This window comes from Carcharodon carcharias, chromosome 6 (genome assembly GCF_017639515.1).
Source record: "Carcharodon carcharias isolate sCarCar2 chromosome 6, sCarCar2.pri, whole genome shotgun sequence".
Classification (NCBI taxonomy): domain Eukaryota; kingdom Metazoa; phylum Chordata; class Chondrichthyes; order Lamniformes; family Lamnidae; genus Carcharodon; species Carcharodon carcharias.
The window spans coordinates 96,188,961-96,765,676 of NC_054472.1; the positions used below are offsets into that span (position 1 = coordinate 96,188,961).

The 576,716-nt window shown below is 43.4% G+C and overlaps 1 protein-coding gene across 4 annotated transcripts; it reads left to right on the plus strand.

The window, feature by feature from the left end:
- Positions 1 to 192,627: 192,627 nt before the first annotated feature.
- tox (thymocyte selection-associated high mobility group box) lies at positions 192,628 to 471,609 on the plus strand. Of its 4 annotated transcripts, none has more exons than XM_041189002.1 (9): positions 192,628 to 193,133; positions 313,975 to 314,040; positions 359,971 to 360,213; positions 406,937 to 407,215; positions 413,043 to 413,273; positions 444,295 to 444,375; positions 446,026 to 446,430; positions 453,175 to 453,320; positions 470,501 to 471,609. In XM_041189002.1, exons 1-9 carry the CDS (start codon positions 193,032 to 193,034, stop codon positions 470,535 to 470,537), a joined length of 1,590 nt encoding a protein of 529 aa, XP_041044936.1. In that variant the 5' UTR covers positions 192,628 to 193,031; the 3' UTR covers positions 470,538 to 471,609. The 4 variants fall into 4 exon arrangements, with proteins under 4 accessions (XP_041044936.1, XP_041044937.1, XP_041044935.1 ...); XM_041189003.1 differs by having other exon boundaries at positions 470,504 to 471,609; XM_041189001.1 differs by lacking the exon at positions 470,501 to 471,609 and adding an exon at positions 470,229 to 470,285.
- Positions 471,610 to 576,716: the final 105,107 nt, after the last annotated feature.

The window sequence follows — 576,716 nt, forward strand, 5'->3', positions numbered from 1 at the left end:
TGGGACCTGACATATGGTTGGCCTGGTGAAACAAAGGTTAACTGAGGGTCTAGACCACGGGAATATGGCCATGAGTCTATGTGAGAGTGGGGGTCTAGAGCATGATTGCGGCTTGGAATCCTAAAGATATAGATATAGCAAACCACCCACGCCCCCCCCCCCCAGAAAGCCAAAAACATTTGCTATTAAAGGGGCACTTAACACTTGTTTACAGAGGGATTGGGTGAGGCCTGCATGCATGCCCCTTCTGCCCCACTTGCCAGACCTTATTGGCCACATGGATGGGTGCCCTAATGCTGCCCCTAATAGTTCATCATTATCAGAAAATGAGGAAAACTCTGCCAAAGCAAGGAATTTCCTGGCAAAAATTCCCAGATAGTGCATCTCAGGATTTACGCTGGGGTGCATCCAGGGTAGATTTCAGGGCCACTGTATCAAATTCCTTACCCTGCTACTTTAGAAAGGAGTTAACCTGTTTATTTTAAATAGGTTAGGGCTATCATTAAAACAGCACAGAAATGAATGTGAAACATTGTGGGTTTGTTAGATAACATCACTCGGTAATTAGCAGGCACTCGAGCTTGTCCTTTATACAGTCAATAAGGTTATTTAGGTGGTAAATGCTAGTTACTATCTCGGTTACTGCCCAAATTCTAACTCAAAATTTATTGATTTTCCCCCCATCTTATTTATTGCTGGTGGTTCCATCCAGTGGAACATTAGATGTAATCATGCAGATTAAACTCTTTAACAATAGGAAATGAGCAATTTGACCTTTGGTGATGAGTCAGACGTTATTTCTGGTTGCAAAGTTACATTCAAATTCCCACCAATGTGTGAGCAATGCTCTAGTAAATGTGAACTTCATATGTTAATTTATAAACTTATTAACAGAAAAAGTCAGTTCTTATATGTCTGCAGGCATTAAAATGTCCTGACAGAAATACAGAGAAGCTTTTATTGCCATCATGTATTAAACCTGGGTTAACTGTACACTAAGTGTACATGTTTAGTGCATAAAAGTAATACAAAATCAGTACTGAATTTAACTAAATTCTTTTGATCTAAAATTATTAGTTTTAACTGATTTACTATTAGGGTGGAAAAGCGTAACGCCTATGCTTAATTCACAAAACACCCTCTAATTAATATTAATAACAGCTAAGTATAATTAATGCTGAAAATGTATTTGCACTGAGTGCAAATTGTTTCAACATATTACTGTAAATATGATGATTAAGCTCTAACCTTTAGGTTAATATTAACTTTTATGTATTGCTGTTATGACAGTAATGAGAGTAAAACTGTCTTTTCCAATTCCACCTAGCTAAAGTAACCCAGTAAATCACAAGTTAATACACGGAAATTGATAGAAGTTACAACATGGAACAGGCTATTCCACCCTACAGTCTATGTTTTTGTTTTACGTGAGCAAACAGATCTAATCACATTTATCCATCCCATTCTGATATCCCTTTGGCTCCTTTTCCTTCATCCATCTATCCAGCCTAATCTAGAATGGTGAGATAGGGCTGGATTTAACATTTCCCTTTGGAGTCAGATAGTTGGAAGGGGAAGAGCACTGTGTGCCTGCTTCCACCAACGTCAAGGTTTCTGGCATGATTGAGCATCAACTAGAGAATTAGTGGCCTGCCGGCGGGATTGCTGGCCAATTAATGCCTGGCCTGCAGGGCCCGTGTCAAATCTCAGGCCCTGGGCAGTAGTGGGGTCAGGCCATGAACAGGAAGCAGCTTCCAGCAGTCATTTTAAAGAGCCAGCGACACTGGGGAGGGCATGCTCAAGGGCAGTAACCTTTAACTGACAGACCATCTTAATTGAGGAAAGGCAGCATTAATTGCAGAGAATTAAGGAGTAGAGTAACTGTAGAGCAGAACATCTGGCGTCATCCTGGTGACTCTTGTGTCAGCCCAGAGAACAAAGGAGGCAATATCATCTGCTCATTCAGGGCACCTCCATGCTGGATCAGAGTGAACCACTCCCATAGAAGCAGCTGCCATGAGTAATGGAAATGGCTAAAAGCCCAAAAACCCCATGATTTGATGATGACTCCCTGCAGGTCCTGCTCCAGGATGTGTCTGAACAGCAGGATGTTTTAATGCCATAGGATGGGTTGAGGAGACCTCCCTGCCACACCAAGCAAGCCTGGATGGAGGTAGCAGAGGAGGTCAGCAGCTGTGGAGTTATCCAGAAGAGCAGGCTGCAGTGCCACAAAGGCTGAACGACTTGTGTTCTGCTGGGGTGAGTGATGAACTTAGTTCCTGCTGTGGGCTCACACTTCTGGGAGGGTATGCGAGTGATATGTGTGAAAAGTTGATAAGTGGGGAATGGATCAATGAGTGGACAACATGTGGCTGCATGGCTTCGGGGAATGGGGGTGGTGGTTGGAAAAGAAGGCCCGCATGTGAGGAGCATTGCCAAGCGGTGAAGGTAGGCAGCATTAATTTGTGAGCTAAACCATGAGGCCTAGATGTCTTTTGAGATGAGACTCATCATTCTTCCATTGTCTTTGCAGGAAATGAGGGCCAAAAATGCCTGGGAGAGGATCATGGGGGAGTTCCCAAACTAGCATTTATGACTCTGTGGAAGAGGAGATTCTGCAGTTGGTCAGTCACTAGGGATGCAGATCCATAGGCAGTGGAGAAGCTGGAGGTTGGGCTAAAGGGGTGTGAGAGACTGAGGGACAGTTTCTCAGTCTAGGGGCTAGTGTCAACCTCTGAGAAAGAGGGTAAACTGTTCCATTCTTGCGCAGCATCAAGTATCAGTTCAGATACTTGCACCTTAATGGACTGGCTGATTGAGAACCACAAAGTTGTGTGAGTACATCACAGTCACGAGGCCAGCTGTCTGACATTGTGAAAATCCACACCTTCAACACTTGGAGGAGTGGTAGACTCCAGCTAGGTCCTGAGCTCAGATTCTTGATGAGCCTCTGGAGTCATCTGCAAAGCAGCAGATTCTGGCCGTACAGCAAGAGGTGCATGGAGATCTGGTGGAGATCCCAGAGGGTATACATGCCTTGACATGGTCAGTGGAGGAGTACATCCAGGCCATGAGTGCTGCAATTACCCTCTCTTCTGAACATGAATCTTCCTCCATTGAGAGATTGGCAACTTTCATGGAGAGCCAAACCTAACAGCTCAGCCAGGCAATTCAGGATGAGTGTACGGACCTGCATTTCATTGCCTTGTCACTGAGCTCAGCAAACAGTGCCAAGGTAAGAAGAACGCAAGGTACCGGGAGTCTCCACCAGGTGCTCAACCCTCTCAGGAATAAAGGGCCAGTTGGACCTCAGAACTGCAGATGAGTGGCCGCTGCCTGCATGTGGTCTCTCTTCTCAAGGTGGTCCTGATGCTGACAGTGTCTCCTCTGTTCCTCTACCAGTGACTCCAGTTCTTCAGGATGCCTCAGCAACAGAGGATGCTACTGTCACTGTGCAGGGGTCCCTCACCATGCTGGGGCCCTCACAGCCTTAGGCAACCAGAGAATGCCTGCCAAAGTTATCGCAGGCAAAGAGGCATCAAGGTCAACAGCCTGCCTCCATCGTGGCTGGCAGTGAGGGTGAATCACCAAAGTGCAGCAGCCATAAAATAATTATGAAATCACAATATCGGACATCAGAGGTGGTCATTTACTTTGTCTTTCTGAGAGAGAGATTGTGACTGAGAATGGATGTGTTGTTGTCGCCAGAGCCTCACGGTAGCATAATGGTTTAAAAGATTTTTAGACCAAGACTGCATGGTAATTTGAGCACCACCGACATTTCTCATAGATTTTCTCAGTGATGAAATACATAATATTGGCCCCGGTGCTACTGGCATGGAGTGGTCATACTGGGTCACAGATCTGAAGACTGTGAGGCAAAGTTCATGTCGATTAAAGTCATCCATATCCTTATGAGAAACATCTTATTATGAGAGACGCCCGCATTTCCCTGGCACCCACTCCCTGTTGGCCCTCAGATGTTCCACCTGGCCAGCTTGGTTCCTCCTGAGCATCTTCAGCATCCTTTTCAGAGTTATCTGAGGATGCGCGCTGGTCACCTACTTCTTTATCTGCCAGAGACTCCCCTCTTTTGAGGTCTGTCGAACATACCACAACAATCAGGAGACTTGAACCAGTACATATTGCAGTGAGTCATCACCTCGATCCAGGCATCAGAATCTCATTTGGAGTAGACCGATAGTCTGATCTATGATGGCCCTGGTGGATGTAAGGCTCTCATTGTAACAATGCTCATCCACTGACTGCAGAATCATGAGTCATGAACCACCTCTTTAGTGGATATCCCTTGTCGCCAAGTATCTATCCCTCCAATTGCTGTACTGGGAAGTACAGCTGTAGCACCTGCAAATTTTTTATTTACTCGTTCATGGGATGTGGGCATCACCAGCATTTGTTGCCCATTGTTAATTGCTCTTGAGCTGAGTGGCTTTCTAGGCCATTTCAGAGGGAAGTTAAGAGCCAACCACACTGCTGTGGATCTGGAATGTCACCTGGGCCAGTTGTGCAAGGATGGTGGATTTGCTTCCCTAAAGTCAACCGGATGGGTTTTTAGAACAATCGTTGAAAGTTCTCCTGGTCCCACGTGACAAAGTTAGCCCAGAGCTGAGAGCTGTTGTTAGCTCCATGTAGCTGAAGCTCTGAGAAGCCCATTGGGAGCTGGGGCTCAGGGAAGCCCTGGAGTAGTGGTAGCCCTGTGCTGCAGAGTGTAACACTTGAACTGTTACGGGTGTTTATACTTGAATAGAATAAATAATGATGCTAGCAAGGGTATAGGATTATAAAATTCTTGATTTTATTTTTTCAAAATCACAAGGATATGGATCGCACACTGATAGCTGTTGGAGAGATGAGTAACATTATGCACAACCCATCAATGAAAAGCAATACTCATAAGAAGACCTCTTACAATTCAATTGTGCCTGCATTTCATAAATACCCCACAGAAGCTGAATCGTCCCAATCCATTTCGTTTTTTCAGCTTTTAGATGACAGGGCAACTGGCCTCTTTCATCCAGCTCCCTGTCCTACTTTAAACTATGAGGCCAAAGATTTACGCATCCAGTTGTCTGGGCAATATCCACAAAGCTGTGTTGTCCTCAACCTTGCCCCTCAATCTTTATTTTAACCCACAGGGAGAAAAAATACTAGTGTCTTTCACCCAGGCCTTCTGTCTTTAGCCCACTAAATGGGTTACGCATTCCTTGAACAATACTCACAATGCTGTAGCCCCTGTGAGCGCCTGGAGCATTGATCAGATGCTCAGGTGAAAAACGTAACTTCTGACATGTTCGCACACACCAGCTGTACAGTGAGGAACATTTTTCTTATACCCCCTCTGTGCATGTGTTCCAAATCTGCATGGTCAGCTCTGATAGTGGTCAAAGACGATGTCGCCTCTTATGAGCAAAATCCCTATGAACTGTTTCAAAATGCCCTTCCTGGCCCTTTCAGCACGTTCTGAAGCCAACAGAGAGCAGGCCATACTAGAACTGGTACTGAGCAACAAGGTAGGATTAATTGACAACCTCCTAGTGAAGGCACCCCTAGGTAGCAGCGATCATAATATGATTAAATTTTACACTCACTTTGAGGGAGAAATGAGTGCATCCAAGACTAGTACTTTAAACTTAAGTAAGAGCAATTATGAAGACATGAAAGCAGAACTAGCTGAAGTGAACTGGCAAATGGGGTTAAGGGATAATGCAATAGAAGTTCAATGGCAGACGTTTAAAGGGATATTTCAGAATACACAGAATATATACATTCCACTGAGAAAGAAAAATTCTAAGGGGAAGGCCCACCATCCATGGTTAACTAAAAAAGCTAAAGACAGTATCAAACTTAAAGAAAAGCATATAATTACACAAAGACGTGTGGCAGGTCAGAAGATTGGAAAGAATATAAAGAACAGCAAAGAATGCCAAAAAGATGAACAAGGAGGGAAAAATTAGTGTATAAGAGAAAGCTAGCTAGTAACTGAAAAACAAATATAAGAGTTTCTATCGATAGTTAAATAAGAAAATTGTTACCAAAGTGAGCGTTGGTCCTATCGAGAGTGCGTCTGGGGAATTGATAATGGTAAGTAGGAAGATAGTGAACAAATTAAATAGGTATTTTGCTTTGGTCTTCACTATAGAGGGCACATGTAACATCCTGGAAATAGCTGCAAATCAAGAAATGGAAGGGAGGGAGGACCTCAGGGAAAATTACAATAACCAGGGAAGTGGTATTGAGCAAATTGTTGGGGCTGTGGGCTGACAAATCCTCAGGTCCAGGTGGACTTCACCCTAAGGTCTTGAAAGAAGTGGCTAGTGAGATAGTTGGTTTTAATTTTCCAAAATTCCCTAGATTTGGGGGAAGTTCCATTACGTTGGAAAATAGCAAATCTAACTCAGTTATTCAAAAAGGAAGGAAGACAGAAAACAGGAAACTACAGACCAGTTAGCCTAACATCTGTCATAGAGAAAATATTAGAAGCTATTATTAAAGATGTTATAATAGCAGGGCACTTAGATAAATGCAAGGCAATCAGGCAGAGTCAACATGGTTTTGTAAAAGGGAAATCATGTTTAACCAATTTATTGGAGTTCTTTGAAGGAGTCATATGTGCTGTGATTAAAGGGGAACTGGTGGATGTACTAGACTTAGATTTCCAGAAGGCATTTGATAGAGTGCCAGATCAAGGGTTATTGCATGTCAGGAAAATATAATAATTTTCATAATGTTATTGGAATTTACTGTAAGGTAGGATTAGTGTGTGTCTGTGTGTGTATGTGTGTGGGGCTTAACTGAATTAAAGACAGCTGGACTGGAGACTGCTGTATCAAGAATAAAAACTAGGTTTGGTTAAATAGGTAAACATGGCTGAAGTTTTAGAATGTGAGGTATAAAGGGAAAACATGCATTTTTAGATAAACTACAGTAATTTGAATTTTAAAAGAGATGTTACACTTAGCCAGAGGAAGCCAAACAATGTGTTTATTTTTCCCAAACCTTATTGATAAATGTGGTACTATGAAAGATTTTTATTATTATAAAAGTAGAGTAAAAATGTCATATTGGGACAATGTGATTTACATTAAAAAGGGAGAAACCTGTATAAAGGAGATGAGGTTATGTGTAAAAGGAAGGGATTCTAAGATCTAGCAAGTGTGAAAAGCCTTCAGCCTCTAAGCCTCAAGTTGCTATCTACATGAACTGAAGTGAAGACAACACAGCCTTCGTGTTTTTTAAGAAACCTCATCCATGACCTGGATGAGATTTCCTAAAGCATTTATAAAATAAATAAAAACATTTCCATAAATTTAAAAACATGTCCCAACTCATATGATGCAGCCACATGAGGGGACATGTTTAAATAAATTTTTACACCTTTTATTTAATAATTTTATTATCAGTTCAATCTCCCTGAGGTAGCTCCATGCCTCAGGGAGACAAACACTCTTTTGCATGCATGCAAAAGAGCACTGGCCCTGACTCTTCCTCCACCCCTTGCCTCCACAGGTAGCACTGAGCACTACTGCTCATGTATTACGCTGGGCGGGCCTTAATTGGCCCGCCCACATAAAATGGTGACACAGAATTGATCACAGGCAGCGATCAGATCTGCGCCAGCCCCCGCCCACTCCCACCAAGCCTGCCCGCCATATGAAAATCCTGCCCTATGTGTTTTATTGTTGCCTGAATTGAGGTGTAATTGGGAATTAGATTAACTAGGGAGCTAGAAGTTATAGTAGTAATTTGTAAACCTATGTATGTGCTTAAAATCTTTTCTTTATTGTAATAAAGGTTTAATTTAGTTTTGTAAGAAACCTATAAGATTCAGTAGTCTTATACTACTGAATTCAAGGCATGCATCTCAAAACAAATACAAATTGGAAAATAGTTCTGGCAGTTGTTTCAAGTTTCCCTCTGGGATTTAAACAGTTCAACATTTAACCTCCACTGTGCCATAACAATATTGGGGGCTTGGTTGGGATATATTTGAAATTTCTGGATTGGTTTGGAGTTGGTTACAAGTACAAGAAGGAATTTAAATTTAGGAATTGGTGTGAGATTTTTTTTAAAGTGGTGAGACTGCAAAATTGCTTTGATAGTTGCTAAGACTTGGCTGAGAGTTGAAGTTATAACTTTGGTTGGTTTACAAAGGTAAATAAAGCTAAGGTAATAGAATTGGCAGATAAGTAACAATTAGGGTGATCTGCAAGGGCAAGGAAATCAGACATAATTGAAGGTATACCATTTGAAATTGGAAGGAATGCCTGAGAGACCAAGTTCTTTCAGGGCTCAAATTCAGTTGCAAATGAAAAACAACTTGAGCTAGAGGCAGCAGGAAAAAAAAGGAAAGAGAAAGGGCATTTCAAATGGAATGGGCAGAAAGGTAGGAAAGAGAAAGAAAGAGAGAGAGACAGAGAGTTCTGGCTTAAAATGCTGGCAGTTAAAAAAAGAGACACCAGGAGATGAGGAAGGACTTATTTCCAGATCAGAACCCAGTGGGGAGATGTTTAAATTTGTACAAGCTCTTCCAAAGTTTGAGGAAAGAGATGTTGAAGCATTCATTATTTCATTTAAGAAGTTAGCTAAACAGATGAAATGGCCACAGGAAAACTGGACGTCGTTGTTACAATCCAGATTAGTGGGTAGTGCACATGAGGTTTATACTTCATTGTCAGAAGAAATGTTGGTGAACAATGATGTGTTAAAAAGAGGCTATTTTGAGTGCATATGAGTTGGTTCCTGAGGCTTACAGGCAGAAATTTAGGAATGTGGGAAAGCAGCCTGGGCAAACTTATATTGAGTTTGAAAGAGTAAAACAAAGTAATGTTGAGCGGTGGATATGGTCATTAGAGATAGAGATGACATATGCAACTCTTAGAGAAATAATTTCTTTTGGAAGAATTGAAAGATTCAATCCCTTCGGTAGTGAGAACTAGGTGGAGAAACAATGGGTTGAAACGGTAAGACAAGCGGCAGAGATAGCTGATGATTATGAATTAATTCATAGAGCTAGACCTTTCCTCGTCACTCTTTTAAATCAGAGAAGGATAGAAAGTGTGAAAGGGAAAAGAAGGTAAGTGGTCAGGGAAGAGGAGTAGGTGGAAATTCACAGGAAGTTTTCTTTTCAGACTGAAAAGGAAGGCCTGAGGGTAGAAGTGACATTCAAAAATTGAGGTGGTTTCATTGTAATAAAATTGGACAATCAAAGTCAATGTGTTGGAAATTGCAGAGAAAACCTGTTGAGATTATTGTGGTGCAGAAAAGTCCTGGAAGCAAAAGTACTGTGGGTTTTGAGGTTCAGGCTTAAAAAAACCAATGGTTTGTTTTCAGGTAGAACAGGAAGAATCAGTGATAGGTAAAGAAGTGGGAATGTGTTCACAATTTACCCAAGAGAATGCTGAGGAGCAGGTTGTAGAAAGGTTTAAAGATTTTGTATGTGAAGGGGAAGTCTTTCCATGGGGGCAGGTGCCGAGGTGTAAAATGATACAGTTGAAGTCGGGTGTGCGTCCTGACCTCACCACAAGTCATATAGATTTTCTCTTCAGCCCGCGGAACTGTCAAAGGCCTGTTAAGGCCATTAATGAACTAATTAAGCCTATTGGGAAAGATGCCCGTCCACCCTTAAGATTGGTGGGCAGGTGAAGAGCTCAGCCGGCCTTTACATTTTTCATGGAACCTCATCTATGGACAGGCTGAGGTTTCATGAATTATTTAAAATTTTCAGAATTTTTTTAATTAAAATTAATGCACATGTCTCAGCTCATGTGACAGTTTCACATGTCATAAAAATGTTTACACCACTTTATTACACTGTTTAAACTTAAAATTAATCTCCCTGAGGTGAAAGAGCATACTCTCGACTCAGGGAACCTCTCGCCCCGCGTGCACAGGGAGCGCACACGTCTGCCGATCGGGTCTGCGCCCACCCTCACACAACCCCTCTCGACACAGGGAAAATTCTACCCCATGTATACAGGGTGGAGTTGGTAAAGATGTTAAAATTTTAAGAAACACTGGTTAGTCAATCTTTAATGTTGTGGGTTTGAGGTATTTTTGTTCAGAGGGAGCATTGGAGGAGCAGATTCATGGAGATGCTACACCTATTCTATTGTGGAAGGTAAATTTAATGAATAAGTGGAAAACAGGTGAATTAATTGTTGGAGCAGTGGAAAAATTGCCCATTGCAGGGGTTCAGTTTATATTGGGTAATGGTATAGCTAGGTCACAGATGTATGTGATGCCTATAGTAATTGAGCAGCCTGTATAAGTATTTTTCAAAGAATTTTTGCAGCGAGAACATGCTGGATTGTTTCCAGATTGTGTGATAGCAAGAACTCAGGCTCATGTGTTGAAAGATAAGAACAGGAAGTGTAAAAGCAGGGAGAAGATGTGGAAGTCCAATTAGCTGGCACTGTGCTTGATATTGTTCAGGAGGAAGAAACGGAGGGCAATGCAGCTGAGGTGTTTAACTCAAGGCAGCTAGTGGAGTTACTGAAAAAAGAAAATAAAACAGTTATATCAGACCGCTTTCTCAGAAACAGGGGCAGAACGTATTCCAGAATGTTATTACCTTAAGGTTAATGTTTTAATGAGAAAATGGTGGCCTTATCATGTTTCAGCAAATGAAAGCTAGTGGGAGATGCATCAGATTGTAACACCATTTGGATATAGAAACGAGGTTCTGTGGATAGTTCATGAAATTCCAATGTGGGGTCATTTGGGAATTAGGATAATACAGGTGAAAGTACACAAACATTTTGATTGACCTGGGTTGCATAGAGATTTAGTCAAATTATGTAGAATATGTCACACATGTCAGGTGATAGGGAAACCACAAGCAGTGATAAAGCCAGCATCTTTAATTCCAATTCCAGCATTTGAAGAACCTTTTACTAGGGTCATGATTGATTGTGTAGGACCCCTCACTAAGATTGAAAGCGGAAATCAGTACTTACTCACAATAATGGATGTGTCTACATGGTGATAACTTTGAGAAATATTACAACAAAGAAAATTGTAGAAGGGTTTACTCAGTTTATTTTACATGATATGGTTTACCTAAAGAAATACAAGCAGATCTCCATGCTGCAAAATCATGCAGCAATCTCCCTGAGGCACGGAGCAGCCTCAGGGAGATTGAGTACATATTAAAATAATTACATAAATGATTTTAAAACTTATTTAAATATGTCCCCTCATGTGACTGTGTCACATGAGTTGGGACGTTTTTTTAACATGTATGAAAATTTATTTATTTATTTAATAAAAGCTTCAGAAAACCTTATCCTGCCCGTGGATAAGGTTTCCTGAAAAATACGAAGGCCGCTTGGGCTTTTCACCTACCTGCCAACCTTAAGGTTGGACAGGCAGCATTCACAAGTGCTTCAATTACTTTGTTAATGGTCTTAATAGGCTGTTTACATTTCAGCGAGTAGGCAGCCAACTCCGGCGCGCGCCTGCCAAATGAAATATCATGATGGCGCCCGATATCATCACGCATCATTTGACATGTCGGCGTGTCGGGCCCACCCCCGCATGTCAAAGGAAAAATCCTGCTCCATGTCACAGCTGTTTAAGGAAGTAATGAATAGTTTGGGGATAAAACAATTTAAGCCAACAGCTTATCAACTGGAGTCACAAGGGACTGTAGAAAGATGGCATCAAATTCTAAAAACTGTGATGAGGGTTTATAGTCAGGATAGTCCACAGGATTGGGGTAGGGAATTACATTCTTGTTTTTTGCTATTAGGGGTGCTCCTAATGTTTGGCTGGTTTTAGTCCTTTTGAACTAGTTTATGGTCATGAGGTAAGGCGACCTTTGAAATTGATTCATGAGAAATTGTTTGGTCAAAATTCAGAAACTACTCTCTTGGATTATGTATCAAACTTCAGAGTAAGATTGGACAGAGCATGTGAATTGACTAGGGAACATTTAAAGATATTACAGCATGTGATGAATGTGAGGGCAGACAGGAAAGCTACAGCTCATAGTTTTGTTGCTGGGGTGAAATTGCTAGTTCTGCTCCCAGTACTGGCTGACTCATTAAAGACAAGGTTTGGTAGGCCTTAAAGATTGAAAAGAAACTGAGTGAAGTAAATTAGTTAATAAATACTTCAGATAGGAGAAAAAAGCAAAGGGTGTGTCATGTAAATATGCTTAAAAAGTACTTTGACAGGAAAGAGGACCAAAAGTAGGTATTAATGGTGGTAGATAATGAGAAAGAGGTAGAAATGCAGGATTAGGAAATTGATTTTCCTCTAATCAAATTAGATAATGAGGGGGTACTCGAAAATTTAAATTTAATATTGAGTTACCTTCCAGGCAACTGTCAAAGTCATTTGGGGAAGCTATTACAGTCACACAAAGCTATTTATGGGAATAAGCTGGGGAGGACAAATTTAGCTATTCATGATGTATGTGTAGGAGTTTCATCTTCAATAAGGTAACATCCTTATAAATGAAATCTGGCAAAGTTATCACAAGTACAGAAAGAAATCAAATTCATGCTTCAAAATTATATAATTGAGTCCAGTTGCAGTAATTGGAGTTCACGTGTTGTGCTAGTAACTAAACCAGGTGGAACACAAAGACTGTGGGATGTGCTCTATGATGGTGTGTGGGCCCCACCGCTTGGCGGCAGGCAGGCAGCTGACCCCCGCCATTGAAATGGGGCCCGCCACCATTTTAAGTGGGCGGGCCAATTAAGGCCTGCCCAATGGCATCGCCGGCGGGAAGCACTATGTGCTTCCTGTGTGAGGGGGGAGGGATTCCCCATCTGTCAAAGTGCACTCTTTCGCGCATGCATGTGAAAGAGCACACTTCTCTCCGAGGGAAAGCCCTGTCTCAGGGAGATTAGTGACAGTGGTAAAAACTTTAAAAATAGAAAAATTAAAAATTATTAACATGTCCCCCTCATGTGACAATGTCACACGAGATGGGACATGTTAATAAAGAACAGATAAACTTTATTATTTATGTACAAAACGGGCATGAAACTTTATCCCGCCAGTGGATGAAGTTTCATGAATAATCTGGAGCTCACTGGGGCTCCTGGCCTGCCCACCAGCCTTAAGCTTGACCGGGCAGGTCTTTAAGTACTTTAACTAGCCTATCAATGGCTTCAATTGGCCATTGGCAGGTCAGCGAGCGGATAGCTGATTTCGCTGTCCGCCCACCTTCCTAAAAAGTTACATGGCCTGGGATAACATCGGGGATTCTTCCCCATGTCATCCCGCAACATTTTCCCCTGGGTGACCAGGCCCTGCCCCCAAATCGCCGAGGGGAAAATCCTGGCCTCTGTGTGGACCATCGGATGATGAATGCAGTGACAAAAGCGGATTTGTATCCCATACCATGAAAAAGCAGATTCATATCCTATACCAAAGGCAGGGAGATTGCACTGAGAAAGTGGAACAATCAAAATTTATCACAAAGATTCACTAGCTAAAAGAATATTAGCAGGTACCGCAATTGGAGAGAGCAAAGGAGATATCTATTGGCTTTTGTGACACCAGATGGACTATATTAGTTTAAAGTCATACCATTTGGTATGAAGAATGCACCTGCAACATCTCAAAGACTGACAAACAAAGTAATTGAAGGTCCGAGCAATTGTGCTGTTTATATTGACAACATGATAGTCCTCAGGCAGATATGGGAGGAGCATTAACAGCATCTGGAAAAATTGTTTTGTTGATTACAAGAGGTTAATTTGATGATGAACTTGGCGAAAACTGTTTTCAAAAGCACAATTTATGTATCTAGGCCACACCATTGGACATGATAAGGTGGCTCTGAGAGATGTTAAAGTCAAGGCTATTGTGGATTTCCCCATGCCTACAACAAAACGTGAAGTTTTGAGATTTCTGGGCATGAGTGAGTTTTACTGGAAACTTGTATCAAATTTTAGCAGTGCAGTTGCTCCTTTGACTGAACTATTAAAAAAGAACAAGAAGTTTCAATGGACACAGGAATGTCAGAAGGCATTTGACAATTTGAAGACTGTATTAACTATGACACCAGTTTTGGCAGTACCCGATTATACCAAGCAATTTAAGTTGGCCATTGATGCGAGTGATATTGACATTGGGGCTGTAGTATTACAAAAAGATGAAAATGGTATTGAAAAATTGATAGGGTATTTTTCACAAAAATTGAATGTACAAGAGAGAAGATATTCAATGGTCAAAAAGAAAGCTTTGGGTCTGGTGTTAGCATTGCAGCATTTTGAAATTTACATTGCAAAAAATTCATCAGAAACAAATGTTTATACAGACCACAATCCTTCAACGTTTCTGGACAAATTTTGAGACAGAAGTGCAAGGCTATTCAGATGGAATTATTACTACAACCATTTAATCTACAGATTATACATGTGGCTGGACAAGAAAACCTGAATGCAGATGCATCATCAAGAGTTTGAAGCTTAAAGGGAAAATTGGAATTTAAAAACCTGGACACTGAACATGAATGATTTCTGCTGATACCAAGGATTTGAACAGCTCAGCATTTACCATCTGCTGTGACACAACATGCAAAAGATAAAGGTTCATGGTGTAGGGGGTAACATATTGGCATGGATAGAAGATTGGTTAGCTAACAAGAAGCAGAGAGTTGGCATAAATGGGTCATTTTCTGGTTGACAGGATTTGAAAGTGGTGTGCCACAGAGATCAGTGCTCTGGCCTCAACTTTTTATAATTTATATAAATGACTTGGATAAGGGACTGAAGGAATGGTTGCTAAATTTGCTGATGACACAAAGATAGGTTGGAAAGTAAGTTGTGAAGAGGAGGTAAGGAGGCTACAAAGTGATATAGATAGGTTAAATTTAAGAATAAGCAAAAATCTGGCAAATGGAATATAATGTGAGCAACTGTGAAATTGTTCATTTTGGCAGGAATAATAAAAAGGAAGCTTATTATCTAAATGGCAAAAGATTGCAGGGCTCTCAGATTCAGAGGGATCTGGGTGTCCTAGTGCATGAATCACAAAAGTTTAGTATGCAGGTACAGCAATAGGTAGGAAAGCTAATAGAATGTTATCAATTATTGTGAGAAGAATTGATTACAAAAGTAAGAAGGTTATACTTAAGTTGTAGAGCGCATTGGTGAGACCACACCTGGAGTATTGTGTACAGGACTGGTCTCCTTATTTAAAGAAAGATATAAATGCATTAGAAGCAGTTCAGATAAGGTTTACTAGACTAATACCAGGAATTGGCATGTTGTCTTATGAGGAAACGCTGGACAGATTAGGTTTGTATCCACTAGACGTTAGAAGAGTAACGGCGTCTTAATTGAAACCTTTAAGGTCCTGACAGATCTTGACATGATGGATGTGGAAAGAATGTTTCCTCTTGTGGGAGAATCTAGAACCAGGGGTCACTGTTTAAAAATAAAGGGTTTCTCATTTAAGACAGAAATGAGGGAAAAAAATTCTCTCAGAGGGGTGTGTCTTTGGAACTCTCTTACTCAAAAGGCAGAGGAAGCAGAATCTTTGAATATTTTTAAGGCAGAGCTAGATAGATTCTTGATTAACAAGGGGGTGAAAAGTTATCAGGGGGTAAGCAGGAATGTGGGGTTGAAGTTACATTCTGATCAGCCATGATCTTACTGAATGGCGCAGCGGGTTTGAGGGCTGGGTGGCCTACTCCTGGTCCTAATTCGTATGTTTGTATATTTTGACTTTTACAAGACCCCCAAAAATTCCACATGGATGATAAACACCACACAAGTATTCCTTGCACTGTTTCAAGGCTTTCTCACTCCCCTGATCAAAATGATGATGGCCGTAAAATCAGAAGAAGTTTCAAGATTCTCTTGCTGAGATTCTTCCTGTGAGTGCCTTGATAATCATTGGTATTGGTGCCATTGACATGCTTCCTGACCCCTTATAATGACAGGCTTTTTTGTCATTTTATTGCATACACCCTGCCTTAAGACGTTCCATTTCTGTTTAAATGCTCGCTTGAAAAGGTAAATTGACCATTACTATTCACTACTCACTTAACTCTTGTGTTTCCACAAAGATCAAGCTAACAAACTCAACAGAGGCCAATCCAACTTAATCCCATCGTGTTTTATACACATTCTCACAGCACAACAGCATAACTATAGTCATGATATGCAACCAAAAATTACTAAGTTACATCATCAGTTCAGGCTTTTCAGTCCATATTACAAAGGAATTGGGACTCAGAAAAGCCCTGGAGCAATTGTCACCTCAGTGAACTTGAAGGCAAGCTGTCAGCTCCATGGAGCTGGCAGTTGGGGCAAAGAGAAGCCCATGGTGAGCAGTGGTTGTCTGCTCAGTGCAGCTACATAACTGGGATCATGCAGGTGGTTAGATGCTGAGCTGCAGCTTTGTAAAGCCAGTGGCACTCATTCTGGGAGAAGATATTGAGCAGCTGGGAGGTGAGCACTATATTAACTTCACATCAAGATGCCTGTCAACTCATTGCAGACAGAAGGATCAAGAGGCTTCCAGGCTGAGTAAGAACTGCTGTTGAGGGAAATCAGAGGCTATAACCTTGAAAGAGAGGAAAACAGAGTTTAAAGGATCTTTGGGACTTACAATGATCATTGATGTCAGGGTATGCTGCTGAGAAATTCGAGGGATCTGTCTTGGTGGTGTCTACCATTTAATGTTCAGTTGGTGGCGTGTTTGACCACAGCTTGCCTGTTAATTCATATTTGCCTCATGTTATTTTTGGATGTTACAGTATAAGATATAGCATAAGATATAGGTAGTATTAAATGTTTGCACTGTTGACTCTTGTATGATAAAATTCTTATGTTCGTTTAAAACAATAGAATCTTGTGGCTTTATTCTCTTAGTAAATACCCGAGATTTCAAATTCTATCCACTTGACAATAAAAGTTAATTGTCCCCAACTGGATCTTAATAATGGTCACATCTACCCAGATTTGCTCAAGGTCAGCATTCTTCCAACACCAACCAAGACAAAAACAAAATACGGGAGAGATCAGAGTTACCCTTCAAAATGGTCAATCATAAATCAAACTCTGTCAAGATTGTAAATGTAAATTGCAATGATATTTGAGGAAAAGTAATTCAACTGAAGTTGCTCAACAGCCAAGAAAATATTGATGTTATCCTAGGAACTGAATCCAAGCTTGACGGAAATATTCACGCCACAGAAATATTTCCAGGCTTCACAGTATATCATAAGGATAGACCTACTTAAGGCAGAGGAGTGTTTATTGCAGTCAAGAATTCAATTCCCAGTTTCACAAGACATAGGGCGGAATCGTCCCAGATTTGCACTAAATGTGGTAGCGAGAGAGTAAAACAATGTTTTACACGTTGGATGTGATGAGGGGTTTTCACGCCGTATCATCCCAAACACACCACATTATTTGTGCATTCCCGGGAAACATGCCGTTTCCATGGCGGGCGGGATCCGATTCACCTGCCACGCTGCCACCTCGCTGCTTCATCATGCCAGGCACCGCATTTAAAGTACTGCAGCGCACAGTGCTTCCAGCCCAGGACTACAGTAAAGGAGACATGACCCCGGAAGGCAAGATGACTGCAGCCCTCGAGGACCCTTTCAACACTGTGGAGGCCCACTGTGATGTCCTCTACCCCTGCTCTGGCCGCAGGAGAACAGCAACATTACCACTATGGCTTGGTAGGTGATGGCAGTTTTGATCAGTGCTAATGCTGCATAGAAGAGGTTCGCCATCAAATGCAGAAAGGTGATGAATGATTTCATCTGTGTTGCCAGGGTAAGACAACCATCTCATCATTCTAAGCTCACACACTCAATCCCATCACACATTCACTGGCATCTCACACACTGCCAGCTCAAGGGACATCACAACCCATTCTCACACACATACTCTCACATGTCCTTCTGGCCTCATCTCCTCTGGAGACTGCCTCCTCAGGCATCACCATCTTGAGGCCTCTTGCACAGATCAACATGTGCCCCCACACAGACCCTGGGTTACCCTCCTACCCCAGTACAGCCCTTGTTCTGTAGCCTCTTCCCTTGCCTGAGGCCATTTCTCCCCCTTCGCCAAGCAAGCCCTAGCCCTGTGTTATGACATGGCAGATGATGTGTGCCTGGCAGATCAAATCCATGAAGGAAACTTGATCACATGGTCACAACAGTTTTGCAACTTGTATTTCATTTCGAGGTGCATGCCTGAATTCAGAAGTAATAAGACTACCGTGATTTCAGAGGTTTTTAGAAAACTAAATTAAATATTTATTAACAAAAGAAAAGATTTCAAGCCCATACATAAGTCTACAAATTATTACTATAATAACTCCTAAAACCCCTAATTAATCTGGTTTCCAGTTATACCTCCGCTAAGGCAATGGTAAAAATAAATAGATTTAAACAGACCCAGGCAAAGCAACAATACCTTGGATAGTGAGTTTCAAAGTGAGCTTTCTCAGCTTGGTTCCTGTAGAAAGCAACTAGATGCACAGAGGTTGGAAGCTTTTCACACTTGTGTTAGACCTTAGAATGCCTTCTCCTCTTACACATAGCCTTATCTTCTTTATACATGTTTCTCCCTTTTTAATGCAAATTTCATTGTTACAATATGTCTTTGGAACTTTAACTTTCTCATAATATAAATGTTTTCATAGTGCTAACTTTATCAGCAAATTTTGGGGAAAATAAACACACTGTTTGGCTTGGCTTCTTCTGGTTAGGTGTAGCATCTTACCATTTCTTTAAAATTCAAACTAATCTAATTTATCTAAAAATGCATATGTTGCTGACATTCCTCACATTCTAAAACTTCAGCCATGTTTATGTGTTGAACATTTCAAACTTAGCTTCTTGCTAATAACTCAAAGCCTCCAGACCAGCTGTCTCCAATTCAATTAAATTACACACACACACACACACAAACTAATCCAAACCCAACTATTAACCCACTTTTACAATAAATCCCAATAATATTATGAAAATTATTATATTTTCATGACACCTTGCAGCCATTGAAAAGCCACCCACATATGGCTGATCTGGTAGGTAGACACGTGCCATAAGCCTCTCCAAATGTGACATGCTTCTGTGAAGCCTAGCACTGGTAACTGCAAGTGCTGACCGAAGCAAGGTAGGCGAACAAATTTTGAAGTCCTGAGTGAAGTACAGCCCGCCAAGTGCGTTTCACTTATGCGCTGTTGTGAAACACATCGGTGTGTTTTCTCACCAATGTGGGCGGAAGATTCAGCAAAGGGGGGGGGGGGGAATGAGTCCAGTGGGCAGGCCTAATAATGATAAGCCGATGAATTGCAATGAGGCTTTTGATGCTTGATGGTGAACTGGTTTCATGCCGCTGTGAAACCAATTGCACATATTGTCCACTCACTCCACTGGACACACCCAATGCCAGCAGGCATGGAAAATCCCAGCCATAATTTGTTCTCAACAGATGTGGAATTAATATAGTGACAAATTGGGTCTCCAAGGGGGAGATCTTTTAGTTGGAGCTTACTATTGGAAACTGAGCTGCCCCAAGGATTTATTAAATGACTTAGATACCATCATAATAACATTTTATGATACAACATTGTCACCCTCCATCATATTAAGTGGGATCTTAATGTCCCTAATCTTCCTTGGAATCAAGACAGTCCCCAGTGTGCAACAAGCCCACTTCAGGGAAAGTTAGTAAATATAGTAAATTACCACTTCTCAATGCAGATGGTCAACTTTGCCACTAGCAGGCACACAAATGAAACTGCAAATATATCGGATCTTCTTCTCAATCCACATCCTGCTTTATTGAGATCTGTCAGGCCTCATTCCAGGATAACTGACCACTCAGCGGTATTGGGTAAATATTGCATCAAGGCGCCACTGCACTAAAAACACTGAGGAAAGTGCTGCAATGAAAGGTATCAACATTAATGCCTTTAAGAGCCAAGCTGAGATGACAAAACAGTTCCCCACAATTCTCCTGAGACCAACTCAGTCGACAAAAACTGGAAGATATTTGCCAAATGTGTAAATCATCTTATAAATCTAATAAAAGCTAATAAAGAGGGAGAAAATTGATTATGAAAGTAAATTGGCAAGAAATATAAAAACAAACAGTCAGAGCCTCTCCACGTATATGAAAAGAGAATGGCTAAAATGAGCTTGGGACCCTTGGAGGATGTGACTGGAGAATTGATAATGGGGAACAAGGAAATGGCAGATAATTTAAACTAATATTTTGCATTGGTCTTCACAGTGGAGGACACTATAAACATCCCAAAGATATCAGATAAGCAAGGAGTAAATGGGAGGAAAGATTTTGTAACAGTCTCTATCACGAGGGACAAAGTATTTGACAAACTAATGGAATTAAAGGCAGACATGTTGCCAGGACCTGATGGCCTGCATCCAAGGGTTTTAAAGGAAGTGGCTGCAGAGATAGTGGAGACATTGGTCGAAATATTCCAGAACTCACTGGATTCTGGGAGGGTCTCAGTGGATTGGAAAACCGCTAATGTGAGGCCCCTGTTCAAGAAGGGAGGGAGACAAAAAGCAGGAAACTATAGGCCAGTCAGCCTAACATCTGTTGTTGGGAAAATGCTCGAGTCTATTATTAAGGAAGAAATAACAGGACATTTAGAAAAGCTTAACACAATCAAACAGAGTCAACATGGTTTTGTGAAAAGGGAATCACTTTTGACAAATTTGCTAGAGTTCTTTGAGGATATAACAAGCAGAGTTGAAAAGGGGAACCAGTAGATGTAGTATATTTAGATTTCCAGAAGGCATACAATAAGGTGCCACATAAAAGGTTATTACACAAGATAGGAGCTCACAGTATTTGGGTTAATGTATTAGCATGGATTGAGGTTTGGTTAACACACAGAGGACAGAGAGTTGGGATTAATGGCCCTATTTCAGGTTAGAAAGACGTAACTAGTGGAGTGCCACAAGTCCTAGAGCCTCAATTATTTACTATCTATATTAATGCCTTAGAGGAGGGGGCAGGGTTGCTGATGATTCAAAAATAGGTGGGAGGGCATGTTGTGATGAGGACATAAGGAACCTGCAAGGGGATATAGATAGGTTGAGTGACTGGGCAAAAAATTGGCAGGAGGAATTTAATGTAGAAAAGTGTGATGTCATGCACTTTGGTAGGAAGAATCAAAAGGCAGACTGTTATTTAAATGGAGAGATTCCAAAAAAAGTGCAGCACAGAGGGATCTGGGTGTTCTTGTGCATGAAAAACAATAAGTTAACATTCAGGTGCAGCAAGTAATTAAGAAGACAAATGGAATTCTGGCCTGTATTGCTAAGGTGTTGGAGTTTAAAAATAGGGAAGTCTTGTTACAACTGTACAGGGTGTTGGTGAGCCCATGCCTGGAGTACTGTGTACAGTTTTGGTCTTCGTCTTCAAGAAAGGATATACTGACATTGAAGGCAGTTCAAAAGAGATTCAATAAACTGATTCCTGGGATAAAGGAGTTGATGTATCAAGAATGGCTAAGCAGGTTAGGCCTTTACTCATTAGAGTTTGGAAGAATGAAGGGTGACCTTATTGAAACATACAAGATTCTGAGGAGACTTGACAGGGTAGATATTGAGAAGATGTTTCCACCAGTGGGGGGATCTTGAACTAGGCGACATAGTTACAGAATAAGGGGACACTCATTTAAAACTGAGATGCAAAGGAATTTTTTCTCTTGGAGGGTAGTGAATGTCTGGAATTCTCTACCCCAAAGAATTGTGAAGGCTAGATCATTGAAATTATTTAAAGAGGAGGTAGATAGATTTTTGAAATATCAGGGAGTTGAGGGCTATGAGGAATTGGCATGCAAGAGGAGTTGAGGCCTGGGGCAGATCAGCCATGATCTTATTGAATGGCGAGGCTGGCTTGAGGGGCCAAATGGCCTGCTCTTATTCCTATTTCTTATGTTCTTATGTACCTCACAAAATATGTGAAAGAGGAGTACTCCATGGTTTACAGACAACAATGTGTCACAGTGAATGAGAAAGCCTCAAACTGGAAACCAGTCTTAAGCAGTGTGCTCCAAGGTACCTTTCTGGGTCCACACTTGTTTTGTCTCTTTTAAATGACATTCAGATTGAAATATCAAGCCAGGTCAGACTCTTTGTAGATGACTGTCTAGTCTACAGAGCCTTTACTAAAGCAACAAATTAAGTTAGCCTTCAGGAAGATCTAAATAATCTTGTCAAATGGGCCAAAAATGGGGCACGAAATTCAACATGGAGAAATGCAACATCATGCGAATTAGCAATAATCAATGTCCATCAATACCCAACTGCACTCTGCACTCTCCCCTTGGAGTCACTAAAGAATGCTGTTACTTAGGAATGCTCATCCAAAATAATTTAAAGTGGAATGTATAAAGTCAACAAGCAGCTCCCAGTGCATCCAATGTGCTTGGATAAGTGAAACAGAACTTCCATCATTCTTCAACTACAGTGAAGGAAATACTGTACCAAACACTAGTCAGACCACACCTTGAGTACACCATTATCGCGTGGGAGCTTATATACTGCTAATACATTAACTTCCTTGAGAAAGTTCAACACTGGGCAGCTCAGTTTGTTAAAAACAATTACTCACAACATACCAGGATATTCCAGCTGACCATGTTGCTAGGCTGGCACAGTCTCCATGTCCAGAGGACATAATAATGTTATTGGACATTATTTTAAAATAGAGCTTAGTGGTATCTGTATCTATGTATGTTTGTGTGTGTCTTAATTGGATTAAAGCCAGCTCATCAAGAGGCTTTGATGTATAGAAGCCAAGTAGGTTTGAAATGGTAACAAGTAAACATAGAGAAGTTACAAGGTGAAGTGAAAAGGGAGCAATTTGTATTTTTAAATAAACTATTCAAAAGAATGGGTGAAATATCACCCCTTGCCAGAAGAAGCCAAACATTGGGTTTATTTTTTCCCCCAAAGCTTACTAATAAAATTGGTGCTTTGAAAGGGGTTTTATTATTAGAAGAGGACAAAAAAATCCTAGTGATACAATGAGAATTTGCATTCAAATAGGAAAATATGTATAAAGGAAGAGAAGGCTTTTGGTAAAAAAAAAGAGCGATTCTAAGATCTAAGCCTCCAGTCTGTAAGCCTCAAACCGCTGTCTGCAAGGACCCAGAGCTGAAAGAAACTCATTTTGAATTCGATTATCCGGGGTGTGCTTTGCCGGGGGTCTGTTTAAATATATGTGTTTTACTGTTGCCTTAACGGAGGTGTAACTAAAGCCAGCATCTTCCGGATGGGCCCCACTCGCCGATGCATAAAATGACCCGGGGTGACGTTGGGTGGGTATCCCGACGTCACCCCGCATCATTTAGATTGTCATTTCAGTGGGCATGCATCCAAGTCGGATGCACGCCCGCCGACCTGTCAACAGCCTATTAAGGCCATTAAAAAAACAATTGAACTCATTAATGGACCTGCCCATCCAACCTTAGAGATTGGCAGGCAGGCCGGGAGCCAAGGTGGGCTTGTGAAAAAACATGGGGAAGAATTTTCCTGTTAGCGAGCGGAGGGCGGGGCCCACTCACCAATACGTAAAATGACACATGGTGATATCGGGCGGGCATCCCAAAGTCACCATGCGTCATTTAGATTTTCAGTTCAGCGGGTGCGCAACCAACTTGGCTGTGTGCCCGCTGAACTGTCAAAGGCCTATTAAGGCCATTTAAAACCTAATTAATTCAACTCAGTGAGCTGCTCCTCCAACCTTAAGGTTGGCAGGCAGGTGAAGAGCCTAGGAGCATTAACGTTTTTTATGAAACTTCATCCACGGTCAGGATGAGGTTTCATGAAGTGTTTTAAAATCTAATAAAAATTTATACTTTTATTCTTTGACATTTCCCAGCTCATGTGATAGTGTCACAAGATGGGGACATGTCTTAAAAGTGTTAAAAACCTTTATGTAAAACTTTATCACTGAAACAAATCTCCCTGAGGCACACCTGTTCCTCGGGGAGATCTCTGTGCTCTTTTGCATACATGCAGGGGGCTGATCAGGTTCACGCCCACACCCCGCCGCCCACCGTCACACAGCCACCCCAATAGGGGGAAATTTCTGGCCATGAAACCTCATTCACGGGCAGGATGAGGTTTCATGAGTGATTTTAAAAATGCAGAATATAATACAATAAAAGTTATGGACATGTCCCAGCTCATGTGACAGTGTCATATGAGGGGACATGGCAGGGAATTTTTTTTCTAATCTTTATTGAAAGTTTTAAATCTGTGCTGATCTCCCTGAGCAGGCGTGAGTGGGCACGCTTCCGATCGGCGCCCCCGATTTGGGGCGCACTGCCATTTCACTTTGCCTCAGGGAGATCTGTGAGTTCTATCATGCGCATGCGTGAAAGAGCGCACTCCTGGCTGAGGGAAACCTCCCTCCGCCCACCCGCATAGGGAGCACACAGTGCTTCCTTGCGCGTCACGCTGTCGGACCTTAATTGGCCCACACACTTAAAATGGCGGTGCGCCCCAAATCGGGGGCGCCTATCGGAAGTGTGCCCACTCACGCCTGCTCCTGCACTTCCCCCCGATGGAGGGAACTGTTGCCCTAAGAGTCAGATTAATTAGGGGATATTTTAAATACATTATTATCATGGAAATTTGTAGATGTATGTATGTGCTTACAATCTTATAATGAATACATATTTAATTTAGTTTTATAAAAATCTCCTGAGTCTCGGTGGTCTTATTATTACTGAATTCAAAGCCTGAATCTCAAAACATACAAATTTTAAAAATTGGTTATGACAGTTGTTTCATGTTTTACTCTTGGATTTAAACAATTCAGCATTTACCATCGGCTGTGTCATAATACTCCAGAACTGAAGAAAGGCCCATAGGTTGACATGCCTCTATAATAAAATATCACTATCAAGCCCAAAAGTGACTAAGCTCAAAGAGTTCACAACCAACAACTCGAACTGTATGCACTCCAAAGTGCTTCCTTTGCTAACTCCTTTTTCCCAAGAACAATTAAGGACTGGAACAACCTCCCATAGCTTTAATCTCCATGCCCTCCAAGGACTCATTTAATAAAAATTTGTTGAATTTTTTAATTAATAGGACTGCACCCATTGTGTACCTCTTGTGAAAACTCCCTAGTGGAAAGCTGCAGAGGGAAACCTGACCAAGGGTTTTTTTTATTCATTCATAGGATGTGGCTGTCGCTGGCAAGGCCAGCATTTATTGTTCATCCCTAATAGCCCTTGAGAAGGTGATGGTGAGATGCATTTTTGAACCACTGCAGTCCATAAAGAGCTATAAAGAACATTAGTGAACCAGATGGATTTTTACAACAATCGACAATAGTTTTATGGGCATCATTAGACCTTTACTTCCAGATTTTTATTGAATTCAAATTTCACTATCTGCCATAGGGGGATTTAAACCCAGGTTACCAGAGCATTACCCTGAGTTTCTAGAACACTAGGCCAGTGACAATACCTCCCCACTAGCAAGTACCAAGTACCAAACCCCTCCAGATAGCACAATTCCCATGGAAACAATGACCTCTGAACTCCCTGTTGGAGCCACCCCTTTCAAGGGTCCTCTTTGGCTCTAGGACCCCTGACCTCTCACTTGTTTCTAAGAGCCTCCTTTTAAACTGATCCACCTCACTAAGATGTCCAAAAATCTACGGATTAACACTCCTCACTTCTAGCTGAAAACTCAACTGCTAAATCCACACTTTCAGAACTGCTGCAATTCCAGGGATTTTGTGCCAGGCCTGTGCTACCCATGAGTTGCTGCTGGAAATCACACCATCCCACCCTCCCTGTTTGGCCCATGTGTACCCCATAAACTGGAACGGGCAATATAAAATTTCAGGCAATTGCCTTTTTAACAATTTTAACCAGAAGTCAATTGCTCATTTGGTGAAAGCAGGTGGGCTTCAGACTTCAGGCCCTGCTCACTTTCCATAAAATCGAAGACTGGCTTCATGATGTCGATGCTGACCTGACGTGATGTCACATGATTTTACGGAGATGCAGGAAGGACATGCGCCTGAATTGTCTCTGTAAAATCTAACCCATAGTTTCTGCCTCAATCACTAACCCTTGTGTTGAATTCCAAGAAAGAAAGAATGACTTGCATTAATCTAGCACCTTTCATAACCAGAGCTTGCTGAAGTATTTTACAGTCAATAAGGTACTTTTGAAATGTAGCTGTAATGTAAGAAACACAATAGCTGCTTTTGCACACAACAAAATACCGGTTTCCTAACTCTAGGTGATGATATTTTTCCTGTTTCTGTTTGAAACTTTGTACCAATGATCTCTTATTTCTTGACACAACTATTGAAGCTACATTCTCCCATCCTTTAATCATTTTAATTTTATATGAGTTCATAAACCGCATTGTTCTAATGGAAAAAACTATTTTCCAAGTCTTTCTTTGTATTTATATTTTCTCATTTTCTCACATATTTATCAGCTTTTCATCTTCACACTAATAAGCTTGCTAACATGCTACATAAAGAAACTGCAATATGTGCATATACCATGAAAAATTTCAGAAACAGTAATAATGCTGATGATGGTTTTATACCTTGTCAGGGTAGAATGTAATTGTCAAAAATAATATTTATTTCGCCCAGTGTAATATTTATTCTGAAATCATAGGCCTGATTTTAACCTAGTGCAGGTAGAGATTAGTATGGCAATGGGAATTTCTGTTGTGTTGCTGCATCCCTCTATGGTAACTGGCCAAATTCAGGGATGGAAAAGCTGCCTGACCCAAAGGAATAGGCACTGAATGGTGAGGTCACATCCTGGCAGCATCATTGGGAAACACACACAATCTTAACTGTGTTAGTCCCAATGACTAAGCCATTCTTAAAACAACCAGAGAAAGCAAGCGGCAGAGTGAATGCTGATCACATGCGGTCCAGGTTATTCTTTTCCCTTTGTAAAGGCAGTCTAACTTCCTCTTGCCCCAGTCTTTCTAACCCCCCCCATCACCACTTCCCACTGTGATTGCAGACTTTCATAATTTACCTACCCCCACCAATTCCATTTTCATAAATCCCTAGCAATAGGCTAACTCCCCACAAATTTCAGGTCCTGCTGATCAGTGGTGAAGTCATTCTCACTGGTTTCAGGTGTGGAGTCATCATAGACTGTGCTAATGAGGCCCGAGAGATAAAATCTGCTAGGCCTCATGTACCAGAGTGACAGATGGGTCGCTGTCCACTTTCACTCACCTGAGTTAAAATCAGGACTCATTTCAACAGCAGAAGAGGTGACCGGCTCATCAGTGAAATCAATGCTATTTTCCTGGAAACCTTTCGTGTTGGAAGAAGACTGCTGCAGGTGCACTTAATTTCATGCCAATGTTCACTCAGTTTAAGCATGTGTGGGAAAAGAGTTCAATGGGGCTTATGACTCAAAGTTATGAAACATGCTGTTATCTTTAGTTCTACTAAAAGATATTTTCACTCATCAGCTATGGCTCAGTTGTAGCACCACTGCCTCTCAGTCAGGAGGCTCTAGCTTTAAATTCCACTCTCCACTCTGTACTGTAGGGAGTGCTGTACTATCGGAGCTTGTTGGATCTAGTGCCCTTTGGTTTGTTGGGGCTAAAGCACCTGGGTTGCATGCTTAATTTGGGGTGAACGAGTCGGTACAGAGACAGAGGACATCAGGAGATGCTGTTTATTTACGAACTAAACTCAGCAGCTACATTTGTGTGCTCACAAGTCAAAACTCTGTCTTCAGTCTTCAGTGTCTACCTCTTGGCTCTCCCACAGTGGTATTCTGCGCTACTCTGCAATTGGGTATTAAGATCATGTGATCTTACATTACAACACCTGCCTTAAAGGTGTATTACATATCAAATTGCTACATCCTTCCCCCTTTACTGAAAAATACATTTTACAATTTTTTCAGTATATTGTTATTTACAATGTCCGTCTCTCTGAGGGTTTCCTTATATGTGTAGAACATCTCAACTCTACAGCTTCTGAAGTCTGATTTGGAACCTCCTTTATTGGAGTCATCTGAGCATCTGGTACCTGTAAATCTGTTTCTCTGAAACTTTCAGAAACAGCCAGCCCTTCAAACACAATTGTACTCGGTTGAGTTCTTTCAACAGGAAGTGTTGATTCAGTCTCGAGCACTTCTGGAATCATCTCTGGTTATTTGGGTTCTCCTCTTCTTATGTGATCCACATGTTTCCTTGAAAAGAATTTTATGTTAGTCGGTCAGGCAGCCCCAACTGACTCAGCCGAACGCCGCTGGTGAAATGGGACGTGCCTCCATTTTCCACGGGCGGGCCATTTAAGGCCTGCACCGTGGCTTTGAGACTCCCATGGAGAATGGGAAAATAGTTGCGGGGTAGGCGGCCTCAGACTGCCGGTTCCAATGGGGAGCCGGCAGCCTGTTTAAAGAGTGGCCATTCAGCCTGCTTGAAGCAGTGCACATGGCCACTCAGAGATCAAGAAATGCTGCATGGAGGGCAGAGGAGGAGGTGGAGGAGGATTGGGGCAGGCTGCAGGAGAGTCCAGCGAGGGGCTATGTGTCCCCAGATTTTCGGATGCATGCCTTGCTGTCCTCCTGCAAGATGTAGGAAACCGGGGTCAGATTCTGTATCCTGAGGATGGGAGGAGGAGGGCCCCCCCATATCACCAGCCAGGTTTGGGAGGAGGCGGGTGAGGCTGTAAGTGCCCAGGATGACGTCCGGCGCGCTGGCACACAGTGCAGGAAACAATTCAATGATTTGCTGCGCTCCGAATGGGTGAATACCATGTCTATCTTGGCCATTTGACCCAGAGGGCAGCCTCAGCCTTTGCACTCCCACCTCCCCCACACTCCCCACCATGTATTGCTGTCGTTACTGCATAGGGCATCTGTCGCACGCTTGGTGGGCAAATGGGTACTGACAATACTTACATCAGCCTTAGTAGTTGAGGAGGATAAGGGCTTTCCCCACAACATATGTTGGTTTCTGTGGCATTGAGAAGTTTGGGGGCAAGCTGCAGGGGACGCAGGTAGACACATACTCAGAACTCCAACACATGTCATATTGATGGCAATGAGGAGGACCAAGGGGTGCCTCAAGCTCTTTTGGGCAAGTCCCATCGGCCGGCATCAACGCCGCACCTATTTGCTCCTCCTTGCCATTGGCGCTAGGACCCGTGTGCTATTCAAAGTGATGGACGCCGAATGTGTCCAAGGGGACCATTGGGGAAGGGGTTTGAGACCAGCCATACTATCTTCTGGGGACTCATCACTACTAGTGTGGACAGGAGCCGCTGGAGGCCTCAGATGGGCCACTGTGGTTGGAGTGCTGCATGCACGTGCAGAGTATATGAGTGACCTGCCCCAATAAATCCTCTTCTCTGTTTTGCAGGCAAAAAATTACCACAATGCCCGGGAGCACCTGAGGACTGGAGATGGGCACACCCTCCTCCAGCACCTCACACTGGAGCTGGGCAGGAGGCAGGAGGCCAGAGCGGCTGGGGGCGGCGAGGCTGGGGTCCAGCAGGCAGGTATTTGAGGTCCACAGTCCCATCCACTCTGTCTGCCCACCATCCAAACCACTGATGGGTGCTGCAATCGTTAATGCTGTAACAAAGCTCATTCACAGACTGAGACATTCTGACATCTAGGTCATACAGGAGGGACCAATGGGGAGCCTTTCTTGAGCCCCCGTCCTCCTCCACCTCCTCCTCTGCCCTCCATGCAGCATTTCTTGATCTCTGAGTGGCCTGAGAGTCCCCTTGAGGATTCGCATCTCCACCACCTTCCAAAGTCACCTTATCCCATTTGTGACCACTATCACCATGGTCTAAAATGCCATTGGATTGCTGCTGCACAGCCAAAGACTTATTGCATTCTAGGGGGCCTGAGACCTTCTGCACCCTCTCAGCCAGTGCGTCCCACATTACTCTGTCCAAAAGGTCCTCAGCACCTCACCTGTGAACCTCATGACACTCAACTTAGATGAATACCATCATGTTACTCATTCCTGTGCCAAGGGGAAATGTTGCCTTCTGGCCACCCGGTCTATGTCCCTCCTTATGGGATGAAGGGCAATAATATGACTTTTCAATCTCCTGTGTTTGGTGGAAAATGTCACAACTGTTTGAGATGTTTCCTCAGCCCTGCTGCTATCCGTGCAACAATGCATCCATATCAGATACCCCTGCATTCTCCCCACTCCTATGGTTCATAACAAGCCACGTGGCATTCCTGAGGCCATCTAACCAGCCTGTCTGCATGTGCGTTTAATGCTTGGAGCCCTTCTTGACTCATTTCCACTTCACCAATGTTCTTCTGCTTAGGGTCTTTAAGGGTGAGTGACTTACGAGGCTGGGGAGGGATGAAAGGTTGAAGTGAATGCATGCTAACTGATGCATTGTCCTTGTTGTTAATTTCAGCATCACCACCAGAGCAACCCACACGTCCGCACCCCCACCCCCAAGCCTGATGGCCAACATGTGCAACTTGTGGCACATTATTTCAGCCACTCAGGCACCAGCACAGTCACACACACCTCAGTGGGGACTTTACCGTTGGCTAGTGTCCCGGGTCACAGTGGAGAGGGCACATCACGATCGCTGGAGGAGACGGTAGGGGCAGAGAGTGCTGATGGCTCTAGCAGCCGGAGAGCTGCAGGGGACGAGGCACATGCTGAGTCCGGCACTGATGACGTGCCTCTGGAATTGTCCCCATTGCAGCACCTGCAGGACAAGCAGCAGGAAGTGCGTTTGCATCTGGCAGGGTTGCATGAGGGAATGGTTCAGTTGCTCTCTGCGATGGAGGAGTCAGGCAGAGTGCATGTGAAGATTCTGCCCTCAGGGCAGAACTTCAGGCTTCTTTCAATGAGAGATTGGCAACTCACATAGAGAAGGGCTTTAACCGAATGAATCAAAATATGATTGGGATATGCTCTGACCTGCAAGCCCTCACAGCGGTACTGGCCATGGGTGGTCATTCCCAATGTGGGAGATGTTGTGGACACCAAGCGTCGGCACTCGGTGCCCATGCATCTGCAGTAAGCAGGTAGGTTGAAAGGGACCTCATGTCAGCGCTACAGCTACCTGTCGTCGCTGCGATCTCCCCTCATGGTGCGCCGGATGTGGGTAGCATCTCCTCCGCCCCTCTGCCAGTCAACGTTTCTTCCGTTGAGGCTGCACCAATTGGGGAGGCGCCAGTTCAGGAACTGGCCACTCCCTCCCAGGTGGGGCCATCACAGGCTCCATGGGCCAGAGGACACCTACCAAGGTCATCTAGGCCAATAGGACAGCAGAGTCAGCAGGCTGTCTCACAAGCCATTCCAAGCGATGGGGCAGCACGTAGACGTAGCACGTAGATGGAAACGTAAGCATAAGGCACCTTAGGCACTCCCCGGGAATGTCACTGGTGATTTTGTGCTGGCCTTAGAACAGGGACCCATTTTTCTGTCATTGTGAAATAATCATGCGTGCTATAATTTTGGACACAATAAAGTCCACCTTTGTTACCATGGCTGAGGGTCTTTTCATTGTAGTACTTTTTTCTTTTTCACATAATTATCATGAGTGCTTGAGTGGACGTTGATGTTTCTGTACTAAGGTCTTATTTGAAGCTGAACAGGTCAAAGATGTGGCAGCTAAGTGCCACATGTGTAAGTTCCAGGCAATGCTGTTCCTGCACTAGCCACCATGTGTGTGAGCTAGCTGAAGGTTCTTTGGATTAAATTGTCCTGCCTCCTTGATGTAAATGCGGGTCATCATTGTGCCCCTCATCATTGCCCTGTGCTTCCTCATCCTCTGAGCCACTGCTGGATTCATCATCCAGGGCATCAAGGTCTTCATCGTCAATTCCATCCCCCCTTTCCAGCACAAGACTGTGCAGGGCGCAGCAGACTACCACGATCAGAGAGACATGATCTGGGGGGTACTGGAGTGTGCCCCCTGAGCATTCAAGGCAATGGAAGCGCATCTTGAGAAGACCAATGGATCTCTCCACCACAGTCCTTGTGGTGCCCTGACTCCTATTGTACTGCTGCTCAGCTTCTGTTCTTGGATGGTGTAGTGGTGTCATGAGCCACCTTCGCAGGGGATAGCCCTTGTCACCCAGCAGCCAACCATCCAGCTGAGCCGGAGCACTGAAGAGCCCCAGCACCTGGGAGTGTCTGAGGATGTAGGCATAGTGGGAGCTGCCTGGGTACCTTGCACAAACTTGTAGAATCAGCATCCTGTGATCACACACTATCTGCACGTTCATGGAGTGGAAGCCCTTCCTGTTGACGAAGGCACCGGGCTCACCTGCTGATGCCTTGATGGCCACATCTGTACAGTCTATTGGACCCTGGACGTGGGGGAAGCCAGCAATGGCCATGAAGCCTCTGGTTCGCTGTGTCTGACTTGCTGGTCGCAGCAGAAGTGGATGAAGGTCAACACCCATCTGAACAGAGTGTCTGTAACCTGCTTGACACAAGTGCGTACACCTGATTGGGAGACACCACAAAGATCACCCACCAAGCCCTGGAAGGAGCCAGAGGCATAGAAGTGGAGGGCAACTGTGAGCTTCAGAGCCACTGGCATAAGGTATCCTCCCACACAGTTAGGGGAGATCTCAGGGCCAATCATCTGACAGATATAGTTGACTGTCTCCCTTGAGAGTTGGAGCTTCCTTCGGCACTGCACCTCAGTCATATTGAGGTAGCTGCTTCACCGCCTATATACCCTGGCAGCAAAATAGTGGCATCGTCTGCGGCCCCTTGCACCTTAAACAACCTCTTGGCCCTGCGCCCCTTGTGCCTGTGCCTGGACACCCAAAGGTGACTCCCCTGGAGGCTGATTGTTCTGTCCTGGCCTCCTCCTTATTCTATCCCTCCCTTCCTCTTTAGGGGAGCTGCCTCCACTGGAGAAGTCAGAACCCAAAGCCCCAGGTTAAATGGAGATCTCCGGAAAGCTGCAAGGCAGAAAAAGAATGCTGTCTGCAGACTGGTTTCAAATTACACAAAAACCTCTTGGACATCGATGAGAACTATTAACAATCACACAGGCAAGTTTTAAACACTTTCATCAATTATAACTTCATGTAAAACATGAACAACCCCTCTGAGTCCACATATCCCGACATTGCAAAGGTTTTTTTGAATAATCTCCTACCCGCCTGCCCGTTGGGTCCCTCCTCCAACCCAAAGTTCGCACATGCCCCTGAAAATCCTGAACAATTGGCAAGTTAAGGGACTTAAAGAGCCCTTCAACTAATGGTGGGCGAACTGAGTGCGTCCACCCACCGAAATATCGCAATGCCGCACGCTGACATCGGCATGCTCACGTGACACATATGCTATAAGTCATTCTGTTCCATCATCGATTCAATGGGAAAGCACTGCTCCCACTCCATAGGGGGATGCGTCACATGTTAATATCAACTCTTTTTTGGGGTCAAAATGTACTAGAAGTGTGGATGATTGTAACAATTGTTTCAATTTTGTGAAAGCTTCTTCCTGTGGTGTTTGCCAAGACCATCACTGGTTTTTCTTGAGCAAGTAATACAGAGGTACCAGTTCTGTTGACAAACTAAGCGAGAAGCGTCTATAGTAATTGATCATCCCCAAGGATGATTTCAATTCAGATGTATTCCTTGGCACTGGGGCTTCTTTAGTGGCTCTCACTTTTTGTTCAACTGGATGTAAGCCTTGTGAACCTACCTTATGACCTATGTAAGTTACCTCTTTCATCTGGAATGTGACTTTTCCTTTTTCAATCTCACTCCAACCTGCGAAAAACGTTTCAGAACTTCTTCCATGTTCATCAAATGTTTATTTTCGTGAGTCCAGTCATGAGAACGTCATCCAAATAAACTACAACGTTGGCCACTCCCTGTAGTAAATATTTCCATTTCTTTGGAATAAAGCGCAAGCTGAAGATAAGCCAAAAGATAAACAGGTGTATTGGTACAATCTGTTATGTGTATTAAGACAAACTTCTGGATGCCTCCTCTAATTCCAGTTGTTGGTAGGTGTAACTTAAATCTAACTTTGTGTAAACTGTTCAGCCAGCCAATTTAGTGTATAAATCTTCAGTTTTAGGTATGGGATTTCTATCCAATTTTGCAACTTTATTGACTGTTAATTTATGGTCCCCACAAATTCAAATATTTCGATCAGGTTTAAGAACAGGTACAATTGGAGCTGCCCACTCTGAAAATTGTGTTGGTTGTATCACTCCCAGATTTTCTAATCTGTCCAGTTTGACAACTACCTCATCCCACATTGCATAAGGTACTGGTCTTGTCTTCATGAATCTTGGGGTATAATTTTGCCCCCCTCGGTGGGGTTGTGCAGGGATGGGCACGGACCCGATTGGCGCCCCCAATCAGGTCTGCGTTGCCATTTTAAGTGGACAGGCCAATTAAGGCCTGCCCAGCGTGACGCGCACCCAGAAGCACTCAGCGCTACCTGTGCGAGTGGGAGAAGGGGGTTCCCTGAGTCGGGAGTGCACTCTTGCGTGCATACGCACAAAAGAGTGCAGAAATCTCCCTGCAGCACAGCGGAGCCTCAGGGAGATTAGTTTAAGTTTTAAAAGGTTACTAAAGTAGGGAAGTAATTTTTATGACATGCCCCCTCATGTGAAACTGCCACATGAGCTGGGACATGTGCATTAATTTTAATAAAAATTTGTGTGAAAATTTAAAATCATTCATGAAACCTGATCCCGCCCATGGATGAGGTTCCATGGAAAATGCAAAGGCCACCTGGGCTCTTTGCCTACCCGCCAACCTTAAGGTTGGGTGGGCAGCTCACGTAATTGCTTAATTGCTTTTTTAAATGGCCTTAATAGACCTTTGACAGTTCAGCAGGTGGGCAGCTGGGTCAGTTGCGTGCCCGCCGAAATGAAAATCTAAATGATGAACAGTGATGTCGGGACGCACGCCCGACGTCATCTCACGTCATTTTACGCCTCAGCAAGCAGGCCCCGCCCCCACTCACCGACTCAAAGGTTTAGGCCTTGGAGTTGCCTCTGGATCTACATGAATTTTTGTTTGTAGCCCTTCAATTCTTCCAAGTTCTTCCTTGAAAACCGAAGCATCTTTTTCTAGCAGCTCTGAAAGCCCATTAGTTCTCAGTTGGAAAATTTCTGTGAATTTCAATTTAATTTCTTTCAGCCAGCTTCTTCTGAGGAGACTAGGTCCCTCACCTGCTACTACCATCAAGGGTAATCTCACTGTTTGAGCTCCTTGGTGTACTGTGACTTTACATACATCCTAGACTTGTATGTTTTCTCCTGTGTATGTTCTTAATTTGTCATCAGTTTCTTCTAAATTCAGCTAACATTCTCCATGATTCAGGTATTTAAAAGTATGCTCACCAATCACCGTAGTGGCTGCACCAGTATCCATCTCCATTCTGAAAGGCCTTTCATTCACTCTCATGGTTACATAGGTAACCTATGCTCTTCCTACCATTAAATTATATAACGAATAGATATCAGGATCTATTACTTCAGGCTTTTCAATGCTGTTAGTCTCATTGGGTTTTTGCTTTTGTTTGCCAGTTTGCCTGATTCTATCTTTACATTGTCTCATGTGGTGTCCATATTGATGACAGAAGAAACATTTGATCTTTTTAAACTGTTGTTCATTACAAAGTTGTCTGCTTCCATCTCTATTTCTGTTATGCCATGTTTTTGCTGCTAAATTATCCCTTTTAATTTCGCTGCTAACGGTGGCTGCTTCCTGCTTCAGAGTAAAGCTCTGCACTTTCACGCTCTTTTTGGTTGAGTCTTCCTGCCCAACATGGAGGACAGTACCATTTTGCGCTCCTCGCATGGTGTCTGAGCCTCAGACTGCACCTTCCATTGCCAAAGCGATTTCCAGAGCCTTCTGAAAATCTAAATTTGTCTCAGCCAACAATCTATTCTGAATCACATTTTTGTTTATACCACACACCAAACGACCTCTAAGCATATCATTGATAGAAGTACCGAACTTGCAAATTCAGTTAATTACTTCAGACTTGCCCCTTAACAAGCAACTGTCTCCCCAGCAGCTCTAATTCTTACATTAAATTTGAACCGTTGTATAGTCACCAATGGCTTGGGCTGATAATGATTCTTTACAAGGCTCACTAAATCATCAAAACTTTTCAAGTTTGGGGCGCTGGGTGCCAATAGATTTCAAATTAATCCATATGTCTTACTCCTACACGTGGACAAAAGGATCGCGCCTCTTCTCCTCCCCCACAATGTCGTCTGACTGGAAGAATAATGCGAGGTGTTCAACATAATGAGACCAGTCATCCAAGGTCGGGTCGTAAGGCTCCACTCTGCCAAACTGCGGCCTGCTCTGAGGAGATCACTTCAACAATCGAGAAGGAAATTTTCTTTTACTTTCAACCACTGTGTGATGTATGGCCTGGTTTCAGTTCTGATTTCCTTCATTCCTCTTTGCCTTTTACCTCATTTTTTTTCCATGTTTTTACTCCCATCGCCAGTTTGTTGGATCCAATACCCTTTGGGGCTAAAGGATCCAGGTTGCATGCTTAATTCGGGGTGACTGAGTTGGTACAGAGACAGAGAACATCAGGAGATTGCTGTTAGAATAAACACGTGCCGTTTATTTACAAACTAAACGCAGCAGCTATATTTCTGTGCTCACAACTCAAAACTCTGTCCTCACTCTTTAGTATCTAACTCAAGGCTGTCTCACAGCAGTAGCCCACACCACTCTGCTATTGGGTATTAGGATCATGTGATCTTACATTACAACACTTATCTTAAAGGTCTATTACATATCAGTTACTACAGAGCTGTCGTCTTTCTGATTAAACTGAGGCACTGTCTGCCCACTCACATGGATGTAAAATATTCCAAGGCCAATATTCTTTCTGGTTGCTCTTTGCTGTGCATGGCTGGCTTGTTGCACTGTGCAGTTCCCCACATGCACACATCTTAAATGGAACATTGGTTGTCTTGCCTGCGTAGTAGGTTCCAGATAGTTTGATGCCCACCTGGTAGGTTCCAGTTTGCTGTGGGGCTGCACACTAAGAGACAACATTACGCAGGAAGCTACTTTGAAGAAGAAATGGTGTTCCTGGCATTGCACTTTTCAGGAATAGACACTGGATAGCACTCAGAACTGGGATCACTGGTTGCAGTTTTCTATTCCTTAATCTGGAGATTTTGAGATCAATTTTAGTGCCACCTTTGCTGTGAGATCAGTTACGATACAGACTCAGGATTGGACATGATTCATTGAACTCAATATCACACCATGGGGTGCAGCCATCTATCAAGTCAAACAGGAATGTTTACACAACTTAGAGTCAGTTCCTGAATATTTCATATTTGCTATGCTAAAGGAGGAATTAATTGAGACTGCTTTATTTATTGATACACATTGACATATAGCTACACTTTCTAGTATTAAGCATTGTTCTAATCTGATCAGAATGACTGCAATAACATTGTAACAGCTGTGTGGTTGTACAAGCTTAATTTTTAACATTTTCTTTATAGAAAACCTAATGACACAGTGCTTTTCATTAATAGTGCATGCTAGCTACTCAAATTAACCCTAGCTTTGGCATTACTTATATAATTTCCTTACAGCAAAAAACTTGAGCCTTATGTTGAGATTATTTTTTAACTAGAAACTGTTCCAATGAGTTTAGCTGAACTCTGCTCACACAGCAAAAATCTTTCGGCCTTTTTAAAAGTGACTCAGCATCTCTGTAAAGCCACATATGGTTGTCTATTAAATTGTGGCTGTGGCACCTGATCAGTGATCTCATTTGTTATCTGGGCACCTGGATCATATCACTGCATTAACATGTGACTCCTTCTTAATTCCTTTTGTTATTTTATCAAATCAAAACTATTCTCTTTGTCTGTTATCAAACCACAGCCAACGAGTTTGATTTCCTTTATACTGTTTAAGGAACGTTTCAAAACTTTGCCTAAACTCCTGCCTACATGATTTTAATCTATTACAGAGACACTTTTTTTGTTTTAAGTTATTACTTGGAGAGAGGTTGCCTTTTTTCAGTTAATACTGACAGTTTGGAACAAAGTTGAATCTCAAATTTATGAAGAGTCTTTAACCTTGAAAAGTGGGGAAAGGTTTAATAGCGATTTCTTCAGCCATAGAAGCACTTTTTGCAGGAATTTTCTTTCAGCATTCTACCTACACATACCTAGATTTGTTTGTGACTGCTTCTGAAAGGGTGAGATCACCAGGATGCTTTCGCACCTCACTGCAGCCTCTGCTGCTATCCTGAGCAATGACAATATTATGATATGTTGATAGAATGAGATGAGGTACGGTGGGAGAATGCCCTTGTAGTGCATAAAGCTGTGAGGCTGAATGACTTGTTCCTGCGCTGTAGAATTCTGTATGAGCAGGGAGCTTGACTCCAGTTGTCAGTGTTCCACTGGACATTAGATCTAATTAGTAGGTTGGTTGATCTGAGTAGTTATCAGATCCTGAGAGACAATCAAAAGCGCTGCAGCCTCCATGGCCTGGAAGCCAGTACGCAGGGTGCAGCCTATTCCTCTACCACTGCCACTGGAACTGCAGAATGGGCTTCTGTCAAGGTCAAGGAACCAACTGGCCCCTGAGCACCGACTAAGTGCCTGCAGCTTGAGGAACTTCGGCTCAGAAATGATGAGTTGGAGTCTGAGCTTCAAACACTGCGATGCTTCAGGGAGGGTGAAGGTTACCTGGAAACTTTGTTCCAGGAGGCTGTCACACCCTTTCGGTTAAGTCATTCATATTTGGTCCGTGGTCAGGGACAGAAGGGTGTGACTGTGAGTGAGGCAGGTATGGGGATCCAGAAAGTAGCATTGGAGGAGCCTCAGTCCTTGCAATTGTCCAACAAGTTTGATGTTCTTGCAGCTTGTGTGGATGAGAGAAGGAGCTGCAGGGAGGATGAGCAAACTGACCACAGCGCACTGCATACCATTTAAGTTGGGGAGAAGTGAAAAAAATATATAGTTATGGTAGGGGATAGTTAGGGGAACAGACACTGTTCTCTGCTGCTGAGAGCATGAGTCCCACAGGCCATGATCCTGCCTGATGCCAGGTTTAAGGGCACCTCTTTGGGGCTGGAAAGGAACCTGAAGTGGGAGGGGAAAGGTCCAGTCTATGCGAGTACCAATGACATATGTAGGACTAAGAAAGAAGTTCAGTTTAGGGATTATGAGCAGCTGAGACTAAATTTAAAGGCAGAACCATGAAGATAATAATCTCTGGATTACTTACTACCTGAGCCTCAAGCAAATTGACATAGGGTAAATAAGGTGAGAAAGTTTAATGCATAGCTCAACGATTAATATGGGAGAAATGTGTTTTGGTTCATGGTGCACTGGCACTAGTTGTGGGGAAACAGGGAGCTCCCTTTTGACAAGTTGGGTCTTGTGTCCCAGTGAATCGACTAACTAGGTTTATAGAGAGGGCTTTAAACTAAGTAGTGAGCAAGGAAGGGTTTAGGTGAAGAGAAATTTAAAAAGTTAAAGAGAAAGGACAAGGCAATGTTCAGGTTAGTGATATGGGTAATGATAACCAGAGTATGACAGGGAGGGACAGAGTGTACAAAACAGAAGAGAGTACACCCGCAAAAAGGGTCAGGGAGGGGAAAAGTGGTAACAAAGGGGCTGGAAGGAGCAGTGTGGAGCGGGGCATAAAACAGCACATGAGAGAGTGAGGCTTCACTTTGAGAGTGGCAGGAAGGAGCAAGAGCGAAGCGGTGGATAAAAGAGCGCAGGAGAGAATGAGACTTCATTTTAGTGCAGTCATAGGCTGGGGAGTCACTTCATCCCTGGGCACCAGGGAAGCCCTAGGCATGCATGAGGGATGGTGTTGATTTGTCCCCCAGTGTACAGATATCGATCTGAAATGCAGCCAGCTTTGTGGGCTCCTGTTTGGAGAGGTGAGAAACACTAATCATTCCCCTCTCTCTCACAGGCCAACCACAGGCACAGAGAGCTGCTGTCTCTGTGGAACTCTCGTCCACACCTGAGGAGGATGAGGAGGAGGAGGAGGGGGCCTCAGAGGGTGCAATTTCACAGCATTACCCTATACCCAACATTAGCATGGATAGTCTCACCTCTTGCAAAAATACCCAGGATCAAAACCTGGTATGGGCACCATACATGTACCTGGGCAGCTGTTGGAGACTTTGACAGGCGAAGCCTCTGACACTTGGAGGATTGTGGGAGGTGAAGTCCATTTGCCCAATGATGAGGCCACTCCCCCACCTATGACTGAGCTCCGGCCTCACCATCTATGATGGAGCAGCTGCCCTGATAAGCTGCCAGCTCCAGAACCTCTAGGGGAGTCTGGATGGTGATGATTGGGACTCTGGCACTGGTCCAGGCCTTCGCCCTGTTGGATGCGCCTCTTCGGCTTCCTCATTTTCCCCCTTGTCTGACGATACCTCGCCCTCAATTACATCTTTGGCAGACAGGGCCTCCACTCTCACTGCAGCACTAGTTTGTGTAAAGTGCAGCAGGCCATAACTATCCAGGAGACCCTCATAGGGCACATTGAAGAGTGCCTCCCGATCAATCCGGGCACCTGAATCTCATTTTGATGGAAGCGATGGTCTGCTTGATGCTCGCTCTGATCGCAGTGTTGCTCACATTCCTCTGCCTCAGACCTTGGGTTCCTCACTGGTGTCAGCAGCCATTTCCTCAGTGGGAATCCCTTGCTAGCAGATATCCATCCTTGCACGTGCATGGTGGGGTGATGGTGAAAAGCTGTGGCACCTGGGAGTGCTAGAGAATATAAGCAACATGGCTGCTCCCAGAATAATGAGCCATACCTGCAGGATCCACTGGCCATGGCCACAGAGCCAGGTGGACATTGGGGGAATGAAATCCCTTCCAGTTAATGAAGGCCACTGACTGGCCCGCAGGAGTTTTGTTGGCTACATGAATGCAGACTATGGGACATTGCACCTGAGGAATCCAGCAATGATGCCAAATCCTCAGGCTTGTGAAATCGATGAACTGGATGTGCTCCTGAAGGGGGAATCTGTCACTACCTAGATGCAGTGATGTGCAGCTGATTGGGAGACAGCACACATGTCTCCATTGGGCCCTGGAATTAACCTGAGGCATAGAAATTCAGGGTTACAGTGATCTCACGAGCCACTGGCATTGGCTGACAACTAATGCAATAAGAGTTCACCTCCTCCCCTAGCATTGCGCACAGATCAGTGACAGCTTGCTGGGACAGGTGCAGTCTTCAGTGCCATTCTGACATTTGGAGGACAGTCACCCTTTGTCTGTATTCCCTGTCCACAGGATGTCTTCATCTCCATGCTGATGTCTGCTTGTAGTCCTCTTTGTTGCTTCCACTTCATAAGGCTAGAGGTTGCTGCTGCCCTAATCCATGTGCACGCATCACCCCACCTCTTAGGTTCCTCTGGAAGGTACAATGTCCATGGCATTTGGAACATTGCTGGTCGACCAGGGCAACCTGCCAGGCAATCTAAGAGAACCAGGCAGGTAGTGCAGCAGTCCCAAGTCTATCCTGCTTGCTGATTAGTTTTCCATTTTGGATGCTGATGAGGCTGATGTTTCCTCAGGGGACTGCTAGCAAAGCCAAGCCTGTGGCACCACGGGCAGCTTAGCTGCTACAGGGGGGAGGAAGAAGAATAGAAGAGCAATAGTGATGGGGGTTCCGTAGTCAGGGGATCAAGCAGGTATTTCTGCGGCAGTAAACATGGCTCCAGGATGGTGTGTTACCCCCCTAGTACCAGGGTCAAGGATGTCACGGAGTGGCTGCAGGACATCCTTCGGGGGGAGGGTGAGAAGTCATGGTCCACATTGGTACTAACAAAATGGGAAGGAAGAGGGGTAAGGTCCTGAAAGCAGATTTCAGGGAATTAGAAAGGAAATTAAAAAGCAGGACCTCAAGAGCAGTAATCTCAGGATGTGCTAGTGAGCATAGGAATAGGCAGATTGGTCGATTAAATACGTGGCTGCGGAACTGGTGTAGGAGGGAGGTCATCAGATTTCTAGGCATTGGGACTGGTTCTGGGACAGGTGGGACCTGTACAAGCTGGACTAGTTACAGCTTAACAGGACTGGGACTGATATACTCACAGGGAGATTTGATAGTGCTGTTGGGGTGGACTTAAACTAGCTTGTCAGTGGGGTGGCCCAAACTGGAAGAAAGTAAAGTTGATAACAGGGAGTAGCAGTGAGACTAGAAGACAGGGGGAACAAAGCAGAGCATTGAGTATGCTTCGAATGCGGAATGATGTCAAAAAGACAAAGTTAAGGGCACTCTACCTGAATGTGCACAGCATTCGCAATAAAGTAAAGGATCTAAAGGCACAAATAGTGGTAAATGGGTATAATGTAATTGCCATTACGGAAACATGGCTGCAAGGTGACCAAGACTGGGAACTGAATATTCAAGGATATTCAATGTTTAGAAAGGACAGACAAGAAGGAAAAGGGGGTGGAGTTGCACTGATAATAAGGGATAGGATCAGTGTATTAGTAAGGGAGGATCTCAGATCAGAAGAATAATGTATAAAATCTGTTTGGGTCGAGCTAAGAAGCAGCAAAAGGCAGCGGCAATGGTTGGAGTCATTTATCGGCCACCAAACAGTAATGGTGATGTGGGGCATGGTATTAATCAGGAGATAAGAGAAGCATGTAGCATGGGCAATGCAGCATTCATGGGTAGAATTTTCCCCCCATTCGAGGGGCAGTGCAGGAGCGGGCGTGCCTCCAATCGGCGGCCCCAATTGTGGGCACGCCACCATTTTAAGTGGGTGGGCCAATTAAGGCCTGCCCAGCGTGACATCCGCCAGCAAGCGCTGTGCGCTCCCTGTGCGGGCAGGGGGATTCCCTCAGCTGGGAGTGCGCTCTTTCATGCATGCGCGCAAAAGAGCACACAAATCTCCCTGAGGCAAAATGCTGCCTCAGGGAGATCAGCTCAGAATTAAAACTTTTAAGGTGAACGTTTTTAAAATTTCCCTGACTTCCCCTCATGTGACACAGGCAGCATTTGACCTAGTGTGGCATCAAGGGGCCCCAGCAAAACTGGAGTCAATAGGAATCAAGGAGAAAACTCTCCACTGGTTGGAGTCATACCTAGCACAAAGGAAGATGATTGTGGCTGTTGGAGGTCAGTCATCTAAGCTCCAGGATATCACTGCAGGAGTTCATCAGGGTAGTGCCCTCTGCTCAACCATCTTCAGCTGCTTCATCAATGATCTTCCTTCCTTCATAAGGTCAGAAATGGGGATGTTCGCTGATGATTGCACAATAATCAGCACCATTTGCGACTCCTCAGATACTGAAGCAGTCCATGTCCAAATGCAACAATATCCAGGCTTGGGCTGACAAGCAGCAAATAACATTCCCACCACACAACTGTCAGCCAGTGACCATCTCCAACAAGAGAGAAATCAACCATCGCCCTTGATCGTACTGAATCACCCACTGTCAGCATCCTGGGGATTGCCATTGACCCAGAACCTGAACTGGATTAGCCATATAAATACTGTGGCTACAAGAGTAGGTCAGAGGCTAGGAATCGTGTGACAAGTAACTCACCTCCTGACTCCCAAAGCCTGTCCACCATCTACAAGGCATAACTCAGGAGTGTGATGGAATACTCCCCACTTGCCTGGATGAGTGCAGCTCCCACAATACTCAGGAAGCTGGACACCGTCCAGGACATAGCAGCCTGCTTGAATGGCAACACATCCATAAACATTCACTCCCTCCACCACTGACACACAGTAGCAGCAGTGTGTACCATCTGCAAGATGCACTGCAGGAATTCACCAAGGCTCCTTCGACAGCAACTTCCAAATGCACAACCACAACCAGCTAGAAGGACAAGGACAGCCAATAGCTGGCAACATCACCAACTGGAAGTACCTCTCCAAGTCATTCACCATCCTGACTGGGAAATATATTGCCGTTCCTTCATTGTCACTGGGTCAAAATCCTGGAACTCCCTTCCTAACAGCACTGTGGGTGTTCCTACACCACATGGACTGCAGCGGTTCAAGAAGTCAGCTCACCACCACCTTCTCAAGGGGAATTAGGGATGGGCAATAATTGCTGGCCCAGCCAGCAAAGCCCACATCCAGTGAATAAATAATTTAAAAAAGGCTTGAAGAGCTGAATAGCCTTCTCCTGTTCCTATGTTCCTATGGGCAATTACCCTGCTTTGGGAAACATCCGATACTTTGACTTAAGTCATAGACTTCGTGAGGTTCTGACTGTTTTACCAAGATAGTTAGCCAGGAAAAGTGAGAAGAATTAAAACCACTTCTAACTCCTGAGAAACTATAGTACCGACTGTCCCCCAACCTCCATGGGATTTCCCTGACTACACCCTCCCCACTGGACTCTCTGACCACCCACCCCAACCCCCCATCCCCTGACTACACCCTACTCCCTCGATTATCCCCTACACCCTGACTATCCCCCACCCCCTGATTACCTCCTTAATCCCCTCCAACTCGCCCCCACGATATCCCCCAACAACTGACTTCTCGATCCCCCCCACTTGAACCCCAGGCCCATCCTATCCCCACTGACCACCCAAACCCCCTGCTGACCACCTGCTCCCCCCTGCTGACCACCCGACTCCCCCAATCCACCCCAACCCAACTGACCTACCAACAGCCCCCCCACCCCTCCACCACATCCTACCTGCTTAACTTACACACTTACCTTCTGTCTGGCTTCTCAAAATGTCTGGGATCTTTAAACTTACCAGCTCAACAGCAGCTAGTGCTGCAAAAAAAGGGGCATGGCTTCCCTACCCCTGACTCTGCTGTCCTGGACTGAAGGCCTCGCAAACCTGTTGCACTACTCTTTTCTCACCCGGCCTGCCGGCCTGAGTTGGAAGGTCAGCAAGAAAGGTGCAGTTGATTTCTAGTGTAAGAAAAAAGGAGTGGAGTGGCAATGCGACTGTGATTGCCACTCCTCGGAAGTTCTAGTCCATTAGTGAAAAAGCATTATTCCACAGCTGCCGAGTACAACAATAACAATAGCTGCCACCCCATTGCTATCCTTTAAAGGCTGCTGTGCCCTGTGACCCCGTGCGCTCACCCCTTAATCCAAGGGACCCATCAAATCATGTTCTAGTGTCTCAGTAACAAGCTCTAGTATATTTCAATTGCTCATTTCAAAAATGCAAGCAGCACTACACAGCTTACTGTCCACAGCCGGTGAAATTCTGGCCTGATGTGATAACATCAGGCGCCTCACCCAATGCATTCCCATGCAATTTTACAGACTTTGCCTCCATTGCTGCCTGTTTCTGCAGTATAAACTCCTAACTGTGGCTGCAAGGTAACAAAGGTTGAAAACTGAATATTAAGGCATACTTGGCCTTTCAAAAGGATAGGTATGAAAGAAAAGGAGGTGCAGTAGCTCTGTTAATAAAGGTTAAGATCAGTACTATAGTAAAAAATGATCTTGGCTCAGAAGACTGAGATATAGAATCAGTTTGAGTGGAGATAAGAAATAACAAAGGAAAGAAGCCATTGATGGGAGTAGTTTATAGTGCACCTAACAATACTAACACTCTAGGACAGAGTATAAATCAAGAAACAAAGGGGGATTGTAAGGGGAGTACTTTAAAAATTGTGGGTGACTTTAATCTTCATATAAATTGGACAAATCAAATTGGCAAAAGCAGCTTTGAGGACACGCTCACTGAGTATATTTGGGGTCATTTTAGAGAAATACATTGTGGAACAAATTGGGAATGGGCAATTTTAGATCTGGTAATGTGTAGCGAGACAGGGTTAATTAATGATCTCATAGTAAAGAATTATGTTTCGAAGAGTGCATATAACATGATAAAATTGCACAGTTTGAAGGTTTGAAACTGAGTCTGAAACTAATGTATTAAACTCAAAAAAAGGCAATTCCAAAGGTGTATTGGTAGAGTTGGCTAAAGTGGACCAGTAAAATAGATTAAATGATAAGCAGTGGCAAGCATCTAAGGAGTTATTTCATAACTCGCAACAAAGATGTATTCCATGGAGAAAGAAAGACTCTATTAGGAGGAAAGCTAAAGTAGGAGATGTGTAGTTATTTGCCTGTTAACTTAGAGTGAAAAAAAGGGTTTTAAGGGTTCTGCAAATACATGATTACTGTGAAGGGAGATGGGTAGCAATATTACAAGCTCCTGGATTAGTGACACCTTTGACCTGAGTACATTGTGTACCATTGTTACTTTTAGAAGGGATAATGTTTGCTTGTTCCCTGGATGCCCAAAGAAGAAAAGGGAGAGTGGTTCATAGGTTAATTTGTCTGCCCTGGTTAGTCATTTTTGTAGCATTGGGCTAGTTGTGGAGGTAACAGAGTTGATACTCAGCATCAAACCTGATGCTTGTGATGTTTTCTGATAGGTTTCCTGCTATGGACAATCCACATTCTCTCCCCGTGTTCAATTTCATCAAGAATGATTTGCAGATCAGACTCCCCGAAATATCTGCCTCTGTGCTATGCTCTTGTTACTTGTTCTCCCATGATAGAATTTTTTGTAAAATGGTGTAAAACATGCGGGAGACATGAAATCACATTAGCTGACAGTCAACTAGCTGAGCTAAGCACTGTTCCTTACTTACCTTCTGCTGCAACTCTCAACCAGAATGGGCCTTTTGAAGGCTGTACTGTCATCTCCATGTACCCTAGTGAATTAGTCCCATGTTACATGGGTTTTACGCCAATAGGTATATAAATAAGTTGACCTCAGAAAATATAATGCTTGTACTTCTCAAGACCATCAGTGAATGCAACTCATTTTCTAACGTATAAAAGCAATGCCTTCCCTATATGGAATTTCCAGGCCTTAAATTTTAAACCAGGAGCTTTCCTTCTAAAGCAGTAATATTTAAGCCTTAAGTACACAAAATGGAGTTTGACAGAAGAGTCACAATGGATCAGAAGCAGCAGGAAAGCAGAGAAAAAAGCTTGTAAAATTAAAAAAGGAGAGGGCCATTCACTGGCAGATAAATTAGATTTTGAGCTCACTAACGATGGAAGGTGAGGAGGCTATTTTCCCCACTGCAGCACTGGTAGATTAGGTGCTAAAGTGTCCCCAAGGTTGCTAAGATGTGACCTTGAGCTGCAATGCCTGGTTAATGCAATACGCACCATGGTAAAGGAGTTTAAGTGCACGATAGGAACAGCTGCCCAAGCATCTGTAAGCCTCTGGTTACCAACTAAATTGGCCCCCAACACACGTTAAAGAGGCTGCACCTCACTTTGACAGCCAGCGCTGCAATTAATGACTCCTCCTAACAGCGGCCAGTTGAACAGGAGTAAAGAAGATGTTGGTGAGGATTGGAAGTGCTACATAAAGCCAAGCTCAGATTTCACTGTCCATTTGCAGCTGGAGATCAATTGACTACACTGTGATTGAACAGATTTGTCAAGCCTTCACCAACACTCCATCGTCGTTGTTTTGGAAATACGCTGAGAACATTACATGTAGGATTTGTATGCAGTTCCACTGTATCTAATTGAAGACCTTATAAGAGTCATGAGAAGAAAGGAAGTGGTTAGTCATGGGGATGTTCTTAGGGTCATTCTTGGACAGGAAAAGCAGCAATAGCTGCCGAATGAAAGAGGCATGCAGATTCAGGGTGATATCCTGCATGTTCCACAATCTGGTGATCATGAGAGATCAGGTGTTACTATCAGCAAATGTGCCAGAGAATCATTTCAGGAACTAGAGGAGGAAGCAGGGCAAGAAAAGAGGGGGACGAAGAGGATGGTGTTTCAGGTGGAGGAAGAGGAGTGGAGGGAACCAGGGGGAGCACCAAAGAATTCCAATCAGATGGCCCACAACTGGGAGGGATGCTTGCCTCCATGTAATTGAAGTTCACTTTCAAGAACATAAGAGATAGGAGCAGGAGTAGACCATTCAGCTCTTTGAGCCCACTCCACCATTCAATGAGGCCATGGCTGATCTTCTACTTCAACACTATTTTCCTGCACCATCCTGGTATCCCTCGATGTTTTTAATATATAGACAATAACGTAAAATGTAGATCAGAATAATTTGAGTGGCATTCTCCATCATCACTCTTCGGATATTGTTGCTACATACTTAACCTGCCTCTACCTAGGATTCATCAAGAAGTTCACCATCTGCCCTCAATCTTTCCATCCCCTTCCCCATGAAGAGCACAATAAAAAATCCACCAATTCCACCACTGCTTATTAATCGCTCTTTATCTAAAGCAAAAGCAAACAATGAGAGCATGACACTCTTAACAACACTAACAAATATTAAATTATTCACCCTGGTACTGACCCTTAATAGCTGTCATATAGGCACTCTTACCTACTCTAGTGCTACTATGAAGTACAATATTTTTAAAGTAGAAGTAGATAGATTCTTGAGTAACAAGGGAGTCAAAGGTTTTCAGAAGTGTGTGGATTTTTTTTTATTTGTTCATCACTGGCTAGGCCTGCCTTTATTGTCCATCCCTAGTTGCCCTTGATAAGGTGGTGGTGAGCTGCTTTCTTGAACTGCTGCAGTCCATGTGCTGTAGGTACACCCAAAGTGCTGTTAGGAAGGGAATTCCAGGATTTTGACCCAGCGACACTGAAGGAAAGGCAATGTATTTCCAGGTCAGGATGGTAAGTGTCTTGGAGGGGAACTTGCACGTGGCGGTGTTTCCATCTGTCTACTGTCCTTGTCCTTCTAGATGGTAATGGTCATAGGTTCGGAACGTGCTGTCCAAGGATGCTTGGTGAGTTCCTGCAATGCATTTTGTCAATGGTACGCACTGTTGCCACTGTGCGTCGGTGGTGGAGGGAGTGAATGTTTGTGAATATGATGCCAATCAAGCGGGCTGCTTTGTCCTGGAGTTGAGGCCACAATCAGATCAGTCATGATCTTATTGAATGGGGGAGCAGGCTCAAGGGGCCAAATGGCCTATTCCTGCTCCTAATTTATATGTTCCTAGAAGGAAAGGAATGGCAAGAGTACCATATGTTACCTTCAAAACCCAAAAAGGCATGTCTGCTAAAGAAAAATAATATACTTCCATATCAAAATACAAGTAATACTTGATTATGTCGCAGTAGAAGCCTCTCCAGGCACTTAGTTCTAAGTTGAGAAAGGTTGAACATTTAAACACACCAATTTGATTCAGAAGGCCTGCTTTTAAGTATGTATACTGTTCTTCTGCTATAAAAAGACATGCAACTTGCTTGTGATCTATCTTCATTAGTGTTGGTTTGTGAAAATGGAATTTGTTCTGAATGACCATTTTTATCTCTACAGCCTCCTCGAAGCAGACCATTATCAGATTTACTGGTAAGGTGTATTTGGAACTATTGTGTAGGTGGCATTGAGTGAAAATAATCAGTTAAAGTACAGCAAAACCCTCCCACAGAGCTCATTGAGATAACAAACTAACATTTGTTTGGTCAGTATTAAAATGTAAAACCATGGAGCTCCACAATATAATAAACCGAAAATAAAATACCCACCGTCAGCCTCTCCGTTACAAAGACAAATTATTTTAAAAAACTAGATCAGCGTTCAGAATCAAAATTCTGTCAAAGGGTCACAGAGCTGAAAGGTTAACCCTGGGCAGGATTTTCCCTTCGTTGGGGGTGAAGTTGAATTGTGGGCGCGCACAGGCGCAGCTCCATTTGGCGCCCCAGATCGTGGGTGCAGTGCCACTTTATGTGGGCGGGCCAATTAAGGCCCGCCTAGTGTGATGCCCGTACAGAAGCGCTACTCACTCCCTGTGCAGTCGGGGCGGGGCAGGGAATCCCTAAACCCGAGAGTGTGCTCTTTCAAGCATGTGCATGAAAGAGCACACTCATCCCCCTGAGGCTAAGTGCTGCCTCAGTGAGATCGGCTCGACTCTCAAAAATAAAAATAGAAAAAAAAAATTCCCTGACATGTCCCCTTATGTGACACTGTCACATGAGTTGGGACATGTCCATAATTTTTACAAAGACTTTAATAAATTTTTTTAAAACCTACATGAAACCTCATCCCGCCTGTGAATGAGGTTTCATGCTTTTTCTAATTCCCGCTGGGACTCCTGGCCTGCCCGCCAACCTTAAGGTTGGATGGGCAGGTCCATTAATTAGCTAAATGACTCTGCCAATGGCCTCAGTTAGCCATTGACAGGTCGGCAGGTGCACAGCTGATTTTGCTGTGCCCCCACCTACCAGAAAATCTAAATGGGGCGCAGTGATGTTGGGAGTTCCGCCCAATGTCACTGCACGTCATTTTACGTGTAGACGAGCAGGCCCTGCCCCCCGCTCGCCGACGGGAAAATCCTGCCCCCTGTTTCTCTCTCCACAGACCAACTAAGTTTTCCAGCATTTTCTGTTTATATTTAAGATTTCCAGCATTGGCGATACTTTACTCCTGTTTCAGATTAGAAGGGTCTAAGATCAACAGTAATTTAAGAAATATTAATAAGAATATACATACGTTTCCTACATTACAACAGTGAGCTATTAAGCATTTTGAAATGCCTGGTGATCATGAAAGGCACGATATAAATACAAGTATTTCTCTCTTTTCTCCAAGATTCTTGAGAAATTGCTGGGAAAGGAATGCAGCATAAAGAGTGTAAACATTGGGAATTTGTTGAGAGTAGGAATTTGGTGCAGAGTGGGAGGGACGTGCAGTTTTTTGCCTCCAATACTTGTTTGTATAAGCTTGAGGCAGTATTTAAAATGTTTATCCACTGTTTTAGTACTAGTTAGTGTGTAGAAAAAAGAAAAAACTTGCAAACTAAAAAGTAGATATAAATAATTAGATTAAGCAGCTTGTGCATCTGGATTACAGCATGTGGGTGTTTGTTGGCAGTGGGACTGTACTGAACGAATACATCTGCATTGATGTTTCCCTCCCAAATCTCTCTTGACTCAGTGTTATTGAACGAGAATGTGAGTTGAAGACACTCCACCATATAAGGGAGGGAGTGCAGTGTCTGGGCAGCTCCAGACTTCATTCATACCTTGTAGAGAGGTGCAGGCTCAGGAAGGGGTTAGTGTGACCAATCATGTACAGAGGAAGGGGGCCCAGGTGTTGCATAGAAGCTGATCCATTCAACATATATAAAGTATGTACTACCTGTGAAGGTAAGAATAAAGACTGTCAGAAGGACAGCCAGAATGCAGACCACGACCGTTTAGGAACATAGTAGGCCTTTTGAGTCTGCTCCATCATTCAATAAATTCATGGCTGATCTGGTTGTGGTCTCAGCTCCACTCTCCTGTCTGCCTTGCATAACCCTTGACTCCCTTGCCTAACAAAAATCTGTCTAACTCTGCCTTGAATAAATTCAAGGACTCAGCCTCTATAACTTTCAGGGGAAGAGAATTCCACACACCAATGACCTTTTGGGACATACAAACATATGAAATAGGAGCAGTAGGCCATTCGGCTCCTCAAGTCTGCTCTGCCATTCAATAAGAACACAGCTGATCTGTTTGTGTTTCGATTTCCACATTCCCATCTACCACCAATAACCTTTGATTCCCTTGCCTAACAAGAATCAATCTACCTGTGCCTTAAAAATATTCATAACCCCGCCTCCACCACCTTCTGAGACAGAGAGAAAGCAATTCTCCTCATCTCCATCCAAAAAGGACAACCCCTAATTTTAAAACATTGCCCCCACCCACCCCCCCCCCCACCCCCACTTAGTTCATGACTCACCCACAAGAGGAAACATTATTTCCATGCCCACCTTGTCAATACCATTCAGGATCTTATATACATCAATCAAGTCACCCCTCACGCTTTTAAACTCCAGTGGAAACAAGTCCAGTCTGTCTAACTTTTCTGCACAAGACAACCTGCTTGTTTCAGGTTTCAATCTAGTAAACCTCCTCTGAACTGTCTCCAAAGCACTTACATCTTTCTTTAAATAAGGAGATCAAAACTGCACACAATATTTGAGTTATGTCTCACCAATGCCCTGTATAACTGAAGCATAACACCATTACTTTTATGTTCAATTCCTCTCATAATTAAGGATAGCATTCCATTAGCCTTCTTAATTACTTGTTATACCTGCATACAAATTTTTTGTGACTCATGCACTAGAATACTTAGATCCCTCTGCATCACAGAATTCTGCAGCCGTTCTCCATTAAGTATTACCCTACTTTTTTATTCTTCCTGCTAATGTGAACTTCACATTTTTCTTCATTATATTCCATCTGCCAGATTTTTGCGCACCTGACTCAACCTATCTATAGCCGCCTGCAACCTCATGTCCTCTTCACAACCTACTTTCCTGCCTATCTTTGTGTCATGAAGTCATAGAGTCATAGAGGTCTACAGCACAGAAAAAGGCCCTTCAACCCATCGAGTCTGTGCCGGTCAAACAAGTACCTAATTATTCTAATCGCATTTTCCAGCACGAGGCCCATAGCCTTGTATGCCATGGCATCAGAAGTGCACATCCAAATACTTCTTAAATGTTATGAGGGTTTCTGCCTCTACCAACCTTTCAAGCAGTGAGTTCCAGATTCCCACCAACCTCTGAGTGAAAAAATTCTTCCTCACATCCCCTCTAAACCTCCTGCCCCTTAGCTTAAATATATGCCCCCTGGTTATTGATCCATCCATCAAGATGAAAAGTTCCTTCCCGTCTATCCTATCTATACCCCTAATAATTTTATACACCTCAATCATGTTCCCTCCCCGCCCCCCCCACCACCACCACCCCCTCCCCTCTCCACACTCTCCTCTACTCCAAGGAAAATGACCCCAGTCTCTCCAATCTCTCCTCATAACTGAAACTCTCCAGCCTAGGCAGCGTCCTGGTAAATCTCCTCTCCACTCTCTCTAGTGCAATCATATCCTTCCTATAATGTGGATTCCAGAACTGCACGCAATACTCTAGCTGTGGCCTAATCAGAGCTTTATACAATTCCAGCATAACCTCGCTGCTCTTATATTCTATGCCTCGGTTAATAAAGGCAAGTATCACATATGCCTTCTTAACCACCTTACCTACCTGTCCCGCTACCTTAAGGGACCAGTGGGCATGCACACCAAGGTCCCTCTGATCTTCGGTACTTCCCAGGGTCCTACCATTCATCGTGTATTCCTGTGCCTTGTTTGTCCTGCCCAAGTGCATCACCTCATACTTATCCGGATTAAATTCCATTTTCCACTGATTAGCTCACGTGACCAGCCTATCTATATCCTCCTGTAATCTAAGGCTATCCTCCTCACTATTTACCACCCCACCAATTTTCATGTTGTCTGCGAACTTACTAATCACCCCTGCTACATTCAAATCTAGATCATTTATATATACTACAAAAAGCAAGGGACCCAACACCGATCCCTGTGGAACCCCACTGGACACAGGCTTCCAGTCACAAAAACACCCCTTGACCATCACCCTCTGCTTCCTGCCACTCAGCCAATTCTGAATCCAATTTGCCAAATTCTCTTGGATCCCATAGGCTCTTACCTTCGTTATCAATCTCCCATGTGGGCCCTTATCAAAAGCCTTGCTGAAGTCCAAGTACACTACACCAAATGCATTGCCCTCATCTATGCACCTGGTCACTTCTACAAAAAATTCAATCAAATTGGTCAGACATGAGCTCCCCTTAACAAAACCATGCTGACTGTCCTTGATTAATCCTGCCTCTCCAAGTGTAGATTAATTCTGTCCCTCAGAATTGTTTCCAATAGTTTCCCCACCAGTGAAGTTAGGCTGACTGGCCTGTAGTTCCCTGGTTTATCCCTTTCTCCCTTCTTGAATAACGGTACCACATTGGCTGTCCTCCAGTCCTCTGACACCTCGCCTGTGGCCAGAGAGGTATTGAAAATTATTGGCAGTGCCCCTGCTATCTCCTGTCTTGCCTCACTCAACAGCCTGGGATACATTTCATCCAGGTCTGGAGATTTATCTACTTTTAAGCCTGCAAGACCACTTAGAAACTCCTCCCTTTCTATAGTAATTATTTAATTATATCACAGACCGTCTGCCTGATTTCCATACTCACATCGTCCCTTTCACCTGTGAATACCAATGCAAAGTATTAAGTTAGAACCCTAACTATGTCTTCCGGCTCCACACACAAATTACCACTGTGGTCATTAATGAGCCCTACTCTTTCCCTGGTTATCCTCTTACTCTTAATGTACTTGTAAAATAACTTTGGATTTTCCCTTATTTTACCTGCCAATGTCTTTTCATGCTCCCTTTTTGCTCTCCTAATTTCCTTTTTAACTCCCCCCTACACATTCTATACTCCTTTAGGGCTTCTGCTGTTTTGAGCCCTCAGTATCTTCCATAAGCCTCCCTTTTCCTCTTTGTGCAATCCTGTTTATCCCTCAACATCCAGGGTTCCCTGGATTTGTTGGTCCCACCCTTTACCTTTACTAGAATATGTTGGCTCTGTACTCTCCCTATTTCCTTCTTGAATGAGTCCCATTGTTCTGACACAGATTTACCTAAAAGTAGCTGCTCCCAGTCCACTCTGGCCAAATCATTTCTGATCTTATTAAAAGTAGCCTTCCCCCAAGTTAGAAACATAGAAACATAGAAAACATAGAAAATTGGAGCAGGAATAGGCCATTCAGCCCTTCGAGCCTGCTCCACCACTCATTATGATCATGGATGATCATCCAACTCATTAGCCTGCTCCCGCTTTCTCCCCTTATCCTTTGATCCCTTTCGCCCCAACAGCTATAGAGATATAGAAAATAGGACTCTGTTTAGGTCTCTGATTCCTGGCCCTTTCTTGTCCTTTTCCATAACAACCTTGAATCTAATGGAGTTATGATCACTGTCTGCAAAATGCTCCCCCACTGATACCTCTACCACTTGCCCAGCTTCATTCCCTAAAATTAAGTTCAGGACCGCCCCATCTCTTGTAGGATCTTCTATGTACTGGCTTCAAAAGCTCTCCTGGATGCATTTTAAGGATTCCGCTCTCTCTAAATCTATCACACTAATCACACTATGACTAACCCAGTTGGGGATGTTGAAATTCCCCACTTTTACTACCCTATTATTTTTACACTTCTCTAAAATTTGCCTACATATCTGCTCTTCTATTTCTCTCTGACTGTTTGGGGGCCTATAGTACACTCCCAGCAATGTGATTGCTCCTTTTTTGTTTTTCCGTTCTACCCATATGGCTTCATTTGAGGACCTTCTAAGATGTCATCTCTCCTTACTGCTGTAATTGATTCCTTGATCAATATTGCGATTCCCACCCCCCACCCCCTCTTTTACCTCCTTCCCTGTCTCACCTGAAGACCCCATATCCTGGAATATTGAGTTGTCAATCCTGCCCCTCTCTCAACCATGTCTCTGTAACAGCAATGACATCATACTTCCATGTGTTAATTTGTGCCCTCAACTCATTTGCCTCATTCGTCAGACTTGTTGTATTAAAATAAATACCGTCCAAACTTGCCAAACTCCCTTGTGCCTTATCTGACCTATAATTTCTATGCCTTCAACAATCACTGTTCTCTCTTCTAATTTTGGCTGTGCATCTCCCCCTGCTGAACCTCTTCTCAGGATACCATCCTCCTGCCAAGTTAGTTAAACCCTCCCCAACAGCACAAGCAAACCTCCCCGCAAGGATGTTGGTCCCATTCGGCTCAGGTGCAACCTGTTCACCTTGTAAAGGTCCCGCCTCCCCCAGAAACAGTCCCTATATCTCAGAAATCTAAAACCCTCCCTCCTGCACCAACTCTTCAGCCATGCATTCATCTGGACTAATCTCTTATTTCCATACTCACTAGCGTGTGGTGCCAGAAGTAATCCAGAGATTAATACCTTTAAGGCCCTGGTTTTTAATCTGCTTCCTAGCTCCCTAAATTCTGCTTGCAGGACCTCATCCCTCTTTCCACCTATGTTGTTGGTACAAATATGTACCACAATCTCTGTCTGTTTGCCCTCCCCTTTTAGAATGCCCTGCAGCCATTCAGTGACATCCTTGACCCTGGCATCAGGGAGGTGACATAGCATCCTGGAGTCATGTCTACGGCCGCAGAAATGCCTATCTGTTCCTGTTACTATCGAGTCTCCTAACACTATTGCTCTTCCTCTCTTTTTCCTCCCCCGCTGTGCAGCTGGGCCACTCACAGTGCCATGAGTGTGACTGCACTCCCCAGAGGAACTGTCACTCTCACTATTTTCCAAAACAGAAAAACGGTTCTCGAACGAGATGCATCCTGAGGATTTCCTGACTACCTGCCTGACACCTTTCTTTTGACTGATGGTCACCCATTCCCTCTCTGTCTGTATTCCCGTAAGCTGTGGCGTGACCACGTCTAAAAATGTGCTATCCATGAAACTCTCAGCTTTGTGGATGCACTTCAGTGCCTTCAGATGCTGCTCAAGCTTTGAATCTCGGAGCTCAAGTAGCTGCAGCTGGTGGCACTTCCTGCACCTGTGGCCAATCAGAGCACAAAGAGCATCTAGGACTTCCCACATGTTGCAGGCGGTACATAACACAGGACTGAGCTGCCCTGCCATGTCCCTAGTTGAGAAAAAAAACCCTTATTTTAAGTTAAATACAGTAAAAATAAAGTTAAATTATTTATGTAATTTAAATAAAAACTAGAACTCTTAGTTTAATCTAGTTTAAACTAGAGAAAAACACTGGAGAAGAACATTATCCACTACTCACCAATCAGCTCTCACCTTTGCGCTGGCATCATTTTCTGAAGCTTCCCCGCACTTGTGCTGGTTCTGATCTCTCCACCGTTCTCTCGCGCTGTCTTGTGATGTCACTCTTGTTATTTTCAACAAGAACCAACCGCAGGACACTGTTCCCAGACTGCTTCACCACTATTCTGACTGCGGGGCACTCTTCCCAGAATGCTTCACCGCAATGCTGACTGCAGGACACTTCCCAGGCTGCTTCACCATGATGCTGATGCGGGACACTCTTCCCAGTTTGTTTCACCGTGATGCTGACTGCAGGACACTCTTCTCAGCCTGCTTCACCGCAATTCTGACTGCAGAGCACTCTTCCTAGGCTGCTTCACAATGATGCTGACTGCAGGACACCCTTCCCAGACTATGCGTCCCGACATCATCTGTAAATGTAGTTACCATGCATTCACTCCCATTATCTAAGTCATTGATATAAATTGTAAAAAGTTGAGGCCCCAGCACAGACCCCTGCAGGACCCCACTTGTCACATCCTGGCAATCAGGCAAAAACCCATATATGCATACTCTCTGTTTTCTGCCAGCCTACCAATCTTCTATCCATTGCTAATATGTTACTCCCTACACCATAAGCTTTTATTTTCTGCAATAACCTTTGATGTGGCACCTTGTTAAATGCCTCCTGGAAATCCAAGTTTTGTACATCTACAGGCTCCCCTCTATCTACAGCGCCTGTTGCTTCTTCAAGGAACTCCAATACACTGGTTAAATAAGATTTCCCTTTCAGAAAACCATGCTGACTCTTCCCTATACTCTTGGCCTGAATCTTGCGTTCCGAGGTTGGGCACGTGTCCGACCTGAACGCACGTAAAATTACGTGGAATGACGTTGTGTGTGCATCCCGCCATCATTGCATACACATGCAATATTGAGGTCGGTGGGCGCATGGGGGAGTTGGAGCAGTGACTGCCGACAATTAAAAGGCAAATTAAGGTAATTAAAAAGCTTATTGCCTGCAATTTTACATTGCCTGTGCAATTTTTAGCTCGTTGCACAGGCAAAACGGGTGGGTGGAAATCACGTTTTAATCATTTCCTCATCCACAAGTGGGATAAAAGACCTTGGAGCACCAGCGCTTTCTCTGTCACACCCCTGTTGTGCTCAAGGTGCCTTCAACTTACATCTGCGGGTGCTGCATCTTGGTGCCCACCACCCCCCACCCCCAACCCCTCACTGACAGTGGCATTGGAGGCAGCCTGCTGACTCTGCTGTCCTGGTGGCCCTGATAACCTTGGCAGTCGTCCTTTGCCTGCCGGAGCCTGAGTGGGCTCCAACTGGGAGAGTGTGTCTAGCCCCATGGCTGGCTCTCGTCAGTCATCATAGCATCATCAGATGCAGCGGCCACTGGCAGAGGGGTGGAGGAGCTGGTGTCCTCATCCGGAGTGCCCTGAGAGAAGCCCATGGAGACTACAGGCAGCTGGTCCACCAGCATGAGGTGCGTTTGCACCTCCCTGCTCAATATTGATGAACAGGCACCTAGCAGATAGACTTGGTGCCTCATCCATCACTCACAGAGGCAGTGACCTCCAGAGGTCATTGACTGTGTGAGGGCTTGCAGGTCCGAGTATAACCCCAGGAACCCCTGAGCCTTCTCCTGAAGCTGCCTCTCCATGAGAGTTGCCACTCTTTCAATGGAGGAGGCTGTGTGCTCGGTATTAAGGGTCAAAACAGAACTCATGCTCCACATGGGCTCCTCCATGATGGAGACCATGGCATGTAAACCCTCACGGGGGCCAGTTCTCCCTGCGCATCCCACTGGACATCTAGTATCTGCCGCCTGATGGGCAACTCCAGAGGCTCCTCGTTTGTCTCGGATGCAGCATGGTCCTGGTCTCCAGCTGTGCTTCCACTGTTGGCTCCCTGGAACCTCTCTGACTCTGCCAGCTCCTCACGCGAGTGTGATGTGCCCCCACCACTGTGCATTACCCGTGGAACTGAAGAACTAATGCCCACTGATGTGTGAGGATCTGTGCTGGTGCTTGGTTCAGAGAGACGCTGTGACGCCGAGGCAGGCGTGATGTCTTCCTTGGAATTAAGTCAGGAAGGGGGAGCGGGGCTCGGGGCCACTGGGGGCTCTTGCAGATGGCACATCTGCAGGAGGAAGGCAAAAGATCAGCACCTTCAATCATCAAAGTCACTGCATGCTAGGCGGGCTGAGGAGACAGTGGAGACCTGCTGCACGGTGCCATCTGCATTGGAGCTTCAGTGGGCTCTCTGGGCACAATAATTCAGTTTCTGATGAGAGGAGTCCATTATGTTTCCAGTGCCTGCCTCACACGTATCTGTCACTCTTACCTTCTTCCGAGACCCCCACTTCACCATGACCAGAGGAGCATGCTGGCCGTTGGCTTCGTGAGGATGTACAGACTTGGCACTCCTCCACCCATTCTGCGGTGTTCCGCAGCGTTATAACTGCTCTTCTACTGACAGGGAAAAATAGAAAACCTCATTATTGCTCCGTCTCCCTGAAGGTCCTTTCCTGGTTCTCCTTCCCCAGCCCACTGGGTATCCCTGCCATCCCTGGGCATTAAGATATGCCGCCTGGCACTGACCTCCTTGACTAGCACTCCCAGGCACTCATCTGAGAAACGGGGGAGCAGAGTGCCCACCTGACTTGCTCTCCTGCCTGCCATGACCATCAGGTGTTGATGCACACCTGAGCCCTTCTTGGATCGCTTCCCGACAGCTTCCTCAGCCTCCCCCACAATTCCTGGCGGCCTTCAGGGAGCTGTCTATTCAATTTTTGACTAACCCTCCGGGTCCCTATTGGACCCAGTACCTAACGCGTTCCCACCCCTGCACACGGAAAACACACCCGGCAGTCGCGTTTCTAGCTAGGCAGGCCTTAATTGGCCACCCAATGTAAGATCACATTCACAGCACGAACTCAGCCAGGAGCAGGTTTTCCATCTGCTTCCGGCTGTGCCGACCTAAGGGTAGAATTTAGGCCCTTGAGTTCTCTAAGTGCCCAGCTATAGCCTACTTAATGATCGATTCTAATACCTTCCCCATGACAGACATCAAGCATTCTTGAAAGTATCCTATGAACTCCTCAACTAGGCTACAACTGCCAATCTGATTTTTCCAGTTTATATGTAGAGTAAAATCACCCATGATTATTGCTGTTCCTTTATCACAGACACCCAATATTTCTTCTTGTATACTTGTCCTACAATGTGGTTACTGTTAGGGGGCTTATGGACCAGTCCCATTATTGACTTTGTTCCCCTACTATTCCTCATCTCCATCCAAACCAATTCTACATCCTGATCTCCTGAACCAAGGTCATCTCTAACTATTGCGCCCATGCCATCCTTGATCAACAGTGCTACCCCTCCACCTTTACCTAGTTTTCTATTCTTCATGAAGGTCATACGCCTCTCGATATTCAGGAACCAATCCTTGTCATCCTGCAGCCACATCTCGATAATGGCTATTAGACTATATTTATTTACTAAAATGTGAGCTATCAATTCATTTACTTCGTTATGAATGTTATGTGCATTCAGATACAGAGCCTTTAGTTTTGTCTTTTTGGTATCTTTTTAACATCTAATCTTGACTATTGATGTGTTCTTAGGTTTCATCTCTCTGTCCTTTCTTGCTATTCTATGACCCTTATTTCCCATATTACTGTTATGGTGTCCTACTGCTTGATTTGCCACATCTACCCAAGCTTGGTCGCTCACCCCCCTTGTTTAGCTTAAAGCTCTCTACTTCCCCAGTTATGCAGTTTGAGAGAACACACATCCCAGCACAGTTCAGGTGTAGACTGTCCTAATGGTACAGCCTCCACTTTCCCTAGTGCTGGTGTTAGTGCCCCACGAACTGGAACCTACTGCTCCCATACCAGTTTTTGAGCCACACATTCATCCTTCTAATCTTTGCCCTAAGATCTAAAGCCCACTTGCACTCATACTGACTATGCAGAAACTCCTTCCTTGTCCTGCCTATGTTGTTGGTACCTACAGGAACCATGATGACTGGATCCTCTCCCTCCCACTGCAAGTTCCTCTCCAGCCCTGAGCAGATGTCCTAAAACCCTGGCACCGGGCATGCAACATAGCCTTCTAGATTCTTGCTGTTTGCTACAGAGAACAGTGTCAATCCCCTTCACTATACTATTCCCTAATAGCACTACACTCCTAATTGCCTCCCCCCCGCCCCCCTCTGCCGGCTTGAACAGCTTCCTGGACCATGGTGCCATGACCAGCCAGCTCATCCACCTTGCAAACCTCATTTTTGTCCGCACAGGTTGTGAGCATCTCAAACCTGTTTGACAATTGCAAAGTCTGTGGCTCCTCTGCTACTGTCTGTGCAGTCCCATTTGTCAAGAAGATATAAGAATATCTATAATGTTATTGGAAATTATTTTAAAATAGAGTTTAATGATGTCTTTGTCTGTGTATGTGTGTGTGTGTGTGTGTGTGTGTGTGTTAATTGGATTAAAGCCAGCTAGTTTAGAGGCTTTGATGTATAGAAGATAAGTAGGTTTAAAATGTTAATTAGGTAAACATGAGGGCAATTTGCATTTTTTCTTTAAACAAACTAGTGTAGCTTGGATTCAAAGAGAGGGAGTGAAATATTACACCTAACCAGGTGAAGCTCAGGAACAATGTGTCTGTTTATTTTTCCCAAGGATTACTAATAAAGTGGGTATTATGAAAGTGTCTTATCATTAAAAGAGATAAAGTTCAAAAGACATAGTGATACAATGAAAATTTGCATTCAAAGAGGAAAATATGTATAAAGGAAGAAAAGACTGTTGGTAAAAGAAGATGAATTCTAAGATCTAAAGCTTCCAGCCTATAAGCCTCAAGACAGCAAGGACCCAGAGCTAAAAGAAACTCATTTTGAATTCAATTATCCAGGGTGTGCTTTGCCAGGGGTCTGTTTAAATTTATGTGCTTTACTGTTGCCTTAACGGAGATATAACTAGGAGTCAGGTTAATTAGAAGATTTTTGTAGTTATTATAGTAGCAATTTTATAAACATATGTATGTGCTTACAATCTTTCTTGTATTAATAAATGTTTAATTTTGTTTTATAAAAACCTCTTGAGACTCGGTGGTCTTAATACTACTGAATTCAAAGCCTGCATCTCGAAACATACAAATTGCAAAATTAGTTATGACAGTTGTTTCAAATTTCCCTCTGGGATTTGAACATCTCAGCATTTACTGATGGCTGTGTCATTTTACCATTACCTGCCTCATGATTGGTCACATCCTCCTGTCCCTCACTCCTGACCAAGCTTCTCCTCATCTCTGTCTTAAAAGGGAAACCTCTTACTTTTAAATCACATCCCCTAGTTTTAGCCTCCCCCACAAGAGGAAACATCCTCTGATATCCACCCTATCAAGTCCCCTCAGGATCTTATATGTTTCAATAAGATCACCTCTTAGTCTTCTAAACTCCAATGGGTATAGGCCTAATCTGTTCAACCTTTGTTCATAAGATAACCCCTTCATTCCCGGAATGAGTCCAGTGAACTTTCTCTGAACTTCTTCTAAAGCAGTTATATCTTTTTTTAAATAAGAGAACAAAACTGCACACAGTACTCCAGGTGTGGTCTCACCAAGGCCCTGTACAGCTGAGGTAAAACTTCCCTACTTCTAGATTCCATTCCCCTTGCAATAAACATCAACATTCCATTTGCTTTCCTAATCACTTGCTGTATCTGCTTACTAACTTTTTGTGATTCATGTACCAGGACACCCAGATCGCTCTGAACCACTGAGTTCTGCAATCTTTCTCCATTTAAATAATATACTGTTTTTTTCTGTTCTTCCTGCAAAAGCGAACAAGTTCACATTTACCCGTGTTATACAGACAGCATTTAATGATTAAAAAGGGACAAACATGGCTGCCAATACCATATGAATCCTCACAATTGCAGTTCCTTTTCCAAACATGGTGGTGACCTTGGGTTGATTAGCCACATTCTGGTTTATTGTTTGAAGACCTTCATCATGAAGGGGTTAAGACAATCACCTTCTTTGTTTCAGAAAATACCCATTAATTCAAGAATGCCTTCTGATGGTCTCAGGATGGGTGTAGTTGACACCTCTTAGTCTGAAATGTATTCTTCTGTCTCCTGTCTATATGTCCTAGAAGGAAAAAAAACAGTACAAACTGGGAAATAAGATTACTGGTCCAAACTGGTCTTGTATATGAGTCTGTTTTTGAATATACAAGCCAGGTCAGCTGATATTCAGCAGTCATCTTTGCAGTAGTGTTTTGTTCATTTTTAAAAAATGGTTCATTTCAGAGTCCACGTTGAATGAAGTTCATATCTTAAAAGTAATGAATATGACATGCCTTCACTGGTCATGACACATGGGAGCTATAACTGAGATATGGCTGTAAGACAATCAGGATTGGGAAGTAAACATATCAGTTTATAAGATCTACAGGAAAGATGGGGAAAATAGGAGAGATGGTGGAGTAGACTTAGTAATTAAGGATAAAATCACTTCAATGTTCAGAGAGGATATAACGGGAGGAAAGCAGGCAGTGGGGACATAATGGGTAAAACTAACAAATAGGAAAGGATTTAAAACTGTAGAGGAAGCTGTGTATAGGCCCCTTTGTAGAACTGTGAAACAGTGGTTTGTGCAAATGCACAGACTAGACAATCATGTACCAAAGGCAAAGTTAGTAAGGGATTTTAATTTTCAGATAAATTAGCTCAAACATGTCAGAAAGGTTGTGAATTTCTTGAATGTGTCCAGGATAGTTTTCTCAACAATATGCCTGAGAATCAATAAGGCCCCCATATTCAATTAGTAATGAGTAATGTATCAAAATTAGGTAACAGCCTAATGGTGTGTGAATATTTATTTAATTGCGATCAAAACATGACCAAAGTCAACATAATGCTCAGCCCACCTCAGGGAACTCGGACATGTGGTCGTACATCTGCTGCTGCTGGGTCTAGGTGGAGCCTCATTTTCAATGAATCCTGGGGCCCTGCCCCTGTGCCCAGCTGAGGAGGGCTGTGTCTGTCCTTCCTCTTCTGAGCTCCCTCAACAGCTCCCTCTGCTTCTGGTACCTCCTCCTGCCCACTAGTGCTGTGTTCCTCACCCAGTGCCAACCTATCCAAAGGCAAGCTGAGGTGAGAATATTGCACTGATGGGGGAGATGGTGGTGTAGTGGTAATGTTGCTGGGCTACTAATCCCAGGCTAATACTCTGGGGACATGGATTCAAATCCTGCCATGGCAGCTGGTATAATTTGAATTCAGTTAATTAAAAAATCTGGAATATAAAGCTAGTCTCAAAAATAGTGACCATGAAACTATCATTGATGTTTGTAAAGACCATCTAGTTCACTAATGCCCCTTTAGGGAAGGAAATCTGTAATCCTTACCTGGTCTGGCTCTACATGTGACTCCAGGTCTAAAGCAATGTGGTTGACTCTTAACTGCCCTCTGAAATGGCCTAGCAAGCCAGTCAGTTCAAGGGAAATTACGGATGGGCAACAAATGCCACTAGTCTTTTGGGGCAGCTGAGGGAGTGTGTGTCATTGGGTGCACACAGAGAACTGTGTGTGTCATTGGGTTATCCTCTTGCAGTATCTGTGCATGGTTTTCCTTTCTTATCATTGCATACATAATGACACTTCAAATCACACACCTGAAACTCCTTTCACTGCTGGCGTAACAAGAAAGGTGGTGTGAGGTGGTGAAGGAGATTAAGGGTCCTGCCGCCGTGATGGCAAAGATTCTGGGCAGATGTGCATCCTTCATTGGCGGCAAGAGTTTAGATGTACCAGGCTGTATCTTTCATGGGTGTGTTAGCACAATTACCTCAGAATGTGTTCAATACTGTTCCCTTCATCCTGGGTCAGAGGGATTCCCTTGAAACATTCCTGAATCAAATGGTCCCTGATATTCATGGCATCCTGATGAGGTCTTCAAGCAACACGTTGGGTCAGCCAGCACCCTATAGTCCAAACACCTTGGTGTTCTGCGTCCTCCCCCTCCACTCTCATTTCCTTCCCCTCCTCCACCTCCTGCCCCTCCACTTCCTCTGATGGGCTTTCTCCTTACAGGACCTCATTGTCCTCAAGTTTCACACCTCTGTGGAGAGCCATGTTCTGGACAGCACATCCAGCCACCACAATGGACGAGATCCTTGCAGATGGGCACCACCCAACCAGTCCAGGCACCTAAATCACACCCTAAGAAGCCCGATGGTCTACTCAATGGTTGTCCTTATAAGTAGGTAGCTTTAGTTATACCACCTCTAGGCCCTGGCTAGGGCTGATGGAGAGGTGTGAGTAACCATTTCTTCAAGGGATAATATTTGTCTCCGAGGACCCATCCACGGACATTTGGGAGATGGACTGAGGCAGCCTGGACTTCTAAAGGATGAAGTAACCATGGCTGCTGCCAGGAAAGCAAGCACTCACATGGAGGAAACTCTTATTGTTGCCACAGACTGGCTGAACATCGAGGGAGTGGGAAGCCTTCTTGTTCATGAATCTCACTGGCCTAAGTCTGGGTGCCTTGATGGCCAAGTGGATGCAATTAATGATGCCCTGCACCTGGAGGAATCCAGCAATTGTGGCGAAACACACTACCCTCTGAGTCTGCAAGGCTGTCGTGAACTGAATGTACTGTTCGACTCTGCAAAGAAGGCAGCTGTGAGCTGCATCATGCAATGGTGTGCCGCCATTTGTGTGGTGTCGCCAAAGTCTGCACAGATCCTTGGAAGGAGCCAGAAGCAAAGAAACTGAAGGCCACAGTGATTTTGATGGTTACTGGCTGGGCAACCAAGGCTGCAAGGTGCAAGGCTTTTGGCGATGAGGTCATAGATGTCAGTGACCATCCACCTGGAGACTCACAGTCTCCTGCAGCATTGCTTCAGCATCATCTCCAAGTAGCTTCTTCTTTGGTCATGGATTGTATGGAGTGTCTGGCCTCTGTGTCTTTCCTAACCTCATCCCACACCTCTGCCTCCCAATGCCTGAGTATCCGCCCTACTTGCATGGCGTTCCCCAATTATCCTCAGCTGCATTGGCCCCTGCCCTCCTGCCCCTGCACTGCATGGACACCGACTGCCCACTCTCCGTACCACCTGCACATTGCCAAGGGTACTTGCCTCCCAATGGCTGAACCCCCCTTTATGCCACTGGAGCTTTAATGGGTCCAGGGCAATTCTGTGGGGCAACCATCTCTGGCTCCCATTCTGTACCCATCTATCTTCAACAGGTCTGTCCCATACAGTGCATGCAACATCCGGCCCTGATGCCTTGTCAACTTTAAGTACCAACAGTTTATCCAACACTTCCTCCTTATCAATTTTGAACCCTTCTAGTGACAGAGTTTCCTCCTCTGTCACCATGGCCTCGGTAGCATCTGCTTCCAATGCAAAGTATTCATTTAACACCTTAGCCTTGTCCCCTGCCTCCTTGTGTAAGTCCCCTTTTTGCTCCTTAATTGGCTCCACTCCTCCTTTTACCACCGTCTTACTATTTAAGTGCTGATAGAACTACTTTGGGGTTCCCTTTTATGTTGGCTGCCAGTCTTTTTGCATAATCCCTCTTTGCTTCTCTTATTTGTTTTACCTCCCCTCTGAACCTTCTGTATTTTGCTAGGTTCTCAATTGTATTTTCTATCTGTCACCTGTCATATGCGCACTTTTTCTTCTTTAACTTAATTTCTATCTCCTTTTTCATCCAGGGAGCTCTGAATGTTGAATAATTACTTCATGTTAGCAATTACAGTTGAGAAAGCAACATGCAGGAAGTTCCAATGAAACTAATATTGAATCAGGGAGAGGAACTTGCCAAAATTAACATAAGCAAAAATAACAGTAATGAAAAAATAAGGGCATTAAACAGTAACAAATCCCAAGAACTGGATGGTTTTCAACCTAGGATTTTGAAGGAAGTAGGTGAGAATATTAAAATTCAGGAACCCCTCCTTTAGATTAAAAAAAAGTGTGCATGCACTGCCATTTAAGAAAGGAGAAGAATCCCAGGGAATTCTAGACCAATTAACCTAACATCTGTTGTCAGGGAATTACTTGGGTCTATAATTAAGGATAGAATCATAGAATCATAGAATGGTTACAGAAAAGGAGACCATTCAGCCCATCAAGTCTATGCCAGCTCTCTGCAAGAGCATTTAGCTACTCCCCTGCCTTCCCCTGTAGCCATGTAATATTTTTCTCTTCAGGTTCAAGGATTTATCCTTGGCCCAATCCTACTTCTCATGTACATGTTGCCCCTTGGCAACATCATCCAAAGGCACAGCATTAGCTTTCACATGTGCACTGATGCCACCCAGCTGTACCTTACTACCACCTCTCTCAATATCTTAACTGTTGCTAAATTATCAGACTGCGTATTCGGCATCCAGCACTGGACATGTAGAAATTTCTTCCAATTATATATGGGGAAGTCCAAAGCCATTGTCTTCAGTCCCCGGTTCAAACTTCATTCCCTAGCAACAAACTCCATTCCCTAGCAACCAACTCCACTCCTCTCCCTGGCAATAGTCTGAGATTAAACTAATATGTTCATAATCTTGGTGTCACATTTGATCTTGACCTTCTGACCTCATATTCTTGCCATCACTAAGACCATCTATTTCCACCTCTGTAACATTACTAGCCTATCAATGGGAACAGTTTCTCACTATCGACCAAGTCTAGACCCCCTCATGATTTTGAACACCTCAATCAAATCTCTCAGCAGTCTCTTCTCTAAAGAGAACAACCTCAGCTTCTCCAATCTATTTTCATAACTGAAGACCCACCTTCTTGGATATCTTTCCTGCACCCTCTCTAATGCCTTTCCATCCTTCCTAAAGTGCAGAACCAGAGTTGGGCACAATACTTGAGTTGAGGCTAAACAAAGTGTTTTATGAAGGTTCAGCATAACCTCCTTGCTTTTGTACTCTATGCATCTATTTATAAAGCCTAACATCCAATATGACTCAACCTGACTGCTACCTTCAACAATCTGTGCACATGTAACCCAGGTATCTCTGTTCCTGCAACTCCTTTAGAATTTTAGTCTTTAGTTTATATTGCTTCTCCTCATTCTTTCTACTGAAATGTATCACTTCAAATTTCTCTGCATTAAATTTCATGCTTGTCTATGTCCTCTTGAAGCCTATCAATATCCTTCTCACAGTACGCAATACTTCCAGGTTTTGTGTCATCTGAAAATTTTTGAATTGTGCCCTGTACACCTAAGTCTAAGTTATTTATAAATATCAAGAAAAGCAGTGCGCCTACTGACTTTTTAAAATTAATCTACATTTGTGTAAGTGATGGTTAATTTTGTCCCAGGTTATCATTTCTAAAACAGAAGCAGAAACAGAAATACATGGAAAAACTCAGCAGATCTGGCAGCATCGGCAGAGAAGAGCACAGTTGACGTTTTGAGTCCTCATGACCCTTCAACAGAACTAAGTAAAAATAGGAAAGGGGTGTCCTTGGCTTGCTTCATTGCTCCAGTGAAGCTCAACACAAGCTGGAGGAAGAGCACCTCATCTTCCGACTAGGCACTTTACAGCCTTTCAGGCTGAATATTGAGTTCAACAATTTTAGATCATGAACTCTTTCCTCCATCCCCACCCCCTTTCTGTTTCTTCCCCCTCCTTTTTGTTTTTTTCCAACAATTTATATAGATTTTTCTTTTCCCACCTATTTCCATTATTTTAAATGTATATCCACCCATTGTTTATCTCTACCTTTTAGCCTTTTTAGTATTCCTTCACCCCACCCCACCCCCACTACAGCTATCTGTACCTTGTTTGTCCTGCTTTCTACTCTTAATTAGCATATTCCTTTAGATAATATCACCACCTTCAACACCCCTTTGTCCTGTTGTCTGTGACATCTTTTGGTTATCTCCACCTTCTTGTCCCAACAAATGACACCCCCCCCCCACCCCCCTTAAACCATGTTATATTTTACCCCTTTCCTATTTTTACTTAGTTCTATTGAAGGGTCTTGAGGACTCGAAACGTCAGCTGTGCTCTTCTCCGCTGATGTTGCCAGACCTGCTGAGTTTTTCCAGTTATTTCTGTTTCTGTTTTTGTTTTGGATTTCCAGCATCTGCAGTTCTTTGCTTTTATATCATTTCCCTCCACAAACTGACTGCCTACTGGGCTAACATCCTTTCTTGAATAAGGGTGTGACATTTGCAATTCTCTGATCCTCTAGCACCACCACTGTGTGTAAAGATTAGGATATTCTTCCTTAGCATTCTCAAATGCATCCCGTCCAATTCTGGTAATTTAACAACTTTAAGTACAGCCAGCCTTTTGAGTACCTCATGTTTATCAATTCTTAATCCATCCAAAATCTTGATTACCTTCTCATTTGATGTTTGTCCTTCGAGACGAAGATGGCCATGTCCATCATCTGGGGTGTTTGGTAGGGTTCAGGTGGGTATACAGGTGACTACTAAGGCCTGGCTGTGCCCTGAAGATTCTGCTGCAAATAGAACAGGCTACTGCAGACAATTATGTTTGGATGAGCTGCTGATTTGGGATTTTCTCTCCATGTGTTTTTTCTCTGCCTCTGATATGCATTAGCTTTCAAAAGAGACCATACTATTTTTTATTTGGTTGTGCCCGATGCTCCCAGGGCTTGGGGTCGATATCAAACTCCTAAGCGAAGCCTTCAGAGTATCCTTGTAGCGCTTCCTTTGACCGCCATGAGATCATACCCCAGCCTCAAGCTCTCCATCGAAGATTTGCCTTGGTGAGTGAGTGTCAAGCATTTTGGCTACATGACCAGCTCAGCTCAGTTTGTGACTGTCTCAATATGATGTGGATGCTTGGCATACCAGCTCAAGTGAGCACCTCAGTGTCTGGTATTTTGTCCTAAAACCTGACCTTCAGAAGATTTCGAAAACAACTCAAGTGAAAGTGGTTGAGCTTCTTGGTATGATGCTAGTACACAGTCCAATTCTCACATGCAGAGAGCAGAGTGGGCAGGACTATGTTCATTTTGTAGGCAGACTTGCTCCTCATTGTTCCCAGACTGCTGATCGAAGTCTGCCAAAGGCTACATTGGCTTTGGCAATTCTTGTGTATGTCTCATCAACAGTGTAAACATTTTGAGACAGTGTGCTCATCATGGAAGGTATCAGCAGCATGGTGGAGAGAAACATGCTGAAGAGGGTTGGTGCTACCATTCAGCCCTGTTTAACTCCATTAGTCACTGGGAATGGGTCAGAAGACTCAACATAAGACCATAAGACCATAAGACATAGGAGCAGAAATTAGGCCAATCGGCCCATCGAATCTGCTCCACCATACAATCATGGCTGATAAATTTCTCAACCCCATTGTCCCGCCTTCTCCCCATAACCTTTGATTCCCTTACCAATCAAGAACATCATCCAGGATATGTGAGAATGCTGTCATGGAACTGTTGAACCATTGTGATGAATTTCTCAGGGCAGTCGAATTACTCCATTTCTTTCCAAAGACCGTCCAAGCTGACTGTGTCAAAGGTCTTGGTCAGGTCAACAAATGTGGTGTACTGGTCCATGTTCTGTTCTTGGCATTTCTCCTGGAGCTGACTAACTGCAAACACCACATCAGTGGTTCCTCGAGTTTTTCTGATATCGCACTGACTCTGGCAGGAGATCTTGGTCGAGATGTTACACAAAGTGGTCCAAAAGGATTCTAGGGAAGGTTTTTACAGCAATTGTCAGGAATTAGATTCCCCTATAATTGTCACAATGTTGCATAGTTCCTTTTGTCTTGTATAGGTGGACAATGGAGGCATCTTTGTATTCTTGCAGGACAAATCCTTTCTCCCACATAAACTGAAAGATTTCAGTGAACTTCTTGACCAGGCATTGACCTTCAGCCTTGGAAGCCTTAGTTAGGCTAGCATCAGCTCCTGGAGCTTTGCTGCTGGACAGGAGTTTGATTACTTTTGTTGTTTCTAACAGCGTGGGTGGGTCATCAAGAGAATAGTTGAGGGCAACCTATGGCAACCTCCACATTTACTCACTTTGGCAGCATTTTCTTCCTGGTAAAGACAGGTGCAAAGTATTCTTTTAATACCTCAGCCATGCCCTCTGCCTCCATTTTGGATTCCTGAAAGATCCCACATGTATTCTTACTTTCCTTTTACTAATTATTTGCCCATAGAAGACTTCTGGATTCCCTTTTATGTTAGCTGCCACTCATATTGTGATTCTCTTGTTTATTTTTTCATTTCCCTTCCGAACTTTCCACATTCAGCCAGGCTCTCACTTGTATTACCAGCCTGCTATCTATCATGCACACTCTTCTTCTGTTTCATCTTACTCTTTTGTCATCTAGGAAATTCTGGCTTTGATTGATCTATCTTTCCCTTTCATGGGAATGTCCCCAATTGTAGTTGAATTATCTTCACTTTAAAGGCAACCCATTGTTCCATTACAATTGTGCCTATCAATCTTTCATTCCAATTTACCCAGGACATGTTCATTTTCAACCCAATCCACTCACTCAATTACGTATTTTTACTTTAGATTGCTCCTTCTTTTCCATAGCTAGTCTAAACATTATGATGCAATGATTCCTGTCCCCTGAATGCTACTATACTGACACTTGATCCACTTGATGCATCTCATTCCCCAGAGCCAGATCTAGCAATGTTTCCATCCTCATTAGGCTGAAAACATAGTGATCAAGAAAATTGTCTTGAACACACTTTGGAAACTCCTCCCTGCCTGCCCTTTACACTGTTATTATCCCAGTCTATATCAGGATAATTAAAGTCCCCATCATCACTTCTCCATAGTTTTTGAACCTCTGTGTATTTTCCTTGCAACTTTGCACCTCTATACCTTTCCCATTAGTTGGTGGCCTATGGCATATACCCAGTAGTGTAATAATACCACTATTGTTTCTTAACTCTAACCAAATAGGTTCTGTCCTTGACTTCTCTGGGACATCATCTCTCTCCAGCACTGTAATATCCTCTTCAATCAATGCTGCTACCCTTCCTCTTCTCTTTCCTTCTCTATCTTTCCTGAACACCTTGTGTCCTAGTCCTATCCTTTTTTGAGCCTGATCTCCATTGTCACCAAAACATCATATGCTTATGTGGCCATTTGTGCCTGCAGCCCACCAATCTTATTTACCACACTCCATGCATTTACTGCACTGTAAACCTGAATTAGATCTTACTGTATTGCTTTTTAGTCTGAACCCAGATAATGGCTTTCTATTGCTCACTCTATTATAATTTGTCACTCCCAATCCTTTGTGTACCTTGTTTCTGCTTTCTAATGCATGATCCTGGTTCCCACCCCCTGCCGAATTAGTCTAATCCTTCTCCCACAGCAGTGGCATACTGCCCACAGAGGACATTGGTCGCATCTCTGTTAAAGCACAACCCGTACATTCTGTACAAGCCCCACCACTCCCAGAACCAGTGCCAATGTCCCAGGAATCTAAAGCCCTCCATCCTGCACCATATTTTCAGCAACACATTCATCTGCACTATCTCCTAGCTATTTCTATCCTCACTAGTGTGTGGCTTTGATAGTGATCTGGAGATGACTAGCTTTGAGGTCCTTCTTCTTAATCCCTTTTCTAGCTCCCTAAAATCTATATGCAGGACTTTAACCCTCTTTCTATCTATGTCATTGGTACCATTAAGGACCATGACCTCTAGTTGTTCACCCACCACCTTCAGAATGCTCTGCAGCCGCTCAGTGATTTCCTTGAACTTAACACCAAGAAGGCAACATACTATCCTAGGATCACGCCTATGGCTACGGAAATGCCTAACTGTCCCCCTAACTATTAAATCCCTTATTACCATTGCGTACCCAATTTCCTTCCTGCCTCATTGTACAGCTGAACCACTTGTGGTGCCGTGCACTTGGAAGAAAACAGTAGCAAAGATCCAATCCAGAGACGACCTACTAACCAAACTTGGTGGATCTACGTGGGGTTTTGCTGCCACAACACTCTGGACCTCAGCTTTTGCCCTATCATACTTTGCAGCTGAGTACCATGAACCTGTCTGTCAAAGGTTTATCATGCACACATCTTGTTAACACTCAGTTGAATGCAACAATGTACATCATAACTGGAACTCTCTACTCAACGCCCCTCTCCTGGCTTCCTGCCCTTGCAAACAACACTCCCCCACACATCCGCCAACTCACAAAAACCCACATGTTTGTTGAAACCATCTGTGCTGCCCCTCACTTACCACTCCATGATGATCTGGTCAACCTACATACAGCCCACCTTCCATCTCGGTGCCAATTAAGAGTACCCTTCCTGTGCAAGATCTACCAGTAGACATCCTTTGGATCAAGAAATGGGAAACACAGGAAGTCACTAACAAGTTCCTTGTGACAAATTCCATCTGTTCAATGGCAGGCTATGAGCTGGAGGCCAGGAACCAAAAGTGAGTGATTATCAAATTGCTGGGAATGGGGTCAAGAAAGCAAGGGATGGGCCTCGTTAAGGAGTATGGATAGAATAGAGAGGGAGATACATGTTCATGCTAGGGCAGGGGAGATCCTGGAGCAGGTCTGACTTAGTGTGAATGGGGAGGAGGGAATAGCAGAGGAAATAGCTGAACAACTGGTTTCAACCTCAGTTATAAAGGTGCTCCATGGGCTCCTTGTGCTTGTGATTGGAGGTGAGGGTAGGGAAGGGGAAAGAAATTTAGCTGGTAGTTGGGAAAACATCTCCAAGAGTTATATTTTCTCTCAATCATGTTCCTGGGTGGTTCAGTCAGAACTGGTGATGGATCGCTAAATCATTTGAGGGCCAGATATGCTCAAGCCACCTCCCCTAGCAATTGTTACAAGGGGAATGAGCAGGATGAGAGAGAGTAGGGAGAGTGAGGTAAAGAGCATCACAGCTAGAGGGGAAGAGTGGCTAAAAAAATTGATTAATGGAAGTTTGAAGGCTTGGCAGTTTGAAGCTTGGAAGTATTTTTTATAAATGATTTGGGTGTAAACTTGTTTGCTGGAAACATACAATAAGGAAGTGGGGTTGGGAGAATATGGGTGGTACAAGCTACAAGGAATAACCAGAAATTGCTAAATGTAAAAGACTTCAAGTAAATGGAATGGGCACATGGGTGGCAGATATAGTTTAATGTGGGTGAATGTGAGTTAATACATGAGAACAAGTGAAAAACAGGTAGGGCACCTGCCACCCACAAGCACTTTCAGGATTTGCCACTCAAAGCAACATCTGGCAAATATGGGTGATCATATTGAAATGACTGTGCCATAGCAATAATGTGCATTTGGAACACAATGCATTCCTGGCATATAATGTTGCTATGGCATGTGTAACTCTTTCGAGTACAAACCCGTTTCCATCTGTTTCAGATGAAGTTACATAGTTTGCCATTGTGAGATTTGAACTCTTGATACTCTTTCGAGTACAAACCTGTTTCCATCTGTTCCAGATGAAGTTACATTGTTTCATAGTTTGCCATTGTGAGATTTGAACTCTTGATCTTGGGGTTACAAACCCAGTACCATAACCACTTGGCTATTTAGGCCAAGCTTAAGAGGATGTAACTCTTTCGAGTACAAACCTGTTTCCATCTGTTTCAGATGAAGTTACATTGTTTTGCCATTGTGAGATTTGAACTCTTGATCTTGGGGTTACAAACCCAGTACCATAACCACTTGGCTATTTAGGCCAAGCCTATGGCATGTGTAACTCTTTCGAGTACAAACCCGTTTCCATCTGTTTCAGATGAAGTTACATTGTTTCATAGTTTGCCGTTGTAAGATTTGAACTCTCGATCTTGGGGTTACAAACCCAGAACCATAACCACTTGGCTATTTAGGCCAAGCTTAAGAGGATGTAACTCTTTCGAGTACAAACCTGTTTCCATCTGTTTCAGATGAAGTTACATTGTTTTGCCATTGTGAGATTTGAACTCTTGATACTCTATCGAGTACAAACCCGTTTCCATCTGTTTCAGATGAAGTTACATTGTTTCGCCATTGTGAGATTTGAACTCTTGATACTCTTTTGAGTAAACCTGTTTCCATCTGTTTCAGATGAAGTTACATTGTTTCATAGTTTGCCATTGTGAGATTTGAACTCTTGATCTTGGGGTTACAAACCCAGTACCATAACCACTTGGCTATTTAGGCCAAGCCTATGGCATGTGTAGGGGAATTAAAAGGTTTAAACTTAAATTAGCTTCACTAAAGAACATAATCAACCATGGACTGATAGATTGGACTCCTTCTGTCCCCCTTATCCAAATTAAGGAAATAAGCCTGATTCCACCAAGTTAGCATGGGTCAGCAATGCTGCCAAAGTTGTGTCAATGTTGTGGAGTAAAGGGGTAACATCAGAAGCACCTGATGCTAATGTATCTATAATGCAGTGTCACATGACCAAGTAACAGCTATCTGGAGCAAAGGAGCAGTCCAACCTCATGTGTGGTTACTGAGATGTACATAGAGCTGTAAATAAATGCAGTTTTATGGACTAGAGTCATAAGTAGCTTTCTTATGGAAACAGTCAAACCCTGAAGAACTCCATCTAGATCCTGAACACAAGACAAAACATTGTGGTAGCGGAAAACAAGCACAAGAACAGAAAAACTCCAGGAAAAGACAACTGACTTGACAGATCTACAGATCCTTGGAAGAAGGATAAAAAGAAAATTGGAGTCTACACTGCCACTCCCGAAACCATTCCAAAGTGCTGAAGGCTCACAATAGCCTCAACACTGGGACAACTGGAGAAAGAGATTTTCCAGAAATGAAAAAGCTTCAGGTTTGCACAAAAAAGATCAAAAGGATTAGATCAGTACTTTACTCTATGCAGTTGGAGCAATTAACAACAATGTAATAATGAGACAGGGAGTCGATGAGGCTACAAGCCCTTACAATTAAGTTCTCCAGGCATTTGAGACATATTTCAGTGTTCACAAAAAAATTAATAAGCGGAGACAAAAACCAAATGAATGCATAGATTCATTCATTAATAACCTTCAGGCTACCAGAGAATTGTGACCACAGGATCCTGAGAGATGAATTAATACACGATTGCTTAGGTGTTGGGTTGCTAGATGAAACTCTTTCAGATCTCTTGCAAATGAGAGAAGATCTAACTCTCACTAAGGTAGTACAAATCATGCAACAGACCAAGCTCAGAAAGCAAAATTGAGCAAACGTTCATGGGGAAAGTCTTATCCCTTGGAAACAAATGAGTGAGAATATGTCAGACAGGTAAGAGAAAGCACATTAAAGCAGAAGCCTGGGAAATCAGGGAAAAGCTGCCCATTGCCATATTGAAATGCTCTTGACATGGCGGGAAAACCCTGCACAAGCGGGAAGAATGCCCAGCAGGGGGACCAGGACATCACAAATATGGAAAGTTAGAAAGTTTTAAAATTGTCTGCTGATCTAAAACACAAGTAGCCCACAAGAAAAAAAAGGAAACGACAAGGCCAAACCAAATGCAAGAAGTGGAAGAGCCGCAGAAAAAAAAAGTCACCTTTCTAGAGGAGGTTAATGAAACAGAAAATAATTAATGAAGCATTAAACAAGAAATGGACGGACAACCCACAGAGTTTAAATTAGATACAGGCACACATGTTTCAGTCTTATCTGATGAAGTAATGTGGCTTAAGTATATCACACTACAGCCACCATCCATCCAATTACAAGGTCCAGGAATGATTACACGGAAAATCATAGGTCAATACTTAGTAAGATTAAGATACAAGAATAAAGAAATCATTGAACCATTGTATGTCATACAGAACCAAAAGTCATCATTATTAAGTAGGAAAGCATGCTTGCCATTGAGGCTGATCTACAAGGTTTATGACATTGCTGATGAGCAGTCCAGTAACATATTCGGGTGCGAATTCCCAACATTCATTTTAGACTTAGGAAGGCTGAATGCTAAGCCAATTTACTTTAAACTGATGCAAGTCCCTCGCCCACTCTTAGACGAAGTCAAGAGTGAGATTGAGCACATGTTACAGAAGAGGGTTATCTCTCCAGTAACCATGCTGATGAAGTGGTGTTCTGGAATGGCCACTGTACCAAAGTGTAATGCTTAGACTTGACTCAATTAAATGAATCAGTAGAATGTGAGATCCATCTGATGGCATCAGTGGATGAAACACTTGGCAAATTAACAGAAATACCCTCTTCACCAAATTAGGTGTAAACAGCGGCTTTTGGCAATTGCCTCTGGGCAAAGTATCTATACTGCTAACCCCTTATAAAAAGCCATTATTATTGTTTTAACTGGTTACCATTCGGAATTGCTTCTGCACCAGGGATATTCCAAAGAACAACTTCTCAGACCCTGAAAGGATTAGAAGGAGTAATATTCCATATGGACAACATACTCATACACAGTTCATAGAGAGAAGAGCATGACTGTAGAGTGAGAGTGGTCCTCAAAGTTCTACAGGAAGAAGGTTTGACATTGAACAAGAAATGTGAATTTGCAAAGCCTATGATAAAAGCACTAGGGCATATTGTGCAAGCTTCAGGAATAAGAGCAGACCCACAGAGCACCAAGTTTATTAGAGTGTTCCCAGCCTAGCAACCTCACAGAGTTGCAACTATTGCTTGGGGTAGTCAACCAAGTAGGCAAGTTTCTAACAAATCTGGCAGAAATCAATGAGCCATTGAGACAGCTGTTGAGTCAAGGTCAACAGTGGTGCTGGAATGTGAAACAGCAAAATGCTTTTGCCAAGATCAAAAATCTTCTAATTTCACCTGAAATTCTAATGCACTACTATCCAGAATTGCCAACAATTGCAGCAGCAGATGCATTGTCTACAGGTATGGATGCAGTTTTGTTTCAAGTTAAAAAAGATAGTCAAAGAAGTGATCAAAGAAGATCACTTTATTACACCTCAAGATCACTCACAGATACCAAAAGGCATGCAACCATTGAGAAAGAAGTATCGGCGGCCACATGGGTGTGTGAGAAGTTCTCTGAGTGTGTGATGGGATTAATGTTTATAATTGAAACTGGCCACAAATCTTTGATTACTGTTCTTAACCTAAAGGATAAATGCTGCCTCGAATTCAATGCTTCAGACTCAGACTAATGAAGTACAATATAATGACTGAGTACATTCAAGGGTTCGTACCTACACCACATGGAGTGCAGCAGTTCAAGAAGGCAGTTCACCACCAGCTTCTCAAGGGAAACTCAGGATGGGCAATAAATGCTGGCCCAGCCAGCGAAGCCCACATTCCGTGAATGAATAAAAAAAGGGAAGTACCAGGCCACAGCAGATGCACTGTTAAGAATACTAGTGGAAGGAGCCAAATTGAAAAACTTCATTGAGGAAGTGGAAGCATATACTTCACTCATTGCCAAACACTTAACAGCCACTGAGGAGAGACTACAAGGGATTAAGCAAGCACAATAGCAGGATGACAAAGGCATCCAAATAAAATAGATAAAAGCAAAATACTGCAGATGCTGGAAATCTAGAACAAAAACAAAAATACCTGGAAAAACTCAGCAGGTCTGACAGCATCTGCAGAGAGGAACACAGTTGACATTTTGAGTCTGTATGACCCTTCATCAGGACTACGGAAATAAAGAAATCGGGTGAAATATCTCCTCTGAAGATCTTCCCTCCACAGCTTCCAACCTCATAGTCTCCCAACCTCGGACGGCCCACTCTACCTCCTACCCAAAATCCACAAACAGGACTGTTCCGGCAGACTGATCGTGTCAGCCTGTTCCTGCCCCACGGAACACATTTCTTGCTATCTTGACTCCATTCTCTCTCCCCTTGTCCAGTCTCTTCCCACCTACATCTGCGATTCCTCTCACGCCCTACATCATATCAACAATTTCCAGTTCCCTGGCCCCAATCACCTCCTCTTCACCATGGATGTCCAATCCCTCTACACCTCCATCCCCCACTGGGATAGTTTGAGGGCTCTCCACTTCTTCCTCAAACAGAGGCTCGAACAATCCCCATCCACCACTACTCTCCTCCATCTGGCTGAACTTGTTCTCTCACTGAACAACTTCTCCATAAACATGTCTCACTTCCTCCAAATAGAATGTGTGGCTATGGGTACCCACATGGGCCCCAGTTATGCCTGTCTCTTTATGGGGTATGTGGAACATACCTTGTTCCAGTCCTACTCAGGCCCCCTCCCACAACTCTTTGTCCGGTACATTGATGATTGCTTCGGTGCCGCTTCATGCTCTCGTCTGGATCTGGAAAAATTTATGAATTTTGCTTCCAATTTCCACCCCTCCATCTTTTTCACTTGGTCCATCACTGACACTTCCCTTCCCTTCCTTGACCTCTCTGTCTCAATTTCTGGTGATTGACTGTCCACCAATATTCATTACAAGCCTACGGACTCCCACAGCTATTCGACTACAGCTCCTCACACCCCGCTTCCTGTAAGGACTCCAAACCATTCTCTCAGTTCCTTCACCTCCGTTGCATTTGTTCTGATGATGCCACTTTCCAAGTCAGTTCCCCTGACATGTCTTCCCTCTTCCTTAACCGAGGTTTTCCACCCACGGTGGTTGACAGGGCCCTCAACCATGTCCAGCCCATCTCCCATGCATCCACCCTCACACCTTCCTCTCCCTCCCAGAACCATGATAGCGTCCCCCTTGTCCTCACTTATCACTCCACCAGACTCCACGTTCAAAGGATCATCCTCCGTCATTTCCGCCAACTCCAGCATGATGCCACCACAAAACTCATCTTCCCTTTACCCACCCTGGGAGCTTTCTGCAGGGATCGTTCCCTACAGATACCCTGGTCCACTCCTCCATCACCCCCTACACCTCAACCCCCTCCTACAGCACCTTCCCATGCAACCACAGAAGGTGCAACACCTGCCCCTTTACTTCCCCACTCCTCACCGTCCAAGGGCCCAAACACTCCTTTCAAGTGAAGCAGCATTTCACTTGCACGTTCCTCAATTTAGTCTACTGCATTCGCTGCTCCCAATGCGGTCTCCTCTACATTGGTGAGACCAAACGCAGACTGGGTGACCGATTTGCGAAACACCTTCGGTCTGTCTGCAAGCATGACCCAGACTTCCCTGTCGCTTGCCATTTCAACACACCACCCTGCTCTCATGCCCACATGTCCATCCTTAGCCTGCAGCAATGTTCCAGTGAAGCTCAACACAAACTGGAGTAACAGCACCTCATCTTTCAACCAGGCACTTTACAGCCTTCCGGACTTAATATTGAGTTCAACAATTTCAGATCATGATCTCTCTCTTCCATCCCCACCCCCTTTCTGATCCCCCTTTTTGCAATAATTTATAATTTCTTAGCAAATATATTTTTCTTTACCCACCTATTTTTAAATTTATTTTGATCTATTGTTTTATATTCATCTTTTAGCCCATTTTGATCCCTTCCCCCCTTCATGCATCTAATGAGTTCAGCTAGATATCCTTAGTCAAACGGAGAAGCGAGAAAAGGCGTTTGATCAAGCAAGGAATTGATGTAAATGAATGAAGATATTAACTTAGCCCTTCTTAGCTGCAGAACCTCACCAATACAAAACTGGTTCTCACCATAAGAATTGTTGATGGAAAGATGGCTGTGAATGCAACTTCCAGCTCTACAACAACAAATTACAACCTAACATTACCTCAGATGATCATGTGAGAGTTAAAAAGCGTGAGGAGCAACAAAAACACAATCAAGGTCATAACTTCAATTTCAGACACAGAACACAAGACTTTTAAAATTGCTACAACCCAGGAGAGAGTATGAACACGAGACCAGCAGAAAAAAGGCATAATAATAGAAAGAGCTCCACAACTAAGACCTTATGGATTTGAAACAGACCAAGGAAATATAAGGAGGAATCAAGAAGCCTTGATATCCTTGGAAAGGGAGCCAATATGAACTTGAACTTTCTATTCAGAACCTAATGGAGACAAGGAACCAGAAACAAGACAAAGCTCTACAGTCACTCAGGAGAAAGACACTCATCAACCTACAAGGGAGTATAGATTGTCCTCAACCTCAGAATGAGATCAGAACCAGATCAGGGTCAAGGCACCTCAGAGAATAACCCTATGAAGCCTGAGACATTGGGGATAGATGTAGGAGGATGTATACGATTGGGATAAAGGCTTGGGAGGGAGATGTAGAGTGGAATCATCCTAGATTTACACTAAGTGCGGTAGCAAACGGGAAAACAATGTTTTACCCGCTAGCCACAATGGCAGTTTTTCATGCCGTATCACCCCAATCCTACCTCACTAATCACGCAATCCCAGGAAATGCAGCATTTCAATGGTGGGCGGGCTCCGATTCGCCAGCCATGCCGTCACCTCGCTGCTTCATCACGTCGGGTGCCATATTTAAAGTGCAGCTACGCGCACAACTCTCAGTGCTTCCAGCACTGGACTGCTAAAAAGAAATGGGCCTGAAAGGCAAGAAGACTGCAAGCCCCCCCGGTTTAGTGACATGTCCCTCAAGTATCTTTTGGAAGTGGCAGAGGGTCGCCATGATGTCCTCCACCCCCACTCTGGCTGCAAGAGGGGCAGCAACATTACCAACCTGGCATAGGAGGCGGGGGCAACAATGGTCAGCGCCAACACCATGCAAAAGAGGACAGCCACCCAGTGCTGCAAAAGGATGAATGATCTCTTCCGTTCTGCCAGAGCAAGTCACTTTTCTCATCACTCTCAACTCACACACTCACAAACCCGTCATGCATTCACAGGGACCTCACTCACATCCCCATTCACACTGTCACACATACCTCCATTGTCCTCATCCCATCCGTGGGACCACTCATGGCCCACACATGCCGGATATACTTATCATCTGGTCTGGCAGGCAACCTGCTTATACTTTCTCTATCTGTATTCGTGCAGAACAAGCTAGGACACAACAGGAGGGAGATGTTGCAGTCCAGTGGTGGAATACCTGAAATCAAGCTCTTCACAGACTTTGAAAATCAAGCCATGCAGCTGGCCAGCAAGGAGTTGGACTGATCCTGTGCTGATGATGAGGTCAGCAGTGCTCTACCAAGTGAGGATCCAGCAATGCAAATCCATCAGACAACCATGCCGTGAGTGATGTGTCCTCTTTCACAGGCCACTGCCATTTGCTAATTATCTCTCCTTGCTTTCACAGGCACATCTGGGAAACAGCTGAGGGAGTCCATGGTCCAGGGCCTCCAATCAAGCCCTGAAGACGCTCAGAAGAAGAATCCAATGACACCCTCACTGAAGACCCATTGCAGCACTCACCCACATCCTCCACCAGAGCAGAAACACACACCTCGGTGTGACCTAGTTCTAGAGTAGCCTCAGGATGACATACTGGTGAGCACATTGCACTGTCCGATCCACAGCAGGTGGAGGTAGTGACTTTCCCAGGTTTCTGGCATTTTGAGGGCTGCTGGAGGCCAGAAAGCTGCTGAGCCTGAGCCAGGTGATGAGTGTCTGGAGTCAATCGTACCTCAGTTGCTGGAGCTGCAAAGGCAAGATCGGGAACATCAGGAAGGGATGTCCTCTGCAATCCTCAGATTGCAAGGCACAACGGAGGAGCCCATCTTCAGCCTGAGGTGATAGCGCTGGCATGCCAACACAATGAGGTCAAAACTGGTAGGACGGTAGCCATCACGGAGACCTTGGTCCAGGACACCAGCCCTGCACTGCTGCATGGGCCACACTTCGGCGCTGATGCCATAGTTGGCCTCGAGCAATATCAACGTGAGAGGGGTGCAGGGTAGCTCGTTCTCACTCCAGCTTCCCCTTCTACTCAAGGAGTCAGCCAGGGGCCCTTGGGAACCCATTAGTAGGAAGATCAGCAGGTGCATACCCTGGGCCATTGACCCAGGTGACTCCCAGAGTGTCCGGCCCATCCAAATCCCTTCTTCCTGTGACCCCAGCAGCTCCAGCTCCGCAGGCCAAGGCAGGGAGCTACTGCCACAAGACAGAACCCCCGAAAGCAAGCCGGGGCCCTCCAGGTCTCAGCCTGCCAGAGGACACCCATCAACGTCATTCAAGGTGGGGTGTAGTAGTCAGCAGGTTGCCTCCACCTCCACTGTGGATGCCAGGGGAGCACCAAGATGTTACAGCAGGGTTAAGAAGGTTAAGAAAATGCAGTTGCACAACCTGGCCATGGGTGTTAATCACTTGCATCTAATGTTCACTATTGTAAATAAACTCCTAAGACTGCCTCCTTGTCTATTATGGCTCCTTGTTCTGATGAGCAGTGTTTGTGTCACTCAGATGTGAAACCTTGGTTCCTGCATAAGATAAAGGCAGGTGTCTCAGTCCAGGCCCTCTTTCTTGTGCTTTGTGCAGCCTTCAGACCAACATAATGGTCCAGCTTCACGATCCCTGGACACATTAGTGATGTCTGCACCTCAATGGTTCTTGTCATTGTTGCCAGAATGTGTGGGCATGTGTCACAGAGTTCCGACATTCTCTCTGGGTGCTCTCAGCACCTTAGAGGTGGGGCTGCCCCCCACCCCATCTCTGCTGCATCTATGACTGGTGACACTGTATTCCTAAAGGTGTCAGGTACTGAAGGCTGACAAAGGATCAGGTGCGCTTAAAGCTTCATGGCTGTATCTCTATGATATGATCCCGATCACAGAGTACAAGCGATCTGCCCTCAGCCAGACAGGAGTCAGACATTCACAGAGGTTATGTGAATGTGATTTAGTTGGTGAAGCGGAGTTATTTTTAAAAATCCCGGAGGGAAGCTTTAAACAACTGTCATAATCAATAATTTTAAGTGTTAGGTTTGAGATGCGACTCTAAAGTCAGGAATCAGACCACAAGCTCTCGAGGCTTTACGTTAAACTAAAAGAAATATTTTATTAACTTACACAGGTTACAATATATGTACACATAGTTACAAATTACTGCTATCATAACTTTTAACAAATTCCCAATCTAATCTCCATTAAGGCAACAGCAACCCATAGACTTAACCAAACACCAAGCAAAGCATTTTCACCTTACAAATTCTTTTCACTGTGGAGCCAGTTGGAGGCTTGCAGCTGCCTTTTGATCTTACATTGCCTCTGCTCTGTACACCCAAAAACTATTGAAGTTACACCTACCACCACCGATTGAATTCAAATTCTCATTGTCTCACCAGCCTCTTTGAACTTTACCTTTTAACAATGAAACCTCATTCATTTTACCAATTTTATTAGTAATATAAATGTATTGCTTGGTAGCTGCTAGAAAGGCATCAAGTTTTCACCCCACTTCTTGAATGCTCTATTCAAAAAATGCAAATGCATGCTCTCTCTCTTACATACCTCAAACTAGTACATCAAAGCACCCAGGGTAGCTGGCTTGAATCCAATTAAGACATACCTGCAAACTAAACCTCTATTTTAATAGAAAAACATTTTCCAAAATATTATATACATTAATAGCTTCATGATAGTGAAGATCTATGGTGTCTCCTCACTGTATGTTGTCATCATCCTCCACGAATTTAGCAGCTATGAGGGCCTCCCAAGGATGTCTATCTCATCTAGGCAGTGCAAGGGCCTCATTGCCGTCATCCTCGCCTTTGAGGATCTCCTCACCCTCATCCCTGTCAATGCCCTCCTCATCGGAGGAGACCTCTAGCTCCTCCATCTCCTCCTCAGCCAGTTCCTCATCCTGCAGCGCCAGGGTGTAAAGGGCGCAGCAGGCAATGATGATGTGTGACACCCTCTTTGGATTGTATTGCAGGGCTCCACCAGACCGGTCTTGGCACCGGAACCTCATTTTCAACAATCCGATGGTTTACTCCACCAAGCTGCGAGTTGCAGTATGAGCCTCACTGTGCCTTTGTTCTGCTGCAGTCTGAGGCCACCGCATGAGTGTCATCAGCCACATCCTCTACAGGTAGCTCTTGTCCCCGAGGAGCCATCCCTGCACCCTCTGTGGAGCCTGGAAGACATCAGGGACCTGAGACCAACAGAGAATATAGGAGTCATGCACACTCCCTGGAAACCATGTGCAGACCTGCACAATGCATTTGTGGTGGTCGCACACCAGCTGCACATTCGGCGAGTGGAAGCCCTGTGGTTGATGTAGTTGGCTGCTTGTTATCATGGAGATCTGAGCATCATGTGAACGCAGTCGATGGTACCCTGCACCTGTGGGAAAACCTGAGATTTGGGCAAATCCAATGGTCCTTGCATCCTGGCTGTCCTGGTCCTGGGTGAAATGCACAAAGTTGTGTGCCATGGAGAAGATGGCATCCGTGACCTCATGGATGCATTTGTGGGTGGAGGCTTGTGAGATCCCACAGAGGTCACTTGTGGAGCCCTGTAAGAAACCACTGGCATAGAAATAGAGCGCTGCGGTCACTTTCACAGCCACTGGCAGTGGATGCCCTCCATGTCCAAGTGGCTCCAAATCCTGCAGCAGGTGGCAGGTCTGACTGACCAGTTCCCTGGACATGCGCCGTTTTCAGCAACACTGGTTCTCAGTTAACTGCAGGAATAAATGACAGTGTCTATTGACCCTGGGTCTGGCATGGTGGTGACCAATGATGGCTCGCTGTGGCTCTTCAGCAGTGTCTGCAGGAGCCCCAGCAGCACCTTCTTCCTGAGGGTGCTGCTCCTTCCTCTGCCTAGCCAGGTATCTCTATTGCTCTCTGCTCTGTGGTCTCCAATCTCTTTAAGCCAAGAGGCATTCAGTTATGTCACCAGGCTCCATGCCCCTGATGTACTCCTCCTGCAGGATGAAAGGGAGAGACGCATGGGTTAGCTTGGGTGTACTAAGGGCCTCCCTTAACGCACCCTAGAGAGTGCTGGCCATCACCTGAATGGTCAGAGTTTAGTGCACTGCACAGCTCCCCAAAACCCCACCCACCTCCGCCCCACTCCAGCTGACTGATTGGCGGCAGCTTTGCCCATTGGACTGCATGCTGTCCTTTCAGCTCAGGCACAGGCATTCTCCTAAACCGCACTCCCTGGAAACCATGTGCAGACCTGCACTATGCATTTGTGGTGGTCGCACACCAGCTGCACATTCGGCGAGTGGATGCAAGGCTGCATTGTTAGCTTGGACCATGGGAGAGACTAGTCCAAACATGAATGATGACATCGTAATGGGCTGTTTGCGCCTCCACCAATGAATGCTCCATGCCCAGCTTTCGCAAGGAGATTGTACAATGTGTGCAGGCATCCAATTGTTCTGTAGTCTGTCCTCAAGGGTGTAAAAAATACTCTGGAGCACTTGATGGCACTTGCATGCCTCTCCATTGCTTGAGTGGCAGATAAGCTAGAGACCCAACTCCATGTCAATGTAGCTGCACCTGAACTATCTCAGCTGCAGGGGAATGGTCAGTGTACAGGTTTTCCTAATGCATTGCCACTTCTCTCCACCCACCTCCGCACGTGCTTGTGCACTACCATCAACCACAGTGTAGCCCTACAAGTCGTCTCAACTGCAGTGCAGCCCTTGTACCGCCCATCCCACCTCACCTCAACCACAGGGCAACCCTTGCCACAGCACTGCACCGCCAGCCAGCTGGGAAAAAGTAGGTTGCCTGTGCCCCTGCCTGAACACGCAGCGCCTCAACCTTGAGCTCCAACAGGTGACCCTTGTGAGTGCTGCACAATGTTACTGTGCAATCACCTCCAAGTTCCCTCGAAGAGCAGCTTGCCAGGTGCACGCCTCATATCTATTATTGTGAAACATATCGGCATGCAATTATGCTAACGTGATCGGATGATCCAGCATGGAGGGATGATTCCAGTGTCCTCGGCCCAACCATCTTCAGCTGCTTCAACAATGACCTTCATTCCATCTTAAGGTCAGAAGTGAGAATGTTCACTGATGATTGTACAATGTTCAGCACCATTCGTAACTCCTCAGGTACTAAACCAGCCCATGTCCAAATACAGCAAGACCTGGACAATATCCAGGCTTAGGCTGACAAGTAGCAAGTAACATTCATGTCACACAAGTGTCAGCCAACGACCATCTCCAACAAGAGAGAATCCAACCATCGTCCCATGATGTTCAATGGTATTACCATCACTGAATCCCCCACTATCAGCATCCTGGGGATTACTATTGACCGGAAACTGAACTGAACTAGACATATAAATACTGAGGTTACAACAGCAGGTCAGAGGCTAGGAATCGTGCAATGAGTAACTCACCTCCTGACTCCCCAAAGCCTATCCACCATCAACAAGGCACATGTCAGGAGTGTGATGGAATACTCCCCACTTGCCTGGATGAGTGCCCGCTAGATTGGCACCACATCCACAAATATTCACTCTCTCCACTGCCGACTCTCATCAGCAGCAGCGTGTATCATCTACGAGGTGCGTTTTGGAATTCACCAAGACTCCTTCGCCAGCAGCTTCCAAACCCACAACCACTACCAAGGGCATCAGATAGATGGGAATACCACCACCTGGAAGTTCCCTCCAAGTTACTCACCGTCCTGACTTGGAAATACATCGCCCCTCCTTCACTGTCGCTGGGTCAAAATACTGGAACTCCCTTCCTTATAGTACTGTGCGTGTACCTACACCACATGGACTGCAGTGGTTCAAGAAGGCAGCTCACCACCACCTTCTCAAGGGCAACTAAGGATAGGCAATATATGCTGGCCTAGCCAGCAAAGCCCATATCCCATGAATGGATTAAAAAAATACTGCACTGGATTAAAAGTCAAATGCTGTAAGTGGTGCCTACTTAAAGGTCCATCTCTAACCTGTGGCCTGAAACCTCAAAGAGGAGAAAATTAACAGGCAATTTTACTTTCTTGGTGGGAGATACTCTTGCTGGAAGTGGCACATTACACTGAAGTGCGATTGCATTTTGCTTTATCCTTAATGGCGCAGACACCCGTATGGGGTACCAAATTTAAGGGAGCTCCACTTGACCTATGAACTTTGTTGAGGTCAGTACAAGTGATCTTTAGAGGACCCATGCCTGTACTATGTCCGTGGATTTTGTGACCCAAAAAGTTTCAGTAGTGGGCCACATCTTATATGAACAAAAGCTATTAAGTGACAGCAGCAATATGTAGAAGCATTGTGAAAATAGAGAGACAACAGGAACTATCTGATGTAAGTAACACTTAATAACAACTATATCTACTGTACTATAACACTCCTTCATGCCCTAATACCAATATTTGGTCATGTCAGCTGCATGGCAACAATCTTAACTGTGCATATAAACATATATATTTTAATACTTCTGATTGGAATTTAACGATTGATGTTATTTTTGAAAATGCATCTTCTGTTTCATTTTCAAAGCCATTAAAATTTAAAATATTTATTAATAAGTCCATATTTTACAGCTTCTAAGTGGTATAGCAAAGTAAAATAATGTATAATAATACCATACCCTAACACAACTCATTCATGTTTCCCCACAGTGGGTTAGATTTCAGTTATGTGTAATAGTGTGAATCGGGTGATAGCAAATCAACAGCCAGCTTTCCATCTTTCCCAGTTTTTATTCCTATTGACCTATGATGGCATCAATCTGTAGCACTGCTGAGCATGTGGGCTATAAAAATGGGAACAGTTGTTGCCATTTACAACAGCAGTAATACAGCTACCTTTTTCAGGCCGTGTCCAACCTCAGCACCTGATGGAAGACTCCCCTTGATCATGCAAGAGAATGCCAAATGGAAGCAGTTCCCTTAGGGACAGCAGCTTTACTGAGACAAGAATCATTTCAGTTTTCCAGAACAAAAATAAAAACACCTGGAAAGACTCAGCAGGTCTGACAGCATTTCGAGTTAACCTTTCGAGTCCATATGACTCTTCAACAGAATTAAGGAAAAATAGAAAAGAGGTGAAATATAAGCTGGTTTAAGGGCGGGGGGGTGGGGGTGGGGGTGGTGGGACAAGTAGAGCTGGATAGAGGGCTAGTGATAGGTGGAGATAGCCAAAAGATGTCATAGACAAAAGGACAAAGAGGTGCTGAAGGTGGTGATATCATCTAAGGAATGTGCTAATAGGTGACATTAAGGGTAGAAAGCAGGATGAGCAAGGTACAGATAGCCCTAGTGGGGGTGGGGTGGAGGAAAGGGATCGAAATAGGCTAAAAGATAGAGATAAAACAATGGATGGAAATACATTTAAAAATAATGGAAATAGGTGGGAAAAGAAAAATCTATATAAATTATTGGAGAAAAGGGGGATCAGAAAGGGGGTGGGGATGGAGGAGAGAGTTCATGATCTAAAATTGTTGAACTCAATATTCAGTCCGGAAGGTTTTCCAGAATCTTGTATCGCTCAGGAAGCACCTCACATAACCTGGAACTGGACACGATAGCTTAATGATCATGGCCAGCAACCCAGAGGATGTGAGTTCAAATCCTATCATGGAAAGTTATGCACTGAATTCAGTAAGTTGGTTATTTTTGAGTTGCCTCCAGAAGATGACAAGGATTATTGTAAAAAACCAACTAGTTATTTAATGTCTTCAGGAAAGGGAACTTGGTACCCCTATACAGTATGGTCTATATGATTGACTCTTGAGGGCCCTCTGAAATGGCCCAACAACCCAGCTGGTTGTTAATAATTACAACAGGAAATAATAACAAGCCCAGCAAATCTATTAACAATGACCCTGGCGTCCTATCAAGCTAAGATTAACACAAAGTCATTCTTGCTAACATTTGAGAGAAATTATTTGAGGCCTTAATCATTTGATGTTGGCATAGCCAACTTTGCCTCTGTTTTATTGGAAACCTAAGAAACCGAAGAATTGTCATTCCTTCATTATCGCTGGTCAATATTCTGAAATATACTGTGGATGTAGGAGCATCATCGTCATAAGGCTAGCAACGGCTCAAGAAGAAAGTCCATCACCACCTTTGCAGAACAACTAAGACTGAGCACTAAATGTATCCCTGCCAGCATCACCCAAAACCTGAAAACAAAATTTAAGAATTTTAAGGAAGAAATAAGGTAACTGCAACAAAGGGTAGGTACAGTGATGATAAATAGTTGCAGTTGGAGCGTTGAAATCATTGAAAGCTTTTTCTGAAATTTGTTCTGAAAACTAAAAATTGTTTGACTACATTGACATCAGAGTTCATTTCTGTGGATAATTGCAATTTAGTGCATTTGGATCTGACATACAAAATTATGAATTATGTAGTACAGAGACTGGTGCTCTCTTACTCCAATTCCTACCCTTCCTGTGTACCTTTCTTCTGATGTGGGGACAGAAGACCTTCTCCATTGCTGAAAAAAGAGACATGCTGTCGAAGCTTTTTGTCTTGCACTCATCAGAACAAATGTAAGAATGCCAAATTTTAAAGGGAGCAACAATTTATACTGCATGAGAAAAGGGTGCTGATTGGTTGGCAAGACAACTCCGATTAGATGAGGTATTGCCAGGGAGAATGCACCAGGCAATTAATGTCCTCCATGCTTTTGTTTAACTAAAAAAAGGTAAAATGCCTGGACATGTTTCTTTTGCCTGCAGAGCACAGACACCTGCATATGAATATACATAGCTTCCAGCAAGTGTAATTGAGCCACATTGCAAGCCCAACTGATAATCTTAAATTGGTTGCTAGTCTATCCTTAACACACTTGGGATTGTTCAGCAAGTGCCACCCAATCACGGAATCACATCCAACATTAGAGTTTCTGTTCTGAGTTTTTCAAGCATGAGCTGGCTGAGTACAATCAATAATCTGCCTGTTGCGAACAGCCGAAGGGGCATGCTGCTTCATACGATCCACTAGTCATTGGGACATATGGCCTAGATATCTGACATCACACCAGTGCTGAAATTGATAAACAATACTAATTAGTGTGATGGACAAAACATCTTTTTGGCTTGACAGCAGTATCCTGTTAGTGGAAAATACCACTCTTGTTGCAGTGTGAAATGGATAGCTTCGCCTGTTGCTCAATTTTATAGATGGTGTGCCATTGGATCCCCTCTAGGCCCAGCACGTACTAACATTTTCATCAGTTTCCAGGAGAAACACACTTTTGATGGAATAACCCCTAACATCCTAACCATTGAATATTTTTGAGACGTGGATGATACATTTGCCAAATTTGAATCTGCAGCTGCATATAAAAATATCCTTACTCAGCTGAATGCACTCTATCCTGCGCTCAAATTCATCTTTAAAAGGGAACAGTCTACAAGCCCCCTTTCCTCAACGTCCTAGTTGAGAAATCTGCTAATGGACCCTCTACTATTGCCTACTGAAAGCCTGGTCAATATATGCTTTGGGATTCCTACAGCTCCACTTGCTATAAGATCAGCAATCCTATAATTAGGGCCCAAGCCAATTGCTCACCATGCAAGCTTGACACTGAATAGGGCTTGTCAAAGCTATCCTGCGAGATAATAGCTTCTGGCAGATCATTGCTCACTGTGTATCATGCATTCTCACAAATGTGTCAAATGCTGCCACTGTCTGACCTGAAAAGTACCCAGTCTACCTCAAATTACCTTGGAAGGGTAAAGTATCTCAAAAAGTGAACAACACGAGAAGCTAGCCATTTAACTGCTACAATGCAGTAGCAAAACATGTGATATTTTACACTAGCAACTTGGTGCTGTCAAGCCAAAAAGATATTCTGCTACCCACACAAATGAATAATGTGGTATATGAATTTCAGCACTGGTGCAATGCCAGGTTACAATGGCTGTCCGTTCCAATGATTGGCGGATCATATTAAACAGAACATCTCTTTAGCTGTTTGCAATAGGCAGAGTGCTAACTGTGCTCAATAAGACCATGCTTGCAAAACCCAGGACACAATGTCTATTGTTAGATGTGATTCCATGATTGGGCAACACTGGCTGAACAATTCTGAGCTTGCTAACAATTATACTCTCATCCAATTTAAGATTATCAGTTGGGCTCGCAATGTGGCTCACTTACACTTACTAGATGCTACATATAGACATATGCAGAGACCTGTCCTCTGCAGGCAAAAGGAACATGTCCAGGGATTGCACCTTTTTTGAATTAAACAAAAGCATGGGGGAAAATAGCTCCCTGGTGCATTCTCCATGGCAATGCCTCGATCAATCAGAGTTGACTCGCCAACCAGTCAACACCCTTTTCTCATGCAACATAAAATATTGCTCCCACTGAAATTTGGCATTCTTGCATCTTTCATGATGAGTGTGAGATGAAAAGCTTCAACAGCTTGCCTCTTTTTTCAGCAATATTCAAATTCTGTGCAACCAAGTGACTATTTGTATGCCTTATCCATCGTTAACTCATCCCCTTCAGCTCCAGAAAGTAGCAATTTTTTCTTCATAACAATGTTAAGCAGGATGCACATATCCTACAATGATTCTAGTATTTCTGCATGGGCTGTACTGCAGGGTTCCATGAGATTTATCTAAGCAGCTAATATGAGATTTCAGAATGCCATTGGTCTCCTCTTCATAGTTCCTGTAGTGTCATAGGCCTCATTACATTTGTTTTTTCCCTCTGCCTGCAGACTGAATTCATCAGCTATGGCTGTAGAGAATAACCCTGATCCTCAATCAACCATCCTGATATATAGTTTTGAGTCATCCAAGCAGTTATGATAGATTGGTGCAGAATGAAAGCATCATGATATTTTCCAGGATAGCAGCATCAATGTGCAGAATAAGGCGATTGACATTACGTGCTAGCTGTATGTCAATTGAATAAAAACCTTTCTTGTTTCTGAAAGGGAGGAGGTGACATATGGGGCTTTGGAGTGCCACATGCATTTTGTCAATTGCTTCTTGCACCTTTGGGAACTCTGTCAGTCTTTAGAATTGGTTTGTTCCCTCTTTCTTTCACAGGTTCCAAGAAGGAGGCAATAAAACTGCAAGACCTAACTGAAGAGAGCATGAATGGATTTCTTTATAAAATGCTGAACTGCTGCCTGAGTAATATAGGAAAGGTCACTTGAGACTGCTTGGAAATGTATTTCTGTATTTGTTTTTCGAATGTCAGCATGGCCAATTTATTGCCTAACCCAAGTTGCTCTTAGAAGGCTTCTTCCAACAGTTTTTACAACTGACTGTCTTACTAGACTACTTCAAAGGTGTTAACTGTTAATCACACATACTGTTCCACGTATGCCAGAATCCCATTTAGGCTAAAGCAGATGGGTAGGGTGGGGGCGAGGATGGTGATTGTTTCCCTTCCCTCAAGTGCATTAGTGAATTAATTAGGTTTTCATAACTATACAGCAGTGTACATCATCATTTTTCTGCAATCAGTCCACAAATTACAAAACTTGTGAATTCAGTTTCAAAATTATTCATGGTGGGAATTGAATTCACTACCTCTGGTAGATTACACAAACACACTTGTTATATGATTTGCACTTTTCAGTGCTGCAAACCACCCAAATGGCAGCTATAATCTAACCTGATAAAATCTAGTTTTCTCCCTGCTTCTATCCTTGTTGGATGGAATCCAAGTTAGAAATCCTAATCTGGCTATGAAATTAATTTCAACAATAATGAAGCTGTCCCTTGGGCTGGTTGCTCTGATTAGTTTAAGATCTGACTACTGCAGTTAACAATTTTAGAGAGCAAATTCCAAGGAACTGTTGCACCAGTGGAAATACAACAAGGCAGAACCTCCACTTACCACATTAACCTATTTAGCAACCAGATCCCTAAACCCAGGAAAGGGATCATTTGAACAACATGTGTGAGCGCTGGCCTGTAGCAACATAGTGCCATGTCACCTGAAACCTGTGGATTTGATTGCTTTTACATTGCTCATTCCTGTGACATTTGCTATGCCCAACATGGGACCTATGTCTGCTTTCAATGACCATTGGTTCCACTTGGCATATTGGGCCACTTCTCGCAGACTTCCCAGGTGGCCTGGAAGTAACAATGAATTGGCCCCAAAATTCTTGCTTTATCTGAATGACCATCAGAAGAAACACTTAGCATCCTGCTGCTGAATTGGAATTTCTCAGGATGTCTCAATGGGGCAGACACCAGTTATCAAGATTCTGCTCCAAAGTCACATCATCCCCTATCCCTCTACTTAGCTGTTATTTTTTTTATGTTCAATGCTAAAAGAATGCTTAATTGGGCTTGTAGCACCCTTATTTTAGGCACCATGTGGCTTTCTGTTGGTGGAAAGATGGGTCTGGATTTTCGGTAAGTCAAGTTGACTCGGGAGACCTTCAAAAATGGTGGGCAGACCCCAATTCCAGAATTCCTTGCACCATTCCCGGGCAGCGCTATTTTTGGGAGTGCCTTTAAAGGGCGCTAGCTGGTTCCTGTCGAAAGACCTCATCTAGTACTCCCGATCTTGCCAGCTTCATTGCCAAGAGAGGCATCTCATAATCGTCTGCAATTTTCATGGTGTCGGGCCAGGTTTTTAAAGAGTCATGGTTTATGTCCTCTCAGAGGATTGATCAACCCTAGCCTGCATGTGAGGGCCTTTTAACAAGTGAGTTCAAAAGGTCCCCTCATGCCCTTTATGCCAAGCTCTACCCTTCCACCCACTGCCTATGAGTCTTCATGTCCTCTATGCCAAAATATGGCTCTTCTATGCCCATTGACCCACTGTACACTTTCTAGAACCAATGAACCTTATTGTGCAGAGTGGTATGCGTAAAAAAATGCTTTGAAAAGGTAATTAGTTGAGAACTTTCTCCTGTGTTTGAAAAAAGAACCTGGACTACAATCTAATAAATGCATCAATCATCCAGGCCCTTTGAAGTTTCAGAAACCCCTTGAAACCATGTAACCAGTGCAAACAAATATTATGTATACTTGACTGAGAGCCCAGGCAGCTATTAGAATGTTAGAACAGCTTCTCACCAGATGAAACATTGTTTGATTGACAGCTCAGATTCTCTGTTCTCTGTGGTCAATTTCACAATGTTTGTTTACACAGATTAAGTAGTTTCAAGGGATTGTGATGTGTGGTGTTTGAAACTTCAAAGGGCCTAAATTATTGATGTTTTTATTAGCTTGTTATCCTGACTTCTTTTTTCAAACATGGGTGAAATTTCTCAATAAATGATTTTTAATGCATTTTTTATACATTCTGCTATGAACTATAGGGTTAATTTGTTCTAGAAAATATACAGTGGGCCAATAGGCATGGAAGTGCCATATGTTGGCAGGAGGACATGAGGAGACATGGGGGTGGGTGAAAGGGCAGTGCTTGGCATGGGGTCATGAGGGGCATGGAGACGGGTGGGGAGCATGAGGTGGTATGAATGGGGCATGGGGAGGATTTGGAGGATAAGTGTGGTAGGAGGGTGAAGGAGAGAGGACCTTTGTCTTCTGATTTTAGCTGGGACAAAGTCCCACAGCACTGAGGTGAGTCTTTTAAACAGCCCACCACTGCACCCAGCAGTCCCTGCGGCTGACTTTGCACTTCTTTCAGGATTGACTGGCCTAACCCCAGCCCACACCCACCCTCCTGTAATGAAGATCCCACCTTTGTGGTACTTTCTCTCGAAGCGTACAAATTGAGACAAATTGATTTCCCAAGTCCCCCTACCTGCCTCAAGGATAAAAATCCAGGCAGCAGTGTCCAAAAGATAAAAAAACAAGGCTAAAACATTTGCAACAATCTTCATCCAGGAGTTCCAAGGGGATGATCCATCTCGGCCTCCTCCGGAGGTTACCAGCATCACAGATCCCAATCTTCAGCCGGTTTGATTCTCTCCACATAATATCAAGAAATGGCTGAAGGCACTGCATACTGCAAAGGCTATGGGCCCAGACAACATTCCAGCAATAGTACTGAAGACTTGTGCTCCAGAAATTGCTAGCCAAGCTGTTCCAGTACAGCCACAACACTGGCATCTAACTGGCAATGTGGAAAATTACACCAGTGTGTCCTGTACACAAAGAGCAGGACAAATTGAACCAGGCCAATTACTGTCCGATCAGTCTATCCTTGATCATCAGTAAAGTGATGGAAGAGGGTATCAACAGTGCTATCAAGTGGCACTTGCTCAGTAATAATCTGGTGCTCAGTTTGAGATTTGCTAGGATAACTTAGCTCCTGACCTCATTACAGCCTTGCTTCAAAAGTGGATAAAAGTGCTGAACTCCAGGGGTGAGTTGAGTGTGACTGCCCTTGACATCAAGGCAGCATTTGATTCAATGTGGCAGCAAGGAGCCCTCGCAAAACTGGGGTCAATGGGACTCAGGGGGAAAAATTTCCACTGGTTGGAGTCCTACCTCGCACAAAGGAAGATGGTTGTGCTTAGGACATCTCTGCAGGAGTTCCTCAGGGTAGTGTCCTCTGCGCAACCATCTTCAGCTGCTTTGTCAATGACGTAAGGTCAGAAGTGGGTATCTTCGGTGATGATTGCATTATGTTTCTTTATTCATTCAAAGTTTGTGGGCCTCGCTGGGTAGGCCAGCATTTATTTCCCATCCTTAAGTACCCTTGAGAAGGTGGTGATGAGCTGCCTTCTTGAACCACTACAGCCCATACAATGTAGGTACACCCACAGTGCTGTTAGGGAGGGGGTTCCAGGATTTTGGCCCATGGACAGTCAAGGAACAGCGATATATTTCAAAGTTGTGATGGTGAGTTGCTTGGTGGGGAGGTTGCAGGCGTTGGTGTTCCAATATATCTGCCTACTTGTCCTTCTAGATGATAGTGGTCATGGGTTTGGAAGGTGCTGTCTTAGGAGCCTTGGTGAATTCCTGCAATGCAACTTGTAGATGATACACACTGCTGCTACTGTGTGTGGGTGGTAAAGGGAGTGAATGCTTGTGGAAGAGATGCCAATCAATTGGGCTGCTTTGTCCTGCATGGTGTCAAGTTTCTTGAGTGCTGTTGGAGCTGCACTCATCCAGGCAAGTGGAGAGTATTCCATCACACTCTTGACATGTGCCTTGTAGATAGTGGATAGGCTTTGGGAATTCAGGAGGTGAGTTACTCAACATAGGATTCCTAGCTTCTGACCTGCTCTTATAGCCATAGTATTTATATGGCTAGTCCAGTTCAGTTTCTGGTCAATGGTAACCCCAGGAGGTTAATAGTGGAGGATTCAGTGATGGTAATTCCATTGAATGTCAAGGGGCAATGGTTAGATTCTCTCTTGTTGGACATAGTCATTGCCTGTCACTCGTATGGCACGCATGTTACCTGCCACTTGTTAGCGCAAGCCTGGATATTGCCCAGGTCTTGCTGCATTTGGACATGGATTGCTTCAGTATCTGTGGAGTGGCGAATGGTGCTGAACATTGTGCTTTCATCAGCGAACATCCCCATTTCTGACCTCATGTCGGAAGGCAGGTCATTGATGAAACAACTGAAGATGGTTGGGCCTAGGATACTGCCCTGAGAAAATCCTGCAATGATGTCCTGGATGACTGAGATGACTGACCTCCAACGACCACAACCATCTTCCTGTGTGATAGGTATGACTCTAATCAGTGGAGAGTTACCCCCCCACCCCCCCGATTCCCATTGACTCCAGTTTTGCTAGGACTCCTTGATGCCATACTGAGTCAAATGCTAGCATGACGTCAAGGGCATTCACTCTCACCTCACCTCTGGAGTTCAGCTCTTTTGTCCATTTTTAAACCAAAGCTGTAATGAGGACAGGAGTTGAGTGGCCCAGGCAGAACCCAAAATGAGTATCAGTGAACAGGTAATTGCTAAGCAAGTGCTGCTTGATAGCACTGTTGATGACCCCCTTCCATCATTTTACTGATGATGGAGAGTAGACTGATGGGGCAGTAATTGACCAGGTTGGGTTTGTCCTGGTTTTTGTGTACAGGGCATACCTGGACAATTTTCCACACAGCTGAGTAAATGCGAGTTTTGTAGCTGTACTGGAGCCAGGGGCACAGCAAGTTCTGGAGCACATGTTTTTAGTACTATTACCAGAATATTGTCAGGAATCATAGCCTTTGCAGTATCCTATGCCTTCAGCCATTTCTTGATATGACATGGAATGAATTAAATTGACTGAAGACAGCCATCTGTGATGCTGAGGACTTCTGGAGGAGGCCAAGATGGATCATCCACTCAGCATTTCTGGCTGAAGGTTGTAGCAAATGCTTGAGCCTTATCTTTTGCACTGTTGTGCTGGGCTCCTCCATCATTGAGGATGGGGATATTTGTGGAGCCTTCTCTTCCAGTGAGTTGTTTAATTGTCCACCACCATTCACAACTGAATGTGTTAGGTCTGCAGAGTTTAGGTCAATCCGTTGGTTGTGGGATAGCTTAGCTCTATCTATCACTAGCTGCTTATGCTGTTTGACACACAGGTAGTCCTGTGTTGTAGCTTCAACAGGTTGACACACCTCATTTTTAGGTATGCCCAGTGCTGCTCCTGGATGATAAATCCTCTGATTACCAATGAAATTGGCTCCTAACGCTCACTAAAGTAGCTGCGCACTGTTTTTCTGGTTGGTGCTGTTATTAACAACCTCACCTAACAAAGTCCAGCTGAACAAAAGTAATGGAGGCATTGGTGGGGATTGTGAGCAGCCCTTAAATTCAAGCTCAGATTTCACTGTTTACTTGCTGATGGGGGTTGAATGCCAACACTGCATTTGAGGTGAACTTTTGATACACTTTGGGAAACTTTCTGGGACATTTTGTCAAGACTCTACCAAAACTCTACCAACCTTCATTTTATAAATTCACTGAGGACTTCGCCTAAAGAGCGTGAGTGCTGTACCACTGTACCTTATTGGAGACCTTATAGCACTCACCAGGAGAAAGGGATTGTTTGGATCTGGGAATCAAATTACCAGTCCCCACCTCAGACTGGAGGAGAAAAGGGAGGAGGGGTTATGATCAGCGAGAGTGAGAGAAGGAACTGGAGGGCAAGCAGAGCTCCAGGTTCATAGTGATTTATCGCATGCTCCATAATCTGGTGGTCATGAGAAAACAAGTGTTACCACCAGCAATTGTGCCAGTGGATCAAACTCAGGAACCGGAGGAACAGGAAGAGGAAAGGGGGAAGGGAGGCAAGGAGGACCGGTGATCACCTAAGAATTCCAAATAGACAGCCTGCACCTGGGTGGAACGCATGCCGCTATCTAATTGAGATGAGCTCCACCATCAAACTATAGCTACATAGCTTACCTTCCATGTGTGAAGATCCAGCAAGGAGTTCATCCTCTGTACTCAATTATTCCAACCCTTCCTCATGAGAAACACAACAAAAAAGATCACCAACTTAAATACCATAATCACCCTATCTAGAACAAAGTTCTGAATGTAAAAACAATAGGGCAGTAGTAGTTGGGGACTTTGACTACCCTAATATCAATTGGGATACGAACAATGTGAAGGGCACAGAGGGCACAAAATTCTTGAACTGCATTCAAGAGAACTTTTTCAGCCAGCACACAACAAGCCCAATGACACGGACTATAATTCTAGATTTAGTCTGAGTAAATAAAGCTGGGCAAATGGATGAAGTAGCAGTGGGGAACCATTTTGGATATAGTGACCATAATACAGTTAGAGTTATCATCATTATGGAAAAGGGCAAAAGTAGAACAGGAGTAAAAGTTCTAAATTGGGGGAAGGCAAATTTTACAAAGCTGAGAGGTGAATTGGCGAAAGATGACTGGATACAGCTATTAGAAGAAAAAACTGTGTCAAATCAGTCGGAGGTACTCAAAAGTGAGATTCTGCAGGAGCAGTGTAGACATGTCCCCACAAAGCAAAAGGGCGGTACTGCCAAATCTAGACCCGCCTGGTTATTCAGAAGCAAACAGGGTATGATAAAGCAGAAAAAGAAAGCTGATGACTGTAACGAAAAGCTTAATACTGTAGAAAGCCTACAGGAGCGTAGAAAGTACAGGGGTGAAGTAAAAAAGGAAATTAGGAAAGCAAAGAGAGGGTACAAAGAAAAATGGCAGGTAAAATCAAAGAAAACCCAAAGATGTTTTACCAGTACGTTAAGAGCAAGAGGATAATTAAAGAAAGGGTACAGCCTATCAGAGATGGATATGGTAACTTGTGCGTTGATGCTGAATATGTGGGCAGGGTTCTCAATGTGTGCTTTGTCTCTGTCTTCACTAAGGAGAGGGATGATGCAGACATTCTAGTTAAAGAGGAGTATGAAATATTAGATACAAAGGAAGTACTGGGGGGACTGGTATCCTTTAAGGTGGATCAATCACCAGATCCAGATGGATTGTATCCCAGATTGTTAAAGAAAGCCAGCGAGGAAATAATGGATGCCCTGAGGATCATTTTCCAATCCTGACTAGATGCAGGCAAAGTAGCAGAGGACTGGAGGTCTGTGAATGTTGTACCAATATTGGAAAAGGGTGCAAGGGATAGGCCATAAAATTATAAGCCAGTCAGTCTGACTTCAGTGGTGGGCAAATTATTAGAAACAATTCTGAGAGACAAGATAAACTGTCTCTTAGAAAGGCATAGAATGATCAGTGATAGTCAGCATGGTTTTGTTAAGGGATGTCCGTGTCTTACTAAATTAATAGAATTTCTTGAGTAAGCAACAAGGAGGTGCAGTAGATGTTGTCTACATGCCTTTTAATAAGGCATTTGACAAGGTCCCACATGGCCAGAAAAGTAAGATCCCATGGGATACAGGGGAAGGTGGCGAGTTGAGTCCAAAATTGTCTAAGTGACAGGAAACAAAGGGTGATGGTCAATGAATATTTCTGTGAGTGGAAAGTGGTTTCCAGTGGCATTCCACAGAGCTCAGTGTTGGGGTCCTTGCTGTTTGTTGTATACATTAATGATTTGCACTTAAATATGGGAGGTATGATTGGAAAGTTTGCAGATGACACAAAAATTGGCCACGTAGTTGATAGTGAAGAGGATAGCTGTCAATTCCAGAATGATATCAATGGCTTAGCTGAGTGGGCAGCAAAGTGGCAAATAGAATTCAGAATGGAGCAGGGTGATGTAATGCATTTGGGGAGGGCAAACAGAGTTAGCGAATACATAATAAAAGGGAGGATATTGAGACGGGTTGAGGAAGTGAGAGACCTTGGAGTGCATGTCCACAGATCCCTGGTGGCAGTACAGGTAGATAAGGTGGTAAAGAAAGCTTTCCTTTATTGGAGGAGGTATTGAATACAAAAGCAGGGATGCAATGATGGAACTGCATAAAACGCTGGTTAGGCCACAGCTAGAATTATGTATGTAGCTCTGGTCACCACATTACAGGAAGGACATAATTGCTTTGGAGAGAGTACAAAGGAGATTTACAAGAATGCTGCCAGGGCTTGAAAATTGCAGCTACGAAGAAAAATTGGATAGGCTGGGGTTGTTTTCCTTAGAACAGGGGAGGCAGATGGGGTGTACAAAATTATGAGGGGCCTAGGAAAGACCTGTTTCCCCTAGCTGAGGGATCAATCACCAGGGGGCATAGATTTAAGGTGATTGGTAGAAGGATTGGAGAGGACATAAGGAAAAATCTTTTCACCCAGAGGTTGGTGGGTGTCTGAAATTCACTGTCTACATTGGTGGTTGAGGCTGAGACATTCAACTCATTTCAAATGTACCTGGATCTGCACCTGAAGTGCTGTAACCTGCAAGGCTACGGACCAGGTGCTGGAAAGTGGGAATAAAAATGAGCAGCTAGCTATCTTTTTTCACTTTTTATGCCCAGTGCAGACAATGGGTTTAATGGCCTCTTTCTGCACTGTAACTTTTCTATAGCCCTATGGTTCTAAATATATGGCCAGATTTTCATTCCTATGTTGGTACGTTCGCAGAGATGGGAGGATTTTCAGCTCCATGATCCCAACCTCTAAAAATGTCTTCCCAAACTTCTGATTTTCAATTTAGGGGAGTGGGCTTGAACTGGAGTCAGGGCGGGTGACCCACGGAAGTAGTAAAGGGTCAGAGGTGAGCCCGGAGGGGTTTTGGCAATTCAGGTGCAGATAAAAAGTAGGCTTTCTGAAAGGCACATTTCAGAATTAGGTTGTCAATGGTGAAGTCCCTGTGTCTTGGAGGAGACGTTATTGCCTTGTCAGGTGAGTCAAAGCTGTAAATGTTGTCCAACTGTTATCTGACTCTGGAAAGAATGGTCCATCATAGGCTTTCCCTATGGGAGAATTTTAATTGTTACTGCCTAATCAAAGCGTACTCTACTGAACCACTGAAAACATGGAATGGATTCTCAAGACACAGCCTAGAGATGGTATTGTCTTACCACTACTACTGGTACAGATATCCTGCAGTGATATAGTTAGTTGCCAAGATTCAGTGGGTAGATGAATGATGAATAGCACCAGACTCATTATCCTATTCACTTCCCCACTTGCCACCCATCTATCTGGATTTGCTCAGTGCTTGAAATGATTGGGCTCAGTGGTGAGTTGAGTGAGCTTTGACCTTTGACTAGGTCTCTCACATCTGCGCACTGTCACAGCATAACAGTGTGACAAAGAGGGAGGAAACAAATGGGGCTGTCAGTGGTTGCAGAGCACAGCATACTATCTTGAAGTCACAGCCGCAACATACATGGCATCAAGCATTTGCACAAGACCATTTTCTCCACCAAACCTTCCTAGTAATCATTGACGATATGGTGAAAATGGTTAGTGCTTGTAGCACACAAAAGTGAAAAAGAACATTGTAATCTGATTGGTTCAGGACCCTTTTTGTCTTCCGTTTTTATTGATAGAATGTCACACAGAGGAGACGTGGGGGAAGAGATGCGTCCCCCTCCCCCACACTTTTCTGACCAGGGCCTTCATGTTTTGGTGGAAGAGGTCCAGAAGAGGAGACCAGTCCTCTACCCTGTTGGTGAAGGTTATGCCCTGCAGCAACCAAGACCTGGATTCAAATAGTGGCTGTGGGGAGCGCAGCAGGAGACCATCAGCGCTCATGGATTCAGTACAGGAAGAGCTTCAGTGACCTGTTGCATTCAGCAAGGTGAGCAACTTGGCTCATCCACACAAAGCTCCAAGAGAAGGGTCATATCTGCATGTTGCAGCTAAGGTGTGAGACATGCCACATACCTCTGCTTCAGCTTGTATGTGTAAGCTGTTCATGTGGGTATGCACAGAACACATGTGAATGAAAACTGTGATGCACAGATACAGTAAAGAGCAATATCCCTCCATGCACTGTATATCAGGCTAACATAAATTCATGTTGTCATTGCAGTTGATAAGAGCAAAGAATGCCGCAGAAGTACCCCAGAATGGGAGTGGGTCAGCCAGGCTGAGATGCATCTGTTCCAAGCAACAGACCATGGAGATGCCAGAGTGCCTGAACAGCTGTCTGTTGGTGATGGTGATGGTGAATCGCCATTAGCAGGTGATAAAGGTGGTGTTAAAATCACCTTGGAACATATTGGTAATGGTGAAGGTCATGCTGTCAGTTCACTGAGCACAAAGGGACATTAACATGAGAGGGAATGCAAGGATGGGGTTGCATCATACAGGCAGTATGAGCATGGTGAAAGCAATGGAGTGCATCAGAGTATGTTTTCACAATGGGAAGAACTATACCGAAATAACACCTTTTGTGTCTCACACAAGTCTCAGCTCTGCTTGCTCCACCATCTCCCCCCACCCCTCCCCCAGGCCAAATCATTCCTCAGGCATCAAGAGGAGAAAGAGATGCCCGAGGAGGCAGCGTCACATTATACAAGCCCACACTCTGCCAACTCAGATACTAACATATCAAAGGGATGTCATGCGCATGTGAAGTTGGTTGCACTGGGTGAAAGTCACTGCACCAGGGTGCAGGAGGAGGTGTCAGAGTCAGAGATACCTGTACCTAGTCCTCCTCGGAGGGGTGAGGAAGGTCATGATGATGCTCCCCCGAATAGGAACATGGAGCCTCAGGAGTCACAGTGGGGCAAAGTGTTTAGATAATCAGCAGTAGATGTCTGGACATCTGAGGCAATTCCCCGAGGCAATGCAAGCTCCATTGCCATCATGAGCTCCATATTGTCTGCAGGGCTCGACCACATTAGCTCGGACCATGAGAGACTGGCCAATCTCATAGAGAGTCTCATGCAACAGCACAGGGTGGATGCAAGAGCAGGAAAATTTACAAGCCTCCCTCAGCAGCCTGGATCAGTACACTCAGAGTATGAGTGCTGAAATCCATGGAATACATAAGGACCTGTGTATCTTAACAGGACAGTAGCATTGTTGGCTCAGTGATTATTGCGATGAATGATTGCTGCACACTGGCAGCCAGCCTCACCAACCCTACCTGAAGACCAAACCAGGGTTCTGCAGATCATTAAGCAGGGTAAAGATACCAGGAGCTTCTCAACACACCTCATCTTTCTCCACCTCCCCAGCCTCTCCTTCAGAGCCCCCGTCTGCTCCACATGTGCCAGTGACCATGGCTGCTCATGCAGAGGTGCAGAAGCCGCAGTCTGAAGGAGGTCCCCAATGGGTATTTGCACAATCAGGCAGGCCACCATGCTCCTCATTGCTACTTAGGCAGAGAAGTGAGCAGCCTGCCTCCACCCCCTCCAAGGCAATGCGGGGGTGAAACAGCAGCACCTTCCAAACCCACAACTATTCCCAACTAGAAAAACAAGGGCAGCAGATACATGTGAACACCACCACCTGTGAGTTCCCCTTCAAGTCACTCACCATCCTGACTTGGAAATATATTGCTGTTCCTTCACTGTCGCTGGGTCAAAATTCTGGAACTCCCTTCTTAACAGCACTGTGGATGCACCTACACATGGATAGCAACAATTCAGGAAGGCAGCTCGCCACCACCTTCTCAAGGGCAATTAGTGATGGGCAATAAATACTGACCTAGCAGTGACGCCCACGTCCCATGCATTAATAAAATATAATTTTGTGGAAGTATGTGAGAGTGAAGGGTGTCGTGTCACCTAGAGGACTAATGGGTTCACCATTGTTACACTTTTCACAATGTTTTTAGCACATTTGAGCACTTCGTTACATATTTACTTACACTTGTACAAGAATTGATGTGTGATTGTACATTCAAGAGCTCAAAAAGAATTTTCACATTGTGAAGGTGGTTCTCAGCAGTAATATTGAGGGCAGCATGCTGAGGACATGTTGTCAGCAGGATTAAGGTTGTTATCTCATTTGTAATGCTTTGGAAGGCTTCTTCCTTCTCTGCTGTATCACATATGATTCCAGTTTTCAAAGGCTCAAGCACTGAGATGCTCCTTGTATCTTTCATTATCCATCTAAGCTTGACTTTAAGGGATGCTCAATGATCAGACTCCATGAACAGATGCTGGACAGCAGGTTCATCTCAAACATGAGTGCTGGGTACAAGGTATTCATCTGCACTGTAGTGTATGCGTAGGCTTCAGAGCCAGATAGGCCATGTATTATACAGGTAATATTGGCCATCTGCTGTGCCCACTACTTTGGCTGCATTTGCATTCCAGGTGTCACAGGGTGTGCTTTGTGTGGTAAGCAGAGATAAAGAAAGCCAGAAATATTGCATGTGAAGTCTATGCCAGAAAGTGGACCATTGGCCGAAAGTTCCTTCAAAGAGCTGTTGTTGCACAGTCATGTGCTCCTCACATGCGAGATGCCTTATCTGCATGCATGTTACAACTTACAATCCTATCAGCACATTTAGGGTTTGAGTTCCCTTGTTGTGACGCTCTCAGCATTGTGAGCATGGTTTGATCATGGACAATTTGGTGGCATGGGCCCCTCATATACAATCATTGGCATTCATGTGAGAGGGCCAGGTTGTGAAGGATTTATTACCATGTGTGTTTGCAATATGATGAGGCCCATGATTGTGATGGTGAGGGTTTCAGTCAAATGAATGTGACTGAGTCCAACTCATTGATGTTGATTCTTTCCCTTGTGGGGGATGGACAATCCCTTGAGTAATTATGGAGTAAATGTACAAGGTTCTTTGAGTGGAGGCTGTAGTATAAAGGGTTAATGTTAAATTTATAATTATATAGCCTACAAAACATCATCGGTGACATAAGATCATATGATAACAGAGCATGGAGAGAGATAGTTCTGTGTAGACCTCATGCAGCAGCTACCTTGTAAATAGTTAGCATAATGTTCAATAAAAGATAGAGTTTATTAACTATATCATCTCCAACCTTATAGCTAATTCCAGGATCACAATTACTACATACCAGACCAAAAACAGTAACATATGGTGGCAAATGTTAACATGATAAAAGGAGCAACAAGTGGAAAGCCCAGAGATTGGATGGAGCAGCAATGAAAACAACTGCAGGGTAGGGAGAGTGTGGCAAAATCATCAGCTGTACTCCAGAAGAAGCAACAGTTAAAGGCAGAGTCAGAAAAAAATCCTACCTTTACCAGAGTGCTTCAAGCCACATGGAAAGCCCGGATCAACCAAGAAGTGGCAGAACAGGCATTGCAGGTTTACGAGGTACAGGCCAGCATCAGGACTGACAGAAAAGAGTAGCAAGGAGCAAATCAGTACCTTATTATAATCCATAGGATGTGATGTAGACAACATTATGCTCAGATAGGGCATAAACAAAGGCATACGAAGAAGTTAACAAAACCTGTGATACTTATTTTAATCTACAGAAAAACATCATCAAAGAGTGAGCAAAATTTAATATGCTCACCCAAAGACCAGGAGACAGCATAGTTTCCTTTATTAATGAGCGAAATCGATTAGCAGATAATTGTGAATGCGGAGCCCTGAAAGATGAATTAATCAGGGATCACATTGTTGTGGGAGTCTTAGAAGAGACATTCTCCAATTTTTTGCAGTCACAGGAAGATTTGATCTCGTCAAAGCGGTACAGAGAGCGCGGCAGGCAGAAGGGAGAAAGCAAAACATAAGTTTTATTCAATGGAAAAAAGAAATCCTGTGAAGTAAACAGGCTGATCCAGACCAGTTTATAGCATGAAAACATTGCAAAGCACCTAACTCCAAATAGAGAAAAATAGAAGAAGGCAAAGTAGCCACCATTATTCAGTGTTTGCATTGTGGCTGCAAAAAGCTGCATCGGCACCAAGAATGTCCCCCCAAAAATGTTGAATGCCATTCTTGCAAGAAGGGAGACCACTATGAATAAGTTTGCCCCAGCAAACTGCTTTCAACCAAACAGCTAAAGGAGAAACAGCCAAGAATCATATACTATTCGGGAAATTGAAGATATTCAGGAAATTGAAGCAGAAAAAGAACCAGAATACCATTCTTGGGAAAAATCACAGAATGAAATAGAAACCATTGCAGATACTATGGTCAGTGTACATAAGACAAACTTAAGTTAGCCACTGGAACATGAATTTTAATTGTCAGACACAGAAAAGTGTTAAAACCAGAGATACTCCAGACATCAACCTTAGGACTCCATGGTCCAGGAGGCATTCAGCTGAAAGTCAATGGACAGTTGACTGCTGAACTCAAACGTAAAGGAAGAGAAATCCCAGAAACATTGTATGTGATTCATAATCAAGCCCACTCACTATTAAGCTGGAAAGCTGGCACACAGTTACAACTTCTCTTTATAGGTGATGAATTGGAAAGTCCAGAGGAAACTAGACAGAAGATTTCCCTGGTACAGCAGGTGAAGAAACCAGGCGAATATGTACAAAGCAAAAGCAGCACATGACAGCAGATGCATTGTCACGTATTCCTGATGGGAAACCTAAATGGGAGGGCATAAATCTAGCTCTGATGAAGAGTCACACAGGCTCGAAATGTTAACTCTGTTTCTCTCTCCATAGATGCTGCCAGACCTGTTGAACTTTTCCAGCATTTTCTGTTTTTATTTAGGGCATAAATGTTGTTGAGGCAGTAGAGTCTAATAACAAAACTCTTACCAGCAACCACATGGAAGCTCAAGCACAGAAAACAGACGAATAATGTGCTAAAATCAGAGAATACTGGGAAAATGGGTAGCCAGAATACGTTGCTAACAATCTCATCCTAGAGCAGTTCTTCGAGCAATGCAGTTATCCCAGTATTGTGGACAACTTATTAATCAATGATGAGAGGTTGGCCATCCCAAGAGTCCTCAGACACAAAATTCTTCAAAGAAAATACCAGGGACACCTAAGCATTACAAAATGCTGTGCTGGGATGCGAAATTCAGTTTGGTGGCCAAGAATTTCAAAATCACTAGAGACATGACTTCGAACTACATCACATGTGCAATCCATTGCCAAGACCAGAAGGAACCTTTAGTGATATTATCATTTCCATCCACACCCTGGGAGCATCTTGGAATGCACCTATTCAAGCTCAAGGGGAAGACATTCCTCACAGTGGTTGACTATTACTTCAAATGGATTGAGGTTAAAAATTTTCATTGCAAAACTTCAGAACAGTCATCAATTCACTTAAAGAAATTTTTACCACATATGACATTCCAGATCTTGTCAGTTCAAACAATGGTCCACAGTTTGTGAATGGAGTGTTCAAGAAATTTATGGAAGCCTATGGGTTTGTCCACATAGGTACCCATAATCAAACAGTGAGGCCAAGTGAGGAGTAGGAACAGTCAAAGCTTTGTTGAAAAAGAATGATGCTCTCAACTTAGCATTATCGAGCTACCGCTCCACACCACTTCAGAATGGGCTAGCTCCATCAGAAATACTGATGGGAAGGTTATGCACTCAATTTCTTGTTCTTCCACATGTGCTCAAGCCATGTCTAAAAACCTCTGACATAGAGAGAGTAAGGGAGAAGGAGACTGAGCATTGAGACTAAGAATTACAATCACCACCATAGAGTGGATGAGTTACCAGAACTCCAACCAGGTGAACCAGTCTGGATTAGAGACCAGAATAGCAAAGTATTCAAAAAGACACAATGTCCGAAATCTTAACGCGTTGAAACAAAGAATGGGATAAAGAGCTGCAGTCATATCAACAAGAAGGTTATTAGTTGGATGGGCTAACCACCCATGTGATCAGGAAGACAACTTGAATAGAGAACCAATAGCTTCTCAAGATTCACAAGTTACTCCACAAAATTCAAGAGAGAACATTGGCCAGAAGGAAAGAGCCTTTCACTGTCAGACATGGAAGGGCATACCCTTGCTCCTGATGATGTCAAGAGAGATAGACTTTAGAATGCAGTCTTTCACTGGTAAGGACACCTGCATTCAGTAAACCTTCTTCTTGAGGGTATTAGTGTACAAAAGTGATTTGTATTTACAGTGTGCTTAATTGTAAAATGTACAAAGTGATATGAGATGAAACCATAGTGAACCCATTAGTGATCAAGGCAACATGACACCCTGTGCTCACAAACACTCCTACAAAGTGCCCTATGTGTTACCTCAGAGGAGATGGAGGCAGGCTGCTTAGCACTTCCATTATACAGCATTGAATAGCGTGGCTGCTGGCATCATCATGCAGGGACCTGTTGGGACCCTACATAAGACTGCAGCCCCTGCATTTCTGAGGTGGCAACCGTTGTCACTGGGACAAGTAAAGCAGACAAGTGGTCTGGCAGATAGAGTTAGAAGAAGATGAGGGTGCTGAGATGGTCTCAGAACCTTCACCCTCCTCAGTACCTCCACAGCCCTAGGTTGGCCTTCAAGTGGGTGATGTGGGGCTGGCTGCTAGGCAACAGCAGTCATCCATTACAGCAGCCATTCTGCCACCAGTGTGAACCTGTTAAGGGAACACAGCTCTTCATGTATTCCATGGATGTCACTGCTCATACTTTGAGCAGTCTACTCCAGGCTACTGAGTGTGCTTTATACCATTTGCAGGGAGTTACGCTGCTTTAGCCTCCACTCTGAGCATTGCTTCATATGTCTCTCCATGTGATTGGCCACTTTTTCATGATTTGAGCTCATGCCGTTGAGCCCCTGAGACAAGGTGGAGCTTATCACTGTGATGGACCTCTCCACACACAGTGCGTGAACTCACATTGTCTCCTGGAATTCCACCAGATGCTCACACATCTGCTGTTAAACCTCCAAATACTGTGTATAATACCATAAGGTGACTCCTGAGGACTTAGCTTCATGCCTACTAGACTTTCTTCCCTCCTCTGAGGGGGACTATGCAGAGTTATCTCTGACTTAGACACCTCCTCCTGCACCCTGGTGCAATGTCCTTCACCACATGCCACCACTTCCAAATGTGCACTACATCCCTTCAATGTGCTAGTATCTATGTTGACAGAGTGTGGGCTAGTCATGTGCCATGCTGCTTCCTTGGACATCTCTTCCTCCTCCTGATGCCTGAAGAATGAGATGGCTTGGGGGGGTGGGGTGGTGGTAGTGGTGACTGAGTGGCGCTGGGACCTGTGTGAGGCAGAAAGGAAGTAATGAGATATAGCCCTTTACATTGCCTGTAGTCATAATTGTGGTGTCTTTATCATGCAACCCAATCTTTGCACTCCCTCTTATACCAAAGTCCCCTTCTGCTCAGTGAACTAACAGGATCACCTCCACCATTACCACCATGTTCCAAAATGCCTCTAACACTGCTTTTAGCACCTGGTATGGGTGATTTTCCATCCCTGACAACCAGCCGGGCAGGCACACTCACTACCTCCATTGCTCTCTCCTTCCCGTTCCTGATCGCCCATAGTCTAGTGGCCCACCAAAAGCCTGGGCATCTCATTTGCATATGGACCCTCTTGTCCTGCATGAAGAATGATGTTACCAAATTATATAGTGCTGACAGGGACAAACCTCTTGAATCTGGCAGTGTATTACAATGGACATTCACATCTCTACTGTGCGCACCTACAGGAGCAGCTTGGACATAAAAGCCTCCATATTATAGGAGAGGAATGCATCAGGTCTCCCACTAGAGGTACAGTATTCACATGTGGACTATCATTTGAACTTCTGTGTGCTTGTGCTGAACAATTCACCTTGCCAGGGTGCAGCAGGTCATGGAACCTCCTACATTGAATCCACAATGCTTTCTCCTGCCATGCCCTCTTGGTCACTGTGGGTGGCCTCTGCTGACCACTGGGAGATAATATGCTGCGCTGTCTCTGGACCTCCTCGACCTGGTTACTGAAGCGGGGCACAGCCCCTCCAGCTCCTTCTCCATTTCGCCTTCTGTGAGGCATTCTGGCATGAGAAATGGAGAAAGAAAAGGCACATAAGGCTTCCAGTTTTGAATGTTCTCACACACATATGCCTGCTTTACATAGACGAACCATGTTCTCCATCTTTTCAAAGTCTAATTGTTGTGTGGGTGGGAATGGATGAAATGGGGCTGGATGAATTCAGGACAGCCTGATTTTTGTTCCTGTCTTTCGCAGATGGCATATTGTGCTCTCGAGCACAAATTACCTGCTGTCCTGTTCCCTCTGAGTCATATTGTTGTGCCATGTTGTGAGGGTCCTGGTCAAGGTCAATTGCATAGCCACACCCTGAGAGATGGGTGGAAAGAGGGTAGGTAGAAGAGCAAAGTTTTGTGGCAAATGATGACCTATCAGTAATCTTCTAAGGCTACAATGAAGCATGATCCTCATCGAAATTAATACAGAATATCGTGAGCATCTGATGGTGCTAAGATGCTGCCATCCCCAGGGCTGTGTCTTGTGAAGCTTTTCCAGCCTTAGCTTTGTAGAGTGAGCTCCTTCATAACAATGTGAATAGGCATCAGCAATGACTATATTTTCCTATGGAAAGTCCATGATAGGCCATTACTTCTATTTACAGCAACTATTGCTGTTAATACTCACCTGACTGTTGATTGACGTCTCTCCGAGCAATAGCAACACTTGCTTCCACTTCCTGCTTCACAGCAGTAACTCCTTTTAAACCCAACCAAGTCGCAAAACCCACGCTGGGCCCACCTCCAGTCTGTACTCCTTTGGGGTCTGTAGGCCCGACCCTATCCCGCCTCCACCACCCCCCAGGGTGAAAACCCGGTCATGTTGGAAGTTTCTCCCGAGTTGGGTTTGGCGAGTCGGGATATTTCCAACTCTGCGTCCCAACTCAAGAGTGAAAATTCAGGTCAGAGTTAGCATTTTTAGGTCACTTATAATATACTTCCCATTATGCATATGGTTATCACTCTGCCAACTTCCACAATCCAAAAAATAAAAGTACTAGAAATATGCAACAAGCCTTCCAGCATTTGGAAATATTAAAAATAGATGAATTCATAAGCAGACAATTTGATATCCAAAGCATCAGCCCATATCTTTACTTGTCCAGTGCAAATGGGTATGTTGCCTATTTCCAGCATATTCTATTTTTACTTCAGATTTCTAGCAGTTATTGTTTTTTTTCACTATATAATGAATATTTGGCTTATATTTCTGGCTTATATTTCTGGCAAATATGGTCAATGCAAAAGAAATATAAATTCATTATAACTCTCTCCTTGTTTCTCTTTTTTTCACTGTCCCTCTGAAATGCTAGTCAGCCTGAATATAGAATACATGAGCTACTCAATTAGTATTCTTAAAAATTGCTTTGCTTGTATCTTCCAGTACTAAATATTTTAAGAGAGTGAAAAAATCTGGTGTGAAAGCCAGTTTTACAGTACAAGGTACCAGCATGGCTGAGATGAGGAAGGAAAAATATAACGCTTGTTATCTTCTCACTGGATCAAACTGTAGAAAGTTTCGAATTGAATCCTAATGTATTATAGCCAGCTCCCATCTTATTTGGGTCAAGGGCTTGGAGTTCAACTGTGGAGGGGTGCACATCCTTTTGGTGGGTTGTGTTGCAACAATTTAACTGTGACAACCATGGAAAAAGGTTTTATCGTGTATTCTTTTGTGAGATGTGGTTGTCACTAGCAAGGCCAGCATTTGTTGCCCAAGCCTAATTGCCCTTGAACTGAGTTCAGAGGATGGTTAATTACCAACCACACTGCTGTGGGTTTGGAGTCATATATAGGCCAGACCAGGTAAGGATGGCAGATTTTTGTGGCGAAGAGCAGTGGGAAACCAGAGAATTGGGAAGCCTACAAAGACCAACAGAGGTCAACTAAGAAAGAAATATGGAGGGAGAAGATTAAATATGAGGGTAAACTAGCCAGTAATATAAAAGAAGATTGCAAGAGTTTTTTTTAGATATATAAAGGGTAAGAGAGAGGCAAAAGTGGACACTGGGCCCTTAGAAAATGACGCTGGAGAAGTAGTAGTGGGGAACAAAGAAATGGTGGAGGAACTGAATACGTACTTTGCTTCAGTCTTCACAATGGAAGACACGAGTGACATGCCCAAAGTTCAAGAGAGTCGGGGGGCAGAGGTGAGTATGGTGGCCATTACCAAGGAGAAGGTGCTAGGAAAACTGAAAGGTCTGAAGGTGGATAAATCACCTGGACCAGAAAGATTACACCCCAGAGTTATGAAGGAGATAGCTGAAGAGATAGTGGAGGCGTTAGTGGTGATCTTTCAGGAATCACTGGAGTCAGGCAGGATCCCAGAGGACTGGAAAATCGTTAATGTAACCCCCCTGTTTAAGAAAGGAGTGAGGCAAAAGACGGGAAATTACAGGCCGATTAGCCTGACCTCGGTCATTGGTAAGATTTTAGAATCCATTATTAAGGATACGATTTCAGAATACTTGGAAGAGCAAGGTAAAATCGGGCAGAGTCAGCATGGTTTCATCAAGGGGAGGTCATGCCAGACAAATCTGCTAGAATTCTTTGAGGAGGTAATGAGTAGGTTAGACAAAGGAGAGCCAATGGATGTTATCTACTTGGACTTCCAGAAGGCCTTTGACAAGAGGCTGCTCAGTAAGATAAGAGCCCATGGTGTTAGAGGCAAGGTACTAACATGGATAGAAGATTGGCCATCTGGCAGGAGGCAAAGGTGGAGATAAGGGGGTCCTTCTCAGGATGGCAGCCGGTGATTAGTGGCGTTCCGCAAGGGTCAGTTTTGGGGCCACAACTTTTCACTTTATACATTAATGATCTAGATGAAGGAACTGAGGGCACCCTGGCTAAGTTTGCAGATGATACAAAGAAAGGTGGAGGGACAGGTAGTATTGAGGAGGCGGGGAGGCTGCAGAAGGATTTGGACAGGTTAGGAGAATGGGCAAAGAAGTGGCAGATGGAATACAACGTGGGGAAGTGTGAGGTCATGCACCTTGGTAGGAAGAATAGAGGCATAGACTATTTTCTAAATGGGGAGAGAATTCAGAAACCTGGAGTGCAAAGGGACTTGGGAGTCCAAGTCCAGGATTCTCTTAAGGTTAACTTGCAGGTTGAGTCGGTAATTAGGAAGGCAAATGCAATGTTGGCATTTATTTCGAGAGGACTAGAATATAAAAGCAGGGATGTGCTGCTGAGGCTTTATAAGGCTGTGGTCAGACCACATTTAGAATATTGTGAGTAATTTTGGGCCCCGTATCTCAGGAAAGATGTGCTGGCCCTGGAGAGGGTCCAGAGGAGGTTCACGAGAATGATCCCAGGAATGAAAGGCTTAACATATGAGGAACGTTTGAGGACTCTGGGTCTATACTCGATGGAGTTTAGAAGGATGAGGGAGGATTTGATTGAAACTTACAGGATACTGAAAGGCCTGGATAGAGTGGACATGGGGAAGATGTTTCCATTAGTAGGAGAGACTAGGACCTGAGGGTACAGCCTCAGAGTAAAGGGAAGACCTTTTAGAACAGAGATGAGGAGAAACTTCTTTAGCCAGAGAGTGGTGAATCTATGGAATTCATTGCCACAGAAGGCTGTGGAGGCCAGGTCAATGAGTGTATTTAAGACTGAGATAGATAGGTTCTTGATTGGTAAAGGGATCAAAGGTTACGGGGAGAAGGCGGGAGAATGGGGTTGAGAAACCTATCAGCCATGATTGAATGGCAGAGCAGAGTCAATGGGCCGAAAGGCCTAATTTCTGCTCCTATATCTTATGGTCTTATTTCCTTCCCTGAATGATATTAGTGAACCAGATGGGGATAAGATGTTAGTTTGTAGTTTAGATATTCGCACTGCTGGAGTACAGACACATATAATAAGACATTACTCAATGGCATACACAAGTCCTGCTCCATCTGAGTTCTAGGCACAATAGAGTTTTAACCACAATAAGAGACCATTTGGCCCATCATGCCGGTGTTGCCTCTCAGGAGCTTAACATTATTCTCCTGTGCTTCTTATATACCTCTCTTTTACTAATATTTATCCGTTTCATTCCAAAAGATACTATAGGTTTCACTTCCAACACTGTTTCTTATATAACATTCCATGTCTTAACAGCAACTGGTTCATTTACCAGTGGAAATGTTTTGTTTTGTTTGACTTGCCTTCTCAAACCGCTCATAATTTTGATCACTATTAGACCTTCTCTAAATGGGTTGAGAACAGACCTGTCCTTGCTAAACAGGAATGAAACATTGGCAGGCAAAACTGTATCAGAATAATGTGTTGTTTTTAAACAGAAGAGAGTTGGGGTACAGTTGAGGTACATCCTCACAAAGGTTAAGCAATCAAAGCCAGAGATCTCTGGATGATGGGAGAGAGAAAGAGGGAGGGTAAATTGAAGCAGTGAAAAGAGTGCTCAATGTCAGGTTGATAATACAAGTGAGAAGCAGGCTGACTAGCATTTCAGGGGGACAGTGAAAGAAAAATGAGAAGCAGAAAGAGTTTAATATGAGACTGGCAACTAATATAAAGGGGAACTCAAAAGCCTTCTATAGGCTAATAGTTGGGAGAAGGGCAATAAGAGGAGGGGTGGAGATGAGTACGGACCAAAAAAGCGATCTTGCATGGAGGCAGAGAGCATTGATGAGTTATTAAATGATTACTTTACATCTGTCTTTGCCAAGGAAGAAGATCCTTTGTGTTTTTGGGATGTGAGTGTTGCTGGCAATGACAGAATTTATTGCCCATCCCTAACTGCCCTTGGCAAGTTGATGGTGAGTCGTCTTTTGTTCATGGGATATGGACATCGCTGGCTAGGCCAGCATTTATTGTCCATCCCTAATTGTCCTGGAGAAGGTGGTGGTGAGCTGCCTCCTTGAACTGCTGCAGTCCATGTAGTGTAGGTACACCCACAGTGCTGCCAGAGAGGGAGTTCCAGGATTTTGACCAAGCAACAGCGAAGGAACGGTAATATTTTCTCAAGTCAGATTGGTGAGTGACTTAGAGGGGAAGTTGCAGGTGGTGGTGTTCCCATATTTCCGCTGCCTTTGTCCTTCTAGGTTGTAGAGGTCCTGGGTTTGGAAGGAGCTTTCGAAGGAGCCTTGGTGTGGATGGTGCTCACTTCTACCACTGTGTGCTGGTGTGGAGGGAATGAATGTTTAAAGTGGTGGAGGGACATTGATCAAGTGGGCTGCATTACCCTGGATGGTGTTGAGCTTCCTGAGTGCTGTTGGAATTGCAGGCATCCAGGGAAGTGGAGATTATTCCATCACACTCCTAGCTTGTACCTTTCATATGCTGGACAGAGGACTAAAAACGGAAGTCGGATGGATGCCTGTCTTCCAGATTTCTCAATGCATCATCAGGCAGCTGGTGCTGGTGCACCGCAATGCCAGGACCCACCTGATCAATCCCTTCCCATGTAGTGAACCATTCTGCATTGCCAGTTGAAAGCTTCTTCAAGTTACATAGGCCGCACTGGAAACCCCTCAACCCCTCAGCAGATCCAGCTCAAAATCATTATTCTTCTTCAAGAGGCCTTTGACACTGCATTTTCCTCTCTCAGTTTCTCCATTAGACTTGGGGGGTTTGTGGCATGCACAAATCCATATGACTTTGCAAAGGATTGGAAGCAGCTATTGGCGAATTGTGGTTCATTATCGGAGATGACATCATCAGGAATGCCACGTGTAGCGAACAATTTCTTCAAGGAGGCAATAATGGCTTCAGAGGTGAGACCATGTAACTCTTGCACCTCGATCCGGTCAGAATAATAGTCGACCACTATCAGAAATATTTTCCCTTTATAGTCAAACAAATTGATGCCAAGGTGTTCCCAAGCCCTTGATGAGATGGCGGAGGGCAGAAGTTACTCTTTCTGGCCCTTCCTACAGATGGCACAAATGACGCATTTGGAGCTCATCTCTTCGATAGAGTGCGAAATCTCCGACCACCTTACTGGCTGCTGTGCCCTGGCTCGACACTTGGATATAGCAAGGTGTCCTTGGTGGATCTTCTGGCAGACAACACCTGGCACCACCACCCTTGCATCATATACCAGGAGGTTGCCTACAACACTTTGAAATATTGCCTCAAGACAGGGTTGCTTGGGATGTACTGTGGCCATCCATCCAGACAGTACATGTGAATCTGGATGCACTCTTTGGGCAGAATTTTCCATTCTGGGCCTAAGGCCCGTGGTGGGATCAGGAACTTGGGGTGTTTCCTGTCACGGAGGCCAATGGGATTTCGTGCCGAATCATACGAAGCTGGCCTAATTAATTATGCAATCTGGAGTTTCCAATGTATCACGCGGTGAGGCAGGCTGGAAGGCGCATGCCCGCCATCATACTTAGAAGGTGCCTGGACATCAATTTCCTCCATATCCACCGTTGAAGGAGCAGATGGCCCACTGATCACAGGGAGCTCCAGCCCCCAAATTCAGTGACACTTGCATCAAAGTGCTGCTCAATGCAGTGGAGGCCAGTGGGGCGTCCTGTACCCTAAGAATGGAAGGAGGAGGGTAAGCTTCTGACCAACCCTGCATGGGAGCGAGTCTCCAGGGTGGTCAGTGCCCAGGGCCTCTATCAGCAAGCACAGTTAATGATATGCGTCTGTGTGCCTTATCCTCTATCTGCATGGGCTCGCTGCTCTGGAGGGTTCTGCCCCAGAACCTGCAGTGGATCAATCCCATGGCACACGATTGAGTGAGTTATTTCTAAGACTGCAAGCATAAGAAAAAAACTTGATACCTAATAGCTCTCAACTCTATCTTCTCTCGTTGTGCGGGAAAATTTGAAGCACAAAAGGAGGGAGAGAGAGAAGATAGGAGGGGGCCGGCCTGACCTGTAGGATCTCACTGAGTTTGAGGAGCAGGCAGCGAGTTGGCAAGGGAGAAACCAGACTGAGCCTCTGTGGAAGGAGAGGTGGGCGGGCAGTCTCCATCGAGTAAGGGTCCAGGCACAGTGTAGTCACATAGAAATCTCAGGGTCATGAGTTCCTGCATGTTGGAGACAGCTCATACAGTCACACACTCTCTCCTCTCTCGCTTACATGTACCAGCTGGAAGAGGACAAGGGAAAAAGAGGAAGTCCTGTCCAGCAGTTCCTCCAGCGCACAGGGGGCCGAGGACATTGGGGACTAGATATAGTTCAGGCAAGGTCTCACATTCTGGTGATCACTGCATGGACACGTGTCCGCAGCAGGAGGAGACATTGTCAGCCCAGCTCACTGACACTCGGAGGGCCGCTGGGGAAAAGGGATCTGCGATGTCCAAGTCAATGAGATGAGCGCAGACCTGCTTTCCATCACAGTATCCATGGTTGAGCTTTTGCAGTGGCTACGCGAGAGGGGGACAGGGTAACTTGGCCTCCTTTCAGGTGCCCCTTCCCCTCAAGGAGCCAGCCAGGGGCCCTTGGGCACCCAAAGGAAGGAAGGGCCCGCTGTTGGACACCTGTGGGAGCTCCACTCAGGACCCTCTGAGCATGTCCAACCCTTCCAAATCCCCCTTGCCTGTGACCCCTTCAGCTTCACCCTCTGTGACCGCAGAGGCAGCTGCTGCCCCACAGCAGGACAGCCAAAGAAAGCCGGGGCCTCCAGGCCTCAGGTCTCCAGAGGATGTCCGCCAAGGCTATTCAAAACAACAGGGCAAAGTGGTCAGCAGGCTGCCTCTACTCCTGCTGCGGATGGGGGGAGAGCACCTATAAGAAGTAGTAGGGAACGAAGATTAAGAAGTTTTGATTTCACTTGTGGTTGCATGGGTCCACAATGATTATTAAAGTTATGATACATGTGTCTATAGAATACACATGCACTTTAATGATATCTGATGTGGTTTATTTGCGGTTCATAGTCCTTAGGCCTGGGGGCCAACTCCTTCCCCCTCACCAGCACCTTCCGAGGGACATCCCAGCCTGGGTCTATGTCCCTTGCATGTACAGGGAGGTAAATATCTTTGCCAGGTCCCTTGTGAGCCATGTGTAAGACGTCTCCTATGCATGCTGAGCCTTTGCGTTTCACACACTCATCTGTCCCAAGGCCCGAGCATTGTAAGTACTAGATGCAGGGGTTCCCTTTCAGTTGTCCAGTTGAAGTGGTCTGCAGCTCTGCCCATCTTCCAACTTCCATCCAGCATCTTGAGATCTCCATCACAAGGTTCTGGATAGTTACGAGCCGCCATGGTTCATGTTACGTTTGACGTGCAGTCCAACAGCTTTTCCCCTCCCCCCGTGACACACACCCTTTCCCCCATAACCATTGACCCCCCCAAGGTGTAACAGTTGACTGGCCCATGCAGGTGAAGGTCTACATCCCCCACTTTCCTGAAGAGCCCATCCCCATTACAATGGACATGCAGCCCTAATTCTGCCAACCCCCCAGAATCTGCTTTTACTTCTGTATCCCTTCCAACAACCCTCAGCGCCTCTTCACCTGTCATCGCTGAACTCACCACCTCAACCTATTGGCTCCCACTGCCCCCTTTAACCATAGAACCATAGAAAAGTTATAGCGCAGAAAGAGGCCATTTAGCCCATCATATCTGCACCAGCCAAAAAATTTAAAAAACTAGCCGTCTATTCTAATCCCACCTTCCAGCATCTGGTCTGTAGCCTCGCAGGTTACAGCACATCAGATGCAGATCCTGGCACCTTCTAAATGAGTTGGGTGTTTCAGCCTCAACCATCAATTCAAGCAGTGAATTCCAGACACCCACCACCCCCTGGGTGAAGAAGTTTTTCCTCATATCCCCTCCAATCCTTCTACGAATCACCTTAAAACTGTGTTCCCTGGTAATTAACCTCTCTGGCATCTCGTCTACTCTATCTAGGCCCTTCATAATCTTGTACACCTCAATTAATCTTAACCATCCCTTCCTATCAATAATTCCCTCAGTAAGCCCCACCAGGACTCATCAATTGACAACACGGACCCCTCCCTCTGAACCTCTTTCCCTGTATGCACATTCACACTTCCACATGCCCCATACACATTCACACCTGCACACCCTGCATCCCCCACCCACCCATACTCCAACATAGCCCTTCCCACCCTCCCACTCCATACCAGCTCACCCATTCCACAACCCCCGCAGTATCTCTCTCATTTCTCTACCACCCCCAATCTCCCACAGCCCCCTCTAGGCCTCCACACCCTCCCCACCCCTTCATTCCTCACCTTCCCTTCTAGTGCCCCAGCACAGACCATCGCCCCCCCTCAGAAGTCCACCTGCAACTGGAAGATCCACCTCTTGGAAGCTCCTGCAGTGAGAAACTCCATGTGGGGCTGATGCTCCACCCACCCACTGTTTCACATGGTGTTCCTGGGCCCATGGTCGCTGGAGGCCTCCATCTTCTGATCTCCACAACCTGTCCCAGGCCACCTTCCAGGTGAGCACCGACATATCCAAACATGTTCCAGACTGGCATGAAATACCACTGGGTATTGGGACTGGAGTAATGGGACCGGGGTGGGGGTGCGGTGACAATTCCGGTCAGACCTTCATCTGCATCCCATTAATGGGAAGCAAAACAGCTTCACACCAGCCCCTGGCGGGAATGGCACTCTGCCATGATGGGCGGGAACGCACGTTTGTGAAGTGATGGTGGGAAATGTATTTTTTAGCTCCAGTCGCATTGCTCCCCAACCCCATCACCCCGCAGTCCCCTTGCACCATTAAGCCCACCGCAGTTGGGACCGGAAAAATTCTAGCTTTCATCTTGGGCAGAATTGTCTGTGCCCACTGGGGTCGGGCATGTTCGGTGGTTTGAGCAGACAATATGACAAAAAGGCCAAAAATCAATTTCACAACATTGTGAAACCAGTTTGCGATCATCTGTGCATGCTGCTCGCCCTCGGATGTCAGGAGCCTCATTATAATACATCTGCATATCATTAGAAGGCTAGCCCACCAGAATCATTCCACCCACCCCCGCTGTCCCACCCGCTGGATCATCCGCCCACGGCTGTGTGATTGCACACCAACATGTTTCACAACAGCATAGAAAAGGCGTGCACTTGGCGGCCTGCATGCTGAGCAGAATTTAGAGTTGAGTGCACAGTAACATTGTAAAGCGCTCGTGAGGGAAGCCTGTTGGACCTCAAGGTAGAGGCAGTTGGGTAAGGGGGCAAAGGCTGTCCTGAGTTGAAGGTAGCTTAGAAGCGTGTGCGGCATGGGGTATAGGAAAGGGAAGCGGCCACACATTAAGGACATCTTGTATAAAATGACCATTCCTCTGCAGCTGAAACAGTTCAGTCAAAGCCAGGTTGATATGCTTGGAGTCAGACCTCTAGCTTTTCATTGTACAGTCTCCTTGGAAAGCTGGTCACCAGGGGAGGCGCTCACATTGTTATCATTGCAACCAACCTCCCCCATGGTCCAAGCTAACAGAGCAACCTTACAGTGCGGGTTAGGAGAATGCCTGCACCTGAGCTGGGAGCACAGCATGCAGTCCAATGGGCAAAGCTGCAGCCAATTGATCAGGTGGAGTGGGATGGAGGTGATGGGGTTTCAGGCAGCCATGCAGCTCACTAAACTCTGGCCATCCAAGTGGTGGCCAGCACTCTCTGGGACTTAACCAAGAGAGGTTTTTATTATACTCATGCTAACCCACATATCTCTCTCTTTCATCCTGCAGGAGGAGGCCATCAGGATCATGGAGCCTGGTGACCTAACTATATTTCTCATGGGGTACAGAGAACAAAGACGACAAAGAAGAGAGTGACTGAGGCACCTGGCTGCGCAGAGGCAGGAGGAGCACCATCTGGCAGAAGAGGCAGCTAGGGCTTCCGCTTGTGCCGCCAAAGAGCCACAGTGAGCCATTGTTGGTTGGCACCTAGTGACATTCAGGGTCTACTGATGCCGCCTTTCATTCCTGAAGATGACCGAGAACCAGTGTCACTGAAGACTGCGCAAGTCAAGGGAACTGGTCAGTCACATCTGCCACCTGCAGCAGGATTTGGTGTCACAGGGTCATGGAGGGCATCAACTGCCAGTTTCTGTGAGAGTGACCACGGTACGCAATTTCTATGCCAGTGGTTCCTTTCAGGGCTCCACAGGCGATCTCTGTGATGTATCACAAGCCTCCACTCTCAAATGCACCCATGAGGTCACAGATGCTACCTTCGTGAGGGCACATAATTTTGTGCATTTCGCCCGGGACCAGGAGACCCAGGATACTAGAGCAAATAGCTTTGCCCAGATCTCGGGTTTTCCACAGGTGCAGGGTGCAATCGACTGCACTTACATGGTGCTCAGATCTCTGTCGCAAAAAGAGACCAACTACGTCAACCACAAGGGATTCCATTCACTGAATGTGCCGCTGGTGTGCAGCCACCACAAACACATCCTGCAGGTCTGCATACGCACGGTTTCCAGGCAATGTCCATGACTCCTATGTTCTCAGTTGGTCTCAGATCCCTGATGTCTTCCAGCGTCCACAGAAGCTGCAGGGTTAGCTCCCCAGGGACAAGGTCTACCTGCAGGGGACGTGGCTGATGACACCCATATGGTGGCCTCAGACTGCAGCAAAGCGAGGGTATAATGAGGCTCATGTTGGAACTCACAACTTGGTGGAGCAGACCATCGGGATGCTGGAGATGAGGTTCCGGTGCCTCAGCCGGTCTGGTGGAGCCCTGCAATACAGTCCACAGAGGGTGTCATGCATCATCATCACCTGCTGTGCCCTTTACAACCAGGCACGGCAACAGGGAGCGGAACTGGCTGAGGAGGAGATGAAGGAGCTGGAGGTCTCCTCCGTTGAGGAGAACATTGATGGTGATGAGGGTGAGGAAGTCCTCGAAGCCAACGATGACAGCGATGAGGCCCTTGCATTGGCTAGATGAGGCAGGCGCACTCAGGAGGCCCTCATAGCTGCTAGATTTGTGGAGGATGACGACATGTTGTGAGGAGGCACTATGGATCCTCACATTGCATCTATGAACATTTGACTCCAGTCTGGCTTATGGCAGCATGAAAACCCTCTGTGAGAATGCTCCTGTCTTGGAGACGCAGCGGAGGCCCTAATAGTCGCTTTATTGCAGAAGGATGATGACGACATGCAGTGAGGACACTCCTTAGATCTTCACATTGCCTCTGAGAATGTCTGACTCCTGTCTGGCCAAGGGCAGCGCCATGTGATCAGGGTCATATCATAGAGACACAGCCATGAAATTTTAAAAGCATCTGATCCTTTATCCGCCTTCAGCACCTGACCCCTTCACAAGCACAGCATCACTGATCACAGATGCTGAAGAGATGGGGACAAGCCCCACATCAAAGGTGCTGAGAGCACACAGAGAGAATGATGGAATTCTGTGACACCTACCCACGACATTTTGGCAGCAATGACAAGCACCACTAATGTGCCCAGTGAGTGTGAGGCTGGAACATCCCTTTGGCACAGGGAAGAGGCCCTGGACTGAGACACCTGCCTTTATCTTGTGCAGAAAGGTTTCACATCTGAGTGACACAAACACTGCTCATCAGAACAAGGAGCCATAGATAGTGAGATATTCTTGGGAGTTTATTTACAGTAATAAACATTATGTACAAGTGATTAACGCCTGTGCCCAGGCTGTGCAATTACATCTTCTTTACCTTCTTAACCCTGCTGCTACTTCTTGGTGCTTGCCAGACATCCACAGTGGAGGTGGAGGCAGCCTCAGATTGCAAGGCATGATGGAGGGGTCCGTCCACCTTTTGCCTTCAGGCTGAGGTGATAGCACCGGCATGCCAATGCACCAAGGTCAACACCGGTGGAAGGCATCCGCCATGGAGACCGTGGTCCAGGACATTGTTCCTGCACCTGCTGACAGCTATGCCCTGTGTGTGATGATGTTGACAGGCATCTTCTGGAGGGCCGAGAACTGGAGGGCCCCAGGGATCCTGCTGTGTGGCAGTGGCACCCTCCTCAAGCTGTGGAGATGGAGCTGCTGGGGTCACAAGAAGAGGGGTTTCGGATTGGCTGGACATTCTCGGAGTCACCTGGATGGATGGCCCGGAGTATGCACCTGCTGATCCTTCTCCCTATGGGTCCCAAGGGCCCCTGGCTGACTCCTTGAGGAGCAGGGATAGCTAGAATGAGATCAAGCAGCCCTGCACCCCTCTCGCATACACACTGTTGAATGACAACTATGGCATCAGCAATGGAGTTCGTCCCATGCATTGGTGTAAGAGCAATGTCCAGGACCAAGGTCTCCATGGCAGCCGCCATCCTACCAGAGTTGCCCTCAGTGCATTGCCATGCCGGCACTATCACCTCAGCCTGAAGGTGGACGGACTCCTCCATCTTGCCTTGCAATCTGAGGAGTGCAGCAGACATCCCTTCCTAATGTTCCCGATCTTTCCTTTGCAGCTCCAGCAACTGTGACATGACCGAGTCCAGAGGCTAGTCATCTGACTTGGACTCAGCAAATTTCTGGCCTTCAGCAATCCTCCGAGTACCAGATGCCTGGAAATTCCCTGCCTCTGCCTGCTGTGGATCAGAAAGTGTGATGTGCTCACCAGATTGTGATCCCGAGGCTACGCTAAAGCTAGGTCCCACCGAGGTGTGTGCCTCTGCCTTGATGCAGGGTGTGGGTGAGCGCTGTGACAGGACTTTAAGGAGGGTGACTCCAGATTCCTCTTCAGAGGTTTCTTCGGGGCTTGATTGGAGGCACTGGGTTGTGGACTCTGTCGGCTGTTTGGTAGATGTGTCTGCGAAAGCAAGGAGAGATAATTAGTGCTTGACAGTGGCCTGTGAAAGAGGACACATCACTCACAGCATGGTTGTCTGATGGATGTTGCACTGCTGGACCCTCACTTGGTTGAGCGCTGCAGACCTCATCAACAGCACAGGAAGGGTCCCGGTCATCGCCGGCCAGCTGGATGTTTTCAAAGTCCATGAAGACCTTGATTTCGGGCATTCCACCACTGGTCTGTGACCTCTCTCTTTTATTGTGTGCCACCTTGTCCTGCATGGATCAAGATAAAGAAAATGTAAGCAGGACACCTGCAGGGCCAGGTGATAGATGTGCCTGGCCTCTGTGGGTGGTGAGCGGTCCCAATTGTCAGGATGAGGACAATAAAGGTTTGTGTGAGAGAGTGAATGGTGATGTCCCTTGATTTGTGACTGAGTGAGGGCCCTGTGGGTGTGTGTGATGGGTATGTGAGTGTGTGTGTTGAGAGTGATGAGAAGAGTCACTTAGCCTGGCGAAATTGGAGAGATCATTCATCTTCTTATGGCACTGGGTGACTGTCCTCGTTTGCAGGGCATTGGCACTGACCGTCACTGCCACTGCCTCCCAAGCTGGATTGGTGATGTTGCTGCCCATCCTGTAGCCAGAGTGAGGATAGAGGACATCATGGCAAGCCTCCACTGCTTTCGAGGGATGCGCCATAGAACCTGAGGGCTGCAGTCTTTTTGCCTTTCAGGGCCATGTCTTCTTTGCAGCTGTCGTGGGCTGGAAACACTGAGGGGTGTAAGGGCAGCTGCACTTTAAATATGGTGACCAATGTGATGAAGCAGCAAGGTGATGGCATGGCGGGCGAATGACAGCCTTCCCGCCAAGGAAACGGCGTGTTTCCTGGGAATATATAATTAATGCGGGAGGTTTGGGATGATAGCGGCTTCTCACACCGCACTTAGTGCAAACCTGGCATAATTCTGTTCATTGTCTTTGGGCCGTATGAAATTTGCACAACTTTTGGTCTGTTGCTGACAAGTATTTGGTAGTCAAGGCTTTAAAGGTTTCAACTGCCACTATGAAGGTTTTATGTTCCTGTACTGGGTAAGTGGCATCAGCCATAGTCTGATATTTACCCTCTACATACTCCGTAGTAGTGTCGTGTCACATGAGTCAAAGTTGGAACCACTGAATCCTGGGTGGCATCTTTGCAATTTCCTTTGCATTCAACAATGTTACTAATGGCTTGTGATCACTCTCAATCTTAAAATGCAGGCCCAGTGCATAATCAGAGATTTTCTCACATGCTGAAGTCACTGCGAGGGTTTCCTCTTCAATCACAGCTTAGCACAGTTCATTCTCAATTAATGACCTGGATGCAGAGTAAACAGGTTTTCTTTTATGATCACTGTAGTAATTATGGTTTTATTTAGTTTGTAATGTACCTTTAAGAATAATACCTGTTAAGGAAGATCATATGATCTGCAGTAACCAATAGGAGAGTAGTGCAGTCAGTGCAGAGATAGGGTTAGAGTTGAAAGCACATGTGTAGTGGCACTGAGTATATTGTAAATAAACCTAAAGTTTCCACCCAAGAAACGTCTGCAGATCAACTGAATCAGTATTAGTAAAACTCAGCCACCCTACAACAAACTAGTGATGAGGATAAAATAGGATTGAATGGAAGAAATCAAGTTAAAAAGAACTCAACACTGTACCTCGCCCAGTGATTGTAAGTAGCAACCTCCTTTAGATTCAAAGAAGATACCCCCTCTCAAAGTGCCACAATTGAGAGAATTGATCCTCTTGAGACAGCCACAGACAATTGGTCTCAATATATAGAATGCCTCATTTTCTTTTTTCAGGCGAATGAGATTATGGGGGAAGAGAAGGGGCAAGCAATCCTCTTGAGCACTTGTGAGAGCAAAACCTACACTGATTCAAAGTTTCATGGTACCCAGTGCCCCAGATTCGAAGAATTTTGATGAATTGGTGGACCTCATGAAGGGTCACTTCCAACCCAAGCCCTCAGTCACTATGCAGAGTTTTTGATTTAATTTGCGAAATAGAGCCCCGGGTGAGACAATTGCATTCTGCATGGCAAGTCTGAAGCAGCTAATGGAATATTGTGAGTTCGGTCTGACTCTGAATGATATACTCAGAGATCGTTTAGTGTGTACTGTGAAAGAGGACACTATTCAGAAAAGATTATTGTCCGAAATGAATCTGGATTTCAAGAAGGCGCTAGAGGTAGTGCCGGCCATGGAAATTGCAGTAAGAGATTCAAAAGCAATACAGAGTGCACAAAATGGCGCCTCCACATCGGGTGAGAAACCTCAGTCGAAAGAGAGATGAAAAAGCGTGAGCCTGCCAAGAAGCAAGAAACAGCCCACACTAGCTGAAGAATAAAGAAAAATACCTTAGCAGTGAAATCAAAGAATAATTTTAATAGAGGTGGAAACAATCAGTCTTTTAGCGATTAGCAGTTTTAAAAAATCGAATGCTACTATTGTCACAGAAATGGACAGATAATGAGGCAGCGCAAGGAAAGATTCAAGCAGGCTTGTAAACAAAAAAAGAAACCCAATGCAATCAACAATGTAGAAGAGCCTGAAACAATAAATTCAGACATTGACTTGTTTAATCTGAAAGCTGGAAAGACAGAACCAATTTTGTCACAGAGAAAGTAAATAGCAAACCTGCTAGAATGGAAATGGACACAGGAGCTTCCACTACAGTAATTGGGGAACATAATTTCAGATATTTGAATAATGGTGAACATCAATTAGGTTTAGAAGAAACAGCCACCAAGCTAAAGACGTATACAGGTGAAGACATTCAAGTAAAAGACATAAGCAGAGTAAATGTCCATTATGGAAGCCAATCAGCAAAGCTCCCAGTCTTGGTATTGAGAGGCAGAGGTGCAAGCCTTCCAGGGTGAAATTGGCTAAGGGAAATCAACCTTCATTGGCTACAGAGACTCCAAAAGGAAGCTGGGAGCTTTCCTGTTTTGAAAAAGCAGTGTGTAAGGAACCTAAAGAAGTGCAGGCTGTCTTAAGCCAAACCCTGGAAGAACAGAAGAAGAAACTCAAAGAAACCCTGATGACAGAGTTCGAGACGAGGTGAGCAATCTTTGAAGGGAAAATGAAAACCTGCTGAAAGACCTCCACACACTGCAAGATTCCCTCAGGTCAAAGTTTGTACCTCTGGAAAAACATGAAGAGAAACAGAAAGAATTCAGCACTTCTCTGAACAACCTGCAGAATGATGAAGGGTTATATGGACTCAAAACGTTAATTCTGTTTCTTTATCCACAGATGCTGCTAGACCTGCTGAGATTTCCAGCATTTTCTGTTTTTGTTTCAGATTTCAACTTGAAGAATGAGTAGGCAGAGAAGATACAACAATGCTTAATTTTCCAGGAGGCAGCAAACAAATACAAAAAAGAGACAGAAGAGCTGAATAATCCGCTAAATGGATCCAAAGAGGCTTCGGAAGCAAAAGTTGCAGAATTTTCCAAGAAGCAGACAGATAATGAAATTTTGGGAGACTCAGCCACTGAGCTCAGGCAAATTGAGCTTGCATCTGAGAGAAGTCTGGCCAACAGTGAAGTCAAAAAGAAAGCCAAGATAAAAGTCGGCGCTAGAAAGAAGAAGGCATGTAGAAAGAAGATACAGAAATACTAATTGGGATTTAATTCTGGCAACATACAAATACACTTTCGTACATAGACCTGGCAATCAAATCGCAAACACCAATGCCCTTAGTTGTTTGCCTTTACAAGTAAATGATGAGCATGTTCCAGTTCTACAGGAACTTGGTTTACTGATGAATTTCTTAAATTCCTTGCCAGTATGTGCTCAACAGATCAGAGGCTGGACAAGTCAGGGCCCAGTCCTATCTTGTGTACGAGAACAAGTACTACATGGTTGGTCACGGGAGCCAGTGCCTGATGAAATGAAACTGTACTTCAACATTGGACATGAAATAACCAGCCAGGATGGCATCTTATTTTGGGGAGCACAAGTGATAGTTCCTCCAAGGGGAAGGGAGCCACTTTTAAATGGGCCACACAGTGCCCATCCAGGAATTTCCTGAATGAAGACCATAGCACACAGCTATCTATGGCGGCCGGGGATGGATGGTGAAATAGAGAGTTTAGTAAAGCACTGTGTGCAATGCCAGCAACTGCAAAAGTTGCCAGTGACAGCTCCATTACACCCATGGGAGTGGCCAGGTAGACCCTGGGTGCAGTTACACATTGGCTATGTTGGACCTTTGCTGGGAACAATGTTGCTGCTCATTGTCGATGCCCATTCAAATTGGCTGGACATATATGAGGTGAAGTCACCAATGTTGGCCACTACAATTGAGAAACAACGTCAGAGTTTTGCCATTCACAGACAACCAAAAGTAGTTGTTTCTGACTTTCTGATAACGGCACAGCATTTATGAGTGCTGACTTTCAACGATTTATCAACCTCAACAGTATCACTCATGTGAAAACTGCACCGTACCACCCTTCCTCAATGGATTGGCCAAAAGGGTGGTTCAAACATTCAAGGCAGGCATGAGAAAGCTAATTGGCAATTCCTTGGCAACCAAACTAGCACACTTTTTTTTTTCATTACAGGATACCCCTCACACAACAACAGGTGTCACACCTACTAACTTATTGTTGAAACACCATCTCAGGATGAGATTGAGCTTAATAATGCCGAACTTAGAGGGGAAGGTGGAAAGGAATCAGGGAAGCCAGAAAACTAGACACAACTGGCATAGTCTTAAGAGTAAGTTTACCATGGGAGAGCTGGTATACATGAAAAACTTTGGGGAAGGACCAAAGTGATTACCGGGTGAAGTAAGTGCAGTGACTGGACCTCTATCTTACCACATGGAGATGGAAGGCCAGAACATTTGTAAACATGTGCACCATTTAAGGAAGAGAGAGACAAATCACCAAGATGTAGGTCCACCAGTGAATACGGTGGAGTCTGCATTTCCTGTTGAGAGGATACTCAACCCAGGACTGACATGCCTGATGTTCCTGTAAGCATTGAGCATACAGAACTGCAAGTGCCCACCAAAGCACCTGATGTTCAGACAACTCCAGAAAAGGAGGATCCTGACAAAGAATCTGAAGTTGTGGAGGTGTGACATTCCACACCAGGAAACCACCTGAAAGACTGAACTTGTAAATTCCTTACCCAGTGTAAATATTATGTTGTCTTGGAAAATATGTACTTGTAAATATAATATGTATAGCTGAGTTAAAGGGGGAGGTAAGCAGTAATTATGGTTGTGTTTATGTTTAAGTACCTTTAAGGATAATACTTGTTAAGGAACATCACATGATCTGCAGTAACCAATAAAAAGTAGTGTGGGCTACCTGAGCAATCAGGGTAGAGGCAGAGTTAGAGTTGAAAGCACACGTGTAGCTGCTGCTGAGTACATTGTAAATAAACTTAAAGTTTCCACCCAAGAAGTGTCTGCAGATCAACTCTATCATTAATAGTACAACTCAGCCATCCTACAACAATCACTTTGGACTAGAATCGCACTGCTCCCAGTCCCATTGCAGATAACACGGCCGCTAGAATCATGGCAAGTTCAAGGTTGTATTGGGCTAGGACCTCTGAGGATGTTAGCATCAGTATGAGGTGTTCGAATGACTGCTGCTGATGCTCCAGCACCATGCCTTGTCCTGTCATAAAAGAAGCCTGGGTTGCTCATTTAACTGGACTAAGTGAGGAATTTACCTAGTTGGTTGACCATGCCCATAAACCTTTGTAGCTCTATTCCATTTCTAAGTGGCAGGAATTCATTTACGGCCTTTGTTTTCTGTGGGTCTGCAGTATTCCAATTGCTTGTATAATGTGCCCTGGAACTTTATCATGGGCCTAGAAAACTCATATTTGTCATTGAGTGTCAAGCCAGCCTCTTGCAGGGTGAATAAGTCTTCCATAACCTGTTTGTCACGTCCCTGTTTCGTTGACCCATGGATTAAGATATCACCCACATGGCATATAATGCCATTAATGCCCTGCAGTACACTGGATATTGTCCTTTGGAATATTTCAACGGCTGATGTGATGCCATACTGCAGACAATTAAAACAGTACTGTTCGAAGAGCATAATGAAAGTAGTTAAATGTTTGGACTCCTGGTCCAATGACAATTGCTAAAACCCGCTGTTAGCGTCATTTGGTGGAGATTGTGCTTTTAGCAAGTTTGGCCAAGTTCTCATCTACTGATGCCAGTGAATGTATTTCTCTTTCAGTTGCCCTGTTGAGGTATATTAGATCAACACAGATATGAGTGGAGTCATTCCGCTTCAGGACAGGTGCCATAACAGAGCACCCTACCTGGGTGGTGCAGTGAAGGGCAAAATGACTCCTTGTTGCAGCGTCGTCTTGATCTCGTTCCTGACTCTTTTCAGAAGTCGGTGTGGGACTTTCTTTGGCATGACTAAACAAATGGCCTTAGCATCTGTCTTCAATGTAATGTGATACACAGTTTTCAGCTTGTCCAAGTCTGTAAAAAAATGTGGAGAATTGCCTCCTGAAGTCATTATCGTGTGTTTCTGCATTAACCTCACCAATTTTTAGAAGCAGGTTTAGAGGTTTTTCTGCTCAACAAATAGCATTCTTGATTCTTGATAATGTACAATGTTTCAGAAATTTCTCTATCTTTATATCTCAGTATCTAGCTGGCCTTGAACATTAAACTTGACCCCCACCCCACACACACACACACACACACACACACAGCCCCAAGACCTTGGCATTGAATAGAGAACTGTTGCAGCCCCACTTTATTCAGCCATGAAAATCTGTCAGGTAACACTGAAAAACCTCTCCTGTTGTCTAGCATGAATTTAGTCAAATGTCCATTTACATCAATGACAACACTCCAAAACTGGTTTGTATTTTCCTTTATTTCTCCTAGGGTAAGTGCTTTCCTAGTTCTCAAAATCTTGATTTTCTTAAATGGATGTTCCTTTAACAGATTTCTCCTTCTGTCTTGTAAAAACAGAGTTCCTGGAATGACAGATCACAGTAAAATGGCCTAACTGGCCACACCCATGGCAGTGTGCAGTTCAGGCAGAGCATTCTTCCCACCTGTGGACCTTCTGCCCGCCATAGCAGAGGCATTGGAAAGTGGCAGTTGACACCTATTCAGAGCATTTCCCTGGTTAATGCCTTACTATACTTTTGGTTTTACAGCCCACAAATTGGATGACTTCATTGGGCTTTTCTTGGGAAATTTCCTTTGCATCTCTGACAAAAGCTTTATTCTGCCTCCACTCTTCAGCCTGTCTAGCCAGTTGTACAGCTTTGCTTACAGTTAAATCTTCCCGAGATTATAAAAAGTCGGAGAGATTCTCATGTAAAATGCCAATGACTATTCTATCTCCGGTCACGTCATCTTTTAGTGTTCCATACTCACAATTTTCGGCTTGGTGGTACAATTTATTGATGAATGAGTCAATCCCTTCATCTTTTTGACTGTGTGAATTAAATTTCGCCCCCTCAATATTTTTACAAAGACTGAAGTGTGAGTCAGAGGCTCCAATGACATCCTTGTAGGAGGCTGTCTCTTCGTTCACCTACTGTCTGGTTAGCACTTCATCTCTGTGCTCCCAATAGCGTATTAAGAAAATGCTAACTTGATCTTTGTTCTCTTAACTCGGAAGACCTGAGGCATTGTGGTGCCAGGTAAAATGTCTTTGCCAATTTTGCCATTATTCAGCCTGTCTGGGGTCCTCTAGATTTTCAAATGAGTCCAGTAGGGGCAAAGTTGCAGCCATTTTTCACCCTGATTCGAGGCTATCTTCTCCACCACTGCTTGTCTTGCCAGTTGCTGGGCTGCCCTTGTTATTTTGTTGTCTCCGGTGTGGTCGCTGGGTTGGCTTCGAAGCCCTTCACCCACTCAGCTGCACTGTTGCTGGCCTTCACTTGAGGTTTTTCCACTGTTTCTCTGAGGGTGTCTTCACTGTCGCCACCATCCATTATCGTGGTTTTATCTCAAGATTTGTTAGCTTCTTACTCTTGAAGAGATCTTGCTGGAGGCAATGATCTTTTGCTAAAAACACATTTTTTTATGTACTAACTATTTTACAAAGGTTAAGTAAGACCAAGGCATGACTGGAGCTGCTCTCTAAGATGCCTTGCTTCTCTCAGTGAGTGACATCACTGTGACATACATCTTTATGCACATGCTCAGTAGCTATCATCAGAGTTATACCTTTACTCTACAACTATCTTTGTATTGTCAGCAACTTTGGCCACACTACACCTGGTCACTTCATCCATGTCATTAGTGTAGATGGCAAATAACTGAAACCCCAGCATTGATCCCTGTGGCACCCCACTCATAACAGTTTGCCAACCAGAACATGAGCCATTTTTTCTGAAGTCTGTTTCCTGTCAATTAGCCAGTCATCTATCCATGCTAATATATTACCCCCAACACTCAACAAGCTCTTGTCTTGTGCAGTAATCTATATTGCACCTTATCAAATGCCTTTTGGAAATCCAAATACACTACATCTACTAGTTCCCCTTTATTCACCCTGCTTGTTACATCCTCAAAGAACTCTAATAAATTTGTCAAACACAAGTTTTCTTTCATCAAACCATGTTGACTCTGCTTGATTATACTATAGCCAGAATATAACTCATCGGGCGGGCACGCACCCGAACTGACCAAGCGTAAAATGACATGCGATATTTCAGCCGACAATTAAAAGGCCTATTAAGGCCATTAACATTGTAATTGAAAGAAATGTTTCACTGCCCGTCCAAGCGGCCTTTGCATTTTTTAGGAAACCTGGGCAGGATGAGGTTTCCAACAGCAAATAAAAATAAAATAAAAATGTTAGCATTTCATTAATAACATGTCCCTGCTCCACGTGACAGTCACATGAGGGGGCATGTTTTATAACATTTTTTAAATCTTTATTTTTAATGTTTTCAACTCTTCATCTCCCTGAGGCAGCTCCATGCCTCACGGAGTTTTCCCAGCATGCACATATGCGAACTTGCGCTTGCGCCCTCCTCAGCCACCTCACCGCCCCCCCCAACAGAGGCAGCACTGAGTGCTGCTGCACATATTTCATGCCTTATTTGGCCCACCAGTGTGAAATCGCGGTCCGGCCGATCATAGGCAGTGGTCGGCTTCCTGACCGCCCACGCCCACCCCCACAAAGCCCACCCAACAAGGGAAAGAAGCCTCCCCTATGATTTTCTAAATGTCCTGCTACTGCTTCCTTGATAATAGATTCCAACATTTTCCCACTGACAGATGTTAGGCTAACTGGTTAACTTTTCAACATTTATATTAGCTCATTGGCATGTTAGCTGCTTAAGAAATTTTAAAAGATCATTGTTACAGGTATGTTATGAAACTGATAGCCAATAATTATGCTAACAATCAGGGAAATTGCACACTTCAAAACCAATCATTTTAGTTATAGTTTGTTCAATATGATGAAAAAGGTAATGCTCCTGTTTGTCATTAAAAGTGGAATACCAGGCAAATATACTTTTACACCAAACTGATCTGCACACACAAGTTATTATAAGTTCTGTCTGTGCAATACTCACAAAGATATTTATATTCATTATTATTTTATTAGTTTCAAACCTAGAAGACTTGAGAGGAACACAATTTGCAAATGAACAAGAGTGGCCTATGAGTTCGGCAATTAACCTCTTTAGTAGCATAAATTTACACTTACTTTTCAATAAGAAAAGGATAGTAGTATTAACTTAAAGCTAGTGCCACTATAAATTATATAAACCATTGGTATACAATACCTAAGATACCAACAGGTACTCATCAAAGTTGAGCATGCTAAAACAATACTACGTATGTAATATTTTAGTAGCTAGTCTGCATTGTGTCAGTGTAATAACTTGATGGAGCAGACATGTTTTCACAAGAAACAGCTAAACTTTATTACAGAGATCTTTTCAGGTGCTACATGCCCAATCAGGACTCTCGTCAGGAAGCCCCAACCCCCCAATTGCCCGTGCTTAGGGCTTACTGGTTGGAGTCTTAACAGAATATCACATGACCTCTGATAGACAGCAGGAGGGGTGATACCCTCAGTTACCACATTTCCTCCCCCTTTAGTTTTTTACAATTTCTATTAACAGGGAAATATTTGAACACCCAACAACATATACATATATACACTTTCAAGTGATTAAAGATCAAGTCTCTGAGGTGCTCTTCTTATATGGCTAGAGCAGCGTAGCTCAACCACTTGAGGTTCCTCAACAGGATCGACAGGATCTCTGCAGCACGAGACACATCCTTGGAACATGGCAGTTCAGGATTTGGCAACTCTGCAGAGACATTGGGCATGTCTATTCTAGGTCAATCAATCACCTCAGGAATTGATGGTTCAACATTAATCACAGGTGGCACGAACATGGCCTACATGCTTACAGACAATGCTATTTCCCACTTGTACTTGGAAAGATACTGAACCAGTCTCTTAGACAATGGTTCCAGAATCCCAACAGGGTCCACTTCCAAAACTTCACATGAATACCATGTCACCTATAGTGAATGTGCCAGCTTTGCTGTATATATCATGGTTCAATTTTTGAATACTCTGATTACGGTCTACCTTCCCATCTAAATTTGGAAACACCAGGTGCAACTGTGTACATAGGCGCCATTTCATCAATAATTCAGGCAGTATTGAACTTGTAGTCGCATGTGGTGTTGTACAATAACTGAAAAGAAAGCGGGAAAGTCAAGATTCCAGAGTGCCTCCCAATAGTTTTTTCATCTCCGCCTTAAGTGTTTGTACTGCCCTCTCGGTTAGGCCATTCAATGAGGGACGGTAAGGGGCTGTTTTAATTTGTCTAATTCCATTCAGATCCATAAATTTCAGAAACTCTGTGCTAGTAAAGTGGTGCCATTATCTGAAACGACAATTTCAGGTAGGCCATGTATGCTGAAACTATGACATAGCTTCTCTATAGTTGCGTTTGACATTGGCGACTTAACTTCATATACATCTATCCATTTGGAATGTGCATCGACAATTATCAAGAACATGGTACCCAAGAATGGCCCTACGCAATCAATATGTAATTGAACTCAGGCTCGATCATATCATTCCCATGGATGCAGAGGACCTGAAGCAGGCAACTTATGTTGTTGCTGACAGTGAAGGCAATGCTTCACCAAGTTTTCAATGCCTCCATCAATGCCTGGCCACCATAAATAGCTTCGCGCAAGCATTTTCATTTTTGATATGCTCGGATGGGCACTATGGAGTTCTGATGAGAGCGGCTCTCTGCCTTACGGTGGGACCACCACTCTTGACCCCCAAAACAAAATCCCACCTTGGCAGCTCAATTCCGTCTGTCTGATATGGAATGGTCTCAATTCTTCAGATACAGGCAAGTTTGGTCATCCTTTCAAGACAAAATCTCTGACCTTCGATAATGTTGGATCTCTGTTTGTCCAATTACTCATTTGTTTTTCACGCACAAGTGAAGAATTTAAGAAATTCAATAATAGCATTAATTCCTGTGGAATGGGAGTATGCACAATACTATCTAACAATAAGAGATGACTGAGTGCATCTGCATTTGCAATGTGTAGACCAGGGTGTGACATAAAAGTACTCGTACGCAGATACTGTCAGAGCCCATTGTTGTATCCTTGTTGATGCTATTGGTGGGATGGCCTTATCCTTGCTGAATAAACCCATTAATGTGAAGGTTCAATTCCTCTAACTCATGCTGGAAGACCATGTTGTATTTTCTTAGAAGTTCTGGAACTCCATCAGATTTAAGGTAAAATATCTCAGATCAGTCAAGCTTGATTTTCTGCAGCCAGTCTCCAACTAAGAGATTGGGTCCTTCTCCTTTCACAATTATTACAGGTAGCTGGGCTCTCTGTTGCTTGTAAGAAACTGGTACTTTGGCAATGCCCTTTAACTGAATGGATTCTCCCATCTATGTCTTTAATTTAGCTGTTGTCCACTCCAGGTTTATTGGCAGTCTACCTTAAGGTATCTGAAAGGCACCAATATCCACTTCCATTATTCGTGGCTTCTCATTAACTTGAATTGTCACATGAGAGATTCAGTTTTCACAGCAGTTACATTATACAGGGAATAAACATCGGTATCAGCAGCTTCAGTCTCTGCTGTATTCTTTAATTTAATCACGTTGGTTTGCTGTTTTGCAGGCTGCTTCGTCTTTAACTAGCAATGCCTTACCACATGATCTTTCTTACAGCAGGAATGGTATTCTGCTTCCTTGAATTTACAGCTGTCTGCTCCATGGTCACCTTCATATCTATAACAACTTAATCTTGAAGTTGCTGCTGAAGCGTTTCTACTAGGCTTTTTCATGTTTCTCACAGCGGGCATTGCACCTCACGTTCACGCCATAGTCAGCGATAGGTTCCCGCCCAACATGAAATATGGTGCCATGTTGTATGTGTTGCAAATCCAGCAAGTCTCTCGCAGCACTTTCCGTGGCAAGGGAGATTTCTAGTGTGCGCTTAAAGTCGATGTTGACCTCAGCAAGTAAACGGCGCTGGATGGCGTCATCTTTTAATCCACAAACTAATTGGTCCCGCAGCATATCATTTAATGTGTCACCAAAGTTGCAGTGTTCTGTTAACTGCTTGAGGTTCGCCAAGTAGGTTCCAATGGACTCTCCTGGGGCCCCAACTCTTGAATTAAATTTAAAATGCTGCATTATTACAGATTGCGTTGGCTGGAAGGGTCTTTTGACAAGGTCCACTAATTCATTATAGGACTTAGGATTGGGCGTGCTCGGGGCTGTCAGGTTGCAAATGAGATTATGTGTCTTACTGCCACATGCACTCAAGAGGATGGCTTTCTGCTTTTCCTCCACGGTAATTTCATTCGCTACAAAATAAAGTATTAGGCACTCCACAAACTGGCTCCAGTCTTCCATAGTTGTGCCATATGGATCATTTCTGCCGAATAGTGGCATGACTGATAAGTAGTCTTTTTTTCCCTTTTTAAAATTCGATGTGCTCACAGTAACAGGGCGAGGCACAGAGTTGGAGCTAATTTTACCCTTGTCGCTAAATGTAATGACCCGATGGAGCATACAGGTTTCAACAAGAAACAGCTAAACTTTATTGCAAAGATGTTTTCAGGTGCTACAAGCTCGATCAGGACTCTCGTCAGGAAGCCCCACCCCCTGGATTGCCCGCTCTTCGGGCTCACTCGGTGGAGCCTAAACAGAACATCACGTGACCCCGATAGACAGCAGGATATACCCTCAGTTACCACACTCAGTTTTATTTAATGTCAGTTTTTAATGTAAATCATCAAATCCTGTACCATTCAGGGAAACGTTTTTTACTAATGAGATATAAGTATTTATGGTTCCCACTAAGTTGGGTATACAATGGAAATCGCCACAAAAATGCAATAAAAATACAGTAACCTTCTACTGACTAAAGCAAAGGTCTTTATTAACTTCGATTGGTTACTCTACAACTCTTGAATACGTGGGACATTAATTATATTAGAGTAAATCGTCATTCCATTTCTACACTTTAAGGCTAGTAAGTACAAATGGCAATGGAAAGAAACAAGCTGTCTTGTAGTGTTACTCATTCTATACCTGACTACTTTTGGTCAGCTTTCTAGTACAATGTCAACTTCCTGCTGAGCTCCCAATTGCAGTCATGATTCCCATTGGGCAAGCATACTAACTTGGCTCAGACTCTCTTACTATCTACATATACTCAAGCAGTGACAGTGCTCCACTCAACTGATAGCTCTAGGTCTGTAACAGAACTCGAGCCCTTAGCCGCAGACAATAGGTTAGAATTCTCCAGGTGAAAATTGGCACTGGACTTCCTACAATTTTTAATGATTTATTATTTTAAAAATGTAATTGTTTGAACTTTCTAGTAGAATAGATCAGAGGTCAATATTGTCACTCCGACAAATTATGTGAACTACTTAAAAGGCTGATTTTTATTGTAGCTGGTTCCTCCATCCTGATTGGTAGTGATAGGAAACAGGTATTTGAACAAATGAGAATAGTTAGGTGATCAGATCCTGGTTATTTCAGTCAACTATTCAAATTTAAACATTAATATTCACAGATAACAGGGCGAGGCGCAGAGTTGGGGCTAATTTTACCCTCGTCGCTAAATGTAATGAGTTGACGGAGCAGAAAGGTTTCAACAAGAAACAGCTAAACTTACAAGATTTTTTGCTACAGATTTTGTCCAGGTGTGAAATGCATGCTATGTTTTTGGACTTTTCTGCAACAAATAACCTGATAAAAGCATTAAAATTAGATGTAAAATTGGAGAAAATAAACTCCTTTCTCTGCTGAAGTGCACTAAAGAGAACATCTGGGACCTGAATTATTCATGTTTTTTGAATAATTTCTAACATTAATGTGTAATCATGTGTCATTACACAAGGAATCCATAGTTTTTCTAAGTCTGAGTAAAATTGATTTCTACTAAGTTTGTTCTTTGATTTTATTTCTAGGAAATTTACAAAGTAAAACTGGAATAAAATCTTGTTTTATTAATCCAGTTTGCAACACCCTTGCAATACAGAACCCTCAAGATTTTAACTAGTGATATTTTTGTTGCAAATTGCAGCGAAAATTTATAATTAATTTGATGCACAAAAATGACCATCAAATTCATCAACATTGTTCATGTTCTGAGGAACAAAACTGTTCCACTGAGTGTTCTTTCTGTCCAAATTGTATTAAATTAGAGGCAGCAGAAGAGGGTTCAAAATCCCACATCAGGCAGATGTTGCCATTTTAAGCAGGGTTGATTACATTATGAATAGAGCAGACTTTGTGTCTGCCATTTCTCATCAGCTTCCTGTGACCTTTCAAGATGAATGCAGTTTCTTTGCCTATTGAAAATGCAACTGTCTTATTTCAATTCTTGTAGATGAATGTTACACGATTCACATATCAAATTTTCAGCATGTATTATTACACCTGTACAGTAACCACTACAGACTAAAGCAGCTCTTTAACCACATGAAACTAAATCCTTTCCATCAGCTCTGCAAAAATTGAGTGCTTAATCTCTATTAGTTTGTCTTCCTTACTTATTCTCCCTGCAGTATCTGTTAATGTTTGAACAAATGTCTTGCTGTTGTTCACAAGAGGCCACAGATTAATGAAACCTGTTCATACAATACCTCACCATTGCTTCTTTCTACATACAATTCCTGCAAATTTTATGCATTTTGGGACTCATTAAAGTAAATAAAGATGTCCACCATTGTTGTTTACATGACAAAAATAGATCAAATGTGTTTGTTCGCTGGTTCATAAGCCTCACTTTCTTAGTGCCCCTCGAGGCATTTTGCTTTGAGGAAACATTGTAAGACATTGTCCAATAACATAAGCCTAACTAAGCCATTCATCAATTTATCCACTCCCTCTCTGTGGTTTAATAGCTCCCCTGAAATCGTACCACTTTGCTGGAGGATTGATGTAAGTCTCCAGCAATTATCATAATTACAAGCCTGATTATCCACTAATTGCATTATGAGTATTTTGTTATTCGCTACACAAATTTAGGAAAATTAAAAAGGAGCAAGATTCCTTAGTGTGGAAAAAGTGCATTTTCTGTTTCATAGATTTCAATAGAAAGAATGGAAGTTAAACATTACTGTCCACAAAACAAGTTATTATTAAAACAGCAGTCTTAACATTGTGCTCACGTGGAGAAAAAATACATTTCCTCCAAAAATGCACATCATTTTTGAAGATTGCCTGACAAATCCTTGAATAATGATTGGGAGAAACTTACAGTTTTTATTATCAAAATGAACCAAGACACAATAGCATCTTGTAAAAGTATTATAAAGATTTCATTTCAAATAGTTTTCAATAGTTTCCAATTAAAGCAGTTGTATGCACATAAGAACTATCTGTCACTTAAAGAGAATAAGATAAATTATATGCAAAGTTAAAACTCATTATAAATGTTATTATTCAGTCACATCTAAGCAAGTCTGAATTGTCTCTGGCTGGGAGGAACAGTTTTGTTCAAATTAAATGTAACATCAAATGCAAATCACCATAACCTTAGGCACAATTCAATGAACATTTAATAGTCCAAGAATGTCAGCTTCTTGAAAATGGAAGGGGTTTATCTTCAATGGTAGTATTGGCAGTGATGGTGGGGACTGGGCCTCAGGATCTGTGGAACCTTTATGGGCATGAACATATTTTCCTTCAGGATAATCTCGTCCAAGTATGTTGCTTTCTCTTTTGTAATATGCAATACACAGTAATGTATTTTAATTCCCATATTGTGTGTTTTTTTTCCAGGCCAGTAAGGAGGATATAAAATCAGTAAACTCACACATTTTCTGTTGAAATCAGAGCTCATAATCCTTGTATAGAAAACTTATTTTATCTACAGTAACTTTTCACAACATTATTTAACCAAAAATGTTCTTGAATAATTATTACCAAGCAATTACTCAAGGTGAAAAGGTCACTAAATTTTGTTCTGTGACAAAGGGCGGAATTTCCCATTTAGTCATTTGGTAGTACAGAACTTGAGTATTGCTGAAAAAAGAGACATGACTAAGCTTTTCGTCTTGCACTCATCAGGACACTCGCAAGAATACCAATATAAGGGGAAAAACAACAATTTATACTGTATGTGAAGAGAGTGCTGATTGGTTGGCAATTAGCGTTGCCATGGAGAATGCACAATTGATGCTGACCGACAGTTATCTGCCAAGCATTGTTTCAATACCGACCAAGCAGGCGCACAACAGGCGTGAGAGATCACAGGCTGTGGGAGGGAGGCATCATTGCCTTCATTGAGTTTGAGGAGGCTGCAACTGGCTGGGAGGGGGGACAAGGATCGCTCCTGTGGGGAAGGGGAGATCGGCCTCTCCCATCAATCCAGTACAGATCACAGTTCCATCACTTCATCGAATTCTGATATTCACAGTAGGTCACATGCAGTCTTATAAAGCTCATGCTCATTAGCTGAAACACTATTTTCTAGGCACCAGCATATCAAGGCCCCCAAGCCAGTCGAGCATTAAAGCGAGCCCCAAGACCACACCTGAAGAGGAAGCTCTGGAAGAACTGTCACAGGACTCGACGCACCCTTCACCAGCTCAGAGACACACACGTCGGTGGGGCTGTCATGAAGTTATTAATGTATATGTTATTGGAATTTTTTTTAAAATCGACGTTTAGTCTGTGGGTGTGTCTTAATTGGATTAAAGCCAGCTGGTCTGGGTGCTTTGATGTGTATTAGTTGTGAGATGTAAGAGAGGTAGAGTGCATTTGCATTTTTTGAATAGAGCATTCAAGAAATGGGGTGAAATCTGGCACCTAGTTAGCAGAGACCAAGCAATGTTTATATTACTAATAAAATTGTTACTATGAAAGGAGTTTTCTTATTCAAAGAGGTGGAGTTCAAAAAGGTTGGTGATACAATGAGAATTTACATTTAATGTGATGTGCTGTGTATACTGATGGCAGTTTTGTGTGTGCAATACAGAGACAATGTAAGATCAAAGTAGCTGTAAGCCTACTACTGTGTCGACAGGAACCAAAGTGAGAGGAACCTCATTTTCAATTCGTAAGGTGAAAATGCTTTGCCTAGTGTCTGGTTAAGGCTATGTGATGCTGTTGCCTTAATGGAGGTTAGTTTGGGAATTTGTTAAAAGTTACGATAGTAGTAATTTGTAGTCATGTGTACATATTTAACTTGTGTAAATTAATAAAATGTTTCATTTAGTTTAATATAAAACCTCTTGAGAGCTGGTGGTCTGATTTCTAAATTTAGAGTTGCATCTCAAACACACCACTTAAAAATATAGGTTATGACTGTTATTTAAAGTTTCCCTCTGGGATTTTTAAATAACTCAGCTTTACCAACTGCTAGGTCATAACAGGGGCACAGCTGTAGATTAGGCTCGGGCACACTTTCTGGAGAACACCTCACTGACACATCCCAGCCAGTTGGAGGCACTCAGAAAGCTGCTGGAGACCAGCCACCCGCTCAGAAGATGAGCCTCTGGAAGTGGCTCCAACTCAATGCAGGGGATGCAATGGCAGGTGGCAGCGGAACATCAGGCAGAGATTCGACAGTCACTCAGTGGACTAGAGCGAACAATAGAGGAGTCTATATGCATTCTGTCTGATTTCGTGACTTCGACATGCAAACACCTCAAGGTCATCATGGGAAGGCTATCGACCACCATGGAGACCTTGATCCAGCAGAACTTGCCAAATTTGTGCTCCATGGTCACACTCCTGGTGGACATCAACATGATTTGGACGAAATGGGAATGAGCCATCTTGACCTCCCTCCAGGTACACCATCTCCTCAAGGAGTCAGGGAGGGGCCCTCGGGCACCCAAAGGGAGGATGAGTGTCTGCTGGACATCCCAGGGGCCTCCTCTCAGGGCACTCCAAGGGTGTGCAGCCACTCACAGTACCCTCTGCCTGCGACCTGATCCATTCCATCTTCTCAGGCCACTGAGGTCCTTCTGCCCCTGAGCGGGTGACGCTTATCTGGTCAGGGCCCTCCAGGCCTCAGGCCACCAGAGGATGTCTGCCAAGGTCATCGCAGACATCAGGACATAGCAGTCAGCAGCTGCCTCCACCTCTGCTGTGGATGTCGGGGCTGCACCCAGGCATAGCGGTAGAGCTGGGAAAGGTAAGAAGAATTTATGTCATTTTTGGGTCACACGCGAGCTATACAGGCTAAGAAATTGCACTTTTGTGAATACATTTGATAGTTATGTGAATGTTTTGGGAAACTGAAGGTGTGATTTTGTCCTTTGGAATTTATTATTATTTCAGGCTTTAGCCATCCTCCCACTCAGTGATAAGCTCAGCAGCATTGATATTCTAGCAGCATTTGTGTCTCCTCAGTGGCAGAAGAAAAGACATGCATGGGAGGAGGAGATCCCTAGACATGTTCACATCTCAGAGTCACAGCAGTGTTTGCATCATTAGATGGTGGCGAAGACTGCAAATCTTCTCTCGCATCGCTCTTGTTCCTCAGTTCCCAGAGCGAGCTCATTCACAGCGGCCCACGGACCAAAGCAAAGATCATGGCCTGGAGATTCATGAAGCCAGAATGCGCAAGTGTGAACGTGGGACTTGTTCTCACTGCAAGTGGGTGGACATCCCCTGAGTTGAAAGAAGATGGCATTGAGGATTAGGAGAGATGTGGCCATATTCCCTCACTTAACTTCACTCTTCCTGGAACCTGTCAGCAATTAACGTATCACAGGCACATCCCCCACGTTTTCCTTCCTCCATGGCGTGATCGCACTCATACTGACCTGCAGCAGCCTCCTGAGGTTCCTGGGCCTTTGGTTCTTCACCCTCTGATAAGCTCTCATCCTCCTCTAGTTTATCCTCTGGCAGGGGGTCATCTCTTTGTATTACCAGATTATGAACAGCACAGAACACTGCGATGTTGCAGGAAAAGCTGTTGGGAATGTATTGGGATGAGCCACCTGAGTGGTCCAAGCAGTCTGAAATGCATCTTCAGAATCCCTATGGTCTGTTCTGTAAGGGAGCATGTGGAGCTGTGAACAGTGTTGTACATCTCCTCAGAACGACTCTGGGGGCAACACACAGGTGTCAGCAGCCAGCATTCCAGTGGGTACCCCTTATCCCCAAGCAGCCATCCCTGCAGATGTAGTGGCCCCTCAGAGTTGATAAGCTGGAGTCTGAGCTTCAGACATTATGACACATCAGGGAGGGGTGGAGTTACCTGGACGCTGTGTTTCAGGAGACAGTCACACCCCTTCGATTAGCTACCTTAAATTCGGCCTGTGGTCAGGGTTAGGAGGGTGTGACTATGAGTGAGGCAGTTAGAGGGATCCAGGAAGTAGCATTGCAGGAGCCTCAGTCCTTGCCCTTATCCAACAGATTCAAGATTCTTGCTCGCTGTGTGGACGAGAGCAGGGACTGTAGGGAGTATGAGCAAACTGACCATAGCACCATGGTACAGGGAGCCATTCAACTGGGGGGGAGAAAAAAGAAATATAGTTGTAATCGGGGATAGTATAGTTAGGGGGATGGATACTGTTCTCTGTAGCCAGGATCGAAAGTCCTGAAGGCTGTGTTGCCTACCTGGTGCCAGGGCTAAGGAACTTGGAGTGGGAGAGGAAAGACTCAGTTGTCATGGTCCATGTAGGCACCAACGATATAGGTAGAACGAGGAAAGAGGTTCTGTTGAAGGAATACGAGCAGATAGGGGCTAATTTAAAAATCAGAGCCAAAAAGGTAATAATCTCCGGATTACTACATGAGCCATGAGCTAATTGGCACAGGGTCAATAAGATTAAAGAGGTAAATGCGTGGCTGAAAGATTGGTGTGGGAGAAATGGATTTGAATTCGTGGAACATTGGCGCCAGTGCTGGGGAAAGAGGGAGCTATTCCGTTCGGATGGGCTCCAGTTGAATCATGCTGGGATCAGTGTCCTGGCGAATCGCATAATTAGGGTTGTAGATACAGCTTTAAACTAAATAGTTGGGGGGAGGGTTCAGTTGCATGGAAATGTAAAAAATCAAAGTTTAAGGAGAGGGTAAGAGTGCAGGTTAGTGACGAGGCTGATTGTTACCAAAAAGTGAAAGGAAGCGATAGAGCGTGTGAATGACATATTGTACCAAAGAGTCGTAGAAGAGTAGGAAAAATTGACAATAGGGCAAACTTAAAGGCTTTGTATATGAATGCACATAGAATTCAGTATAAAACTAATGAGTTAACAGTGTAAATAGAGATAAATAGTTATGATTTGGTGGCAATTACTGAGACGTGGTTACAGGGAGAACAAGCTTGGGAGTTGAATATCCAAGGGTATTCAGAGTTTCGGAAGGATAGGCAGGAGGGAAAAGGAGGTGGAGTAGCTTTGTTAGTAAAGGAAGAGATCAGTGCTATAGTGAGGGATGACATAGGCACAGGGGAGCAAGACATTGTCAGTCTGGGTAGAAATAGGAAATGGGAAGGGAAAGAAGTCCCTGGTGGGAGTAATCTATAGGATCCCAAATAATAGTTCAGCAGTAGGACACAATATAAACTAGGAAATACTGGGAGCATGTAAGAAAGGCACGGCAATAATCATGGGTGATTTTAATATGCTTATAGACTGGACTAATCAAATTGGCAAGGGTAGCCTCGAGGGAAAGCTTATAGAGTGTATTAGAGATTATGCTTGGAGCAATATGTTGTGGAACCAACCAGGGAGCAGGCTATTCTGGATTGGGTTTTGTGTAATGAGATGGGATTAATTAATGGCCTCATAATAAGGGATCCTCTAGGGAAGAGTGATCATTACATGCTAGAATTTCAAGTTCAGTTTGAGAGCGAGAAACTTGAGTGCCACTCTAGTGTTCTGGAGTTAAACCAAGGGAACTACATAGGCATGAGGGCAGATTTGGCACTAGTGATCTGAGCAGGAAGACTACAAGGCAGGACAGTTGATGAACAGTAGCAGATATTTAAGGAGATATTCAATTGCTCCCAAGTGAAATATATTCCAAAGAGTAAGAAAGGTGGTAAGAGGGGGGGAAAGCATCCATGGCTAAGCAAGGAAGTTAAAGATAACATAAAGGCAAAAACTAAGGCATACCAAATTGCAACGGTCAGTGGCAGGCTGGAAGATTGGGAAACTTTTAAAGATCAACAAAGCATTATTAAAAAAATAATAAAAAGAGAAAAGATAAATTATGAAAGAAAACTAGCGCAAAATGTAAAAACTGAGAGCAAAAGCTTCTACAAGTATATAAAAGGAAAGAGAGTAGCTAAAGTGAACATTGGTCCCTTGGAGGATGAGACTGGGGAGTTAATAGTGGGGAACACAGCAATGGCAGAGACGCTTAATCGATATTTTGCCTCAGTTTTCATGGCGGAGGACACTAGTACCACCCCAATAGTAACAGGTAGTGCAGAGGGTATAGAGAAGGAGGAACTTAGAACAATCACCATCACTAGAGAAAAAGTACTGAGCAAACTATTGGGATTAAAGGGTGACAAGTCCCCAGGACCTGACAGCCTACACCCCAGGGTCTTAAAGAAAGTGGCAGTGGAGATAGTGGATGCATTGATTATAAAATTCCAAAATTCCCTGGATTCTGGAAAGGTTCCAGTAGATTGGAAAAATGGTAATATAATGCCCTTATTCAAAAAGTGGGGGGAGGCAGAAAGTAGGAAACTATAGACCAGTTAGTCTGTCATCGGGAAATTGTTGAAATCCATTAGTAAGGAAGTAGTAATAGGGCATTTGAAAAGTCAAAATGCAATCCATCAGAGTCAGCATGGTTTTATGAAGAGTAAATCATGTTTGACTAAATTGTTAGAGTTCTTTGAAGATGTGACAAGCAAACTGGATAATGGGGATCCTGTAGACGTAGTATATCTGGACTTCCAGAAGGCCTTTGATAAGGTGCTGCACAAAAGATTAATCCACAAGATAAGATCACACGGAGTTAGGTGTAATATGTTAGCTTGGATAGAGGATTGGCTAACCAACAGAAAGCAAGGCTGGGATAAATGGGCATTTTTCTGGATGGCAAGCCGTAACTAGTGGGGTGCCACAGGGTTAGATCCTTGGGCTCCAGCTAGTTACAATCTATATTAATGACTTAGATTCAGGAATAGAAGATACTATAAATTTGCAGATGACACCAAAATAGGTGGGAAAGTAAGTTGCAATGAAGAAATAAGAAATTTACAAAAGGACAGGTTAGGTAAATGGGCCAAAATTTGGCAGATGGAGTTTAATGTGGATAAGTGTGAGGTTATCCATTTTGGTCAGAAGAATAAAGAGGCGACATTATTTAAATGGAGAGAACCTTCAGAATGCTTCAGTGCAGAGGGATCCGGGTGTCCTCGTGCATGAATCGCTGAAAGCTAGTATGCAGGTACAGCAGGTAATAAGGAAGGCAAATGGAATTTTGGCACTTATTGCTAAAGGAATAGAGTATAAAAATAGGGAATTGTTATTGCAACTGTACAAGGCATTGGCGAGACTGCACCTGGAGTATTGTGCACAGTTTTGGTCCCCTTACTTGAGGAAGGATGTGGTTGCATTGGAGGCGGTTCAGAGGAGGTTCACTAGATTGATTCCAGAGATGTGGGGCTTGTCTTATGAGGAGAGATTGAACAGTTTAGGCCTATACTCGCTAGAGTTTAGAAGGATGAGAGGATATCTAATTGAGGCATATAAGATGCTAAAGGGGATAGACAAAGTAGACGTGGAGTGGATGTTTCCCCTTGTGGGGCATTCTAGAATGAGAGGCCATAGTTTTAGGCTAAGGGGTGGTAGATTTAAATCAGAGCTGAGGAGAAATTACTTTTCTCAAAGGGTCATGAATCTGTGGAATTCACTATCTAGAGTGCAGTGGATGCCGGGATGCTGAATAAATTTAAGGAGGAGATAGACAGATTTTTAATTAGTAACGGGTTGAAAGGTTATGGGGATAGGGCGGAAAATTGGAATTGAGACGGGAATGAGATCAGCCATGATCATATTGAATGGCGGGGCAGGCTCGAGGGGCTGAATTGCCTACTCCTGCTCTTAGATCTCATGTTCTTATGAGCTTATGAAAATCTTAGGCACCGGGGAGTTACTCAGGATGTAGGAGTCATGGCAACTCCCAGGGTACCATGCACAAATGTGCCGTATGTGCTTCCGGTGATCACACACCAGTTGTACGTTGATGGCATGATTGCCCTCATGATTTATAAACATATAACAGGGGCTGCTGCCATGGAACCCATATAGCCACATGGGTGTAGTCTATTGCATCCTGCACTCTTGGGAAGCCTGAGATGGTGACAAAGCCGGTGAATCTTGCAGCCTGGCTATCTTCTTCCAGAGCAAGCCTGACATAATGATAAGCCTTCCTGTAAAAGGCATCTGTGACCTCCTTTATGCATCAATGTGTTGCGGGCTGAGAGTTACCACACAGGTCCCCTGTTGATCCTTGGAAAGATCCAGAGGCTAAGAAATTAAATGCAGTAGCCACCTTCAAAGCCACTGGCAGGGGATATCCTCCAACTACACGTGGCATCAGGTCTTTATGAAGAATGTGGCTTAGGTGATGTACCAGATCTCGGGACAAGAGCAGGCAAGCATGGCATTGCCTCTCACTTATTTGTAAATTAGAGGCCCTTGGATAATAAACCCTATATCTGGTGAGTCGCCCCCGTTGTCTGGATCTCTCCCCCTGACCCTGCTGTTCATACTGTGGCTCCACTTGACCATGTCCCTCCTGCTGGAGCTGCATGCGGAGTCGCCTCTCAATCCTTTGCCTCCAACCATTATATTTAGACCCTGACAGAGACAGCATTGAGGCCTGGATCCTTCTCTCCGAAAGGAAACTTTGAAGACATTAAGGATTCAAGGGGCAAAAAAAGTGAAGCGCAGAGATGAAACGTATGGAAACTGTCAGGGCCCATTGTTTCTCTTGACCTACTTGCATGGTGGCTAACGCTGCCTTGTCCCTGAGGCACTGGCACACACATTGAGGTGACCAAAACGGCATTGTAGATATGTAACCTCTTGAGCCCTGCGTGAGATGCTAAAGTCTAATTGAGATGATTGACCCAACCTAGCTCTGTGTTCCAGTCTCTGATGTGGCATATTAATGACCAATCAGTTTTTTTCATTTACGGGATGTGGGCAATGCTGGCTGGGCCAGCATTTATTGCCCATCTCTTATTGCCCTTGAGAATGTGGTGGTGAGCTGCCTTCTTGAAATGCTGCAGTCCCTGCTGTGTAGGTACACCCACAGTGCTGTTAGGGAGGGAGTTATAGGATCTTAACCCAGCGACAGTGAAGGAACGGTGATATATTTCCAAGCCAGGATGGTGAGTAGCTTGGAGGGGAACTTCCAGGTGTTGGTATTCCCATGTGTCTGCCCTGAATGGATGCCCTTTGGCCCATTAGGAGTGTCAAATCTGGTGATCACATGACAGACCTTCATTGATGGAATGCCCTATATGATGCAGCTGTGCTTCCTTCACTATTGCCTGCATTCCCAAATTCTACATTCCTATTTGTTATTCTTGAAATGCATCAACAGTGATTATGAAGCCACTGAGTCATGAGTAGGCCTTTAGCAGTGCTGGTGAAGCAATTGGCTTTCAGTGGCTTTCCTCCTTCCTTTCTAAGCAGACATCTGTTCACTCCTGTAGCAACAAGAAGTTAGAGGATGACCCCAGAAAGGCCTCCTCTGTTCATCCTTCCCCCTCACTGCCATTCCACAGCCTTCCTTCCCCTTTCTTCTTCTGTTCATCAACTCCGCCCTCACCTTGCAGCCACCCCCTGGTTGAAATGCTAGTTTCCAAAAGTGGAGGTCTGCATGAGAACCACAGCACTGTGATTTTCTTTGGGACAATGTAGGCAAACTGCAAAAGCAGACCAGCCCTACAGCCCCAATAGTGGGACGTTCATTGTAACAAGACAGGCATAGCGCTATGGCTGGTAGGCCATGTATGTACCACTCACCTCAAAGTTACCAGCGAACTGAGGTCTGACTTGTGCATGCCACCCCTTTTCAAATGAGTTTGAGGCCGACATAATTTCCGGCTGGCATGTCACAAGATTGGAGGTGTGACAAGATTCCGGCAAGTGGCTGTTTTAATGAGCATTCATGAGATGTTAATGAATGCAAATAGCGTTCACGCTACTAGTCAGTGGGATAACCCACCCACCATAAACCCACCATCGGGAGAATTGCAAGCCGTTTTTACACCGGTGGATAGCTGACTTTTTGCTTGCTGCTGGATTCTCCGCTCCCGCCCGCCACAAAACCCATCGCAGACAGGATGGGAAAATTCAAACCAAAGTCTCTATTGTGTTTCTTCTATCTTTAATGTTCAAAGAAGTCTTTGCTCACAGATCAGATTGGCCCATTGATTTAATTTGCAGGTTGTAGTGTCACGTCCCTAAAATATGAAATAAATCATAATCTGTTAAATCAAACTTATCTTTTTGCTACAGGTCACAGGATTCACAATTTGGCTACAGTTTCTGAAAATTTCCTTCAACAGCTACCGGACAAAAGCTCAACCATCATCCTTGTGGAATCTCACACCTCTTATTGTGAGGAGAAATTACAATCAACGAAACCAAAGACTAGCAAACAACCTATCTCCCCAGATATAAAACAAAAATCTGCGGTTGCTGGAAATCCAAAACAAAAAATAAAAATTACCTGGAAAAACTCAGCAGGTCTGGCAGCATCGGCGGAGAAGAGTACAGTTGACGTTTCAAGTCTGTTGAAGGGTCATGAGGACTCAAAACGTCAACTGTACTCTTCTCCGCCGATGCTGCCAGACCTGCTGAGTTTTTCCAGGTATTTTTTATAACCTGTCTCCCCAGCCTGTTCTATAACAAATGGAAAGCCATCAAAACTCGCTATACCTGCAAAGGTGCTAAAAGCCACCATTTATCTCCCAAGGTGAACAATGGATTTTGACCAGAGGCATAAAAACTGCTTGTTAGCCTGCAAATGACTTATTAATGGGCAACATCACATGACTTAAGCTTCTGGCCTTTGGAAAGTCTTAGACTCGCAAGAACATCCTCATCATTATATAAATATTTTGTTCTTTTACTATTTACAAACGTTATGTTGTATATTTTACAGTAAATATTGTTTGTGGCTTTAGCCTAGGGATCTCTAGTCCATGGTGTAATAGACATAATTTCAGAACTAATTTGATAGTATACAAAGAGGTTATATTTAATTCAGTTTTAATTCAGTAAACAGTAACTGTGAGTGAGGTAATTGTGAGCTCTTTGGTATGTACCTCTGCAATGTAGGCTAAAAGGCACCGCATGTGGATCCTCGGGAATGTGGAATCTTTATTTTTTCTTATAGAAATTGCTGTTAGATCATTGAAAAACCATGATTATGACAATCCCAAGGTAATTAACAGCCCCTTTTAAACTTTAAAGTATTATCTCAGATGTGTATTCAGTAGTTTGACTTTTAGTTTTGTTTCAGAATCTGTAGGCTCATAATAGATCATGCAGAACCCAAAATATATGAACTACAATGGATATAGAAAATGTTGTCACACTTGTAGAGTAATGCAACCTCACATAAATCGCTTTGAAAACTTTGATGTTTTTTGTGCACCACAATGCTGTAATGATGACTAAAGTACTTTAGCTTTATGTAGTCAATAATCCATTCTAATTTGGCACTCTGTTAAAATTATTGATTTGGTAATCTGTGGCTGTACCAGTGCATGTCTGCTGTAACTTCAGTGGGAGACCAACCAGGATCGAGATCTAATTACAAAAATTAATTAAACTTTGAGGTGTAGCCTTTTGTAGTGGAGCCTCTGCCTATCTCAATAAATACATCAACAGCATAAGGGGAAGAATGAGGGGACTGAATCAGGGGAATCAGAAGACTCCCCACTTCAGTACTCAAAGAAAACAGATATGCAGGAGGGCTTAATAAGGCCCAGCAGCCCAGCAGTCAAGGGTAGGACCACCTGGCAGTATAGGCTATAATTGTGATTTGGACTCTGTAAGCTTTAGCACCAATATTTTTTTAGAATGGTCCCATGAGGTTGCACACAATAACCATACAAAGGATTGCATTTTTCCAGCGCAGTTGAGCCTGGATCTCATGTGTAAGGGATGGTGTAATTCTTGAAATTGATGTCGGGTTGGGACCTGGACATCATCCTGCCCTCTTCTGTATCAAGACTAGTGGGTCTGGGAGGAAAGCAACTGAGCCAATTAAAAAGACAATGAAGAACATTTTAACCATGAGTTCCAACTTTCCCAACATTGTACAGGTTCCACACTGTGTCTGCACCTCACCAGGATTGGAGAAGACAAACGCATGTCTGGAACTCACCATAGAGTGAAACTTTCCTGATAGGAACAATAAAAAGGATGAAGCTGACATATCTGTTTCAGCCACAATAAAAGGCTTTGCTGACAGGAGCAGTTCTTTCAGCCTAAGCTCACTGATTTTGTTGACAGTGGCAGCTTTGAGCAAGTTATATCAAGTGCCTTGGATTTCATTGAGGGTAATCTCATCTTGTTGGCTGAGAACCTCCCTGTGCCATAAGGTCTACACATTCTGAAGCTAGTTGGGCCTCTGAGAGAAGATGCAGCTTCCTCCAGCTCAGCAGCCACCTCGACAGGAGCAGCAACTCCAGCAGCAGTAGCAGCAGCAGCTGCCTTCTCAACAGCCATGTGCAGCAACATGAAACAGATAGGATGGACACAGGGTTGCAACTTGTTGGAGGTGTGTCATGAAGAGATATTAATGTCTATAATATTATTGGAAATTATTTTTAAAATGGAATTGTAGTGGGGTCTGTGTCTATGTGTTTGACAGTGTGTGGGTGCTTTGGATCACAATCTGGTGAGCACGTTGCACGGTCCAATCCACAGCAGCTGGAGGCAGATGCTTCCCAGGTCCCTGGCACTCGGAGGACTGATGGAGGCCAGAAATCTTCTGAGTCCAAGTCAGATGATGAGCCTCATCAGGGTCGTATCATAGAGACGCACCCATGAAACTTTAGAAGTATCTGATCCTTCGTCTGCCTTCAGCACCTGACCCCTTCAGGAGCTGGTGCACAGTATCACTGGTCACAGATGCTGGTGTGATGGGGGCCAGCCCCACCTTAAAGGTGCTGAGAGCACACAGAGGGAATGAGGGAACTCTGTGGCACCTGCGCACTACTTTCTGGCAGCAATGACCAGCACTGCTGAGGTGCAGGCTTCAGTAATGCTTCCAGGGAGCGTGAGGACAGACCATCACTGTGGTCTGCACAGAGCACAGGGAAGAGGCCCTGGACTGAGGCACCTGCTTTTTATCTTTTGCAGAAAGGTTTCACATCTGAGTAACATAAACACTACTCATCAGAACAAGGAGCCACAATCCTTTGTATTGTTCCTATCAGGAAAGTTTCACTCTATGGTGAGTTCCAGACATGCGTTTGTCTTCTCCAATCCTGGTGAGGTGCAGACACAGTGTGGAACCTGTACAATGTTGGGAAAGTTGGAACTCATGGTTAAAATGTTCTTCATTGTCTTTTTAATTGGCTCAGTTGCTTTCCTCCCAGACCCACTAGTCTTGATACAGAAGAGGGCAGGATGATGTCCAGGTCCCAACCCGACATCAATTTCAAGAATTACACCATCCCTTACACATGAGATCCAGGCTCGACTGCGCTGGAAAAATGCAATCCTTTGTATGGTTATTGTGTGCAATTCAGTCATGTCACAGTTGCTGGAGCTGCAAAGGCAAGCTCGGGAACATCAGGAAGGGATGTCTGCTGCACTCCATAGATTGCAAAGTACGATGGAGGATTCCGTCCGCCTTCAGTCTGAGGTGATAGTGCCGGCATGCCAATGCACCAAGGTCAACACTGGCAGGATGGTGGTCGCCATGGAAACCTTGGTCCAGGATTTTGCTGCTGCACTGCTGCCTGGGCTCAACTCCATCGCTGATGCCATATTTGGCCTCCAACAGTGTATACGTGAGAGGGGTGCCGGGCAGCTCAGTCTCACTCCAGCTACCCCTGCTCCTCAAGGAGTCAGCCTGGGGCCTCCAGGTGCCCATAGGAAAAAGGATCAGCAGGTGCACACTCCAGACCCATCAATCCAGGTGACTCCAGGATTGTCCGGCCCACCCGAGTCCCCTCTTCCTGTGACCCCAGCAACTCCAGCTTCACGAGCCGAGGAGGGTGCCACTGCCACACAGCAGGACCCCAAAAGCAGGCTGGGGCCCTCCAAGTCTCCGCCCTCCAGACGACACCCACCAAAGTCATCACAGACAGGGCATCACAGTCAGCAGGCTGCCTCCACCTCCGCTGTGGATGACCGGGGAGCACCAAGACGTAACAACAGGGTCAGGAAAGTTCAGGAGAATTAGTTGCACAGCCTGGGTACAGGTGTTTATCACTTGTACATAATGTTCACTATTGTCAATAAACTCCCAAGAATGCCTCGCTGCCTTGTGGCTCCTTGTTCTGATGAGTAGTGTTTATGTTACTCAGATGTGAAACCTTTCTGCAAAAGATAAAAAGCAGGTGCCTCAGTCCAGGGCCTCTTCCCTGTGCTCTGTGCAGCCTTCAGACCACAGTGATGGTCTGTCCTCACGCTCCCTGGAAACATTACTGAAGCCTGCACCTCAGCAGTGCTGGTCATTGCTGCCAGAAAGTAGTGCGCAGGTGCCACAGAGTTCCCTCATTCCCTCTGTGTGCTCTCAGCACCTTTAAGGTGGGGCTGGCCCCCATCACACCAGCATCTGTGACCAGTGATACTGTGCACCAGCTCCTGAAGGGGTCAGGTGCTGAAGGCAGACAAAGGATCAGATACTTCTAAAGTTTCATGGGTGCGTCTCTATGATACGACCCTGATCATGGTGTGCAAACAAGCAGCCCTCGTCCAGGCAGGAGTCAAACATTCTTAGAGGCTATGTGAAGATCTATGGAGTGTCCTCACTGTGTGTCGCCATCATCCTCCTGCAATTGAGCAACAATTAGGGCCTCCACTGTGTCTCCATGACAGGAACATTCTCACAGAGGGTATCCACACTGCCATAAGACAGACTGGAGTCAAACATTCACAGTTCCGATGTGAGGAGCTATGGGGTCACCTCACTGCATGTCATCATCATCCTCCACAAATCTAGCAGCTATGAGGGTCCCCCAAGCACACCTGCCTCATCTAACCAGTGCAAGGGCCATAGCCAATTATCGTCGCTTCCAAGGACCCCTCAACTATCATCCCTATCAGCGTCATCCTCATCAGACATGAAGCTCCTCCATCTCCTCATCAGCCAGCTCTTCTCTCCATTGCAGTGCCAGATTGTAAAGGGAGCAGCAGACAACGACGATGCATGACACCCTCTGTGGATTGTATTGCAGGGCTCCACCAGACCAGTCCAGGCACCGGAACTTCAACTTCAGCATCCCGATGGTCTGCTCCACCAAGGTGCTAGCTGCAGCATGAGCCTCATCATTCTGTCGCCTTGCTGCAGTCTGAGGCAGCTGCACAGGTGTCATTAGCCACAGCCTCTGCGGGTAGCCCTTGTCCCCAAGGAGCCATCCCTGCAGATTCTGTGGACCCTGGAAGACTCCAGGAATCTGTAACTGACTGAGGATATAGGCGTCATGCACACTCCCTGGAAATCGTGCGCTCACTTACAGGATGCATTTCTGGTAGTCACACATGAGCTACAAATTCAGTGAATGGAAGCCTTTGTGGTTGATGTAGTGACTGTGTGTTGTGATGGAGATCTAAGCACCACATGAGTGTACTCAATCGCACCCTGAACCTGTAAGAAACCCAAGATCTGGACGAATCCAGTCGCTCTTGAATCCTGGCTGTCCTGGTCCCAGGCAAAATGCACAAATTTGTGTGCCCTCGCAAAGATGGCATCTGTGACCTCATGGATTCATTTGCGGTTGGAGGCTTGTGATATCCCACAAGGTCATTCGCGGAGCCCTAAAAGGAGCCACTGGCTTAGAAATTGAACGCCATGGTCACTTTCACAGCCACTGTCAGTGGATGCCCTCCATGTCCCCATGGCACCAAATCCTGCTGCAGGTGGCAGATGTGACCAACCAGTTCCCTAGACTTGCGTAGTCTTCAGTGACACTGGTTCTCGGTCATCTGCAGGAATAAAAGGCGGTGTCTGTAGACCCTGGCTGTCAGTAGGTGCCAACCAGCGATGGCTCGCTGTGGCTCTTGGGCAGCATGTAAGAGAGCCCCAACCGCCCCTTCTTCCTGAGGTTGCTGCTCCTGCCTCTGTACAGCCAGGAGCCTCAGTCGCTCTCTCCTCCATTGTCTTCACACTCTGTAGGCCATCAGGCATACAGCTAGTTCACCAGACTCCAAGAGCCTGATGTAGACCTCCTGCAGGATGAAAGAGAGAGACGCGTGGGTGTATTAAGAACCTGTCCTGGTTAAGTGTAACAGCCCTTTAACGCTTCCCAGAGAATGCTGGGCACTACTTGGATGGCCAGAGATTAGTGTGCTGCATGGCTGCCATGTTAGCTTGAACCATGGGGAAGACTGGTCCAGACCGGGATGCTGACATTGCAAGAATGCTGTGAGTACCTCCAGCAGTGACTGCTCCATGGTCAGCTTTAGCGAGGAGATTGTACAACTGTGCAGTTATCCAACAGTTCTGTAGTCCATTAAAATGCTCATGAATTTGCAGTCTGTGTTGAGGATGGTGGGGTGGGGGGGTGAAAAGCTTTGGAGCACTTAGTGTCACTTTAATGCCTCTGAGTTGCTTGAGTGGGCAGATAAGCTAGGAGTCCGACCCCAATCATATCAATGTGGCTGCACCAGAACAGTCTCAGTTGCTGCGGAATGGTCACTTTCTACAGTGTTCCCTAATGTGTGGCCCTCGACTACCCTACCCGTCCACCCCGGATGTTTGTGTGCTATATTCAATGGCAGGGCTACCTTTAACCACAATCCTCCCCCTCCACCTCCCCGCCACCAATGGCAGGGTTGCCCTTGCTGTCCCCCACATGAGTCATCTCAACGATAGGGCTGCCCTTAACTCACCCCCACCACCAGTTGCCTCAGTGGCAGGGCTGCCCTTGACCCCATGCTGCCACCAGTCATCTCAACAGCAGAGATGCCCTTCACATCGCCCCACCCCCCCGCCGCCATAAGTTGCCTAAACAGCAGGGCTGCCCTTTACCCCGACTCCCCAAAGTCCCTGAAGCTTGAAGTCCAACAGGCAACCCTGGCGAGCGCTGCACTACGTTACTGTGCACTCACCTCTGAGTTCTCCTCAAAGTGCAGCCTGCCAAGTGCACGCCTTTTAAGTGCTCTTGTGTCCGCCGACGTGGACAGATGATCCAACGGTTGGGGACGATTCCGGTGGGCTAGCTGATGTATTACAACAAGATTCCTGATTTCCAATGGCAGGAAACGCGAACTGCCATTGGCGGGCTGAGCAGACGATCGCAAACTGGTTTCCTGCCATCGTAAAACCAATTGTGTCATATTGTCCACTCACACCACCGATCATGTCTGACACAAGTGGGCATGGAAATTTCCGGCATTGTGTCTGAATGTACTTTCACACAGAGCAATAACTTTACAAGTCTCTGAAACATATTGATGGTTTGCTTATCCTTTCAGATTTAGTCCTGGTGATCTTTGATGGAGGCTGTTGTATGTTTTCAGGGTGCTGGTTAGGGGTAATGTATTTGTGTTACGTCCCAGGTTCTAGTTGTAATAGGACTGCTCAGTGTTTCTGATTTATGCTATTGTTCTGATTTACTATTTGTTTTGTCACATTGCCTGGTGTTTGTGCTTGATATGATCTTGGTTCTGGGCATATGCTGATGACCTCTGCTGGACTCCAGGTGCCATCAGTTGGGTGTTGTACTTGAACTTTCTGTTCAATGTTCAGCTTAGGTAGTTCATTACTCCCATGCTGGCCGTGGGCCTCTTTCATCTTCCCTTGTTTGTCGAGTAATGCATTACATACACCTGGGATTATCAACGAGTGATGAGTGGGGAGGTTTGTCCATATTTGACTGTTGAATAGTAATTCTGCATTGGTTTCACAGTATGAAATTTGCAAGTTCGGAATGAGTATACATATTCAGTTCAAACAGTGTTGTGTCGGCTGTTGACTGATGATCTGCATTGCAATTGGGTGATCTGCTCCAGGTGTAAGCACAGAGTTTCAAATGGTGCTCCTTCTAGTCTGTGGTCATCGTCATCATCTTGGCAATACTATGAATGTTGACCAAGATCAGGTCCTTATATGTCGGAAGACCTATGAGCACAGGACCTGCGGCGTCTACAACATAAAATATCTGGGGTGACCATAGTGAGTTTTTCTAGCGACATTTGAGTGTAACAGATCCCAGGGATGGATTCTCCAAGCCATTGTATGCAGTGGGTTTGACAGTGGTTGGTCAAATCATCGCTCGACGCTTCTGTGGATTCATGCATTTCATGTGCAAAGTGGAAGGATGTTTGCACCTGAACGAGTATCCAGTTTTTCATACAGGCTATGCTGACCCTTCATTTATGGGCATATAATCTGGACAGTGGCAAAGGCTTTTGCTGATACCACTGTGTCAATACATTCTTTGATGCTCACCATGCTGCTCACCATCAGCTCACTTTGTGGGCAGAGTTTTCCCATCCCACCTAAGGCAGGTTTCATGGCGGATGGGATCGGAGAATCCAGCAGCAGGCAAAAAGTTGGAGACCCACCAGCATAAAAATAGCTTGCAATTCTTCCAACGATGGGTTTATGGTGGGCTGGTTATCCCACTAACTAGTGGTTTGAACTCATTTGCATTCATTAACATCTCATGAATGCTTATTAAAGCAGCTGCTCACCAGAATCTTGTTAGGCCACCAATCTTGCGTCACGCCAGCGAGAAATTACGTCAGTCTCAAACTCATTAGAAAAGGGTTGGGGTGCACAATCTGGACCTCGGTTCACTGGTAACTTTGAGGTGAGTGAACATACCTAGCTTACCTGCCATAAAGCTGTGCCGGTCTTGTTCCAAAGAACATCACACTGCTGGGGCTGTAGGGTTGGTATAACCCTGCTCTTTGCCTACATTGCTTAGATGAACACCACTGTGTGGTGGGGACTCAAGTAGGCCTCCATTTTCAGAGACTAGCACTTCAACTGGGGGTGGACTGTAAGATGAGGGTGAGGTTGATGAACACAAGGTGGGCAATGAGGAAAGAAGGCTTGGAATGGCAGTGAGGAGAAAGGGTGAAAACAAGGGGAGCAATGGGGGGGGAACAGCTGTGGAATGGCAATTAGGGGGAAGGGTGAACAAGAGGGGGTTTTCTGGAGTCGCCCTCTAATTTCTTGTTGCCGCAGGAGTGAACAGGAGTCTGCTTAGAAAGAAAGGAGGAAGGCCTCCTTCCAATGAAAGTCACTGAAAGCCAATGGCTTAGAGCTACTCAGAATTCAGTGCCTTCACATCACAGTCATTGCATCTCAAGAGTAACACATAGGAATGTAAAATTTGGGAATGCAGGCAATAGTGAAGAAGGCGCAGCTGTATCATATATGGCATTCCATCAATGAGCATCTGTCATCTGTTCACCTGATTTGACACTGCTAATGGGCCAAAGGGCATCTACTGATTGATGATGTGTAGTGGTTGAAGGTTAATCATCTCGGCTCTAGGACATCACCGCAGGAGCTCCTCAGGGTAGTGTCCTAGGCCCAACCATCTTCAGCTGCTTCATCAATGACCTTCCTTCCCTCATAAAGTCAGAAGTGGGGAGGTTCACTGATGATTACACAATGTTCAGCACCATTCACGACTCCTCGGATACTGAAGCAGTCAATTTACAAATGCAGCAAGACCTGGACAATATCCAGGAATGGGCTGACAAGTGGCAAGTAACATTTGTGCCACACAAGTGCCAGACAATGACCCCCTCCAACAAGAGAGAGTCCAACCATTCCTCCTTGACATTCAATGGCATTACCATCACTGAATCCCCCACTATCAGCATCCTGGGGGTTACCATTGACAAAAAACTGAACTGGACTAGCCATATAAATACTATGGATACAAGAACAGGTCAGAGGCTAGAAATCCTGTGGCGAGTAACTCACCTCCTGACTCCCCAAAGCCTGTCCACCATCTTCAAGGCACAAGTCAGGAATGTGATAGAAGACTGTCCATTTGCCCGGATAGGTGCAGCTCCTGTAACACTCAAGAAGCTTGACACCATCCAGTATAAAGCAGCCCACTTGCTTGGCTACACTATCACAAACATTCACTCTCTCCACCACCAATGAACAGTGGCGGCTATGTGTACCATCTACAAGATGCACAGCAGAAACTCACTAAGGATCCTTAGGCGGCACCTTCCAAACCCGCGACCATTACCATTTGGAAGGACAAGGGCAGGAGGTCGATGGGAACACCACCATCTGGAAGCTTCCCTCCATGGCACACACCAACCTGACTTGGAAATATATCGCCATTCCTTCACTGTCACTGGGACAAAACCCTGGAATTCCCTCCCTATCAGCACTGTGGGTGTACCTACACCACATGAACTGCAGTGGTTCAAGAAGGCAGCTCACCACAACCTTCTCAAGCTATTGGCAATATATCCAGTCAGCAACACCCAAATCCCATAAATTAATAAAAAAAATTGATTGGTCATTAATATGCCATATCAGAGATTGGAGAACAGAGCTGGTTTGGGTCACTCATCTCAATTAAACTTTACCATCCCATGCAGGAAGAGTAAAGTCAAGTGAAGGAATACAGTCACACCTCTCCTAGCCCTCAATGCCATTTATTTTCATCTTAGGGGATGTCCACCCACTTGCAGCAAGAACGAGTCCTGCATTCACATTTGCGCATTCTGGCCTCATGAATCACCAGGCCATGATCTTTGCTTTGGTCCGTGGAACCCTCTGAGTGAGCTCACTCTGGGAACTGAGAGCCCATTTAGGAACAAGATCGATGCGAGAGAAGACTTGAAGCTTTCAGCACCACCTAACAATGCATACAGTGCTGTGACTGAAATGTGTACATGCCTCGGGATCCCTTACTCCTGTGTATGTCTTTTCTTCTGCCACTACCACTGAGGAGACACAAATGTTGCTAGATTATCAATGCTGATGAGCTGCCCTCACTCAATGGTGCTCCTCAAGGAATAAGGGTTAGAAACACTTAAATCGCACACTTCCAACAAAAATTTAAACACATCTCCCTGACATCACACAAAGGTGTGGAGACTAGATCAATTGAGGTTGACATCAAAGGAATGTGAATCTCACAGTGAGACTATCACAGTGAAGGCTAAACATTGAAATAAGAGGATTCCAAAGTACAAAATCACAACACCTTTGGTTGACAGGAACATTCACATAACAGTCAAATGTATTAACAAAAGTGTAATTTCTTTACATGTATAGCACACCCATGACCCAAAAGTGACATCAGTTTTTCTTAACTTTCCCAGCTCTACCACTATGCCTGGGTGCAGCCCTGACAGCTGCAGCAGAGGTGGAGACAGCTGCAGCAGAGGTGGAGACAGCTGCTGACTGCTACGTCCTGATGTCTGTGATGACCTCGGTAGACGTCCTTTGGTGGCCCGTGGCCTGGAGGGCCCCGACCTGATAAGGGTCACCTGCTCAGAGGCAGACACACCCTCAAAGGCCTGAGAAGCTGGAATGGATGGGGTCTCAGGCAAAGGGGGCTGTGAGCAACTGCACACCCTTGGAGTGTCCTGAGAGGAGGCCCCCGGGGTGTCTGGCTGATGCTCATCCTCCCTGTGGGTGCCGAGGGCCCCTCCCAAACTCCTGCCAGAGATGGTGAACCTGGAGGGTGGGTCAAGGTGCTTCATTGCCATGTCACTGACACCCTGATGGTGGCCGCCAGGATGTGTGGCTATGGAGTGCAGGGCCGAGCGCAAATCCAGCATGACCTGCTGGACCGAAGTGTCCATGGTGGTTGCCAACCATTCCATGGTGACCTTGAGATGCTCGCATGTTGGAGCCACAATATCAGACAGAACACAGACGGAGTCCTCCATTGTTCGCTCTAGTCCGCTGAGTGACTGTTGAATCTCTGTCTGACGTTGCACCGCCTGTCCTTGCTTCTCCAGCATTGAATTTGCAGCTGCTTCCAGAGGCTCATCACCTGACTCAGACTGAATGGGTGGCTGGTCTCCAGCAGCCCTCTGAGTGCCAGAGATCTGGGCTGTCCCTGCCTCTGACTGCTAATGAGTATGAGCGAGATAAGACTGCTTGTGACTCACTGTGAATGTCAGGATTTGATGAGGTGATGGAGCTGTGATCCGTACTGTGTTGCTGGGAGAGGCCAATCTGCCCTTCCCCACAGGAGCGATTCCTGTCCTTCCCAGCCCGCGGGTTTCTCAAATTCAGTGAGGTCAGTGATGTTGGCTGTCCCTTCCTTGGTCTGTGATCTCTCACACCTGTTGTGCACCAGCCTGGCTTGTATGAGGAAAGAAAGGCATGTAATGAGAAGGGATGGAGCAGATGTTGGGTGAGATGCATGTCCCCTGTGTGTGGTGAGCCCTCCCCAGAACGGCCAGGGGATGGAGTGTGAGCAACATGATAGATGGGATGGTGGTGATGTGAAAGTCTTGGTGAGTGAATGAGTGTTGATATGTGTCCCCCGCTAATGATTGTGTGAGATCCCTGAAGAGAGTAGCCGTTTGAGTGCATAATGCCATGATGAGAGTTTGACATAGGAGGGAGTTGAAGGATGACTTACTCTGGCGAAGTAGATGAGATCATTCATCCTCTTCCTGTACTGGGTATCACTTCGGGCATGGGTGCCAGCCGCGCTGACTTGCTCTGTGATGGCCTCCCAGGCTGGATAGAAAAGGCTGCCCCACTCCCTGCAGCTATCCCTAGGATACAGGACTTGCCTGTGTGCCTGCGCTCCTCTGATCAAAGCCTGGAGGGCCTGGTGGGTGAAGCGGGGTGCTGCCTTCTTCCTGAGGCTCTCGCCCTTCTTCTCCTGGTGGCAAGACATTGCTGTACATGTGGGCTGGACAGAGTGATATTATGCCTAGAACTGGCCTTTAAATGTGGTGCCTGGACCTTTGACCCTGCCAGCTGTTGGCGGGCAGGTAAATCAACTCCCGACCCGCCAGGTGATTTGGTCCAATACTCGTCTGTGCATAATTAATGAGCCTCCAAGCGCAGAATCGGACATGAGTTCCCACCGTTCTGCCCAGCGGGGTAGGCACTGCTGAAACTGCCCGCCACCACACTTAGTCTCATAAATGGGAAATTCTGCCCTGTGTGTCAATGGACTGGTCATCCTCATCATCTGAACATGTAGCTTGGCTTGACTCTTTGTGGATTTTGTCATGGCGCTTTTCAGTATGTGTTCTTAGTTGTTTGGAATGCTGTACCTTTCTGACCTCTGGTTGTCGCTTCTTATGATGTTGAGCCATTTGTTCTTGCTTGTGTTTTCTACACTGGCACTTTGATGTCCACTGGTGCCACATGCCTTGCATTCAACACTAAAAGCGGAGCAATTTCTGGGTGCAAGCATGATGCCGCATTGCTCACATTGCTTGCTAGGCTCGCCTGCACTGGCCATTGTGCTGTTGCTGGACAAATTACGCATAACCTATAGACTCTATCTATCCATTAATGTAGCTTCGTACTTGCATCCGTCTTGTAGTAGTGCTTCCACAGTAACCTTTGGGTTGGTTCAAGAGGTCTTTTTGAAACATTTCCATTGGGTTAAATGCTATCACAAACTTGTTTATACTGTCAGCTAATTCTGATGCCATAAAGTCACAATCCCACCCCTTGTCTTTGCATCTACTTATGAATTGGTCAATGATCTCTGTCAGTTGTTGCCTCAGACACGTGAATTCCAAACGGTCTATTCAGAAGTTCAGCTTCACTCATAACTGATCTTCAAGTGTTGACCACATTTTTTTCTGTGTTTTTTAGATGGCCGTTGGACAAGTCTGATGTATTCAGTCCATGGAGGCCTTCGTTGCCTACAGCAATTTTAATTTTTATGGCTTGTTTAACCGATTCAGAAATATTGAGGTCCAGAAAACAAAATCGAGGCATTATCAGAATAAAATGAATTCACATAGGAGATTTGTTGCCTTCCTATTGAATGTTGGAAATCTTGTGGTCATCTTTTAATTTTCGTGGAACTTTTGATGCCATCTGGTGCTTTTGACAGCTATGCAATTTTCCTCCAGCTCCTTTAGAGTTAATTTAGCTCTGAGTTGCAGTACCTTTAGCAGCCACTGCCATAGTGGTCATAGGTTACTGCTTGACTGAAATGATGGGGCTCTTTCTGATTATTCCCGGGTTGATTCTGAGCTCTGCCCACAAAGCAGTGATTTAGGTGGGAAAAGTGGTGCAGACTTCAAAATGAAAGAAAACGGTGAAAGATGCTTTTGGGGGCTTCATCTGGCTGTGAGGAGCTGTTATTGGGTAAATTCTTCTTAGCTCACTCTGCAGTATTTTAACTTCCTCAGAAACAGCAATAATGGACTCATAGCTGCTTATGAGTTCTGGTAACAGTGAGACCCTCCAGACTCTGCTATTTAATTTCAGTTCCTGCTTAACTCCACATCAGATAGACTTTACTATTTAAGCTCTCCCAAGTTTGAACAATCTTATTCAGACTGAATAAGTGGCTGAATCAAGGTGAAAGCCCAGAACGGAGGTATGGTGTGTTGAATTCCTACAAAGCTGTAGAGTCCCTTCACACAGTGAGCCTTGTTAGTTGTTTAACTTACAGACCAGCTCTTTTCTTCCACTGTGTGTGAAGGGTTGAGTCTTATATACCTTACAGTTAAATTTTCAAAATTATGCTGTCATTATTTACCTTCTGCTTTTCTTCAACGTCAATGTACCAAACATATATAAGGATTGGTGAAACAATAATGTGAATTCTTTATTTGAAGGTAAGACTATATGCACTTAGATTTAATATCAGGCTAAGTATAGTACATCTGATCTCTACCCTGTTGCTTGCCAACTGTCTGCATGTTGTGGCACTACTACATCATATTCTGTCGAGGAAGTAAGGATTGTCAGTAGTTAAAGATATGCCCCCTTAAAGGTGCATGTCATTATATTACAACAATGCATTGCCCATGACTGTCAAGGTGAGCACAGTCTGAATTTTGTTTTTGCATCTGGCTCCTTCGAGGGATCTGCTGCTGACATCTGTACGATCTCACAATCTGCAGTAGACAACCACATCTGCCCAGTCACTGATGCCTTGTTTGTAAAGGCTTCCAACTATGTGAACTGTGAGATGAATGAGGCCAGTCAAACTCAGGGAATGTTGACTTCACTTCCCTTGCAGGATTTCCACAGGTCCAGGGGGTCGCAGACTGCACCAATGTGGCAATCAAGTCACTATTAGAACAGCCAGGCATATTTGTTAATCAAAAGGGCTTCCATCCCATTAACAAGTAGTTGCTCTGTAACCACTACAAGAGGGTAATGCAAGCGTGTACCAAGAATCCACGGAGCTGCCATGACTCCTTCATCATTTCACACTCTCAGGTTCCACAGGTCTTTTCTCCACCAAACAGCTGCAGTTGGCTTCTGGGTGACAAGGGACACCCATTCAAGACTTCACCAATGATCCCAATGAGTCACAGGAGAGATACAATTCGAGCCATGTCACTACCAGGACAACAGCTGATGAAACTATTGGCTTGCTGAAAATGAGGTTCCACTGCATTAACAGATGGGGTGGTGCTTTTCAATACATACCGGCAAGGTTCTCCTGGATGGATGTGATCTGCACAACATGCTGCAGAGAGGACTGGAGTTGGCACAAGCTAAACAACTTTTAGCATCTTTGGAGGAGGAGGAGAATGAGGAGCATCCTGAAATGCTGGTGGTGCCTGCAGCCACAGGCCTACCTGCTAGTGAAGTCCACGACAGCCTTATCCAGCACGCTTCACTTAAGAAGTGAATTTACAGCTTTGAAAGCTTCCTATCATGACCGCTTGCGCAAACGCACTCCCACCATCATTCATACAGACGCATGGCCACCCATTGCATTCATAGCCTTACCTTCTCTTCATGGCAGCTTATTCCATTCACCAGAATGAAATCCAGTAGGGCCAATGATGGGCCCAACAAAGTAGAGACCTTGAGGAAGTAGAGTGAATGAGTATTTTACAGGAATACTAAAAACGTAATAGCAATTAAATTAAGCCTTTTGTGCAACTAAGACCCTTGCTTCATATGCTTTCTATTACCTGTACATGGTACTACCCTTGTGGTTTCAGCAGAGCTAGAGGCAGACTGCTCTTTCTCCAGCTCTGACACATGAGATGCCCATGGTGGAGATCTACTGGATTTGGAGCCGATGAAGGTCCCAAAAAAGACTGCCCCACCTGCATCTGTGCAAGGGCAGCTTGTCATTGAAGTAGGGGCAGCATGTGTATCGCTGTCAGCAGGCTGGGAGAAAGGGTGGCAAAATGGAGATACCTTGAGAAGATCCCCTACTGACATGTGCACTTTCTCCATCTTCCCTCGCAAGGTCCACTGCACTTCCCTGTTAATCAAGAGCAGATGGGTTGCATGTCGCTGTAGCATTTAGCCACCCCAAGGTGAAAGTTTGATCAATGTTGTGTAAACTGGCAGCCTGAGCATGTAGGTCATTGGTGTGAGCTAGCATGCATGGAGAGCTGTCGCATATGACTGTCCATGAAATTAGCCACACTTTCAATGGAAGTGGCTAATAGTGCAAATGCCTGAGACATGGCATTCATGCTAGAGATGGACTCCTCCATTTTCTGTGCATGGATATGTGCACTGCCTCTGGAAATTCTGACAGGTGCACACACATGTTTCTGTTGCTGCTCTGCAAGTTCCCTTTTAGTGTGTGAGACCCGAGGCTCTGCATCTATAGCCAGTTGAGTAGAACCTGGAGCGTCCTGTGTCCTCAGACAGGGAAATCTCCACAGCTCCTGTCTCCAGCACCTGATCCTGCTCACATGTGATGGGCTCCTCAACATGCGTCACACAATCTAACTGAAAAATTAGGCTCACTGAGCAGTATGTAGCTGCACTGGTGAGGGTACACAGGAGTCATGTGAAAGTGCATCCTTAGATCGCTGGACATCCTCTGAGGATTCCTCAAGCTCCTCCCTCATCTCATCCACAGCACCATCCATGTATCTGTGGGAGATGAAAGACATGAGTTAGTGCAGAACATGGGTTCCATCTTCACATAGTGCAAATCATGACATTTAATAGATTGGTGACATCAATTCAACAAGAGTGAGTTGATGGAAAAATGGCAGTCCTCCATCTGTAATGCTGTCACCAGCTCTCTCCATCAGCAATGGCCTGTGCAAATGTCCCTCTGCTGATCGCTAGGGCCTCCTCCTCCATCACGGTCAGGGTGGCCATGCCTATAGTTGCAACTTCACTTCTGTTCCTCGCCCTGGAGTTGTGGCCTCTCTTCTCCCACAATGAGAAAAGGGCTGGGAGGGTAATAGGATGTGGGTGAGGGTGTGTGTTGTCTGTTGAGATGCAGATTTGAGGAGGAGGCTAATGGGAAAGGAATGTATGAGACAACACAACAATGTGTTTATGTCAGAGGAGTGCTATGCAGGAGAATGCTAGAGAGATGAGAGAGTGATGGCTGCCAGCTGAGAGTTGCAGGACACTCACCTTGCTGGACCTCATGAGTCAATGAACCTTTCTCAACACTGGCTCCAGGCACAACACATCAACTACTGACAGCCTCAGCAACTTACAGCCAGGCCTATTTGGTGAGGCTGTCTGGTCTCCTCCTGCCGACCTCAAAGAATAAAACTTCTCTTATTGACCTCACTCCTTCAATCACCACCTCCAAGGATGACTCAGTCAAATGGAGGAGGGAGGGGGTTGGGGGTGGGGATGCAGCCTTTCCACATCTTCCACCCATACAGCAGGCCTTTGCTCCTTCACACTGGATCATATGCTGAAATCACTGCTGGCATTGTAAGTCCTACCGGAGTTCCTATAAGTAGAGATCCTTCATATCTTGTTGAGGCATGCCCTGATTGGTAGGGGAACCCTGAGGTGGGATGATACTTACTTTTCTCTCAGTGAGAGGCCAGGTATGCAAATCAGTGCATCGAGTTCACAACCAAAGAATGGTCCCGGTGTTCTGGCAGGGATTAAGTGGACAAGATTCCACCCGTTGTCTTTGGGGAGGAGCTGTTGTATGATTCCTCCCGGTCTGGACACTTATGGAAGGTTTTACAGCCTAGTTTATATGGTAGAGGTCCTAAATGCAGTTCTAGTTACATGATGATCTTCCATTTGCAGGCAAATTTGGGAACCTTTTCCCAACCTGGAAGGCTGAGCAGGGTCAGTGACAGAGATTCCCAGCAGTTGCAATATGGCAAAAGTGCAAGGATTGTTGACCAATGGATTGTTGGGGTGGGGTGCAGGTGGCGCATTGTATATTAGAGCTGTTTTTTTTATTCACGTGGAAATGACTCACAGGTTTTCTGGACATCTTGAGCACTTCAGTAAGGTTCACTTTGAAAATTTTTTCATAATCTTGTTATGCCTTAAAGATATCATATCAATTGATACTGTGTGATAGAGAAATACCACTGAAACTGAAAGGAAGAATTGTTATGGGCAGGAGGGAGATTAATTTAAACAACTCTGATTTCTCCTCTCACTATCCGTCCATAAACAGAAAGGTGTTTTGATTTTGATTTCCCCCTTTATAATTGGTGGTGTATTTCCCTAACCCCTCAGTTTTGGTGTGATCCAATTCCTATTAACAATTCCACAGCAAACCCAAGATGAGGTAAACTCAGAGGGGCAGGTTATTCACACACACTCAAACAAAAGAGGAGCAGTCACAACATAGCCTCCTTTCTCACTCACACCATCAAAGAAGGGGGAATAAGAAAGAAAGGGGTTTACAGGGCAAAATAAAATAGAGTGAAGATTCATTGTTTCACGTCAGTCCAGAGTCCAGAATCATAGTCCAACTGTGTATTCTTTCACAGAGTCAGCAGGTTGAAGACTGATGCTGGATAATTCACTTTTCCAGTAGAGATGACTTCCACGATGGGATGGGTACGTGGAGATGAATTAGTCTTGCAGGCGCTGGAACAGATGTTCAGAAGTTCCAGTGTAAATGGGGCCAGGCAGTTAAACTTGTACAAAGCTCTGAACTTGAGCTGCTGCTTGCTAGATGGGAGATAGCAGACTGCTTTGCAGCTTCACAAGGCCATATTACTGATTCCACCAGCTTGTGGGGGTCGGGGGGCATGCGGCTCTCACCTCTCCATTTTGGCTTGGACAAAGGATGTATATTCCTTAGCCTGGATTCTTGAGATTGGTAATTTTTCAACCATTAAGGATTTCGAAAGGGGTTTCAGGGTCCTTTGTCATAGCAGACTGGTCATCTCCATTGGCTAGGCCTGGCCTAAGAAACGTAAATGGCCTCTGTACCCTTGGCTCCTTGGAATTTTGTCCCTGCAATCACCGGGTTATTAGTGTCTCTTCTGAGATAATGAGATAGCAGCTGTTCTGTATGTCAGAAAGCTCCTTTTGTCTGAGTTATTGCCAGCCATGGCTTCAGTCATTTTAAAGCTTTTGTCCAGTTTTTAAAAAGTTTATAAATTAGTCATGATAATATATATACATATATATATAATAAAAATATAGGGTGAGGTCATAGCCCCTTGACAGAAGCTATAAGGCAGTTGTGAGATTGGCTTCTTATATAGTGCAGAAACTTGGGCAACATTAAGAAGAAAGGGATGATTGGATACTAATAAGATGAGGATGCAAAGATGGATTCATGGAGTAATGAGAAAGGACAAAATTAGGACCAGTACATACGCGGGTCAAATAACATTGTGAAAGCATCAAAAATGTAGCCAAGGAGAGATTGAAATGGCATAATCATGTGCTGCAGAGAGAGAGGGGACATGTAGTGAGGTGAGTGATGATGAGACTGCCAGGAAGAAGGAGAACAGGAAGCCTAAGTTCAGGTGGTAGGATGCAGCAGTGAGAGACTTAAACACAGTGGGATTGGATGCAGACTGGACGCTGAGGAGGGTGAGCAACTATGGGAACCCCAATTCAAATAGGAGAAGGTGAAAGAAGAAAGAAGTATGTAGCAAAGATGAGAGGGATGTCTTTGTTATCACAATATTACGTAACACACAATCTATAAATAATGTACAACAAAAGCAAGTAAGTCTGTAAGCATTATTAGAAATAAGAATACAACCAAATTGCATAAGCAAATTTCAGCCAATATTGGAGAAGATTTAAGACTTTGTCACCTATTATCAGGCACATGGAGGCTTTTCACCTTTTACTTTGCTGCATTTAAGTTTCACCTACTGAGCTTAGAAAATGCATTATAGTCCTGTAGCATAAATCTTTGCAAGATTTCAATGTCTTCTGCTGTCAACCTGCTATGAAATGATAAGAGCTGGAATGTGTAAAGAGGGAAAATGAATGTCCATAGTAGTGGGCAGGAACATAATAGAGAAATATTTATTATGGATGAAAGCAGGATTTAGCAGCCTTTTTAGTACAAACCTGCAAGCCTGAAACTTAAATGCATACAAACATATGCATTAGGATCAGGAGTAGGCCACTTGGCCGCTTGAGCCTGCTCCATCATTCAATAACATTATGGCTGATCTGATTGTAACCACAACTCCACATTCCCACATACCCCAATAACCTTTCACCCCCTTGCTTATCAATAATCCATCTAACCCTGCCTTAAAAATAATCAAAGACATTGCTTCCACCACCTTTCAAAGAAGAGAGTTCCAAAGACTCACTACCCCCAAGAGAAATTTTTTTTCCTTATCTCTGTCTTAAATGGGCGACCGCTTATTTTTAAATAATGACCCCTAGTTCTAATTCTTCCACAAGAGGAAACATCCTTTCCACATTCACCCTGTCAAGACCCCTCAGGATCTGATATGTTTCAATTAAGTTGCCTCTTACTCTTCTAGTCTCCAGCAGATATAAGCCTAGTCTGTCCAATCTTCCCTCATAAGAATCCCTCCCATTCCAGGTATTAGTCTAGTAAACTTCACCTGAATTGCTTCCAATGCATTTATATCCTTCCTTAAATAAGGAGACCAATACTGTACACAGTGCTCCAGATGTGGTCTCACCAATGCATAACTGAAGCATAACCTCCCTACTTTTGTATTCAATTCCCAGCGCAATAAACAATAACATTTATCAGCCTTCCTAATTACTTGCTGTACCTGCAAAGTAAGCTTTTGTGATTCATACACCAGGGCATCCCGATCCTTCTGCAACTCAGAGCTCTGCAACCTCTCACTGTTTAGATAATATGCTTCATTTTTGTTCTTCCTGCCAAAATGAACAATTTCACATTTGCCCACATAATACTTCATTTGCCAGTTCTTTGCCCACTCACTCACTATATCCCTTTGTAGCCTCCTTATATCCTCTGCACAGCTTACTTTCCTACCATCTTTCTTTGTGCCATCAGCAAATTTAGCAACCATACCTTTGGTCCCTTCATCCAAGTCATTGATATAGATTGTAAAAAGCTGAGGCCCCAGAACTGATCCCGTGCCAAACCAGAAAATATCCCATTTATGCCTACTCTGTTTCCTGTTAGCTAGCCAATCTTCTTTCCATGCCAACATGTTACCCCCTACATCATGAGCTTTTACTTTCCGCAATAACCTTTGATGTGGCAACTTATCACGTGCCTTCTGGAAATCTAAATACAGTACATCACTGGTTCCCCTTTATTCTCAGCGCATGTTATTTCTTCAAAGAGCTCCAATAAATTGGGGAAACATAATTTCCCTTTCACATGTTGACTCGACCTGATTACCTTAAATTTTTCTAAGTTCTCTGCTATAACGTCTTTAATAATAGTTTCTAACATTTTCCCGATGACAGATCTAAAACTAATTGGCCTGTAGTTTCCTACTTTCTGTCTCCCTCCCTTTTTAAATAAAGGAGTTACATTCTTATTTTCCAATCTAATGGAACCTTCCCCGAATTTAGGGAATTTTGGAAAATTAAACCCAGTGCATCAACTATCTCACTAGTCATTTATTTTAAGGCCCTATGATGAAGCCCATCAGGACCCAAGGATTTGTCAGTCCTAAGCTCCAACAATTTGCTCAGTATCTCTTCCCTGGGGATTTTAATTTTCTTCAGTTCCTCCCTCCTTTTCATTTCCTGATTTACAGCTATTTCTTTACCTCTATAGTGAAGACCAATGCAAAATACCTGCTCAATTCTTCTGCCATCTCTTTATTTTCCATTATTAATTCCCCAGACTCACTTTCTGTAGGACCAACGCTCACTTTGTTAACTCTTTTCTTTTTCAAATATCTATAGAAACTATTACTATCTGTCTTTATATTTCCAGCTAGCTTTCCCTCGTAATTCAATTTTTCCCTCCTTATTTATCTTTTATCCATTCTTCGCTGTTTTTTATATCCTGTCCAATCTTCTGACCTGCCACCTATCTTTGCACAATTATATGCTTTTTCTTTAACTTTGACACTATCTTTAGCTCCTTTAGTTAACCATGGATGGTGGGTCCTCCCCTTGAAATTTTTCTTTCTCATTGGAATGTAAATATTTATCTTGTGTTTCCTGAAATATCCTCTTAAATGCCTGCCATTGCATTTCTATTGACCTATCCCTTAAACTCACTGTCATAGTATGTTTATCATTTCTCATATTAATACCCGTCTCTCTTGCCTTGTCTCTACTCTTTGATCCCTTGCTCCCAATATTTAATTTAAAACCCTTCCCTAGTTCTGCATCACACTAGAACATGGGTCCTAGCATGGTTCTGGTGTAATCCATCCCAATGGTACAGCCTCCACTTTCCCCAATACTGGTGCTAGTGCCCCAAGAACCAGAATTCACTTCTTCTATTCTTGCATTCATCTCTCTAATTTTATTTAATTTATGTCTATTTGCATGTGGCTCAGATAATAATCCAGAGATTATTACCTTTGAGGGTCTGCTTTTTAATTTCACTCCTAGCTCCTCATGCTGTCTATGCAGTACCTCTTTTCTAGTTCATCTATGTTGTTGGTATCTACATGCACCACGATGACTGGGTCCTCCTCCTCCTCCCACTGCCAGTTCCTCTCCATCCCTGAGCAGATATCCCGAACCCCGGTACCAGGTAGACAGCCTTCAGGATTCTCGCTCTCGGTTCTCACCTATCCCCCAGACTATACTGTCTCCTACAACCATTACATTCCTTTGAACTCCCCCCACTTGCATGGCTTCCTGTGCCATGGTGCCATGGTGCCATGGTCATGCTGCGCATCCACACTGCAGCCCTTGCTCTTGTCCGCACAAACTGCAAGAACCTCAAATTTGTTGATCATTTGCAAGGGCTGAGCTCCTCCACTCCCACCTTCTCGATCCCCTCACCTGCCTGTCACATAGTCACACCCTCCTGTTCCCAACCACTGACCAAATCAGATGATCTTATCCTATCTCCCTACCTGATGTCTGCAGTTCAGTCTTCAACTCATTAACTCTGAGCTGGCACTCACTGCAGATATGGTTACCATGGATTGCTATGGCATCCAGGAGCTCCCACATGCTCTGCATTCTGTTTCTCCTAAGAAAGTGGATAACTTCACATTTTTCTGCATTATATTCCATCTACCATGTGTATGCCCACTCACTTAGTCTTCCTAAATCATCTTGAAGCCTCTTTGCATCCTCCTCACATCTCATATCCCCACAAAGTTTTGTGCTATCTTCAAACATGGAAATATTACATTTGGTCTCCACATCCAAATCATTGATATAGATTGTGAATAGCTGGGGCCCAAGTACTGATCCTTATGGTATCCCTCTAGTCACAGCCTGCCAACCTGAGAATGATCCATTTATCCCTACTCTCTATCTTCTGTCCTTTAACCAATCCTCAATCCATGCCAGTATATTCCTCCCAAACCCATGAGCTCTATTTTTGCTTACTAACCTTAGTGGGGCTTTATCGTAAGCTTTCTTAAAATCCAAACACACCAGATCCGCTGGTTCGCCCCTATCTATTCTACTCGTAACATCTTGAGAAAACTCCAACAGGCTTGTCAAACATGATTTCCCTTCCATAAACCCATGCTGACTCTGCCCAATCTCACTGTTATTTTCTAACTGCCCAGTTATCACGTCCTTTAGAACAGATTCTAGCAGTTTCCCTACTACTGACATCAAGCTAACAGGTCTGTAGTTCCCAGTTTTTTCTTTCCCTCCTTTCTCAAAAAATGGGGTCATATTTGCTACCTTTCGATCTGCCGGCACATTCCAGGGTCTGTAGAATTTTGGAAGATGATCACCCAATACTATTATCTCTACTGCCACCACTTTCAACACTCTGGGGTGTAGATCAGCAGGTCCAGGGGATTTATCAACTTTCAATCCCATTAATTTCTCCAGCACTACCTTTTTACTAATACCAATTTATTTCAAATCCTCAATCTCATTAGTCCCTTGGCTTCTCAATATTTCAAGGAGATTTTCTTGTATGTTCTTCTGTGAAGACAGACACAAAGGGCGGAATCATCTCAGATTGGCACTAAATTCAGTAGCGGATGGGTAAAACGCCAGCCATGATGGCGGGTTTTCACACTGTAACATTCCAAACCCGCCATGTTATTTATGCATTCCCGGGAAATGCACCGTTTTGATGGCAGGAGAACTCTCATTCACCCGCCCACCATTCACCTCACCACTTCTTCACGCCAGGCTTCATATTTTAAGTACAGCCATGCACACATCTCAGTGCTTCCAGCCAACGACTACCGCAGGGAAGATGTCCACAAAAAGCAAAAAGACTGCAACCCCCAGGTTTAATGACGCGTCACTGGAATGCCAATTGGGTGCCGTGGAAGCCAGCCGTGATGTCCTCTACCCCTGCTCTGACCGCAGGACGGGCAGCAGCATCACCAATCCAGTGTGGCAGGTGCTGGCAATGGTGATCAGTGCCAATGCTGCACATAGGAGGTCGACCATCCAATGCATATAGAGGATGAATGATCTCATTTGTGCAGCTAGGGTATGACAACCATCTCATCACTTTAAACTCACACACCCACAAGTCCATGATACATTCACTGGCATCTCACTCACTGCCAGCTCAAGGGACATCACCACCCATTCTCATTCTCACACACACCCTCACATGTCTATCTGGCCTCATCTCCTCTGGACACTGCCTCCTCAACCTCACCACCTGAGGCCACCTGCACAGATCAACATGTGCCCCCACATATACCCTGGCATACCCCCCTTCCCCAGTACAGCTCTCATCCTGCAGCCACTTCCCTTGCCTGAGGCCACTTCTCCCTCTTCCCCAAGCAAGCCCAAGCCCAGCAGCCAATGAAAAGTCACCCACATATAGCTAGTCTGGTAGATAGAGACCTACCCGTGAGCCGCGCTAAAAGTGACGTGGTGCTGCCTGTGAAGCCTGGCACTGATGCCTGCGAGTGCTGACTGAAGCAAGGTAGGCAAACAAACCTTGAATTCCCGAGTGAAGTGCAGCTCACCAGGTGCACGTCATTTATGTGCTGTTGTGAAACGCGGCCTGTTTTCCTACCAATATGAGCAGACAATCCAGCGATGAGGATGAATCCAGCAGGCTGACCTTATAATGATATGCTGATGCATTACAGTGAAGTTCCTGATGTCCAATGGCAGGAAACACAGCCCACCATCGGCTGTGGGCTGAGCAGATGGTCACAAACTGGTTTCACGCCATCTTGAAACCGATCACGTCATATCGTCCGCTCATGTCACCGAACACATCCCTCGCCAGCGGGCATGGAAATCCCGGCCAAAGTATTTGTTTAGTTTGTCTGCCGTTACGTTATTAGCCATAATAAATTCTCCATTCTCTGCCTGTAATGCATCCATATTTGACGTTACTGACTTTTTCCCTTTTTATATATCTACAAAAGCTTTTAGTCTGTTTTTATGTTCCTCACTAGTTTAGTTCCACATTCTATTTTCTCTTTCTTTATCAATTTCTTGGTTCTCTTTTGCTGAATTTTAAAATGCTCCTAATCCTCAGGCTTACTACTTTTTTTTGGCAACTTTATCGGCTTCTTTCTTTGATCTGATAGAATCCGTAACTATTCTTGCTAGCAATGGTTGGGTCACTTTTCCTGCTAGCTTTTTGTACCATAAAGGAATGTAAATTTATTGCAAGCCATGTATTAATTCTTTAAATGCTAGACAGTGACTGCTGTCATGCCTTTTAATGTAGTTCCCCAATCAACCTCAGCCACTTTGCCCCTCATACCTTCAAAGTTTCCTTTGTTTAGATTAAAGACCCTAGTTTCAGACTGAACTACATCACTGACAATGAATTTCAAGGTTGCAAGCGTTTTTCTTTTTTAGTAATATCTTCGCTATTTTAATATGATACTGCTTGACATACTCGAGCAAATCTTCAGGAAGTCTAAGCTGCTGCAGAATTTAAAGCTATATAGGCTAATGCCTGAACCTAGTAGCGGCGATAACTGTCATGTTAGAACTGGTGAACAAGACCATGTGGACTTAGTCCTCTTGTGCTTTCAGAATGTCACCAACTTGTTGGGCAAGTCAATCAGGTCACAGGGGGGCAGTGCACCGGTCCTGAAGAGGCCAAAGTCAGCCAAATTGGATGCCAGCACTGGAACCATAATGAGTTGGAGTTTCCTCCCCTACCTGGAGAGAAAACCAGGAGGGGTAATTGGCAGTGGCTGGCAGCAGCATGTAGTTTCAATTTGAAGCCAGGGTGATCACTTCTGCTCAACATTTACATTAATAAAAATGTTTATGCTTACCTTTTTGTGGCAGCACATTCCAATTTCTATGCCAGTTTCCCTGTCAAACTTTCACTTAGAAATATTCTAAGATTCATGCTGCAGGTTGTCTTGACACCTTTGGAAAAATAAATAATTAGTTCTTACTTTACCCACTGTAGCTAGGTACATAAATATTTATACGAACAATGGTTATTTTTGAATCCTCAGCATAAAAAACACGGATTCTCTTTCTCTCCTTCTGTCTTTCTCTAATAGTAAGACTCTCTGAAGTAAAAAAAAACAGATTTCTGAAAAATAGTTTTCTGTCAAAACTTACCTCAAAAATCTTCGATGGTTTATGTTCCAGTTTGTTTTCAAATAACTTGGAAAAGCAACTGCATAATTATTCTTACAACCTGAAAAAAGCTGGACTACAAGATTTTGTATCGAGAGCATCATTTTGATGCATTTTGAAATTTCTATGCATCCGTTCAGATTACGGCAGCCAGGGATTTGGATGCAACTGTATAGCTCATAATTCTGTTCAGCTGATGGGATGGTAGGTCTTGAAAAAACACCTACTCAAAACCTTTTTAGAATACAGAAAAATAATTAATGAGTATTTCCCTTACCCACTGCACCTATATGAAGAAATCACTGGAGCCAAATGTATATAATTGCACTCTGACATTTTTCCATTTATTAAAATTAATGGAAGGATGCATTGTGGACAATTCATCTGCAACATCTTGATATATGCACCAGATGGATAAGATTTCCTGCTGGAAGCACACATTCATAATATCAGCCCCTCTTTGTAAATTTTATTTTCAGTTTAAGCAAAGTAAAAGACAATGCATCAAATACAGAAATAATAGACAGAACCTTGTGAAGCTCCCAGCAGCGGGAAATGAGGCAGGTGGGGGCATGTAATTGTGCGTGAGGCCAAAAACCAGTTTCCTGACAGCAGGATGAAACAATGGCATTAAGTTGGCGATGGGTTCATCTTCCTGACAGCAAGCATCAGGTACTTCTTTTTACTACATCTGCATGTCATACATGCTCATTAAAAGGCAACAGCACCAGAATTAGTGTACGTTCCCAATTAAGTAATCAATGAACACGAAACATGTGCCTTCAGATTCATGACTGCTTAAACAGGGCGTTCAGCAGGCGTGGTAGCCTTCTGGTGGCCTTGGACCAAATATGAGCTACTTTTTCCCCTATGGGGAGCTTCAACCGCTGGAGAGGAGGCAATTGTTGACTGAGATTGGGTAGTGGCAGCCAAACAGGGCATGGCTGAGCGAGGGATGAAGGAAGGGAGGTAGTAGCGTCCTGAAGTCTTGTGGGAGACGGAGGATGGAAGCTGGACCATAAAGGGAAGGTCAATGTCAAAAGATAGTGGCATAATTGTAAGGAGATCAAGGGTTATATAGGGAAGGTCAATGCTGAAGTCTCGAGGGTTGTGGATAACAGAGGGGAGGTCAAGGATGATAGAGTGAGGGTCGAGGGTGATAGAGGGAAGGTCAAAGATGATTGAGGAAAGATACAAGGTGATGGTTTCTAGCTGCAGGCTCAGTGTACGAATGAAAAGAGGACTTTTCTGCAGTGAACTTTGAGGATGGAATTGACCATGGTGGGGTGGGTGGAGGCTAATATGTGGCTGATGCTAAGTATAGGGTTCGCTATTGGTCAAAAGTACTCAGGACAGAAGTGGGAGTGGGGGGAGGCTCAAAGACTGTGATGACCAGAACTTTGGCTGTCTTTTGTTCACAGTTCACCTCAAGCAGATGAGATAAGTCAAATGCACCCATAGAGTGGAATCTTCCAGATTTGCACTAAGTGCGGTATCGGTCAGGAAAAGGACGTTTTATCAACAGGCCACAATGGTGGCTTTTCGCACCATATTGTCCCATTCCCGGCAAGTCCCACCTGATTAAGAACGAAGTCCTGGGAAACACGCTATCTCGCTGGAGGGTGCCCTCCGATTTGCCCGCCACGCCATTACCTTGCAACTTCCTCACTCCGGATGCATATTTAAACTGCAGCTACATATACACTTCTCAATGCTGGCAGCCCAGGACTGCTCCGGTGAAGACATGGCCCCAAAAACCAAGGGGAGTGCAGCCCCCTTATTCAGTGACACATCCCTGGGACACCTTCTGGACACGGTGGAGGCCTTCCAGGATGTCCTCTACCCTTGCTCTGGCCGCAGGAAGCCCATCAGTCTCACCACTTCGGCTTGGGAGATGGTGACAGTGGTGGTCAGTGCCAATGCTGCACACAAGAGGTCAGCCATCCAGTGCAGAAAATGAATGAATGATCTCATCTGTGCTGCCAGGGTAAGGCAACCATCTCATCACTCTCAACTCACCTTCTCAAAGGCCATCTCACATTCACTGGCACCTCACTGACTGCCAGCTCAAGGGACATCACCACCCACTCTCTCACACACAGCCTTAAATCTCCACCTGGCCTCATCTCCTCTGGAGACTGCCTCCTCAGCCCTCACCATCTTGAGGCCACTTGCACAGGTCAACATGTGCCCCCACACACACCTTGGGGATACCCCCCTTCCCCAGCACAGCCCTCGTCCTGCAGCCTCTTCCATTGCCTGAGTCTACTTCTCCCCCTTCCCCAAGCAAGCCCTAGCCCTGCAGCCATTGAAAAGCTATTCTCCTTACGGCTGGTCTGGTAGGTAGAGACCTGTCCATGAGCCCCCTAAAAGTGATGTGGTGCTGCCTGGGAAGCCTGGCGCTGATGACTGCGAGTGCTGACTGTAGCAAGGTAGGTAAACAAACCTTGAAGTCCTGAGTGAAGTGCAGCTCACCAGGTGCACATCGCTTCTGTTCGGCTGTGAAACACATTGACGAGCAATCACACCGACATGCCCGGATGATCCAGCATATGGGGATGATCCTAGTGAGCAGGTCTTATAATGAGATGCTAAAGTATTGAAATTAGGCTCCAGACGTGTGGCAGTGGGAAACATGGCCCGCCATTGTCAGTTGGAGCAGACAATTGCAAACTGGTTTCAGGATGGCGTGAAACTGATTTTTGGCCTTCTTTCCGTATTGTCCCCTCTGCCCACCATGACGTCCGATGCCAACAAGTCAGGAAAATTCCGGCCATAATCCCTGCTAGCTCTGGTGCAGCTGCAGAGGAACTGGCAGAGTGTGGCCCTGTGCTGTGCATATCAACAGCCAAAATGCCAACAAGGGGCACAAGCAGATGTTCAGGCCGTTCTGGATGCTGGCAACCAGGGCCAGTGCAGCTTTGAGCATTGGCACGCAATCTGCGTAACTACCTGCAAATATCAGAGGGTCAATGTCGGTGATAGCTGAGGATGGGCTTCCACCACTCACCTATGTCAACTTCAGGAAATAGTTTCACTACTTGACAAGTGATTGCCAACTTCTTGGAAGGCATCTCACTTGTGTATCACTTCACTCACCTTCAGCTGCACTTCCCTGCTGCCAGCCTGTAGAGTGACATGGGGGCAGATATTACAAATCTACCCTCCTAAGGGTCAAGGCAGAAAGCACAGCACTGCCAACTGGTCCAGCAGCAGGAGGAGTACCAGCAGCAGCACCAGCTGACTTATTCTCAGCTGCAAATACCCCACAGGGCAGGTGGGATGGACACTGAGATTCAGCTGAAAGAAAGTGAGACCCCCCTCCCCCAACACAGGATCTACAGGCAAAGCATCAGCTCTCGCGATATGTCTAAGCACCAGTGCCTCAGGAGAATCAGGCTCTCACATCAGGTCACTATTGACATTTGCAGCCTCCTGCAAAAAGACCTCCTCGCCAGTGGACCAGGTGGGCACATATTGCCGGTGGCTGATATGGTGCTTGTCACTGGTGGACTCACTCCTCTCTCCCCACCCAAATCTCTGCCTCTCGACAACTAGAGTGCTATCTTACCCTGCAATGAGAGGAAGCAAGGAGGTGTGAGCAGCTGTAAAAGCTCATGTAGAGAAGAGGGAAAGGTACCATTTGCAAGTCACTCTGAAGCATGTGTGCCAGGGTCAATAGGATGAGGGTGAGTGTGAGGGTGGACTGTTCAGATGGAGATGTGAGGTGCCTGGAGAGAAGGGAACGAGGTGTATTGTTCTGAAGAGTGTTGTGCAGGGGAATGCTGGGAAAGCCAGCAGGTGGTGTTTGGCACCTGAAGGTGTTCTGCCACTCACTTTCCCTACCCTCCTGAAGTCCTGCATCCTCTTAGTGCACTGTCTCTAGATTGGAGCGACTACACTTCTGCTGCTGACTTCCTCAGGCACTTCCATCCATGACTGCTTGGTTGGAGAAGTTGTCCTTGTCCTCTCATCATTCGGAGAGTCAACCCACTGAAACCCCTTAGATCCCATAGCAGGACCTCCAGGTAAGAATGAGAGACTTGAGGGGCAGCCTTCCCAGGTGCCCTCTCCATTCCTATGGTTACCACAGTTTCAAAAATCCAAGGGCTTGCGAGCCTTTAATTCAAAATCCTTCCTTTGGCGAAATGGACGCATCATCCCCCCTGCCCTCCTTAATTGGACAGGGAGCCTGGAAGCAGGATACTAATGTTGTGGCTTTGGGAAAGGAGCCTTGGCAAAGTTTGTCCATTGGGAAATCAGATTCCTGACATTCCGGCAGGGACTAAGTCCACAAGATTCCATCCACAGAGTTCTGATATGTCGCTATGTTAAGGATAAGAAATGTGATGTGACAAAAGAGAATGGCAGCTAATTATGCTGCGCACACCATGAGGGTAACTTCTAAATTTGTATTTCTGCTGAGTTGGTCATATATATCCAGAAGTTTCAGGTGCAGTGTCTGTAAATCTCTGTAAAATGGAAGAGAAAGCATAAACAACACACCTGTTATTCTATTATATGCAGCGTTAGTGAGTCAGGCTTACTGCTGTCAGCAGAAACTTGGGAAATTGGCACTTATCAATTTAAAATAGGGCATAATTTACAGTAAATGTGACAGCAAACAGACAGTAATCACTATCATTCTTCATTTTCTCAAAATGAATACAGTAATTTATATTTTATTTAGATATAAGCTTCATTTACTATTGACAATATTTAGATGGCTCCATTCTTTGTGTTACGTTAATTTGCACTTGATTATTCAATACGTAATGAAAACCATGAAGTATGCAAAATGACAGAATCAGGTGCAAAGATGAATAAGACTATACCACACCATGGATTATCAAGCAGCAGGGAGCCTAGGCACAATGAAGAAATTAGTTCATATGTAGGGAACCAGGCAGGCAGGAGACCAGAGGCCATGAGAATTAGAACATATGCAGTTGGCACATATGAACAGGAATGAATAGACAGGTAAATATACATAAGCAATCAACTTGGCAAGTGAGGAGTGAACACTATGGAAAGGCATCAAAATTTGTCTTGGTGAACAAAAAGCTTGTAAGAGAGTGCTATAAAATGAAAACAATTAAAAACTATAAAACTTGCATAATTTGGTAAATAATCTAAAATGCATCTTTAAAAAAATGTAATCATATTGCTTTGACAGCTTTTTTCCCTTTCACCCTCCTAAAAAAACATTGACTTCTGCCAGGGGGATGTTTCACGAGTACCAGTTGTCCAAGAGGCTATTCTCTATATCTGAATCTAGACGAGTCTGGGCAGTCAAGATAAATGGTATGTTGTTTAAGACTGAGATGAGGAAAAATTTCTTCACTCTTTATTTGTGAATCTTTGGAATTCTCTACCCCAGAGGACAGTGGATAATCAGTCATTGAATATATTCAACACTGAAATGATAGAATTTCAGGTTCTAAGGGGATTAAATAATATGGTGATTGCAGGGGGTGGTTGTGTGGGATGCAGAGTTGAGGTTGGCTGACCAGCCTTGAGGGGCCATATAGCCTACTCTCCTTTTTCTTATGCTCTTACATTTTTATGAGCATCCGTGGGCTTCCCAACATGCTGGAAATTACACTTAAGCCTGATCCTGCTCTCACCTAAAATCCAAAGATGTATGTATAGTCCAGTAGAGACTATTGGATAGTAATTAGGACTGGGAAACTTGGCAGATTTCTTTTCCCTGTGTCAGGAAGATATTATAATTCTGATAATGTTATTGGAATTTAATGTAAAATAGTGTATCTGTGTCTGTGTGTATGTGTGTGTGTATGTGTGTGCGTTAAATGGATTAAAGGCAGCTGGTCTGAAGGCTTTGATGTAAACATGGGGGAAGTTTAGAATGTAAGGTAAAAGGACATTTGCATTTTTAAATAAAGCAGACTAGATTGTTTTCAAAGGAGGGCTGAAATGTGTCACCTAGCCAGGAGAAGTTCAGAAATGGTGTGTTTAACTTTCCCAAAGGTTACTGGTAAAACTTGGTGCCTGGAGCGGTTTTTATTATCAGAAAGATGAAGTCCAAAGACATAGTGAAACAATGGGAATTTGCATTCAAAGGGGAAAATATGTATAAAGGAGCGAAAGCTGTGTAAATGTCAACATTTTTAAGGTCTAACCAGTATGAAAATTCTTTATCATCTATGCATCAAGATGTTGTTTTCAAAGAACTGAAGTTAAGAAAATTCACTTTGAATTTGATTGGTTCAGGGTATTGTGTCTCACTTTGCCTGGATCTTTTAAAATCTATGGGCAGGATTTTCCCATTGGTGAGTGGGGAGCGGGGCCCGCTCACTGACGCATAAAATAACACGCGGTGATGTTGGGCGGAACTCCAGATGCCACCGCGCCCCATTTAAATTTTCCAGTCGGCAGGGGTGCAGCAAAATCAGCTGTGTGCCCGCTGACCTGTCAATGGCCAATTAAGGTCATTGACAGAGTAATTGAACTAATTAGTGGACCTGCCCGTCAAACCTTAAAGTTGAGCAGGCCAGGAGCCCCAGTGAGAATTTTAAAAAGCGTGAAGCCTCATCCATGTGCAGGATGAGGTTTCATGCAGGTTTTAAAAAATTTGAATAAAGTTTTGTAAAAATTATGGACATGTCCCAACTCATGTGACAGTGTCACATGAGGGGATATGTCAGGGAAATTTTATTATTCTATTTTTAGCTTTTTTACACTTAGAGCCAATCTCCCTGAGGCAGCACTTAGCATGTGCGAAAGAGCGCACTCTCGATTTTGGGATTTCCCCCCACTGCCTGCACAGGGATCACACAGCGCTTCTGTGCTGACGCAATGCTGGGCGGGCCTTAATTGGCCTGCCCACGAAAAATGGCACCGCACCTCGCAATCAAGGGCGCAGATCGGAAGTGCGCCTGTGCACGCCCACCCTTCAACTTTGCCCCCGACGGTGGGGGAGAATCTTGCCCTATGTGTCTTTCTGTTGCCTTAATGAAAGTATAACTGGGAGTTAGATTAATTAGGAGATTTAGAAGTTATCATAATAATTTGTAGATCTATGTATGTATTTAAAAAATAACTTCTCTTATTAATAAATGCTTAATCTGGTTTTATAAAACCTATAAGGCTTGGTGGTCTGATTACTACTGAATTCAAAACATGCATCTCAAAATTTATACAAACTGCAAAACAAGTTGTGGCAGTTCTTTCAAGTTTCCCTATGGGATTTGAACAACTCAGCATTTACCGTTGGCTGTGCCATAATATCCAACCCAAATATATTTGAGATTATTTAATGAATTATGTAAATTCTCATACCTCCACCATCACTCTTGACTAACTTAGCAGAACTAAATCATCTAATTTATACAGTTGAGTTACATGCTGCCATTGTCAAATAACTCTTCAAAGGGCCTCATAAAATGCTTCAGTTATAAAAACATCATACAACTTCGGTCATCATAATCTAAGACCCAAAACTGGCGTCCTGATGGAGGTATTTGAGATTATGAAAGGGTTTGATAGGATAGATTTAGCAAAGATGTTTCAATTTATGAGAGGACCAGAACTGGGGCCATAAATCTAAGATTGTCACCAATAGATTCAATAGGGAAGTCAAGAGAAACTTCTTTATCCAGAGATTGATTAGAGTGTGGAACTTGCTGCCACAGGGATTGGTTGAGGTGACTAGAGTAGATACACTTAAAGGGAGGTTAGGAGAAAGTAATACAAGGATATAGGAGCTGGATTTAAGAAACATGGGAGGAGGTTTGTGTGGAGCATAAACACTGACATGGACCTGTTGGGCTGAATGACCTACTTCTGTGCTTAAATACTATTTAAGCTATATAAATAATCTAAAAAGTAAAATGGAAGCAACCCATTGTTAAAATGTGCTAACAATTTTTGCTGCATTGGCCCAACCCTTAACTCGCCTCAGTTGAATAAGTCCCTCTTGTTTAAATGACAAAATGTGAATAATTGGGCCTGCTTCTGTAGTAGCACTTTTATCTTGAAATCCAAAAATTGTGGGTTCAATTCCTCTGTCATAACTTGAGTATATACAGTAAGCTGAGACCTAGATGCAGCAATGGTGGAGTACTGCATTATCAGAGATGCTGGGCTGAATTGTCCCAGGTTTGCACTAAGAGTGGTAGCAGGCATGAAAAAAGTTGTTTTATCCGTTGGCCGCAATGATGGTTTTCGCGCAGTATCATCCCATTCCCGACACAACCTGCTTCATTAATAATGCATTCCTGGGAAAACGCCTGATCACTGGCAAGGAGGCCTCTGATTCAGCTGCCCTGCCGTCACCTCAGGCCTTCAATAATCCAGGCGCCATATTTAAAGGGCATCCCTACACAGAGCTGGAACTCTCTAAGGGGTCAGAGCTTCTGCAAAGTCATGGCTGCCAAAGGAAGGAAACATGCTGCCCCCAAATTTAGCAACGTCTCTTTCAGGTGCCGAATGGACGCAATGGAACCCACATTGAAGTCCTATACCCCCGCTCTGGGCGAAAACCAGTAACAAAGGTCACCAAACCAGCATGGGAGGCAGTGGCAGCGTTGGTCAGCACCAACACCCTGCAAAAGAGGACAGCCATCCAGTGCTGAAAGAGGATGAATGATCTCCTCTCTTCCACCAGGGTAATTCATCCTTCTCATCAATCTCAACTCACAGACTCACAAACGCATCACACATCCAAATGGATCTCACTCACTGCCAGTTCAAGGGACATCACCATTCATTCTCTCACACACACCTTCATCTATCCTGTGCATCATGTCCTCATCCCACCAATGGCACCACTCACCACTCACCATCCACACATGCCAAGCATCCTTCTCATCTGGCCTGCAGGTGTCTTGCAGGACAAGCTGGCACATAACAAAAGGGAGAGGTCACAGACTCTTGGAGGAATGGCTGGCATCAAGACTGTGAGAATAGAGCCATCCAGCTGGCTGGCAATGATCTGGATCGTTCCTGTGCTGATGGTGAAGTTGGTGATGTTCAACCAAGTGAGGATCCAGCAGCACAACATCCATAAGACAACCATGCTGTGAGTGATTTCCCCTGTTCCGCAGTCCCCTGCCATACATTAATTATGTCTCCTTGGTTTTGCAGCAACATCTGGGAAGCAGCTGAGGGGGTCCATGAGCTAGGTCCTCGATTCAGTCCCTGAACACACTTCGGAAGAAAAATCTGATGAGACCCTAATTGAAGACCGTTCACAGTGCTCACACACAGACATGCACCTCAGGGATTTAGTTCTAGAGCAGCCTCGGAGTGCCAATCTGGTGAACAGATCACACTGATCCACAGCAGATGGTGGCAGGGGCTTCCCAGGTTTATGGTACTCAGTGGGCTGCTGGAGGCCAGAAATCTGCTGAGACCGAGTCAGATGAGGAGCCTCTGGTCTCGGTCATATCTCAGTTGCTGGAGCTGCAGAGGCAAGCTCGGGAACATCAGGAAGGGATGTCTGCTGCATTCCTTACAAAACACAATGGAGGAGTCCATCTGCCTTCATATTGAGGTGATAGCGCCGTCATGCCAACGCACGAGGTCAACACTGTAGGATGGTGGCCGCCATGGAGATCTTGGACCAGGACGTCAATCCTGAATTGTTGTTCAGGCTGAACTCCATCGCTGACACCAAAGTTAACCTCCAGCAGTGTTAACGCGAGAGGGGTGCGGGGTAGTTTGATCTCACTCCCGCTTCCCCTTCTCCTCAAGAGTCAGCCAGGGACCTTCAGGCACCCAAAGGGAGGAGGATCAGCAGGTGCACACCCCGGGGCCATCTATCCAGGTGACTCTGGGGGCATCCAGCCCATCTGAATCCCGTCTTCCTTTGACCTCAACCGCTCCAGTTCCACAGGCCAAGGAGGGTGCAACCACCACACAGCAGGACACCAAAAGCAAGCTGGGATCCTCCAGGTCTCGGCCCTCCAGAGGACGCCCACCAAGATCAGCACAGACAGGGCAATCAGCAGGCTGCCTCCACCATTGCTGTGGATGTCGGGAAAGCACCAAGACAGAGCGGCAGGGTTAGGAACGTTAAGAAGTTGTATTTGCACAGCCTGGGCATGGGTGTTAATCCCTTGTACATAAGGTTCACTATTGTAAATAAACTCCCAAGAATGTCTCCTTGTCTGTGGCTCCTTGTTATGATGAGCAGTGTTCATGTCACTCAGAAGTGAAACCTTGGTTTCTGCACAAGATAAAGGCAGGTGTCTCAGTCCAGGCCCTCTTTCCTGTGCTTTGTGCAGCCTTCAGACCAACATAATGGTCCAGCTTTATACTCACTAGACACATTAGTGAGACCTCAATGGTCCTTGTCATTGCTGCCAGAATGTCATGGGCAGGCATCACAGAGTTCTGTCATTCTCTCTCTGTGCTCTCAGCATCTTTGAGGTTGGGCTGGCCCCCATCTCTTCAGCATCTGTGACCAGTGACGCTGTGCTCCTGAAGGGGTCAGACGCTGAAGGCTGTCAAAGGGTCAGATACACTTAAAGTTTCACGGCTGCATCTCCATGATATGACCCTGTTCACAGAGAGCAAGCGATCTGCCCTTGACCAGATGGCAGTCACATATTCATGGAGGCAATAGATCTAAGGATTGTCCTCACCACATGTCATCATCATCCTCCTTGAATCTAGTGGTTATTAGGGCCTCCACTGCGTGTCCATGCCATGAGCCTGAGCTCTGAGTGTATGTGCACTGCCATCAGCCACACAGGAGTCAAACGTTCACAGATGCAAGGCGAGGATATCTGGACTGTCCTCACTTCATCTCGTCATCATCCTCCCCAAATCTTGTGGCCATGAGGGCCTCCCGAGCACGTCTGCCTCTTCTTCCCAGTGCAATGGCCTCATCGCCGGCATTCTCGCCTTCAAGGACCTCATTGTCATCTTCTTCGATGTCCTCATTGGGGAATACATGCAGCTCCTCCATCTCCTCCTTAGCCAGGTCCTCCCCCCATTGGTGCGCCAAGTTGTAGAGTGTGCAGCAAGTGACAATGATGTGCTTTACCCTCTGGGCACTGTATTTCATTCCCCTACGAGACCTGCCGAGGCAAATGAGGAACCTCATTTTCAAAATGCCTATCATTTACTCCACCAAAATTCAGGTTGCAGCAAGAGCCTCATTGTACTGTCGCTCTACTGCAGTCTGGGACTATCGCACCAGCATCATCAGCCATGGTCTCAATGGGTAGCTCTTGTCCCCAAGGAGCTAACCCTGCAGTCTTTCTGGATCCTGGAAGATGTCAGGGATCTGAGACCTGCTGAGGATGTAGGAGTCATGGACACTCACTGAGAATTGTGCACAAATCTGTAGAATGTGTTTGTGGTGGTCACACACCATCTGAACATTTAGCGAGAGGAAGCCCTTGAGGTTGATGTAGTTGACAGCTTGTTGCCACAGAGATTTAAGTGTCACATGAGTACAGTCAGTGGCACCCTGCACCTGTGGAAAACCAGAGATCTGTGCAAATCCCAGTGCTCTTGCTTCCTGGCTTTCCTGATCCCAGGTGAAATGCACAAAGTTCTGGGCCTACACGAAGATGGCGTCGATGACCTCCTGGATACACTTGAGCATGGAAGCTTGTGAGATCCTGCACAGGTCACCTGTGGAGCCCTGGAAGGAGTCACTGGCATAACAATTGAGCACCGTGGCCACTTTCACAGCCATTGATAGTAGATGTCCTCCATGTCCCCATGGTGCCAAATCCTGAAGCAGGTGGCATGTGTGACCAACCAGTTCCCTAGACATGGGCAGTCTTTGGTGACGCTGATTCTCAATCATCTATAGGAATGATGGGTGCTGTCTATAGACCTGGGTCTAACAAGGCACCTACGCGCAATGCCTCTCTGTGGATCTTCAGCTGCATGCGCAGCAGACCCTGCCGCTCCTTCATCTTGAGGGAGGTGCTCCTCCCTTTGCTGAGCCAGGCGCCTCTGTCACACTCTTCTTTTTCTTCTCTGCTCCCTTTAAGCCATGAGGCATACTGCTAAATAACCAGTCTCCATGATCCTGATGTTCTCCTCCTGCAGTTTCAAAGAGAGAGACACATGGGTAAGAACGTGTCTCCTAAGGACCTCCTTGTTTAAGTCTGAAGGCCCCTTCATGCATGTAGGAGAGTGCTGGCCACCACTTGGATGCCCAGTGTGTAGTACGCTCATTGACAATACGAAACCACACCCACCCAAGCCCCACCCCACTCGACCGATTGGCGGCAGCTTTGCCCATTGGACTGCATGCTGTGCTCTCAGCTCAGGCACAGGCATTCTCCTAACCTGTACTGCAAAGCTGCACTGTTAGCTTGAACCATGATGGATACTGTTCCAAACTTCAATAAAGACATTGCAAGGGGCTGCGAGTGCCTCCACCAGTGACTGCAACATGGCCACCTTTCACAAGGGGTTGTACAACTTGCCAAGTTGGCCAATTGCTCTACTGCCCTCTGAAACACACATTAATCTGCAGTCTGCACCAAGGGTTGAAGAGATCTAGAGCATTTGGTGGCAGATTCATGCTTTTGCATTGTTTGAGTGGGCAGTAAAGCTTCAGAGGCCCAACTCTAAGCACATCAATGGAGCTGCTGTTGAATGGTCTCAGCTGTGGAAATATTTGCACTTTTGACAAGATTTTCCAAGTGCATGGCTGCTTCCCTCACATCCCCCTCCCTCCACCTCCCTGGCAGGTGCTTGAGTACTTCCTTCAGTGTGTGCTGCCTTGCCCCCCATTGCCGCCCCCTCCAGTCTGTCCTCTACTGTAGCCCTTGCACCGGCACCACTATGAAAGCCGGCCAGCGAAAAGAGACTTGCCTGTGCCTGCTTCAAATGCACGGCGCCTCTTCCTTAATGCTCTATGGGCAATGCTCGTGAGCGCTGCCCAAGGTTGTGTGCACTCACCTCCTAGTTCTCCTCGAAGTTTAGGTCGCTAGGTGCATGCCTTATAAAGGCAGTCATATCTGAAGTTACACCAATGTAAGTTGTAAGTTTGACGTGGGGGGATGATTCCGCCGAGCAGGGCTTATAGTAAGATGCTGAAGTATTGAAATTAGGTTCCCGATGTGCGGCAGTGGGTGGAGTGGACAATCACAAACCTTCATGATGGTGTGAAGCTGATTTTTGTCCTTCGCACCATATTGTCTCCTCCCCACCTCCCTGCCTGCCTGCCATGATGCCCAACACCAATAGGGCCAGAAAATTCCGGCTGCTGTCTTTTTGTTGAGGTGTTAAACTGAAGTGCTCAATACTCAGATAGATTAGCTGGTCATTCATCACACTGATCTTTTTGAACCTTGTTGTGTTTGGCTTCCATATTTGCCTACAGAATGGTGATAGCTTTTCAAAAATAACTTTTAAGTTGTGCAGCATTTGGGGATGTTCTGAGGAACAGTAAAAGGGATTATATAAATGCAAGTTCTTTTTTCCATTCTCAAAAAATGCATGACATCTTTCTTTCATGGACCTACCTGAGAGGCAAGTAAATGCAGCAAAAAAGAATTTAATAGTGATAGAATCGGTCAATGTATTCTGGAAATGATTATACATTTATGTATTTCAACGGATATTTCTTATGTTCTTACATTCCTATGAATGTCAGTGAGCTTCCTAACATGCTGGAAATAAGATATAATTGTAGTTGCCCCTATTCAATAGTTCTGAGCCTGGCTTGTAAACATAGTTTGGAACAGCAGCATGAAAATGATTTTGACTCTTACCCATTTAATCACACAGAAAGAACCTGCATTTATGTTGTGCATTCATGATCTCAGGGCTTTCCAATGGACTTCACAACCAAGGAGATACATTTTTTAAGTGTAGTTACTTTTGTAATGTTGGGAAATGATGCAATTTGCACATAGTAGGGGGTCTTAGCGATGCGTTAAATGACGAGTCAATTTGATGTAGTGATTTTGGCTGAGGGATGTCAGTTGAGCAGGGCACGAGGAGAACTCCCCTTCTCTTCTGCAAACTGAGCCATGTGAACTTGATGTCCATCTGAGAAGGCATCAGTTTAATAACTAATTTAAAAAATAGCATCATTGAATGAACAACGTCCCTCAGTACCGCATTGAAATATCAGCCTGGATTATGTGCACAGGAGCTCTTATGTTGCAGTAGGTACTGTCCCTGCCTCTAAGCCAGAAGCTCTGGGTTCAAGTTGCAATAGTACCATTTGGCCAAGGAAGGTGCGTTCATAACATGGCCAAACAGGTTGAGTATCAACTTGTCAATCCTACCAACATATGCCAATGGCAGGTGCTAAGAGTGGAAGAGATTCCTGGGCAGCCATGTGATGGAAAGAAATTGGAGCTTCTACCATCACTATCCATAGCTCCAGGTTACAACATGCATGTAAAAGCACATGTTGCCACAGTAACTCAGCTTCCTTGGGAGGCTGGGTGGCTCAGTTGACTGGTGTGGATCAGGTTGGTGTTATTAACATTAGGTTCTAATCCCTCTTCCAGCTGAGGTGGATTTGGGACCTGCCTCCTTGCCTTTGTTGTAGTGGAGGTTGTAGTGCTGTGGGCTGGACCTGTCTTCAGACAGAGCTCTGGAGAAGAAGATTATGTGCTCAAGTCTCTAGAGTGGGGCCGGTAAACACAAATGTCTGACTGAGCAAAAATGCTACCATTGAGCAAAACTGATACCTTGGAAAAAATCATGGTAAAGTTTATTCCTTTTATTTTAAAAAAAACTTGCAATGTTTATCTTTACAAATTTCAGGGCCAAAATTGTATAACATTAACTCTACTAAAGATTACAGGGTGGTGAAAGGTACACTGGGTTGTGATGAGCATATCTCTTAACAAATTCCATTTTAGCTACTGGAGGCACCATTTCTAATCACGTTCAATCTACAACATTTTTTTTAAACCATTAAGGTAAACTGAAAAGGAACATAATGAAAAATTTTGTTTAATTTGAGTAATTTTTGAGTAATTTCCAGCTGTTGAACTGTGCAAAGAATAAGCATGATTTGTAGTTTTCATTGAAAATGGACAGTTATTGATGTTATTCCCAGAACACCAGTAAAATCAAGGGAACATCTTGAAATCACATCAAATAAAAATGGAATTTGACCTATTAAGTCACCATAAAACAATGGTCTAAATAATAAATTGATGGAATCATGGAATACGATCCCCAAAACACCAGTAAGCATTCTACAATCTGGTGTAATAAAAATGAAGAAGTAAGACACTGTAGATGCTGGAAATCAGACATAAGGACAGAAAATGCAGGAAACACTCAGGAGGTCTGGCAGCATCTGTGGAGAGAGAAACAGAGTTAACAGTTCAAGTCAATGATCCTTCACCAGAAAACAGAATAAAATGGAACTTAGCTTGCTTGAACATTGTGAAACAGTAGTCTTATGAATGACTGGGGTATAGGGGGATTGCTATCAGCACGTGCCCCCCAAGCTTTTCACAGAATGTGGGAGGGGTGGGTGAAACATTGCTGCTTGTGGCATTAGTTATAATTGGTTGGTGGCAAGGTGTGTGTGTTGGGTGGGAGGGTGCTTTGATATATGTTAATACTACCCAGAATCATTGTACTGGCATGTTGTCTAATGGTTCATTTTCTGTACATCAAAACAAACCATTTGTTAGGCAGGATAATGTATGGCTTTGTGTTAGTTAGCTGAGTTATTGGCGTTAAGGGTAAGCCTGTAACTGTTAGAGCGCTCCCCTGGCTGCCACTGTGTGCTAGTGCGACTGGAGCCTCTCTCTTTGTGTGGAAGCTGGTGCCGCTCTTGTACTCTCCTCACAGCGAAGCTCATCGGCTGCCGAAGGTTGACAAAACTACATCCTCCTCTTGTAAATGGGAGGGGGGAAAGTCAGGAAATTCTCTTTAGCTCTTGAAAAAACGTTTTCCTTACTGACTTGATTTTTTAAAAAAAATTCTTCAAGTATTACTGGACTGCAAAGCTGTTTATTTTGGAAGCAGAAAACTACAGGCTGCTACAAAACTGCTTTTTTTTTGGAGAGTTCTCTTACTGTAGACCACAAACGGATGTGAGACAGGGAAGGTGTCTCTCCTCCCTCTCCTGTTTCTTCTCTCTCTCTTTCTTTCTGCTCTCACGAACAACCCAGAAAAAAAAAGGGGAGCTGCTGAATGTGTTCACTGCAAATTTCACTGAAATGGACGTGAGGTTTTATCTACAGACTGCTCCAGCTAACATCTCCACAGATTCTCCCTGCCTGGGACCTTCACCCTGCTTAGATCCATACTATAGCAATAAGGTGATTTATTTTAGTTTTCTTTAAAGCATGTATTATTACACGTGTGTCTGTTTGAATGTTTCTGGAGTTCTGGTGCATGCAAAGCTGCTATCAGTTTAATGCAAGCCTGAGAGAGAGCAGTGTTGTGCAGCCACTTGGCTCTTTTGGCTGGGTACAATAAGGTGGTACTGATGAGTTTAGAAGCGCATCGTATTGCATTGTAAGTGAACGTTGAAGCCGGGATGTTAGGGCAAATCGGTGGACCGATAGTGCACCTCGCTTTTTGCAGCTTTCCCCCACTTTTAATCACAGGATCTTTACAGTACTGAGTGGTATGGTAGTAAAACTGCATTGATCTCAATAAACTAGTTCCGACTCATTTCCTTTCATTGTGTCAGAAATTGTGACCGAACAGGTTGCGGATCATGTTTGTGGCCCGCAGTGTCAGTTGATAGACTAACAGTTGCCTTCTAACATCTCCGGGCAAAGGAGTGCAGCTTTTTCAGTAACTATTTTTTTTCATAACTGATAATTGCAAATATCGTTATAGCAGGCTAAATGTTTCTAACTAGTGATCTGGCCCGATGTTTCAGTGCCTACTACATAACAAGTGAATAAACTTTAAAAATGTCCTTTAGATTCAGTTGAGTGACTTTTTAGTGCGTGCAGTATTTAAGCATGAAGGACGGAGTACAATTAAAATGAATCAATTACTATGGTGTCAGTTTACTCCCGTTGACAACGTATTTGCTTGTATTGGGTGGTTGCATTAGTTCAAATTAGTTTTAAGCTGCATCAAACCTACTGTTTGAAAAGTGTCCTATGTACATCAGTACGAGCACTGAGTAGCAAGGCAATTCAAATAAGGCTGGTTATGGCAAATGTGTGAGGTATCTCTTGTGTAAACAGACAAAAATGGATGGTATGCTGTTGTATGTGGGTCAGACTACAGGACAAACACAGAGGACCTTTCAGGAGCAGAAACATGAACATGAACAGAAATCCCTAGTTAAGTGTACGCATGGGGTGTGTGTGTGTATATATAATAAAGTGGCAGCAAAGAAATCAAATGTATTTATTAAATATTCCCAAAAGTAACATTACATATAAAGCAGTTATTTCATTTAAACATCCATGTTTAATTTTGTATGATATTGCAAATTAAAAGTAGGATGCCAGTATATAGCATTTGATACTATTATCTAGTTAATGTTAAACCATGAGACATCATGAATATATTTAAATACAGATAAAAGTGATCAATTGCAAATGTTAACATCATATCTAATATTATCAGTTTCTTTTTAAGAGCATTTTTTTTGAAGTTCCTGTCAATTCAATTTTTATTTTTTATTTTACAATCGATATAACCTTTGGAAATAATGAGCTTGTTTGAGCTAACCTGTAACAAATTAAAATTCAGACTGTGATATGCATAGAAAATTCAGAACCTGAAAACTGGAAAAACAAAGTTACTACTTCAATGGTGACATAATAAAGCATCGTTAGCCTTTTGTGAGCAGCATGGTGCATCACGGACAGGTGCACTGTTCGATTTTGGTGGCATTAACATTGCCAAAACAAGAAAGTAAACCACAGATAAACAACAAATTGTTTTTAGGTTTTTTTGTGTATGATACACATTCGAATATAATGCCCAGACACGTAACACACATTTTTTGTGGACTTTTTTTTAGATTAATACACTCACTTTAGGCTTTTTCCTGTATTTTCTCACACAAAACGATACGCATCATACACAAAAATAAAATCAAGCTTCATTTAGTAAAATGTTTAGCAGCTAACATGGAATCTTTTATGTTAAAAAAGAGACCCCAAAATAATAATATATGTGAAAAATTCCAATATTTTGTCAAAGTGAAAGTAACAGAAATAGTTAAGTTTGAGGTTAGTCTAGCCTTGGTGTTTATGATTACATTCATAGAATACTTCTTAGTTTATGATGTCAGTTGAACCCAAGATTGGGTTACATCTTTGTAATTCATTCTTTCTTTTCTATGCAATTATCTGCAATAACATCTGAGTCTTCAGTTGAATCAATGAAAATTGGATGGAATTAATAAATTGTTTTAGACAAATTATTTTCTGAAAACGCAGGAAGGTGTTAAGTGCTCAAAGTTCCTTTTCGCATAGAAGTGAGCTCTGGTGCCAATCCAAATGGCCAACAAATTGTTGCCTGCTATACATAACCTATTATTTTTCATTTAGCACAATTCTGAAAATGGTATCAACTTCCCTGTTATGAGCAAATAATTGTTAACTCGCCGGTGCAATATCTTTCTAGTGAATTTTATTCAGTTTTCTAATCATTGTTATGTCCTTTCATTCATGTCCATAGGATGCTGGTGATTTATTTGATTTGTTTTAGTGAAATTATCATTTTCTTTGTGAGCATTTGAGTGTTCTGAGTAAGAATTGACCTTTCTGATAAATGGTGCTGGGTGCAGTTTTCTCCAGTCAACCATATATCATTAGTAGCTATTGTGAATTGCCCAGGGTTGCTCTTTACCATATCAGAAGCCATTTATTTTCAGTCTTTTAAATACCCTTTAACTTGTTGCAAAATACAGCAAGTAACTAAAAAAAAATGTTGCCAGAGTAATTTACTAACCGCATGTATCGACTTTTCAGAAAACAGTAACATTTGAACAAATGGGCTATTTAGAAAAGTACAGGTCGTATAATGTAATAATAACATTTAGTGGTTAATAAAAGAACCCTATCTACGCTCCCTTGATGGCTATAAAAAGCTGTTATGTTCATGGCATCAATTGGGATACAGCTGCTATGCGTTAATGATACATCATTGTCTGACTGATACACACAGAAGAGGTCAAACCTGAAGTGACCCTCAGAACACTTAACAAACTAATCTAGTTTTAAATAACATATTGCCACCCCAGAAACCTAAGTATTTCTGGCATCAAATTGGACAGTTGCAAGTAAACAGATGCCATGGAGAACAACTTCTATGGTGGTAATCAATGGAAGCTAGAAAATAAAGAAGTCCTGCAAAGTTATTACATGTTCAATTTTTAAAGAGTTGAAACTTAAAGACTTTAAAAGTAACAGAGTGTAATACTTTCATAGTGTTAAAGAAATAGTAATTTAACATTAGTTATGCATTTCAATGCTAGAGTTTTATTTCTGTATTTAACAGGATGTTTAGGAAATTCACTTTTATTCCTATTGTCCAATAACATTGTTTGAGCATCTAATTTTAATTTGCATGTAAGTGTTTTTTTAATTTTAATTTATTCTCAATTATACTGCCTTATTATAGAAGTTGTTTTCTAACATTTCATGTTTTATGGGCTTGTAAATATCAAACCTAAATGGCATTCCTCGTTGTTTCATTGGTTTTCCCAACATTTTAAATAAATAGTAACAAACTTACATTCAAACTTTTAAAGGAAACCTCGTGACTTTTTGGGGAAGGCTGAGTTAGAGATAAACATTATATATTTAAATGCAGCTCTGTTTAAATTATTCTAAGTAAACGGGGAATGTTTTCTGGCAAAACATTCTGTTAAACAGAACAGAGCCTTAAGCAAATGTATTGCTACTTTAGTTTGATTTTTTGTTGCATTTTGAGCAATAGGCATCTAGTTGAACATGAGAAAATATTACGGTCCCATTCATGCTCTGTCGACAAGCTTCTGGAACTCAATACTTGGAATTTAATCATTACAACATCACTATCAATCCTACTTTTATTTGTACTTTCTACAGTTTTCTTGCATTATTTTCACATTATCTATCAATGCAGAAGTGACACATTTTCAGCTTTCAAATATTGCACCTTTTCAATTCACAGTTTAGATGATGGTGACAGTCTTGCCGTGCGGATTTCCTTAGCAGCTAATGAAGTTTTTATGTGATGAGTATTTCAGCAGCTGCTTGCTTTTGAATGAGAAATTATAAGTTATATTGTTAGTTTCAGACATGGTATTACCTTTTTAACACAGCAAAATATATACACCATTCGTCAGTGGTGAAGCAAGTCTTATTCTCTTTAGAGCTTAGCTCACTAGGCTGATGTGAACTAGAATGGCATTGGTTATGTGGTCAGCAAATGAATAGGTCTACTTTGAATCTGGACTGCTGCCAATTTTGTGCAGACAAAAGAACTTGACAAAAGAAAGAATTGCTAATGCAAAATGCAAACTAGGAACAATCTGGAAAAAAAACTAACAGAAAATTTCTGACCATATGGCAGCACTGAATTTCAAATTGTTAGGTATTTATTGTTTATAATATAAAAATAAAATTCAGGAATCCATCAGCTGCAAATATTTCTGCCTCAATATATATAATGGTATTTATAAAGATTGCAGTTAAGTTAATCTGGTACAGTACATCAAAATTTAATTCTCAGTATGTGTTTTCAAACACAACAATGCACCCTGCAGGCTTTTTGCCAAGAAAACAGAGTTGCCCACTGTTGGAGTTCCTGTTTTCTAGTCTGTGTTGTAGTAGAAACAGTAGTTTGATCAGCTATGCCATGCTCCATATGTGACACTCATTAGTGTGTACTTGTCAATACTGCCACAGTAAAGATGCATCTGTGCTCACCTCATTTAGAAACATGAAATCTAGCAAGCCATTTTTTTCAGGATCATGTTAATTGTACTTAATTTGGGTGGATGGTGGTAGTTGTGCACTTTCTGACCTGTTTAATAAAGTAGCTGAATAATTATCACAGACTGAATCTAAAGTAAAGAAAGAATGTATTCTTTCACCTCCTCAGAATGTTCCAAAGTGCTTCACAGTCTGTGAATTGCTTTTCATGTGTAGTTATTGTTGTTTTGAAGACAAATATGGCAGCCAGTTAGTGGAGTCTTTAACATAGAAGATTTATGTAAAGAAATAATAACCAAAGAGAGCATATTGTTTGAATAATGGCATCACTAACTGTCATCTTATTTTATGGAGCCAAGACTACTTATCTTACCTTAAGTTCTGGTAGAAAACATGGCACACAGCTGTGGTTGCTCATGGCACACAGCTGTGGTTGCTACTTTGAGGTCCAATCATAGCCAATGTTTGAAACTCTTAAATTGTACATATGAAAACTTTTCTCAATTCAGATCAGCACTTAGTGGAAGAGGCGAACAATTGTTGTAGCATTGGAAATATAGACACCTTTTAATCTCACTGGAAAAACACACAACTGCTGCTGGTGGGAAATAAACTGAACAGTATTTGCATTGCAAGCTAAGACAGAGTAGCATTCTCACAGGCTGTACTACCTGGAGAAAGAGTTCGGCAAAGGAAGAGGGTTAAAAAATTAAATAAAACATTTCATAATGTTCAGCTACTACAAATGATGAAATAATAGCAAAAGATTTGAACAACAAGGGTCAGATTGAATTTTGAGAATATTATACCAGCTTTGTGAGAATATGATATATTCAGTTAAGGGTTACAGCAAAAACTTCATGATTGTATGCTTCAAGATTTTGACAGAAATAGGGATAAAATTAACGTCATATAAGTTATTCCATGAGATAATAGATGTATTGTTATGGTTGTTCCATTAATGGGGTCATAAAGATTAGTTCAGTCACTGAGTCAGGCCGATGTAATGCTTTGCCTTCTGTTGTTTATGCTCCTACTTTGAACAAAGTTTTGTTTCAGATACCATGAAAAGTATTGTATGCTTCCATTATAAACTTTTTCAGTTGAAAATGTGCTAACATACTTTACTGTAATGAAATGGAACAGATAATAAAACTGAATCTCAGACTGCTGTTGTACATGAACAGTCAGTTGTGTTTGAGTAGTTTTACATTTTAGGCATCATATTGATTTATGTTAATTAAATGTTGCTTTTGCTAAAGTTATTTGACATCAAATGAAATGAATACATCTCTGCTACTATACCAGTTCATTTTTTCCAAAGGAGGAAATTAACAATAGATGGAATTGCTATCACCTGATTACACCCAAGTATATTTTTTAAGTTCCTCAAATGAACCATAAAGAACAATTTGAGTTGGTGCCTGTAAGTATATACAGCTCAGAAATTACCAGCATCTTGTAAGCATTGTGAATCATTACTATTTAGTATTGAATGAGGACTGAGAGTGACAGAAGGTAAAATCAGATAGCTATCACTCGCTAACTACCATGATCTCAGTTCATCTTGCTAATGATTTTCTGAAGGTCACAAAAGAATTGCATTGTGGCAGTTGGACTGTTTCAGCCAACATAAGTCCATATCTTGAATATGGCCCCATTTGGGATTAATTCATCCATTTTTGCTCTGTAAATAAAATCCGTAAAGGTATAGAATCATACAAAGGAATCAGGCTAAGTTTGTAAAAACGTTCCATTCTTTTCTGTTGCCGTCTTTACCATGAAACAAAGATCAAAATATACCATTTACATTATTAAAAGGCAGAGGATAACTAAATGATTGCCAACATTTGACAGCTCATGCAGTTCTCAATTGTAATTAGCAAAAACATATTTAGAAAATTTGTAATGTGTTATTAAGTATAACACAACAAACATTGTTAAAAGCTTCATCCTTTATCAAACTTCAAAATATTCAGATCTGCTGACTTAAAATGCAATATTAAGAGATAGTAAAACTGTTTAATGTTATTATTCATCCAAAAACAGGAGTATTAAATACAACTTTAGAAAATAATTTAATGTTATTGTAAGGTTTCAATCTTTTCTTGATGCCTCACATGCCAACATTTAAAAAGAGATGTCTTACTAATAAAGCTAATCAAGATAGAATTTACCCCTGCTTGTAACAAAGGCTGTTACTGTTTAAGTTCCTGTTCAGTGGTTAGTGTGTATGGTTCATTGAGTGTTGTCAAAAAGGCTTTTCTCTTGATTGACAGTCTCATAGGAATGTGAAAAGGGATTTTAATTGCATATCATCTGTGTATATCAGAAGGAGTGCATTGGCAGCACTCACTGCAATTTATTACTGCTGAGGTCCATATCTACAGGTTAGGATATATCAGTTGCGTGCATAGTTTAAGAACTAACCATAACCCTTTAAGTGAATTTTTAGAGTTATTATTCAGCCAGTCAAGATAAGAGACACAAAATCATAAATAAGTTTCCATCATTTGTATTGCAAAACCTATTTACAGTAGTGTTTTGAACATGTTGATATCAGGAGTTTTATTCAACCTAGATTTCATTGCCAGTATTGACTCATGCAAATATATTTTTGAACTTAAGCCACAGAATGTAATACTGTGCAGGGACTTTTTAATCTGCAACCAGGTATTATGTAAAGCTTTTAAACTTTGTAAAACTATTCAACACTTTTGGTAAATACACTCATCATTGCTATCTCATAGCATTAATGCATAATGTCTAGTTTTATTGCATGATTATTGACTGCAATACATACTCAACTGAAATAATAATTCTGCTAAATTTTTGCTGCACTGTCTTATTTTGCAATTTATTTACTGAAAATAGTCTTTCAGAATGCAAGCATTTAGATGATAGCATTTTAGCTATGGGGTTTTATTAAGCAATTTAGTGTTTGTCTGGCAAGTAGGTAGCATGTTTAAAGTTATATATTCTCCTTACAAGTGGCATGCCCTATCCTTAAATATAATTCTAATCCTACATCTAATCCTTAGCCTGATCCTAACTCTAGATCCAACATAGCTCTTAAATCTAGCCTTGTCGCTAAAACTAACCCTGAGCATAGCTGTAGTTCTAAATCTACCCCTCCCTTGTAACCCTATTCCAAATTCTATTGGCACAATCAACCAATTGCCGATACTGAAACTGAAGGAGAAAGGCTTCTCAAAAAATTGCACCCGCACACAAGTCACTGCCTATTGTGATGTCTCTGTTTGATGTTGGGGAGTCCTGAGCTTTATAGAAGCATAGGGATGCCGTAATGCAAAGCTGCACTTGAGGTAATCTTTTGCCTTAATTTGATCAGAAAAAAGAAAGACTTGCATTTATGTAGCACTTTTCATGACCACTGGATGCTTTACAGCCAATGAAGTACTTTTTGAATTGTAGTCACTGCTCCAATGTCGGAAATGTGGTAGCTAATTTGCACTCAGCAAACTCCCACAAACCACAGAGTGAGAAAGACTAGATAATCTGTTTTGTAATGTTTACTGAGAGATAAGTATTGGATAACTCCCCTGTCCTTCTTCAAAATAGTTCTGTGGGATCTTTTGTATCCACCCAAGCAGGCAGATGGGGGCCTCAGTTTAATGCCTCATCCAAAATACAGCACCTCCAAAAGTGAAGTGCTGCACTGGAGTGTCAGCCTTGCCTTTTGTGCTTAAGCCCTGGAGTGGGTCTTGAATCTAGAGCCTCGTAATTTAGAGGCAAGCATACTACTAACTGAGCTACAGCTGACATTTCTGTGATGTTAATCGATAATACATGTGCCTTTTGCAAAAATGCGTACTCAAGTTTATATATTCTGTCTACTCTACTACGTACATGAAGCTGCATTAAAATAGCCCAGGCAAGAATTAACTCAAATACTCAACTTTGTAGGCAAATGAAATCAGAATCTTTAGTATCGTTTTGTATATAACTTCTAATGTCTGACCTTTGCACTTCAGAATATTGCATTTTTGAAATGCTCTGGGAATATCAACTCCCGGCTGAAAAGGAGGCTCCAGCAGCACATTTGAAAACCTGCGAGCGAGCTCTCTTGCCTGTTACTACATTTTCTGTGCTTTTGCTTCTCTCTAGGTCTTGTGCAGACAATCAGCCGCAACTTCTGTACACTGAGTCTAAGGGGGCCAGGCTGCCTTTAAGATGTACATGCTTGCTGAATCACATGTTATCCAAGCATGTGGCTGGGCCCCCCCCTTTCAGCAAGCCACTGGTCAGCAGCGCAACCCATGCTGAGCTGTATGCTGAGGAGGCAGCATGAAGTTTGTGTGCTCCCTACCTCAATGGGTCTGGGGGCAAGGCAGGCAGCCCCATCACAAAAATGGATCTAAATGAAATTTTTCTTCTGTGCCTTCAATTAGTGCCCATTTTCTTTTTTTTAGTGGAACCTTTCTACTTGTTTTGCTCAGGCTACCCCGTGTTTTATGTGGTTATTTGTAGTAATCTCTTCAGCTCTCTATAATGTCACTGAGTGAAGACTCTTATTCGCTGACATTAAGAGTCATGAATTTATTTCTGACACACAAGATGGTGCTTTGACTAATTTTATTTTGAGTTTTACTTCAGTGATATCATGATAATAGCTGTCACTCAAAAACCCCCAAGATCTTTAAGGCAGTTCCTTGCAACTTATCCACTGTGGAAGTTGGCAACTGAGAAGGTAACTTATCACAGATCATTAAATACTATGTAAAATTTAAATTTGCAACTCTAATTACTCGGAGCCCAGTGATAGTTTGTATAGATTCAAGTCATTATTATTGTGCCATATTTAAACCCCACTTCAAACCGTTGTGTGCCAAGCTCAAATTGATGGTAAAGATTGAAGAAGTAAGTAATTAGATTAATAGAAGTGGGAGATAAGATTAAAAAGAAACACATTTTAACAGATGGGTTCAAAAGCAATAACATTAACTTGCATTTATTTAGCGTATATACTATAGAGAAAAAGTCTAAAGTGAAAAAAAAGGATGTTAAGCCAAAGAAGTAGCTATTAGGAAGGATGACCAAGAGCTTGGCAAAGAGATGGTTTTAATGAGGGTGTTAAAGGAATAGATAAAGGTGTTCACTGACCTCATGTTTCTCCCATCAAATACCCTGAAAATCTCTCCCTGCAGACACACACACATGTATTTTTCAAACCTTAACTGCCTAACTTTTGCCTCTACATTTGCCGAGGTACCTCGCACCCATTAATTTGATCAACTACTCCCTCATCTTTTTTTCCCCATTCTATAGTACAACCTTATCTTTCGTCCTTTTATCTGAGTATATCCACAACTGTGTCCCTTCAAGTACAAGGAATAGCCATCCATCAGCTGACCACATCGAGCTCTACCAGGCCTTACACTCCTCCACCACTATTCTCAGATCAACCTAGAGGACAAAGATAATTCTAGTTTCTTCCTCCTAATACCAATTGCCAACTAACCCCAAACTCCCCAGTCTCTTCCACCTTATTGTCAAGAGACTACAACTGGCTTAATACAGATCTGACATAGCCAGGTTAATCAAGGAAAATGCCACAAACACTTCCAATCTATTCCAGACATCAATTCTGATCTTCAGTGACAGGTGTATGGAAACTCTTCAAAACAGGCAGGATGTCTTTGATACGCCCTATTTCAGCACCAAGCTTGCACGGTGAACAAATGGCTTGGGCCCTATTTATGAGGTTACCAATAAGGCCAATCTTATAACGCGTGGAACTGTAAGAATCCCAACACATGTACTGACCAGTGAAGGTAGGCTTGTGATAGACCGTGGTAGAGAATCCCCGGTAGATTTCTCAACTAGTAGGCCAAGGAAAGGGCGACCGAAAGAACATGTACACACATTGTGCCTGTTTCAGCCAAACAAAATAAATGATAGCCATTCGCTAGGTCACTCCTCAGGGCAATGCATTGACCAATCAGAGTCAAGCTGCCTGGTTTAATTTTCAAACAATGCTTGGCAGTTAACTGTCAGTCACAATTAATTGGTGCATTCTCCATGGCAATGCCTCTACCAATCAGAGTCCACTTGCCAACCAATCAGCAGTTCCTTCTCATACAGAATAAAGTTGTCGCTTTCCCTGACATTGGTATTCTTGCAATTGTCCTGATGAGTGCAAGATGAAAGCTTCGACAAAATGTCTTTTTTCAGCAATACTCATAAGCCAAGTTTCTGCCAAATCCACGATTCAACATGATCCTCCACAATGAGTGCCTGAATTGAAAGGGCCTTGCTTGCAAGTGAATAGACTTCATAGAGACAGAGAGGGGCAGCGATTATTAGTCTGCTGGCAGCATTAAAGGAGACAGCAATGGGTGGTCTCAACAGGTCAGGCAGCAAGTTGGGGGGTTAGCTCTTACTGGTGCACTGAGTGAGCACTTTGGAGAAGATGGGGACATTTTGAATTGCTGCTCGTAAAGAACCAGAGATGGGTGCTTTATGTTCTCTCTGGAGAATTCCTAGAGAAGTACAGAAGGTAGCCATGGGCTTATACTAGGTGGGTTTGAAATTTGGAATGTTAGCAGAAGAGTAGGAAGGCAGGTGAGTCCAGGTGGATTGGAGAAGAGATTGAAATATGTAATCTAACTTAGATGAGGAAAATGAAAGGTGATGTGGTCAGGTGGCAGGAAGGGGAGGAGTCGGGTGATAGGAAGTGAAGGAGACAGGAAAGAAGCTCCCAAGAGAAGCTGAGAGAAAAGGAAAGGGATGTATAAGTAATGGGATCAGATATGGACCAGTAACCAAAATGCACATACAATAGGCACCAAGGGAATTTGGGTTACATAGGGATGACAGATTAGGTGAAACACAACCTCGCCGTAAAGAGATGACAGGAAGGAGAATGATTAAGAATTGTTCAAAGTCTGAAGCCCTGCAATAGGATAAAGCGAACTTTTTGACAGTGTAGTGTTACTTTAAGGTATCCAGGTTCAGAGCAATCTGTGGAATGGAATGTATCCAGGAGCCATCTAAGGTTATCAGCCAAGTAAAATCAGAGGGTTAGGAGAAGCAGAGAGTAGAGGTTGATCTTGACATCCGGTGTATATTCATTGTGGCCTCAGGTGTTAACAGTGCTCAGCAGTCATTCCAAAGGATCAGCACTGAAGGGAGGAGCAGTGGGAGTGAAAATTAAGGGACAAGAACAGTGTAGAGCAGAGAGCTAGGTGAGGGTAAAGGATAAATGCTCCGATGAGTGCAGATAATGGATCTGGTTGAAAGAACAGATGTTGGCCTAGTATAAACTTGAAGATATTGAGTAGCAGATGTTGGTCATGGCAGCTGAGGATGGGAAATATACTCTGCACTGATAACATTACCTTTTAGCTTGAACCTGTAAATTGTGTTAACTATATCCACGATTAGGATTAGCTATTAAGAAAGTTTTAGGAGTTGGAGAGAGAAGATTGAAGAGGATGGCAAATAATTTCAGTGGCTGGTCCAAGGGAGACAAATTCAATGGGAAGCTGCCAGTCTGGGAGCCACCTTTCACAAATTATAAATCAGCGCATGAGCGAGCTTCTAAATTGCTGCTTATGGAATTAAATGACCTATAATCTAGATATAAAATAACTGATTTGGCCTTGGGTAGCATTTGCTAATGTTGAACTTTCAACTTTGAGACATGAATTTGAACCTCCAGTCATAACTGAATGCCATTTAAACTTCTTCTGCAGTCAGCTTGCTAGTGTAGCTTGGCTGTGTATGCCAAGGAGAGAAAACATCTTTGTGGGCTCTTGACCACAATGCTCAAGCCTCTTTTCTGAAGGTTAACCATACTGTGGCAATGATGGTTGCCTGGACCAGCCTGCTGCTTGCCAGATTGTGGGGGGCAGTTTTAATCAACGTAAATACCTAGCTAACTATATACTGTACAAGTTTTGATCTTGGTTTAGATATTCTCACAAGTACAGTCATGCTAATCACAAAAGCAATTTGCAGTTATAACATCAGAAAACACCCCAAAACACTGCACGGAGACGTAATCAAAAAATCGACATCAGGCCAAACAAGGAAAGGTGACCAAAAACTCGGTCTAAGAAGTCAGTTTTAAAGAGGGTCTTAAAGTGGGAAAGGGAAGTGGAGAGATCGGGGATTTAAAAGAAATCTCAGAATATAGGGTGTGGCTGGCAGAAAACCAGCAGCCGATGGTTAGATGAAGGGAAGGGGTTTCCTATGGGTGGCTAATCACTACTGTAAGTGACCCGAACATCCTACGTTTAGCTGAATGTCTATAGTACCTAGTAATTAATTATATAATAATATAACAAAGTCGTGCAATAATAGAATGCCTTTGTGATCTGAGTGGGGTTTTGCGTTGTTCACACATTCCCCCATGTGCACCTTCTGGACTTTTCAAAGGCTGATCAAAATTACACATGGAAAGATGAGACAAGGTATAAGTTGTTAAGCTACTTTATTTAATAACAAGTGAACAACAGTTGTGGTCAGATTCACTTAATTTAATCAGCACAAATTGTCATTATATAATAATACAAAACAATGATCATCTTGTGCTTCTCTATAACAGTGTGTTATCTTACATGACTAAAGCAGAGTTCTAACTGCCTTCCTGCATCCCAGTCCTGAGCCTGATGAATGCTTACCCTCATAGCATTCTATTTAAAAAAACATCTGACATGTCAGTGAATGTTGTCATCCCGACAGATATCTTTCCCTTTTCACAGCTAGAGAGGAAACATATGCCAGGGAGGCCCTGCTGAATGCCTGGGACCAGGGCCCGACTGACATAATGGGTGTGAGCTATTTATCAATTACTGACACAAGCTAACAAATTGCTTATTGTTTTTCAATCTTTTTGTAAACAGCTTCAATAGTTACAACAGGATGAAAAAGTTGAGCACCTCGCTCATAATGACATAGGATGTTTTATGTAACTTTGATTAGGGCTGTCAATTATAAAACAGCCCATCTGAGTTATCATAGCAAGTAATCTATTCGTTTAACTTGCATACAAAAAATACAAACAAATAACGTTACTTAATCTTAAAACTCAGTTTATTTACGTATCTCCTGTGGGACCCGCATCAGCTAGGATCAGTTCATTGAATTCTCCAGGAACATAACCAGGGGTAAGATTAAATTTCAGTGGGGGAGCAGAGTAGACTATAATGGATCTTTAGTGGAAAGCAATATTTGACGAGGTGTATCACAGGTGACTGATCCATGCTTGCTCGTTTTGCACAGAGGTTGAAATTTAGTCCCCTTGTTCTTATAGAGAAACAGTCCTTGGAATTTAACCCAAGGCCAGGATGTAAGCACTATAACTGGTTAGCTACTAATCCGATCATTAAAATGTTATAAGTTTTGAAGAATAATGTTTTATAGAAATAATGTGTTCTGGAATAAAGGGAGTTTGCTTAAACTTCTAGAGCTTTTGCATTTGAAGCAATACTTAATATGTTTCACCTTCTAGAATCTCATAATTGAACATGTATTTTCCCAATCAAATGTGTAATAGTATAGCGTTAAATAGAAGCAATTCTTTAAATGATGCAAATTCAATTTTCCCCATTCTTCAGCTCCAGTCTTTTTTTTACCACAAATTCCTGAAAATATATATTGATAATGACGCAGTAATGTCAACAATGCAACTGGGACCTCCTTAACACTGAGTCTAATGGTCTATCTCCTTAAAGAAGTTTAGGGGTGAAGAAAGGAACCGAGAGAATGATGGAGAAGAAAATAGGGTGAATTAATGTTAAATGTAATACAAGAAGAGAAGCAGACAAAGATTGCATTAAAAGAGGAAAACAAATACAGAAATGAAATGTAAGGAAAAAAAGTTAACAAACTAAACCTCTAGGGACAATTCACTACCTGTAGGAGTGAGACTCTACAGGTTCAGTTGGTAAAAGTTGGGTTTCATATCAGAATATAAATTACATTACTAACAGCGTCACTAGGACATGAAATAGCAGCCCAGTCTTTCTGAGATACATTCTTGTTTATGGTGCAAATATAGCAGTTCCTTGACATATTTGACAGCAAGCTCCAGTTTTTTAAGAGGCTAATAGCAGAGCAGTGTAAATATTCCATCAATTTGTGCTGTTTTGCAACTGATGACATACCTCTTCCTTGCCAATAATTGCTGGATTTTTTTTATTCACTAAAGGCAGGTGCCACGAACTCACCATTATTTTCTAGCAATTTATGGTCCATTATTTTCTCAGGTTCCAGCCATGGGCAGTTTGATACCAACTGAGTTAACTTTAGTGATGACTAGTTTATTTGAAGTATTACCTAGTTGGTAAATCCCTTAATTCCATCTGTTGAGGGTCAAACATATGGGTAAAATAAATTACAGTCAGGTTGATTCAAATGAGATCATGTTCTACCTTCATCTGGCAGGTGTACTGCCTCCCTTTTCTTGTGAAGCATTATCCCATTGTGATAACATTAAATTGGATCTGGTCTGTTTATTATCTACTGAAATCAAAAGCCATTACCAGGAAAATGTATAGCAAGATGCTAAAACAGCTTGCTCACAGATAATCTTTCAGAAGTAGCCATTGTGATTTTTCTATGATGGAAACGTTAAAATGCTTCAAAGTGACTTTTGTGTAATCTTTCTACGTTTTGGAGGTGATGGCGTATTTTTCATGAAACTTTGTATAGATTTTACAAATTCAGCTCTGCAGCAAGAGCAACAGTTTGTGGCATTAATGGTTAGAAACACTGACATCCACATCTAAACTGCCAATATGTGCAGCATGTGTGCAAATTTGTATGATATTCCCTTACGGTTATAGAGACCCCAGTATTTGCAGGGGGTGCGGGGGTCATGGGGCAAATAATGACTGGGAAACCTAAATGTTGAAATAGTCCGGAGACCCTGCTGAATTTGATGACAGAACATTGGGAGGCTGGCTGGCGGTCAGGCAGAAAGGCCTGTGCTGGAAGGCTTCAGCTAGGGAGTGGAGAGGAGGGGGAACAGTTTTGTGGCAGTTAGGGTAGAAATTGTGAAGAGTGGGGGAGAGATTGTGGATTTTCGTGCCATATCGTCCCAATCCTGCCTCATTAATCATGCATTCCTGGGAAACCGTTTCGCTGGCGGATGCCCTCTGATTCACCTGCCATGTCGTCACCTCGCTGCTTCCTCACGCCGGGCGCCATATTTAAAGTTCAGCCGCGTGGACACCTCTCACCTTCCAGCCCAGGACTGTTGCACAGAAGACATGGCTCCAAAAGGCAAGAAGACTGAAGCCACCTCGCCCCCTTCCCCAAGCAACCCCTAGCCCTGCAGCCATTGAAAAGCCAACCCTGCCTTATGGCTGGTCTGGTAGGTAGAGTCCTGCCCGTGAGCCCCCCTAAATGTGATGTGGTGCTGCCTATGAAGCCTGGCATTGATGCATCCCTGGGATGCTTTCTGGACACCGCTGCAGCCCGCTGCGATGTCCTCTAACCCCGCTCTGGCTGCAGGGGTTTGGGAGGCGGGGGCGGTGGTGGTCAGTGCCAGTGCTGCACAGTAGAGGTTTGCCATCCGGTGCAGAAAGGGGATGAATGATCTTATCCATGTCACCAGGGTAAGGCAACCATTTCATCGCTCTAAACTCACACTCACAAGGCCATCACTGGCATCTCACTCACTGCCAGCTCATATACACCCTCACATCTCCACCTGGCCTCATCTCCTCTGGAGAATGCCTCCTCAGCCCTCACCATCTTGAGGCCACTTACACAGATCAACATGTGCCCCCACACACACCCTGGGATACCCCCCTTCCCCAGTTCAGCTCTCATCCTGCAGCCTCTTCCCTGGCCTGAGGCCACCTCGCCCCCTTCCCCAAGCAACCCCTAGCCCTGCAGCCATTGAAAAACCAACCCTGCCTTATGGCTGGTCTGGTAGGTAGAGTCATGCCCGTGAGCCCCCAAAATGTGATGTGGTGCTGCCTACGAAGCCTGGCACTGATGACTTTGACTACTGCCCGAAGCAAGGTAGGCAGACAAACCTCAAAGTCACCCACATGCTTGGACGGTCCAGTGTGGGGGGAATTATTCCACCAAGCTGGACTTATAATGATATGCAGATTTATTACAATGATGTTCCCGACTAGCACCGGCGGGAAACATAGCCCGCTGTTGACGTGTGGCGCAGACTGTTACAAACTGGTTTCATGACATTGTCTGATTTTTGGCCTTCCTGCCATATTGTCCACTCATGCCCACCATGATGCCCGATGCCAACAGTCATGGAAAATTCTGCCTCCTGTTGTATTTATTAATGACTATCTTGTATTTATAACTTCTAGCTTTGGACTGTCCCACAAGTGGAAACATTTTCTCTCTGCGTACCCTGTTAAACCCTTTCAAAAGGCCGCTAGTTTTTCTTTGCGTTAGTGCTTCAAAAGTGCATCACTTCACATTCCTCTTCATTGAACTACATCTGCCATACTTCTGCCCATTTCAACATCCTGGGTACATCATCCTAAAGTCTATGGCTTTCCTCATCACTATTATTTTGCCAAGTTTTTTATTGTTTGATAACTGTCCACATCTGTTTATTTAAATGATGAGTAATGGATCCTAACCTGACCCTTAGGGAAACACCACTGCAAAACACCTCCGAGTCTGAAAAATATCCATCCACTACCATCCTTCGCTCCCTGTCAGCAAGCCAATTCCATATCCCTACTGCCACTTTCCTTTTAATTCTAAAGGCTTTCATCTTAACATGAATCCTGAGTGACACTGTGTCAGATGCCTTCCAGAAGTCCATGTTCGCAATGTCTCCTATCTTGATCAGCCTCCTCTGTTACCTCATCAAAAAATGGAACCGAGTTAGTCAGGCCTGATTTCCTTCAATGTTGACTTCAGCAATTTCAGATCATAACCTCTGCCCCAATTTTTATTTGAGATTTTGTTTTTGGATTGCAACTATTACTCTCCTTTTCCTACTTAAGCCTCATCTACATCCATCTTTTCTTTCTTTATTGCTCCCATCACCACTCCCTTTTGCCTTGCACCATCATCCCTTTTATTATTTAATCTCCATGGCTTTCCTCCCTATCACAGACCTTGCCTTTGTTCTTTCCACCATTCCCCCCCCCCCCTTTTCCTGCCTCTCTACTTGCTTAAAATCTGTTACACCTCTAACTTTTTCCAATTCTGATGAGAGGTCACCGACGTGCAGTATTAATTTGGTTTCTCTCTCCACAGGTGCTGTCAGACCTCCCGAGTATTGCCAGCATTTTCGATTTTTTATTTCTGCTAGGAAGGATGCTGTGGCTATGATAGGTGATAGTGATAAGTGGTGATAAGTGAGGGGAGCCCTACCAAGCTGGACAATGGAAGAGAAGCATTGGAGGAGAATGGTATGATTGATTATGTTAGCGGCTTCAGAGAAGTCAAGGAGAATGAAGAGAGATGATGTGTCAGGGTTATCGACGGATTGGTTCATGTCTGTGGCTAGAGCACTTTTGGTGTTATGGGAGGGTAGTAACCAGACTGGAGAGATTTAATCATTGAATTGCAGGAGAGAACGGCAGTGATCTGGGGACAAGTTGGGCAGTGGGGAAACGATATGTTCAACGTCTTGGGAATGAGAAGTGAGCTGGTGATGGGGCAGTAGTTTGCAAGGACAGAGTCCTCAAGTATGGAAATATTTGGGGAAGAAATGATGACTGCAGTTTTGAAAGGGAGGGAGGCAGTAATGAGGAGCAGCAAGTATTTACAGCGTCAGCAACCAGTATGGTCAGGAAGGTTCAGATTAAATAAATTCTATCTTTACAAATCAAACAACAAGAACAGTCTTTTCTTGTTGGTTTGCTCTGTCTCTTACCTTTCACACTTCTTCAGTTGGATTAATTTAACGTCTAAATAAAAATCACTTTGCTCAAATTAACTTGCCTAATGAAACAAAATGCACTCATTGCTTCATTTTCAAACCAAAGTATTTGTGCACTGTTACATTCACAAGTGTTATACTTTGTTAAGTCTCTGAGGAAGTCATTGAAATAGTGTGGAAATGTCTTTTAGATGTGGTGTCAAATTCAGTGAGAGGTTGTTAGCCCGCATCTACTAAGTAAAAACTTGAATGAGCCTTATGCAGCATAAAGCATGCATTTCTTAAGGAGCTTTCCATTTAGGAGCAATTATTTTCATTTGTGCTATGGTAATAAAGTGAATTTAATTAAATTACTTGAAGAAATGTGACTGTAATTCATAATTTTAATATAATTACAGTAATAGAAACCTGTGCATTTGTCACACAGAAGATTCCAATTTTCTCACCAATTAAAAATGCAGTAATTATTGGACATTAAAATTTTCTATAATTTAGTTTAATCGTTGAACCTTTGTTCTGTTATTTAAGTGCTTTATGAATGAAATATTTTGAAAGGATTATGCTTGATGTGAAATAATCCCATTTTGTTATATCCTTTAAAACAAGTGTTTCTTCTATTAACCATGATTTATATAATGTTATAAATGATGTAAAACAGTTTCAAAACTTGAGGTGGATGTCTAGTTGTGGCTGCAGAGATTTGCACACATTCATTTTGTTTCACTATGAACAAATTGCAACAGAGTATAAAATGGCTGGTTGGTTATTTAATAGATCTCACCACTTGGAAACAGGCTACTTTCTGAAGATATACAACATTTACTCCATTGAAAGAGTATTGAACCTTGTAAAACTTCTTCCTACCATCAAGAGATTATGTTAAATCCTCATTTTGTGTAATACGTTAATATTTTCAGTGGTGCACTAATCCAAGAAATAAATATGTCCGTTACTATGGTTACATTTGATGGTCACAGCCAAAAGATTGTGCCTTCAGGCCACATAAAAGACTTAATGTTGGGGCTGAATAGTAACACATTATTTATTACTTAACCATCACGCTGTGAAAATTTAGTGATCTCATTTTTAGATTTGATCTTTTGACCTGTGCCAGTTTACTTGGCTGCAGTTGCTGCAAATTTACTGTTGCTGGTCTTTGAATGAAAAATACCTCAGATTAATTTTTGAAATAGTAGTTCGAAGTCTGCAGACATTGCTAATCAGAGAACTTAAGTAATAATTTCAAAGAAAATGAAATCTGTTTTATTCACCATTTTAAACGAATGGTTAAAATGTAATTGTTTGTATGTCCCAGTTTTACTAACTGTATTGTCTTCATTTTATCCTTTTTTCTTAATCAATGTTCTCCCCTTTAATTATCCTTTCTGAAGGATTATGTGTTTATGGGTTCTGGATGCCCTCCACAACCTCGCAAACTTGCCTAACTTAAATGTTTGTTCCATTAAACAGTGAAGATTAACAGGCTATTCAACCACAAGGGTCAACAAAACTCAATCTGACACAACCTGATTCAAAAACTTGACGCCCACACTAATGCTCAATAATAGCAAGGGCCACTGGAGGGTTATCAGAAGTTCAAATCATTCTTAATTCAGAGGTGACAGTGTCAGTGTTGGAACTTTATCATGACTGGGATCATATCAACTAGTTCAGCACAAAGATCAAACTTGGAGCTTTCCTGCTATATATAGCTAATGATTTTGTTTTTTTAGGTTTTTGCAACATTGAGGACATATTTGCAGACAAACTGTAATATTTCTAGGAGATATCAATTAAGATTTTAAAATAAGTGCTCAGAATGTTCTATGATTTAGGAGCAGGAGTAGGCCACTCAGCCCCTTGAGCCTGCTCCGCCATTCAATAAGATCATGGCCGATCTGAATGTAACCTCAATCCTGCCTACCCCAATAACATTTCACCCCCCTTGTTAATCAAGAATCTATCTAGCTCTGCCTTAAAAATACTCAAAGGCTCTGCTTCCACCGCCTTTTGAGGAAGAGAGTTCAAAAGATTCACAATCCTCTGAGAGAAAACATTTCTCCTCATCTCTGTCTTAAATGAGCGACCGCTTATTTTTAAACAGTGACACTAGTTCTAGACTCTCCCACATGAGGAAACATACTCTCCACATCCACCCTGTCAAGATCCTTCAGCATCTTAAACGTTTCAATTAAGTCACCTCTTACTCTTCTAAATTCCAGTAGATACAAGCTTATACAAGCTGTCCAGCCTTTCCTCATAAGACAACCTGCACATTCCTGTCATTAGTCTAGTAAACCTTCTCTGAACTGCTTCTAATGCACTTACATCTTTCTTTAAATAACAAGACCAGTACTGTACACAATACTCCAGATGTGGTTTCATCATTGCCCTGTACAACTGAAGCATAACCTCCTTACTTTTGTAATCAATTCCCCTCACAATAAATGATAACCTTCTATTAGCTTTCCTAATTATTGCTGTACCTGCATATTAACCTTTTGTGATTCATGCACTAGGACACCTAGATCCCTCTGAATCTCAGGGCTCTGCAATCTCTCACCCTTTAGATAATAAACTTCCTTTTTATTCTTCCTTCCAAAATGAACAATTTCACATATGCCCACATTATACTCCATTTGCCAGATCTTTGCCAATTCACTTAACCTATCTATGTCACTATGTAAGCTCCTTACATCCTCTTCACAATTTACTTTCCTACCTATCTGTGTTGTCAGCAAATTTAGCCACCATTCTTTCAGTCCTTTCATCCAAGTTATTTATATAAATTGTAAAAAGTTGAGAACCCAGCACTGATCCCTGTGGCACACCACTTGTCACATTCTGCCAACCAGAAAAAGACCCATTTATGCCAGCCCTCTGCTTTCTGTTAGTTAACCAAACTCTTATCCATGCCAATATGTTACCCCTACACCTTGAGTTTTTATTTTCTGCAATAACCTTTGATGTGGAACTTTATCAAATGCTTTCTGGAAATCTAAGTACAGGACATCTGCTGGTTCCCCTTTATCCACAGCACATGTGACTCCTTCAAAGAACTCCAGTAACTTGGTTAAACATGATTCATTCCCCCTTTACAAAACCATGTTGACTCTGCCTGATTGCCTTGAATTTTTCTAAGCGCCCTGCTATAACATCCTTAATAATAGCTTTTAACATTTTCTCTATGGTAGATGTTAGCTAAAAGGCCTACAGGTTCCTGCTTTCTGTCTCTCTCCCTTTTTGAATAAAAGAGTTACATTTGCTATCTTCCAATCTAATGCTTTCCCAAATCTACGGAATTTTGGAAAATTAAAACCAGTGCATCAACTATCCCACTAGCCACTTCTTTCAAGACCTTAGGGTGAAGTCCACCTGAACCTGGGGATTTGTCAGCCCACAGCCCGAACAATTTGCTCGATACCACTTTCCTCATGATTATAATTTTTCCGAGTTCCTCCCTTCATTTCCTGATTTACAGCTATTTCCAGGATGTTACTTGTATCCCCTATAGTGAAGACCGAAGCAAAATACCAGTTTAATTTGTCCGCCATCTCCTTACTTTCCATTATCAATTCTCCAGCCGCAGTCTCTATTAGGCCAACGCTCACTTTGTTAACTTTTTTTTATTTAAATATCTATAGAAACTCTTACTATCTGTCTTTATATTACTAGCCAGCTTTCTCTCATACTATAATTTTTCCCTCCTTATTAATCTTTTTCTCATTCTTTGGTGTTCTTTATATCGTTCCAGTGTTAGGACCTGCCACACATCTTTGCATAATTATATACTTAATCCTTAAGTTTGATACTGTCTTTAACTTTTTTAGTTAACAATGCATCGTGGGTCCTCCCTTGGAATTTTTCCTTCTCATTAGAATGTATATATTCTGTGTATTCTGAAATATCTCTTTAAATGCCTGCCACTGAACATGTCCCTTAACCTAAAAGCAAAAAACTGAGGATGCTAGAAATCCAAAACAAAAACAAAAATACCTGGAAAAACTCAGCAGGTCTGGCAACATCTGCGGAGAGGAACACAGTTAACGTTTTGAGTCCGTATGACTCTTCAACAGAACTAAGGAAAAATAGAGAAGAGGTGAAATATATGCTGGTTTAAAGGGGGGGAGGGTAGACTGGATAGAGGGCCAGTGATAGGTGGAGATAGCCAAAAGATGTCATAAACAAAAGGACAAAGAGGTGTTGAAGGTGGTGATATTATCTAAGGAATGTTCTAATTAAAGGTAGAAAGCAGGACAAGCAAGGTACAGATAGCCCTAGTGGGGGAGGGGTGGGGTGAAGGAATCGAAATGGGCTAAAAGATAGAGATAAAACAATGGATGGAAATACATTCAAGAATAATGGAAATAGGTGGGAAAGAAAAATCTATATAAGTTATTGGAAAAAAAGGGGGGGATCAGAAAGGGGGTGGGGATGGAGGAGAGAGTTCATGATCTAAAATTGTTGAACTCAATATTCAGTCCAGAAGGCTGTAAAGTGCCTAGTTGGAAGATGAGGTGCTGTTCCTCCAGTTTGTGTTGAGCTTCACTGGAACAACACAGCAGACCAAGGACAGACATGTCGGCATGAGAGCAGGGTGGTGTGTTGAAATGGCAAGCGACAGGGAGGTCTGGGTCATGCTTGCAGACAGACCGAAGGTGTTCTGCAAAGCGGTCACCCAGTCTGCGTTTTGTCTCTCCAATGTAGAGGAAACCACATTGTGAGCAAAGAATGCAGTAGACTAAATTGAGGAACATGCAAGTGAAATGCTGCTTCACTTGAAAGGAGTGTTTGGGCCCTTGGACGGTGAGGAGAGGGGAAGTAAAGGGCAGGTGTTGCACCTTCTGCGGTTGCATGGAAAGGTGCCGTGGGAGGGGGTTGAGGTGTAGGGGGTGATGGAGGAGTGGACCAGGGTGTCCCAGAGGGAACGATCCCTGTGGAATGCCGCCGGGGGGGGGGGCGGGGTGAAGGGAAGATGTGTTTGGTGGTGGCATTACGCTGGAGTTGGTGGAAATGGCGGAGGATGATCCTTTGAATGTGAAGGCTGGTGGGGTGATAAGTGAGGACAAGGGGGACCCTATCATGTTTCTGGGAGGGAGGAGAAGGCGTGAGGGCGGATGCGCGGGAGATGGGCCGGACACGGTTGAGGGCCCTGTCAACCACTGTGGATGGAAAACCTCGGTTAAGGAAGAAGGAGGACATGTCAGAGGAACTGTTTTTGAACGTAGCATCATCAGAACAGATGCGACGGAGGCAAAGGAACTGAGAGAATGGGATGGAGTCCTTACAGGAAGCTGGGTGTGAGGAGCTGTAGCTGAGGTAGCTGTGGGAGTCGGTAGGCTTGTAATGGTTATTGGTGGACAAACTATCACCAGAAATTGAGACAGAGAGGTCAAAGAAGGTGAGGGAGGTATCAGAGATGTGAAAATGATGGAGGGTGGAAATTGGAAGCAAAATTAATAAATTTTTCCAGGTCCAGATGAGAGCATGAAGCAGCACCAAAGCAATCATCGATGTACCGGAGAAAGAGTTGTGGGAGGGGGCCTGAGTAGGACTGGAACAAGGAATGTTCCACAAAACCCATAAAGAGACAGGCATAGCTGGGTCCCATGCGGGTACCCATAGCCACAGCTTTTATTTGGAGGAAGTGATAGGAATTTAAGGAGAAATTGTTCAGTGTGAGAACAAGTTCAGCCAGACGGAGGAGGGTGGTGGTGGATGGGGATTGTTCGGGCCTCTGTTCAAGGAAGAAGCGGAGAGCCCTCAGACCATCCTGGTGCAGGATGGAGGTGTAGATGGATTGGACATCCATGGTGAAGAGGAAGCGGTTGGGGCCAGGGAACCGGAAATTGTTGATATGATGTAGGGTGTCAGAGGAATCACGGATGTAGGTGGGAAGAGACTGGATAAGGGGAGAGAGAATGGAGTCAAGATAGCAAGAAATGAGTTCCGTGGGACAGGAACAGGCTGACACGATCAGTCTGCCGGAACAGTCCTGTTTGTGGATTTTGGGTAGGAGGTAGAAGCTGGCTGTCCGAGGTTGGGAGACTATCAGGTTAGAAGCTGTGGAAGGAAGATTTCCCTTATCTCCCTTGAGGTCCCTTAACCTCATTTGCCAGTTCACTTTAGCTAGCTCTGCTTTCATGTCCTCATAATTGCCTTTATTTAAGTTTATGATACTAGTCTTGGACACATTCTTTCCTCCCTCAAAATGAATGTAAAATTTAATCATATGATGATCACTGCTACCTAGGGGTGCCTTTACTAGGATTATCAATTAATCCTATTTTGTTGCTCAATACCAGGATTAGTATAGCCTGCTCCCTGGTTGGCTCCAGAACGTGCTGTTCTAAGAAACTATCCCAAAAACATTCTATGAACTCCTCGTCTACGCTACCTTTGCCCATGTGATTTTTCCAGCATGTAGAAACAAAATCCCCCATGTGAGAGGTAAATGAGTGCTTAGAAGAGTTGTTACAAATTTATAGAAAATAGGCTGATTGATTTTAATCGTGGTTTACGGTGGGCCAACAAAAACATATGTTGATGTAAGTTGACAGGATTGGTTTACCCGAGTGTTCTTTGAATGACGGATGTGGTTGTGAGACCCATAGAACTCCACCTGTTGAATAGAGTGAGACTTGTTATTACTGCACAGCTTCAAGTTGTATGATGTTTTATCAGCATGAGAATAATTAAGATGCAGCATCAGCTTAACTAATTTCACAGCAGACAAATTTTATTTTCTCCTTCAATTTACTACATCCAACTCAGACCTGGAGCTATAAAAATTACAGTACATCCTAAAATATTAAAAATAATAAGCTTAACTAGATTAAAGGAGTATTCCCTGTTTTTTTTTCTACCGAAGAGAGTTTTCTCCAAATTTCATGCTGTGCTAGATTGGTCTCTTTCAGTCCCTGTTCATAGTTACACAAATTAGACTGGATTTTCATCCTCAAGGCATAGTGGGAGCCGGGAAAATTCCCGGCTCGGCCCACCTTCCTTGGGAGAAAGTGACAGGGAAGATGGGATTTTCATTTGTAATGAAAAGGGGAAGGCGGGTGCGGGCTGTGGCCAGGCCAGCTGACCCAGGAAGAAGTTTGGAGGCATCCACAGGGAATGCTGGGAATTGAGGTGCACCTCAGTGCTGTGGGACTTCACCCACTCATAATGAAAAGAGTAAGGCCCTCTAGTCCTCACCCCTTACACCCCCTCACCTCCCACACACTCCCCATGTCCCATCCATGCCACTCATGCCCTCCCACCTATCGCCATGGCCTCTCATACTCTCAGCCAAGCCTCAGAAATCCACGAGAGTACTGAAACAGCTGAGCCCCAGGGCGAAATAATCCCAGAGTTGCACTGTGCGGTTGTGGACATGAAAAGAGATGTTTTACCCTTCGGCCGCAGAGGCAGATTTTTGCACTGTATTGTACCCTTCCTGCCTCATAAATTATGCAGTCATGGGAAACACGCTGGATTGCTGGCCGCCAGCTTCCAATTTGCCGCCTTGCTGTTACCTCACTGCTTCCACACTCTGGGTGCCATATTTAAACTGCAGCCGCATGAACACTTCTCAATGCTTGCTGCCCAGGACTGCTCTGGTGCAGACATGGCCCCAAAAGCCAAGAAGAGTGCAGTCCCCCCCCCAACCCCCGATTTATTGACGCATCCCTACGACACCTTCTGGACACCATGGAGGCCCGCCGCGATGTCTTCTATTCCCGCTCTGGCCGCAGGAGGCCCATCAGTCTCACCACATCAGCTTAGGAGGTGGTAGCAGAGGTGGTCAGTGCTAATGCTGCACACAAGAGGTCAGCCATCCAGTGCAGAAACTGAATGAATTATCTCATCAAGGGCAATTAGGGATGGGCAATAAATGCTGGCCTAGCCAGTGATGCCCACATCCCTTGAATAGATTTTTTAAAAATCCATGCCGCCAGGGTAAGCCATCCATCTTATCACTAAACTCACACACTCAGAAGCCCACCATCCACCACGCATTTATTGGCACCTCATTCACTTGCAGCTCAAGGGACATCACCACTCTCTCACACACACCCTCACATCTCCATCTGGCATCATCCCATCTGGAGATCGCCTCCTTATTCCGTCCATGGCTCCACTCAGCGCACATACATGAATAGCATCCTTCTCATTTGGCCTGGCATACACCTTACTCACACTCTCTCCATCTGTCTTTATACAAGACAGGATCACACACAATCAATGGGTGAGGGCCCAGACTCGGGGATGGAGTGCTGGACTTCAAGGTCCTCACGCTGTTCGAGAGTCGCACGTTGGAGCTCGCCAGAGACTGGACTGTTTCTACGGTGACAGTGAGGTTGGCAGCAGGCATTCACAAGAGGACCCTGCACCAGATCATATCTCTGTCAGTGCTACTTTGAGTCTACTATTCTATGTAACGCGGTTGCCAAGCACTAATAATCTCCACTTTCTCTCCAAGTCACATCTGACATGTCCCCCTCAGGCAACCTTGACCCGGATCCCAGTGTCGAAAGTACCCCAGATGAGGACCCTGATGATTATGCAGTCATCAGCGAACATCCCCACTTCTGTCCTTACAATGGAAGGAAGGTCATTGATGAAGCCAGGAAGATGGTTAAGCCAAGGATACTGCCCTGAAGAATTCATGCAGTGATGTTCTGGAGCTGAGATGACTGACCTCCAACAACCACAACCATCTTCCTTTGAGCTAGGCATGAATCCAGCCAGTGGAGAGTTTTCCCCGATTCCCATTGACTCCAGTTTTGCTAGGGCTCCTTGATGCCACACTTGGTCAAATGCTGTCTTGAAGTCAAAGGCAGTCACTCTCAATTCACCTCTGGAGTTCAGCTCTTTTGTCCATGTTTGAACCAAAGCTGTAATGAGGTCAGGAATTGAGTGGCCCTGGCGGATCACAAACTGGGCAACAGTGAGCAGGTTTTTGCTAAGCAAGTGCCACTTGAAAGCACTGATCATGACCCCTTCCATCACTTTACTGATGATCGAGAGTGTACTGCTGGCACGGCAATTGGCTGGGTTGGATTTGCCCTGCTTTTTGTGTACAGGACATACCTGAGCAATTTTCCACTTAGCCGGGTAGATGCCAGTGTTATAGCTGTACTGGAACAGCTTGGCTAGGGGCACGGCAAGTTCTGAAGCACAAGTCTTCACTGGTGTTGCTGGAACATTGTCAAGGCCCATAGACTTTGCAGTATCCAGTGCCTTCAGCCCAATGCTGCAAAGGCTATAGGCCCTGGATGGTCATGGAAATGCCATAAATTGACATGAAGGGGCATGAGGGGCCATAGTAGTTGTTTGTAGAGGCATACCTTGGCATGGGGTGAATGAGGAGGAGCTTTAGAACTTACTTTTCAAAAGATTCCCTCTTGCATGGAGATTCTTTGAGCAGGATCGGTAGTGTGCAGGAAGCAGGTGATGAGCAGGAGGAAAGCAGTGAGTGGGAGAGAGGTGGTGAATCTGAAGAGGCAATAAGCTGCAGGAGGGAAGCAGTGAGCAGGAGTTAAGTTAAAATAGTAAGTTAAGGGTTAGTAAGTTATTAAGAGTTGGTAAGAGGATTTTTGGCTTCGTTAATACCACTGATCTAGTCATTCTCCTACAACTGGTTTTGTAGCATTATTAAAGGAAGAATTATGAACGGGGAGTGGGGAGGGTTTTGATACCAAGAACAAGGGGTGGCTCTCAGCAGATCCCACACCCTTCCCAATACCAGCTCCCTTGATTGGGCATTGAGTGCCTTTGAGTGTGGGATCCCCCTGAGACCTGTAAGCAAACACCCCAGGATCTGCTTGTTATCTTCCCCACATGATAAGTCCCTGTCCGCCACTGGATTAATACCAGTAGAATTGGAATGAGGCCCTTAACAGCATCCATTATTCTGCGTGGAGGCAGGAGGGTGGCGGGCTCCCCACCTGCCACCCTCCCACCTGATTAAATGCCCACCTGCCACCAAACCCGAGCTGGGAGTGATGGGGGGTGGGGGGGAGGCGGTGATGGGACACAAGATTCTGCCTGTAGCTTCCCTTCAACATTTATAGGGACGCTGTGTCTCTCTAGCCTTCACCCTCCAGTCCACAAGAGTCAACCACTCTCTAAATTCAGGGACACTTAACCTCTGCCTGATTATGTTTGCTGATGTGAAGAAATGACTGAGCTATTTTATTCACTATTCGTGGCGGCTTTAAATAACCAAACCACTCAATACGCTGAAAAAATAAAAATTGCCTTTTGCACGTTTTCTATCAATTTAAAAGGCAAACCACCTTAGCTCTTTCTACTTTGAGCTTGTCAAAATGAAACAAAAGATCCTTGTCTTGTTTTGAGCCATCACTACCAATACTTTTCTTGTCAAATGACTAAAGTACAAGCTGCAGTATAAAAACTAACAAATGTCTCTCTCAAGTATGGTAGTGTAGCGGTTATGGTGCTGAATCTAAAACCTAGAGATTGTGAGTTCACATGCCACCATGGTAAATTTAAAATTGAATTGAGTAAATCTGGTAATGTCTAAACTAGCATGTCGCTGTGTCAATGGCTCGATGTTGTATTCTGTCTCCTTCTTCCATACCTATGTTAACTTTATGAAAATCTATATTATATGTGGGACTTTTTTATTTCCACTGGTTGCACATATCCGCACATTACCTTGAAATCGTTGCATGTAACAAAATTCATTTCACACATGGATGGAAAATATCAGAGGGGACATTGTGTAGCTGTTTTGCAGTCTGTCCTCCAACAGATTAGTAGGATTGCTGAAGTACTGTCCAGGGGAATGGGAGTAACACAGTGGAGCACAAACCTGCTGTCCCCTCACAGGTTGATAGCATTCATCCTTCAATTCTTGCCAGTCCATTAGTGCCCTTGCTTCGGCTTGTCAGCTAGTCAGTCTAGCCTCCTGTTGTCAACGTTGAAATGGTGCATTTCAAGGTCAGGCCTTCTAGGGTCCTAGAGCTGCTTGAGATTGTCCTTCAAGGCTATCTGCAGTCTCCTTCACTGGAGGTCAGCAGATGTTCGTCAGCCAAGCTCCAGCCCTTGGGGTGGCCTTGCATAGAAGCACTAGGACAGACAAAAGTAGACATATATAGTGAGGGAAATTAGTCTACATTTCTTTGCAATATGGCATGCCTTGATTTGTAAATTTGGCATGTTTATTTTATGGTGTTTTTATTTTTGCACTGTGACCAAGCAGACACTCTGATGGTTAGTGACAGAGGGAAGATAAGATGTTAGGCTGTTGGTGAATGGGGCATTAGGGTTGGAAATACTCAGCAAGTCTGGCAGCATGTGTGGATAGAGAAAAATAATTAATTTAAGTTTACTGACCTTCCATCAGAATTCAGGGGCTGCTTTTGGGAGAGGTAAAGCACCCTTTGAGATCGTTAAAAGTGAACATAATTGTGCACTTTTTATGGACAAACACATTAGAATTGTCAAGTTATGTGCTGTCAAAGAACTGTCAAAGAATTATTCAGCTGTCAAGGAACTGTACAATTGTCTAGGAACTGTCAAAGCTGTCAAGGAACTGTTAAAGTTGTTAATGAATTGTCAAAGCTGTCAAGGAAATGTCAAAGTTGTCAAAGCTGCCAAGGAATTGTAAAAGCTGTCAATGTTCTCAAGGAGCATTCAAAGAATGCTAAGTGGCATGGAAGGGGTAAGGGCAAAAGGTGGAGGGTGGGGTGCATAGATTGGCGTGAGTTGGTACCAAGCTGACATAGGGGCTATAAAGGACCATGGGGATGTGGGGGGCATAAGAGGGTATGAAGGACAAGGGGGGTGGTTAGAGTGACATGGGTTGGAATAGTGATATGACAGGCCATGGGGGGTGGGTGGGGTTCATGAGGTGGCACAGGGGCATTAAGGGCCATGAGGATGTGTGGGGGGCATGATGTGACATAATTTGGCATGAATGGGGCATAGGGAGTGTGTTGGGGGGTGAGGGAGTGTAAGGGGTGAGGGCTGGAGGGATGATTTTTATTTTATCCTTTTTAAAAATTTAAATATAGTGCCAGAGCACAGAGGCAGGCCTTCCACCCAGCCCACCTCCGTACCTGGCAGCTTCTGCACTTGTTCCAGTGGTGGCAAGCTCGACTTCTAATCCAGCCCATCACCATCCGCCCCCACCCCTGCACAAAAATGGCCCTCGAGGCCATTTTTAAAAGTTGAGTTCACAGAGGTGGGAATTCGCTTGTCTCTGCATACCTGACCCAGGAGCGAAAGCCTGGGCCTAAAGGCTCATGACCAGTGTCACCATCATAGCCATTGATAGTGGGGCCCCAGCCCTGTTCTGTGGTTGCAGTTGTGGCTGCAGTGGGTGGCAGATTTCAGTGAGGACATCCTTGGTGGAGTGCAGACATCTCACACATTGTTCCTCACTGAGTTTCAGGTAGAATTGCTCCCTGGGCTATTCTGGGTGGTTAGGTCTCCTACAGACAGCCCTTCTCCTCCTCTCCTCACTCTGCCAGCAGCTTGTCCTGCTCAATATGCCCTCTGTTCACTCTCTAAGTATTGCTGTTTTCCAAGAGCAATGCCTACCAAGACAGGACAAGGTAATTCAGCACCTGTCACGGGACTCCCTGTATACTCCAGCAGCCCTAAAGAACTGTCGAAAGCATCAAAGACTTGTACTACCATAGTAACAGCCAATAGAAATTAATCAGCAACTAACCTGAAAGTAATTGATCAAGAGAGGGCATTAGCTGGAGTGTTGAGCTCCAATGGCAGTGCTTGTGTCAGACACTCTGATTGACATTATTTGCTTACACTGCACGCATCTGGCGATGTTCACTGCAAATGGGCTAACAGCCTCACCAATATACTATCTGGCATGACTTGCACCTTAAGTGACCACGTGCACAATGGATGTCGTTTTGGAGCTCTAAGTGTACTTGTAGCACCCAAAAAACAGACTAGGGATTCAAATTATGTGTATATAGTCATTTTGCAACTCAGAAACAATTCATTGATCATTAGTAATCTAGTGCTATTGGTAAAAAGAATAGGCTACTCAGGCCAGTCACAGCTGACTTAAAACTAGAAAAATACATTTTAAAGCAGTCATACAATTCTGTTTTTCAAGTTGATTTCATTGCTTCTAAAAGCAATTCAAATGTAAATGTCCCTTTATAGCTGTGGAGGGTGGTGGGAGGGAGCAATTTGGGAGTTAGAGGCACAATGTGCTATCAACATTATGGCAGTGAAAGTCAAACATTCGGTAATGTTTCTCACATTAACCATTGAATGGCCTTCCCTCAAGCAAACAGTTTAAGTGCACTGTGTAAAAATATTCTAGTGGCTGTGTTAGTAAAAGAAAGTGAATGTATCTAAGTGACACAGAGAAAAAAAAAACAAAACATTCTGGTACTGTAATTGTTTGCTGGTGTTTTGGGATAGGTATCATTTATTTCTTACTTAATATTCAAGAAAAGAATTCAACCAAAAAGCAAAACATATATTTTAAAATTTAATTCAAATTGTTGCATGTAATGATGAGCTATGTTAAATTTAGATACTTTGTACATTAGTGTCTGCTGTTTCCCATTGATCTACCTCCTATCTTCAGGTTACCTACATTAATTCAGAACTGACTATTAATTGGTGATCTCTGGGCAGATGATTTAAGAAAGAGAAGGATCAGGCATTTTCAGTAATAGTTGTAGGGGTGAATCATTATCATGATTTTACTAGGAGTCAGAAAAATGAAACAGCTTTTAAATTAGAAATGTGGAGTAGTGCAATTTTGATCTGAGGTGAATATAAACTTGTTCACTATAAGCAGGACTTAGTTTGACTTTAAGTAGATGAGATGTTAAGCTCCAGGCCATTTTGATCTGTGTGAAAGCCCCTTGAAATGGGCCCCTTTAGAAACTTGGAATTGAATGCTTGCTACCTCAATCCATATTACCATTAGAATGGGTCTTTTATTTTGCTTTATTTATACAGAGCTCTTTATTTTTTTCGAAAGTGGATACCAAGTAAAAAAATTCAAGCAATAACAGCAATTGAGTAGCATTAATATTCTTGTTTCACCCAGAATGGCTCTACTTGTAACCCATAAGATTGTAAAGTTGTCTCCTGAGAACTTTTGGATTTAATAAATTCCTATTCTACTGAAATTATATGATATCAATAACCATCTCTAAACTGAAATGAAAAAAAATTGAATGTTGCATACCTTAAAATATATTTGCTTAACAAAGCACTGCTGCTCAGTTTTTCTTGCCATACAGTTTTCTACACATTTTTCAACTATTAAGAAATTTATTTATGTAGTAGCAAAACACTTAAGGTTTTGAGTCCATTAAGTATCATTTCAAACAAATTTCCAGGAATAGAATTCACTGTATAGCACATTTGTGAAAACATACGGTGCCGCAGTATATTTTCAAGGAGTAGACAGGATGCATTTTGTCAGTGTGGCTGGACAGGAGTCTCAACTGCGGCTTTTGCTGATAATGAAATGTCCTTAAGATTTGTGGGATTGGTACTTCCATGTGGCATGTTATCTTTACTCATTCTGAGCTGGATTGGTTAGTAATAGAATCAAAAGAATTTTTATGTAGTATTAGGTTTCTGTCAAATGCCATAATTTTCAACTGAAACATTTACGGTAGTAAAAGGTAGCTTTCTTCATGGGTATTAGTGAAAGGAAACAGTTTCCTTTCTGAAAATTATTTCGCATCTCAGACGAATTCAACAGTTTTGATAGATTAGTGCAATCAATATATCAGAATGAGACAGGCAACTCTTGTTGAGAATGTTAGAAAAAGTCTGTTATAATTCATCCAATAATAAGTAACCAAAGTGAATACTTTCTTCATATAACCCTAACCTGAATGGAAACACAGTACTAAACTTTTAAAAGAATTACACAATAATTACAATACAGAAACATTTTGGGTTATATTTATGATATTACAGAGTTTAGTTTATATTTCTGTTTACATTGGGCAATATATGAGGGAATAGCACATTGGGCAGAATTTTACAATTCCTCAGGAGTGGGTTGGCAGGTGAGCGTGGTGCATAAATTTGGGCATAATGCCATGGGTGGCATTGCTAGCACTTAACTGCCCACCCTGTTCCTTGTAATTATATGAGTGACATGGAGGAGGCTGGCACCGAGTGGAAAACCCAGCAGCTCTCAGTGCTTGAGCTGGTGACAGGCAAAGGGGTTGGGATATCTCATTTATGGGCCCCCAGAGGCCTTCTCCCACCCCCCTGGGCTTTCCCTCCCCCACTAACTTGTCCACCACAGCCCCCCCATTCTCCCCAACCTCTCCACCCACTAGCCTGAAAGCCTGGCCCCATCAAAACTGCCCCCACCCGCCCACATCATATTTCCCCATCCGGTTCCAATGATAAACTCCGTTGGGGACTAGATGCAGTCCCAACAGTGGCCTTTGCTCCTGGTAGCAGAGGGGTGCTGTCTATCTGATTGGCAGCTCTTGGAGGTGGGACATCCTCCTCAGATGGGGGAAAAAATCTTGCCGCAGACCAGGTAAGTATTTAAGGCTGCAGGACAGCACGCCCGTGTGGGGGTGGGTTCATCCTCGACATCTATGCCGAGGATCAGTAAAACTCTGCCCGTTACCTTAACTTGGCTCAATCAGCTGCTGATTTTTGGGATAATAATTCCACATGAGTTTACAATTTTATTTTATCCTAATGGCCTTCTCAGAGTTGTTGCAATTTACTTATAGTCAGAGAACAGGCAAAATAATCATAGGTTTGGGTGAAAAATAAAACTAGTTTGTGGTATAAACCATTATAAACTTGCCTTTGATTTCCAATTTGCAGAGTTAGCCGGAGCGCTAAGATCGGCCTTAGCCACTCAAGGTTACATGAAAGAAAACTTTGTACCTAACAATGCTAGTTGGGACCACAGGTGTTTGGAAGGCAGGATCATACTTGCCTTTTATGCAGCCTCCCATCATTGTAGATCCATGTTAGGGCTGTCCAAACTTTTGTCAGCTTTCAATGGGTCCTTGGAAAGAAACAACTGATCTACGAGTGGGAAATAACAAGAACAATCAGACAGTGCACAGTGGAAGAATTTTAGGCTTTATTCTTCCAATCTGGTTAGAACTTAATTCAGCTGCCAACTGGAAATCGAGAGTAACACTGCTGAAAATGGGAGGCAGATATCATCCAATTTGCTGTTGCTGTGAAAACAAGCAGCACTACTAGCCTGGCCATTACTTTCGCTCTTACTGGAAAATCAGCTAGTTCTGCCAGCAGGTTTTCAATGGTTTGTTTAATTTTTAGTGATCAACTCATTGACGTATAGCTCTGTTTTAGGAATCGGCAATCTGAGACTGAGTAAAGTTCAGTCTGTGCAATTCTAAGCTTCCTGCCTTTGGTGAAGCCTAGAATGTAAGAAAAGATTTAAAAAAAGAATGTTTAAAAAAAGAAAGGAGGGAAAGAGATTATTGGAGAGGGAGGTAGAACTGAATGAGAAAGGTAATTGAAGACAAAGAAAGCCAGAGAAAAAGAGGGAGCCCGAAGTAATGCAGGAAGCAAAGAGAAGAAACTTAAGTTAATTGTACAATGACTCCAGAAAAGTACAAAATTGATTGGGAATTTGATGTGGTATTTGATCAATTCATGACTCGTATTGACTCAAGAGTACTTTGATCACATGAAGGTTCCTAGCCCATTGTTCAACATGGATTCATTGCCCTGTTCCAAAAGATTAAACACCCTGATGTGGAATTTTCTGTACATTTCTGCCCAAAGACACGTGTAATCAATGTGTGCAGTAAAATTCTTCTAGCAAGGCAGAGGAAACATGATAATTATGCTACATCCAAATTTCCTCACTTGTTTACACCCATCTGTCAACTGTGGTACCAAATTCCAGCAAGAAATCATGCCACCAGGAGGGGACAAGGATAAAGAACCAAATATGTGGAAAAGAATAGGCAAAGAAAGCTTGTACTAAAATTTGGTGCACAGTTGAGTATAAATCACATTGGAGTTTTGAAGATCATAAAATAAGGCCAAATTTATACATCAGGTTTTATGTAAATTTATGTATGTTATATATATATATTGAGCTAAATGTATAAACACAGCCATAAGGACACAGTACAGGGAAAAGTAGACATATGATCTGCACTAGGATAACTGCCTAAGCTATTAAGCGAACTATATGTAATGTAGTAGAATTAGTGATCAAGATTTCAAATGCAATTTCATAAATTTGCACATTAAAATTAAGTACTGAGAGAATTATACTAGTTCTGCTTTGGAAAGATTGAAATAGAAAATAATAGCTGTTAACATCAGGATAACAAACATGTAATGCCCATATGTTCTACATAAGAATCAATGCTCACTAATTCAGAAATCACAATTCAGATTGAGGTAACATAAAATATGTCAGCTGCCAGAATAACTCAATGTGCAATTTCGTCCAGGAGTTGCACTAAGTATGGTACTGGGCGTGAAAAAGGCATTTTACCCGCTGGCCGCAATGGCGGGTTTTCACGCCGTAGCACCCCCCTTCCTGCCTCATTAATTATGCAGTCATGGGAAACATGTGTGTTCGCTGGCAAGTGGCCTCTGATTTGTCCTCCGTGGCATTTTCTCACCACTTCCTCACTCCAGGTGCCATATTTAAACTGCAGGCGCGTGCCAGTTCTCAATGCTTGCAGCCTAGGACTGCTCCAGTGAAGACGTGGCCCCAAAAGCCAAGAAGAGTGCAGAATCCCAATTCAATGACCCATCCCTGGGACGCCTTTAGGATGTCATGGAGAACAACCACAATGTCCTCTACCTCTGCTTTGGCCGCAGCAGGCCCATCAGTTTCACTGCTCTGGCTTGGGAGGCGGTGACAGTGGTGGTCAGTGCCAGTGCTGCACACCAAGTGTAGGCCATCCAGTGCAAAAAATGGATGAATGATCTCATTGTGCTGCCAGGGTAAGGCAACCATCTCATCGATCTCAACTCACCTTCTCACTAGGCCATCTCACATTCACTAGCATCTTACTCACTGCCAGCTCAAGGGACATCAGCATTCACTCTCTCACATACTCCCTCACATCTCCATCTGGCCTCATCTCCTCTGGAGACCGCCTTCTCAGTCCTCACCATTTTGAGACCACTTGCACAGATCAACATGTGTCACCGCATACACGTTGCATACCCCCCTTCTCCAGTACAGCCCTTGCTCTGCAGCCTCTTCCCACTTCTCCCCCTTCCCAAGCAAGCCCTATCCCTGCAGCCATTGAAAAGTCTCCTCCGCCTTACAGCTAGTCTGGTAGGTAGACACCTGCCTGTGAGGCCCCCTAAAAGTTATGTGGCGCTGCCTGAGAAATCTGGAGCCAATGATCACGAGTGCTGTCCGAAGCAAGGTAGGCAGCCAAACCTCTAATTCCCAACTGAAATGCAGCTCGGCAGGCGCACATTGCTTATGTACAGTTGTGAAACACATCGGCGTGATCCAGGGTGATCCAGTGTTATGGAATGATTGGGGCACAAGAAGCAACTGGGTGGCCCCTTCATTGGCCATGGAGCACCCATCAGTGAGAACCCTCCCCCTCCGGAAGCCTTTGGAGGCCTCCAGGTAATCCCACTGGTCTCCTCACAATGCAGCAAGCCCTCCCGATGAGGTCAAATTGCCCGTGGAGGTGAAAAGTGGTCCTTAAATGTCCATTAAAGTGTCTAAGTTGGCTGCCCAGAGAACGACCGTGCCACCAATTTTTCTGCTCCTGGCAGTACAGTATGACAGCAGGAAGAGGCTGGGCTCCTGATGTCTCCGTGTGGCATTTTGCCAGCCTTCCCACCTCCCAGCTTGTCACCAATGGGCTGGGAAAATTCAGCCCCAGGGCTTAAGCACAAAAATCAGGGTTGACACTTCAGTGTGGCACTGAGGGAGTGCTAGTTTCTCAGAGGTGCAAGCCGGCAAGCAGGCAGGCTTTAAAAATGGTGGCAGGGGCCTGGATCCAGGTTCCCCGCCCCCATTCCTGCCACAGGCAATTCCTATCAGCATTGGAAATGGAATGGGGGGGTCTGGGGTGGCAGGGGTCGGGGTGGGGGGTGGTGGGGGGGCATGCAACGCGAGAGCCCACACGTTGTTTTCTCAATGTTGCTGGCACCATTGCAGAAGTGGGCATTTCAGTTAAGCCAAATTTAAACCGAGGTACCATTTGCCTGCCCAGGTGAATATAAAAGATCCCATGGCGCTACTTCAAAGAAGAGAAGGGGAGTTATCCCTGGCCAATATTTATCCCCCAGTGAACAAAAGCAGATTATCTGGTCATTATCACATTACTGCTTCTGGGATTTTGGTGCGTGTAAATTGGCTGCCATGTTTCACTACATTACATCAGTAACCACATTTCAAAAGTACTCTATTGGCTGTAAAGTGCTTTAAGATGTCTGGTGGTCATGAAAAGTGCTATTTAAATGCAAGTCTTTTTACTGAGGTTTTGCACAAAATGAGAGGCTTTCTGTTTTCTACTTTAATTTTAAAGTAGGGTCCTGGTTTATTTTTATGAAATATTTGTCTTCCATTCCCCAGGTCACAAATTTGAATTGCTTTCACAAAATTTTCCTCCATTATCAAAAAATCTCAAGGAAGATGCTAGGGCCAGATGTTGCAGTCACAATGCAAAGTTGAAATGCATCAGGCAGGCTTGGAAGATGGTGGCAGGGCCTGGATCCAGGGTTTCCCACCTCCATTTCCTGCACTGGCAATTTCTATCAGTGCGGGAAGGGGGGCGGTGGTGTGGGGGGGGGGGGGGGGGGGGGGGGGGGGGGCGAGGTGGGAATCCACGTGGGATTGTCACAACGTTGTAGAAGTGGGCATTTTGGAACTTTCGCAATTTTGATGGAAGCAAAAGAGTTTTGGTAGGCAATGAAAATCATTCCAGCAGAGAGGTGTCCTTAACCATGGGCGAACCATAGCTTAGTGGCAGGAACCATATGAAAGGTCAGGGAAAAAGGTGTTGCCTATTTCGTGGGTCATTATGAAATGCTGTAGACTAAGATGCATTTGTTTTTTAAGGTGAGTGATGATGGTGCTGTTATTGAAAAATGTAAGTGACCTTTAAATAATGTGGTTGCCAGGTTGACACCTCTAACAACCAGCAAACTGTCGAGTGAAAGAACAGCATTATGAAAGTGGAAAGGTCTTCAGATATATTAGAGCAGATTATCCACTGGCTAATGTGAATTTCTACATTGTGCTATACTGAAAGGCCCAGTTTGAGATCCAAAGGTGATTGTGTTAAATATCCCCATTTCTTTCACTTTTTCCAAGAAGTTCAGCTTAGCCATCTTTTTGGCTGTTTCAAAACTTTGACAGATGTCTTAGCCTTGACTGTCTTCAAAGGCTCTAATGGATTTTGCGCAGCAGGGTTTATTTATACAGCTGCTTAGGGAAATGTCAGTTTGATGGCTTGACTTCTTTCCTAATGATTAATGGTTTCTGCTCAGCAAGGTTTATTTACACAGCTGTCCTGGAGAATGTGAACTTGTTTATTTTGACAGATTTATGAGCTTCTGAAGAAGATAAAAGTTTTTAAGTGGTTATCAAGTAATGTTTGTTTATTTTAACAGGTTTATGAGCTTCTGAAGAGTATAATAATTTTTTATGATCATTAAAATTATGTTTGTTTATTTTTACAGATTTACGAACTTTTCAAAGACTTTCAAATGTTATGAAAATGTTTATGGGATCTGTTTGTAGTAGGTTGAGTATGTTGTGAGGGGATTGGGGTGGGTGTAAAGAGGTGAGTGGAGGGTAAGGGGGTTAGGAGTTGAGGAGATAGAAGGTTGTTAGTTAGGGGGGACTTCATACTGCTCTGCAGAACTGAGCTAATGCCTCTGCAAACAGGGACAGGTCTTTTAGCCTAGCCACCTCAGCATCCACCCTCCTCCATCTCCACCAGCTTCAGGCTTGACTCCAAGCCATTCCTGGCCCACCAGATGAAATACCTGCCAAATTGCACTGCTGGGTAAGCAACAGGAATACCACTTTGGGAAATTTCCTGAATTCCAATTCCCATCTCAAACATGAAACTCTGGCCCTTTGTTTCAGGTTTTTGGTCTGATCTATTGATTCAAATGCACTAGGCTTCAGTAGAATTACTTCTTTCTCTACAAATTTGTAACGCGTGCAAGTAAGTGTTGGAGAAACTGGAGTTCACTTCAAAAAATGAGCTAAATAAGCTACTTTGCATTTTGACAACAGACCTTGGATGTGAAGCTTCCCAGGATCTGTGAAAACCATACTGTGCTCTGGGAGCTCTGCATTATTACACAGTAATGTGTTTCCTTGGGTTTGGGTTGTTCTCTGGTTGATCTGAAATCACAATTCTTATTATTTTCCACGGAGAAGCATGGGTAAATTCCCTTTTGGTAGCATAAGTGGAGCAGTGTAGCAGCAAGGGAGAGGTAAGTCAAGCACCTCCATGCTGGTGAGAAAATAAACATTGTCCTGGGGCTAATATTCTTTTCTGAAAAAAAGGCTGTGTGTTTAAATAGTCTCCTTTGACATTCCTTCTCTTAAAGTCCCAACTACAAGAATTTGTCTGCTTATGATGTCACAGACAGTGTGCTGATGAGAAAGGGAATGAACTGTACATACCTCATGATGGCTGATAAACATTTGTTTTGATATTCCTATCAGTCATAGCAAATCAAGATGCAGTTTATTATAGCTTTCCATTCATTGTTAAAAAAAGATAAAGACCCCTTTTCCAATTCAGAGGAATGATACAAAAATCTTTTCTACCTGTTTTGAATGACAGCATTCTTGTTCTGCAACGACAGTGTAGTTTTTCATTATTAAACTAATCTGTGGATTACAACAAGGTGTTCCTGTTTAGATAATCTTAGAAATTGAATTAAATAATACTCTATATACAGTGCATTCCAGTGATTTTATTTATCCTTCCAAGTTCATGAAATATTTGCTGGGAGAAACTTTTGTCAATTAGACATAGAATTCAATTAGTATAGAGCACCATTTGGCCCATCATGGCTGTGCTGGTGCTGGCTTTTCTGTTGGAACTGTTTTCTGTAATCTGAATTCTCTGGATTTTTCTGTCTCCTTTTATATTCTTCCTTTTCAAAGCTTTATTCAATTCCCCTTTAAATGTAGTGCCTATCTCAATAGCCAGCAGTGATAAAGCTTTCCATGCTCAAATAACCATCTGTATAAAAAAGAAATCTTTTTATTTCCTCTTTCATTCTTGCAATGATAATCCTGAGGTTATACCTCTTTGTTACTGATTTGTCAACCAATGGAGACAACCTTTCACCATTGATCCTCTCAAAAACCTCTATTAGATCCCACTCTTGACTTTTCTGTTCCAGAAAAAAACACCCAATTCTTTGAGCCTTTCTTTCTAACCCTAGCTATTGATTCTCAATAACTTTTACTGAATTCCAATTACCTAGTAGTTTATATTTGTTATTTTTTACCATTATGGTGCCATATTCAAGACTCAGCTTAAAAAATAGAAAAGATATATTGCTGCAGCTGGTATAGCAGAAAATACCACAATGGATTTTGAACCCCCAACCCTAATTATTGCTGCAGGTTTATGGCTTTAATCCAAACTGTGTCAGAACTGTCATATGGTTGCTTCAACATCCAACATAAATACAAAAGCTTCAATTTCTCTTCAGCATACTAAACTGTGCTATCTATAATGTGGAATTGACACAAGGAACATTGGTGAACAAAGCTGTTATTTTGATTATTTATTTATTGCTATGTGATATTTATAACCATTTTCTAATGGTCAGAAGATAGCATTATATAAAGAAACTAACAGGTAAAATTTCTTGTTCTTTAAGTGTATTATGATTCATAAAGCTTATACTATATTTGGAATCTCTTCTGACACTGCATTTTCAAGATATTAAGGAGGATTGTCAGGGTAGATAGAGAGAAACTGCTTCTGAACAAAAACAGAAAATGCTGGAAAAACTCAGCAGGTCTAACAGTATCTGTGGAGAGAAAAACAGAGTTAATGTTTTGAGTCCATATGGACTCGAAACATTAACTCTGTTTTCCTCTCCAAAGATGCTGTTAGTCCTGCTGAGTATTTCCAGCATTTTCTGTTTCAGATTTCCAGCATCCGCAGTATTTTGTTTTTATCTTAGTGAGAAACTACTTCTGTTTGTTGCGGATCTGTTGATGCCAAATTGGACAGTCCCAGAAAGCAGGCATGGAGCTTGTGATGTGTGATTAACCCATGCCCTTGCAATGTTCCTATTTTAAATTGCCTTGTTTTAAGTAATTCCACTTTAATGTTGATCGGTTAATAGGGGCCCATATTCACGTTTCACATCGGGAGTTTCGTTTTAACGTATTTTCGTACTAGTAATGACAGGATCGCGTGACCTGATCAACACCCTTCCCTCTCACTGACCTTCCCTGTTGCTGCTTCTCCAGCTTGGGGCTTACCTCTGCAACTCGAAGCTGTTCTTCCTGCCTCTTGTTGCTCATCTCATGAGGCTTCTAGAGAGGGAATAGGTGAGTAGGAGAATCGGTGAAAGGGGAGGGTCGGCAAGAATGATCAGCGGTGACCAGAAGGGTCGGGAGGCAGGAGAAGCTGCGAGCTGGAAAGTTGGGAAGCAGGAGGTTCAGGAAGCAGGAGAAGTAGCAAGCCGGAGGGTCAGGGAGAGGGAGAGGCAGCAAAGTCATGAGAGGCAGTAAGCTGGAGAGTCGGTGAGTGGGAGAAGCGGTGTTCCAGAAGTAAGTAGAAAGAATCAGTGTTTTCTTTTATATTTTAATATTGATTTTATTTTGAAATCTATTTCGTTTATGAATATAGAAATGTAACAATGTAAAGTATTTCAACTTGCAGGGTATAATGTTTTTTCCTGTTGAGAAAGGTTTGACAGAACCTAACTACAGCTTTTAGATTGGTTATAATGGGAATATCTGAACTGCTTAATGTTGTTGCATTTATTTGCACTTTTCAGGAAAGCAGCCACAACGTTAAGTGAGGACATAGTGTAGTTGCTAGCACTATCTGAAGCTAGCCTGCATTGCTAGGCACCATCTCTTAATGGGGAGGTCGCTGGGAGTCCTGTGTGAGCTGAATCTTGTCTGGGAATGGCAGAAGAATGGCTGAATGTGGGGGAGAGACCAGTCCCACATTTTATGATACTGCAATGAAGTTCTTAATGAAGGAGATGGAAGGGAGAAGAGATGTCCTCTATCTGCCTTTCTTAAATGGTGGAGTTACATGCATAATTTTCCAATCTAAATTAACACTTCACAAAGCGAGGAAAGTTGGAAGGTTATAGTTAGAGCATCCGCAATGTTCTTACCTACTTCCCTTAAAATTCTGGAATGGAAACCTTTTGCTTCTAGGGATTTGTTACTCTTATTTTGTTTAAGTTAACTTTGGTGAGTTATTCTTCCACTGTTCTATGTTGGTTTCATTGGGATGTTCGACATGTTGACCACTTCCTCTATTAAAAATACTGACACAAAAAAGTCAACATGTTCTCCATTCCCTTATTTTCATTGGCAATATCACCGCTATCAGTTTAAGAGATCCACATTGCTCCTAATATAATTATAAAAAGTTTGTGTTGATTTTGATATCCTTTGCAAGTTTCTTTTCATACTCCCTTTTTTTCACTTCTGTTTAGTTCCCCTTTGCTGTTCTTTGTATCTTTCCCTATTCACCAAGACATCTCCTAGTTTTTACACTTTTGTATGCTTTTTCTTTTAGTTTTATATTGTCTTTAGTCATCGATGTTTTTTATTGTCAAGTAGAGTTCTTGTCCCTTAAGGGCATAAATTTGTTCTGTATCATAATTGATTCTTTTTTGGACACCTTCCACTGAACTTCTGTCATTTTAGCCATGAACAAATTTTCCCAGTTTTGAGTGGATAGTTTCTGACTCATTGCATTGAGGACAACCTTATCTAAATCTAGAATATTAGAAGTGGTTTTGCATTTCTCCTTTTCAAATGTTAGATATTTTCAATCTACTCATTTATTTCATGGTATTCCTTCTCCAAATTCTCTCTGCATTCTGGATGATAGCTACAGTGGCCAAGTCACAGGCAGTTTGAAATGTTAATTGAACATCAGTAAACTTGGGCAGAATTGTTATGATGACCTTCATATTCCTTTAGCATAAAGGAGTTTGGACATTGATGTATGTTTATACTTTGGGTGTAATCATTTAAATTTATTTGTAAGTACAGTCTGATTCCTTGTTCACAGTTTGAAAGCTACACTCGTTCTCAATATTTCTTTCATTTTTTTTCCTGATTTCAGTGATACTGTATGAAAGATCACATGATTAGTTTTATTGGAGACATTTAAAATATAAATTTCTGTCCTTTGTTCATCTGGGAAATGGCTGCACTCTTTTGAGAGTGAATTATAATGGACAATTTTCCAGTCACCTTGTCTCCCCCTTCTCTCTTCCTGTTAATGAGGGGCTCATTTTAGAATCTTGTCTATAAGGGTTGAGGAAATTTGATCTGAGATCCTTCTTGGTCATTACCATGCCTGTGACACCAGGAAACTTCTTTGGCTGGTCATTTGGAGACCCACCCACCCCTGGAGATGACTTCCTTCTGTGGGACTATATTGCAACATTCTTTGAGAAGGGGAATCATATCCTCAACTGCAATTTTCATATTCTCTCCCACTGATCGAGGTCATGTTTACAATCCTAATACAGGATTATTGATGAACCCTGTCAATTGAACCTTCTCAATGAAAGCAAAATGCTGCCGTTGCTGGAAATTTGAAATAAAATCAACACATATTGCAAATACTAAATGGGTCAGGCAGCACCTGTGAAGGGAGAGGCAAAGTTAACATTTCAGGTTGATGATCCTTTGGATCTGAAATGTAACTTTGTTTCTCTATCCATAGATGCTGTCTGACCTGTTAAGTATTTTCAGGATTTTCTAGTGAATCTTATTAACTGCTGGTTTCAAAGTTGGTTACTATTAACCCAACTGGAGGAAATAGATTATCTCCAGCTAGATGACACCAGCTCATTACAGCAGTAAACAGGGGAGGACACCTGCTGTTCACACACGTAACCAGGACACTGCTGATCAGCAAATGCTAGAAGCACTAGAACTGGACAATATGATAGTGACTCATCCTAGTCATTTTGAGACCTTTGGAACCTTGTTGTATTGGTCACTTTGTATGTGAGAGCTCCATGATGGACAGTGGGGAATCACACCTAAGATTCCATCTTGGTGTGAAATCATGCTTGGATTTATTAGGGGCCATTGGATAACAATCAGTGTAGGAAGCTTAACTAAAAAATTTCCTCTTAGCTCTGGGGCATTGAGGCCAATTATAATAAGTCTTACCATAGTTATTTGATCACTGAAGATAGTAAATGAGTCAAACCCAACTCAGTTCAACACAAGGTTGTGCACTTAGCAATTAAGCCATTGCAGTTCTTCTCTTAAGAACTTTGGGCTGAAAAGGCCACAGTCATTATGATGACCACCTGGTGATTTTGGAAGACATGGGCCTGAATTTTTTGGATGGCAGGGTTTCCCTTCCTGCCATCCAAAGAGTCGGCAGGGAACACCATCCCCCCTCGACCCCCAGTGCCCTGCAGCCATTTCAGGCTCAAATGAGCATAATTTGCTGCAGGTGGGACTTCTGCCCCTCACTCAGGAGAAGTCCTGCCTTAGAGAGCTGCAGCCATTCTGATTGGCTGGCAGCTCTTGAGTCCCTGCTGCGATAGGAGCTGCAATGGACTGAAGAGGAACTACAGGAAGATGCTGGAGCCTAATTCCCGGGATTGGAGGCAAGATAAGTTTAAGGATCCGAGGATGGGGAGGAGAGCACAAAGGGGCGATCGGGGTATCAGGGGAGAGGCCGTGCAGGGGTTGGGGGGTGGATAGGGAGGTCAAGCAGCCACTGGAACTTAACGGGGTGGAGTGGTGCCCGCAGTCAGCAGGAGGCTTCTGATGGAATGCCCCCAAATACTACCCTTTCCTGCCTGAGGCCTAAGCCCATACTCTCTCAGGCTTCCGCCATGCCAGGTAAATCCTCCTGCCAGCCTAAAAATTGAGGCTGGGCAGGAAACAGCCCATTGGTCACTTAAGGGACTTAATTGGAGCAAGGACGGGTGACCCTTCTGAGGCCTTGCCCAGCCCAGCTTAAACTTGCCACAAGATCGGGGCAAGTGGTGACCCGGAGGGAATCCCGTTCCTTCAATTTCATGCTCCCCATCCCACCTAAAAACCTATCAGCAGAGGACCGTGAAATTCAGACCATGGTTCCTGGAAATCTGCAGTTAAACAATGGTCCTTTGATCCCACTTCGGAGAAGAGAGCACCTGCCTGCTGTTGATACAAATTCTTCATTTGAGATCCAATGGAGCCATTGCAGCTCTTCTCTTAAGAACTTTGGGCTGAAAAGGCCACAGTCATTATGATGACCACCTGGTGATGTTGGAAGATATGGGCCTGAATTTTTTGGATGGCGGGGTTTCCCTTCCTGCCATCCAAAGAGTCGGCAGGGAACACATCCCCCCCTTCCTTGACCCCCAGTGCCCTCCTCTGTTAGTTTGGGTCTTGAAAGCCAGTGAATTCCTGTCCAGGTTGTAGCAACTGTGGGAAAGCCCTCATGAGGTTCATAAAGTCATAAGAAATAGAAGCCATTCAGTCAATCGAGCCTGCTCAGCCATTCAATAAGATCATGATTGATTTGATTGTGGCCTTAACTCCAATTTCCTGCCGGTCCCACAGAACCCTTGACTCCCTCATCAATCAAAATCCAGTAAATCCCCCTCAGAATCTTATGAGTTTCAACAAAATCAGCTCTCATTCTTCTAAATTCTAGTGAGGCCCAACCTGTTCACCTTTTCCTCATCAGACACCCCCTTCCTCTCAGGAGTCAGCCTATTGAACCTTCTCTGAACAGCTTCCAGTGTAAGTATATCCTTCCTTAAGTAAGGAGACCAAAGCTGTACACAGTACTCTTGGTATGGTCTCACCGATGCCCTGTACATTTGTAACAAGATGTCCTTACTCTTATATTCCATTCACTCTTGTAATAAAGGCCAACCTTCCTGATTACTTACGTTACCTGCATGCTAATATGCTGTGATTCATGTATGCCAGATCCTTCTGCACTATAACATTGTACAGTCTCCCTCCATTTAAATTATATTCTGTTTTTTCTATTCTTCCTGCCGAAGTAGACAACCTCACATTTTCCCCTGATATATTCCATCTGCCAAGTTTGTGCCCACTCACTTAACCTATCCCTATCTATATCCCTTTTCAGACACTTCGGGGGGAATTTTCCATGCCCGCTGGTGACGGGCATCATGGCGGTCGTGAGCAGACAATATGGTGTGAAAGCCAAAAATCAGTTTCACACTGTCGCGAAACACGTTTGCAATTGTCTGCTCCACCCACCAATGGCGGGCCACGTTTCCTGCCACCCGACATCGGGAACTTCATTGTGATACCTCTGCCTATCATTATAAGCCCAGCTCGGCAGAATTATCCCCCTCCCATGTTGGATCATCCGAGCATCACACCTACATGTTTCAAAACTGAACATAAACGACATTCGCCTGACGAACTGCACTTCGTTCGGGACATTGAGGTTTGTTTGCCCTCCTTGCTTCAGGCAGCACTTGCAGTCATCAGCATCAGGCTTCACAGACAGCACTTCATCACTTTTAGGGGGACTCACAGATAGGTCTCTACCTACCAGACCAGCAGTAAGGTGGGGCTGGCATTTCAATGGCTGCAGGGCTAGGGCTTTCTTGGAGAAGTGGGGGAAGTGGCCTCAGGCAAGGTAAGAGGCTGCAGGGTGAGGGCTGTACTAGGGAAGTGGGGTATCCCTGGGTTTGTGTGGGGACACATGTTGATCTTTGCAAGTGGACTCAAGAGGGTGAGGGCTAGGGAGACAGCCTTCAGAGGAGATGAGGCTAGATGGAGATGTGAGGGTGTGTGAGAGAATGAGTGGTGATGTCCCTTGAGCTGGCAGTGAGTGAGAGGCCAGTGAATGTGTGATGGGTTTGAGAGTTGTGAGAGTTTAGAGTGATGAGTTAGCTGCCTTACCCTAGTGGCATGAATGAGATTATTCATCGTCTTTCTGCAATGGATGGCCAACCTCTTCTGTGCAGCGTTGGCGCCGCCTCCCAAGCTGGAGTGGTGACATTGATGGGCCTCCTGCAGCCAGAGTGGGGTAGAGGACATCACGGCGGGCTTAAATGATGCATTACTGAATTGAGGGGCTGCAGTCACCTTGCCTTTCGGGGCTGTGTCTTTTGAACAGCAGCCCTGGGCTGGAAACAGAGGTGTGTGCGCAGTTGCAGTTTAAATACGGCGCCCGGCATGAGGAAGTGACGAGGTGACGGTGTGGCAGGTGAATCGGAGGCCTCCCACCAGCTAAGTGGTATTTCCCGGGAATGCATGATTAATGAGGCAGGATTGGAACAATCCGACGCGAAAACCCACCATTGCAGCCGACAGGTAAAACGTCTTTTTTCTTGCCCGCTACTGCACTTAGTGCAAATCTGGGACGATTCCACCCTTTGTCTCCTCCTCATAACTTACTTTCCTTCCTGCCCTTGTATCAACAACAAATTTTGCTACAATACTGTCAGTCCCTATATCCAAGTCATTAATGTAGATTGTAAATAGTTGAGGCCCTAACACTGATCCATGAGGCACTCCATTACTTTCAGTTTGCCAATCTGAAAATGACCCATTTATCCAAACTTTCTTCTTCCTGTTAGTTAGCCACTTTCTCTATCCATGCTAATATATCACCCCCAACAACATAAGGTCTTAATGTGGCACCTTATTGAATGCATTTTGGAAATCCAAATACATTACATCTACTGGTTCCCCTTTATCCACCCTGCTAGTTATATCCTCAAAGAATTCTAATAAAATTGTCAAACACTATTCCCCTTTCACAAAATCCATCATTCAAAGACACTCAGCAGGCCCCCCCGCTTCCTGATTGAGGAACCTGGTATCAGGAAAGGGGGGCCTGCCAAGAGCCAATGCCTTTCTCATGCTGCTGATCCCCCCTAGCCAACCACTCCCAATTCACCCTTACTCATTTTTTTTTATTTATTGATGGGTTGTGGGTGTCACTGGCAAGGCCAACATTTTGTTTCCCATCCCTAATTGCCCTTGAACTGAGTGGCTTGTTAGGCCAGTGCAGAAGAGTCAAGCACATTGCTGTGGGCCTGGAGTCTCATGTAGGTCAGACCAGGTAAGGATGGTAGACTCCCTTCCCTAAAGGACATTAGTGAACCAGATGACAATCAATGAAAGTTTCATGGTCACTATTACTGAACTTAGTTTTATGATTCCAGCTGCCATAGTGGGATTTGAACCTATGTCCCCACAGAATTAGCCTGGGTCCCTGGATTACTGGTCCAGCGACATTACCACTATGCCAGTGTCTCCCCTTGTGCAGCCTGGGATCTGATAATGAATCTAGGCCTCAGGTGAGTGTCATATTGGCAATAGCTATCAACTCCCTGGTGGCATTGCCTTTCAGTTGAGCTTCTGGCCTCTGAGTCGCCAGCTGCTGTCAGCAGGCGGGACTACCGCTCCCAGAGTGCTGATCTCGGGGCAGTCTCCTCGCTGTCCAGTTAGGTGCCTGGAAGTGGGGCTCTTGTCGGCTTTCTAATTGGCAGCTGAGATCCTGCCACCTCCATTAAATATCGCCCATTGTTGTGGAAAACTATCCCAGACACACTCAAGAAATTCACTACTTTTGACATTTGAGAGTCTGGTTATCCCAATCTTGTTTGAAAAAGTTAGAATTCCCTGTAAAAACCACCCTCCCATTGTTTCATACTTGTCTGATCTCTATATTTACACAAACTATCACTGTACAGCTTTTACCAAAGGATGTAGAGAACTCCCACCCCAGTCTTAAATCCTTTTCTATTTTTTCATTCTTTTTATAAATCCTCCACTGTCTGTTAACCTCTCGTTATATCCTCTTTCATCATTTGAGTGGTCCTATCCTTAAGCACTGAGGATACTCTGCCTCTCTACCATTTTCCCTATTTTTCCTATAGACCTCAAAACCTGGTTTATTTCATTTGCCGTCCTGACCGTCTTGCAGTCATGCCTCAGTAATAGCTGCCATATCATACCCTCCAAATTGTATTTGCCCCTGCTATGTGACAAAAACATTAAAGCAGAAAAATTTCTTCTTTATACTCTATGGATTTCTTTAAGAATCCTTATTTGAGCCTCAAACCTTCACCTGTTCTTCTGCTTTAACGTTGCATAGCATGGACTTGATGGGCCAAGTGGCCTCTTTGTGCTGTAATGACTCTATGGTATATTTTTTATTTCTTCCTCCTGATTTAAGCATTTTACATCTTTTAATTTCCTCTTCACTTGTAGAGCCTAAAGCATAATTTCTGACTGTTACTGTACCCACTTAACCTTTGTTTGTTTATTGTGACATTTTCCACCTGAGCCTCTGTTTACTTAACTAAATTGCTGTGACTGACCTATTTATCTTTCCAGCTGTACCAGCCAGTTCAGGTGAAGGCCTTCCCAATGGTACAATTTTTTGCTGCTCTCAATACTGGTGCCAGTGTCCTATTGACATAGAACCACCTCCCAACCCTTTCCCACATCATTCCTTTGGGCACATGTTCTGCTTATCTCTATATCAATTTGTACGTGGTTCAGGTAATAATTTAGCAATTAAAGCCTTTGAAGTCCTATTCTTTAATTTCACTCCTAGATCCAAACAGGATCCCTTGCCTACTCTTCCCTATGTTGTTGGTCCCAACATGGATCACAATGGCTGGATCCTCCTCTTCCCTTTCCTGTATCCTTTCAAGCAGGTTGAAGTTATCCCTCACCAAGTCACAAAGTGGGCACATACTCTCGATCCTCCTTACAAAAGATGCTATTTGTCCCCCACAAAATTAGTGCATCCTCCACAACTATATTACACCTCCCCTACTCTTCCTCTTCCATCTTTAAACAAATTCCTTCTCTAAGGTGCCATAGCCTGCGTTCTGGCTATCCTTCTGACAATGTCTATCCTTATGCTTACAAGTAGCTAGTACATTTAGCCGATTCAACAGGTACAGTTTCTATGGATCCTCATTCTCTAACTCACCTGGGTTCACCTTATTCTGCACACTACCGGCCACACCAACCCCGTTCTGAACCAGTGACTCTCTACAAGGTGTGACTGAAATCTGGAGCAAACTGTCCAATACTGTTCCTTTTCCCTTATGTAGTCAGGTACCTCCAACTCACATTGCAGCTCAATGGCTCTGAGCTGGAGAGATTTAAGATAGATGTGTTCACTTGGGACAGTCTCACTGTCCATAAATTCCCACATCCTGCAGTTCAGATGCACAACCTACTCTATCATATCTTAGTCTAGATTACTTTATACCTACTTTTTAGTTTGTTTTAAGCTGTTTTTCTTTTCCTACACACTTACACTAAGCAGTGTAGATAATACTAATAATACTAACCAGACAAGATTTTAAAGATTTACAGCCTCAAGCCTACACAAACTACTACAAGCACTGGAGATAATAAAAGCCTTCCTCCTTAGCACCGAATTCACACTCTTACCAAATTCCCAATCTTAACACTATTATGCTGTCTATTTTTACAACCGCTCTGTACAAACACACTGTGCAACAATAGATACTATTTACTTTTCCATACCTTTTTGAGCCACACCCAAGTTACAAGCACTCACTCAGTTTCCTTCTTGTCACAATTTGCACTTTGTCAGGCACTCATAATTATGTGCTAGAGTGTATTTCAAAGACGAAAGCAAAGTACTGCGCATGCTGGAAATCTGAAATAAAAACAAAAAAAAACTGGGAAAAACTCAACAGGCCTGGCAGAGAGAGAAACAGAGTTAATGTTTCAAGTCCTTGTGACTCTTTTTCAGAGCTAAAGAGATGTATAAATGTTTTTTTTATTTGTTCATGGGATGGGGGCGTCACTGGCTAGACCAGCATTTATTGGCCACTCCTAACTGCCCTTGAGAACTGAGTGGCTTGCTGGACCATTTCAGAGGACATTTAAGAGTGGGTCTAGAGTCATATGTAGGTCAGCAAGACCAGGTAAGGATGGCAGATTTCTTTCCCTAAGGTGACCCAGATGGGTTTTTAAGACGATCATGGACATCATCAGACTTAATTCAGATTGTTTATTGAATTCAAATTTCACCATCTGCTGTGCATTACCCTGGGTCTCTGGATTACTAGTCCAGTGATATTACCACTATGCCACCACTTCCCCTGGATTTTATACTGTTTAAGAGGGGGTGGAGCAAGATAGAAGGTCAGGGATAGCTGGGAGCTAAGGAGAGATGACAAAGATGTCATGGGCACAAGACAAAGGGAGCATTAATGGTAGTGGTAAAGACTAAAAAAAGGTGCTGTTAGTGGCATAAAGGTAAGAGCAGAATGTGTTAATAGCAGAACAAGGCTTTTGCTCTTACTTTGATGCTGCTATCAGCATCTCCTTTTGTCTTTACCATTACTGTTAATACTCCCTTTGCTTTGTATTTCAAAGACACTTGACTATACATTGAAGAAAGTCATAACTAATCTTGTATTGAGTTGTTATATAGATCAATGATGAAACCACATTGGAAACATTAGGGCTGAGTTCCCAGTTGTACTATCCCAGTGGAGCAAGCTGCTTGCAGAGAAAGCCTGATCAGTGGTTTGTAATGCTTGGTTTTCCATCTATTTGAAATAGTGGAAAAAAATTCAGATACTGCATCCTGCAATGTCAGTTCCACTACTTCCTGAAAATTCTGCCTTGTGCCTGGTGTGCTTGATGAGGGGAAAAGCCCTATTGTGTTCTTTTTGGCTACTTTGCTTTAACAAGGGCATTGATGCATTAGAGAGGATTCAAAGAGTGTGACAAAATGATTCTGAGCCTTGGGATATATGTACAAAACTAAACCTCTTTACATTGGAGAAAAGGAGATGGGTGTTGTGGGGTGGGTGGGGGTGGTGGGTTCCGGTGTTGTGGGCAGGGGAGAAATGTTGGGAGACGTAGGGTTGGATTTTCAATAGATCATTTCCAGGTCTCAACTCTACAACGCTGTTGTAATATGCATCCACAATTTGGGCCAAAAGTGAGCTCGGTGCACGTTTAGTGATGCTGGGTGTTGCCTGGGGGCTGGGACTGGTTCTAGGGGGTGAATCTCAAAGGCAGAATGGCAGCCATGACTGAGCTTGCCTTGCAGAATGGAGTAGGGGCAGGAGACCAGAGGGCCTGCAAACAAGCAATCCATCATAAGGTTCTTGATTTGCTCTGCTCAAGTGATGGCAAATTTATGCCAATGCTTGAGCATCTCAGTTAGAATTACCCTTTCTTTTCAAAGCTTCACATCAGCAGCAACAATGCTGTGCTCCCAACAGTTGGGCACTAACATGCCCCAGACCATTCGTTCTTCCCAGTCTTCAGCCTTTTAACAAGCTCTTCAAGAAGCTTAACAGGCAGTTAATTGGAGGCATTGGGTTGCCAGCTCCCCATCCATCCCGCCCACACTTGAAAATAGCATGTTCTGGAGGTGTTGGAAGGCTGAGATGCCATTCGAGAACTCTATTTTCAAATCACGCCCAGCCCCAACCTTGCCAGCATGGGCGATAGAAAATCCTGCTTTGATCCATGTCTTTAAAGGCACAGACGAAGCAAATGTAAACGAGTTGTTTGATTTGGCCTGTGGCTACTGACTTATAGAACAAAGATTCAAAATTAGCTAACGTCAAATGAGATTTCAGAATAGAAATTTCCTTTCAGACTAGTGCATATGTGGAACTACTAGCAAAAGCAGTTGATGTGTGTTAATTAACTCTTCCAAAAAAGAGTTAATTAAAAAAACAAAAGGACTCAAAGCTACATGAGTGTAAGTATAAGTTTAGCTGATCCACTACTTTGTGGGATACAATGGTTCATGTGATGCCAGAATGGGGGGGGAAAAGTTCAGTTATGAGATGTAGCTGGCCAGGGATTGTATTTCACAAATATGGGGATGGTTAGATCGTATAAACATTTACCTAATCACCTACTTATGGATCAAACAGTTTTAATGCAGAATATTCCTTTAGATTAAATGGTTGATGCCGAGTTTCTGATAGAATAAATTACACATGCTCTGTTAAAGAAGTGGACTTCATGGGTACAAAGAACAAAGAACAAAGAAAAGTACAGCACAGGAACAGGCCCTTCGGCCCTCCAAGCCTGTGCCGAACATATTGCCCGTCAACTAAAACATTTTGCACTTCCAGGGTCCATATCCCTCTGTTGCCATCCTATTCATGTATTTGTCAAGCTGCCTCTTAAACACCACTATTGCACCTGCTTCCACCACCTCCTCTGGCAGTGAGTTCCAGACCCTCACTACCCTCTGCGTAAAAAACTTGCCCCGCACATCTCCTCTATAGTTTTCTCCTCTCACCTTAAATCTATGTCCCCTAGTAATTGACTCTTCCACCCTGGGAAAAAGCTTCTGACTAACTACTCTGTCCATGCCACTCATAATTTTGTAAACTTCTATCAAGTTGCCCCTCAATCTCCGTCGCTCTAGTGAGAACAATCCGAGTTTCTCCAACCTCCCCTCATAGCTAATAACCTCCAGACCAGGCAGCATCCTGGTAAACCTCCTCTGCACCCTCTCCAATGCCTCCATATCCTTCTGGTAATGTGGCGACCAGAATTGCATGCAATTTTCCAAGTGTGGCCTAACCAAGGTTCTACACAGTTGCAGCATGACTTCCCAGCTTTTATACTCATTACCCCTGCCAATGAAGGCAAGCATGCCATATGCCTTCCTGACTACCTTATCCACCTGCGCTGCCACTTTCAGTGACCTGTGGACCTGTAACCCAGATCCCTCTGCCCGTCAATGCACTTAAGGGTTCTGCCATTTACTGTATAATTCCTGCCTGTATTAGACTTTCCAAAATGCATTACCTTGCATTTGTCCGGATTAAACTCCATCTGCCATTTCTCTGCCCAAGTCTCCAAACGATCTATATCCCGTTGTATCCTTTGACAATCCTCTTCACTATGTATGGTCTTTGGTTGATGCTTGCTTTCTGATATTATGTATAGAACTAACCATGACGTGAATATAGCATGCTAATAAATAACTTAGGATTAGGTTGACAACCTTAGAAGTCAAGTTATGTTTAGTGCTATATGTTACAGCACCTATTAATAAAGGAGCTAATGACCTTGCTTTAGCCCATCTACAAGCCCCCACTTGTACAGAGTTAAAATTGTGCCCATATTTCAGAACACTTTAAATTATTTTAAAGGGGAATGTATTTCTGCCAGTGATAATTCTATGTTCTAGTTTTCTTGCGCATTTCAATGGAAAGGAGAGTTTAACTGTGCTTCAACAGAAGTGTTGCTGAAGCAAGTCATTCTCGACATGACAGAGTAAAAAACAGCAGCCAGGAAAGCATTGATTAATGCAAGCCAGGAAATGGTTGAACACATCACTGGTCAAAGCGACAGCAAGGATATATATTCAAGTCTAGAAAAGTTTAGAAATTTCACCAGGCAGCCAAGTTTGGACTGCCCACTGCCATTTTACTTGAAATAGTTACGCAAATTATGCATAGTACTTACCAATGCACTGTCTCACTATTTTGAATGATTATCATGCATTCATATTAAACAGCAAGGAACTGCTTAATTATGGTGTCCCACAAAGACCTGTGTTAATTGTGGCGTCCCACAAAGACCTGTGTTAATTGTGGCATCAATTATCCATCATATTTATTAACAACCTAGGTGATGGAATAGGAAATTACATTTTTTAATTTGCCATTTGGATTGAAAGTGGCATTATAAGCAATTTAGAGGAAGCATAAAATTTCAAATAGATATTAATAAAATAAATGATTGGACAAAACTGTGTCAAAATGATTTCAATATAGGTAAATGTGATGTCATCCACTTTGACCTAAATAGGATAGAACAAGGTACCTTTTAAATGATTACAAGCTAGAAACCTTGGAGTTCTAAAGAAACTTTAGGGTCCAGGTATACAGATCATTAAAATGCCATGAACTGGTGCTGAAAATAATTAAAAAGGCTAATGAAATGCTGGCCTTTATATCTGGAGGACTAGAATACATTAAGGTAGAAGTTATATTTCAACTATAATAAACCATGGTTAGATCACACCTTAGGAAGGATATATTGGCCTTGGAGGGAGTGCAGCATAGATTTACCCGAATGATGCCTGGATTCCAAGAGTTAAATTACGAGGAGAGATTGCACAAAGTAGTGCTGTATTCCTGAAATTTAGAAGGTTAATTGGTGATTTAATCAAAACTTTGAGGATATTAAGGGGAACAGATAGGGCAGCTAGAGAGAGACCATTTCCACTTATTGGAAAGTCTAGGACTAGAGGACATGGTTTAAAATTTGGAGCCAGATCTTTCAGGAGTAAGATTAGGAAACACTTCACCATTTGGAACATTCCGCTGCAAATGGTAATTGATGCTAGATCAATAGTTAATTTAAGTGAAGCAATGGGGTATAAGCAGTAGGCATATGCACATTTATTGGGGGAAAAGAAATTGGTTGTACTGAAGTTATACTGAGTGTTCTTGACATGCTGTTGAATAATATATTAGCTGGGGATGTGAATGAAATCCATGATAGTTTGCTTGCAGCTAAAGTTTATGTAGATGAATATGAGTTTAGACGTAGCAAGTGAAGATATAGAGAGACAGCTGAAGCATTCAGTTGGGCATTTAGGTGAAAGTTCTTTCCATGAGAGACTAGCATATGACACCATTTGGTAATTTTACCAACCTGCCATCCCTCTGTTTCCCTTCTGTACTTCCTCCTAATAACATAAATATAAAGATACTGCCTTAAAAATACCCATGGCCCAAATGTAAATTTCACCGGCTAGGGGACTGAAATTCTTGTCAGGACTTGGCAGAGTTCAATCCCAGTAGGTCACCTATGAGAGGAGGGTTACATTCGGATGTGCCAAGTTTCTACCCCATTAAAGACCTCATGGCGAATCAGGTCGGCAAGAGATCCTTGAATCTTCTGTGTGCCATTCTTAGGTCCAGCAGAAACTTGGGTGGCCTCAGCATGCATGCCTGGGTTACCCTGAAAATTATGCCCACTCTGTCTTCCATGTGCCTATCTGCAGTATTTTGCTTTTGTAGCATAAGGCATGCCTGTTCAGAGAGCTTCCTGAAGACATAAAATATTGAGAAGAGCAAAGGGAAAACAGTAAAATTCATAACTTAACTCTTTTACCAGTTGTGGTCTTCAGGCTCCTTTGACTGCAGAAGTTAGGCACCACTTTGATCTTTCTGCATTTTTCTGGAAAATGCCTCTGCTGTCACAGGTTGTCTACTTTAATGATTCAAATTAGTCACTCTGTGGAATTTTGTGTCTTCAACAGATTGCTGCAAGGGATACCAATTTACACTTTGGACAGTGGGGCAATGACCCTGGAATTTTGGACCCTAGGAAAATGAAAGCAGGGCCAACATATATACTCAAATTAAAAAAACACCTACAATATTCTTGCTTAGCCTATTCAAGTGAAAAATGCCTATTCCTCTTTAAACACAGACTTCCAGTCATTCTGCTTAGCATCTGGAACACCAGTTTGATGTGGACAGATTGAATTCTTGGTAAAAATCAAAGAAAATTGTATCTGGTTTCATTTGCATTAATTTAAATTTGAATAAGGATGTCACTAGTTTACAATGAGAGCTTCCTGCACCAAATCCCATTCAGATCAGAAGTTGTCAGGTATGGCACTATAGGCGGAGATCTGCTAAGCCTGAATCCTACCCCCAGAATCTCAGAGAATCACTTCTAAAATATTTAGTTTGTTTATTACTGCTTTAGGAAAATAGGAATATCTAGACAAAAAAAGACCAAGGTCCATCTAGTTTGCTCTCTACCATCAATGATAATAGAGTTGTTGACTAATCATAGCAATCAACCCATTGGTGAACAGCTTTGGAACAATTGATCCAAAGTCATCTGATCCTCCCAAACATGCCACAATTAGCACAAAACACATCTTCCCCTTCCCTTCCCTGTCAGCATTCCAAAGGGCTCATTCCCTCTGTGACACCCTGGTCCACTTCTCAATCACCCCCAACACTGCCCTTTCCCATAGTGCCTTCCCATGCAATTGTAGGAAGTGTAACACCTTCCCTTTCACCTCCTTCCTCTTCACTGACCAAGGCCCCAAACACTGCTTCCAGGTGAAGCAGCGATTTACTTGCACTTCTCTCAATTTGGTCTACTATATTCACTGCTCACAATGTGCCCTCCCTTACAGAGGAGACAAAATGCAGACTGGGTGTCCACTTTATGGAACACTGCCGCTCAGTCCAGAAGGATGACCCCGAGCTTCCAGCTGCTTGCCATTTTAATTCACCGCCTCACAGTTCTGCCCACGGCCTGCTGTAGTATTCCAGGGAAGCTTAATACAAGCTCAAGGGGCAGCAGTTCATCTTCCAATTAGGCATTTTACAGCCTTCTGGACTGGACATTGAGTTCGACAACGTCAAACCATGACTCTGTCCGCATTTGATTCTGCCATGTGCCATTTTGAATTTTGTCATTTATGTTTTTGCTTTCAGACAGAGCTGTTCATTATTCTGGCAGTTACATTCATACTGGACAAATGTTTTGTCTCTTTACTACAGCTATTACTACTCCATTTGCCTTTTGTTCCATGACATTTGTTATTTAATCTCGCATGCCCTTTACCCTTTCCCAGACCTTCTTTTTTGTTCTTCCTTCCCCTCCCCCTTTGACAGCATAAAGCCGATCACTTACTTACCTCCTTCAGTTCTGAAGAAGAGCCATCTTTGGCTTGAAATGTTAACTCTGTTTCTCTCTCCACAGATGCTGCCAGACCTGCTGAGTACTTTCAACACTGTTTTTATTTCAGATTTTCAGCATCCACAGTATTTTGCTATAATGCTACAAGTACCTATGTTTCAAATATTTGGTTCTAAAATGTTTATTAGGTGTGCGGATCGGAGTGATCCAATCAGATGAATACACTTCCACACAGCTTGTACAATGTTAATCAGTTTAAAAAAATTGTAATTTAAGTAAGATGGAATGTTTTCAGTCTGGTAAGGAAAGTAATGGGCAATTTGAGGCTTGACAAAGAACAGTTCAGGCAAGAACTTGGGATTGTTTATGAACTTTTTCTAGGCACCACAACTGCCCTGAGCTCAAAATGGCATCCACAACATGTACACACATTTTTGGACTGAATCGCATTGCACACCATAATTATGAGGGTATTACCATGCAGCTAGTGAGTGGTTACTGGAAGACAGATCAAGACAGCAGGCAGCATGAAATTGAAGCAAACTGTTGTTTTGAAGTTTAGCACACAAGTTGACATCCTTCCTTAGCCTTGTGTTCAGAAGCAGGAAGGATACCTCCCCCCACTCCCCCAAGGGATCATCAGCTCCGCACAAGTTACTTTCTGGTTGATGTCTTCTGGCTGTTGCTTCAATCTGGGGCTGGCTGGATGAAAGGCAACACTGAGGGTACTGAAAGTGTGGCAGGTATGGGAGGACAATGTGTTCTTCTGGAGAGAGGACAGTAGATTCACGCTTCATTGAGACACTGCCACTCCCTCAGCAATGTGAGTCATCTGCTGGAAGACGGATTGTTGGCCTGCTGTGACACCCTGCAAGCTCCTTTGCACAGTGCCATCCACAGTCATGGTGGCAGCAGTCTGAGCTTGAATAACAGCAGTCCGAGGTTCCACTGCAGTTGCCCGACATTGGCTAGCACTTGCTTGTACTGGGATGGAAGCTGAGACATCAGCCATCAGATGCACTATTGGTTGGATCCACAAGTGTGTTGATCACCACTTCCATGCTGTAAAGGATGGTCTCCAATCTTCTGCGCAAAGCCCTGTTGTTTCTAGATTTCTCCATACTCCTTGACATTAACCACGCCTTTCTGGCATGCTTCCCAGTGCACCAAGCAATTGTTTGCATACCCATCAGACTTCTCCTATAGGCTGTCCCATTGAAGTGCATATCTGATTCCTCTGCAGTAGAACTCATGTGTGCCCTCATCCTCCAGTGAGCTAACACCTGCGCTAATCTTGCTGCAGCTGCACAGGCTGTCCAGTGTCTCACCATATACAGATCCTGCCTCTATGCAATCCTCTAAATTATGCACACAGTGCCCAGCATTTAAGCTAATGGCTGCGAGTGTGAGATCAAGTGATTGTTATGGTTGAATAGCTGGTAGTTGTGCAAACTGTGAAATGTTGGTACGAGGCTTGCAGCAGTGATCAGCGTGTGATGATGCAGTGGAGCATAAAAATATTAGGCATGAGTCCTGATTGATAGATATTGTTGGTAGGTGCACAATGTGGCTGTGGTTAATTGAGCAGTAGTTGAGGCTAGCAGTGTAGTCAGTAGGAGATGGCATTTGGAGATACATTCACTAACCTTGACCACTTACGTGTGGCCATTGAATTTCTTTCTGCAGTTATTCCAGATCTTGGCATTTACCTCTAAGATTACCTGGTCCTATTCAAATTCACTTCCTGCATGATTGCAAGCACTTTCTCCAGTCATAACACACCTCCAACTTAAGAGGTTTAAGCAGTGCAAGCTAGGTTTCAGTGGTGCTAGCCACTCCTGGGGGGGATTATTTCTTATGGTGGGTGGGCTGGGCGGGAGCGGGCGCGGGGCCATTCGCCACTCGTGATCGGCTGCGTGCTGCCATTTTACATGGGTGGGCCAATTAAGGCCCACCCAGTGTAATGCGCTGTCGGTAGCCCTCAGTGCTACCTGTGTGGGCAGGGGGAGGTGAGGAGGGAGGGTTGGGGTCTGCGGCATGCGCATGAAAGAGCGCAGCAATCTCCCTGAGGCAAGGCATGGAGCTGCCTCAGGAAGATTGAACAGAGAATGAAACATTTTAGTAAACGATGTAAAAGTTGAGTTGGGACATGTTGGGACATCCACAGTCAGAGTTGGGACATGAGTTGGGACATGTTTGTGAAGGTGGGAACATTAATTTATTGGTTTTATAAAAACTTCAGGAAACCTCATCCCACCTGTGGATGAGATTTCCTGAAAAACGCAAAGGCTGCTTGGGCTTTTCGCCTGCCCACCAACCTTAAAGTTGGACAGGCAGCATTCTTAACTAGTTTAATTACTTTCTTAATGGCCTTAATAGGCCTTTGACATTTTGGTGGCGGCATGCGCCCGCAGAATGAAATATAGAGATGATGCGCAATGACATTGGGACGCACGCCCGATGTCATTGCGCATCATTTTACGCGTCGGTGTGTCGGGCCCGCCCCCAGCAGGCTAACTGGATACTGAAGCCATTGAAATGAGTAGGCAGCACAAAGTTGATGTACTAAATGCATTGCAAATGATGGGTGAAGGTTAATCACACATTTCAATCCCCATGCTCATTTTCATGGGCTAACAATTGAGTCCTCAAGATATTCAATGTTAAATATTTCACTGAGAGTTGAGCTTGTTATATGAACATAGGATCATTCCCTTCTAAATAATGTGCATTTCAAATGTAAACTTTATCATGCATCATTTTTATTTCAAATATAAATCGCCCTTTCCTCTTTAGGGACATCTGCAGATGCAATGAGCCTATTGCCTGTAGCCAGAGAAAAAAAGTGCTTAGAGTAGAAGAGAAAATGCTGCCTGGCCCAACATTGAATTGTTTACTTGACTGGCTTAGCTGCAGGAAATAATTTTAATCTATTGGGCACATCTTTGAGTTCCTCACTGCATTAGAGCACAAGCTTTGCATTTTATATTTGTTCACTTCAGTTAATGTGCATTAACAAGTGTTTATTGACTGAATGTACAATGAGGAACAGCCGCCTGTTCAGGAGACACTTGATTTTCCCCAAAAGCAGAGTTAATATTTATTATAAAAAGGAGAGAACGGCCTGTCACTGCCTAAAATTTACTTTCAAATTTACTGACAGTGAATCAGCCATGCAATGTCTCATGGTAATGTCACTGGACTAGTAATCCAGAGGTCCAGGCTAATACTTTGGGGACATGGGTTCAAATAGCAGCTGATGGAATTTGAATTCAGTTAATAAATCTGAAGTATGAAGTTAGTCTTAGTAATGGCAACCAACTATCATTGATTGTCTTAAAAAAAAACAACCATCTCATCCACTAATGCACTTTAGGGAAAGAATTTGTGACCCCAGATCAATTGACTCTTAACTGCTCTCTGAAATGGCCTAGCAAGTCACTCAGTTCAAGCGCAATTAGGAATGGGCAGTAAGTGCCAGCCTTACCAGTGACACCCACATTCTGTGAAAGAACAAAGGGGAAAAAAAACTATTACACCCATTGAGTTCTACACACAGTACATAGGAGTGAATCATCACCAAAGTTTTTGTTTCCAAAACAGCATCATTGGTGCAACCACGAGGAACATTTTATGAAATATTCGATTTCAGGATGACTTTAAACTGTATTCACACTATTTAATTTCAATTTATATGAGACAGCTTAGTACAGGCAGAACAATATAAAATAGTTTAATATTCACACAAGTGAATAAGAAATTGTAAGTGTATAAGCTGTGTTAACAGGAAATTGTGTTGCTTGGGGTTCAGGTCCAAAATACAGGAATAGCACCTCCAAATCCAATTCATCCAGAATATAGCAGATGCTATATTGTGAAGTAGTAATTCTGGAAAAAGATACTTAAGAAAATATGGGCAAACCATGGTGAATTTCGAACTGCAGGATGCAATATTCAATAGTTGTGGCTACATTTTAACAATTTAAAATTGACAAGTACCAGTACAAGTGTGCTCCTACACATACTGAATATCTTTAAATTAACGTTTACTTTCACAATGTACCTACATACTTCAAGTTATAAATGGTATTCCATCTTTTTTCTCTATAAATTTGCTGCCTTTTAATATACTGAGGTTGGCAACTGTGAGAAACACAAGGAAAGGAAGTTGCTTTAGGCCTACTTTGGGGCCTGAAATGTTTACATTCACAAAGCAGTAATGACAAGTCCAATTTCTACTGCAGGGACAAAAACAGAATTACCTGGAAAAACTCAGCAGGTCTGGCAGCATCAGCGGAGAAGAAAAGAGTTGATGTTTCGAGTCCTCATGAACGGCCGTTCTGTTCAAGGGTCATGAGGACTCGAAACGTCAACTCTTTTCTTCCCCACCAATGCTGCCAGACCTGCTGAGTTTTTCCAGGTAATTCTGTTTTTGTTTCGGATTTCCAGCATCCGCAGTTTTTTGTTTTTATCTTTTTGTTTTTATTTATACTGCAGGGACTCTGGTTTGAACAAGAACATCAAACTAGCATTATTGCCTTATTTACCACATTAATTTGTAACCATATTGAACCTTTATTGATTATTGAATAAAGTGGGCTGATTAAACCAAGCACTGAATGAATGCCTTTAGCATTATTATTTGTTCACAAGTTAAAATGAATGATACAACATGGTAGGTTAAATGGAATAGAATGAAAAAGTAATTTTGCAGAGAGAGAAATGCTGTTGAAGCTTTTCACCTTGCACTCATCAGAACAGACACAGGAATGCCTAATTTCAAAGGGAGCAACAATTTATACTGCATGAGAAGAGGGTGCTGATTTGTTTGCAAGTCAACTCTGATTGGTCACGTTGTGGTCACATTGTTGTCATGGAGAATTTACAAGGAAACAGTTGTCCCCAACTCTTTTGTTTTTTTTTAAAAAGCACAATGCCTGGATATGTTCTGTTTGCCTATGGAGGACAGGTCCCTTCATGTGAATATATGTGAGCCCAGCTGCTAATTTTAAATTGGTTGTTAGTGTAATTCCCAGCACATGTGAGGTTACTCAGCAAGTGCTGTCCAATCGTGGAATCACTTCTAACATTGGGCAACCTATTGAGTTTTGCAAGCATGGGCTGGTAGAGTGTGGTCAGTGCTCTGCCTATTACGAACAGCCAAAAGGGCATGCTGTTTGATACAATCCACCCATCATTGGGACATATAGCCTATGTACCTGGCATTGCACCGGCACAAGGTCATATACCACATTACTCATTTGTGTGGTAGATGGTACTAGCAGATTATCGTTCAGAGTGGATTGTTAAGGGCTTGCTTGACAGAAGTGTGACATTTCAAGTTACAAAATTAGTTTTTTTGTGGCACTGTTTATTTGGTGGATAGATTTCTTGTAAACTATGTTAAAAAAGTGGTATTAATTTTACAAATTGCATGTATCGTGGGTGTAGGTGATAGAATATATATTGTAAATTCTAAATGTTAGAATAAAATATCTTAATATATTGATAGGCTAGAGTATGGCTATGCTTTGGGTCACTATTATACTTAGTTCCTTTGTGAAGTGTGAATCATTAGTAGAGTACCTCACAACAAATACATCGCTGGTAGAGATTACACGTTACACAACAGTGCCTCTCTTCAATAAGTAGTCACATAACTGCTGTTCTGAATTACTTAAGTATTTATAATCAATGTGTTCTTTCATGGCGAATGCACAAATTAAGGATATATCACGGTCATGATAGATTTGTAAGTCAAAGTTTTAATTTAATTCATTGTGTAAGAGATTGCAGTGATTCCCCCCACCATCTCAACAAATATTGCTATAAAAATTGAAATGAATATTGAATTCAAAGTCAACTGATAGTTAATTTGTTAGCAGCTGCTAACCTGTGTTTTTAGCTAATTTATTAGCAGCTGCTATCCTGTGTTTTTTTTCCCCCAGTTGTTTTGAATTCCTTTCTGTTACAATATCCTCATGTCTAAATTCATGAACTAATTTGTAGACCAATAGTTTATTTTTCGTTAACTGCATGAGGCAACAGTGTGATTTCTTTAAGGTGATGTTACTCAATTACAAAATTGATATATTTAAATTAATACATTCCTACCTGAAGATATAAGTGTAATATAATTGCATCAGTTTTAAATGTGATCACTCAGCTATGTTGTGCCATTGGACTTAAATAGGTTCTCATAGTTTCTTAGAAGAACTTAAGAAATAGGAACAGGAGTAGGTCATTCGATTCCTCGAGCCTGCTCCGCCATTCAATAAGATCATGGCTGATCTGATTGTAGCTTCAACTCCACTTTCGTGTCTGCCCCCACAACCCTTGACTCCCTTGTACGTTAAAAAACATTTCCAAATTTCTCTATATTTTGTTTAACTTATAAAATTAATAGAAGCCAATTGAGTAACTTTTCTCCCCATAAATCTCACTTTGCTTCTCAGCTCATGTATCTACAAGATTCTGATTTTGCCAATAAATAATTGGTTCTATTTCTTTGCCCTTCAGATTAAACTATTAAACTACTGTGTACTTTTAGAGAAGATACTGTGCAATGAAACAGTTGGTGACGCATGTTCATTATAATGTAATATAATTATCATGAAGGGAGATGGTGGCATAGTGGTGAAATCACTGGACTAATAATCCAGAGGCCCAGGCTGGAGACATGGGCTCAAATCCCACCATGGTAGTTAGCAGAATTGAAATTCAATTAATAAATTTGGAATACATAGCTAGTCTCAGTAATGATAACTATCAATGTCTGGCCTAAATGTGACTCCAGACCCGCCACAACATGGAGTGGAATCTTGCTGAGGCATCGGGGGTCTTGCTGGCTGGCTGGAGAGCTGGCAAGAGACCTATGCTGCCTCTTTTCTGGAAGGCTCGCCAAGCCACAAGCCAATTAGACATTGGCGAGGATGGCAACAGGCTCTCTGGAATCAGGTGCACAGGATGGGCGGGTGGAGGAAGGAGTCTCGCCAAGTGAAAACTGCCAGCCAATCAGAATTTGGCAGCTCTTGTGTTCAGTGGAGGAGGCCGTGCCTGCTGCCAGAAGCACATCCTCTGGAGTCCCAGGATCACAGAGCGACCCAGGACAAAGGTACATGATTGGGGGAAGGGGGTCACAGGGAGAAGGTTGCAGGGGGGTTCAGAAGCAAGGGCAGGGGGTGGCTCTCAGCAGGTCCCCCTTTCCCAATGTCCAGTCCCTTGATCAGGCACTGTCTGTTTTTAATCGAGGGCCCTCCCCACACCCACCCAGCCCAGAGGTGACAAGCTGCCCAAGGATATCTGCTGCCAGGTACACCACATGGTGACAGGCCCACTGGCAACTTGGATAATCCCAGCAGCCACTGGATGAGGCCCTAAAGTGGTCATTAATTGGCTACCTAAGGGCCTCAATTGGTGGAAGGGCGGGACAGTTGCCCATGGGCCTTCCCAACCACAACTTAATTTGGGCAGAGATGGGAAGGTGATGGGATTCGATTATACCACTGTCCGCCTAGTACATGTCCTTCCCATCTCCAAACTTGCCACCAGCGAGAGCATAAGATTCATCCCGTGGTTGACTTTTAACTGTTTTCTAAAATAGCAAGCCACTCAGTTCAAGAGCCATTAGGGATGGACAACAAATACTGGCCTTGCCAGCAATGCCCACATCCCATACAAAAAAAGAAAAAAAATGTAGAAGTAAAATAATGAAGGTAGAAACATTGAGGCTATTCAAAATACAATTCTTTGCTATATAGGAAGCTAATGTCGTGGAGGGGCAAATGAACTTTTCCCAATGTTTTTTCACTTTCCTTTCTATATGCAGAGTAGCAATATTGTCTGACTAAGGGACAATGTATTGCTTCAGTTTAAAGTTGGAAACATTTAATACATTTTTAATGTTGGTGAAAACTGGTTCCATGAAAATTCATTGTGTTGCAAAGTGCAACTGTTATTTTTGTATTTGTAACTGCCCAAAGCAGAGGCAGAGAAACATACAAGGAAAATAATTCCAGTTCTTTTTAAATCAGACATACCAGTGACACAAGAAAAGCATATCCCTTGTTCTGCGAGAGAAGACTTGTTGCCTCACAACTTACTGGTTATTTTAGCCAATTTATTTTGAAACATTGTGCTGCCTGAGTCACATGACTGTTATTGGTTACCTAGGAAGCACATGAGGCAGATTGTAGCAGAGGAACATGGTATAAAAAGATTAATTTGCAAGTGTTTACCAATTTCTGTCCTTAATATGCCAAATGATATTTGGAGACAGTTGGCATGATATAGTAATGTTTATATAAGCATCAATATGCAGGAAACTTGTATAGAACATTAATGGCACTTTTACACTACAGGATCACTGCCAATCGCAGAAACATGGTACGGACCTGCAAGGCACTTTGTATTATAAAGCACGGAATTGCCGAAGGCCCAATAGCTCCAGGGATCCACATTTCTGTGGGTCTTCATAAGGCACTTTGGGTCTTGCTTATATCTAAATGTGTGGAACTAGGTTTGAATGTCTTTGTCCCCCATCATTCACTGCTTTCTGTCCACAAATGGCCCTGATTTAGAGTGGCTGCAAAAGAAAGATAAATGGAATAGATTGATGCTGGAGGCTGTGAGGCTCTGTTTGACTAATGTTCTTCTGGGACCCCTGAATAAATTGTAAAAGTTCCTTAAGAAAGGGAGTTATATGGTATACATTGATTCTATTTTCAACTGTCTTCTGTAGCAATTCAAAGAAATGGCGGCGGCTTTGGTCTTAATTATAAATTTGAGGCAGGCTTTACTAAATGAAATCAGCAGGGTTCATTAGGGTCCCATTTGATGTATCAGTATTATAAAAATACCATGTTAATTATGCTCAAATGCTGCAAGTTACCTCCATTTTCCTGCAATCATAAAATGAGAGAAACCCTGTGAAGCAAATTAGTCCTAATTGAAAGAGGACTGATTAATATTTAAATAAGGCATTGTGTGAGGGATTCTGCCATGAGAAAAATAAGCTGAACATCTGAATTAATTGCATGGCAGGTTAAATTAAATTTCATATAATGGGCTGGAAGATGAGTTGGCAATGTGCTTTAGGAGTGAACACAATGGCTGAAATACCAGCCTTTTCTTTTCCTTTTGGCTGGGTTCCACTTAGAACCTTGAGGCCCTACCTCTTTGTTGTCTGTCTTTCATTATACACAAAGGTACTAACATAAAATTGCAACCACATTTTAAAAAACGTAATCCTTTTAGGAAGCAACACCTGCTGACTGTTTCAGTGAATATTTTTCTCTTTGTACATTTGACTGAAAATTTTAAGTGGTGAAATGATTATTGCACTTTATTTTGCAATATAACTTGAAGGATCTCTCATAAAATATAACTTTTAGCTATTGCTTAAATCCCTCTATGGCCTCACCCCAACTTACCTCCAAGATCTCCTTTAGTCTTATGTATTCCCATACACAAACTCCATTTCTCAAACATCAGGCTATTCTTTGTCCTTGAACTCACTGCTTCATCATTAGTGGCTGTTCATTCATCCATCTTGCCTCTGTCCTCTGGAACTATCTGCCTTGTTCCCTTTGGTTGCCGTTTCCATCACTGCTTTCAAAAATCTCCACAACATTCTTCTTTTTGACCATGCTTAGCACCAACCCCATCTTTTTGCTTTGCTTGTCATTCAATTTTTTGTGCTTAGGTTACTTTGTTGGATCATCTTGCCCATGAGGAGCAATATAGAAAAGCAAGTTGTTGTAGTTAATTGGGATTTATTAGTTATCAATAACTATTCTGCCTTTGACAAGCTTGCAATACAACTCAGTTTCAGATGATTTTAATACTGTGTAAAATAAATTAGATCAATTATATCAGTAAACTGTTCAAATTGATGGTGTTTTCTCTTTGTTGACTTCCTTCCAATCAAATAATCTTAATTACTCTGTTTTTAATCAACTCATGTACTATTTGTATTGTAATGCATGTGACAGTTACACCACAGAGAGACATTTTTCCCACTAAGATGTTTTATTTGCTAGATTCAAAGGACCTTCAAATATCATGCAACATATAAGAGTGACCCATGTGCCCACCTTTAGCCCTTTTTCCCTGTCATTGACATCAGTTATATTTGGCCTCTTCCCACTTGTGAATGTGGAAAAACCTTTTCCTCACAAGCTCCAAATAGGGCCAGGTTAGCCATTGCCAAGACTTCAAAATAAAAGAACTTGAACTGTGGTTAGAAAAAAGCCTTTGCCAGCAAATTTGAACATTAGTGGGCAAGCAAGCATGCTCCTAAAAACCTACAGTAGTGCTCTGTTAATCCCATTGGGACACCAACAGAAACATATGGCCTCTATCTTCTTTCCACGCCAACCATAGTAGAACATGAAGAAAATCCAACTCACTACCTGGCACTTTGTTTTTCTAAACACTCAGCATTGCAGTGGTTATTAATGGTAGACTTTGAAGAGTAGAAAGCTTTTGGCAAAGTCTCAGGAATAACAGGACAATTATCCCATCTCTGGCCTTTATTCTTATTAAAGATTTTTTTTAAAGCTACATGTAAGCCCACACCACAAAACATAGGTAAAAACTCAAAATAGTTTGATACATTTCTGCATTATAAATCTGCAGTCCAAGGCATTGCCATAGCCCTCAGGGCTACGGGCCAAGTGCTGGAAAATGGGATTAGTGTAATCAGATATTTGTTGACCAGTGCAGGCATGATGGGCTGAATGGCCTCCTTCTGTGCTGTATGTAAATGTCTAAATCTATGAGTCTAAGGCCACTCATTCCTTCTGCCAACAGACACCGTAATACCACAAATAGAGAGGAAAATGCAATTCTTTGTGCATTCTAGTAGCTCCAACACCTTACAAATGGCATGAAGTATGGTTAACAACCAAAGCTAAAGGAAAGGGACAGCCCAATATTGTAACCCAACCTGGCATAGAGAATATGCTGTCAATAATGAGAAAAAAAGGCTGAACATTAATTTTATAGAATTAAGCCACATTCAACACCGAATTTATTTTCTATTCATTCATGGGATGTGGGCATCACTGGCTAGGCCAGCATTTATTGCCCATCTCAATTTCCCTTGAGAAACCTTGAGAAGTGAGCTGCCTTCTCAAACCGCTGCAGTCCATGTGGTGTAGGTTCACCCACAGTACTGTTAGGGAGGGAGTTCCAGGATTTTGGTCCAGTGACAATGAAGGAATGGCGATATATATGCAAGTCAGGATTGTGAGTGGCTTGAAGGGCTACTTCCAGGTGGTTGTGTTCCCATGTACGTGTTGCCCTTGTCCTTCTGGATGATAGTGGTCGTGGGTTTAGAAGATGCTGCCTAAGGACCCTTGGTGAGTTCCTGCACTGCATCTTGTAGATGGTACACCCTGCTGCCACTGTGCATCGGTGAATGTTTGTGGATGTGGTGCCAATCAAGTGGGCTACTTTGTTTTGGACACTGTGAGTGTTGCGGGGAGCTACACTCATCCAGGCAAATGGAGAGTGTTCCATCAAGCTCCTCACTTGTGCCTTGTAGATGGTGGACAGGCTTCGGGGAGTCAGGAGGTGATTTATTCGCTGCAGAATTCCTAGCCTCTGACCTGTTGTAGCCACAGTATTTATATGTCTCGTTCAGTTTCTGGTCAATGGTAACCCCCAGGACGTTGATAGTGAGGGATTCAGCAATGGTAATGTCATTGAATGTCAAAGGGCAATGGTTAGATTCTCTCTTGTTGGAGATGGTCATTGCCTAGGCCTTGTGTGGCACGAATGTTACTTGCTACTTGTCAACCCAAGCCTGAACATTGTCCAGGTCTTGCTGCATTTGGACATGGACTGCTTCAGTATCTGAGGAGTCACGAATGGTGCTGAACATTGAGCAATCGTCAGTGAACATCCCTACTTCTGACCTTACGATGGAAGGAAGGTCATTGATGAAGCAGCAGAAGATGTTTGAGCCGAGGACAATAGGCAGAATTTAAGATCCGTGCGTATACAAATACCTCAGCACTGAAGCCTTAGTTTTAAGAGTACAACTTTGGTCAGGACACATTGTCCTTATGAAAGATCCCAAAATGAAGATGAGTTCTGATACAGCAAGCTAGAATAGGTCAATGGAAAGCAAGGAGGACTGTAAAGGAACTGAGCAAATCTTGCAGTTGATTGCACAAATTTGTGAGCAGTGATGATTGTTGATGTCAACTGTGCAAGCATCAACAAGTTGATTCTCTTGAAGAAGCACCAACAGGAAAAAAAAGCAGCAGCTTGTTGAATGCAGTTAGATTGTTTGGATCTGTGACACAAGCAGAGATTTTGCCTCTCACTTTGGTCTCATCAGCACAGTCATCAACTTATTCTGAATTACCTGGAAAAACTCAGCAGGTCTGGCAGCATCGGCGGAGAAGAAAAGAGTTGACGTTTCGAGTCCTCATGACCCTTCGACAGAACTTGCGTTCGAGTCCAAGAAAGAGTTGAAATAAGATATTTCAACTCTTTCTTGGACTCAAACGCAAGTTCTGTCGAAGGGTCATGAGGACTCGAAACGTCAACTCTTTTCTTCTCCGCCGATGCTGCCAGACCTGCTGAGTTTTTCCAGGTAATGCTGTTTTTGTTTTGGATTTCCAGCATCCGCAGTTTTTTTGTTCTTATCAACTTATTCTTTTTCAGCAAGGTTTACCTTATTTAAATAAAATCGATTGAGATTAGTAACCTGCAAAACAAAGAACTGCAGTCGCCAACTATGAAAGCAAAGGGAGAATTGTTATGTGGCATCAGAGATAGGTAAGGACTAAAATGTATTTGATGTTTTAAATGTTTGTGCAAGTATAATGTATTTTTGACAGAGAAATGTAGCTGAGCATTTTTAGAGCCAACGGAGTAAATGCTCCTTCAACATCAGCTTTTCACTTCCTTGACTGTGCAAAGGCAACCACCTATGTCCACATTCACAAAAGCAACCTGAAAGGTTCAAATCTCTAAATTGATAGCACCATTTAATTTTGATACTGCAGTAACCTATAGTCTTCTTTTGAAATGGCAGTTACTGCTGGTTGGAAACATTTTTTCTTGAAATATATTGCTTAAAGCTCTGATTTGTAATCAGAACTGTGAGTGGGTTGCTGTAGACCTAATCCACAATATAAAATTACTGCTAAAGATATTGCCTGAGTTTTAACTTGAATAAGAAATAAGAATTTAGTTTTATAAACCTTCCAACAATAAATTTGAGATGGAAATTAGGTTGCAGCATATAGATCGCAGAAGTGTTTTGTGCTGAAGAGACATAACTGGACCTGTCACTATTATTTACATCCTAGTGTTATAACACCTATTATTGTGTTAAATCTCCAATTATTGCTGTTACTAAACAAAGAATTGACTATTGGTAGACTCTTTCTTGCAATGCTATGTTTGAAGGGAGAGATATTCTGAGAAATTAATTCTACAAGAATTGTACCTATTGGTTACAAGCAGTTCAATATAGATGCATGTACAGCAGCTATATTGGAAAGAGTTCAAGTTTTAATCAAATTTGATTGCCATGGTGAAGAATCATTTGAGTTTACCAAGAAGACCCAAGAAAGACACTCATTTGGGGTAAAAACAAAAAAACTGCGGATGCTGGAAATCCAAAACAAAAACAGAATTACCTGGAAAAACTCAGCAGGTCTGGCAGCATCGGCGGAGAAGAAAAGAGTTGACGTTTCGAGTCCTCATGACCCTTCGACAAAATGCCATGAGTAGAATACCATATTGAAGTCATATGAAATTTGTTAGATGGTGTATAAAGGATGGGTAACCAGTTTCCTTTCTTTAGTGTCCAACAATTTCTAGTATAAGATCAAAAAAAAATGGTTAAGAAGAATTGTGAAGCACTCCATATCCAGCTTCCTGTGAGCAATTCATGTTTGCTTGCATATATGTAGATTTTTTTGCATTGCATTCATGATACATAGGGCGGTATTTAACGGAGGTGACGGAGGTCTCACCTGCCAGCTTCTGAGCTGGTGAGAGCCCAGTATCACCTCTTTTAGGGAAGACCCTCTGTATTATCTGGCACTCAGGCACTTTACTAGACAGTGGCGGACCTTCCCTGGGATCAAAGACCATGGAGGTAAAAGTTCCACTTGCCTGGAGCTGCCTGGTGGGCATCACGGGACAGGCGGGTCAGCAGCAAGGGCAAGGAGCTGGCCCTCAGCAGCTCCCTCCCCAACTTACTGATGCTGGGTCCCTTGATCAGACCCTCGACCAGGCACTGCCCCCAAACCCCCCCCCCCCCCCCCCACCTCCTCCCTCAAGTGGTGGGGGAGTGGGAAGGCCATCCATGGGTTTTCCTACCACAGACTGAATCAGGGTGGAGGCAGGAAGCCAATTGGGTCCCCACCTGTCACCCTCCCATCTGATTAAATGCACCCCCCCATCCCATCACCAAACTCTCCACAAGGGAGGGCATTGCATTCTACCCATAGTCTTGCACTCTACCAAATTGTTTTTTTCTTTATTAGGAATTAGAATGGTTCATATGTCATTATTTTAGGATTTAAGCTTTATGCATTGTTGTTGCCTCATTTTTTTCTATTAGATTCTAATTTAAAACAACATTAAAAATGTAGTCAAAACTGTAAATTCTGGAAGGACACAAATCCATCATTATCAGAAAACAGATTAGTATTTTGGATGGAGATTCAATAATAATATAATTATTATTGGTGGTACTAAGTTGGAATTCCCCTGAAGCTTTAATGAGGTAATAGCTGAGCAGTGCAGCTCATAAACATCCCAGGTTAGTTCCTACTTGGTAGTGAGTTAGCTGATCTCACCTGGGTGATCATACCCCAGCACCTTCGGGATAAGTGAAGATTGATAATGAAAAAGGAGTGGCTTCCCTGTTTCCTCACTGTTAATGATTATGCAAAATAATGGATTTGAATTTGCAGATTTGAATATCGGAAAAATAAGTAACTGCTATTTAAATTGTGTTAACTGATTCAAAACAGAGAAATCACTAAAACCATGGAGGTGTCATATGCAATTCAGGCATGTATATTAAAGGTCATTAAACTGTCAAAAGTAGTCTTATTACTTGAAATTGTAGAGCTATTAAAACTTTAAAAATGCATTTTTTAACAACAGAGAGCATCTCTGTTAGGTTTACTCCTAGTTTCAATGTGCTTTTAGCAAAAGCTTATTTAGTCATCCTTCAAGCTTGAGACCGTAGTTTGGCAACATTTTACTGGCCCCATGGTGACGTGCTTGGAGGTGGGGGAATGTGTCGGAGTGGAAATTCCCCAAGAATGGTTGGGCAGCAGGATTGGGAAGGTGCAGGATGGCAGCGGGCAGGCAATTGAGGCAGCCAGTTGACGGTAATTTTGAAGTGGGTTTAAAATTTTCTCTCAGTGCATGGGTTCCACAGAGTGTCAGCAGCTACTCCGTTCAAAGGAATTGAGACTTCAGCAGCAGGTGAGTGTTGGCTGGAAGTGGCAGCTGCCAGATAGCCTGTGTGCTTGACAACACAGCTATGAGCTGCAATTAAACAAAGGATTGAAAAGCTGGAGGGGTTGTACAGTTTGAGCCCATATCAGAGGACATTTATTAGAAGGGTGTCTTGGAAGGGTAAACCTAAAATAGATGCTGTCTGTTGTTAAAAAATACATATCAGCTAGTGCAGGCAGCACTAGGGGGTTGCGAGACATTGAATATGAAGACTCCAAATCTCATTAGATGCTCTGCACTCAGAGTTTGACTCCTCCTATGAGGAGCAAAGTGGGATGGAGAGACAAGTTCGGCCACATGGAGGAGGACTGCAACACCCTGAGAGGCACCGGCCTCATGAAGCTACTAGGGTACATAGATGACGAGGGCACATAGATCCTATAATGCAAGCTAATGTTTGCAGAAGACGCTAGCAAGCTGAAAGGGTTTATAGGCAGAAGCTTAGTTTCGTGGAGATGCCAGTGTCTCTAAAGACTGCATCAGCCCAGGCAGATATTGAGGATGGGAAATTATACCAGGTATTGCACTGTTCAGTCCAGTAAGGCTGAGAAGGCAGTTGGATTCAGGTCCATTGCAGGATTTCCTCAGATGCCGGGGGTAATCGATTGCATGAATGAGGCCATCACGGCTCCTGCAGAGCAGCCAGACGCCTTTGTGAGCAGGAAGGGTTTCCGCTTGTTGAATATTCGGTTAGTTTGTGACCAGTGCTAAAGATTTCTGGAGATGTGTGCATGGTTTCCAGGAAGCTGCCATGACTTGTACATCCTGAGACGGTCCTGGGTGCCACAGTTTTTCAGACCACTTGAATACCTTTGTGGATGGATTCTGGGTAACAAGGGGTTTCCACGAAAGACATGGCTGCTTACATCTGTGTGGAATCCCAACACAGATGGCGGAATGATCCCAGATTTGCAATAAATGCAGTAGCGGGAGTGAAAAAAAATGTTTAGGCAGTTTTTCACACCATATCGTCTACTTCCTGACCCATTAATCATGCAACCACAGGAAACACTGTATCGCTGGTGGGCAATCTCTGAATCTCCTGCCACGGTGTTACCTCACTCTGGGTGTCATATCTAAACTGCAGCTCTCAGTGCTTACAGCCCATGACTGAAGAATTCAGTGACCCATCACTGGAATGCTTTTTGGAAGCCTGCTGCGATGTCCTCCACCCTCTTTTTGGCTGCAGGAGACCCGGCAACCCCACCACTCCAGTTGGTAAGGGGTGGCAGTGGTGATCAGTGGCCGATGCTGCTCAGAAAAGGTTGGTCGGCCAGGCAGAAAGAGGATGAATGACCTCATCTGTGCTGCCAGGATAAGGCAACCATCTCATCACTCTAAATTCAGACATGCACAAGGCCTTCACACATTCACTGGCATCTCAATCCCTGCCAGCTCAAGGGACATCACCACTCACTCTCACACACAAACCCTCACATCTTCATATGGATGCATCTCCTCTGGACACTGCCTCTTCAGCCCTCACCATCTTGAGGCCACTAACACAGATCAACACATGCCACCACATGCACCCTGGGATGCCCCCTTTCCCTGGTACAGCCCTTACCCTGCAGCCTCTTCCCTTGCCTGGGGCCACTTCTCCCCCTTCCCCAAGCAAGATCTTGCCCTGCAGCCATTGAAAAGCCACCCCCGCCCTACAGTTGGTCTAGTAGGTAGAGACTTGCCCATAAGCCCCTCTAAAATTGATGTGGTGCTGCCAGCAAAGCCTGGCACTGATGACCATGAGTGCTGCCCAAAGCAAGGTAGGCAAACAAACCTCGAAGCCCCGAATGAAGTGCAGCTCACCAGGTGCACATCACTTATGTTCAATTGTGAAACACATCGGCATGCAATCATGCTGATGTGCTCAGATGATTCAGTGTGGAGGGATAATTGTGGCGAGCAGGGCTTATAATGAGATGCTAAACTATTGAAATGAGGTTTCTGACTTTTGGCGGCGGGAAACGCGACCCTCCATTGATGGGTGCAGCAGACGATCGCAGACTGGTTTCACAACAGTGTAAAACCGATTTTTGGCCTGCTCATGCCTGCCATGATGCCCGCCACCAATGTGACCGGATGATTCTGCTTGGAAACAGAGGAAACCCACATCTATTGCCATGTGACTACAAAGGCCAGCATTGAACAGACCATAGGCCTTTTGAAATTGAGTTTCAGATGCCTGGATAGATTTGGAGGAGCCCTGCAATACACATTAAGGGTCCCACATATCATGGTGGTATGCTGCACTTCTGCACAATCTGATGCTCCAGAGGGGAGTAGCAACAGAGAATAATGATGACGTTGAGTGCGTCACCTTGCCTGAGGAAGAGAAATGCATTGGTTTTGATCTTCTAAAACTCCCTAGATTCCGGAAAGATCCCAGCAGATTGGAAAATAGCAAATGTAACACCTTTGTTTAAGAAAGAAAGGAGAAAGAAAGCTTGAAGCTACAGACTTGTTAGCCTACCATCTGTCATGGGGAAAATGCTATTATCCATTATTAAGGAGGTAATGGTAAGGCATTTAGAAAATCATAATATAATCAGGCAGAGTCAACATCATTTTGTGAAAGGGAAATCATGTTTGACCAATTTATTAGAATTCTTTGAGGAAGTAACAAGCAATGTGGATAAAGGGGAATCTGTAGGTGTGGTGTACTTGGGTTTCCAAAAGGCTTTTGACAAGGTGCCACATCAAAGATTACTACGCAAATTAAGAGCTCATGGTGTAGGGGGTAACATATTAGCAAGGGTAGAGGATTGATTAGCCAGAAGGAAGCAGAGAGTAGGGATAAATGAGTTATTTTTGGGTTGGCAAGTTGTAGAGTGGCACAGGGATCAGTGCTGGGGCCTCAACTATTTACAATCTATATCAATGGCTTGGATGATAGGGCTGAATATATGGTAGCTAAATTTACTGATGGCTCAGATAGGTAGGAAAGTAAGTTTTCAAGGACATAAACTGTTTACAAAGGGTAAAGTGAGTGGGCAAAAATTTGGCAGATGGAGTATAATGCGGGAAAATGTGAACTTGTTCACTTTGGTTGGAAGAATAAAAAAGCAGTATGTTATTTAAATGGAGAGAGTCTGCAGGACTCTGATACAGGGGGTTATGGGTGTCCCGATACATGAATCACAAAAAATTAGTATGCAAGTATAGCAAGCGATTAGGAAGGCAAATGCAATGTTGGTGTTTATTGCAAGGAGAATCTAGTATAAAAGCAGGAAAGCTGTTCAGGGCCTTGGTGAGACCACATCTAGAGCACTGTGTACTGTTTGGTCTCCTTACTTAACAAATTATATGGTTGCATTGGAAGCAGTTCAGAGAAGGTTCACTTGACTGATTCCTGGGATGGAGGGGTAATTTTATGATGAAAGGTTGAGCAGGTTGGGCCTAACCCTATTGGAGTTTAGAAGAATGAGATGTCGTCTCACTGAAACATATAAGTTCCTGAGGGGACTTGACAGGGTGGATGCTGAAGGAATGTTTCCCCTTGCGGGGGAGTCCAAAACAAGGCAACACAGTTTAAAAATTAGGACTGTGTCCCATTTAAAACAGAGATCAGGAGAAATCTTTTCTTTCTGAGGGCTGACAGTCTGTGCATTCTCTTCTCCAGAAAGCAGTGGAGGCTGGGTCATGGAATATATTCAAATCTGAGTTAGATGGGTCTTGATCAGCAATGGAGTCAAGGGCTGTGGGGAGCAGACAGGAAAATGGAGTTGAGGCTACAAACAGATCAACCATCATCTTAGTGAATGGCGGAGCAGGCCCGTGGGGCCAAATGGCCTAGTACTGCTCCTAATTTTTGTGCTCTTATGCTGATAAATTAAAGGAGGTTCGAGATCAAGCAGCCAATGGAAATGCACCTAGAGGTCTGATGTCAAGGGATATTGACATATATACGAGGGAGATACCCAAAATCACGTGTTTCTTTTGACTAAAGGTTAAATGCCCCTTGAGATGAATCAGTCTTCTCCCTGAGGTGTCTTCATAGTCTTTCATTATCATCTTAGTGACCCCGTAACTGCAACATTTCAAGGGCTACATTTACATTCTGTGCACACCTTTCCATGCTCTCCATCTCTAATGGTCTGGTAATGCCCCACTGCTGCAGAAATGAACAGGGAACCTGGGATGTAATGCACTGCAAGAACTTTAACTTTCCACATAATCTTGAGATTCAGCAAAAAAAAATCTATCACCCAGTGAGACCCCAAGTACTACTAGGTGGATTTATGAGAATGCTTCTGGGTGCTCCTACATTGTGTTCTCCTTAAGCTTGCTTCCTCGCATTGTGACTGAGCTTCTTCTGCAAACACACTGTGAAACTTTAGAGGAAGCCCCTATCACACTTCTTTTTTTTGAGATCTCTTTCAAAATAGTAGTAGTGTGGAAGTCAGATTGCGGTAATACTATGGTGTGATGCACTGCTAATAGACCGGAACTTCATATCCCCTAGGTCATATTAAGGTCAGCCACAAAGGGGCTCTACCCGCTAGGCAACAGATTTTCAATGTTAAAAGAACAGTGAGCCACCTCCAGTTTCTGATAGCATTAAAAAAATCTCCATGCAAAGCTTTAAAAGGTCCCAGGTGCAGCAAAGGGACAGTCTAATATGCTGTCTAGGCACATTTAAAATATGACCATACATGGAACTGGAATTATTCTGTAAACCGTGCAAACTCAAATCAACATGAGATGGCTTCCTAGTGGGATATCATACCATTTAGTTCCAATCTGATCAGGATCCTACATCCGTGAAGTTATCCTGCCACTTTCAGGTCAGTGTGTAGCTGGAAACTTCCATGCCAAAAGTGGTAGTAGAAGTACAGCCTAACTTTCAAGTTAAGCTTGTTCTTTGTAAAGAATGTTTTTTTCCCATGTGAGTATTTAGGTGTTAGCATAATAAAAGGCACAAACACTGAGAGATTGCATATAAATAGAATTACTATTCATGTATTCAAGCTCACTGAAGCTTATTTCTGAGCAACTGGACAGTCTTTTATTGGAGGCAGAAACTGAGCTCAGTGCACAACAGCACTGTCATGTAAGAGAAAAATACAAGTGGGCAGGTTAATGTCATTCATTGCCAGCTCTGTGGATGTAACACATTCATTTATAATTGCTAAGAACTGAGTCATTGAAAATATTATTTAAAATACTTATTCTGCTTGTACCATAGATTCATTTAAAAATTCAAATTTATTCAAACTAGGTAATTTAGCACTTTTAGTATTTGCTTTGCTGTAATTTAAAGCTTAGTGAATAGTTTTGTTAGTCCCAGAAAATATTTTTTCTTCCCTATGTCTTTTTTGAAAGCAGGGAAAACGTGTAGAATATAATTCATTTACGAATAAGGTGACAGTCATGATTGTCCCTTTTTTATTAGCTGTTATGTCAAACATTTTGCAGTTAAGAAAAATAAGAAACAAAAGATCAATGGCTTTCAAAATATCAAAACATCAGTGCACAACAATGTGAGTAAAATGAACTTTTAAAGCAGATTGGGGGCAGAAAAACTATGGTAAAATTTTACAACCTACAACAAATTGAACCTTAGTTGCAAATAACTGCAAGAAAGATATAAGGTGCCAGTCTGGCACTGTTTATATTAAAATTCATTATAGTTTTCTTTCCAGTTGAGAAAAACCGTAAGTTGCTATTTTGTACGGGTGGCTACTCAAGCAGAACTGTTGTATTTGCTGCATCATCTGCATTGCTATAATAGATTAAAGATGTTGGCTGTGATATTACTTTTTGTAAACTATGCAAATTCAATTTTGGGAGAGATCATTGCATATCATTCAGTTTATGGCTTGTTTACTGCCAGCTGTTTTCATTTCCAAAACTTATGCCATTTTTTTCTTTCACCATATGTGTTATATTACATAAATTACTGATACTTCCAAGATTGTGCATGAGAAGTTATAGTTATACATTTTCAATGAATAACTGAAGCTCTAGTAGACTTATAATGAAGTGCACTCATACTTCAGTGTTTACCTGCTATTTATAAGGTTTTATACAACATTTCTTTTAAAATAAATCACTGAGGCATTACAATTTAAAGAGCTTGTTTGTGTTGCATCTTGGAGGAAGATAGACATGATACTGCATTTACGTTATGAAGCAGTGCTGCATAAGGTATAGATTTGACAATTTAAGTAGAAAAGCACCTTAGCTAAAGAATATTCAAAACATTTGTGGGATAAAATTAAAACCTTTGTTTTTGATAATAATTACTTTAAAAAGGCACATTTTCAAATTCAATTAAAATATACAAATAAAATAAATATGTCTACAGCTGTTGTGTCTCTATCCATTGTAGATGTTACAACACTCCATATCACACAGGTTATTATGAGTAAGAGATAAATGTCTCAAATCACAGGGACCAATAAGAGAACCACCTCATAAGAAGAATAGTTTAGTTTGTAACCATTTGGGCTATTAACATATATCTTCTGTTTCAATGACTGAGTGTGCTTCACAAGAAAGACCTTCTTCGCCATGGTCATAAAGTGTCCTAAAGGAGTTCAATTCTTGCAACATCTATGTGCCCTTGATATAAAAATTAATCCAAATGCATTACAATTGAATTCTTAAAAGCAAAAAATAAAGGACTAGTCTGCAATTGTAGAATTGTAAAATTATTGATATATGTGAATACAAATTAAACAAAACTAAAATTTTAAACTTAAGCAATGGCTAGTGATACATGCCACACTGCATTCCTCGGAATCATGTACTGTGCTGTATTAACATTTGCCTTTTCCAAATCGTGCAGTATGAGAATGACTGGCAAATGGATCAATAGTCTTTGTGGTTCTAAAAATATTTCCTCTTCAGTTTTTTTTTAAAGAAAGCTTTCCCCTATTTAGGCCTAAGCCTTTAATAGCATCCCTACAACAAACAAAATGATGAGCCTTTAAGCTCATTGGTACTAAAATTTGGCTCTGTAGCGCCCATGCTTACTGCTGTTGTTTGCATTCAAATGCCATTCATGGCATGTGTGCACTTCTTGTTTGAGCTCCACTAGGTGCCATTTTTGGTAGGTTGGTCACGCTGGCACTAGGAGCGCATGCTATAAGTATGCAGAGTAGCCATATCATGATGTCAGTCTGTATGTCATGCTGATTCAACACTATTGATGCCATTTTTGATTGCAGCACTCTGGCTAATGCCCTCTCTAAACCACACACAGCTAAACATGTGTTCAGCAGCAGGAAGGCCCTCCGCCAGTGCCCTTTAAAAGGATCATCAACTACGATCAGGTCAATTGCTAATTGATTTCTATTGGCTGCAGCTGAATTAGTAGAAGTGTTTGGTGCTTTGTAATATCATAGAAAGTTGGCGAAGTCTACAGTGAGTGATAAAGATCTTGGTTCTGACTTCAAGGGTTCTGCTCAGTGCTCCCGCGTGCTTCCAGTCTTAAGTGCTACAGCATGACTGGGAGAATGAGCAGAGGCTTTACAGTGGAGGGCAAGCTGCTGGAAGAGGGAGAAAGGCTCTCAGCAAGAGACCATATCTGCCCACCATCTTCAGGGAGCAAATCTCCTGCCTCAAACTTAGCGAGGAGCAGTGCATTTGATCCCTCTGTATTACTCAAGAGATGCTCACTGAAACCTAGCATATATTGCAGCTGACCTTCAGCCTCATAGAAGGGTGAGGGATATCACTGTCAATGGCTGTGAAGGTGGCCAGAGCCATGAACCTATTGGTGTTGGGCTCGTTCCAGGCTTGAATAGGGTCATCTCAACTTGTATTTTGCCGCCCACTGTTGTATAAAGGAGGTGACTGATGCACTGTATGTGAATACATTGCCTTCTCTCTTTCCAGAGAGAAGTAGGCGGAACATGCACATGGATTCATCACAATTGTCAGCTTCCTTGTGGCGCAAGCTGTCATTGATTACGTACATGTTGTTTTGCGGGCACTATCTAATTTCAGAGATTTACCTCAGTTGCGAAGGGTCTATTCCTTCGATGTGCAGCTGGTGTGCAACCATTCTCAATGTATTGTGCAGGTTAATATGGTATACTGTGGCAGAAGTAATGATGCCTTTACTCTCCACCAGTTTACTGTACCATCAACATTTGAGCCACAACGCGAGAGTGGCCACTGGGTGACAAGGGCTATTTGCTGACCACTTGACTCATGACTCCAGTGCACAACACATGTATACTTGGGAAGCCTGCATTTAGCAAGAACCATGCTGCCACATGAAATGTCATCAAGCAGACCATTACGGTGCTTATGTAAAGTTTCCATTGTCAGGACTACTCTGAAGGACTCCCAGAGTGTAGTACTCTCCAGAGTGCGTGTCACGATTTGTCATGGTCTGCTATGTCCTGTTGTAGCAATCTAATGTGTAATATACCTTTAAGACAAATGTTGTTGTGTAATATCACATGATCCCGATACCCAATAGCAGAGTAGCGCGGGCTACCTCTGTAGTCGTAGTCTTGAGTTAGAGTCTGAAGAGTGAAGACAGAGTTTTGAGTTGTAAGCACACAAATGTAGCTGCTGAGTTCCTTTTGTAAGTAAACAGAATGGCCAGAATTTTTACCTTGATGGGCGACTGGGCGCCAACGGCTTAGCGGCAGACGGGCAGCCGAACTCCGCTGCCGAAATGGGGTCTGCTGCTATTTTGAGCTGGCGGGCCAATTAAGGCCTGCCCAATGGCCTGCCTGACAGGAAGCATTATGCGCTTCCTGTGCGGGGGTGGAGGGATTCCCCATCTGTCAAAGTGCGCTCTTTCGCATATGCGCATGAAAGAATGCACTGCTCCCTGAGACTAAGTGCTGTCTCAGGGAGATCACTGACAGTATAAAAATCTTTAAAAATAGAAAAATATTAAAATTACCATGTCCCCCTCATGTGACAATGTCACACGAGATGGGACATGTTAGTAAGAAGCACATAAACTTTATTGAAGTTTTTAAAAACAGACATGAAACCTCAAACCTTTTAGAACAGAGATGAGGAGAAACTTCTTTAGCCAGAGAGTGGTGAATCTATGGAATTCATTGCCACAGAAGGCTGTGGAGGCCAGGTCATTGAGTGTATTTTTAAGACCGAGATAGATAGGTTCTTGATTGGGAAGGGGATCAAAGGTTACGGGGAGAAGGCGGGAGAATGGGGTTGAGAAACTTATCAGCCATGATTGAATGGTGGAGCAGACTCGATGGGCCGAATGGCCTAATTTCTGCTCATTTGTCTTATGGTCTTATGAATGAGGTTTCATGTATTATCAGAAGCCCGCTGGGGCTCCTGGCCTGCCCACCAGCCTTAAGGTTGGACGGGCAGGGCCATTTAACAAGCCTAGTTATCCTGTCAATGGCCTTAATTGGCCATTGACAGGTCGGCAGGCGGATAGCTGATTTTGCTGTCTGCCCACCTTCCTCAATATTTAACTGGACTGGGATGATGTCAGGGGTTTCTCCCGACGTCATCCCACGTCATTTTTCCATCGGCGAGCAGGCCCTGCCCCCAAATTGCTGATGGGAAAATTCTGCCCAATGTGTTTATTCTAACAACGAACACCTGGCGTTCTCTGTCTCTGTACCAACTCAGTCACCCCGAAACAAATATGCAACCCGGATCCTTTAGCCTCAACAAACCAGGGCACTGGATCCAACAAATTGGCGATGAGCGGAAAAAGCAAGAAAAGACACAAAAGGACAGATGTGTAATATATCTTTAAGACAAATATTGTAATGTAAAATCACATGATCTTGGTACCCAATAGTAGAGTAGCGCAGGTTACCTCTGTAGCCTGCAGTCACCAGTCTTCTTCCACTTCACTTCTGCATCAATGCCTGGCAAGGTTGCAGTTTTTCGGTATCCAAAAGGAGAAAGGCCCAGGGCAGGTTATGGGGAAGGCGGTGGGTGGAAGTCAAGGGCTGCATGTTTACACCATCTCCAACATGTAAATCAAGAGAGATTGTGGGATGTGGGGAACCTGGGATATGAGAAAAATGATTAGGTTGGAGTATACTGTCACGTTCATTGCTTTTAGCCCCACTACTGGCCACAGCTTCATGTCATGAACTCTCTCATGATGACGAGCACAGTCTTCTCCATCTGGGTGAGAACATGCAGCTGTGCCTGCCCCCTACAGGTTTGCTGCTGCTACCTGTGGTTGTGTACCTATAAGAGAGAAGGAAATGACAATATCTGACATTGCATCACACATACTATGATGCAATGTATCTAGGTGATATGCTTGTCATGCTTGACTAGCAGCAGTGTGTGAAAGCTTTGAATTGTGGGTGTGAGGCTTACAGGAGTGCTGTGTATGCAGGTGAATTAAGGCTCTGAATATGAGTTAGGAGCTATGATTGATAGAGATTGTTGAGTGCTGGAGATGTGGTAGATTAATTTTGTGTTGTTAGTGGCACATTTGGTGGAATATGGCATTTTAAGATGCATTAATTGACCTTGACCATTCGTGTATGGTCATTGAATTTCTTATAGCACTGCAGCCAGGTCCTTGGGGCTACACTGCTAACATTGCCTTGCACAGCTGTCTGCTCCCAGTGCCTTCTCAAGAGGTTGTCTTGACAGCGTCTCTTTACCTATCCTTCTTTACACCAAACCTGCAGTGCTGCATCAGATAACCTTGGAGCCTGCTCCCTGTCATGTTATGTCGGGCCAAATTGACTTCTAGGGCCAGATTCTTGTTTCCCAGTGCAAGTGTGATTTGCATCACAAAGCACTAAACTTAATTTTTTTTCCTGGAAAATTAATTTTCTTTTGCCTTCCTGACCATATACTATTCTTGTGTTATCTTTTGGCACATCGGAAAGGCTTGAGTGTAAAATGCACACGCACCTGTTCTTAGGCCAGGATCCCCATGTGTGCACTACTAGAAAATTGTATTTGCTCCCACACGTGATTTTCATATGTTGGTGTGAGTCTTGGAGGCTCTAAAAATACCTACCTCTTGGAGGGTGTATGACCACTGGGGGAAGCCTCCAAGGAGCCAAAAACATTAAGAAAGTTAAGTATAAAATGTTCAAATTCAATTAATTCAAATATCACATTTGGATGCTGTGTTGTAATGTAGATGTATTTTTAATGCAGTGATTCATCATAAGGATCTGTCCTGTAAAGGTAGGTTGACCCTTACATTGACCACTATAGTGTAAATGTTGTCATGCATTACAGTAGTTTTTCCATTGGATAAAGTGCTATAATACATTAGAATTTTTTTTTTGTAAATGTCATGCCGGCCTCTGCTGTCATGTTTTCTGCAGTGATTTAAATTGATTGTCACTTCTTCTGAATGTTCAAAAAAACCCTGATTTTGAAAGTTGAAAAATATCTCAGCTCCTGCTTCCTTCCATTTATTGACAGGCACTCTGCTTTGAACTGGGAATAGGACACCATGGCCTAAATTTTTGCTCCTGGCTTAGGAACGCAGAGTTGGGGCTAATTCTTGTTCCACAAACCTGACCTGGGAAGAAATGCCCCAGGTGGTCGGGTTTTTGTTCTGGGAAGCAGGGTGAAATGGGAGTTGGGCCTGCAGCCCCAGAAACAGTTCATTAGTTCATTGGCAGCACAGGAGCTGCCGGGTGTGGAGGGGGCTGCACAAATAGGCCGGCTTTAGTGATCAGGCACTGTGGGAGGAAAAAGAGAATAAAATTAAAAACAGCCCTCCAGCCCTCATTCTTCATATCTGCTCACAGCCTCACACACTCCCCACGACCCATCCATGCCAACCCTGAGGGGTGTGGTTTAGGGGGACTTTAAATGATGTTGGGATCTGGGCTGTTGTGTTGGAGAACCATGGGGAGCCTTCTAACTGTCCTGCCTCCGCCTTCTCATGCACTGCATCGCAGCTCGCAAAATGCACTTCTAGCTTGACCCTTGTTTGAAAAGACAAAAACCCCAGGCCAAGTCACACATGGGGCGGGTGTATATTTTGCAGAAGTGTGCAGTTAGGGTTTACCTGAACCTACACAAAAGCAGGTCCCAGCAGTGATCTGCAGCACCTGCTACAGCCAAAATGCACATTCCCTTTAAGAGTTGCAGGCCAACTTCAGGCCAGGCAGGCTAGCTTGAACTTGAGTTCGCCTCTCATGATTTTGAGCCCCCTTGTTAGGCGTGCATCAGGAGCCCCATGCCTGTTTTTAGACCTTAACCAATTTTACTCCAAATTCACATGGAAAGAATATAATTTAAATTTATGGCACAACTCCAAAATTAAATGAATTTATTTGAAAAATAATGAACGACATGGAAAATTTCAAGTACCATGTTCAATGTAAAATATCCAATGCTGAGTGGATCTCTAACAGGGTCTTCTGTTTGTTCAGCTGCAGCAGGCCCTAGTCAAACATGCTCGATCATTGTCTTTCTGACTGTGCATAAGGTCATACTTTATCCTGTCTACACAATTAGGCAGGAGTTTGAAGGATGAAACTATTAGCCGTTATAGGTTGACTTGAGCCATCTGTGATGTTACAGAAAGCATAACAATTGTTTTAATTTTAGCTTTGGATATTTGAGATGAAACAAGCTTGCAAAAAAAAAACCAGGACAAAATTTCAATTTTTGTCAGATTTTTGAATAAAATTGAATTGTACTCAGCACAGGGTTGATCAAATACTGGTACAACCAGATACTGAGATGACCAGGGATTTGATGGGGAATCGGGAGGAAACCTTTTTCCTGAATTTGTGAAGAGACCATTTGTTATCACAAGAGTAAAGAGAACCTATTTACAAAACGTTACATTGTTGCGTTGCTTTCAGGTGTTCAAAATTCTTCAGTGGATAAGGGAGTTTTGTTACTGCATTGTAAGTAGGGAAATACCTCCTTTCACTCGTGTTACCATATATTACAAACAATACCACGCTTTAATTCAGTCAACATAAAAATGTATGTATTTGTAGGTGACTTGTGAGCAGGGAAACATGCTGTGAAGTTGTGAAAAGACATTCTGGAGTTTTGCTTGGTTGGCCTCGAAACTCAGGGAGAAATTCTGCAGAACTTTCCTTTTGGTCATTAATTAAGTGTTACAGAGATAAAGATGATGATATATTTCTCATCTACATGCTGCCTCTTGGCAACATTATCTAAAGGTTTTCACATGACCCCCCCCCCCCCCCCCCACCCCGGCTCTACCTTGCCACCACCACCTCTCTTAATTTCTCAACTGTTGCTAAATTATCAGACTAGATTATCTGACATCCTGTACTGGATGAGCAGAAATTGCCTCCAATTAAATATTGGAAACACTGAAACCATCGTTTTCAATCCCCACACCAAACTCCGTGCTCGAGTTACCGACTCTATCCGTCTCCCTGGCAACAGTCTGAGATTAAGACAGTCAGTTCACAACCTTTGTGCCCCATTTACTATAATTATGCCACCACTAAGACTGTGTCTATTTCCACCTCACTAACATGGCCTAACTTCGCCCTGTCTTAGCCCATCTGCTGCTGAAACTGTCATTCGTGTCTTCGATGCCTCTGGACTCGACCATTCCAATGCACTCCTGGATGGTCTCTCACATGCCATCCTTTGTAAACTTGAGGTCATCCAAAAACTCAGCTGCCCATATCTTAACTTGCAGCAAGTCTTGTTCCCGTATCGCCCCATATTCATTGACCTACAATAGCATCTGGTCAGGCAACATCTTGATTTTCAAATTCTCATCCTTGTTTTCAAATCTCTCCATGGCTTCACCCCTCCCTATCTCTGTAATCTTCTTCAGCCCCAAAACCCTCTAAAATATCTGTGCTGATCTAATTCTGACCTCTTAAGCTCCCCCAATTGCTCGACCATTGGTGGCTATGCTTTCAGTTGCCTAGGTCCCATGCTCTGGAATGTCTTTCCTAACCTCTTTGCCTCTCCGCCTCACTTTCCTCCTTTAAGGCAGTCTTTAAAACCTACTTCTTTGCCAAAACTTTTGGTCATCTGACTTAGTATCTCCTTATGTGACTTGGTGTCATACTTTGTTTTATAATGCTCTTGTGATGCCTCTTGTTAAATGCTATATAAATATAAGTTGTTGTTGTTGGTGTGGCTTCACGGAGAGAACAGATTTATTTTGTTTCGCAGGGCAGAATCTTTTGTTCGGCGAGTGGGCCCTGTCCCCGCTCGCCACGCATAAAATGACACGAGTGACACCGGGCGTGTGTCCTGATGTCACCCTGCATCATTTAGATTTTCAGGTTGGTGGGCGCGCAGCCAAGTCGGATGCACACCCGCCGACCTGTCAACAGCCTATTAAGGCTATTAAAAATCTAATTGAAATGATTAATGGACCTGCCTGTCTAATCATAAGGTTGGCGGGCAGGCCAGGAAACCTGGCGGACCTCTGAAAAAGCAATGAACCTCATCCAGCGGCAGGATGAGTTTCACAAGTGATTTAAAAATCACGGAATATTTCAAAATAAAAGTAATGGACATGTCCCAACTCATGTGACAGTGTCACATGAGGGGACATGGCAGCAAAATGTTTTTCTCATGTTTATTTGAAGTTTCAAACCTGAGCCGATCTCCATGAGGCAGCACTTTGCCTCAGGGAGATCTGTGCACTCTTTTGCGCGAAAGAGCACACTCCTGGCTCAGGGAATCCCCCCCTCCACACACCACCCCCCCCCCCCACCCCCCCCCAGCCCACGTAGGGAGCACATAGTGCTTCCTGGCGGATGTCACGCTAGGCGGGCCTTAATTGGGCCGCCCATGCAAAATGGTGGTGCGCCCCCGATTGGGGGAGCCGACTGGGAATCCGGACGCCTGCTCCTGCATATCCCCCCCTGCCCCCCCGACAGGGGGAAATGTTGGCCACATTTTTTCTCAAGCTTACTTTCTTTCCAATATTCTCCTTTTTTTTCTGAAGATGCTGTAACTTGGCAGCGGTTTGGTTTGATTTCACAATATCGTATCTTACCCAAGGGCTAGCCTTCGTGTATGAATCAAGCTCCTGACAGCCACACACACATTCTTTCCAGCAGGGGCCACTGGATAGCAGGAGCTCTGGCTAAGTAGCCTTCTCCCTATCCTAAGATATTTGGCCATTTGGATGGATGTCAGCAATCTTAGCTACTTCAATAGCTAAAATAACAACACTAAATGTTCAATATCTGAACTGGAAGGAGCCTTCATTACATGTGCTCTTCATGTGTGAGGTGTGGCAGGGGTGGATTTTGATTCCTAGAAGACTATGCAGTATAGATGACCTATTGTATATGCTGTCATCTGATCTCTGGTAGTTTAATTGAGAAGGGAGCTGTGTCATCTTACATGCTTGGCCTAAATAGCCAAGTGGTTATGGTACTGGGTTTATAACCCCAAGATCAAGAGTACAAATCTCACAGTGGCAAACTATGAACCAATGTAACTTCATCTGAAACAGATGGAAACGGGTTTGTACTTGAAAGAGTTACATGTTCATGGAACATATGAAGAATGAAAATAAAAATTGGCACAGTTGTTGCCGATGCCACCTTGGTGAGCAATTCAATCTGCTCGAAAGCACATCGGTGGAACTAACGTATTGGAAGATCAGATTTCAGCTTTAGTTTTTCAATATGTAAAACATGACTCAAAATTACTTTAAAAAATAAACAATGATTAAGAAGAAGTATTTTGGAAATCTATGGGGGGCTAAATCTGATAGCCCTCGAAAATGGGCATGGGGATTGCGATACATGATTAACCTGTTCCTGTTCAGTGTGATGCAGGCAGCATTCCAACTTCATGCTGCCTGCTGATTAACATGATTGTGGGGCACAGCCAGTGCAAACTGTGTGATTGGGTGGTTGCACCTCAGTAGGGAGCCTAAAATCAAGATAGGCTGGCACCAGTTAAAGCTGGCCTGCATTATTTAAAACCAGCCTGTACCTCTTAAAGGGGAGGTCATTGTGGCTGGAGCAGGTGCTGGAAGTTGCTGTACATCTGATTTTCACCTGGGAGAGACAGAAGAATGGAAGGGAGTGCGCTGGAGCTGATAGTCATGCACCCATGGGCAGAATATTGTTGTTGGCGTGCGGGGGTGGGCCCAAAATGCCAACGCATAAAATTATGCGAGATGACATCGGGTGTGCGGCCCAACGTCATCGTGCGTCATTTCGCGATTTCGAGCCGCCTCCAGCGCATGCCCGCCAAACTGTCAGCGGCCTGTTAAGGCCATCATAGATGTAATTTAACTTATTAACAATGCTGCCCGTCCAACCATAAGAACCCAAGTGGCCTTTGAGTTTTGCAGGGAACCTCATCTACGGGCGGGATGAAGTTTCCTGAAGGTTTTATAAAATAATTAAATAAATTTTGTCAACTTCACAAGCATGTCCCAGCTCAGTGACACTGTCACTTGAGGGGACATGTTTAAATAATTTTTTACTTTATTTTTTGAAAAGTTTTATTATCTACTTTAATCTCCCTGAGGCAGCTCCGTGCTTTAGGGAGATTTCTGTGCTCTTTCGCGCGCATGTACGAAAGAGCGCAGGCCCCTCCTCTCCCCGCCCCTCCCCTGATCACTACTGGCCACGCGTTAAGCTGGGCGAGCCTTAATTGGCCCGCCGGTGTTAAAAGGAGGAAAATGCTGCAAAAATGGATATGGAAAAGAAAGTACTAACTAGGGAAACCTTAAACTCCCTAAGTCTGGGACCACTGAGATATGTAACCTGAAGGCCCGAGGTACTCCCAGATACTTTTTGAGAATTTAGATCTCAATCCCTATCCAGAGCAGAAAGAAGAATCAAAACCCAAAAACTGATTGGAGACCTGTACCCAAGATAATTATCCTAGCAACCAAATGGCTGCAGAGCTTTGCTGAAATCGTTCGGAGTGCCCAGCCTCTCTGGATTGTTCTGGCTCCTCAGGGCACAGTGCTTGGGATCACACCAAGTCACTTCCCTGTATTATAGCTAATTCCCTCAGTCTCATTTCTAGCTCCTTTTCAAATTCCCTCTCTTCTTCAGCTTTTAATTTAATCTCTAGCATCTTTTTCTGGTGGGTGCGTTCTCTCTCTTGTTCTCTTTTCTGGAACTCTCTCTCCCTCTCTCCCATTCCCTTGCATGCACTTCTCTTTCCATCTCCTGAAATTCTAGTCTCCTTTTTATACTTTCTAGCCCCAAGGTAGCGGGAGAGAGGTTGGGCGGTGAATGGTAAACGGGATGCATTCCAGCCACCCTGGAACGGGCAGGACTGTGGATCGGCCGCCCGCTGCAAGGCTCATTTTAAATTAGTTGTTTAATTTGCACTATCAATCAGCTCAATATTCTGTATATTCTTCTCTCTATCTGACTCAACATTCAAAAATAAGTGTTGAAATTAGAGTAGGCGCTGCTGCTCTAGGGACCTGGGTCCAATCCTGACCTCGGGTGTCTGTCTGTGTGGAGTTTGCATGTCCTCCCCGTGTACACGTGGGTTTCCATTGGTTTTCTGGTTTCCTCCCAGCATGCAAAGGTGCTGGTTAGGTAGACTGGCTACGGTAAGTTGTGCGTGTGAGTGTGTGTCCTGTGATGGATTGGTGACCCATCCTGGCTATATCCCACCTAGCACCCATTGCCTGTCAGGATAAGCTCCGACTCCCCGTGACCCTGAATTGGGTGAAGCGGTTCTGGAAATGTGAGTGAGTGATACACAAAGTACAATACTTATGTAGATTTTTGTTGCCGGTGTCCTAATTTCTCAGCGTATGTATATTTTTGGATTCCTCCTGTCTAATAAAAGCCAGCAGGCTTGAATTTACGAGACTACTGGGTCTTTTACTTTACCACCAGTTGTATGGAGGAAAGAAACAAGACCCCCTGGGGATTAATATGCATGAAATCAAAAAATGTTGAAAAATCAATTGTGAAAAAAAGACAGTAGTGACATCAGGAGGATAAAATGGAGAAAGGGAAAAAAGATGAGAGGGAAACAAATATTAAGAAAAGGGGGCAGCTCTTCCTATCATTGTACCACAGCATTCGACAGAGAAGACTGAGGGGAATTATATCATGTTTTAGAATTGCCTGATGCCCTGGACCCAAGGGGCTATTGTTTGCAGCCATGTGTTATTGCAAGCCAAAAATGTGAAATCCCATAATCATGTAAAATCTTCCATTCTAGAAATATGCAGCCCATTCCCAATGATAGACAAAGCTTATGATTTGTAAATTCACAACATGTCAGTGTTACAATCTTCATAGATACCGATAACTTTTAAAAAGAAATTTGTACTTCCAGTTACTAGCTGAAAGAATGACAAGTCAAGATTTCACATTTTAAAACCTTTACTGTAACACATGTCTAAAAGCACTATTGACTAGACAATGTACCCATCACATCTCCATGGAATTATAGTCCTTTTAGCAAACAGTCCACAATTGTTCCCAGCTTCCAAAAGGTTCCCCGTTTCACCAAGTAGTAACTTGGGTAGACCATCTCCAGGCATTTTCCTCAGTTTTTGGAGAGTTTCTGAAATCCACAACTGCAGTAAACCCTATTCCGATGATTCTTCGTCCCCTGGCCTTGCCAGAACAAATTCTCCGAAATTCTTAGAAGGCTGCAGGCTGCATCTCTTTGACTAGAGGCCATCTCCCTCCCATGTCCAGTTGTAGTAGCTTGCAAAGACAAGCAGCCTTTTCTCCATGCTAACCACATAGAATCTCTGTTGTCAGCTGGTGACATTCATTGATTTGTAGGGAAGCCTGTAACCTAATCTAAAAATGGCTTCTTCTCCCCCCTTCCCTATGGCAACATGGAACATATTAAGCTTGCATTCAGATAGAAATGCTAATTGGCTTTTTTTCATCCCAAATTCCTTTTCATCTTAAAAGTAATTGGATAGTTCGGAACACAATTGATTGCAACCTGCTACCTTTCACACTTTTCTGGGAGATTCATAGGCCAGAATTTTTCCGTCGGCGAGTTGGGGGTGGGGCCCGCTCGCCAACACGAAAATGACGCGGATGACATCGGGAGGAACCCCTGACATCATCCCGCCCCACTTAAATATTCAGGAAGACAGGTGGACAGCAAAATCAGCTGTCTGCCCGCCGACCTGTCAATAGCCAATGGAGGCTATTGACAGGATAATTAAGGCAATTAAAGGCCCTGCCCGTCCAACCTTAAGGCTGGCGGACAGGCCAAGAGCCCCAGGGCTTCTGAAAAAACATGAAACCTCATCCACTGGCGGGATGAGGTTTCATGTCAGTTTTTAAAAAGTTTAGTAAAGTTTTAGTCATATTTATTAACATGTCCCATCTCATGTGACGTTGTCACATGTGGGGGACATGTTCATTTTTTTTTATTTTTCTATTTTTTAAGTTTATCAAACAGTCAGCATTCTCCCTGAGACAGCACTTAGTTGGGGAATCCCTCCTCCCCCTGCACAGGAAGTGCATAGCACTTCCCGTTGGGTGGCCTGCTGGGCGGGCCTTAATTCGCCCGCCCACACAAAATGGCAGCGGGGCCGTTTTGGCAGCAGACGTTGGCTGCCCGCCTGCCGTCAAGCCGGTGGGGCCCGCCCGCCCATCGAGGGCTAAATTTTGCCCATAGTCTACTCATTGTAAACTCAGAGGCTGCTACCATTTTCTCCGAGCGTAAATACCTTGCACTTTCTCCTCAGTCTTCCTTTGATTTCTAACAATCAAGTCACCCAAGTTTACTGTCAGGCAGACTTCAGAACATCCTCAATTTAAAGCTACAATCCCAAAATATAATAATCTCATAAAGCTCAAAATTATAACACTGGGAGCTGTCCCAGAATGAACTCAATTTCAATAGCAGGGCAAGGCGTAGGCTAGGTGCTGGGTGACAGAGAGTACGTGCAACTTCAGTTCCTCATCTGCCACTTCATTGGATCATCAATGCCGAAAAGTTCAAAAATTAAGTACATGTGAAGATGAGGATAAAAACTCAGCATGTCACTGGTATGCTCAAAGCAAGATTCTAGTGCCTGAATAAATCCAATGATGCTTTGCAGTATGTATCCAGCAGTATCTCATGAAATGTGGTAGCATTTTAAACATTTTATAATTTTGGAATCACAGAAGACTGATGGTACGATCCTCGAAGATACTGCTGATGCTAAAGATGTGGTGCATGAAGAGCAAGAAGCAGATGCAGACTCAGTCATGACATCTACAACAATGCATAAATCAATATTTGTTGGAAGATTCATCAAAGATCTGCCTCCTATCACCAACCTTGGTCTATGTAAATCATGATTTTAAGCCTCACTATCAACATGTTACTATTCCCCATTGTTGCAAAAGGGAACAAAATTTCTAACGATCTTTATATCAAAAATAGCAGTGACTTATTACTAATATATTTTTTAAAACACATTCATTTTATCCACTGTTCATACTATTTATAATTACTTGGGCTTCCCTCACCCCAATTCTAATACCGTTTCCTTGTGCTACCTTAGGGTGTCGGGTTTGAGATTTAGGGGTGGAATCAAAATATATGAGTTTCTTGGGACTGAGAAAGTACTTCTGTCTGGCATGAACACAGGGTGAATTAACTTTTTGTCATGATTATCTTGGCATCTTAGTTCTGCAAAGCCAAAGGTTTCTGCATTGAGCTGGTGGAATGCCTCAATCAGCTACTCCATTGGCACTAGGGACAGGATTCATGTAACCAATGATCAGTGGGAGAATGAACTTCCCATTCTTAAATTGCTGAGAGATCAATTGATTAGGCTCTGCTTCTTCCAAGGTGTTGTCAATATACCATTGCTTGGTTGCAGAGGTTTCAAGGATGGTCCTGCAAATCCTATGTTCCCTGCTGTCTCTGGTTTTATTTCTCTTACTTCTATCACATTTTTTTGCCTGTCTCTTGCACTCTTAGCAGCTGCCACTGAGAAAGTTCCTGCCTCTTTAGTCAATTCACTTGCTGGGAATTTCTCAACAGCACCCACTAGCAGGAAAGTAAAATCTGATGTACAAATGTTGCATGACTCCTAAATCCAAGTAATTGGTTAATCAGGGCACTATTCTTTGCAACCCTGCTGATCCCAATTTTCAAGGTATAGAGAATATAATTACATTGTTTTTTATATCCTTGATCAATACACTCATGATAATTTTTCTTTTTGTATTTTGTGTAACACTATCCGGTTATGGAACATCGTTTTGTAAATTGAATTTGAACCGCTGCTCTAACTTTTTACTGACAATGAGTTACATCTAAAACTTCAATTAATCCTTCTCTTTCAGAAGCTGATCAATTCCTAAGTGTTTCCAAATTGTTTGGTTTTTATTTTAGATTACCAACCTTTGCCATTATTGCCTTTTTTATCTCCATTACTTGAACAGCTTAGATTGTCGTAATACAAAGTGTTGTTGAAATGCATATAAATCCACAGCCTAAAATGTTATCTATGATTTTTTTTCAAAAGCAGTCTCATACTAAAACCAAAGTTGATTTTTTACAATTGAAATGTATATTGCAGTTGATCAAATATATTATAATAGTGAATTTCTTTTAAACGCAGCAAGCAAAGGCACATGTGCCAAAAAGATTAGCAATTATAGGCAATAGTGACTTTTCAAAATATATACTTAAGCCTGTCCTTTTGCTGGTTTAAGGACTGTGATGCAGGCCTGCTCCATTGATCATTAGGCACTTGGCATGTCTACACCTAGTTAAGGCAAGTCTAATATTTAAAATGGAGACATCCATTAAAAAAAACAGGAATAGCACATCTGAAATAATTAAACATTGTGAAGTATTTTTAATATGTGCTAACAATTCTGAGAAATATGAATATAAGCAAAGGTAAGTTTTCTACTTCTGTCATCTTCCATTGTTTCAGTCTTTCTCTCGCCCACTCTCTCTCTTTCTTTTTTACTCTTTGTCCAGCTTCTGGATTGCAAAATGTTATTTTTTGCACTGGAGCAACTATTTGAATAAGCATTATGTTAATAATTGATGTAATATGATCGTGCAAACATACATTTTATTAATTTGACTTAACTTTAACATATATAAGTAACTATATTTTCTTTTGCAACAAATTTAAGTGCATGTTAAAAATTTAAATTATCATCTCGTGAGACTTTCTACAACATTCTTTGTCAGAAAATTAAGAAGTATACTTTTAGATTTTGCTGTGCCCTTCCACTATATGTGTTCCCTACTTATAACAAAAGGGTGTGATACTCACATGACTATAGAGTTAATCTTAAACCCCACCCAATCAGAATGGTGATGGCAAAGAGGTAAGATCACTGACAGTGTTTATATGATCAGGTCCCATTTCCCACCATTTTTATCAGTATGAATTTGGGTATGGGAGGGCCACCTGCCCCAGAGGAGTGGGGCCCTAATTTAAATGACCCACATTTACCAAACACTGCGACTCCAACAAATATAGAAAATTAAATAATAAATTGTAACACATAAATAATCAGAAGTATAAGAACTTTGCTGAACACATGTCTCTGGATTGGAGCTGCATGGCAATAATTGTATCTCTTGGTTTTTGTCAATGCTTACAACTGCTTGAGCTTTGCTTTTACAATTCATGTTGTCATTACAACTATTTGACTGAATTATTATATTTTATCTCACCATGTAGATGTAGCTGTCTTACACAATCTTTCTGGATTCAGCCTTCTCAGTACACTTCCTCAAGGTTGACAAGTGCATTAAACCTGAGACAGATCACTCCTTATCCTGTACAGTACAAAAATGTGAAATGCATCATATAGAATTCACATTCCCTATTCTACTTATCATGATTAGTGCATCATGTTAAGAAGAAAAAATACAAGTTTGATTTAATTGAAATTTCAGCATTTATATGCTGAACATATATGCTGTGCCTCAATTCCCTTTATCAGTTTCATTTAATATTTTTTGTGTTGACTCTTAAGTTTCCCCTCCATCCTTCCAATCCCTCTGAGCCATTATAGTTTTGGAGACAGCAATCATCTTCCAAAAGCCTTATATCTTTTCTCGCACTTGTTTCTTCAATCCTCTTTCTGGTTGATTTAGCCTGTTTCTCGTATCGGTAAGCTCAAGTCAGTTCAGTTTGAGTGAAACTCTATTTTCAGTCAAAGGGATATATGTAAAGAACCTATTAGAAATACTTTTCTTTTCAGCCATAATCAGGTTGCCTTGCTTGGCTGAGTTTGGTTTTATCAATTTTCATATATGCAGCCTGATGAAGCACCACATAAAATAATTGCAAGGGGAGAAAAAAAATGTTTTATCACATACCTTTTGGTTTACATCTTCTAGTGGATGAGAAGTAGCATTGACAGTGGCCAAAGTTCAAATTTTGTTTCCCAAAGACTCTAGAAGGCTGTTTTTTGGCTTTGTTTTTTTTCTACCATAAATGAGAAAAACAGGGGAACATCATTTTAAAAAAAGTTTGTTAAAAAGTGCATTATTGAGAAATAAAGCATTAAAGAATAATCCTGGCCCCTATTATAATAGAGTATAATAGTGTCTGAGATTATTTAATAAGCTTGATAAATGCATAATTTTCAAAATTTTGCAGTGTCATGCATCTGTGTAGTGTTTTGAAAGTTATCTCAATGTATTTATTGGAATTTCATAGTTCTAGTGCGTTGTGGTTTATCAGCAGCCAAATACTTGAAACATATAATGCAAATTATGAAAATGATACTTGAGTGTAACTGAGAACTGGTTATGAAATTACCGTAGCTCTGATAATGTGAGTAAGCATAATAAATTAAAGAAAATTTTTACCCCTCCTCACGCCAAGCACACTGGTGAATATTGAGGCTAATTTAAGGTTCACTTTAATGAGAAGAGAGTAGTTCTTAGTACATTCCTTAGTCTCTTTCGTGTGGTTGTAGTAATGTAAAAAAAAATTATAAAGCTAGATTCAAATTATTTCTGAAAGATGACACTAAATACATTCCATTATAGATTAACTGTAGAATAAATATTTAAAACATGATTTCCTGCTAGAATTATACATGAGTTTTTACAAAACTTCAATTGTCTGACATTGGCATTGTCACACCTTAATCAATTCAATGTGTTCATTTGAAAGACTGTATTAGAGAATCATGATTTTTGTGACAGAGCAACAGAAGGAAATAGAAACCTGACTTCTATGATGCATCAGGGCTTTTGTATATACCTACTAAACATGGGAAAGTCACATTTATGCAATGTTCAAAATAATTTTTTATTGACATATGATAACATTTTCTAGCCTCATGCTGGTGACTACGCACTACGAATCCACACAAATGAATATAGGTCCATTTAGCCTTTTTTTCCCCTAGCTAAGACAAATAGTTTTTCCACCAGAATTTTGCTTTTAGTGTGAGCTCACTTCTGCATTATAAGGCTGCGGGTTCAAGTCCTAGCCCAAAGACTTGAGCACAAGAATCTAGAGTGACAGTCCAGGGCAGCACTGAGGGAGTGCTTCACTGTTTTGGGTGCCATCTTTCAGACAAGTTTTTATACCAAGGCCACAACTGCATTCTGAGATGGACATAAAAGATCCAGTGGCACTATTTTGAGTAAGCGTAATCTTATGCTTCTGTCCTAGCCAATATTTGCCCCTGAATTATCAGTAAAAACAGATTATCTGGCAATTGCCACATTACTGTTTGTAGGAGCTCCCTGTGTGAAAATTGGCTGCTGCACTTTACATATTAAAAATACTTTATTGGTCGTAAAGTGCTTTCGAACTTCCCAAGGTTTTGAAAGGTGCTATGTATCCTAATAGTCATTAAATAGGATGTGTATAAGCGATAGACAAATTAGCCCGCTGATTTCAGAAGGCAAGAGCAGAAGAGTTAAGTCTGATAAGCCCCATTGTGGGTGAATTACTGCCTGCAGGAGTTTCTGTATTTCCCATTGAATTCCAAGCAAATGACATTTGTGCTGATATCAGTAAGCAATTGCAAAAGAACACCATAGTAAAATTGACAATGTTTTTAAAGACTTGGGAATATAAAGCAATCATGCACTCAAACAGCCAGTAGTAAGTATTACTAAGGGAACCGTCAAATCTGAACTGTGTATGCCCTTAAGCTGAATAAATTGTTTCAGGAACGATGAGCTATTCTAATTTTGTGGCAGAGTTTGACCATTTAAAGGTTTACAATAGTTGACTTCAATCAAATCAGTTTCAGCTGCAACATATCTTCACATCAATTATATTTGTAGTTTCCTCTGCTTCATCAAGTTAATATTTTATAATTGTTGAAATTTTCAAATTTAAAACAGGGTGTACATTTCTGTTGGAACAATATATGCTGTTTTCATGCTCGTGTTAAATCACAATAGAAATATTTTAGGCCACCAGATAGAAACTGAGATAAGCAACAAAGCTGAATTAAATTGCAGTATTTGTGCCAATGTTCTAAGGTAGAGTTGATGCTCTCAAAATTGTGTTTATTGATTAACTCACATTCTATTTAATTTCTCACTGCAGCAGTATATTAGTTGTGACATGATCTATTATAATTTAAGCTTAAGCTACTTTTCTTTTAATAATTACAAATTATAAAATTGGAGTGATATGACAAAAGGAAACCAAATACTTTTCCATTCACCTAGATACTGATGTTGTGGTTGATTTTTTCTTTTTTACAGTAATAATATAAGCTTCCCTTCCTGTGTTATCAGTATATCTACATTTTCAAAATGCAGTTAAAATGGCAATGACTGCATGTGCTCCATCACCATATAAAACAATAGATCTTGTGACCAAATAAACAAAAAAAATGGATATGGTGTGGTCTGTGGTTAAAAATTGCAGTATAATTTTCTTTATTTGAAGTAATGCAGTTTGCCGAATTGTGTATCTTTTCCCCCCCAGAAACAGTTGGAAGAATAGAAAGTGTCCATATAAAGAATATAACAAAAAGATGAATTCCATTCTGAGGCAGCAGACCTATTCCTACAATATGTTTGGGGGAGGGGAACTAGTCCATCATTTACAATCCTGACCTACTTTCAGCTGCTTATTATTCAGCTATATGTTCAAAAAAATCTCTGTAATTCAGTTTGGCATCCTGTCCAGCATGGTTGCACTGAAAAGTAGGTACATTCTATGATTAACAATAGCCCTTGTGTAATCATCATCATATTTAATAAAATCATAATGTGTTCATAGTAAGCAAGTAAAATACAGATAGTAATCAGGAAACCCAAATCAAGTGTAAAGAAACATATACTATTGCAAATGCTCTCTCCTAATAGTCAGTGTTGACATTTAAATTTAAATTGGGTTTACCTTTAATTGAGCCCTGAGGGAGATGATCGTTTGAGATGTGCGTGCTAATATAATTAGCTTTAAGTTGTTAAAACAGTAAACAAAAGTCTTTTTACAAGAAATGCAACCAGCTGCACTATTGTGGAAAATATAATTAAAACAAATCCAGACACCATAGTTGTGCTGAAGAAATTTCATGTTGCACAACAATAAGGATACATTTGCTGTTTAACAAGAGTTTAATTATGAGGAAAATGTTGAAGCAAGCCAATATTTTATGAAATAAAAATAATGTCATATCTTTTGTTGTTCACATTTTTGACATAGCCAAATCAGTAAGCTTGTATCCTGATTTACAATATGATCAATTTTAACATAGGTCATAATACAAAGAGGCATTTTTCATGGAGGGTGTGGTTTCAGACCAGTAGGCCATCTTGTTTTAAGAATGTTCACATCACGCACAACATCAACACTTCAAAATCCAATGGGCTAGAAACTCAACATTGTTGGACCCATTTTACTCGCACAACACTTGTAAATTTAGCACATTGACAGCTCACGCTCAATGTGCAGGAGTGTTCAAGCCACTGCTAAGTTCATCAGGACCTTGTTTTAGGCAGCTCTGTTCCTGCCTGAAATGAGCACAGGTCAAACTTCAATTTTAAATGAGAGTCCTGCACCCGTTTCAAGATCGATTGGCCAAATTTGTCTAAACTAGTCGGCAGTCTGATATAATTTATGTAAAATTTATAATTTATATAAATAGTTAACATTGATTCCAATTATGTTACTTGGAACTGTTCAGTTAATCGTTCAAAGTGATCTTTTATCTTTATAAATATTAAACACATATAAGAACAAATTGACTGCAATCTGCTTAACTTTCACAAAATCTTTAGAGTATATAAAGATGTTCTGACCCAGCAACACCAAGGGAGTTGCGCATGCATAACAAAAACTTAATCTTGTAGTAGAATTGTTGATGATTTAAAGTTACTTTTTGTTCTTAGCGCTTTAATTCCTCTCCCATATATATGCAGAGATTTTCTCAGAAAGTAACTTGTTTTCATTGGAAAAGATAAAACTGAAAGGCAACATGAACCTTAGTTTAAAAATACTTAAGAGGGACAGATAATTGAGCTGAAATCAGGTCATTTAACTTGATCTTTGAGCACAGAAATCAGAGATAGGAATTCAAAATTAACAAACTTCAAGCAAAGCTGGACATTAGAAAGATTGTTATTGTGCCTCATAGAGAAGTTACTATTGAATAGGCTCCCAGCTAAAACAGTTAATCGTTTGCAAATGAACATATTTTTCAAAAAGCAGGATGAATATCTGGTTACGAACAAATCTGAGTGTTATAAGCATATGTACTGATAAATATCACTAATACTCTGGAATGTCTCCAGGCCATTTACAAATGATGGGCAGAGCCTGATTGGAGGATACCTGCCTCCTTTCCTGGTGTCCTCAATTTTTGCTGGTGCAGGATAAGAGTGGGAGTAACAAGCCCACACTCTGCACTCCCGACCTTGCTGGCTCCATCGTGGGGGTAAACGTCACCTAGCACCCACCCCACAATTTGCATGGAGTTCATCCAGCTTCTCCATGATTCATGGTCCATGGCCCGTCACAAGAGTCATGAACCATAGTCTGGATTTGGGAACCATTTGAAAAATGAGCTTAAAAAGGTCTTACTCATGCCCCTTCCATGCTCCCATGATGCCTCCATGCCAACTCAATGCTAACTTGTACTCTCCATCCACTCCCCATGGCCCCTTATACTCTCCACACCAACTCATTCTCCCCAGCCATTCTCTGTGGCCCCTCATACTGTTAATGCAACTCAATGCCAGCTCATGCCACTTCCATGCCCATTCACCCAGTATGCACCATGTACATAACCAGTGAGCCACGTAATAACAATGGCAACTGGAACTACTGAAAGAGAAAAAACACTCATCAACAATTCTTCTTTTGAAAATAAAACTGCTGTTCTTACAACCCTATAAAAGTGTCACTAAGACAGACCATTAAATTATCAATAACAGAGGCTTCAAACACTTTACACCTCTTAATCTTATTTCCAGCATCCACAGTTTTTTGTTTTTACCTCTTAATCTTGTCCAAATAAACATTAAGGCATTGGCTAAAGGGATCACAGCAATAACAACTTATTATAACCATTAAAGATATCAATCAAGAAAAGTCAACAGCTCACTTCAGTTGTCAAAACAGAACTCCCTGCTGAGCTAACACTACTATTGCTCTGGGCTCACAACCACACATGCATAGAAGACCTTGTTACATGCAATTTGGCTGTTTCTTTACAACAAGTGACAAGTTCAAAAAATGCATAATTGACTATAAAGCATTTTGGAATATGATAAAGACATGAATGGCACTATTTTTATGAGAGTTTTTTTCTACTGTAGAAGAAAAGGAGTTTGATGAGTTGAGTGGTCTTTTCTTGTTCCATGTTTCTTACTGTTATTAAAACTGCATGGTTCCATGCATCCTTCTTTGAACAACAAGAAATAAATGTTACATATTCCTCATATATGTTTCCCAGATTGCAGCATGTGCTTACTATGAGGGGAGATGAATGGTGAATCTTTCAAATTTTTGAGGAAGCAATCTGAACTTGCAGTTCTGGTATTTGTTCAGCAGAAAGGTAGGGGGGGTTATTTTCAACTTAAGCAGGAGCAGAAAACTGATTGTAGAAGATCAGTTGCCCTTTATACACCAGGTGCAATTTTATTTTGCATTGACTTCATTGAACAGGAAAATCAGACTATATTTATAATAGGTGGCCAATCTGCTATCTTGTCTCCACCCGCATCAAAATTGAAAATGACCTGAAATATTCTCTCAACTAGGTAGATTATTGAGGTGAAAATAGAGTGCTCTGCAGAAGTGCTTAATTGTGCAGCAACCTGTTGACTGGTCACAGAACATTGCTTGATGGCAGCTGGTTGCAAGTCTATGCCAGAGTAAGTCAAATAAGGATCAATAGAAAAGGCCAAATAAAAGTTCATATCCTTAGCTCTGTTGAGAATGCTTAAACTGTTTGTAAAGAACATTGGGTCAAAAATGAAACTTCAGTGCTCCCAGCATTTAGCAGATGATGTTCTCAGAGGTTAAATGGTAAGATTTTCCTGTGCCAGTGACCCTTTGTGTTTCTTAAATGGTCAGAGGCAGGACAGACCCTTAGTAATCAGCTGTTGGAGTCTTGTTGCAGAAGGTTTGGCTTTTCAAAGTAGAGAGCCACCCTGCAGTGAGATGTTTCACCAGACCTACACGGATGGACGTGATAGAGCTCAGAAATAGAGGGCAAAATTTTAAATGCAAAGGAAGGCAAGTTCTGGTGCAGGTGATGGGGCTGAGGGGCTAGGCTAAGGGAAAGAGGGCAGAAGAGAGGAGGACCTGGAGACATGTGGCAGCACCTGAAAGTGCTGTCCAATCCGTGGCTTCAGAGCGGACCAACCACATTCTGAGAAAAATCAAAGTGTGACATCACAGGAAAACAAACAATTAATTGGTTGGTGAGTATTTTTCTTGGGTAAGTTTAGTAATGTAAAGTTTAATTAGCAGTAAGGTTTACTAAAAGTAGTAAAGTTTATTAGTTTGGCTGGTGGGCATTTCTTATTTACCTAAACTTGGAAATTTCAATCAGGATAAGGAGAACATTTACGGAAATAATAAGAATATAAGCACTGGCAGGACTAGAGACATTAATTAAAATCTACTAAGTAAAATGATTAATTAAAAGCTATAAAGATGGCAGGCCAGGGGAAATGTGGCAGCTGCAGAATATGGGAGCTCATGGACATCTGTGTGATCCAAGGCAAACACATTTGCAATGTCAGCAGCTAGAGGAACCTTGGCTCAGAGTCACTGAGCTGCAGACACTGTGACACATTAGGGGCAGGTAAGGTTACCTGGACACTTTGTTCCAGTAGGCGGTCACACCCCTTAGCATAGGGTCATCTGATTTGGTCCATGATCAGCGACAGGATGGTGTGACTGTGCATGAGGCAGGTATGGGGATTGAGAAGGTAGAAGTGGAGGAGCCTTAGCCTTTAAAATCGTCCAACAGGTTCGAGGTCTTGCAGCCTGTCTGGACAAAAGCAAAGGCTATAGGATGGATGAGTGAACTGACCATGGCACCGTGGTACAATAAGTCATTCAAGTGGGGACAGGTAATAGGAATGTAGTGGTAGTTGCGGACAGTATAATCAGGGAATAGACACAGTTCTTTGCAGCCAAGAACATGAGTTCAAAAGGCTATGTTGCCTGCCTGGTTCCAGGGTTCGGGACATCATCTAGGAGCTGGAGAGGGGGAGTGAGGGGGGTGGATCCAATTGTCGTGAGTCACTTAGGTACCAATGACTTCGGTAGGACTAGGAAAGAGGTTCTGCTGAGAGAGTATGAGCAGCTAGGAGCTAAATTAAAAAGCAGAACCTCAAAGGTAATAATCTTTGGATTGTTACCTGAGCTGTGAGCAAATTGGAGTAGGATAAATAAAATTAGACAATTAAATGCATGGCTCAAAGATTGATGTGGGAGAAATAGGATTTGATTCATGGGGTACTGGCACCAGTACTGGGGACAGTGGGAGCTGTATAATTGGGATGGTCTTCACCTGAACCGAGCTGGGACCAGTGTTCTGGTGAGTTGTGTAAGCATAACTAATGGCAAAGAATTACTATTACTAATTTCTTTCAGTTCCTCATTCTTGCTAGTCCCTCGGTTCTCTAGTATTCCTGGGAGGTCTTTTGGATTTTCCTCCATGAAGACAGGCACAAAGTACTTGTTTAGTTTTTCTGGCATTTCCTTATTCTTCATTGTAAATTCTCCTGTCCCTGCCTTTTCAGGGCCCACATTTGTCTTTGCTAACCTTTTCCTTTTTACATACCGATAGAAGCTTTTACAGTCTGTTTTTTACAAGTTTACTTTCAAATTCTATTTTCTCTTTATCAGTTTCTTGGTTCTCCTTTGCTGAATTCTAAAATGTTCCCAATCCTCAAACTTACTTAATTTTTGGCAACTTTATAAGCCTCTTCCTTTGATCTAATACAGTCTTTAACTTATTTTTTTAAACTATTCACTTATGGGATGTGGGCTTTGCTGGCTGGGACAGCATTTATTGCCCATCCCTAATTGCCCTTGAGAAGATGAAGATGAGCTACCTTCTTGAACCATCTGCAGTCCATGTGTTATAGGTACACCCACAGTGCTGTTAGGAAAGGAGTTGCAGGATTTTGACCCAGTGACTGTGAAGGAACGGCAATATATTTCCAGGTCAGGATGGTGAGTGACTTGGAGAGAACTTCCAGGTGGTGGTGTTCCCATCTACCTACTGCCCTTGCCCTACTAGATGGTAGTGGTTGTGGGTTTGGAAGCTGCTGCCAAAGGTGCCTTGGTGTGTTCCTGCAGTGCATCTTGTAGATGGTACACATTACTACTGTGAGTTGGTGGTGGAGGGAGTGAATGTTTGTGGATGTGGTGCCAATCAAGCCAGCTGCATTGTCCTGGATGGTATCAAGCTCAAGAAGTGTTTTGGGAGCTGCACTCATCCAGGCAAGTGGCGAGTATTCCATCACACTCTTGACTTGTGCCTTGTAGATGGTGGACAGGCTTTGGGGAGGTCAGGAGGTGAGTTATTGGTTGCAGGATTCCTAACCTCTGACCTGCTCTTGTAGCTGCAGTATTTGCATTGCTAGTCCAGTTCAGTTTCTGGTCAATGGTAAGCCCCCAGAGTGTTGATAGTGGGGTATTCAGTGATGGTAATGCCATTGAATGTCAAGGGGCGAAGGTTAGATTCTCTTTTGTTGGAGATAGTCATTGCCTGGCACTTTTGTGGCATGAATGTTACTTGCTACACATCAGCCCAAGCCTGGATATTGTCCAGGTCTTACTGCATTTGTACATGGACTGATTCAGTATCTGAGGAGTCATGAATGGTGCTGAACATCGTGCAATCATCAGTGAACACCTCCACTTCTGACCTTATGATGGAAGGAAGGTCACTGGTGAAGCAGCTGAAGATGGTTGGACCAAGGACATTACTCTGAGAAACTCCTGGAGTGATGTCCTGGAGCTGAGGTGACTGACCAACAACAACGACCATCTTCCTCTGCGCTAGGTATGACTTCAGCCAGTGGAGAGCTCCCTCCCCCAACCGATTCCCATTGACTTCAGTTTTGCTAGGGCTCCTTGATGCCACACTCAGTCAAATGCTGCCTTGATGTCAAGGGCAGTCACTCTCACCTCACCTTGGGAGTTCAGTTCTTTTGTCCATGTTTGAACCAAGGTTGTAATGCAGTCAAGAGCTGAGTGGCTCTGGTGGAACCCAAACTGGGCGTCAGTGAGCAGGTTATTGCTAAGCAAGTGCTGCTTGATAGCGCTGTTGTTGGCACCTTCCATTACTGATTACTGAGAGCAGACTGATGGGGCAGTAATTGGCTGGGTTGTGTACAGGACATACCTGGGCAATTTTCTACATAGCTGGGCGGATGCCAATATTGTAGCTGCACTGGAACAGCTTGGCTCAGGGCACAGCAAGTTCCGGAGCATACGTCTTCAGTCCATTGCCGAAATATTGTCAGGGCCCATAGCCTTCGCAGTATCCAGTGCCTTCAGTCATTTCTTGATATCATGAATTGGCTGAAGACTGGCATCTGTGATGCTGGAGACTTCGGAAGAGGCCGAGATGGGTCATCCACTTGACACTTCTGGCTGAAGATTGTAATGAATTCTTCAACCTTATCTTTTGCACTGATGTGCTGGGTTCCCCCATCATTGATGATGGGGATATTTGTGGAGCCTCCTCCCCCAGTGAGTTGCTTAATTGTCCACCACTATTCACGACTGGGTATGGCAGGATTGCAGAGCTTAGATCTGATCCGTTTGTTGTGGGATCGCTTAGCTCTGTCTATAACTTGCTGCTTATGCTGTTTGGCACACAACTAGTCCTGTGTTACAGCTTCACCAGATTGAGACCTCATTTTTAGGTATGCCTGGTGCTGCTCCTGGCATGCCCTCCTGCATTCTTCATTGAACCAGTGTTGATCCCCAGGCTTGATGGTAATGGTAGCGTGGGGGATATGTCAGGCCATGAGGTTACAGATTGTGTTTGAGTAAAAGTCTGCTGCTGTTGATGGCCCATTGCACCTCATGGATGCCCAGCCTTGAGTACTTAGATCTGTTCGGAATTTATCCTGTCTAGCATGGTGGTAGTGCCACACAACACGATTGAGGGTATCTTTAATATGAAGGCAGGACATCGTCTCCACAATGACTGTGCAGTGGTCATTCCTATCGATACTGTCAAGGACAGATGTATCTGTGGCAGGTAGGTTGGTGAGGATGAGGTCAAGTATGTTTTGTCTTCTTGTTGGTTCCCTCACCACCTGCTGCAGACCCAGTCTAGCAGCTATGTCCTTTAGAGTTCCGTCAGCTCCTTCAGTAGTGGTGCTACCGAGCCACTCTTTGTGATGGGCATTGAAGTCCCCCACCCAGAATACATTCTGCGCTCTTGCCACCCTCAGTGCCTGCTCCAAGTGGTGTTCAAGATGGAGGAGCACTGATTCATCAGCTGAAGGAGGGCAGTACTTAGTAACCAGCAGAAGGTTTCCTTCCTCCTGTTTGACTTGATGCCACGAGACTTCATGGAGTCTGGAGCCGATGTTGAGGAATCTTAGGACAACTCCTTCCCAACTGTACACCACTGTGCCACCACCTCTGCTGGGTCTGTTCTGCTGGTGGGACAGGACATACCCAGGGATGGTGATGGTGGTGTCTGGGACATTATCTGTAAGGTATGATTCCATGAGTATGACTATTTCAGGCTGTTGCTTGACTAGTCTGTGAGACAGCTCTCCCAATTTTGGCACTAGCCCCCAGATGTTAGTAAGGAGGACTTTGCAGGCTCGACAGGGCTGAATTTGCCCTTGTCGCTTCCAGTGCCTAGGTTGATGCCGGGTTGTCCGTCCGGTTTAATTCCATTTTTGATACAGCTGAGTGGTTTGCTAGGCCATTTCAGAGGGCATTTAAGAGTCAACCACATTACTGTGGGACTGGAGTCACATGTAGACCGGACCAGGTAAGGACGACAGATTTCCTTCCCTAAACGATGTTAGTGAACCAGATGGGTTTCTACAACAATTGGCAATGGTTTCACGGTCATCATTAGACGTTTAATTCCAGGTTTTTACTGAATTCAACTTCCACCATCTGCTGTGGCGGGATTCAAACTCATGGCCCCAGAGCATTACGCTGAGCCTCTGGACTACTAGTTCATCTTGTTAACCATGGTTGGAGCACCTTACCTGCTTGGTTTTTGTGCCTCAAGGGGATGTAAATCTGTTGTAAACTATGTATTAATTCTTTAAATGCTAGCCATTGTCTGTCTACCGTAATACCTTTAATACAGATTCCCAATCTATCACAGCCAATTTTCCCCTCATATCTTCGTAGTTCCCTTTGTTTAGATTTACGACCTGGTTTCAGATTGAACTAGGATTGGACAGAGTCAACATGGACTTATGAAAGGGAAGTCATATTTGTCAAAACTGTTATAGTTTTTTGAGGATGTAGCTAGCAGAATGGATAAGGGGGTACCAGTGGTTGTGGTGTACTTGGATTTTCAGAAGGCTTTTGATATGGTCTCACACAGGAAGTTAGTAAAGAAGATTAGAGGACATGGGATTGGGGGTAATATACTTGTATGGATTGAGAATTGGCTAATGGACAGAAAACAGAGAGTAGGAATAAACGGGACATCCTCAGATTGGCGGGCTGTGACTAGTGGTGTACTGCAATGATCAGTGCTTGGGCCCCAGCTATTCACAATCTATATCAATGATTTGGATGTGGGGACCAAACATAACATTTCCAAGTTTGCTAATGACACAAAACTAGGTGGGAATGTGAGTTGTGAGGAGGATGCAAAGAGCCTTCAGGGGGCTTTAGACAGACTATGTCAGCGGGCAAGAACATGGCAGATGGAATATAATGTGGAAAAAATGTGGTTATCCACTTGGTAGAAGAAGCAAAAATGCAGAGTATTTCTTAAATGGTAATAGATTGAGAAGTACTAATGTCCAAAGGGACCTGTGAGTCCTTGTTCAGAAGCCCCTGTTCTCTCTCTCTCCCTGGAGTTCTTCACTCTCTTCTCCTGCAAGGAGAAAAAGCAGTGAGTTGTATGTGTGAGAAATTGATTGTGTGGAGAGGAGAGAATGATAACATTCGTGGAGTGAGACTGTGAGGGATGGCACAAAAGAGGAGGATGTGTCATTGTTGGCTGCTTAGCTGGGGATGTGAGGAGGTGCCTGGAGAGAGAGGAATTTGTATAGATAAGTTGGTATGAGGAAAATGCTGGGGAAGTTGGAGTGTGGGGGTTGGTACCTGAAGTGTTATGCTATTCACCTTCCCTGCCCTGCTGAGGTCCTTCTACCTCTTGGGGCACTGTCTGCAGATTTGAGACACCACACCTGTTGTTCACTTCCAGCTAGTTTGGGTCAACTTCTAACTGAAATGCAGCACCTTCACTGCCTCAGTACTCTAGAGTCTAGAGCACCAAGCCTCTAGAGTTGGGCTTGAACTCACAACCTTCTGACTCAGAGGCATTGTTCCTACTATTGAGCCAAGGCTAACACCCTAGCTATGCTGAATATAGTAATTTAGGAGATGTTTGCAGGGATGGACTGGAACCCTCAACTATTTTGCCCAAGCTTTAAATTGCTTCTTGAAGCTGCTGGAAGTATGCTTCACTGTGACTGTGACAGAATTATGTATCACATTGTATGTTTCCTCAGGTCTTTTCCTTGGGACAGCATAGTGTGTCATGATCCACAGCTGCAGTGAATTTTCCATAGTTGTTCAACAGCTATCTTCATAGTCTTCTGGGCTTTTTAAATAATTCTGGCACCATTGGCTGCCATAAACTGAACGAATCTTGGGACCTGCCAGGGTAGCAGCAATAGAATACGTAAGTCTGGTTCCTATGGTTGCAGGCCAACTGGACCATCATAGACTGTTAGTGCTTTCAGTTTATAAATTGAGTTGTCTTGGGGTTGGGGCATGTCTGGCCACTGGTGCCGTCAATAAACCCTGTGGGATCCTGCCATATGGTAGAAGTGGCCTCTTTCCAATTGCTGGCTGCTTTCCAAAAGAGAATGAATTAAATTACTGGCCCTGGCAACTAATGTGTCTTTCGCCCACATAATGCAAATTTGGACTGAAGGTTGTCAAATGTACTGGAGGTCTCCCGAGGTCGCTTGGTAGGAACCTGCCGCATTAAAGTTCAACGCACCTGTACCCTTCGAAACCAATGGCAGAGCTGTCCCTGTACTGGAAGTGGTTTGCAAGTATGGTTGCAGGCATGTGCACAGTTCTTTTATGGGCTCCTTCAGAAATCTTATTCTGCTTATACTGCTGTCTTCAACAGGTTCCATTAGAAGAGCCTAGCTATATGCATATAAGTAGCGGCTTAAGGAAGGGTTCTAATGGAGCATCTAAAGTTGAAATACAGCTGTTTGGCATGTGTCCTCTAATCCTCCAAAACCGACAAATAGAGAAGGACGCCCTTGGAGATACTCATGGCTTCATTCAAATCAGTAGATTAACAGCTTTGCCTGTACAAACAAGCACCAATAGAGAAATAGTTCATCTTTGAGAAGCTATCTGGAAGGGTTCAACTTCTTCTGTTCAGCAAAACCAATATAATGTAGAAAATGTGAGTTGCTAAGCGATGTGACTGAAGGGAATGCAATATAAAATGCAGCACGCATTTTATATTGAACTCTCTTCTGGCTTGGAAATCATATTATGGGACTTTGTCTCAATAGCATTGATGAGGTTTCTACACAATGCCTAGACTCCAGTGCTTTCAGGACTCATTGATATGTGCAATACCCAGTAACCACTAGGTAGGTCTCTGGTCCAAAAGTGTGGAACAAAGAAAATAACAGAAGAAATAGGAGCAGGAGTAGACCACATGGCCTGTCAAGCAATTTCCACCATTCAATATTTAATATTTAATATATTAGTGTCAGCTGGTGCTCAGTGGTAGTACTCTTACCTCTGAGTCACAAGGTTCCAGGTTCAAATCCCACTCCAGGGCTTGAGTAAAAAAATCAAGGCTGACATTCCAGTGCAGTACTGAGTACGTGCTGTCTTTCAGATGAGACATTAAACTAAGTCCCCATCTGTCTGCCTAGGTGGATGTAAAAGAACCCATGACACTATTTTGAAGAAGAGCAACAACACAAAAACAGATGATCTGGTCATTCTTACATTGCGGTTCATGGGAGTTTGCTGACTGCAAATTAGCTACCACATTTCCGACATTAAAACTGTGGCTACACTTCAAAAAGTACTTCACTGGCTGTAAAACGTTTTGGTACATCCAGTGGTCATGAAAAGTGCTAAATAAATGCAAGTCTTCCTTTCAGTGTGATCATGGCTGATATTCAGCTTCAACTCCAATTTTCTAACCACTCCCCATATCCCTCGATTCCCTGAGACACCAAAAATCTGTCCATCCCAGCCTTAAATGTATTCAATGATGGATCATCCTCAACTCTCTGAGGTAGTGAATTTCAACGATTCACAACCCTTTGAGCGAAGAAATTCTCCTCATCTCAGACTTAAATGATCAGCCCCTTATGCTGAGAGTGCGACCCATGTTCTGGATTCCCCAGTCCGGGGAAACAACCTCTTAGTGTCTACCCTGTAAAAGCCCTTCAGAAGCTTGTATGTTTCAATTGGATCAATCTTCTAAACTCCAGAAAGTAAAGCCCAGTTTGCTCTGCCTCTCATCATATGACAACTCGCTCATTCCAGGGACCAATCTAGTGAACCCTTGCTGTACCACCTCCAATGCAAGTATATCCTTCCTTAGATATGGGCCAGGATTCTGTCAGGCCAACAGAAGTCCTGCCCATCATCTGGGAACCGACAGGGAACCCTCATCAATTCCAAGAGAGAAGTCTGATGGAATCAAGTGTCCTGAAGATACATAGCTAGCCACCGTCAAGCTTCCCCTGCAATTGAGGTCCTTGGTGGTGGAACTCCTGCCCACTGAGAGCTGCTGACCGATCAGAGACTAGCAGCCCCTAATGGCACCAGTGCCAGCTGAAGCGGTGGTAGTTAATAGCAATGTGCCCGCCAAAGGCCCAAGATCATCGTGGGACCCCAGAACAAAGGTGAGTAGGGTGTGTTGGAAATCGCAGGGTGTGGACGAGAGAGAGGAGAGGCGGGGGCTTGGAAGCAAGGAGCAGAGGGACCTCATTGTATATGTACATAAGTCATTGAGGATGGCAGGTCATGTTGAGAGAGAGCAATTAATAAAGCATATAGTATCTTAGGCTTTATTAATAGGGGCATTGAGTACAAGAGTAAGGAGGTCATGTTGAACTTGTATAAGACTAGTTAGGCCTTATCTGGAGTACTGCATCCAGTTCTGGGCTTGAGGAAGGATGTGAAAGCATTGGCAAGAGTAGAGAGGAGATTCATAAGAATGATTCCAGGAATGAAGAACTGTAGCTATGAGGATAGATTGGAGAGGTTGGGACTGTTTTCCTTGGAGAAAAGAAGGCTGAGAGGAGACTTGATAGAGGTATTCAAGGTCCTGAGGAGTACGAACAAGGTAAATAGTGAGATACTCTTCCCACTCAAGGGAGCATCAAGAATTAGAAAGCATAGATCCAAAATAATTGGCAAAAGGAGTAAAAGTGATGTGAGGAAAAATGTTTTCACCCAGAGGGTGGTTGGAGTCTGGAACAAACTTCCTGAGGAGATAGTGGAGGTAGGTTTGATTGAGGTATTCAAAAAGGAATTGGATTGCTATCTGGAAAAGAATGTGCAATGTTATAAGGATAAGGCAGGGGAGTAAGACTAGGTAGGATGCTCTTTCAGAGAGCCAGTGCAGACTCGATGGGCCAAATGGCTTCCTGCACACTGTAAGGGTTCTGTGTGGGCAGGGGAGTGACTTTCAGTGGATCCCCTCCCTTTCCAATACCTGATCCATAGAATCAGACACAGAAAGCCTGACTACAAGCCCCACCCCCCCCCACCACTCTAGGTGGCTGCTGGCAAACCTGACAGTTTACTGGGCAGCATTCAAAGGGCACGGGAAAGATGAGCGGCCCCCACTTAATTCCTGAGCCACCACTGATTTGTGATGGACTTAGAAATAATGGGTTTCAACTGGCTCAATAATTTGCCTAATTCACATCCTGCTGCTGCCAGCCGGGAATGCCCTGTTAGCACCTTCCACCCTCCACCTTGATCGCGGGAGGCTTTGCCACTGCCAGGACACTGACGTGGGGCTTCTCCCGCGATTAAGTTTCCCACTGCAATGGGCTGGAGTAAATCCAGCTCATGAAGACCAAAACTGTACACACAATTCTAGGTGTGGTCTCACCAAAGCTTTGTACAGTTGTAGCAAGACTTCCATGTTCTTGCACCCCAATCCCCTTGCAATAAAGGCCAACATGCCATTTGTCTTTCTAATTGCTTGCTGCACCTGAATGTTAACTTTCTGTGTTTCTTGTACGAGTACACCCAAATCTCTCTGAACATCAGCGTTTAAAAAATATTCTGCTTTTCTATTCCTTCAACCATTAAGCCCCATCTGCACCTTGTTGCACATTCACTTAACCTGTCTATGTGTGAAAATTTCTGTGCCTGCTGGTGTTGGGTGTGTATGATGATGTGAGTGGAAAACATGGAGAGTGAGCGACAATATGGTGAGAAGACTAAAAATTGGTTTCACAATGTTGTGAAACCAGTTTGCAATTGTCCATTATACCTATCAATGGCCGTATTTCCCACCGTTGTATGTCAAGAACCTCATTGTAATGCATCTGCATATCATTATAAACCCAGCTCGCCAGAATCATCCTCCCAGTTTGGATCATCTGAGTGCCGACGTGTTTCACAACTGAACATAAGCGACATGCACTTGGCGGGCTGCCCTTCCTTTGGTATTTTGAGGTTTGTTTGCCGACCTTGCTTCGGGCAGCACTCATGGTCAGGCTTCGCAGACAGTACCACTTCACTTTTAGGGGGGCTCTGGGGCCTGTCTCTAGCAACCAGACCAACCATAAGGCAGGGGTGGCTTCTTAACGGCTGCAGCGCTTGCGCTTGCTTGGGGAAGAGGGAGAAGTGGCAAGGGAAGAGGCTGCAGGGGGAGGACTGCACTGGGGGAGCGGGGTATTCCAGTGTGTTTATGGGGTACATGTTGATCTGTGCAAGCGGCCTTAAGATGGTGAGGGCTGAGGAGACAGTCTTTGGAGGAGATGAGGCCAGATGGAGATGTGAGGGTGTGTGTGAGAGAGTGAGTGGTGATGTCCCTTGAGCTGGCAGTGAGTGAGATGCCAGTGAATGTGTGATCGGCTTGTGAGTGCGAGAGATTAAAGTGATGAGGTGGTTGCCTTACCCTGGTGGCAAGGACGAGATCATTCATCCTCAAGCTGCATTGGATGGCCAACCTCTCCCGTTCAGCATTGGCACTGATCACCGCTACCATCGCCTACCAAGCCGGAGTGGTAATGTTGCCACCCTTCCTGCGGCCAGAGCAGGAGTATAGGACATCACAGAGGGCCTTTACAGCGTCCAAAAGGCACTTGAGGGACACATCAATAAACCGAGTGGCTGCAGTCTTCTTGCCTTTCAAGGCCGTGTCTTCTTTGCAGCAGTTCTGTGCTGAAAGCACTCAGAGGCACGCATGTGGCTACACTTTAAATATGGTGCATGGCGTGATGAAGTGGTGAGGTGACAGCATGGCAGGCAAATCGGAGCCCGCCCACCATTGAAATGGCATGTTTTCCAGGAATGCATGATTAATAAGGCGGGATCGGGATGATATAGTGTGAAAAGTTGCCATTCCGCCTGGTGGTTAAAACACTCTTTCTCACGTCTGCCACTGCATTTAGTGCAAATCTGGGACGATTCCGCTCTGTATCTCCTTGCAGTCTCTTTGTGTCTTCCTCACAGCTTGCATTACCACCTAGCTTTGAATGGTCAGCAAACTTAGATACAATACTCTCTTTCTCTTCATCTAAGCCATTAATATGGATTGTAAATAGCTGTGGCATCGGCACTGACCCTTGCAGTACTCCACTTGTTGCAACCTGACAGATTTGAAAAAGCCCTGTCTATCCATATTCTTTGCTTCCTGTCCATTAACCAATCTGTTATCTATGCTAATATATTAACCCCAAATCCATGTGCCCTTGTGTAGGGCACGTAAAAATTACCTTTTGTGTGACACCTTTTCAAATGTCTCTTGGAAATCCAAGTATACTACACTACTGGTTCCCCTTTACCTACCCTACTTGTTATATCGTCAAAAAACTCGAATATATTTGTCAAATAGAATTTTCCTTTTGTAAAATCATGTTGGCTTTGTCTCATCACACTCTGATTTCCAAAGTGCATTGTTAATTGTCCTTTAGGTCACATTATTGACCCATATATTAATTAAATGGGGAAACAGACTAGAACTACTGGCCAGCAAATTGTAAATGGTAATTTAAATTTGAAACACTGTTCATCAAACATTGCTTCTCCCAACTGTATATCGTTCTGTGGAAGGGTCATGAGGACTCGAAAGGTCAACTCTTTTCTTCTCCGCCGATGCTGCCAGACCTGCTGAGTTTTTCCAGGTAATTCTGTTTTTGTTTTCCATAACGATCTTTAAGTTGAACCCTTCACAAATGTCCCAGTGTTTAATCTCATTCACTTGAATTTCATTCTGTAGAATCATCAAAACACTCCAGTAGAGATCCAGGAGTTCATTGCCATCAGGAAGTTACTAAGGAACTCAGAATTCAGAGTGAAGTTTAGAAAGAGGTAAGTAATTGAAAAGAGTGGTACTAAAACGTACTAAAAATGTACCCAGTAGTAGTGATAAATGCAACCAATGGAGGATCATTTAATTGCCTCGCTTCTTTCACCTAGGCTAGCCAGGTACAAATATTTCAAAGAGGAGAGGCAACCAATTGTGACAGATATTCTCCTCTACTTAATTTTCATTACTAGACATATTTAATTGCCACTCTTTTTAATTACTTATTTCTAAAAATTAATTTTTGAGATTTGAGTTTTTAGCATCTTGATAATAATGCAACTGCAGCCTCTGCTGGAGTATCACATACAATGGAAAAGTTCTTTGCTGATTTTGATTATTCTAAATTATTTTTGTGGCTTTTTCTTTTGATAGTCACAAATTGTTTTGTTCCATATTGTATGCATCAATTCATGAAAGCAGCATCTGAAATTGCAGATACAGCAGTCTGGTAATTCAGTATAGGTCACTGTACACTATAAATGTCACAGTAAATCTAAATCCAATGGAGAACTAAGATGCTATTTTGGCACAAAAATGAAGAAGTTGCTGGTTTTAGTTTAAATATGTTGCGACCACTAATTTTCTCTAATTCTGTACGTGTTCATTGTTCTAGTCGTACCATGTGGGTACAGTACAGTCGTTTTCACGACTTTTAGGTAGCTGCAAAGTAGATGCATTAAAGAGGTTTTAGAGACCCTTTTAAAATTAAATAATTTATTCTGCAGCAAACCACCTCTGAATCAGTCAGGCTTTTGGAACATGTTTTAATGAATTCGTTTTTAATTATCTTGAAGCCCGGATATCAACAATTTTGTAATTTTGAGGCATACAACCCAGCCGAATTGTAACTAATCTGGACTTCTGGCCACCTAACTTCAGCATTGACCCGGTGAATTGTCTTACACCTGGTTACTTGAACTATTTTCAATGGACTTCCAGCAGGCTATCAGCCTATACTGAGGAACTTGCTGCTGTGGAGGATGGTGGGGGGACAGGAAATGGTTACCACTGAAGGAGTGAGGTGCCTGCTACATAACAGTTGAGCACCCTATCCCCACCCTCTTGGACATAAGGAAAAAACGTGCTGGCTTGGAGAAACTGATCAATAGCTTCTGATCCACAGTTCATTGAATATACATAAGAAGAAAATAGATCTCTGGACACAAAGGGCGGAATCGCCCCAGATTTGCACTAAGTGCTGCTGTGGGTGGGAAAAAGGATATTTGACCCGCCGGCTGCAATGGTGGTTTTTCATGCTGTATCATCCCAATCCCGCCTCATTAATTATGCAGCCATGGGAAACATGCCGTCTCGCTGGTGGGCGTTCTCTGAATTGCCTGCCATGCTATTGCCTCACTATTTCCTCACTCCAGGTGCCATATCTAAATTGCAGCTGCACACACAGTTCTCAGTGCTGCTTCAGTGAAGACATGGCCCTGAAAGCCAAGAAGAGTTCAATGACCTGTCACTGGAATGCCTTTTGGAGGACCATTGTGATGTCCTCCAACCCCACTCTGGCCGCAGGAGATCCAGCAACCTCACCGCTCCAGCTTGGGAGGCAGTGGCAGTGGTGGTCAGTGCCAATGCTGCACAGAAGAGACAAAAACAAAAACTGCTGGAAAAACTCAGCAGGTCTGGCAGCATCTGTGGAGAGAAAGACAGAGTTAACGTTTCAAGCACGTATGACTCTTCTTCAGTTCTGAAGAAGAGTCATATGGACTTGAAACGTTAACTCTGTCTTTCTCTCCACAGATGCTGCCAGATCTGCTAAGTTTTTCGAGCAATTTTTGCTTTTGTTTCAGATTTCCAGAATCCGCAATATTTTGCTTTTATCTGTACACAAGAGGTCGGCCGTCCAGTGAAGAAAGAAGATGACTGATCTTATCTGTGCTGCCAGGGTAAGGCAACCATCCCATCACTCTAAACTCATACGCTCGCAAGCCCATCACACGTTCACAGGCGTCTCATTCACTGCCCGCTCAAGGGACATCACCACTCACTCTCTCACACACCCTCATATCTCCATCTGGCCTCATCTCCTCTGGAGGCTGTATCCTCAGCCCTCACCCTCTTGAGGCCACTTGCGCAGATCAGCTTGTGCACCCAACACACACTCTGGCATACCCCTCCTTCCTCAGTGCAGCCCTCACCCTGCAGCCTGGCATACCCCTCCTTCCTCAGTGCAGCCTGGCATACCCCTCCTTCTTCAGTGCAGCCCTCACCCTGCAGTCTCTTCCATTGCCTCAGATCACTTCTTCCTCCTTTCCCAAGCAAGGCCTAGCCCTGCAGGCATTGAAAAGCCACCCTCGCCTTATGGCTGTTGTGGTAGGTAGAGATTTGCCCATGAGCCCCCCCTAAAAGTGATGTGGTGCTGTCTGTGAAGCCTGGCACTGATGACTGCGAGTGCTGCCTGAAGCAAGGTAGGCAAACAAACCTCGAAGTCCTGAGCCAAATGCAGCTTGGCAGGTGCACGTCGCTTATGTACAGTTGTGAAACACATCGTGACCTACTCGGATGATCCACTGTGGGGGGGGATAATTCCGGTAAGCCGAGCTTATAATAATATGCAGATGTAGTACACTGAGGTTCCCAGTGTGTGGCAGTGGGAAACGCGGCCTGCCATTGATGGGCAGAGTGGATGATTGCAAACTGGTTTCATGACATTGTGAAACCAATTTTTCGCTTTCCTGCCATATTGTCCACTCACACCCGTCATGGTGCCTGATGCCAGTGGGCACGGAAAAATTCACCCTAAGGGCATCAAGGAGTATGGGGAGAGAGCAGGAGTATGGCATTGAGATAAAGGACTAGCCATGATCATATTGAATGGTAGAGCAAGCTTGAAGGGCCGAATGACCAACTCCTGCTCCTATTTTCTATATTTCCATGTTTCTATGTAACTCACAGCTTTGGCCCTGTAAACTTCTTGATGGATTGTATATGGATCTGGAATTTACTACCTGAGAGTCTGGTGGAGACCCCCGCATCGCCTCTTTTAGGGAAGGCCTCCCACATCTTATGCCACTGAGGCACTTGAAAGGATAGGGAGCCCTTGAACTTAAGTCCTGACCACAGAGCTTCCAGTCAATCAGAGGCCAGCAGCTCTTTTATATTCAGCAGCGTTACCAAGGAGGCGGTAGCTGCAGCTTGTAATACCCTCACCCAAGGCTTCAAATCAAGGAGGGACCCAGGCACAGGTCAGTAATGGCAGGAAAGCGGTCACTGGGTGGGGGTCACGGGGGAGGAGGTGGGTCAACAGCAAGGGCAGAGGGGGCCCCACCCTCTTCCCAATGCCGGGTCTCTCGATCAGGCACTGATTGCCTTTGAATGAGGGACCTTCTCAGGAGCCAGCAAGCAAACATGCCATCCAATATCCACCCTTTGGTTTGCTGTAGTATCCCAAATACAGGTGGCACATCAGACTGCTGTGTGGGATAAAGGGATTAGCTTGCTGCCGAAACAAAGTAATGTTGAATAATCAATGGGATCCCAGCTCTTAAAACAAGCATATTACACTCCTGATTGGAAGCTTTCCCAGAGGCCCAGAACTTTGTGGGGTTTGGTTTTTGTAAACTAAAAAGTGCTTTTAATAAATAAATAAAAACTTAGCCATCCTCAAAGAGAATTGTCAGCAATGCTGTGCGCTCCTTACAATGTTGAAATGGAGGTAGTCTTTGGTTGTTGCTCAGTGTTCATTTTATCTTTGCAAAGTAAAGCCACAACAGCTAAACACGTGCTGCTTTAACAATGATTCCAGACGCTCCATCATGCACTTGGCTTTAGCCGGATTAAAGGGTATTCAATGGCAATGTTTACATTTGACTGATTATTGATTGTGTACATCTTGCAGTTCCCATGGATTAAATACCAAAGGAACATTTAAACTCTTTCTTTGGGTAATATTGGATTCTTTTGGTTGTCACAGCCTTTTGAATATATAGGAAAGGAGAGCTAAAGATAAATGCTTTTGTTTGTAATTATCCTTGGATTTTGATTCAGAATTGTTTGATGTTCTTATACTTGGTGACAGTGGTGCATTATTTTACTCTTATAATTATCAGAGCCTGAGAAAAAACAGATTGCATACCAATTGACAAACTGAGGATGCTTGTCTTTGTGTTGAAGCGAAGCCTGTGAATTTTTGCAACACTTTGGTTTTATCTTAAGGAATTCCTACATTTTTTGAAGTGTCTGTTTCAAGAATGAAAAATGACATTGCTCACAAATTTAATTAGAATAAAATAAATCTTAACTAGGCAAAGAAGCTTAGTCAATTAATCTTCATTACAATAGATAGTTACCTAGGTAAGTCAACAATCATGCCATCAGTTTAAAATATAACAAAACAGAATAGTATACTAATTTAACAAGCATCATTTGTGTTTCATCAATCAATGAATACATAGAGCAAGTTCATGTACAGTATTTTGCTTGGAAACTGGCTCAATCAACATGAAAAAGAACTTGGAGTCCATGTAGCAGTCATGTAACTATTTGATTCCAAAACCATATTTACTGGCTAGAGCCAAGACTTTGGAGTATTGCATCTGAAGCCCATGAAGCTCACTTTGAAATGTTAGATCATTTCTTGTTTTTATATGCATACATTTTCTACGGCCAAATTGTAACTTTGAGATCTGGAGCGAATCAGAGAGCACTATAGGTACACTTCATCATTCTTCTATCCTGCCAGAAACAGTGAGATTCATTTAGCAATTCATTAAGACTAATAGCAATATGTGTGTGCATGCTGCAGAGAATGAGCCATTTTGTTTCATAACAGATTGCAGATGAAAGGAAACCATTCATTTCTTGCCTGCCTGATGTAATTACGATTGCACTAATTACCTCAAATCACTGACATCCAGGGTCAATAAGGATGGGAACAAGCACATCAAAGACAAGCAATATGAAACCACAAACAAACCTTTTCAACAAGGTCTATATTTGGTTCTTATATGTTTTATTGCTACACTTTAAGTTTAGATGCATTCTGAATATTTATTATTCTATTCACAGTTTGATGGTGAAAACATGTATATGAGTATGACAGATCCAAGCCAGGACTGCATGCCAGGAAGCCAGGTGGGTTAATTAATCTTCTCCGCCATGTTTCAAGATGTAATTAAACAAATTCAAAAGGATGCATTGCAAATAAGCATTACTATCAGTAACTGGTGTAATCAAAATAATTATAATTTGCAAACAAGGCATTTAAACTGTGCTTTAGATTAATGAGATGTAGCTTGAACAAATGTCATATTTGGATGATTCTTGGATGCAAACATTCAACATTGCAATTAGCAATGTGTTTTTTCTCAGCAATCAAGTAGCTACTTTGTTGGCATGATCTTAAAAAGCAAATATATTTTCTTTAGAATAATGTGCTTACATATGCTTATTAGGAGAATTTTAATTGTAACTACTTTGATCATGAGGTGCAAACCTAACACTAAACACCTGCACATAAATAACAGTTAAACCAATTTATTTTAATTGGAAACAAAAATGCTGGAAAATTATTTTATTAAATTGTGAAGTAGATTTTTCAGATAAAATGTGAATCAGTAAATATAATACTGCTGAGTTAAAGCATAAAACATGACTGAAGATCAGTCACAAGTGAAATTTATTTCTAATTCTTGTTATTTGCTGTCCAAAGCATTGAGAGTAATCCACTGACAACAGGTGAACACATTCTTTATTGCTAAAATGGCTCAGTCCAAGATATAATAAATCAGCAATTTTCAGGCTATAGCTGATAAATTATTGCTGCCGTTCATTTTATAGAAGAAACCTCATGCGTGCAATAGTGCCCTCATCCTCTGGCTTCTGGTTAATAACACACCCATTTAAACAACTCTAGCCCTTTAACTTCTATGCAGTCATATTCATGCATTATTCTTCTATCAACTTTGCCCTACATACTTTATAACAAAGTGTTGTACGTTTAAATACATTTTTAATAAATCTTGTTTGCTCATTAAACCTATGAAATGAATATGGTATATTAATTAAATTGAAAGAAAAGTGAGGAATAACTAAACTGTTGTGTAAGAAGGCAAAACAAAGCAAAAAAGAAAAGCTTTTAAAAATGTTGAAAAACAGGTGAGGAGAATTTAGTTAACATGTATTTAACAGAATAGTTTTACATGTGTATTGTACTATTACTTTCATGTCAATGTAAGGTAGTTTTGGCTGCATCTTATTGCAAGAGTTATAACTAGACACATAACTAGGGAGTCATGAGGCAAGCTGGCTCCCAAGACCAAGAGACCATCTCCAACACATGTTTTCACAGGGCTTTGCAGCATGCATAATTTAATTTCAAATAAAAAGCCATGTTTTCTTAAAAATGCGCAGATGCAGTTAAAACCTTTTTTTTTGAAATTTGGTATGAAATCCTTTAAATAGAAAAAATGATTGCTGTTGCTATTATACCATTGAAGATTAGTCAGCTTGGGAGCGGAACTCAGCACATACACAGCTCCTTTATTGCTAAGTTGTGTTTTTGGCACAGTTGGCAATATAGATCTGCCAAATGCACCACACTCTAAATGTAGCCATCTAAGGCCAGTGTCTATAGTATAATGGCACCCATAAACTTCATCTCAGGGTTGGTCATACTTAGGGAAATGGGTTTAGGAATGTTTTGTGGTGACATTATGTTATGGATATTTGCAAACAAATGCCTTTGTGCATTAACAAAAATGTTGTGAACCTGTTTATTTTAATTGATTTAATGTCTTGTTAAAATAGTAGAGGAATTGAGCACTATGCAATAATGCATTTGTATTCTCACATTGCACAGTGCAATTTTACACTATTTGTATATTAGGTTACGTCTAAATGTGGTGAGTCAAAATGCTTTTACCTAGAATAATATATACTAATTTTATTATAGTACAAGATATACCATATTTATGTAGATACTGGGGGAATGACTCGTTGTTTTAGAAATTTGTGGAAAGTCTAATGATAACAATAAAAAAATTTAAGCAGAGCAAAATATGACCAACCAGCATTGTGGCAACCCTATGTAACATGAGAAAAGCTGAAAGAGGAAGCAAGCAAGGAAGCTTAACAGAGCAAAATTATGTCAGCTGATCAAAAAACAATTTAAAGAAATTGTATTTTTGTGCTAACAAACTTTTGGTACATAATACAATCACAATAGGGGTGTAGACATAGTGATGATCAGAGAACCAAAAAATTAATGAATGTATCTCCTGTTTGACCAAAGGTTACAGAAGAATTCATTGGCTACCACTATGACTAAAGCCAAAGATTGAGGGCTTTATTGTATAGATTAAGAATTATTACTATGGGGAAAGGTCTGCCCTGTTGCATCATAGACAAGCAACATAAAGAATCGCTGCCCTTTGGTATCTCACATTGAGCACTGTTGTCAGCTGAATGTATATTAACAGTAATAGTAAAAACTGTTTAATGACATTTAAGCATTGTACATCATCCAGTTTCATTGCATATTATGACCTAAGGACTTTAAATCATTCTGTGATGTGAATGGAGTTCTTGTACTTGTTTCTTTTGGACTCTTATCTAGACAGAAATTTATAGGTTTGTTGCAATGAATATAATTTCATATATTTTAAATGGAACCACAACATAATGCAAGGCATTTATTATCAAATGTAAACTTTCTTTGACTTTTCTCATGTTAATACTGAGAAGTCTTTTAAGTGTAACGTTGATGTTTGCACCAGATTGCACTTACAGTGATGGATTATCCAGTGTATGCCTTAAAGGTTTAAAAGTGCAAAGACCAATTTAACTTGCTTAACAAAGCTGGAGCATGAATGCAGTGAATGATTGTTGCTATCAAGCATCTGTTACTCTTTAAAGAACCTTGTAAAGTATTTTGAATACATTACCATGCTTCATTTCTCAATTGATCAAGGCCGATTTTCCTACCTCACTCCGCTCCCTTACCCTGACCCAAAGTACACTGCTCCTGCTTGGCCTGCGAGCATTTTTATTTCCTGTCCTGGGCCTTTAACATGGTCGTGGGGCACTCCTTGCAGGGCCCAACTTTTCTTTTCCCAAAAAGATACTGTCATGAACACTTTAATCATGGAAAATGGTTCTTCTTCAAGGACTAAGAACATTCTTGAAGAATTTGTGTTTTAAAAGACATTGTTCCTTAAAGGGTTGATGCAGGACTCTGATTGCTATTCCTGGAAAAAAACATCCTTATGCAGGGAAAGGTAATTAAGCAGTTTTAAAGAAGCTAGAAACCTCTTGACCCTGGTGGACTGTGTACAAAAGGGGTCATATGGTAGTTTATGTTTCCCCACCACCCCAGATAAAAAACCATGCTTGGAAAAACTGTGTTAAAAAGTTGGTTTTGTTTTGCTTTGAGAAGAGAAAGGACCAACTGCTTTTGAAAGGAAGACAGCAGCCTTTTTGCAGTCCAGGGCCAGTCCACAGCTGGAAGTGAATATAAGCTGCTCCTAAGTTGCTATGTGTTTGAATAGAGTACTTGCAAATGTTCCTCAAGTCCGCCTGAAAAGCAGTACAAGAGCCATGGACTCTTTCACAGACCAGCGCTGAGAGACCAACCTTACATCGGACACAATTTCAAGGACTCTACCATCTTCCCTTTTCTGTTGAACCATTGACTTTTAACCTTTGACAGAGGTGTGTGTGTGTGTGCGTGTGCGTGCGTGCGCGTGTGCATGTGTGTGTGTGTGTGTGTGTGTGTGTGTATAACAGACTCAGGGTATCTCTGCAGCAACCGCCCCATCAGTTCATGCATCCACATAGCCTTGGACCGTGGCATGTGTCAGTCTGCAACACTGGGTTGAGGGCACCTCTTTGCACTAGAAGATCAGCAGGTTTCGGGCAGAACTCGGTCTTTCACCGAGTTGATGGTCCTCCATCCACAGTTGATGTTTATCTTGGTGTTTGTCCCTGGGAACAGCCCATAAAAAGCAGAGTCCTGCATCATGGAGCTGCTCAGGATGAACCTTGAAGTGGGTGGTGTTGTGCGGGAGGTGACAATTTAATTCTTTTTTAAAATTCTGACCTTCCATCCACAGTACCATGCATCTCTGAGCATTCAGTAAGTGTTTAATGTGGAAAAATGAGAGTAAAGGCCGGCAATGTCCCCCACACTCGGATTTTGTTTGTTCATTTGTTGATGTCATCTTCTTCACAGAAAGCTTGACTACCATGGATCTCCACCTCTGACTGTCCAGTGTTGCCCTTACATAGTCCACAAAACTCAACTGCATCCAGTCCATTATATCCATCATCTATTTGCTCCTCTGCTTCCCTCTCCCATGTTGTCCGTCAATCTTTCCTTTCCATAATTGTCTCTGTCTACCATCTGCTCCAATGAGCATTTCCAGCACTTTCTCATTAGTCTTTCTATCTGTATAGAATATGCGGAACATCCTCCTGTATGTTCACATCTTCTTATTTATACAACTTTAAATGACCTGTGCCTATTGCAGGCAGACCCTTAGCTCTGCTTCCACTCCCTGAGCAAAATTCAGGAAAATCAGCCCTATTATCTTTTATAATTTGAGGATATTTCCTTTAAAGTTATAGAGGTATTCGTTTAAATATCTTTTGGTCTTTTTCTTGTCCCATCCAGAAACATTCACTCCCTCCACCACCGGCACATAGAGGAAGCAATGTGTACCGTCCTTCACTGTCGCTAGGTCAAAATCCTGGAACTCCCTTCCAAATAGCACGGTGGATGTACCTACACCACATGGACTGCAGCGGTTCATGAAAGCAGCTCACCACCACCTTCTCAAGGGCACTTAGGGATAGGAAATAAATACTGGCCTAGCCAGCGATGCCCACATCCCATAATTGATTTTTTAAAAAAAAATAAGGGGGAAAATTCAGTGGGGCCTGAAAACGAGCACAGGGATTGTGATGCATGACTAATCCTTGCCATTCCTTCAGACATTGGGAGCGTGCAAACTTTGCGTTGCCTGCTACTTTAAATGATAATAGTGTATAGCCCAACACTAAACACACTGCTGAGTGGCTACACACTTCAGCAGGGGGCCCAAGTTTGTGTGAGACTAGCAAGACGTAAAGCTAGCCTGCACTCCTTCTGCAACTGGAAGTGGCTGGGGCAAAGAACCTGACCTGCAAGAAGTGTGAGCATGACAATAATGGGCAGAAAGTGAGCTCAAAATTCTCTGATGCAGCATTGAAGACCATTGCAGGAGGTGGAGAGGAGGAGAGAGGTCCTTTATCCATAGAGAATGGGAGCACTTCCAGACAGACATTGCAAAAGCAGTCGGACCAGATAGCAATTGCAGCCAGTACCAGCAGTGTGGCATTGAGGATTGAATGCAGTTCAGGAAAAAAAAAATAATGACCTCTCACCAGCAGCCAAGGTCAGTAAAAGCATCTCTTTATGCCATATCCTACCAAATGAACCACGCTCACCCACTGCTCAATTCACCACAGCCTTTACTTATCTACTAACAATCTCTGTCAACCATGGCTAATACCTTACTTTCAAAACCTCATCTTACCCTCACACACTTAGCTTTGTTGAAGCCTCACACCCACATCTCACACCTCACACATATGCCCACAATTCTACTATGACAGCCACATCATTTAAACAGATCACACAACACTTACTGACTCACTTCCCTCTCTCTTGCAAAAGATGGTCGTGCGTAACTGGAGACAGTGGCACCAAAACAGCAGGGATCAGGCATGGTTGCATGTCTTCATTCCAATGGAAGTGTTGGCGCTTCCCATCATTGGAGCAGCCATGACTGATGTAGTGGCCAGTGGTGGGGCTGAAACCATTGAAGATGAGGATATGTTCCTACTTAATTCTCCTTCTCACATCCCACCTCCCCTTCATCCCACAATCTCTTTTGATTTACAAATTGGGGATAACGTAAACATGCTTTCCGCCTTATTGTTCACTGCAACCCTACCCCTAGTGACTTTTTGCCTTCAGGTACCCAAGGCTACCTCCTGGCCAGGCAGTAGTACAGGAACTTGAAGTACCAGTGGAGTTAGAGACTGGTGATGATGAAACAGCATCACTTAATCTCACACTTGCAGCTACCAACTCAGATGGCACTGCATATACCTGAGAGATAGCATAGATGCAGAATCAGCACATGCTGAGTCATTTGGCATGAGTGACCGCACCCAGGGCACTTGCTAGTTTCCTGGAGAGCAATGTTGCACACAAGTTCTGCTGCTCAGACTCGATTGAGGACTTTGATGGGTCAGATTACAGACAAAGGCTGTTGAGAATGCATAAGGAAATGCTTGGTGACTTGACAGGTATACTAGAAAGCTTCAGAATGTTTGGAATGCTTATTTTATGGTGGCTTTTACTTTAACGTTATGGTCAGTAACAGAGGTGGGACAGGGTGTGGGACTGTTCAGAATGGGGAATTTAGGTTGTATTCACCAGTGTTGCAGCCCTGAACGGACTGGCCAGAAAGGGTCTGAGGTTGTTACCACCTCCCTTCTTTCAGCTTCCTCTCCTCGTCGTCCTCTTCCTATCCTCCATTTCACATCATCCTCCTCCTGGTGGCAAACGCCATGCCCTCCAGTTGGTAAGGTTGTGCAGCATACGGCAGACCACATCAAATCGTGCCACATGTTCTGACAAGTTCTAGGGTTCCTCCAGGGCAGCCCAGGCCATGAAACTGTTGCTGAACCATCCCAATTGTCATCTTGCTGATGTTTTGTGAGCCAGCATGGCCCTCGTTGCATGCAAGCTGACTACGTGCTGTTGGGTTGCACACCAAGTTTATGAGCCAGATTGTCAATAGATAGCTTTTATTACCCTGAAGCCACACTTTGGTTCGACATGGTGACCCAAAAACTGGTGATACAGTGGACTGGCAAAGAATAAAGGCATTTTGACTGCTGTTAGGAAACTGGGTATTCACCTGTATGTTGTACTGAACATGGTCACACACCAACTGCCCATTCAGGGAGTTGAACCATTTGTGGTTGTGGTATATCTCAGCATTTAGAGGCGGCATCCATAAAACCACATATTTGGCCAGAGAGAATGCTAATTAACCCCCTATCTTCTGCAAAGAGTATCTTTCACCTCTCTGATACATCAATGAATGGCAAACTGAGAAATGCTACAGATGTCACCTGCTCTGGCCTGGAAGGATCTGACATGAAAGAATTTGTCACCATGGTCACCTTCACAGCCACAGGCAGCACTGTCCACATCCTCCTTTGAGGCTGCAGGTTTACCTGCAAGAGGCCTGGGCTGCCCTGGAGGAACCCTCAGAACTTGTCAGAACATGTGCCATGACTTGATGTGGTCTGCTGTATGCTGCACAACCGTACCATCTTGAGGGCATAGCATTTGCCACCGGAAAGATTTCAATGAACACCTCCTATGTAAAATGGAGACGTCACACACAGTGGGCTGAATCTTCCATGGGGTGACAATCACCATCGAATTGCCACTCCGCTCCTATTTTCCTACCTTGAAGTGGAGCTCCACAGTTCCTGCCCGGACTTCTGACCTGGACCTGCTAAGAAATTTGGAGTCCGTCAGTGTAGTGCAGGAGCTTTAGGGGAAACAAAGCCACTCCCCCTTTTTGTAGCACTAGCTGCCTTATTCCAGTAAGTTTAAATGCCTCTTTGACAAGCTAGAAAAGAAGGTAAGTGGATGAGGGGTTAAGGGCAGAGGGGTAGCTGTATGGTCGGGAGGGTCGGGGCTGAGGGGCGGCAGTCGGATGGTTGTGGGGGCAGTCGGGGGGTGGCGGGGTTGGAAGTGGGGTTGTGGCAGGGGAGGTGGGAGGGGTGGGGGGGTGGGGGGTGGAGGTCCAGTCGGGGGTTGGTGAGGTCAGTAGTATTGTTATCCAGAAGTTAGAACTGGTTCTAATCCTTCTAAACCAAAAACAGAATTACCTGGAAAAACTCAGCAGGTCCGGCAGCATCGGCGGAGAAGAAAAGAGTTGACGTTTCGAGTCCTCATGACCCTTCGACAGAACTTGAGTTCGAGTCCAGGAAAGAGCTGAAATATAAGCTGGTTTAAGGTGTGTGTGTGGGGGGCGGAGAGATAGAGAGACAGAGAGGTGGAGGGGGTTGGTGTGGTTGTAGGGACAAACAAGCAGTGATAGAAGCAGATCATCAAAAGATGTCAACGACAATAGTACAATAGAACACATAGGTGTTAAAGTTAAAGTTGGTGATATTATCTAAACGAATGTGCTAATTAAGAATGGATGGTAGGGCACTCAAGGTATAGCTCTAGTGGGTTTTTTTTTATATAATGGAAATAGGTGGGAAAAGGAAAATCTTTATAATTTATTGGAAAAAAAAAGAAGGGGGAAACAGAAAGGGGGTGGGGATGGGGGAGGGAGCTCACAACCTAAAGTTGTTGAATTCAATATTCAGTCCGGAAGGCTGTAAAGTCCCTAGTCGGAAGATGAGGTGTTGTTCCTCCAGTTTGCGTTGGGCTTCACTGGAACAATGCAGCAAGCCAAGGACAGACATGTGGGCAAGAGAGCAGGGTGGAGTGTTAAAATGGCAAGCGACAGGGAGGTTTGGGTCATTCTTGCGGACAGACCGCAGGTGTTCTGCAAAGCGGTCGCCCAGTTTACGTTTGGTCTCTCCAATGTAGAGGAGACCACATTGGGAGCAACGAATGCAGTAGACTAAGTTGGGGGAAATGCAAGTGAAATGCTGCTTCACTTGAAAGGAGTGTTTGGGTCCTTGGACGGTGAGGAGAGAGGAAGTGAAGGGGCAGGTGTTGCATCTTTTGCGTGGGCATGGGGTTGTGCCATAGGAGGGGGTTGAGGAGTAGGGGGTGATGGAGGAGTGGACCAGGGTGTCCCGGAGGGAGCGATCCCTACGGAATGCCGATAAGGGGGGTGAAGGGAAGATGTGTTTGGTAGTGGCATCATGCTGGAGTTGGCGGAAATGGCGGAGGATGATTCTTTGAATGCGGAGGCTGGTGGGGTGATAAGTGAGGACAAGGGGGACCCTATCATGTTTCTGGGAGGGAGGAGAAGGAGTGAGGGCGGATGCGCTGGAGATGGGCCGGACACGGTTGAGGGTCCTGTCAACGACCGTGGGTGGAAAACCTCGGTTAAGGAAGAAGGAGGACATGTCAGAGGAATTTTTGAATGTAGCATCATCGGAACAGATGCGACGGAGGCGAAGGAACTGAAAGAATGGGATGGAGTCCTTACAGGAAGTGGGGTGTGAGGAGCTGTAGTCGAGATAGCTGTGGGAGTCGGTGGGTTTGTAATGGATATTGGTGGACAGTCTATCACCAGAGATTGAGACAGAGAGGTCAAGGAAGGGAAGGGAAGTGTCAGAGATGGACCACGTGAAAATGATGGAGGGGTGGAGATTGGAAGCAAAATTAATAAATTTTTCCAAGTCCTGACGAGAGCATGAAGCGGCACCGAAATAATCATCGATGTACCGGAGAAAGAGTTGTGGAAGGGGGCCGGAGTAGGACTGCAACAAGGAATGTTCCACGTACCCCATAAAGAGACAGGCATAGCTGGGGCCCATGCGGGTACCCATAGCCACACCTTTTATTTGGAGGAAGTGAGAGGAGTTGAAGGAGAAATTGTTCAGCGTGAGAACAAGTTCAGCCAGACGGAGGAGAGTAGTGGTGGATGAGGATTGTTCGGGCCTCTGTTCGAGGAAGAAGCTAAGGGCCCTCAGACCATCCTGGTGGGGGATGGAGGTGTAGAGGGATTGGACGTCCATGGTGAAGAGGAAGCGGTAGGGGCCAGGGAACTGGAAATTGTTGATGTGACGTAAGGTGTCAGAGGAATCACGGATGTAGGTGGGAAGGGACTGGACAAGGGGAGAGAGAAGGGAGTCAAGATAACGAGAAATGAGTTCTGTGGGGCAGGAGCAAGCTGAGACGATCGGTCTACCGGGGCAGTTCTGTTTGTGGATTTTGGGTAGGCGATAGAAGCGGGCCGTCCGAGGTTGGGCGACTATCAGGTTGGAAGCTGTGGGAGGGAGATCCCCAGAGGAGATGAGGTCAGTGACAGTCCTGGAAACAGTGGCTTGATGTTCAGTGGTGGGGTCATGGTCCAGGGAGAGGTAGGAGGAAGTGTCTGCGAGTTGACACTCAGCCTCCGCGAGGTAGAGGTCAGTGCGCCAGACAACAACAGCACCACCCTTGTGTCAGCGGGTTTGATGACAATGTCAGGGTTGGACCTGAGAGAATGGAGTGCAGTAAGTTCAGAGAGAGACAGGTTAGAATGGGTGAGAGGAGCAGAGAAATTGAGACGACTAATGTCGCGCCGACAGTTCTCAATGAAAAGATCGAGAGAAGGTAAGAATCCAGAGGGAGGGGTCCAGGTGGAGGGAGAATATTGGAGATGGGTAAAAGGATCCGTTGAACTGGGAGAGGACTCCTGCCCAAAGAAGTGAGCCCGGAGACGAAGACGGCGGAAGAAGAGTTCAGTATCATGCCGAGCCCGAAATTCATTGAGGTGAGGGCGTAAGGGTATGAAACTAAGTCCTTTGCTGAGCACTGAACATTCAGCATCGGAGAGGGGAAGGTCAGGGGGTATAGTGAATACACGGCTGGGGTTGGGACTGGAAGAAAGGGTGGGGACGGAGGGACAGGCCGGGGTGGAGGGTCCTAGATGGGTGTTGGTGTCGATGAGTTGTTGGAGCTTGCGTTCCTTAGCACTTGAGAGAAAGAGAAAAAGTTTCTTGTTGAGGCGTCGGATGAGCCGAAGGATAAAATGAAACTGGGGGCACGCGCAGCTTTGAAAAAGGGTACGGCGGTGCTGCTGGAGGGAGAGGTCAAGTGTGTTCATATGGCGGCGCATGGCACTGAGAGTGGATTTCAGAATGTGACGGGAACAGCAGTCCGAGAAACGTTTTATGTCCCGGAGATACCTGTAATCCTGGGTGGGTTCGAAACATGAGGGGTGGAATTTCAGTTGAAATCCACGTGGGGTAAGTCGGAGACGGAGACAGTCACTGAGAAAGGAGATATGGCTGTGAAAGCGGGTTTTAGTAAACACCTTGTCAAACACTAGGAGAGAAATGGAAAGCAATGAAGGTGAACAAGGCAACAGAGAGATCCGGAAATCTTGTCGCAGAGAGGAACAGAACTTCTTCAAGGAGGTAGGCATTTCTTGAAGAGCAGTGGCAGTCAATTAAACACAGAGATAAAAACAAAAAAACTGCGGTTGCTGGAAATCCAAAACAAAAACAGAATTACCTGGAAAAGCTCAGCAGGTCCGGCAGCATCGGCGGAGAAGAAAAGAGTTGACGTTTCGAGTCCTCATGACCCTTCGACAGAACTTGAGTTCGAGTCCAGGAAAGAGCTGAAATATAAGCTGTTTTAAGGTGTGTGTGTGGGGGGCGTAACTTTTCCTGGATAACTATTCTGCGAAATGAATCACGGCCATACAAGGTCTCCGACTTTAGTCGGAATTTTGGAAGGTTCCAGACGGAGGGTAATTGCCCAACTGAATTTGAAACTTCCTGGGCAATTCCCATGCAGTCCTTGTGTGGGGAAGTCCGAGGGGTCCCTCAACGCTTCTTCCAGGGCACCATCCTCCAGGGAATTGAATATCTGGGCCAATGTGCTTGACTTAAATTGGGGTAAGAGAAATGCCACCAGGTGAATAAGGCCTCCTGCTGACAGCTCTTCTTCCACCTCCTCCTTCCCGATCTTGCTCTCCTCATTCTTTTGCTCATTCTCCCTCTCGTGCCACAGCTTCAGAGGGTTGGTAACTACAGTGCCCTTAACTGGGGACATGTGTTCTGACTAAATCCCTTGAAGTCAGAAGCAAGGCCTTCAAGGAGTTGCAGCAGCACTCCCCGTTGAATTCACCAATGTTTGTGCAAGGCAACCTAAATAATCAAGTCTCACGCATTACCAAACCTCCTTCAAGAACATGAAAAATAATGAAACTTTGTGGCCAGCCTAAGATCTACCCTGCTGACTCATCAATCATGTGTCCGCTCCTTCCTCTATGCAGCTACCATCTCTCTGAATCTATCCCTGATCAGTGATTCTCTATTAGGACTTTCAGTAAAGTGGTATCTTAACTTCTCGTTTTCCCTCAAGTGTAGGTCTACAGAAAACATCTCCATGACATTCTGAAAATGAGGAAGAGAGCAAAAGGCTAACGGGGCCAAGAATGAGTTAAATGACCCTCAATGTGTCAATTTGAAATTGGTTGTGATTTTCTACAAACTGTTTCTTCTGGCTTTAGTGCACGTTGTCAATACCACAGCCAGCTAAACCTATGTAAATTCACTTTTGTTCTAAAACAGAACGTGTAAATATAGTTCATTTCAAAAACTTCTGCATGGAGAAAAAAAATTACTAAAAATCACAAAATAAGACGACATGATTGCCTGATATTTGTTTGCTGCTGCTAATACTTTTCCTAAATCTATGGAATGTTTTTGTTCTTCTGTATTTTTATTAACAATTCATGATTATCGACAAAAGCAGGCCTCTCACATTTTTCATGTAAAGAGAAATTTCAGACACCTTATTCCTTATTGAGACACAAAAATTGTCACAGCTGATAAATTATCAAATCATGCTGTATGCTTTTGGGCTACCTATCATTGTTAAGTAACATCAAATGTCCATTTAATTTTCATGAGTTGATTCTGCAACCAAAGGGTTCTTTGGGTGTAATAATTTATTTGAAAAGCCAAAAACGTTCCTGAAAGCCTCTGACAGAAAAGTATAAAATATTAAAATACTAATAATTTTCAGTACTGTGTGCTAATTCGTTAAGTGATGCAATCTTGTACAAAGCCATGAAAAGAGATGTTGATACAAAAACAAATGTTGCTACCATGGTTACCTGTTGCACAGGTTGACTTCAGCACGTGTGAAACAGGTGTGGGATAATCTAGACATAAAAATTGCCAGCCCAAGTGTTATGAACAACTTTATCAATAAATCTAAAAGCTGGTTGCTCAAAAACTGTTGGAGGATCTACTTGAAAGTAAGATTTTGGAGGCATCTACTTTCTGGAATACAGTAAAATAATCCAAGTATTATTGGATGTAAAATGAAAAACATTTGTTTTGATAATGAAGGGGTGCAGATATATTTAACAACTTATCGTACAGGTTCCTTGTACGCATAAGGGTGTCCTAAAAACAAGCAAGCGGTTCAACAATAGCCATAATGCACTTTGCATGCAAGGCCCTGCCATTGGCTTAAGACCTTGCAAGATTTATCCTACAGCGAAATATGGTGAAGGAGCACCACAATGCGTGATGCTGTGCCTATTGGACATGCACTATTCAGCAGGGACAACTGGATAGCAGTCAGGAGTGGGAATCTGGCTGTGTTTTTTTTTCTGTTCTAAGAATATGAACAATTTCAGAATTTTAAACTGCTGCATTTTGGTAACACAAGATGAATAAGTCCTTCACCCCATTTGATCTTATCATTCCAAAATACCAACCTTACTGTTTTTCCCATTATAGCATGTGCTTGTTAGATAATTTTTGCGTCCTAGCCTCAAACTACTTTCTAGGCAACTGTATGTAGTTATTTACTACTCTCTATAAAGAAATTCTTCCTGAGGCATTTATCTTAAATATTCCCTGAAGAATCCAGAGTCTGTTTGCTGCTCTGCCCTGTCCTAAGAAATGTTGTGTTTTTTTTGTTTCAATATCATTTTTGAAACCTGTATTGTGTCCCCTTTGAGGCATGTCCTAATTTATCAAGTCTTTCCTCATAGCTCATCCCCTGGGTCAGGGGCCTGCAACCTTCATGACAAGAAGAGCCTTTTTTAAAATTTAGTCAAAAATGCAATTTCTTAAGAGCTGCGATGCTGTTACTCAAGTGTCAATAACAACAACAAAAAACAAGACCGACACATTTATGGATTTCTATGTCTCACTGTTTTACTAAATTAATATACATGTATTAATACCAATGGAAGGATTTTCAACAATATTTTAAATATTTGACTATAAGTTGCTAATTGAATGGTGCTTTTTCACAATATAATGTTAATAAACATTCAAAACAACAAAACAAGCCATTCAATTAAAATCAACTCCTTCCTTAAATGAAAAAAGCTCTTACTTTAATGCGATTTCTGCTGCTGGATTTCTTTGTGGGGTTGGGGGTGGGGGTTGTTTGTCTGGACAGTAGACTGCCATTTCCATTTTCAAATACTTCCATCACAGTTGACTGTTCAACTTGCTTTTTATGAAATTCGTACTTGAAAACACTTATTCACACTGGAGCTGGGTTTATAACTTCATGCTGCCGGCTGGTGTTATCTGTGACCATTCTCACTGTTCTGTCCTCACGATCTCTGCAGATAAAGGCATATCTTGTAATTTTTTGAATGGCATCACTTTTGTTTTAAAAATCACTGTGTAGCTGCTTTGAGACTTTGAAAAAGTACTCTTTTACATATTCTCCATCCGCAAACAGCTTTCCTTGTTTCACAATTTTTTGAGCTGCCACAAAACCAGCAGCAGTTTAACAACCTGATAATTTCATCCACTTAGTAAATGTGTTCCTAAATTTCTCTGCCTTGTTCTTTAGCCCCTGCACTGTTTCCTTTCCAGTTTCTCTAGCTGGATAACTTTCAACTAAAGCACTGTGACTTTAGAGAAGAAACCCTCAAGATTTGATTTCTTGCTGCTGGCAAAGTTCTCATTGCCAATGAGTCACACAGAAATTCTTGATTTTCCTCTTCGAATATTCTCTCCTTTTCAGCCATTTCCATAACATTTCAAAGCAAGGGCCCAGAGTATGTTTGTCCCCTTGCCAATTGGCGTGTGGCTCAGATAACAATCCAGAGATGATTACCCTTGATGTTCTGCATTTTAATTTGGACCCCAGTTCCGCTTGCCTGCCTTGCATCATAACCAGGGAGCTGCAGGTTCCCAGGTCAACAGGTAAGTAGGCTCATTACTCTTTGCCGCACTGTCTCCAGGTGACCAGACCTGTACATAGAACTCCAAATGCAGCCTCACCAGAGGACTCAAGAGTTTTACTATAACTTCCAAGGTTTTGAACTCAATTGAATTGATCTGTCATTTGCTTTGTTCATTGCCTTACTTCTGATTTGCATTTGTCCATAAGAAATTTCATTTGCCACTTATCCACCAAATATTTTGTAAGATATGCTTCCACTAAATTGACAGTCCCCCTCATTTTTGTGTGATCTATAAAATGGCTAACCTACAACTGGTCAAACCAGTGACTACATAACATGAATTGCAAACATTTTAAACTGCATTTATTTAAAGAATGAATACAGTCAGTAGATCTAGAAAGTATTTCTGGATTTTTCCAATTCTGTTAATTTAAAAATATTTGTTATCAAATATTGACTTGGAGCTGAATTTTCACCTCAGCGTGTGGGCTCGCGCCTGACATGCACGGGCGTGAAATAGCGCGCGATGATGTCAGGTGAGAGTCCCGCGTGATATTTCGGTCGGCAGGCGCACAGGGGAGTCGGCAGCGCGCCTGCTGACAATTAAGAGTGCTGGTAGCCCATTAATAAATTAATTAAACTGAATTTCTCCCTGCCCGTCCAACCTTATGGTTGGCGGGTGGGCGAAAAGGCCAAGTGGCCTTTGGATTTTTGAAGAAACCTCATCCATGGGTCAGATGAGGTTTCCAATGTTAATTAAAAATAAAATTAAAAAAATGAAACCTCATTTCTAACATGGCCCCTGGAGTCACTTGAGGGGACATGTTTTCCTTTTTTTAAAAAACTTTATTTTTCATGTGAAAAATCTTCAGCTCTCTGAGACAGTTCTGTGCTTCAGGGAGCTTTCTGTGAGCACATGCGCTGGCTTCAGCGCTCATCCTCCTCCTGCCCTCCTCCACCCAGGCAGCACTGAGCTTCTCCGTGCAATTCACGCTGGCTGGCCGTTAATTGGCCAACCAGCATGAAATTGCAGCCGGGACATGATTGTGGGTGGAGGGCCGCTGCACAGCCACCCCCAGGCCACCCCACTGCGCCTACCTGACAAGGGGAGAATCCTCCCTCTAAGTTTAATTATACTCTACTGGTTGACAATGTAAGTTTTAGTGCACGCGTATCTGCTTTGTCAGAAAGCATGAAATATAACTGGTCTCGGTGCATCACAATGTAATTGGTCACAATTGTAATTAAATAACCATTTAAATATGTGATCAACTCTTGTTAAAGTAGAATTGTGGCCTCTTATAATGATAGGTGCATTATAGAGGGGACCCTTGTCAAAAAAAAATTAGGAGCCAAGGATTTATAGCCTACAACTGATAATATAACGAGGGTGAGGTATTTTCTTTATGTAAGTTTACTTTTTTTAGTTATTATTCGCTCATAACGTAACCTGCATGTGTGATTTTCAGCTCCGCATGTTTGTTGGAATTTGCCTGAACTCTCAGCATCATAATGTCTAATTTCAAGATTATTTTAAAATCCAATTTGAATACATGTTGAGCCAATGAAAAACAAAATAAGAAGGAAGATGTTTCAGTATTAATTTGCAGCAATTAGAACGATGCGGGTGAGAAATTGCCATTATTCTTGCCTGTTTTATGGGACCCATGAGTCCCCTTCGAGCTCCAAAATGGTGTGTGCTGCATGTAGGCACAGGACTGGGCTCAATCATGCAGGGCCATATTGGAAAGGGGGTTCACGCACACAGTGCAAAATGGATTTGAAGCCCGTGGTAGCATTTTGGAGTTCAGCGTTCCAGCTAATACCCTCCCTTATTCAGCAACAGGAAGGAACGTCCTTTGACATGACCTTGTCTACTTCCCGGTTTAACCATGGCAGTTTGCGGATAAGTGGGAAACCCCATAGAGCTGTCAGGAAAGTACTTAAAATATTTAAATTTCCAGTGGATTCAGGATTTAACCCAGAATTATGGATTTAACCCAGAATTATGGATTTAACAGCCAGCAGATTGGTTTCCTGAGCTGTGTGGAACTCACCAGGGCCAGCCAGCTGAGAGCACAGACGGGAATAGAAAGTGACATCAAAGCAAAAATACTGTGGAAGCTGGAAATACAAAATAAAAAAAACTCAGCAGGTCTGGCAGCATCTATGGGGAGAGAAATAGAGTTAGCATTTGAAGAAGAGTCATATGGACACAAAACATAAACTCAATAGAAACTGACAGGCTGGGAAGCCTTTAAGGACTGAAATTGAATATCTGCAGCAACGTACTCAGGGAAGAGGGAGCTATTCTGTTGGGGTGGGCTCTACTGAAATCAGGCTGGTGCCAGTGTTCTGACTGGTCATATAATGAGGACTGTGGACAAGGCTTTAGAGTAAAGTGGGGGGCGGGGGAAGAACAAGGCAACAGAACAGTCTGGCGATTTGGGTAAAGTCACAGAGCAGCACAGTAAGGTATAGAGAGTTTAACATTAATTGTACATTAATGAATAATGTCAATGCTCAGAATAGTAGTAAAAAAATGAAACTAATGGTTCTTTAAGTGGATGCACAGAGCATCTGCAATATGATAGATGAACTAATGGCACAAATAGAGGCAAATGGTTTAGATTTAACTAGGGCAGAATTTTCTGCCTGTCGGGTGGACGGGCCCAACCCAATCTCCGGCGGGTGGGGAACTGATCCCCGCCGGAGAAGCAGGCTCTGCCGCCATTTTATGTGGTCAGGCCAATTAAGCGTGACGTCCGCGGGAAGCGCTATGTGCTTCCTGTGCAGGCGGGGAGTGGGGGGGGGGTGATTCCACAAAAGTGAGAGTGCACTCTTTCGCGCATGCACACGAAAGAGCGCACATCTCCCTGAGGCTAAGTGCTGCCTCAGGGAGATCGCTGACACTTCTAAAAATTTGGGAATTAGAGAAAAAAAAATTCCCTAACATGTCCCCCTCAAGTGACAATGTCACATGAGATGGGACATGTTCATAATTTACATTATAAGTTTATTAAACTTTTTAAATCCCTACATGAAACCTCATCCTACCGGGTGATTTGGCTGTGCCCCCGCCTTCCTGAAATTTTAAATGGGGCGGGATGACTTCAGGAGAAACCCCCGACATCATCCCACGTCATTTTACGTGTCGGCAAGCAGGCCCCGCCCCCTGCTTACTGACGGCAAAATTCTGCCCATGGTTGCAAAGTGATCAAGATTGGGAAATAAATATTCACACAGTATTTCAGAAAGACAGACAGAATGGCAAAGGAGGAGGGGTAGCCTTGATAGTAAAGGATCACATGAGGACACTAGTGAGAAAAATATCTGGTGTCAGAACATCACGAAGCAGAATCGGTATGGGTGAAAATTAAAAATAGCAAGAGTCAGAAAACATTGGTGGGAGTAGTTTATAGGTCGCCCAACAATAGTTATACAATTGCGCGTAGCATTAAACAAAAAATTATTGGAGCTTGCAACAATAGCAATATATTAATTGTGGGGGACTTTATTCTTCATATAGATTGGACCAGTCAAATTGGTGAAGGTCATCCAGAAGATGAGTTTATAGAATATTTTTGTGACAGTTTTCTGGAACAAACCATTGTGGAATTGGCTAGGGATGAAGCTATCTTAGAACTAGTATTGTGTAATGCGGTAGGGTTAATTAGTAATGTACAGTAAAAGATCCACTGGGAAATAGTGCTCATAATACCATTGAATTCCATGTTAAGTTTGAAAGTGACATACTCCAATCACAAACAAAATTCTTAAACTAAACAAAGCCAATTACATAGGTATGAGAGGAGAACTGGCTAAGGTTGATTGAGTAAATAGACTAAAAGGCAGGGCGTTATATAAACAGTGGGAAACATGTAAAGAAACAATTCAAAATGTTAAAAAAAATTTCATCGAAAAACAAAATCTCAGCAAGAAACACCAATCTGCAGCTCACTCAGGAAGTTAAGGGTAGTATTAAATTAAAAGAGCAGGCTTATAATGTTGCAAATAACAGTAGCAAGTATGAGGATTGGGAGTGTTTTAGAAACCAGCAAAGGGGCACCAAAAAGTTATACAAAGGGGAAAAGTAGAATATGAGAGTAAGCTAGCCAGGAGTATAAAAACAGATTATAAGAGCATAGAAAAAGGAAGAGAATCGCTAAACTAAATGTTGGTCCCTTAGAAGCAGGGGCAAGAGAAATTATCATGAGGAATGAGGAAATGGCAGAGGCATTGAGCAAATGGCCCGTAACTTCCGATTGCCACTCCACTTGTAATTGCTTAACTTGAAATGCAGCTGCTCCCATCTCGCCCGTCCTTCTGACAGGCTGGGCGGGATCTGTATAGTGCAGCGGGTTCCCGCCACTGCGGTTGAGGGCAGCTCAGTTGAAGATAAGTAAGCCATGCTCCCTTTTTTACGACACTAGCTGCCGTAAAACAAGTGAGTTTAAAGGTCTAGCCACTGACAAGCCGGGGAGAAGATAAGTGGGCAGGATTGAGGTGATGGGGGCCAGGGGGGAGGGTTGGTAGAAGAGGTCGAGTGGTCCTGGTGGGGTAGTCAGGTAGTCCTGGGGTCAGGTTGGGTGGTCAGTGGTGGGGGGAGCGGGGGTGGGGGGGGCGCCTAATCGAGGAAGGGTATATGGGAGAGTTGGCGGGGTGTGTATTTGGGGTCACATGCGGTTTGGGGGGGGGGTGGGGTGTCCCATGTGGACGGGGGCTCCATGAGGGTTTGGGGCTGTGGAGCAGGGAGGTGAGGGTAGTTGGGTGTCGGGTAGGTCAGTGCAACAGTTACTCAGAAGCTAGAAGTGGTTTTAATTCTTCTAACTTTTTCTGGGTAACTATTGTAAGACTGTTAGAACCCTCTGAAGTTTGCGAATTAAATCACATTTTTGGATGGTTCCCAGTGCAGGACAATTGCTCATTGGAAGTTTGAATTTCCCAGGCAATTGCTGTGCAGTCCTTACCTGGGAGCTTATTTGGGGGTTGTGGGGGGAGTGGGCATTCCCCAGCGCATCTTTGGGGTACCCCTCAGATACACTGCCCTGGAACTCGGAGGTTACAGGCCATTATGTGTCTGTCTTCATAACAGAAGACACAAAGAAATGGAAGGTAACCTAGGAATTAAAAAGAGTGAGGAACTTAAGGTAATTAATATCAGCAGAGAAAAAGTACTGGAGAAACTTAAGGGACTAAAATCCGGCAAATTCTGATTGCCTTTTTGAGGATATAACTAGCAGGGTATATAAAAGGGAACCAGAAGATGTAGTATACTTGGATTTACAAGAGGCATTCAATAAGGTACTACACAAAAGGTCACTAGGCAAGATAAGGAGTGGAATCGTCCCAGCTTTGCACTATGTGCAGTAGTGGGTGGGAAAAAGGATGTTTTACCTGCTGGCCTCAATGGCAGCTTCTCACGGCGTATTGTCCCAATCCCGCCTCGTTAATCATGCATTCCCGGGAAATACGCCATTTCATTGGTGGGCAGGCTCCGATTCACTTGCCATCCATCACCTCGCTGCTTCTTCATGCCAGGCGCCATATTTAAAGTGCAGCTGTGCGCACCTCTCAGTGCTTCCAGCTCTAGACTGCTGCAAAGAAGAAATGGCCCCAAAAAGCATACAATAGAAGCCATGGTAAGAAGACTGCAGCCCCCTGGTTTACTGATGTGTCCCTCAAGCACCCTCTGGACGCGGTGGAGGCCCACCGTGATATCCTGTAACCCCGCTCTGGCCACAGGAGGGGCAGCAACATTACCACTCCGGCTTGGCAGGCAATGGCAGTGGTGGTCAATGCCAATGCTGCACAGAAGAGGTTTGCCATTTAATAAAGTTAGAGGATGAATGATCTCATCTGTGCCACCAGGGAAAGGCAACCATCTCATCACTCTAAACTCACATACTCAAGCCCATCACACATTCACTGGCATCTCATTTACTGCCAGCTCAAGAGACATCACCACTCACTGTCTCACGCATACCTTCACATCTCCATCTGGCCTCATCTCCTGCAAAGACTGCCTCCTCAACCCTCAACATCTTGAGGCCACTCGCACAGGTAAACCTGTACCCCCACACATACCCTGGGATATGCCTTAAATGCCCTCTGAAATAGCCAGCAGCTGTATGTTGGCTTAGTTGCTTTGTGGGCAATTATGAGTCTTGTTATCAGCTTTGAAGAAATGGCTGAAAGGTAGCTTACCGAGGATGACACTACCTTTCAAAAAAACTCATGTATTGATTTAATTGATTAACCATATTTGTAGGATAGAACATTTATATTAGAGAGAAACTTTTCTTTCTGTTTTGACATTATGGCAGGAAGTGTTTTTAACATTTGTTCTTGATGGCTTTAGTGTGTGGGATTTTGTTTAAAATATGTTGAAAAGAATGCGACATTGTTTGTAATTGCCCTGTATCTAAAAGAAATATGTCATTTGTTCATAAGGGAATGTAAACTCTGGGGACCCAGGGAACAAGGGATGGGCATTTGTCTTCAGCCTACATGACTCTAGTTACAGAGGTGGGGTGACACCAGATGACCTGCACCTTAAGCCAATGGTAGAGGTAAATTTGGGCTCTTTCCAAATAAGGGATTCCAGAATAATGAGAAGTAAGTATAAAAATTGGAAAATCGGAATCTTTGTTGGCACAGTTTTACCATGGCTTCTATGGTATGACTTTTCTGCGACACAGTTCAAATCACTTCAGAGACAGAAGACAAGAAAGACATTGCCTGTGCTGGTAATGCTCAAGGAATCCTAGGAAATCGAGGGATAAGGAACTTCCATGTTTTTTTCACTGTTTTTTGTTAAGTATATGTAAAATCTTGCTTAATAAATTCCACTTGATTCATAAATACTAGCTATTCATATTTTGTTAGGTCAGGCACAACTGAGGGCCCCAGTATTAGAAATTAAGAATTTGGAACTTAGAGATTTTAATTAGAAGGGTCTTTTACCTCCAAACCTAAAGTCTTTCAGGAGCAAAACAGGACCAGTCTGTATCATTTTCTACTTTGAAGATAGTGACTCATGCTTGAATATACCTCAGCAGCTAGTTGTGGTGCTGCTGTAACAATGGAAGCAGACATTCTTCATGTGTCAGCTTGAAGAATGAATGCTGGCCGCCTGTTTGACTATCACAGTTTTGGTATGATCTGTCATGCATATTTCCAACATAATAGATAAATATTACTATCTATTGCTAGATAATAATAGATTGTTGTTAGCCTTGACTCAAAGGTAGTACTCACACCTCTGAATCAGAAGGTTGTGACTGACTCTGGAGACTTTAGAACATAACCTAAGCTGACACTGCAGTGCAGTGCTGAGGGAGTACTACATGATTGAAGGTATTCCCTCCATTACTAGCACACCATGACTGTAGTGTAGACTGCCAAAAAGTTGCACTGAAGCAACTGACCAAGGCTTCTTTGACAGCTATTGCAACCCCACTACCTAGAAGAATAATGGCACCAAATGCATGGGAACACCATCATCTTCCGGTTTTCCTCCAAGATGCACACCATCTTGATTTGGATGTATATCGATGTTGTTTCATCATTGCTGGTTGTAAAAGGCATGAGCTTTCTACCAAACAGCATTATAGAACTAACTTCACTACAAGGACTGCAGCGGTTCAAAAGGAAGACTCACCATCACCTTCTCAGGCAGCTAAGATTGGAAATATATTTACACCTCGCCAGTCAGTCCTACATTCTGAGAATGAAAAAAAAAGCATTTCTACCATTTTTTTCAAGTACTATAAATAAAAGCAATTCTCAGAAAATGTGAAAAACATTAATAACAGAGCTCAGTCTTAAAAACATACTGTAAAACAGAAAATAAGAAATAAATAAAAAGCTTTTCACCACTTAAGAACTTCATTGCTCATTGACTCACTTGTAATCAATCCAGATTAGCAAAGAAAGCACACATCTAATCCTGTCCCATGTGGCTAGAAAATTGAACTATGCTTTATTTGAATGCTTTCTGATATTTAAATGAAGCAATGGCTCCTTTTTGACAATGCCACCTTAGGCCAATCTAAAAGGTCAGCCAGAAAATTGCAGTTGGCACTCACATGGTGCAGATCCGGTTATATGGATCTGAACTATCTTCACCGGTCCTGATGCCCAGAGCCCGTCCTGCTCAACATCACTGACCTTAGTGATCAGAAAATAGATCCTTATATTCTGAATAAAACTTGGGTCGAAATTGTTTTGTTGATAGCTTTTTAAGAAAACATGAAGATAAACCATTACTGTTTTAGATACATTTCATAATTGACAAATGAGTCTGAATGTCATTGAAGGCAATTTTAAGTGAATTCCCTGAGTTGTATGAAACAAATTACTAGCACCTTATCTCAGTCTGCAGAGAATCAGCCAATTAAATCTGTTTGACCTGATGATCTTTCACCTTAGAGCTGACAGGTTTTGATTAATCAAGTTTGTGTGATGCAGAGTAACATCTCAACAAGCCTGTACTAGTTACCGAAACAAGTCCACAATTTAGCAAAGTGATTACTGTGCACTGTCCCAGAGGTCTTCATTATAGGAACAAAAATTGTTCTGGTTGTCTTGAATATTCTACTGAAAAGCAAAATGTTTTCTACGGGAATTTAAATGTGACTGACAAACTGGAAGTCCAAGGTGCATTTCAGTGGTTAATCCTTCCCCACCTTCCCCCGCCCCTCCAAATCAGTTTATATTACACTTAAATTTATATATTTTCTATTTTGACAATTTATCCTTACTTGCTATAATCATAAAATAAATATTTTCTTCTAATTGCAGGTTTATTTATTTTCTGTAACTGGAAAAGGCATAGTCAAAAGATTATTTTTGTGTAATTTTATTTTATAATATGGTGTGGAAATGGCACCATCAGTAATGATGGTCACAACAATGGACCGCAAATTGATCTTGTTACTGATTCATATTTCAGAACAAGATTTTTACAGTAGCAGACTACAAATTATACATCATTTCAAAGAATATTGCTGTTATGTCATTATATGTTAAGGCATTTTTTACAATGCTGCAGAGCAGAACAAGCATTGGGAACTGTACTCTATATTCAAGATCCAACAACACACTAATGAGGCAGCTGTCATGTTAAATGTTGTGTATCATTTAAATCACAGTGTCTTGAGAACTGCAGTGTTGTGTAACCTGTTTGTCTCCTATTTTATAAGGCTGTCTTTTGAAACAAAAATAGGATACATTTTTGTAAACAGTTTTTTCTTCCTAATTGTATGGCTCAAAAAAGACCAATTGATAAAAATACTTTATGTCTCAGTTTTATTTAAAGGTTTAATATATATTATGTATGTCTATGCATATATATTATATATGTAGTCACCTATATATCTAAATAGCTCTTTGATCATGCTTTTGGCCATTGCAACTCGGTGTCCAGTTTAGTTCCATGATACTCCTATGAAGCACTGTGGAATGTTTCATTAAGTTGAAGATGTTAGAAGTTGTTATTATTTGACATCAAATCATATGTTTCTGTTAAATGTAGCAGGATTTTCTATTTTTTCCCCACTTAAGTGTAGAAATTGTATCAGTATGTTTTAAAACAATTCATGCATGGTCTGGCAAATATATGACAAAAGCTATTTTTTTAAACCTGTTTGTAAGAGTTAAAAATGTAATATTGGGGTTCAGATGCACCATTTAAACATTTTTCATTGGCCATCTGAAGACAGTAGCAGGGTTTTTTCCATATGCTCAGTTTTACAACTCCTTTTATTTGGATGCCTGTAGGAGCATTTCTCTCCTAACTTTACAAATCACTAATATCCCAATAGATAAATGATAAATGTCAGACTTTAGCAGGGCAGCTAAGTGGTAATACTTCAAAGATCAAAGTGACAATAAAAGCGCCAGGTAAAAATGTCTACAGACATGTATCTGATGTAATCCAGCTGATTTTGACACTGGGCTGGATTTTTAGGTTGGCATGTGGGCACGATCAGCGGTCCAGGAGTGGTCAGGCAACGGACCGTCGCCTGTGATCAGCCCCCGACCGCGATTTCACATTGGCTGTCCAATAATCGGCCCGTCAGCGTGAAGAATGGGCTGATATGATCAGCGCTGCCTGGGTTGGGGTGAGCACTGAGGTCAGCTTGGGCGCAGGGGCTCGCTCACAGCAAGCTCCCTGAAGAGCTGTCGCAGGGAGCTGAAGAGTTCAAAAGTATCAAATAAAAATTTTTAAATCTGGAAAAAATTTCCACACAACATAAGCAGTCACCTGAGCACAGACATTATAAAAATTCTGTGCATAGATTGTTTTTTTTATACTTAAAAATGGAAACCTCATCCTGCCCTTGGATGAGATTTCCTGAAAAACGCAAAGGCCACCTGGCCAATTCGCCCACCCGCCAACCATAAGCCTGGATGGGCAGCAAAAAATCCCAGTCATCATGCGCTGTTTTATGTTTGAGCGGGTCGGGCGTGCGCCTGCCCACTCAGTGAAAATTTCTGGCCTTCGTTAGACTATACTTAGAATGCGGAAAAAGCATCTTGACACACTGGCGCAGAGGCTAAAGAGATTTACAGGGCGATACCAAAACTGAGAGGTTAGCGCTATGTGAAAAGGCTGGGCTCCTCTTCTCTCGGAAAGAAAAGGCTGAGAGCTAACCTACTAGAGGTCTTTACCATAACAAATGCCTTTACAATTTTAAAGGTAGACATAGAAAAAATGTTCATTTTAAAACTAGAGGTCATGACTTTAAGACAGTCATTAACAAATCCAATAAGGAATCCAGGAGAAACTTCCTTACCTGGAGCGTGGTTAGAATGTGAAATTTGCTTCTGCAAGGGTTAGTTGAGATGAATAGTATGGATGCATCTAAGAGGAAGATAATAAATACATGAGGGAGAAAGGAATATATTTGTTAAAGTTATTTGAAATACAGTGAAAGGAGGTTCATAAATACAGGCACAGACCAGGTTGGCTGAATTACCTGTTTCTGTGTTTTGTTACAGGTGGGGTGAGAGATGATGGGATAACTTTTTCCCTTGCTCCTCACCTCTCGGTTGCCCGCACAAGATTTGTTTTGGAGGGGGTGTTCTAGATCTTCTGTATGTTTTGATTTTCAGTGATGAACACAAAACAGGATTTTGGGTAAATTGAAATCAGAAGAAAAGATAATGGGAAGGCCAAAAATCAGTGAAACCAGTTTGCGAACGTCCGCTCAGCCTGTTGATGGCGGGCCACATTTCCTGCCATCAGACGTTGGGACTTCATTATAATACATTTTAATATCATTATTAGTCCAGCCCGCCGGAATCATCCCCCCACATTGGATCGTCCACCCATGTCAGTGGGAGAACACGCCAGTGCAAAATATGTCTTGACAAGTGTGACGTGCAAGAAGTTGGGACTTACCACTAGGGCCTTGCTCACATCGCAGACATCCGAGGAGCAGAGGATGCTGGAGCCCCGACAGCAAGGGCACACTAGAAGAATGTCCATAGCATGTTGGGTGGATTCTCATGGACATGGCTCCACTGCGAGGTAGCTCACAGAAGTGATCGTTGAGGGTCTGCTCACAGTGGATGATGGTCGAGGGGCTGGAGAGGAAGACCCAGATGTGTTTAGGAGAGCAAGATGTAGTAGGGTGTGGGAGAGGAAGGTTTTAATCACCCATTTTAGTATCTTCTTCTTTGGCTGCATGTTAATTTTTTTTCTAATTGTGCTCCTTGAAGCATGTTTTACATGATATAGGCACATATAAATGCAAGTTGTTGACAACTTTAAGCTGCATTATTAAGGCATTAGGTCTCCTGCTAATGTTCAGCCTTTCAAAGAAAGAAAGAAATCCTCTTGTATCCTCCCACTTTCCTCGAAGTCCTTCTCAGCTGCTGAACCCTACAAAATATGACATCTCAGCAGAGGACAGTCCTTCTGAGGAAGCACCAGCACAGACTCCACTACGAATTGTCTCCAGCTTCCTGACTGGTCGAAACATTTGAACCTCTGTCTAAAGAGCCCTGTGATATGCTCAGATACGATTCAGATATTCCCCAGCTTTGATTATACCTGTGTTGCACAGGCATGGTGGGATTGTGAAGCGATATCATGAGTCAGATTTCCCTTGTCCCCAGGCAGATGAACTGTTATGTTCCTGGAAGTTTGAATATTGGGATTGTTGAGTGTCACAAGATCTACCCATTGGGACAGCTGATGGGAATTTTGTATTAACTTGCATTATCTTGTTTCTATGATTGGAGACTAACTACACCAGGACATTAATGGAGTGTTAGCCCCTCCTATGCATGAATGCTCATAGCTGGTGTCCTGGTACTAATGGCAATCTGAGTACAGTCAATGGATGTGAAGGAAATCAGCCGCAAATCCCTGAGTTCGCTCCTGCTGACTGGTGACATCATTGGGGAACATGATGTACTGGATAACTCTGGTGAGCAGGGATTTGGTGATCTGCTTAGTCTAGCTGCGCACTGCAGATTGGGAAATGCAGGAAAGAACCCTGTAGTAACCTGGAAGGAGCTGGTGGCAAACAAGTTGAGAATTGTGGTGACTTTTTCAGCCACTGGCCACCTGGTTCAGTAGTTCCTCTTGCAGGAAACTGCAGAGGACTGCAACAGCTCCTGATGCACTACTTTTCACGTAGATCCAAGAAATTCGTTTTTAGCTTATACACCCTTTGTTCTTGGTATAGCCTCCTACGAACCATAGCCCTCACTTGCTCTCTTCCAATGGGTCTAGTTACTACTTGTGTTGGTTGCTGAGGCTGCTTTTGCTCCACTTCTTTATCCAAAGTAAACTGCTAATAATGGCTAATAATGAGGATAAACAGTTAGAACTCACGAAGGGTAAGCAGGGCAAAGAAATATCAGAAATGAGCAATCTGGTAGCTGCAAACTCTTCAGGGAATCCAAACAGCACCATGACACAAAAGTCCTATGACCTGCAGATGAAGTACCCCTTTTAATATAGCATTCATTGACCATGAGTAATCGATTGTGCTAGATTCTGATACCAGGTTGGGTGCTGAGCGAGACTTCGGTGATTTTGATTTAAAATCATGTTTGGATCCTAATTACATCAATGGAGATTAAATAGGAAATTGTGTGATTAAAATGGTGACTGGTGGGAACACGGCAGGAACCGAACACTCTGCAATGACTCCTGCCGGGTGGAGTTTACAATCACCCCGATGTTTTTTTTTAATACCTTTTATAAAGCTTTTAATGCATTGTCTTCATGGGTTGCTTGAACTATTCCCATTCCTGGTGCATTGTACATGTTCAAAAGCAAAGTACTGTGGATGCTGGAAATCTCAAGTCAAAAGAGAAAATACTGGAAATACTCAGCAGGACTGGCAGCATCTTTGGGGACAGGGACAGAATTGATTTTTAGGTCAGTGACCGTTCATCATAACTGGAAAAGGTTTGAGGTTTAACAGTTTTATTTCTTGAAGATGCAGAGATGGTTAGAGGGGTGGTGGGGGTTGCAGGGGCAATAGGAAAACCAAAGGGAAGGGCAGTGATTGAGTAAAAGGCAGAGGAAATTCCGGCCGGGTTTTCCTGGCCTTGTGGAGATGGGGTTAGTGACATCAGGTGGCGGGAAGCCAGGAAAGTAGTGGGGGAAGCCATGTCAGGATGGCCTTCCAATGCATTCCCGCCACCGGGGACATTTCCTGGGGCTGGCAGAGAGTTGCTTCTGCTGCCCGCATCGCAGAGCTAGACAGCCAATTAAGTTGATTTAGGTCCCAAGTAGGGGAGATTTTGCAGCCTCCCCGACATTTTACAGCCGGCAGAGGGTGACACGCTCCATGCCAAGCCATAACGCCTGCAGGGCTGATTAATGACGACCAAGTGGGACTTCTGCCCCTCATTGGGGAGGAAGCCCCGCCCTCTGGAGCTGCCAGCCAATCGGATTGGTTGGCAGGTCCATCAGTCCTGGCAGTACCAGGAAGGCGTCAGTGGCTACTGCAAGGACTGCTGGAGAAGAAAGGATCCCAAGGCCTTGGATTAACGGAACAGGTAAATCTGGAGTCTTGGTTTGGATAGGTTGGGAAGAGGGGCAGGGGGCTGATGGGGGAGGAAGGCTTGGGTTTGAAGGAGGGAGCAGGTAAAAAGGAAGGGGGAGGGTTTCAACATAAAAGGGGTGGGGGAACATCCTGCGATCGGCAAAGGGCAGCCCCTGAAGAGTGACCCCTCCTGCCTTCCTTCCCGCCCTTAAAGCACTTGAGGTAAAAAATCATTTTATGGCGTGGGGAGCGTATTTTCAGGTTCATTTGGCTTGATAACAAGCCTAATTGACCCTTAGTTGTTCATTTAAATATGGCAGGGTGGGCTGACGATTTTGGTACCCACCTGCCCCATGTTTTATGGGGGTGTGTTCAGGGCTGGATAGGAAGGTGGCGGGATGGGTGCCCACCCCATTTTATGTGACCCCCCCAACCCAATTTTATGTGCCCCCCCACCCCCAGCAGGAATCACACCCACTGGGGGCATGTAAAATTCAGCCCAATGGGCCTATCAGGGCAATTCTGTTTGTGGATCTTGAGTCAGCGTTAGAAGTGGTCTGTTCAGGGTTGGGCATTATGAGGGACTGTATGGGGAAGATCTCCAAAGGAGACAGAATCAGTTATTTAGGAGCACATAATCATGTTAACAACTGAATTGTTGCAATGATGCTATTTGTGTTAAATTGTTTAGCTGGGCAACCATGGAAATGAGCACCTGGAACAAAAAATATTTTTTTTAGAGTTACAGCATTTTAAATTCATGTATGAATTTATATGCTAACACTTCTCAGTTTATTCATTGTGTATGCCATTGATATTGCTCTAACCTGCAATTTATGATAATGAATCACTGATTTCTGTCCCTTATATGTTACACAGTCTCCCACGTAATATAAATGTCATGTTTGCTCCTATTCTGAGAGGCGAATTTTCTGAGACCTCTTCACTACAGGTATGGGCAGACAGCTTCTCAGAAAATCAAGCGTACACAGCCTGCAACTTCCTGTCCATTAATTTTAATGGAGCAAATATCGCAGTTAGTGTACCTGAGATTTTCCACTAGCTGCAAGACCCCACTAGTGGCGTGGACTCCAGGCAGTTTCCTCCCTGTACTTTTCAAGGATATATTGACCCCTAAGGAAGAGCAACATGGATTTACCAAATTGGTCGCAGGGATGAGGATTTTGTGATATGATAAAAGGTTAGAGCAACTTGGGCTATATTCTCTTTATACAGAGATGATTGACGGAGAATTTGATAGGGATGTTCAAGATGGTAAAAAGACTGGACAACTTAAACATAATTTTCATTAGTAAGTAAATGAAAGACAGTGGGGGATAAATCAGATAGCTACTGGATACAGTTGTGGGGATCAGTACACTTAATTAACCCATGCTGGTTGATTGCAATCATGCCAATTGTGCCTGCTCATTTTAATGATTCTGTGACCAGCGAGTGCTAACCGTGCTGGCAATTGGTTGGACGCATCAGCAGAGGCCAATGTCATGAGTGGCTAGCACTACTTAAAGCTAGCCTGCACTGTATAACGCTATCCCACACTGCATAAAGTTAGCCTGCACTTCTTAAAGGGCAATTACCTTAGGGCTGGAGCAGGTGCTGGGGTTATTGGTTGTGAGGAATGGCACACTATGGGAGAGTGCAATCTCCAGGTACACTGCATAAGAGTTCTTGGTGGAGGAGGTGAAGTGGAGGAGAGATGTACTTTATTTTCAGGGGGAGCAGCTAGAGGCAAACCATCAAAAAGCAGTGAGAGCCAACAGCTGTGAAGATCAATATCAGACGTCAAGCCAGGAAGACCTTGATGCAGCACCACAAAAAGTTCAATGACCTCACATAAGGTCAGTGAATGCATCTTCAAGTGTCAAATCCTACCAATTGCATTGCTAGCCTCAGACACCTCTCAGTTCACCAGACCCTCATTATTCATTACTCACCTGTCAACAATCTCTTTTTTCATTCATTCACAGGATGTGGGTTTCGCTGGCTGGTCCAGCATTTATTGCCCATCCCTAGTTGCCCTTGAGAAGGTGGTGGTGAGCTGCTTTCTTGAACCACTGTGGTCCACTTGGTGTAGGTACACCCACAATGCTGTTACGAAGAGAGTTCCAAGATTTTGAGCAAGTGACAGTGAAGGAACGGTGATATATTTCCAAGTCAGGATGGTGAACTTCCAGGTGGTGGTGTTTCCATCTATCTGCTGCCCTTGTCCTTCTGGGTGATAATGGTCATGGGTTTGGAAGGTGCTGTCTAAGGAGCCTTGGTGAGTTTCTGCAGTGCATCTTGTAGATGGTACACACTGCTTCTACTGTGTGTCGGTGGTGGAGGGAGTGAATGTTTGTGGATGTGATGCCAATCAAGCGGGCAGCTTTGTCCGCCCACTCCACCAACCCATCTATATCGTTTTGGAGATTAAAGCTATCCTCTACACTATCCACTGCTTGGCCAATCTTTGTGTCATCTGCAAATTTCCCAATCATGCCCTCCACGTTCACGTCCAAATCGTTAATATATAACACAAACAGCAAGGGTCCCAACACCAAGCCCTGTGGAGCACCACTTGAGACAAATTTCCATTCACAAGGGCATCCATCAACCATTACCCTTTGTTTCCTGTTACAAAGCCAACCTTTTATCCAGATGGCCACATTACCCTGAATCTGCCATGTGGGACTTTGTCAAATGCCTTGCTAAAATCCATGTACACAACATCCACTGTACTACCTCCATCAACCCTTCTTGTCACTTCCTCAAACAATTCAATCAAATTTGTGAGGCAAGACCTTGTTTGTAATACTCCTTGCATTGAAGTATAAACAGTTTAATCCAGTCAATTTCCCTTGCTGGACACTTTTTAAACTTTGCTTCTACTGTAACTCCATGTCTATCACAACATCCCTAGCTATTGTTCTACCTCAATTTTTCTGATCTGAATCTGACCTATCTGATCCTACTCCTGGGATCCCATCCCCCTGCCACATGAGTTTAAATACTCCCCAACAGAACTAGCAAAAGCCCCCGCAAGAACACTGGTCCCAACTCTGCCTGGATGCAGCCAGTCCAGTTTGTACAGGTCCCACCTTCCCCAGAACCGGTCCCAGTGCCTCAAGAATCTGGATCCCTCCCGGCTACACCAGCTCTCCAGCCACATGTTCATTTGGTCTATTTTCTTATTCCTGCTCTCGCTAGTGCGTGGAACTGGGAGTAATTTGAGATTACTACAGTTAAGTTCCTGCATTTTAATTTATCTCCTAACTCTCTGTACTGAGCTTGCAGGTCCTCATCCCTTAGTTTACCTATGTAGTTGGGACCAATGTATACAACGACCACTGGCTGCTTACCTTCCCTCCCCAGAATGTCCTGCAGCCGCTCCGTGACATCCCAGACCCTGGCACCAGGGAGGCAACATACCATCCTTGATTCACATTTGCAGCCACAGAAGCGTCTGTCTCCTGCACTACCTTCCTGAGTCTTTTCCTGTTCCTGACAGTCATCCATTTCCTTTCTTGTAGTACAGCTGATGACAAGTGCTGTCCCCTTATGATATCAAAGCTGTGCGACATTCAGCAAACTACTGCGATTCTTGACACCCATTTTACTGAATATTACAGGTCTCCTCCAGAGTAGCCCAGGTTGTCAAAGCATTATTTCAGTACACCAATGCTCTGCTCTACCCCATTTCATATGACAGCATGACTGTGTATGGATGCTGATCACATATGCGGGGATTGCACACCAGAGTCATCAACTATGCTCCCAGCACTTAGACCCTGTCCTTCTGTAGCCACACATTGGTTTGCCATGGTGGCTAAAATGTAGTTGGCACAGTGAGCTGCTGTAGAATGCAGGCATCATGACTGCTGTTAGACACCAACATGATGCATAAGGCCACACACAAGCCAGGCACTGAGGAAGTGGAATCCCTTTTGGTTACGATATATGGCAGAGATGGGATGCGGCACCTGCAAAACAATGTACTTTCAGTCAGTGGCACCCTGCACCAGCAAAGCTACATGCTCACTCCAGCTGCATGTCTCTGGTATGAGAGAATGGAATGCAGTCAGCTGTCTTTGAATGGAGAGCATCAGTAATCTCCCTTATACAACATCAGATGCCAAATTGCAGAAATGTTGGAAATATTCCCAGCTCCAGTCTGGCACAAACCAGAGGCATAGGAGTTCATCATCATAGTCACCTTCACAGCCACTGGAAATGTGGTCCTCGTCCTGCTCTGAAGTTGCAGTTGTGGCTGGAAAAGGTGGCAGATTTCAGTGAGAATGTTCTTACTGAAACGCAAACATCTTGCACACTGTTTCTTGCTGAGGTTTACGTGAATTGCTCCCTGAACACTCTTGGATGCCCTTTAGTACCTGCCACACCACTCCCTATAAACTTTTGTAACTTGTCAAAACTATAAAAGCACCAAACACTTGTAGAATTGTAGCTACAGCCAGAAAAAAAAATCAAAAAGCAACTAACCTGTAAGTGGTTGATGATCCTTTTAAATAACTTTGGCGGGGATATGTCTTTCCTGCTGCTGAACGCATGTTCAGTTTTGCATGGTCAAAGAGACCATCATCTGGAGTGTCGTGCTCCAAAGTGGTACTGCGGGTATCAAACTAGTGCTGCACTGATTGATGTCAAGATCTGCCTGCTCTGCATATTCTGGCTGTGTGCTGTATTCTGGCTGCGTAGTTTGCCCTTCAAATGTGTGTACACGCCATGAATGCCATTTTGGAACCCTAAGGGCACTTGTAGCACACTAACAACAGGCAATAGCGAGCTCAATTTTTTATCCATAAGCCCATAACACAAAATAAACATTAACTACATAAAGGAGAGAATAAAAGAGACTTTTAGTCATTGGGATGTGAAATGCTTTACCACAAATAAAGATTGATACTAATTCGATAGCAGCAGGCAGAAAAATATTAGCTTCTTAATTAAAGAGAAATATGAAAGAGCACAAGGAGAAAGCAGGAAAAATTGAGTTAGAGGAAAGAAGGAAATGTGGTTACCGTGAGTTAAGGTCACTTAGAGATGGGCAACACAGGTTGGCCCTGCCAATGATGCTAATATCCCCTGAAAAAAAATTGAGAAAAGCAGGAAAATGGCACTGTGGAAAATCAGCTCCCAAGAATGGTTTAAAACCAAAGAAGGGTTTAATAGTCCACTTTTAAAATGTGGAATTGTAGAGTCATAGAGGTCTACAGCACAGAAAAAGTCCCTTCGGCCCATCGAGTCTGTGCCGCTCAAACAAGTATCTAACTATTCTAATCCCATTTTCCAGCACTAGGCCCATAGCCTTGTATGCCATGGCATCGCAAGTGCACTTCCAAATATTTCTTAAATGTTATGAGGGTTTCTGACTCTACCACTCTTTCAGGCAGAGAGTTCCAGATTCCCACCATCCTCTGGGTGAAAAAATTCTTCCTCACATCCCCCCTAAACCTCCTGCCCCTTACCTTAAATCTATGCCCCCTGGTTATTGATCCCTCCACCAAGGGGAAAAGTTCCTTCCTGTCTACCCTATCTATGCCCCACAATTTTATACACCTCAATCATGTCCCCGTCACCCCCCCCCCCCAATCCTCTCTGCTCCAGGGAAAGTTCCAGCATAACCTCCCTGCTCTTAAATTCTGTGCCTCGGCTAATAAAGGCAAATGTCCCCTATGCCTTCTTAACCACCTTATCTACCTGTCCTGCTATCTTAAGGGACTGGTGGACATTTAGACCAAGGTCCTTCTGATCCTTGGTACTTCCCAGGGTCCTACCATTCATCATGTATTCCCGTGCCTTGTTTATCCTGCCCAGGTGCATCACTTTTCCGGATTAAATTCCATTTGCCACTGATCAGCCCATCTGACCAGCCCATCTATATCCTCCCGGAATGTAAGGCTATCCTCCTCATATTTACCACCCCACCAATTTCCGTGTCATCTGTGAATTTACTGATTAACCCTCTGACATTCAAGTCTAAATCGTTTATATGTACCACAAACAGTCATGCTTGACCGGCACAAGGGTAAAAGAGTGTGCGATGGCGTTGGGTGAGCATCCTGACTTCATTGTGCACTCTCGCGATCTTTCGCTCGCACACGAGAGGCAGCAGGGCACCCGCCGATAATTAAAAGACCTGTTAATCAGTTAATTAAATCTGATTTTTCACTGCCCATCCAACCGCTTGGTTGGCAGGCAGGCGTAAAAGCCAGGTGGTCTTTGGATTTTTTATGAAACCTCATCCACGGACGTGATGAGGTTTCCAACAGGAATTAAAAATAAAATGAAAATGTTGAAATCTCATCTATAACATGTCCCTGCTCATGTGATAGAGTTTCATGGGGGGACATGTTTTTTAAAGTCCTTATTTATGTTTTTAAAATCTTCAGCTCCCTGAGGCCACTCTGTGCCATCAGGGAGCTTTCAGTGCGCGCACCAGCAATCTCCCACGCTCGCGGTCTCCCCACCCCATCCCGGCAGTGCTCAGCATTGCAGCACACCATTCATGCTGGCAGGCCGTTCATTGGCCAGCCAACGTGAAATTGCGGTTGGGGTCCGATCACAGGTGGCAGTTGGTTTTACGACCGCTCCTGGGCCCGCCTGCTGCTCCCGCCCGACGAGGTAAAAATCCGGCCCAAGTTTTTCACACATCCGCAGTTGATGGAGGCAGCAGCGCATTTAAAAGTGCAGCTGCCTTCAAATAGAAGCAATTTTGATCACCCAGATTCCAGAAAGCTGACTTGTGAGCTTTAGACATTTGAGGAAAAGGTCCAAACCTGCTGGAGTTATTTGGCGAAGTAAGGTGCCCCTTTGGAGAGGTTTATACACTTTGGGAGAAGTCAGGCACCCCTTTGGGTTTTGGGATGAGCACCTCATCTTCCAGTTAGGCACTTTACAGCCTTCCAGACTCATCATTGAGTTCAACAACTTCAGATCATGAACTCTCTCCTCCATCCTCAGCCCCTTTTTGATCCCTTTTTTTCTAATAATTATTATATATTTTTATATTTCTTTTCCCATCTATTTCTATTATTATTTTTAAAATTTATTTCCATCCATTGTTTTATCTCCACCTTTTAGCCTATTTCGATCCCTTCCCCCTATCCCCCACCTTACCCCCACTAGGGCTATCTGTCACTTGCTCGTCCTGCTTTCTACCCTTAATGTCACATTAGCACATCCTTTAGCTAATATCACTCCAGTCAACATCCCTTTGTCCTTTTGTCTATAACATCTTTGGAAATCTCTCTTTTGCCTCCACCCATCACTGGTCCTCTATTCAGCTCCACCTGTCCCATCCCCGTTAAACAGCTTATATTTCACTACATTTCTTTTCCTCTTTAGTTCTGATGAAGAGTCATATGGACTCAAAACATTAACTCTGGCTTCCTTTCCACAGTGGCTGTCAGACCTGCTGAGTTTTTCCAGCAATTTTTGTTTTTGTTTCAGATTTCCAGCATCCGTGATATTTTGCTTTTACCCCTTTGGGATTGCTAAGAGTAGACATGAATGTATATAAAAAGTGGATAATGTCTGTGGAACTGTCAAACTGTCAAATCATCTAAATCCCTTGCCCTTTAAATGTTGGAAAAAAACAGCCAGCCTGCGGTTGAAAAAAATTGGTGCTGCAGGTGGTCATAAGGAGATCAGCCGTCTTTGAAGTGAGGCAATGAATACAAGTGTTTGTTCTTATAAGGGATTAAGTACTTGAATGGATTTAGATGTATTGAATGGGCTTTTATCAATGAGGGTGTTTTTCTTTAATATAGTGAAGGCTGTGATAGATTCTTAGAACTTTATTTCATCTCAGCCTTGCTCCTGAGGTCTGCCTCAGTGGATACTGCTTCACTTGGCATGGAGGGTTTAATAGCAATAGGTGGTAGATGAGAGACATGGGTTGGCACTAAGTTGGCATAGGGTCTGTAAAGGGCCATGGGGTTTGGGTAGAGGAGTATAGGTTGACAGGAATGTATGGGGTGCCCATGAGTAGAAGGGCATAGGTTGGCACAGAGGGTATAAGTTGTCATGGGGAGTGGGTAAATGGGCATAGGTTGACATGGAGGATAGGCAAGGCCATCGGGGTTATGTAGGAGGTATAATGTGGCATGAGTTGAAATGGATGAGGAGTGTGGAGGGTGTGAGGGGTGGGGGGCTAGAGGGCTGTTTCTTATTCTATTGTTTTATTACACCTGATGTGAAGTCCCAAAGCACCAACTGGGCCTTTTAAACAGACCACTTCAGCCCCCGGTAGCCTCTGTAGCTGCTTCCACCCTGTTACCAAAGGTGGCGGGCCTGCCTCCAGTTAGCACCCATCTTCCCCGGAACTAAAATCCGACCATTCGGGGCGCTTTCAGCTGAGTCGGGTTTGCAGAGTCAGGAAATTTCCCGATTCTGCATCCCGATCCAGGAGCAAAAACTCGGCGCAAGGAAGGAGCAGTTATAATGTTGCTGCGAAACTTGAATCCTAAACTAGGAATTTGCCATGGAACAAGATTGTTAGTTCTCAAGTTGTTTTCTTCAATGATAGATGCTGAAATTATAACAGGCAGATTTCAAGGCAATAGAGCATTCGTTCCTGGGATAATATTGAGCCCAACAGATGTAAATCTGCCTTTTCAACTCGGGAGAAAACAGTTGTCATGACTTTCAAATTCTATCACTATAAACAAGTCACGAGGCTAGAGTCTTGGCAATATTTGTAATTATATTGTTTGGCCTGTTTTTACACTTGGACAGCTTTATGTACTTGTTTCAAGAGGAATTTTGATTCTATTAAAATCTTTAGTGAAACAATTACTAGAAATCCTGTATTGAAAGAAGTAATGTTGCCATAAAGACAGTGATTTGGCTGCAGATCTCTGCTATTTTGACTGTAATATTCATAAAATTAAGATCTTAAAAATCTGATTTTTGGGGAGGTGAATGGGGGGGCGGGGGGGGGGGGGGTGGGGGTGGGTGTGTTGAATCACCATGGGCAGAATATTCTCTTTGGCGTGTGGGGGCATGCCCCACATGCTGATGCGTAAAATGTCCCGCAGTGACCTCGGGCTCCGCGCGTCATTCTGATCTTCCATTGGGCGGATGCGTGCCAGAGGCAGCTGCATGCCCACCGAACAGTCAAAGGCCTGTTAAGACCATTTAAAAACCAATTCTGATAATTGACAGGGCTGCCCATCCAACCTTAAGGTTGGCGGGCGGGCAAAGAGCCCAAGCTGCCTTTGAATTTTTCATGAAACCTCATCCACGGGTGGGATGAGGTTTCATGAAGGGTTTGTTAAATTAATAAATACATTTTACACATTTCATAAACATGTCCCAGCTCATGTGACACTGTCACATGAGGAGACATGTCTGAATAATTTTTTTCTCTCTTTATTTCAAAGTTTAAATATAAATTTAATCTCCCTGAGGCAGCTCTGGGCCGTAGGGAGATTTCAGCATTCTTCCGCGCACACATGCGAAAGAGTGCAGGCACCAACTCTCCCTCCTCCCCCCCCACCCGCACAGGTAGCACTGAGCAGTACCGAGCACGCGTCACGTGCCCCGTAAAATGGCAGCGCACAGCCAATCGCGGGTGTCAACTGGCTCCAGGCCTGCCCGCTCCCGACCGGCCCACCCAACAGGCAGAAGACTCTGCCCCTATATTTTTTTGAGAAATGGTCCGTTATGTTTCGAAATCAGTGGTATGATGTTTAGACTTTAGCGCTCATATCGGCTCGACTTCCATTTGCTCCAGGATTGTTTACTATAGGAGACTAAGGCTGATTTTCTGGCCGCGATGCGGCAGGACCCGCCACGGGGCATGCAGCAACCCTGTCAAAAGTCCATTAACTTTCAGCGGGTCCAGACAGTCCCAGCGGCAGGCAGGCAAGGTCTGTAAAATCCTGCCCTATCTCATTGTAAACCAAATTATTATTTATAAAGCCATCATTCTTGAGATATATTTAGGTTTAATAACTTTGAAAGAATAGTTATGAATGCGGTAGTCGTGCAGCCTAGTATGCAAACATGTCATATAAGTTGTGGTTGGTATGGAAGGAACTGTGTCAGAATAAAGTATATGGGGCTTGATTTCATCCCTTTCAAGCCAGCAGGGTTTGAGTCTGTTGTGCTACAATCTGAAGGTAATAGGAAGTCAAAAGTGTACTTCTATTAAGCACTGCTTGCACGTTTAGGTTTTCCTGTATGTTATGATCATATTTGAACATTATAATTTTTATTGCAACATAGAAACATGGGCCAGGACTTTCCGCTCCCATTTGCAGTGGGCGTCATAGTGGGCGGGAGCGGAAAATATCGGGGGAAAGCAAAAATTGGTTTCACGTTGTCATAAAACCAGTTTGCGATCGTCTGTTCCACCCGTCAATGGTGAGCCACATTTCCCAGCATCGGGACATTTGGATACCTAATTTCAATACTTTAGAATTTCATTATAAGCCATTCTCACTGGAATCATCCTGGCACGCTGAATCATGAGCTCATTATCATGCTGGCATGTTTCACAATAGAACATTAGTGACGTGCACCTCGCAGGCTGCAGTACGTTCGGGACTTTGAGGTTTGATCGCCTACCTTGCTTCAGGCAGCACTTGTGGTCATCAGCGCCAGGCTTCGCAGGCAACACCACATCACTTTTAGTCTCTACCTACCAGATCAGCAGTAAGGCAGGGTGCCTTTTCACTGGCTGCAAGGCTAGAGCTTGCTTGGGGAAGGGGGTATCCCAGGGTGCGTGTGGGGACACATGTTGATTTATGCAAATGGCCTCAAGATGGTGAGGGCTGAGGAGGCAGTCTCCAGAGGAGATGAGGCCAAATGGAGATGCGAGGGTGTGTGCGTGAGAGTGAGTGGTAATGTCCCTTGAACTAGCAGTGAGTGAGATGCCAGTGAATGTGTAATAGGCTTGTGAGGTGTTTTTTTCATTCTTTCATGGGATGTGGGCTTCTCTGGCTAGGCCAGCATTTATTGCTCATCTGTAATTGCCCTTGAGAAGGTGGTAGCGAGCTGCCCTCTTGAACTGCTGCAGTCCATGTGGTGTAGGTACACCCACAGTGCTGTTAGAGAAGGAGTTTTAGGACTTTGACCCAGCGACAGTGAAGGAATAGCAATATATTTCGAAGTCAGGATGGTGAGTGACTTGGAGGGGAACTTCCAGGTGATGGTGCTCCCATGTGCCTGCCATCCTTGTCCATCTAGGTGGTAGTGGTTGTGGGTTTGGAAGATGCTGACTATGGAGCCTTGGTGAGTTCCTGCAGTATATGTTGTAGATGGTACATCCTGCTGCCGCTGTGTGTTGGTGGTGGAGGGAGTGGATGTTTGTGGAAGGGATGGCAATCAAGCAGACTGCTTTGTCCTGGATGGTGTGAAGCTTCTTGAGTGCTGTTGGAGCTGCACTCATCCAGGTAAGTGGGGAGTATTCCATCACACTCCTGACTTTTGCCTTGTAGATGGTAGACAGGCTTTGGGGAGTCAGAAGGTGTGTTACTTTAATCACCACCACCACCTCACCACCCATTAGGAATGGGCAATAAATGCTGGAGTCAAAGAGAATCGGGGGAAAACACTCCACTGGTTGGAGTCATACCTAGCACAAAGGAAGATGGTTGTGGTTGTTGGAGGTCAATCATCTCAGCTCCAGGACATCACTGCAGGAGTTCACAAGGTAGTGCCCTCAGCTCAGCCATCTTCACCTGCTTCGTCAATGACCTGCCTTCCATAATAAGATCAAAAGTGGGAATGTTTGCTGATGATTGCCAATGTTCAGCAGCATTCACTGACTCCTCAGATACTGAATCAGTCTGTGTCCAAATGCAGCAGGACCTGGACAATATCTAGGCTTGGGCTGACAAGTGGCAAATAACATTTGGACCACACAAGTGCCAGGCAATGACCATCTCTAACAAGAGAGAATCTAACCATTGCTTCTTGACCTTCAATGACATTACCATCACTGAATCCCCCACTATCAACATCCTGGGGGTTACCATTGACCAGAAACTGAACTGGACTAGCCATATAAATACTGTGGCCACAAGAGCAGGTCAGAGGCTAGGAATCCTGAGCTGATTAACTCACTCACATCCCATGAACGAATTAAAAAAAAAAGGATTCCTAGCCTTCGACCTGCTGTTGCAGTCCTGGGCTGGAAGCATTGAGAACTGTGTGCACAGCTGCAGTTTAGATATGGCACCTGGAATGAGGAAATTATGAGCTAACGGTGTGGCAGGTGATTCAGTGGCCACCCGCCAATGAAACAGCATGTTTCCTGCGGCTGCATAATCAATGAGGTGGGAAGCGGATGGTGCAGCGCCAAAATCTGCCCTAGCAGCTGGAGGGTAAAACGTCTTTTTTCAGGCCCGCCACCACACTTAGTTCAATTCAGGGAAAATTCCGCCTATAGAAAATTTGCAGCACAGAAGGAGGCATTCAGCTCATTGTCTTTTGTGCCAGCTGAAAAAGAGCGAAACAACCTAATCCCACTTTCCAGCACTTAGTCTGTAGCCCTGGAGGTTACAGCATTTCCAATGCAGCAACACATGATCAAATTAATATTACCCAATCTCATAAAAAGAAGGAAATGCAAGAGGAAATCTGTTAAGAGGCAAAAAGGGAAGCTATAAAACATAATTAAGAATAAAGTGTAGCTAGAAATTTTGATGGCATCAGAGTGATGACAATTTTTGATGGTGCAGAACAAATATCTTTGTGAACTGAATGAGAGAGAAAGTGAAGAAAGGATATGCCCTCAGCTACATAGCCAAGTCTATTAACGGTGTGGCAAGTGTGAATGCTGACACTATCACTGCTTTGACAATTTGCAATGGTGACTTAAAGTATCACACCATATTTTGCCTGCACATCACTTTTAGGCCATGTGTGCTTGTTTGGATTGTAAGAAAAAAAATTTGCAATGTTATGGGGTATATTTTGTGAGGTTTGACTTCCCTGGTGGAGTCTTGCATCCAACAGGAAGGAATTAAAAATGTTATTCACATTTGATTTCAATAGACAGAACTGCTCAGGCATTTTAATGGAAAAGAAAAAAAGAATGCATTTAGTGTGGCCGGAAGGCATTTGTTAATATAGTTGTCAGTAGATTACAAGGACGTCTGTATGTGAAACTGCAGAAAAGACAGTATGGTTGCAGATGAGGATAGGAACACATGATATGGATATGTTGTTCTGATATTCTTGCTAAAAGCAATGCCCGAAACCTGCTCGAGAAGATATGTGTGTTCTATATTAATGACTGGAATGACAAGACGGAGTGTATTGTAGCCAAATTTGCTAACAAGACAAAGCTAGGTAGGAAAGCAAGTTGAGGAGGATACAAAGAGTGTGCAAAGGGATATAGTTTGGTTAAGTGGGCAAAAAATTGGCAGATGGAGTGTAACGTGAGAAAATGTGAGGTTATCCAGTCTGGTATGAAGAATAGAAAAGCAACATTGTATTTAAATTGAGAGAGGCTATAGAATGCTACAGTACAGAGGGCTGTATGTGTCTTTGAACATGAATCACAAAAAGTTAACATACAAGCAATTAGAAAAACAAATGGAGTATTGGTCTCCATTGCAATGAGGATGGAGGTTAAAAGTAGGGAAGCCTTGTTACAACTGTACTGGGCATTGGTGAGACCAAGCCTAGAGTACTGTGTACAGTTTTGGCGTAGGACCCTCCCCTGCCATTGTGGCTAATTGAGCCACTGGTGTCACTGACAAAGGAACTGAGGAGCCACTGTCCACACCTGGAGGGCCCTGACAGAAGCCTTCAGGTGCGGAAAGCAAGGCACACTTGTACCACCCTGCTGCCCAAGGAGCGGGAGAACCTGGTGGACACTGCAGGTGCCTTGTTCCCCTCTCGCTTTGCCACTGCTGCAGTAGAGCTCTTGGACACGGTCTGTATGCATCTCCGGCATCCACTGGGTGGTCTGCTGGATCAGGCTCTTTGAGGGTCATCAGTCTTTCCGTGGAGGAATCCAAGTGCGCTCATGCTTGTGGCAGCAATCATGGCCTGGATGCACTCCTCAATCGTCTGTGTCAAGGTGCATATAGGCTCTGGAATCTTCGCCAGATATTCCCTCACCTCATGCTGCAACTGCAGCAGTTGTCATATTAGCAATGACTCCAGAGACACATCATCAGCCTGGGGCTCAGCATGGACCTGTCCTTCCACAGTCCTCGAACTCTCAGTGGCCTCAGCTGTCACAGCACCCGTCAGCTGCTCAGGCATGTCTGTGATGTGCTCGCCAGATTGTGACCCTGAAACTAATCATGATCAGATACTAACAATGTGAGAGTATCTGCGCTGGTGGAGGGTACAGGGGAATGATGAGAGAGTGTGTCCATCCTCTGAGGCTACCTCATCCACCTCAGAGGTGGGCAGCTGTTCCCTGTTCTCACCAGCTGTCTGCTCTTTGGCTGACCTGCATGTTAAAACAGATAAATTGAAGGGTTTTGGGTTTCCCATTACAGCATTCCAACTATCCTTCCAGTTCTATGTGTTCAGTGGTGGATACTTGAGAGCTATGCCTTGTGTATGTCATATGCAACCTTGTACCTCTACAATCAGTTACTCAGTCTCTTGGCTGGGCACTGCTGTCTTGCCATCAGCATTGGAGCGGCTGCCATGCTGTCTTGCCAATTCTAAGGTCTCTAGCTTCCTCCATGGGAGTCAGGATAAAGAGGAATGGAATGCCTCCACCTGTCTTGGTCTGTTTCTTTATGTTATGGGCTGTCTTCTCCTGCAAGCACACTGTTAGTCACCCCACAGAGAGGAGCACAACGCCCATGCTGGTGGCAGCCCAGTGGTCCGTGATGGACACACCCAAATGCCTCCTCTATATGCGGTTGACCTCAAGCGACGTGGTGGGGGTCAGCAAAGACAGATGGGTGCCTATCACCAAGGTGTGCCATGCCTGTGACAGAATACACTGCTGCCTTGACACCATTGCCACTAACAGAGTGGTCACTCCCTCTCCACCGAATGCACTCCCTTGTGTTGCCACATGGAAGGCCCAAAGGGAAAAGAAGTCTGGAGTACTCAACTTGGCGGACTGAACAAGATCATTGACATACTTGCAGTACTGAAGATCGGGTTCTCCGGATGACCCCCTGACTACTGAACCTCCTCTGTGACCTCCATCCAGGATTGCTTGGTGAGGTGGCCCATCTACTACTCCCATCCCTGGGGAGGAGGACCGCCTGCCTTACCCTTGCAGCCTGGGGGAGAACCTGCAGGGAGGCATCACTGAACTGTGGGGTCACCCAGTATCTTCCTTCGTCCATCCTGGCTGCAGGTTCCCTTATTTTCTTAGCTTTCTAGGCAGTCGCCATTAGATTCAGTATTGGCAACCTTTTAAATAAGACACCAGTGCCTGCCACAGCATCACCTGATGCTGACCCTGTATGTGGAATCCTGTTGTATCTAAAGATCACTCCTATATTTGCCTAAATAAAAACAGTCACTGTATTCACAGTTCACAAGGCAATTATGAATGAATGCAGCCATTTGGCCCATCCTAATTCATCCATGTTCAAAGACCCTGAATTTTCCCCATTGCATCCAATTATTTCTTAAATACTTCCAGGGTTTTTGTCCCCTCTACACTAACTGGAAATCCATTCCATATATTGATTTTTTTTTGTGAAGAAAAGCTTCCCAAGATCAGTCCTAAATGCGTTTCTAGCTAATTTGAACCTCTGCCTGTTTTCCCTAGCCTTGTAATTTATTTCAAATGAATTTCTCAGATTTACCTTTCCTGTACTGTTTAGTTGCTTAAATACCACTTTAGCATCACCTATCAAGTGCCTGCTTTCAAGACTAGAAAGAACAGTTTCCCTAGTCTTTCCTCAAAATTCAGTCCAGGGCCTGGATATTTATTCTGTAACAGAGGGAAGGAGCCATGGACAGGAATCTGGAATTGTCAGGTATCTCTGCTTTCGAGGATGTTTTAATAGTTTTTGCCAGGTTTCCTATCCAGCAGCCAAACTGATGGTTAGCAAAATTGCATGGGTGATTGGTGATCACAGGGTCAGGCATGGGGGAGCTCACAGGAACATCTTGGGGGGATGGGGGTAGTTCATGACCGCAGAAGGATAGGGAAGAGGTTTGGGGTCAGAGGTCATGGAGGTGGTCCAGATCAGTGGAGGGAGGGTGTGGAGAGTTTGCCTGCTTCTGTTTGTTAAAAATTTGACCCTCCTCCCATTTTGGGGGGCTAAAAATGCCCTCTCAGGATCAGCCTCTTTGCTCTTCTTGACACTGCTTCTGACACTTGCATGTCTCTTCTGTGCATCAATGTCAAGCACTGGAGGAAGTACACTATATAATTTGTTCGTACTACCTCTGAGTTGTAATCTATTATTTTAGCTACTCAGTTCAATGTTTTATTGATTGATGCTTGCATCTCTGCATCAAAATAATTCATAACATGTGAAGTGCTTTGAGATGTTTCTAAAAGATGTGATAACATTGAGTATTTTTACTGCTAGCTCAAACCTGAAGCACTTCCTGGCTGTATGGTTCAGCCACTCACTGTCACTAAGAGAGCTCTTATTCAGTAGAGACATTCAATGTTTTGCATACACTAAAAAATGAGATACTCATGCTATTTTGCATGACAAAGTTGATTTGCATTATACATCCTGCAGCCTTTATTTGTCATTGCACATTTTTGCTACTACCAATGATAGTTTTAAATCACTTTTTAAACACTTGTGCTAATTCTCAGCGATTTGAAATAAACTGTAATTAGCATTAGATTTTTCCATTTAATGAGAATAATGAATTCCATAAGTTTGAAATAAGCATTTCAAGTTGTTATTTTAGACCTTTAAGTTCAGATTCCAGAATTGTTTGGTTTGGTCTATGTGGGGGCAGATTTGGATTCATCTCCTGCACTGGCTGAGTTGAGTGGTTGTATGATACCCTACAAAATAAAATGACAAATTCTGCTTGCAATTGTCTATCCTGGTGGCTAGAAATACCACACTGAGTTTCATTTATCCCTTAGGCAATGTTATGGTGGAGATTGATTTTGCTTGAGGGAGCTATGATTTTTTTTTAAATGCAGACAATCCTCAAGATATCTATTAAAGTGCCACTTTATTCCACAGTCTTATCCAGTCCCAAACATCGGAGATGAGGATTTGGATATCCCTCCTATTACTCCACCTACCATGCCGGACCATTCACTTCTTCACTTGGCTGACACAGAATCCAGCTACCACTCAATCTGCCACTCAATGCCTCAGAATGGGCTACTTCAGTTCAACCCACAGAGCATGAATCTTCCTGCAATAACTGTGTCCAATATGTTAAACCAAGATGGAGCTCTGCTTTCAAACTGCCTTTCTGTGGTAGGTAATTCATTTGTTATTTTTCTAGTCAAATAATTTGCCAGTGTTTCCTAAGCAATTGGCAATTTAACTGTTATCAATTATTATAGTGATATACTGTGATTTCACAACTGTTTTGATATACTTGTAATTTTTCATATTTATGAGCATCTTTCAGGAGGTCACAAAATGATTACTAAATTGATGCCTTATTCTTCCTTAAATTTATAAAATACATTATGAACAAATTTGAAACTTTAAAACAGTACAGCCTAAAATTATTGTTAACAGATATATAATGAATTATCCTCTGTTAAAACAGTAGACAAAGGGACATCATACTAACATACTGTTAATAACACAAAGAATAATTACTAGTTTTGCTATATTGCAACGTGCCAAAAATAATGAAAGATTCTTGAGAATGAAAGGTGAAATGCATTTTACCAGTGCCTAGCAACAACAATTAAACCACAAATGTCAGTAAATGAGATGAAAATTGATGCATAGTTTCCCAAAATTTGCTTTTGCTTAGATTTAGGCCAAGTTTACAATAAACAATTCAAACCAACGAAAAGGGGATACCTATGACATGAATGAAATATGGGGAAAAGGCTTGTGGGTGAGAGGTTGGGATCGATTGTGGCTATCTTTTAGGTGTTAAGAGTGCTGTTAGAGCTCCAGAATTGCATCCGCGCCAGATTGATGAAAGTGTGACCATGCACATTGAACATCAGCCAGAAGTAAGCAGAGCAGGCAGATCATGGCACCATTCGGGGTATCATATCGATTTTTTTTTATTCATTCATCGGATGTGGTTTTTGCTGGCTGTGCATTCATTGCCCATCCATAATTGTCCTTGAGAAGATGGTGATGAGCTGCCTTTATGAACCGCTGCAGTCCATGTGATGTAGGTACATCCATAGTACTATTAGGGAGGGAATTCCAGGATTTGACCCAGCAACAGTGAAGGAACGGCGATTCGTTTCCAAGTTAGGATGGTGAGTGGCTTTGAAGAGAACTTCCAGGTGGTGATGTCCCCATCTATCTGCTGCCCTTGTCTTCTAGATGGTCATGTTTGTAGGATTGTGAGGTGCTGTCTCAGAAGCCTTGGTACGTTCCTGAAGTGCGTATTGTAGATGGTACACTATGCGTCAGTGGTGGAGGGAGTGAATGTTTGTGGAAGGGGTGCAAATCACGTGGGCTGCTTTATCCTGGATGGTGTCAAGCTTCTTGAATGTTGTTGGAGTTGCACACATCCTGGCAAGTGGGGAGTATTCCATCACAATCCTGACTTGTGCATTGTAGATGGTGGACAGGCTTTTGGGAAGTCAAGCGGTGAGTTACTCGCTGCAGGATTCCTAGCCTCTGTCTTGCTGTTGTAGTCACAGTATTTATATGGCCGTCCAGTTCAGTTTCTGGTCAATGGTAACCCTCAGGATGTTGATAGTGGGGGATTCAGTGATGGTAATGCGTCTGAATGTCAAGGGGTAATAGTTAGATTCTCTCTTATTGGAGATGCTCATTGCCTGGCACTTGTGTGGTGCAAATGTTACCTGCTGCTTGTCAGCCCTGGTTATTGTCCAGGTCATACTGCACTTGGGCATGGACTGCTTCAGTATCTGAGGAATCGCGAATGGTGCTGAACATTGTGCAATCATCTGCAAACATCCCCACTTCTGGACTTACGATGGAAGGAAGGTCATTGATGAAGCAGCTGAAGATCTAGGACACTACCCTGATGAACTCCTGCAGTGATATCCTGGAGCTGAGATGACTGACCTCCAACAACCGTAACCATTTTCCTTTGTGCTAGGTATGACTCCAACCAGCGGAGAGTTTTCCCCCGATTCCCATTGACTGCAATTTTGCTAGGGCTCCTTGATGCCCCATTGAGTCAAATGCTGTCTTGATGTCAAGGGCAGTCACTCTTGCCTCACCTCTGGAGTTCAGCTCTTTTGTCCATGTTTGAACCAAGGCTAGTGAGGTCCGGAGCTGTTGGCCCTGGCAGAACCTAAACTGAGCAAGTGCTGTTTGATAGCACTATTGGTGACCTCTTCCATCACTTTACTGATGATGGAGAGTAGACTGACAGTCCAGTAATTGGCCGGTTGGATTTGTCCTGCTTTTTGTGTACAGGACATGCCTGGGCAAATTTCCACATAGCCGGGTAGATGCCAGTGTTGTGGCTGTATTGAAACAGCTTGGCTAGGGGCACGGCAAGTTCTGGAGCACAAGTCTTCAGTACTATTGCCGTAATATTGTCAGGGCCCATAGACTTTGCGCTATCCAGTGCCTTCAGCCATTTCTTGATATCACGTGGAGTGAATCAAATTGGCTGGAGACTGGCATTTGTGATGCTGGGGACCCCTGGAGGAGGCCGAGATGGGTCATCCACTCAGCACTTCTGGCTGAAGATTGTTGCGAATGCTTCAGCCTTATCTTTTGCACTGATGTGCTGGGCTCCCCCATCATTCAGGATGGAGATATTTGTGGAGCCTACTCCTCCAATGAGTGGTTTAATTGTCCATCACCATTCACGACTGGTAGCAGGATTGCACATCCTAGGTCTGATCCGTTAATTGTGAAATCGCTTAGCTCTGTTTATCACTTGCTGCTTAAGCTGTTCGGCATGGAAGTAGTCCTTTGTTGTAGCTTCACCAGATTGACATCTCATTTTTAGGTATGCTTAGCGCTGCTCGTGGCATGCCCTTCTGCACTCTTCATTGAACCAGGGTTGATCCCCAGGCTTGATTGGAATGGTAGAGTGTGGGGTATGCCATGAGGTTACATATTGTGGTTGAATGCAATTCGCTGCTGATGACCCACAGCGCCTCAATATTGTCCAGTCTTGTTTGACTGGATCTGTTCAAAATCTATCCCATTTAGCATGGTGGTAGTGCCACTCAACACGATAGAGGGATCCTCAATGTGAAGGCAGGACTTCGCCTTCACAACGACTGTGCGCTGGTCACTCCTACCGATACATTCATGGACAGATGCATCTGCAGCAGGCAGGTTGTTGAGGATGAGGTCAAGTATGTTTTTCCCTCTTCTTGGTTCCCTCACCACCCTCACATTGTAAACAGTTCCCTTGGAATACAGCATTGCTTGGAGAATGCACAGAGACCACACAGATCAGGACAAGTGCTAGTAGAGGGAGGAGAAGGTGGGGGAAAAGGACTCTCAGCAGGAGGCCATATCCACCCAGGATGTTCAGGGAGCAATTCTCCAATATGAACCTCAGCGAGGAACAACGTGTAATACACCTGCGCTTCAGTGAACATGTCCTCACTGAAATATGCCACTGCTGCAGCCACAACTGCAATCTCAGAGTAGGCCAAGGACTGCGTTACCAATGGCTATGAAGGTGCCTCTGGTGCAGACCCAGTCTAGCAGCTATGTCCTTTAGGACTCAGCCAGTTCAGTCTGTTTCTACCGAGCCACTCTTGGTGATAGACATCGACGTCCCATCTAGAGTTCTGCGCCCTTGCCACTCTCAGTGCTTTCTCCAATTGGAGGAATACTGAACCATTAACTGAGGGGTGGTGGTACGTGGTAATCAGTAGGAGGTTTCCTTGCCCATGTTTGACTTGATGCCAGGACAACTCCCTCCCAACTGTATACCACTGTGCCACCACCTCTGCTGGGTCTGTCCTTTTGGTGGGACAGTGATGGTGATGGTGGTGTCTGGGACATTATCTGTCAGGTATGATTCCATGAGGATGACTATATCAGGCTGTTGCTTGACGAGCCAGTGAGACAGCTCTCCCAATTTTGGCACTGGCCCCCAGATGTTAGTCAGGAAGACTTTGCCGTTGTCATTACTGGTGCCTGGGTCGATGCTGGGTGGTCTGGCCAGTTTTATTCCTTTTAGGCTTTGCAGCAGTTTGATCCAACTGAGTGGCTTGCATTCCATCACACAAAGGACATTTAAGAGTCAACCACCTTGCTATGGGTCTGGAGTCACATGTAGGCCAACAAATTTCCTCCCTAAAGAGTGAACCAGATGGGTTTTTACAACAATTGATACTGGTTACATGGTCATCATCAGACTTTTAATTCCAGTGGTGGGATTTGAACCCAGGTCCCCAGAGCATTACCCTGGGTTTCAGTTTTACTAGTGTAGTGATGCTTACCACTATGCTACCACCTCCCTAGATTTGATACCAATGCTACCATTATGGAACCCAAAGCTGCACCCAACACCATCTCTTAACTGCACAGCTGAGCACACATTCAGCAGCAGGAAGGACTGTCCCTCCCCCACCACAAGTGTTCATTGATTTTTTTTTCCAGCTTTGTTTCAATTCCACAAGTGTTTGGTGCTTTCCGATAGATGTTTCAAATTATAGCAGTCTACAGGGATTGGTGAAGTTTTTACTGGATTCAAGGCTTCTGTACAAACAAGCTACTCCCAGACAAAGGACATAGTAAACAGTTCCCTTGGAATACAGCATTGCTTGGAGAATGCACAGAGACCACACAGATCAGGACAAGTGCTAGTAGAGGGAGAAGAAAGTGGGGGAGAAGGACACTCAGCAGGAGGCCATATCCACCCAGGATGTTCAGGGAGCAATTCTCCAATATGAACCTCAGCGAGGAACAACGTGTAACACACCTGCGCTTCAGTGAACATGTCCTCACTGAAATATGCCACTGCTGCAGCCACAACTGCAATTTCAGAGTAGGCCAAGGACTGCGTTACCAATGGCTATGAAGGTGACTCTGGTGATGAACTTCCTTGCGTTTGGCTTGTTTCAGGCTGGAGCTGGAGATATTTGTAACATGTTGCAGTTTGCCATCCACTGTTGCATGAGGGAGTTCACTGAGGTTGTCGAAGAGATTTAACTACATTTCACTCTCTTGCACCAGAGAGAAGCAGTTGGAGTGAGCACATGGCTTTGTTCGGATAGCACAGTTCCCCGTGGTGGAGGGTGCCACTATTGTACGCATGCTGTGCACATGTGCATGAGGTATGTACCAGAGTTATCAGCCATGTTGGCAGCAGCAAGCCCTTGTCACTCAGTGGCCATCCTCTTGTTTGCTGTGGAAGCTGAAATACAGCTGGCACAACAGACTGTACACACATCACTTTGCAGGCATCACAAGTCAACTCTGTCACATAGCGGAAGCAAGAAGGATTTCAATCGCTCAGCGTTCAACTGGTGTGCGACCACACACACAGAATCATGCAAGTCCATGTCTGCTATCCTTAACAGCAGCCATGATGCTTTCATTTTGTAACAATTTGTTGTACCAGCTGTATTTCCGCCTCCCAAAAGGATAGCTATTGGGTGACAAGGCCTTGCTGCTGCCAACATGGCTGACGACTCCAATACATACCCCATGCACATGCACACAGCATGTGTACAATGAAAGCTACGCTGTCACAGGGGTTGCGATAGGGCAGACATTGGCATGCTGAAACAACACTTCTACTGCCTGAACTGCTATGGAAGAGCAGGTGTCAAGATTTCTGGTGGTCATCTGCATACTACACCATCATGGAGGGACTGCCCTTGCCAGCAGCTGAGGAGCAAGATCATGAGAGGAAGAGGCAATTTTGCTGTCAGTGCAGTGCCTCCACCACGATGAGGGGAGACCATCAGCTTAACAGATACAGCCTCCATGGTGGTAGCCTGAGGGCCATTGGAGCCAGAGGCTCTGTGGTCCAAAGAGAAGGCTGCAGGCAGAGCCCTTCTCGCTCTTGGTCTCCTGATTTTTTAATTTTTAATTTACCTACCTGGAGTCTGCCTTAGGTCTCCTGCCTACCTCAGTAGCACCCACCATGCTTGGAGTCTTCTAGAAATGCCGGCCCTCTGATTGGCTGGCACAATCAAGAGCCCATCCTTAATTGGACAGCAAGCCCAAAGGTAGCCAATTCAGAGCTCGCCTTTGGTAAAATCACTGAGGCGGTCCTGCTGCCAGCAACTATAGGCTCCCAACCCCCATTGCATCCTGACATCATGGTTCTGAAGCCTGTCGTAAAATCATGCCTTTTGTCTCCACCCCACAACTTTATTTCCCACCTATCTTGTATCGTCTGTAAATTTGGCTACAGTGCAGTCAGTCCCTTCATCCAAGTCATTAGTATAGATCATAAATAGTTGAGGCCCCAGCACTGATCCCTGTAGCACTCCACTAGTTACAGTTTGCCAACTTGAAAGTGACTCATTTAGCCTGACTCCCTGTTTTCTGTTAATTAGCCAATCCTCTATCCATGTGAATATATCATCCCAGCGCCATGAGCTCTTATCTTGTGTAGTAACCTTTTCCGTGGCACCTTACCAAATGCCTTTTGGAAATCCAAACACTACATTTACTGGCTCCCCTTTATCCACTGTGTTGTTACATCCCCCCAAAAAATCCAATTAATTTATCAATCATTACTTCTCTTTCATACCATATCAACTCTGCTTGATTGCATTATGATTTTCAAAATGTCCTGTTATTACTTTCTTAATAATGGATTCCAGCAATTTCCCAAATATTAGCCAATTGGCTTATGACTTCCTATAGTAGCCACAACCACTCACCTGGGTGGTGCTTCAACAATCCCAGCAAGGTGTTTGTGGGCAGATTTCTGGACTGGTGCAGCACTCTGCCCATTGAATGCCATAAGCCACAGCCATGATGATAGCAGTCTGAGCCTGATTGGCAGCATTCAGATTTTGGGTGACTGCTGCTTGTGCTCACTGAAAGTTGTATTGTCGCTCATCAGACATTGCATCATGATTGGATCCACAAATGTGCAAATGAATTTGACCTCCACTTCCATGCCAGAAAGGATGGGATCCAAGCTCTGTGCAAGGCCCTTGGCATTGGCAGACTTTCTCTTGCATCAAGTACATTGTTATGCACAACCCATTAGCCTTTTTCTGTAGGCTGCCCAATCAAAATCCTCCTAAGTCTTGTGCGTGAGAATCCATATGTGACCTCGCCCTTAGTGAGCTGGCACCCACATGACCCTTTCCTCCAAGTCTGGCTGGAGACAAATGACCTGCGTCCATAAACTTGCAGATCCAACCTCTAATCTATCCAAAAAATTATACGCAGTGTCTGTATCTGAGCCGATAGCTGTGAGTGTGAAATCAAGTGGCAGTGCAACTTCATTATCACTGTTTTTTTGCCATTCCCCACTGCCTGATCGGGTCACTTTCTTGGATATCTGAAAGGAGAAAGGCACAAGTGTAAGTGATTATAGTGTGGGGAGACTAAAAGGTGAACGCTTACCCCATCTGCGGCTTGTAAATCAGAACTGAGTGAGTGATGCAGAGGAAGTTGGATATGAGGAGGAGGATAAGGTATGAAGATACCATGATCTTCAGTGGTTTCCACCCCATTGCTGGCCACAGCCTCAGCCCAATAATTACCTCCTCCATGGGGTTAGGACATGCAGGTACACTTATCCCCAGCCTGTTAGCGAGGATGAAGTGTGTGAGTGACTGTTGTGCAATCTGTATGGGCAATCTGGCTGTCATTGTTGAATAGTTGGCAGTGTGCAAGCTGTGAGATATAGGTGTGAGGCTTGCAGTAACGCTAGCTGTGTGAAGGTCCAGTGGACCATATGAATTTTAGGTGCGAATTCTCCTCATTGATAAAAATGTTGGTAGGTGAATGGTGGGGCTGTGTGTGAGGCTAGTAGTGCAATTGGTAGGATGGGGTATTTGAAGACTTGGGACAGAATATTCGGCTTCTGCCAGCAGTGGGAATCGTGGCGGACGGTGGCATTAATTCGGCGTGAGTCAAAAAATCAGTTTCCCAACAGCGGGAGAAGAGTTTGGAATTTTGTTCGCCCAACTTTTAAGGTGAGTCAAGTTTCCCAGCGAGCAATGTCAGGAACCACATTTGCATTTATTTGCATGTCATGAATGCTCATTAAAAGGCCAACTTGCTGGAAATACATTCCTTCTCCAAATTAAAATCCCTGCCAGCGGGTAATTAGAACGTTCTGTTTTACGATTTTATAATTGGTGTGTATCTGGCGAGCTTCACTTCTTCCGTGACTTTGAGGTCAGTGGACATAGCTTTCATCTTCCTTTTAAGCCTTCACTACTCCATACCAGGTGCTCCATACCAAGCATTACCAAGGCTGGGCACAGGAAGTATGACCAGTGGAGAGGGGTAAGACGGAGGCAGGACTGGTCGGGGGAAGGACCAGCAGGAAGGAGTGAGACAGAAACAGGACTGTGTGGGGGGGCTGTGGGGCGAAGGACTATAAGGGACGGGCAAGATGGAGGCAAGCATGCTGCCAGGGCAGTGGGCTTCACAGCGATATCTGGTTTCCCGCAAATGCAGAGCGTCATCGACTGATCGCAGGTGGCCTTGAGAACTCCCTGGCAGCTGCCTGTGAGATTCATTAATGGAAAAGGATTTCACTGTCTGAACATCCAGCTGATTCGCAATCACAGAAGGCAAATCCTGCAGGTTTGTGCTAGTGCACAGGAAGCTCACACGACTCTTACATCCTGACCCACTCACAGGTGCCACAGGGTTAGGACTGAGGTGCTTACAAGGCTGGCTTCTTGGGGACAAGGGTAGCCCCAGAAAACGTGGCTGATGACACCTGGCTCCCATCCAAATGGTGCTGCTGAAGAGAGATACAATGCTGCACATTTCACCACCAGGTCCTTGATAGAGCAGATGTTAGGCCTCACCTTTAGGAGGTGCAGGCAAACTTTAAATAGTGCAGGGGAGCTTTAAGAGATGCTAGCCACTCACACTAATTTGCTAATGTGCCATTCAGTCAACAGCATGGTTCGTATTGGCTGGATGCTGAAATCATTGAAATGAGCAGGCAGCACAAAGTCGGTATGCTGTTTGCATTTTAATCACTGGGCACAGGTTAACTGTACATAATAATCACTGCATCTCTTTTCAGAGGCTATCAAATTTAGCCCCCTGTCTCTCTTTGATGATTGTAACACCTCAGATGGTTGTGTTATGTAGTTATTCACAACCTAGTCTACAGGAGAGTTGTCAATTTTTCAGCCTCACTTGGTTACTTAGATCAAGTGAAAATATCCAAACAATGAATTTTTCATGTAGTGTGGCGGCCAAATATGCTTATCTGAAGTTGGAGCTTGACTTCCATTGCAAGCATGTGCAGCAGATCTATCAATACTTATACCACTTTTCTTTTTGTGGCAATTTATTCTGTGACTGTGAACAAATAATGGCGATCCTAGAGCCCAGCTTTCAACTCTCAGTAGCAGTTTTGTGGGTGGGGTTGAGGAGGAAAGGAAACCGGCCGATCGGCGCAGTGGGGTGGGAGAGACGTCAACTGGAGACCTGACGGATTGATGGTCCTCAGCACTCAGGCAAGTGCGTAGGGCAGGCGTAGGGAATAACCATTGTCAAGGGAAAGAGATGGATGTCTGGAACAGGGCCGGCCCAAGATACAACAGTTGGGTCCTGTTACTCTTGATTCACAAGGACAGAAAATAAAATAACCAACCTTTCTGATTCCAGATCTCTTTGCACCAGGTTGATCTGGTGGGAAAGTCATGACAGCTTCACTGTGCAGGCCTTGGGTTAAAATTGCAGTCAGGCTGCAAGCATATCTACACATGTCCACATATTTTAAAAATGACCCTGCTGCTTTTCGAGGGGATGTCCTGCTAATCTGCTCAGAAAAGGTCAAAATTCCAATCCACAGGAAGACAGTGAGATCAGAAGAGGCAAGATGCTGATTCCATTTTACCTGGGCTGAAATCAGCGTGACTGAAACAAAAGCTCTTGTTATGTTACATTCTTCACCAACTTTTTTATTTACAGGCATTGAAATATTTCTATGATAGCGCCCAATATAATGAGCTAATCAATAAACTGATTAGTTTATGCCTGATAAAATTAATTCCTGGGTAAGACTTCGGAACCAATTTTAATCAATAGTGTTAAGGGCTTGGATGGAGTGGATTTCTTGAAATGTGTACAGGAGAACTTTTTACATCAATATGTAGAGGGTCCAACAAGGGACGGCACAGTGCTGGACCTAATCCTGGGGAATGAAGCTGGACAGGTGGCTGAGGTGGTGGTGGGGGTGCATTTTAGTGATAGCGACCACAACAGAGTACAGTTTAAATTTGTTATGGACAAAGAAAAAGACAAGTTGCAAAAAATTGTTTTGGATTGGGGGAGAGTGGATTTTGGTAAAATAAGGCAGGATCCGGCCAAGATAGACTGGGAACAGTTACTTGTGGGGAAATCTACAGAGGAGCAGTGGGGGCATTCAAAAAGGAAATGGGGAGGGTACAGACTCAACATGTTCCCTCAAGGGTGATAGGAAGGAGTAACAATCCCAGAGGACCATGGATGATCAGAGATATTCAGGTTACAATGAGAAGGAAAAGAGAGGCTTTTAGCAGGTACAAGGGAAGCAAATCAGTGGAGGCATTAGTAGAGTATAGAAAGTACAGGGTAGAGCTTAAGAAAGGAATTAGGAGAGCAAAGAGGGGATATGAGAAATCTCTGGCTGGTAAAAGTAGGGAAAATCCCAAGATATTCTATAAGTATATCAATGGGAAGAGGATAATCAGGGAAAGCGTAGGGCCCATAAGGGACCAAGGGAGCAAACTATGGGTGGAGCCAGAGGACATCGCTAGAGTGTTGAATGAATACTTCACATCCATCTTCACCCAAGAGAATGAGGATGAAGGTATCGAAATCGGGGAGAGAGACTGCGAGGTTCTTAGCAAATTGATATAGGGAGTGACAAGGTATTGGAGGTGTTGGCAGGCTTAAAATCTTCAGGTCCGAATGATTTGTGTCCCAGACTGCTGAGGGAGGCAAGGGAGGAGATCGCAGGGGCTCTGACCCAAATTTTGAATTCCTCTCTGGCCACCGGGGAGGTGCCAGAAGACTGAAGAACAGCTAATGTGGTTCCGATATTTAAAAAGGGTTGTAGAGATAAGCCAGGGAACTACAGGCCAGTGAGTCTCACGTCAGTGGTAGGGAAACTATTGGAGAAAATTCTGAAGGAGAGAATCTATCTCCACTTGGAGAGGCAAGGTTTGATCAGGGATAGTCAGCATGGCTTTGTCAGATGGAGGTCATGCCTAACAGATTTCATTGAACTTTTGTTGTGTAGATGAGGGTAGTGCAGTTGATGTAGTTTATATGGATTTCAGCAAAGCCTTTGACAAGGTCCCACATGGGAGACTTATAAAGAAAGCAAATGCACATGGCAGACAGGGTACTTTGATGAGATGGATTCAAAATTGGTTTAGTTGTAGGAGACAGAGGGTGATGACAGAAGGATGCTTCAGTGACTGGAAGCCGGTGTCCAGTGACGTACCGCAGGGATATCCTATTATTTGTCATTTATATAAACGACATAGGTGACTATGTGGGGGGTAGGATTAGTAAGTTTGCGAATGACATAAAGATTGGCTGGGTTGTTAACAGTGAGGTTGAGTGTCTTGGGCTACAGGAAGATTTACACGGGATAGTCAAATGGGCAGATAAGTGGCAGATGAAATTTAACCCTGAAAAGTGTAAGTTGATACACTTTGGAAGGAGTAATTTGACAAGGAAGTATTCAATGGACGGCATGACACTAGGAAGTTCTGAGGAACAAAGGGACCTTAGCGTGTGTGTCCATAGATCTCTGAAGGGGAGGGGCATATTAGTGGTGTGGTGATAAAGGCATACGGGACACTTGCCTTTATCAATCGAGGCATAGATTACAAAAGTAGGGAGATCATGTTGGAGTTGTATACAACCTTGGTGAGGCCACAGCTGGAGTACTGTGTGCAGTTCTGGTCGCCACATTATAGGAAGGATGTGATTGCGCTGGAGGGGATGCAGAGGAGATTCACCAGGATGTTGCCTGGGATGAAACATTTAAGTTATGAAGAGAGGTTGGATAGACTTGGGTTGTTTTTGTTGGAGCAGAGAAGTCTGAGGGGCGACCTGATCGAGGTGTACAAGATTCTGAGGGGCAACCTGTTCGAGGTGTACAAGATTATGAGGGGCAAGGTGGATAGGGAGTATCCTTTCCCCTTAGTTGAAGGGTCAGTTACAAGGGGACATAAGTTCAAGGTAAGGGACAGAGGTTTAGGGGGGACATGAGGAAAATCTTTTTTACCCAGAGGGTGGTGACGGTCTGGAATGCACTGCCTGGGAAGGTGGTGAAGGCAGGTTGCATCACATCCTTTACAAGGTACTTGGCATGTCATAACATTCAAGGCTATGGGCCAAGTGCTGGTAAATGGGATTAGGTAGGTAGGTCAGGTGTTTCTCACGTGTCGAGACAGACTCAATGGGCCTCTTCTGCATTCTGTGATTCTGCGATTTTGATCCACTTAGTGGAAACCAGTCAGTTTAGTAGTGATATATTGTCGAGTTAATTACCTGCTTGGAACCCCTGGGAACTAACAAGCTCCAGTTTTAACCTGGTCTCCTGAGCAGGCGCTAAGAATGTCCAAGGTTCCATTTTCCATACATAGTGTAACTTTTACTAGTTGGCCTTCCAGGTCAACCCAGTGGGGAGAAAATTAACACTATTAGAGGCTCCAATGGGTACGCGTATTTTTCAGTTTGCTTCTGGGATCAGTAGGAGCAGGTCCACAAGTAAAGCTTAGGCCTCCCCTGTTGTGATCTCTCTCCCCACACCCATCTACTCCCTCACAAACCTGTCCCATTCCAAGGTATATCTTGAAAATAAACTTATGGACCACAAAAAAATCTTTCACTTGTTTAAAAGTACTGTGTAAGTCTCTGATTTGTTTTTGTGGTCATTGAGATTGCTGACTGAAATAGAAACCAAAAGATAAAGACATGATGAAAGGAGTAAATATGTGAAGTAATATCAAGAGGTAGCTGTGTTACAATAAGTTTGTGCTAGTGACTCTCTATAACAACTTGGAGCTACATGCAAAAGCTGGGTATTAGACTGGATAGCATAATTTGAATATCCAACCAAATTGAGCCATGGGAACATTGTCCCCCTGTTGGGGGAGTGGGCGCTGGTGACCGGCCTTCCGATTGGTGCCCCTGGTCAGGGGCACACCGCCATTTTACGTGGGCGGGTCAATTAAGGCCCACCCAGCGTGATGTGCACCAGGAAGCGCTATGCACTCCCTGTGTGGATGACACTGTCACATGAGTTGGGACATGTCCTTAACTTTTATTTAAACATTTGATAAACATTTAAAAGCCTTCATGAAACCTCATCCCACCTGTGGATGAGGTTTCATGCTTTTTCCGAGGCCCGCCTGGGCTCCCGGCCTGCCCGCCAACCTTAAGGCTGCGCACCTGCCAAACTGAAAATCTAAATGACATGGGATGATGTCAGGACGCAAGCCCAATGTATCCCTGCGCCATTCTACACTTCGGCAAGGGGGCCCCGCCTCCCCTCACCAACCAGAAAAACCTGCCCATAGTTCTAACTGTTTAGATATAAGGATCAATTAATCATAGAATACAACACAGAAGGAGGCCATTCGGCCCATCGATTGTGTGCTGGCTCTCTGAAGGAGCATTTCATGTAGAACCACTCCCCTTGCCTTCACCCCGTAGCCCTGTACATTCTGCCTTTTCAGATAATAATCCAATTCCCTCTTGGAATGCCTTGATTGAACCTATCTCTACCATACTCTTAGGCAGTGCATTCCAGATCCTAACCAATCGCTTTGTGAAAAAGCTTTTCCTCATTTCGTCATTGCTCTTTTTACCAACTATCTTAAATCAGTTCCGTCTGGTTCTCAAACCTTCCACAAATGGGAACAGCTTCTCCCTATCTACTCTTCCAGACCCCTCATGATTTTGAACACCTCAATCAAATCTCCTCTTAACCTTCTCTTCTCCAAGGACCAATCTTTCTATGTAACTGAAGTTCCTCGTCCCTAGAACCATTCTCATGAGTCTTTTCTGCACCTTCTCTAATGCCTTCACATCCTTCCTAAAGTGTGGTGCCCAGGACTGGATGCTGTTCTTCAGTTGAGATGAACCGTGTTTTATACAGTTTTAACATAACTTCCTTGCTTTTGTACCCTGCCCCTATTAATAAAGCCTAGGATGCTGTATGCTTTATTAACCATTCTCTCAACCTGTCCTGCCTGCTTCAGTGATTTATGCACATATACGCCCAGGTCCCTCTGCTCCTGAACTCTCTTTAAAATTGCACCCTTCATTTTATCTTGTCTTTCTGCAGTCTTCCAACTAAAATGAAGCATTTCACACTTCTCTGCATTAAATTATATCTGCCACTAGTCTGCCCCTACTTCCAACCCGTCTATGTCATTTTGAAGTTCTACACCTCCCCCTCACAGTTCACAATACTTCCAAGTTTTGTATTGTTTGCAAATTTTGAAATAGTGCTCTGTAAATATCTATCTATCTATCTATCTATCTATATATATATACATATATATAATATATCAGGGAGAGCTGGGGTCCTAACACAGACTCCTTTGGAGCTCCACTCTAAATCTTTCCCCAGTCCGAAAAACAGCCGTTAACCACTACTGCCTGTTTCTTGTCACATAAAAGTGACAGACAAGAAAAAGACATTCTGCCCAATAGACCTAATTTCTCTTCTATAGTAGTACCATTTCTCATAATCTATACTGAACTTAATAGAGAGCAAATCAGCATTACATTAAAGTATAAAGTTTACATATTTAAATTACAGACAATAAAGAATGCAAAGTCAAGGAATCTACACAGGAGCAGGAGTAGGCTATTCAGCCCTTGAACCTATTCCACCAATCAAGTCATGCACTTCAGCACCCAATTCCTTAATTTACTATAATTTGTCTCTAATGTTTCATTTTGCAAAATATCAATTTATGGGCCTCAATATTAACTCCCACACATTGGTGGGGTAAAGAATTAAAAATGGTGAATAAGTTTCCAACACAATGTGCAAAGGGAGAGGTAGGACACTGGATTAACATATTTAAATCAATCACTTACTGTGCAATTGGGAACCCAATTTAATATTTACTGCTGCACAGGTTTCCCAGGGGCTAGGAAACTTGACAGTGTAGGGGAAGCTGGAGATGCAGGCTTCACAAGTTAAGTGTTTTCTCAGCATTCACTGTGGGCTAGCAGAAGCAAGAGTGGTCCCCAAAGAACCCTCAAGGACGCCTTGGCCTCCCTCAGCCTCAATCATCAGCCTCCCCAAGCCCTCCCAAGTGTAAAGCTTACTCCCCCATATTGATCATGGCCTCTTACACTGCTATCGCCTGATCACAACCTCTTATACTAGCACCGCCTGATCCCGGCCTCTCTCATTCCTCCCAATCACACCTTTGCTCACCCTCCTCATCGTGACCTTGCTTACCCTCCCAATCATGACCTCCCTCACCTTCCCCATCACAGTCTCTAGTACACTTCCCAGCTTTTAGTTCCCCTCTTGACCACCACCACTCTCTCTCCTTTTGTTCCCCTCCTCCATTCCCGACCTCCTTGCCCCACCACCCTGATTGTCACATTCCCTGCCTCATGATTCCGCCAAACATCCCCAAGGGTCCCCGTCTGCTGCAGGTATTATCTCCTGCCTGCTGGCCAGGGTGTCCATTTAGCCAAATAATTATCAATGTGGCGCTGCTGGACTCGTCGATCATTTTGAGCCTCCTCCAATATCCTCCCTGTCATCAGTAGATATCAGGGCCATGATCTCAGTTGTCAGATTGTGTTCATTCTTTATGTGTTTGAAAAAGAATATTTTCACATTATGATCTCAATCTTTGTCAGGACTGCTAAATGGAGGTAAGCTTAGAGTGTTTGTCTGATACTTTTGAACATTTTTCTAGCAGCCAATATTGGGGAAAAATCACATGATTGCTTTTGCAGTCATGATGTGGAGGAACCTAATATGGGGGAAGAAATAGTTGCAAGAGTATTGGAAAAATTAAGAAAAGTCACACCAGATAAAATAGCTTTCACATCCTGTTGAGATTTTCAATATGGATTTCATAGTAACACTACTGAATGCATTTAGATGGTGAAATAAGTTTGTCCCAAATATCCAGCAGGCAACTTGGACAAACCAAAACCGAAGTAGAGTGCTCACAGTTGTCATGATGTGACAAAGACTTAATAAAGGGCTGAAGTTAACAGCACTTAGATTTAAAAACCTGAACAACCAAGCAAATAATTGTAATGTAAACGTTATTACACATCATTGGAATGAAACTAAGCTGAAGTTTCCATAGGTACAAAGGCAATGTTTTATATGGTTTTACTATCTCAATATCTAGGTTATCATGCCTTTCACTTTTTGAAAATCACCTACATCTCTAACAATTCTTATAACCACAGTAATTTGTCAGTTTAGAAAAGTCATATTCAGACTGTTTAAATAAGCTTATTATGCCCAGGAATAAAGAACATCAACTGTGTTGCAATTGAACAGATTAATATGATTATTTGATAAATGATAATTGTGTGAAAGCATTGTATTCACAGTACTTTGTGCAAAATGCTGTTTTAGAAACTTGAGTATATATCAGTGAATGATATAAAACATTTACTATTAATAATTATTCATTCATGGGATGTGGGTGTCGGCTATTGCCCATCCCTAATTGTCCTTGTTCAGAGATAAGAGTAAACCACATTACTGTGGGTCTGGAGTCACCTGTAGGACAGACCAGGTAAGGACAGCAGATTTCCTTCCCTAAAGGATATTAGTGAACCAGATGGGTTTTTACGACAATCAGCAATAGTTTCATGGTCATCATCAGACTTAAATTCCAGATTTTTATTATACCTGGGTCTCCGGAATACTAGTCCAGTGACAATATCATTTTGCTATTGCCTCCCCATGTAAGAAAAGGGATGGTTGCTACAGAATGCTATTATAAATATATGACCATGTATATGTATGTGTATATATAAAATAAAGGCCACAGTTTCGTTTCCATTCTGTGCACAATTAGTCTCAGCCTGAGGCAGTTGTAGAAGCTCTGCAACTCACCCCAGCCCCCTGGACTAGGGAATGGGAAAAAGGCCAGTCCTGTGGCTCCACTTCACAAGGAGTGATCCCTGCTGGAATATCTAGGGAGGACAGTATCTAGCTCAGTTGTGATACCACCACTCTAGAACAGCTTACTGTCACTCAACAAAAGGAGTTTGGAAAGCAATCACATTGTTGTCTCTTTTGACTAAAGATAAACATTCTGTAATTAAAGTGCATAAACTCTCTCATGACATACAATTAGTAGAACAATAGATGAAAGGCATGCAGCAATATGTAAACATGGCTAAAATTCTCATTAGGACATCTGTGCCTTCTGTGAACAGTAATACTGATTTTGCTGTGTTCAAAGCAGAATTAATCCCTAAATATGGAAAAATACTGTATTGTAGACACTAGCTTTAGAATGAACCAAATTTGCTCATTTGGAGCTAGTATTGCAAGTCAAGTCTATTAGAGCTATGTCCAACTAATACATGCTGTGACCAAGTTAAAATACATTGTTATATTCCTAATTTTATGATAAACTCCTCTCATAATGAGTTTAAAAGATTCTGACTGGGGCTTGCTGAATTTTTCAATTCTTATGTCCTGACCATAATTTTACTGTTTTCCCAACTTGAATATTTATTTATAGCTATATGAGAAAAAGAAAGAGAACCTATTTAATTGAAATTGTGAATTTGTTTTGCTCTTTAGAGCTTAATTTCTGAATATCTGTCTGTCTATAAAATCCTAGCCAGTTTATTTCTTTGTGTTGCTTATGGCAAGACAGCTGTGGGTTTATTTGCTGGCTTCAAGAGCAGAAAAGGTCAATTTCAATCATGTTTGTAATAGCTCATTTTAGACAACTATGTGCTGCTCTGCTTACAAAACACATTACAGTGAAATATGCAATTACTACAACTCAGTTTCCTGCCGTAGAAACATTGCAGCGTTATAGCATTACAAAAATAGAATGACATGCATAATGAAAGATTCCAAGATTCACCCAAGGCATTTATTCTCTTCACCTAAATGTTCTCAGTGGTAGCGGAGTATCCATTAAGAGCTACTATGAATTATGGTTACCTAGCAACAGTAGGGAGCTTGTAACAGCAGCCAAGAATGAAATGGATGACTGATAAAATGAATTTTCTCTGTGCATTAGGCTGTTGAAACTGTCTTTTCTTGTGGAACATAAACTGCATTTATTTGTCTCATGCATTTTTTATTAGAAAATTATTTGAGTTCCAGGGGCTTGAATCGTTTTGCTACAGGAGATATTTGATTTTAATGTATTTTACTAAAACGAGTAATAAAAAGGGGTTGGTTGAAAGTAATGGAAAAACTGAAAGCACTGAACCATTTTCTGTAGCTTTTTTAACAAGAAATGAAAAACACAAATTATACATTTCATGTTTCCTGACTACCTGAATGAAGGTATTGAAACAATTCACACATGAATAGATTGCTTTCTGGCTGGAATATTTAAATTTCATTTTAATAAAGAAACTGGTATGACATGAAGCAGTAGAAGGATTCAACACAATCTTTGATTGAAAAATTGATATTTTAGTGCAAAAGAGAGTTTCAGTGACTTTATATAGATTTGTTGCTTAATAATTACATAACAATGATATGTAACTAATTTCAGTGTAAATAAAGCCAGCATTGCATTCATTGTGCAGTTCAGCTATTGCATGGGTTTTTATACAACTTCCCTGATTGTGGAGCCTTTGTGTTAAAGAGCAGTTAAAATAACATTGTGTGTAATTCTCACTTTCTGAGGCAAAAGTATTAATAAATTATTGCTAAATTATTATAAGTTCATGGCTGCACATTAAGCAAGCAGAACATTTTATGTAAGATTTTGTAATTCACAATTCCATGAATATTTGAATTCATGGAGTTTGTAGCTACACCCCGAGGATGTGAACATTTGCACTATAAAACAATTAATATGGTTGTCTCGGCCCTTTTATTTTGTGAAAAATTCTGGTGAGCAGAATAAACATCTTGTTCAAGTCTCTTCCTTGACATGAATTAAGAATGGTTGTTTGATCAAATACAAAAAGACATATAATTTTGTTTATTTTAAACTAGCTGTATTGATACTTTGAAATCTTGCCATTTCTTAGTTTAAGTAAAACTATTTCCAAATGTGGGCTCAAGACTCACTTTTTATTATTTATTATCCTCCCACAGCACCACCCCTCCATATAGTCATCTGCAAGTTTCTCAGGGTTAAGAGTATTAATAAGGGTTTATTTTAGCATCTCCCTTGTCTTCTCTACTACAATGGTTTTGATCACTGCGAAGGCCTTCCTCGATCATTTCCTTGCCGCTCACAATCACGAGCCACTTCCAAACTCACTTCCTTTGACGATCACCCTAGAAAAAGCTCTCCCCAAGTTGCTTGTAACTGCATTTTTAATTTCCAACTGCCTGGCTTTTGGTTCTCCATTTCCAATCACTCGATCTGCAGCTGTCTTATTTACTCAACTATTCCCTTGCCTTCACCTTTAATGCCCTAATCCCCAGCAAAATCTTTGTTCTCTCCCACCCTGGCCACGGCCCCTGGAATGGTACCCATTGTTGCTCCCTCAAGTCCATGGGGCACAGATTGGAGCATGTCTGTGGCACCGCTGGTTTAGTCATCCATCGCTGGATCTGACTGGACTACATGAATTGTTATTGTCCTTTACTTCCTCTGCCAAAACCAACTGCTACCCAGTAACATCAAGGAGAGCAAAGGTGATAGGGGAGGGAAGCAAAGTATTGTGGATGCTCGAAATCGGAAGTAAAGAAATACTCAGTAGATTGGTAGCATTTGTGGAGGGAGAAATCGATTCTGATCTTTCTGCCCCTTGGCCTCCTAAACTGTTTTAATGAAGCTCATGCAACTCAAAGAACAGCACCTCACCTTTCGATGGGGTGTCTTGCAACCTTCAGATTCAACACAGAGCTCAACAATTTTACATCACATTCACCACTTCCAGTTTTTCTGGAACAGCTTCTCTTGGCAATGATTCTGTCATGATTACACTTAATTCCTCTTGACAGATCTTTTATTTCTTTACTTGATCCACTTCCATCTCCTTTGCCTTGCACCATCATTCATTTTGTCGTTTAATCTCTCCATCTTTCCCCATCTCCCCTCTTTCTCTGCCTCTGCACTTGCTTAAAACCTGTTACAGCTTCAGTTGTTTCCAGTTCTGATGAAAGGTCATGAACCTGAAATATTGGTCTGAATTTTCCCAGCGCTCTGATGGTGAACGGGGTGGGGGGGAGGAATGCTGGAAAAATAGGGGCGAGCCATGTCAGGGTGGCTCCCCAACACATTCCTAGGGAACTTTCCCAGGGGTGAGCTGGAATTAGGATCGGCTGCTCACGCCACGGAGGTGGGCTGCCAATTAGGATGTTTAAAACCCTAGAGTAGGGGTGATTTTTCAAGGTCGCCAGCATTTTGTCCCTCCCACCCAGTCACATGTGGAGACTGCTAACTCGCCCGCCAATCTTATTATGTCTGTAGCACAGCAAACTGTTATAAGAGTTGATATAAAATTGTATAATTTTCCATTGAGAAGAGTTGCTGTTTATTAAAAAAAATTAAGTTTCCTTCTGCATCCCAACTGCAGAAATAATTAATGTTTGGTAAAAGTAAATTAGTAAACTGATTCATTATGTGCATCTGTAGGACTGTTTCATATCCACCTTTAAACTGAATTAACTGACTGATCAGGTTTTTAATATGCATTATATGTTTCTTTCTCATGACCTTTTGTAAATTCTAAATGCAATAAAATGTATTGTTCAGCAGTAAACCGCATCACTGACTTTTAAAACTACCACACAAAAAGTTTCAAGCTATTCCAATAATAGCTTCAATGCCACTTGCCAATAATACACATTTTGGGAAGCTGACTATAAACTGAAATATAAGGGATAATTTTCTAACTTTTTGCCACTCCCCCTGTTGGGAGTACAAATCACCTCAATACAGCATACTAAAAGCAAAATAGTGTTATTAAAATTAAATGCTTAATAATTTGATGCAACTATTGAGAGCTATTGAGTAATTCCTAAACCAGCCTCCTGTTGCTGTCATAGACCCTGCAATCAAAGCCCAACTCAATTGATACAAAATTGGGCTCAGTAGCACCAGTTGTTTTTGTGCTACACATGCCATTCAGGGACCAAAATGACATCCTATGCGCATCTGCACACTCCTGCTGTGAATCACGCAGGACATCATCTTAGTGAGAATGTTAGAGTGTGCAGAACTTACATCCAATGGAACTATGCAGAGTGGTCCAATCATGATGTCAATCAGTGCACAAAGCCTCAGCCAATGTGCTCTCTTAATCTTGCACATTGGAACACGCATTAAACAGCCGGAAGGACCTTGTAGTAGTGCTATTTAAAGGAATCATCAACCACTTAAAGGTTAGTTGATTTCTTTTGGCTGTTGCTGCAATGATCCAAGTGTTTGGTGCTTTCAGTAGTTCTTTCAAGTTCCCAAAGTCTACAAGGAGTGGTTTAGCAAGTGCTGAAGGAATTTTTTTCTGACTTCAAGGATAGCTGTTGTCTCCAGAATGATATCAGTGGTTTGGCTGAGTGGGTGGAAAAGTGGCAAATGGAATTAAATCCAGAGAAGTGTGAGATAATACATTTGGGGAGGGCAAACAAAGCAAGGGAATACTCAATAAATGCAAGGATATTGAGAGGGATAGGGGAAGTGAGAGACCTTGGAGTTCATGTCCATAGGCCCCTGAAGGTGGCAGGACAGGTGGATAAGGTGGTAAAGAAAGCATATGGAATGCTTTCCTTTATTGGATGAGGTATTGAATACAAAAGCAGGGATGTAATGGTGGAACTGTATAAAATGCTGGTTAGGCCACAGCTGGAATTTTGTGTACAGTTCCAGTCACCACATTACAGGAAGGATATAATTGCTCTGGAGAGAATACAGAGGAGATTTACAAGAACGTTGCCAGGGCTTGAAAATTGCAGCTATGAAGAAAAATTGGATAGGCTAGGCTTAGCTTGTTTTCCTTAGAACAGCGGAGGCAAAGGGGTGACCTGATTGAGGTGTACAAAATTATGAGGAGCCTAGAAAGGGTAGACAGGAAAGACCTGTTTCCTCTAGCTGAGGGGTCAGTTACCAGGGGGCATAGATTTAAGGTGATTGATAGAAAGATTAGAGGGGACATGAGGAAAAACTTTTTCACCCAGAGGGTGATGAGCATCTGGAATTCACTGCCTAAATTCTGGTTGAGGTAGAAACCCTCAACTCATTTAAAAGGTACCTGGATATGCACCTGCAGTGCGGTAACCTGCAAGGACACGGACCAGATGCTGAAAAGTGGGATTAAAAATGGGTGATAGCTTCTTTTTTCTCCTTTTATGGCCAGGGCAGACATGATGGGCTGAATGGCCTGTTTCTCCACCATAACCTTTCTATGGTTCTATGATTCTATGATCAAGACTTTTTTGTGAGGATTCTCATACAAAAATTCAATGTAAACCATATGCTACTAGTTTTGACAATACACAACAGCAAAATAATAAAGCATTTGCTCCCAGACATGGTTGCAGTTCCTCTTTGAATGTAGCATGACTGGAAGAAGCAGAGGCCACTCAGAGCAGAGCAAGCTTCTGAAAAAGGGAGATGAAGGATGGATTTCAGCATGAGACCATATCCATCCAGGAGTTTCAGGGACCAATTCTCCTACCTGAAGCTCAGCAAGGAATGTGAGATGTCTATGTTTCAGTAAGGATGACCTCAGCTGCAAACAGCTACAACTGCAATGTTAGAGTAGGTAAGGATGGCATTGCCAGTGGCTGTGAAAATAACCATGGCAATGAACTTTTATCAGTCTAGATCCTTCCAAATTGAAGTTGGAGATATTTGGAGACATAACATAGATTTTCATCCATTGTTGCCTAAGGGACTTTACTGTGACTCTCTAATCAAAGAGAGCTAGGTAATTAGCCATAGTCCACAAAGGACTATGGGCATCTCTCCATTTGAGAGAGAGAGACAATTGGTTATATATAGCTTGAGGGGCATCACTCCACAAGTATGGGGAAGGCAGGAAGGCAGGCCTCCATAAACTACTACAGCCAGTACAGGGATTGAATCTGTGCTGTTGGCATCATTCTACATCACAGTCTAATTTTCTAGCCAACGGAGCTAACTGACACCCATAAGAAAGCTAGCAACATTTCATTTTTTGCCAGAGACCAGGAGGTGGAGCAAGAATGTGTATTTGCTAGGATTTCAGGCTTCCCCATGGTGCAGGGTGTGCAAATCATGAAGGTGACTGCCCAGTATCCTGGTAGTACTCCTGATGCCTTCATTCAGCGACAGCCTGCACTGCCAGCTGCATTTGAGCCACCGCAACAAACAAAAGAGTTGCGACTGGGCAACAAGACCTGTCTGCTAAAAAAGTGGCTCATGATTTCAACACAGCCCATGTATACAGTTGCACCATGCATACAACGAATGACATGCTACCACACAAAATGTAATAGGGCGACAATTGGTGTGCTGAAACAACACTGTTGCTACCTGCACTGCTTTGGAGGAGCTCTGCAGTGCTTGACACCTAGATTGGGTGTCAAGATTTGTGGCAGTCTGCATACAACACATGGTGAAGGATCAGCCTTTGCCACAGTGAGCAGCGGAAGAGCAAGAGCATGAGGAGAAAAAGGAGGAAGAAGAATAAGAGGAGGAGAAACAGGAAGGAAGCACATAGATAGCCTTTTTCTGTCTGGGATTTCTATGAAGAGTAGTTCGAATGCATTACCTGCAATCCCAGTTCCCCATTTAACCATGGTCCCACATCTTGCCTTCCCTCTGTCACTGACCATCACATAGCTTGTTTGGTCACAATGCAAAAATAAAAGCCACCACAAAATAAACATTCCAATCCAAATTGATAAATGAAATCACGCTATATTGCACACAAATAGAAACCAATCATTCTGCACATGCCTTTAGTGCGTGCCTTCCATGTGCCTTTGCCTGCCCTTGTGCTGCTCGGCTGGTGGAAGGCTGCTGACTTACAGTGGAAGAGACTGCAGTTGGCTGCGTGTGAAAGCTGTCGGATCTGGATGTGAGGTTTGCAGCAGCGCTGACAGTGTGAATGTGAGGTATGAGTCATGATTGATAAAGGTTTTTGATAGGTGAGTGATGGGGATGCGGTGCATTGAGCAGTGTATGAAACTAGTGGTGCAGTTGGAATATGACATTTTTAGATACATTTTCACTGACTTTGACCTCTCTTTTGAGGTTATTGAACTTTTTGTGAAACTGTATCCAGGTCTTCAGGGCCAGTCTCCTGACATTGACCTCCATGGCTATCTATTCCAGTGGTTCCAAATACCTTTTGACTGTGTGCACAGGGGCAGGCCTCCAGACAGATACAGGATATCTTTCCCCTTCTCCACCAAAACCTCCAGTGCAGTGTCTGAAAACCTTGGACCTTGGCTTGCTCCATTTTTCATTGTTTCGCTGCAGTGTCAGTTCCTGTACAACGAGGTGCATTAGTCCAGTCACAATGGACCTCCACTAAGAAGTTATGATTTTGGGCCCCCTGTTTATGTGTGCAGTCAATGAACAGTGTGTTTAGTGCAGATTGCACACAGAAATCGTTCCAATGTGAAAACATCCCAGCGTTAACACGATGCCTGCAATTCAGTCAACAAGGGTGGGTTATCCATGCAACATGATATCTGCACTCCTTTTCAGCAGCTTTCCAATTTAGCCGCCAATGCGTAATTCTGTTAGTGGTTGCATCATTGATGCAAAGATTTCCCCCACTTTATTGCAGCCATTACATGAAACTATTGCAAAGTACACAATTGGATTATTTAATTTTTGGCCGTTATACCATTAAATAGCAATTACTGCTTTAGACTGGTGAAAGAAGCATTATTATAGCTATGTGTGATTGTTCAGTTTTCTGTCATTCTCACTAATTAATTTGTGCTTCACAAAATCACCCCACAGGAAAATTGTGCACAGCTGCCGTATTGATTGACAGTTTATAAAATTTGGAAAAAATAACATTGTAAACTCACTGAATCTGAAACAGTAAAATTTACCCCCACGTCCTCCTCCCCCCACCCTTCTTGGCTGTCCTCATTAAAAATAATGACAAGACTCTATTAAATATAGATGTTCAGGTCAACTACTCCTGAGAATAATCTACTTACAGGAAATGTTTGCTCAATGGATCAAATCAACCAATATTTTGGAATAACATTTGATTTTTTAAATTAAATTATTGATGCCAATTTTGCATTATCTTATACTGATTTTGAATTTCTTTCAGAAAGGCAGTAGCATTTTTTCACAGGATAAATCTGAGTTTGATTAAGAGATGGTGAGCTAAACAGTTAGAATTCAAGGGACAGTAAGGTCAAAGGACAAATTGCTTTTCGTGCCAATATCTTTGATGGAATGAGGCTGATGAATCAAATTTCATAATCTCATTCCAAGCATTCTTTCTGTGATGCTGTGAATTGTTTTAATCAGACGTGTGAGTAATAAATGAGTTTTAATAACATTAAGGGCCTGAGTATTTCAGATGATGGGGTTTCCCTCCCTGCCATCTGAAGAGTCCCTGCCGACTCAGACTGCCCCGCAGCCATTTCACACTCGAATGAGCATCAATTGGCTGCAGGCGGGACTTCCGTCCCTCACTCGCCTTAGAAAGCTGCTGGCCAATCTGATTGACCGCAGCTCTCTAGTCCCTGCAGTGACAAAAGCCGCAGCGGACAGAAGAGGAAGTTCAGGAAGATGCCTGAGCCCCGGAACTGGACGGCAAGGTAAGTGTGCAGGGTCCCAGGGTGGGGAGAGCAGGGAAGGCCTTGTGGTGGTAGAAATTGGGCGATTGGGATGTCGGGGGAGAGGCAAGGGCATGGGGGGGAGGGAGGTCCAGCGGCTACTAGACCTTGGGTGGTGGGGGGAGGGACATGCACACGAAAGAGCACACGTCTCCCTGAGGCTAGGTGCTGCCTCAGGGAGATCATTTACACTTTTAAAAACGTTAAAAATAGGGAAAAAAAATCTTTAACATGTCCCCCTCATGTGACAATGTCATATGAGATGGGACATGTTTATAATTTACACTAAAACTTTATTAAACATTTTAAATCCCTACATGAAACCTCATCCCGCTGGTGGATGAGGTTTCCTGTTTTTACTAATTCCCGCCGGGGCTCTTGGCATGCCCAGGTCCTTTAATTGTTTCAGTGATCCTGTCAATGGCTTCAATTGGCCATTGACAGGTCGGCAGGCACACAGCTGATTTTGCTGTGCCCCTGCCTTCCTGAAAATTGAAATGGAGCAGGATGACATCAGGGGTTTCCCCCGACATCATCCCGCATCATTTTACACTTCAGCGAGTGGGCCTCGCCCTCTGCTCGCCAACGGCAAAATTCAGCCCATTAGGAATCGTGTGGAAGGGTAAAATGGTTGAGGGGACTCCCATTATATTAATATAAAAGCAAAGAACTGCGGATGCTGGAAATCCAAGACAAAAACAGAAACAGAAATACCTGGAAAAACTCAGCTGTTCCGATGCTACCAGACCTGCTGAGTTTTTCCAGGTATTTCTGTTCCCATTATATTAATGTTTCTTTGCCCCACCATTTTTTCATACCTGATTTGAGGCACAAGAAGCCCAATGTCCCAAAAGAGATGAAAGCCTAATTTAAGATGCAGTGTCAGGTCCCAGTGTTGTCATCAAAATGGGCATTTTAACGGTGGGCCCAAGAGTGGTTCACACAGTCTCTGCATGGCCTGTAAGCATATGCAGAAAGGGAACTGGACAGTACACTAGCTACTTCAGCTCCTGTAGTCCTGATTCCTACCTGGATTAAAATCAAGCTTCCGCTTTTTGGGGAAGGCACCTCCAATGTTATGTTTCTATGAAATTCCCTGGGATATTTTTCTACCTTAATGGTGCTGTAAAAATGCAATCTTTTGGTTATTATTAGCTCTCTCTGTAACCTCTCAATGAGATCTGGTTATCTGGGTTCTTATAGTTTAAGTGTTCTTTCCTATAACCACTTTAAATACGTTGATTTTTAATTAATTTTGTCAGAATTTTAATTAGTGTGTCCCTAACATGTCTTTTGATCCTGACATCTCCCTGGAGTGGCCTTCTGTTCAGAGCAATTCATTACTTTGTAATCTCAAGCCTATGGCATTAGCTGCAGGTTAGAAAATGATTCAATACAACATTTTCATGTGAATGAAAATTAGCCTATAACTGTATAGGGTGTGTCAAATATAGATGGTAGCCTGCAGTAGAAAAATGGAGAAAGTCTTATGAAAGGCACAGGCTTCAAAACTGCCAACTTTTTATTGAGTTTTACTGTTAGGTAAAAAGGAAATTTGAACCCTCTGTCACGGGAGTCGACCTTGACTTTTTGCAACACAATAAAAGGGGATACAGCAAGCCAGCAGTCCATCTTACATCTCTGCCGATTTTTATTTCTAATGTCCAATTTTATTGGATATTAATCAATCTAATCTAGTAAATCTGCTTGTTATTTCAGCCTTATTTTTGATGTTTAATAATATTTCAGATGCCTTGCAGCTACATTTCTCTGATCATTGCGAAACTTGAACCCTGGTAGCACTTTTTTTTAATGACACGTTGTTGAGTTTTGAGTGGCTTCGCAGAGTGCTGGGTCAAAACTTTGGTCGAGATTTGGGTGGGAATGGAAACCAAAAGTCAATTGACTTTTGACAGGACCGGAAAATCCCAGTTGCAGGTGGGACCAGAAAAACCCTGCCTTTGATTTCCCACACTTGGAGGCACTTTAATCCTTCCAACAACAGCAACAACAGCAACTTGTATTTACCTAGCACCTTTAACATAATATAATGCCACAAGGCACTTCACAGAAGCATTATAAAGCAAAATTATGCACCTAGCTGCATTAGGCGATATTAGGGCAGATGCCTAAAAGTTTGGCCAAAGAGGCAAGTTTTAAGGATTCTCCTAAAGGAGGATAGAGAGGTTTAGGGAGAGAATTCCAGAGCCTAGGGCCTAGGCTGCCAATGGAGGAACAATTCAAATCAGAAATGCTCAAGAGGTCATAATTATATGAGCGCAAAAGTATCTGAGGGTAATGAAGCTGGGAGGCGATTTAAGAGATAAGGAAGAGTGAATGCAGGCAAGAATTTGAAAACAAAGCTGAGAATTAGGTGAATGGGATCATTTCCCAAGTTAGGGCAGGGGCAGCAGAGTTTTGGATGACGTGAATTTAAGGAGGGTAGAATTTGGGACACCAGACAAGAGCGCATTGAAATAGTCAAATCTAGAAGTAACAAAGGTATCAATGAGTGCTTCAGCAGGAAATGAGCTGAGGCAGTGGTGAAGTCGGGTGATGTTATGGAGGTGAATATAGGCAGTGTGAGAGGTGGCATGGATGGTCGAAAGCTCATCTCTTGTCAAATATGACACCAAGATTGCGAACAGTCCGGTTTAATTTCAGATAGTTACCAAGGAGCGGGTTGGAGCCAGTAGCTAGGGAACAGAGTTTGTTGTGGGCACTGAAGGCAATGACTTCTATCTTCCCAGTAGTAAATTAGAGGAAATTTCCCCATATCCAGTGTTGGATGTCAGACAAGCAGCCTGATAATTTATCAACAATGAAGAAGTCAAGGGAGGTTCTGGTGAGGTAAGGTTGGGCATCACCACTGTACATGTGAGAAATAATGCTGTGCTTTTGGTTGATGTCACCAAGGGGTAGCATGCAGACAAGAAATGGGAGAAGGCCAAGGAGATCCTTAGGGAACCATAGAAGTAATGGGGAGGAGGAAAAGAAGATAGTGCAAGTGATACTCTAGTTACAGTTAGATAAGAATGGAACCAGACATGTGCAGTTCCACCCAGCTGGATGACAATGGAGAGGCATAGTAAGGGGATGATGTGGTCAATTACGTCAAAAGCTGCAGACAGGTCAAAAAAGACAAGGAATGTGTTATACTATGGGTTCTTTGGCTGTCTCAATGTTGCGATCTTGAGAGTTGTATATTTAAACATGAACTCTTTATTGCTAACCTTTAAACTATTTACAGATCCAAGGTATGGTCATGCATGAAGCTGTAATCTCCATGCAGGCCTGTCCCAGAGTGTTTTTTTCCAGACTGTTCTCTCAGTCCAGTACCATGTGACTCTATACATCATACCGGGGCTATTCTCTAGTCCCACATTAACCCTTGCCCTACCTTTACATTACAATGGCATGCTGGCACATATAACATCATACAACAGAGGGGCAGTTTACCTTTGTCGCAGTCACATCGGGTGTCATTTGTGACTTTGATAAGAACTATTTTGCTATTGCCTCCACATGCTTATCCACAAGAAAGGTGAAAAATATGCGGAGGGACCAAGAACAGATTACAGCATTAGTGGAAACTGAGATCAGACTAACAATCTATCTCTTGATCACCGCTGATAGTTGACCCTTAAAAATTAAAGTAAATAGTTAAATCTCAATGTATTTTTAAAAAGAAATCTGTGATCATTTTAAATAAGGTGATCAGATATCTAATCATTTGTGAGCATCATTTTGGCCATTCTAAAAACTATTCCACTTTCTTGGATATTGTAATTTTCTTCCTCTTGGATCATTTAACCATCATTAATAAATAACAACCAAAATAAAAAACAGCATAATGTATGATTTCTGTAAAATGGTTCAAGATTTCTGTAAATCATATAAAACAACTGTTATAAATGTTGGTGAACATTTTTAGATGGTTTTTTATATCTCACCCCAGGAAATGGTAAATAATCATCAGTTTCTGAAGACTGTGTGAATCACAAGGGAAATGAGTATTTTCACAGACATTTTCTACTGGGCTCATCACAATAAAGAAAAGTTTTTTTTTGTTTTCATGCTTCATTCTCAGACTTCTTTGACTTTCACATTTCTTAACCTTTCCAACAACAAAGTAAGAACCTGACTGACTCTAATAGCTTCATATCAGGAACTAATCATCTTAAGTAGGGAAAAAAATATATACTTATTGTGAGAGGATAAGCAACCAGAAGCATATCTGAATGTGCAGTAATATTGCTTAACTTTTGTTAGATATTGCATTCCCCCAAATAGTATATAACTACACGAAGTCTCATGTCTGCTCCCATCATTGACCAGTGAAGATATTATCCACAATATAACCTGCTGTAGTAATCAGTTTTGGTAACTACATTTAAGAGATATGCTTTGTGTTGACTGAACTTTAACCTGGCGCTACCTGCACATTAAAGTGTTTAACAAACACTTGGAGTGGGATTTTCCCCACTTTGCACCAAGTGTGGGAGCAGGCATGAAAAATGGCGTCTTTCCTGCCGGCCACAATAGCAAGTTTTTGTGCTGTATTGTCCACTCCCTGCCTCACTAATTATGCACGCATGTAAAACACGCTGGGTCACTGGCGGGCAGCCTCTGATTCGCCCGCCCCGTCATTACTCCTTACTCCAGGCGCCACATTTAAACAACACCCATGCACAGCTATATCTGCAGCCCAGATCTGCTCCATGGAAGACACGGTTCCCAAAGGGAAGAAACATGCTGCTCCGAAATTCAGTAATACCTCTCTGGAACACCTGCTGGACACAGTCAAGGCCAGCCGCATGTCCTGTAACCCCATCTGGCTACAGGAGGTCCAGCAAGATGATCAATCTGGCTTGTGAGTCGGTGGCAACAGTGGTCAGTGTCAAAACTATACAAAAGAGGTCAGCCACCCAGTCCAGGAAGAGGATGAAAAGGAAGAGGGTAAGTCAACCATCTCATCACTGTTAGTTCAAACACTCACAAGCCCATCACACATTCACTGGCATCTCACTGCCTGCTCAAGGGACATCACTCTCTCGCATACACCCTCACACCTCCATCTGGCCTCATGTCCTCTGGAGCTTGTGTCCTCATCCCATCCATGGCTCCAGTCACCACCCACACATGCCAGGCATCCTTATCATCATAAAAGGGAGTGGAGTTCCCGACATCAAGGTCCTCATGGAGTTTGAAAACCATGCCATAGAGCTGGCCGGGGAGAACGTCAACCCCGACTGTGCCAACGCTGAGGTGGGCGATGCACACCCAAGTGAGGATCCTGCACCAGCTCATCGCTCAGACAGCCATACTATGAGTGGTTTGTCCTGTTTTAGAGTCACCTGCCATGCATTAATGATCTCTCCTTTCTTTCATAGGCACCTCTGGAAAGGACCCGAGAGTATCCACAAGCCAGGGCCGCAGCTCCAGCCCCGATGACACCTTGGACGAGGAACCTGAGGACAGCACCTTTGAAGACCTGTTGTGGCGCCAATCCACACCCTCCACCAGTGCGGAGACACACACCTCAGTGGGACTTAGTTTTAGAGCAGCCTCGGGGTCATGATCTGGTGAGCATATCGCACAATCTGGTCCACAGCAGGTGGAGGGAGGGACATCCAAGGTCGCCGGCACATGGAGGACTGCTGGAGGCTACGACTCTGCTGAGTCCAAGTCAGATGACAAGCCTCTGGACTCGGTCCTAAATCAGTTGCTGGAGCTGCAGCGACAATCATGGAATGTCAGGAGGGATGTCAACTGCATTCCTTTGATTACAATGGATGATGGAGGAGTCCTTCCGCCTCAGTTTGAGGTAATCACGCTGGCATGCCAATGCATCAAGGTCAACACGAGCAGATTGACAGCAGCTGCAGAGACCTTGGTCCAGGACATTGGTCCTGCACTGCTGCAGTAGCAGCACTCCATTGTTGTAGCCATTGGAGGCATCCATCAGTAGCCACGTGAGGCAGGGGGGGCATCTAGTTCTCACTCCAGCTGTCCCTGTCTTCAAGGAGTCAGCCAGGGGCCCTCAGACATCCGTAGGGAGGAGGACCAGCAGCTGGACACAGCGAGGTCATCCAGCCAGGTGACTCCGGGCCTCTCTAGCCCATCGAAATCCCCTTTTCCTGTGACCCCATCATGTCCAACTCCACAGGACGAGGAGAGTGCACCTGCCCCACAGCAGGACACCCAAGCAGGCCGGTGCCCTTCAGGTCTTGGCCCTCCAGAGGATGCCCACCAAGTTCATCACAGACAGGGCGTAGCAGTCAGAAGGCTGCCTCTAGCTCTGCTGTGGATGTCGGCGGAGCACCAAGATGTAGTGGTAGGGTTAAGAAAGTTAAAAAGATTTAGGAGCACTATGGTGGCACAGGCGTTCACAACATGTATAAAATATACACAAATGTAAATGGAATCGCACTCATTCTACATCTCTTGTGTATGCCGCCTTCCGATGAGCTGTCAATGCTCATGTGATGCCTTGGTCCCTCCCCCCACTTATCACAGGTGTCACTATCATGGGCTTCTCGTCTGTGCAGTGTGCTTCCATATTACACAGTGGGTGGCCCTTTTCCAGATCATTCTCCATATCACTAACTCCTCCACCTTAATGGTAATTGTGCTTGTGGAACGAACCTCATTCACACACTTTGCAGGGTCAAGTCAAGTTTATTCTTGGCTGTGTAAGATTGAGGCAGAGGTGTTTTCCTATCTTATCTGCATTCTTGAGAAGTGAAGGTGTAGTGTACAAGGAGAGATGTGTTCATGCATGGAGAATGCTTATATATCATGCACCTCCATGTGCTCTCTGTTTTTGGCAGAGCTTTCGTTCTATGAGCCCATACTCAGAGTTCATGTGCACTGCTGTCAGTCAACCGCATTTCCCCTTTCAGAGTGTACATCCGCTAAGCTTAACAATAAGTGAGTGCACCTTGCCCTCTCAAGATGAAGAAGTTCAACACCTGTCAGCCACGTTATTGTCCTGGTGCTCAAAGGTCCAGCTTTGAGTGTCTCTCACCCTGTAGTTGTGTATCTTGTGGGGACGAGGCTCTCGTCACAAACTAGGGATGCAGCGCTGTGCGTGCCCTCACCTGAGCACTAACCGAGGTCACTGATGCTAATTCCAAATGGTCATTTCTGGCAATAGAGGCTTGGAGCAGGCTCTGGAACTGCACATTGTAGCTTTAGACAATGTGTAGGGGAGCAATGGGATAGGAGTGAGGATGTAGTGAAGCTGAAGTGTGCTCTTTATTCGCAATAACACATGCCCTTGAGATCTTCATGGTGAGTATGCATTTTGGACTTGGCAAGAGCCTGGCTTGGCCATGAGGGTACAATGTCTGTGTTAAAGAGGCATTTTAACGTGTGGCAGGCAAGTATTTGATGTCTTCATGCTCAGGTGGTCCACATCCACATCAAGCTGAGGATAGATGCAGCCCAGGATCCCTAACTGAGAGTGCCGGATGGCAATGTGATTTCAAAAAATGCACCACAGACGATTGAGTCATCTATAAATGGATTCACAGCAGCGGGATGTCATCAGCTGCCTTGCCCCAAGCGTGAATTATATGATTCACCATCGATGTTATACGGAGTGTATAATTCCCTTGCTTGAGATGGGCTTCCTTGACGAGCCTTGTCACATTGAAGGCATACAGCTACGAGACCGCTGAGAATCAACCAACAGCTCCTGGCTCTTGTCGGCTGCTGTTGTGACTGGGATGCTGGAGAGACGCTTGAAGAGGCAGCACCTTCTGACGTCTGATGCCGGGACTCCGCCTCCAATTAGCACATCATCTCAGCAAGGACACATTGCTGCCAAGGGTTCATCATCCTTCAAAGGGTCAGGACAATGTGAGCCTGATGTATAATTATTCACTCTCATATTGAACTGCATGGGCTAAATGAGAGGAAGAGCAATGCTGGAGTTTGTGCTGGCCCATGATGGAGGGCTCTTTTCCAAGAAGGTACTCACTACAACTCGTCATCCTCCTGGTGTAATCTGTTGACTATCAGGACCTCACGTGCACATCTGCCTCACCTGGTCCGTGCTATGGTCTCTTCCCCTGCAACCTCAGCTTCCTTAAACTCATCACCCCCAACCCCCTCAATGTCCTCCTCATCAGAGGAGATGTGCAGCTCCTCCATCTTGTCATCTGGCAAGTCCTTCTCTCCTTGCAGTGCTAGGTTGCGCAGCACGCAGCAAGCCACGATGATCCGTGACACAGTCTGGGGACTGTACTGGAATACTCTTCCATATCCATTCAGGCATTAGAATTGGATCTTTAGAATGTCTATGGTGTGCTCCACCAATGCTCAGTTAGAGCTGCAGGAGTCTGAGGCTGCCACATGGGCATCATCAGCCACGTCCTATCTGTGTACCCTTTGTCACCGAGGAGCCAGCCTTAGATCCTTTGTATTCCCTCGAAGATGTCCAGGATCTGCGACCTACTCAAGGTTTATGAGTCGCGGACGCTTCCTGGGTATCTGGCACAAACCTGCATGATAAGTTTCTTATGGTCGCAGACCAGCTGTACATTGAGCGAATGGAAGCCTTTCCTGTTTATATGTTGGAGGGCCTGTTACCAAGGGCTTTTATTGCCACGAGTGCAGTCAATGTTACCCTGCACCAGTGGGAATCCGGAAATTGCTGCAAAGCCCAGTGCTCTGGTGTCCTGGTTTACTTGACCTGTTGAAGTTGACGTAATTGTGCCTTGGCAAAAAGGGCGTCCGTCACCTCATGAAAGTATTTGTGCATGAACGCTTGAGAGATTGCACAGAGGTCCCAGTGGAGCCCTGGAAGGAGCCACTGGCATAGAGGTTCAGAGCAGCCATTACTTTCAGAGCCACCCAGTGTAGCCTTTGCCCCGCAGCCCCTTCTCCTGCCTGAGGCTGCTTGCCCCCTTCCCCAGTGCAGGCCTAGCCCTGCAGTCCTTGAAAAGCCACCCCTCTCCACCTTACCACTGGTCTGGTAACTAGGCATTTGCATATGACAACCCACTGCAAGCGATGTGTTTTTGCTTGTGAAGTCTGGCGCTGATTCCCGCCAGCACTGTGCATTGCAAGGTAGGCAAACTAACCTCAAAGTGAGGAGCAAAGTGCAAGTTGCCAGATGCATGTCGCTTATATACTGTTGTGAAACACATCATTTTAATTGCACACCAACGTGCCTGGACGATCCAGCATGGTGGGACGATTCCAGCAAGGAGACCTTATAATGACTTGCAAAAATATCGAAATGAAGGTCCTGACGTGCTGCGGTGGGAAACATGACCCGCTATTGATGCCTGGAGCGCATAATTGGGACCTGGTTCTACAATGCCATAAGACCGGTTTTTGGACTTCTCATGATATTTTCTGCTCCCACCTGCCACGACCTGAAGCAGAAAATCCTGGCCTTGGTAACAACATTTGATAACAACACCTAATGAGGCCATTGAAAAGTCTCTTCAAAAGTACTATGTTACTGAAGATATTCAAGCCTTTAGAGCAGGGATTAATGTCAGAAATTTATGGTTTGTACCTTATACTTCTAGTCTGTCTTGTTTAGTCTTTGAATCCTTGTTCTGTAATTGTTCAGAACCTTGGGAAGTGGGGAGAAGGAAGGTCAGCAGCACTGATACTTAAACTGCATACTTTAGAAATCACTCTCTGCTAGGAAAATTTGGAAGTATGCTTGGTGAATAGTGTCAGGTGGAATAGTTTTAAATAATTAAGCAATAATCAGCTCCTGTCTGAATGTCCGAGACTCTTTTAATGGTTTGCCATGGGCCCACAACATTAATCTCCTCATGCCGTGATTTGTATATATTTCTGGGTTCACCATGACTCTTTAGAACATTCTCAAACATTTTTATTTTGTTGTAGGAGTATTGTCATTATTGACTAGACCTAATGTCAGCATTCACTTTTGGATTATTGAAAAATATTGTGCAGTGTCAGTTAGCTAAGCACAGTAAACAAATTACAAAATGGCATTTGAGTAAGTTATAAACTTTAACTATAGTCCTAGCTTCCAGTAAAATGTTATCTTGCAGAAATATGAACAAGATCAACAGACAGCCAGTAAAATAGAAAACCAGAAAATGATACAGTATCTCGTTAATTAAATAACTATATTGAACTTTAGTTTCAAATATATGTACACACATCTGCACATGAATAAAGCCTGCTGTGTAAAACTTCTAAGCATTTGGGAAGTGCCAAAGTCGCATGATCTTTAATTTTCTCTTTATCCCCAAACATTGTTAACTTGTATTTGATAACAAGGTGACCATGCTGTAATGTTTCTAACATTACATTTTTTCAGGCAAATTTGGAAAGGGTGGGTTTTCTGGCGTTGAATATAATGAATATATGTCCTTAGGAATTTAACACTTGGCTCCCCTTTTAGCAATCTTTGGAACTGAGCAATTCCAAACCAGACACTGCATAGTTAAATGCACAATTGCAATTACTCATCATTACTCCACTAATGTGCCTTAACTCCACCCAGATAAACATTTTTAAGGTAATGACATATATTTTGACCAGCCTTGTGACCTTGTCAGTTTAATACCAATTTATTGACAGTTTTGTATTATGAAGTTGACTCCACAAGGAACTGGCTTGAATCTGCAGAAAGCTCAGATCATGTCAGGCTCTTTCAGAGGCACTGTGAATCATTTCTGTTGGAATTGCAGCCCATATACCCAATGTACCGCTCAGTCACAATTAACATGTTTTAAGAATTGTATTCACTGCCCCACACTTCCCTCTCATAGATAAAGTTTGTTTTTCAGGAAACATAACAGTTTTTTTAAGCAATCACAACAGTTTCTTCAATCTTTAAACAATGGACCCCAGTCTTTGTTGCTGACCTGTCATATATCTGTTCAAACCACACGTTAGGGATTTAAAAGCCTATTACTCTAACTGCTTTCTGAGAAGAAGTTGTCATTATACATTCTAGTAGTTAAGCTGGTTATTTTTTTGTCTCTCAAAAGATGGTAACATTCATTTAATAGCATACACTTTTTCAATTTCATGGTTGAATGCCGTCTTGATAAAGACTGAAATTATACAGTGAAAAAATCAATGCAGTTTCAATGGATTTTGGAGAATTGAAAATTCAAAAAGACAATTTCAGGTTTTTCTTCTCATGGTTAAATTGCATAATATTAACAGACACATTTTTTTGTCCATTTAAATTCAAGTAGATGGAATTAAACTTTTCAAACAATGTGTGTTGTGCTGGCAACTGCTTGCTTTTCATCTCAGAACAGAAGCTGTGCCAATTCCTCACGTAATATAAGACATCCAGCTACAAACTTACAAGCCCATCAACTCTTAAAAGCAAGGGGGGAGATTTTAACCCATCCCCAAGAATGACTGTGTTTGAGCAATCACTGACCTCCAGTCATCACCAACTTCAGTCTTCCCCCAACCTTGATCTCCCCCCAACAACTTCAATTTTCTCCCTGACTTCAATCTCCCCTCAACTTCTATCCTGCCCCAACCTCAGTTTTCTTCTCAACCTCGATCCTCGCATGATCTCAATTTCAACCCTTGATCTTCTCCACTCCTCAGTTGTGGTCTATTGCTGCACGTTTTCCTGCAGGATTGTGCAGAACTGACTTAGTGCAGCAAACTTTGGAGGGAGCAGCGGAGAGAATCCGCACAGAAGCCACACCCCATTTTTTACAGCACTAGCTCCCTGTATTCCGGTAAGTAAAGAGTTTAAATGTGCCAAAACTTCTTTGAATAGCTACAGAGGGAAGGTAAGTGGGTAAGGGGCTAGGGTGGGTGAGGGAGTGAAGTGGTAAGCAGGGAGGGTGCATGAGTTAAGGGGGTAGCATAGCAGATGGGTAGGGTGGCAGATGGGTGGGATTGCAAGTGGGTTTGGTGGCAGCATTGTATGTGGGTGAGGTGGTAAGGTGGCAGGTGGCAAGTGGGTAGGGTGGTATTGGATAGGGTGGCAGGTGGAAGAATGGGTAGATGGGTCGGGGTAGTCAGGTTGTGTTGACTTGGGAGGGGTTGTCAGATCAGGGGCCAGTGACATCAAGCTTGGGGGGAGTTGGGGAGTCAGGTGGTAGGGGCTAGTCAGGTCAGGTTGAGGGGAGGAGCAATGGGGCTAAAAGGGGAAATCGGTGAATGTGGGTCTGGCCAGCTTGGGTTGAGAGGGAATCAAGGACTCAGGGAGAGGAGAAGCTGTGTTGGGGGAAGTTGGAAGTCAAGAGGTTAGTCGGTGAGGGTCGTTGTGAGTGATGGGGAGTCAGTTGTATAGTTACCCATGAATTAGATCATTTTCTTTTCTGTTTAACATTTCCTGGGTAACTATCCAGGTAAGTAAGTCAGAACCATCCAAAGTCTCTGACTCTAACTCAGATTTAGAGATTTTTACCGAGGGTCCAGGGAGCAGGGGAATTGCTTTTCAGAAGTTCCTGGGCGATTCCCACAGAGTCCTTGCATTGGGATTTCCAAAGGATCCCACTGCTCATCTAGGGGGTTAAGTTTGGTCTCCAACTAGCTGGAGACTGGAAGGTCTGGGCCAATATGAAGCTGTGCAATTTTGAATACAAATTACATAGAACCACTCTATCAGCACAGTTCTGCACACTTTTGCTGTATCCAAGTGGATCTAATAACAACCTTGGCCTTCTTTTTATTCTACACCCTTTCTTGTGTAGGCAAAGCAACGTAAACAGAGTGGCCCCAATTTTGACAGTCTCTGTTTGGCGGGAACGGGGTTCCGGCTCCCAATTCATCCATCAGCATTTTCATTGGGGCCTCCGTATTGGTGGCCAGGCACCCACCTCTTTCAGGTAGCAGTCTACTTGTTTTATGCTAACCAGCCATCCTATGATGTACATTGAACCCAGATGCAATTTTGAAGTGCCAATAGAAGGAATGCGCATTGCGCAGATACCACTCCATTTTTTTTAAACATTAATTATTAGAATGTGGTATTGTTGGTCAATAAGGGCCATCCTAATTGCTGCATATAGCGGCTTGATACAACTGAGAGACTTGCTAGGCCAATTCACAGAGTCAGCCATATTGTTGTGAAACTGGAATCACAAAGGAACCACACTAAATGAAGATGGAAGGTTTCCTTAGGACATTTTTGAACCAGTTGGGTTTTCATGACAATCTGTAGCTTCATGGTCACTTCACTGGTTCACCTTTTTATTTCCAGTTTTTTAAACCAATTTCAAGTTCCTAACCTGATCGGCCAGGCCAATCTGCTCACTCTTACTTTTAGTTTTGTTATATTTGCTAGTGTATTACCTCTTAGATCTCTCTGAATGAAGAATTTTGGGGAAAGCAATTGAAATTTTTAACAAAATGTACACATACACATTTTTAAAAAATCTTTCAACTGAGATACTCATGCTCTCATTTTCCATTAAAATTACACTATATAAAGCAGCAGTAAATGTTTTAATTTGAAAAATTAATGAGGGACCATTTCAGCCATCCATATAACAAGAGTGATCCATTTGTCTCTATTAAATCAATGCTATTGTGTGCTGCTTTCAACAACCATCATTGCTGAGCTCCTCTGATGACCATTGGTATATGCATTGGCTTTTATACTACCAACTTGTGCAGGCCACAGTGGTCCCCTGTTGGACCTCTGGGATGGTAGGGGTGTGATTTTATAATAGCGCTTGAGACATGTGCAAGTCATTGGAGCAACTGTTCTGACAGCGCATTTATACTGACATGAGCTCCAAGCTAAGCTATTAGCGCAAAATTATGCCCAATAGCTTGTTGCTTCTACAAATCATGCTGAGTCAAGGGACAGGTCAGTGCAGGTGACCCTGGGAGTGTGGAAGGACCCTCAAACAGGCCATCAGCTCCAGCTGGATACACCAGAAATGCAAATGACACACTTCCTGGGCCATTTTTTTTTTTGAACAGCCACCAGTAGCAGCCCCTTTAAGAATGATTAGTTAGGCCACTTGCCATCTGGTATAAATGAGTGAATTGTGAGCAATGGATGCTGCATGCATCTGTAACTGAAAATTGCAATTAGGGTCCTACAAATGACACAACACACTGATTTGCATATTGAGGCAACTTACTACATGTTTCAGGCAAGCAGACCATTCGCCGGGCCTGTTACAAAATGTATTTCTTTTATTAAATGGAGGTTAGAACATTGAAGACATAGTTCACAGATTGAATTCTGAAAAGTTTTGTAGCATAACTGATAACTGAAAAGTAATGTTATATTTTAAACTATCTCCCTTTTAAGGATTGCAGTGACAGTATTATCTATAGCCACATGCAGAAGTCAGCTTGACTGGAGAGTTTTACGATAGTTATTGCCAGTACTAAATAGTTAGCAACATGTAAATACAGCCTTAGACTGTAGTTACATTAAACTCCAACAGTGTATGTCAGTAGCCCTGGGGATCACACTCACCATTGCTCTGTGTCAAGTGGTGACAGCCAGGGGTAAATGAGAAGGCTTTAGGGACACCTCACTTCTTCTGCTGAAAGATGGCACACTTCCAGATTTTCTTGCTAACACAACATAGGTAGCAGCTGGTAAGTAACATTAACAAATCAAGCCTCAGGGCTACCAACATTGGCTTCCCAGCCTACCAACTGCTGTGCAATGTGCAGTAGTGAAGAACAGCTAGCCAGAGCAGATACAGATACAGCAAAGCAGCAGTTACTAGTTAGAGCCAACACACACATGTTTTGATGTAGATTATACTGAAATGACAGCAATAATGATAGATCTTTGTACAAAAGTGAAGAGTTCCTCAGTTTGAAGTGCAAGTGCTTGTTGTCAGGAATTAGATCTCTGATCAAAATAGTTACTCGATCTTGTCAGTTAGAATAATTCTCTGTAATCACCAGAAACACTCCTCAGTTCACAGCACACATTGATGGCAAACTTACTGTTCTTCCAGTTTTGGTTTTAGTTTCTATCTAAGAACCCATGAAAACTGATATGACTTTTGATAAAGTTTGTGACAAATAAATATGCTTTCCATTACAGTTTTATTTTGGAAGAGTACTGGTGAATACTTTAGCTCAGTACAAGGTCATGTTAAAACACTTGGAGCCTGTGTCTGTTAATCGCACACACTTTAGTGAGAATCATAGCATTAGACTGTTTTTGTTGCAAAAACATTCCTGCAGGCCATGAAGAGTCAGTGAAACATCTGCTGGTGTTATGCGATATTAAACAGTTATTTAAATCACTGTACTTAAAACTTTGCCAACAAACTTGACTTTAGAAGATTGATTTGCATAAATTTCACCAGATGCTGTGCACATCTGAGGGTACTGTAGTGCCCTAGACCCACTGGACCACTATTAGTCACTTCCACTCCATTTATCCCAGGTCTTGCTGTCAATCAAGTGGCAATTCAATAATGTTAATACATGACTAGTTTGAACTTGCACATTAAAGAAATTAATTAAAAAAATGTACTTTGTCCAATATAAGTGGCACAACTCATTTGATTTCTTTGAGGTGTTTCAATTGCTATTTAACCTGGAACCCATTTGAGTAATTTCAGGATACAGAAATAATACCTCTTGCAGTGCATGAATTCTTTTTAATTGACATTTTTATTAGTTTGCATTTTATTTGTTCCACAGTAGGAACATCTGTATGTAGTTTAAAAAAATCATTTGCAAAAACATCTTCGAGGAGCTCCAACTGGTTTCATGATCCTGTTGGAAAACATTGTAAGCACTGTAGTAATTAGAACAGCATGAAAAATTTGAAAGTAGACATAAATCTAGTGAAATACAGTTACACCTAATATTCTGTCAAGTAACCAAAGCTACTTACTTCAAAAGACACAAACGAATGCCTGCATTATAAGCAAAAAGCAAAAAAAAAAATGCAGATACTGGAAAGCTGAAACAAACCCAAAAATACTGGAAAGAATTAGTTATTCAGGCAGCACCTCTAGAGAGAACAGAGATGTTAACAGTTCGAGTGTGGACCCTTCAACAAAACTTTCTGTTTAGGGATTATTACTTTAATTCTTGTAGGCCTATTATATAGCAGCTAGCTCAAGAGCCAAACAATTCTTCATGTTGCAAAGATAATCAGAAAAAAAATTAACCAAATATGCAAAGTAAATTGAAACCTACATACTTGAAAAGTCCTGCTGTGTCCTTAAGAAACTTTCTCTCAATATAATTGTTAATTACTGTGAATTAATTATGCTGTGTTTCCTCCTAAATGTGAACAGTCAGTTAATATCAATGAATTACCATGGGTGGGATTTTACATTGGCGGGATTTTATGGTTCCACAGAAGACAATGCAGTTTTGAACGGCTGTCTGCATTTTACAGCCTCGCCCCCAACAAAATGGGACCATAAAATTCCGGCCTGTGTTTCTTTTTCCCTACAAACAACACGTTGACCATGATCCTTATATTAATTACTCAGAATTAATGGAATTAAATCTTTAAAAGCAAAATAATAGTGATTTACAGGATCACCATATACAGTACAAAATAGTTTAATTTCCTAAGAATGGGTTGTTTTTAAATTTAGGGCTTTATTGCTTTATATGCAAAACTACAAACAGGATACAGATGTGTGCAAGAATGGAGCTAGACAGTTCACTGTTGAGTTGGTTTCAAGGTCAATACATGAAGTAAGTTGGCCTCTGCTTGACCTGGTCATCTCTTGCTTTAGTTACAACTGAAGCTATATTTATAATTCACGGGATTTATATATACAATATATAGATTCTGTACTTCTCTTTTTCTACAGTGCATTTCTAATGACAATTTCAAATTCATGGAGATCAATTGCTCGTATTATTTTAAGTTTAGGATGGGCTTTCGATGCTCATGATTAAATATGAATAAAGTTTCACTTTTCACTGTTGTGGTAGCATTCAGGTTAAGTGGCGGAAGCATATAAACAAACCACTTGCACAGCACAGAAGAAAGCTAAGCATTTAAATCTGTTATTAACTTTAATCGGGGTCTTTCATGTGTGTTTAATAGATGCAGTTTATATGTTAATACTTCAAAAACAAAGTTTGCAAAATGTTGACTTGTACGATGAAACTGGCTGCTTAAGGAAGAATTTTAATAAATGTAAATAACATCAATGCTGTTACGATCCTAAATAGACAGTAGATTACCACAAACCTGCTGTAACGTTGATCGGTATAAGGTCTTGCTTTTTAATATTCAGTGGTCACACTACCATAATCATTTACATGAATAAAATATTGCATGTGCCCCAGTACGGGGTGTTATTTTTAATCTGATCAGCAGCTTGGGCACAGAAGTAGATAAATGATTTGCGCTCAGGAATCGGAAGTATAATTTCAAAATGTGTAAAGGACACCAAATTAAAGATTGTACTTAATATAGTTAGGGCTAGTTAGCTCAGATGCTTAAGATTGTGGTGTTTAATGGTGCCAACCATGCCGGTTCAGTCCCTGTACGGGCTGAAGATGATCTTGGGACCCGGCTGTACTGTTTGTACCATTCTGATATCATGGGGCATCATGGACGCAAACTGGAGATTCTGGCTCAGAGGTAGGGATGCAACCCATTGCGCCACAAGGCCTGATCTGAGAGTACAAATACACAAATCTCTAAAAGCAGTGATGCAGGTTATTAAGGCCATTTTTTAAAAAAACAGACAATGCACTGGGGTTCCTTTCTAGTGGGATAGATTTGAAAAGCAAAGTCGTGGGGCAGAATTTTGCCCTTGATGGGCGGGCAGGCCCCACCGGCTCGGCAGCGGGTGGGCAGCCGATCGCCACTGCTGCCATTTTGAGTGGGCGGGCCAATTAAGGCCTGCCCAGCGGGCTGCCTGACAGGAAGTGCTATGCACTTGCTGTGCGGGGGTGGTGGGGGAGGGATTCCCCAACTGTCAGAATGCGCTCTTTCATGCATGTGTGCGAAAGAGGGCACATCTCCCTGAGACTAAGTGCTGTCTCAGGGAGAGTGCTGAGTGTTTGAAAGTTGAAAAATAGAAAAATAAAAAAATTATTTACATGTCCCCCTCATGTGACAATGTCACCCGAGATGGAACATGTTAATAAATATCACGTAAACTTTGTTAAAGTCTTTTAAAACAGACATGAAACATCGAGGCACTGAAGAAGGTGCAAAAAAGATTTATTATATCAGAACTGAGAGGTTGTACTTATCAGGAAAAATTGAGCAAGCTAAAGTGTTTTTCTCTAGAAAATTGAAGACTGAGGGGTGACCTGATAGATACCATTAAGATTATGAAAAGGTTTGATAAGACCTTTTTATTGAAAAAAGGAAGACTTGCTTTTCAAGACCACATAATGCCTTGAAGCACTTTATAACCAATGAAGTGCTTTTTGAAATGTAGTCACTATAGTCCAGGGCATCCGCTTTCCTCCCTGTGGAGACCTCAGTGCGTGCACATGTGGGCACCATTTCATCAGAGGGCAAGCAGACACATTCTTCTGACTTGGTGCCACTCTGCTGAGGGCTTACAACTGCACTGCGTAATGTTCTCCCACCCTATACTTACTCTCCATAATGACTTGGAAGGCCGAATCTAGGGGCTCGTCATCTGACTCGGACCTCACAAATGCCTCTTCCCTAGTAGGCCCCCCAAATGCTGGAGAGTTTGGATGAACATGCCTCCTCCTGCTGCCATGTGGAAATATGTCGGTGTGATGACCACCAGATTGTGAACCCGAGCCTGCCCTAGATCTAGGTCCCACCGAGGTGTGTGTCTCTGTGCTGGTGCAGGGTGTTGGTAAGCGCTGTGATGGGTCTTCCAGGCTGTATATTTGCAGCTCTTCATTGGAGGAGGTATCCTCTTGGCTAAAGGTGAGGACATGATTGAGCTGAGGGACTGGCTGGCTGAGGGTGTCGGTCACTTGGCAGAACTTCCTGTGAACCAAAGTAGAGATAATTAGTACATGGCAGCAGAATCGAAAGCAGGAGAGAGAGCACTCACAGTTGCATTGAAACAGGGACAGTGTGGCGCAGGATCCTCAAGTGGGTGTTTGCTGCCAACCTCACTGTCGCCACAGGCACAGCCCACGTCCTCACCAGTCAGCACAATGGCACACTCCTCAAAGTGAGTGAGGGGCCTAATGTGGGCCACTCTACCCCTGGTCTAGACTGCTCCCTGCTGCTGTGAACCGGCTTCTGCTGCATGAAAACTGATGGAGGGAGTATGAGCAAGAAATATGGCACTGCGTGGAATGTTTGTGTGGTGAGGGAGCCATGGACAGGATGAGGAGGCAGAGGATATGAGCCTGATGGAGATGTGACGGTGTGTGTGAGAGTTAGTGGTGCTGTCCCTTGAGGTGTGAGATCCCTGTGGATGTGTGATGGGTTTGTGAGTGTGTGAGTTGAGAGTGATGAGAAAACTGACTTACCCTGACAGAACAGAGGAGGCCATTCATCGTCTTTCTGCACTGGGTGGCTGTCCTCTTTTGTAGGGTGTTGGTGCTGACCACTTCTGCCACCACCCCCCAATGCAGAATTGGTGACATTGCTTCCTGGCCTTCGTCCAGAGTGGGGGTAGAAGACATTGCAGCAGGCCTCCACGGCTTCCAAAAGGTGTTCCAGGGACGCGTCACGGAATCAGGGTGCTTCAGTCTTCTTGCCTTTTGGGTCTACGTCTTCTATGCAGCAGTCCTGCGTTGGAAGCACTGAGAAGTGTATGCGTGGCTACACTTGAAATATGGCGCCTGGCCTGAGGAAGCAGTGAGCTGAAAGCATGGCGGGCAAATCGGAGGCTGCCCACTAACAAAACAGTGTATTTCCTGGGAATGCATGATTATTGAGGCGAGATTGAGATGATGCGGCATGAAAAGTGTCCTTTTTACCCTCTCGCTACTGCACTTAGTGCAAATCTGGGATGAATCTGCCCAAGTTCTTTCTTTCAGTATTCCTCAGTACCATACAATAATATGGATTTTCCAAATGAGCCTTGGGTTGGCAGCAATGCCAGTTGAAGTAGGCAACCATTTTACACTAGGATAAATAACTTTAAGCAGCTTAAGGAACGTGCTTTTTAAAAAAAAACAGTGAATTTCGTCGTGTAATGTTGGGTTATGAGTTCGAAGGTACAGGAGACTTAGATTAACAGCAGTACAGATACAGCCAGTAACACATGGTGCTGGCTTAGAATCATTACTGAGCCCAATAGCATTGGTTTATAACTGAGATAAGATCACTGTTGAAACAGCTCCCACATGACCCCTTTAAGTTACTTTGTCTGCTTCTATTTGGATGACTGAAATTATAATGGAGCTACTGTTTGCGCAGTTGCTTTTTGACGGTGCACTTACTTGATCACAATAGATATGAGTATATCCTATTTCAGATTTATGTAATCACTTAGACATCTTGGTGTCTGAAATATTTATAAATATTGTGAGATGAGCATAAACTGTGTTTCGCTAAAGCTTTTTTAAAGTTCACAAATAAAATCAACTGTGGCTATCTCATTGTAGATCTGGCAAACGAAAGGCCATAGCACAAAACCTCTTCCAATTTCTGGTTTATGAGCTCTGGTGTTAAAAATATGTGCAATGGAAAATATCACCTGAGGCAACAGATTGCAGTTTTCTGAGGTGGCAATCAGCATAGTATGGGAAGTAACTGTTTGTTTAGTGCACTGTAAAATGTGCAGTAAGTTTGCTTATACTGTGGCTGAAAATGGCCCATCAGCATTTAGCATTTTAATCTCTCACTGCTTGGAATTAAAATGCACTTATACAAAAAATAATCACTCTAAGACTTTTCCTTGGTCAGGAGATAGTTGCAGAAGTGGATTCTTTTTAACATATAATTTTATATTAACTTTCAATAAAATGTATTATCATAATTTATCTAGGAATAATGACAATAAAAGAGGTGGGATCAATCTAATCGTAGTATAATCAAAGCCATCAATCTCAGTGTACAAATGTGTGTTTTTCTTCAATACATTTTATTTATTATTTCCCCACCACCATCATTTTCTTTTCCAGATGCATGATCTGGGAAACACAGAAACTACTCATTACAGTGCTCACCCACAGATGTCAATTATGAGATCTGCTATCCGATCTACAGACATCAGGCACCTGGGAGCAATGCAACGTGGTCAGCTGACCACTATAAACCAGTCACAACTCAGTGCACAACTTGGTCTTAATATGGGAGGAAATGCTATCCAACACAGCTCACCATCCCCACCAGGAAGCAAGTCTGCTACTCCATCACCATCCAGCTCAGTCCATGAAGATGAAACCGATGAGACGTCCAAGGTGTGTAAAGCTCTGTTATGTAAAGCTTCCAATGCAATGACTTGGAGGAGTTACTGAGCCAGTCAATGTAAGGAAACTGAACTAAACATCATAGAGAACTATCATTAATCCAAGGTCATTAACTCAACGGATATGGGGATAGTGCAGAGAGGTAGAAGATCAACCATGATTTCAGTTAATGATGGAACAGACTCTAAGGGCCGAATAGCCTACTCTGTTCGTCATATGCTCTTATGTTCTTAAAGGTCCATCAGCGGTTTGTTAATTCAACTGTACATGTTAATCTAGCTCCCTTGAGTTTCATCACTGCTCAAAGCCTGTTCCAAATATGTCATTAACACTCACTGTTTGAACAAACCTATCTAAGTTGAGACAAGAGTAAGCAATTCCCCCTCCCTCAGGATAATATAAATTTAAATGTTCAAAACAAGTGATTTTAAATAAATACTGATAGAGAAATATGTTTAAGAAAATATATGACTACAGTATTAAAATATTTATTGCTTTGGTGTTGCCTACCTAGCTACAATGCCGATAGAATTTATTCCACATTTTGCATTCTCAGGATTGTAATATGAGCACAAATGTTGAGATGTTTTGAATATAAATTTTAAAAATAAATTTGTTAAATGTAAGTAATGGTTTCCAAAAAAAAATCTTTTTATATTATTCAAATGTTTAAGAGGAATCATGGATACTTATAGTGCATTTTAATCTCGTGCATATTTGTTAAAGTCCTGTGAGGAATTGAAAAGCAGTCACAGAGTGTGAAATGGAAAAAACTATGAACTTCTGAACATAGGCAATCATACAGAGAAATAATTGCCAAAAGTACTTCCTGGAAGCTTTTTGAATGTTAACACCCTGATGAAATTAGGTTTATATTTAATCTACTAAACCAGACTTGGAAATCCTGGGGTTGATCTCAAGATTTATGGTCTATACAGCAATGCCATACGATTAACCCTGGAGAGAGAAAATAGGCTTTTTCAACTTCCAGTATATGGAGAAAACAAATCTAATTATGCTAAGCAATGACCACAATCAAACCCAGCTACTCGAGCTTAAGGACGTTCTGTCCACATATAAAATGACAAGGGCACATATACCTAGCAAACAGAAAGGAACAATCTATTTTACTATAAAAAGCCTAGAACTGCTGAATTTATGGAAAGAATATCTTCTATCTACTCCCTACTTGTGACAAATACTTATTTCTAAATAGGGTTTGGGAGACTCAATGATTGAATCCAATAATGGAAAGAAAATAGCCCTGAAATTACAGGGATGGGTGTGGTCTGTTGGGAGTTTCCACTCTCCCGGAGCTGCAGGGAGAGGCTGGAAGAACCCTCAGGAAAATGGAGTAACGTTCTCAGAATGGCCTTTTACGATTTTTCTCTGGGACTTCTGTTGCTCCCTATGCTAAATTAGAGGATTGCAGAACCCCTTCAGAAAGCCAGTGCCAATATTTTCTTTTACATTTGTGTTCATTAAGGTGCTTGGAAATTGAATTCTTCTCATTTCAGGCAGCCAATGTCAGCATTAAGAACTTCCAGCTTCAGCTCTGGTGTAAAATATTGAATTGCCCATCATTGGAAAAGAAATTGAATGTATAATAGGCAGCTTAAAATAAAATAAAAGCAAAATACTGTGGATGCTGGAAATCTGAAACAAAAACAGAAAATTCTGGAAAAACTCAGCAGGTCTGACAGCAGCTGTGGAGAGAAAAAGCAAAGTTAATGCTTTGAGTCCATATGACCCTTCTTCAGAGCTCTGGAGAAGCATCAACTTTGTTTTTCTCTCTCCACAGATGCTGTCAGACCTGCTGAGCCTAAAATAAAAACTATTTATTTTATACTCCTATTGAAGATTGTACACATTAGGCAGAGTTCAGTGCCCCCACCCCCTCCTCACTCAGAGGTGTGTTTGGAGGCACGGGGCATTTAATCAGGTGGTATGGTGCAGTGTGCGGATCCCAGTGCCTTCCCGCTTCCGCCCAATTAAGTCCGGGAATAAAGGCTTGTGGACAACCTTCCCACCCAGACACTGATTGAGGCCCTTAAGTGGTCAATTAACCACTGGTATTCATCCAGCCGCTGGCAGGAGAGTCACCACATGGGGAGCCCAAAAAAGCAAACCCTACCAGGCTTCCAGGGAAGGTCCCTCATTCAAACATTCAAAGGCACCCAGCGTATGATCAAGGGACCTGGCATCAGGAAGAAGAGGGCCTGCCCTTTCTTCCAAGGTCCACCTCCCATTTCTAGCCAGGGACCCCCTCCCCATAACCCCCATCCCACCCTCACTCACCTGTGGTCTGAATCCCTCTGCGAACCTAGGCCTCTGGTGGGTGCATTACCGGCAGCAGCCACAGCTCCCAATGGTGCTGATGGCAGTAGAGCTTCCAGCCTCTGATTGGTCAGCAGTTCTTAAGGGGGCAGAGATTTCCATTCCCAGGGTCCTACATCAAGGGGAAGGCCCGCTGCTGGCCAGTTATTCTGGCAGACCTTGCCCAACGGAGGTAATGGAGGGCTCGCCAGTTCACCAGCTGGCAGGCTAGACCCCTGTCACCAATATTAAATTCTTCCCATTGTTTCCATTTCCCACGTTAGTCTCAGTTTGAACCTAGTTTCCAAGAAGTACAAAGCCTTAGAATTGTCAAACACACCATTCCACTCAAGGCCTCAATAATGACATGTTATCAAGTGTATAGTCATTTGAGCTTTGAAAGATAGCCAGTTCTAAGAGACAAGAATTAGGAGCAGGAGGAGGCCCCTCACACCTGCTCCACTATTCGCTAAGATCATTATTTGATGTGGTCTCAACTCCACTTTTCTGTCTGCTCCACTTAACACTTGACTCCTTTGTCGATCAAAAATCTAAGAAGACAAGAATTAGGTTACTAAGTCGGAAAGAAATGAACCTTAATGGAAACAATGCACTGAAAGAAACTAACAGCCCTATGAAGTGGAACTGAGTTATTTTCTGTGAGAAGATGCAGGTCATCAAAAGATGCAGATCCCAAATGGTATCATTCCTTCTCCCTGGGTCAGAGAATTAAGTAGCACACAGAAAGGGAGATGTGAAGATTAACAAAGGAGAATGAGTTCAGATGAAGCAGAATGGGTAGAGATGAGGACTAGTTGCAGCCAATTAAATCCCAATGTATAAATTGTAGAATTATTTACAATTAAATAATTTCATTTTGTTTTTGCAATTTTTTAAAGTTGAGATAAAAGGCTGATTGCTGATGTAATTTGTGTTCTAACCAATGTTAGCTTTCATGAATTCTGTAATACCTTAACTGGTAAGATATTATTCCAGTTACACTAAAGGATTGACTTACTGGAGACATATAGTAACCTGAATCTTGATATGAAAGGGAGAAAATGGTTCTGATTTTTCTAACAAAGGACAAATTATTTTGTAAAAATTAAACCTAAACGGTAACACCTTTATTCTCATACTTATTTTTCCATTTATTGAACCCTCATTTATTTTTCCTTTCATTTATTACATCTAACATGAGATGGTTGAAACTATACAAAGAAGAAAAGAAATTATTTAAAAAACTAAACACTAAAATAAAATTTTACATGTCAAAGTAAGTTTATTTGATGTGTATTTCACTTACAAATAAAACTCTTAATATTTCTCTGCAAGAATTTGGCTGCAATTTGTCTTCCTTTAGAGTGAATGTTCGTGGAATGAAAATGGCATTAAAAGCATTAATATATTATGACTTCTGTTTTAAAAAGCCTAGTTTCCCTGATAGCTTGGCATGTTCATGCATTGAGTAATTGAGGTACAAATTAAGAGAACCCCAAATTTGCTCAATTAGCTAATCTCTGCCAAGGCTTCAGTAGGTCCCTATAATTGGACTTGGCATTTCTAGGTTAGGGAGTACTCTTTTTAAAATCGCCAAGGTTCCTGCTTCCAAACAGTGTGCAAGATCTCCTCCTAGAACCGCATGTGTGTTGATAAATTGTAAAAACTGTACCGGCTCAGCTGAGATGGCTCGATAGCCTTTTAGTGCTCACAGTGATTCACATGTGAATCAGGGTGAGGTACAGAGGTGACTGTATTCTCTGAAATCATATCCAGTTAGCAATTAGTGGGAGAGATATTTTTTGGGGGTTGCTTCCATTCTGCCACCATAGCTTTGGTGACAGTTTGTCATAAACTCCTTTTGCGTGTGTATATATATAAGGTTTCCTACTGAATATTTCACCAAAATTATAGTGGCAGAGCAGTATATTCATCACCAGTGTCTTCAGAAGAAAAGGACATGAAAATATTCAAGAAAAGAAGGCCCAGTGCATCGTACATTCTCTAATGTCCTAACTTATTTTAGGGATTGGAGATAAAAAATTCTTATTGTCCTTTCACTGAGATGGATCTTAAAATGGATGGATTTTGAAATTGATATATTCATTATCAGAACCTTCGGGAACTGTTCGCTGCCCCTGAAAGTTGCAAGTAAATGTTTCAGTTGATATTTCATTAAAATGTTCCAAAACATTTAAAATATTGTTCTGGGAGAGAAACCTCACATCTTTCTAATTTGCCTTACTGTCAGATATAGACTTTATGAACAGTTACTCAATTATGTAATATTTGCATTGATTTTAGATTTTGGATTTGAAAAGTTGTGGGAGACATCAAATGAGTAGGGTATGCTTTTTACGCAGCTTTAACAGAAAGTCAAGACAAAAGTGGTTTTCTCATGTAGCTCCCCACTACCGTTGACAACTTTGTGAAAGTATGGTCAGTGACTCACAGAGAATGAATTAACACAGCAAAATTAGAACAGGATTGTACCAGATCATTTTAAACAAATTTTCCAGTGTGCTTTATATCACAGAGTTGTGGCATTGTTATCATGGTACACAGTGCTAAACACAGTTTTGCCAAAATAAAATTGTTCCACATATTCATTTGAATAATTTTCTATTCAATTCTATCATATTTTAAATGCAAAATGTGAATGTTGTTAAATAGTTGGTGTCATAATTCAGCTGGTTTGCTAAGAAAAGGGTGTTTGAAACACTATAAATTAATATATATTTCAGGGGCATTGACTGCATTTGCAATTTTTACACCTTGCAATGAAAAGACTATATAATGTAGTATAATTGGCCAATATGACAAATCTATTTAACTTAATTCTTTTGGGTAGGTCACATTAGGTTCATTGTACTGTTCTGCTTATTTAGTTAACATTTGCAAAACATTACTGCAAATCAGACCAATAGCTAGAAATGACTGTATTTGATGTTATCATATGAATGCTTACCGTACTTGCATCATATTTTTCTTTCCACTATTTTAACTGCAGTGTTAAAATGATTGGGTTAGCACTTATGTATTTTCATAATAATGTCACTAATAGTAACTTCTAGATTATTTTATTTTGTATTATCTATGTTTGAGTGGTTACTATTTACACAGAATGACTTAAAACACAAACAGGAGCATACTTACACAGCAAAAAATTACAGAATTCCAAGTACATTACTAGATTAAAAATATTTGATTCTTACTCATAGATTTAGTACCCTGTATTGCATTTATAATTACTTTTTCCAACTTGCTATGCTGTTCAAATTTACTGCTTTTAAAAATGATTTAATGAAAACATGTAAATATGTTGTAAAATGAAAATATAACATTGTAATACAGACGAGAACCATTGTAAAATCATCATTAATTAGGTCGCTGGGCATGCGTATAGTGAATGAAGTACTTTCCATATTGAGAAAGATTGTATCAGTTTGAATATAAGTATAATCATTATTAAGTCAAGACCTCTGATTCTTGCATAACACAGATGAACGGTGGTGAAAAACGGGCAGCTGTAGATGTGGGAAAGAAACCCAAAACTCCAAAAAAGAAGAAAAAGAAGGATCCAAATGAGCCACAGAAACCTGTGTCAGCCTACGCCCTATTTTTTCGTGATACTCAAGCAGCTATCAAAGGTCAAAATCCAAATGCCACTTTTGGTGAAGTTTCAAAGATTGTTGCCTCGATGTGGGATGGTTTAGGTGAAGAACAAAAACAGGTAAGAATGAAAATGCAGTATTGAGCCATATTGACTAATTTGCAGTTCAGCTCAGTGCAATATGTGTCCAGTCTAAATAATTATTTATATTTCTAGGAATAGGGTAAATACAGATTCTTCTGGGTGGAAGGTCAGTGGAAGTTTAGTGAGGCGGGAGTCCTGTCTGGACCACCACGCCAATACTGACCGATTGTCCAGGGTTGGGGGTCATTTAAATGCTTGCAGCAGCTATCAGCAGGATACTGACTTCAATTAGAGAGCCCAGCTTGGGAAGCAGCGGAGGCAGGAGAAAATTTTACTGCAACAACCCTTGTGTTCCTGCCATAGTGCAACAGGACCAGCTGACACTAAAAAAGAGCTTCATATTTTTGGAATAATTTGAAAATTGTGATGCAATCGACTGTATGAGCAATTCCACACCCTCAAGTACTTCAAAATATAAATCCCTATCCCATGCTATAGAAACAACACATGCCAGGAATATATCACATTCCTAGAGTACAACATTCTTATGATGTACCCCCATTATTTGCATTGTATGCTATACCACCCTTTTTGGATAGACAAATGGGATGCCTGTCACTTTTTTTAAAACTCATTGCGGATGCTAGGGTCACTGGCAAGACCAACATTTATCGTCGATCCCTAATTGCCCTTGAGAAAGTGGTAGTGAGCCACCTTTTTGAAACACTGCAGTCTGTGTGGTCCAGATACCCCCACTGTACTGTTAAGGCAGAAGCTCCAGGATATTGTCCCAACGTCGAAAAAGGAGGGGTGATATATTTCCAAGTCAAGATGATGTGTGACATGGAAAGAAACTTACAGATGGTGGTATTTGCATGAGCCTGCTGCCACTGTCCTTCTAGGTGGTAGAAATTGCAGGTTTGGGAGGTGCTATCAAAGAAGCCTTGACAAGTTGCTGCACTGTATCCTGCAGATGGTACACACAGTAGCTATGGTCTGCCAGTAGTATAGGGAGTGAATATATAGGGTGGTGAATGAGGCGTCAATCAAGTGGGCTGCTTTGTCCCAGATAGCATTGAGCTTCTTGAGTGTTGTGGGAGCTGCACTCATCCAGGCAAGTGGAGAGTATTCCATCACACTCCTGACTTGTGCCTTGTAGATGGTTTTCAAGTGAGCCAGGAGGGAAGTCACTTGCCGCAGAATACTCAGCCTCTGACCTGGACTTCCAACCTTTGGATTCACATACCTGGAAAAACTCAGCAGACCTGGCAGCATCTGCGGAGGGGAACACAGTTAACGTTTCGAGTCCGTATGACTCTTCAACAGAACTAAGTAAAATTAGAAGAGAGGTGAAATATAATCTTGCTTAAGGGGGGGTGGGACAAATAGAGCTGGATAGAGGGCCAGTGATAGGTGGATATGGCCAAAAGATGTCATTGACAAAAGGACAAAGAGGTGCTGAAGGTGGTGATATTATCTAAGGAATGTGCTAATTAAGGGTAGAAAGCAGGACAAGCATATTGTTGAATTCAATATTCAGTCCGGAAGGCTGTAAAGTGCCTAGTCGGAGGATGAGGTGCTGTTCCTCCAGTTTGCGTTGAGCTTCACTGGAACAATGCAGCAGGCCAAGGACAGACATGTGGGCAAGAGAGCAGGGTGGAGTGTTGAAATGGCAAGCCACAGGGAGGTCTGGGTAATGCTTGCAGACAGACGGAAGGTGTTCTGCAAAGCGGTCACCCAGTCTGTGTTTGGTCTCTCCAATGTAGAGGAAACCGCATTGGGAACAACGAATGCAGTAGACTAAATTGAGGGAAGTGCAAGTGAAATGCTTCTTCACTTGAAAGGAGTGTTTGGGCCCTTGGATGATGAGGAGAGGGGAAGTAAAGGGTCAGGCGTTGCACCTTTTGCGGTTGCATGGGAAGGTGCCGTGGGAGGGGGTTGAGGTGTAGGGGGTGAAGGAGGAGTGGACCAGGGTGTCCCGGAGGGAACGATCCCTGCGGAATGCCGCCGGGGGTGTGAAGGGAAGGTGTGTTTGGTGGTGGCATCATGCTGGAGTTGGCGGAAATGGCGGAGGATGATCCTTTGAATGCAGAGGCTGGTGGAGTGATAAGTGAGGACAAGGGGGACCCTATCATGGTTCTGGGAGGGACAGAAAGGTGTGAGGGCGGATGCGCGGGAGATGGGCCAGATACGGTTGAGGGCCCTGTCAACCACCGTAGGTGTAAAACCTCAGTTAAGGAAGAAGGAAGAGATGTCAGAGGAACTGTTTTTGAAAATGGCATCATCAGAACAGGTGTGACGGAGGCGAAGGAACTGAGAGAATGGGATGGAGTCCTTCCAGGAAGCGGGGCGTGAGGAGCTGTAGTTGAGGTAGCTGTGGGAGTCAGTAGGCTTGTAATGGATATTGGTGGACAGTCTATCACCAGAAATTGAGACAGAGAGGTCAAGGAAGGGAAGGGAAGTCTTCCCTTCACAACCCCCCCCCCCCCGCCCCCGGCCAGGAGTTACATTCCGTGCTACTGGAGATGGCCATTGCCACTTATCAGCGCGAGCTTGAATGTTGTCCAGGTCTTGCTGCTTGTGGGCACTGAGGAATTGCAATTGGAACTAAACGCTCTGCAATCATCAATGAACATCCCTACTTCTGAGCTTATGATGGAGGCAAGGTCATTGATGAAACAGCTATTGATTGGGCCTGGTACAGTGCCTCAGGGTCTCCTGCTTGGATGTCGTGGGGCTGAGATAGTTTGTCCGCAACAACTACAACCAGCTTCCTTTGCATGAGGTACATTGCCCAGCTTGTGGAGTATTCCTATTAACTTTATTTTGAATATTTTGAAAAACCTTTATGATTCAACAGGGAGTAGAGGGATGGGGCCTTGGTGCCAGTGCAGGAAATAAATTTTCAGTTATGTCACGGGACTACAACTTACAGGGGTGGGGGAGAGGGCGGTGGAGGGAATGGGGGCAGATGGCTCGGCCCCAGGAACCAAAATCGGCTGCAAGACAACGCGCTCCGTGCAAGCCTGGCCCACAGCGATAATACACTGCAGGCCAAATTGGCTCACAGTGGCACTTCTGCACCTCACTGGGGAGAAAGTCCCACCCTCTGGATTGGCCGGCAACTCCAGCAGTCCCGGCAGAGCCAAGAGCTGAGTAGTGGGCACTGCAGGAACACAACCGGTCCCAAGAAAGCCCAATGAATCCCAGGTTAGGTAAGCCCGGGGTATTAGGCAGGGAGGGTTTGGCCAGCTTGGGGAGGGAGGCAATGGGGTGTGTTTTGGAGAGCAGGCAAGTAGGAAAGAAGGGGGATACTATCTTAGCGGGGCTGCCATCGATGCGCACAGGACACCCCCAAATATAATACCCTGCCTCGCTTTCCACGCTTTAAAAAAATTATTTTTAAAAATGCCTGCCGGCTCCTACCTGCCTACCCACACTAACCATGGGCAGCATACTGTCGGGGTTAATTGGTTTGTTAACAAGCTCAATTGACCCTTAATAATTTATTTACACATGGTGGGTGGGCTGCTGATTTCAGCGCCTGTCAACTACCATGTTATGGGGGTGAGTTAGGGGTGGGTGGGAAGGCCCCCCCGCCCCCGCTGAAAACATGCCCGGCGGGGGCAGGTAGAATTCAGCCCATGTAATAGCATAAATAATCTTTGGTTCAGTTTGATGATTCAAAGCAAAGTGCATGATTGGAGCATAAAACCTAGGCTGACAGTTCAATGCAGTTTGAATTCATTGTGGATTGTCAGAGGCCCTGTATGCCTGCCAGCTAGAGATCAAAGATCCCAGAGCACTGTCAGAAGATCAGATAAAATTCCAGGTGACCTGGCTAATTTTGCACCATTAATCAACCTTGTCAAAAATAAGATTAATTGGAAATTCAATTTATTTGCTGTTTGTGGGACCTCACTATATGTAAATTACAGCTACTATTTAATCTGTTTACCCACATACAACATTATCATTAATCATGATGTGCTCGCCTTAGTTCAGTGATAGCACTCTTCCCTCTAAATTAGGTGAGGGGTTCACACTCATCAGCCCAAATTTAACTCCTGTATTGGACACACAGAGTTGACTCTGTGAATCTAACTCGGTAGAAACTTGCACGATTTTCCACATTTTTGTTCTGGGGGTCGGGGGGCGCATGCTGGAGCTGGGCCCGCCTCCCCCAGAAACATCCACAGGGCCTGCTGAGTGCCGAAGTGGGCTGTTTAAAAGGCCTGCCTCAATGCTCTGGGACCTCACCCTTCACACCCCTCACCCCCCCATACATTCACCATGTCCCACCCATGCCAATTCATGCTACCTCATGCCCCCACCCACTTCCCATAGCCCCTTATGACCCCTATGCTAAATTAGTGCCAACTCATGCCAACACGTGAATCCTCACCCATCACCCTTTTCCCTTGCACACTGCATGCCATCACAGCCAGTATCCATCATGGGCAGACCTCAGGAGCCATGCTGAGATAAAATATAAAATTCTAAATATTTATTACAGACTTCATTATATTCAACAAAACTCTCACTGTTAAAAGCCCATTCGATGCATTTAAATCCCTTCAAGTACTTAATCACTTAAAGAAACAAACATTTGCATTCATAGCCCCATATCAAAGACAGCTAATCCCTTTATAACCACTTGGAGCTGTCATTCAAACTGTGAACTTAAAAGCCCTCCACTGTGTAAATGATAGGTTGTGGGAGCAGCCACGTCGTACTAATATTATAATGATTGCTCTCAGGCTTATGACAACAAACAGCTACTGAAATTTCAAGCACCATTGTTTTCAACTAAGGGACACAGCAGACTGGTTTCTTTCAAAATTTAAAGAGCAGCGGATTTGAATAGCTTGACAGTTCTACACGCCTTATCCACCTTTTATGCACATTCATGTCTACTCTCAACAATCCCAAAAGGGTGCATGCCTCTCCAAAAGGGCACCTGACCTCTCCAAAGGACTCCTGTAGGCTTAGACTATTTCCTCAATTTATAAATCACACAAATTGTGTTTCAGAAACCTATGGTGACAAAAATTGCTTCTCAGTGAAGGCAGCTGCCACTCAATGAATCAGTGAACCATGATTGTGAAATTGGTGGGTACCAGGTACAGGTGCAGGACTTCCAAATTTGGGGCTCCGGCGCTAAAGCAGGGAGCCCTTCTGTCTCTGTGAAAATTCGGGTCATAGTGTAATGGTTATGTTACTGGACTAGTAGTTCAGTGAATATGAATTCAAATCCAACAACAGCAGTTTGAAAAATTTGAAATCAGTTTAAAAATTGTTTTAAAACATCCCAAATCAGTAAAAAGTGACCATGAAACTATTGGATTATTATAAAAACCCAGTTGATTCATTGAAGAAACTTGCCTTTCTTACTTGGCCTGGCTGATATGTGACTCCAATCCCATGCACACAAGGTTGACACTTAATTCTATCAGACAAGGACAATTAATAGCTATCCATAGGCTTTTTCACCACAGACTTAATTGGAGTGGAGGCAGGAAGGCAGTGGGCTCCCCACCCCCCATCCTCCCACCTGATTAAATGCCACCCCCGCCACCAAAGCCACTGTGGGAGAGGACAAAAATTCTGCCCCAGGGAGAGGGATGGAGTCGGTAGTAAGATAATGGAGTTTGGAACAGACACCAAAACCAATGGCTTCAGACTTCCCTATGTTTAAGTGGAGGAAACCTCTGCTCATCCAGTACTGGATGTCGGATAAGCAGTCTGATAGTTTAACAACAATGGAGGAGTCAAGAGAGGTGGTGATGAGGTGGAGCTGGGTGTCATCAGTGTACATGTGAAAACTAACTTTGTGCCTTCAGATGATGTCACTGAGGGGCAGTGTGTAGATGCAAAATAGGAGAGGACCAAGAATAGATCCTTAGCGGTCACCAGGGATAATGGTGCAGAAGCAGGAAGAGAAGTTATTGCAAGTGATTCTCTGGCTTCGATTACTTGAGAGCAGTCTCACCCAGCTGGACGACAGTGGAGAGGGATTGGAGGAGGAGGTCGTAGGCAACCATATCAAGGGCTGCAGACAGGTCAAGAAGGACGGGGAGGGAAAGTTTACCTTTGTCACAGTCATATAGGATGTTATTTGTGACTTTGATAAGATTCATTTTGATGCTGTGGTTAGAGCAGAAGCCTGATTGGAGGGATTCAAACATGGAGTTCTGGGAAGGATGGGAATGGATTTGGGAGGCGACAACATGTCGCAGGCACATGGGAGACACATGGGAACACCACCACCACGAAGTTCCCCTCCAAGCCACTCACCATCCTGACTTGGAAATATATTGCCGTTCCTTCACTGTCACTGGGTCAAAATCCTGGAACTCCCTCCCTAACAGCACCGTGGGTGTGCCTACACCACATGGACTGCAGCGGTTCAAGAAGGCAGCTCACCACCACTTTCTCAAGGACAAGCATTGATGGGCAATGAATGTTGGCTTAGCCAGAGTTGCCCACATCCCATGAATGAATAAAAACATATTCAAGGACTTTATCAGGAAAGGAAAGTTGGAGATGAGGTGGTTGTTTTATGGTAGTCAGCATCTCCTTTTCTGTGCATATCAGCGTTCTGCTCCTGCATTCATTCAGAGTGGTGCTGCATATGGCTATTCAAGAGGGTGGCGACTCTCTCAACAATGGAGTGCATGTACTCAAGTCTCTGAGTCATATCGGTGCACGTGCACTGCATGCACTCCGCCAATAACTCCGCTATGTCTCAGGAATCACCGACATTTGGAAACTCATCTGCCTCTGATGTTCCAGAGAGATCTTCCTTGTTCATGACAACCAAGGCCCAGCATCTCTGCCCAGTGAAACATGGCTGTGTCTGTCCTCTGTCCTCCGAGACGGACTACCCACAGCTGACACTGCCTCACTATGCTCCTCCTGCTCACTTATGATGTGCTACTTACCCAGTGCTCCCTATTCTATTCTTGATTGAGGCCCAAACAAGGTGAGTGTGTCTGCGCTGGTGGATGGTGCGGGCTCGATCAGAAACACTAGATTGTGATGATGAGAACTCAGGCTACTCAGCAGGTGGATCAGCACAGCCAACATCATAGATGATAGTGTTTAAAGAGCCACAGCGCACATTGGCAGGACATTCCTCCATACCCTTCATCTAAAGATTGACCTATCAAATGATCCTGCTCTCTGCAGTCTCCCATCTCACCATTGCCAATGGCCTTTGCCAATGGCCCCCTCACAGTATCAACCGTCGCCGCCTCCATTGGTGTCAGGTCGTGAAGATCAGCCACATCACCACCTGTTCATGCCATCTTGCAAGTATTGTGAGTTACCTTTCCCTGAAAGATGAGCAGACAACGAAGATTGAGAAACCTGGCCTCTGTCGCCTGTTGCAGCATGACATTGCCATGAGTTGATGCTTTGTTCAGTGATGCCCCCTCCTCAGTTGCGCCCCTTATGTGGGGATGGCTGATACCTCAGCAGTGCAAACTTACTCTGATGATGTTAGGGAGAACCATTGCCACTCAGTCTGCTCAGTCTGTATGCTTGCTGCTGTGGCCTGTCACCTGGGTGCTGCTCACTCACCTTTCCAGATTTTAACAGCTCTTTGAACTTCTTGCGACACGGACCCAGATCCTCCATGTCATGCCCCAACTGACCTTCATGGTCATTTCCATCCAGGACCTTTTGGCCCTCTAAAGACGGGTTTCGTTGGCAGGACCCCAGGCAAATAATCTTTTTGCCTCTCGGCGACTGCCTTCATCAGTGTCTCAGGAGAGGCATGAGAAAACCTTGGCACCACCAATGAGGCTCTTTGCATTTGAAAATCACGTTGTGTCACTGATGCTGGCTTGACTCTGTGTTGGGCACTGGAAGTTATCTGGGCAGCAGATTCCCAACCCCAAATTGAAAATCCAGCCCTAAGTCACTAAACCAACATCGTCCCAGTCAGTTCAAGGTGACCATAAAAGATCCCAAGACATTATGTGAAGTGGAGCACAAAAGTTTGGCCTGGCAATTTTTTATACCTTAGCTAACACTATGCAAATTGGCTACCCATTTATTTTAATGCCCTTTGTGAAAATTGACTGTGTTCATCTAGATTGCAGCAGTGACCTCAGCTCACATGCATTCATTGGCTGTGATGCATTTTGGGATCTCCTGAGGATGTGAAAGGTACAATATAAACGCAAGTCTTTTTTAAAAAACCAGAAGCGAGCGTGCAATGAAAAAAGACATTCAGCACAACATGGACCTGTTTGGATGTGTCTTAATTTGAATTTGAACAACAGATGAACTGGTTGAATGAGGAGTCGTTTCTTGTTTCTGGTTTCTTCTGTTATTACATTGTTAGTGATATTATTGTTCCTCAGGGAGTTTTCAGGTTGGCTGAGTTCCTGGAACAGGCTGTGTAGCAAACTTTACTCCCACACTGCTATACTGACAGCTGTGACAAGTTTACTGTGTAGCTGATGGCATATTAGCTGAAGCACAAGCTGCTGTGAACTTTTTAATCATAATTTTGGACTTCAATATTTCTTTAATGCGCATATGTGTTAGGAAATGCAGTAATTACATTGTATCACCAATCTCATTGTCATATAAGCCTCAGTGCAAAATGATGCCCACGCAACCTGTCAGAGTTCTTCCTCTGCAACTCCAGTTGGAATCTGCCAGAACAGTCGCTAGCTGGGTTGGGATCTACCATAGGAAAGAACCAGAGAACCATTATGGCACAGAAAGAGGCCATTCAGCCCATCATGTCTACGCCTGCTGAAAAAACTAGCCAACCATTCTAATCCCACCTTCCAGCACTGGTCCATGGCTTTGCAGGTTACACCACTTCAGGTGCAGATCCAGGTGCATTTTAAATGAGTTGAGCATTTCGGCCTCAACCAGCAATCCGGCAGCGAATTCCAGACACCTACCAGCCTCTGGATGAAATGGTTTTTCCTAATATTTTCTCAAATCCTTCTACCAATCACCTTAAATCTATGCCCCTTGGTAATTGATCCCTCGGCTTAGGGAAACAAGTCTTTCCCGTCTACTCTGTCTAGGCCCTTCATAATTTTGTACACCTTAATCAGGTTGCTCCTCAGCCTCCTCTGATCTAAGGAAAACAACGCCATCCTAATGAATCTTTCCTCAAAGCTGCAATTTTCAAGTCCTGGCAACATTTTTGTACTCTCTCCAGAGCAATTATGTCCTTCCTGTAATGTGGCGACCAGAACTACATACAAAATTCCAGCTGTGGCCTAACCAGCATTTTATACATTTCCAGCATTACATCCTTGCTCTTGCATTCTATCCCTTGTACAATAAAGGAAAGCATTCCTTCTTTACCACCTTATTTACTTCTCTTGTCACCTTCAAGGACCTATGGGCAAGCACTCCAAACTCTCTCACTTTCTTTACCCCTCTCAATATCCTCCCGTTTACTGTGTATTTCCTTGCTTTGTTTGCCCTCCCAAAATGCATTACCTCACACATCTCCAGATTGAATTCCATTTGCCACTTTTCCGCCCACTCAACCAAACCATTGATATCATTCTGGTGTCCACAGCTATCCCCTACACTACACAGCTGATTTTTGTGTCATCTGCAAATTTCCCAATCATGGCTCCTACATTTAAGTCCAAATCATTAATATATACAGCAAACAGCAAGGGACCCAACACTGAGCCCTGTGGAATACTACTGGAAACCGCTTTTCATTCACAAAAACATCCATCGATCATTACCCTTTGCTCCCTGTCAGTGATCCAACTCACCACATTCCTCTGTATCCCTTGGGTTTTCACTTTTCTGACCAGTCTGCCATGTGGGACCTTGTCAAAGGCCTTACCAAAATCCATGTGGACCACATCCACTGCACTACCCTCATCAATCCTCCTTGTTACTTCCTCAAAAAATTCAGTTAAATTAGTAAGACATGACCTTCCCCTAACAAAACCATGCTTATCCCTGATTACTCTATGCCTTTCTAAATGACAATTTATTTTGGCTCTTAGAATTGATTCTAATAATTTGCCCACCACTGAAGTCAGACTGACCGGCTTATAATTATTTGGCCTATCTCTCAAACCCTTTTTAAACAATGGCACAATGGTTGTAGACCTTCAATCCTCTGGTACCTCAACTGTATCCAGTGAGGATTGAAAATGATCCTCAGAGCATCTGCTATTTCCTCCCTAGCTTCCTTTAACAGCATTGAGTACAGTCTATCCAACCCCTGATGATTTATTCACCTTCAGGGATGTCAGCCCCTCCAGTACTTCCTGTCCTATTATGCTTATTGTATCTAATATTTCACATTCCTCCTCATTAACTAGAATGTCTCTCTCCTTTGTGAAGACAGAGACGAATTATTCATTAAGAAGCCCAATTCTTCTACTTCGACACATAAGTTGCCTTGAATATTGCTGATAGGGCCTTCCCTTTCCTTAGTTATCCTCTTGCTCTTAGAGTGGAATTTTCTGCCTGTCAGGCAAGTCGGTCAGGAGCGGGCACTGGCCACGGAGCCGATCACTGCCCGCGATCGGTTCCACGCTGCCATTTTACGCAGGCAGGCCAATGAAGGCCCGCCCAGCATGACGCACGGCCGGTAGCGCTGAATGGGTGGGGGGAATTGGGAGAATAGGAGCCTGCATGGAGTTGCCTCAGGGAGATTAAGAACATATTGATATTTTTAATAAAGAAACATAAAAATTATTTACACATCCTCTCGTGACATGTTTATGAATTGTGCAAAAATTATTTATTTATTTAATAAAACCTTCATCCCTGATGTGTGAGAGAGGGAGTGTGTGTGTGTGAGAGAGAGAGAGAGAAAGGGCAGGATTTTATGCGTTGGCGAGTGGGGGTGGGGCCTGCTCGTCAACACGTAAAATGACACGCGGTGAGGTTGGAAGGAACTCCTGACATCACCACGCCCCATTTAAATTTTCAGGAAGGCGAGGGCTCAGCAAAATCAGCTGCCCGTCCGCCGACCTATCAGTGGCCAATTAAGGCCATTGACAGGGTCAATTCAGTAATTAAAGGAACTGCCCGTCCAACCTTAAGGTTGGTGGGCAGGCCAGGAGCCCCGGCAGGAACTAGAAAAAACATGAAACCTCATCCACAGACGGGATGAGGTTTCATGTTAGATTTTTTAAAAATTAATAAAGTTTTTGTAAAAATTATGGACATGTTCCAACTCATGTGACTAACATTGCTACATGAGGGGACATGTTAGAGAAATTTTATTTTTCTGTTTTTATCTTTTTTACCTTTACAGCCAATCTCCCTGAGGCTGCACTTAGCCTCAGGAAGATGAGTGTGCTCTTTTGTGCACATGTGCGAAAGAGTGCACTCTCGATTTTGGGATTTCCCCCCCCCACACCCCCCCCGACCCGCACAGGGAGAGCATAGCGCTTCTATGCGGACATCACGCTGGGTGGGCCTTAATTGGCCCACCCACGTAAAATGGCAGCGCGCCTCCAATTGGGGGCGCCGATCGGAAGCACGCCTGTACACGCCCGCCCTTCAACTTCCCCCCCAACGGGGGAAGTTCAGCCCAGAGTGTGTATGTGTGTGTGAGAGAGTGTGTGTATGTGTGTGTGAGAGAATGTTTGTATGACAGTTATAGTGATGATATCATGCTGCTATGTGTCTATCTGTGCCCTCAGCTTATCTGCTTTATTCTTTGCATTTAAATATATACCTTTAACACTGTCAAATTCCTGTGCTGTAAACCTTTTAACCTTTGCTTCATCTCTGTCCTAGAATCACTTGCTAATTTTCCATCTTTCTTCTGTATTTGTCCTATCTGAATCTGCCCTCAGGTTCCCACCCCCCTGCTGATCTAGTTTAAGTCCTGCCCAACAACACTAGCAAATCTCCCTGCAAGGACATTTGTTTTGGCCCCTGTTCGGGTGTAGACTGTTCAGCTTGTACAGATCCCACCTTCCCCAGAACCAGTCCCAATGCCCCAGAAATCTGAATCCCTCCCTCCTGCACCAATTCTATAGCCATGCATTTATCTGGTGTGTTCTCCTATATCTATACTCACTATCACGTGGCTGGCCTTTGGAGTAATCTGGAGACATCCTTATCACTAATCTCTTTCCTAGCTCCCTAAACTCAGCCTGCAAGATCTCATTCCTTTTTCTACCTATATCATTAGTACCAATGCGGATCATGACCTCTGGCTGTTCACCCTCCCCTAGAAGAATGCCCTGCAGCCGTTCCATGACATCCTTGACCCTGGCACTGGGGAGGCAGTACATTATCCTGGTGTCACGTTTATTGCTGCAGAAATGCCTGTCTGATGTCCTGTCTATTGAACCCCTATCACTATTGCACTTCCACTCTTCTTCCTCTCCTGTGCAGCTGAGCCACCCATGGTATCACGTAATTAGCTCTGTCTGTACTCCCCTGAGGAACCATCGCCCTCATTAGTATCCAAAATGGAAAACCGATTAGCAAGCATAGTCGACTCAGGGGACTCCTGTACTGTCTGCCTGGTTCACTTAGACTGCCCAGTGGTCACCCTTTCCCTCTCTGCCTGTATGCACCTAACCTGTGATGTGATCACTTCCCTAAACATACTATCCATGTAGTTCTCAGCCTCGCAGATGCACCATAGTAACTCTAGCTGCCACTCGAGTGCCAAAACCTAGAGCTCAAGCTTCTGCAGCTGGTGACACTCCCTGCAGATGTGATTGTCTGGCATATCTGGCACATCCATGGCATCCCACGTACTGCAGGATGTACATTCCACTGGGCCGTGCTGACCCGCCATACCATAACTTTAAAAACTATTTATTACAATTAGAGTAAGTAGAATAACCTACCAGTTACTCACCAATCAGCTCCTCCCCCTGTACCAAAGTAAGTGCCTGGAGGCTGAAAAATCTGGTTATACGGGACATCTACCTAGTGCCAACATTTCCAGGATGGTCCTGTGGGGCAAAATCTCTGCCCACCCTTTACAAGGTCATCAGTATAAGGAAGCAAGCTAGTGTGGAGACTCCAAATGTCAGAGTATCCACACTTTGAACCTTCATTGGGATCTAACATGCCCTGGTGAGACAACACGTCCCTGCTGTACTTAGGGCCATATGTGGGTTCCACCACTGGATCCAGGCTGGAATTCTCACCCAGGCCTCTGAAGATTTGAGCAGGCAAAATGGTTTCAGAGTTTCAAAGGTTTCCTCAGAGCCATGGGAGCATTAAATGGTTCTTCCTGGATTGGTCTTGAACATTAGCTTAATCCAGGAGTTTTCAGTCAGACTTCCCAGCCTCTTTGATATGGCTAGGGAGGGTGCGGAGGGGTAGTGTTTCCATGTGTGGGGGTGGAGGAAGGAATCATCTCTGATATGCCTGTATCCTGCATAAGACATGCAAATCCTGAGACCTCCTCCTATACCTTGGCGGTGTCAGTGGCAGAGATCTGGGCAAATGCCTCTTGCCACTTAGACTGAGATGTGCCATCCCATAAATTTAAAGCAACTTGTCTTACACTATTAAGCCAAATAATGGAAACAGTATTTCAAGGACTGAATGAGTACTTCTGCTCAATTTACATAAAAGAAATAAAGCGAGAAAGGTATCAGATGTGGCTCAGTTGGTAGCACTTTCGCCTCTGAATCACAAGGTTTAAGTCGCACTCCAGGGCTAGAGCACAAAATCAAGGCTGACTGCACTCCAGTGCAGTTCTGAGGGAGTGCTGCACTGTCAGAGGTTCCGTCTTTTGGCTTAGATGTTAAACCAAGGCTGTTTCTGCCTGCTCAGGTGAATGATGTAAAAGATCCCATGGCACAGCTTCGAAGAGCAGGGGAGTTATCCCTGTTGTCCTGACCAATATTTATCCTTCAATCAACGTCACAAAAACAGATTATCTGGTTGTTATCATTATCACTGTTTGAGGGAGTTTGCTGAGCATGCATTGGTTACTGTTTTTGCTACCTTACAACAGTGATTAGATTTCAGAGAGTACTTAATTAGCATAAAGCTCTTTCAGGCATCCAGTGGTTGTGAGAAACACTATATGGGGAGAATTTTCTCCCCGTCGGTGGGTGGGGGTGAGGGGGGGGGGGGGGCGGGGGGGGGGGTGGGGGGTTGTTGGGTGGGACTGGGCATGGGCTGGGCGCCACCATTTTACGTGCGTGGGCCAATTAAGGCCTGCCCAGTGTGACATGTGCCTAGAAGTGCTGAGCACTACCTGTGCAGGGTGGGGGTTGCCTGAGTCGGGAGTGCGCTCATTCGCACATGCGCACAAAAGATCACAGAAATCTCCTTGAGGTACAGAGCTGCCTAAGGGAGATTAGTTTATGTTCTGAAAATTTTAATAAAGCAAAAGGAAATTTAAGACATGTCCCATCATGTGACAGTGTCACATGAGCTGGGACATGTCAATGAATGTTATTAAAAATTGTAATAAAACTTTAAATACCTTCATGAAACCTCATCCCACCCACGGAAAAGTATTAAACTATTTTCTAAAATATTGGGTGGAGTTTTATGGCCCCCGGGGCAGGGCCGTAAAATGCAGAAAGACATTCAAAAGTCGTTTGACTTTGGCGGGACTGTAAGATCCACCAGCATAAAATTCCACCTTTTAAGGTTTGATTGTAGCCAGAAAGAAATGTTAAATGTAGCAGATTTAACAGTTTATTACCCTAATTAAACTGAATCAACGGTTGTGGCTGTAAGGTAAGTCTCATAAAGAGTTTTTTGACATAATGCTCCTTCTGAAGAAATACAGAGGTACAGTCTTCAGTTAGAAGCCTATGAGTGTATCATAGAAACTGTTCAAAAACTATCAGATTGCAAAGATGACAGCACACTGACATTCCATCACTATTTTGGATAATATTAGCATCATCACTGTGTCATCATGAGATCTTTTAATCAAATGGAAACATTCACATTTTATAAATTGATTCTCCTCTCCAATTCCTCCAAATCTTTCTCCACTTCACCCTCCTCCTTCACCAAGTTGTCCTCCTTCACCACCTGCTCTGGTCCACCATCTCTACCTCCTCTCCTCTCCACCATCTATTCCTCCTCTCCACTTCCTCCTCTTCTCCACTACCTTCTCCTCCTCTCCTCCTCTGCCTTCTCCTCCTCTCCACCTCTTACACCTGTTCCCATATACGCATGATACACAATTTATTTTTGTTGCTTCTCCCCTTGCTCTTTTGCAAAGCTCACATGTCAACAGTGATAGTATTTTTCTTAAAATTCTTGATACGTTGAATTTCTTAAACTATTCTTTAGTACATTTTTGGCATGGAGTCTTTCTTTATTCCAATAAACTTTTCTTGCCAAATGGAGATAATAATAGCAGGGCTTCCCTGTGTAACAAGCAGTGATTTGTGTTTTGTTTGTTTTTTAAAACATAAAGCCAGCTGCCCAAGTTGCTGACTGCCATGGATTAATTTACTGATCCACAAATTAATGATCAGGTAACATTAGCAACTGTTGAACACTACAACATATGCTTGCTTTCAGCTGCATAATTTATATTCAGTAACCTTAACTCAAGCAGTTTAACACAATAGCAACACCTAATTACTTCACCCACGGTATTTATTCTGTGTTTGACGCTTCAACATTCCTGCTAATATGTTATATGAGGGCTGAGCTGATAGAAGTGGGAAGAATTTAATTTCCCACTCGGTCTTTCCTGCTGATGTCGTCCTTCCCCTGGTAGTAGTGGCAAGTGTAAATAGTTAATTTGCTTTAATTATGAGCCTGTCCTGCTGAATTAGGAGCAGCAAGAACGTGAAGAGCTGGAATCATACTTCTGAGGCAGCTGACAAATCCTTTGAGTCCAGGAACCAATGTCTTCTTCTCTGAGCTGTCAGTAATTCCATTAATATTATGTCCAGTCAAGTCAATCAAATCATTTACTCCTCATTGGTGCTCAGACAGCAGATAGATAAGGGATCATAGCTTTCCTCTTTTATTTCTCTTGACTCATTTTACTTGTGATTGAATGTCTGATTGCAGCAATACATTTTAAAAACCTTACAGTGTACATGATGTATTTCTAGCAATTTGCCTGGAATTTTGTATACATGCAATTTTGTAAGCGTATAGTCATTAAAGTTTGAACTTGTGTATCTGAGTGGGATAAATTGTCAAAGTAGAAGTTCATCTTCAAAATAAGGCATTGTGGTAATGATGAACCATTTTGTTTTCGTAAACATTTCCCATTTATTGCCTGCAATTAACTCCAGACTATCAGTGATAGACTATCTTGTTGTAACTTTGAGTAAGAAAGTGATGTTGCATTTAACCATTTGGAAATTGCAGCAATGGGCTGAATTGCCCCAGTACAACACGGCAGGCATGGAGCCGGAAAAATAGAGGGGAGCTGCGTAGTAAGGCTCCTCAATGTATTCCTGCTGCAAGGGAAGGTACCAGCGACAAGCTGGGAAATGGATCAGCTGCCTGATCTGTGGAGACAGGCAGGCAATTAAACTTATTAAAGCTAAATTACAGCCTCACTGGCATTTTCCTCCAGTGGAAGGCTTCCCCATACACCATGTGAGGAGACCGCCAGCTCACTGGAGGCAGGCTGGGTGAATCATTACAGCCAAAGGCTTGATGTCCCATTGACAGGGCTAGGAGCACGAAAGGCCGCAATTGTGGCCGAATCTTATCCAGCAGAGGGGGTCATTTCCCACCCTCCTCCCCCATTCCTATGGAACTGCTAGCCTAGGTTTTGCTTATTCCTTTACTGATGTGCAGCCCAGTTAGGGCACCTCCATGGTGAGACACCCTCACAGCTTTTGACCTGCCTCAGTAGCGCCCACATCTCCCGTAAGGGCTACTGAGGCTCAACATTTTTACAGTATTAATTTTTAAATCTCTGTTGGTATCATAAAAGCCTATGGGCAGAATAGTCGGGTCAGCGAGCAGGGGCAGGCCCCACTCGCCGATGTGTAAGATGGCGCGTGGTGACGTCAGGCGTGTGTCCCAATGTCAACGTGCGTCATTCTGATATTCAGTTCAGCGGGCGCGCACCGGTGTCAGCTGCGTGCCCGCTGAACTTTCGAAGGCCTATTAAGGCCATTTAAATATCAATTAAAATACTTAACTGAGCTGCCCGTCCAACCTTAAGGTTGGTGGGCAGGTGAAGAACCCAGGCAGCCTTCACATTTATCATGAAACCTTAGCTATGGGCAGGATGAGGTTTCATGGAGATTTTTAAAGTATAATAACATTTTTAAATAAAATTCATTGACATGAGGGGACATGCCTTAAAAATTGTTTTTTGTCTTTATTAACATTTTTAAAAATCAAATTAATCTCCCTGAGGCAGCTCTTTTCCTCAGGAAGATCTCTGCATTCTTTCGCGTGCATGCGCGAAAGAGCGCAGGCCCCAAATCAGCCTACTCCCCTCGCCCGCATGGGAAGCACTTAACCCTTCCGGGTACGCAGCATGCTGGGCAGGCCTTAACTGGCCTGTCCACGTAAAATGGCGGCGCGCAGGCAACGATTGGCTGTGTGCCCGCCTGCGTCTGCTCCTGCCCAACCCCCCTGGCGGGGAGAAAATTGTCCCCAATGTTTTCCACTTTAATGGATTCTTAAGCAATCTCAGGGAAGACAAGACATTGCAGTTAAAATTTGTGACAGTCAAAGATGTAAAATGGGCTGTAGTGGATTGGCTGTCCAATATACAACAGCCTGATTTTCCTTTCAGCCGGGTTGTATAAGGGGCAGCTTAATCCATTAACACTGCCTTTGCTGTCCCTTATACAAGCCAGCTGAAAGGAAAATCAGGCTGTTATATATTGGACAGCCAATCCACTGTCACCAGAAATATCTACAAGGGAATTTGAGCTAAAAGTGATTGGCTGGCAGAATAGATAAACCCACAGCCCAATCCCTCTGTTGGGAGGCCCATTCCATTCCATCCCAAGAGCCAGGCCTCATTTACACACATCAACTGAACCTCATATTCCTACTGCAACTCGCTGATTTCAGGCCGACACAATACAGTGGCTAACCTGGCCAGTAGAGATAGTTGGGGGGAGGTTGCGGGGGAAGATGGGGCTGAGTATGATTGCAAGAGTGGAGCTTGGGGAGAGAGCAGCCCACATTATTTTTATATCAACCAAAGGAGCTCCTCCTGGCCCCACAAAAATAATTTCGAGACGTATCAACCAGGATTAGCTTATCAGAGCATGCACAGCATGCGTTCAGTGGAGCATTTGAATTACAACAGGGTCCTGAGTCAGGCAAGTGCCCAGTTGCCCAGCAGAAGGAATAATGGTATTGAGGCAATAAATGAAACCACTTCAATTTTAGCTCTGGTACCACTCCATTTCTGCCAGGCAGAGGGAGTTAAAATCCCTTCTCAAATCTTTCATTACCATTTTTCACAGAAGAACTATCACACATGATATTGTTATTGAGGATGATTAAAGAGGTGGTTGGGAATCAGCCACCGGTTTTTCTTTCAAGGGTGGCCGAAACATCACTACCAGTTTTCCATCTGCACCCAGACAGGAAATTATCCCCCCATGATATTTTTAGCTAGAACATTGCTATGCTGTACTTCTCAATTAGAGCAATGGTTCCTGTGTGATGTTGTTATGGCATCGTGCTCATTTAGGACAATGGCCCCAAGCAACATTGCAATGATGCTGTGTTTTTCTGAGCAAGACTAGTGCTTTCATATGTGATGCTATTAAGCACAGCCTTTCTAGTTACAGCAATGGTCCCGGCTAACGTTGAAAGAGTGAAAGGTAAAGTACTGTGATCATTCCTTGTGCAGATCCAATCTGGTTCCATCAGATTGGGAATGAACAAATATAACCCCTCTATTCAAGAAGTGAGGGGAGCAGAAAACAGGAAACTATGGGCCAGTTAGCTTCACATCTGGCATGGGGAAGTTATCAGAATCGATCATTAAGAAGGTTATAGCTGGGCAATTAGAAGAGCATGGTTTTGTGAAAGGAAAATCATGTTTAACCAATTTATTTGAGTCTTTTGAAGGAGTACCATGCGCAGTGGATAAGGGGAGCCTGCAGACATACTGTACTTGGATTTCCGGAAGGCATTTGATAGGGTGCCACATCAAAGATTATTGCAGAAAATAAAAGTGCATGGTGTAGTGGGTAGCATATTAGCATAGACAGAAGATTGTCTGGCTGGCAAAAAGCAGAGAGTATGCATAAATGGGTATTTTTCTGATTGGCAGGATGTGATGAGTGGAGTCCTACAGGGGTCTGTACTGGGGCCTCAACTTTTGACGATTTACATCAATGACTTAGATGGGGAGAGTGAAGACATGGTAGCTAAATTTGCAGATGAAACAAAGATAGGTAGGAAAGTATGTTGTGAAGAGGACATGAGGTTGCAGATGAATGTAGATAGATTGAATGACTGGGCAAAGATCTGGCAAATGGAGTTTAATGTAGGAAAATGTGAAGTTGTTCACTTTGGCAGGAAGAACTAAAAAGCAGGGTATTACTTAAATGGAGAATAGCTTTGTAATTCTGAGGTGCAGAGGGATCTAGGTGTTCTAGTACGAGTCACAAAAAGTTAGTATGCAGGTACAGCAAGTCATTAAGAAGACTAATGGAATGTTATCCTTTATTATGAGAGGGATTGAACATAAAAGTAATGATATTATGCTTCAGTTATACAGAGCATCGGTGAGACCGCACCTCGAATGTTGTGTGCAGTTTTGGTCTCCTTATTTAAGGAAGGATGTAAATGCATTGGAGGCGGTTCAAAGGAGGTTTACTAGATTGATACCTGTAATGAGTGGGTTGTCTTATGAGGAAAAGTTGGACAGTCTGGACTTGTTTCCACTGGAGTTTAGAAGAGTAAGAGGAAAGGATGTTTCTTCTTGTGGGTGAGTCCAGAACTAGGGGGCACTGTTTTGAAATTAGGGGTTGCCCTTTTAGGACAGAGGTGAGGAGAATTTTTTTCTCTTAGATGTTTGTGCAACTTTGGAATTCTCTGTCTCAGAAGGTGGTGGAGGCAGGATGATTGAATATTTTTAAGGCAGAGGCAGATAGATTCTTGTTAAGCAAGGGAATCAAAGGTAATTGGGGTTATATGGGAATGTGGAAATCGAAACACAAGAAGATCAGCCATTATCTTATTGAATGGCAGAGCAGGCTCGAGGGGCCGAATGGTCTACTCCTGTTCCTATTTCTCCTGTTATGTTCTTATGTTCTCAGTTTGTGGGTTTTGTCATGAGTTCTGTGATTAAGCTTAACTTTCACACCCTAAGTCATTAGTTGAGAGCAACCTGTCTCTGCACAGGAAACGATCACAAATTGTAATTCTTCAACACTAAACCTTTAGCATTTCTTCTGCTTCTGACATTTATTTTAAAGAGAAAAGTATAAGGAAATATGACCACAGAAACCAAAGAGAAACTCATAAGGTTAAATGTTTTTGATTTGAAACACCGGGGAGAAAGAACCGAAGACTTTCCCTTCTATATTTGAAATGATATTTTTTGCATTTGAATCCGAAGTTAAGATTTATAAGAAATTGAATTTCTACATGACACCTTCAGGGAAGTGTTCTTAATTCAACTGTCCAACTGCTTCATCGGCAAGCAGCTCAAATTGGATCCATTTTAATGTTTATCCATTTTAGATTCCCTCTGGAGTGATGAGGCCTGAGGCCCAATTTTGCCTCATGCCCTTTCCTGTTTGGATGCAGAGGTATTTTGCTTTGCTCCATTTGCACTGGCCTAGGAGAGCAAACAAATTTCTACCCTGATCCTCTACATTTTACTTGCTAACTATACACTGCAATTTTAAAACTCTGCTGCTTGTTTCCAAATGCCTCCATGGCCTCGCCCCTCCCAACCTCCAAAACCTTCTCCAGCCCGACAACCCTCCAAGATCTCCGCATTAATTCTGCATTAATTCTGGCCTCTTGCACATCCCCTATTGCTTCACCATCAGTGGGCTATGCTTCCAACTGCCTAGGCTCAAAGCTTTGGAATTCCCTCCTTAAACCATTCAGCCTCTCCACTTCTCTTTCCTTTTTTAAGGCAGTCCTTAAAGCCTACCTGTTTGACCAAGCTTTTCGCCTTAATTTTGCCTTAATATCTCCTTATGTGACTTGGTGCCAGATAATGCTCCTCCTCTCACCCTTAACCTTTCATCCATTTTCTCCACTCCCACCCGATCATCCACTTTGCGATCAGAGGGGTGGAAGAATGACTGTGCTCAGGAGTGGGAGAGAGGCCACAGTTGAGAGAGAGAAAGGCTGCAATTAATGAAGGTGGAAGAGAAGTTGTGATTGGGAATGGGGAGATAGAGAGAGAAAGAGATAATCCACAGGAGAGCTGCAAAGAGTGGTGGCTCTGAATTGGGCCTAGGGAAGGACCCCTGCTCCTTCTGGCCCACAAGGGGAGAATGAAAAATTCAATTACCTTGTGGTATCTGCAGCTAACACCTCCTTTTCCCTGTTAGGTTTCCTGACTCCTGGTGGGGGTCTGGTTTAAATGAGCTTCCCAAAGATCCTGCAAAATTTTACATAGAACCAGATCTGAATTTTTGTTATCTCCATTCCCAAGTGTCAGTCAGCCAAACTGAGAGACTGGCTGCCAGCTTAAGAGGCAACAGCCAGTGCGCAGAAAAGAGGGGAGCAAGATCCGGGAGCCAGAGTGGGATTTGTGAGGGCTAAGATCAAAGTTTGGAGCCAGGGAAGATCAGGGAGCTCAGATTAGGCAGAACAAGATCAGAGTGTGTAGCAAGGGAAAATAAGGGAAGGTGGAGCAGGGGGTTACTGAAGTACAAAAGACAAGCAACATCAAGGAGGCCAGGGTAAGGGGATATCAAACACACCATGACAGATTGAAGGCCAGAGTCAGGGAGTTGGGATGGAGGTCAGAGGCCTCATAGATGAGATTGGAGGCCTCAAGAAGATCAGAAAGATCGGGGAAGATTGTGGAGGGAGATCAGGAGGATCCAAGACTTCCTAGAGGAGGTTGACAGGGTTTGTGTGATTATGGAGGACTGGGTGAATCGGGTATACTAGATCCAGCAGATTACTGGATCAAACAGCCTTCGCCTGCCTTTAGCCAGCAGGTTTTCAGAGGCCCAGAAAACTCAACCAGCCAGAGTTAAATTTAAAATGATGGTTAAATATGAAGCAAGCAGCATCATTATAATGTTTAAATTGCTGGCCTACTTCCTGGAAGTGGGTTGGTCACCCACTCCCTGCCCAGGAGGTTGGAGAAGGTTTTGAGGTTGAGATTTACATTTTTGATATTTTAACATCCCACCTGACCCACACCTATCCATTTTGGGGAGTTAAAATTACCCCCACTATGCGGAGATGATCCAAGTCATTTTGTGGACAGTGGAAAATAGTTTCTAATGAGCTCATACCCTGGGGGGCATTGCTCTGGTTTAAGAGCAACCCCACTAGTCTGGACAGGGAAAGGATCAGGCCAAGTTGCTGTTTCCTGTCCTAGCGAATGAAAAACAGAGAAACACAAGACCAAGACATTAGTTCTAGAAGTTGCTGAGGAAGATAGGTAGAGGTCTAGGTAGATAAAAAGATAAAGATAGATAGGTCTGCTATTAACCTTAAGTTAATAAAACTAACATATCTAGCTAACAAGTACTGATAGCACATCTTGCTGCTCTCTACACTTCAAGGAGGTTTAATGAATTACGTTGAATTGAGTTGGGAATTACTATTGATGTTACTCCATTTGTTTACCTAATAACTGTGAAGCTTATGTGATGTTGGGGTAGAAGATCAGCCATGATTATATTGCATGGTGGTCCAGGTTTGAAAGGCCAAATGGCCTATTCCTGCTCCTCTCCCTTGTGTTATTACACTTCTATTAAATCCATTTACTGATATACATTTGGCCTTGTCTTGTATAAGCATCAAATAATCCACTGTTTAGGAGACCGGAGAATTGCACATGGAGGCACAGAGGAGATTACCATATCTAGTTTATATAATAAAGGATTTCCATTGTTAGAACCCCAGGGTTACAGTAACAATTACTAGATATTAGTCAATAAAGGTAAACTCCCAATCATAAGGCAAGTGGAATCTGCTTATTGATGGCAACAACCCCAAAAGTTGTAGCAAGCCTCCTTCGCAAGTGTGAAGTACAAATGTACAAGGATTTGTATCTCACAGGTTCTGCCTGCAAACATTCTTTGAAAGCTTGAGCACTGGAAGTGATTTGATGTTATACAGCCTGTGCATATGGAAGAGTCTACAACATGATCTGAGAAGTGCTGCATGATAAAACTCCAGACCATAATGACCTCACATAACAGGCATTCTATTGGCTGAGGTTACAAGATCCTCAGCAGTGGAGTACCCGCTATAAACTTTGGGTCTGTGGATATTCCTTATGGCTCAGTGACAACAGTCACTCCTTCAAACAGAGCTCGTGGGGTAGAAATTGGTCCTAATTGTTCTGCATTTCCCATTTCTTAACAGTGAATGCACTTTGGGAGTAATTAATTGTCTGTGAAGCACTTTGGGTGTCACAATAATGTGAGAAGTGTTATATAGATGCAGGTTATTACAGTGGGCTTGTTGAGTTAACAAATGAGGAAAAATGTCCCCAAATCCTGGACTCTCCAACCAGCAGAAATAGTTTCTCTCTATCGATCCTACCTGTTCCCCTTAAAGTCTTGAAAACTTTGATGAAATCACCACTTAACCTCATAAACTCTAGGGAATGCAACTCTAATTTGTGTGACCTTTCCTTTCAATTTAACCCTTGGAATCTAGGAATTATTCTAATAAATCATTGCTGCTCTCATTCTAAGATCAATGTGTGCTTCCTAAGGTGTGGGACCCAGAACTGCTCACAGTACACCAGGTGTGGTATAAACAGAGCTTTGAATAGCTGAAGCCTGACTTCTTCCCCCTTGTATCCTACTCCTGTACACATCAATGCCAGCATGCCATTAGCCTTTTTGATTATTTTCTGTACCTGTTCACTGCATGTTAATAATCTATTTATCTGGACTCCCCAAGTCCCTTTGGATCTCCATTGTTTCTAGTTTTTCACTATTAAGCAACTATCTTGTACTGACCATTTTAGGCCCAATAGGTTGACCTCACATTTGCCTACATTGGAACCCATTTGCCACAGTTTTGCCCATTCACTTAATCTACCAATACCTCTTTGTAATTTTATACTTTCATCTACACTGCTTCCAATACCACCTTTCTTATCAGCAAAGTTGGATATGTGGCTTGCTATCCCACCATCTACGTTATTCATAAATGCAGTGAGTAGTTGAGGCCCTAATACCTAATACCCTAATCCTTGTGGAATTCCTTTCATCACATTCCGCCAGTCAGAGTACTTGCCCATTATCCCTACTATCTGACTGCTTCAGCCATTCAGCTATTCAGCCAATTTCCTAACCAGGTCAATAATTTGCCTTCAATTCACTGAGCTTTGACTTTAGTTAATAATCTCTTGTGAGAGGCTTAATCAATGCTTTCTGGAAGCCCATATAAATAACATACATAACATGTTCCTCTCTCCATTATGTTAGTTACCTCTTCAAAAGAATCAGTCAGCTTCATCAGGCATGAACTAGCCTTTACAAATCCATGCTGACTCTGATGAGCTGGAAATTTTCAAGGTGTTCAGTCACACTACACTTGATAGAATCTAGCAATTTACCGACAACAGGTATTGGGCTAACTGGTCTATAATTCCTGGTTTCCCTCTCCCACCCTTCCATAAAATGTGTAACATTTCAATCTAAAGGACCAGTTCCTGAATCAAGAAAGCTTTAGAAAATGATACTTGGGGCATCTGCAATGTTCTCAATTACTTCCTTTAAAACCCTGGGATGGAAACCATCTGATTCTGGAGGTTTGTCACTCTTTAGTGCCATCATTTTCTCATTTATGGTGACTTTGCTTTCATTAACCTTAGTGAGTCCCTATCCCTGATTTAATATTAGTTTCCTGGGGAGTTCCAGTATGCTGACCTCCTCTCTGGTAAATACTGACTCAAAATGATTATTCATTTGACAGTATCTAGGGCTAGAATTTTCCCGTTGCCATGCGGAGATGAGCCTTGCACGCCCGCAGGTAAAATGATGCCCAGTGATGTCGGGCGTGCATCCTGACATCACCGCGCGCCAATGCGATATTTGGGAAGGCGGGCGCACTATAAGTTCGGATGTGCACCTGCCATCAATTAACGGGCCAGTTAAAGCCCTTGAAGTAGAAAATGATCTCGATTTTTCGTGGCCCATGTGATCTTCAGGAGGTTGCATGGGCGCAACAGGCAGGCGTGTAGGAGACATTTGTATAAACCTCATCCACAGGCAGAATAAAAGGGGCGAGTGGGGTTGCGAATGTGATGTTTGAGGTATTTCAGTGTGAAAGTTACTTATACTTGCCTGAATGAGCAGGAAGACTTCAAAACTCATTACAGCTGCTAGGACAGGGGTAAAAGCCTTGGTCAGGACTCTACAGTAGAAATCATTTTTGGGGCCTACAGCTTTCAGGAAGCATTCCCTTAGTCTGGGAATGGGTGTTGTGTTCTCCACTGGAGGCACCTCCTGTGAGGAGGAAGGGGGAGGAGGCCAGGAGTTCACATTCAGCCTCCAGGGGAGCTACCTTTGGGAGGGGAGACTCAGGCACAAGGGGTGCAGGGCCTACAGGAAGTGCAAGGCGAAAGGGGCCGCAGAAGTTGCCACTAACCTGCTGCCAGGATATACAGGCAGCGAAGCAGCTACCTCAATATGTCTGAGGTGCAGTGCCGAAGGAGTCTCCATCTCTCAAGGGAGACAGTCACCTCCATCTGTCAGATGATAGGCCTTGAGATCCTTGCAAACTGTGTGAGTGGACACCCCATGCAAGTGACGTTGAAGGTCACAGCTGCCCTCAACTTCTATGCCTCCAGCTCTTTCCAGGGGTCGGTGGATGATCTCTGCAAAGTCTCCCAGTCAGCTGTCCACACTTGTGTCAAGCAGGTGACAAACACTCTGTTCAGGCGTGCAATGACCTTCATCCACTACCGCTGGGCCAATGTCAATCAGACAGAGCGAGCCAGAGGCTTCAAAGTGATTGCTGGCTTCCCCTGCGTCCAGGGTGCTATAGACTGCACACATGTGGCCAGCAAGGCGCCAGCAGGTAAGCCCGGTGCCTTCGTCAACAGGAAGGGCTTCCACTCCATGAACGTGCAGATAGTGTGTGATCACAGGATGCTGATTCTACAAGTCTGTGCAAGGTACCCAGGCAGCTCCCACGACACCTACATCCTCAGACACTCCCAGGTGCCGAGGCTGTTCAGTGTTCCAGCCTGGCTTGATGGCTGGCTGCTGGGTGACAAGGCTATCCCTTCAAAAGGTGGCTCATGACACCTTTCCACCATCCAAGAACAGAGGCTGAGCAGCGGTACAATAGGAGCCACACCTCCACAAGGGCTGTGGTGGAGAGAACCATCGGTCTTCTCAAGATGCGTTTCTGATGCCTGGACCATTCAGGGGGCGCACTCCAGTATCCCCCAAATTGTGTGTCACTGATATGCTGCGCTCTCCACATTCTGACACTGGAAAGTGGACAATGAAGATGTGGACACAGTTGCTCTGGTTGTACACGATGAGTCCAGCAGTGAGTCCGAGGGTGAGCACACACAGGAGAACGCTGAGGGGGTAGACGCTGACCCAGGCATACACCAGGGAGGCAGGGACACCTGACAGGCTTTAATCCAAAGAACCTTCAGCTAGCCCACCAAAGATGGACCTTCAACACACGCCAGGTCTGCAGGCTCCACACTCGACACCTGAGTGCGAAATCAGTCTGGATAGTAACATTCACAAAGGCCCTTGTCAATAAAGCTCAATGTCAAACAACTCACTTATAACATCATGGCTTCCAGTACACCTGCAGAAGGAAGGAATCTCCCTGAGGCATGGCAACGTATCAAAATTTATTGAGTAAACAAAGTAAATTCATAAAACAAAACAAAACGGTGTTGGACATCACACTAAGTCTTCCACTAAGTACTATAGGCTAACATAAAAGCCCCAGTGAGAAACCCATGGTGTGCCTAACGTGCCTTAAATTTATGCTTACGGGTGCTATGTCTAGATGCTGTCCCCTTGCTGGCACTGGCATCTGAGACAGCTGCTAACTGTGCTGTCCTGTTGGCCTCGATGACCTTGGAGGATGTGCTCTGGCCCGTGGAGCATTTGATGCACCGGCCTGGGTGGGAGCAGCCTGCTCCACAGCTGGCATCTCCCCGGTCACCACAGCCTCATCGGATGCCACAGTCACTGGCAGAGGGGCGGAGTAGCTGCTGCCCTCATCTGGAGCACCCTGAGATGATCCCACAGAGACAACAAGCAGCTGCTGTGCCGACATGAGGTCGCTTTGGACCTCCCTGCTTACCATAGATGAAAGGGTACTGAGCTGGGATACTTGGTGCCCAGACCATCTCCCACACTGGCATTGACCAGCTGTGGCCAATGCCGCTGTGAGGGCTTGCAGGTTCAAGCACAACCCCAGGAGGACCTGATTGTTCTCCTGGAGGTGCCTCTCCATGAGAGTCGCCACTCTCTCCCTGGAGGAAGCAATGTGCTCAGCCTTGATGGTCATTGCATCAGTGATGCTCCACATGAACCCCTCCAGCACGGGCACCATACCATGCATAGGCTCATGTATCTCCCCGAGATCGTCCCACATGCCCACTGCACTTCTGCTGCCTCACAGACAACTCCAGAGGCACATCATCAGCCACCAACCAAGCAAGTACCTGGTCTCCAGCAGTCCTCCGACTGCCGGCACCCTGAGCACTGTCTGTGTCTGCCCGCTCCTCAAGCGAGTGTGAAGTGCCCTCGCCGCTGTGCCCCAGGACATTAGCCGAAGATCTAATTCCCACCGAGGTGCTAGTATCCGCGCTGGTGCCTGCCTGGCTGAGATGGTGTGATGCTGGTGAGTGCATTTGCTCGGGGGTTTCAGGGGTGAGAAGTGGGCCCTCTGCCTCCTCCTCCCGGCCCTGCTCCGGTGGTGCTGAAAGGAAGATAAAGGACATTTGATTAGTTACAGTGCAGACAATGTCAGCTTGCATGCTGCTCCCCTAGATCATTATGCACTCATCCTTCCATAATCAAGGATAAACCCATGTTGCTAACTTCAATCACTGAGTATTCAGCAGTGCCATGGCTTCTGCGACACACAAGGTGACCTGGCTGCTCGCCAAATATACCTCCCCCGTGGCACCCCAGCCTCACTGCCACCATGGGACCTGGGGGCATGGCGCCTCTCAAGGTCAATGGCCTGCTCCTCAAAAGCCGTAGGAATGACTAACTTGCCTGCCTTCCACCAGTCCGCATTCGTTCCAACGCATTGTGCACAGTCTTTTCCTGAAAAGGAGAGAGGGGCATTGATTAGTCTGGCCTGCACCTAAATTCCCATCGCATCCCTGCCAACCCAGCCAGACTGGGTCATTGCAGGTCTCCAGTTCTTCATCACCCCGCAGTTGCCGCACACTCACCCAAACAAGACAGGGTTGACCCCACCCCAGCCATTGGCCAAACGCTCCTCCTTCACATGTGGCACCACAAGGTGAAGTACGTTGGCGGGCCTTAATTGGCCTGCCCACATAAAATGGCAGCACAGACCCAATCCTGACCTGACATGGGGAAAATTCTCCACTAGAAAAGAAAATAAACTTTGTTTGAATTTGAGTTCATCAGAACAATGATTACTTCCACTTGCCCAGGACCTCAAAACTGAGGAACTCTCCACCTCTCTCCATCTTCTCTTCCTCCTACAGTAAATAAACTGTTAAAACCCACATCCATTTTCAAAAGCTCACATTTCTCCTGACCATCCTCTTTTTCCTAATACATGTACAATTACTTTTGCTTGAAAAATTATTCTTCAGTGTATTTTGCATTGACATATTTCCTTGAAAACACCACAGAAAAAGCAAGCAGATATTAAATTGAAACATTCATATATCTTATAATAGAGCAGGCCATGTTCAAGAATGTCAGAATCTTCTAACTACAAAATTGTGTTGTCCTCATGCTGAATAAAATTGATACTGAGGGAAGGAGAATCTGAGTGAAAGGTCAAGTGTGGAAGTTTGATTGGGTTTTAAAAGTATCCTTGAAGCGGGTAGCGGGAGTCAGAAAATTTCCCAGCTTGGGCACGGGAGAAAGTACCCGCAAAGGTAGGATTTTCATTCTGGGGGTGGGGGTGGCGGGTGCTAACTGGAGTCAGGACCACCACCCCGGAAAGGGTGCAGAAGCCAGCTGTCTAAAAGGCCTGCCTCGGTGCTCTGGGACTTCATCCCAGCTGTAATAAAAGAGAAAACCGCTGCCTAATCCCTACCCTTCACAGCCCCCATACACCCTTTGGCCCCTCATACTCTCCATGTCAAGCTATGCACATCTACCCAGCCCACTGTGTGCCCTAATACCCTCCATGCCATGCCCCTCTAACCCCCCCCCCCCATGGCCCCTTATACCCACCATGCTCCGCAATTACCCTCTACCCACACCCCAGCCTCTTATACCCTCCGTGCCAAGCTGTGTCCCTCTACCCATCCTCTTGGCCCTTCTTATCCCCATGCCAAGCTATACCCTCTACCCGCCCACCATGGCCCCTCACATCCTTTATGCCAACCTATGGCCCTAAACTCATCCCCGTGCCCTCATACTTTACATGCCACACCCATGTCCCCTCATACACTCCATGCCAGCTGATGCCCCTCCATCTACCCCCATGACCTCCTATACCCTCCATGCTAAGCTATTACCCTCTACCCACACCTATGGTCCCTCACACACTCTATGCCAAGCTGTGCCCCTCTACCACCCACCATGGCCCTCTTGCACACCCCATGCCAAGGTATGCCCCTCCACCCAACCTCCCCATGGAATCTAAGCTATTACTCTCTACCCACATTCATGGCTCCTCATATCCTCTATGCCAATCTATGGCCCTCCATGCACCCCCATGACCCTCTCATACCCTCTGTGTGAAGCTATGCCCCTTTGCCCACCCCCACGGCCCCTCATACCCCATGCCAATCTCTGCCCTTCCACCAGGGCACTTCTTTATCATTATGTAAATAAGCATTGAGCAATTGAAAAATAGATCTAAAAGAAACAGCTGTCGAACAAACAATGTTTTCCCTTGGGTACAGCTGTTTCAACAGACTGAAGGGCGTTTGGGCTCTCAGCCAAGCTTTATTAAGCATTCTTGGGCTGAGAGTCCAGACATCCTTTAATCTGTTGAAACAGCTGCACAAAAATCCAGCCCATTAACCCTGTTTCTCTCCACAGATGCTGCCTGACCTGCTGAGTATTTCCAGCATTTTCTGTATTTATTCTAACTTCTTTAAACTTGTGAGCCACCAGATGTTTGGACCTTGGGATCTACTCTGAAACAGCAGCCTGAGAATGATAGTTACTCTGTACCTGCACTCCATTTCCTTCTGCAGTTTTCTGGTGCACCCTTTGCTGGGGGAAGCCTTCATAGGAGATATGATTGTCCAAATTAATGGCTGGTACACTAAATCGGGCTGGAAAGGACAAGGAACTGGGACCATCCAGGGGTAAATGGGGGCTTGGAGAATCAACCTCACTGTCTCTTCAACTGGCTATTAGAGTAGAGACCCCTGTAAATGTACATACTTAAAATAATTAAATTCCAATGTTTCTGCAAATTAGAATTTATTTAATGTAAAATAATTGTTAACACTAATTGTTCTTTAATACAAAAATAAGTGGAAAACCATTATGGCAAAGAACAAAATTTCCTTGTAGCAGCTGTTCTCTTTCAAATTACGCAGATGGTCACAATGATATTTATCATTGGAATAGCAGTACTTTGGAGATAATTCTTTTTTTAACATTTTCTGGAAATGGAAAGACTCGAAGAAAGCATATGATATAAATTGACTAACTAGAGTTTCAAAGGCTTCAATAAAAATTATGGTTTTGCTAATCTAATTTGACATTATTAGGGCTTACTGCTTGAAGGGTAATTTTCTTGAATTTGCACCATAGCCAGCTAATGCTGTCATTTGCTAATAACGAACTACAATGTTTTACAGGTGTACAAAAAGAAGACTGAAGCTGCCAAAAAGGAGTATCTCAAACAGTTGGCAGCTTACAGAGCCAGCCTGGTTTCCAAGGTAATGCCCTGTAGCACAAATGTTTTCAGCATCGTTCTTTCAAATTTCCTTTTCCTCCCTCTCCACTCTGCACTCAGGAGTCACTTTTTTATTCCATGGGGTCAAGAAAACTGCCAATCAGAGCTCTAAAGTCTCTTCACCATTTCTTTCCCCCTCATTCATTGCGTGAGTTAATCAATTGCCTTGTCACTCTGGTTGGTAAACTATTGTTTGCTGTTTAGTTCCATGAAAGTATTCACAGCAATGCTTTCATTTAGGTGCACATTCAAATTAAAAAAAAAACACTTCTTGTGACTTATGCACTTAATATAATTTTCAATTTATAGTGGTATATAATAATGCATTCTGGTCTTACCATGCTTGTAGCAAATAATGCATTTAGATTATCTCTGCATCTATTTGACGCGTGCATACTTGTGTCTGTGTCCTTAACTCTCTGCCAACAATAACTTTATGACTGGCACGATGGGCCGAATTGCCTCATCCTGCTCCTATTTCTTATGAGCCTATGGCAGAATACCTAGGATAGAACTTTCCCCCCGTCGGTGGGGGGTGGGGGGGGTTTGTGCGCGGGCGGGCACGGACCCAATCGGCGCCTCCGATCAGGTCCGTGCCACCATTTTACATGGGAGGGCCAATTAAGGCCAGCCCAGCATGATGCGCGCCCGGAAACGCTGTGCGCTTCCTGTGCAGGTGGGAGAGGGGTTCCCTGAGTCGGGAGTGCGCACTTTTGCATGCATGCATTGCAAAGGAGTGCAGAAATCTCCCTGAGGTACAGAGATGCCTTAGGGGGATTAGTTTTATGTTTTACCAGTTCAATAAAGTGTTGTAAAAATTTTTATGACATATCCCCGCATGTGAAACTGTCATATGAGCTGGGACATGTGCATTAATTTTAGTAAGAATTTTTCTGAAAATTTTAAATAATTCATGAAACCTCATCCCACCCATGGATGAGGCTCCATGAAAAATGCAAAAGCCGCCTGGGCTCTTCACCTGTCCGCCAGCCTTAAGGTTGGATGGGCGCTTCCTCAATAGGCTTAATTAGTTCATTAATGGCCTTAACAGGCCTTTGACAGTTCGGCGGGCGTGCAGCCGAGTCGGCTGCGCATCCGCCGAACTGAAAATCTAAATGAAGCGCGGTAATGTCAGGATGCACGTCCGATGTCACCCCGCGTCATTTTATGCCTTGGCAAGCAGGCCCTGCCCCCACTTGCCAAGCCAAAGATTCAGCCCCTAGATTTCGTAAAGTGCTGTTAGTTCATCACATATGTGCAAAGAGAAATAAGAGAAAAAAATGAAATATAAAAACTTTCCAAAGAAATTAAAATTAACTATCTAAACTTTTGACAAAGGCATTGAGTACAGTTTGATGAATACTGTGTCTTGGTGTATTCTGATTTTTTTTATTCAGATATGACTGCAGTCAGAGAAGAGTAAAGGTACATCATGACATTAATTCTACAGGACAGTCTCTTGCACATTTAATGCAATTTCTTTAAACTATCTATGTAATACTGGGAATTAATATGCACAAAAGAAAAGGGAAAATATTAAATAATTATTTAAGATAATCACAAGTGTATTTTATTATTAGTAAATTCATTACAACCAGCTAACAGTTAACAATCTTGGTGATCTTCTCTACAGAGCTACAATGACCCAATTGATACAAAGACATCCCAGGCTTCTCAGATGATGAATTCAAAGCAGCCAGTGTTTTCTGGTCACTCACAAGCCCCCTCTCCAATGTACCTTGGTTCAGGTGCCTATCATCAACAGCCTGGTATGAACCCTCACATATCTACCATGCATCCTAATCTGTCTCGGAGTATTGCCCCCAAACCCAATGGTCAGATGCCAGTGACTGTTTCTATAGCAAATATGACCGTCTCTCCACCTCCATCTCTTCAGATCAGCCCACCTCTGCACCAGCTATCCATGCAACAGCACCAGCTTCACCAACAGCAGACTTCTGTCATGTCTCAGCAAATAGGAAATCACCAGCTATCAATGCAGGTTCAACCTCCCCTGCACTCACCAACAATGCAGCAGGTCAGTACATATGTGTAACTAGCAAAACAAAATAAAATCTTTGTATTTAGAGTATGAATCGAATATTAGGTTATATTGATCAGTAAATGTCAGGGTGGTGAGATAGCTCAAAACAGTTAAGCTATTCCATCTTAATGACAAAACTGTAGTTTTAGTCGCTTAGCTTGGTTAGCAGGTTGGTTAATTTTCACCAGTTTGAAGATAATTAAGTGGGTAACCATATTGTGATGGTGCACACCAATGGCAAAAAGGAGCGGTAAGAGAGAAAAGACTGTAGTTAATCTGCCAGGTAGCTTCAATCATATTTCCTACCGGGCAAGGATGCTCAAAAACATCAGTTATTTAAATAATAACATCTTCCCAGCTGAAGAAAGATTCATAGGATTAAATCAAAGAGTCATTACTGCACAGAAGGAGGCTACTCTGTCCAACGAGTCCATGCCAGCCATCTGCAGGGTCTTCTAATCAGTACTATTCCACCTCACCTATCCTCATGGCCCTGCAAATTTATTTCCCTCAAGTGCCCATCCAATTTCCTTTTGAAATCATTCATTGTCCTGGCTTCCACCACACTCTAGGGTCTTGAGTTCCATGTCATTACAAGTTGCTGTGTAAATGGTTTCTTCCTTACTTCTGCCCTGCACCTCTTGCCCAAAACCTTTAAATCTGTGTCCCCTAGTGCTTGTACAATCAGCTAATGGGAACAGCTTTTCTGTGTCTACCTTATCCAAACCCATCATAATCTTGTAAAGCTCCATCAAATGTTTTCTTAATCTCCTTTGTATCAAGGAGACCAATCCCAGCTTCTCCAACCTAACCTTGTAAATAATACCTGGAACCGTTCCGGTAAACCTCCTATGCACCCCCTCAAGGATTATCACATCCTTCCTAAAGTGTGGTGATCAGAACTGGATGGAATACTCTAGTTGTGACCTAATCAGAGCTTTAGAAAGGTTCAGCATAACTTCCCTGCTTTTGTATTCAATACCTCTCGTTATGAAACAAAAACAGAAAATGCTGGAAAAACTCAGCAGGTCTGACAGCATCTGCGGAGAGAGACAAGGTTAACGTTTCGAGTCCACTATGACTCTCTTTGGAATTCGAGAGAGGTGGAAATGTGATGGGTTTTACGCTGTTAAAAAAGGGAGGGGCAGGTGGAGTAAAATAGAAGGTCAGGGATAGTTTGGAGGGCAGGAAAGATTAAATAACAAAGATGTCGTGGAACACAAGGCAAAGGGAATGGTAATGATAACATAAAGATGAAAGCTTTCCTCTTTTTCTGCTATTAACACATTCTGCTATTTTGCTTTCAGACAGAGCTGACCTTTATTCTGCTATTAGCACCTATTCTAGACCAAAGCTTTTGTCCAGTTTGGAAGAAGAGTCATAATGGACTCGAAGCATTAACTTTGCTTCACTCCCACAAATGCTGCCAGACCTGCTGAATATTTCCAGCATTTTCTGTTCCTGTTTCAGATTTCCAGCATCCGCAGTATTTTGATTTTTTTTCTTGCCTCTAATTATGAAGCCCAAGATTCCATATGCTTTTCTAGCCACTCTTTCAATATATCACCTTTGAAGATGTATGCACATGCGCCCCAGGGTCCCTCTGTGCCAGCACACCCTTTAGAACTGTGCCATTAAGCCTATATTCCTCTTCCTATGTCTTCTGTCAAAATGCATCACCTCACACTTCTCTACATTAAATTCCATCTGCCACTTGCCTGTCCATTCTCCTGGCCTATCTAGCTCCTGTTGCAGTCAATTTAAATCATCCTCACTGTTTGCCACTTCTCCGAGGTTGCTATCTTCGATAAATTTTGAAATTCTAGTCTGTATTCAAATATCCAAGTTATTTATCTATGGCTCCAGCACTGACCATTGGGTACACCACCATTTACATCCTCCAGCCTGGAAAGCAACCATTTTCCGCAACTTGCTATTTTCTGTTCTTAAGCCAATTTTTTATCCGTGCTGACACTGACTCTCTTACCCCATGAGCTACAGTTTTGTTTTTCTGCTTTTTATGTGGCACTTTGTCAAACATTTTCTTAAGATTCATATAGACAACATGCATTGCTTTTGCCTCATCACCTTTGTCAAAGTATTCAATTAAATTAGTCAAACACAATTTGCCTTTTACAAATCTGTGCTGGCTATCCCTAATTAACTCAAACTCTCCAATTGTCAGTTGATTTTTCCCCTAATTATTGTTTCTAAAATCTTACTCACCAAAAATGATAAACTCACTGCCCTGTAGTGTCCTTACACCCTTCCTTAAGTAACGGTGTCACAATTACCACACTCCAATCCTCTGGGATCTCCCCCATATCTAGGGAAGATTGGCAGATTATGGCAAGCTTTTCCGCTATCTCCACCCCAATTTCCTTTAGCAACCTGGGATGTAAACCATCCAGACCAGGCAACTTTTACCACTCTAAGCGCAGCCAGCTTTTCAGTACATCTTGCCTATCAGTTTTCACTCCATCCATTACCTTTACCGTCTCCACTTGTAGTAATAAATACCAAGAGAAAAACGAAAACATAGATTTGATGCACGTGGCCACTGCCTTTGTGTATGATTGTTTTGGTCACTACAAGACATACAGGGTGCTGATAGTTTTCTGATACCACCCTAAAATAAGAATTTTTCATATCTAAGCATAGACAATGAAATGCAATAAGCTATTTAACTGTGGAAAGCATCACAGTCTGACCTTTGCACTCCCTTCATTTATATGCAGAGTCTGGCATCAGTCACTGAATGGCAATCATGTGCATGAGCCCAGCTAATGTTCCCTTCTTTCCCTAGCCCAGGGGGTGATGAGATTGATGGTAACTTCCTAAACCTGGAGCCTTTTGGATTTTACGGTTTGGTGGTACATTACAATATCTATTCCTTCATTAAAAAAATCTGGTTTTCTAAATGTTAAACCTCTGTGGAAATTTTAGCTTTCAAAGGCTGTTGCAGTATTATTCTTGACTCCAGTCATTTTCAATCATTATAATTACAGCTGGACAAAAAGCATGTTTTACAGCGTAGTGTTGTTGAATATGCTCAATTTAACCTGATGCAAGATATTTAATATGGGGTTTACTTACGAGATCATATATTAAATTATTGTGCAAAAAATACTAGCTAAATTATGGATTACATATGGAAAATCCTGGAAGGCTTTACATGTACACTTGAGAATACTCCAGATTCAAAAACACTAAAGTCACAAGGCTGGAATATTTGCTCAGATAAACCAATCCTCCTTGTTATTCTGTTCACTGCAAGAAAAAGAATCTGCAAAAATGAAATCATTAATATCTGTCGACTTGCTGTATAACCTTGTGGAAAAATCTTTGTACGATATTACAAAGACAGATTTTCAATTTTCTCATGTAATAAACAGATGTGTGTGGATTTGGATGTAATTTCAAGGTTGTAAAAAAAAAAACAAAATCACATTGAGATTGATGAATAAATCAGCCACGAAGACAAAAACCCTGATGCCTGATGAAAACACCTCTTCAGATAGGCAGGAAATGAAATTAGTTCACAGTAAAGTGCAGAGATGAAGATCAGTGTTCTGTTTTGCTGCAGGCTTCATAAGACTTAGACAGCAGCAGAGCAAATTGCTAGGACTCAAAAATCTAATTACAGAGCAAATGTCCCCTCTGACACCAAATTAATCTCTATCGGGCCCCCCCTTTTGATTCCAGTCTCGCACATGAAAATGAAATTTAACATTCTAGGCATGGATGCCACCAATCACAGAAAAACATCTGGTAATTGTTGCAGCAGGATCAAACTGTAAAATGTCCAGTATTGTGTAATTAGACTTCTTTGCATTAATTTTTAAGCTCAATTTATCTTTCATCAGACTTCATGAATGGCTGATAAAGAACAGTCACTGCTGTTTTCTTGGCACAGTATTCTACTTCAGCTCTTGTAACCTGAAGAGAGTTTTTGAACACAAACTGCACCAATTTCATTTGCAATCTTATCCTAGAAGTGGAAATGTGACCAAATTGAAATACATAATTTGAATCTTGAGAGAGTTTAAAACAAAGAATGAAATTTGTAAAAATATGCTGTGAGTTTACTAATATAAATTAAATTCAAAATAGTTTTCAGAAATGAAATTAGAACATCTTACTATTGTGCATAAGTAACCTTAAGGGTTCTGTGACTTCCATTAAGTGTATTCGGTTAAAAGCAAAATTTCCTCTAGCAAATGCGCATATATACATACAAATAATTCTAAGATTTATTGTTGTATTCTTGAATACCCAGTGTTTCTGTGCAAAGGATGAATGTCTTTTTCTTTTCATTAATTTTCTGCTGTCTCTGGAATTGCTATTTTTTTGGCCTTTTTTAGTATTTCTTTTCTGTGAACTTCCAACAAAAGCTGTGTTAGACTGAATTTTGGTTAGTTGAGACTCATGAAGATGAAAGAGAAGCAGATGGTGCCTTTGTGAGTGAAGGAAAGAGAGTAGTTTGGAGAACAATACATTAATAGATAGAGTTAAATAAAATACCCAGCCACCTGCTGCCTGCTCTTTCAGCCAGATCCAAATGTATGTTCCAGAGATTAACTCCAATTGCATTTATATTTATCAAGATTAAAATAGCAATGACAGCTAGAAAAAACAATAAGCATTCCACCTTATCCTTTCTTCTCTCTTAAACTTGATTCAACTCAAGTTGTTTATTGAACTACATGTCGAAGCAAATGCATAAATGTTCAAGTGTTGTAAACTGCCAAACAAATGTTCTATTTTGACCTTTATTATCTTAAGATGACCATGATTATTAATTTTAGAAATCACAGTAATTAATATCTATTTTTATTTTCAGGGCTGTTAACTATTGCACCAGAAATGCTAAAGATTTTTGATAATAGCAAAGGTTTCTCAAGCCTCTACTTTCATCAGTTTCTTATTTCTTTTCATTAGATCCCCTACCTAACACACCATTTGTGTTATACTGGGAAGCAAGAATCCGCACCAAGACCTCTGCCTATCTATTGTATCTAGTACGACAAAGTCTGAGAAAGCAGCTTAAAATGGCTCAAACTCAGACTTGCCCTATTTTTCTCTCTATTGGGCGGTGAAATCAGGAACTCACTGCATATAAATTCCACGCACAGTTACTGTACTACAGTACCTTTTTTTTTGCTTAATTGTTTCCATCTTAGTCAACTGACAGACTTTTCTCTCGTAAAAAGCCAGTCTGGCAGTGGCAGAATTATGTCACTAAGTTGTGCAATCTGCTTTGATTTGAGCATGCTTAAGCATAATTCTGTCCCTCGCCATAACAGTGAGGCTGTATGCTGATGTACTTTACCTTCACACCACTTCACAGATGCTGCCAGTACTCCATTGGCAAGCACAATATAAGATGACATTAAAGATGTAAGACACATTGGAATAAATTAATTGCATTTCCCCAACCTGTTACTTAAATACTTAAGAGAATATCAGCTTACCGGAACACTACTGAGAAGTATTGTTAGTATTTATAATGGGCACGTCAAAGGTAATACACCAACCCATCCACCTTCCTTTACTTCCACCCAAATTAATCGCAAAGTTGATCAGTTCAACAGAAAGGAAATACAGTGAGGAAATGAATAGTAAGAGGATTAAAAATTTAAGCATTAGTCCCAAATTTCCAATGGTCCAGAGGTTGTGAAGTGAAGTTTTCTGGATAGACAAGGGTAAAATTTGGGTTAGAGCCTGGTTATGCTGAAATGCAGTAGATATTGTAATTGAAATTGTGAGGTGGGGAGTGGAGCAATGAATTGCTTTTGGAAGGCTGGCCTAATTGGAAAGTAGCAAGACTTAATTATATTTTTGAACCAGTTGGGTCCGAGCTGTAGGTTCCAGTTTTGCTGCAAGTTCCTTCCCTTCCCACCATTGACCCCCCTCCCACTTCTACCTGAGGCAGGTGGCCCACTGTCCCTTTAAATGATGTGGACTCCTGCCTGGAATATATAAGTACCACTGATCCCAGGATAAGGTATAAAATCGGGGAGGCCCCCATTTTCTAGAATTACATTTTTATTTTAGAAACAGTACCAGCAAACCTTTGTTTTGTATATTTATCTGAGATCCAGAGAAGATAGAAGGCAAACTACCTATGTGATGTAGTTAGTGTATGGATTCTCAAGGGCCACAAGTTAACAAACAGAAAAAATATTGACTATCATTAATGTGAGCTGCTAGTTGGTTTATTCATCACAACTGTTGTATTGATAACAACCATCTGTTACATTATATTTTCCTGCTTTCAGTACTAAATTGGAATTTTTAAATATTTACTTTGACTAAAATGAATGAATTGCTTTTGGGTGATAGCAAATATTTTCCCAGTAGCTAGGGAGAAGAGAATGGTACAGAATAGCAAATATAGTAAACCAATATGTTTTTGCTGGGATAACATCTGACATTAACGGCCCTTAAAAAGTAATTACAGGGTGTAAATAGCAAGCATTTGAAGCTTCAAAGATCAACATTCATTCAATAATCCAAGTGTCCTCCTGGTATTGTAAATACATCGTTTGTTAAAATGCAAAATTGATCTTTTTGTTTCTCTTCCCCCCCCCCCCCCTCACCCACCCCAATCAGAATGATTATTTGTCAACAGGAAGCTTGAGAATAAAAAAATCTCAGTGAATCCACTTTTGATCTTATTCTTTTCATTGTTTCATGATTGACAACCTTGAAAATCCTTGTTATTTTCTGCTTCAGGGGTTCTTACAATCTGAGTTTCAGAACATAATCAACTCAACATCTACAGCTGCACCTGTTGCTACTCCAACAATGGACTGTGTTCGTTCAGTTTGCCGAAATCCTCCAACACAGAGTGTTGACTGGAATGACTACTGCAATAATGGGTTAGTGGTCAGTAGTTGCATATCAAGCCTAAACCACAGCTTCACATTTTAGAAGGGGGTCAAAGGGCTATTATTACATGCTTAAATTGTTTTTGTTAGTTGCATTAGATCTAAGTAAAATATGGGAATAGTTATATTTTGAATTTTTATATCTTGAAATATAGTGGCAAAAAATATTTAATAGTTTCCGAAACAATTAGGTAAATATTGATTGATATACCTTAATGTTGTTGTGATGCGATGAGAAAAGTGTGTTTACACTAGGGTTGCCCACTCTGCAGGATTTTCCTGAACTCTCCAGGTATTAAATATTCATCTCCTGGTGAGCAATTTAAGAGAAAAAAATCACAGAGACATTTTATTTGGAAATGTTTGTTTATTAGTTACTAATATATTGGAGATGGGAAAAAGACTGTTGGATTAGGCAGGGCAGTTGAAGGTGAGAGGCCATGTCTTGAAACCTGCTGAAAGACGTCTAACCAGAATTGGCAACCCTAGCACGAGTGTGTATGTATTACATCTGCTTACACTTCCTGTCAACTTCATATGTTCACACTTTTAATGGAAACTGCCCATACTTGACATCTTGTAATTGTACCCTCTTGCAAGCGTTACAAGCTTCCATTATAAATCCAGGCATAGAAATTTTTAATGGAACTGTAGTATAAAAATAAGGACAAAATATATTGCTGGGAATTTCCTGGGGTTTCTCTTGATTGCTGCCATAGCTTCATCTGGCGATTAATCAGAATGCTGTTTAGATTAATTATCTGGGGTTTCCATCAATCTTTTCGCCAAAGTTACATCAGCTGATTGAGAGAAACCGCGAGGAAATTGTAAGCACATGATTTTAACAGGCGTACTGAATTATCTTTCCACACCCTAGTCCAATTATCTGTTGTCCTGTAATCCCTCGTCACCTGTAGAGGACCTGTTCTTAAACCTCTTTATACAAAGCCAGGTACAGATATATAGATGGCTAGTGGTGAATTATGGCTTCTTGTGCTAGTTCATGGCACATTCACTTTCAAGCTCAAATCAATAGAAGCAAACAAGTAAGTGTGTAATTCATATTCAGAAAAACAGTTATATTTGTGATATATCATACACATTATTTCCTCATTCATTATAATCTCCATTTTGCAGATAGTGGAGTAAACTGAGAAAAATTAAACAACCTTTTTTTGAACGGGGGAGGGAATGAATTGGTCATGGGCAGTGATATAAAATGGGCAATAGCCAGTGAACAGCCTGATTTACACAACACCTGAATTCTGTTTCCATTGAAGTCAGTGCAAGACATTGGTGCCCATAATTGACTTTTGTTGCGCTCATCCTAAGCCCATGAAACAAGTCCAACAAGGTCCAATTTCTCCCCTTTGGGCTTTTGAACATTAATAAAGCCTATCCAAGTGTTGACTTTATAGAGATATATTGATTGTAAATGGTATTTAAAAGATAAGTTAAACTCTGAGAATAGAATATTGGAGTTCACAGTTTTAAACTCAAGAAAGACAACTTAAGATTAGTAGGAAGACCTTCTACACACAATGACCTATAGTCTCTTAGATGGAGCAGATGGAAATACAAACCTCAGAATCATTTAAGAACAAATTGGATGCAACAGTGGAGGAACTGGAGGCTCATTGTGGGTAGATGGACAGAGATGGACCATATAGTCTTCCTCATCCATAATTATCTCATATTACCAGTGATTCCCACATCCCTTGAATTAATTTTTAAAAATTGCAGCAGTGGGTTAATATTAAAACATTTGTGGATGTTCCCAACTTTTGCCCAACTGGCATATATGAGTGAAAAAACTGTACACAAACTAATTCAGAAAGGGAAAAGCAGATGAGCTAATGCGTGGTTTAGAATATTGTTAGCAATTTTGGGCCCCGTATCTCAGAAAGGATGTGCTGGTCCTGGAGAGGGTCCAGAGGAGGTTCACGAGAACGATCCCAGGAATGAAAGGCTTAACATATGAGGAACGTCTGAGGACTCTGGGTCTATACTCGATGGAGTTTAGAAGGATGAGGGGGGATCTGATTGAAACTTACAGAATACCGAAAAGCCTGGATAGAGTGGACATTGGGAAGATGTTTCCATTAGTAGGAGAGACTAGGACCCGAGGGCACAGCCTCAGAGTAAAGGGAAGACCTTTTAGAACAGAGATGAGCAGAAACTTCTTTAGCCAGAGAGTGGTGAATCTATGGAATTCATTGCCGCAGAAGGCTGTAGAGGCCAGGTCATTGAATGTATTTAAGACCTAGATAGATAGGTTCTTGATTGGTAAGGGGATCAAAGGTTAAGGGGAGAAGGCAGGAGAATGGGGTTGAGAAACTTATCAGCCATGATTGAATGGCAGAGCAGACTTGATGGGCCAAATGGCCTAATTTTTGCTCCTATGTCTTATAGTCTTATGGTTCTTGGATTCCAATGTATATAATTGTAAGGCTAATGCATATTGGAATAGGAAGCGTCTACACAATCCTTTAGCAAAGGTGAAAAAAACTGGATAATATTCATTGACCATTCACTGGAAATTTCCCAGTCAATGTAAAGCTGTCGTAATTAAATTTGGTCAAATTTGCTCCTATTAGGAGCTTTGGGCTATAAATTGGAATAAGATATTTTAACTTTGTATAGGAAACTAATTCTGCTTGGCCATTAAAGATCATTTAGGCACATCACACAATGGACAGGCTCTGTTTTTCATGTACAAACCTCCTTGCCCAGTTTTCCTTTGTATGCTGCATCCAGGTGACCTTTTATGGCCAACACAATAAGAGGTAAACGTGCCTTACACAACATAATATTGTGTGTAAGTTTGGACATCCTTTACTGAAATAAACATTCATATGTTGAAGATGGTTCAGAGAAGAAGGAAAAAGATAATTCCATGAGCCAGGGCTCATGGCAAACAAACGTTGTTGAACCTCTCTGAATTGGAGAAAAGAAGACTGGGACCGACATGATCCAAATCTTCAAAATGATGAGAGGTGCAGATAGTGTAGATGTGTGTAGTTTACTTAACAGAATGTGAGAAAGAACAAGAGGCCACAGGTTTAGCCTTAGCAAATGTTAAATAACCAAGATTAAAAACGTTCATCCTCTACATCAGACTGGAAATGTGAAACAGACTCTTGGCAACAAAAACACTGATGCTGCATTGTTCTACTTTTTCAAAAAATACTTGATAGATACTTGGGTGTTTGAATTCTATGAGGATTCTGCCAGTCACCTGTGGAAGTCCAGCCAAAACCCCACAGAATTTCAGCTCACTGGTTTTTAATGGAATGGAATTTTCTGATAAAAATTATATGATTACTCATAATTGGTTATTGTGTGGTGCTGGAGCTGGAGATAGAGTAGAGGATATCAGCGGAAGGCAGGGTGAAGACTAGAGATGTGAAGAAGGAAATTCTAGAATTTTGAAAGATTCCTTTTAGGGATCAACTAATATTTACATTAAACTTTCATCTGGAGCTTGAAGAGGTGGGCCCATGGTAGGATAAATTCTACATCACGTGTAGAATAGAGCATTCTCGTGTTTCAGTTCCATGATTTTGGATGTAGACAGTCTAGATCCTGGACTGAATATAAGTAAGCTACTTATTGCTTTATACATCAGGGTGCCATTGCCAATATGTTTGGTTGTCTGAAAGCTCCAGAAAACTGACTGTGATGTCTAGAGTCAACAAATGTGTGCCTTGTTCATGAGAACTTGTACAAATAGTTCTCAAATCAGTGAGTTCAAATGATCCATCATCAGTGGACTGCATCAACAAGATTCAAACAATCTTGTGTTCCTAGATATAGAATATGGCTTAGAATCAATGGAACACAAAGGACATCTTGAGGTCAGTACCAAACAGGATAACATCTCAAAGTCAAAGTTGTGAGGTTACCAAGGCCTATCAACGATTGTTACCCAAGTAACTAAAGATATCAGAAAATGGCAGTGACACCAGAGTTAATGTCCCATTTGGGTATTTCCTCTGTGCTGTCCTATCTAAGATTGTGTGTTTGACTGCCCATTAACTCCCGGACAGTGGAAGAATTATCATTTATTTGTAAGTAATTGTTTAATTCAATTCTCAATGAAAAGAACTTTTTGTTGCGTTTTGTTTTCTTCTTCTCCATAATTAGTTAGACACCAATGGAATTGTGGGATTGTATAACATCTTTCTTAATTGAGCTGTATTAATCAGCTGTAACTTTCCTAAGAAGTCATTCATTCATTAATTCAGATAAAGCAATAAAGCTTCTAGAACCTCAAAACCAACTTTACATCTTCAGATCAAGCAGCAGTTAAAACGGGATATAATGTCAAAAACATGGCACATGGCACATATATGATATAAGAAAAGTCAAGGATTAGAAAAGGCCATTTGACCCTAAGAACCCATCTCCTTAAGGCCTGACATCCATTTGATGCACTTTAAATATCACTTTACTGTCCTTCATGGCAAACTGTTTGTGAAATTCTTGCAAGTCAAAGCATTCACATTAGTAAATCAGCAGAACCAGTCAATTGTTGGAAAACAAGGATCTCATAACTGAATATTTTATTACAACTCAATGGGCAACTTGCTTTTTGTTGTAGTGTACATTAGATTTACAAATGGACCAAAGGCATTTTGCTACATAATTACGCAATTTGATACATTAATAGCTTGGAACAGTACAGTAGACAACATTAGGAGCAGTCAGTTTTAGTAATGATGCGTAGAAACACTCTGCTTTGTCCCAAAGAAGCACTGAACAGTTTATTATTATGAAGCCACAGGACCTCATTGTCCAGCATCCAGATGAAGCAGCAAATCAGGTTGCTTGAGAGAAGGAAAGTTTCAATCTCAACAGCACACTGCATAGTGAACTTTCAGAAAAAGAGTTCAATAATGATAAGGAATTCACAAATAGACTAGTTTGCTGCCCTTGCTGTCTACCATAAGGCACTGACGCGCCCTGCACCTATGGAAAACATGAAGGACACTCAGGACATTGAAATAAAATCTAGATATATATCTTTTCTAGAGTTGCAATAAAGGAACATAATGTCATTTTGTTACTAATGTCACACAAAAACAATAGGTAACACTGATCAAGTGAAAAAATGTCACCCGTGAAAACCCCATCCTGTGCTCTTAAATTTACGTTTGTGAATGCTGCATCTTGTTGCTTCCCCACCCTCCTCACTGACAGCACCATTGCAGGCAGATTGCTGACTCTGCTGTTATTTCGACCCTGATGACCTTGGAGGTTGTAATCTGGCCGGCGGGGCCTGAGAGGGTGTGACCAGTGACATAGCTGAGCACCCATCAGTTATCACAGCCTTAAAAGATGCCATGGTCACTGGCAGAGGGGCAAAGGAGCTGCCACCCTTGCCTGGAGACCATGAGAGGAGCCCAGAGACGCAACAGCAGCTTGTCCGCCAGCGTGAGGTATGTCTAGACCTCCTTGCTCAGCATTGTTGGACGGATGGAGAGACTAGGTACCTCATCCACCTTTCACACAGGCAGTGACCTCCTTGAGTGTGCGGGTTTGCAAGTCTGAGCATGACTACACGAACCCCTAATTCTGTTCCTGGAGCTGCCTCCCCATGAGAGTCGTCATTCTCTCAGTGGAGGAGGCTGTACGCTTGGAGCTCCGGGTCAGTGCTGTGCTCCAGCTCCTCATGGACTCCTCCATGACAGAGACCGTGGCGCGCAGATCCTCAGAGATCTCCGCCAGACCTTCCCATGCATCCTGCTGGCCATCCAGTATTTGCTGCCTGATGGATGACTCCAGAGGCTCATCATCTGCCTCGGACTCAGCATTGTCCTGATCTCCAGCAGTCCTCTGACAGCCGGCGCCCTGGGCACTCTCTGCCTCCACCAGCTCCTCATATGAGTGTGCTGTGCCGTCCCCACTGTGCCTAACCATCTGAGCCGACGAACTAATACCCACTGATGTTCTTGTATCTACGCTGGTGTCTGGTAGCGAAAGACGATGTTACGTTGGTTGATCAGTCTGCGGCTGCTCCTCAGGTGTCAAGTGAAGGTCGTCGGGGTCCTGGCAGCCTCTGGATGATGGCTCATTTGAGGGGGGAAAACAATATGTCAGTATTATCACGTAATCAATGTGCATGCTAGGCAGGTGGGTGAGACTAGGGACAACTGCATCTTGATTTCTGGATCACTGGGGACTCTTGCCTAGAAGTCTTCATTTGGGATGAGACAACCTTACATTGTTTGCACTCTCCACCAGTCTCGCATCTGCCCACTGGACTCTTACCTTCCTCTGACACCCCTGCCTCTCCGCGACCTGAGGACCTTGCTCTTCGCTGGCACTTTAGCTTGAGGGTGTCCATCTCAAATTGGGTCAGTATGAGCAGGTTGGCCACCTCACCAGTTGTTCGTCTGTGCTCCACAGTGTCATGGCTCCCCTTCTGTTCGGAACAAAGTGCATTCATTAGTCCACCCTCTACATTCAACACCATGCACTTGCATCCCCAGGCCCCATCCTCACCTCCCCCCCAGGGGGGCAATGTTGAGGAGGCCGTCAAATTTGCACATCACAAAGGACAGCCACCCTTCACCACATCTCCACACAGTACCATGCCAACACAGTACTCACCCTTGCCAAGTGCAGAACATCATTAAACTGTTTGAGGCACTGGATCCAGGAGTGACACACTATGTCATGACTGCTGACCTGGGCTGCCACCTCTGACCAGATCTTCTTTGGCTGGTGTGGTGGCCTCTTTTTGCCATCCAGTGGCATCAGAATGTCCCAGCTGGTGCTCACTGCCTCCACTAGAGTGCACAGGCACTCATCTGATAAGCGGGGGCAGAGTGCCCATTGGCATTGCCCTCCCACCTTACGAGCTCAGTGGGTGCTGTGGTCATTACTCCTGCAAATTTCGAATGTCTCTCCAATTCAGCTCCCTGAGGCTCCTCAAAACCTGGCTGCCTTCAAGGAGCTGCCTCTGCTGTGTTTAAATGCCCCATAGGGTCCCCAGTGGACCTGGTGCCTGCCATGTCCCTACCCCTGCCGCCAGCACATTTCCAATGTCCAGGTGCGTTTCATACTAGCAAGCCTTTAATTATCCAACCAGCATGAAATCATGTTCGGGGTCCAATCTCAGCCGAAGCAGATATCGCAGCTGCTTCCGGCCTGCCGATCAGGCATGCCTCACAAACGCAAAATTCAGGCCACTGTGCCAACTCTGGGCACCACACTTTAGGGAAGATGTAAAAGCTATAGAGTGGTTGCAGAAAAGATTTACGAGAATGGCCCAGGGATGAGGACTTCAGATATGCAGATGGATTAGAGAAGTTGGGGTTGTTTTCCTTAGAGAAGGGAAGGTTCAGAGGAGATTTGATAGAGGTGTTCAAAATCATGAGGAGTCTAGACAGAGCAGATAGAAAGGTCAAGAAGGGTCAATTGGCAGAAAAGGCCATTGGCAGAAGGGTCAAGAACCAACGAAAACTGATTTAAGGTGGCTGGCAAAAGAACCAGCAGCAACATGAGAAAAAACTTTAACGCAGCGAGTGGTTAGGACCCGGAATGCATTTCCTGAGAGTGTGGTGGAGGAAAATTCAACCATGACTCTCAAATGGAAATTGCGTTAGCACCTGAAGAAGAAGAAAAAAGTTGCAGGACAGGAGAGGACAGGAGGATTTGGAGTAGATGTGTTGTTCTTGCAGAGAGCTGGCGTGGACACAGCTACTCCTGTGCTGTAACTATTCTCTTACTCAGTCAGCTCCATAGCTGGGAAGACTCATTTTCCATTTTTATTGTTTCTTACAGTTATTGTTAAGATCAGGAAGTGCATGGCCAGAATAGCCTTGATGTTAATTTGTCAGCCATTGGAACTGTTGGTAATTTGGCCTAACCCGCTTAAAGACATGTCCTTATCCCAGTAACATAGAGAGCTGAAATTTTCCCCTCCAGTAAGCTTAAGCAGAGAAAATGACAGTTGAGTTTAAGTCAGATATGTTCAAGCTTGTGTACTAACATCATCCATACTATTGGGATTTCCTAAAAGGTTTTAACTCTAAGAAAACAACCAAGGATGCTTCTGTGTCTAATGTCAATCAGGAGGAAGATAAAGATGATTTAAGCTTCCATGTATCTGCTGCCCTTGGCCTTCCAGTTTGTTAGAGGTTGCAGGTTTGGAAGGTGCTATCGAATGAGCCTTGGTGAGTTGCTGCAATGCATCCAGTACTCACAGTTGACATTGTGAAGGCTTAAGGTGGTGGTTGGGGTGCTAATCAAGAAGGCCGCTTCGTCCTGGATGGTGTTAAGCTTCTTGAGTGTTGTGAGAACTGTGCTCATCCAGGATAGTGAAGAGTGTTCCATCACACTCCTGACTTGTGCTTTGTAGATGTTGGACAGGCCTTGCGAGTCAGGATGTGATTTACTCTCCACAGAACTCCCAGCCTCTGACCTGCTCTACACAAAGCTTGACTCAGTTGGCAGCACTCGTTGAGTTAGTACGTTGTGGGTTCCAGCCCATATTAGAACTTGAGCCCGTAATCTTGGTTGAAACTCCAGTACAGGATCGAGTGAATGTTGCATTATTTGGGTTGTTATATTTCAGGTGAACTGCAGAGGAGATAAGTTGGAGGAAGAAGGAATCACGATTGGTGCTAAAGTAATTGGAAAAGCCAAACAGGTTAAAAAATGAAAAGCCAAATTCAGGATGCCTGTGCCTTTGACTAAGTTGGGCTCAGTGCAATGTTCCAGAGTAAAGGGTCCCAAATAAGCAGTGTTGAGAGTTTTAGTGATCTTTACCTTCTTACGCAGTCTCTCAGAGCCGAGAATAACTTGCTTCCACTCCAGTTCTGAAATGGCTTATAAGTTCAATGCGCGATCTATGGACTCTGCCAAACGCGAAACAGATGGTACTTGAAGGGTTGGTTACACGAGTTTTTGTTTGGCAGTCCCTTCGATGCCTCAACTTCACCATGGCACGTACCCAAAGATGTCCTACAATGTGTTTGGTGCCTTCCCAGATGAGCCTTCTCCATTTCGTTGGTATCAAGCAAGAAACTCGCATGAGTCAGTAGGGATGTTTGACCTCTTCATGGATGCTTTGATGATCCCTAAAGCATTTCCACTGTCCTCCTGGGAGTCTCCTGCCACAATCAAGCTCTGAGCAGGGCAGTTGCTTCAGGAGTCAACAGGCCCACCCAGTGGAGCTGGTTTGAGTGATTAGCATCTTGATACTGAGCAGGTTGGCTTGGGGAGGACACTGTTGTTGAACGACTTTTCTTGCCAACAGATTTTGGAGGATTTAGTGATAGGATTGGAATAGCATTCAAGATGGTGTCAGATTGATTCAGTGGTAGTACTCTTACCTGAGTCAGATCACAATGGATTTGAGCTCCACTTGCACCTATAATCAACAGAAGCTTTAGCTCAATATTGAGGAAGTACTACCTTGTCAGAAATGCTGAACCCATGCCTCGTTTGCTTGTTTAGTGGCTATAAAAGATCCCTAGACACTGTTCAAAACAAGGGCCAGGATTTAATGTGGATGACGAGGGTCTCACCAGTTGGAGAACCGGTGCAAGTCCCGGGCCGCTTTCTCTGGGAGGCTCGACACTATTACATTCCAATCAGGCACTTTCCTGGGCAGCATCAAACCTCCTAGCCAACTAAGCCGCATTAGGGCGGAAACCCCACCCTGAGAGTTGGTGACCAATCAGAGGCTGGTAGCTGTCCAGTATCAGCAGTGCCAGTGGGAGCAGTGGTCAGTGCCAGTACTGTAGTGGGGCCTACCACAAGGATCGCCAATGGATCCCTAGTTAGAAGTGAGTGTGGATGTGATGGGGATTGTAGGGAGAAGGCTGGCAGGGAGTAGGTGGAGTGGGGGGGGCGGTGGTCAGAAGCAAGGACAGGAGTGTGGCTTCTTGCGGGCCCTCCCTTCCTAAGGCCATATTGCCCCGCATTCAGAGTACCTGTGAACAAGGAGCAATACCCCCTTTCCACCCTGTTAGACCACTGGCAAACGCAACAGGATTTGCTGGGCAGCTTCCCCAGATGGAAAGTTCCCCCACCCACTGCTGGTTGAATGCCAGCGGCGATGGGATGAGGCTTTTAATTGGCCACTTAAGGGCCATTATTGGCCTCCGGTCAGGAAGGCCACCCACAAGCCTTCCCGTCCTGAGCTTAGTTGGAGGGAGGCGAAAGTGTGGCAGGGCCATATGCCTCTCCGACTCCAAACATATCTCTAGAAGGGGCAATAAGTTACGCCCAAGGATGTCAACCTTCTTCCCTCAAATGCCACCAGCACCAAAATTGATCATCCAATCGTTTATGTTATTCACTGGGACATTGTGGAACATTGCTGTGCACTAATTAGTTGCTGAATTTGACTACAAAATAACAGTAACTGCATTTTAATGGATGCGGTGCATCCTCAGTATTTTAGTACCTACACCAGATGGACTGCAGCAGTTCAAGAAGGTGGCTCACTGCCACTTTCTCAAGGACAATTAGGGATGAACAACGAATGCTGACCTAGCCAGAGTCGCTCACATCCCAAGAAAGAATAAAGAATATTGTGCTGATGCATCTGTTAATTTACGTGCAAATTGAGCTCAAGCCCATAGGGCAGAATTGTCCCAGAACTTGGCAAGGTCCAATATCAGATGGGGAAAGCGGCGTTTGACCCACCGATGGCAATGGCAACATTTTCCACCGTATCATGCGGCACTTTGTTTAAAAAATGCAGAGGCAGAAGTTTCACATCGGATCGCTGGTAGAACGGCCACTGATTTGCCCGCCCCACCATCACCTCAGGCCTTAAGTAATCAGGCGCCATATTTAAAGGGAGCCCATGCACAGAGCTATCACTCTCTAAGGGATCAAAAGCTGTTTGAGTGTCATAGCTGCCAAAGGGAGGAAACATGCAGCCCCCAAATTCAGTGAAGTCTCCCTTGGGTACCTACTCGATGCAGTGGAAGCCTGCTGTGAAGTCCTCAACCCCTGCTCTAGGTGAAGACCAGCAAGCAAGGGTAGCAATCCAGCTTGGGAGGATTGTGTCCTCATCATGCCCATGGCACCATTCGGCACCCACACATGCCAGGCATCCTTATCATCTGGCCTGGCAGGCGTCCTGCTTACACTCTCTCCATCTGTGTTCATGCAGGACAATCTAGCACACAACAAAAGGGAGAGGTCGCAGACTGGTGGAGGAATGCCCAGCTTCAAGGTCCTCAGACTTTGAAAATAGAGCCATCCAGCTGGCCAGCGAGGATCTGGACAGTTCCTATGCTGATGATGAGGTTGGCGGTGCTCTACCAACTGAGGATCCAGCAGTGCAACATCCGTCAGATAACCATGCTGTGAGTCAGTTCCCCTGTTCCGCAGTCCCCTGCCATGCACTAATTATTTCTCCTTGCTTTCGCGCACACATCTGGGAAGCGACCGAGAGGATCCACTAGCCAAGTCTTCAACTCAAGCCCCGAAGAAACCTCGGAAGAGGAATCTGATGACACCCTACTTGAATACCCATCACAGCGCTCAACCACACCTTCCACCAGTGCAGAGACACAAACCTCGGTGGCACCGAGTTCTATAGTAGCCTCGAAGTCACAATCTGGTGAGCACATCGCACTGATCCACAGCGGGTCAAGACAGGGACTTTCCCAGGTTGCCACACTGGGAGGATTGCTGGAGGTCATTAATCTGCTGAGACCAAGTCAAGTGAGGAGCTTCTGGATTTGGTCATACCTCACTTGCTGGAGCTGCAAAGGCAAGCTCAGGAGCATCAGGAAAGGATGTCCGGTGCACTCCTCAAATTGCAAGGCACAATGGAGGAGTCCGTCCACCTTGTCTGAGGTGATAGTGCTGGCATGGCAACACATCAAAGTCAACTCTGGTAGAATGGAGATCTTGGTTCAGGACTTTGGTCCTGCACTGCTGCAGGAGCTGCACTTCATCGCTGAGGCACTTGTAGGCATCCATCAGTGCCAATGCAAGGGGAGGGGAGTTGGGTGAGGCATCTTGAGCTCACCCCAGCTACCCCTTCCACTCAAGGAGTCAGCCAGGGGCCCTCAGCAGGTGCACACCCTGGGGCCATCCACCTAGATGTCTCCAGGAGTGTACGGCCCATCTAAATTCCCTTTTCCTGTGACCAGAGCATAATTTTGACCATTGGAAATACACTCCCAAGTGTGTCTCTTTGTCTATGGCTCTTTGTTATGTTGAGCAGTGTTTGTGCCAATCAGATGTAAAACCTTGTTTCCTGCACAAAATGAAGGCTGATGTCACAGTGCAGGGCCTCTCCCCTGTGCAGAGTGTAACCTTTAGAGTACAGTGATCGTCTGTCTTCAAAATCACTGCCCAGCTTAGTGACGCTTGCACCTCCATGTGGCTCCTGTTTGCTGCAAGAACCTCATACCCAAGCATCATTGGGCTCCGTGATGTTCTGTTTTTGCTCTCAGCACCTTTGAGGTGAGGCTGCCCCTCCCAATCTTGACACCATTCCTGATAGGTGAAGATGTGGTGCTGAAGGGAACAGGTGATGAAGCCTGCCAAAGGATCAAGTTATCTAAAGTCCATGTGGCTGCTGTTTCTCAGCATCTCTATTGATATGAGCCTCTTCACAGAGTGTATGTACGCTGCCCTCAGCCAGACGGGTGCCAGACATTCACAGGTGTAACTTGAAGATCTCAGGAATGTCCTCACTGCATCTTGTTATCATTCTCCTGGAATTTTGTGGCAATGAGAGCCTCACAACTACGCCTGCCTCATCTGGCCAGTGCAATGGCCTCATCGCCTGCACCCTCGCCTTCCAGGACGTCAATACCCTTATCCCCTTCGACTTCCTCCTCATCGGAGGAGACATGCAGCTCTTTCGTCTCCTCATCATCCATGTCCTCCCTCCTTTGCATCATCAGGTTGTGTAGCACGCAGCTAGTCACAATGATGTGTGATACCCTCTGGGGAGTGTACTCCAGTGGAACCCAGGAAGGAGCCACTGCCGTAGAAATTGAACATGGCACTAACTTTAACTGCCACTGGCAGTTGATGCCCTCCAAGTTCCCATAGTGCCAAATCCTGCAGAAGGTGGCATATGTGTGTGACCAGTTCCCTTGACATGCACAGGCATCAGTGATACTGGTTCTCGCTCATCTGCAGGTAGCACATGTGTCGCCTGTAGACCCTGGGTCTAATAATGCGCTGATGAACGGCAGCTCTGAGGAGTTCATCCACTGCATGCGGACGAGGTGTGCTGCCCCTTGGTCTTCAGGATTCTGCTCCCCCCTTTGTCGAGCCAGGCACCTCCATCGCATTCTTCTCCCTCCTCTCCTGCCTATAAGCAATGGGCAGACAATGAGATCACCAGTCTCCATGTTCCTGATGGTCCCCTCACTGTAGTATCAAAGGGTCAGCAAATATTTCCTAAGGACCACTCTTGGCCAAGTCATCGCCCATGGCTGCCTCCCAAGGCCCTTTAACGCATGCCAGCGAGCCCAAGCCACCACATGGATGCCCAGTGTTTAGTGCTTTTGATGTCTCACCATGCCCTCACACAGCACCGCCCCACATCCCATAACCAATTGGCAGCAGATTCGGCCATTCAGCTGCATCCTGAACTCTTATCACAGGCACAGGCATTTTCCTAACAAGGCTTCACAGTTTGCTTGTACCATGAGGATGACTTTTCAATGTCAACTGAAGCATAATGCAAGGGACTAGGAGTGCACCCCTCCATCAGTGCTCGATGGCCACCTTTCCCAACCGGATTCTCAGGCATGCCCAGTCGCGCAATGATTCTGTAGCATCATAGCACTCATTCGAGTTTGAAGTGTGCACACAAAGGGTTAACAGTAGAGAGACAATCGCTGTAAAAAGAGACATGCCTAGGCTTTTCAACTTGCAGGACACTTGCAAGAATACTAATATAAGGGGAAAAAAACAATTTATACAGTACGTGAAGAGAGTGTTGATTGGTTGGAAAGCGGTGTTACCATGGAGAATGCGCCACTGATGGTGACTGACAGCTAACTGCCATGCATTGTTTGAAATTTAAACAGGCAGCTTGACCCTGATTGGTCAAGATATTGCCCTGAGGAAAGAGTCAGGGAATGGCTGTCACTTACTTTGTTTAGCTGAAACAGGCGCAATGTATGTACATGTTCTTTCTGTCTGCAAAGAACAAGGCCTTGTGTGTTATGTACGTAGTTTTAATCACATCATCATGAGATTTAAATTTGACGTGGTTCTGACGTGTGGCCACAATAATTAGATACAAATTTATTACAATTAAGTTTCCAACGATCGACAGAGGGAAATGTGGCCCATTGACGGGGGGAGGGGACAATCGCATCCTAGATTTACGGCATGTGGAAACACGACTAGGGCCTCCTTGCAAGGTTCTCCAAACTCGCCACCGAAGACGCCCACCATGAATGGGGGTGGAAAATCCCAGCCATAGTGATCTGACAGAGATGAGATGGCTTCCACTGGAAATTGCTGGGGCCCATCCTGTGAACATAACTCAGTGGAGTGGAATCCTCACTGACCCTCAGCCTAGGCTGTATCTCAGGTTCTGATGGCAGGGCCATTTGCAATGGAAGGTCAGGCCACCAGTGTCTGAAAGAGTGCTTAGTGATGGCTGTAGTTCAAGCCTTATTGACCTTGTTAGCTGGAACAATGTCCTTGGGTACACAAATTGACTGATGAAAATCATAAATTTGACCATATTATACTTCCATTAAAGCCAGTCTAACTAAAGAAAGATAACAATAGTCCCCATGATTGATTGCCTTACTTGAGCGAAGGTACGCGGCCTCAAAGAGACTCGTGCTAGGTAAAGATATAAGGACATAAAGGGGAGAGTTTCTGGGGGATGCATGGGAACTCCATCAGGCATACACCTTTCACCTATCACAGAATATCTGGCCACAGCTGTCCCTGACTGGAATTTAAATGACCAGATCTAGATGCAGCAGAACCCCAGCAAAGCCAAGATCTGACCCACATTCCAGTTCCCCTCCGGTAAAAACTGAAACTTAAACTCTGACTTGTTCCAGAAATTTCAGGAACTTAGTTTGGAGATACTTAAACATCATGAGTTGCATGACGTGATTTCCTAGTTTCTGCAACCATCACACCCGCTCAGCACACCAGATCATAGAGTCTTCCTTATGCTTCCTTCACATGACAAGGAATGTTATCAATACGCACTTTTTTGTCTTTGACCATGTTTTCCAACATATTTATGATGTACCTATTATCAGTACCTTAAACACAATACTAAAAATAATTTGCAAATGTTATTTTGACAAATATGCAAAATGCAACTGATACAATGTGTAAGTTTTATGATACTATATTGAATGTTAATATTTTGTGTCCATATGCATGTTGATTATTAGGATTTGAGGTACTAGTCTCCTGATTCTACTATTGTTAACTTGTTGATTATTTTCCCTCCCCCTTTCCCTTACATCTGTCATCCATTGACTGGTAAAAGAACCAAAGGTGGCATGACAAAAACTTTTACACAGCAAGCAGTTAGGACCTGTGATTCACTGCCCGAGAGGGGGATGGAAGAAAATTCAGTTGTGACATTGAAAAGGGAATTAGATAAGTACTTGAAGGGGAAAAAATGCAGGGCTACAGGGAAAGGATGGGGAGTGGGACTAACTGAATTGATCTTGCAAAGAGCCAACATGGACTTGATGGGCTGAATGGCCTCCATTCTATGTTTCCCAAGAACAAACAAACAACCTATTGTTGCTATCCCTAAATTATCATTGCCCCAAGATTGACAATGACTGTTTTCTTCCTTTTTAGATTTGCTATGTGCCAACTTCTGCTTCCTGCTCTCTGAACAGATTGTATTCTCTTTCTCAACCCTTTCTACCTCACATTGCTGCATTATGTGATTATTAACTCCATATCCTTATCCTACACAGAAATAATGAGAGGACAAAGAGGAAAACACCTAGCGCTGATAATGCAGAGGAAGATACTGAGGCAGTATTTCAGCACTTGCCCTATATCATAGGCTATGGAATCTGATGTTTACTGCACACATGGTGCAGCCACACTTGTCCTTACACCCAAACAATTTGCAAAATACCAGGCTCACTATTTCCCTGACTGCAATGCAAATTGGAAGGCCACCCTCTAACCTGACTGGTATGCATGACCAGATGCAAAATGTCCATTTCAAACAGATACTTCAGAGAGATCCACAGTGAAAAACTAAGAATGAGTGGCCATCTTTTTATACAACTACCTTTTTCTGTTCATGTAAATCAGGAAAGAAGAATTCCATCTTGTAACACCTTAGATTTCTTATCTACAAGAAATTTGTTTGAATTTGTTATTAATTTGTTATGTGGTATTATATTAATGTAACGTGAAATCTAGCCTACAAAGGTCACAATCCTGAAGGTACACAAACCATTTAGATGTTGAATTAGATGGCTCCTGGGTGAATTCCCATATACAAGAGCTATAGCTATTTGTTTGTTTACCCCTGCACATTGCAGTAGTTTTAAGACAATGGCTAGGAAAAGGTCTCATGTCAAAATCCGGCACATAATGGAGAGTGCACCTGTGATGCATGCCCTAAGCTGAAGGCCCAAGGCTTGCTTGAAATTGGGCCTTAGCCCTCATCTGCATTTTAATTTTGAGCGACGGATATTACTTGACTGTTCTGATGCAGCTCGTTGTTCGAGGTCATGGAAAATTTGGCATGTGTCACCAAGTTTTTGTTGAATCTAGCACTGCGATGCTAAAACTGGTTCAGCTCCTGATCCGTATAATTAGGAAACCTGACACCTGTTTTTGGCGGGAGATATGGCACTCAGAAATTACTGGCAGCCAAACTAGCAGATGCCACACCTCTGAGGTGATTTATTCCTTAACTCCTATTTTTGTCCACAGGTTTTTCAGTACTGTCAATGATGATGTACAATTGATTACCAAGGAATGACCGAGTCAGTATGTATTTTGATTTTAAAAGAATTAGTATTAATTCAACCTGCAATCGTGTAACAACTGTCCTTTTCCCAGTAATAAGCTAATATTAAAACATTCTGAAGTTGGCGTCAGTTTAAGTAACCACTAGAAGATGCATATATTTACTAGTTAAGTTTTAATTTTATACCGCCATTTATTTCTTACAAAAAATAACAATTATCTTCTTTTCTCTGTAGCAGTTTGCAGAGGGATAAAGCACTCTACCTCACCTGAGGATATGACATTCTTTCCTATGATGACTGCAGGGAAGTCTTCAAACATGGATTGCATCAAGGCAGATCTGTGTCCTTTTAGAGAACAAGTCGCTAAGCACTTAGATCTTTAAGCTTGCACTTAAGCTTGTGGGATTGCCCAATTTATGAGACATTATTTTGCTTCTTTCCATCGAAGATTATTATTGGACAAATGTCCCTCTTCATTTCTGAAGGAAACCTGGATCATTTTGCTTACTGTTGGTTTTGCTGTGGAGTGCTGCTGTAGTGAACTGCCTTAGCAATTTTATGTCATTCTAGGAATATAATCCTAGATCTTCCATCAGTTGTTGATAGTTAACCAGTGAAAACATTTACTGATGGATATAGCACTCATAGCAAGTTTGTAAATAGGTCTGTGTTGCACTCTCTTAGAGTATAAAATGATAAAAGGTTTTCCTAGCTAAAACATAACTTTATACTGGCTCTGTCCAGTGAGATTATATCATTTAAATGGGACCAGATTGGCAAGATTAGTATTTTTTGCTTAATTTGTAAGAAAATGGTTTCATAGTTATATATTTGCAAAATTGCTTCCAACAGTTTTATTAAGCAATCCCAAATTGTCTCATAGAATAGCATGAACAGTTTTTAAGTGTTAAAAAACAAAACACATTTATTTTGTACTACATAGATGTTTTTGTATCTTCTATGGTGTAATGGTTAGTAATTATGTCATTCTATACTTTTGTGTAAAAAAAAACTGCCAAATGCTTCTCTGGTGTTTATTAGATGCAGCAACTGATTGGAGATGGCTAAGTTATAACCTTGACATATGGCTATATATAATTGTTTCTTCATACTGTATGTCTATATTTAATCTTTTTTAATGGAAACTGTTGCGCCTATTTATGAAATAATAAATAGAGGTGTTTGTAAGTAATTTTGTAAGCATTGAAAAATATTTCGGGTGCCATTTAATTTTGCTGGCACAACCAGTCTCAAATTGTGTGATTATGCTTACTATTTTGATTTAGTTTCTTCAGTAATAATAAAAAAGAAACCCAAATCTGGATTTCTTCTTTGCAGAAAAATGATCAAAGATTTCCAGTATTTATTTACATATTGCTCTTTTGCAAATATCTTCACTGTTTGTTTTGCATATTAGAAATATTAGTTGCAAACATTTGGCTCCATAGCACCAGGGGTTTCAGAGCAATGGGTGCCACTTTAGGAGAAAAATGGAATCCGTACCATATTGTTGAGGGTATTAGCGCAGACGTTACATACATACACTGGAACCTACAGAGTTGGCAGATTGTGACCTCTGTCAACATCCAACACTGAATCAACAACTAACCTGCCATCTTTGACCTCACTTCTCCAGTTAACACCCACTATTAAACATGCACAGCTGAACATGTTTTCAAAAGCACAAAGAAGCTGGAAGAACATTATGGAAAGGCATCATCATAAGAACATAAGAAAACAAGAAATAGCAGTAGGCCATCAAGCCTGCTACTGTGCTCAGTAAGATTATGACTGATCTTCTACTCAACTTCACCTTCAAGGATGATATCCCCATATCATCCATCTTGCAGGTTGGTAGCTTATTACTTTCTCCTGGCCCTTACTGAGTTTTTGGAAGTAATGGGTGTTGGGAATAGTTCAGAAAAGTCTGCAGGGACCAGTGCTGGATGTTGGGAAGGCATTGATTGTGACTGCAAGGCCACCGAGTACACCACTTGTTGCCGATCTTGGGTCTATCGTTGTAATCTCTCTTGAGAGTGCGCACTATTCTGGCAGCAGTCATGATTTGATCATCCAGTGCCAGTTCAGCAACCTTTCAGTCACCACATCAATGCAGAGAGTGGGTGCTCCGTGGCATGGGCTATTCACTCCACATCGCAAAAAGTTTCCACTTCCTGTTCAGCACTTGTCTGGAGGGCCTCCCGGGCCCCTGCAGAAAGAGCATCTCTCTCCTCATGTCAACCTCATACACCAAAGTGGCATTCAAAAATCTTGGGGCAGACCCTCTGGTTTGTTTTCCATGAGGTCTTCCACTTTTCTGCAAGCAGTTTCAGCCCTGCTTCAGCCAGAATGCACCTTGCCCTTAAAAGATGTACCCTGACTTTAAATAGTGCAGGCTAGTTTTAAGGGGTGCTAGCCTCACAAGAACTTGGTCATTCGATTGAGTCATGCGGCCATTCAGCATATTCAGTGCTGGGCTGCATACTGCAATCAGTTAAACCACCAGACCGCACCAAATTTATGTGTAGCCTGCATTACTTTAATAGACCTTGGGTTAAACATGCATCACAATTTGCTCCGCCCAATTTCGGGGTCAATCGAATTTAACCCCCTCTATTTTTTCCCACAAAAGAATTTGGATTTTCAAACTTGTTAACAACCGTATAACCAACTTGAAGAACGGCATTTTCTCAATTATGTATATTCATTAATGTTCAAAAGGCGTGAGACTTTCACAAAGCGCTGATATCGGTGTGTTTCCAGGCCTGTGGTGTTCTATAATCATGGAACTAAGAAAAAAAAAATTAAAGGTTACAGAAAAGATTTGAGACATATATGACAGGGAAACATTTTAGGCCTATTGTACAAATCTGATTTGTTTGATGATTTTTCAGAAGCTATCCCGAACAACTGTATTTTATATTAACAAACTGCTTGTAGGATGCAGGCGTGCATTTTGTGTAAAAAGTTTCCGTGTAGTTACACAGCTTCCTTTCTAGTAACATCATGTCATGGCCCATTGTCCCCTGAATGATGTGTTTCACTTCTTGGTCATGATATCACTGAAGGAGAATTCTACCACCAAGGATCCTTCTGCATAAAATACCTGCCCCCAGATCCCTCTGACAAGCAGTTTTTAAATGATGCTCTAAGTGAGAGGACACATTAATCAAGTTGCAGTTTAGATCAGTACAGTTGTCTTTTGTTTGAACAATCTTTCTTGCTTTTCTTGCATTTACTAAAATGGTTGCCCACGACCTCAAACATAAGTTTCAATATTCTTTGTGGGTATGAATGGTCCTCAGTTCTGCAAAAAAGATTAGATTTTCCTATCACTATTATTCATCTACTGAATGAACCGCAAAACCTAAATGGCATGGGTGGAATAAGGTGGTAGCAAGACTTTAGTGAAACGTAGTCATGTTTCATATTAATTGCAGGTTTTGACCTCGATCCCAGATGTGGTTCAGCCACTGCTTCACATTAGTGGAATTGTGCACCAGTGTAATCGTTTTAATCTCTGATGGAAAATGCTGGTATGTGCTTATATTTCAGTGGTATCTATAGAATATAGGATATTCTATATATAGAAGAGTGAGCCCCAGAATGCTCATGTATGAGCCATACCTTTCTGATCAAAACACAAATTGGTTACAAGAGCTTTCTGCCAAAGGTGTTGATTTTTGGTGATGGTGACATGAATGTTATGACATTCCTTAGTGGCATGACACTAGGAAGTTCTGAGGAACAAAGGGACCTTGGCGTGTGCGTCCATAGATCTCTGAAGGTGGAGGGGCATGTTAGTGGGGTGGTGAAAAAGGCATATGGGACACTTGCCTTTATCAATCGAGACATAGGCCTGAATTTTCCCATCGGCGATTTTGGGGCGGGACTCGCTCACCGACGGGAAAATGACGTGGGATGACGTCAGGAGGAACCCCCGACATCATCCTGGTCCCTTTAAATTTTTAGGAAGGCAGGCGAACAGCGAAATCAGCTGTCCGCCGCCGACCTGTCAATGGCCAATTGAGGCCATTGACAAGCTAGTTACGATAATTAAAGACCTGCCCGTCCAACCTTAAGGCTGGCGGACAGGCCAGGAGCCCCAGCGGGCTTCTGAAAAAACATGAAACCTCATCCACTGGTGGGATGAGGTTTCATGTCTGTTTTTAAAAAGTCTAATAAAGTTTATGTCATTTTTATTAACATGTCCCATCTCATGTGACATTGTCACATGAGGGGGACATGTTAATTTTTTTATTTTTCTATTTTTTGTCTTTTCTTACCTGTCACTAATCTAACTGAGACAGGACTTTGCCTCAGGGAGCAGTGCACTCTTTCATGCGCATGTGCGAAAGAGCGCACTTTGACAGATGGAGAATCCCTCCTTGCCCGCACAGGAAGCGCATAGTGCTTCCCATTGGGCAGGCTGCTGGGTGGGCCTTAATTGGCCCACCCACTCAAAATGTCTGCGGGCTCCGTTTTGGTGGCAGTGGTCGATTGTCCACCCGCCGCCGAGCCGGTGGGGCCCACGCGCCATCTGAGGGCAAAATTCTGCCCATAGATTACAAAAGTAGGGAGGTCATGTTGGAGTTGTATAGAACCTTGGTGAGACAACAGCCAGAATATTGTGTACAGTTCTGATTGCCACATTATAGGAAGGATGTGATTGCACTGGAGGGAGTGCAGAGGAGATTCACCAGGATGTTGCCGGGGATGAAACATTTAAGTTATGAAGAGAGGTTGGATAGACTTGGGTTGTTTTCGTTGGAGCAGAGAAGACTGAGGGGCGACCTGATCGAGGTGTACAAGATTATGAGGGGCATGGACAGGGTAGATAGGGAGCAGCTGTTCCCCTTAGCTGAAGAGTCAGTCACAAGGGGACACAAGTTCAAGGTGAGGGGCAGGAGGTTTAGGGAGGATGTGTGGAAAAACTTTTTTACCCAGGGGGTGGTGACGGTCTGGAATACGCTGCCTGGAAGGGTGGTGGAGGCAGGTTGCCTCACATCCTTCAAAAAGTACCTGGATGAGCACTTGGCATGTCATAACATTCAAGGCTATGGGCCAAGTGCTGGTAAATGGGATTACGTAGGTAGGTCAGGTGTTCTCACATGTTGGTACAGACTCGGTGGGCCGAAGGGCCTCTTCTGCACTGTATGATTCTGTGAATGGGCAAATGCACACTGGTCCTACAGTTCTTCGGCTCCTGCATCATTTTCTCCTAAATCTAAATGTAAACCTTTATAAAAACTGGGAACTTCAGTTTAAATTGTTGCGATCTAAATCAAATTACATATAGGAGTTTCAATCTCTTTTCCTATTAGATGAGAGACTTTTGCTGTAAGTTAAAACGGGCTAAATTCAATAGCCCCCGTATATAGGCACTGGATTGCAATACTTGATTAATCTGTGCCTGTTGCTTGAAATGCAGGAAGTACACCAATTTACTGCTGCCTGTTCATTACAATGATTTATGCAGGGACACAGAGTTAATTGCACTGCTCCTTGACTGCATTAGCGGGGTTCCCAAAATTGTAACTTCCCAGCACCGCTTGAAGCCAGTCTGCAAAGCTTAAAGCAAGCGTGCATCTCTTAAAAGGTGGCAGCGGTGAGGAGGGGGTTGGCAGGGGAAAATGCATTGTAGCTGGAGTAGTAGCTAGCATTTGGGCAGGTAATTCCTATATTTAAGGAGGGGGTAGAACATGCGCAGGGAATTATAGACCAGCCAGTTTAACAGCCTGTGGTAGAAAAATTAATGGACTCCCTACTAAGGGAAACTATAGAAGAACATCTTGAAATGAGAAATATAGTAATGAACAGTCAGAATGGATGTTCCGTTCCTTGGAGCACCGCACCTCCTGATTTACGATCTCGAATCTAAACTCCCTAGCCCGGTGTTAAGAGGGCTAGAGTCTTGGCCCTTTGCCTGGAGTTGTACCAGAGCTGCAGCTTCTTGCAGAGGCCCATCTGTATGTGCTGCAGTCTTTTGTTAGATTGGATTAACGTTAGGTTAGAGGTTCCTAGGCAACAAGGGGATTTGTGTTTTCAGCCATCGGCCCAAGAGCAGTTCCGCTAGTGAGAAGAAATTAGCAAAAGGTGTAGCTCTGTAGTGCAGCAGGGCTGAGTTGCAGTGAGAATTCTTGGCCATTAACATCTTGATAGTCCACACAGTTCTTTCATCTACTCCTTTGGCTTGTGGGTGGAAAAAAGAACTGGTGACATGGCTGATTCCACTGTCATCAGTAACTCTTCAAAAGCGGTAATTGACAAATTGTGATCCATTATCCGAGGTGATTTTGTCTGGAAATCCCTTTGTGCAGAACATGATCTGCAGCACCCTGACCTCAGTCTCAGCTGGAATGGTGTGGAGTCTGGCCGATTCCAGCCACCTTGAACAGTAGTCGACAACAACGAGCTTCAAATATTGAAAAGGCCGAGGCCCAGTTTCTGCCAAGGTCTGACAGGGAAGCGAGATAGTACCAGGGGCTCTGTGGGTAGCTGGCTATTAATTTTTCAGGCAGGGCAGGAGAAAACAGAATATTGGATAGCTTGTGTAATATCTGGCATCACACTGATTGAAGTGCGCCTGCTCTACACTTTGCAACTCCCAGATGGCCTATGGAGGACCTCTTCCCGCATCGACTTGGGAATGACCAGGCACTGGTCAAAGACCAGGAGATCATCCACTATTGTTAGATGTCTACATTGGCCATGATATTTGCAGAGGAGCTGGTCAGCAGGACTATATTTGGAAACAAGTATGAAGTCCTGGGTAATACCTTGGCCCGCCGTGGCTCTAGATAGGGAATCAGCCGTAGTTTGCTACTTTCCTGGTACATAAACAGCTGTATGTGTATTGGCACCACATCAAACTTAGACTGAACCTTTGAATGCATAGGTACATTTTGATATTCTCTGCGGAATTTAGGAGGGAAATTAATGGCTTGTGGTTAGTCTAAATGTGGAATGGCAGGACCATCAAGTAGTCAGAGAACCTTTCTACTGCCCATGTGACTGCCAATGCTTCCTTCTCTACAGTTGCATAGCATTGCTCCATTTCTGTCATTATCTGGAACCAAGTATACATGCTTCCTGTTACCATTCTTCTGGATTTGAGCATAGCACCAAGGCCTGTTGAGAATGCACCGGCGGCCACCACTGTGGGCAATTTTGGATCGTGATGTGCCAGCACATCTGAGGTGACCAACCTTTCCTTGATATGTCCAAATGCATTGGTTGATTAAATGCCACAAAACTACTGCTGGCTCTTTCGTAAAAGATCTCTTAAAGATTCAATGGCATTACCATTGCTGAATCCCCCACTATCAACTCCCTGGGGGTTACCATTGACTAGAAACTGAACTGGATTAGCCATATAAATACCGTAGCTACAAGAGCAGATCAGAGGCTAGGAATCCTGTGACAAGTAACTCCCCAAAGCCTGTCCAGCATCTACAAAGCACAAGTCAGGAATGTAATGGAATACTCCCCACTTGCCTGAGTGAGTGCAACTCCAACAACACTCAAGAAGTTTGACACCATCCAGGGCGAAGCAGCCACTTGATTGGCACCCCTTCCACAAATATTCCCTCCACCACCAATGCACAGTAGCAGTGAGTGTGTACCATCTACAAGATGCACTGCAAGAATTCACCAAGGCTCCTTAGACAGCACCTTCCAAACTCACGGCCACCACCGTCTAGAAGGACAAGGGTAGCAGGTAGATGGGAACACCACCACCTGGAAGTACATCCCTAAGTCACTCACCATCCTAACATGGAAATATATCGCTGTTCCTTCACTGTCGCTAGGTCAAAATCCTGGAACTCCCTAACAGCACTGTGGGTGTACCTACATCACATGGGCTGCAGTGGTTCAAGAAGACAGCTTACAACCACCTTCTCAAGGGCAATTAGGGATGGGCCATAAATGCTGGCCCAGCCAGTGAAGCCCACATCCCGTAAATTAATTTTAAAAAAAGATTCAGTAATGGTGGCTAGATTTGGAATAAATTTGCCGGCCTGATTGACCATTCTGAGGAACCTCTGGACATCAGTGACACACTTTGGTTGTGGAAAGTCACTGATGGCTTTCATTTTTTGAGGGTCTGCTATGATACCTTGTCTTTGAATAATATGCCCAGAAATTTGATAGTGGTTTTGTCAAATTCATATATCTCTTTTAAGGTGAAGCCTGCTTGTAAGGCTTAGGGAACTTCCTGAAACCTATGGTCATGCTCCTGTCTCGTGGCCCCATGGACTTCATTCATATGACAAGTGAGTCCTTGTTTAGTTTCTAGAATATTTGACATGGTTCGAAGGAATACCTCCAGACATGATGATATCCCAAAGGGAAGGCAGTTAAAACAAAAGCATCCAAATGCCATGATAAGTTTTGTTAACAGGCTGGACTCCTGGTCAAGGGGTATTTGCCAAAACCCACCATTGGCACCAAGTTTAGGAACCAGGATGCTGTTGGCAAGTTTTGCCAGGCTGTCATCCACTGACGCCATCGAATGGATTTCTCTCTGGATTGCTTTATTTACTTGTGTGGGGTCAGTGCAAAGCCTAAACTGACCAGTCAGTTTGGGGATAGTTACAAGCCCTGAGCATGACAGGGTTGGCTCTGTGACAGGTGATATGACTCCTCTGAGCAGCATTCAGTCCTCTTTGACTTTTGGAAACAGTGGATGTGGGATCCACCCAGGGGTAAATAGGCACACTGGTGTAGCATCAGGAAACAATGTGATTTAATGCTCATGTTTGAGCTTACCAAGACCCTGGAAGGGCTGTGGGAATTCTTGGCAGAATTCAGTCCTGCTGTCTGATTGTAGACCTTCCTCCACTTTTTGCAGAATGTCCAGTTGCATTCATGCATTCCTGCTGATTAAAGAAATGCTTTGATTGCACAAGAGGGTCTCTGTGATCTGTCACCCCTTGTCATGAAGGGTGGCAGTGATCTGACCTTTCACCTGCAGATTCATTCCACCTGGACCTTAAAGCTTGATGTTTGATGGCTGGACAGGAATTGTATTGAGCCAGGTTAAATGACCAGTATGGAAATGCCACCTCACGTCAAGTTTAAAGCCAGTTTTAAAAACTTTAACTTCCAAAGTGATGGACCAGAAGTCTTGGTCATGGTCCTTTACTTCTCCCAAGAAATCTGTGATGGAATTTGTTTGTTTATGGTCAATTTTTTGAGTGACCGGTGTGCCATATTTGTTCTGCTGGCTTCTTCCCTTAGTGGAGGTTTTAACTTTACAGAATCACTTAAAAGTGTCCTGTCTGCCCACATTGGAAATACTCTATGGCCCCTGCTGGACAGTCTTGCCATCTATGCTGCTTCTTTGCCCTGCTGCATAAGCACTTCAAGGTGGCTCCTTTAGGGTTTCCCGCCCTTTTGGCCATTTTGACGGGCTTTTGAATGGGCGGGACTACTGCCTTTAAGCCTAAGCAATTCGCAGAGCTCTCTGACGCTTCAGTGTGTCAGCTAATGAGAGGCCAATTTCGCTTCCTCAGCTCAGCCTTGCTAACAGAGTGAAATGGTCGATCAAGTGTGAGGTCACCTTGCAGTACCCCATGCTTGCAACAACTAACTAACTTGGACTGGTCGGTATGGAAGGATTTGACAGATTCCCCTAATTTATGGGACCTCTGATGAAGTCGTGCTCACTCAGCAATGAGAGTCTTTTTCGAATAAAAAACACATCAAAGGCTTTTAGGACAGACTCAAAGTCTGCAGAGGTCTCTTCCACCCATTGTCTCAGGGAGACCTCATCGGCGATAGGCACTATGATGTATAGGAATGAACTGACCTGGTGCTTCTGCTCTTTAGAAAGGAGACCCAAGGCTGCTCGAAACCTTAGGAAGTTCTCTCGCGATGACACTATTTTGCATCAGTTTTCACGGTGGAGGACACTAGTATCACCCCAATAGTAACAGGTAGTGCAGAGGGTAGAGAGAAGGGGGAACTTAGAATAATCACCATCACTAGAGAAAAAGGACTGAGCAAACTATTGGGATTAAAGTGTGACAAGACACAAGGACCTGATGGCCTACATCGCAGGGTCTTAAAGGAAGTGGATTGGAGATAGTGGATGCATTGGCTATAATATTCCAAAATTCCCTGGATTCTGGGAAGGTTCCAATGGATTGGAAAATATAACGCCTTTATTCAAAAAGAGGGGTGGGGGGCAGAAAGTAGGAAACTATAGACCAGTTAGTTTAACATCTGTCATTGGGAAATTGTTGGAATCCTTTATTAAGGAAGTAGTATTGGGACATTTGGAAAGTCAAAATGCAATCCATCAGAGTCAGCATGGCTTTATGAAGAGTAAATTGTGTTTGACTAATTTGCTAGAGTTATTTGAAGATACGACAAGCAAAGTGGATAATGGAGATCCTATAGATGTAGTTTATCTGGCCTTCGATAAGGTGCCACACAAAAGATTAATACACAAGATAAGATCACATGGAGTTAGGGGTAATATTTTTGTTTGGATAGAGGATTGGCTAACCAGCAGAAAGCAGAGTCAGAATAAATGGGTCTTTTTCTGGATGGCAAGCTGTAGCTAGTGGGGTGCCACAGGGTTCGGTCCTTGGGCCCCAACTATTTACAATCTATATTAATGACTTGTATTCAGGGATAGAAGGTACTATAGCTAAATTTGCAGATGACACCAAAATAGATGGGAAAGTAAGCTGCAATGAAAAAATAAGAAAATTACAAATGGATATGGACAGGTTAGCTGAATGGGCCAGCAGATGGAGTTTAACGTGGGTAAGTGTGAGGTTATACATTTTGGTCGGAAGAATAAAAAGGTAACATTATTTAAATGGAGAGAAACTTCAGAATACTTCAGTGCAGAGGGATCTGGGTGTCCTCATGCATGAATTGCTGAAAGATAGTATGCAGGTACAGCAGGTAATAAGGAAGGCAAATGGAATTTTGCCATTTATTGCTAAAGGAATAGAGTATAAAAACAGGGAAGTGTTGTTGCAACTGCACAAGGCATGGGGGAATCGCACCTGGAGTACTGTGCACAGTTTTGATCCCCTTGAGGAAGGATGTAGTTGCACTGGAGGTAGCTCAGGGGAGGTTCACTAGATTGATTCCAGAGATGCGGGGTTTGTCTTATGAGGAGAGATTGAGCTTATACTCGCTAGAGTTTAGAAGGATGAGAGGAGATCTAATTAAGGTATATAAGATGCTAAAGGGGATAGACAAAGTAGACGTGGAGCAGATGTTTCCCCTTGTGGGGCATTCTAGGATGAGGGGCCATAGTTTTAGGCTAAGGGGTGATAGATTTAAATCAGAGATGAGATGGAATTACTTTTCTTAAAGGGTCGTGAATCTGTGGAATTCACTACTTCAGAGTGCAGTGGATGCCAGGACTAAATTTAAGGAGGAGATAGACAGATTTTTAATTAGTAATGGGTTGAAAGGTTATGGGGAGAGGGTGGGAAATTGGAGTTGAGGCCAGAATGAGATCCGCCATGATCGTATTGATTGGCAGGGCAGGCTCGAGGGACTGAATTGCCTACTCCTGCTCCTAGTTCTTATGTTCTTATGTTGACATCCAGTGTTGACATCCAGCATTGGCCTCTGCAGATCCTAGTGACAGTGATTGCTTGCCTGGTGCTGCCACCAGGTGCTTTGTTGTAGGCCTCCTTCTCAGGTATGTTTGCTGAATATCGTTCCGATCAGGTCTTGTTCCAGTATTGTGCTGTGGGTGTTCCGCCAATGGCACAAATGTTTCATTAGGTTGGTGTCACCACGGCTGCTACCATACTTCATGTCCTGACGGTGAAGCTTATCTAGAGGGAGCATAGCCTGACTCAAGTAGTAACTTTAATCTGGTTTATTTACATTATATACACTATATAGTTGATGAGGTCCTAAGTAGGCACCTCTCTCATGAGTGCTGACTATTCACTCTGCTGTACAGAGACTGCTGATGTCATTGTTACATTAGAGCCATTCATTACCATAACTATTCTATTAACCTGTTACAATGCAGTTATCATATTATAAAAAGGATATAGTGACACTGGAGATGTTGCAGGAAAGATTTATAAGAATGATACCTGAAATGATTGGAAATACACATCAGGAAAGGCTGGGCCTTGAAAGAAGAGGACTGAGGGGGAACCTAGTAGAGCTCTTTAAAATTATGAAAAGTTTTGACAGAGTGGATACAGGGAATGTTTTTTTTTGTGGAAAAGAGCATGACTAGGGGCCATCAATATAATCCAATAGGGAACTCAGAAGAAACTTCTTTACTCAAACAGTGGTAAGAGTGTGGAACTTGCTATCACAGGGAGAGGTTGAAGCGAATAATGTAGAAGTATTTAAGGGAAACTGAGACAAGTATTTGAGGGAGAAGGGAATAGATGGTTACGATGGTAGATTGAGATGAGGAAAGGTGGACAAGGCTTAAGTGGAGCATAAATGCCAGCATAGACTGGCTGGGCCAAATGGCCTGTTACTGTGCCGTATATCATAGGAAACCTGATACATTGTTGATTTTTCATTAGTTATCATAAAAGGACTTAGACCTGAAATGTTGGGCAGTATTTTACCGGTCCCAGAAATGTGGGAAGAAGATGGTGGGGGCTGGTGAAATAGTGGGGGCTGGCGCAAGGCAGGATACCCAACCGATTCCAGCCATTGGTCGATTATTCTGCAGGCAGCCAGCATTGTGTATTGATGGCAGACTGAAAGAAGATGGGAAGGGACGTATTTAAAGAGGCAACAAGCCAAGATTTTATCATTGAATTACAGTTCTTACCAGAACCATGCGGGAAGCACAGAGGGTCAGAGATTCACCACGTGAAACCAGGCAAAAACATCAGTCAACCCTGTCAGGAAGCTAAAGATGGGTTTGTGAAGCTGGCTGCAGCGTGTGGCCTTAACCAGGCCAGGCTATCAGATTTTGTGGCTCTGCAGGTGAAGGGGCCAAAAATGGTTGCTGCTGCAGGAAAAATATCTGCAAGGTTTTAAGAATCCACAGGAGGCCGGACAAAGGTCACTAGGAGTATCAAGGCAGTGGAGGCTTCATCAGGCAATGGGCAGAGTTTTTGGACTTTTACTTATCCTCCAGTGAGGAGGTGAGTGGCCCAGAGACGGGTATGTAGCCATGCATTGTACCTTTGCAGAGGGAAAGAGGAGCTCCAGCAGCTAAAGGAAACTACTGGGGGTGAACAAGGAGGGAGCATGGGGTAACTTGGGCAGCCTGGTCACAGAAGCTGCTACCTGGCTCAATAGGCATACCAGCAGAGGCTCAGCCTCATCAAAATGTCCAAGCAGCCGTGCCTACACTGACTGCACCATTCCAGGGAGGTGGTGATGGGGCTATGTGAAATAATGGAACAGGACATGAGGCCAGTGGGATGTGGTGGCCAGCAGTGGTGTAGTGCTGCCAGACTGCACCGGAGCACTTCCCTGGCACCTTCTATTTAACGCAGACTTGTCCAACTCCATGCGGCTCCCCAAACTTGTTGGACATTCAGGTGACTTATATTTAAAAAAGCTGTAAAGCTGCTCAACCAATTGCAAGCTGGTTCCTCCCTGTATTTGCTGCTTTAGGCTCACTGTGATTGGCCAAGCAGCAAGGATTGGGAAGGTAAGTTTTGAAGGTACGTTCCAGGGCCTGGAGCATGAGGCAGCCGGAGCAGCAGAGCCACTGCTGTGAGTGAGTGACTGGAAACTGTGTGTCAGAAATAGAGTGTGATAGGGTCGGAGGATAGGAAATGTGAAGGGGTGGGGGTCAGAGGTTATGATGGGATGGGGAGGAAGTGAGTGTGAGGGGTGTGGGAAAGAGGGTGTGAGGGAAGGGAGAGAGTGTGTCAGGGGTGGGGGGAAAGAGAGTGTGAGGGGGTGAGGGAGAGAGAGTGAAGGGGTCAGGGGAGAGAGTGTGTGAAGGGTGGGGGACAGAGTATGAGGGGGTGGGGAGAGTGAGTGTGAGGGGTGGGGCAAATAGATCATGAGGGGAGAGAAAGTGTGAGGGGCAGGGGGGAGAGACATTGTGACGGGTGGGAGGAGAGAGAGTGTGAGGGGTGGAGGGAGAGAAAGAGTGTGAGGATTGAGGGAGAGAGAGTGTGAGGAAGAGAGAGAGAGTGAGAGGGTCAAGGGGGAGTGGGGGACAGAGAATATGAGGGGTTGGAGAGAGAGTGATTGTGAGGAGTGGGGGGAGAGAGAGTTTATGAGAAGTAGAGGAGAGAGAGTTTGAGGGGGTGAGGGGAGAGAGAAATTGTGAGGGAGACAGAGTGATGGGTGGGGGAGAGAGGAGAGAGAGTGTGGGGGAGAGAGAGTATAAGGGGAAAGGGAGTATGGAGGGGTAGAGTGTGTGGAGGCAGAGACAGTGTGGGAGGAGAGAGTGATTCACTATTCCTTGGCGGTGATGGCCTGAGGACATGAAGCGTGATATAGGGTTTGCATTCCCTGCTAGCAGCTTTACATTGGAATTTACAGCACAGAAACAGGTTATTTGGCTCACCCCATCTATGTTGGTGTTTACGTTCCACAAAAGCTCCTCCCAACCTTTTTGGTCACATAATCAGGATAACCTTCAGCTTTTTACATCCTCAGGTGTTTTTCAACTTCCGTGAATGTATCTATACTAGAATCATAGAATGGTTACAGCGCAGAAGGAGGCCAATCGCACACTGTGTCTGTGCCTGTTCTCTGCAACAGCAACTCAGCTAGTCCCAGCCTTTTCCCTGTAGCCCTGTAAAATCTATTCTCTTCAGATAATTATTTAATTCCCTTTTGAAAATTGCAGTTGAATCTATCTCTACCACACACTCAGGCAGTGCATTCCAGATCTAATCCACTGGTTGAATAAAGAAGTTTTTCCTCATGTCACCTCTGGTTCTTTTGTTAATCAGCTTAGGTTTCTTTACCTTCTGCCGATGGGAACAGTTCTCTCAATTTACACTCTCCAGACCCCTCATGATTTTGAACATGTCTAACAAATCTCCTCTCAACCTTCTCTTCTCCAAGGAAAACAGCTCCAGCTTCACCAATCTATCCACATAACTGTAGTCTCTCTCCTCGGAATCATTCTTGTAAATCTTTTCTGCACCCTTTCTAAAACCTCCATATCCTTCCCATTGAGGCTGAACCAATGTTTTATGAAGGTTCATAACTTACTTACTTTTGTACTCTGTGCCCCTCTTTATAAAACTCAGGATTCAGTACAATTTATTAACTGCTTTCTCAACCTTTTTTGCCACATTCAATGATTTATGCACATATACACCCATGCATCCTGCTCTTGCATTTCCTTTAGAATGGTACTTTTAATTTTATGTCACCTCTCCTTGTTCTTCTGACCAAAATGTGTCACTTCACACTTCTCTACACTAAATTTCATCTGCCATGTATCTGCTCAGTCCACCAGCCTGTCTATATCCTCTTGAAGTCTATCACTATCCTCCTCACAGTTTACAAAACTTCCAAGTCTTGCATCATCTTCAAATTTTGAAATGGCGCCCTGTACACCCAGGTTTAGGTTATAAATATAAATCAAGAAAAGCAGTGTTCCCTCTATATACCATCCCCCAGTCAGAAGTAAGTAAAGTTTTCTGTAACTCATGTTTTTAATAGGTTTGAATTAAATAATTAAACTGTTGCATAATGAACTTCTAGCTATGCTAAAGAGTAATGATTCAAAATACCACATGGTTCAAAATAATATTTTCACTTAAAAAGCATAGTTTTACTGATGTTTGGGAACTCTGATGATTAATACATAGAAAAACAACGTAATAGTAGATTTAGAGATAATGTGGCCAACACATTTTCCTAGAGCTCCTGCACATTAAAATTTAGCACAACAGCACAGGCAGACACCCAATGCCTGTTGCTTTAAAGGTGACTTTGGCACACAATTTCTATGCCAGTGGTTCATTCCAGGGATCATCAGGAGATGTATGCTGCCTCTCTCAGTTAACAGCTCATCACTGATTAAAAGAGGTCACGGATGGCATGTACCATGGGGCTGGCCAATGCATCAAGTTCACAACAGATCAGGCCAGGCAGACCAAGGGCGCAGTCAGCTTTGGAGCCATCCCTCAGGTGTAGTGGGTCATTGACTGTACATATGTGGCCATAAAAGCTCCCTTACAGCAACCAGGAACCTTTATGAACAGGAGAGGCTTTCACTCGCTCAGCGTTCAGGCTGTGTGTGACAATCAATTCATGCAGGTGTATAAGGTTTCCTGGAAGCTGCCACAGCTCCTACAGCCTTAGGCAGTCCCAATTGCCTCAGCTCTTCAAGCCACCCAAACACCCTCATGGCTGGATCCTAGGGGATAACGGATATCAACTGAAGGCTTCTGATCCCTGTATGCAACCCCAGGACACAGGCAGAAGACAAATCTTAACCATTGCCACATGGGTGCACGGACCACCATTGACCAGGCCATTGGTCAATTGAAGATGAGGTTACAATGCTCGATAGATATGGAAGAACGCTGCAATACGCACCCCCAAGTGCTTCTCGCATCACTGTCATTTACACCACTTGGCACTACAAAGGTGAGTGGCACTGGAGCGACAGGAAGACACCAAGTGAGCTGCAGAGGAAGAGGATGATCATGAGGCACCTCAACAGGTGGCACTTGGTGAAGATGTTGCCCGGGTTAGGGTGGAGGTGGGGGTTAGTTGCCAGGCAACAGGAGACTGACACATGTGGCAAGGAGAGATGTGATTCTCTCATCAGCAGGAATTTTACTGAAGCACAAGTAGAAGGGGACGATGGGCCAACACACTTCCACCCAGAGATTTGTGTTACTGACCTGTCAGAAGACCCTCATGATCTATGTATTCCCATGATATCAATGTGCAAAGGCCATCACTAAAAGATGCTCTCAAGTGCCTAACCTTTATAGAACATACAGTCAATAGTTTAAACATCTGTATAATGTTGAATGCTAAATGGAAGTGAATGCACAAATCATTTCACTTCACAGTTCAACAAACATTCTCTTTAATTAATCCAAATTCAAGTATCTGTGTGAAAAATTAATATCACCCAGTAAACGCTCAGTGCTGGTACACGCATCTGGATAGATACTTATGGAAATTTCTGAGAGGTTCTCTCCCTGCGCCTCGGATTTGAGATGGGCTGCTGCCTTTCTTGCTCCAATGCATTAGATGAACATGGCCTTTGTCCTCACTGGGTGCTACTGGGGTCCAGCACCTCTGGGTCCACCTGCATCTGTGCTGGGGACAACTGAGTCATCAGAGTAATATCCAGCATTTGCCTGGAAGGGAATGAGGATGTGTCTTCAGTGGTGCAAGTACACTGAGAGGAGTTCCCATTTCCTGAAACCTGCCCCTCCTCTATCCTTGAAGACTGACATAACCATCTGTGAGTGCCTGGAGTGGTTGATCTTGTAGCGATGGAGCGATACAGGCCTGGCCCACTTTGATCATCCATTGTTCCACTGACCTCCTGGATGAGGCCATGCTCTGGATGTCCCCTCACAACCTCTACATTCAGTTGGTGATGTACACCATGTGTTGCTCCATGAGGCTTGCTACTCTCTCAATGGAGGATGCCAAGTGCTCACACACCATAGCAATGGAGCCACTCATCTCATGGATGGATTCCTCCACCATCTGAGCCTGGGCTTTCACTGCCTTCAGAAACTCCAACATCCCCTCATACATATGCTACATGAGATGGAGCCAATTGGCTGCTTTGCTGATGACATCCTTGGCTCAACATCTACTTGGAGCTGAGCATTGCTGGGCCTCTCCTCAATCCTCCAAGGGGAATGGACCACTGTCACTGCCTCCGCTACCTTCTCCTGTGTGGCTGTGAAGTGCTCACCAGATAGTGCCACTAACTCTACACATGCAACAGAGCCCACCAGCTGCAATGGTGGGGGATGTGCAGAAGGCGGTCTCTGCAGATGGAGTTACATCCTGGGAGCTTTCCAGGGTGGATACATCATTCGTCTGCCCCTCACCTGATGTTGGGCTTGTTGGAGACAAAATATTAAAGTGTAACTGTTGGTTCTATTACCAATGCCTTTAACCTCCCATTGGCAAGAAATTTCCAAAAATGTTGTTGGCCCTCACATAAGCCTAATGCCAAACAAGGTCTAGGGAATATTGGGCACAACCAAATCTTTGGGGACCCTCCACACCTTCTATACCTGTCTTGCCCTCAGTGACAGGCTGCCCTGCAATGAGCCAAGCAATTTCCATAGCCTCCATTGGTGATAATGACTCCACCTCTGGTCCATTGATGCTCCCTGGCATACTGAGCATACATCTCCTGTAACAATGAACACAGGTAATGTCAGTGATGTTTCATAGTGCCTATGTGCTGATTTTTTTGAGGCATTCAGGGCCATGCCTATGGAATGGATGCCTTTCACATATCTGGGCGTCCAGATGCCGCTCACTGTTAATGCCACTCACCTTTCCAGATGGCTCCAAGCCACATACCATCCTGACTTAGAACTATATCGTTGTTTCTTTACTATCGTTGGATCAAAGTCCTGGAACTCACTTCCTAGTAGGACATAGCAGCCCGTTTGATTGGTACCCCATCCACAAACATACACTTCCTCCACCAATGACACACAGTGGCAGCAGTGTGTACCATCTACAAGATGTACTGCAGGAACTCACCAAGGCTCCTTAGACAGCAACTTCCAAACCCACGACCGCTACCACCCAGAAGGACAAGGTCAGCAGATAGATGGGAACAACACCACCTAGAAGTTCCCCTCCAAGCTACTCACCATCCTGACTTGGAAATATATCGCCATTCCTTCACTGTCGCTGGATCAAAATCCCAGAACTCCCTCCTTAACAGCACTGTGGGTGTACCTACACCACATGGACTGCAACAGTTCAAGATGACAGCTTACTACTACCTTCTCAAGGATAATTAGGGGTAGGCAAGAAACGCTGGCCTAGCCAGCAACACTCGTGCCCCATGAAAGAATAAAACAAAGGCCATTAAAGTGCTTCCTGCACTGGACCAACGTTCTTTGGCTGCTCACCACTTCAGCTACATCCGTCCATACCTTCCTGGTTATGATTGGTGGCCTCCTCCTTCTGTCTTGTAGGAGAAGGAGCTGCCGCCTTTCACAGTCTGCTTGTACAAGTGTCTCATGAGAGACATCACTGAAGAGTGAGGCAGACCTTGCTTTCCTTGCCGCCATCTCAGCACTGGTCTCCACCCCCTCCTTCTGTCCTCTGGGTTGCAGCTGCCTCAATGCTCCATATGTACCTGTAAAAATTGGAGTCACCAGCACTAGGGCTACAACTGCCACAGTTATATTTTGTTTTTATTTATGTGGCTAGGCCAGCATTTATTGCCAATCCCTAATTGCCCTTGAGAACGTGGTGGTGAGCTGCCTTTTTAAACTGTTGCAGTCCGTGTGGCATAGGTACACCCACAGTGCTGTTAGGGAGGGGGTTCCAGGGTTTTGATCCAGCGACAATGAAGATACGGCGATATATTTCCAAGTCAAGATGGTGTGTAGCTTGGAGGGGACTTCCAGATGGTGGCATTCCTGGCCAGAACCTTTGGTTCGGAGTGCATGGGTGGGCCCTGCTCGCCGATGTGTAAAATGACACACGGTGACACCGAGTGTGCATCCCGTCACCACATGCCATTCAGATCTTCAGTTTGGCGGGCGTGCACCAGAGTCGGTTGCGCATCCACCGAACTGTCAAAGGCCTATTAAGGCCACTTAAAAACTAATTAAAATAATTAAAGGAGCTGCCCGTCCAATCTTAAGGTTGGTGGGCAGGCGAAGAGCCCAGGCGGCCTTCGCATTTATCATGAAGCCCCATCCATAGCTGGATGAGGTTTCATGAAGGATTTATAATTCAAATAAATGTTTTAATTAAATTTCATTGACATGTCCCAGCTCATGTGACACTGTCACGTGAGGGGACATGTCTGAATTTCTTTTTCTCTTTATTCAAATTTTTCAAAATGTAATTATACGCCCTGAGGCAGCTCCATGCCTCAGGGAGATTTCTGCACTCTTTCGCACACATGCGCAGAAGAGCGCAGGCCCTGACTCAGCCTATTCCCCCCGACCGTACAGGGAGCACCCAGCGCTTCCGGGTGCACATCACGCTGGGCGGATCTCAATTGGCCTGCCCATGTAGAATGGTGGCGCACAGCCGATTACAGGTGGCGATCAGCTACACGCCCACTCCCGCTCAGTACCCCCGACGGGGGGAAAATTCTCCCCGCCATGTATCTGCTGCCTTGTCCTTCTAGATGGTAGCTGTGGGTTTGGAAGGTGCTGTCTAAGGAGCCTTAGTGAGTTCTTGCAGTGCATCTTGCAGATGGTACACACTATTGCTACTGTGCGGCGGTGACGGAGAGAGTGAATGTTTATGGATGGGGTGCCAATCAAACAAGTTGCTTTGTCCTGGATGGTGTCAGGCTTCTTGAGTGTTGTGGGAGCTGCACTTATCCAGGCAAGTGAAGGGTATTCCATTACACTCCTGGCTTGTCCCTTGTAGATGGTGAACAGGCTTTGGGGAGTCAGGAGGTGAGTTACTCACAGCAGGATTCTTAGCCTCTGACTTGTCCTTGGAGCAATAGTATTTATGTGGCTGGCCCAGTTCACTTCTGGTCATTAGTAACCCTCAGGATATTGATAGTGGGGTTTCAATGATGGTAATGCCACTGAATGTCAAGGGGCGATGGCTAGATTCTCTCTCTTGTTGGAGATGGTCATTGCCTGGCACTTGTGTGGAATGAATGTTACTGGACAGCTCATTAATTGGCTGCTCCATGGAAAATAAGAGGGGGAAGTCCCACCAGGTGCCCATGTGTGTTTCCAACACACATCTGCTCCCAACATCAGGACCTTGACTGAATCAGTAAAATTCTGTTAGTTAACTCTGTTTTTCTTTACACAGTTGCTGCCAGACCAGCTGAGTGTTTCCAGTATTTTCTGTTTTTATTTCACATTTCCAGCATTTGCCATATTTTGCTCTGTTGCCTCTCTTCCAGGAATACCCACCTTGAAGATGTTCTGCTCTTCACTCCAATGGGATTTGTATTTGGCCCTTCTATGTGTTCACTTTTATTGCTTTCTATTCCCTTTCTCATGTTTGATTAGGTGTCCACAAAATTGAGTTTCCACAGCCACATTTCTTTCCTTTGCAACTGTCTGCAACTCTAACTTATTCCACATGGATTCCAATTGAAATTCCAGCCTTTATGTTTCAAATCCACCCACTATTACCAAGATCTCTTAGACATTCAGAAACCTTTTTGCTGTATCCTGAAACCCAGACTCAATACCATGTACTGCCATGCGTGCACTCTCAACTTCTCTCTAAAGCAGCACCATCTCACTCTACCTCAAAGCTGGTCCACAGTTTCATTTCACCCTTTGCCTCAAGTGGGAACAGGAGAAACATAATCCATTAGTTAGTGAGAAACCGCTGTTAGGGAGTGTCATCAAGTAGCTGAGAATTAGAAAAACACATTCTTTTTAAAATAGGGGCTTTTACATTTAAGAAAGAAGCACAAGCAATAGGGAAATAAAGTTAAGCCAAGGCCAGGTAAAATAAAGTTGCATAAGTAAACCAAATTAAAATAAAGTTTACGCAAGGGAAGTAAATTGAAGCCACCAAGCAGGACAGCTCGGTCGTGTGGAATGAATGCCTTGTACTATGTGGGAAGTTGTGGATGCTACCAGAGTCCTAGATGACCACATGTACGGGAAGTGTCACAGCTGCAGAACCTTGAGCTCCAGGTTTCAGAGCTCGAGCGATGGCTGGAGTCACTATGGCGCATCTGCAAGGCTGAGAGCTACGTGGATAGCACATTCAGAGAAGTGGACACACCACGGCTTAGGAGCCTGAAGGCAGAAAGGGAATAGGTGACCACCAGACAGTCCAATAAAATTAGGCAGGTAGTGCAAGAGTCTCCTGGGGTCTCACTCAATCGGTTTTCCATCTTGGATACCGGTGAGGGCGTTGGTTCCTGGAAGGAGTGCAGTCAGAGCCACATTTGTGGCACCACAGGCGGCCCTGCTGTATAGGAGGTGAGTAGGAAGAGGGGAAGAGCAGTAGTAATGGGGAATTTGTTAGTTAGGGAAACAGACAGGCATTTCTGTGGTTGTGACTCCAGGGTGGTATGTTGCCTGCCTGGTGTCAGGGTCAGGGATCTCATGGAATGGCTGCAGGACATTCTCTGGGGGAGGGTGATCAGCCAGAGATCGTGGTCCACATTGGGACCAATGACTTAGGTAGGAAAGGGGGTGAGGTCCTGAAAGCAGACATAGGGAATTAGGAAGGAGATTGAAAAGCAGGACCTCTAAAGCAGTAATCTTGGGATTACTCCCAGCCCCACGTGCAAGCAAGTATAGAAATAGGAGAATAGAGTGAATAAATACGTGGCTGGAAAGCTGGTGTAGGAGGGAAGGCATCAAATTTGTGAGGCATTGGGACTGGTTCTGGGGAAGGTGGGACCTGTACAAGCCGGAGGGTCCACACCTGAACAGGACTGAAATGAATATCCTTGCAGGGAGATTTTCTAGTGCTGTTAGAGGGGCGGGGGGGGCGGGGGGTGGGGCGGCGGTGGTTTAAACTAGATTGGCAGGGGGCTGGGAACCTGAGGGCAAATTCAGAGCAGGGAATGGGAGATGAAGAATTAGTAAGTGATTCTGGAAGACGGAAGCAACACAGGTTTAAAAAGTGTGCAGCACAGAAAGGTACAGGCTTTTAACAGATGTATATGTAAATGCAAGGAGCATAGTAAATAAAGCCATTTGCTGACCACACAGATAGACACATGGCAGCATGATATCATCGCTATAACAGAAACCTGGCTTAAGGGAGGGCAAAAATGACAGCTCAACATCCCTGAATATAGAGTTTTCAGGCACAATAGGGAGGGGATAAAAAAGGTGGGCGTGTAGCATTATTGGTTAAAGAATCAATTACAGCTGGAAGAAGGGATGATATACTAAATGAAGCTTCAAATAAGGCCAGATGGGTTGAGTTCAGAAATAAAAAAGGGCCAGCCACATTGCTAGGACTGTACTATAGACCCCCAAATAGTGGAAAGAAGTTAGAAGAGCAAAAATATAGAGAGATTTCTGAGTGCAAAAACAATAGGGCAGTAATTGTTGGGAACTTCAACTGCCCTAATATCAGTTGGGATATGAACAGTGTGAAGGGCACAGAGGGCACAAAATTCTTGAACTGCATTCAAGAGAACTTTTTCAGCCAACATGTAACAAGCCCAAAGGGTGCAATTCTAGATTTAGTCTAGATTTAGCTGGGCAAGTGGATGAAGTAGCAGTGGGGGACCATTTTGGAGATAGTGATCATAATATAGTTAGATCTAGCATTATGGAAAAAGACAAAGATAGAACAGGAGTAAAAGTTCTAAACTAGGGGAAGATAAACTTTACACAGCTGAGAGGTGAGCTGGCAAGAATGGACTGGATACAGCTATTAAAAGCAAAAACTGTGTCAAATCAGTGGTGGGCATTCAAGGACTAGATTCTACAGGCAGAATTTAGACATGTCCCCACAAAGAAAAAGGTTGGTACTGCCAAATCTAGAGCCCCCTGGTTTTTCAGAAGCATACAGGCAAGATAAAGCAGAAAAAGAGAGCTTATGATAGTCACAAAAGACATAATACTGTAGGAAGTCTAGAGGAGTAAAGAAAGTATAGGGGTGAAGTAAAAATGGAAATTAGGAAAACAAAGAGAGGATAGGAAAAGATATTGGCAGGTAAAATCAAAGAAAATCCTCAGATGTTTGACCAGCAATGTAGTAATCATGGTTTTATTTAGTGTGTAATGTACCTTTAAAAATAATACTTGTTAGGAAGGATCACATGATCTATAGTAACCAATAGGAAAATTGCATGGGCTACCTCAGCAGACAGTGTAGGGATAGAGTTGGAGTTGAAAGCACATGTGTAGTTGCTGCTGAGTATATTGTAAATCAACTTAATGTTTCCAGCCAGGAAGCATCTGCAGAACAACACTATTATTAATAGTACAACTTGGCCATCCTTACAACAAATTGGCGAAGAGGATAAAATACGATTGAACAGAAGAAATCGAGTTACAAAGAAAGCGGCACTGTAGCTCACCTAGTGATTGTAAGTAGCAAACTCCATTAGGATTGAAGAAGTTATCCTCTCTCCAAATGCTGCAATTCGGGAGAATTGATCATTATGAGTCAGCCACAGACGATTGGTCTCAATACATAGAACGTCTCACGTTCTTTTTTCAAATGAACAAGGTTATGGGAGAAGAGAAGAGGCGGGGGATCCTCTTGAGTACTTGTGGAAGCAAAACGTACGCTTTGATTCGAAGTTTGATGGCACCCAGTGCCCCAGATTCTAAGTGTTTCAATGAATTGGTGGACCTTGTGAAGGGTCACTTTCAGCCTAAGCCCTGAGTCACAATGAGGTTCAGGTTTCATTTGCAAAATAGAGCCCTGGGTGAGACAATTGCATGCTATGTGGGAAATTTGAAGCAGCTAACGGAATATTGAGAGCTCGGAATGACTCTGAACGATATGCTCAGAGGTCATTTAGTGTGTGGTGTGAAAGATGTCACCAATCAGAAAAGATTATTGTCTCAAGTGAATCTGGATTTCAAGAAGGTGCCAGAGATAGCGCTGGCCATGGAAAGTGCAGCAAGAGATTCAAAAGCAATACATGATGCGCAAAATAGCGCCATCCTCCATATTGGGCAGCAAACCTCAAGCGAAATTGGTGCGAGAATGTGAGACTCTGCTGAGAAGTGGGAAACAGACACTGCTAGCCTAAGAATAAAAAAATATAACTTAGCAGCAAAATCAAAGAATAGTTTAGATAGAGGTGGAAACAATCAGTCTTTTAGCGATTGGCAGTTTAAAAAAATTGAATGCTGCTATTATCATAGAAATGGACATATAATGAGGCAATGCAAGGAAAGATTCAAGCAGGCTTGTAAACAAAAGAGGGATCCAATGAAATTTACAATGTAAAAGAGCCTGGAAAAGCAAATTCTGACATTTACTCATTGTTTAATCTGAAAATTGGAAAGACAGAACCACAGTGAAAGTAAATGACAAACCTGTTAAAATGGAAATGGACATGGGAGCTTCCACTATAGTAATTGGGAAATATACCTTAAGATGTTTGGATAATGATGAACATCAATTAAGCTTAGAATAAACAGCTGCCAAACTAAAAACATATACTGGTGAAGACATTCAAGTAAAAGGCATAAGCAGAGTAACGGTCCATTATGGAAGCCAATTGGCAAAACTACCAGTGTTGGTATTGAGAGGTAGAGGATCAAGCCTTCGAGGGCGAAATTGGTTAAGGGGAATCAACCTTGATTGGCCACTGAGATACCAAAAGGAAGCTGGGAGCTTTCCTGTTTTGGAAAAGGAGTGTGTAAGGATTCAACAACCTGAAGAAATGCAGGCTATCTTAAGCCAAAACCTGGAAGAACAGTAGTAGAATCTTGAAGTGACCCTGCCTGATCACAGAGCTCGAGACGGGGTGAGCAACCTTCGCAGGGAAAAAGAAAATCTGTTGAAAGACCTTCACACGTTACGAGATTCCCACAAGTCAAAGTTTATACCTCTACAAAAGTATGAAGAGAAACAGAGAGATCCAGCACTTCTCTGAACAACCTGAAGAATGAGTTGGCAGAAAAGATACAACAATGTTCAAACAGAAAAGCTGAAGAGTCAGCTGAATGGAGCCAAAGAGGCTTTGGAAGCAAAAGTTGCAGAATTTTCCAAGAAGCAGACAGATAATGAAGTTTTGGGAGACTCAGCCACTGAGCTCAGACAAGTTGAGCTGGCATCTGAGAGAAGTCTGGCCAATAGTGAAGTCAAAAAGAAGGCCGAGATAAAAATCCGCACTAGAAAGAAGATACAGAAATGCTAATAGTGCTTTAATTCTGGAAGTATACAAATAGACTTTCGTATATAGGCCTAGCAATCAAATTGCAACCGCTGATACCCTTAGTGGTTTGTCTTTACGAAAATGATGAGCATATTCCAGTTCCACAAAAACTTGTTTTACTGTTAACTTTCTTAGATTCCTCGCCGGTATGTTCTCGACAGATCAGAAACTGAAAAGGTCGGGACCCAGTCCTATCTCAGGTACGAGAACAAGTGCTTCATGGTTGGTTACAGGAGCCCATATCTGATGAAATGAAACTACTTCAACAAAAGACATGAAATAACCAGCCAGGATGGCATCTTATTGTGGGGTGCATGAGTGATAGTTCCTCCAAACGGAAGGGAACCACTTTTAATTGAACTGCAGAGTTCCCATCCAGGAATTTCTTGAATGAAGACCATAGCATGCAGCTATTTATGGTGGCCTGGGATGGATGGCGAAATACAGAATATAGTAAGGAATCGTGAGCAATGCCAGCAACTGCAAAAGTTGTCGGTGATAGACCCAATACACCCATGGGAGTGGCCAGGTAGACCCTAGATGCGGTTACACATTGATTACGTGGGACCTTTCCTGGGAACAATGTTTCTGCTCATTGTTGATGCCCATTCAAAATGGTTGGATGTATATAAGGTGAAGCCACCAACATCGGCTGCTACAATTGAGAAACTACATCAGGGTTTTTCCATTCATGGACTACCAGAACGAGCCATTTCTGATAATGGCACAGCATTTACGAGTGCTGAGTTCCAATGGTTTATAAGCCTCAACAGTATCACACATGTAAAAACTGCACCGTACCACCCTTCCTCAAAGGGACTGGCTGAAAGGGCAGTTCAAACATTCCTTGCCCTCCGACCCTGTCTCTTCTTCTTATCTCACTATTATGACCACAGCCGATGTTAATTGCTACACAAACAAATCCCAGAGGGAAACTTGGCTAATGGGCCATACCCTTTCTTTTTGTATTCTGATAACGAGGAGAAGGTGTACTGATCTCAGCAGTAAGTGGTCCAATAACACGTTTCAGTTTTTAAAAATTAAAGTAAAAGTTTTAATAACAAGAAAGAAAAGGAAACTTAAGTACGCAAAATCACAGTTACGCAATTACAGTTAATCTTACAAAGCATCCCCCCAAGACTCTCTACTTGGTCAAACCCACAATTAAACATTTTCCAGGCAACACTCCCTCATAGATATTTAAATATGAAATCCAGTAACATTACACAAGGCAAACTACTGTAGCTTCAATAAAGGTGTACCATATGAACTTTATCCTCTTCCCCTTTGTCGTGGAATTCACTTTAGAATAAAACTGCTTGCTACAGCCCAAGACTTCTCAACAGCTCAAACAGCTCCAGCTAAATCCAGCCACCTCCAGCCTAACAGTTCGACAGCTATCCAGCTCAACAGATATACAGCTATCCCTACAGCTATCCACAGCAACTCTAATACACCTTTTTTCCTTTCATCTCAATTTCACTGTTCTCACACCCCTTTGAAACTCAAACAAACTCTCAACTTATCTAAAAATACAAATGTTAGATCTAAACTATTTACTTGTACCTCAAACTTAACACCTCTAACCTTTTCAAGTTTCCAAACCCCCCAGACAACCTGACTCCTATCAAACCCTTGCCCATCTTAATTAAACCACATTCATGCAGACACAGACATCCAGCCTTCTTTATAGAACACAATACATTCCAAAATATTTTTTAAAATACATTCTCACATCTCCCTCCTTAACAAAAAAATTAACCATCATATTTCCAAAATGATGGTTTCATTTTCCAACCCATTTCTTATTCCTTACTACATTTAACTATATAAACATAACTAGTGCATTATAGTGTACATGCTTTAACTATGAAAATATATACCCGATCTTTTGTAAAAAGAGAGTTCATTCCAGTCAGTCCATTCTCCATTTGCCAATATCCAAGTTCTTTTGAATATTAAACTCTTGACAACACACCCAGACTCAAATTTTCTCGTCCAGCCACATGTATAATTTTTACATTGAATGGTTGCAATAATAAACTCCACTGAAGCAGTCTTATGTTTCTGTTCTGAGACTTATCCAGAAACCTCAAAGGATTGTCGTCAGTATATATGTTTGCAATATACACTTCAAAATGCTACAAAGCTAACACCAAACTTAAAGTCTCTTTCTCTACAATTGAATATTTCTTCTGGGGTACATTCAACTTCTGTGTGAAATATCCTTTCGGCTTCGGAATTCCTAGCCCATTTTCCTGTAGCAAAACGGCACCAATATTGATATTATTGCCATCAATAACCAACTTAAACTGCTTTGTATAATCCAATGCTGACAGAACAGGTATAGTTGTTAGTACAGCTTTCAGGATGTTAAATGCATTCTGACATTCTTGTCTATTGGAATTTTATGTTATTTTTAATAATTCAATCAGTGGAACAACTATATTGCTGAAGTTTGGCACAAACTTCCTATAAAATCCATTAATGCCTAGAAATCTCAAAACAACCCATTTTATTTCAGGCACCGGGAATTCCACAATAGCTTTTACTTTTGCATCTCATGGGGTCACTTGTTCAAGTCTGACGGTGTAACCTAAATATGTAACCTGTGCTTTTGCAAATTCACTGTTAGCCAAATTGACAAGCAAATTGGCATCCTGCAGTCAAACAAACAGTTCCTTTATATGTTGTAAATGTTCCTCCCACGTTTGACTGAACACTATTAAGTCATCAATATAAGTAGTACAGTGCTGAGTCCCTCAGTCACTTTGTTAGTCTTTGAAATGCTGCTGGTGCATTTTTCATACCAGAAGGCATTACTTTGCTTTGATAGAGACCATCCAGCATCACAAAAGCTGAAATTTCTTTTGCCCTTTCCAATAAGGGTACTTGCCAATATCCCTGCAGCAAGTCAATTTTTGTGATAAATGTTGACTGTCCCACTTTCTTTATACCCTATTGATGAATCTGCTTTGTCGCTGTGATCTTGTCATCCATCCGGTTTCGGCACTATTAAAATGAGTGATCTCCAAATACTGTGACTGGGCTCTATGATGTCATTTGAAACATAAATTCAATGTCTTTCTGCACTTGAGCTAATTTTACTGGATTGAATCCATATGGATGTTGCCTAATAAGATGTTTGAGTAGAAGTAGACCACTTAGCCCATCGAGTCTACTCCACTATTCAGTGAGATTCATGGTTGATCTGATAATCCTCAAGTCCACTTTCCTGCTTTTTCCCCATAGCCCTTGATTCATTACTGATTAAAAATCTGTATCTCAGCCTTGAAAATATTTGACGACCCAACCTCTACAGCCCTCTGCGGTAACAAATTCCACAGATTCACTACCCTCAGAGAGAACAAATTCCTCCTCAATTTTGTCTTAAATGGGTGACCCCTTACTCTGAGATTATGTCCTCTGGTCCTAGACTCTCCCACAAGGCAAAACAACCTCTCAGCATCTACCCTGTTAAGCCTCCTAAGAACCTTACAAGTTTCAATAAGGTCACCTCTCATTCTTCTAAAGTCCAATGAGTACAGGCCCAACCTACTCAACCTCTCCTTGTAAAAAAAATCCCTCCATACCCAGAATCAATCTAGTGAACCTTCTCTGGACTGCCTCCAAAGCCAGTATTCCTTAGATAAAGGGACCAAAACTGTTCACAGTATTCTAGGTGTGATCTAACTAGTGCCTTGTTTAGTTTTAGCAAGGCTTCCCTATTTTATACTCCATTCCCTTTGAAATAAAGGCCAACATTCCATTTGTCTTCCCTATTACCTGCAGAGCTTGTATGTTAGCCTTTTGTGATTCATGGACGAGGACCCCAAATCCATCTGCTTTCTGCAGTCTTTCTCCATTTAAATAATATTCAACTCCTCTATTCTTCCTGCCAAAGTGCATAACCTCACATTTTCCCCCATTGTATTCCATCTGCCGAGTTTTTGCCCACTCACTTACCTGCCTATATCCCTCTGTAGACTCTTTTTGTCATCGTCACCACTTGCCTTTGCATTTATTTTTGTGTCATCCTCAAACTTGGTGACAGTACATTCACTTCCTTCATCCAAGTCATTAATATATGTTGTAAATAATTGTGGTCCCAGCACTGATCCCTGTGGTACTCCAGTAGTTACTGGGTGCCATCCTGAAAATACCTCCCTTCCAACTCTCTGTCTCCTATTAGTTAGCCAATTCTTTATCCATGCTAATATACTACCCCCAACACCATGGGCTCTTATCTTATTAAGTAGCCTTATGTGTAGTGCCTCATCGAAGGTACCAAAGGCCTTATCGACTCTCAATTCCCCACATCAACATCATGTGCAGCTAAATCTGTTTTTCCAAGTTTATTTCCACAAATTGATTTGTGTGACTGCAATAGCTCTGTTAAATTACTCTGACACTTTTTTGGAAGGTAATCTAATAGTACATCTAAATTCTTAAGCACTTGCACATTTTCCAATTTAATCAGAGGAAGATCAATTTCAGAATCCTTGATTCCTACCTCCGTCTCTTTGCATACAACTACCAGTACGTCCTCCTGTCAATTCTCTCTGTCGAAGTATTTTTTGAGCATATTTAGATGGCATACTCGCTACCTCTTCTTTCTATCTGGGGTGCTTACTATGCTTTACTTTACTCACTTTTCAATCTGGTAAGGTCCACTAAACCTTGCCTTCAATGGTTCGCCTGACACTGGCAACAATACTAACACTTTTTCCCCAGCCATATAACAACGAGCCATTGACCCCTTCTCTGCATTTGCCTTCATCACTTGTTGAGATATCTTTAAATGTTTTCTCACTAACTCACACGCCTTACCCAATCTCTCTCTGAATTCTATCACATAATCTGGGAGAGTTGTTTCAGAACTTTGATTCACTAATTTCTTCTGAATCAGTTTGACTGGTTCCCTCACTTCATGACCATACATTAATTTGAAAGGACTGAACCCTGTTGACACATTAGGGGCATCTCTAATAGCAAACACCAAGAATGGAATCCCTCGATCCCATTCATGTGGATAGTCTTGACTAAATGCTCTAATCATTGTCTTTAAAATCTGATGCCACCTTTGTGAGGTCCTTGTGATTCATGGTGTAGGTTGATGATCTAAATTGTTTTATTCTTACACTGTCATTATTTCTTTAGATAGCTGTGACATGAAATTTGATCAATGATCTAACTGTATTTCTTTTGGTAATCCATACCTTGTAAAGAATTTGGTTAACTCCTCTACAATCACCTTTTCTGCAATTTTCCTTAAAGGTGTTGCTTCTGGAAATCTGATGGGCACTTTCATGATTGTCAGTAAGTAATGATTTTTACTTCAGTCTTAGGGAGGGGTCCTGCACAATCAATTAGGACCCTGGTAAAAGGCTTCTCAAATGCTGGAATTTGGATTAAAGATGCAAGCTTAATCACTGTCTGAGGCTTCCCTATCACCTGACATGTGTGACATGTTTGACAGAATTTGACTACATCTTTATGTGGTCCAGGCCAATAGAAACAGTTTTGTATTTTAGCTTGAGTTTTCCTATTTCTCAAATATCCAGACATTGGAATTTCATGAGCCACTCTCAAAATTTCATTCTGATACCCAGATGGTATTACTACTTGGTGCACTATTGCCCACTTGTCATCTGCCAGAACATGAGGCGGCCTCCATATGCTCATTAACAAATTGTTCTTGTTGTAATAACACTCTGGAATGCATTCTGCTTCTGTTTCAGAATAAGCTGCCTGATATAATTTCTTTAACTCTGAATCCTTCTGCCAGAATTCTCCTAGCTGCACTGAACTAAATGCCTCAACTTCATTCTCTTTAATCTTCTCCTCCTGAGTAATCTTTTCAAAGATTTATCCAGCCAACAGAATTTCAGTATCCTCCCCTTGTGTTTTGATTCCTCCTCTTCCTGTTTAAAAAAGCGTGTTTGTGATCTTGTTACCATACAATCTAAGGAAACAATCTAGGATGCTCTTTCTGTAACAGCTCTGTTGCTTGTCGTCTCAACAGGCTGCTCGCTGCTCTACCAAAGTAGGCATTGTCCATATCTGTGATCAAGTTCTCTCATTCCCTAGAATAAACAGAAATCCTGCAGTGGGCAATTTCTCCATTGCCCCCAACAATCACCTTACCTGTTTTCAAATCACTTTTTAAATTTACCTTACATAATGAAATTGATTTGACTTCACCATGTATCCCTTTAATTAATATTTTGTCCTGCAATAATCCTTCAGGACAACAGATAGCACTATCCCAGAACATTAAGGCCAGAATTTTATGTTCGGCATTCAGGCTCGGCGGCAGGGGGCGGGGGTGCTTGGAGGCGGTTGGAAACCCGACCGCCGCCTGCGATCGGCTCCACACCATGATTTTACACAGGCGGGCCAATTAAGGCCCACCTAGCGTAAGACGCGACAGCGGCAACAGTGAGAAGGAATGGGCGGGGGCAGGAACTCAGTGTCTGCTGGGTCCAATGGTGATCCGGTGGCCAATTCAAAAGCAGCCACGGCAGCCATGCAAAGGCTACCAGTGAAGCACATGCACCTTGTCATGAAGCTCGTTACTGGTGAATACGGCAGGCGGGAGGGCAGGTTGGCGGGGCAGATGGCCCCGCATTTCTCTGATGAGTGTCTTGCTGCCCTCCTGAATGAGGTGGCAGCATGGAGAGAGATCCGTGTCCCAGGGACTGGAGGAGGAAGCCCCCACAACTCACCAAAAATGCCTGGATGGAGGTGGCATCCAGGGTGAGCTCCCACGATGTGGTGAGGCGCACTTGGGTGCAGCGCCGTAAGCAGTTCAATAATCTCCAGCGATCGGGAAGGGTGAGTGCCGTGTTGGCATGGGTCACTTAGCACACCAGTTAGGAACTTCCCACCCGCCCCCTTCTTGGACGTCAGAGGTCTTAGAGTGTGAGCGGCAAATGTCAATCTGGGCAAGGGGGTGAGCCCTGGCTGCTTGGAATGAGAGTCTTGCAGCTCCAAGGTCACAAATAGGCTGAGTCCTGCGAGGTGTTCCTCAGGTGGGTTTGGCCAGGCTGCAATGGCAAAGCAGGTACAGGGTGGACTAATCAATGCTCTCTCTCAGGAGAAGACATCCCATAACAATGCCAAGAGATTGCAAACTGGCAGAGCACTGCCCCGCCTACTCATCCTAACTTGATATCAGCAGGAGGCCCTGGAGCTGGAGAGGCCCCAGGTGCCCAGGTCAACCGGCCGCCGTGAGGTTGGGGTGCCACAGGGAGGTAAGAGTGCAGTGCACCTAGGTCAGAATGTCTGTAATAGCAACCATTCCGCTTTTGTCTCTATACTTATGTGAGCCTTGAACATGGAATGCCCAATGATAATGTAAAGACGAAGGCATCCTGATCCGGGTGCCAGGCATGCACAGTAACAGTGTAATGACTTCAACAAATGACATGTCCTTGTTCTTTCTTTCAGGCTCACCAGCAGCCATTGGGGTGAGGAGCCTGAAGGCCCACCCCTGACCCTAGAGGACAGCAACAATCACAACGCACCTGTGTCACACCCTCTCAGTCAAGCAGGCACCAGCACAGATACCAGCACCTCGGTGGGCATTACATTGGTGGCTAGTATCTCGGTGCACATTGGTGAGGGCACTTCACATTTGCTTGAGGTGCAGACAGAGGCAGAGAGTGTCCAGGGTGCCAGCAATCGGAGGAATGCTGGAGACCAGGAACATGCTCAGTCAGTGGCTGATGATGAGCCTCTGGAGTCGTCCCTGAGGCAGCAGATGCTGGATGTCCAGCAGGGTGTGTGGGAGGATCTGGCAGAAATACATGAGGGAATGCCTGCCATGGTGTCCATTGTGGAGGAGTCCCTGTGGAGCATTAGCACTGCGTTGACTCTCATGGCCGAGCACACTGCCTGCTCAATGGAGAGAGTGGCAACTCTCATGGAGAGGCTCTTCCAGGAGCTGAATGAGGGGTTCCTGGGGATGTGCTTAGATCTGCAAGCCCTCACACCAGCAATGACCTCAGGTGGTCATTGTCAGTGTGGGAGATGGATTGGGCACCCAGTATCCCAGCTAGGTGTCCATCCATCAATGATGACCAGGGAGGTCCAGAGCAACCTCACATTGGCACACAAGCTGATTGTTGTCTCTGCAGGCTCCTCTCAGGGTGCTCCGGATGGTGGCAGCAACTCCTCCGCCCCTCTGCCAGTGACCATAGCATCTGATGAGGCTGTGGTGACTGGGGTGATGCCAGCCATGCCACTGGCTGTTCCCTCCCACGCGGGGCCATCACAGGCCCTACAGGCCAAAGGAAACCCGCCAAGGTCATTAAGGTCAACAGAACAGCAGAGTGAGCAGGCTGTCTCCAATGTCAGTGCCAGCGAGGGGGGAGCACCAAGATGTAGCACCCACAAGCAAAAACTTAAAGCACCTTAAGCACAACATGGACATAGCACTGGTAATATTATTTTCCCCCACCTTTACGTTAAATGTTGTTTGATGTGATGGATAGCACCTATCAATTTTATTTGTATTATGTATGCCTGGTACCATGTCATTAAATGTGTTTCTGTTCAACAAGCCTCTGGGTGCTACATTAGTTCTGCAGGTGCAGGGGAACCCAGGATGTTATGAGTGACTTGCTTCTCATTGAACTTTATTGAAATGGCACATGGTGCATGTCGTTCACCAAACAAATGTTCCTGTCAGGGATCGAGTTTGGAGCCTGCAGCCCTGGCATGTGGTGGTAGTTCTTATTTGGTAGGCTAGCTGAAGGAGCGTTGGATCAAAGCATCCCCGGTGTCCCTGTCTCCCTGGAGGTTGCCCAGGTCAGCATCTATCCCCTCAGCATTCTCCTGACCGTGCTTGTTCTCGGACTCACTACTGGACTCATCATCTGCTGCCAGAGCAGCTGTGTCAACATTTTCTTCCTCCACTGCGTCCCCCCTTTTCCAGTGCCAGATTGTGGAGAGCGCAGCATGCAACCATTATCAGTGATACACGATCTGGGGGGTATTAGAATGCACCCCTTGAATGGTCCAGCCATCGGAAGCACATCTTGAGAAAACCAATGGCTCTCTCTACCACCACCCTTGTGGAGACATGGCTCCTGTTGTACCGCTTCTCTGTTCTTGGGTGATGGAGAGCATCATAAGCCACCTTTTGAGGGGATAGCCCTTGTCACCCAGCAGCCATCCATCCAGTCAGGCTGGAGCACTGGAGGGCCTCGGCACCTGGGAGTTCTCAGGATGTAAGCGTCATGGGAGCTGCCAGGGTAACTTGCAGACTTGTAGAATCTGCATCCAATGGTCACACACTATCTGCACGTTCATGGAGTGGAATCCCTTCCTGTTGACAAAGGCTCCCGGCTCACCCGCTGACACCCGGAGGCTGAAAAGGAACACCTGGACTCCTCTCCTTTCTGGCGCTCTCTTCCTTCTCAGAGGAGGTGCCTCCAGCGGAGAACACAATCCCCATTCCCAGGGTAAGGGAAGACTGTCTGATACCTCTAGAGTCCTGAACTAAAGCCTCTTATTTCTGTCAAAGCAGATCTGAAGCGAAATGAAGATGTCCTGTTCACACAAGCAAGCAGCAGCAACTTATAAGCTATAGTACAAACAACTCGCATTAACGAGCCCACTCACCCCTCTTATCCCGCCCGTGGATGAGGTTTTTGAAATTGTGGCCTATCCACCTGCCCGTTGCGCCTGTGCGATGCCCTGAAAATCGCATGGGCTACGTAACATCAAAGACAATTGGCATCTCAAGGGCCTTAACTAGCCCGTTAAAAAATGACGGGCACACCTCCGTGTTCATTTGGTGCCTGACTAAGGAAATATCACGAAGGTGCACGGTGACGTCAGGACACACACCTGACGTAAAACTCTGGCTAAGGACTGGCTAGCCCCAGCATCTCTTAAAATGTTGATACCCTTTCCTGCTCTTCCCTGTACACATGGATATATTTTCCCTTTGCATATAAAATCTTTAAACATTTCTGCAACCTGCTCTTCAGAACTTGCTTGGGTAAGCTGTGAGTATGTTCCCACTTCTCTAACTACACTGATTCTTCCTGCTCCATCTGTGCACAACAATTAGTTTCTATTGCCCCTGGATAAGAGAGCCCACAGTCCTCCTATTTTGAGAAATTTTTCTGAGTTCCTATTACCGCATTGGTATCCTATTTAACCTCCAACAGTTTGATCTCATGTCCCTTATTACAATGGTAACATATCAGTTTCCTCCCTTCAACTCTACTTTCCACTTTTCCATCTTTAATAGGCTGGCATGCTGAAGGGAGGGGTAAAACTCCAAGAAGTATGACTAATGGGAAACAAAGCAGCAGGTTAGAGTGTGGGGGTGGGGTGGGGCGGGGGGGGGGGGGGGGGGGGGGGTGTGGGGCGGTGCAGTGGTGGATTCAACTTCATGGAAAATTGTGAAAAAACTGAAAAGAAAGGAGAGCCCAGGAGAGGCTATTAAAGTCTCCAGAACATAAAACAGGACAGAGTGTTTGGATAGGGCTAGGAATCTAACTTCAAGCACATCAGATAAAGGGACGACAATGAGAAAGGGGATGGGAAATACAGGACTGAAGGTGTTGTATCTGAATGCACGCAGTATACGAAATAAGGTAAATGAGCTTGTGGCACAGATTGAAATTGGCAGGTATGATGTGGTGGGCATCATGGAGACATGGCTGCAAGGGGATCAGGGCTGGGAGCTAAATATCCATGGATATACATCCTATCGAAAAGATAAGCAGGTTGGCAGAGGGAGTGGGGTTTCTTTGTTAGTAAGAAATGAAATTAAATCGATAGCAAAAAATGACGTAGGGTCAGATGATGTAGAATCTGTGTGGGTAGAGTTGAGGAACCGCAAAGTTAAAAAAACCATAATGGGTGTTATGTACAGGCCTTCGAACAGTAGTGAGGATGTGGGGCATAAGATACACCAGGAGATAGAAAAGATGTATAAGAAAGGGAAGGTTACAGTGATCATGGGGGATTTCAATTTGCAGGTAGACTGGGAAAATCAGGTTGGTAGTGGATCCCAAGATAAGGAATTTGTGGAATGTCTACGAGATGGCTTTTTGGAGCAGCTTGTGGTGGAGCCCACTAGGGAACAGGCAGTTTGAGATTTAGTGATGTGTAATGAGGCAGATTTGATAAGGGAGCTAAAGGTGAAGGAACCCTTAGGAGGAAGTGACCATAATATGATAGAATTTACCCTGCAATTTGAGAGGAAAAAGCTGGAATCAGATGTAACGGTATTACAGTTAAATAAAGGCAACTACAGAGGCATGAGGGAGAAGCTAGCCAGAATTGACTGGGAGATGATCCTAGCAGGAAAGACAGTGGAACAGCAATGGCAGGAGTTCTGGGAGTAATTTGGGAGACACAGCAAAAATTCATCTCTAGGAAGAAGAAGCATACTAAAGGGAGGACGAGGCAACCATGGCTGACAAGGGAAGTCAGGGACAGCATAAAAGCTAAAGAGAAAGCATACAATGCAGCAAAGAGAAGTGGGAAACCAGGGGATTGGGAAGCCTACAAAGACCAACAGAGGACAACTAAAAAAGAAATAAAGAGGGAGAAGATTAAATATGAGGGTAAACTAGCCAGTAATATAAAGGAAGATTGCAAGAGTTTTTTTTAGATATAGAGAGAGGCAAAAGTGGACATTGTGCTGCTGGAAAATGGCGCTGGAGAAGTAGTAGTGGGGAACAAAGAAATGGCCGAGGAACTGAATAGGTGCTTTGCCGTCAGTCTTCACGGTGGAAGACACAAGTAACATCCCCAAAGTTTAAGAGAGTCGGGGGGTCAGAGGTGAGTATGGTGGCCATTACCAAGGAGAAGGTGCTAGGAAAACTGAAAGGTCTGAAGGTGGATAAATCACCTGGACCAGATGGATTACACCCCAGAGTTCTGAAGGAGATAGCTGAAGAGATAGTGGATGTGTTAGTGGCGATCTTACAGGAATCACTGGAGTCAGGGAGGGTCCCAGAGGACTGGAAAATCGCTAATGTAACCCCCCTGTTTAAGAAGGGAGTGAGGCAAAAGATGGGAAATTACAGGCCGATTAGCCTGACCTCGGTCGTTGGTAAGATTTTAGAGTCCATTATTAAGGATGAGATTTCAGAATACTTGGAAGTGCATGGTAAAATAGGGCAAAGTCAGCATGGTTTCATCAAGGGGAGGTCTGACAAATCTGTTAGAATTCTTTGAGGAGGTAAAAAGTAGGTTAGACAAAGGAGAGCCAATGGATATTATCTACTTGGACTTCCAGAAGGCCTTTGACAAGGTGCCGCACAGGAGGCTGCCCAGTAAGATAAGAGCCCATGGTGTTAGAGGCAAGGTACTAGCATGGTTAGAAGATTGACTATCTGGCAGGAGGCAGAGAGTGGGGATAAGGGGGTCCTTCTCAGGATGGCGGCTGGTGACTAGTGGAGTTCCGCAGGGGTCAGTGTTGGGACCACAACTTTTCACTTTATACATTAATGATCTAGATGAAGGAACTGGCTAAGTTTGCAGATGATACAAAGATAGGTGGAGGGACAGGTAGTATTGAGGAGGCAGGGAGGCTGCAGAAGGATTTGGACAGGTTGGGAGAATAGGCAAAGAAGTAGCAGATGGAATGCAACATGGGGAAGTGTAAGGTCATGCACTTTGGTAGGAAGAATAGAGGCATAGACGATTTTCTAAATGGGGAGAGAATTCAGAAATCTGGAGTGCAAAGGGACTTGGGAGTTCTAGTCCAGGATTAACTTGCAGGTTGAGTCGGTGGTTAGGAAGGCAAATGCAATGTTGGCATTTATTTTGAGAGGACTAGAATATAAAAGTAGGGATGTGCTGCTGAGGCTTTATAAGGCTGTGGTCAGACCACATTTAGAATATTGTGAGCAATTTTGGGCCCCGTACCTCAGGAAGGATGCTCTGGCCCTGGAGAGGGTCCAGAGGAGGTTCACGAGAATGATCCCAGGAATGAAAGGCTTAACATATGAGGAACGTTTGAGCATTCTGGGTCTATACTCAATGGAGTTTAGAAGGATGAGGGGGGATCTGATTGAAACTTACAGAATACTGAAAGGCCTGGATAGAGTGGACGTGGGAAGATGTTTCCATTAGTAAGAGAGACTAGGACCCGAGGGCACAGCCTCAGAGTAAAGGGAAGACCTTTTAGAACAGAGATGAGGAGAAATTTCTTTAGCCAGATAGTGGTGAATCTATCAAATTTATTGCCACAGATGGCTGCGGAGGCCACGTCATTGAGTGTGTTTAAGACCAAGATAGATAGGTTCTTGATTGGTAAGGGGATCAAAGGTTATGGGGAGAAGGTGGGAGAATGGGGTTGAGAAACCTATCAGCCATGATTGAATGGTGGAACAGACTTGATGGGCCAAATGGCCTAATTTCTGCTCCTCTGTCTTATGGTCTTATGGCTTGATCCTTATTACTAACATTTTCACCATCACTTGGTTTTCTAAACCTCTAGCTTCTCTGCTGATTTCCCTACACTTTACTGCTTGTGTAAAATACCAGAGATAAGAGCTAAAACAGCCGTTTCCTCGATCTTTTTACTTTCTTTCATCTAAATACATCTTAATATTTACTGGAATGCTCTTTCTAAACTCTTCCATTTCATACATTTTCTTACATTTTCAAAAGTCCTCTGCTTCCTACCTTTATTCTAAGCTTCATTTTAGACAATTCATACTGTCTGGCATCTTTCTCTCTCTGGAGCTCCCTACCCCTTTCCGTCTCTTTCTTCAATTGCTAACTTCTCTCTCTGAAGTTCAAGGTCAAGCTTTTGCATTTCTATCTATTGTAATCTTTTCTTTTCCTTTTCCTGTTCCTCCTTTTCCCATTGAAGTATTTTTATTTCTGATCCTTTTAACCTATCCTTTTCTTTTTCCAGTCTTGATAGTCATCTTTCTTTCTCCTTTCTTTCTAACTTGAGTTTTTTCCTGTCTCTTTCTCTTTCTTCCAATTCAATTCTTTTCAGTTCTATTGCCTGTTCAAGTTCAAGCTTCTTCATTTTCAGCTGAAGTCTTACTACCTCCGGCTGAAACATTAGTTTCAGGCATCCCTTCCTCCAATTTTAAATGCTGGGTAACTACATTAATCATGTCAGCCTTATGAAATTCCTCTTTTATCTTCACTTGCTAATTCTTTCAACTGAATTTTAGTTAGAGATTTCAAATACTCCATAGGTACATTTTCCACTCCAAGAAAGTCGTAGCAATTGACAAAGCCATGTTGCAATTTAACCACTTTAAAACCTCACAACACAAAACTCCTGAGTTCAGTGCTCTTTTCGTATTCGTACTCTTGAATTCACAAATTCCAACCCAATCAAAGAATTTTAATAATCCCACAAAAAGCCCCCAAAATTTGTTATGACCACAGACCGTGTTAATTGCTGCATAAACCAAATCCCAGAGGGAAACTTGGCTTATGGATCACAACCTTTTTTGTTTTCAGATAATGAGAAGGAGACATAACAATCTCAGCAGTAAGCGATCCAGAAACCCCTTTCGGTTTTTAAAAATTAAAGTAAAAGTTTTATTAACAAGAAAGAACAGAAAATTAAAGGACACTAAATTACAGTTACACAAATACAGTTAGTCTTACAGAATATTCTCCCAAAACTCTCTACTTGGTCAAACCCACAATTAAACACTTTCCAGGCAACACTCCCTCATAGATATTTAAATATGAAATCCAGTAACATTACACAAGGCAAACTGCTGTAGCTTCAATAAAGGTGTACCATATGAACTTTACTCTCTTCCCTTTTACAGTGAAATTCACTTTAGAATAAAACTGCTTGCTGCAGCCCAAGACTTCTCACCAGTCCAAACAGCTCCAGCTGTTCTCCGTCAATGCTGCCAGACCTGCTGAGTTTTTCCAGGTAATTCTGTTTTTGTTCCAGCTACCTCCAGCCATCTCCAGCTTAACAGTTCAGCAGCTATCCAGCTCAACAGATATACAGCTATCCCTACAGCTATCCACAGGAACTCTAATATACCTTTTTTCCTTTCATCTCAGTTCCATTCCTTTCACACCCCTTTGAAGCTCAAACAACCTCTCAACTTATCTAAAAATACAAATGTTAGATCTAACGTATTTACTTGTATCTCAAACTTAGCACCTCTAATCTTTTCATGTTTCCAAATACCCAGACAATCTGACTCCTATCAAACTCTTGCCTCGCTTAATTAAATCATACACACGCATCCACAGACATCCAAACTTCTTTACAGAATAACACAATATACCCAAAATATTTTTTAAAAAATCATCCATTCTCACATTCACTCTTTGGTGTGTATTCAAGATACTCTCTGACTTTCCCATTTCTAACTCTGGACACTGTCCTGAGCAAAGGTCTCAGTTTATCTCTTTGCCTCCATGCATCAAGAAATTTTGAGCTCTGCACAACACTGAGCTCTTTCTTTTCATTCTTTTATGGGATGTGATTGTGGTTGGCAAGGCCAGCATTTGCTGCCCATCCCTAATTGCCCTTGAGTGGCTTGCCACGCCATTTCAGAGGACAGTTAAAAGTCAACCACATTGCTGTGGATCTAGAGTCACATGTAGGTCAAAGCAAGCAAGGATGGCAGATTTCCTGCCCTAAAGGGCATTAATGAACCAGCTGGGATTTTACAAAAAGCAATGATAGCTGTCATGATCACGACTATCGTCACCGTGCCATGGCCACTATAATCCAAATTTATTAACTGAATTTAAATTCCACCAGCTGTTGTGGTGGGATTTGAACCCATATCCCCAGAGCATGAGCTTCAGTCTCTGGATTACCAGTCCCGTAACATTACCACTATGTGATTATTACCCCCAAAAGCATCGTACCGAGTTCTGATACGGTCAACAATGTACCAGAGGTGAGGGAGGGTAGGACTGGAATGAGGAGTGCTCCACATATTCCATGAAAAGTCAGGCATAGCTAAGATCTATGTGAGTACTCATAGCAACATCTTTTATTTGGAGGAAGTGAGTGGAATGGAAGAAGGTGTTCAATGTGAGAACAAGTTCAATCAGGCGGAAGAGGGTGGTGGTTGATGGGGATTGTTCAGGCCTCCATTCAGGGAAGAAGCAGAGAGCTCTCAGACCGCCCTGGCTGAGTATGGACCTGTAGAGAGATTGGATGTCCATTGTAAAGAGGAGACAGTCAGATCCAAAAACCTGAAAACTGTTAAAGTGACACAGGGAATCAGAAGAGTCACAGATGTTGGTAGAAAGAGATTGGACAAAGGTAGAAAAGAACAGATGCTATCAGACCTGCTCAGTTTTTCCAGCTATTTTTGTTTTTGTTTCAGATTTCCAGCATCCACAGTATTTTGCTTTTATTTTACTACAGAAAAGAATAGAGTTAAGCTAGGATGAAATTAATTCAGTGGGCTAGGACAGACTGAAACAATGGGTCAACCAGCGCATTATCGTTTGTGGATCTTGTGAAGGAGGTAGCAGTAGGCTGTTTGGAGTTCAGGAACTATGAGTTTGGAGGTGGTGGAGTGAAGATCTCCAGAGCAGAAGAGGGTCAGTAACAGTCCTGGATACAATGGCTTGATGTTCAGTAGTGGGGTCATGGTCCAGTGGGCAGTAGGAGAAAGTATGGGAAATTTGGTGTTGAGTCTTTGCTGGTTAGATGTCAGTATGCCAGACAGCAATGGTGCCACTCTTGTTTGATGACGATGGGCGGAATCGTCCCAGGTTTGCACCAAGTGCAGTAGTGGGTGGGTAAAAACGATGCTTTACCCACTGGCCGCAATGGCAGGTTTTCAAGCCATATCGTCCCAAACCCGCTGCCTTAGTTATGCATTCCTGGGAAACATGCTGTGTCAATGGTGGACAGGCCCTCATTCGCCTGCCATGTCATCACCTTACTGCTTCATCAAGCCGGGCGCCGTATTTAAAGTCCAGCCATGTGCACACATCTCAGTGCTTCCAGCCCATGATTACTGTAGGGAAGATGTCCACGAAAGGCAAAAAGACTGCAGCCCCCCAGGTTTAGTGACGTGTCACTGGAACACATTTTGGATGCCGTGGAGGCCCACTGCGATGTCCTCTACCCCGCTCTGGCCACAGGATGGGCAGCGGCGTGACTAACCAGGCTTGGTAGGCGATGGCAGTGGTGATCAGTGCGAAGGCTGCACAGAGAGGTTGACCGTCCAATGCAGATAGAGGATGAATGATCTCATCCATGCAGCTAGGGTATGGCAACCATCTCATCACCCTAAGCTCACACACTCAAGCCCATCACACATTCACCGGCATCTCACTCTGCCAGCTAAAGAGACATCACCACCCATTCTCACACACACACCCTCACATCCCCATCTGGCCTCATCTCCTCTGGACACTGCCTCCTCAGCCCTCACCATCTTGAAGCCACTTGCATAGATCAACATGTGCCCCCACACACACCCTGGGATACCCTCCTTCTCCAGTATAGCTCTCATCCTGCAGCCTCTTCTCTTGCCTGAGGCCACTTCTCCCCCTTCACCAAGCAAACCCTAGCCCAGCAGCCAATGAAAAGACACCCACGTATGGCTGATCTGGTAGGTAGAGACCTACGTGTGAGCCTCCCTAAAAGTGATGTGGTGATGTCTATGAAGCCTGGCACTGATGACTGTGAGTGTTGCCTGAAGCAAGATAGGCAAACAAACCTTGTAATCCCGGGTGAAGTGCAGTCTGCCAGGTGCACGTCGGTTTATGTGCTGTTGTGAAACACATCAGCGTGTTTTTCCACCGACGTAGGCGGATGATCCAGCAGGGGGGGCCTGATTCCGGCAGGCTTGCCTAATAATGATTTGCTGATGTATTACAGTGAGGTCCCAGATGTCCGATGGCGGGGAACGCAGCCCACCATCGGCAGGCTGAGTGGACAATCGCAAACTGGTTTCACGCTATTGTAAAACTGATCGCGCCATATTGTCCGTTCATGCCACCAAACACGCCCGATGCCCGCGGGCATGGAAGATCCCGACCGATGTTAGGGTTGGCCCTAAAAAAATAGAATGCTATTAGCTCAGGGGGAATAGGTTAAAGTGAGTGAGGGGAGCAGAGAAATCAATAGGGCTGATTTCATGCTGGTCATTCTCAATGAAAAAATCTAGAGAGGATATGAAGCAAGAGGAAGGGGTCCAGGTGGAGAGGAATATTGGAATTCAGTAAAAGCGTCTATTATGAGAGGAAAAGGCAAAGAAGTGAATGCAGAGGTGCAGCCTGCTTCCTTCTCTTGGGATGAGCTGGAAAATTTCATTGACTTGGTTTATAATTTCCACCCTTCTCTCACCTTCACTTGGTTCATCTCTGACACTTGCCTTCACTTCCTTGACTTCTCTGTCTCTGTTTCTCGGGATAGACAATCAACTAATATTCAATACAATCCCACGGACTCACCCAGCTACCTTGACTACATTTCCTCACACCCTGATTCCTGGAAAGACTATATTCAAGACTATATATCTCAAGGCAGCATTTGACCGAGGTTGGCATCAAGAAGCCGTAGCAAAACTGGAGTCAATGGGAATCTGGGGGGAAAACTCTCCACTGGTTGGAGTCATACCTAGCACAAAGGGAGATGGTTGTGGTTGTTGGAGGTCAATCATATTAATTCTAGGACATCACCGCAGGTTCCTCAGGGTAGTGACCTAGGCACAACCATTTTCAGCTGCTTCATCAATGAACTTACTTCCATTATTAGGTCAGAAAGAGGGGCTGTTCACTGATGATTGCATAATGTTCAGCACTATTCACAATTCCTCATTGACTGAAGCAGTCTATGTCCAATTGCAGCAAGACCTGGACAATATCCAGGCTTGGGCTGACAAGTAACAAATAACATTCGCAACACACAAGTGCCAGGAAATGACAATCTCTGACAAGAGAGAATTTAACCATCATCCCTTCACATTCAATGGCATTACCATCATTGAATCCCCACTAACAACATCCTGGGGGTTAACATTGACCAGAAACTGAACTGGACTGGCCATATAAATACTGTGGCTACAAGAGCAGGTCAGAGGCTAGGAACATGCAGGAGTAAGTCATCTCCTGACATCCCAAAGCCTGTCTACCTTTTATAAGGCACAAGTCAGGAGTGTGATGGAATACTGTCCACTTGCCTTGATGAGTGCAACTCCAACAACACTCAAGAAGCTTGACACCATCCAGGGCAAAGCAGCCCGCTTGATTGGCACCCCATCCACAAACATTCACTCCCTCCACCACCAACGAACAGTGGCAGCAGTGTGTACCATCTACAAGAGGCACTGCAGAAGCTCACCAAGGCTCTTTAGGCAGCATCTTCCAAACCCACAATTGCTAGAAGGACAAGGGCAGCAGACAATATGGGAACACCTTCACCTGGAAGTACCATCCAAGGCACTCACCATCCTGACTTGGGAATATATCACCGTTCCTTCACTGTCGCTGGATCAAAATCCTGGAACTCCCTTCCTAACAGCACGGTAGATGCATCTACACCACAGGAACAAGGTTCAAGAAGGTAGCTCACCACTGCCTTCAAGGGCATTTAGGGATGGGCAATATATGCTGGCCTAGCCAGCGATGCCCACATCCCGTAAATGAATACAAACAATCACCTGTCAATCAGTGAAAATGCCCTCTGAGAGAAAATATGCTTTGAACAGCAGCCACTCAATGTCCATGGCTGGAACTTTTCAGCATAACTGATTGAAGTCAGACCATGGTAAGGTAGAGACGCACGCAAAGAATTGAAGCCTTGTACTTTGGGAAAACAAGAAATTCATGATTAGAAAGGCTCCTAATTATATGGGGTCAATAAATGTTGGCTTGCCAGCAATGCTCACACCCCATGAACAAATTCTCTAATTCTGGCCTCTTCCATATCCCAATTTTCATCACTACAAATGGCGACAGTGCCTGGCCCCTAAGATGTGTAATTTCCTCCCAAAACACCTCTGCCCCTCCACTTCTCTCTCCTCCTTTAAGACACTCCTTAAAACACATCTCTCTGATCAAGCTTTTGGTTATCTCTCCTAATATCCTCTTATGTGGCTCGGTTTCAAGTTTTGCTTGAATGTACTCGTCTGAAGATTGTTGGGATGTTTACTTCCTTAAAGGCACCATATTATTGTTGTTGAATTAAAGTGAGAATGCAGCAGTCAAAAGCTTACTCTATTCAAGGATAATTGGAAAGAAATTGGCCTTTTTACTAACACCTCCAAGAGATGAACTTGAATGCAGAACCAGCAAAGAACTGCAATCCTATCTTTGAGCTCCAGGAGGTGCATGGCCTGATGATAGTTGAAAAAAAGAGAAAATTAGTTGATAACATAATGGCAAAATAATTCGAAGGAGGGTTCCTCCTTAATATCAATATCAAGACTAAAAATGTTTGAAATCCTTTGGCTTGGGCAAACTCTGAGACAACTTAGAACCTTCAATGTTGACGATATTGATAAAACATAAACATAATAAATTGATTTAGTGCTAAGCTGGTGAAAAGCCTTTAAAAGAATAAAAGGATAATTGTAGTTGGCGCAGATTGAAATTGGCAGGTATGATGTGGTGGGCATCACTGAGATATGGCTGCAAGGGGATCAGGACTAGGAGCTAAATATCCAAGGATATACATCCTATCGAAAAGATAGGCAGATTGGTAGAGGGGGTGGGGTTGCTTTGTTAGTAAGAAATGAAATTAAATCGATAGCAAGATACAACATAGGGTCAGATGATGTAGAATCTGTGTGGGTAGAGTTGAGGAACTGCAAAGGTAAAAAAAAAACATAATGGGAGTTATGTACTGGCCACCGAACAGTAGTCAGGATGTGGGGCACAAGATACACCAGGAGATAAAAAAGGCATGTGAGAAAAGAAAGGTTACAGTGATCATGGGGGATTTCAATATGCAGGTAGACTGGAAAAATCAGGTTGGTAGTGGATCTCAAGATAAGGAATTTGTGGAATGTCTTTGAGATGGTTTTTTGGAGCAGCTTGTGGTGGAGCTCACTAGGGAACAGGCAATTCTAGATTTAGTGATGTGTAATGAGGCAGTTTGATATGGGATCTTAAGGTGAATGATCCCATAGGAGGAAGTGACCATAATATGATGGAATTTACCCTGCAATTTGAGAGGAAAAAGCTGGAATCAGATGTAAGGGTATTACAATTGAATAAAGGCAACTACAGAGGCATGAGGGAGGAGCCAGCCAGAATTGACTGGGAGATGAGCCTAACAGGAAGAACAGTGGAACAGCAATGGCAGGAATTTCTGGGAGTAATTTGGGAGACACAGCAAAAATTCATCTCTAGGAAGAAGAAGCATACTAAAGGGAGGACGAGGCAACCATGGCTGACAAGGGAAGTCAGGGACAGCATAAAAGCTAAAGAGAAAGCATACAATGCGGCGAAGAGCAGTGGGAAACCAGGGGATTGGGAAGCCTACAAAGACCAACAGAGGACAACTAAAAAAGAAATAAAGAGGGAGAAGATTAAATATGAGGGTAAACTAGCCAGTAATATAAAAGAAGATTGCAAGAGTATTTTTAGATATATAAAGGGTAAGAGAGAAGCAAAAGTGGACATTGTGCTGCTGGAAAATGACACTGGAGAAGTAGTAGTGGGGAACAAAGAAATGGTGGAGGAACTGAATAGGTGCTTTGTGTCAGTCTTCACAGTGGAAGACACGAGTAACATCCCCAAAGTTTAAGAGATTCGGGGGTGGGGGGGAGCAGAGTATGGTAGCCATTACCAAGGAGAAGGGGCTAGGAAAACAGAAAGGTCTGAAGGTGGATAAATCACCTGGACCAGATGGATTACACCCCAGAGTTCTGAAGGAGATAGCTGAAGTGGAAGCGTTAGTGGTGATCTTTCAGGAATCACTGGTGTCAGAGAGGGTCCCAGAGAACTGGAAAATCACTAATGTAACCCCCCTGTTTAAGAAGGGAGTGAGGCAAAAGATGGGAACTTACAGGCCGATTAGCCTGACCTCGGTCATTGGTAAGATTTTAGAGTCCATTATTAAGGATGAGATTTCAGAATACTTGGAAGTGCAAAGTAAAATAGGGCAAAGTCAGCATGGTTTCATCAAGGGGAGGTCATGCCTGACAAATCTGTTAGGATTCTTTGAGGAGGTAATGAGTAGGTTAGACAAAGGAGAGCCAATGTATGTTATCTACTTGGACCTCCAGAAGGCCATTGACAAGGAGGCTGCTCAGTAAGATAAGAGCCCACGGTATTAGAGGCAAGGTACTAGCATGGATAGAAGATTGGCTGTCTGGCAGGAGGCAGAGAGTGGGGATAAGGGGTTCCTTCTCAGGATGGCGGCCAGTGACTAGTAGAGTTCCGCAGGAGTCAGTGTTGGGACCACAACTTTTCACTTTATACATTAATGATCTAGATGAAGGTACTGAGGGCATTCTGACTAAGTTAGCAGATGATACAAAGAAAGGTGGAGGGACAGGTAGTATTGAGGAGGCAGGGAGGCTGCAGAAGGATTTGGACAGGTTAGGAGAATGGACAAAGAAGTGGCAGATGGAATACAACGTGGGGAAGTGTAAGGTCATGCACTTTTGGTAGGAAGAATAGAGGCATAGACGATTTTCTAAATGGGGAGAGAATTCAGAAATCTGGAGTGCAAAAGGACTTGGGAGTCCTAGTCCAGGATTCTCTTAAGGTTAACTTGCAGGTTGAGTCGGTAATTAGGAAGGCAAATGCAATGTTGCCATTTATTTTGAGAGGACTAGAATATAAAAGTAGGGATGTGCTGCTGAGGCTTTATAAGGCTGTGGTCAGACCACATTTAGAATACTGTGAGCAATTTTGGGCCCCGTACCTCAGGAAGGATGCTCTGGTCCTGGAGAGGGTCCAGAGGAGGTTCACGAGAACGATCCCAGGAATGAAAGGCTTAACATATGAGGAACATTTGAGGATTCTGGGTCTATACTCAATGGAGTTTAGAAGGATGAGGGGGGATCTGATTGAAACTTACAGAATACTGAAAGGCCTGGATAGAGTGGACGTGGGGAAGATGTTTCCATTAGTAAGAGGGACTAGGACCCAAGGGCACAGCCTCAGAGTAAAGGGAAGACCTTTTAGAACAGAGATGAGGAGAAACTTCTTTAGCCAGATAGTGGTGAATCTATCAAATTTATTGCCACAGAAGGCTGCGGAGGCCACGTCATTGAGTGTGTTTAAGACCAAGATAGATAGGTTCTTGATTGGTAAGGGGATCAAAGGTTACGGGGAGAAGGTGGGAGAATGGGGTTGAGAAACTTATCAGCCATGATTGAATGGTGGAGCAGACTCAATGCGCCAAATAGCCTAATTTCTGCTCCTATGTCTTATGGTCTTATGATGTTTGCTCCCAGGAAATTTGACTAGGCATACGATAGTATGTCTGAACATGTTAGGATGGGTTCAGACTTTGTGGAAAAGCAATTTAAAAGCAAACTCCTTTTCTTCCCAGTTCTAGGTTGTTGCATTACTAGATAGGGGATGGGAAAGTGCCTGTTGTCTAACTCCGTGACAAGTACATATAAATAGTCTGTATGTAACACAGTAAAGCCAAGTTATAACTTGATAACCTATATCTGTCTTGCAGTTAGCAGAACGATGGTATTGACTGGGGTTGCCAAGGAAAATAAATTAATAATGTGAGGATTAGCTTTGACTTGCTGTTCATTCTTAAACAGCTGTGAGTGGCAACATTTCTGGAACTACCAGCCATTTCCATGAATCAGGTAAACACCATGTTATTTGCCAGCTGTTGCAAAATAATCGGGCACCGTTTTTGGATAGTCAGTTCTAGGGGCAGCCTGGGGACTCTCCTTTTATCAAGTTCAACAACAGCAAATATACTGTCAACTCCAGTTGCCTCTTTTCTTGATCTTTTGCTGTCAGTTTTACAAAGTTTAAAAACTGAAATGTCAGTTCACGGTTGAGTGCTATGCTGATAAAACCCACAGGAAGTATGTAGGTGGTCTAAAGGTATAAGAATAACATATTTTACACACAGTATAGTATTGCTGTTAGTCACCTCGTGTAAGAGAAAACCGCAGTTTGCAGCAATTCTATGCAAACTAGAAAACACTGCTACAAATGGTGATTAAAGGCAGCATAGCTTTCTGAAAATAGCCCTTTTACCATTACAGCCAGTCACATATACTTAAGCAAGTAGAATATAGTTACAATAATCACTAGAGAAATTAGTACTATAAACCATAAGCCTATGATGTTAAAGCATTAATAATTAATCTTTCTTTTCTGCTGGATGATCAATTTGTATTATGTATTGATATTTTAAAAAATCCAAACCGACTTAACTGTAAATTATATAAAATCATTCACATTAGCAGTTCCTGGAAATGTGTGAGTAAATGGGCCAGTTCTTATTATTGACCTGCTTACTGTAACTCATTAGAAAACTCTTTTAAAAAAAAATGATTGGATGATCAGAAACAAAAATCAAACTATAACATTCCAATCACAATGAGATTTCTTTTCTTAATTTTGTGTTCATTAAAGTGAGGGAGATTAGTGCTGAAGAATAAAACACTTTCCTATTTCAGTGCTTCAGTATTAGCATCAAGCAGTCCCAGCTCCCAGAACAGTATATTGCAATCAAAATTCTCTTTATTCTATCCCAACATTAGGTTAGGAATTGTACTGTGCAATATTAGAGGTGAATACATTTTAAAAGAAGTTATGAACCAGATCTGTGTCTTTGTTAAAATGGCAGTGAAAAAATTAGTCCTTCACATTGTACAATACAATTTCAACCCAAATGCACCTGAGCTCCAAACTCTGATCATTACCAGTGAGAACTTCCATTTCTCAGACGCAGCATCTTTAGCCTGGAAATTACCATTGGTGTTATATTAAGACACACAGTGGGCGGGATCATCCCAGATTTCCAATAAGTGCAATCGCGGGTAGGTAAAATGATGTTTTATCAGCGCCTGCACTGGCAGGTTTTAATGCTACATTGTCCTAAACCCACCACATTATTTATGCATTCTGGAGAAACACGCGGTTTCACCTGCCTGCCATCGCCTCACCGCATCATCATGTCGGGCGCCATATTTATAATCCTGCTGTGCGCAACTTATCTCAGTCCTTCCAGACCTCAATTGCTGCAGGGAAGATGACCATGAAAGTCAAGAAGACTGCTGCCATCACCTTTTGGATGCCATGGAGGCCCACCAGGATATCCTCTACCCCCGCTTTGGCTGCAGCATGGGCAGCGGTGTGACCAGCTAGGCTTGGGAGGCGGTGGCACCAGTGGTCAGCACCAATGACCTGCAAAAGAGGACAGCCACCCGGTGCCGCTACAGGATGAATGATCTCATCCATTAGGCCATGGTAACTCACTCTTCTCATCACTCTCAATTCACACACTCACAAACACAACACATCCACAGGGATCTCATACCTGAAGGTACAACACCACTAACTCTTACACACACCCTCACATCTCCATCAGGCTCATACCCTCTCGAGCTCGTGTCCTCATCCTGTCCATGGCTCCTCCCACCACATAGACATTCCACACAGTGCCATGTGTCCTGCTCACACTCTCTCTATCTGTTTTCATGCAGGAGAAGCTGGCTGGCAGCAGCAGGGAGAGATCCCAGACCGGGGGTGGAGTGCCCACATTAGGCCTCTCACTCACTTTGAGGAGCGTGCCTTTGTGCTGACTGGTGAGGACATGGACTGGGCCTGTGGCAACTGTGAGGTCAGCGACAAACACCCACATAAAGATCCTGCAACACATCATCCCTCCCTCAATGCAAATGTGAGTCCTCTCTCTCCTGCTTTTGACTCTGCCGCCATGTGCTAATTATCTCTACTTTGGTTCACAGGGAGCTCTGGCAAGGGACCAACACCCTCAGCCAGCCAGTCCCTTAGCTCCTGCCACATCCTTATCTCCAGCAAAGAGGATACCTTCTCCAATGAAGAGGTGGAAATAAGCAGCCCAGAAGACCCGTCACTGCAGAGGGAGCAGCCGACCCAAGAGCGATTCTGGAGGGAAAAGTGTGTGTGTGTGGCAGGGCCTTTTGGAGCCTCATGCAAGCACTCTCCCACGCTCGCAGAACCTTCACATTTCACACTTATCTCACTGTCCTGAGTGTTTTCAATGCTGTCTGCTGGGGTTCCCTTTCAGTTGTCCACCTGAGCTGACCTGCATCTTCGCCCACCCACTGATCACACTCCCATGCAGCACCTGATCTCACCCACCACGACTCTCATTTCACTTTCGATTTGGACAACATGGTGCTAATTCGGTTTTACTTTCACTCTCCCACCCTTTACCCTCCCCAAGTCATCCATTTCCTTTCTCCTAACACAGTTCACCCCCCCCAGCATCACACTCCACTTCCATTCCATGACCTACCAGCACCAACCCTTTTCCTTCGAGGATGTCCAGGTGAATGTGCACATTCCCTTCCTTCCCAAAAATCCCATTCCCATCCATGTTCACCTCCCCAACCTCCTCCTTCCCACCCCCAGGATCCGTGTCTGCCTCCAGCTTCCCACCAACCACCCTCGCTGTCCCTTCTACTGATTATTTGAAACCCTCACCCTCCTACCCTACCGCCTCACTCTGCACTCGGTCATTCTTACCCTTCCTCCACACCACACCCACCCTCAGCTCGCTCCCAAGGAGGCAGAGATGGACCCATCGGACACTTCATACGCGCGTTCACCTTCACATCCCCCCGTCCGCATCCTTCTCCCCCTTTGCATCCCTTCCCTCATTCCCTCCTTCGCACTCCTTCCCCCTTAGAATCCCTTCCCTCCCTGGAACCTCTTCTCCCTGTAGTCCTCCCAACAACCCCATCCCCCGCCCCAGCCCCCACTGCTTAGTCCCTCACCCTTCCTGACTCCTCCTTCCACACTTACCTCTTCCTTCAGCTTCCCTCCTTCCTCTCCACACTCCTTCCTCCCCCCTGGACACCCTTCCCTCTCCGCACTCCTTCCTCCCCCTGGACACCCTCCCCTCTCCACACTCCTTCCTCTCCCCGGACACCTTCCCCTCTCTGCACTCCTTCCTCCCCGTGGACACCCTCCCCTCTCCGCACTCCTTCCTCTCCCCGGACACCCTCCCCTCTCTGCACTCCTTCCTCCCCCTGAGCATCCCCCCTCTCTGCACTCCTTCGTCTCCCTGGACATCTTCCCCTCTCTGCACTCCTTCCTCCCCCTGGACACCCTCCCCTCTCCGCACTCCTTCCTCCCCTCCTTCTCTCTCCACTCTCCTTTCCCCCACCCACCTGGACACTCTCCCCTCTCCGCACTCCTTCCTCCCTTGAGCACCCTCCCCTCTTCATGCTCTTTCCCCGCCCCGGAGACCCTCCTTTCTCCGCACTCCTTCCTCTCCCCGGACACCCTCCCCTCTCCGCACTCCTTCCTCTCCCCGGACACTCTCCCCTCTCCGCACTCCTTCCTCCCCCCAGAGACCCTCCCTTCTCCACACTCCTTCCTCCCCCCAACACCCTCCCCTCTCCGCACTCCTTCCTCCCCCTGGACACCCTTCTCTCTCCACAGTCCTTCTTCTCCCCACCCACCTGGACACTCTCCCCTCTCCGCACTCCTTCCTCCCCCCCAGAAATCCTCCCCTCTTCACACTCCTTCCTCTCCCCGGACACCCTCCCCTCTCCGCACTGTTCCTCCGCCCGGACACCCTCTCCTCTCTGCAATTCTTCCATGCGTTGCTTTGCAACAGAGCCATGTCCATGAGAATCCACCCAGCACGCCATGGACATGCCTCTAGTGTGCCGTTGGTGTCTGGCTCCAGCACCTTCTGCTCGTCAGGTGTCCGTGAAGCCAGTAGCAAAGGAGTAGCAAAGTCCTGGCCAGTAAGTCCCGAATTCTGCTCGTCACACATGGAAAGACGTATTCTACACCAGCATGTTTTCCTGCCGACGTGGATGGACGATCCAGCGGGGGAGATGATTCTGGCAGGCAGGCCTAATAATGATATGCTGATGTATTACAATGAGGTTCCTGACGTCCGATGGCAGAGGACATGACCCACCATTGGTGGGCAGAGCAGATGATTGCAAACTGGTTTCATGCCGTCATGAAACCAATCGTGCCATATTGTCCGCTCATGCCACTGAATACATCCAACGTTGGCAGGCAGGGCACAGCAAATCCTGGCTCATTTGTACATTAATAGACCTACGTACTGCAGCTTTTATCTAGTTTTAAAATGCATTACAAAATTATTTCTGCCATGAAAAGTTATTGTCAGTGTTTTAGTATTAAATCCATGTGGTAGCATCATTTAGTTTGATATTATTGACTTAACAATTATTTAAGCAATGTCACAGCAGCAACTGCAGACTGCTTCACTCAGAACAAATCACTGAGATGTGTGAACAATTACTTTGATGATGTTGAGGGCATATTGGGACTTGCACTCATTGTGCTATTTGTACTGCATGTGTTTGAGGATGATCAGAAAGTTTGCAGAAGCATGCCCATAAGACAATTCACTCAGTAGCCTAAGTGTTTTTGGTTTTAGTGGGGAGGCGTGTTCCTCTTCCATTCAAGGTTTCTGCCATCATGCACTGCCCTGTGGATAGGCAAATTGTACATGCCACAAAGATTTTCCTCTTGTCCTGTTATGACCGAGGCAGCATAATACAATTCTTTCCAAGGACCATGTTAATGTCCCTCGTACACAGCATACACTCTGATTACTAGTATTTCACACTGTTGTCACATCACAAGGTGAATTCATAAGTCAATCTTGCAACACAGTTTATCTACCTGATGCTTGTTGGTTTATTCATGCACAAGTTGGGATATAGATGGTATTACGGACCTCAGTCATTGGTCTCCATCTAAAAACTTCCAACATCTCAACACTAATTCACTGCTTGCGCATCATGGTCCTCTAATTTTAGGCCTTCAGTAAACTTGAACAGAGATTTCTTAGCATTGTAGGAATGGATAGAACTGCAGGACTCCTCAATGTTCTAAATGAATATTATCTTTTTTCTATTCCTCTTCTTCCATTATACTCATTAAATCACTCAATCACATGCCGACAGTCCAACACACCACCATTACACATATTACTAACTTTGTATTTTCTATTTGAAGAGATGTCATTGCATATGACATATGTTCCTTGCCTGTTTCTAAAAGTGAAACTCAAGAATAAGAAATGGATGCCCGTTTCTCAAAGCACCATTTGTCACTCACTTCAGTTGTAGCTAGGACCAACGCAAGTCTGTCTATACTGATAGATTTAGTTGGGTGGACTGAGGAGGGCGTATTGGCTAATACATGAAGCATGAGTGGGTAGGGTGTAGTAGTTGAAGGTATAGCCTTTTGCTACTGCCTGTCAGGGGTCACTTGATTGTTCTTGGAGGCTCCGAACAATGAGCACTAAGCGCGGGTAATCTGGGGGTGTGGGACTTCTTGTTGGGAACTGGCTCGAGTGCCTGAGAAGCTCTCTGTAATAAAGTTATCTGTTTCTTGTTGAAACCTCTCTGGTACGTCAAGTCATTACATTTAGCGACGAGGGTAAAATGTCTCTGACGTTGCACCTCGCCTTGTGAACATGAGTACATCAAATCTTAAGAGGAGAGAAAAAACTACTCACCAGTCATGCCACTCTTAGGCAGAATCGATCCTGACGATGTGACTATGGGAGATTGGAACCGATATGTAGACTGTGGTAGATTTTATTTCTTAGCGAACAAAATTACCGTGGAGGAAAAGCAGAAAGCAATCCTTTTGAGTGTAAGTGGTAGCAAGATTTACAATCTCATCTGCAGCCTGACGTCCCTGAACGTGCCCAATTCTAAGGCCTTTAATGAATTAATGGACCTCGTGAAAACGCATTACCAGCCAAAGCTATCTGTAATAATGCAGAGCTTTGTTTAATTCCAGAGTAAAGGCCCTGGGAGTGTCCATCGCCTCCTATATAGTGAAGTTGAAGCAGTTGGCTGAGATCTGCAACTTCAGAGACACACTCAGTGAGATGCTCCTGGACTGATTAGTTTGTGGAGTTCACAATATTTTCATTCAGCAGCGTTTACTCTCAAAGGACAACATCATTTTGAAGCACGCCCTGGAAATAGCACTAGCCATGGAAAGTGCTGCGAGAGACTCACAAGCTTTACAACACATATAGCATCGGCACTGTTCTTCATGTGGGGCAGGAAACTACTGCCGGACATGGCGTGAAAACCAGAAACACAGCAGTGAAGCGAGATGCAATGTCCACTGTTCGAAACATGAAAAGGACCAGCAGAAACACTTCAGCATTGATTCTGAGGTTAACCTGTTATAGATGTGGGAGTGACTATGTACCAGATACCTGAAAATTCAAGGAGGCAGAATGCCTTTACTGCCATAAGAAAGGTCACGTAGTAAGGTAATGCAGGGCGAAATCGAAACAGCCCTTAAGACAGCAAACCAACATGTTTGAATTGAATAATACAGCAGAATCTGAAGCTGCTGATACTGACATTTATTCCCTGTAAAAACTGAACCTATTACTGTCACAATCCAAGTAAATGGGAAGCCACTAGTTATGGAGGTAGATACAGGAGCCTCAACTATAGTGGTGGGAGAGCACACATTTAAATACCTAAATGAAGGTACCCAGCCACTGAATCTGGAGCAGACAATGGCTCAATTGAAGACATACACTGGAGAATGCATACAGGTAAAGGGCATCGCCCCAGTACCTGTGTCCTATAGGCAACAGGCAGCTCAGCTTCCAGTGATAATAACGACAGATGAAGGACCTGGTCTTCTGGGCTGAGACTGGTTACAAAAAAGTCAAGCTCAACTGGTCTGAAATATTTCAGTTGAGAACAGGACAAGTTCCTGAACTGCTAAGGAAATATGACAGTGTATTTTGTGACAAATTAGGGAAGTTAAAAGGCTTGCAAGCAAAAATATATATGGGTCCTCAGGCGACAGCCCATTTATTTAAGGCTAGACCTGTGCCTTTTGTCTTAAAGCAGAAAGTGGAAGCAGAACTGTGCTGGTTAGAAAAGCTAGGCATTATCCAACAAGTCCAATTTTTGGAATGGGAGACACATAGTTCCAGTGGTTAAGCCTGACCAAACTATACGCATTTGTGGGACTATAAATTGACCGTGAACAAGGCAGCCAAACTAGATAAATATCCTATTCCGAGGACAGGCAACTTATATGCAAAGCTAGCTGGAGTCAAATCCTATACAAAACTGTACATGAGCCATGCATATCAATAGTTAGAGGCAGGCCAGTGCATAAAGGTATAGTCATTTGCAGATAATATCAAGGTCAAATGTTGTATTGTTGCTGATGCTATTGGCAGAATGGCTTTATCCTCACAGAATAAACCCATTAATCGTTTATGGTCCAACACAATGGTGAAAGATCATCCATGCAGATACAGCTGGATAGCACGTCTAGAGGATACGTGACCACCTACACGCACAAGGTTCTTTATCAATATACTCACCTACGCTTTGGAGTATCGACTGCATGTGTAATCTTCCAAAGGACAACGGAGAGTCTTTTGCAAGGACTTCCCTGAGTAGTAGTATACCTAGATGATGTTCTGATCACAGGGTCAACCGAAACAAAACACTTGGCCAACCTGGAAGAGGTGCTAAGGAGGTTGTTGGAAGCCAGGGTACAATTAAAGAAAGGGAAGTGTACATTCCAAGCCCCAGAAGTTATTTATCTGGGTCACAGGGAGGATACCATGGGTTTGCACCCGGTAGAAGAGAAAGTTCAGGCAATAAAAGATGTGTCCTTTCAGCCCAGTGGAACTGAATTCAAATCTTTCCTGGCATGATCAACTTTTATAGCTGCTTCTTGCCAAACTTGTCAGCTGTGTTAGCACCATTACACTTGTTGTTAAAAAAGAATCATTGTTGGTCATGGAATTCACAACAGGAAGGAGCCTTTGTGAAAGTTAAGAAGCTATTACATTCATCATGTTTATTGGTACACTTGACTCATCGAAAGAATTGATATTAATATGTGATGCATCTCCTTATAGAGTGGGAACTGTGTTATCACATTGAATGGAAGATTGATCAGAAAGGCCAACTGGCTATATCTCCAAAACCCTCTCAACAGCTGAGAGTTGTTGTCCCATCGCAAGGAAGAGAACCACTCCTGACAGAGCTTCACAGTGCACATACAGGCATTTCAAAGATAAAAATGCTTGCGTGAAGCTATATCTGGTGGCCAGGCATTGACAGTGACATTGAAAGCATGGTCAAGCACTGTCTCAATTGTCAGCAGCAACAGAAGTTGCCTGTTTTAGCTCCACTGCATCCATTGGAGCGGCCCAGTCAACCCTGGGTCAGACTACATATTGATTATGTAGGATCATTCTCAGGAACCATGTTTTTATTGAACATAGAGATGCGTCAATGTCTTGGTATACATGGCCTATCAGAAGTCATTGTTTCGGATAGCAGTACAGTCTTTACCAGAACAGAATTTCAGGGATTCATGAGTTTAAACAGAATCAGACATATTAAAACAGCACCATATCATCCCTCATCAAAAGGTTTCGCTGAAAAAGCTGTGCAAACTTTCAAATCCACAAAGAAGAGGTTATCAGAAGGTATTCTAGAAATTCGACTTTCCAGCTTTCTTCTCAATTATCGCACCATGCCTTATTCAACTATGGGTTCAACGCTGTCTGAATTATTAGATGAAACGTTGTCTATGTACAAGGTTAAGTCTGGTGTTTCCAAACTTAAAGGGGAATGTAGAGAAGAATCAGAGTAATCAAAAATTGAAACACGATTTTCATAGAAAAGCTCGAAGATTTATTGAAGGAGACACAGTTTTCGTGCAGAATTTTGGAAGTCGACTTTGTTGGGTTCCTGGTACAATTGTCTCAGAAGCTGATCCCTTGTCCTTCCAGGTGGAAGTGGAAGACCGAATTGTTCAAAAACATACAGATCATCTTAGGAATAGAGAGACATTCCAACAACCAGCTATTCCACCTGTGAATAACGTTAATCCCTGAGGTAACAGATCAACCTACAATAGACATTCCTAATGTCTCTGTAGAGTTGCCTAACCCTGAACTACCATTTTATTAAGATATATCTGGTGCTGCAGTTCATGTCAATCCAGTGGAAGAACCTTAAGTGGTGGAGTTACGTCGCTCCAACTGAATAAGGAAACCACCTCGGAGACTTAATCTTTAATCACCTGAGATGTATATACAGATATGTTGCGGGATATTCAACTGTTCTCTGTAAATAGAAATGATAAAAAAAAACTGAAGTGGGAGGAAATGTAGCAATTGATGGTATAGCCTTTCCTACTGCCTATTAGGGGTCACATGATTGTTCTTGGCAGCTCCGACCAATGAACCCTTAGCACGGGTAATCCGGGTGGGGGGTCGAGGACCTGGTTCAAGCATTTAGCATCTGGAAACCTCTCTGTAATAAATTTATCTATTTCTAGTTGAAATCTGCCCAGTATGTCAAATCATTACGTAGGAATAGGAGGGAGTCAGAGGAGAATCAGGTACCTGATGAGCAGGGCATCTGCTCACATTCTTCCTCAGCTGCAGACAACTGATATTCTGACCTCATGCAATCAGTTTTACAAAGGTCCTACTTGAGCACCAATATTTTTAATTGTCATTAAAGAATGTGACAAACAGTCTCCAGCATCTGGTAATGATTGTGAAGGAAGTCACACTTGCATTCATACCATTGTGATTGACTGCTTAACAAAACTGGAGTCCAGTGTGGAATGCCTGAGAACTCCAGGGCCATCTACAGTAGCCAGCTCGCAGGATAATTGTGTTGCTCCTCACTAACCATTTGGGCAGTGACTGAGTGAAATACAATGTGGTTGTGAATGTCATGGTCCTAAGCCCAGTTGGGGTATCACTGATGAATGCTCAGACTATTGTTATCAATGTCCTGGGCTCCAACAACAGGACCATATACGCTGTTTCAACTTGTAGTGGCAGGTGAAGAGAGCTGTTACACTGGCCTTCAGTGATCTCATTGATACATGTCAGTCTGTCCCACACAGATGAGTGATATTTCTATAGATTGCAGCAGGTATCGGACTGAAATAAGCATAGAAGTTGTTTCTGCCTTTCATGGTGATGCCAAATAGGGGCATCTTGTCCCTCTCGAAATGCCAAAACCTTGCCAAAAAGTGGGTAGGTCCAGCCATTCACTTCTACAATCATCATAGCAGCAGTAGCTCTCAGTCCAAAAAGGTGCAGTGCCACCATAACACCAAGCTCAAAACCAGGCACCTCATTTACCCCTGCCACCAAATCAGCACTGAGAAACAGATCATGGCAGTTAACATGTTGCAGGAATTGATATTTTTGTAGATGTTTTGGGCCACTGCATTGTGCACATATTAATGCTTTGAGTGGGCATGGTACTTACTGAAAGTCTGCTCTATGTGGGCTTGCCATGACTGGTTTTTATGCCATACACGTCAGACTCACAAACTTGCTTCCTCCTGTCTCAGCAAATTATCATTCAAACTTACATTTATTTCAGCAAATTCTATCAACAGCTGCACCTTATAATTCTCATTCTAACTTGCCCCGAGTGTAAAGCAAGAAATTTAGAGCTACGGCCCTCATGATATATGCAAATTAGTCTACTTGAGACATGGTGGACAAATCATGAGAAAGGTCAAAAGGGCGAGAGAATTTGGGGATTGATATTGGATTTTTAACTATTTTGCTGCCAAATAAAGTTATTTGCCCAAATCATACATTGAAAATGTGTCAAAAATGGTGAAGAATTTCTACCCCATAGGCTCTAACATGGGTTAAGAAATCCTAGAGTAACGCGTGTCACAGGAATTCGTACTCTTGCCCCTACATCAGAAAGTTATGGGTTCATCGTTGCACCCCAAAATCAGGCTGGCATTTCAGTGCAGTATTGACAGTGTGATGCAATGTTGGGGTTTGCAGTCTTTCAGAAAAGTCTTAAACCAATTTCCCATCTATCATCTTAGGTGGATGGGAAAAAAAGAGCACTATTTTGAAGAAGAGTGGGGGAGCTTTCTTCATTTTCTGGCCAACAGTTATCCTCTACCAAGTTCTGCTGAAGGGTCATGAGGACTCGAAACGTCAACTGTTCTCTCTTCCGCTGATGCTGCCAGACCTGCTGAGTTTTTCCAGGTATTTCTGTTTCTGTTTTTGTTTTGGATTTCCAGCATCCGCAATTTTTTGCTTTCATCCACTACCAATATCACCAAAGAATATATTATCTGGTTAATATCACACTCCCATTTTTGAGACCTTGATGTGTGTAAATTGGCTGCTGCATTTCCTACATTACATAGGACTGTACTTCATTGGCTGTAAAGTCCCAAATGTCATGAAATATGCTATATAAATGGAAGTCTTTCTTTTCCATCAAGTATATTCATCTGCATATTTTTGAATTACACTATATTCATCAGTAAGAAGTTGATTTTCTCTTTAGCTATAAAGCAGTATTCCACTGTTGGGTGTTTATAGGCCTTTTATGGCATTAAAGGATTTTAATAATGACAAATATCATTGACATTCCTTGAAGAATATAACAAATGTAGCCATCTTTCCAGTTGTTTGCTCCAGGGTATATCAGCTGTAATTACCAAACCAAAGGACCCAAGGTTTGTAACTGAGCTTTCAACTTCTACTGGGTGTAGATGGGTAGAAAATTTTTCTCAACAGTATTATTTACCAAGCCTTCTTATTATTGAGCATAACAAACCATTTATCTGCTTGTGGTTGAATACTGTCTATATCTAACTGCAGTGACTTCATGGACAATTACCCTTTAAAAGGAGAAACTGTGGACTATTGAAGTACTTCCTCAGTTAGACATCAAAAATCAATGACTGTTGAAGAAGATAAGGGGGAAATAAATAGGGCTTAATATTCATTTTTTAAAAATCCATTGTTTGGCAGAAAATGGCACCTATATTTGGAAGTAGGCAGAAAGTGGAAACAGGCCTGCCAAAATTCAAATGAGCCATGGGTATCCTGTGAGCATGCAGGGAGGGAAGTTCCAGAGGGTCTAATAAAAGGGCAAGAGGGAGCTCTCCAGGCCAAGGGAGGCCTAAACCTTCCTGCTTCTTCTGGCCCCATGCGGAGAGTAAAAGAAAACTCATCTTGAATGGCTTCCTCTAGTTCAATGACCTCTTCATTTGGAATTGTACCTGCTGGAAAGCTACAGTGACTTGTCCATTTTGGCCAGCATTAAAAGAGTAGCACAGCCCAATCAGGCCATCAGGCCTCAATTTCATATTGTTAATTTGTAAATTAAGGTTAAATGTCTAGGTGGGGTGGGGCATTTATTGGATAATTACTTATGCACATATAAAGAGGCACTCTAGGCTGTGGGTGGTGGAGAGGGTTGTTAGATTTGATTGTCTGCTTCTGTGGCTATGTTTGTGACTGAGTGACATGAGTGAGAGCATGTGGTGTTTGCTGACATGTTTGAGGCCTTCTGTGATTGGTGGGCACTGTGGAGCCTGGGGTGCATCATCAGCCCTGAAGATGACATTTTGATTTAATTTTGTAAGTTTCTTTTCATATTTTTGCTTTGGTTACATTGCCCCACTAGGGGCTGCCACCACCTCTGATTTTTAGTTTAATTGATTTTTATTTCTAAAGAGTCTATAAATAGGGGATCTCCCCCCACCACTCCCCATTTGTTGTTTTTTTTGCTTAATTAAAAGAGCATGTAAAGAGACACTCCAGGCCATGTGTGGTGGAGGGGGTTATTAGATCTGATTCCCTTCCCTCTTCTACAGCCATGTTTGTGGCTGGGTGTGACGAGTGGGAGCCAATGGTGTCCGTTGGTATGCTTGAGGCCTTCTGTGATGGGGGCTGGAGTGCACCATCAGCCCTGGGAATGATATTTTGGTTTGATTAGATAAGCTCCCTTTTAAAGTTTTATTTTTGTTATAGTGTCCCATCAGAGGCTATATCCTCTTTTTTATGTTTATTTAACTGATTTCTTAAAAGAGCATATAAAGAGACTCTCTAGGCAGTAGGCTGTGGAGGTTTTGTTTGGCCTGCTTGTCTTCCCCTTTTCTGTGGCTATGTTCATGGCTGGGTGTCCCTGGAGAGGGAATGTGCAGTGACTGTCCACTGGTATGCTTGAGGCCTCCTATGACCGGTGGACACTGCTGGAGCTGGACTGCATCATCAGCCCTGGGAACATTAATTTAATGTAATTAGATAAGTTTCCTTTGAAAGTTTTCTTTTTGTTACAGTGCCCCATCAGGACCTTTTATTAGTTTATTTTATGATTTTCTTTCAAGAGTATAAAGAGACACTCCAGGCAGTGGGCTGTGGAGAGGTTGTTAGACCTGACTATTTGCTCCTTTTCCACGGCTACATTTGCATACGGGTGTCCCTGGACAGGGAGCACGAGGTGTCAGCTAGTTAACTTAAGGCCTTCTGTGACTGGTGGTTGCTGCAGAGGGTGGAGTGCATCATCAGCCCTGGAAGCAACAATTTTTAATTTGATTTTGTTAAGTTTCCTTTGAAGTTTTGCCTTTTTGTTCAGTTAACTTGTTTATTAGTTTATTTGTTAATTAGTTTATTTTTTTATTGGTTTACTCAAGCATAAAGAGATTCTTACCCCTTTAAAGGTTGGTTCATTAGTTAATTAGTTTATTTGTTTATCTGATACTCCGAGTATAAAGAGACACTATGGAGTGCATCATCACCCCAGGAAATCTTTTAATTTAATAAGTTTCTGTTAAAGTTGTAATAATGTGGAAGTGCCCCTTTCACAGGGGTGTTAATTTGCTTATTTTCATCGGTTTACTGATTTAATCAAGAGTATAAAGAGGTACTTTCCTCCCGAGGCCAGTGGTCACCACAGGAGTTGAAGTGCGTCATGAGCTCTGGAAACAACATTTTAATTTAATTTTATAAGTTTCCTTTGTTTTTGGTTTTGTTACAGTGCCCTTTTAAGGAGCTGTTAATTTGTTTATTAGTTCATTTGTTTAGTTTGTATGTTCAAAAAGTAAGAAACACTTAGTGACACTGGTATTGCACCATAGAGTTCAGAGCTGTACATTTGTAATCTCTCGCTTTGTGAATAAATCTAAAACTGAGTGAAGACTGCTGACTTCTCCTTCACCAATCAGCTATAAGAAGTTTAGTGCATGTGACAATGAGGATCCCCCAATCTTTGGGTGGACAGCTTGGATGGTCAAAATCATAGATGGTGGGATCCTCACTGCTGGAGGGTGGGTAAGTTTCCTGGGCTATTTTACTGCCTACCTGCCCAATTTCTTCCAGGCTGGTTGGGTTAAAATTGCCCTCTGATGCCCATAGACCTTTTGGACTTATTATTCATCAAGACTAAACCCAAATCTGGCCATTCAATATCTGCACATATGCACTTCCAACTGGAGTGATTAGGTAATAATCAAAAATAGAACCCTAGCTGATTATCTTTTTCTCATTGCTGCCCAATTTTATCAAATACTGTAGATGAGGTCAACAAATCAAAAATAGATTGGAGATTCACTTTAAAACTTTCTGGTCTATATGGCTTGGTTACTTTAACTTAACTAGGTGAGTCAACAGAAGAGCCATGGCTATCCTTTTTAATATGTCAGTAAAGACTGAAAATGTACCAATTGATACTTAAGGATATTTCCAGTGGAGATAGCTAGATAGCAAAGAAAGAAGTAACATGTAATGCATATTTCACACCAATGAATTGCTTGTGAAATATAGTCACTGGTGGAATGTAGGCAAATGGAGTATCCAATTGGCATACATTAGATATGAGAAATAGCAATGAGATATAAACGATCAGTTATTTTTTTTGGGTAATGTGGTTAAGATATAAATGTTGGCTGTGAAATCAGAATTCTCTTGTTCTTCTTCAAATACTATCACATGATCTTTTAACTTCACATGAAAGGGGAGCTAGGGCCTTGATTTAACATTTAATCTGGAAGATGGCACTCCAGCAGTGCTGTACACCCTCTACTGTACTGAAGTATCAGCTAGATTATGGACTCAAGTCTAGAGTAGAGCTTAAAGCTCATACCTTCTGACCCAAGGGAGAAGACTAATAGCACTGAGCCACGCTTACATGTCCAATCAAAGATAAGGATCCTGTCTGGATTTTGCCCTCATAATTTGAACACAAATCCAACTGTGTTCCCAGCTGATGATGCCTAACACATAGGAACTGGAGTATGTCACTCATCCCTTCAAACCTGTCCATATCCTTTTATACCCTTGTCTCTCAAAAATCTATCCCAATTTTAAAATTATTAGTTGAGATAGGATCTAATGCTCTTTGTGGAAGGTAGTTACACACATCTAATACCCATTGTGTGAAGAACTTCTGCCCTGAATGGCTTGGCACTGATTTTAAGGTTAGGTGCCCTTGTGCTAGACTCCCCCACCAGTAACTTTTTATCCCTATAAATTTGTTTCAATATCACTCCTTAATCTTCCGTGCTCCGGGGAATATAAACCAAATTTATATCTCATAATCTAACCATTAGAGTCCCCACTGTGACATTAGAGTGAATCTGCTGCTCTGTGCTACTTCCAATGGTAACATACTTTTTCTGCGCTACAGAGTCCAGAACTGTACATAAGTGCTACAGATGTGATCAATCCAGGGCATTGAGTAACTGTAGCAAAAATTCCTCATTACATTCCAGCCCTCTGGTTATAAAGGCTAACATTCCTTTAATATTCTTGATTTTATTTTGGAACTGACTACTACATCTTAATGATCTGTGCATATGAACCTCTAAACCTCTTTTAGCCTTCATCTTTCCTAACTTTTTTCCAGTTAAATAATACTGAGACCTACCCTGGATGACTTCACACTTACCAGCTTTAAAATCTATATATGGCAGTGCCACACAACAAGATGGAAGGTATCCTCAATGTGAAGGTGGGATTTTGTGGTGTTCACTCCTACCAATACTGTTATGACAGATGCATTTGTAAAAGGTAGATTGGTGAGGATGAGGTCAAGTAGCTTTTTCCCTCTTGTTGCCCCCCTCATTACCTGTTGTAGACTCAGTATAGAAGCTATTTCCTTTCAGATTCAGCCAGTTCAGTTGTAGTGGTGCTACTGAGCCACTCTTGGTGATGGACATCACCCAGCATACATTCTGTGCCCTTGCTACCCTCAGTGCTTCTTCCAAGTGTTGTTCAACTTGCAGGAGTACTGATTCATCAGCCGAAGGGTTTGGGTGGGGCAGTGCGGTAGTTAGTAATCAGCAGGAGGTTTCCTTGCCCATATGTCAATGTTGAGGACTCCTTATACACCATTGCACCTCCACCTCTGGTGGGTCTGTCCTGTTGGTGGCACAGGATCTACCCAGGGATGGTGATGGTGATGTCTGGGACATTGTATGTAAGGTTAGATTCCATGAATATGTCAGGCTTTGCAATTTTGGCATAAGCCCTCAGATGTTAGGAAAGAGGACTTTGCAGGGTTGACAAAATAGGTATGCCATTGTCATTTCTGGTGCCTAGGTTGCTGCCAGGTATTCCATCTGATTTCATTTCTGTTTTTCGACTGCATAGTGAGTATCCAACTGAGTAGTTTGTTAGGCCATTTCAGAGGACAGTTAAGAGTCAACCACATTGCTGTGGGTCTGGAGTCACATGTTGGGCACACCAGGTATAACAGTTATGTCTGGATGGCAGATTTCCTTCCCTGAAGGACATTAGTGAACCAGAAGGACTTTTACAATAATCACAAGGGTTTCATGGTCACTATAACTAAGATTAGCTTTTTAATTCCATATTTATTAATTGAACTTAAATTCTTCCAGCAGCTATGGTGGGATTTGAACACATGTCCCAAGAGTATTGCCCTGGGCCTCTGTATTAGTCCAGTGGAACTACCATTACACCACTACCTCCCCATGCAGAAATGAAAACCTCATTCTACTCTGGCAATTCATTTTGCATTCTGCCAGTAGTAGTGTGAGATGTGTTCCAATAAATAAAACAAAAATTTGCTAGTTTCTGATTCAATGACAATTGAAGATACTCCCAATTTATATCTAGCATTTTTTTAACGGAGCACGCTTAACAATTTGCACTGTGCGTTCTGCTGCTCCATTTGAAGCAGGATGATACGGTGGAACTCTAGTGTACTTTACCTCATTCATTCCCATGAATTTTACAAATTCTTCTGAACAAAACTGAGGTCTGTGGTCAGAGACAATTTCCTCTGTGGACCAATAAGCAGCTAACAAACTGAAGTATTTAAAGTTTTGCTAGTTATTGCTCAATTCATCAGAAGCCCCTCAAACCACTTTGAATGTCTCAATACTATGAATAGCTGTTATCCTTCAAATTTGGGTTCCATAAAAGAGTCTTATTGGACTCAAAATGTTAACTCTCTGTCTCTATAGATGATGCCCGACCTGCTGAGTTTTTCCAGCACTGTTTTCATTCCATCCAACGCAACATGAACTATGATGCCCTTTGAATTTTCACTGGACAACCTTGCGCCTCGGATCACAAGGGTCTCAATCAATCCATCATCAGCCTGCTTTGTTTGACAACCATATGCAGTGACTGTCATTTCTTCCAGCCAGTGTTTTCTCCATTTACATTCTCTTGACATGACTTGGCAAGATGACCCTTCTTCTTGAAACTGTAGCATTCTGTCTTCACAATTTTTTCGTTTATTCCTTCATGGGTTGTGGACATGGCTGGCTAGGACAGCATTTATTGCCCATCTCTAATTGCCATTAATAAGGTGGTGACCCCCCTTCTTGAACAGCTGCAGTCCTGTCGGGTGTAGGAACACCCACGGTGCTGTTAGGAAGGGAATTCCAGGATTTTAACCCAGTGACAACGAAGGGACAGTGATATATTTCCAAGTCAGGATGGTGCGTTGCTTGGAGGGGAACTTGCAGGTGGTGGTGCTCCCATGCGTCTGCTGTCTCTGTCCTTCTAGGCGGTAGAGGTCGCAATTTGGAAAGCGTTGTGGAAACAGCCTTGGTGAGCTGCTGCAGTGGTGTATCTTGTATATAGTGCACACTGCTGCCACTGTGCATTGGTGCTTTGACATCACCTTCAAAACCTGCAACCTCTGCCACCTAGAAGGACAAGGGCAGAAAATGCATGGGAAAGCCACCACCTGCAAGGTCCCCTCCAAGCCACACACTATCCTGATTTGGAACTATATCACCGTTTCTTCACTGTCACTAGGTTAAGATCCTGGAACTCTCTTAACAGCAATGTGGGTGTACCTACGCTAAATGGACTGCAGCAGTTTAAGAAGGTGGCTCACTGTCACTTTTTCTTACTGTACTCAATTCAATAGCTTGCAGTACTGATGTAGAATGTAAAATTAGAGTGGTCAATTGAAAGCAATGAAAAATATTGCAGAACCACAGCAATTTAGGCCTGTGAGAAATAATTGACTATCATGCTGCTCATGGGAAGGCCATTTCTCGCCCACAATACTAGAATATTAATCTTACTGTACAACAGTATTGAGAAACTGAAAAATAAATTTGGAACATTTAATGCATTCGAGAGTTAGATAACAAATATTGGTTTGGAAAGTTCTTTGTTGCTTCAGGCAATGCGTCATTTACATTTCAAAATCAACATCTTGCTTTCCAAGTAGGATTGTACTACTTAGAATAAAATGCCTACAAAAATGAGCACTTACAAAAAATGAATCTGACGAAACACCCTATCAGTGTCTAATGACCAATGCAGCACTGATGGACAAGCTCAGACTCAACTCTTCAAACCTCCAATCACAAGATGCACCTTGCTTCAACTATAACAAGATAAAAGCAAAATACTGTGGATGCTAGAAATCTGAAACAAAAAAACAGGAAATGCTGGAAGAACTCAGCAGGTTTAACAGTGTCTGTGGGGAGAAATACAAAGTTAACGTTTCAAGTCCGTATGACTTTTCTTCAATTTTAATAAGTCTACTTTGTTCAAATCAATACGCATTGATGGAAGAAATCAAACAGAGCCAACTATGAAGCATTTATAATCATTGGACATATCTATCAATTTCAAAGTACTATAAAACTCAAAAATGTCACTGCTTTCATAAGGACTTGTTTAAAATTGTCTCGACACATTGTAATATGTGATCAGACATTTTCTTAACAGAGGCAAGTGGTATATTGACTTGCTATTTAAACAGTTTATACATTTTTGCTTCCTGTGTGCAAAGGACATAACCACAAAAGACAACAGTGTTAGTTTATTTGTACAATGGATCCAAGGCTGACTGTAAAAGCTGAATCAATTCATAAGCTTCACTTCCCGCAGTCATAATGGTTTCAACACCTTCCTGAGTTCAATTTTTTAAATAACTTTTAAAATTCTTGCAAAGATTATGTCTGGAATCTTCTGCCCTTCTCCACAGTGAGTTTGGTGGCAGGGTGGCATGTAATCAGATCGGAGGGTGGTCCTGCCACCTTTCCACCTCCACCCAGATTATATCCATGGCGGGAAGGCCTGTGGACAGACTTCACACACCGCCACCAATTGAGGTCCTTAAGTGGCCAATTAATGCCACTGCTGGTGTTAACTCAACGATGGGCCTCACCATGCAGGGTGCATGACAAGCAAACTCATGAGGGAGGTTGCTTGTAGACTCCCTGGGGGAAAGGGGAGGGAGGGGCCCTTGTTCAAAGACACTCAGTATCTGACTGAGGAAACCGGCAAAGAGAAGGGAGGGTCCTTTGTGAGACAAGCCTGCCCTTACTGCTGACTCTCCATCCCAGTGACCCCAACCCTATGATCTGCCTGCCCCCCACGCCTGCCATCAGTCACCTCTGGTCTGTGGTCCAGCAACAGTCCACTCAGGTGGATGTCATACTAGCAGCACCACCACCACCTCCTCAGAGGCACTGGCGTTCCATAGAGGTGCAGGTCTCTGATTAGCCGACAGTTCTCAGCAGGCAGGACTTCTGCCCTCAGGGTCCTTTATCCTGGGAAAAGGTCCACTGCTGACCTGTAAAATGCCTGAGTGGCACATGATGCACAGGCCTTCCCGGAAAGAGACCACCATTGCCTCTATAAAGTTCCAGGCCATGAGTACCTTTCATTCTTTTCAATGTAAGTTTAACATTAAAATTACCGTTTATTAACGGATAATAATTCAAGCCTAAAATGTACAAACATAATGGGGGGAAATTTTCCTCTCTGCGTTATTTGCTCAGAAATTATAAACCTCTTCATCATATACTTAATGCACAGGTAAATCTTCCCCATTCTGAGCAATTAACCATTGAGTTGTATACTTATGCCATATAATTGTGACTAATACTTATATAGCAAAAATAAAACACAAATAGCAAAATAGAGAGCACATGGAATGAAAGGAAACATTGTGACCTGGGGTCGGTAATTGGTTGGGAGATAGTGAACCATAAGAACATAAGAAATAGGAGCAGGAGTGGACCATGTGGCCCCTTGAGCTTGCTCTGCCACTCAATGTGATCATGACTGATGATTTGCCTCAACTCCACTTTCCCACCCACCCCCCATAACCCTCAATTCCCCGATTGACCAACAATCTTCCTCAAGCCTTAAGTATATTCAGCAATCCAGAATCCATGACTTTCTGGTGTAGACCAATCTAAAGATTCACAATGCTCTGAATAATGAAATTTCTCCTCAACTAAATCCTAAATAATCGACCCCTTATCCTGAGAGTTTGACCCAGGTTGTAGGTTCCCCAGCAGGCAAGAAACATCCTCTCACTGACTACTTCTGTGAAGCCCCTTCAGAATCTTAAATGTTTCAATGAGATCACCTCTCATTCTTCTAAACTCCAGAACATTTAGGACAGCTTTACTTAGCCTTTTATTGTAGGACAGCCCTTGCATCCCATCAAACAATCTAATGAACCTTTGCTGTGCCTTTTCTGATGCAAAGTATATTCTTTCTTAGATTTAGAAAAACTGTGCACAATATTCCAGGTATGGTCTCACCAAAACACTGTACAATTGTTGCAAAATTAGGGATAAAGACTAAGATTTCTGACTGGTGGATGAGACAAATGGTGCTTCCCAAGGATCTGTACTGAGGCTTTAGCTTTTCATCATATATATTAATGCCTTGGGTGAAGGAATACTTGCATATCCAATTTTGAAAATGACAAGTCAGAAGGAACAGTAAGTTGTGTGGATAGAAGCAGGAAGTTACAAAAGAACTAAGTGAGTAGCCAAACTATGGCAGATGTGGTATAAGGTACCTTGGATCTGTGAAAGAGAAAATGGCATTTCATTTTTATTGGTGGGGCATTAGGAGCTGTGAACGATCAAAGAGATCTACGTGTTCACATGCACAAATAATTAAAATCTGATGCTGCAAAAAGTAATCAAAAAAGCTAATAGTGGGGCCAGAATTCAAAACTGAGGAAGTGTTCTGTTGTACAGGGTCTTGGTCAGAACCCACTGGAGAATTTTGTTTAGTTTTGGACATCCGATCTGTGGAAATATATGGGGATGAATTTATATGGGTTGCATTCCTCACACCCCTGATCAAAATGTCAGTCAACACCTTGTTGACTTTAAAACTGGCTGCCCCGCAGCGATGATTCACTGGGGGTGGTCTCATTAAGACTTGAGAGTGGGATTTCTGCCCCTCATGGGTAGGAAGTCCCACCCTCAACAGCTGTCAGCCAATCTGATTGGCTGACAGCTCTGTGATCCCAGATGTGTTAAAGCACAATAATGGCCACTGCTGGGACTACAAGGAATCCTGAGAAAAACTGAGCATTTCTTCTGGATATAAGGTATGTCTGGGCCTTTTGGTTGTAGTGGGGCTGGAGGCCCCAGTGAAACAGGGGGTGTGGGGGGGTGCGGAGGGACGGGAAAGAGGTAGGGGCTCAGGTTTAGAAGTCAGGTTGGGGGTGGTGGTGGGGGCCGGGGCAGGCAGGCACAAAGAGGGGAAGGCATCATCTTGGGGGAGTGGCCCCAATGGGCACACGGTACCACTCCCCCAAAGACAGTACCCCCCTCCTTCCTTCCCACCTTTAACCCTAACTGTCAAATCTGTGGGCTGGCCATCTTCCATCCGCTTTCCCCTGCCAATATATTATAGCAGGAGAGGTGGAATGAGGTCCTTAAGTGGCATTAATTGGCCACTGAAGGGACTCAATGGGCCTGAGGGAGGGCAGGTTGTCTGAAGTCTTACCTGCCCATCTTAAAGTGGGGGACAAGTCAGGGGTGGGTGGGAACTTGATGGGCTGACCACCTGCTTTATTTTACATGCGCCCTGTCAGCAGGAGAGTCATTAAATTCACCCCATAGTTTTGTTTTGACCCTGTTTATCATTTGTCACTGCTTTTAAATGTTCATCATTCTACCATTCACACTTCTCTAGGCAGTTTCTTTACTTGTATCATTACAACTCCCTTTGGCTCTGCACCAACTCTTTGGTCATTTAACTCCCCTATCTTCCACCATATCACAAATCTTTTCTTTATTCTTTTTCCACTCTCCCACCTTCCACTTGCTTAAAATCTATTACATTTCTAACTTCTCCCAGTTCTGATGAAAGGTCATCCACTTGAAAAGTTAGTTCTATTAGTTTGCTAATTGCCTCCACAGATGCTGCCTGGCCTGCTGAGTATTTCCATCATTTTATTTTTTTATTTTATGGATAATATATTGGTTTGCAAACCAGATCCACCAGAATAAAACTAGGACTTTAAGCATTAAATTATGAGGAGAGGTTCCATAAACTTGGCTTGTACATTCCTTGAGGTTAGAAAGTTAAGTAATAATCTAATCAAGAAGCTTAAAATAATAAAGGGATTAGATAGGGCTATCTCCTTTGATGGGGAAATCCTGCAGAAGAGGATATCATTTTAAAATTAGAACTAGGCAACTTAGAAGTGTAATTAGGAAGCCCTATTTTACACAAAGGGAAGTGAAACATGGAAGTCATTCTCCATAAAAGCTGCAGATGTTGGGTCAATTGAAACTTCCATGTCGAGATCAATAGATTTTTGTTAGATAAGATTATTAGGGAACACAGAACAAAGGCAGGTAAAAGGAGCTCAGGTACAGATCAGCCATGACTGAATGGCACAACAGACTCAATGGTCTGAAAAGCCTATTCCTGTTTGAATGTTCCTTTAATGCTGCTAAAGACTTGAAGAAGAACACAGTTTAAATTAAAACTGATAGCACTGGCCACCAGAAAAGCGTAGTCAGAACTATGCTGCAATCCATTTCTGATCTTTTTACTACTGATACACTTTAGCACACAATGAAGCTAACATGCTACTACAGTAACTCAGTGGGAATAGTGTTAACTCTAGATGATAGTGTAAAATGTTTGATAAAAGTGTGATGACAGCTTCCTAGGTAGAAGCATTAACATGTGTTGAAGGTGATTGGCATCACACACAAGCTGTACATTCATTGAATTAAAACATTTGCTATTCATGAAACTTAAGGGGTTGTTATTTAAGGCTTTCAGTGCTATGTGTTTTCTTTCACTTGTTCCTTATGCCTTTTCAATCTGTAGAACTGGATAACATTTTCTTTATATGTTCATTAAGAAAAGAATGAACTGTGCATCCCACCTGAAGGAGGCATAAGTAATCTTTTTTATACAGTGAAGAGTTACTTCATGTGGCAACAAAGGTTACTGCAGAATAAAGGTTCAATATCAGGAGCATCTGATGCTGATGTAACTATGTTTCAATGTCACATGACTAAGAGACTGAGATCTGGTGGGAACCAGAAGTACAACCTAATGTTGATTACTGAGATGCATATAGATCTGTAAATAAACAATGGTTTTTATGTATGACAGTCTATGGTAGCATTCTTATGGTAACAGGCAAACCTTAGAGAAACACCATGTAGACCCTGAAACCAAAACAATACATGGTGGCAGCGGACAGAGCATAAAAACCTAGAAAAACTCCAAGAGAGGACTGCAGACCTCAAAGACCTACAAACCCTTGGAAAAAGAACAAGAAGAAAAAAGACTGAAGGCTCACCTGAGAACGGAGCATTGTGGGTGCTGCAGATGCAAGCAGCCACACGGACCCGGAGACCAGAAGATAGTGAGTACAGATTACAATCTACAAGCCAAACTACTGAAGAAGCAACAGATCCAGAGCTTAGGGTAAGCATGGTGTGTACACCACTCTCAGAACCATTCCAAAGTGCTGAAGGCTCACAACAAGATCAACACTGGGACAATTGGAAAAAGAGATTCTCCAGATAAAGAACAGATTCAGGTTTGCATAAGAAGAACCAGATGAATCAGGTCAGTATTTTACTCTATGCAGTAAGAGCTAATGTTATTGCAAGACAGGGCATTGATGAGGCTTTGAGCTCATATGAGGAAGTTCTCCAGGTATTTGATTCCTACCACTGTGTTTGAAAAAAATTGATCATTGAGCAAGCAGAATTTAATAAGGTAGCAAAAACCAGGCAAATCCATTTATAAACGACCTGCACAGACTCACAGAGAATTGAGGCTACAGGATTTTCAGAGATGAATTAATACGTGATCATGTAGTAATTGGGGTCTTAGATAAAACACTATCAGATCTTTTGCAAATGAGAGAATATTTAGCTCTCACAAATGCAGTGCAAATAATGCAACAGACCAAACTTAGCAAGCTAAACAGAATGGGGAAAGTGATATAACTTGGATAAAATGACTGAAGCCACTCCAATATGTTGGACAAAAAAGAGAAAGTGCAGTGGGACAAAAGCCTAGGACATCGGGAAAAAGCATACCAACAGCCATTTTGAGATGCTCTCGGTGTGGCGGGAAAACCCTGCACAAACAGGAAGAATGCCCGGCCGGGGGAGCTCAGTGCCACAACTGTGGGAAATTAAATAGCCTGCAGATCCAAAGTTCCTATAGCTCATTAGAAGAAATAGATAACAGTGAAACCAAATAAAACCGAAGAAGTGGAATAGCCACAGAAAAAAACAAATAATCTGGTTAGGGGAAGTTAACAAAACAAAAAATAATTATTGGAGCATGAAATGGGGAAGTGATGGCGTAGTGGTATTATCGTTGGACTAGTAATCCAGAGACCCAGGGTAATGCTCTGGGGACCTGGGTTTGAATCTCATCACGGCAGATAGTAGAAGTTGAATTCAATAAAAATCTGGAATTAAAAGTCTAATGATGATCATGAAGCCATTGTCTATTGTTGTAAAAACCCATCTGGTTCACTCTGCTGCCCGTTCCTGGTCTAACCTACATATCACTCCAGACTCACAGCAATGTGATTGACTCTTAACTGCCCTAGGGATGAATAATAAATGCTGGCCTGGTCAGTAATGCTCACATCCTATAAATAATTTTTTTTTTTTTTAAATTAGAAGTTGATGGTCACCCCACAGAGTTCAAGCTTGATACTGGGATTGTGGCAGGTGTTTCAATATTATCAGATGAAGTAAAAAATCACATTACAACTATCGTCCATCCAGTTGCAAGGTCCAGGAGGGACTACACTAAAAGTAATAAACCAACACTTGGCAAGATTAAGATACAAGGATAAAGAAATGGTGAAATGTGATAAAGAACCAGGAGCCATCATTGTTGAGCAGAAAAGCATGTTTGCAGCTAAGGCTCATTTACAAAGTTGATGAAATCGCTGACAAGCAGTCTAGTGAGGTATTCAGGAGTGAATGTCCATCCCTATTTTCAGGCTTAGGAAAGCTGAAAACAAAGGCTTATCTCTCCAGTAACCATGCTGACAAAGTGAGGTTCTAGAATGGTAACAGCACCAAAGCCTAATGATTCAATTAGAATCTGTGTGGGGACTTGACTCAATTAAACAAGTCAGTAGAGTGTGAAATCCACCCCATGGCATCAGTGGATGAAAGTCTCGCCAAATTAGCAAAAGCACTCTCTTCACAAAATTAGATGCTAACAGCAGCTTTTGGCAGTTGCCTCTGGACAAAGAATCCAGATTGCTACCTACTTTTATCACTCCATTTGGTTATTATTGTTTTAACAGGTTACCATTTGGAATTCCTTTTGCACCTGAGATATTCCAAAGAACAACGGGTGGAATCGTCCCAGATTTTCTCTAAGTACAGTAGTGTGCCGGCTGCAATGGTGGATTTTTGTATAGTATTATCCAATTCCCGGTGTGTCCTGCCTCATTAATAACATATTCACCAGAAACACACCGGATCACTGGTGGGTGGGCTTGGATTTGACCCCCATGTCGTGTCCTCAGCTCTTCCTTGCTTCAGGCACCATATGTAAAGTGCACCAGATTGCAGCCTATTTCATGTCTACAGACCAGGACTACTGCAGATGACAGATGGCCCTGATAGCAAAGGTGACAGCAGCCCTCAAATTTAGTGAAACCTCTCTGGGTCGCCTGCTGGATGCAGCAGAAGACCACTGCAAACTCCTCTAACCCCTCTCTGGCTGCAGGAGGTTCACCAGAGTCACGAATCCGGCTTGGGAGGCGGTGGCAGAAACGATCAGCGTCAAAGGAGCACTGAGGAGGTCAGCCATCCAGTACAGGAAGAGAATGAATTGTCTCATCCATTCTGCCAGGGTAAGTGAACCACCTCATCACCCTCAACTCACGCACTCACAAACCCATCACACATCCGCAGGGATCTCATACTTGAAGGGACAACACCACTAACTCTCACATACACCCTTACATCTCCATCAGGCTCATATCATCTTGAGCTCACCATCCTCATCCCATCCATGGCTCCACGCACCACACAAACATTCCACGCATCCTTATCATCTACCATGGCATGCATCCTGCTTACACTCTCTCCATCTGTTTATATGTAGGAGAAGCTGACTCACAACAGGAGGGAAAAGTCTCAGACCAGGGGTAGAGTGGCCCACATTAGGCCTCTCACTCACTTTGAGGAGCATGCCATCGCTCTGACTGGTGAGGACATGGACCGTGCCTATGGTAATGGTGAGGTCCGAGGTGAACACCTGCGTGAGGATCCTGCGCCACATCAGCCCTCTCTCAAGGCAACTGTGAGTGCTCTCTCTCCTGCTTTTGACTTTGCTGCCATGCACTAATTATCTCTACTTTGGTTCACAGGGAGATCTGCGAAGCAACTGACCCTCTCAGCCAGCCAGTTCCTCAGCTCCATCCAGGTTCTCACCTCCAGTGGAGGATGCCTCCTCCCTTGATAAGCTGGAAATAAGCAGCCTGGAAGACCCATCACAGCGATTACCCACATCCTCCACCAGCGCAGTGACACACACCTCAGTGGGACCTAGGTCTAGGGCAGGTTCAGGTTCATGATCTGTTGGTCACCACACAGACATGTGTCTGCAGTAGGTGGATGCAGGTTGAGCCAATGCTCGGAGGACTGTTGGGGAAGAAGCATTTGTAAGGTCGGAATCAGGTGAAGAGCCTCTGGATTCAGCCTTTCAGTTCATTGTGAAGAGTCAGCAGAAGGCAGGGGAACATTATGCAGAGCTGTTGGAAGCCTTCAACAGAGTTTTTTTAATTCATTCACAGAATATGAGCATCACTGGCCAGGCCAGCGTTTATTTGCCAAGCCTAATTGCCCTTGAGAAGCTGCATGTCTTGCTAGGCCATTTCAGAGGACATTTAAGACATTGCTGTGGATCCAGAATCACATGTGGGCCAGACCAGGTAAGGATGGCAGATTTCCTCCCCTAAAGGTCATTAGTTAACCAGACGGGTTTTTACAACAATGGCTTCATGGTTATCATTAGACTTTTAATTCCAGATTTTTATTGAATACAAATTCCACCATCTGCCATGGTGGGATTCGAACCCAGAGCATTACCCTGGCCTGGCATCTCTGGATTTTTAGTCCAGTGACAATGCCACTGTGCTACTGCCTCCCCACACCTGTTGGAGGGGTGCGTCTGCCTGCTCTCTGATGAAGTGGTGCCCACATATGCACACATGGAGGTCTCCATGGGAAGAATGGCGGCCATGGAGACTCTGGTCCAGCAGAATGCAGACATGCACACAGACCAGCACTCCATCGCGGTAGCCATGGGCGAGTTCCTACATGGCAACATGAGGAGCAAATGGGTCACCTTGAGGTCCCTTGAGGTGCTCATACCCCTCGAGGAGTCAGGCCGGGGACCTCATGCTCCCAAATGGAGGAGGAGCAGCAGCTGGACACCCCTGGATCATCCACTTCGGAATCTCAGAGGCTCTCTTTTTTGAGTCTCCTTTGCCTGTGACCCCCTCAACCTTGTCCTCTGTCACCACAGAAAGAGCAGCTGGCAGGAGGATAGCCTAAGCAAGCTAGGGCCCTCAAGACCTCAGCTTTCCAGAGGATACACGCCACAGACTTCAAAGGCAACAGGGCCAACCTTTGCACAGACTGTCTGCACCCCTGCTGTAGATGTCACAGCCGGAACCTAGAAGAAGTGGTAGGGCTAGAAAAGTTAAGAAATTCTGATCACAGGTGGTTGAACGGGTAAACATGTTTTGTTACTTTATAATCTGAAATTATGGCCAGAACATTGCCATCAGTGTGCGGTGGCAGGCCTGACACGCCGATGCACAAAATGACACGCGATGATGTCAGACATGCTTCCCGATGTCATCACGCGTCATTTAGATATTCATTCTGTGGGCGCGCCCCAGAGGTGCCTGTGCACCCGCCGAACTGTCAACAACCTATTAAGGCCTTTAAAAAACCAATTAAACTTGTTAGCAATGCTTCCCGTCCAACCTTAAGATTGGCGGGCAGGCAAAGAGCCCAAGCGGCCTTTGCGTTTTTCAGAAAACCTCACCCACGGGTGGAATGAGGTTTCCTGAAGGGTTAATTAAATAATTAAATAAATTTTGCGAAATGCACAAACATGTCAAAGCTTATGTGACACTAACATGAGGGGACATGTTTGAATAATTTTTTAGATCATTTATTGAAAATTTTCATTGCCAACTTAATCTCCCTGAGACAGCTCCGTGGCTTAGGGCGATTGCTGTGCTCTATTGCGCGCGCGCACGAAAGAGCGCAGGCCCTGACTCTCCCTCCTCCCTCTGCCTGCACAGGTAGCACTGAGCGCTACTGGCCGTGTGTCATGGTGGGCTGGGCCTTAATTGGTCCGCCCACATAAAATGGTGGTGCGCAGCCGATCGCAGGCAGTGATCAACTCCATGCCCGCCCCCACCCGTTTCCACCCAGCCTGCCCGGCACAGGTAAGATGCAGCCCTATATTCACTTTCACTGAATAATGTGCAATGTTATCTTTCAGCATCATTTTACATGTTTCATGACTGCTCACCCTGCATCCCCCCACCACCACCCCAACGCCCAGCCCCACTAGCAGTTCAGCTGCACGCCGCCAGATGTAGAGTGATTCTGGAGGGAGGAGAGTATGTGGCAGGGCCTTTCGGTGCCTAATGCAAGCACTCTCCCACGCACACAGAGCCTTCATCCATCACACTCATCTCACTGCCCCGAGCATTTTCGATGCTGCCTGCTGGGGTTCTCTTTCATTTGTCCATCTGAGCTGAACTGCATCTCTGTCCGTCCACTGATTGCACTCCCATGCAGCACCTTCGCCTGTACAAAATGAGGCTCTGCTCACTTTTGATTTTGAAAAGATGTAGTGGTCAAATTCCTCATGAATTCCCCCACTATTTCCTCTCCCCCAGTCACCCAAATCCTTTCCCCCATAACCATAGACCCCTTGGCATAATCTGTGACCTCCCCCCCATAACCTTCCAGCCCAAGCCGAAAATCCTCCCAACCACATCGACCTCCCATGTGCTTCTTTTTTATTTTTCCTGCCAAAATGGAAAATTTCACATTTTCCCACATTATACTCCATTTGCCAGATCTTTGCCCACTCATTTAACGTATCTATATCCGTTTGTAGCTTCCTTATGTCCTCGTCAGAGCTTATCTTCCTACCTATCTTTATGTCATCAGCAAATTTAGCCACCATTCCTTTGGTCATTTCATCCAAGTCATTCATATAAATTGTAAAAAGTTGAGGCTGCAGCATTGATCCCTGTGGCACACCACTTGTCACATCCTGCCAACCAGAAAAAGACCCATTTATGCCTTATCTCTGTTTCCTGTTAGCTAGCCAATCTTCTATCTATGCTAATGTGTTACCCCATGAGCTTTTATTTTCCACAATAACCTTTAATGTGGCATCTTATCAAATGTCTCAGAAAATCTAAGTACAGTACATCCACCAGTTCTCCTTTAACCACGGGATATGCTACTTCTTCAAAGAATTCCAATAAATTGATTAAACATGATTCCCTTTCAGAAAACCAAGTTGACTCTGCCTGATTACCTTGAATTTTTCCAAGTCTCCAGATATAACGTATTTAATAATAGCTTCTAACATTTTCCCTATGGCAGGTGTTAAACTAACTGGCATGCTTTCTGTCTCCCCCCCCCCCTTTTTAATAAAGGAGTTACATTTGCTATTTTCCAATCTAATGGAACCTTCCCCAAATCGAATGAATTTTGGAAATTAAAACCAACGCATCAACCATCTCCCTAGCCACTTCTTTTAAGAACTCATGATGAAGTCCATCAGCACCCAAGGACTTGTCAGCCCGTAGCTGCAACAATTTGCTCAGTACCACTTACCTGGTGATTGTAATTTTCTTGAGTCCCTCCCTCCCTTCCATTTCCTGATTTACAGCTATTTCTGGGATATTACTTGTATCCCGTATAGTAAAGACTGATGCAAAATACCTGTTCAATTCATCTGCCATCTCCTTACTTTCCATTATTAATTCCCCAGAGCCACTTTCTATTAGACCGACGCTCAGTTTGTTAACTGTTTTCTTTTTTAAATATCTATAGAAACACTTACTATTTGTCTTTATATTTCTAACTAGCTTTCTCTTATACTCTAATTTTTCCCTCCCTATCAATCTTTTAGATATTTCTTGCTGTTGTTTTTATATTTTGTCCAATCTTCTGACTTGCTGCCAATTTTTGCATAATTATATGCGTTTTCTTTAAATTTGATACTACCTTTGACTTTCTAGTTAATCACGGATGTTAGGCCCTCCCCTTGGAAATTTCCTTTCTCATTGGAATGCATCTATTCAGTGTATTCTGAAATATCCCCTTAAATGTCTGCCATTGTATTTCTATTGACCTATCTCTTAACCCGATTTAGTGGTTCACTTTAGCTCTCTCTGCTTTCATTCCCTCATAAATGCCCTTATTTAAGTTTAAAATACTAGTCTCAGACCCACTCTTCTCTCCCCCAAACTGAACGTAAAATTCAATCATATTATGATTGCTGCTACCTAGGGGCACCTTCACTATGAAGTCATCAATTAATAAAATGTCTTCTGTGACGGCTCACATAAAGAGCTTCCAATCTAGTGTTATCCCTCTCCTCCTCATCATCTTCAAAACTTGGAAAAATGGGGTTCCCAAACTTGCCCTAAAGCAGGCAGAAATGTTATCAGAAATTCTGACAATTAACTCCACCCTTTCCTTTATTTACACCTGTCATAAACACAAATGGGCAGAATTTTTGCTACTGAAGCAGATAGCTCAAGTTGGGAAATTTCACGGCTTACAGGGCCTGCTCAGTTAAAAAGTGCCTCAAATCATGCAATTTTAGCTGTGGGGCTGGGTGGTGGGGAAGGGGCAGTGGAGGGATGGAGTTGGGTCTGCCGACCCCAGAAACAGAGCATAGGTGGCCACGAGGGCAGGTGAGTGTTGAGTGGGGCTGGTTAGATGGCCCACCTCGGTTCTCTGAGATTTTGTCCAAGATGTTTTAGGAGCTGATAGGCCCTCTAGCCCTCGCCCCTCATACCCCTTATCTTCAACACCCACTGCCTCTATAATCCCTCATTACTTCCATGCTAATTTAATGCTAACCCATGCTCCCTACCCACAACTCAGGTCTCTTCATACCATCTCCATAGCCACTCACCCAGTATCCCCCATGGGCAGACTTCAGGGGCTACGTGGAAATGAAAAAATTAAACTTCTAACAGCTCTCATTCATACACACATGATTGTGAAAAAAACTCCCAATTATAAAACCTATTAAAAGATCTTAAATCTCCTAAAGTAGTTAACCTCTTATAAAACAAACAATCTTCTATTCCGACTCCACATAAAAGAGTTAATCCTTTAATAGCCTCTTTAAACTGTCAATCAACCTGTGAACTCAGAACCCCCACTGAGAGAATTGTAGCTTTTAAAACTCAGCCAAGCATTCAAAATGACATAATAATAGCCTTTGGGGAAACACAATAATGAACTATATTGAAATGACACAGCCAGATGCTATTGTGTTTTTTTCTAACCTACACCACATGGCCTGTTAATTAAAACAGTCCAGCAGATTATTTCTTTAACTCTCATTGACAGCTGCAGCCTATTTTTTTTAACGTTTAAAGAGCAGGGGATTTAAGAAAAATTTCAAATCATGACAGTTATACAGGCTTTATCTATCACTCAAGAGTGCTTATATCCACTCCATCAATTTGTGATTCCCACATTGAAAGTTAAGGCCTTTGCAACAGCCAAATGAGATCTGTTTAAACTCAGCACTGAATTCAAATGGCCCTGAGTTTGGGCTTCCCTCCTGTGTGAATCATGCCCTGCTGCCTTTCCTCTACTGGCAAAAATTGGGTCTGTTGGAAATGGGGACGGGGCTTCTGTATCCTGGTCCCACACACCATTTTTAAATGTCCACAGAGTCCTGAATCCATGAAAACAAGATTTTATTCTTAATCCTTCATTTAGCACTGATACAAAGTAATACTTAATACTTCAGCAGCAGAAACATATTTTACATTGCAGTATGGAATTAGACACTACTGGATCAATATTTAAAATGTAATTTAAGACAGTTTTCAGTAGGCTTTAATAGTGCAATGAAAATGTGTCAAGGACAAAATATAAATGACCTTGGGTCTATTTTGATGATACAATACTATCATTAAGAAAAACTGAAAAAGCATGAAGGCTGTTTGAAATGCTGTCAAGGTAAGAGAGGCCCCTTGAAATTATAGCTTGTTATGACTACAGCACATGTTAATTGCTAAGTAAACCAAATCCAAGAGGGAAATTCCCTTTATTTGTATTCTGAAAACAAGAGGAAAACCATGCTGATCTCAGCAGGAAGAAGCCTAATAACACTTTGGGGATTTTAAAATTTAAAAGTAAATGTCTTATTAACAAGAAGAAATGAAAACTTAAACACACAAGATTATAGTTACACAGTTAAAATTAGTCTTACAGGACATTCCCCCAAAAAACTTCCAACTTGATCAGACCCACAAGTAAACATCTTGCAGGCAATACTCCCTTATAGATGTTTTACTATAAAAATCCAGTAATATTATCCAATGCAAATTGCTGTAGATTTAATAAGGGAATACCACATGACATCATAAACTCTCTTCCACACTGCTGTGGAAATCCCAGGCTTCAGAATAAGACTACTTTTTGCAGCCCAAGGCTTTTCTGGCTTGACTGGATGGTTGATTCAAACTGCATCTTCTCCCAGCTTAGAGCTGTTTCTGGAAATCTTTCTCATATAGCCAACAGCCAACAGCCAACCCCTAAGTTCCCCACAGTAACTCTAAAATGTCTTTTCCCCCGTTTCATCCATTGTTCTCACATCTCTTTGAAACTCAATCCTTCCACATGTAAAGTTTTTTCTGCTCCTATGTCTTATGGTCTAAAATCTTTCATGTTTCTATTTTGCTTTTGGGTCAATAAAATGTAATATGCCCTCTTCTGTTTTCCATGGAGTTCCTGTAAGATGCAAAAATGTTTCTTGTCATTTCTAAGTTCTCTTTGATATTCAAACAATCTCAAATAACCTAAAAATGCAAATATTAGATCCAAACTATTTACGTATACCTTCAACACACCATAATATCTCATTTCAAATACATACCTAACGCTTCTTTCCTTTCATGTCTTAACCTCCCAGACAATCTGTCTCCAGCAACTTTTCCCCAGCTTAATTAAATCATTTACACACACACACCCCTCTTCACAGAATAATGTAATATTCCCCAAAAATATTTTTTAAATTAACATCCATTCTCACAAGTCTTCATTTTAAAAAGTTGAATATGAAATTAATGAAAATATATTAGTACTATGCTGCCTCGCATGCAGCATGAAGTGTATTTTTTATCCCTTCCTTAAGTGTGTACTACACAAATCAAGTAGCACCATTAACAATGTAGGAATCACTTGCCATTAAGGTTAAAATAATTGAATTAGAACATTGAGACTGTCCTGAAGTCATTGTTCCCTACTAGGGTTTGTCTCCATAGGTACATTAACTTTCCTATACCTTGTGTAAGTGGTCATGTTCACATTTGAACATGTATAGTAGGCTACAAGAATCATAGATTGGAATTATATCAGGCCTTTGGTGACAGATTGGGAGGTGGGAAGTTGTCAAAATGGCAATTAATCAAATTTCCAGCCATCATGATAATTTACTAAATTTATCAGCAGCCTGTACAGAGTACACCCAGCAAACCCAGACATATTCCTGTGTCTCATGTTGAAACATGAGGGGACTTCATAGGATAGATGTTGAGAGAATGTTTCCTCTTATGAGAGACTAGATCTAGGGGACACAGTCCTTGGGGGAGGCAGTGGCACAGTGACCCAGGTTAATGCTCTGGGTACCCGGGTTCAAATCCCACCATGACAGAAGGTGGAACTTGAATCCAGTAAAATATAAACCTGGAATTAAAAATCTAATAATGACCATAAAACCATCGTCGATTGTCATAAAAACTCATAAGATTTATTAATGCCCTTTAGGGAGGGAAATCTGTTGTCATTACCACGGCTGAGTTACATGTAACTGCAGAATTACAGCAATGTGGCTGACTCTTAAATGCCCTCTGAAGTGGCCTAGAAAGCCACTCAGTTCTATCAAACCACTGAAGTCTATAAGGAATGAAACTGGAAGGATCACACAGTGCTGACTTAGGCACCAGAAATGGCAACAAACCAGCCATGTCAACCTTGCAAAGTCCTCCTTACTAACATCTAGAGGCATGTGCCAAAATTGGGAGAGTTGTCTCACAGACTTGTCAAGCAACAGCCTGACATAGTCATATTCATGAATCATACCATATAGGTCATGTCCCCGACACCACTATCACCACCTCTGGGTATGTCCTGTCTCACTGGCATGACAGACCCTGCAGAGGTGGCAGCACAATGGCATACAGTTGAGAGAGAGTTGCCCTGGACGTCTTCAACATTGAGTCTGGACCCCGTGAATTCTCATGGCATCAGGTCAAACATGGGCAAGGACACTTCCTGCCGATTATCATGTACCGCCCTCCCTCAGCTGATGAAGGAAACATTGAGGGTGGCAAAGGCACAGAGTGTACTCTGGGTGGGGGACTTCAATGTCTATCACCAAGAGTGGCTTGGTAGAATCACTACTGACCAAGCTGGCTGAGTCCTAAAGGGCTTAGCTGCTAGACTGGGTGTGCGGCAGGTGCTGAGGAAACCAACAAGAGGGAAAAACATACTTGGCCTCATCCTCACCAACCTGCCTGCTGCAGATGTATCTGTCCATGACAGTATCAGTAGGAGTGAGCACTGCACAGTCCTTATAGAGACAAAGTCACGTCATTACATTGAGGATACCCTTCATCGTGTTGTGTGGCACTACCGCTGTGCTTAATGGGATAGATTTCAAACAGATCAAGCAACTCAAGACTGGGCAACCATGAGGCACTGTGGGCCATCAGCAGCAGCAGAATTGTACTCGAACAGAGTCTGTGACCTCATGGCCCAGCATAACCCCCACTCTACCATTGCCATCAAGCTAGGGGATCAACCCCAGTTCAATGAAGAGTGCAGGAGGGCATGCCAGGAGCAGCACCTGGCATACCAAAAAATGAACTGTCAACCTAGTGAAGCTACAACACAGGACTACTTGTGTGCCAAGCAGCATAACCAGCATTCGATAGACAGAGCTAAGCAATTCCACAATCAATGGATCAGATCTAAGCTCTGCAGTCCTGCCACATTCAAAATGGTGGCAGACAGTTGAAAAACTCGCTGGCAGAGGGGGCTCCACAAATATCCCCATCCTCAATGATGGAGGAGCCCAGAACAACAGTGCAAAACATTAGGCTGAAGCATTTCCAACAATCTTCAGCCAGAAGCGCCAAGTGGATGACCCATCTCGGCCTCCTCAGGAGGTCCCCAGCATCACAGATGTCAGTCTTCAGCCAATTTGATTCACTCCACGTGACATCAAGAAATGGCTGAAAGCACCGGATCTGAAAAGGCTATGGGCCCTGACAATATTCCGTCAACATTACTGAAGACTTGTGCTCCAGAACTTGCCGCACCCCTAGCCAAGCTGTTCCAGTACAGCTACAACACAGGCATCTACTCGGCTGTGTGGAAAATTGCTCAGGTATGTCCTGTGCACAAAATGTAAGACTAATTCAACCCAACCAATTACCGCCTCATCAGTCTACACTTGATCATCAATAAAGTATTGGAAGTGGTCATCAACAGTGTTATCAAGTGGTACTTGCTTAGCAATAATCTGCTCAATGAAGCTCAGTTGGGGTTCAACCTTATTACAGCCTTGGTTCAAATATGGACAAAAGAACTGAACTCCAGCATTAAGGTGAGAGTGACTGCCCTTGACATCAAGGCAGCATTTGAACGAGTGTAGCATCAAGGAGCCCTAACAAAACTGGAGTCAATGGGAATTGGGGAAAAATCTCCGCTGGTTGGTGTCATACCTAATACAAAGGAAGATGGTTGTGGTTGTTGGAGGTCAATCATCTCAGATCCAGAACATCACTGGATGAGTTCCTCAGTGTACTGTCCTTGGTCTAACCATTTTCAGCTGCTTTATCAATGACATTCCTTCCATCATAAGGTCAGAAGTGGAGATGTTTGTTAATAATTGCACAATGTTCAGCACCATTCATAACCCCTCAGATACTGAAGTAGTCCATGTCCAAATGCAGCAAGACCTGGACAATATCCAGGCTTGGGCTGTCAAGTGGCAAGTAACATTCACAACACAATTGCCAGGCAATGACCATCTCCAACAAGAGAGAATCTAACCACTGCTCCTTGATGTTCAATGGCATTACCATCACTGAATTCTACACTATTAACATCCTGGGGGTTACCATTGACCAGAAACTGAACTGGACTAGCCATATAAATATGTGGCTACAAGAGCAGGTCAGAGGCTAGGAATCCTGTGATGAGTAACTCACCTCCTGACTCCCCAAGGCCTGTCCAGCATCTACAAGGCACAGATCAAGAGTGAGAGGGAATACTCTCCACTTGCCTGGATGAGTGCAGCTTCAACAACTCTCAAGAAGATCAACACCACCCATGAGATAAGAACATAAGAACATAAGAAATAGGAACAGGGTAGACCATTCAGCCCCTCGAGACTGCTCCGCCCTTCAATAAGATAATGGCTGATCTTCTTGTGTTTCGATTTCCACGTTCCCATCTAACCACGATAACCTTTGATTCCTTTTTCTAACAACAATCTATCTGCCCCTGCCTTAAAATATTCAATGAACCGCCACCCCCCCCCCCCCCCCCCCCCCCCCCCCCAGCCCCCCTTCCACCACCTTCTGAGGCAGAGAGTTCCAAAGTCGCACAACACTCTGAGAGAAAAAAAATCTCCTCATCTCTGTCCTAAATGGGCAACCCCTAACTTTAAAACAGTGCCCCCTAGTTCTGGACTCTCCCACAAGAGGAAACATCCTTTCGACATCCACCTTCTCAAGGCCATTCAGGATCTTGTATACTTCAATCAAATCACCTCTCACTCTTCTAAACTCCAGAGGAAACAAGCCCAGTCTGTCCAACCTTTCTGCATAAGACAACCCATTCATTCCAGGACAAAGCAGCCCGCTTGATTCATACCCCATCCGCAAACATTCACTACCTCCACCATCAATGCACAGTGGTAGCAGTGTGTCCCAGTCACAAGATGCACTGCAAGAATTCAACAAGCCTTCTTAGAAAGCATCTTCCAAACCCACGATTCCTACCATCTAGAAGGACATGGGCAGCAGATGGAAGGGAACACCACCTAGAAGTTCCCCTCCAAACCACTCACCATCCTGACTTGGAAATATATTGCCATTCCTTCACTGTCTCTGGGTCTAAATCCTGGAACTCCTTCCATAACTGCACTGTGGGTTTACCTACATCACATGGACTGCAGCATTTCAAGAATGCAGCTTATCACCACCTTCTCAAGGGCAATAAGGGATGGGCAATAAATGCTGGCCTTGCCAGTGATGCCCACATCCCATGAATGAATAGAAAAATGGGTCTCCCATTTAAGATGGACATGAAGAGAATATTTTTTTCTCTCAGAAGGCCGTTAGTTGAGGCAGGGTGAAGGAATATTTTTAAGATACATAGATTCTTGATTGATAAGGTAGTCAAAGTGGAGTTGAGACCACAATCAAATCAGCCATGATTCTATCAAATGGTGGAGCAGGCCCGAGGGGCCCAGTCGCCTGCTCCTGCTCCTGCTCCAAATTCATATGTAATAATTTCTGAAAGACTGTGACAGCAACCCAAAGGCAAATAGTGCTATCATGGTAAGCAATAATTTTTAGTATTGTACATATAGCAACAGAAATAAAAATGCTGAAAAATCATCAAACTGATTAAAACACAAAGAAATCTGTCATCTATGGATAGAATTCTGATAGAGAAGGAAGAAGTGGCCCTGAGAGTGCTTAATGTTGACTCTGGGCCCTTTCTCTCCAGGACTATAACATTCTCCTTTATCATTAAACCATTCCTCCTCCTTTCTTTCCTTCCCTATCTTTCCTGAACACCTTGATTCTAGGAATATTTAGGACCTCGTCCTGCCCCTTTTTAAGTCCGGTCTCTATTATTGTCACAACATCATATTCCCATGTGGCTATGCTCCTGCAGCTCACCAATCCTATTTACCATACTTTGTGTATTTACATACATGACCTGTAAACCTACTTTAGATCCTATTGTATTCGCTCTTGGTCTGACTCACCTAATAGCTCACTATTTCTTACTCTGGTGCTACATGTTCCTCCTAATCATTCCTGCACCTTGTTTCTCATTTCTAATGCTGCACCCTGGTTGCCACCTCCCTCCCAATTAATTTAAACCCTCTTCAACAGCATTAGCAAACTGCCCCATGAGGGTATTGGTCCCAGCTCTGATGCGATGCAACATTCCAATATGGATCCCACCTGCCCCTGAACTGGTCCCAATGTCCCAAGAATCTAAAGCCCTCCCTCTTGCACCATCTCTCCAGCCATACATTCATCTATTCAATCTTCCCATTTCTATTCTCATCAACACATGGCGGTATAAACACTCAGAAGATTGCTATTTTTGAAATTTTGTTAATTCATCTTTTTCCTATTTCCCTAAAGTCTGTCCCTCTTCCTATCTATGTCATTGGTACCGAAATGTAGCCTCTGGCTGTTCACGCACCCCCCTCAGAATGTTCTACAGTTGCTCAGCAAAACTGTGGACCTACAGGGAGGCAACATACCAACCTGTAATTGCATCTGCAGGCACGGAACATCTGCCTGTTTCCTAAATATTCAATTCCCTATCATTATGCTGTGCCATGGGCTTAATTGACTCTGGCTGCAATCCCCAGGGGACCCAATACTCTACCAATATTCAGGACTGAATACCAGTTAGAGAACAAGATAGACACAGGGACTCCTGCATTATCTACCTGGTCCTCTTTGGCTGTCCAGTGGTGAGCTATTTCCTCTCTGCCAGCAGACTCTTAAGCTATGGGCTAACCAACTCCAGGAACATGTTATTCATGTTATCCATGTAGCTTTCACACTTGCGGATGCACCTCAGTGATGCCAGCTGCAGCTCAGGCTCTGAAACCTGGATTTCCTCCATTTGACAACACTTCTGCATATGGAGTTGTTCAGGATATGACAAGCAGTATTACCTAGAACTATTACTAGAACAAAAACTATAACGATTAACTAACTTAACAGAAATAAACTTTAGGCTCAAAAGAAAAATATTCACCAGCTACTGTAGGTAGAAAGGAAAGAAATAAAGCAGCACCTCCTTCAACTCTGCACTGAGTTCTCATTTGTACCAAATTCCAAACTTGAGCACTCTGTTAAAAATGTACTCAGTTCTATGGTCACTGTCTGCTCCCCACCCTCATTTACCTTTCCATTGAAGATCAATGTAAGCTCTAGGAACAGTACCGGATTTTTTGATTAGGCTGTTCACGGCCTTCCCAACTCAACATTGAGTTTAGCAATTTCAGATCATAACTTCCGTTACTATTTTATTGAACAGCAGCTATTGGTAATGCTTCTGCTATTCCTATTTACATCTACCCTAGACCCATATTTTGTTTCTTTACTTGCCGCTCTACCTGATTCTCCATTTGCCTCGGACCATCTTCCCTTTCATCATTTAATATCTCATGCTTTCCACCTGAAAAAGATCTTCTCTTTTATTCTTTACCACCTCCTTTCTCTGCCCCTGCACTTGCATAAACCAGTTACATCTCTAACTCTTTCCAGTCTGATGAAAGGTCATTGACCTGAAAAGTTAATTTTGGTTTTCTCTCTCCGTAGATGCTGCCTGGCCTGCTTAGTATTTTCAGGATTTTCTGTTCTTATTTCATATTTCCAGCATCCACAGTATGTTGTTGTTATCCTGAGTGTCTGTTGCACTATAGTGTCAGTAAAGATCACCTTAACACTCAATTTCTACGCTACTGGGGGGTTTTCAAAAGGGCTGTCAAGTACAGAACTGGTGTAAGCCTCTTGATCATATATAGGTGCATCCCCCAGGTCATGGTTGCCTTGTTTATCAGAGCAAATCATTACATCATGTTGTCTATTATTGCCAGGAAGCAGGAAACATGTACACTTGGCTTCTGCTATATCACTGGCTTTCATAGAATTGATTGATAGGAACATGTTGGCCTACATGAATCTAAAGGGGTACTTTATGGTAGTGTGTGTGATCACTGAATTATGTAGGTGAGTACAAGGATCTCTGACAGCTCACACAGTGCCTTCATCCTCAGACAATCCATCATTACACAAGGACAGAAGTTAAAGGGCTGGTTGCTGAAGGACAACTGTTGCTGTGGTTAATAACACCTTGCAGGCTCCATCTTTTGATTCAGGGAAGCGATATAATAAAAATCGCACTACTAGAATGACCACTGAGAACACCGTTATCTTTCTAAAGCAGAGCATTCAGTGACTGGGTAATTCCATTCTGAAAAATAATCTGGGGAAATTATCCAGGACCATAGTGACATGCCATATGCTTCACTATATAGCAATTGACAAGGGAATCCACCTTGATGATCAAAAAAGTAGAGTGGGCAGGTGATAAACAGGAGGATATGATAGTTGAAGATGGCAAGATTCCAAACAGCCTGGAGAGAAAAGAGGCTTCTAATGGTGAGAGCTTCAGAGAAATCTAATCCTGGAGATCTCCTCATTACTGTGTCATCCAATAGAACCCCTATATTTCATCTTTCCCTCTTTATCTTCTCTGACGATGAAGATATTATTGGAAAATTCTGAATCCATCCAATCCCTCTCATCATCATCTGATCTACTAAAATACTCTCAACTCCCAGTAACATCAAAGGAGTTTTGCACAATGCATAATTTTCAGCCAACTAATTTATTGCATAAGCACCTAATTGTTATTGTCAACCTAATTCTTTCCATTTCGGGGTTTTCCTTTATAACAGTGAGTGTCTTTTTGTGCATGCTAAACTAGTCTGCTGCTCCTCTAATCCCAGGCAGAGAAAGACAGGAATATAGGAATTGGGTCCATTATTGAGGTGGGTCTTTAAACTCACAGGTCAGGCGAGTCAGCTTCAAGCAACAGCTCATCTCCTGCAGTGGGCACATCCTGGCCCTGCCTGCTTTCAGATCTCTGTGTAGTGAAGGAAGTAGGTTGATGAATGTTGAAATAGAGCCTTTTGAAGACAGAACATTATCATACACTGAGCAAAATTTTATGGCAGCTGGATTTTACTTTCCCGCTGAAGCCAACGAGGTTTGGAATGTCTCACTGCATTTTACGGACCCGGCCCCATCCCCGCCGAAATGGGGCAGTAAAATTCTGCCCTCTGTTCCTTTCTGCCACTGTCTGTCGATCTGAAGGTTGACTGATGCAATGACAGGAATAGGGTTGAACAGGTAGCCACTATGTCCTTTCATTTTTACACAATCTCTTCAGTGAGTCTGTCCAAAGGCCTATACTGCAGCAATCTGAGCATTTATGTGCAGCCGTAAGTTTGGCAGCAAGATATCAGTTTTGATGAGACTAGACATGGGCCTAAAACTGCCACTCATTCCAAATGAGCTGGAGATCATAACATCACATGAATATGATGAGGACTCATCAATGCTGAAACTGGGCTGATAGTGAAACAACATCCCATTTTATTTCATGTCTGAATTTCTTTTCCATTGAATTATACTGGGCACCAGTGCCAGCAATAGTTCATTGTGCCCTTTTATCATTCTTCTTTTGAAAGCAGGGTCTTGGAGATCTCAGTCTACTGCCTATGGAACTGTTGGAAAAGCCATCTCTCTTTCACCAACAGGCTTCCTCTTCATCCTTCTCCTGCATCTGTTGTTCCTGCTTCTCTGTGCTAGTGACTCCACTTTAGTACTCCCCAAATATTCTTATCCAGGTTTCCCTGGGGTATATGTAACTGGCTTGCTGCATGTCAATCTATAGTGACAGAGTGCCAGACCCACTTATTGTGAAGACCTAAAGAGGACCAACCATAAAAGCAAATGCAGAATGAAGTTTACATAAGTCTCTATCTGTAACATAATCTGCCAGGAACAGTCATCAGAACTGACATAATCTTTGACAATTACTAGGACTGACAGGGATCGAAGGTAAGAGAATCCTCAGTAGGACTTGGCCACTGGAGCACCTCTCTTGCAACACATTGTTGAAACACTATAACTCTTTTTTGAACAGCATCACTTTGTGGATTGTAAGAGGTCCTCCCAGCGATAATGGCCTGTATACTATTTTGTGCAGTCTTCTCCTGGAGAGACATATGGGTCTTTTATTCTTGACAGTAGGATCAGGTAATGCTCCAGTTTTAGTTGAAACATGTCCCTGTGCCATAAGAAGGAGTTGTCATAAATTTGAATTTGCTGCTACTTTAATGTTCTTTCCTGCATTATTTTGTTCCAAGTCGGAAGGTCTATAGATTATGCTAAAATGAACGCTTTACTTTGAATGAGCACATAACATTGTGTGATAGGAAACAGCAGGGCACACTCACCTTCCGTGTCCTGGTAAAGTCTCAAGGCAATTAGGGATGGTTAACAAATGCTGGCCTAACCAACAATGCCCAAATGGTGTGTAAAAATAAAAAAAGTCATTAAATGACATTCAGCATTGGACAGTGCTTCCAGAGTTGATGGCCTCAGTTACCTGTTGCCAAGCTTGGCTTGCTGCAGCCTTCGGGACCTTCTTCACAGAAATTAGTCTGTCTGAATGTTTTAATAGAACACTATTCTATTAAAAAAAATCAAGGGTGTCAAATAATTTTCTTTCTTGCCCTACTTTGGCTTAATTTCAATGAAATTAAACCCATTACCTATTACATGTTTATCAACAATTTAGATCTGGGGGTGGGGGTGGGGGTGGGGCATTGGGGGGAAAGGGTGAGGTGTGGGGGTTGTGGGTTAGTACACACTATTCTTTATCTAAAGGCAGTTTTACTAGCCAAATTTTAAAACAAAAATTTTGGTAGTTACATCACCAACTTAAACCTGCCTGAAATCAAGTGATATATGTAAAACCTTAGAGCTACTAAGCCATGAAGCATTTACATTGTTGTACATTAAAATAGCAGTCACCAAACAGCTCAGAGATTTTAGTTGAAAAGTACCTGCTACCTCACAAATATCTACAAAATGTGTATTGTCCACTCCCCATTGCTTTGTAGTTTCTGCTCACTATTTCTATATTTCTAGCTTTTCTATGTGCTTTCAGCTAAAAACCATGACGGTTGATTTTAATAACCCTCTTTTACCTGAAAAACTCTTTTCTGTTAAAATCAAGCTGCTCAGAATGTCACACACACAATTTGAATGAATAAGATGGTTTCTGTGGTTGTCTTAGTAATAATGAGGTTTTGGTTGAAGTATGTGTTGGAGATGAGATCTAAGAAGGTCATTGATTTCTAAAGTTGAAAGTCTAAATGTACTAACCCCAGTTATTTCTCATATTGAAATTCTGGGTACAACCACAATTTTTTTCTTTATGACCCTTCGTTCTTTTAAATTCAAAAATAATTCTTGATTGTTAGAATGTTGTGAGTTGTGTTTAATTTCTAGAAGTTGAGGCTAAATGGATAACTGTCAGAATTGTCCAAGTCACTGGATGCATTACTATGAGTGAGCAAGTGAACAGGTAATTTGCTTAGGACTGTAACACCTTTTTGCAATAATTATTAGCAAACAGTCACTTGGTCATACAGAATTTGAATAATGCTGAAAAGAGAGACATGTTGACAAAACTTTTCCTCTTGCATTCATCAGGATAAACACAAGAACGCCAAATTTCAAACAATTATGGAAATTTATACTACATGAGAGAAGTGTGCTGATTGGTTTGCAAGTCAACTTTGACTGACCAAGGTGTTGCCATGGAGAAAGCAACAGGGAACTATAGATGCCTAAAGCTACCCAGGAGCTTCTTCTACCAGCTAGAAGAACAAGTGCAGCAAGCACTTGGGAGCACCATCACCTGCAAGCTCTCCTCCAAGCCATATCCTGAATTGAAAATATATTGTCATTCACTGGAACTGGGTCAAAAACCTGGATTTCCCTCCATAACAGCACTGTGGGTGTGACCTACAAGTACTGTAGCTGTTTAAGAATGTGGCTCACCAGCACCTTCACTGGTATAATTAGGTATGAGCAATAAGTGCTGATCTTGCCAGCAACTCCCACATCCCATGAACAGATTAAAAGAGCTTTTAGAATCTGAACTCCCAGTTTGAAAATCTATGACCTGAGGGCTAAGTTAGATGCAAAAGATTCCATACTATTCAAACGTGGATGAATAAAATTGCATTAGCTGCAAAGGATGCTAAATACTAAGCCAAAAACTGAAGCTTCACAGCACATGCTAATGTTTAAATATGCACTAGCATATATATTCAGTGAGGTCAAAGTCTAGACATAATGATCAAAATAGCCAGCAATAAAAATTATTTCACTCACCAGCCTTTTCGGGGAGACAGTGGCATAGTGGTAATGTCACTGGACTAATAATCCAGGAGTCTAGGCTAATGGTTTGAGGATATAGGTCCAAATCCCACCATGGCAGGTGGAAGAATTCAAATTTGATTAATAAATCTGGAATATAAAGTTAGTCTCAATAATGGTTGTAAAAACCCACCTGGTTCACTAGTTCACTTAGGGAAGGAAATCTGCCATTCTTACCTAGTCTGGCCTATAGGTGACTCCAGACCCACAGCAATGTGGCTGACTCTTCTGCCGCCTGAAATGATCTAGTAAGCCCCTCAATTCAAGGGGAAGTAGGGATGGGCAACAAATGTTGGCCTTGTCAGTAAAGCTCACATCCCATGATAGGGAAAAAAAATGACTTAATTCAGAAAAATGCTGTCCTTATTTACACCCAACTTTTTCTTATTAAATTTGACAGTTGCAATATTAATAATGAGAATTCTGTTCTTCCAAAGATAGTTTTCAATTCAATGATTGGAAATTACAAATGTGTTGCCCAATAGTGACCCAAAAAAAAACTATGCTGAAATAGAAAAGTCTAAATTTAAGTAACAGTTTAATCATTCGTAAAAGAGTCTATTAAGCAAAATGTTTGTATTACTGAAGGCTGCTGGTTTTGATTTAGAAAAGGACAGCTGTTTTGAAGCTGAGTGATCATTGTGGAGCAACTGTTACCATTATTACTGACAGAGGATAATGCTCCATTAGATTAAGTTTTATACAAAAGCCAGGTGGTTCAGCAGCTCTGTTGGAGGGCATTAGTTAGTACAGGACTCCTATTTCTAGGGATGTGGCACTTGAATCTCAGCCTTGAAAGACAATCAAGCTGTTTGGCCCAATGGAGCAAGTTTTTTTTCAGTTCTCAGCTAGAAAAGGCCATGGGATAGAGAAGAAGGTCCAATACACAGAAGCATACATCATGTTGGCTCTTCAGAGTGATTTTCTAGGTAAACAGAACACATTTCAAATCTGAACTGGTCCACCTTTCCTGGTTGAATCAATGAGTGCAAATGTAGATGGTAATACTGGGGTTCTCAAGAGCAGGAATGTGAGGAAGTCAAAAGAAATATTTGCGAGGCTTTGTGGAAAGAACAGGGGAGTGGGACTAACTGAATGGCTCTTCTGAAAAGCTGGCACAGCTGTGATGGGCTGATTGGCCTCCTCCTGTACTAGCTACTGCCCTCCAACAGAGCTGCTGAACCACCTGGCTTCTCTGTTCCACAATTCTATGAAAAATAAAGACACAACACAGCTGAAGTCAATAGATACTTTTAATACTAACCATAAACACCTCATTGTAAACCTGTCAAAAAACTGCAACCATTGAAGCTTATGGTTGTAATTTGACTACTGAATTTAAAAACTGGTATGATTACATATATGCTAGAGCATATATAGTAGCTTCATAGTGTTATGGGTCACATCTCTCCCAAGTGATGTAAACTATGGTTGAAGTCCAAGGAGGAGATATTTTAATCTGTAACTATATTTGGGAATTCATACCTACAGCAGGTGGACTGCAGCAGTCCAAGAAGGCAGCTCACTGTCACCTTCTCAAGGGCAGCTGGGGACGGACAACAAATGCTGGCCTCACCACTGCTGCTCACATTGCATGGCTGGAATTTTACAGCCCCGTCATGGTGGGGATGTGACCATAAAATGCGGTGAGCCATTCAAAACTCCATTGATTTCAGCAGACCGTAAAATCCCACTGTCGTAAAATTCCACCCCATGAAAGAATTTTTTTTTAAAAATCACAACACAAACCACGGTCCTCAGTCTATTAAAACATTTCATTTCTTTTTCATTTTCTCTGTTCTGCTTCACCCCAGCCTAGTTAGCCTCCATTATTCCTTCTATCTTTCTTTCCAACATGGAAGAGCAGTGAAGCTCGAGGGTATCCTTATAGAAATTGGATTCACTTGATAGATACATTGGAGGGTGGGCTTGAGCTTGGGCTATTTCAGGAAGAGAGTTTTGTCAGAGTTCCTTCTGTTTCCAACAACCCAGCCAACAAGTACTTATCTTGAGAACAAATGTCAATATAACTGCAATGGGAATTTATCTTTCTCAAGCAGAAGTTTAATGTTACAACTACCAGTGCCATATTAATTATGATTTTACAATACATACAATATACACAATGCTACTTTGGGGGCTAAATTTGATACATTCCAAAATGGGCCCAGAGATCAGGATGAGCAATTAACTTGCAGCCATTCCAAGTGACGTAGGCAGCATGTCAACTTTGTGCTACTTGCTCATTACAATGATTGTAGCATGCAGCCAGTGCCAACCGTGTTGTTGAGTGGCAGCGTATCTCAGCAGGGGCCCAAAATCATGTAAGGGTAGCACCAGCTAAAGCACCATTTTAAGCCAATCTGTACCTCTTAAAGGGGAGGTGCATTTTGGCTGGATCAGGTGCTGGAAGTCATTTTACAACTGATTCTGACCTGGGGAAATTAAAAGCATGGCATGAGAGAATAGATATAAAAGGTTTTTGGTGGAGGAAGTGGAAAGTAGGACAGACATCCTGTCCCCACAGAGGGCCAGGAGGGTCTCCAGACACATATTCAGAAGGCAGTGGGAGCAGATAGCCATGGAAGTCAATGGCAGGAGTCAGGTTCTGTGGACCTGGATGCCGTACCACAAGAAGCTCAATGACCTCACACGAGTGGTCAAGGCCAATGAATGCATTGTCAGATGCTATATCCCACCAGCTGATCCATTAGCTTTGTACACTAATCAATTCACCAAACTCCCATCACTCAACTCCCAATGATCTCCATCAATCAAGACTCATAACTAACATTCAAATGCGTCATCTCTCTCTCTATCTCTCCCTCTCTCTCAGGCAGAGGAGGAACACCAAGAAGAGAGGATGATGGAGACACAGCACCTTCACTTGACTTCACACTGATAATGTCTCTCAGAGAATAGATTAGAGGTGGGATTTGCATGTGTTGAGACACTGGACACAAGTGGGCAGCATTTATGCCGGGGACAATGATAATGTAGATGCCAGCTTGCCAGAGCATGGGTTCTGCTGCAAAGGACTCAGATGTGCGCTTCAATGGGGTGGCCTACAGAAGAAGGCGAGTGGATAATTGGAATGCTTGGTACAATGGGAAGCCAGCCAGAAAGCCTGTGGTCGATATCAAGTAGCATGGAGGCAATTAGGGATGGGCAATAAATGCTGGTCTAGCTAGCGATGCCCACAACCCATGAATGAATTTTAAAAATATCAGCTGTAACTTGGCACAGGGCTTTGTGCAGAGCTTGGAGCACAACTTGGAGCCAACTCTGCAAACTTATGAACCCACCCTTGATGCAGTGTCTGATGGCCAATGTTGCAGCTTCATATTCCCATGTGGCTATGCTCCTGCAGCTCACCAATCCTATTTACCATACTTTGTGTATTTACATACATGACCTGTATACCATTTAACTCTTCCATTGCAGCACAAGTAGCTTCCAGCCAATGCTTGGGTACTGCAGTGAAGCTCAGATTGCTCTAATGTAAACTCAGCTTGCTGCCACCCAAGCTCAGGCTGCTGCCATCACAGCTGTGGATTATAGTGTGCAAACAAGCATTTCATTTCCAAGTAATGCCGTATTCCAAGGGGAATGTCCATTTGTGCATTTATGTCTGGGAGAACTACTTTGTGCAGATGCCTTGAAGTCAGCAAAAAGGCCTTCACTATCTGCCCCCCATAGGCCTTTGCAGCTTGAAACAATTATAGAAAGCACTAATAGTGAAAACAGAAAGTGCTGGAAAAACTCAGCAGGTCTCAGGTCTAGCAGCATTGTGGAGGGAGGAATGTGAAGTCATGTTGGACTTTAAACGCTGGGCAGAATTTTATATCATGGCCGGGCAGGGCTGCAAAATGCGGTGAGCCATTCAAAAGTCCATTGGCTTTGGCGGGACTGTAAAATCCCACCGGCATAAAATTCTGCCTGTTAACTCTGTTTCTCTCTCCACAGATGCTGCCAGACCTGCTAAGTTTTTCCAGCACTTTCTGTTTTAGTTCCAGATCTCCAGCACTGCAGTATTTTTGCTTTTATAGAAAGCACCAAAATCTTGGAGGATCAAAGCAACAACCAGAAGAAATCAACCAGCAACTAACTGTAAGAAGTCGTTGATCCCTTTAAATAGTACTGGTAGGGTGTCTTTCCTCTTGCTGAACATGTGTTCAACTGTGCAAGGTTAAAACTGTGTTTTAGCTGGAGCGCTAAGATCCAAAATTGTACTGCAGAAGTCAAATCAGCATTGCACACTGATTAATGTCACAGTCTGCCTGCTCTGCTTACATCCATGCAGATGTGCTAATGCCCTCACTAATATGGCATCTAGTGTAATTTGGCCCACAATTGTGCGCATGCCATTTAGGAAAACTAAAAAACCCAGTGCCCATACAATGAAATAATGAGTTCAATTTCTCACTCTTTATGTTTTTCTCACAATTGTGTCCCTATAATCTCTGTGAATTGCATATTTATACATTTGCAATTACAAATATTTTGTATGCTAGTTCTGAACCTTCAATATCAGGTGCCCATTATTACAATGCATCTGGGCGATCATTGCTACTTGCTATTGAAACCTCCTTACTTGTGAGCTCAGAGAACCCTGACATGTACGTCATCATTATTTTTGGTGCAATTACATGCAGGGGAAAGTGCTTATATCAAAATAACAGATGGTTTGGATGTATTACAGATGTGTATGGGCAAAGACCTTGTTGATTTGGTGCCTATTTGTGGTTTTGGTATACTTGTACATTCTTGACTCAAACCAACTTGAGACCACATTCACATGTACAACTCACTTCTCACCATCTGTTATGTATGCTCATTTTACTGCAGTGAATTGGCTTATCCCTGAGCAGACAGACTGATACACACACGCAATGAATTATCCTTTACAACCTCATTCAGAGTATCTTGTGATTGAAGGAGTATTCATATCATGCTATATTTTCCTAATTCTTCAGTTCTGGCTAGAATTAATCCTTTAGCAGAGACCGGTATGTGTTTGAGAAATGTAAATAAAAATGAGTTCTCTGAAGGTTTGATACAAGAAGTTATAAAGCTTGGCAAATCCATTAGCTCAAAATCACACAGTAGGTAAATTGTTAATTAAAAAGAATGGCATGTGTTTTCCCTTGAGTATTGTTAATAGATTTTACAAGATAAAGTACTGATTATTTAATATTAGCCTGATTGAGTTTATTGGTTTCTATTATCGTTACGTAATGAGTAAGGTTTGACTGCCACCTGCTGGCAGGCACCCTTTAATACAAACAGCAAATGAGAAATGCAGAAAGGTTCAAAATTATATAGGGATGGAAAGGAAGTATTACACTGAACAACCTAACTAATGTCTCAGATGAGAGAGGATAATGCTGTTAAAATTAATACACTAAAATAGTTTGAAAAACTCACTTTTGTTAAGCAAATTCGAGAAGTAGAGAAATAGAAATCGTAGAGTGAAAAATGATTAAATATTTTTGAAAAGATCCTCAAATCTTTTCACTGATAACTTGAAAATAATAGTTCAGCTTAATGAAGTCATAATTGAGCTATCTTTTCTTATGAGTAAGGCAAACTGATATTCCATGGTGTAATATGTTTACTTCATATATGAATTTTTCAAAACAAATCCGCCCGTCTGTAGAAATGTACAGATATTTGCATATATTATTTGAGCGAAAAGCAGTTCCCAGTTTTCCAATTATCTTTCTTGAACTTAAAGTTAAGAACAAAAACAATATGCATTTATATAGAACCTTTAGCGTGGGAAAGCCTCTGCAGTGGCGAAATCAATGTAAGGACACAGGTCAAAGAAGGGAGACATTAGGAAGTGAAGCCAAAAACTTAGTCGAATGAGTTGGTTTTAAGGAAGTTATCAAAGAAGGAGAGGACATTGAAGAGGTGGAGTTGTTTCAGGAGGGAATTCCAGAGCATGGGGCAAAGGCAGCTGAAAGCATTGTTGCCAGTATTAGGTTGAAGGGAGAGGGCATGCACTCAGGTAAGAGGAACAGATAGTTCATGGAAATGGGTTGTAAAGCTGGAGGAGGTTACAGATGTAAGGAGTAATGAGGACATGAACAGATTTAATCATGAAGATGAGAGGCTGGAGTTGTCCTTCGAGTGGAGAGCGATGGGAGGAGATATTTTATACCATGAAGGCTTTAGATAGAGTAAATAAGGAGAAATGGTTTTCAGTTACTGAATCAGAGCATACAGATTAAAGGTGATTGGCAAACCCAAAGGCAACATGAGAAAAAACCTTATAGGAATGAGCTGCTTAATAGGGTGGTGGATATGCATTTAGTAGTATCCTTCAAAAGGGAATTGGAAAAAAGCTTGAAGGAGAAAAGTTGCATGGAAATGGGGAAGATGCAGTGGAGTGGGACTAACTGGTTGGATGTTGAAACAACACAGATACAATGGACCTTTTGGCCTCGTTCCATGCTGTAACATTCTATGATTCTATCATTTTTTTTACATTTGAGATTGTGACAATATTTGACCCAGAAGCAGTGCAGTAAGAAAAATTTATAATTTCTTTAAAATTCCTGTAGAATGTGTAATTGGTTTTAAGAATGTTTGAAAATGACATTTAAGAGTTTGCATCAATTGTAAAGGGATTCAATTGTGTTTTTCTTGAATAATGAGAAATATTGGTCGATGTGACCTGGCAACCCTTGAAGCAGTACCAACAGGAATGAAGTTAACATGTGAAAGCCATGTGGCCAGACACAAAGGTGAGCTGCAACAGAACGAAGAACAGGGAAGGCACATTTGCAAGGAGCTATTTTTTCTGTGCAATACAGTTAAACAAGACAATTCAGAAAATGAATTGGACAATTTTACTGCTGCTACATCAGTTTCACCAGAGCTGATGAGACCATTAACTGAGGTTTATAAAAGGGGTTTATTATAGGGTTGGGATAAAGGAGTCTCTAGGGAATCTGTGTCATCAAGGCTGCCATGACCTAGCTAAGGAGGTTCTGCAGGGGTGTGCCATTCGGGTGGCAACCACCTCCAAGGACCTTGGATGGAAAAAACTGTCAATGAGTGCAACTTAAGGGCTGAATCAATTGAACTGGAAAGTGAGGAAACCTATGTACCAAAGGCTGAGTTAGAGAACCTTGGAACTGCACATGGTGCCACATGTCTGTGGGGAGTGATGTGGGTGCTTGTGATGGCGAAAGATGTTTTATTATAACAACTATTTAAAGTGAAATTTATCTTTTTATTTGAAATATCATTTGCCTGTTAATTGATGTTTCATTTACATTAGTTCTGATCAAATAAAATTAAAGTGCTAAAGTAAAAGCTACTAAAAAGTGAAATCTTGTTGATAATTTCTTTATTTGGGGATCGTTTGGTAAATTTGGTTATTTTGATTTAGGATTCCCCCATGGGGATAGTAACAGATGTTCTGCATTGGGAGCCAAAGTATGTCAGTGAAGCGGGGTGATGGGTGAGCAAGACTTATTGCAAGATAGGATATGAGCAGCGAGTAGATCTCTAGTTGAGCTGAATTCTACAGAAAGTGGAGGCTGTGGGGTGTCAGCCATGGCACAATCATGTCTTGACCAGGGTTTCAATGACAGATTGAGGGCGGGCAGAGGCACACAATGTTATATAGATGGAAGCTAGCAGTGTTTACAATGGAGAGATGATGGTGTTGGAAACTGAGTTCAGGGTCAAATTGAATTATTAGATTGCAAAGCAACATATATATGAGGAAGGAGAGTGGCCAAGAAAAAGGTCCTTGGGCGATTTCCAAGGTGCCGGCATGGATAGGCAAAGAGAATCCATTGCCGGAGAAATTCAGGGTATGATCAGATTAGTAAAAGCAAGCGAGGGCAGCAGTACCAAGTTAGTCAATGGAAGCGGCAGGGTACAAACATGAATGTTGTACTTTTGTTAATGATATGATGCAAAGTGACTTGGGAATGAAAACAATGGAATTGTTTCCTTAAGTTCTGCTCTGTGTTTATCCCTGGGTCAGGATTATGGAATGGTGGTGTGGGTGGTGGGGGTGGTAAGGGGTGCGGTTGGGAGATCTCAATGTAGCAAGTTCACAGAACATGGCTATATGAAAAAATGGAAAATGAAACCTGGGCAAATAAATTTGGTCATTGGAAAGTAATAAATTCATAAGGCAAGAATGGTTTATAGTGATGCTGAAGTGAAAGTTACATGCATATGTGATCACGGGGTGGTCTGAGCCAGTTCAGAGGTATGAGAAATCTGGGAATCTGAAAGAGAAATTATGTTGGGAAATTAGAGAAATTCCACAGTAATTATCAGCACTTGTGTCAATTTGTACAATTTCAGGACTTCAGTCACATTAGTGCATCTCGATGAAATGCCCAAGTCAGGGATGACAAATTTAACAAGCTGCAATTTTTTCTAAGTCTTGGCAGCACATATGAGTTTAGTACTTCACTTAATTTTATGCAATTTTGTGTAACATGGTCCCACACCACAATCAGCAGTCTTTTTCACCTATTCAGTTTAATTAAACTGAAATTAAAATTAGCTTAACATTAAAGTTTACATATTTAATCAGATAAGCTTATTTTCAGCTCTTAAACTGAGTAATTAATTGAGTTTGAATTATACGTGAATGAAATGTTTAACTGTAGATATAACCCAATGCCCTACTCGTGATGTGTCATCACAATGTGCACCTTCACAAATGCCATTCACTGATTCACAGGCAAAACTCCTCACAGGTTGACTGAACTCTCAGCCACCCCACCTGCCCCCTACACTGTCAGCTTCGCCCGTTTCACTGTTCCCTCCACTCTCAGCCCGTCCCTTTTCATTCCACTCCACTTTCAGTCTCACACTATTCACTATTCCACTCTGAGCCTTGCCTTTTCCCCTGCACTCTCAGGCTCGCCCATCTCTTTGTTCCTTCCATTCTGAGCTTTGTCCTTCTCACTATTCCCTCCACATTCAGCCTCACCTATCTCACTGTTCCCTCTATTCTGAGCCTCGCCTTTCCCACTGTTCCCTCCACTCTCTGCCGCACCCTTTTCACTGTTCCCTCTAATCTCAGCCTCACCTTGTTCACTGTTCCCTCCACACTGAGCCCGGCCCTTTTCACTCTTCCCTCCTGTTGTATCCAGTGTCCTGGTTGTTGGGCTAAAAGATTCGGGTTACACACTTGTTTCAAGGTGACCAAGTTGAACCAAGACAGAGAAGATCTGTAGGCCATCCTTGGAAGAAAGACATGCTGTTTATTTACAAAAGGAACTCAGCAACTACACTTGTGTGCTTACAACCTAAAACTCTGTCTTTTCCCTTCGGACTCTAACTCAAGGCTACTGACTACAGAGGTAGCCCATGTTACTTTGCTATTGTGTACCAAGATCATGTTATCTTACATTACAACATTTGTCTTAAAGGTATATTACACATCAGATTACTACATCCCTCCCCCTTTACACAGAAATACATTTTACAATTTTTCTCAAAATATCAAATTATTCACACAGATCAATGATTTACAAAGTCAGTCTTTCTGATGGTTTCCTTATGCATGCAGAATGTCTCAGCTCTACAGCTTCTAATGTTTGATCCGGAACCTCTCTCACTGGGATCGCATAAGCATTTGATTCTTCAGTAGGTACTTGCAAATCTGTTTCTTCGAATCTCAGGTACTGTTGACCCTTCAGACACATCTGTACTTAGTTGAGTTCTTTCAATAAGAGGCGTTGATTCAGTCACGAACACTGATGGAGTCATTTCTGGGTATTTTGTTCCTCTATTTATATGATCCACATGTCTCCATATGACGCGATCTTCCACTTTCACATGGCAGGAAAGAGGTCCCGTTACTGCACTTATTTCACCAAACAACCATGTTGGTCCTTCTCTAAAAGTTTTCACAAATACTTTCTCTCCTACGTTAAATGTCCTGTCACGACTGTGACAGTCAGGTCCAATTTTCTGACTTCCCTGACTCCTTTCCACCTTTTTCCACCGCACCCCCTCCTCCCCACCCAAGGTTTGGCATAATTAGGCTCAGTCTTGATCAGAGGCAGCGCTTCATCAACAATTCCGCAGGTGTGACACCTTTGCCATATGAGGGGTGGTTCTATAATGGAAAAGAAAACATGCTAATTTAGTCACTATAGAATCTCCAGACAATTTCTTCATACCAGATCTGAACTTCTGAACTGCTCTCTTGGCCAGTCTATTTGAAGAAAGATGGTATGGTGAAGTTTTCACAATTCCATTGAGGCTGATAAATTGGTGAAATTCAGCACTTATGAATACTGTTCCATTGCCTGATACGACCACTTCAGGTAGTCCATTGATTGCAAAACTTTGTTGTAGTTTGTCTATTGTAGCAGAAGATGTCGGTGACCTCACTTCATTTATGTCCATCTATTTTGAGTGTGCATCGATGATAAGTAGAAACATTGTTCACAAGAAAGGTCCCACATAGTCAAAATGTAATCGCACCTATAGCCTTCCTGGCCACTCCCAGGGGTGTAACAGAGCTGTTGCAGGTAATTTTTGTACTTGCTGACACAACATACAACTTCTCACTAAGTTTTCTATTTCTCCAGTCATCCCAGACCACCATAAATAGCCGTGTGCTATTGCCTTCATTTTGGAAATTCCGGGATGTGCACTGTGAAGTTCAGATAACAACGGCTTTTGTCCTTTTGGAGGAACAATCACTCGAGCTCCCCACAATAAGGTACCTTCCTGGCTGGTTATTTTGTATCTTCTTTGGAAATACGGGGCAGGATTTTTCCTTTGCCATGCGGGTGTGGGCCCGACACACCGATGCATAAAATGACAAGCGATGACGTTGGGCATGCATCCCGACATCATCGCGCTGAGTAGTGATGTTTCGGTCAGCAGGTGTGCGCTGGGGTTGGCTGCGTACCCGCCATTATGTAAAAGGCCTATTAAGGCCAATAAGGATTTAATCTCCCCACCCCCACTAGAGCTATACCTTGAGTGCCCTACCATCCATTCTTAATTAGCACATTCGTTTAGATAATATCACCAACTTTAACACCTATGTGTTCTTTTGTTCTATTGTTGTTGACATCTTTTGATGATCTGCTTCTATCACTGCTTATTTGTCCCTACAACCACACCCCCCTCCACTTCTCTCTCTCTCTCTCTCTCTCTCCGCAACCACCACCGCCCCCCCCCCACCCCCACACCTTAAACCAGCTTATATTTCAACTCTTTCTTGGACTCG

Excerpts from the sequence above, each read along its gene's own strand:
- tox (XM_041189001.1), top strand. The coding sequence starts at position 193,032 with ATGGACGTGAGGTTTTATCTACAGACTGCTCCAGCTAACATCTCCACA. Across the intron at positions 360,214-406,936 it reads TTTCAAACTGCCTTTCTGTG|ATGCATGATCTGGGAAACAC; the intron begins GTAGGTAATTCA and ends TTTCTTTTCCAG. Across the intron at positions 407,216-413,042 it reads AAACCGATGAGACGTCCAAG|ATGAACGGTGGTGAAAAACG; the intron begins GTGTGTAAAGCT and ends TGCATAACACAG.